This window comes from Fusarium vanettenii (assembly GCF_000151355.1).
Source record: "Fusarium vanettenii 77-13-4 chromosome 6 genomic scaffold NECHAsca_20_chr6_4_0, whole genome shotgun sequence".
Taxonomy (NCBI): domain Eukaryota; kingdom Fungi; phylum Ascomycota; class Sordariomycetes; order Hypocreales; family Nectriaceae; genus Fusarium; species Fusarium vanettenii.
In genome coordinates, this window is record NW_003315865.1 from 2,096,822 (window position 1) to 2,506,670 (window position 409,849).

The following is a 409,849-nucleotide window of genomic DNA, read 5'->3' on the forward strand; positions in this document are numbered from 1 at the left end:
ATAGGAACAGTCACCCCAGCACTAGATGAATCTCCTCCTTCTCTAATCCCTCCCAGGCATCCCTCTCAACTCTTCCCATCGCCTTCCGATAAGCAATCCCGTCCTCCCACTCTACCCAGAGAACATTGTAGAATGACCATGATCCAGTTTCGCCATCGTAATCCTCTCGGGATATTTCTACAACGTCTATGGGAACACCCAGTGCTTCAGTCGACCTTATGCGGTCATAATCATCATCCGAGTCTATGGAGGGAATTCCAACTCGACCCCCCTGATTATACTTGAGTACGGCTGAGTGCTTGAAGATCATATCTTTGATCTAGGAATCATTGATTAGCTTTGTTATCTCACTTCTTTCTGATTCTGGGATGCCGTCTCTGCGAGGTTTGGCAGCCCAGAGCTGTGCCTGATGTGTAGGGTTGCGAAAAAAACTACTAGTTTTTGAACTAAGGCTAACTAAACTAAGACTTTAGTTAAAAAACTACTAGTTAATTAACTAATCTTAGTTTTAGTCTAGGGTAAGAAAAACTAAGTTAGTTTTTCTTTAGTTTTAGTTTATAATTTTACTTAGTAATTTTAGTTTTAGTTTTTAAAAATTAACTAATAGTTTATTAACTAATAATTAATTAACTAATAATTAATTAACTCTTTAGTTAAAAAACTAATAATTAATTAACTAATTAGTTAATTAACTATTAGTTTTTTAACTATTTATATATAAAAAAGTTTTTTCTTTATTTTAATAAATAAATTACTTCTTTAGGCTTAGTATAAGGCTATTTATATATATATATAAGAAAAATAATATTTATATATAGAGTATTATAATATCTAGAGTTTTCTAAGGGAATAAACTAGGCATATTAGGTTTATTATTAATAGAGAGTCTCGGCGTTACTATATAATAGGGGAATTATATCTTAGTAATAGGTTAAGAAGGTCTTAAAGGTAACTAAAGTCTATTAATAGCTTAAGAGCTAAGTATTTATCTAAGGTATAATAATTATTATATATATATAAAGGGCCTTATATTTATAAAAGTAAGGTCTAAGTAAGAGCCTTATATTTATAGAAGTAAGGTCTTTTATAGTTAGTATATTAAGAAGGGAAAATATAGGGAATAAAAATAATATATAATAGGGGATATATTAAGCTATAATATAATCTCTTTTCTCTTATTAGTTCTTACCCTTAATATTATAGATCCCTTAGCTCTAGTAAGGGATAAAGGTACCGCTAAAAGCGGCAATAAGATAGCTAACTTTAATAGCTATCTAATTAAAGTTATATAATTTATAAAATATAGAGAGTAAAAAGGCATAATATAAGTAATCTAATCTAAGTTAATTCTTCTTAACTAATAGCTATTAGATTTAATTATTATAGCATTAGATCTATTATATAGGGAACCTATATAACTAGGGCATATAATAAATATTAGGGTCCCTAAAAGCTCTATTATCCTAATAGAGTCTAAATCTATGCTCTCTTATCTTTCCTTCGTTAAGTCTAATAATAAAATAAAAATCTATTTTCTCCCTATTTATATTCTAATTATTCCCTAAACTCTATATTTTTATTTATCTTTCTATTAAAATTATCTTTTTATTTAATTCTTCTATTCTTTCTCTTAGCCCTTACTAAAAATAATTTATCTCTATTTTACTTATTATTAAAAAAGTTCTAATCTTAGCTAATCTTATCCTTATTAGATATATTAGTCTTATTAGTAGACTTAGTAGGTCTAAGAGTGTAAGGGAAAGTCCCTTACGTAAGCTAAGCTTACATAAGCTTGCTTAGTCAGAGGAAAAGTGGGTCACAACGGAAGTGCTTAAATAAGCAAGGAAAGAGGAAGTAAAAGGTAAAAATAGAATTAAGATTATTTTTAAGGTCTAAGTTCTTCTTTTTAGAGAAGGAGGAAAAGCTATTATTATATATTCACATAGTATATATAGTGCTAATAGCACTATTTTACACAGTGGAAATCAAGCTCTTACAAAGAGCGCATTTCTTAGCGGGTTTAATAACTTACTAGAGAAAAGTATTAGCCTTTAAGATACCTCTATAGGCAGCGGTACTACTATAGGCGGCTAGGTTTTATATTATTAGATTAGCCTATTTCTCGGTAATTAGATTAATTAAGATAGGGGTTACTTTTAGCTTATAGATAGCTAGAGCTAGCTATAAGATTACTAGCTATTTCTTTACCTTTATAACTATAATCTTTTTTATCTAGGTATTAAACTCCTTAAGGTTCTTATTATACTTATTAATTATATCTTTTATAGCCTTATAGGTAATAATTTAGATTACCTAATTACTAATTTTATTATAATAATAATTAAATTCTTATTATAACTTTAAGACTTTCTTTATAATTTATTTTTATTTATTATTTATTTATTATACCTTATTAATTAGCTAATTATAGAGTTTATTTATATTTACCTTAATTTTATGAATTTCTTTTAATATAGCGATTAAGATAATAATAATATTTATAGCGATTATAGATATATTATTATTAATTCTAGCCTATTTATTATTAACTCTAATAGCGAGGTATCCCTTAATCTAGATTATTTAGCTATATTATATAATTATAAGGTATCTAGTAATAATTCTATTAATAATACTATAGGGATTAATAAAATATAGAAATATAAATTTAGCCTAATTAGGTAGATAATTAATTTATTACTTCTTATTACCTTAATTCTTATTATATCTATTATTTATATAGGCCTTTATAGTATCTTAAATATAATTCTTAGTCTTATATATTATATTTGTAAGAGCTTGATTTCCACTGTGTAAAATAGTGCTATTAGCACTATATATACTATGTGAATATATAATAATAGCTTTTCCTCCTTCTCTAAAAAGAAGAACTTAGACCTCTAATTATCTTAATTCTATTTTTACCTTTTACTTCCTCTTTCCTTGCTTATTTAAGCACTTCCGTTGTGACCCACTTTTCCTCTGACTAAGCAAGCTTATGTAAGGCGCCGTCTAGGCGCACAGGTCCTGTGTGCTCGGGGCACAGTCCCTTGACTAAGCATTTCCTTCCGTTGAATCAGGAACTGACTGAATACACCAACGCATTTAACAGAGTCGATTACTACCTTTCAAATATGATTGCTGAAATGGGGGTGGGGAGAGTTATCCAATCCAAATTTACACAGCTACGGCAACTAGAGGATACTCGACAGCTTTTGTACCAAGTGATCGTCTAATACCCATTACTTCCAACAATGATACAGTCTTCTGTGCGCCCACGAGCTAAGTGCAAAGCATCTTGTTCCCTACTGTCCGCTTCGATTCTCCCCCAAATATCTTTGACTCCCCTTCTTCTATTCGCTAAAGGATCGTCTCCCATCTCCTCGGCAACCTGTGCTTCAACTCGCTCATCCTCCGCTTTACTCCAGTCCAAATACGCCATCATCTCTTCTTTCGTCCAATCTCTTGATCCTGTTGACGTGACACAGCGCTTGGACATCTGCTTGTAGTCCAAGCACCACTCGTAGCTCGGCTTGTCATACCTTAGTGGGAGTCCCATTGCCCTGCGATATTGTTGGTTCGTCTTGATGCTGCCAGCCGGCTGCGCTGCGTACCACGCGCTCCTTGCGGCGACATATCGTCCATATATGGCCTGTGGCGAATCGTACCTCGGTGGCGATGGCGATGGCGGGCCAGGCAAAGGAGATGGTTCATGAACAGGGGATCCTGGCCGCCGAGAGGCGCCGCCGGTCGAGTCTTGCAGGATCCCGGTCATAGTCTCTGGCTGATCAGCGAGGGCTGTCGGTGCCGTTGTCATTGCCGATGCTTCTGTTACTGCCAGTGCCTTTGCCTCTGCTGCTACCCTTTCCAAAAGCTCTTGATGCCGCAAGGGACATGCCTTCGAATTCATTTGGTGACCAACTTCATGGCATCTACTACATTTTGACGGGGCCTTCGCTCTTGCCTTTCCTATAGCCTCAGCGGCCTCAAAGGAGCTCGGTAGTCTTCTTGTGCTTGATTTTGGCAAGTTCGATACGGCGGGCCTTGCATCTATTCGAGCGCGAGGCTCAAGAAGCAATTGTTGCTGCCCTGAGCGCTTGAGGTGCCAATGCTTGTGGAAGTGCTCAAGAAGAAGAACTTTGCCTTGTTCTTGCAGGGTCTGAAGTAAGTGAGCGCAAGGCAATCCCAGTGTTCGCATAAAAACGCCAGTGCAGCGGGGCAGGGGGAAGTTTTTATCCAAAAGCCGCTTTCGTTGCTCTTCAACCTTCCTCAACGCCTCAAAAGATACCCAGCCTTGAACAGCGCTATATAGAGCTATACGAAGCTCAATTGGTTGTCGAAGTTGCTGCTGGGCTTGGTTTGACTGTAGCTGATGGACTTGGTTGGTAACAGCTCGTGTAATGGCACCCCAAGCCTCAAATAAATCTAGTGTAGACGTATTCAAATAGCTTTTAAGCAGGCTATGAATACCTTCCACACGGGAGGTAACAACAGTACCAAAGTGGAGATGTTGATCAACCCAAGCTTTTACAAGCTTCTCCTTGTGGGGGTTTAGCCACGTTGCATGCAAATATGCAATCTCATTGGCGTAGGCGGGTAGATACCGCTGCTCAAGCTGCTGAACCCGCTGATCGAAGGTTATCTGATCAGCTGATTGAATGATCGAATGCCACTGGTTATAGAACTCCTGCCACCTAAGAAGCCCTGCCTCCATTATCTTTGGGTCCGTCCGGTATTGAATAAAGGCTGGTCGACAATAAGCAAGGACTGCCTTATTGGCATGCCAAAGGCACAGCAGAAGGACTGCAGAAGGAAAGCAGATAGCAACTGCATTTATACAAGCTAAAGCGCAGTCTGTAATAATGACAGATGGAAAGCTTGTATTGCAGATCTCATATAACGACTTCAGTCGTTCGAGAGCCCATAGGTAGTCTTGTTCCTCTTCGCCGCTGAGGAATGCAAAGGCAACGCAGAATGATCGTTGACAGGCATCAACGCCGATGATGTCCAGAAGCGGCATGCCATATCGGTTCGTCTTATATGTGCAGTCTAAAAGAAGAAGGTCGGAGTACGCTTGCAGATACGCAAGTGAGTCAGGATGAGCAAATAAAACCGCCGTAACCCTGCCTTCACTATCCACCTGCATACGATTCCAAAAACCCTCTTGGTCTAGTTGGTTAATGAGAGCATGCATTGTATTTTCGCCAAAGCGAGATGATCGTCGAGCTTCTGCGATACTGTTCGAGATATCCTTCTGGGTTGCAATGGAATTTGAATGTTGCCGCATATAGGTCCTGATCTCCTTTGAGCTGATTCCAGCCTTTGTAAGATTGCTAATTGTTGATTTGTCGTCTTTTGAGAGCCTTCGTAGAACAGGATGGGCAGTCGGGTGGGTGCTTGGCGTATGGTTATGTACAGCATATTGACTATCCGATCGATGTCGTACAACCCAGCCAGATGCGTCCGGTAGTTCCTTTGCGATGACAGAGAATGGGCAGAGAGTACTTCGAGTGCAGGTTGCCCGAACACGGCTTCTTGAGGCGCTTGGAGGCCGACGGGCACGATCGCAAGTGAAGTATACTGTAAGCCTCCCAGACTTGCTTTTGTTGGACCTTCCAGTAACAAAGGCATAGCCTCGTGGCGATGCCCAGTCATTGATCGCTTGGAATAGATCATCTCTGGATGCATATGTATGCTCAGGAGGTAAGCAGTCTTCCGGAAATTGATCCATTGAGGTTGATTGATGACATGATGCAGAGGTCAGGATAAAGATGTTTAACCCCTGAAAATTGCTCCCTTGGAATTGCGTCAAGATGGATGCTTAGTCAGGGGACTGTGCCCCTAGCCTGCCGACAGGGGGGGCTGTGCCCCGAGCACACAGGACCTGTGCGCCTAGACGGCGCCCTTATGTAAGCTTAGCTTACGTAAGGGACTTTCCCTTACAATATTAGATTTACCCTTAGTTTTATCGCGCTTAGTTCTAATAATCTTTTTCCCCTTTCTAATTATAGGGGTTATAATCTTATTATTATTAGTAATAAGAGTATTATTATTAGCTATCTCCTTATTAAGTTTATTACTTTCTATATTATTATAATACTTATTAATTAATTATTTAATATAAAAGAAAAGATCTTACTTTAGATAGTTATTATTAGGCTAGGGGTAATTAAAGTTAGGTTACTCTCTTATAATATACTCTAGGCTATATAGCTAGAATTTAATATAAAGGCATTAAAGGGTATTTATTTAGGTCTAGACCTTCTTTATAATAGATCTTCTAATTAGCCTATTAAATCTATAATTGTAAAAGTCCTTATAATAAAAAGGTCTTTTATAAATAAAATTCTAGAAAAATAAGCTTATAAGATATAAGCCTAGGATTTTATTACCCTATACTTTAGCTTATGCGCTTTCTTATAGATTGCTTACCTAAGCCATATCTACTTAGATAAGTAAGATATAAGAGAGTATCAATATTGCCCTTTTTGGGCTTATTTCCCTCTTAGGAAGGTCACGTGATCTCGGACTTAGGACTTTATTAAAAGCCCGATAATGCCGTTAAATCCGTGTCCCTCTATAGGGTATTTCCTATCTAGTTTTGAATATCCTAGTTTAAAACCCTATAGGTTTTAACCTCTATTATGCCATAACTCGGCTTCTAGTTATCCGTTGCTAGTAAAACTAATAGGGTTATAAAGCCCGGAATTAGGGCTATCCGACGGTATAACTTTAATCCGAATCGGGCTAATAGATTCCGAGCAATTCTCTATATAAGCTATAAGCCCTCTCTTAGAATTAGTTCTTAAGATCCTTAACCAATTCAACCAATATAAATACCAATAAGAAGCTGGTTTCTTCTTATTAGCCTTATTGATCTTCCTTCTTACTTTGCCTACCCTATATGTCTTCTTATTTAGTCTCTCAACTATATATTAAGACTGATTCCTCTGCCTATTCACCTCCTATCCAAGTCATCTACCCTATAGTCTTTGAAGACTTTATCTTCTCTATCCTTCAGTCTTTTACAATTACTATATAAGTATTTTAATTATTATTTTTTTAAATATATTAATGTACTTAATAAGCGAGCGTCGCAGTCAAGCGAGCGTCGCACTTAAACTGTGCACTAAAATCTAAAATCCTTAACCTTAATAAAAACCGCATTAAAATAGCTAGAAACTAAAAAACTAAATTTTTAGCTATTTAACTTAAAAATAAATTATATATAATTTTTTTAGATTTTTAAAAAATCCCCTATATAAAGAAAAAGCTATTTATATAGTGCGAATATTCTTTTCTCTAAACTACCTTATAAGGGATTTTTTTAAAATTCCTAGAAAAATATATATAGTTCTTTATTTTATAAATAGCCTATACCTAATCTTATAGGCTTATAGAAATTAAGCTAAATTTCCTAGAGTTTTTTAAAGGAATTTTCTATTTTAGTGGGATTTATACTATAGGGTAAAAGTGCGACGCTCGCTTGTTTGCGACGCTCGCTTATTAAGTACGTTATATATATTTAATTTATATTAATTATATAAAAGTCTTAACTTACCCTATAGTTATTTTAATTATTATATATTTTTATAATAGTATTTTAATATAATTTATAATATAAATATAAAGGTCTTAGCTTACCCTATAGATATTTTAATAATATAATTAATTTTATATTAATTTTATTTAATTTATATTATTAATATAAGCCTTATCTTTCTTTATAAATATTTTTATATTAATACTATTTTTATATTACTAACTTATAAGCCTTAACCTACCCTATAGGTATTTTTATTATATTATTTTTAATATATTATTTTTATTTAATTTATATTATTAATATAAGCTTTATTTTACTTTAGAAATAGCTTAATATTAATATTATTATTATATTATTAACTTGTAATACTTAGCCTATCCTATATATACTTTAATATTATTATTTCTATTTAACTTATATTATTAATATATAAATATTAAGATATCTTATAAATACCTTAGTATTATTATTATTATTAAAGTCTTAGCTTACCCTATAGATATTTTAATAATATTATTAATATTATATTATTAATATTAATATTATATTATTAATATTAATATTATATTATTAATATTAATATTATATTATTAATTTATAGCCCTTAATATAGCTTATAAATATTATAAAAATATTATTAATATTATAATATTTATAATATATATAATAAGCGAATATAATAAATAAGCGAATATAATAGAAATCTTAACCTCTAGGACTAAAATTATAATAAAAATATTATAAATTATTTAATTAATTTAAATTACTTATTATATTTTTCCCTAGATATCTTAATTATTATTTAATAGGCCCTTATATTATACCTAGGCTTACTATAGATACTATAGCGCCGAATACCTAATCTAATTAACCTTCCTCGATTATTACTCCTCGATAATTTAGCTACTACTTATATATCTATATCTATTTAATTAATTACTTACCTTCCTTTTTCTATTATTATTACCTCTTTTTTCTATAATCTAGTCTTTTTTACCCTCTAGCGCTAGCTTAATATCTTATTTACCTCTTAAAGATCTTTAACCTTAGTAATTAATAAGGTAACCTTATATATAATAGCCTTTATTCCTTTTATAAGGGACTATAAAGCTTTAAGTATTAACTCTAGAGAGCTACTTTAATACCTTTTAATTTATCTTTTAAGGTATTTAAATTAAAATCTAGCCTTAAGTATAATCTTTAGGGTCCTTAAGACCTAAGGGGTAAAAGATTTAACCCCCTCCTTAGTAGGCATTAGAGTCTATAGCTATATATTAAGCTTTAAGATTATAATTTTTAGGTTAAGGGGAATAAGATTAATTCCCTTAAAAGCCCCCTTAATATTTCTTTCTATTATAATAGCCTTATATATTATATAGAAGGCTAAAAAGAACTTAGTCTTTAAAATATAGGTTATAGAGTATCTAATTAATCGCTTTATTTCTTAATTATAAGCTTATTTTAATATATTAAAATATCTAATATTAAGAGGCTAAAATAAATAAGATAAATAAGATAATATATAAAGCTAGATAATTTTCTTTTCTTTATAATATCTCTTAAATTTAATAGATTAATAACTTTTATAGCTATTAAGGATTAAGAGATAATAAGAACTAATTAATTAATTAATTATATATTAATTAAAGTATTTAAGCTACTTAAGACTAATCTTATTATTAATCTAATTATTTTAGGTTATTATAATAGCCTAATCGCCTAGGAGGTTATTTTCTCGGTATTAATTAGCGAGGTAATATTAGCCTATATTAATAATAAATAATTAAATCGCCTAGCTTTTTATATTAATTACTTAAATAATTATAATCTATTCTTAGTTTCTAAGCTATATTAATTTCGGCTTTAAATACCTTTTTATATTTATAATAACTATTCTACTTATAATTATACCTATAAGAAAGCTAATCTTATTAAAGTTATAGATATTATCTAATTAGATATTATACTTCGCGATTATATTTACTATAAGCTAAAATTAATTATAGATAATAATTAGATTTTTATACTTAGCTCTCTAATAATTATATTTCTAAAAAAAAATATATCTTAAGCTCTAGGTAACGTACTTGATAAGCAAGTGAGCCAGTCAAGCAAGTGTGCCAAAAATCCCTCAACCTACATCCTCTCCATTTGATCAATTAATTCTCAACCACCCAGCATGTCACAGTCTAATTGTGAGGCTAGAATGCTTCTTGCCCTTCGGGCCCTTCAAAATAACCCAAAACTAAGCCTCCGACGCGCCGCAGATACATATGAGGTTAATCGAATGACATTACGTCGCCGACAGCACGGCATTCAATCTCGACGCGATACTATCCAGAAATCACGTCGGCTATCTAATCTAGAGGAAGAGATCATTATTTACTTTATTCTCGACCTAGATTCGCGAGGATTTCCTCCCCGGCTACGTGCTGTTAAAGATATGGCTGATCAACTGCTTGCCGACCGCGACGCGTCACCGGTTGGCACGCGTTGGGCTCATAACTTCGTCAAGCGACACCCAGACCTTAAGACGCGTTTCTTTCGTAAATACGACTATCAGAGAGCCAAATGCGAAGATCCAACCATTATCCGCGATTGGTTTCGGCTTGTGGCGAATACAATCGCGAAGTACGGCATCCGATCAGATGATCTCTATAACTTTGATGAGACTGGCTTTCTTATGGGCATGATTGCAAGCGGAATGGTTGTCACAGGTGCAGAAAGGCGTTCAAAGCCGAAATCAGTGCAGCCTGGAAACCGGGAATGGATTACAGTCATTCAAGCGATTAATGCGGAAGGCCAGGCGATCCAGCCGTTCATCATCGGTGCGGGCCAATATCACCTCGCCAACTGGTACCGAGAAAGCAACCTCCCGGGCGATTGGGCCATTGCGACGACCCAAAATGGCTGGACCGATAATGAGACTGGTCTAGAGTGGCTAAAGCACTTTGACCGGTGTACAGCTAAGCGATCAAATAGTCGCTATCGTCTCTTAATCCTTGATGGCCACGAAAGTCACCACTCCATCGAATTCGAGAGATATTGTGAGGAAAAGAAGATCATCCGGCTTTGTATGCCACCTCATTCCTCTCATCTGCTCCAGCCCCTTGACGTCGGGTGCTTTAGCGTGCTGAAGAAGGCTTATGGTCGAGAAATAGAGCATCTGATCAGATGTTCTATAACCCACGTTTCAAAGACGGAGTTCTTTCCGGCCTTCCACGCCGCACACAAGGCCACTATGACGGAAAGAAATATCAGGGGGGCTTTCAAAGGAGCTGGGCTTGTTCCTCTTGACCCAGAAACTGTGATCTCAAAGCTTGATGTTCAGCTACGGACGCCAACGCCGGTTGAGGAGGCAGCTGAGCCGTCGACCCCTTGGGCTTCAAGGACCCCAAAGACCGTGATTGAGGCCGGATCTCAGTCTGAATACCTCGAAAGGCGGATCAGAAGGCATCAAAGTAGCTCCCCAGAGTCAATTTTAGAGGCTCTACAGTCTCTTGCGAAGGGAACAAAGGCTGTTATGCATCGGGTTGCCTTATTGACCGCTGAGAACAAAGACCTTCGAGAGGCAAATAAGATACTAAGCCGGCGGCGGAGGGCAAAAAGGACTAGACTGCAGAAAAGAGGGGTAATGACGGTAGAAGAAGGAAGGCAAGCAATTGATCAAATGGATGTGGATGCGCAGGTAGTGGCCGAATCGTCGAGGAGTGGTGGTCGAGGAAGGTCGGTCGGACCGGGTGTTCGGCGCTGTGGTGTATGCGGCAAGCCCGGCCATAATGCAAGGACCTGTCAGGTAGTGATTGAGACATCTGGGGAAGGGTATAGTGAGTAGTTTTAATTGATTAAATGGTTTATGGTGTTTTTATTGCGATTTCTATCTAGAGGGGGAGGGGAAAGTGGCACACTTGCTTGACTGGCTCACTTGCTTATCAAGTACGTTATTACTTAATAAAGTTTAAAGCCTAATATATATTAATTAGTAATATATTATAGTTAATAAGTAATTAATTAGCTATATCTTTTATATTATATAGCTAGGGGGGGAATCCTCGGGAATCTAGGTTAAGAATAAAATAAATAAGGATTTATTCCTTTAGATTAGATAACTTATATAATTTTATAATAATATCTCGCATAGAAAGAATACCTTTTTGCCGGCGCTATAATATTATATAATTAATATTATAGATCTCTATAGCGCATTAGAGGCTTAATTTTAGGTTATTTTAAAGGGCTTAAAGTATAAGAAATAATCTAGCTTTAATATTTAATTAAGGTATATTAAATTATAAAGGATTAATTAATTAAATAGAGATAATATAAGTTAAGGGATTTTTATTATACTCGCTTATCTATTATGCTCGCTTATTATATATATTATTTAAATTATATTATTATTTTATAACCCTTAAGATACCCTATAGGTATTTTAATAATTAAATTATTATTATATTTTTATTTTTTACTTACATTAATATTATAATAATCTTAAGCTACCCTATATATATATTTTAATAATAAAATTATTATTATAGATTTTTTTATTAATTATTATTACTATTATATAAGCTATAATATAACCTATAGGTACTTAAATATTATTATTATTATTATTATTATTAATCTTATTATTCTCTTTGTTTTTTCCTTAGTTAATTAACTAACTAAAAACTAACTAAGAATAACTTAGTTTTTTTTAGTTTTAGTTTTTAATTTCGCTTAGTAATCTTAGTTTTAGTTTTTAATAATTAACTAATAGTTTTTTAACTAAGGAGTTAATTAACTATTAGTTAATTAACTAAGGAGTTAAAAAACTAATAGTTAATTAACTATTAGTTAAATAACTATTAGTTAAAAAACTTTTAGTTAAAACTAACAATTAGTTACTAATTTGCAACCCTGCTGATGTGTCTCTGCACAGAGATATCGACCGTACGAGATTTCTTCGGTTTGATCGTCCCCTGGACCGCCTATGGGGACTGGGTGCCTGAATTCAACCTTGGGGAAGGACTTGTGCTCGTAGTAATCTCCACGGCACCACTTCCACCCTTTTGGGAGGTTATCCTTTTCCCCCATGAAGCGTGTTTTATAATGATACGCATCATTCTGAGATGGAATGAGACGCCCAGGCGATTTTGGCGTTTCACTGGTGTACCATGTGAGTGTCGGTATCACTCGAGATATGGCGTTGGGTTGGTTGAGTCTCCTCCTGACTCCTCCGGCCAGTCTTCCTTTCCACCCGGCCCACGTCCAGCTTGGCGGGCAAGCTGTATCCTGACGCGCCCCCTTGCGGCGACGTAGACCACAGTTCAAGGCATGCCACGCCAGAAAGGTGTCGAAGAAGTACACGGGCAGCCCGTAGATGAAGCCGCGAGGGAAGGCTTGCTGCATGACGCTGAATGTACTGGAAATGGCATTCATTACATCCTCTTCAAAGGTGAGTGATCGTTGGTTGTAGATGGAAATCAGGTCGGCAAAGAGGCGCAGATTCGGAGCCCTGGATAGTTCAAGTGCATTGAATGTTTGAAGGCTGTTACCATAAGCCTGCAGCAGGGGAGCTGAACCTGCTTTATCGGGTGCCTCGTCGATGTCTTCAGAAAAGGTGCAGCACTGGCATGTCCACCTCACAGTATTGTCGTAAAATGTGATCTTTCTTCGCGCGAAGATACTCTCTTGAAAGGCCCAGCCACGGGTCGTCCAAGGAGCTGTAGCACGGTACGGAAGTCCTTTGACAGTGAAGCGTGTCTCGGGTGTTAACTGGAGAATAGGCTTAAGAAGCCTTGGCCGGGACAGACCACGCAGACCGGCTTCTGCGTCTTGTCCGTCTACTGCGACCAGAACGAGGGTGGCATTGTCGTAGATGGCTGCCATCTGGTTGATCTGTTGACCACAAGAGACTGGGTCGTCCTGGATGATGCAGAGGGAATCGATCCATAGGTAGCGCTCCTCCAGTAAGGGCACTAGCTTTATGGAATCCATAATGGTGGTCGGGATCTGACTCCCAAGCCGCTCTAGGGAATGATGCTGTCGTAGGAGGTCTATATTGGCTCGAGTTGTCTTGAGCATGGGTGCTTGGCCCCAGACGTAGCTCAAAGCGACATATTCCATGCCGTCTGCCGGCTCAACAAGACACATTTGCTTGGTATCAATAAGAAACGAGAGCGGACGGCGGAGACGCGTGCTTTTGTCCTGGCACTTGCTTCCGTGATACTTGTTGCAGTCTCGCTTCCACTTGAGTATCAGAGCTGGATCGATGAAATGATCCAAGGGCCGTTCTAGAGGAATGCTGGGGTTGTGAGAGAGATCGTTGATGAGCAGAAGCTGCGGCGCTCGCAGAATCTAATTCCCATCATAGAAGTTCTGAAGCAGCACCACTTCGCTTCCTACGGATAACTGAACGCCTGTGTGATTCTTTATCGAGTAGTCCATAGCATTCAAGTCGACGTTTAGTTTTAGAAGGGCCTCCGGGAAGCCGAGATGAACTTGGCATCCATTGTATACCTCGGCGGCTTCAAGCTTCCAAGTTCGGCGCTCTCGAGTGTACTCTGAAGGGGCAGCTAGTTTCTTTTCGTTGAGGGTTCTCACTTCCTCGGCTGCCTCGAGGAAAGCCTGGCAGAACTTGCACTCGAGGGTTACACTTTGGTCTGATGCAGTTGCTCCGGGACTCTCCGGCATGGCTGGATAGTTCTTTGCGATGGTGTTGTGTTTATGTTGCTTTCAAAATTTAGGCGGTTAATGAAACAAAGACTGGTTGCCTTCTGTATCAGGTGACGTGTTGGCCTGAAGTTGGCCGGGGACATGCAGCCAACGCTCCTGGCGGTTAAGGACTGTCACAACTGACAAGTCGGTCACATTTGCAATTACAAGGATCATCCGGCTACTACTCGAGAAGTCACTTCTCCCAGGCATGTTGTGAAGTTAGGTTCATCATATGTGGGATCATACCAACCTACTTAATTAATGAGGGTGTAGGTATCAAATAATAAACGTACAGTTCATAAACCAGATACAAACACCTAGCTTCTACTATAGACAGTCATAATTGACCCGACATTAGCAATAACATTACCGATCCGATCATGAACCATTATGCATTACGATTCAGTAACTCGGGGCTCTACCCGCACCCAGAGCTCGGATTGCGAAAAGATGCCACAGTTAAAAACTTTCCAAGGCTTTGTAGGATCACAGATGGAAAATTCAAACTGTCGGAGCAACTTGACGTCAAATGTTAGCAGGAGTGGGTTATGAATGGGGGAGTTAGAGCATACTCACCTCGACGTAGATCTTGTTCAGCTCCATGAGAGCCACCGGTCGCCCCAGACACTGCCACCGTCCGTAACTAAAAATGAGATCAAGCGCGCTCTCCATCTCCTTGATTTTTTCAGGCGGACTCTCAATCCATCGCTCGGGGCGGAACTCGCCGGCGTCGGGTCCCCATATGTCCTCACGGCGGAAGATGCCCCAGGCACAGTATCCGACACTTGTCCCACCGGGGATGAATTGACCTTTCCAAGTATCTCCTTGTGGTGGAACCTCTTTTGACATGAGACCGGCGACGGGAGGAAAGATGCGGAGGCCTTCTTTGATGACGGCTTGGAGGTAGGGTAGGTCGCGACCGATGGAATCTGGGATGATTGGCTCCGAGTATGAGGTCTTGGAGATTTCGGTGCGTAGTTTGTTGTACACGTGGGGGCTAGTGATGATATGAAGCATGGTTGAACGGATGGCCGTGGCGGTGGTATCAGAACCGGCGATACTGAAGTGGCATTGTAAGGGATTGCTCGAGGTGAATGCGGACGCAGTGACTTACATCTGGAGAAGGATCTCCGACTCGGCCTCTTTTTGGGTGAGTCCATGAGCGACAAAGGACCCAAGCATGTCCTTCCGGACCTTTTTGTCAGGTCCAAACCTTTCGGCAGTGATTGCTTTGGCGATGCTTGGAGATCATTAGTCTGCTGTTGTACCAGGGCACCGCAATAACTCACCCCATTACCCTGCCAAACCCAAGTCGATCCTTTTCAGACGGCAAAAGGCTCTTGAAAATCGGAGAGCTCAAGACCTTGACCAGCCATGGAACAACAGTAGTCACCATGACCATGGGCAGTGTCTCCTCGGTGGTCTTGATGTACTCGTACACATCCGAGTCTGTCTCCAAGAAGCCAAACGGTTCGCCAAAAGCCAAGTCAGAGAGGACGTCCAGAGTAAAAAACTGGGCGCGGCGGCCTAAATCGACTGGCTTCTTCTCGTCGGCGTATTTTCGCAGGAGCTTGATGAATGCGAGGATATTCTTGTCGATCTTGGGTTCCAGGTTCTCGACTTCGCGACCGCCATACTGTAACTGTCAGCTCGTGCGCGAGGGCATTATCTAGGTAACGTACTCCTGCAGACATCTTGGACCGCAGCTTGAAGTGTTCGTCCTCGTCCCTCCACGAGAGGATGTTGTTGTTGGCCGGGTCGAAGCGCATGCCATCGTACCAAGGAGAGCGCCGGTATTCGGTTCTAACGTTGAGGATGTGCTTCATGAGGTCGGGATCGTCGGTAAGGAGATCGTTGGGACTGACGCGAGCGATAGAACCTGCGACACATTATTAGCATTCATTGAAGCGCAATTGACTGCTAAAGCCACTGTTAGAGAAATGCGACGCAACTGACCATACTTCTTGGTAACCTCCCAAAAGTCCAGGTATGCTCTACCGCTGCCGACCGTCCTGATGAGCCACCATTTCGAGAATCCAGCGAGACGAGGTCCTTTGAAGGCGCGAAGACGATTGTACTGCCTCCATGTTGAAATGCCCGACCAGAAGATCAAGACTCCGACCAACAACCCAGCGATGGCAATTGACGGGCGCACACCATCGAAAAGACCCCGCAATCCGTCGACCGAGCTCATCATGGGAACTGTTTCTCGCAGTGGAGATACAGGGCTGATGGTTCTATCCCCAGGTCACGAGCTGGAGAAGCTGAGCCGAGAAAGCCAAGAAAGAGAAGGATTGCTCTCCTCCCATGACGGATTAATGAATACTAATCCTCTGGTTACATTCGCACAGCTGGAATGTCTTAGCGTGGGACTTGCCCATCACTTGATGGAGATCCCCTCGCCGAACGAGCCGCCATCACAAACTTGAGCGCCCCGATAGGACGGAAGACCTTTACTAGATCAACCCGCTAATGGCCTCTAGAACGCCCTAGATCGGGAAGAGGCCCAGGCGCCGGCGGTGCGTGCCGCTCAAGCCTTTCGTTAGCGTGAGCCACAGTGGAATGTCCTTCTGCGAATGGCTGGCCTGGAGGTCTAGATGTGGCAACGCTTCCCCGGGGACAGGGGAGCTCGATGGGTAGATATTGGCCGTGGACGCATTCAACTCTTCTGTCACGAACGATTCTCCTTCCCTGTAGAGGCATTCCTCCGGATATGAAGAGCAGCCTCGGCTTGCATCGAACGCGTCAGTGAAGCCCCTCTCTGCGACCGTCTTCATCGTACGTCTTTGAGAGGCGCGGATAATTAAACATCCCATCTAGTGAAGGAACCCTAGGGCCACGGTTATTCCAGTAGTGAAGGATAACCCGGGTCTAGCACCCAAACGGTTCGTTTATTAGCATTACAGTACTTGCTTGCACACTGGATCGATCGCGTGAGGGGAGGAAATCTTGACCTCTTTTGCTCTTTGTTGCGATCTGACATTGACACGGCGATAGACGAACGCACGACCGAGTAGATTGGCTGTCGACTTTGATCTTTTCTTTGATCGTTTGACCCCGCGATTTCGCCATGACGGGCACGCCTGAGTCGGGGAGGAAGGGGAGTCAAGAGGGTAGTCCCAAGCCTGAGCGACGACAAGCTGCCACCACCGAGGATGAGCCTATCGAGGCCGAGGTGAGAGTGAACGCACCGTATTGATAAGAGTGGACACTGAGAAAGCAATCCCAGGAGCATGAAGAAATTGATGATAACGATTCGGCACTGGGCGTAAGTGAAGTCTTGACTGGCCAGGGTCAGCGTCACGTTTGGTGCTGATCTTCACGTGCAGGATGATGCTGCCAGCTCTACGGCATCGATGCGATCCAGCATTCTTCAGTATCGTACCGAGAATGGACGAACTTATCATTCCTTCAGAGAGTCGAGTGAGTTTGCCAAATACTCATGAGAGAACGATGAGCTGACTTTTTGCTTCAAGTCAATTACGTACTCCCCAACGATTCGGTAAGAGTGACAAGGGTCAATCTCGATGCGCGTCTTGGTTCATGGTGCTAATCGCTTGGCATGCAACCAGTCTGAGCAAGAACGTCTAGGTTAGTGTCGTGATGATGTTGCATTGGGGATCTCGCTAACTTGTGTTAGATCTTCAGCATCATTTGTTCACGCTTACCCTTGGAGGGAAGCTGTACTTGAGTCCGATTGGTAAAGACGAAAGGCCTATTCGGCGATGTCTGGATGCTGGTACTGGAACTGGTGTTTGGGCTATTGACTTTGGTAGGTATCTCTCATTGAAGTTGGACATTGCTGACCTTTGAACAGCGGATGAGCACCCCGAGGCAGAGGTATAACTCGACACCCCAGGATTCATGATGAACTCAAGATTGACACTTGCTAGGTCATTGGCATTGATCTCAGTCCTATCCAACCAACCTTGTACGTCTCCCCTCACATAAGATCACAATGAGATACCCACTCACCAACCCAGCCTCCCCGCCAACCTCTCATTTCAAGTCGACGACCTCGAAGACGAATGGACCTACAGCTACAAGTTCGACTTTATCTACGGCCGCATGCTCGTTGGTTCCATCGGCGACTGGCCCAAATTCTTCAAGCAAAGCTTCGACAATCTCAACCCCGGAGGATGGGTCGAGTGTCAAGACATAACCTTTCCCGCAGAATGCGACGACGACACGCTCAAGAAGGGATCCTACATTGACCAATGGTCCAGTCTCATGATTGAGGCGACAAACGTCTTTGGCCGTGGTGCGCAGAGCGCAAAGAAGTACAAGCAGCAGATGATTGATGCTGGGTTCGTCAATGTCACCGAGGTGATTTACAGGTGGCCTACGAACCGGTGGCCTGCGGATCCGTACTACAAAGAGCTGGGCTTTTGGTCTTGTCACAATATCGCTGGAGAGTTGTCGGGTCTTTCCATGGCGCTGTTTACGCGTGCTTTGGGATGGAGTTCTGAGCAGGTAGAGGTGTTTTTGACGAATGTGAGGACGGATATGAAGGACAGACGGATCCACGCTTGGTGGCCCATGTAAGTGACCTGTGTCGATTGTGGTTGAAGACTGCTGACTTTTATAGACACGTTGTATATGGACAGAAGCCAGAAGAAGCTTGAGACTTGTCTCAAGATGTCACGAATTGCAATGATAACAGATTGGAGGGTTTTTGTTCCCGGCTGATCCGGGCTAGCCATGTTATATTCTTTTTAAATCACAACTGTCCTTTCTCTGTCGGATGGCCTAGATCCTCCGTGCCTCCGCGCCCCCATCCTTGAAACGCATCTTGTCTCTTACTTGATCCCGTCTAGCTGCTTCGTCTAGCTGTCCTCTTTGGTCTTCTTCAACAGAGCCAAGGCCACTATTTTATCTCCGGTCATGGCCGAGCTGTCCCGAGATTGGAATCAGACCAGGATGTGTCAAGCTGAAAAAGCCCCAGCTGTCACTTTAAATCTCTCAGCCCGTCCCTCACACATACTTTTTTTTTTTCTTATCAATCTGATAATCTACATGACTCCATCACCAACCATGGAGCAAGAAAGCGAAATTCCGACTTTTAGGATCGACCTCGCCCGATCACCCGAGGATCGATATGTAGACGTCGCTGCTACATTTGGACCTCGAATTCGTACTCTTGGCCATGTTTTTGACGAGCTGCTCGAGTCGATGCTGGGTTCCAAGTGGCTTGCCCGGATCGCCAAATTTCTCGCCAGGGTGTTTCTCCGACGCGTGCACGATGAAGAGGAAACACGTGAGATAAGAGGATTCGTCAAGGTCGCTCGGTGCGATCTCTTTCTCGTGGTGGCGCTCAACGTGTTTCTGGATGTCATGATGGGCTGCACAGCTGGATGCGTCAAGGTCAAGGGGAAGCAAGTGCAGGATGAGCGACTGATGCACTTTCGCACTCTTGATTGGGGTTTGGATCCGTTGAGGGATTTGGTGGTTGTGCTCGAGTATGTAGACTCGTCCAAGGATCCAGATCATGTCATTGCCACATCGATTACATATGCTGGCTTCATGGGAGTGTTGACTGGAGTAAAGTATGTACTCTGTGCTTCAAAGGGTTCAGTGCTGACTTTGGTAAAGGGAGAATTTGTCCCTTTCTCTTAACTATCGACCGTTGCATCTTTGCGACAACTCTCACCTTAAGAAGCATCAGCTTCTTGTTATCCTTGGCTTCCGACCTTCTGTGTCTTCTATCCTACGACACACACTTTTCAACCAGCAAAAAACAGAGGCACCATCTTCTCTCGTGGAAAGCGCCAAACAACTATCCAGTGTCCGGAGTGCACCGTGTTATCTTACCCTATGCGACGGAAACCACGCCGTCGTGATCGAAAAGGACCTCCTTACTGGTCGTCTCCGAGAAAATGACCGCTTCATCGTACAGACAAACCACGACTCATGTGATGCTACAAGATGCGGCACAGAACTACGCTCCGAACCAGTAACTCCTCATCCAGAACTCTGGCTCCGAGATTCCAACGACCGCATGGACGTCATCAGCGACAAGTGGAGTGACCACTGCAGCACGGAAGCTTCAAGCGATGATGAGGCTGTTGTCGTGGATGACAACAAGAGCTCTGTCAAGCAGGAGACTCTTCGGGAGTGGATGATGGATAAGAGGATTTCGAACGGGTTTACGCATTTTGCTTGTATTATGGATCCGGCTACCGGGAGGGTGCCTTGGTTGAGGAGGGGACCTGCTCCTGAGGTCAAGGTGGTTGAGGATGCCGCCAAGGAGTAGTGTTTTTATGCCATATGTATAGATAAAACTGTACCTAGATACATTTTATACGAATAATACTTTTAGAAAGTGAGTATTTGCTGTGAGTTTGCTTGAATGAAGCGTCTCATTGAGCGGCAATATCAACCAGTAGCCAGACACAGTGAGTGGTAGACTATTTCGTGACATGCTGACGTCGAATATTGCCATTGTATATACTTTAAACACTGTCCAAGATAGGTACTCTAACTTTTATTGGGCCTATCAGGAAGGAAGATCGGCAATCGTAGTGAGTGAAGAACACTTTCACCTTAGTCGGCCATATAGAGACGGATGGCTCAACAATAACGACTGCCACCTGCACTCATCCATATGAGCAGTATACGGACTGTTAACTACATAGGCAATACTGCACATGTGAAATACGAAAATATCGTCTCATTCAAAAGAATATCGTAAAGGCTCACCAGGTTGACTTGAATTTGCTCAAACTCATGTCACACTTGGACACCCTCTAGGGTATCAGACTCCTCCCAGTAAGTGAGAACGATAAGCTGACGGATCCTTTCCATGAGTTTGCCGAGTGGCTATGCTGTCTCGTGAAATGAAGAGTTTTATTACAATCACAAGATGATGACGATCATCACGGACATCCGGCACGGACTTATAAACTCTACCATGAGGGATTCGAATATCCTGTGATGGAATCAAAACTCAATACTCACACAAAACCTCAAGCACTGCCTCACACTAACACAGAAACCTTTTGTGAATCTCATGTTTTGTCGCACTTGAGTCGAGTCGCTGGCCTGCCCCTTTCCGCAACTCCCGGACTTGTCCACCCGTCGCACGGGTTTCCTGTTAGAGTAATTTCGCCCCTTGAAAAAACACAGCCTCTGCTCCGCCTCACAAACACGTCAGATCAAAGCTTGTTTTATGGACTTGGTCTTCCGCCTTCGGCATTTTGCATTCTCCGCGGTCCTTGTCATGGATGTCAAGACGCCGTTTGAACATGGCCAATGACGTCACGCCATAAACATGGTTGATGTGCAGCATCAAGATGTGGGAAATAAGCTTAATTAATAAACGGCAGGGGACTACAGCCACTAGAGCTAGTTCAGGCAGGAAGCTGTCTTTTCCTCTGCCAGCTTCTCCATGTCCTCCTTGTCAAGACGGAGGTAGGCTATCGGATCCATGACCTTTGCCCCCAGGCTCTGGTAGAACTGCAGAGCTCGGTGGTTATCCTTGTAGCACTGCCACTCCATCCGAGAGCAACCCAGCTCATTGGCCTCCTTTGCGATGGCCTGGATGAGATCCCGCGCGTAGCCCCTGCGGCGGTACTCTGGGGCCACGTAGAGATCTTCCAGGCAGACTCCCGATCGGCCAAGCCAGGCTGCAAACGTGAGGAAGTAGGTTGCCATGCCGGCGATGCCTTCTGGTGCCACGGCGAGGATGATTTTAGTGAAGCGGCCACGGGGGTTGGACGTGTCTGAGTCTCCAAAGTCGAGGTTGTCGAGGAGGTCTTGCTCGGTTGCTTTCACATTGGAGGCAGCACATTGCTCAGCAGCAGTTGCACGCATCATGCCGAGGATAATCGGAACATCTTGGAATTACATGAGTTGGTGTCGGAAGTTTTGATGGCTGTCTACTGTACCTTGGCGTGTTGCGGGTCGGATAACAAGGTTGCTCGACATGTTGTGAAATTACAGATGATGAACAACGGTACAGTAAACAAATTGGGCGGCTCCGTTCTACCAATACGAAACGTTGAATGTCACTGGCGCCCTGCAACTGACACTTGGGCAGAAAGCCGCACATTGTGGGACCTGGAGTTAATCACGCCGCGTCACCGACATACCAAGGGAGGCTGTGCTGAATTAGCGTGAGGGGACGAGAAAGCTCGTGTCTCAGCAGGCAGGGCAGTCCGAATGGCAAAAGAGAAACAGACAAAAGAGATTGTGATTGCCCAAGCTCCGCCCCCGTCTCGTGTCGCGTATCAGGCCGTCTTGTGCGACCCAGAGACAAGATGAATTTGAGAGCAACCTGTTAGGTACTTCCATCTAGCGCCAGAGGAGACATAATAAGCTTAAAAAGAAGTGGCGGGACCCACGGGCTTTGACATCGTCTCTGCTGGGTCTTGGCCAAGGTCGCTGGAGTGATTGGTCTTGGCGGTAATGGCCACATCATGACGAATGACCATTGTCTATCTGTTTATTGCCACTGGAACGTGTCATTTTAGAGGTAGTGATTGTTTTTGACAGTGTAGATGTCATTGAACAGTTGAGAGAACCTTACAGATGCGGTGCTTACCCGTGGGGACATCGCGTTATATGCCTCAGTTGGGCTGTAGCCAGAGCCGTGAGTATCCATAAGTTCAAAGTAATCAGTACTTTTGCACAATTCGCCCGGTAGAGCAGGAGAGAGAGAGAGACCTTGCCAAGATTTTGGACCACCCCTCACGGTCCACGCCGTGATCTGCTCTCCCAGAAACCAGAATTGATTGAGTCCCCGTAAGACGCCAATCATATCGGGCGCCGAGAAACTTGGCAGCGCTCTAGAGTAGGACGTGGCTGTGGCTGTGTTTTTTTTGCACTTTTTCTTGTCGCTCTGTTGTTTCCCATCAGACCAGGCTCGTGGTGTGATTTGATCATCGGAGGTTGTGACGTGTGTGTGAATGTGCAATTTACAAGGTGCTGAGTCTGCCTGTTCTTTCGTGGCCACCCCCAGGCTCTCTCTCTAATCTACTCTACTCTCTCCTCTCCTCTCTTCTCACATCTTCACGAAACGCTGCATACTGCTCACCCATGACCTGAAAGGTTCATTCTCCCGCCAGATGCTCACATGGACTCCAGCGCTCCCCAGCCGGCAGGGCGCCCTCGCGCGCCCACCATCACGGTAGACACTGCTGCAATTGACGCTGGAAACGATGATGCCGGTAATGCTCCAGTGCGATCGCCCGCGGGAATTCACTCGGTCAATACTGACAAGCTCTCCTCACGAATAGGCAATCCAGCCTCTGTAATCTCTTCTCCCCTCGACGACGTAAACACCCTGGCCGTGCCCCCGTCCAAGTCGAGGTCCGAATCGTGGTCTTCTTCACCCACTACCAAAGTCGGGTCTGATCACGATCGCGACATCCACGTCTTTCGACAAGCTCAAAAGGGCGACATCAACGAGATCCTCAAGGCCGACCCGGGCGAGGAGCACCTCTACAATGTCGACGATAACCCTTTTGCCTTTTCTCCCGGCCACCTCTCCAAGCTCATCAACCCAAAGAACCTGTCGGCCTTTGCGGCGCTCGGTGGACTCCCCGGCCTCGAAAAGGGCCTGCGAACAGATAGTCGCGCGGGCTTGAGTCTTGACGAGGGGAAGCTCTCGGACTCGGTGTCCTTTGAGGACGCGACTGCAGCGACCAGCCCGTCAGATTACTCGCCTAAAGCGCCAAAGCATTCCGATACGCAACCTAGTCAGCCAGACTCGCATGGGAAGAAGGACAAGTTTGTCGACAGAACAAGAGTCTATGGACCTAACCGGTTACCCGAGCCAAAGTCCAAGTCGTTCCTTGAACTTGCCTGGATTGCGCTGCAGGATCGCGTCCTTATTCTTCTGAGCATCGCTGCCGTCGTATCGCTCGCCCTGGGTCTGTACCAGACATTTGGAGTTAAACATCATGAAGGCGCCAAGATTGAATGGGTGGAAGGTGTCGCCATCATTGTCGCCATCACGATTGTCGTCGTTGTTGGTGCTCTCAACGATTGGCAAAAGGAACGACAGTTTCGTAAGCTGAACCAGAAGAAGGAGGATCGTCTTGTCAAGGTGACGCGATCGGGCAAGCCAATGTCCATCTCGATCCACGACGTCCTGGTAGGAGACGTTATGCTTCTCGAGCCTGGTGATGTTATTCCCGTGGACGGTGTATTCATCGGTGGACACAATCTCAGCTGCGACGAATCTTCAGCGACTGGTGAATCGGATCTCATTAAAAAGGTTCCTGCGGATGCTGTTCTTAACGCGCTATTGCACGAGGATTCGCCCAAGCTTAAGAAGCTTGATCCCTTCATCATCTCGGGCGCCAAGGTTCTTGACGGTGTTGGAACGTTTCTGGTTACGGCGGTTGGACAGCAGTCTAGCCATGGAAAGACTATGATGTCTCTGCGCGACGACCCAGGATTGACCCCATTGCAGGCCAAGCTGAATCTTCTGGCTGGTAAGTTGATATGACCCGATATTGAGTGCCTCACTAACTGTTGCAGGTTACATTGCAAAGCTAGGAAGTGCCGCTGGTCTGCTCCTCTTCTTCGTCCTTCTCATCGAGTTCCTAGCCCGACTTCCTAACAATGATGATCCCGGCGAGGAAAAGGGCCAAAGCTTTCTCCGAATCCTAATCACCTCCATCACCATCATCGTCGTCGCGGTTCCCGAAGGACTCCCCCTCGCTGTGACGCTATCTCTTGCTTTCGCCACCAAGAAGATGACCAAGGAGAACAACCTGGTACGGCATCTCCAGTCTTGCGAGACCATGGGAAATGCCACTGTTATTTGCTCCGACAAGACTGGTACTCTCACTGAGAACGTCATGACGGTTGTTGCTGGTTCTCTGGGAAAGAAAGGTCAACTGGTATTCGGCGAATCCAACTTTGAGCAAGACAACGGCTCAGGCGCAAAGAAGGACGAGGCTCAAGGCACGGATTTGATCTCTCTCAACCAGCTCTCATCAAAGCTCGACCCCGAGTATCAGACGTTTCTCAAGACGGCCATCACTGTCAACACTACAGCTTTTGAAGCCGAGGAGAATGGCAAGCAGGCCTTTGTGGGAACAAAGACAGAGACGGCTCTGCTCGACTGGGCTCGTCGATGTCTCGGCCTTGGCCCTCTGGGTGTCGAACGATCAAACCATCCTGTGACGCGCCTCTTCCCTTTCAACTCTCAGCGCAAGTGTATGGGTGCCGTCGTCGAAGTACCCGGACAGACCAAGGATAAGCCCAAGTACCGACTCTTCATCAAGGGTGCCTCCGAGATTGTTCTCGCGCAGTGCACGACTATTCTTGATGATCCTACAAAGGCTCCTAGCACGGAAACCCTCTCGGACTCGCACAAGGAGGAGATTCGAGACATGATCTTTGCGTATGCTACAAACTCTCTGCGAACTCTGGCTCTTGCGTATCGGGACTTTGAGTCTTGGCCGCCTGTTCTAAGCTTGAGTCCTAGCTTGGGTAACGAGGAAGATGGGCCCAAGGAGATTGACCTGTCGGATCTTGTCAACAACCTGACATGGATGGGCGTCGTCGGTATTCAGGATCCCGTTCGAAAGGGTGTCCCCGAAGCTGTTCAAGATTGTGCTATAGCCTCGGTCTCTGTCAAGATGGTCACTGGTGACAATGTCGAGACTGCCCGAGCTATCGGACGCGAATGTGGTATCCTTACCGAGGAAAACATCAAGGAGAAGAACGCTGTCATGGAAGGCTCCGAGTTCCGTAAGCTCGATGAGCGAGAACGGGCAGAGGTTGTCAAGGGCCTTCGTATCCTTGCTCGATCAAGTCCTGAGGATAAGCGTATCCTCGTCAAGACTCTTAGAGCCCAGGGTCAGATTGTGGCTGTTACTGGCGACGGCACAAACGATGCGCCTGCTCTCAAGGCTGCTGACGTTGGTTTCTCGATGGGTATCACCGGAACCGAAGTCGCAAAGGAAGCTTCAGACATTATCCTCATGGACGACAACTTCTCCTCCATTGTCAAAGCCCTTGGTTGGGGACGTGCCATCAACGATTCCGTCAAGAAGTTCCTCCAGTTCCAGCTCACGGTCAACATCACTGCCGTCTTCATCACCTTTATTTCCGCCGTCTTGGACGACGAGGAAACATCGGTTCTCAACGCCGTACAGCTTCTCTGGGTGAACCTCATTATGGACACCTTTGCCGCTCTCGCCCTCGCTACAGATCCCCCTACCGGAAGTCTTCTCCACCGTGAGCCTGAACCCCGAACTGCGCCTCTCATCACCATCACCATGTGGAAGATGATCATCGGCCAGTCCATCTATCAGCTCATCGTGTGCTTCGTCCTCTGGTTCGCAGGCCCCGATTTCCTCGGCTACCCTGAGAAGGAATTGAGAACCCTCATCTTCAACGTCTTTGTGTTTATGCAAATCTTTAAGCTCGTCAACAGCAGACGCATTGACAACCGTCTCAACATCTTTGAGGGCCTGCACCGCAACCACCTCTTCATGCTCATGATGTCCATCATGGTCGGTGGTCAGCTCATCATTATATACGTTGGAGGCGACGCCTTTGTGGTGACCCGCCTCAATGGCCCTCAATGGGGCATCTCTGTCGTTCTGGGCTTTTTCTCTATTCCCATGGGTGTGCTTATCCGTCTCTTCCCCGATCGTTGGTTCCAGGCTATCGTGGATGTTTTGGTCAAGTTGTGGCCCAAGTGGCTTCGTCTGCGGAGAAAGAAGAAGTCGCCCGAGGATGGCGAAGAGACCCCTACAAACCCAGACGACTACGACCTGGGTGATGCTCTGTTTGGTATCCGCGATGATCTCGAGTTCTTGAAGAAGGTTCGAGGTGGACGTATGGCGGTCTTGAGCGATGCCATGGCCAAGTCTCGTGAGTTGATGCTTCTCCACCGTCATCGTTCCGAGTCTCGCTCTAGGAGCAAGGTCAGGAGCAGGAGAGGATCTTCGCGATCTTCCAACAGGCCACCCATCTCGCCCATGATGTCTGTCGTGGGCATGCCTGGTATCGTGGCGGCTAGCGTTGGTGGTCTTGGACCTTCTGGTCAGAGTGTAAATGAAAGGAGCGAGAATCCTTAGTACGATAATAGAGTGCGATTCGATTTCAACCAGTTTGTGTTTTCCTTTTGTTAGCATATGTAGCATTTTCCTTGGTGCGGGAAGGTTTGGAGTTGTTAGAGGGAGTGGAATAAGATCGTCTTGTGCAAGCTACGAACCACACGCCAGGGTAATAGGCGTAAAAAAGGAAATAAATATTAGTGTACGATTTGCTGAGCTGAATATAATATGAAGATAGCATGACTGTCCCTTCACCTGGTGATGTTCTCGATCTCCCACCATCACGGCTTTACCCTAGACCAACACATTCACTCAACAGCGCATGCCAAGGGTGGCTATGTTTTCACTTGTCGCCCGACAAACATGGACGGGCATTGTCTAACTCGCAAGGCGGAATTGTTGTGAAATACGAAACAAACAGCTGAATGCCTTGGTCTTGGCGAATCCTCTCTTTGCCGATCGCGGAATAAACGTGGAATGGGGTCCTTTAAGATGGTACTCATACCATGGACGCCCTCATTTCTCAATAAACATCATTAATGAGAATGGCTTTCTCAATGAGAGCGTGTGTCGCTCTATGGCTAGTGACAACTGCTGCCGCTCAATTTACCGTCACGTCCAACTATGTCATCTCAAAGACCACAGATAAGTCCTTTACTAGGACCTCGACTTTGCCGCTCAGACCTGTCGTCGCACCAACTGGTGAAGCCATCTCGGTGACAACATCCACGAGAAGCTACAATGGCCTCGAGATTGTTATCCGATACTTTGAACCTGGGGAATTCGCCTCGACAGATATTCAGCTCACGACGAGCGGAACCAACCTTCTCGGCCCCTTCACGTACTACTACCAAGGCGTCGTCTACACAGCGCCTGCATCCTGCCCGACACCATTCACAGTCTCGACCACAACGAGAATCATGATCCCCGATGAAGTCCGCTCTCAGTTCTCTCCGACAAGCCTCACCAGCTTCACAGGCACACACGGCAACGGCGCAGTCTACACCCAGGTCACGGCGTACCTCTCTGACGGCGCCGTGCGGATAAATACCGCAGACGCAACGTCTGATTGGCTCGCCACGTATTACCTGGCCGACTGCCGTAACCCGACGGCCACAGATGACTCGTACTGGGGCAATCTCCAGCCAGGAACAAGTCGCGATGATCCCGTCAACGACTGGTTGAACGACAAGTCTTCAGTCAAACCGTGGGTTATTGCTCTCGCCGTCGTCTTTCCCAGTCTGTTCCTTCTCGGCTTCGTCGAGTCGTGGTTCTGGTTTCGGAGGATGATGGTGGGGAGGGGAGCTCTGAGGGTGGGCACAATCTGCTGGATCCTCATTTTGCCGCTTCTGCTCTTGTTTGTGAGGTATGCGCCCGCAAGAAGAGATACCGATCAATCTGAGCTCCGGATCCGATGGAAGAGGTTCAAGCTCGGGACAAGAGTCAAGCTCTGGCTGCGCTTGGGGTTTCGGAAGTCATTTCCGAGTGAGCTTCTGGAGACGAAGCCGAGAACTTCCTTGCAGCCGAGGAATGAAGAAGTCGAGGAAAAGGACAGTCCGTTCAACAGCGACGGGACGAGGAGGCGACCTCCGTCAGAGGAGGGAGACGTGGTATGGATAACAGAACCGGGGCCATCGCAGATAATTACTAGATGAGCAGAGTCAAATGATTGTCAGTCAATTGACAGACAATCGACACTTTCACTGATACAGTCAATCGACTCGTGTTACGCGACCTGGTGAGCTAAAGGGTATCGATGCCTCTTTTGAACAAATTCATGAGAGTCCGGCCCCGCCACCACATGACCCTCGATTGGTCCCCTTGGAGGGTCAGACACGAATCAATTGATCAATGAGAGCCGGCTATCTTGTCCGTCACGAGATGCATGACAGCGGGGGCTTCAACCGCCACTATCCAGCCATCTCACCCATCACGCACACTCATCCTCAGCCTCCAACCCTTATCAACCCGCTAGAGACCAATTCGGTTTATCTATCCGTGCGGCTCATACCCCGCGATCAAGCAGTGTCCCCCGCAGGCTAGTCCCCATCAGGTAGCCACACGACAAGTGCCGTCTGTCTCTCTGACCTTGTCCTGTTGCCGTAATGTTTGCTTTCCCAAGTTCCTGACCAGATAAGCCCGATAAGGAAAAAAGAGTCGGTATCGACGTTATGGCTTCCCAGACGAGGCATCACTTGAGGCTTGACCTGCTCGTGAGGAGGCATGGCTGAAAAGTATATCAAGGAGCCGTGTGTCTGCCTTCTTTGTTGATCTTTTCCAGACACATCATCACAGCTTAGACAACAGCAGCCATGGTACTCCCTCACCCTTTCGATCCTCTCTCTGCCGATGAGATCTCGGCTTCCGTCGACATTGTCAAGAAGTATCACTCTGGACCATGCTACTTCAACGTCGTCTCTCTGCACGAGCCTCGTAAGGCTGAGATGCTTCGATGGCTCGAGCATCCTTCCGACAGCAACCGTCCCGCCCGAGTTGCTGATGTTGTCGTCATCCTTCCTGATGGCAAGGTCTATGATGGTCTTGTTGACCTCAAGGTCAAGAAGGTGACCAAGTGGGAGAAGCTGGATGGTCTTCAGCCTATTGTAAGTTTTATCGCACTGTTCAACAGCCTTGTCTAACATAGCTAGATCACCCCCGAGGAGCTCAACCAGGTCGAGATCATCATGCGAAAGGACCCCGAGGTCATCAAGCAATGCGAGATCTCTGGCATCCCCGCGTCCGACATGCACAAGGTCTACTGTGATCCTTGGACCATTGGTTACGATGAGCGCTTCGGCAACTCTGTTCGCCTCCAGCAGGCTCTCATGTATTACCGTCCCGACCCGGATACCTTCCAGTACCAGTATCCCCTCGACTTCTGCCCTATCTTCGACGGCGCCAAGAAGGCTATCATCCACATCGACATCCCCAAGGTCCGACGTCCTCTCAGCCAGCAGAAGCCCATTGACTACATCCCCCGTGCTATCGAGGCTGCTGGCGGATACCGAAAGGACATCAAGCCCATCAACATTACCCAGCCCGAGGGTGTTTCTTTCACCATGAACGGTCGTGTGATTTCATGGCAGAACTGGAAGTTCCACATTGGCTTCAACTACAAGGAGGGTATTGTCCTCAACCACATCACCTTCAACGACAAGGGCATTGAGCGTCCCGTTTTCTACCGTCTTTCGCTCTCTGAGATGGTTGTGCCTTATGGCAACCCCGAGCACCCTCATCAGCGCAAGCATGCCTTTGACCTCGGTGAATACGGTGCTGGTTACTTGACCAACTCTCTTGCTCTTGGCTGCGATTGCAAGGGTGTCATTCACTACCTTGATGCCGACTTTGCTACCCGCGATGGTTCTATCCGCACCATCAAGAACGCCATCTGCATTCACGAGGAGGACAACGGCATTCTATTCAAGCACACCGACTTCAGAGATGACTCCGTCACCGTCACTCGCGCCCGCAAGCTCATCGTCCAGCAGATCTTTACTGCCGCCAACTACGAGTATGCTTGCCAATGGGTCTTCCACCAGGATGGTACCATCCAGCCTGAGATCAAGCTCACTGGTATCCTCAACACCTACTCTCTCAACCCTGGTGAGGATGCTGGTCCTTGGGGTACTGAGGTGTATCCCCAGGTCAACGCACACAACCATCAGCATCTCTTCTGTCTTCGCATCAACCCCATGATTGACGGAACAAGCAACACCGTCAACATGGTCGACACAGTCCCCAGCGAGGCTCCTGTTGGCAGCCCTGAGAACTTCTATGGCAATGCCTTCTACGCCAAGAAGACCAAGCTTCGCACCAGCGGCGAGGCCAAGACCGACTACAACGGCGCCACAAGCCGTACATGGGAGATGGTCAACGAGTCCAAGCTCCACCCTTACAGCAAGAAGCCCGTCTCTTACAAGCTTGTGAGCAGAGAGGTTCCTGGTCTGCTGCCCAAGCCTGGTAGCTTGGTGTGGAAGCGTGCTGGCTTTGCCCGCCACGCCGTGCACGTCACTCCTTGTAAGTTACCCTTCACTCACACTGATCTATACACATACTGACCATTCTAGACCGTGATGATGAGCTCTGGCCTGCTGGTCGCCACGTCCCCCAGACCTCCGGCGAGCCTTCAATGGGTCTCCCCCAATGGATGGCCAACAACAACGAGTCTACCGAAAACACCGACATCGTCCTCTGGCACACCTTTGGCGTAACACACATCCCCGCCCCCGAGGACTTCCCCATCATGCCCGTCGAGCCCATGACTCTCCTCCTGCGGCCGCGCAACTTCTTCACCAACAACCCCTGCATGGACGTGCCTCCCAGCTACTCCATCACCCCCACCCAGGTGGCTGAGAAGAAGGGCGCGCTGGATCAGACTGACAAGGTTAGCCAGCTGGCCTTTGGTGGTAAGAGCTGCTGCGCGGGTGGAAGTGCTTCTGCTAGGCTGTAAGCGTGGATTTGAATGTGGATTTAGTGTATATATACCATGGCATTGATGAATAGCAATAGAAACTGCTTGATTGTTCTGCATTTGTTCTTCGCTTCGAAGTAGTGATTGACGAGCTGTGCGACCGCTTCGGCGTTGCCTGCGACTAATTTCTAACTTTTACGCTCTAGTATGTACGTGAGATTGATCTGATTTGTTAGTCCAATAAAGAAGGGGCTCTATCCTTGTCGCGTAGGCCCCAAAGCCTGGGGTTGTTGAGAACTGGATGCCATCGAGGGATGCACGTGCCTATTCACGTGCCCCAGCGATGGGTGTCAGTCACCCTCAAAGCCATTGTCGCGTTTACTACTAAACAGGAGAATCTTCCCTCGCTTTGGCCTCACGGCTCTTTTATGGTCCTGTACTGAATGTTGGCCATCGACGTTCTGTCCACCATTATGGCCCAGACAACCCGGCCACCCGGCTCACGAATACCCTGTAGTACTGCGCTCTTGAAGCCGGCCACTCCCACCACGTCTTGTACATCTAGCTTGAGAATCCTTTTCACATCGACGCCCAAATCGAAACTGGGGGTACCTAGAGAGGTACCTTTTATCACTCCACGAAGAAGCCACCGTCGGGCGCAACGCTCAAGACGCCACCCAACCCAACAAAAATGAGGCGGTGGATACAGGCCTGATTCGAACCCAAGGAGCCGTTGAAGGATGCGGCTTCCACTTTCTACGCTGATGGATATGGAAACGCTGATAAGTGCGAGAAGCAAGGAACATAGGGCCTATCCGATAAGCTCGGTCCGATGGTCTTTTAATCTGCCAGTTCCCACGGCGCACTTACGGTACCGTCGCCGACATACCGGCATCCATCAGGCATGGCTGCATGATCTTAACGAACAGTTGAGAAGAGGCCGACGCGGCCATGAGAGCACCGCCGTCAAACCCGGCCAAAGAGGTTACAGTCATTGCTGTTAGCCTTGCATCGCATCATGACTCGACCATCACGAAGGTGGAGGAGATGAACAGGGCCTTGAGCGACATGGAAAAGCTGTTGGGTAATGTAGAAAGATCTAGGTAAGACTTTGAGGGCTAATCTAAATCTTAGATGTATGAGCCTAATGTTGGCTAATGTTGCAACCAGGAACGGGCGGCGAAAGTTGATCAGCACCACGAATACTTCGACACGACAAACAGACCATCAAAGTAGAGGCTTCGCAGCGCGACATGGAGGCTCCGCAACGACTCGTCTCCAAACGCGACACTGCTTTCTGTTGCAAACGAGGCTCATCAACTCGCTCCCGGGGCCAACAAGGAGCAAGTCGTCCCTTGCGCCCGTTGGCTCTTGTCACCCAGGCTCCGACTTCGAACCAGGCAATCTCGGCTTCAGTTCGCCCCAAGTACGTCCACCGCGCCGCTGATCGCGAGGGCTCAGCATGGTTCGGCAACTCTAAGAAACATGATTGGGCGGTGCTTGTGTGCGATGAGAACCCTGCTCTCCCTGCTCTTCCTACGAACCATTTTTGCCTTCTTGGCAACACAGCTCGAGAGTTTTGCGTCCCGAGCGGACACAACCCGCTGCGGCCCCTCCAACGTTCAAGATCTACCGTCGCCTTCTGGTACATAAAAGGCCACACAGAAGCAGCTGTCTGAACCACCCGCTATCAACCAGCCACTTTTCACCCTACTGATAGAAACATGGCTGCCTGTACTGACTTGATCTTGTCTAAATCATTTACAGCTACACTGGATTACATGGCGGCAATAAGTCCCTGCAAGCTTGAGTTGGCTGTGGCAAAGCTGCACCGGTTCAAGAACGAAACCAGTCGTGGTATTTGCTCGGAGCGATTTGATCTCGACGTAGGCTACTCCAAATCAACAGTTGGGCATGACTAACAGCTTTCAGGACATTGAAAGCCGTTCTCTGGGCCGTTTCCAACGCCAACGCCGTCAATATTTACAAAACCATTTGAGCCTTCGATTGCATTGATGGTATCCTACGCTTTAAGGACCCCTACAACCGCCTGAACGTGTTGGTCACTTCCATATCCGCCTTCACTGATAGAGCATTGAAGATGTTTGTAGCCATGCCATCATGCTGGAGTATCCCGACTTGTTCATCGACATCATCGACGCCAAGAACGCTCTTCGTCTCGTAGGATCTACCCATTCTGTCAATTGGGATTTCATGCACACGGGAGGCACTCTCGACATGTCGCACATACTGTTAGAGATCTAGGAACCTGTTTCTGAAGGAGCCGGGGAGAGCTCTTGTTTAAGCCCTATCACCTATGGCACCTAACCGGGCGACAATTCTATACTATCTTGAAGGCTAAAGCTGAGGTTAAATTAGATGATCTTTCTTACTCATTTTGGGGGATGCGTATTTATATTTATGTGAATCTTAGCCCATACTTCCTTATGGTTATTGTCCGAACTATCCTAAACTTGGACGGCGGGAGTGTCAAGAGTGGCCGGCCAATCGCTGGGATGGTTCCCGAACGACATGGATGTCTATCTTCCCACCTTTACAGGTTTAAAATGGCCCAACGAAAGTAGACAACAAAGTGAGAGAATGAGAAGATACTCTGATGGGAGGCACCTTTCGTGTTAGCTTTCTCGATTAGAACAAGGCGGCTTTGAGCGAGATGAAAGAGGCTTAGAGAAACGACGAGATGTGAAAGGTGAAAGCTCTCACTAGAGTTTCTGAAGCTGGGTGCGTGACTTTGGGCATAATGATTGGGGAGCTAGGGGACCCGAGACAGTAATCTTCAGCTGGCACTTTAGTTGAACATTGTCGTGATCCTGAGGACCTAGCATGGGGAGGAACTGACCGAGTCCTTCATGGACCTTCAATGGAGGGATGAATTGTCTCTACGAGCAGATGGGAGCTGATAGTCATCTCCTTGCGGCTAGTGATCGTGTCTCGCTTCGGCGGCAGAGTGCGATTGAGTTCCCGTCATGACTCACAGCTTAGATTCATTGTTGCCACACGTTTAAAAAGATATCAAAAAAGTGAACTGACTTGTTTCTATGCCTAAAATTAGGTCTACCCAAACGATCTTGTCTTATTTCCAATTTGTTTCTCACACATTTTCAAGTTGCAGGTCTCCCCTGGTCTTGTGGTTGTAGGAATCCCCGCTCCCCAGCCGTGTACTTGATCAAGCTGGTAACCAATGCTCTGGTCAAGTCCTCCGGAAGATTCGTCAATGTAATTGCAGCCACAATATAGTGAAGGAACCTTTCAAATGGATCCCCATGATGATCCAACAGGTTTGGCTTTATCCCCCCCTGCATCACCATGTCCAAAACATAGCCATGGTGCCTATGTTGTCCACTTGCCAACTCCGAACGCCATTTTTTAAAATCCCAAAGAATGCAGATTTCTCCGTCTGGGACTGGGAGACCAAAAATCTTGACGAGGTGATCAGCGTATCTCGCCAGGTCCCACCGGAAGCGAATGGTGGCAGCAGTCTCTTCGAGCTTGTCTGGTGGCAGCTCCCTTTTTACTGCACGAATAAGCGTTTCGCGCACCGATGGACCCCAATTATAGCCCCAATCTCCAGGGCAGGTCTGTAGAAATAGCCATGCCATTTCCGGCACACGGTTCTGACGGATGAGTTGTGCCATCTCGTCCATCATTGCTTGCCTGGGGGTCTTTGATGGCTCAGTAGACTCTCGGGAAGATGAATTGGTGCCCATGTTCACCGTGTTTTGTGTGGACCCGTTAGAGCCTTCCATGATCCTTAAACTTTTGACGGTAAGACTATGGTACACCTGATTCGAGAATTGTCCCACTGGTCGGTTGTTCTGTACACGAAGCGTCGAGTTCTGAAATTAGCAAATATGGATCACCTGGTTCCTGCAAACGTCGAGGACTGACTATGAAAGTGCTTTATGGGTTGTAGGTGGTCTGTCTAAAGGTAGGCAGGAGTGTTTGTCTGGTCAGTTTGTTTAGGGTTGTGAAGTGACTTGTTTGCGCCAGTGATTCAACGAAGAAGCTTGCGAAGTGATGTCAAGAAGACCTTACCGATGGAAGAATCAAGATGGGGCAACAGGGTATTTATCTTTTCTGAACAGAACAGCTGGCATGCTGCATGAAAGGCTTTTATTTATATCGTTTGACCTCACATGGCTGCCTTGACGGGGCTTTCAACAACTGGTTTATAGTTTTTTTGTGCCATAAAGTTTTACAATGAAGCTTTCATGTTAAGAGTCAGTAGTTAACTCGAGGGTCTCAATTTCTTTGTGGAATTGAGCAAGTTTGTCTACCAAAACGAACTTTTTGTGTCAAATTTCAATGGAATTCTCACTACTCCCGGTCTGACCTGAAAGGTTATCTGCCTGTGAACACGAAGACCAGTAGCCCCTGCCTTGCTGCGCTGTGGTAGGTGTGGCGAGAACCTCTTGCGGATCGATCACGACCCTTCCGACCATCGCAATCTTGAAGTCTCTAGCGACACCTCCGTTGTTGATCCCCTCATCTTCATCCTCAATCATAACCGCATCGACGTCAATTTCGTCACCCCCGCCCTCAAACTTCTCATCCTCGTCACCAGGAGCTTCGGTTTCCTCACCCAAGCTTCCAAGAACAACACCATTCTCCACCGGCGGCACCTTTCCGTCAATGTGGTCCATCGTCAGTTGATGCCCAGGCGCCTAACTTAGGGCAACAGCTTCGATGTTTTCGTCGGTAAGCTTCACGGAACTTCCCGGATCTGCCATCATGAAGCGTGCAAGAGCCGAATAAAACTGGCCTTGTGCTTCCACATTTGCATCGTCCATCCTCTGCCAAGGTACGCTAACTCTGGGGTACCAGTTCGATGTGAGCTCCAGCCACATGGAAATGATCTCGTAGGCACAAATCAGTCGGTTTTTACCCTGTATCTCGGATGGAATGTACCCTTCCGCGGCGACAATGGGAGCGTGCTTTTGTGCCATGCGAGAAATTTGGTAGGCATCGAAGGAGTTTCGTTGGTATAGGATGTCCGGTTTAACACTGTTGGTCTGCCCTAGTCGCCAAAGTCGACCAATGGCGTGCAAGATCGTTGAAAGGTTTTGAGGGTACTCAACAATTATTCCATGGTGACAGGCTCCATGGAGGTTAATACCAAATCCTGCGAGTTGGAAGGTTGTGATGAGGGCTCCCACATCTTCGTTGGGGTTGTTGAATGCTTGGATGGCCTTGACACGCTCAGCCATGGGGTGAGCGCTACGAATGTGGAGTGATTTGACACCAAGGTAGGTGAGAAGGGCGTTGAGGATCCTGAATATTGTTAGCTACCGCTAGATATTGTTGGGGTGCACACTTACATGAGAGTCAGGGGATGGTTGACGTAGATCAGCACTCTTTTTCCCTCGTCGTTGAGCTGAAGTACCCTCTGAACTGTCCAAGCCAACTTTGGGCTTCCGTAGCAGATCATCTTTGCCATGTCAAGTCGGTCCCTTGGCATTGAAACACTCCCATCTGGACGCGTAAGGTAGAAGAACCACTGAAGTCCTCCAGTCCTATCATTCTGGATGAGGGAATTGACCTCGTCCACACCACCAAATACTCGCTCAGGTCCCTCAACTAGAGCCCTTGCAGCAGATTCGGCGTCCGATGCGAGATTTCTGAGCACCTCCCGATCAGCATCGTTGAGTTCCTCGGGCTTCTTTTCTTTGAACTTGTCTTCAAATAGTTGACGAGCTGCCATCATGCTGAGCAACGTCGTGTTCCGCATATTCGCCTGGGTCAGCAAGTAGAACTTCGGATGCGTCATCAAAAGAGCGAGTGCACGGAGAACGGCGGAATTGACCAGAACTCGCTTCTTGGACTGCACAACAGTATGTCCAATGTGCTTACCATACTTGTCGCGGCCATCAATTAACAGGTCATCGACGTGTTTTTTGGTCAACCCTGACACTCGCTGTTGCTCTGCTGCACTGTGCTGGAGCTGAATGAGTCGGGGCATACGAGAAGGCATCTCATCCCCAGGAGAAGTGATGGTTCCGTCAGGTAAAGTGAGTTCTGACAACATGCCTCGACGCAGGCAAATCATCTCCAGTAGCGGCTTGATCGCCTTTTCTGCCACAGCTCCGTCGTCATTGACATCTTTGGAGTAGGCCTGGAAAAGAATGGGGTTGAGACGGAATAGAGGGGCTTGACCAGATGTGACAAAGCTCACATACTCTGCCCGAAGTCGTTGAGCACGTGGTGATATTGTGCCGCTCGACAAAGTTTCGTCGCCGTTACCATTCAGGCAAAGATCCAAAGTCAAGGGCTGCCCATTTTCACCCTGTTTGATCGCTTCCCAGGCATCATTGTTGTAGAATGACTCTGCCTTGAGTTCACTTCCCACTTTGAACTTGAAGCCCCAGAAGTGCTGCCACATCAAGTTGATGTAACCGTCGAAATCCTTGACATGGTTGAGGATCGGGGTTGCAGATACGATGAGAAGTGCTTCGTGGTGAAGCGTCTTGATCAACTTGTGGGTGACCGAATTGGGATTCTTCACCAGGTGGCCTTCGTCGCATATGATGAAGTTAAACTGGGCATTCGGCATTGACAGGCGGACTGGTTCATGTTGGGCGATGTCATTATTGTTCGGATCCCCCACTACCTCAGGGATATTGGTCGAATCGGTCAATGAAGTATCGTGAGTGGTGGCGTTTCCATAAATCCGGTTCTCTTCATCATCAACGAGTTGTGGTAGGTCCTCTCTGTTGACCAGCTTGGTCTTTTCTCGATGAATCATGCGGAAAACGGCGGTGGTATACGACGTAAGGAGCAGCTTTCTCATCGTCTTAGAAGTCAAAGTTAGCGACACGAACGAGAAGATGGACTGAATAACCTACCGTTGGATGTCCTTGTTTACGCTCGCACTCGTTAACCCACTCCTGCACCTCCTCGGCATTGTTCAGGATGGAGCCCTCCAGCGCAGGATCGGGTCGGTTGCTGAGATTCCCGTATGCGACCTTGATGTCGAAGAAGGGCCCAAACCACTTGCGGAACTCCCTGAAAGTTTGCGGAACGACGACGCCGGGGCAGAAGATGACACTAGGCTTGAAATGACGTTCACCGGGTGCAACATTTCGCGTACCGTCGACGATAGCCCGTCCAGTCCGAAAACAGTCGATGGCCAGAGCAAGGCCAATCTGAAGTGTTTTTCCGATTCCACACTCATCAGCGAGAATCGCAGCACGAAGAGGAGGTGTTAGACGTTGGTAGATCCACCAAGCACCTGCAATATCGTCAGTATTGAACAAGTTAGAGTGTGGATGAGCGTATGTTGATGCCGGACCACAGCAGAAAGTTGACTTACCAACAATTTGACGCGGTTTCGCCGCAGGGGCATCTGGCACCATACAACTCATGCGCAGATTTCTCCAGTCTGGGATACCGATTTGTTGACAGATGTAGTCAAGGTTCTCCTGCTCAGGAGATAAAGTGTTGATCAACAGAACCGACCGGCGAACTTGGTCCATTTCATCGTCACCCTGTGCCTCATCACCCGTGTCAGATTCTTCTGGCCCAGGTACATCTTCCCCTTCACCTGCACCAGCATCCTCTGACCTGGCCCGCATTTCGTGGTTGACATGCGTAATTGTATCCCAATACGCGGCGTTTGCGACCGATGTGATGTTATTGGACACCCCTACGGGTGGTGGAGTTGAAGAGGCACTGTTGTTCTGGACATTTGCAAGTCCGAGGAGGGCGTTCATGAGAAGACTTTTCTGCGTGCTGGTCATGGGAATAGGCTTTGAGCCCGTGCGCTTGAAGATGTGGTCGGTGATGTCTGGCCTTGGGCTGAGCTTGGTCAACACCTTGACGATACATTCAGTGATGGTAGATCCCAGAGCCAGTTGCACATCTTGCAACCCTTGGCCGGGTGTGATGTTGTACTTTTGTGCAAGACCTGGGCATCTGCTGATGATATCGTCGGCGGTTGCGAGCGTTGCAAGCTCGGATTCCGAAGCGTCCATGCCGCATCCTTCGTGGGACTGAGCAAAGTTCATGTCGTTGACCGCATTTTGAGCTTCGGTTGTGAGACTGTTCATGTCTTCGAGCCCAAGTGTGCTTTGCTCAGCGATGGTTCCGTACCACACAGCGCACAGATTGGCCCTCTCGCTAGGGCTTCTGTCCAGTTTCATGGCAGTGCTTCGCCTTTTCTTGAAGGCTCTGAACACACACAACGCCGCCTGCCAGTTGTTGTGCGTAAAACCCCAGATCTTGCTGTTGTTTTGGTCAGGGTCCTCAGGAAACCTTTGAGGAAATGACGTGAGGAGCCGATACAGAACGGCCACGTAGGATAAACTGCTGTCCGCTTGATGGTGGGCAATGGTATCCAGTGCCTGTACAGAGACGGGGCCGCGGTTCCGAACCACAACTCCGGGGTTCCTGTCCAATTCCCCACGGAGGTAGGGGTAACGGGTTCGGACGTTGGAAATTTCCTTCACGATGTTTGGAAGAGTTGGCAACTTCTGACCATTCTAGAGTCTAGTGAAGTCGAACACAACCCGTGCAACTGCACAAAGAGTTAGTACAAACCGACGAAACTTGTGCAGGGGAAACACTTACCATCTCGATCAAGCCATGTGTTGAGTTGATGAGTGTTGTCAAATCCGATAAGACCAGCAACCCACGATAACTTTGAGTCGTCGTAGGGGTTCAGAAAGGTAACACCGGAGAGCCGATTGTTCTTTTTGGCCTCGTGCTGGTGAACAAGATCTTGCAGGTTTGTCGGTTGACTGATCTCGGGGCGCTTGAAACGTGCAGACTCCCGAAAATACGCCCTCTTGCCCCCCTTGGGCCACAGGGTACCCACCTTCCACTGCTCTTTTGTGAGGGTGGCCCTGTTGTTCGTGGCAGGGATGGGTCGGATCTGAACAGGGCGAGTGCTGCTTTCATCAGAAATGCGAGCCGGTAGATACCTCAGAGGATCATCAGAATCCTCGTCAGCGATGGTTATCGTAAGTGAAAGGTCGAGGATGACATCTGAAGATGTCATCTGCCGCTTGGCATCGGACGGACCTGCTGCTGAGGGTGACCCGGGTCGCTTGGGAGGCATGACGGCAGCGATGTTTTCGTTGCCAGTGACGAGATGAGAGAAGTGGGTTGCAGATGAAAGAGTGAGGAGGGACAAGCTTTTGCGTCACCACAACGAATGCTGGTTGGTTGTTAACTAAAGACTTGTGAGCTTACATTCATACGGTATGTGAGAAGCAACACTCGCCTTGTGCAAATGCGACCTTTGTTGTTGATTAACCAAGAATAATGACGTTGATGCGAGACTTGCGGTGTGGAGCAGCTGAAAGGGGGTAAGGCAGGGTCGTCGAGGTGCCACCTTGGACGAGGGAAGACAAGAGACTGAAGCAAAGCGAAGTGAAAAGCGAAGGACCTAAGTGAAGATTCTCAAGGGGGCACGTTGAGAAACGGGAGTGGTGGGGTCCTGAAGGTGCCACCTCGGGAACAGGAAGCGATGAGGATGAAGGAAGAAAAAAGAGAAACTGTGTGGAGCAAGATTAGTGGTTCTTATACTTGAAAATGACCGGAATGTCAGTGATTCATAGTTAACTTGATCTGATAAGGACAGGACCCCACCCACCCAGCTGTACTTCATCTTGCCTTCCATGATTTACTCGCCCTGTTAAACGCTTTAGCAAACAGTCAACCACAAACGAGTTTAGAAACGCTCGCCCCAAGCTTCTTTGCTTGTGTGCGAGGAGCTACACGCGAGTTAATCAGATGATTTAGCTGGTTTCGTGTAGGTAGCTTCATAAGTGAGTCTCTATCACTTGATTCAGAATTCTTTTGCGGCGGTTCCATCAGCTGATCTACCAGCCCCTAAGACCTCCATCAATCGATTTGCCAGCTCTCGGTAGACATCATCAATTGATCCGCTAGGTAACGGATAAAGGTCATCAATTGATCCGCCAGTCTCCAATAGACGGAGCCATCGCGTAAGACTCGAATCGATTGATAGGAATGATGCAGCGGATGAGTTGATGGCCTGTATCTGTAACCTAGCTGATCAATTGATGATCTCTATCCGTTAGCTAGCGGATCAATTGATGGGCTACATACGTTACCTAGCTGATTAATTGATGGCCTTCATACGTTACCTAGCGGATCAGTTGGTGATCTACATCCGCTACCTAGCTGATCAATTGACAGCCTGTATCCGTCACCTAGCTGATCAATTGATAGCCTATACCCGTCACCTAGCTGATCAATTGATAGCCTGCATCTGTAGCCTAGCGGATCAATTGATGCTTCATCGGGACCTAGCAAATCGGTGGGCAGTCTGCACTAAGGCCTAGCAAGTCCGTTGATCAAGGTCTTGGGGAGGGCTGGCGGATCAATTGACGGACATATAGAAGGGGGTACGAAATCAGTTGATGTTTTACATCGGGACCTAGCGGATCAATAGGTTGATGACCCACACCGAGACCTCACGGATCAATCGATAGCCTCCATTGAGATCTAAGAAATTGGTGGATAGAGGTCGGTCCAGGGGGCTAGAGGATCAGTTGACGGTCCACACCGTGGTCGGATCGTGCTACTTGGAGTCGCGGGAAGATGTGTGTGCAGGTAAATGCTGAAGAGAAGTGTTGAGACCGAAAAGAGGTGGCGAATTGAACGAGAGGCGTAGAGATCGAAATAAAACGCGAAAGGCAGGATTCTCAATGTGCCACCTCGAATAGTATGAAGAATCACGTGTGGCTGTTCGAGTAGCTGCCTAAGGTAAATATGAGAAGTAAAGAAGAAGTAGAAACGCGCGAGGCGAGAGTTTTAAAGTGCCATGTCGAGCGCTGGGAAGCGTGAAAATGGGGGGTTGCCAGGGTTGAAGAGATGAGGTTCGTTTGTAACCCCGTGGAGCCGCAAGGCAACCATCATGTGATGAAAGAGGCCCCAATGTAGAACTCTTTCCTAGAGCGGCTCCATCAGCTGATGAAAGAGTCCCCAATAGAGAACTCACCTTCGGGGCTCTTTCATCAGCCGATGGAGCCGGTACATTCTGGTCTCTATTGGGGACTGTTTCATCAGCTGATAGAGCCGGTTCATTCTGTTATTCCTTAGGCCGCGAAACGTAGAGGCTAGTGATGTTGCAGCTTCGAGTTTGTGAAGTCGGCCAACTGTTCTGGTCGATTTGACCCGGGACCATGATGTATTGATCATCCATTGGCTCTGAAGAGTGGGAACCTCTCAAGAGACGTTAGAAAAGGACGCACGTACACCTTGTGCATCGATGAGCCCGGCGTATGAGGAAAAGAGCGATATCGCCACCTGTTCAACGAGGTCAAGAAAGCCATCTCTCATATTGACAGTGAAAGTGAAACGCTGCTCCCACCACATCAACGATATCATTTGGCGATGTTTATCAGACGCTCTTCGGGCTTCTCGGTAGTGGCGCTCATCGTTACACATGCTTGCATTGTGCTGCAAGTGTCGAGCCCATAGTGCAACGCCAGTCTGTCCGATATAAATTGCCGCGTTGTTGACGCCCTCGTGAAGACGGTCACAGTGTGCATAAAGCCTGGAGTAGATCTAATGTCTAGAATTAGGCCACCCTGGTGTTACCCTTCAAATCTTCGAGAGATCTGTAATGCCAAAAGTACCGTGTTGAAGAGTGTTTCGAGCCCCAGGAATAAAGCCCTGCATGATGAATCTGGCATGACTGTCAACCTTGTTGTTGACGAGGAGTGCGTCGTGGTGATTTGAGGGGAGACCAAGCGGAACAATTTCGTATGGAGATACGGAGATTTTGGAAAGAAGCGCGCGGATATATCCCTGAAGACGACAGTCCCTTCCATCAGCCTCTCCAGCGGCCAAACACAGTTCAGCCAGTCCAACTACAGACTAGCTGACAAGCTTTTCGGCCACCGTTGAACAGTTTCTGCCAATAATCAGGTAGCTTGTTGGTACAATAACTTAGTAGAGCACATGTCAGGTTTGACCTTTCCGTGGAGGAATGGACACTTACTGTGTACGTGGATGACTGCTCATACGACGATTACGGCCCCCTACATACCCTTGGGGTCTCTTGTGTAGACACCCTTCATCGTATTCGAAGGGATATAACTGCTCTTGTTTCTTCAGGTGCGTTGGGACCCTTTTCCCCTCGCGCAGTTGGACTGGGACGTGTTGTACAGTCTCATGATAGGAGTAACCGCAACGGACTGTAATTGCAAGGGGCTCCTCTGTAATGGGACCGACCGGCGTGAACTGTTTCCAGAGTAGCTTTGACATAGCGGTCACCGCAGAATCATTGTCAGTTTGGGAACCGTGGCTTCTCAGTGGCGTGTGTGAACCCCCTCCGCCACCACCGCCCACGGGCAGGTTCTTGCCCTGGCATGAAGCGCATCTCCCACAAGATGTTGACTTCGCTCAGCCTCATACGAATATGTTATTAGGATCTCATTAACTGATTCTCCACGCTCTGATCTTCGCTCAGAGGCTTCAGCTTCTGGACGGTGAAATCGGGCGGCTCGAGGGAGTAGAAACGCAGATGACCTATCAACGGCTTCACGAACATTACAGTCACTTTATCCATTCTGAAATCGACTGGAAAGCTCGAGTACATGGTTCTATCTGCTGCACGAAAGGTCCCTTCTGTTGCCTGAAGAGCTTCGATCGAGTCAAGGCACTTCCCGCCCACCTTCTCACAACGGCTCATCGCGTAAGCCGGATACCTGCCTCCTTTGATTCTCCCACTGACTCCTTGCAAGGAGCACGGCACTTACCTCGGCCAAGAAGCAGGCAGAAACACGATCCCATCCAGTCCCGGGAGTTAGCTATTAAGGAAGAAGATGTCAGTGCCGCCATCGCTCTTCTGTATCGAAACGAGACCCCTGAGTGGGACTTGGAAAGCCATTGGCCCGGGCCACAAGAGGGAGTGGCTAGAGCTTCGTTTTCTGCAAGTCTCTTGCCCTCGAGTTTTCTACTATCGCAAATAAGTCTATCTATTGACAGTTTCACCCCCGTCAGGTTATCCTCAGACACTATCTCTGCCACACCAAAGTTCTGTTAAATCATTCAGTCCTTCGAAACCAGTGCCGCAAGCTTTTTAGTTGGCATTCCTTTTCGGCTTATAACCAGCAGCTAAGTTGCCGCAACTCTTGAAGTGCCGTACATTCTACACTATCATGATTATCTTGTTTCTAGCCTTAAAATCATGTGAAATCACATGTCTGCAGGACTCGCTGCAGTCAATATTCACGATCCCCACCCGCTGAAAGCACCCTTCTGCTTCTGCTCGCCTGAGAGCTAATCGTTCAGCCCAACCATCCTCAAAGTTTTCTCCCTCGCAGTACCCAATAAAGGCCACGAAAAGCTCGTCAGCCGTTATCTCAAGCGACTTGGTCACGTCCAGGATGAGCTTGCCCCAGATGTTGTGGGGCGGCAAATCGTGCAAATCCATCTGTGCTTCTCCATTCCATCTGAAGTCGTTCGGGAATTTCGCCATAGCCGTCTTGATCTTGATCGAAGCGCTCTTAACGTGGCCGAATGGGTTGGCGGTGGCTAGTTCCTTGGACAATGAAATGATCTTGGCGAGGGTTGAACACTCTCTCGCGAGACGTATCTCTGTACCGATGAGGGATGCCCATGACCAAGTTGAGGCGTAATACTCTCGGTGACGCATGGACTCTTCGCCAGCTCTCGTCCAGAGTAGTGACCGGGGAAGGTCTGACTCCCACATACCAGCCACATAGTCGTTGCTGGCGTGAGGTTTGACAAGAGCCGCTATGCCCGAGAGCGCAGGCAGTCTGTCTGTGTCCTTTGTGATGAGCCGCTTGGTGAATTCGTTCACCACCATGTTCCAGTTCACAACACTGCGCGTTCCTCCCTTGTGAAACGATATAAAGTCGACCTTGGTCTTCCTATCCTCCTTTGAAAAACGAGTATCCCACTTTGGAATACGTTTCTTGCCAACCAGCTAACATTCGCATCGATTGAATCGTTTACATTCCCAGACTAGTTCACCCTTTGTGAAGTACACGACTCTAGACGACACCAGCCACTCCTGCAAAGTCCATGCTCGCCCTCGCAGAGGGTTATCTTGAATGTTAGACATTGCTGCAGAGTGTATGCAGATTGACTTGGGTGGAACGGTCGTCAGCCTGGTATACAAGATGTTCTCCTGAGAGCCATTGGTCCACGACATCTTCTTGGGCTCATCAGTCGCCCTCTGACTGACTGTATGAAAAAGGCCTGCCTTGCTGTTGAGTACTCCATCGGCAGAGATGGTCAAGACGGCTTGCTGATAGACGTTGATCATCTTGGTTGATTCCCTGGTCCAGTCGTCGGCATCATCCTGGATGATGCACAATGAGTCTATCCATATATAATCGATACCCAGGAGTCGAGTCACGGCCATGGCATCAGCAAAGGTTGGAGGTAGCTCAGACCATTCGATGCCCTCCTTTCTCTGTGCAAGTGATTTGTTTGTTGTTGTAGGAGACCGATGCTCTTCTGCCCCCCAACAGTGGCTTAAGGCAGTGTACCGCACCTCCTCGTTCCGGCTCTCATAGAGATGTGGCAAGCGATCATCGGATCCGACGAACAATACACATGCTGGCAGCTTATATGTAGCTTGTTTGCACATCGCATGATTTGTCTCGCAATCTTCGAGCCAATCGGATATTAATGTTGCGTCTCGTAGGGTGAATTCTGCTGGCAGTTTCTTGGCAGGCCCTACAGCCGGGCCTGGGCCTAGGGAGCCTTTGTAAAGTGTCAAAAGACAGTTCAAAATAATAATTTTTGGAATTCGGGGCGTTACCTGGCTCAGTAAAGAACTCCACGGTTTTGTAGGGGCGAAATTCATACTCTTCATAATCGGTCCAGCCAGGCGGAAAGTCGTAGCCATCAAGTATATGAAACACAAAGAATGGACCTCCCTGGCTGTAACTAAACTCAAGTACACGAGCCCACTCAAGGTCTAGGTGGGCAGAAGCACCCCTGAGTATGATGTCGCAATGAAAGCAGTCTATAGAAGACTTGATCAACTTTTTGACTTCAATCAGTAACCCACAACATCCTTACCCCAGTTGCGAATGTCGAGATTTCCGCATATTGGACAGCCTGCTCCAGTTGAGTCTGTTCCAACACTGAAGATACCATTCCCTGATGCTTCTCCTTGGGATTCTTCTCCTAGGGGTGCTTCATCAAGGTCACTCTGGTCGACTTCCTCTGACTCCGACGAGCTGCCGTCTGAAACAAAAGAACTCCCTGACTGAGAGCCTGGGACCTCTGGGCGATGCCAAGACCTATCGGACGCTTCTATTCAGACCTCGTAGTTTGCTATATTAATGGAGATTTGGTGTTGGAGGAATCGAAATCTTCATAGATGAGCTACTCTGTTATTATTGTCCCAACAAATGATGATTTTGCTGCAAATATCTCTTATCGGAGACAGAAAGAGGGGCAGTCGGAAGCTAATAAACCCTCATGATCCGACTGGCTACGCACTACCCTTGTCTTTGCATATTTGCTGACCTATCACCTTTGCACAACCGGAATCGTGGATAAGCATGGAGGATTTGTTTGTTTAGGCCCATCTTGTTCCTGGTGCTTGCCCTTACAACTGTGCTCTTTGCCACTTCAACACTCATCGCTTATTAAAGAGGTCTAAGAAGGAGCAATGTGCTCTTTGTGATAGTTGAAGCCCGGCCCTTGATGATTTAACTAAGCCAGAAGCTCGTCTAAGGAGAGCGATAACAAGTCCATCTTGTCTTGTTCTTATCCTGTCATGCACTGCTAAAACTCGCATTTCTCCTCATCATCCAGATCGAACAGAGATTGAACTAGGTTGTCGAGTCACCTTGATCACTCCTATATTCTACTCTAGTGATAGTTATGGAGCCAAGATGACTTCTCATGCCACATTAAGCGCTGTTACGCTTTTAAGCTTGAGTCATATGGATAGCTCAATCCCGTGAAAGAGGTTCCTAAGCTTGGCCGTACGTCGGAGTGATTATTAGTCAAAAAGCTTCCTCCTCAAAGTCAAAGAAATTATCAAAAAGAGTAAAGCTAAGAAAACCCAAGGCCGTTATAATTCACCTCTAACTCCTGAAATATTGTCAAATCCCACCCCCAGGTGCCTCTTCAGTCTTGCTTGGCTAGCAACTGATCCATGGTGGGCCATTGCGTCCATGGAAAGGATAAGATCATCAGGGAATGGCCTCCGAACCTCCGTAGTTCTCGTAGGACTAGTGAGCAAAACCTTGACAATAGCTTGGGTGGTTTGATCCTCCGACATCTTCAAGATGGCAACCAAAACCAACTCCAAGCCATCCTGAAACCAAGGTCGCTCGTAATATACGACACCGTCAATCATGCAGACCAACACGACGCCTTCAGGCAGTTGGTGCACAAGCCACTTGAACATAGTGCACAGCTCCTGGATATCGCCATGACGGAGCAGTATAGTAGTAACAAGCTACCAGTGGCCTCTAGACACAAATACTTATAGACGGATAAATGTAAACTAGCATGGTATACTCGGCAGAGGTGACCTCGGTCTGCCCCTAGTTAACAGCCCATTGTTTATGAAACCCCGCAAAGATCTACAAACTGTTTCCCCGCGGGCTCGATAGGGTCTGGGGTAGTAAGGCCGGCAAATGGAATCGGCATCATGACTCAAGGGCCTCTAGTGGGGTGAGGTTGTATTTCAATAAACGGAAAACTGCAGTTCTCTCGTGGATATTCTCATATCCGCCTTTCTCCGCCCCCGCAGTCGCTAAATTAGTGTCGACGCCGGATGTCGCTGTCGGATATCATATTCGGCAGTCTACTAAGTTGCTGGACCAGTCATGGCGAGGACTGGAGTTTAACCCCAAACGCAATAGTTAGGCCCTGCGGAGATATAGTCGGAGCTATGTCGCCAATATTGAGGTGTCGGCCTCCCGCTATCAGGGTAGGTATGAGTGCAAAGAAAGATTGCTTAATTCTTCCCAATCCTATCGGACAGGTGGTCAGTACTGAATGCATACTTGATGTGCATGGTCCTCATAATACGCGAGAGGCCACTGCCAAGGCGAGATTGATCCGCAAGAATGGCAATTGACGAATTGCAGGACCTTCTTGTCAATCACAACTACTCCGTCTCAGTAATACATTTTATGAATGTTGAGGTATTGGGGATCCATTAGGCCACCCGTTGCCCATTTCTTAGTTGCCATGTTGCTCAGCGCGCACCCTTATATTACTATTGACTGGCATAGGGTAGGATCAAGTCTTGCACACCCACACCATCATCATTAACCTTCAGCCATCGAGACCATTAACATAAAGTAAGAAGCATTAGATTTTAATTATTTTATTGTTTCCGAATCAGCTTCTTTAATATTGTGAGTGGCAGCCGCGTATTCGTGAAGGGTTGTCATGTGTATAAGGCCTGACGGTCAGCAATACCCGCCGTCGATCAATCGCCAATAGCAGTCTAGGCTTGCGATAAGGTCAGGGAGTAAGAGGTATAATAAAATAAATATTATAAAAAACATTATATCAAAACGTAAAGAGTATTAGTATTTGTTTAAAAATTATTATACGAGGCCTTAGAAAGTTGTTAACAAGAGCTATTTTGTCTCATGCCAGCCTCTTCGGCGTCGGCGCAGAATGCCAGAAGCTCACGAGAGTTAATATCCGAATTACACTTGATCCATCCCTTTGTCGGACTCCGGCCTTTCTGCAGCTCAAGTACAATACTGGGAAGGAGTTTGGCCCAGGGTAGTTGAGCAAGGTCCTCAAAGGCGATGATCACTTTCCAACATGTGTTTCTAGTCAGAAATGGCCAAAGAGGTAAATCCCACGGGACCTTGGCCCCTTGGACGCGGGATATCTTCTTGACCTACTCCACCACCGCCATCTCGTCCCTGGGACCAAAACAACCTTGTCTCAACATCGCCACCGTTGGAAGATATGCTACTGGAGAGCACAGACACGTTCAAGAATGCTCAGACACTGCTGGCTGTGAGCCCAATCAGGAATATAAGCATGTGAGCGACGGCTCGGCTGCACTCCTCGCCAAGACTTTCCGCACGTACCGAAACCGCCAAGACTTGCTCGTATCCCCGCGTTGCTCATCCGATAGCCTTATGGATAACATGTGTTGTCCAGGGCAGGCTCTCATCCATGACCCATCATCCATGGCAGTTGAAGATGCACATGATAGTTTAAAAATATCTTGAATAGGAACACTTTCAAGGGTTTCCCGGCCACGTCTATCGCCTACGAGCCATATATGCCCGGGCTACATTTGTGGGTTTAATGCTCGCTTCGTGTAGCTGCGACTTGAAACAGCACATGTGAAGGCTGAGGATTTGAGTTTCTTGAGAGATTTCCTCCGCTCCAGGCTCAAACCATGGGATCTAGACCTGGGTCCCCCCATTGGCAACCCTTGGCCGGCTGCATGTGGTATGACCTTGGCGAATCACCGTGTAGATACGGCTGACTGGAGGTGCATCCGTTCACGAAGGATTCTAAGTAGAAACGGGCCGGCGCAGCTGTGGGCCAGCTGCAGCACATGAAACAAACGCCGACGGGGAATCCATGCTCAACTCTGCAGGTCACACCATATCCATGCAGTCGATCCCATGGAAATGCTCCTTCAGGATGCGATTCCCTGCCGCTTGCTTGTGCCCGCCCGACCGCGGGATATCGCTAGACGGTCCTTGCATACATAGAGCTGTGGCAGTGTTTTCAGCTTGCTTGGCTTCGGTTGACGATGCCGGCGAGGGACAACTCCTTGAACGATGCAGTAGAAAATGGTTATAAAAGCGAAGGTGTTCCCGTGAGATTAAGAGAGAACCTCTTCCAACCACCGCCTTCAACCGCTTGTCATCTCTCGTTACGGCGACAAGATGTTGGGCAGTTCTCTTCTTCTCGCGGCCACGGCTGCCATTTCTTTCCTTCCTGGTCTCGTGAATGCGGCACCAGCAGTTACAATCGAGCGTCATGAGAATGGCACTGTTACCTACGGTATGGACTATACCGAGGACGATGGCAATGTCCTGGGCAGGAGGAGGGTCATTTTTCAGTTTGAAGGCTGCTCCGACCCACAGGTAAGAGACATCTATGGAGCGTGGAATTCCATGCTTGACATGGCCGGAGTGATCAAGGACAAGGTCAACTTCAACGAGGATGTATGTACTGCCCAACCGCATCGACGCCAGGAGCCTGGCTAATCATGAGCAAGGTTGCCAAAGATTACCTGGGACATCCGTCCCGAAACAACGAGTATCAGCAGATTTTCAAGGGTCAGACCCCAGCCTTGAGTAAACGCCGATCAGGATGCTTACCTTTACCAGATTTCATCAAGTCTGTCACCACCTGGCAGCTGGGCAGCTCAGTCGATTATCTCTTGCGGATGCATTGCGACGATCCGATCCGCAAAGATGGCGCGCGAGGCTCGGTGCCTAAGGACCTATGTCCCAAGCTCACATTGCCAGAACACTATGACAGATGTACGCAACCGGAGTTTTTCACCATGATTTCCAAGACTGACCCGTTTCTAGGCCAAAGCCGGTGCTGGTTTTCGTGGAGAGAAAATGAGGGGACCGAAAACGAGGCACTATACTGGAAGCCCAAAGCACTCGCGTATACAACAAACAGGGACCGCAAACGTGGTGACTATATTAACTGGTGCCCTGAGTGGTTCAACCTGAAAACCTGCAACGACGCAGCTTCCAAGTATTCCAAGGATCCAGATGACTACCAAAGGCACAACATGGTCAACTACCAATGCAGAGGTAAGTGGCTTCTTCCTATACCCGTCCATCAGAGTACCGTCTGACCCTTGTATAGAGCAAGCCATGGTGCACGAACTCTTCCATCTTGATGAGAACCTGGTCAACATCGGCAACTTCGATTCACATGTCACGGATAGGAGACTAAGGATTCAAGGCCGAAGGGCAAGCACGCTCGCCAACGGACCACTATACACTAAAGTCCTAGCTCTTTATGCGAAAGAGAGGCCTGGTTTCTGGGTTGCAACAAACGGTATACGATCACACGCCTAGCGGATCTATATGCTATGCTAATACGTGGTATCACCAGCCGATAACCTCGCCTTGTACTTTCTGGGCAAATGGATCCAGGAACGTTTCGGTCTCTACCCACACCACCCTATTGCGAAAGACGTGCCAGTGATTGTTTTCAAGAGGGCAAAGCGCGACGACGAGCCCACCGACGACCCCCCCGACGACCCCCCCGACACGCCCGACGTCTGGGATCCGATCCGCATAGTTGATGGACTATTGGCCCTGGGTGACCTGAACGACCTGGCTGTCGCGCTAGGCGCCGGATCCCGAGAGGAGGCGCGGGAACTCTACAGCGACGAGCCAGACGCCTGCCTCGACCTTGTGGGAGATGGCGAGAACGAGGACCCGGTATGCGCCGATGGAGGCGAAGTCGTGGAGCTCGAGGCACCTGCAGACCTGGGGGCAGGCCCAGTGGAAGAGATACCTGCGGGCCCGGAGGAAGGCATCCCTGCAGGCCCGGTATCTGAAGGCGACGACCCCAACGGCCCCGACGCCGAGGTTGTCACAGCTCAAGAACCCGAGGCTGCCCCGACTGGAGACATTGCGGATGCCTTTACCGCCGTCCTCGGGGAGCCCCTGCCTAACAACGGCCCAGATGCCGAGGTTGCCACTGAAAACGCAGAGCCCGCCCCAACTGAAGTCAACCTGCCCGAAGGCACCGACCCCAACGGTCCGGACGCAGAGGTTGTACCGAATCAAGGTGCTGAGGTGATCCCGAACAAGGGTGCGCAGAGTTCGGTTCCTTCCAACTCGACGACACAGGCGCAAGGGTTCAGGGGTGGATCAGGCGTCAGGTGATGACCCTGAGCGGCACCCATTTCGATAGGTAGTAAAGTCAGAGTAGTTACAACAATGATTACGTTTGGATACGAGGCGCTGCGCCAGAAACGCGAGGCAGAGCTGGTATTGATGTCAAATGTTTTCAAGGCAACATCATCCCCCCCTGGAAACCGGGTTGACATTTAGCAGCCGCTGCTGTAACCTAAAATGGGACTTATTCTTTATAGAATGGGACTATGGGCCTGAGTCCTCGTCAAGTGGGTGGAAATAAGATGTTGATGCGCTATGTGGGCGGTGATATAATCCAGATTAGATGCTAACTTGAACACTGCAAATGCCATCTTAATCTCTGCAGACTATTCCTCTTTTCTTGCTGTGCTATCTATGCTTGGCCTCGTTGCCTCGATTTGACACAAGTAACTGACGGAAACACGCGAATCATTCGAACTTGGTAAGCTCACCCGCTGCGTTCACGTCGTAGTGGTACTGGTTGATCAACTCGACAGCCAAGGCGAACAAGGCTATATTATCTAAAGGCAAGTCGTCAGCATGCACACCGTCTAGTTACGTCTCATGGGTCCGGGTACTTACCAGCATTCCTATGCGTCTGTAGTCTCCGGCAGTTCTCCCAGCCGTAAGAGTTGGGCAGCTCGATGTCATCTGCGAGCCTTCCGGCAGTAGTGTGCGTGAGCTGCGTTAATAATTAGTCAAATCCTTCCTTGCCTAGAAACAGCCTTGGTCTGATGCGTAGCGTACCTCGTGAAGCATGGACGACTCAAGTCTATCCAACAAATCAATCTGAGTGACCCTCAATCTTTCGAACCATCCTCCAAAGTGGGTGAAAAGCCAGCGGTGCATCCTGGGATTCGCGGCGGCCTTGACGGAGGCCTGGTTAATTCTGACGCCGCCAAAGGCAACATCATTACCAGGAAAGCCATGCAAGGCGGCTGTAAGGTACAGCTTCGAAGGGCTGAATGGCGATGACCTCGGGGGCGTCTTCATCCCAGCCCCTGCCACCAGGCGGGTGAACTGGCGAAGTTACTGCGAACGCGGGTTTCCATGGACTGAAGAGATCTAGGATCTCGTCTTCATCCCTTACATCCCTTTTCTGAACCGTGTCCCAATTGTGGATATTCGGTTCTTTAGGATGGTTATGTGGCTGTATATAGTCGACGTTGCAGTGGATTTCCTAACACGTGGGTGGGTGAGGTGAGCATCATTTGGGTGAATTCACAACGGGACTGAATGAATTGTATACTTACTATGTCATGCATGGTCCTTGATGTCGAGTCGCCGCCCATATACTGGATCCCAGGGAGTCTGTCCAGGTGACCTGTTGGCCATCACAGTCAGCTAGTTATGCCAATCGTGGTGATTGCCAAGCTATACTCACTAAAAACCAAGAGTAAGTTTCCTCGTGTGTTCTGCGCCCCGAACAGCAGGTCGAAGACGTTCCTGATGCGGCCGTCGAAAGTGTTGATGGGGGCACCCCCCTCTGCCCATGGTCGCAATGCTTCGATGGCCAGCCCTGCCCTTCTGATGGCAGAATGGTACGACTCCTCGATTGCAACAAAGGTTCTTCGGTTGGCTATTTGCTTTATTAGAGGGCGACTATACTGACGCGAGGAGTAATTGGAAGCCTGAAAACTTACAGCAGCTGACGGTGTCAACAAAGATACGGCGCTGCTGACCTATTACAGCCTGTAAGAAGCCAAGAAAGAAAAGGAGCTTCTTCAGCATCATCTTCGCTGAGATATATGCTGTAGTGTTGCGGGTGTACGGGATAGTTTCGAGTGTTTCTGGAACGGCAGAGGGCGTAGATTATATATACGACACGGCACGGCAGGGTTGAGACCGCTCACTTGCACCACAACATCCTTATCCTACCCGCCAATTCTCTAGACCTCAGATATTGGAAATTAAAAACCTTGTGCTGACAGGCTGCAACACCAGGTCTCGCAGTCAGGCACTGTGTAGATCATGCCAGAACATGGAGGAAAAGAGCGCAGGAGTAAAGATATCTCGTCCTTAGTGGTTGCATATTTCCATCAAAGAAATGAGCACCATGTGTCGGTTCAAATAATCTTACTCAGATTACAATTGCCGACATGGCCATGGATGGTGATCCTTGGCGCAGGACCACAGAATGCGACCGTTTGCGGCTATTTTCAGCGGCTATGCAGTTAATAAATACAACACAAAAAGACATGCAAGAGCACGAGGCAATAAAAACATCATCCTCCAGTGAGATATTGGGAAACATTCTTTCCATGACCTTCCTGACATGGGAGGATGCTGCGGACGTGGCCAGATAATCAATATCATCCGTCACTGCCTTTTTAATCTGATGAAACCATATATATTGAAATGTGGCTATGGGCACTGCACAGTGTCAAATATTCATCAAAGTTGAAGTAACCACGGAAAAGAGGGAATCAGACCACACTACTCTTGAGCAGAAACCAGGTTACAAAAGCTCGCACATCGGCACGCCCAACTCTCTGGAGGCTTCCCATCGTCACCAAAACTGAGAGGGAAGTGGCACATGTCACTCAAAATCCAACATGCTTCTACAATCCCTTCTTCTTCTTGCTCTTTCATCTGGCCCTTTTTGTCTCGCCCAAGATGCATCTCCTACTGTTTCCGGAACCGTTCCTAACGGCGCTGTCGTCTTGGCCGTAAACCCCACGGCGTCCGGCCAACTTGAGATATTTCCCGCCGATATTCCGGAGGAGGATCAGTTGTATGTTGCCTCTATCCATGCCTTTTCTCAATCCAACGCTTTCCAGGGCCGCACCTGTTGGAGTTGATACAGACTTTCTTGAGGAGGTAGTGACAAGCGATACCACGAGCACAAAGGTGACTCCCCCTTTCTAGTAACCTCCATGCCTTACTGATATGATCAAGTGGATTGGTACTACTACCGACTTTGGTACTGCAACCATCACTACTACACAGGATGGGCAGACCGGGGAGACAACCATACCTCAAGGTCTACGACTGGTCCTTAACGAGGAAGGGGAGATAGAGATCACCATCAGCAAACTCGTCCAGGACGAGTTGAACAGGATAGAGGACGAGATCAAGGTTCCAAGGTGCGACGACATCGAATGCTCAGGCAGACGCATCGTCCCCATCATTGGTGGTGTCATCGGTAGCGACCTTATGATGAAGCAAGTGAACTACGCCGAAGAAAGGACCCTGGAGTATATGGGGATCAACAAGGCCGACCTGGATGAGAAGGCCATGATGATCACATATTTTGACGGGGATCTGACCCACGACGCCCTCAATGCCACCAAGATGGGAAATCCTGAGCTATTCGGCACCATGCCTGATAGATTCGGGGGTGCGGTGGCCTCCTTTGGTCTGTTTACTGGCATGCATGACGATGCCGACACCCTGTACAAGGTCAAGGCGAAGGTGCAAGTCATTCCCAAATATCCCCTTCCATCCCCGCCCGAAGACTGTCCAAAGGACCTCGCCTGCGCGGGCGTGCGCTGCAAGGGGTTGATCGGCATATGCACCAACGAATGGAAGGGTTGCAAGTGTCGACGATCCGGCAGGCCCCTCGTGGATAGTTTCTTCTGGGGTCCGAACTGGATATCGCTCATGCAGATGTTTTTCCAGTTTGAAGGTGGCGAGGAAGTCCCTGCTGCTTCCTGCAGTGCCGAGGATGGGGCTGGCAATACTAACGTTGCCAACGTGGAAGCCAAGACTTGGACACAGTATGATCCCCCTCTGATCTCTCAGTTTTTTTCTTTCTCGGCTAACTGGAATAGACTGATAGACAATTTCTGCAAGAAGAAGCCATATTTGAATGACTCTTTCAGCGAGAATTGGAAGCCGGCCGACTTGGACGTTGGTGAATATTCCGACTGGACATTTGACTTTAGCCTCGAGGGGTCAGGAGATGACGCCTGCGCCGCCTACAGCTGCGACGAAGTCTTTGGCAAGTTCAAATCATGTAGGTTGCATCGACGTCCCAAGAATCACCCCACAACTGACATTTCAAACTAGGCACCTACAGCTCCCACAGCGCGTTCCGCCCGGGTGAGGTGAAGCTCGGCTGCGGCACAGCCAAGTACAAGATGAATGACCCCCAAGGCTCGCCAAAGACAAAACTGGTCAAGCAAAACGAGCATTGCTACGACAAAGACCAATTCGGTAAGCACATTGACGTCGAGCAAGCCACACTCACATGGCAGGCCCGTTTTCTGTGCTTGGGGGGGATAAACAAGCCAAGGATCAAGGCAGGAGACTCGAGTACCAACCAGGATTGGTACCATGTAAAGCCGTATCAGTTCAACACGTACTGGAGGAACGGCTGCGAGCTCGAGACGGGCGAGACTGAGATGGGCATCTTGGATCCGCTTGCTACGGGAACCGCTAGCGTGGATGCTTGCGTCGAAATCTTTGTGGATAACTGGAAGAGGTGCAACAATGGAGGCACGGGTGGGAGTGTGCAGTATGGGTGTTTGGTGTATGAGTTCAAGGCAACCAACGAAAAAGTATGAGTATCAAGCTGGTTGGGTGAACTAGCCTTGAGGTTGATTAGTTCCCTGTACATATACTTGCTGCTTTGCCGTGGTTAATCTTTCCGGGCGCGAAAATAAAGACAGAAAGTTTTTGTTCTAGATTTCTTCACAATAAGTGCCTGATCATTGATCCATCGTATCTGCCAGACGAAAGTTTGCTCTTCTTCCACATTAATCCTCACTGTGTGTCTGCCAATGAGCGAACGACGGGTGTGTTTGATGTCTACCACCCACATCATCTCGAAGGTGACATACCTCACAAGATATCAGGAGAGGTCAGCCAGAACCAATATGTCTTCGGATCTAGGCGATAGGCTATGACCTCCAACCCCCTCCTCAGCCGCCCACGCTCCCGAGCGAGTCTGAGGCTACCAACGACACCACCGAATCCCCAGAGAAGGAAGATGCTCCGACTGACCTAGGCTCTGGGGAGGACGCTCTTAGTTAAGCTTCCGGGCCCTTGATACCAAAGTTGCTGTATGGCGTTCTCTTTTATTGTCTTTTACATTGCCGGAGGCTGAATCCGCTGTTTACCACTCTGGTGACACAAGACTGCGTTGGCTCATCGACAGCCAGTAGTGCAAACGGCTAGTTACCTGAATACCCAACTTGAACAACGAGAATCGGAATCTTGCCCGTTGATATCAGCTGTTTACCAGACTCAAAGCCATTGTTGGTTTTGCTGACTGATCCGGTCGACTGTGAATCACTGTCAAACGCCCTCTCTAGGGTATATAATGACTTCCTCTCACCTCCTCGGACTCTTCTTCTTTCTCTTCCTTTCATCATCACTTTCCTCAACCCTTCTCCTCACGCTCAACGGGAATCGTCGGCCCTGGTCTCGACTACAGATTCACTTGACTGTGATTCACTGACAAGCGGCCCCCTGGTCGGGTATAAAAAACCTCGATCCCCGACCCGAACTCTTTTTCTTTCTCTTCTTTTCATCCTTCCTCTGGTTTCTAAGAGGGTATTTCCGTTCATCATCTCGTTGATGGGATTATTCTTCTCACGAATCTGCTTCCTTACTCTGCACACATTCACACTCCGGGCTTCTCCTCTGCCTACTTCCACTTCATCATGGATCCCTTCAGCTTCCTGTCAGGCACCATGCCCCCACACCTAATGGAGTCCTACATGATCTGCCGCTATCAATCTGAGGCTGTGGTCGAAAAGATCGCCATAATTATCTAGAGCCTGCCGAGCATCAAGGCTGAAGGGCACCGCCTCCTGATCTACATCAAGGATACCGCGTGCGCACGGTAAGCCGTCACTACAACCACCCTTTACCTATGTTGACTAACCATGGATGAATCTGTAGAGAGGCGCATGATATGCTGCAGCGGGCCGGGTTCAACACGTTTGACTTTAGTGACCCGGGCCACTCCCGTCGTGAGCGTGCCTCTGGTCTTGCCAAGTTCAACGACCCTGGCAACTCGGAATTTGATGTCCTGATCACCTCGTATCGACGCGGCGCGGGCAGAGGAAACTTCCACGGCGCCTGCCGCCGTGGGCTCATTGTGGAGCTCCCTGATGACATTCAGACCTTGTACAAAGCTCGACAGTCACTCGACCACATTGGACAGACAGAGCCGGCTAGATGGATCACGATGTACATCAACCACTCGTACGATGCACACGACGAGTTTCAGCTGGCTCAGCAGGAAGCCAGAATGATCATCGAGGCTCCTGAGCTGCACCAATCCCTGTCCACTGACTTCACGGTGCCCCGGATCGACGAGCGAATCACTGGCGAGCATCGACTCATTTGTGCCTTTGAGATTCTACAGCAGATCCAGCTCACTGGATTCAGCAAGTACCCCAGAGCTCGCATGAGCTGGGAAGAAATGGACATGCCTGAGGCGAAGCTTGAAGGGCAGTTCTACGCTGCTGTTGGACGATTCCTGATGGCAAACCCGACCACGACCGACAAGTTCACCAAGGAGACTATGGAGGGGATTGCTCTTCGATGGGAGCCAGGCAAGGAGCTGACCATGGACCGTGTCGTGGGAAACTGCCCTGCCCTGCCCAATGGTGTCAAGATCTACACCTGTGTGAAGCCAGGCAAGGGTCGTGGCATGCTTTGAATGGCACGTGGGGGATGGCTGGAGGTGGCTGAGGGGCGATTAAAGGGGGCGAATGAGTGAGCAATGCTATCCATGGTAAGATGAAAGAATCTTATCATCGCAGTGATGAGGAAATCACGCACACAACAAAAGGGGCGACCGGTTTGGTGGAAGAGTGGCGGCGGAGGTTGTTTTCTGCTTTGCAAAAAAGATTAGCATTCAGTTACTTTCAACTATATGTTAATCCCTAACTACTTGCTCGCGATTGTGACATTGGAGAAGTTGGCTTATTGGACAAAAAGCACTAATCCCGTATACTTCCTTAAAGATCTTTTCCCTTCTTAGAGAGTAGCTCACAAATAGCAACACGCGAAGCGCGTGTACTCCTGTTAATCATTAAGTAATATAGAGGAATCTTATCATCGCGAGGATGAGATAATGACTGGTTTGGCAGGGAGGAATCTCATCATCTCGATGATAAGAAAATCACTGAAGGGGGCGACCAGTTGAGTGGACGAGTGGGGGATAGCAATATCTGAATCATGCGTGATTCTAGGTACCATTAACTACAGGACAGAATCTTATCATCGCAATGATAGGATAATTAATCACATAGATAGCCAAAGGAGTGATAGGCGTGGTACAATAGTTCATAGAAAGAACTCAATAACGCATGGGAAACCAGCCATATTTTAATTATTCTATTAGGAAATACACTTGGGTACTGAAAGTAACAGTTATAATAACTAAACGAAAAAAACAATGAACCCATCTATGTTGCCGCGATCTTGCGCGCTTCATACCCCTTACCACCCCTACTCCTTCTTCGCCTTCTTTCCCTTCTTGTTCTTGGGAACCCTGACAAGCCAATAAAGTGCCAATGCGCCGCAGATATTAAAGATGATGTACACCCACATCAGACCGAAATTCCTCCACCTGTCTGCATAGTCAGACTGCACGCTAGCAAGGAACAGGTTTGTGTCGCCGATGGTGCAGTAGGTACACTCGTCCGTGTTGTTGGGGTCCGTCAGATAGCCACCAGCCTTGCTCATATAATCATCCATGTACTCTTGACAGGTCTGTCCCGAAGGTGGCGGGAACTGGATGTACTCGTTCGCTGCGCATTCTGCCTTTGTATTCGCCACAGCTGTTGATAAGATAGCGGACACTAAATATGTGAACGGACTGACGCGGTACATGAAGATCCAGAAGCGAGGGAGTGAGCTTGGGGGCGCGAGGACACCACAGAAGATGAGACACATCATGAAGAGCAAGTTCGCGATGTTGCCGCCTGTCTCTGCTGATCCACAGCCTGCGATGACGAAGTCGGTAAAGGTACAGGTGAAGATCATGAATGCTAGAAGCAGCAGGAACATGAGGGCGCCTCGTTCAGCGACTGCATCGGATGGCTCTGCGTTGCGATACAGTCCAATGGGATAGTACCAACAGAAGTACATCAAAGCGGCCATGAGCGTATTCCAGGGGATCTCAACGATGATTTGACTCAGGATAAAAACCTGCCAGCCATACGTCTTTGATGGACGCTCCCTCACTTCGTAGAGATCTCTCTGGATGACGAAATGCGGCATGGTTTGTTGCACCATCTGGCCGAACACGGTTAGGATCTGGAAAATGGCAAACATCTGATTCTGCAAGCCGAGGGTCGTGTTTGGAGCATTGTAAAAGACGAAGCCGACGAATAAAGCCACGAGAACACAGAGGGCTGCCTTGGAGTAGATGTATGAGGGCGTTCGCCAATATTGCTCAAACACACGACGGGTAACCTGGACAAGCTGAGTCTTGAAATCTGCTGCGAATTCGTCGTACGAGGATGTATCTGTGTCCTTTTCGACGTGATGGTGGGATAGTTCCTTGAGATGCTCCTGGACTGCGGCGTGTTCGGGCGAATCTCTCCAAACCTGTGGCCAGTTGAGTTCGGTCTCTGAGCCTGGGGCTGCTCCAATGACTTCGAGCATCCATTCAGCTGGGTTGGCGTCTGGTGAACAAGGATCGGCGCCGTTCTTTTCGAAATAGTCAATCATGGACCTGGAATGGTCACCGATGTCGCCAAAGTAAACCGTCTTTCCACCGCTAGCCAGAAACAATAGTCGATCGAAACGTTGGAAGAGGATAGCTGAAGGTTGATGAATGGTACAGAGAATGGCCTGACCGCTTCGAGCAAGCTTTTCCAACAGATCGAGAATGGCCCATGAAGTCTGAGAGTCGAGACCTGATGTTGGCTCGTCGACAAAAAGAAGAACTGGGGGCTTTGCGGCCAGCTCGACGCCGATTGTGAGACGTTTTCGTTGTTCAACGTTGAGGCCTTCACCGAGGATTCCGACCACAGCTTCTGAATAGTCTTGCATATCGAGCATTTTGATGACTTCGTCGACGTAGGCTAGCTTTTCTCTGGTTGGGATGTGCTTTGGCTGACGCATGAGGGCTGAGAAGTTGAGCGCCTCGCGAACGGTTGTAGTTGACAGATGAAGGTCCTGTTGCTGAACGTAACCGGTCTTTCGTTGGAAGGATGCGTCACGGAGTTCGTCGTCGACTAGGATGTCTCCTGAGATAACTCCCATGCTCGTTCGGTCTGCGAGACAGTCGAGAAGCGTAGTCTTGCCAGCTCCAGAAACACCCTGTAACATGTAAGTATCAGATCCGACACATTCGAAAAGGAAGGCATACCATCAGAGCCGTCATTGTGCCAGGCTTGACCCAACCAGCAACGTTATCCAGAATCCTCCTATTCTCACTCTTGATCTTGACATCATAGCACACATTGTTCCAATGGAAAACACTCGTCGACTGAAAGTTAGAAGGACGTCCCTCTCCATAACCCTCCTTCTCGGTGATGGCTCCACGACCTGCTGGGCTCGACTCGGCATCGTTTCCCCTTCCTCCTGCAAGCTTGTGGCCTTTTCGGAACACGAGAACCTCGCCCTTGGACTTCTTGGCACTGACAAATTCGGCAAAGGCCATGTAAGTGATGAGGAAGAAGATTGTGAAGGCGATGACGATGCCAATGTTGCGCCACTTGTGCGCGTGGTAGTATTTGAAGGATAGGTTGATGTAGGCGTCTCCGTCAACCATTGGCTCGCCCTGGACGGAACCAACCGTGGAGCAGACGCGGTTGACTGGGTCTGCGTCGGGGTATGCGGGGACAAAGACGTTGCATTCGAATTTTCGATCGTGGAATTCGTTGACCATGAGCGATTCAAAGGCATATGCGAGGGGGTTGATGTAGTTAATCCATCGACACCAATCCAGCATGTAGTCGATCTGAATGATGAAGCCAGTAAACGTGACCAAAGCCAGGATGAGGATAGACGAGGGAACCATGGCCTGTGAAAGAGTCCTCGAAGCTGAACCGATGGTACGGAAAATCATCGACATGCAGAGCGTTACAAGGAACGTCATGAGCAAGAAGTAAAAGAAAGCTCCCGCTTCTCGACGCAGGTTGGTCATGAAGTACAGTGTGAGGTTGTAAACGATGGCGTTGAGGACCTTGTACGGTAAATCACAGAGCATAGAGGCGACTGCTTCTGCTGACGGGTGGTACAAGGCGTAGCGGTTGTGTTTTTCGACGATTGGACGTTGGGCGTAGAGCGTGAGAATCTGATTACACCGTTAGTATCAAGTGTTTCGAGATTGAAGGGGGAATTTGCCGTACTTCTAGGGCACTCGCAAAAGCATTAGACAGGCAAGCCATAAAGACCAAGGCGCCTCTCTGATAGAAACTTGCCGTCGACTGGTCAAGATTGTAGAAAACGCTTCCAACGATCAAGCCCATGAAGAAATTACCGAAAAGCATCGATAGAGTCAAAGTCGGATCACAGATCAATCTCCTGAAGCCTCGCCACACACAAAGAGACGTCTGCTGTCCATAGCTCAGAGTGTACGGACTCTTGAGACGCTGATTCTTGGCTTGTACGGCACGCTTGATTTGTCGGAACTGCTCTGCCTCGGGTCCGTTGATGGGATGCTCTTGCTTGTACTCTTCAATTTCCTGCTGAAGCTTGGTATATGCGGCAGAATTCTTCCAAGCTGCTGCAAACTCAGCCGGGGTTCTCGGGGCGCGAGCTTCAAAGCCCGGTCGAATGACTCGTTCCTGGGGACTTGTCATGGACGTCAAAAAGTCGGGCGTAGTTTGACGAGCTGGACAGTCGAATCCGAGTTCCATGAAATAATGCTTCGCTTCGTTGGTAGGACCAAAGTAAATCTGTCGACCCTCGTATAGAACCAACGCCTTGTCGAAAACATCATACGCAGCTTGCGGGGCTTGATAAATCGAAACCAAAGCCGCAGTGTCGAATAATTCCGTCTGAAGACGCAAAGTCTTGCAAAACTCTACTGCGTTGGCAGAGTCGAGACCTCGGGTGCTGTTGTCCCAGCATTGTAGGGGGGCGCCGCTGAGTGAAGCTTCTGCGATGGTAACTCGCTTGCGTTCTCCGCCGGACACTCCTCGGACGTATTCGTTACCAACCCGGGTGTTGACCGTGTGGGTGATGCCGTACATGGCCATGACGACGTCACGGAGATGGCCGACGAAAGTCTCCTTGTCGATGCCTGCCGGGACATTCCTCGGGGCCCTGGCGTGGGCTGCGAAATCCAGGGTGTCTCCAACGCTCAGTTGCGGGAAGTGCACATCAACTTCGGCGGTGTAGATGGCTTCACCACGATGCTGTACGTGCATCTCCTCTGCCGTGATTCCTATCATGGCACTTAGCTTGTCGTCCACAAATGTACACTTGCCACGGCTTACCTCGATAATTAAAGTACGCATCATCGTTCACGTAAATACCGCTCGTCTCTCCACTGATAGTCTTGAGAAACGTCGAGCATCCAGCACCAGGGGGTCCAAGCACGACCAACATCTCTCCATTCCGCACGATACCATCAAAGTCGCGAACAATATCAATGCGGGTCTTTCCATACCCCATCAACTGCCGTGGCCAGTTAGCTGCCTCGAACCAGATATTCGCAACATCCTTTTGGTAGTCGGTAGGCTGTCCATAGCCAAAGACGTTGAGGTTCTGGTAGCAGACGCCGGCTTTTCGAGATGAAAGACCATTGTCGTGGAGGAGCTTGACCACTGACTTTGCCCACGTGAGGGCCTTGAACTTTTCGCTTCTGGGGTTCAGGGGACTTTCTTCGTCTTCCATCAAAAAGGGGTTTCCGCTGACAGAGGACATCTGGCTCTGGTGGGTGTATTGTCGTGCCAAGTCCCGCACGATGCTGTGTCTGCGCTCCAGCTCCGAGTCCTCATCTTCATCTTCTGTACTTGTCTGTACCGGGGTATCGGTCTCCTTGCGTGCTTCAGGGCCGGTAGATGTATCCTTCAATGCCGAGACATTAATAGTCGAGTCGGTCCCCATGTTGGAATGTGTCTCAGGGTTGGTTGGTTGTGTGACGGTTGGGTCAAGGTTGGTGTCTCCTAGAGGGGAGGTGGTGCCCTCCGGGGAATTGGATGCCATTGTGGAATGAATAGATAGCTATCTTGAGTAAAGGTATGTGTAGAGTCCAAGAGTACTAGTAGATGGGCTTGTGTTGAAGTTGGGGTGAGGACTATAGATGCTTAGGTCCGTATAAGTGGTGGACGACAGTGAAGGCCTCACTGGTGTATCAGTAGACTCATCCGAAAACTCGCTTTCTGGGTCGTAAAGAACCCTTGTACCCCAAAGAATAAGAATATGACGGGATCCGCTATTGGGTGCTCAAGCTGGACTGGGAACCATGTCTCATGAGCTTAAAGTCGAAGAGCGAGCTTCGCCTTATGAAGTTCAGGGAAAGGCGGGCTTAAGCAAACCGCAGCATCCGAAATGCGAAAGCGACGAGAGTCAGCGGTCCAGCGGCGTTTTCTAAAGACCCGTCAGGAAAGTGTTTCCATGGCATTTCCCAACTCCGAGCTTACACCCTTGTTCGACAACAAATGTCACGATACAGTGGAGATTTTCCTCGGGGCGTATCTAGAACCCGATGTCCGGGTGTGGCAGAGCCCACCCCTCCTCAAGACCTGCGAACCTCCAATAACATCTCTCCACCCCTGTACCTAGCCGTGCACTGGATTGTTGCATGATCTGTTACCTGATGGGGCATCAAGGTCTGGCCTGGTGGACCCTCGTGATATCCTGGGGTCTCATCCAAGGGCTCAGACGGTAGTTGAATGGATATCCCAAAGTTTAAGCTGATGCTGCTTAAACTTTTAAAGCCGACATCTTCTGTGAAAACTGGCATCTCGCAAATCCCGTAGATGCGAATTCTCGGAAAGACGGTATACGAAAAATGTCCGACACAGTCTCGAATTCGGTGGACCTGTACGGTCGAGCATCCACCAAGATGTCGTCAATTAACCCAGATCAACCAAAGAAGGCGGCAGGCAAGAGGATTCTTGCTTGTGTTCTCTGCCAGCAAAGGAAGAAGAAGTGCGATAGAAAGAGCCCATGCTCCAATTGCATCAAGGTAAATGCCTCGACAGTCCCAAGACAATCGTCCAGAAGACTTACCATCAAAGCTCAAAGCAGTTTGCACCCCCAGCACGCCTGCTCCTCCAAGGAAGCGCAGACGTCCAAATCAAGATCTACTGGAGAGGCTTGCAAGATGCGAGGCCTTGCTCAGACACTGCACTTGTATCCGACTCCCAACACCCGAGAGCAGCCCCCGAGAGCAGTGCGAGCAGTCTCCTGTTAGTTCCCACGACGATGAGATCAAGAGAGGATCAAGCCCGGAGCCATATACGACGGCGACCAAGTGAAAGGGGCCATTGATCCTCTGACAGGAACAACGTCCGGCCTTTCCTTTGCAACCCACATTTTCCAACGGCCCTTTTGACGTCTCTTGATGTCGCTCCTCGACAACTCTGATCTGGAATCAGACCACACCATCCCAATCACACGCCTGCGTGCCAAGTGCCATCTTTTCTCTTCAGGAAACCTGAATTGTCCGCAGGAGCGGACTTCTAGGACGGCATTGGATGAGCCGACTTGTATATACCAACGATACCCCCCGCGAACCCCCAGGTTTGCAACCATTCTACTTGAACATGGCAGCTGTCGAGGAGAGGAGGCTTGGATGATAGTATACGATCGATAATGACAGTCCTTCTTACTTCTATATACAAAACCAAGGGAATTGCATGGTTTAATACCTCTTCAGATACCCACACCCCTTGGCTTGGCCTTGTTTGAGGGGATTATCGCGATGTCCGCTTACACACTGTGCGCAAGTCGGACAAAGAAGAACCGAAATCCGCAGACGCCAAAATTCGGGGGACTTGGAGGTCCTCGGACAGATCTGGCCCCCCTTCAGTCGTGTCCACCAGGCGCTAAAAGCCAGGGTTGACGAGCAGGGCTGAGGAGCGACCAATGGGCTTCAGCGTGCCTAGGGCCCCTTGGCCGGGTGACCAGAAAGATCACCACATAGCGTCACCCTGGAGGGTCGGATGGCACCACTGTTCATGGCATGCCATGAGCTTAATCGCCATGTGTCTCCCCATGGCCCACCGTTCTTTAATTGATGTTGTCGACGTCGGGGTCTACGAGAGACCCGTTTCCCGAACCCGCGGGCCAATACGCGTGTTTTTCTATTGAATCATCAAGATGTTTTTCTATTTAGAAGTCTTGTAGATTACCCGCTTTTAGCCTGTCGGTTTGACTTCCCGCATCGCTTAGGAATGCGACAAACGATTGGCAATGATCAAATAGCGCAACTCTGGTGTCTTTCTTATGGGAATTTGCAACCGCTCGCGAATCTTGGAACGGTATCCGGGCTTGATAATTGCTCCGTTGAACATCATCATGGCGTGAGCTATCCCAATACGCAAAACCTCCGCCCCATTCTTCATCTCGTAGTTGGTCGATATCCCCTGCATCGACACACACACACTATGATGCGGATTTGGGCTTCGTAAAACCTCCTGTTTCTGTCTTTCACGATGCGGAGCGGAAATCAACTACAACGCATTCTCGGACATCGCATCCGCCGACCTTAACACACCACCACGGAGGTTCAACGGACGGACTGTTGTCAACCCCGTGTTCCCGGCCGAGAACCCCTCATTTTCTTGAAGGAATGCAGCAAGGAACTTGGCGAGGGAGTGCCTGAAGGAACGTTTATTGGGCTGTCCAGGGGTTGCCACGTCGATCTTGGTCGGTAAGTTGTCGGAAATGGTTGCTAATGGTGTCTTCCCCTGTCACGCTACCCCAGGTTCTGCTCGAGGACTCTGAGTGGTCAGATGAATACGTTGGAGGGTTAGGGTAGGTGACGGAAAAGTTGACTGTTTTGGGAATCCGAGGCTTTACTTCGGAAATCACAGCCCTGGACAACCACGACTGTGTTGATGCAGGAGTTCCGATGGTTGATTTGGGTAAACGTAATGCACCAGGTCATGCCAATGTTGTCAACAACAACAACAACAACGTGGAGAGATCTGAGAAAAAAGAAAAGAAGGTAGTGAACAAAGCCTTATTTACCCCCTCCTCGAGTAAGTCTAGGCTCATTTACACCAACAAGCCCCCGGGTCAGATCCAGGGGATACTGAAGTGTCGCCCTGCTTGTTGCTAATTTTACGAGTCTCTATTATTTAGAAACTCAGCCGCATCAACAAATGTTTCGTCGTCAGAGTCATCCTGGTTCTCCGGACTATCCCCACTCGATTGATTCCGACTCAAGGCCTCCAGCAGAGAATGGAAAGCTGATCGAAGACTGCTTGAAATTCTGGAACGCCGTTCAAACTCCTCAGATGGCGTCCGTCCATATCGGCCCAGGGCGTTGACGTCAATGCCTTTAAGTTCAAAACTTGCCAGTCTTCTCAAGGTTTTCTTATCACCGTATTTGGCTGCCTGGTGAAGAAAATATGCGCCATGGTCTTGGAGGAGATGATCAGCTCCTAACTCGAGTAGAGCAGCGATCACGCCGTGAGAGTTGAAATTTATGGCGACAGTCAGAGGTGATCTTCCAGAGTCGTCCTTCGCATTAATATCTCCGCCGTGTCTAGACAGAAGTCGAGCTGCATTGGGGTGGTTATATTGCGAGGCGACGTGCAGAGGTGTTGCTCCCCCATGCAAAGTCCGGGCATTGACCATAGCACCCGCGGATAGTAGCGTTTTCATCATTTTCGTCCGGTTCTTTCGAGCCGATGTGTGAAGGGCCGTCACACCATCTCCGTTTGTCGCGTCAACATCTGCGCCGGCCCTTATAAGCAAACGGGCAATTTTCGCGTTTGTTGCGTGACTCAAGACGGAGCATCCATTCTTCCTTTTGATGTTGACATCGGCGCCAGCATCTATCAGAGCCTTTACTTGGTCCACACGGCCCCGGTGGACGGCGTACATCAGCGGAGTGTCCCCAACGATATCTGGCCTATCAATCTGGGCTAGAATATCTGAACTTTTGCTTTGCAACGTCGTGCCAAGGTCGACGTGGCAATGGCCTACTATTATCTTGTGAAGAAATGTCAGCTCGAGCATGTCAACACTCTTGGATAACGGGAGGAGCTCCTGCAGTTGGGCAGATTGGCTCGGCCGCCTTATGACATGTTTGGTCACCCAGGTCCGCATTGAGTATCCATCATCATCCTCCTGGTCAGGATCAGCACCGGCTTGAAGGAGCAGTCTAACCATCTCAAGCCTCTTCTCCCAGGAGGATTTTCCCAGTAGAGCCGCAATTAAGACCGAGTGGCCATCCCTGGCAACATCGAGAACGGCTGCCGGATTGGTGCGAAGGATTTTTTGCACCCTAGAGACACTTCCAATGTAAGCCTGAAGAAGAATGTTTTGATTTGAATTGGCATATCCAATTCGGCGGTATGATACGAGAGCAAGAGTGAATGGTCTTGCTGTCGATGCCTCGACCAACATGTGGATGGTGCGGTTGAGGAACCAAAGCGGAAAGCTATATGCAAGTTTGAGTCTGATGGATCGGGTCTTTGAGCATTCTTTCAGGCTGCATTTTGGGGATGCCACAGGGTTACTTGTGTAACCGATGAAAATTGACCCAATGACGGCGTCAAGTACTCTAGGGAGCCTCCAGGTATAGCTTGACCTTGGGAAGTGGCATCTGCATGAGCAACTGGATTGACAGCCTGACTTCATCATTCCGAGGGTGATGAACAAGGAGGAATTCATGAACCCTGGAGGGAATTCTGACTCTCTTTGACCTGTGTATGGGCGGGCTTTTGTTTCTGCCGTATTCTGTTGCGTGATAGATGGGCCTTGCTTTGTTGTCTCTTTTATCGCCGCCGGCGTTCGATTGGCCCTGGTTTCCTCCCGGATGGCGGAAAGCTGGTCAAGAACAGCTTGATGCCATCCTGGGGGCAGATCTGACGTCTTTTCTTGAAGGGCCTGGAATGCTGCAACCATATATGCGTGACTCTGGATGATGGTTTGTTGTGTTGATGATAACTGAGTATTTGTCGTCTGCGAGATCGCGTCGAGTTTCTGGACGACTGTACTCTGTTGCTTCTGTGTCTCAAGACGAACATCACAAACTTCCAGGTGGATCCGATTCGAAATGAAGCTACATTGCGAGTCAGTCGCAGAAGAAACGGTCGTTCGGAGTTGGACTACTTGCCTGTTGTGCGCCACGAGGAGTTCATTGATCTTAGTCCGTATTTCCTTGAGGTTAGATTGCAGTTCCGAAGCCTTGGAGTGTTTCAAACACCACTTGATTCTCTTCATTGTTGGCTTTTCCGCCTGGAGTTTCTTGGTCAAAATGTCTAGGTCAGACAATGTGACTTTGGCCCTGCGCAATTGCGCTTCGAGGTCGGCCACGGTAGCCGGGACATGCTGCCTGCTGGTCTTTGAATCCTTTGTCGTGTCCTCAACCCGGGCTAGAACTGCCCTGAGATCTTCAACTTCATTGGACAGAGCCCGGATCAAGATGGGCGCGTTCTTCAGCTGGGACTGCAGGCTATGGAGAGCCTGGGACGAGCGGAGGGAAACATCGAGGATGCCGGCCACCGAGGCAATCAAAGAGATGGGCTCTGCCATGATTTTGGTTTGTCCTGAGGTTTACGCGAGGGAGAAAATTGTTGATCATGAGAGAAAACCCCTCTTTACCTTTGTTGGTTGATGACTTCTCAGCCTGATGTCGCTCAGCCACCAACAAGGCATACTTGCAGTGACCGCCTCACTTTTGCAACCAATCACTCTCAGTGTGGCTAAGCTGTCCAAAGCACTGTGAAATTTCGAGTTTCATATTGCGCAAGGTTGGCGGTCCAATGGAATTTGCCATCACAGTCTTGTCTCCCCAGAGCGTCCACTACCTCACCATTCGAGGGCTCACACCTAAGTCAAGAAAAACACGACACACCAGTGCATATTAGCTTATCATCCTCCCAAAATGTTAAATAAATAGCATTGTGATATGATGCTATGATGTGTTCATGTCGTTTTTTTATAGCTAAACCCTGACCCTGGGTGGAATAACCGGGCCAGAATACAGACAGGTAATAAAATGTTATAAAAATAAATAAGATCTAAAGTGTTACTATCATTATAAAATATTCTTAACCATTTTGGTATGATGTTGATTAATTCTCTTCCCTATGCTTGCAAAGGATTAGGTAACCCTCTTCCTTTTGTCGTCGCTCTCTGTCTTGACCTCCGTTCGTGGCCACAGATGACAATACATTTTGACCCTATTAGCCGCATCATCAGCTTCATCATCGCCCTCATCATACAAACTGAGCATTTCCCTAACGGCATGGCCGAGAAACAGAAACTTCCTGCATGACAACTCGTCAATTCCATGGTGCATTCCGTCCATACATAGGTACGAAAAGAAGACCGGCAACGCAGTCGCCATCGTAGAGGACATGTTCAACTTTATGAACTGGGGAGAGCGAGACGATGCACCTTGATGCTACACTCCTGGCGAGGGTTTCTGTGGCACAACAAAGATGGAAAAGAGGAATCTTGACAGGCCTAATTAATGAATTGACTAACCGCATTACCACGTCATGTCCTATTTGGCAAAAACTCCCGAGCTGTCTCATCATACCTACTTCACCCACAACTGTCAGAATCATCGATCTACCCAGTGACAAATGGGCTTGAACCCGAAAGAAATCCCATGACTCCATGTGAACCCATCCCATCCCAGTTTCGCAACATAACCCAGTTCAAACCCGATCATAATACATATCTGCCCCCCGTCACAGCATGCGCCTTCAACCAATCCCAAATAAACTATACCGCCGGCCTCATCTGCCGGATCACAAACGCCTTTACCAACTTTATGGACTTCTTCTGGAAGAACTTCATTTCCTGGGGGAGTTCCGCCACGGGCACATCATCATTTTCGATCGAAGGCAGCTGGAACACTTTCTCCACCCGCCGCTTGTTCCCAATCCACTGATGAACCGTGATGGGGACCCGTGATCGTGTTCGAGTGTCTCAAAGTGTGAGTGTCGGGCTGAGGTGGTAAATCATCTGGAAGAGAGTTGCCAAGGATGCGATATCCCTTGAGTAATCCTTCCTCGGTCGATGCAATTGAACTCTGCAGAAGGCACGGGGGTTCGTGAACCGAGCAATGATGGGGAATCGCGAGTCCTTGCTTCACTTGGTCGTACGCGTCGTTGAAGTAGGGTCGTCTGATTGTCTTTTGAGAGTGTTGAAAAGAGCGATGTTGTCGTTTGTAATGATGAAGGGACGGTTGTACAGTGCCAAAAGCCGCCTCGAATACCCAGTGCATTGTGGGGCACTCCTGCCCTCAACAGTGGGAAGCCAGAGTTTGGTGGTATGGGTTGCGCAGGGCTCCCAGTCGCAGAGCGAATGGAAGTCGGTAGCATTTGTCATGAAATCCATCCACTCATGTTCGGCAACGTCCAGCATCAATCTAACCGACTTCTCCAAGTTCTTCCCTCCTTCGCCGAACTTCATCGAATACGACGAAACAAAGGCCCCTGCTGTCTCTCCAAGTACCACTTCCCCACAAGAGGACGATCTGTAATGCCTGGCTTAAGTCCGTATCTGGGAATGCATGAAAAATGCCAGAGTAGCAGTCGTCCTGGCCGAACATGTCCTTGACAAGAGTACCGTGATGTGCCATGTGCTGTGCCTCGCGGTCATTCTACCAAGCCTCGCGAGTTCGTTCGAGGATCTGAAAGAATTTGGGTTGATCAATCCACGACTGGCAAAGGACTTTGGCGATCCCGGACCTGGCATTGCCGAACTCTGGCTTCAAACGGGGGCGAAAAAAGCGACCGCCATTGAGTACGGCATTGTCGTCCCCAGTGCTGGCGCTGGTGGGTTCCTTCGGCGAGCCGACGTTCACGTCATCCGGACGCCTTGCGACACTTTTGCCAGTCTCCATAGCGTTCGCCGCCTCTTCCTCCACTGCAAGCAGGTCATCTTCGTCGGCCGAGCTCTCTGGTACGTGGGTGGAAAGATCTTTTTCGTCATCAACAAGACGTGCGACGAGGGGACAGCCCATTCATCATCCCTGTTCCTCCGTATTGATGTTGGGCAGCGCATCCAAATCAGAGTCATCAGATCCATCAAGCCCGTACTGCGGTCGAGACTGGGTACGGCGTCTTGTTCTGCGGTGTGGGAGCTCCTAGTCCTCATCGGCATCGTGTGGCGCTGGTCCGTCCGAATGACCAACAGCTTGGCCAGTGGGTGGTCCTGAGCCCAATCTCCCCAGACAACAGTAAATGGGGGCAAGCCATCCCTCAAAGCGTTTCTCATAGTCAGAATCGACGTCGCTGTTGGGGGCAACATCGTCGCAATTGACGATCTTCTGGCTCAGTTCCCATCAAGGGCCGGGCTGCAAGTCGGGATTGACATCTGTGACAGGCTCTGCATCGACATTCGTGGGAGACTCCAGGTCGCAGTCAGTTTCCGCAGCCGGATTCGAGTCGGGGATCTCCAAAGCAACAGGCGACTTGCTCAACGCGGCCATAGGCGACGGCGCCAGTGCATTTGGTTGGATGCTGCTGAGTGGCGTGCCAGGACTAGAGGGTAGAGGCAGTGCCCTGGTCGGGGTGGAGAGCTTTTGGTGACTTGGCCACCACTGATCCGAAGGGCGTTCGGCTCAGAAGCTGAGCCTACCAGCAATGTGAGGGTGATCACCGGTGACTTGGAGAGTTGTGTGATGTTGATTCTTGTTTCGACGGGGAGTCGCGTCACCTAGAGGAGAGGATGCATCGGTAGGTCGGGTATGTGAGGGCGGAGCATCGGTGTTCGTGATAGCCGGAGCTTCGCATGCGGATGACGAGACGACTGCTGCTTCACGGGGGTGTTGGTGTAGCACAGCTTCTGGATAGCGCGCTCCAGGTCCATGGCGTCAGTTGGGTAGTTGACCTTTCGCAGCAAGTCTTTTTTGAAGCCTTGCATGCGCTTGACAGACTTGCGAGCCCGCTTTTGATGTTTTGTCTTCACGGGTACCACAAAGCGAGAGGCAAGGCTGCCGATGATGCCAGTACGGGCGAGCGTTCGACGTATAAGAGCAGCGACAGAGCCCGTGTTCCTTGGCCACACATTCTCCGCCGCATCGGCAGGTTTGTTGTAGCGCGTTGTCGTCTTGTCTCGTGCCCGTCTCTTCTGGGTAAGCGTGAAGGCCATGTGCATTTTGTGTGCTGTGGTATGAACGGTTGAAAGATCAGAAGGTGTACGGGGCGTTTCCCTGCCACATGTCGATGAAACTCAGGCTCAACCGGGTCGGCGCCTTCCCACACTTCGACAAGTGCTGGTAGGATAATGCCCGCTTCATGGCTCAGACGGTGTGCATGCTGGAGGTTCCGTGGCTCTCACTGACCAAGAGAAAAAAGACCGGCGATAATCCGTAATGAAACGATGAGTGTCGAGTCTTCACCTCGATGCTTGAGAGATGGCTGGAAGGGTTGTTGTGGGGAAGCGTTCCAGCCAGCCTTCGAATGTTGGGGTTGAGAAGAACTCACGTGGTACACACGTGATGAGACAACTGACGACACCCCCGTTAAGACCGGGACGTCCATGACTTCTTTAGTATTACTTAGTCTAAAGGTTTGCTGAAATAGATGTAAATTTTATGCAAAATGGTAAAGGAACTATAAGAGTCTTTGACAATAGCTTAGGTAACTTAAGTCTAAAACACTTTCAGGTCGGCTGATCCCAAGACCCTTCCATTACCAACCCATCTCACTTCAAATCTTCGTCTTGCCAATGCCTCCCCTCTTCTTTTCACTACCGCTGCTTGGCCCTGTTGGGTTCGACTGGGCCATGTTCGTAGCCTTCGAGTTTCCACCCTCAACCACCAGGCGTACTTTGGTGACCGCCAAATGATGAACCGCACTCGGTTGAGGTTGTCTGATGGGAATCCGCTCTATGGGCTATCCCGAGCCAGAAGAAAACCCCAATTTACGCCACCGGTTTGGTCATCTCTGTCAACCCTGGACGTTCCTGCGCTCGCAGATGCTGTGGGAGTGGAGGGGCCATCTTCGTCAGCCATTTCAGCCTTTCTCTTTGAGCCGACACATTGGACTGGAGTTCGCATCCCTTTCGTGTACCTCTCAATCGTACCAGCACTATCTTTCCAAATCGAGTTCATAAAGCGCTCACTCAGGAACGTTAGCTTATGGTTGTTTACGTCCATGGAAATCAGAGATAGGCGTCGTCGAACATCTGGAGATCGCCGCCTTAATCCGTCAGGGCCGGCACTTCGATCAAGGAATGATTCAGTGAGCTCCATTATCGTGCGTTCCACATCCTGTGTAGCTCTCAACATCGCCTGGAAGACCGTCAAACCTGACAACCGTTGTCCAAGCGATGTAGTGATGCCATCCGGTAGAGAGATGGAGCTGTTCATCCCTCGCTGGATCGTGACCATCTGAAGGACCTTGCGCGTTGCCTGCAGCGAGAACTGTGCCGAGAACTTTGTTTTCCTCGCTAAAGCAGCAAAAGAAGTCAGGTTGAGCAGGAAGATTAGTCGCCCGGCCCTTACTGCATCAAGGTATTCTTGCTCTGACTGATTTCGAGGTTCAAATGACGTGGATTCCGGCAAAGTGTCTTTCGGCCTGTGCAAGAAAATACAGCATGATTCAATGTTACCGAACGACTTGCCATGAAGGAGAGCGGTCCCAAATCGGTCATCGTACCAGGTTTCGGGAGATATCCAATCATCATTCTCAAGGGGATACGGCGGATCCCAGATGAGCTTGGCATAACCGACCATATCGCGTGTGATGTCGGCAATCGGCGTGGTCCAAATAAGAACAAAGCTCTCACTTTTGATCGTGCGAATGAATTTGTGCCTTTCCAACCTTGGGTTCTTTACGCAATGGGCTCCGTCAAGGACAAGATATGAGAACTCGTCATTGGTAGTGCCCAGACCCTTCCGCCAAAGTTTGGCAACCGCCGTATCGTAGGAGGAAATAATCACGGCCCTAGCCACCTTTGTTTCACTTAGCAATTCGATCTGGCACAAGGGTGGGGGTACGAACAGCCGGACTCTGTTCTTCAGCCAAGTGCTTGAGGAGCTCTTGAAGTTCTTCTGTTGTTCTCAGCACCGTTTCATCACGACCCGGATGTGACTGCGAGTGCAAGCAGTAAACTCTGAATAGACCACCCCAGAAATCGGAAATCTCGGCATAGAGTTGCGAGAGTATGCTGAACGGGCATAGCCAAAGTGTGGGCTTCCATGATACTGCCAGGCTGAGAGCCCTCACTGACTCGTCTGCAAGACCTTGCTGCCGAATTCGCACAGACATCTCAATGCCTGCCATACCACTGCCGCACTCGTTGGCCAGCAGGGCGCAGTGTGGAGCTGAGTTGACTTTCTGGTGAACTACAAAGGCATCTGAAAATCTGTTAGTCCACATTATGAATTTGTAAAAACAAGCCCCGCAACTGCCCGGGATACACTTACCAATGACCTGTGACGGCTCCAGAATCCGTAAAGGCTGATGCTCGTTCATCCTGAGATCCTCCCAGTCCGGAATGCCGACAGCTCCGCAAATCTCCTGCAAGTCCCCTGTTTCTGGGAGATATTCCGTTATCATACAGGGGATATTTCGTGACGCAGTGCTGGACTCTGGATTAGTTGGGTGCTGGGGCGCGTCAGATCCTGGGCGCTGTTCTCCTGCCAGGTTCACGGCAAAGTTTCGCAAGTCGACTCGGTTCTCCTTTGTAAGCTGGGCCGCTGCTTGTTGGCCATGCTTCGGAGGCTGTGGTTGAGCATTCAACCGAGTCGATACCATCATCCCAGTTATGATATATGTTGTGCGGCTGCAGAGAGTCGCTTCGGCATCGCGTGCAGGATCCTCTTTCAACTCGACGGGAAGCGGTAGTTCGGAATCGTTGGGCAGGTCGACAAGTCGCTTGCAAGATGCAACGTCCACGACTTCGTCGCCTTTGGAGGCTACCATGCGATGGAAACCAATCCGCTCTTCATTCTTCATGCCTTCTCGGACCACAAGGTGGACCAAGTCTTGCTTCACCACTTCGTTTCGCCTTAGTTCTGCGTATGGGGCAAACCCAGGATGCGTCGTGTTGCTGTTCTGGCGCTTGACCTTGAGCTCCTCTGACTTCTTCGTGGACCGGCGTCTTTTCTGCTGCGAGTAACCACAAATGCACGAGCCCAGTCTTCACGATGGAAGCCCCGAGTGTACTTGGTGGGACTGCTCTGGGTCGAGATCGGAGGCGTCAAAACGTTTTGGGAAGCTTCGCATCATCTGGAACATAATGAGCATCACACTCGGTTTCTCCTCGATGCCGTTACTCTCGCCGTCGACTCTGCAGGAAAATCGTGGACTTTGACGCCGAAATGGTCTGTCAAAGCATGGCATGTGTGGTGAATATTGGCGGGAGTGGTTGGGGTCGGAGGAAGTGTTGTTCACTTGTTCTTGAAATAGGGCGGCGGAAAACGGTTGCAGAAAACACTGCGGTCGCGGCGACTCTGGTGTTTGTTTGTTAGATCAATGCATCACGCAAACCACTCATCTTATGGGCTGCCAACAGAGGTGAGCAAGACACCGTTGCTGGTATTGAACGGCCTCGATTGCAGGTTCGTTTCTAGAAGTGGGGCGCCTCGCTGGTTTGGTGGGAGGGTCACGTGCCACCCGAAGCTCACACCAAACTTCTGTCGTCCGACGACGGGTACCTGGATTATTCTTAGGCAACCTTTTGCCTAAAATTACAGCAAAATTCGCAAATATCAACTAGGATTACTCAAATATTTTACTCATACTCAATATGAGTTTGTCCTCATATGTGTTGAAATCATCATAAGTCCAGAGTCGGCCACGGCAGCGAACGACGTTCCGTTTGCCCTTTGAAAACAGGTGTGGGTTTCAACAGTGGACGCCATCCAGTTTTATCGTGTTTTCGACAACCAACAGGAGTTTGCAGCGCTGTGCAGCAAACGATTTCTCCAGGCGGCACTTCTAGTTCCACTCTACACTCCGGTTTCCCTCTCCTCTCCATTTGCCCTCATTCACCACTCTCTTCTCCACTCTCTCGATTCCGCCCTCCCTCCTCCCTCCTCCCTCTTGATGCGCATCGCCATTTCTTCCCTCCTCTTTCGCATCTGTCTTCTTGACAAGGTCATCGCGCGTTCCGAGAATGCCAAAACCCACCTACCCAGCAAGCATGAGAAGTGGTTTTTCTCGATGAGCTCCTACGGGCAGCATTCATCGATCTAGGGCAGTCTGCTCATGTCAGTAGGTAGACTCCCCCGCTCCGAGGAGAGGCGCCTCTTACTTACGGAGGCTTCCACCTCAACGTAGCACCTTGACAACCTTGCATCTCTCGTTTTTAGCTTGCTCTTATTTGGCTAATGGCTCTTACTTAGTTCTACCACGTATCCTCGTCACGCGCGCTCCTGATCACTACCGAGCGATGGACCGCCCAAAGTCGCCTGTCGAGTCCTCAGGATCTGTACACCAGCCGTCGGAGTCAAGCCAACTGCCAGAGTCCTAGTCGTGGAGACCAACCCAGCGTAGAGCTAAATGTTGCGGGCCTACGAGGCCATCAGCACCGGCAAGAGGAGGAAGAGCAATACACCTGCCGCGCAATCATCATCGTCAAAAAAGACAGAAGCTCCCCGTTGGCAGTCAGGCTGCCGCAACACCGCGATTCTCTGCTGCCTTCCTTTAGCGAACTGCCAGATTTCATTCGCCCACGTTTCTGTTCTCTCTCCAAGCGTCTTGCCAAACTGATCGCCGGACACGAAAGGGTGAGCAATCAGCTGCCTGGTGTCACATTTCTCAACCACGGCGCCCATGATTCTGGGCCCTGGGTCTCTGATCTGGTGGGACTCAAGACCACTTTCGAGCTGTACACATGGCTGGATCGCGATGGTACGTCCACCTTCTTTCACTGTGAACGAATAACAGCTAACCATCCCTGCAGTGGAGAGTGGCCTGCCCCCTCTCCAGACTCTATACGGACAAAAGAAGGGCCTTTCCAGCCATCGCGAACATCACCAATGCAACCCTCAGAGTCAACCAAATCTTCCCTGGGTTACAAGCGCTCCGCACCCGGGACGCTGCTGCACAAGAAGACCACCCGACTGGTCCCCGCCGCTCGCATATCCTCTGTCAGTCTAGATGAAATTGATGCTGCTGGATCTTACATCGCAACCATCTCCCGGCTCTTGACGTCCTTCCCAGAAAGATTCCCCGAGAATTCAGTGGCAGTAGGGTCAAACAATTTCTGGGAGCACAGTCATAACAACTGGCAAGCTGCTATAGTTTTGTTTCAAGCATTCAGCAATCGACAATCACGGCAGCAAGCCCACCCCGTCAGCCCGAAACCAAAGCATGCCGGGTGGTTTGGCCGCATCACTGGCAGAGTAAGTGGTTGCTGTGAAGGCAAACATTGACCTACCGGTATCAGTCAAATTCAGTCTTAACGACACCACCTTCGAGGCAACCTTGCAAAGCGCAGGATTTGACGCCTGACTAAATCAGCTCGAAGAGATGGCGGCAGCCTCTGACTTCAAGGTTTTTCCACAATTGTCGCAACCTTCTGCCAACGACAAGCCCACCAAAGACGACGACTTGACTCAAGGCGACCACGTCAATGACTCCATTGCGCAGGCTATGTCCCAGATGAACCAGACCACCAACCTTGCCGCCGAGCTCAAGGGGCGGCCGGGCGTTGTGTACACGCCACTTGACCCAGTTCAATTGAACCCGCTCAGAGTCTGGCTATGGAAGATCCCCAACGTGCGATACGACAGTCACTCGGACGTTAGTAAAAGCTTCCTGGAGGCAGCAACTGCGGTGGGCACGAGGGCCGCCGGATTAGGCGAAGTCAGCATGGGAGAGGAACATCAACTCATCCGCGAGCAAGTCCTTCGCGAGGAGCATCCCCAAGCAACCTCTAGCAAGGAATCCCTCCAACAGGGCCCCGATGATGTCGCGTTTGAGATCTTGCGCATGATACGCCATCTGATGGGTACTTTCCTTCCCAAAGGTACGGACCTCGAGGCCCTCTACCGGGAGATGAGTTGACATGACCGATACGTGCCGCCTTCTTGGCAGATGAATGCGGTCTTGGCAAAACATTGTAAACCGGTGTGGCGTTGGCGCTGCACTGTTATCGGACTGAGCGCACATTGAAGGCGGGGGAGCTGACGTTTGTGAAAGGCGACAGACACTTCAAACCGAGTGTGATTTTCTGGCCTCCAGCTGTGTGCCATCAGATCCTCAAGGAGCTTGTCGAATGGTCGGGCTCCTACTTATATATCGCCATGTGCTATGGCACGAAATTACACCCAATCGAACCAACTCTGAAGGACTACATACTGGATGACACCGAGGAACTCGAGGCGTGAATCGACGAACAGGCTATGTCGCACAGAGGCGGGCAGATCCTTCGAAAGATCCTCCTCATGCCGAACACGACCGCCATTCGCCACATGGCTCGGTGCAAGACAGCGAATATTATCGATGAGCACGCCTTATAAAAAATCTACAAGGAAGGTCCCCACGCTTCAACCACGAATTCGAGGTTATTGATAAACAGGGACGTCCCATCAACCATAAGGGTGCTCCCAACGACCATGAACACACGGACGTCGACAGCGACAGTGGCTATGGGCCCCCGCCTCCGCCGGGAACACTCGAAGAGAAAAAGCTTGTTTTCCTCGTTTGGAAATGCAAGGCTCAACTGGGTGACATGTGACAAGGGTCACGCCGCGAAAAACCCCTGTTCAACGACCAACAAACTTGTCCGCGCACTCGACCGCGAAGCCTTGCTCATTGTCTCGGCCAAGCCACTTCTCAACCATTTACGGGACTTTTGGGGGTATGTGAACCTGATCTGGCGGCATGAGTGGCCTTTTACGCACGACGGCGAAAGTGAGCCCATCTCACCCGAGACATTCTACAACGATGATGCCTGGGACACCATCAAGACTGGCGAAGAATTCAAGAAGCTTGGCATGGCGCGACTACTTGGGCAGGTCCCCGAATGCCTCGATCTTACACGCCTTCACGAACTCGCCCTGCAACTTTCTCCCCGTGAGGAAAAGCTTCGACAAGAATACATCGCCTATGTGCAGGGTGGGCGTGGACCATTGTTTCTACTCCATCTGCAACCATTCCAAACGTTGCCAAGATCAAGTACGGGGCCATTCTTGCTCAAACCGCTCTCCGGCCACAACATCTTCCAAGGCGCCACTTCCCAAGTACTAAATGGTTCAGGGCTGAGGGTTCTTTCGCTTCTCACCACAAACATTAGCTTCTATCTATTGACACAACCCAATAGACGAAACGTCAAACATCGTGGTGATACAGAAGCAATGAAGATCCTAGCGGAGCAGAAATTGGCGCACTTCATGCCGATGGACGGCAATGAAGATGAGGTGGGGGAGTTCAAACCCGCCGACGGGGGTTGGGCTCAACAGGGGTGCGAGGGACCATATCCTTTGACGACATGAGGATGCAGACGAGGGCAAAAGGGCAAACCAGGGTTGTACCTATCGGGGACGTTGCGGAATGCGATACCTTAATCACATCCCTGCAGCTCAGAGCTTTCGGTACCAACTTCCACGGTACTTGTTCAACTGCCATTATAGAACAGCCATCCAGTATTTCCACGCTTCAGCAGGATGACAGAATGCTTTAGTCGAGGGCGGGAGAGAATCCCCACGGAACTCGTGAGGCTAGTCGAGGCAGGTTTCTGTTGGATTGCCACAGGGGGCCTTTTGGCAGAACAGTGTCTGCATCATGAGGATTTTAATTAATCATTTAGAAGCATTTACTTAAAATGCGATGATGAATACATAAAACTAGGATGAACTCATAAGATATTATGTCAACATTAACCTAAAGTATGAGTACTCTTGTATGATCCTGTTCTAACCGAACGACAGGACCTCTGCAGCCAACCACACACTTTGCAGGAGGCTACGGGGGTTTTCTGCCGCTTCATCATTCTGAAGGCTGTAGGAATGGACGGTCTTTGGGAGGCTCCTTACCAGATCCTGAATCGCATCACGAGAACGGCCAGGCTCACGAGAAAGATTGATGAATGACGGAAGGATAGCAGGAAAAACGTCAGCCCTGACGATTCTTTCGCCGTCATTCCGTGTCACCACTCAACGGTTCACACCTACCGCCATGATGTCCAATCCGCCACCCATGGCAAAACAAAGACACGACCAGCTCACATACACCTCAACAAGGGCCAGAAAAAAAAGAACAAACGGGCAAAAAAGAAATTCTCAATCATTTTATAGGAATAGCCCGATGCGGGGGTCGAACCCGCAACCTTGAGATTGTGTACTCGTAAGAGTCTCACGCTCTACCGATTGAGCTAACCGGGCAGCACCGGATCGCGTTGTTGAAGATATGCGCCGCTTGGGAGGGCTTAGCAGCTGTGGAGGTGGAACGCGCAAGGCACCTCGAGCAACACTCGTCAGATTCCAACTTCTCATCAACCAATTCGCCTTCTTTGCGTGCATCAACTTGCTTTTTTTTTTCCTTCTTACTATAGTTCATATGAAACAGCCTAGCGATTTTTCTTCTGATCCAAACTTTTAAGGAACTGCTGCACTTACATCAGTCGGCAATGACCTCGGAGTGAGCCAATATAAATCCGGGTTATCAGTGCCGTTTCTCTCTTTCTTTCGTTCTTTTTTTGGTCTTGCTTGCTCGGGTATGTAATAAAGCGAGGCATGCATGTTGCGTTTAATGAAGCATACGTTGGCTGTGTTGAAAGTGAGGCTGAGCTGATTGCAGCCTGATCTTCAGAACAACACTCTCGCATACTCACCAACGTCAAAACTTCCAACTGCCGTATGCCATGTCTTTCGGGTACGCCGTAGGCGATGTTATAGCTGTATTGGGCCTTATTGAACGTGTCGCCATCGAGCTGCGCAACTACAAGGACGCCCCTTCTCATTTCCAGCAACTTCGTGCCGAGTTGGACCTTGTCCACGGTACACTGCACCATGTCTTACGCCTGGAACCAGAGAGCGATGAGGAGCGCCAGACCTTGGATAAGATTCGAGCAATTGTAGTTCATTGTTCGCAGCCTCTACAAGCCATGGCCGACAAGATGCGGACCAAAGAAGGCAACCTCGGCCACTTCCGAACTACAAGAAGCCTTTCCAGTATCGGAACAAGACTCCACTGGTCTATGGTGGCCCAGAGCGATGTAGACGGATTCAGAAAGACTATCATGTCTGAGATGGCAGCTATCAACATCCTCTTGAGCGTGCAGCAGTTGTACGCACACCCCTCGACTGGTGGCTAGATACAAGAGCTAAGCAATCATAGGACTCGTGTCAAACAACTCGCATCGCAATCCCGATGCATCGGGACCTCCCAGGCCCTGGCAGTAGAGAGACACACAAATGCCATCGCTGGCCATGCCAAGTCCATCTTGAGCATAGCATCAAGAACGCAAACTACCGTCGACGCCCTGATGGCCAACACAGCTATCCAGGCGGAGACGTCTTCAAGACAAGCAAAAGCCTTGGACCGAAACTTGAAGGCTATCGAGACGAACATCGATAGCCTATCACGGAAAACTGGAAAGACTTCAGAGATGATAAATCGCAATGGGGCGTTGGTAACTCGCCACGCCAAGCGTCTCTTTCGCCTAATGCAGGATATCAAGTCAATGTTTGCTCTGTAAGATCCCCCATGGAAGTTGAGCACTGTTGTGAATCTTATGATACTTCTAAGTAAAGACAAGGGCCGCAATAGCAAAGAATAGGGATGCGCAAGTCTGTCGCCTTTCAACTAACTTGCTCATTAGATTTGCAACATGCTCAAAAGAAATGCTCGAGGCAATCGGGCGAAACACGTAAGTCTTGTTGGCAAGACTGAAGCAGTTATTAATCATTAGCTCTAGTCGCATGCTTCTCGACATCACGGGCCAGTTGAAGCGTATCATACGCGCCATCGAAGCTATCCCATTGCATCTCACTCTTGATATTGTGAGACTAGATGATGCTCACGGAGAGAGCTGGGCACTGCCACTGCAGGCGTGCCAAACATGGAATGTGAGCATTGGTTACCAGAAACTACTCATAAGAAGACCAGTAAGGATTAATTGCAGTAGTCCTTTTCCGATATGCTTCGACTCGTTGTATATGCCAACGAGAGGCCCGGCGCAAATCTCATCATGCGGAACCAGTTCTCCATTATGGTGGCACAAAATGGTATGGAACTTAACGAGGGAGTTTGGGGGCGCTTTGTCAAGTCTGGGCTACACATTGAGCAGGCTATGGTTGTCTCGCGGATTTCTTCCTTGGAAGGGGACTGTGTCGATCCCGAATGCGGCGGTAAAGTCGTACGCCAAGCTGTCCAACTAGATCAGCGCCGCAAAGTATGGTAAGTGTTGGATCGGACACATGCTGAAAGTTCGACTGACCAAACACTCCCAGCACTTTGTGTGGTCGATGGGCAACTACACAGACGACCACAGCACTGCTTATGGATCCTTACACCGAAGAATCTCGGGGAACTGCCACCAACCATACGCGAGAAACTGGGAAAGCACACCTTGGTCCCAAGTTGCCCCCCATGCAGGTTGAAGAGGAACCTGAAGCTTTCCGCAAGGTGAAACTATACCAGGCCTCTCAGCCTATGGAAGACATAGATGAGGCCTTGGAGCTTTTGGATAAAGACACCCTGAATCCAGCTGCGAATGCATTCGCTGGATTCACATTCCTCCGAGAAGGGGAAGAACTCGCTGATGGTGGCTTGGTCCAAGCATCAAAACAGCACTTGGAAATCGCTGTGAAATCCGGTAATACAACCCTATATATACAATCCACGCTCACGATGGAACCATAACTGACGATAAACTAATATCTAGATGCTTTAAATTATGAATACTGGTACCTTCTTGGTCGCGCATGCATCTGGTTGCAAGACTATGAAGGGGCTCATAACGCTCTTCAGCAGACTATTTACCTTACATCCCCACCTCCCTCGATTTGGATTACGATCGGGAGATTATTCTTCCTAATTGGCCTATATCACGACTCACTAAGATGCCTTAGCAAAGCTGCTCGGCTCAATCCGTCTCCTTACGAGACCTGGTACAACCTCGGCGTTTTGGTAGGCTCTCTCCTCTTGCTAAGTTTCATCAAGAATCTAACACATCTACAGTATGACTGCTGCAATCGCCAACATGATGATGCAGTCGACTGCTTTCAAAGGTGCATTGCGCGTAATCCACAATTGCCAGAGGTGCACGCACGACTCCGAGCTCAACCAATCATAAAGTCAACTTCCGACAGTGAAGTGTTGAAGGGTCACCTCATTTCTACAATGTGTGATAGCAAGCTACGGATGAGCCAAGATACGAGCCTAGAGGCTGGAGGCGATGAGATCGTGATCAATCCTATAAGTGATATGAGAGTATTAGACGAGGATGATGACAGCGACGAGTATGATGACAACGAGTATGATGACAACGAGTATTATGACGACGAGTATGGTGACGATGAGTGTGGTGACGATGAGGATAGTGACGACGATTGGCGATGGCCCTGGACCCAGCTAGTCGAATCCTCTGTCTTGGAGCCGATGACCTGACATCTTGTTGGCCATTGAAAGGAGAAACTATGATCATATGACACGGGGGTAGTAGGCTAATCGGCGACTTGAATAAGAGAGAGAGTAGGAGCCAAATGACAGGCAGGAAAGCTGTGATGGCCGAGCGCCCACCCGCAGGTTGTATTTATCAGTAACCCAGGTTCACATCTTGTAGCTAAGCCAGGACAGATACCGAAGATGGGCACACAAGTACTCAAATAGACTATAAACACCAGTCAAGCCACACAGCGCCTCGCTGTTTGGCTCCCTTCCGAAGGGTATCTCCCTCGCCCCTGAAATCTGAGACTCTTTCAACGAGAGTAGCCCCGGACGACAACCATCAACATGGTCCAAGCCACCGCCTCCGATTGGCCCCGTCCTCCAACTAACTACCTGGCGTGGACACTGCTAGAAAGAGGAAGTACAGTTTCTCGACCCCGCTGTGACGCCCGCTCGCGATGGTTATCCACCTAATGCTGGACTGAACCCCCTCAACTTGTCAGTCCCCAGATCACCATTAGGTTCACGCATCAACCTGGGGCACTATCTCCGCCTTGTGGGTATGACACACACTAGCCAGCGTCCTTACGCCCGCACAGATGTACCAGAGATGTTCCCCGGGCTTGCCTGCATCTCCAGCCTCCACAAACAACGGAAAGGGGGCGCTCGTGGCAAGGAGAGCCCCGACTCAGACCCCGCTGTCGATCTTGATCCAGACGATGAACCCGATGACATAAAACGTTCTCAGAGGTTTACATTCGCTCCCGTATTTTTATCGGAAGAGTCCCCGGAGGAACCATCCGGCCACGGTCCGGATCGAAGTCTGTGGTTCACGCGTATCAGCCCCATGTAACAGACAAGGAAGGTGGGTTCATGCACCGTAGAAGGCGCCTCGTCCAGGCCACTGTTTATGCTTTCCTACACTATTGCCCTTGCCAGAGGTACTATTGAAAGTTTCGTGTGGGAGGTCAGCGTCGACCAACAGCAGGCCACCCCTTGGAAGAAGTCTCACTCAACATGAGATCTAGATCTTGTTCCAGACAAGGGATTGCAGGAGGAGCAATCTCACACCAACAGATAAAGATGCGGCGGATACCACATCCGCGGAGTAGGGTTCTACAGGGTGCCTAGACGCCGTGTAGACTGACTCGTCTCAGGGACCCCCAAGCGCCGACGACCATATCATTGTCAACAGCGGCCGCTTTCCGTCCTGCTCCGGCCCCAGAGCCCGGAAGCTGTAGGCCCGGTATTGCCAAGAGGCTCTGCCAGGCGTGGATTGGCCAACTTGAGTTATTTCATCCCAACAGTATCTTCGCGTAATCTAACGGAATGCGCGACACATAGGACATGATAAGACTCGCGTCAAGGGTATATTCGGGTAGAAGACCACTAACACTTGGACCTTCCGTGTATCCCCGATGCCAACTTGAGGTAAGCCATACCCGTCGTGCCGCCCCTGGAAAGCCACCCTCAGAGATGGCCCGGGCTTTGTTTTGGTCCACATCGTGAAGGCGGGGAAGAACCTGGGGAAGTCAATCAGGCTGAACCTGAGGAACGTGCATTAGGGTACAGACCTTGATGATCAGCATGTACCACCGGATCCGACGTTCTCTGTGCCAACGAATATGACAAGAGCCCGTCCTGTTGATAGCTCACCTCTCACTTTCAAAAGGTCACCTGGGTCATTGTTGACACTTGCCAACGGTCGTGAAGAGACATGAACATCAGCAAATTTGCTTTAGGCGTCGGCAGAAAGAACACCTGAAGCGACAGGTCGAGCAACCCTCATGGCAATCAGACCTGCCTTATCCGGCGATCCTGCATCGCAAGACAACCGCAACGGCACAAGTTGGATCTACATCCCTGAGACTCAAAACCATCTCGGTGTGACGTAACACCTGCAAGCTGTCAGACCCAGGGATTCACTCTCTGGGGTAACTTCGGCCAGACCGTGAGACATGCGTGGGTAGACGGGTTAAGGATGGAGATAGAGTTGCATGTTTGCGAGATTAAGTGAAGCAGCTGAGAGGTTCCCTTGACTAATTGATGCCTGGTATAGGAAGTGAGCAGCGAATGGGATCGGCGCTTTCGTAGTGCGAGGTTGCATCGGGAGCAACCGGGCAAGGTGAACCCCTCACCGACTCCGCAGACGGGGAGTTTTGTCCAACATGGTTCAAGGGGGATGGTGCGTTTGGTTGAGGTTTCACTACGTCATGTTAGAAGAAGGGGGGGTTGGTAGGTCAACAAGTTGCAACACTTTCTCCGTGGAAGCAGGGGATGGCATCTCCTCGCCGTGTGTCTTCCCCAACAGCCAAGACTTAAGATGCCGGGGTGTCTCGGGGTCGCCGACTTCTAATGCTACCTTCCCCGCTATAGGCTCGGCGTATAATGGAAGATCACTTCTAGAACAGCAGGGTCTCGAACGATCCTTCATACAGATTCGGGTCCACTGTGGTTGCAACCTGCATGGTGAACAAACCTCCATGGTGGATTCCCCGTAAGGGTGTGATACCCAGGGATGTCTGTGTTGGCTGCACGACGATGCACAGATGGGGGCGCACGGTGTTTAGGGGGTTGGTATGTGCTGAAATCCAATGATTTGATTTGCTATGTACAACTGTACAAACTGTTGGTTGGCGACAGCTCAGTCGATGGCGTCTTGCCAGTGGTTCATATCAACATAACGTCAAGGAGTGTCCTATCTTCCAGCTCCCTATCACCCCCTCAGAGAGTCCCCCGCACTCCAACATCCTCCTCGCTTGATTCCATCTTGGTAGCTTTGTGATTGCGTGATTAGTACACGTAAAAGACGGTAGCCTCACTCTCTTGGCTGCGGAGCTTGCGGTTTCGCCTCATCATGATGATCCTGGCCACCCAAGCGAGCGCAGCGGTAGCGATACTGAAAGCAGCACTGCTAGACATGGCAATGGCGTAGCGGGGCTCGTCGCTAGAGGGCCAGAGGTAGGGCGTCCAGATGAAGCTGATGTTCATGATCATGGTCACCATGCTGATAGCCACGGCCTTCTTCTCCTTGGTCTGGCCACAGACGGAGCCACACCAACCTAGAATCAGACTGTTGACGGCGTAGGTGCCAATAGTAAAGATAACCATGCACACGTATCGTCCGGCGGTGTTGAGGGTGGCGGCGGCAGCGGCGAAGCCAATCACGGCGACAGCCTTGGATGCAGTGATATGCCACGTCCTCTCATTGAATTTTCCGGAAGAATACGAGACGAGAATGGTGCTGGCGCCAGCAATGAGGTAGGGTGGGCAGGTGAGGACAAGGGTGATGGTGGTGTTGAAGCCGAGGGTCTTGACCACGGTGGGGAACTAATTTTGTCAGAACTCAACGAAACCTGGCTCTTTCGGCTTGAAATTAACGTACGAAGTTCTTGAATCCATTTGCGGCCAAGTGGAAGTGCTAAATGCAAAAAATGAGTTAAAATGAGCCAGGTTTGAGGCCAAACGGTCAACTTACAGCTGAGATATCATGTTAGCAAATTTTGGTGGAGTGGGGGGGACAAGGTAGCACTAACCCATGAAGCAGAAAATCCAGACCATGGGATCCTTAGCGGCCTGCTGCAGGCCCTTCCAGGTAGAGGTCTCACCCTTGTTACCGACGGTGTCGAGCTCCATACGGTTGTACGCAAGGTCACGCTCCTCCTGCGTCAGCCACCAGGTAGTCTGCGGGAAATCAGGCAGCACAAAGTAACCGACGACAGCAATGACGAATGTGACGGCGCCCTGCAGGATAAACAGCCACTTCCAGCCAGCGATTCCGGCCAGATCGTCCATGCCGTAGAAGATGCCCGCGGCGATGAGGCCTGCGAAGGCGGTGGCTAGGATGTTTCCCGTGTAAAGGATGGCGATGCGGGTGGCGACCTCCTTGCGGGTGTAGAAGATGGAGAGGAGGTAGACGGCGCCGGGGTAGTACGGGGCTTCAGTGAGACCGAGGAAGAAGCGGGTGAGGAGGAGGCCCTTGAAGTCCTTGGCTACGGCGGTGAGAGCGCTGACGACGGCCCAGAGCATCATCATGACGCCCTTTGAGCTGGGTTAGTTTGCTGAGGGTTTTTATCAAGGAAATGCGTCGTTGACTGACCATGTAGCGGCTGGGGCGTGTTCGGGTGAGGAACATGTTTGAAGGGATCTGGGCGAGGATGTAGCCGACGAACAGGATGGAGACACAGGTTTGGTATTCTAGACAGGGGAATGCATGTGAGTACAGCACAGATGAAGGGCTGTAGGAGGGGACCGCGTACCTGTGCCCTTGAGGTTGAGATCTTTCTCAAGATCATTGAGACGAGCCAGGGCAATGGCATTTCGGTCCAGATAGTTGAGCCAGTACATGCTCCAAAGCATGGGCTAGACATGTAAGCACAGAGTCAAGGCATCGCGCAGAGCAAGTCACTCACCATCATCCATCGGTCAAGCTTCTTCACGAGAGCAATCTCCTTTGGATCCGTCTTCTCATGAGCACCAGAGTAATCAACCTTTTCGACCTTGGGGATAGGCTTCTCTGGGTTCTCATCTTGAAAGATCTGAGGCTCGACATCACGACGAACGTCGGTCTTGTCGTCGTAGGCAGTGGTAGCCATGGTCATGAACAAATTAGAGATGTGTCAAGATGATGTTGATGATGCAAAGACTTGAGAAGAAGGATGCAGCAGTGTCTAGCTGACTCTGAGGAGGAGAGGAGGGCAGACAAGACTGTTGAGTGCCTTGAGGAAGAAAAGAAACCGTTTTTTCGAGGGGAAGACGAAGCCATTATGTACTCTCCCGTCCGGCTCAAACGTCTTTTCCCCATGTCAATCACTTCCTCCTAAGACCCAATGACTCTCGTTAACCCTCTTTATCTTTCTCCCCGGAAATCTCGCCGACCCGTCCCGGGATGTGGGGTGCGGAGTAATGGGGTAATGGAGTTCGACGCAATGTGTCGTGCGGGCGAACATCTCGAAGCTTGCGAGATTCCAGATGGTCTAGAATCCTGCTACCCCAGGCGGTCTCCCCCTTGCTCTGGTGCGTGTTTTTGGTCGTAGCGCTTATCTAGATTGCACTTGGGGTACAAGGGGGGGCGCACCTTGAGATGACCCCCCTTGTATTTCCCCCCTTTGTAACCTTGTACATCAGTCATTTAGCCCTCTCCGAGCCAAGTGCCGTCCTTGGCCCTCATACGACTAGACGAGAATTGAACCAACAGCCAAGCTGTGAATGATGCGCCAAGGAGCGAAGATCAGTCTAGTAGGAGTAGTCGCCAAGGCAGTAAGGCAGCCATGTATCCTCGTCTACCAGTCAGAGCATCATGCCAAACAATAAAAGCCAGGGTGTTTGGCGCGGGCTTGAACTCTATCTGGCCACCAAACCTTCCCTGGGTGGTTCTTTTCTTCTGGAAAGAGGCCACTGTCGAATGAGGGCCAGCCAAGTTCGATAGCACGTGGTTCGATAAGAGGGAGCAATCTGGTCGCGTACGCTTCATCTGGTGACGATTCTAAGCCATGGAATGCACCATACAGACGCCAAATATATGCGGCATTTCCCGTACGCCCGCAGAGAGAACCCTTCCTATTGCGGAAGGAGGTTAAGCTTAAACATTAAGTTTGCGGAGTGAACATGGAGCTAGTTTTGACTACCGAGGGCCTCTTGGCGAATAAGAGTCGCAGAAAGAGGGGATCTTCCCCGCGTCATCTTCTCTCCCTCCCCGAATCTCCCCTGCAAGGTGTCACCAACGGTGGGAGGCAGTGTTTCATTATGGGGTCAAATATTTGAGGCATTTGCGCTAGTCATGAACATACAGTAATCGTTAATCGTTAATACGTCTTTCCAAGCATCCTTCCAACCTCGACGATCCTCATGACCGACTCTGCGCTCTCCTTGGTCAGCTTCTCGGCCTCGCTAACGGCGTCGTCCAATGTCATGGGCCGCTGGATGATGCAAGTAAAGGCATCGATCCCGATGTCGTAGTTGACCCTGGCGCCAGGCCCAATCGTCCCCGCGATGGCGATGACGGGGAGACCGTGCTTCTTGGCCAGGCGGGCAACCTCTGCGGGGATCTTGCCCCGTGGGGTTTGGTCGTCGATGCCACCCTCGGCCGTCAGGACCAGGTCGCACTCGTCAAAGATGCTGTGGAGGTTGATGTATTGCATCACAATCTCATACCTGGGTCGAAGGTGCGCACCTACCAGGCGAAGACCTGTTCCGAGACCTCCCGATGCGCCACCGCCTGGGGCTAGTCGGATAGTCTTGTCGCAGAGGATGCGGCTGGCTACGCCCGCTAGAGTCTCCATGGCGAGGCTGAGACGTTGAGTCTGCTCTGGGGTAGATCCCTTCTGCGGACCAAAGACGTTGGCTACGCCGTCAGGTCCACAGAGGACGTTGTGCCAGTTGACAGCGACGTCAATCTTGGTCTTCCAGATGCGAGGATCAACCCCAGACAGATCGATGGAGTCGAGGGCAAGGAGTGATTCACCGCCTCCAGCGGTTGGCAGGGAGCGCCCGTTGGTATCGAGTAGAGTCGCGCCAAGAGCCTGGAGCATCCCCGCACCACCATCACAGGTTCCAGAGTCCCCGCATCCGACGAGGATACGGGTGGCCCCAGCGTCTAGGGCAGCGAGAATGAGCTCCCCAACGCCAAAGGTGGTGGTGCTGCCGGGGTTTCGGCGGCTGGGGGGCACTAAGCTGAGACCGGCGGCAGCAGCCATTTCCAGCACGGCAGTGCAGGCTTCTTCTGCGTCTTCCCCACCGGAGCGGCCCAAGATGCCAAAGAAGGACGAGATGGGGTCTCCCACGGGCCCAGTCACGGGGACATGCCGGAGCGTGCCTCCGGTCGCCGAGACGATGGCGCGGGTGAAGCCCTCTCCCCCGTCGACGAGCGGGACTTTACGGACCGAGGCGTGAGGCTCAACGGCGAGGATGCCGGCCTCGATGCAGTCGGCCGCCGTACCGGGCTCGAGGCTTCCTTTGAAGCCGGAAGGGCAGACGAGGATTCTCATGGCGCTTGGCATTGGGAGAGAGCCCATTGCTGAGTCAGGAAGAGAAGAGTGTATGAGATAAGAGCGTGTGATAAGAGTTTTTGAGAGGTAGAGTGTGGGTAGCGAGTGTAGGAGTGTGGTTATTCAGAGCGAATGTGAGTTGCCAAGTTGTAGGGCTGAGGGTGAAGCGAATGTTGAAGAGTAGAGTGTTGGTTTGGATGATGATGATATTCCCAGATGGATTCACGGGTGCAGATGCATCGTTTTATAGATGGAACAGATTCCTTGTGCGACGAGATATTCTTGATAATCTAACCATTCTAATTCCGTTCATCCAGCTCATGGTGTTCATCCTCTATCACAGACTCTCGAGGCCAGACGTTTCGCCTCTCGCTCAGCCTCTCTCGCGTAGGGTCCTACCCGCCAAGAAGAAGGCGCTGGGAGAGGAATCGAGGCCATTACCCGGAATAGCAACATGTCGTATGTCTTCCTTCTCACTCAGGAATCGTCGGCAAAGTGTCGCGGGGACAAGGTACATCCACTCACGTCACGCGAGCAGCCCCAGCCACTAGACAGAGATCAGATTAGAGTCAAGGACGGTTTGAATAAGGTGAGTCGGGCAAAAAGTTGTAGGACTGTGGACGCGTCATTGCCAATGTTGTGGCAGAAGGCTGAGGTCGATCATCGAGTCTTGGTATTCACGTCCTCGGTAGAGCATGCAGACAAGCTTATGTCTATACCGAGGCAGGATGGTGGACTCGGGGCCTTGGCTCATCCCGAGTTAAAGTGGCAGGACGGGGGTTGATTTTAACTTCTTGGTCGAAAAATGCTTGGCCCTCGAGCCTAACGTGACCCGCGTTTAAGACTGGAATACCGCTCCCAATCAGATGCCTCCACGGCAGCGGCAGCTGAAGGAGGGCATTCATATTTAGAACAGCTGAAACGGGGCCAAGATCGACTTTGGCAAACCTTAACTGATCCTTTTCCTCTTGGCATCTCTTTCTTGACGAATAGGATGCCGGGAGCATGAGAGAGGCTGTGATAAGAGCCATCAGCCACCACCATGACGAACAATCTGCCATGATGACCGACAGGGATCAAGGAGCTTTGTAGCGGGGCCACGTAACAAAGACAACCAGTGACAGCTGTTTCAAAGGCCCGCAAAAGCCTGTCAGTCTCGTGCTCTTGAAACATTTATGCGAGAGGAGAGCATCTCATTGGGTTTGATGACGGCATCGATGCTAGGGATGGGCATGGCATTTAGGCGGTGCAACTAGACCCGCCACGAAGAGCTGATGCGGAATGTTGGCGCGTGGTGGACCCTTTTTTCTTCTTTTCTATTCTTTTAAGCGGAGGGCTGTGCCTTGATCGTAATCTTGGATCTTGAGGGGGGCTGGAGGCGATTGCCAGCTTGGTTGTGACAGATTAATGCTTTGGCATGAATAGATAAAATGCCGCTGTGATGATCATCATTTCAAGGGAGAGACAGGTCAAAGCATCAATCACACAGATTCATTCGTTAACACCATTCTCTCGCTTTTTGCAAACGCCCTTTTTCTCTTCTGTGCTCTACACTGCAGCTCAGTCTTGAATAACACCTTCGCTATTCTTACTCACACACTACACTACCACCATGAGCCTCCATACTCTTTCCCGGGCCAACTCCCGGTCTTCCATCTGGAGGTCCTGGAGTCCTAGGTTTGACGTGCTCACCAACTATGACAAATCACGCCACAACTACCCGTGGCTGATGGACGAGAGAGAGGGACATGATCCACCCGACATTACTCCTCTACGTCGTCCACGGCAGCCAATGCCGTCTCTTTTCGAAATTCCGGATGCCACACATCAACCTGGGCAACAACAGTACGGCCCGGTGCGCGATTTAGAGGAACAGTCGGATCCGGAAACTCTTCTAGAAACACCAGAAGAAGACCCCAACTTAGTAAGCCACTAGCCAACCCCCCCTTGTCTTGACCTTCTAGCACGCCTTCCATGCAATGTACTGACTCATTTGACGCAAAGGTGACTTGGGATGGTAACAAGGATCCTGCCAACCCTCACAACTGGACCAAGAAAAAGAAGTGGCTTTCTACTATACTTGTTTCTTGCTTCACCTTCATCTCCCCCGTCTCGTCCACCATGCTCGCCCCGGCTTTGCCCGACTTGGCAGATGAGTTTGACATTGAGTCTGACTTTGAGACTTATCTCATCATGTCCATCTTTCTGCTTGCCTACGCCATTGGTCCTTTTCTGTTGGCACCCTTGTCCGAGATGTACGGGAGGGTTGTTGTTCTCCAGTCTGCCAATATGATCTATCTCATCTTCAACACCGTGTGTGGCTTCGCTCAGACCAAGAACCAGATCCTTGTTTTTCGGTTCTTGAGTGGTATTGGCGGGAGTGCTCCACAAGCTGTAAGTTTGACTCATCATTTTGATGTGGACTCTGCTAATACTTGGCATAGCTTGGAGGAGGTGTCCTTAGTGATTGTTGGAGAGCTGAGGAACGAGGAACAGCAACAGCCATCTACAGTCTTGCTCCATTCCTTGGACCTGCTGTGGGGCCCATAGGTTAGTCAACTACGACATCATCTTGAGCTTTAACACCCACTAACACCCTGGCAGCCGGAGGTTACTTGACCCAGTACATGAACTGGCGATGGGTCTTCTGGGTAGTTTCCATGGCCGACGCCCTCGTCCAAATCCTCGCCTTCCTCTTCCTGAACGAGACATATCCTCCCAAGATTCTCAAGAAAAAGGCCGACAAGCTCCGCAAGGAGACTGGCAACATGGCCTTGCATACCGAGTTTGAGAGTCCCGATCGAACCTTTTTGCAGTCGCTGCGCAAGAATCTGATGAGACCGTTCATCATGTTGTTCACGCAGCCGGCTATTCAGATTACGGCGTTGTACAGAGCCTATCTCTATGGCCTTATGTACTTGGTGTAAGTGTTCCCTTCGGGCTATGGCTTCTCATCTGACACCTCTCCAGGCTTGCTTCCTTCCCCATGGTATGGGAGGAGCAATACGATCAAGAGCCCGGTCGAGCTAGTTTAAACTACCTGTCACTAGGCATCGGATTTGTGATAGGTCTTCAGATCTCTGGACCTCTGATCGACAAGGTACGTCAAACATCAGCCTTATACCTACTATCAGAGGTGCTAACAGTTGATCGACAGGTCTACGCTACCCTCAAGAACCACTACAACCACCCCGGCCGACCCGAATTCCGCGTACCCCTAATGTTTCCCACTGCATTTGTAACACCAGCTGGTCTGGTCTTATACGGTGTCTCGGCCCATCTCCAACTTCATTGGATTATACCCAACATCGGTGCAGCCATCTTCGCAGCAGGCTTGATCCAGTCCTTCCAATGCGCTCAGACATATATCATCGACTCCTATGAACGATACGCCGCCAGTGCTACTGGTGCAGCAGCATTTGTCAGAACCATGGCTGGCTTCAGCTTCCCCCTCTTTGCCCCTGCCATGTACGAAAAGCTTGGGATTGCATGGGGAAACGGTCTACTTGCTGGTACGGCCATGTTTCTCTGCTTGCTTGCCCCATGTGTACTCTGGCGATGGGGTGAATGGATCAGGAAGAAGAGCCCTTACTGTGCTGGCTGATCACCTTCAACTACACAACCTTTGACTATACGAACGATACGACGTAATGTTTTTCCTTTAATCTTGTTCAACCAGGGTCCATATAGACGAATTAGACGGACCTTGTTTACGTTTCACTACAGACGGTCCCTACCGCAACTCAGAGAAACAGGGTAGCGACATTGCTGTTGTTATTCTATCAGTGCCATTCAGGGCACAGGGTTCTATGTATTAAACATATTTGTACATTATTGGGTATCCATTCCAGTCATTATGATACCCTCACATTTCAATCACTTATACAAAACAAAAAGATCGCAAGTTTATCCCGTAGGCGGAAATGTTCCTCATTTCCCCTTGTTCATACTCCGTGGAACACCTTGACGACGCCCACGGCTGACCTCTCTGAGCCAGTTTCCATGTCGTCGCGTGATGAACTACGTGTGCTCAGGTCCTTGTGGCCCTCCAAGTCGCGAGGGACAACACCCGGAGGACTTCGTCGATCTTCAGGACCAGCTTCTTCGCTGCTGATCTCGACCTCGTGCTTCTGGTAGATCTTGAGAGGCATCGAGTAGGTGGCGTTGATCTGCTCCTCGCTGTCGAGGCGGTGCAGGGTGCCTCCTTCGGCCCTGACCTGGGAGCGCACACCGGAACGGTGATTGGTAAAGTTGGATCGGAAGGCAGTCGATGGATTGGTCGAGCGCTTGCCGTATGACGAGCCGTTGAAGGAGCCGAGGTTGAAGAGACGGCGGAGGAGGGTCCAGATGTAGGGAAGGTTGGACGTGAGGAGGGCCGTCGACGACTCTCGGACGTACCAGAAGGTCCAGTTGGAGCCGAAGGGTTCGTTGAAGCTATAGAACTTGCTAAGGATGGCGGAAAGGATCTGAGAAGTGTTAGTGGATGGTTGGAGATAACGGGAGAGAAGGGCCGCATACTGTAAAGGCACCCAGAGCAAAGACACCAATGAGGACGATCTTGCGCTTCAGGGGCAATTGGGACTTGAGGAAGATGGGCATGGGGATCAAGATGATCATGACATCGGACGAGATGTTGAGGACGGTGTTGACAATGAGATGGTTTGTTTGAGTGGCGCATTGGGCTAAAGACAGTTAGCAATTGATCTTCCATACAGAGTATCATGTTGGCACGTACTGTTCTTGGGAGGCACAGCCCAGAACTGGTTAAAGGGTCGGCACCAAACTCCAAGGTAGAGAATCTCCATAAGAACAAGTCCAAGTGTGACATAGCCGGCGACAAACTTGACGGCAATGTTTTGTCGCAAACTCATCCTGTAGAACGTTAGGGCCGCAATTCCTCAAAGATGACAGCTGGACCACGTACGTAAGTCGGTTGTACATGAGCAGCAGGCAGTACTTCATCGTCCAGATGGTGATGATCTGCATCTGCTCAACCACGAGAACCCATTTGGATCCACGGATTCGCTCATCAATCTCTGCCTGGGACAGGACATGCTTATCGTTGGGATCGATGAGGTTGCTGCTCGTCCGAGAGACAATCGACATTCCGACCATGAGGACCGTGTCGGTGATCTATTTCGGCGTGTTAGAACGAGGGGAGGAGGATTCGGTTCGATCGGAGGGGCGGACGGACCATGGCAAATAGCATCAGGTAGTCTTCAACTTGGAGCTTCTTGATGGATCCGAGTAGCATGCGTCGTGATATCCTGCGCAAGCCATGGTTAGCTAGGTGATACAGTAGAAGAAAAGGCCCAATGTCTTACATCCTACAGATGACAATCACCCACGTCAACGCATACCACGTCCATATCTCTGTCACAAAGGCCGACATGGTTGGTAGTTTACGAAGGAACGATCAAACAACAACAAAAAACTCTTGACTCGACAATAATTGCGATCATCAACGGGGTATCGATTCGGAAAAAATAAGGAGGGGGATCGGCGGGTGTGTCGCGTCAGTGAGGGTTGACGATGCTACCACGACGCATGGCCTCTTTCTCCGCAAAGATACTCTTTTCTTTTGAGGAGAAAAAGGAAATGCGCAAAGCAAGCAACGCGGGGGTGGGCGAGGAAGAGGGATGGCCTCATTACTTTTTATTTGGGGGATGGGGTGCAGGACCTTCAGGGGCTTTCCTTGATCCGGCTCAGTCCAGCTCTTTCACTAGTCCGCTTAGTCTGGTACGCCAGAGCTAGCTGGCCTTCTGGAGCTTCCAGACCTCGCATTTTGACTGGGCACATCACCAGTCCTCGGCCGATAATCGCGAGCTGTGAATGGGCCGGGGCTGCGCGGACTTCTTGCCTGTCCCACCAGAACGGTACAGGCCAGGGCCCAGGGGTAATAACTGACAAGGAAGAAGAAAAAAAAAGAACGCTATCGCGGCTCAGCGAGACATGGTGCCACGTTCTCTTTCTGGTCTCCGTCAACCGAATCAAGCCGTGTGGGCGCCCGCCACGGACTTCGGGTTGGCCAATGGGCAGAGGCGTCCCGCGAGTTCCCCTTGACGGTCGGCTACAGGCCGAACGAACCAACAGATTTGCTCGGCTGCAGCATGTCGAGTGCCAGGCTGCCAGGGTGGTAGGGTGGCGAACATGGCTTACAGACGTGGGTGGCAAAGGCGCAGAGAAGAAAAATGGAAGCATTTGTTGCATGAGATCTGACCATGCCATGTGTTTGGCGTTGTCTGTTATCTTGTCATATCTACAATACTCCATACCTTGGCCCCTTTCCGCGATATGAATGTCAAAGCACAATACAAGTATCTTTATAGTACGGCATAAATTCCGCTGCACAACGCAAGCACACACACACACACACACCCTTGTGGCTTCGCTTTGCTTTGACCTTTTCTCTACTCTCCCAACTCTCTTGTGGACTGACTGACTCGGGAACTCTGGCCGGGCGACTGCTGACTCGAGTAAATCGCTCCACAACAACATCTCCACCACGTGGGGACGCTACAAGGCACCTGGGTCCAAACGCCCATGTGGCGTGCCTCGGCGCGCGAGATTTCGATTCTGACCTACCAAGAAGGGTCTGGGCTTGGACCTCTCGGAGACAAAGCCTGCAGGCCACAGGGGTAGCGACTGAGACGAAGACGACGGTGGCCCTGAAGGGAAAGCCTTTATCATGCGCTGTATAGCCCGGCCGTTTCTACACGCTGCAGACATGTCTTGGGCCACGGAAGAAGGTCTTGATAGGTCCGAGTCATCCGCCGAAGCCACCGTTCTTGTCTACTACGGTACCGACCGAGGGTAACGTCTACTGCACCGTCAACCTTGCCTTTTTTCAGCCCGACGCAAGCATTTCCCCTTTGCGGCTCCCCACCTTCCGATTAAGGACAGCTGAGAGACCAGACGGGGCACGTCATTCTGCGCCGCAAGACATTTGATCGGATTATATCTCTCAGTGATTAATGCTGACTTTTAGTGGACAAATGGAAACACCTTGGCGGGCCAATTTGTAACTGGTTGTGTCAGATCCCCTTATAATTCCAACCCCCTATTTTCTTCTTGCGACAGTAGAAAACTCAAATCGCCGTCATGCGTTCCCTTCCCGTCTCGTACCTGAGCGATCACGAGCGATCTACTGTAATGCATTGTTCTTCTGGAGAATCGGCTATTTCTTAGCGGAAATCATGTCCGTGATGGGGTCAACTAATTGTTAGCGCCAGGTGTCTGGCATCTTTGATCCGAGGCTAGCTAAAACCCAATCTCTTTTCGGCGGAGCGTTGATCCGGGCCATCTCGGGGTCTGGAGCAGACATGTCATTGACGACACATCAATTCGTCTGAAGTGACGGGTCTCGTGCCTTTTTTGAGGGGGCATTTCGCCTTCTTTGAGGGGCATCGTGGGTTTCCCGCACACGGCAAGGTTATAAAGTGGCCTCCCTGTTGCTCCTCTTCAGGTGGGTTTGACCGTTGCGTTACCGTTACCGTTTGTCACGATGTGATAAGAGTGAGGGGGATGCACACGGAAGCGCTCCCCGGATCTGTCATTTGTCAAGTTTGTCAGAAGCGAGGGTTTCAGGAGGGGAACCCGTCACACGAGATGTAGACAAGTCGAGACCTGATTGAGCCGTGGACAGAGAGTAACGAAATGGTCTAGGGTAATTCTGTAGAAATGACAGTGACATACAAGAGATAGTTTGGTGCACCGTCAGATCATAGTAAACGTTAAAAAGGTGGCGTGATCTGACAGGAGTAGTCAATAAATGCGATAAGGCTAACTGACTTTATTTAGTTTCCCTGTCTTCCCCATGGCTTCGAGATTGCTCACGTATCAAGTGCTCGTGGTTGTGGAATCATTCGGCGTTCTTCAAATCTGGTCGCCGACAGCTGACTAAGATAACTAATCATTTGGCAATGCGCCACGGTTGTGGCCGCTTATATAATGCTCCATGTGGCTGTTACTTGTGGCTTACACAGCCAGAATGAGGAATCAGCTGCATAAATGGCGTAACGTCACGTGCACTCGGGATTTCAAAGCTGGTCTTCGGGATTCTGTCGTGATCCATGCATTTGCCGAGGGAAAAATATAAACGACTTGAAGGCCTCAACGATCCAAGAAACAAGCCAAGAAATCGCAAGAAAATCCTCTTCGAAATACAGCCTCGAGCTCTCCGTGTCTCAAGCTAAAAACACCCCTCAAGTCACTCGTCAGCCGCGATAACAAGCGCCAATATGATCCACCACATCAACTCATCTGAGGAGCTCCAATCCCTGCTCAACTCGACAACCTACGTCGCCGTCGACTTCTTTGCCGACTGGTGCCCCCCCTGCAAGGCCATCGCCCCCGTCTTTGAGACCCTCGCCACCAAGCACAGCGTCCCCGACGTGCTCGCATTTGCCAAGGTCAACGTCGACCACGTCCAGGACGTCGCCCGCACATATCGCGTCACCGCTATGCCCACCTTTCTCTTCTTCAAGGAGGGAAACCAGGTCGCCGTTAATGGCCAGGCCATGATCCGCGGCGCTGATCCTCAGAGTCTTGGTGCCGCTGCTGAGAAGCTGGGCGGTCTAGCCCAGAAGCGGGTTGAGGCTGCCAAGAGCTCGCTGTAGACCGATCTTGTGGATGATCTGCTTCCCGTAGACTGATCTTGGTGGACGGTCTGCCTCGCTATGGGAGCTACGGACTTTATGAAACTTTGTCGCTTGGGAATTGTTGCTAGCGTTCTGCAAGGAATGGCCGTCGTGCCGGAGGGTTTGCCACGGAACTGGCATGCTAGGTCTTTGAAAAGTCATTTTAGAGTGGTAGAGGAGGATCAAAAGAATCGAATCCTTGTTCATCTTGCGCAGATTCCATTTCTTTTCGTGCACCTGGCTGGATACATCCACCGCCACGCAGGTCAACAGACCAACGAGTCAACAGAACGACAAAGACATCGAACTCTGTTGAATATAATAATAAAAAATATAGTAAAATAAGCAAATGAAGAGCATAATAGAATAAAGGTTTAGGTCTTTGTTATTTTATGTTTTATAGTTCTTATGATCCCGTCTTCCTTGTCCTTAGGGTAGGATAAGCTAATTAATCCTCTGTACCGGTGTCTCGTTTGATAAACCGCCTGCCTGCCTACGAACACCCTGTCGCCATGCTAAATCACGGGGAGGGCAGCATGTGAGAGGGCTTGAACAACAAAGTCATCCATCAGTACCTGGGAACTGGCTATCTACTCGGATACTAGCAAGAGTCCCAGCTCTCCCAGTCTCCCAGACCCCCAGTTCTCCTTGCAAGACCGTTACAGCTGCCAGTTTTTAGAGCTAACAATGCTCTCGTAGTACTTGACATCAAGACCATGACCTCGGTCAATTTTGGTGTAGAAGGAGAGCATCCCTCTGACCATCTTCCAAGTTGTTTCCACTTGCCAAACCCAATCTGGATCACCCATCTCCCACTTCTTCACCTTGATCCAGCAATGGTGCGGCTCAACAGGAGGAGCTGGTCTCCCGCGACGGATAACCCACACTCGCGAAACTAGTTGCGCATCGCGTCCATCAACAGGTTCGCGGTCAGGTGTGTCTTGTCGGTCGGTTGCGAAGCTGATCTCGGAAAAGGATAGAGGGCTGAACTCGACCTCCCCCGTGTCGATGTAGTAGCGGAAGCCTGGCCAGTTGCCTCCCAGTGAATATGTTCCCCGGCTGTATCCATGGAATCCGATGTAGGGTGCGTTCCTAGCAAGACTAGTGGAATTCATTCTGAGTATGTCGAGTGGATCGAAAAAGTCGTCGTCGCATCCCTTCCAGCGGTACCCCGTGCTGCCTCGGATTGTATGAGCGAAGAAATGGGTTTCGGCTAGTAGACGGAGGTGTCCATACCCCCCGCGGCCCCAGTTGTCATTGGGCCCTCTGGACTCGACAACATCTGGTCCATACATCTGGAACCCCTCGATGTGCCATTCCCACCCGGCAGACTGGATGGCCAAGGTCATCTCCTCAATCATGGGCAAAAACGACAAGTCGAGGTCCGTGTCGAAGTGCTCATCGTTCCATGCTGGGTCGGACACTCCTGTTGACACGTCGCTATACGGGTTCAATGCGTACGGGAAGACTGTGAGGAGCTTGCGAACTGGTATCGACCGACCCCAGTGCCCTTCGCCATGTGGGTCTGAGTCGGGGAGCTGCATCTGCCAAACTTTGAGGGTATCGCGCTTCGGGTCGAAGTGGAAGCCGCGGGTTGACTTGATGGGCCGGATTCTGTCGACGATGGCCCTGATTGATCTGCAGGAACCACGAAGATGGGCGCAGTTGTTGTGCTCAACTGGCTCCAAGGTACCCAGGAAGCCCCATCTGTCTTTGGTCCATCGAGGTTTTTCGGTCGTTGGGAGGATCATGGCCGGCAGGAGATACTTGATGATCTTGTCTTGTATCTCCCTCGGGAGACGCAGGAAGGGGAAATGCATCTCGTACTGGTGTTGTTAGCGGTGATGATTCAGTGTTGGCGTTGTGCAGCTTACCTTGCTCTGAACATGCATGACGGTGACTGTCAAGACTTGTGGTCTGGATCTGGGTGAGGGATGATGGGTAGGCTTTTCACTCAGTTAGTGAAATCGTATACTCGGGGGGTTGGACGTACAAGCTGGTTGATGCAAAAACCGAGTTGGAAAATAAGATGGAGAGTCCTGGGGCTTCGAGAGATGTCAACGAAACGGTAGCGGTTGGAAGGTGAGAATGATCGAGGGAAGCGGATGCACAATGACTTGTGCGAAAAGGATGAAATGTCGAGATGGAAATTTTAAAGACCAGCTGAATCACCAGCTAAGATGCAAATCTAAGATGAAAAAAAAAGGGAAAAGTGAAGACGAGGTAGAGATTATACCTTATGATATTATGAAATTCTTCCCACAATGGTAATATCTGGCAAACCATGGGAACCCATTTAATTACCATTTTGAGCCAAAATTCCAAATTTGAGGTGAAATTGGACAATATCGAGACTGTGATTCACTGTCGACTCATCATGCACTGACAAAACTGACGAAGGAAGCTTCCCGCATTTTTGATGTGCGCTTCCCAAAACGGCAAATAAAAAGCCAGGCGATGGCCATAACCGTCTATTTAAGAGCACTGACTCCTCAGCTCTCATTTGACTTGTTGCATCGTGGTGCTGGCCAGCAAAGAACGAAGAGTGAATGAAGCAAACCAAACCCTCACTGCCAATTGAGACAACTGAACTGGCGATGCTCTGTTTGTTGAACTAGGCAGCCTTGTCACACAACAATGAGCCTGACCCACCTGTCAAGATATCATAGGGTCGTATTCGTACCCGCATCAACTCCCCCGACCTTCATCTTCATGCTCTGGGACCCAACGTTTGGGCCTTTTTTTTTACTCTACGTTCGAGGCTAGACTTATAACTCTTGATAAATCTTGCTACAAGCTCGAAATTATTCGCTGAGTTCAGTGCTCTGTACCTTGGTCAGCGCCGAGTTTGCACCTTCATGCTAGTCGGAAATGGCTCATATGGCATCTCCCGAAGCCAAGCGACTTAAGACTACCCTTGCAATGTCGAAATTTTGCACGTTCTGTACCCGCGCCGGGATGCATGAGATTGGATACGTGGAGTCGTTATCTGGCTCTATGCACCTTGAGGATGAAGAGTAGTTCTGTTTCAAACCAATCGCATGACAAGCTTGGTGCTGACTGCATCCCATAGGTCTGATGAAGCACCGGCCGTGGAGGAATCTCTCGACTTGGAGATGGAAGATGGAAGCGAAGATGATAAAGTGGAAACCGATGCTGAAGAAACCGTCGAAGAAGAAAGCGACCAAGGCGGGGAAAATCGCGTTCAAGCGAGAAGACAGCTGCAAACATTGTCCGATATCAAAGCATCCATGGACATCTGTCTTCTCTGCGAAAAGATTTGGTCGGCTTTTGAGAAATGGGCCACAAAGAAGTATGATTCTCTCCACCGCATAGACCTATCGACATCGGGTGTCACCATCTGGCCGACAGAGCTTTCGGAGAAATGGAGACTTTACGAAGAAGACGCATCTTACGGAAGATATACGGGAGGAACTCTGTCGATTCTTCGGGTAAGGATCCGAGTACAAGATCCTGATGACTTGGAGGAATGGCTTGAGCCTGAGGTCAAGTTCCAAAAATGCGACGAGAGCATTTTGAGGGTGGCCGACATTTTTGACACAGCCGATAACGATAGTGTGGGTGACCCGTTATCATGGCCGGATACAGAACCGTACATTGGGAGGAGACGGCCTCTTGTGGCCGACTTGCGTTTGTTTCGGAAGTGGAAGAGCTTCTGCGATGCGGCTCACGATGGAAACTGCCAGCCCGGGCGAATTCCGCTCGGATCACGATCTCTACGGTTCATCCGACTCATCAACGTCGAGACATACTCTATCGTAGAAATAGAAGCTATTGAGCAGGTCTCGTGGGTTGCGATAAGCTACGTTTGGGGCAAGAAGCACTTCCGCACTCTGACAGGAGCTACGCTTGAAGAGCTCAAAATGGACGGTGCTTTGAAGGCATCTTGGATTCCAGAGACCATCGCAGATGCGATCGCGGTTACTAGAGGGGTCGGGGAGAAGTATCTTTGGACTGATAGCCTGTGCATCATCCAAGATTCAGTTCCTGACAAGATGCACTTTGTGCCACGCATGGACATCATCTACGGACGTGCAACTCTGACCATCGTCAATGCGGCTGGAGACAATGCATTCAGCGGCCTGCCAGGTGTTAGAACTGGGACAAGATACCAAGAAGAGGAGCCATTCTCGATCTTGGGCGACAAAGATACTGACGAAGAACCTACGTGGCTTGTTCAAACGCATGAACCGATACGAACAAGCCGTGAGCTCGTCGGAGACTCTTGCTGGTTCACGCGCGGATGGACCTATCAGGAAGCTATGCTCTCACAGCGTTGGCTCATCTTTACTCCCGAACAAGTGTATTGGGAATGCCGACAAGCAACTTGGCGAGAGGATGCATGCTGGGAACTTCCCAAATGGCGTGAAAAGAAGCAAACCGTCATCTACGACCCGGCCTTCGATAGCCATCTTCTTCAGGATCTTTGGAACCCGTCTTCGGCAAAGAGCTTCGACATGACCTACCAAACACTTGTGGGTAACTACCTAAAGCGGGACCTTACTAACGAGAGTGATGGTCTCGACGCGATAGGGGGAGTCTTGAGGGCTGTGACAGAGGTAACTGGGTTCGAGTTCCTTTGGGGCTTGCCTAAGGAGTTTTTTGCTGTGACAATTGCCTGGCCGTGCTGTCTACAACGGCCGCATCGACGCACGGGGCGGTGCCGTATCGAGGTCGGAAGCGGCGATGAGAGCGGAGGAGTCCTAACGACAGTCCAGGCATGTTTCCCTAGTTGGTCGTGGGTCGGCTGGGTAGGGGATATTTTGACCGAGCCTAGTGATTTCGTGGGACCTACTGCCGGCTTGGAGTTCTATCACATCGTGAGCGGTGATGCGGGCGAGGACGATCTTGTTCTGAAGCACATTCCACGCGAAGAAAAGCCTTCGCAAGCTGCGTATGAGCCGTCGCGGTGGAAGGACCCTGTATGGAGAGGAGATACAGGCGCCGAGATCAGTCTGAAGGACATACCCACAGCGCTGCTAGTGCCAGAGACGCAGTTTTCACTGTTGGTTCTATGGACTAGCATCGCGGAACTCTCATTTGAGAAAGACACGAGCGTTCCCGAGGACAGCGACTGGGAGGATATCTATGGCTTGTGGGTCAACGAAGATACAAAAATGGACGTCATCTGGGACCAGTATCCGGAGTTTATCAATGACTGGAAGGGAAAGAAGGCAGAAGATCGCTTGAAGAGGCGGGTTGAATGCATCGTGATTGGACGAGACAGCTTAGACAGAGGTCGAGAACAGGGCCGACTCAGTGTGCTTTTGGTCGAGACGCACTCACATGGTGGGATATCGAGGATTGGCAATGTGTGGTTCTGGGAGCATGAATGGGATCAGCTGGCAAACAGAAGATGGGAGATGGTGTATCTTGTATGAAACACTGGTGTATTTACGGCAGCTCGAAAGCTTGGTTTTCGCAATGCTCTAATCAGTCGCAAGAATAGAGGTCAATTTGATAAACCTGAATGGTAGACTCGGTGGAATGAACCCCCCCCTTACTCAATGCTTTACTAACATCGCCCGTCTTGGAACTATTTCAGAAAAAGTTCGAGCTTACTGCAGGGTTACTCCTATGATATGACAGTCGTATCTGAGCAAGATTCTCCTCTCAGAATGCCTCTCACATGGCGAGGAGCTTCATCAGAAGACTCTGGTCTGCTTCTGTTTGAAGCCCTTGCTGAGCAGTTCTCTGGGCTGTCTCTGCTCCAGAAGTGATGGCCTTTGAGATCTCAGGTGCAGCAGAGGGAAGCCTATTGGTCTTCTCATTGATCTCGGCCACGCGCGACTCCATCGCTCCCCTGGTTTTGGCTTGTCTCTGTAAAATGTGTCAGCTTGGTGATGGAACAAGGATCTTAACTTCGCCTCTCACCTCCTTTGCCTTCCTTGAAATGTCGTCAGTTGCCTGCTTTGACCATTCTTGGAGCTGGTTTGCTCTTCTGCGAATCATGCTAGAGTCTTCACTTGGGTCGCAAGAGGAAATCTCGTCGACCATACGAAGTCCCGGGAAGACGGATGATCGCGAGATCTGGGTCCACATGGAAGCAATGTCGCCAAAGACCGAGTAGTAAGATCGAATGGTAATGAGGCTATTGAAGCATGACTGAAACAGTTGTCAGCCAAGTTTGCGGTATAGGGGGATCGACTTACATTTTGTTGCAGGTCTGTCAAAGTATACGGTCCGAGCTTGTAGGATTCGCCTGGATCGCCACCATCGTTGGTGATCACCTTGATAGTCTCAATGTATGGGTTGAAATGCTTCTCGGCGACGAACTGGATGATAGTCGTGATGGCCTTGAAGAACCGCACGAGATTTGTAACCTCGTTCTTGAGTTTCACGGCCAATGTGATGCAATGAATGAGGATCGACTTGATTGCATCCTGAAAGTAATGGTCAGCTGAAGTTTTATGGGCTGCAATAGCTAATGGGGATATTTACCATCTTCAGGTTCGAAGACTGGAGGCGGTCCAGGGAGGCATTAAGCTCACTCAACTTATTCTGCTGCTCACCAAGCAGCGCAGTGGACTTCTGGTAGGTCTCCTTGCTTGCAGTCAAGGCTGCCGATGCAATGTTGAGCCGATTCCTGGCTGATTCAAGAACTGCCTGGGCTTGTGATGTCTTGGCATGGATCTGAGCTGCTTGGGTCGCTAGGTCAACACCTTCAGCTGGCACGCCGCTCTGTTGCTTGTCAGCATGCGCCATATGTGGTCTTTGAGGGAAAACTTACTCCATTGGCTGTCGATCCTGGGAGAGACTTGGCGGTTGTGTTCAGCTCGACTGCCTTTGCATACGCGCTCAGGAAGTCCTTCTGCCAACCTTTGACAAGAGCCGAATCCTTTGCTGGTGCGCTGTAGGTGAAATCCTTGGCCTTGTCCAGCTCGGCGACTATACCAGCTGTGATCTAGCCATCATTAGCTTGGATACTTGCAGTGAGCAATACATGAATAACCTTGCAGACTGTTTCCAAAGCTACCTTGTATTGCTGACTGGGCTCTGCAGAAGTGGCCAAAGAGGCAAACGTCTGTTGCGAATTACCCAGCATCTTGGCCGCAAATGCGGTAGACTTGCCCGCTTCTCCATTTGCCTTGTCCCAGTCAATGCCGCCGTCTACACCAATGAAGATGGCATTAATGAGACCCCAATAAATCAGGTCACGTCCGACCTGGTTGTAAGCAGGGTCGGCTGCATCCTTCGGGCTGGTCGCACTCGAAGCCGTTACCACGCCGTTGTCGGGCGTCGCATTGTTGTTGTCACTTTGGCCTATGATGCCTTTCGCCATATTGGCGTACTCTGTAGCCTTTGCAACAGGGCTCAAGTTGGATGCCAGGGTGGGAATGGCTTGGTTCAAGGCGGTGGTCAAGCTATCGGCCAGCTGTTCGACAATGCGCTCACCAAGGATGTCCCAACTGAACATGTCAGCCAAATGTGAACTAGAGTTGGAGCTTAACGACAATACCCACCCGGTTGGGAAACCGTCTGAGGCCTTTTTGTATGCCTCAGTTGCTGCGTCAAGGGACTTTTCAAGGTTCCTAGTAACAGCCTTGGCCTCATCGCCAGTCTCCTCTCGATAATCAATTGATGCCTTGGTGACAGCCAATCCGATCTCGTTCACAGACAGCTGGTCATGGTTGGAAGCCTGCGTCGCGATACAGGCCAAATGAAGCTCGGATGCATGGTTGAGCCACTGTTCAAGCTTCTCGTCGATAGATCTGGCAGCTTCGTAGCATTCCAAAGATGAACGGCACAATCTATCCAACTGTACTCGAAGCATCCTCCTTGCGTCCTGTGGGCTGTAGAGGATTTGCAATGCATCATCAACCTGGGGCTAGTTAGTATCTTGACCTGTTCATTATTGAAGTACTCACGATTTCGTAGAACTGTCGCGACAACATGTTGATCTTTTCCATGCTTGACTCTGTCTGAATAAAGGCAAATCGTCCCAAGTCGGTGCACCTTACCAAATTGGGCCTGAGTCCGTACTGGCCACCGAAGTCACTAAATCTAGTTCAGTAACTGTTTCAGCAATCTGGGAGACAACACTTACACCAAGTACTTGAACCCGTCCCTGGGAGGGGTAAAGGTGACATTGGCATCTGGAGAGCCTGCAGCGATTATGCAAGCGCTGATGCAGTTCAGAACAACTGGGCTTGACATGAGGAGATTCTCCCATCGGAATTGGAACAAAAGGGAGTCCTTCGTCTCGCGCATCATGCGTTCAGCCGTGGCGCTAGTGTCCTCCTTCCTCGCCAGGAGGTCAATTTGCTGGGAAGAGAGAGCCATGATGGTTGCTTCGAGAACGTCGATGTTTCGAAATGAAAAAAGAGAGGTTTTTGATTGCAGAATAGGCTCCTGTGCTTGGTCAGGCGAAGGCGAAGCATTTATGCAGTTAGCATGGGATTCTTTTTAAAAAAGACCGACCCACACGAGGTAACATCGAGTACTCTTTATGGACATCTCTCCGATGTTCGGTTGCTAGTCTTGGGCTGTGTTTTCGTCAGCTTACATGGGCGATCTAGACTTTCGCCTTCATTTGTCCGATTTCTGTCTCTGGCTGGCTGAAAGTCCAACGTCAAGGCCATCTCTATCTTCGTGGCGGGCTGAGGTTCCACAAGTTGTTTCTGTCTTCACGGCTAGCTAAACTTTCAGAGGTTATTTCTATCTCTATGACTGGCTGAAGTTGCAGAGATTGTCTCCATCTCCGTCACTAGCTAATGGTCTGGCATCGAGACCGATCTATCCATACAGCCTGCCGAAGCGCTAATACCAACTTGTGCACATATCCAATAGTCTTATGCAAGCGACCCCACCTTGGCTATATTGTCTGAGAGCTGAGACAAAACACCTATAGTCCCATCAGCTGATGGATAAGATACAAAACCATCCGTATTTGGCTGGCTGAGAATGCGACTAGCGGAGCCCGAACCTGTATTGGAAGAGACTATCAGCTATCTGCTCAGCCGCACTGGAGCATCCCCGCACATCCATCTAGAATCACCTGTGAAAGTCATCAGCGAACTTGGTGAGTATTCCAAAGGCCGAGACTATAGCATACTGCCTATTTCAGTTACAGGTACATCGTATAATGATATTGGCTCTTTAGTGCGGCCGTTTTGGCAATACATATATTTTGGTACTGAACCTCTCTCATTCAACTTTCTTGAACCATCATCAAACACACTGCTTTTTTTCTTTTATCTCTCTGAAGCACTCAAACTCTAGGAATCATGGCCTTGGCATCACCTTGGACTGTGACACAGCCTGCCTTTGGATTTTCTCAGTTCCCCCAGCTCATACCTGCATTTCCTAATGTCTCAAGCCGCCGCGCCAGGTCTCTACGAGGAACTGACCAGGAGACTTGAGATCTACAAGCAGACGCTGGCTGCCCAAGATGGAGTGCTCCGTTCTGTCGTCAAAGACAATCTCACCCTGGCCGTCAACCGGCTAGAGATAGCACTTCTTCAGCTCTACAAGCTCGCCGTATTCATCCGTGGTGACTATGATGAGCGAGAAGACGACGATTTGCAGAAGAATATTGTTTTTGATCAGTGTTCTCGGGCTTTTGGTGATTGTCAAGCGGCTTCCCGGATGGGCCTTGAGCAGCTGAACAGTATCCATGTACGGGTAGGTGGCATCAAGGTCTATGGCCGATGCTCAATGCTCACAACGTCAGGTCACATCTTTTCAGACGGATGAAATCCAGCAGCTGCAGAGGGATGTCCAGCGAGCGCTGGACCAAACCAAACTGGAGATGGACGCAATCCGCCAGCAGGCCGAGCAGAATCAGCACGATGTCGAAGTATGGACTCGACAGAAAGAAGAGGCTGCAGATGCCCTGCAACGAGCCCAAGATGAGAGAGAGAACACGGCAAGAGAGAGAGAGATCGGAGACATCTTTTTGGTAAGAGTGAAGAACACTATTGAGATATCTGGAACTGAAACTAGGTGCAGTTTTTCGGAGGGTTTGCGATGGGCGACGTTGAGGGAAACATGCGAAAAATCGAACAAGAGAGGAGCAGGTTGAACAACGCACAGGAGCAGTGGATGAAAGCGCGCAACTCTCTCATCGAGGTGATGCACCGGCAGAACGAGGTCAATGTTAGGCGCGTTGCTTTGGAGCAGGTCGCTCAGCAGATGCCTACACTTCAGGTGATGACGGATGGGCTCAACAAGGACTTGGCTGCACTCCTGGGTGGATTCACTGATCTCAAGGACAAGGCGACTCAACTGTTGCTCCTCATCGATGAGATGAAGAATCGCGCTACGGTTACGATGAGGCAGGCATACAAGAAGGCCATGTTTGCTGAGGGGATCCTTAATCTCTGCCGTATGGCACTCATCGATGGCCGTGTCTGCGACGAGGTCGAGACAATCACTCTTGAGATTTCTAGCGGCTACTCTGGCCAGACTATTCCGGAGAGCGTCTCCAAGCTTCTGACTGAGGTGGGACAAGCTGCTAGGGAAACTACGCAGAAGTCCATCACTGGCTAGCGGGGGATAAAGAATGAGAGGCATAAGCCACGTAGGAGTCATGATATATCCTTGTTGAGTTTCAAGTATGCCTGGTCTGCAAGTCAATTTATAGAAAAATGATGAAAAGCCTTGGCTGCAAGTGTGCTTCTGAATCATGAGGGATGTCTCACCATAGCGTCAACAACTGCCTATAGATATTGTGCAATTCTGGCCCTTTGCCCGCATCAACATGATAGGCTGCGGGGTCAAGGAAAACATTTTTCAAAAAGAGATAGATCTAGATGTCAAGACCGCTGGCGTTAGCAAATGATACTGGCCTCGTCTGTTGCTATTCTTACATCAAGTTCATATTTGTAAAGATCAACCAACCTTTCGCCGCAAAAGCTCATCCGACGTCGTGGTAGATCCATATTGACTTCATATAGATAAAGGATTATCATGTCCGACGCCAGAATAGCCATGAGGTGCTCGACTGTATACCTTGAAAAGCACTTGCAAGCACATAACTGGCTTGCGAGGGACCCATAAGCGGAGAGCGGAGCTATCTAAATGTACCCTCTTGTGCCTTTTTTTACTCTAATAATGCCTGATGACGTCTTGGGCGGGGTTGGATATTGTATAAATATGTACCTTTCTTCTGCCTCTTGCCGTGCTTTTCCAGCCATTTTGTGTTAACTCTCGTGTCACTCTGCACCTTTTTCCGCTTGTACACCATTGACAATTACAATCACCCACCATGAGCAACCACACTAAAGTTGTTGACGGCGTCGTTGTGACCGACACTGACGTAAGTCACTGCTGGTCTTTCCTTTTCAGCTGCGTTGCACGTCTCTGACAGCTGAGCAGATTCTATCTCTGATGGACTGGACAAACGTGTATGATGACATTGGCGGCGACATGCGCTGGGGTGAAGATATCGCTGAGCAAATCAAGGAGCGGGGATTGGATGGCGATGTCAAACCACTCTACGGCACATGTTCCTATACGGGAGAATGCATGTTCTTGATGTAGGTTGGCGATAAGGACTTCCTCTTTTGGAATGCCCTTGATGATTCTATGTACCTTGTGAAGGGGGGTTTGGACCTCCAAACCATTGTGGGATCTATCGACGACCAGGGTTTCAATGGACTTGATCTAGAAGAAGTCTGAGTGAAGGATCAGGCAGCCATACAGTCGGAGACAAATATCTCCAGGGAAAGAGGGGAAACCAGAAAAATATAACCTCTTCATTAAACGTGAAGCATGACATGAATCCTGAGCTTCCCCCTCAAGAAATCCTTTATGACTACGCACTCTTGATAGTGGCATAAACAAAGTTTTCCTGCGTTCCCTATGCCACTGTGACAAGATATTTACAATTGTCACATGGAGGGATGATAAACAGGCCTTTGCCGGGGTTTTGACTGTCTTCCTTGTGCATATCCTTTGGCGAGTATTTGTCTTTCAACACGTAGAACCTGAGGTATTTCGGCTCCGTGTTGTTAGCCATTTCGCTAGTAATCCGTGGAAGAGAACAAGAATCCCGCTTTCTATTGATAATAAATACTTTCGAGAATGCAATAATAGTTATACAGGTATAACAGTATCATGGTTTGCCTTCGTAAGAGAAGTGCTAACACTTATTTTTGTCTCACCAATGTGCACTGATACCGCCTTTATGTACTAGAAAGGTTATTCCCTGTTAGGCTTAGTACTATCCTGGTGACGTCGCCAGCCCAGGCGGCTGTGTATATAAATGTTCCTCGACCATCTCCTCCCCATCACAATCACTGACATCAAGAACTCAACCATCACGTCTTACTCCACCACCCTCACCCAGGCCATTCACATACCAGTCACTCAACATGAGCAATTACACCACGGTCTCCGACGGTGTAGTAGTGACCGACAATGGGGTACATTCTATGGCCTTCCCAATTCTTGCCACCCAGTGTGACTGACAGCTTCAATCTAGATCCCGCCCCCAGAGAACTGGGTCAATTCATATGAGGATATGGGAGGGGACATGCTTTGGGGAGAAGGCGGCCAACTGGAAGACGAAGTCCGTGGACGTGGCATTGAGGGGGATATCAGGCCGCACTACGGTATGGCACCCTACACGGGAGAGGCACTGTACCTCTTCGAGGTTGGTAGCGGCCAGTTCTTCTTCTTCAACGCTATTGATGGGTCTATGTTGCAGATCAGGGATCAGAGTGATCTCAAGAGCATTGTGGATATCCTTGATGATCCCAACCAAGGCTTACCCGCGCTTGATATTGAGGAGGTTTAGCTCCGCACTTGAGTATATTTAGACCACATTTCATCATCACACGAGTAGAACAATCACCCAATCCAGGGCTCATTATGCATCGTGATTAAAGAAGGAGGCGGGGAGTCGCTACAATAAGCAGGTTTCAATCTCTTATCAGATTATGCAGTCAGATATCATATGCCAAGCGATCTCCATGCAGTCTAGGCAGTCAACAAGAGACATGCTAATCTCGCTTAGTCCAAGATGTCAACATCATGTCAATCAACGGCACGGCACTTTCTCAACGACAGGCTTACATCAATTCTCCCTCGCGGCCTCATCATGGAGCTTTGACCTCCGATTTCAGCTGAAATAGCGTTTTAAGGCAAGATCTACCGCCAATCCTTGGTTGTCAGTCATAAAAGCGGGATATTGGAGAGCAGGGAGCGGGGTTCTAAGACAACAAGATCTAAATTGGGAAATGCCGCTGGCTATCCACAGGCATGTTGACAGCTGAATCTGTACTTGCCGATCACTATGATGGAAGTGGCAGGGTCTGCATATGCCAACTAGGTCGCCACCTAGGGGCTGGGAAAACCAATCTGGCAAGACTGGTAAACTCTCTATGCTGTTTTTGGCTCACTGCATGTTCCCAGCCAAGCTTACCAAATCTGCGGCATCTTTAAGGGCCAGCGGAACCTCGGCAACAGATTCATGCCTGACGTAGCACGTCGCATAGTCAACCCCTTTAACTGTTGCTATCTACGAAATTAGATATTTTGAGATAAACAGCGATAGAAAGTTTATGTACTTCTTTTTTGTTAATAGAGCACGAAATATGTGTATTAGGGTGTGGTTGTGAATTATATTAGCTAGCATTATTATAAAGAAACGCACTAGATATGATGCCTCCCTGAATAGATTGCCCTCCAAGCTCGGCAAACCAAAGCTGGCTGTGATGATATGCTGCCACCACCGGTCCATAGTGACGGGCTAGGGCCGCGATATGCATGAGAACTGGACGACCGTCGGTCAAAACTGGCCACCAACTGAGGTTAATGATGCCGTCGATACCACGGAAGTCAAGCATCGCGGGATCGATATATGGCCAGCCTGCCTTCCGCAGACTTTCCATCGTCCCTAGTAGCCTCAAGACTTTGGGTGGGAGAACTCTCGGGTCTCCCGTGAAGCAGAAGTTGCCAAGTCTGTCTAGTACCGCAATAGCTTCTTAAGCACTATCCTAAAACCTTAGGCACCGGCTACTGTGAATCGCCGCTCTATCTCGCTTACCGCCAGCTTAAATACCCTCGCGAAGGCTTTTAGCACCCCAAGGAATACCTGAAGGGGAAACCTCCTGAGGATCCACGAATATGACTGCTTTTCCTTAAGGAAGAATCTCCTCAGATGAAAGATGGAGCGAATAACGTTGGTAAAATCCCGCCGAACCCGCACTAGTTGATTGATATGAATTGTGACAACCTGTTCGAAACGGAACGAGAACCTCTCCTAAGCTTGTAGCACTTCTAAGGGCGCTTATAAATGTTGATAGGACCTCGACTTGGGAACAAAGTAGAGAGCATTTTCTTTTGCTTTGGCGTGATGGGATCTTTCACAGTCCTTTTACGTGTCCGTGGTGGAGAGGTGCCGTCTCGGCGCCCGGCCCGTCCCGAGGCGTTGGGTCCAGACCACATGCCGCTATCTAGGTAGGTACAATAAGGGCTAAGTGGATATCCGCGCCTTCTAGATCAAGGACTGCGCCTCTTATCGCACAGATACTGAAGTGCAGAATAGGAAGACCGGGTGTTTTCAACATGGCTACTCTCTATGGGGTACACTTGGCCGTATTGCTAATCTAGAGTGCAACTCCGGCCATCAACCTATTATTATGTCCTTTATAAAAATATTTAATTGACTTTTCTAAGAACAAGTATTAGAAACAAACCGCTATAATCAAGTATCTATCTTTAGCTTACTTGTTTTTTAATGACAGCTTCGTCGGACGTAAGATCAAAGAAGTCTAGTAAAGCTAAAGACACAATGCTATAAAACACGGACCTTTAAGTTACCTACTCACATAAGGATTTCAAGCTTCATTACTTTATAGTAGAGAGAGAAATAGCGTCTTAAGCCTACCTTGTTAGGCAGTTCCTGGAGGCCCTCCCATCCACGGACAGCCGGCTGTGCATTTGATATGCCGGCTGTGCGTGTATGAGAAGTCTTCCCTCGGTACTTGCTGACATAATTTGGGCATCTAGACAACGCCACACAGGAGCCCAAGTATTACTCTCCAGAGAGCTGGAAATGCCTCAATTTAGAATCAAACATTCATCGAATTTGATGCCCCAAGCTGTCTCGATGGGCTCACACTCCGATACAAAGCGGCTGACAGAAACCGACTACAGCCATCAGCTGGCTGACTATGCCAGCAAACGGCACCCTGGTACACTCAACTGGCTGTTAGAATCGGCCGAGTACAGGGCATGGCTCGAATCTAGTCCGCAGACGCTGTTCTGTTTTGGCGAGCCTGGGACCGGCAAGTCCGTTGCAGCCTCTTTCCTTGTCCAAGACTTAACGCAGAGACTTCGCGGGGATGAGCCAGATGGCGTCTCAATCGAGAGGAAGGGTCAACAGACGGTCGCCAACGTTGCCTATATCTTCTTCGACTCGCTCCGCCATGCAGAACAAAGATACAAGAATATAGCCCTCTGCATCACAGAACAGCTCGCTTCGAGACAGTTGCCTTCAAAGAAACCGGAAGACCCGCCATGGAGGGATGAGAGTAATTGGCGTCTTCATGACAGCCCCCCTGAGGTGAGCATTTCCCGCTATCTAAAAGAGCAGATCGCGGGCCATGCAACTCATTCGACGGTTTTTCTTATCCTTGACGCGCTGGACGAATGCCCCGAAACCTCCCGTACAGCATTACTCGCCCTCCTCGCCGAGGTCCAGAGAGAACATCTTCCCCTGAACGTGCTGGTGACATCGCGAAATCTTCGGGCTCCAGCTCCGGCAATTCAGGGACAGTTTGAAAACACCGCGAGGCTCGAAATAAATGCCAGACAGCAGGATCTGGAAATATACATGGCTGATAGATTGCCGTCGGACATTTGGAGTCGGAAAGATGTCATTTCGAAAACTGTGAGAGCGGCAGACGGACGGTATGCGCTTCCGAATTGACAATCAAAGGAACCTTGAGCAAGGCGACTAACATCATTCTCTAGGTTTTTGCTGGCTAAAATCTATCTCGAGCTCCTCGTATCGATGCCATCACCCGAGACACTTAATTTCATAGCCCCAGAGCCAACCGGCCCGGACGGTTACGACGATCTGTACAGCAGCGTCATGGACAAGATCGCCTTACAGCCTCCTCACCGCGCACATCTTGCGGAGCGCTGTCTCCCGTGGCTTACATTTGCTAAGCGACCTCTGTCTATACCGGAACTACAAGAGGCGTTGGCGATACCCACCGACCGAAGTGCTGGGCTGAGCTTTGAGGACAGTCCCGCCGGCATTGCATCCGTTGTCTCCTCCTGCGGTGGGCTTGCACGCCTGGACTGCATCAACGGCATTTCCTGTATCCGGTTGTATGACCGAACGACCCGGGACTATCTCCGCCGACGACTATCAAGCGCCGAGGCCGATGTGGGAAGAATATGCGTCGCATATCTCTTGAGTAGATCCGACAGCGGCGCTTGCAAGACAGACGAGGACCTCATAGAGCGACTACGATTGAACCCACTGTACGGCTACGCCGCACATCACTGGGGACAGCACATCCAAAACATCTGCACCCCGCCGCTGTCTGACACGGTGATCCAAGACTTCCTTGGCGACCGGACAAGGTGGGAGGGGGCCCTGCAGGTCGAACACACCGTAGCCCAGATGCGGCTCAGAGGGTTCAAGCAACCTTGCAATTATATTAGCCAAAGTTACCCTAAGAGGACAGAGAAGATTCATCTTGCGGCGCGCGCTGGTGCGGCCAACCTCATCGCTGCGCTGCTCGCACAAAACAATGGATCTGCTATTATCAACGTTAGAGATAATGATGGTCGTACAGCGCTCTCGTACACCGCACAGGCAGGCAACGATGATATCCTTGAGGTGCTTCTAGCGGACTCGTCTTTGGACGTCGACGCAAGAGACTGCGAAGGTCGGACTCCCATATCCCATGCAGCAGAAAACGGCCACGCGTCTGTCGTGTGCCGACTCCTCGAGCGTGGTGCGAAACCTAGCTGGAAAGACCTGAACAGGGCCTCTCCGTTGTGGTATGCGGCGCAATACGGCCATGTTGCTGTGGTGAGAGTGCTCCTAGACTGCGGACATCTATCCGACTTGAACCCGCGACCAAGGTACTCTCGCAACACCCTCACAGACAATACACCTCTTTCATGTGCGTTGAAAAATGGGTTCAATGAGATTTCGGAGATGCTGGCGCGAGCGGAAGGTATTGACGCTCACGCCGAGGTTCGATTTTCAGATGGTACCACCACAGTTCTTGAACTGGCCATACGAAACAGGTATGAAGCCATCGCCCTCAGGCTCCTCCATAAGTATGGCATCGGCCAAAGCTCCGACTACCGCAAGCCTGGTGGTGAGTTGCTGGTTGTCGCAGCTGGCATCGGGAGCACGAGACTTGTCGAGAGTTTGGTTGCAATGCATGGCGTTGACCCAAATACGACATATCCGGACAACAGAGAGCATGAGTTCCAAGGACTTTCGCCCCTTATGGCAGCAGCGAAGAAAGGACATGGTGATGTCGTCGCATTATTGCTTGACACTGAGGCCATTCGGCCCGACGCAAACCATCACGACGGTACCGCGCTTTCCCTGGCGGCAAAAAACGGATTTCGAGACATTGTCGATATGCTAGTGGCGGAAAAAAGCGTAGAGGTAGACCGGAAAGATGCCAAGGGACGCACTCCCCTGTCATTTGCAGCAGAGGGTGCTCACGAAGACGTGGTGGAAGCCCTGCTCATGAATGAAACAGTCAACCCCGACTGCCGAGACAACCAGGGGAGAACGCCACTCTCTCGAGCGACGGGCAGGAGTTACGCTCGTAACTACAATGGTGTGGTTAGGAGGCTGCTTGCTGACGCTCGGGTCGACCCCAACTCTAGAGATATGAAGGGCCACACTCCTCTCTACTATGCGGCCAAGATGGGAGACGCAAGTCTAGTCAAACAAATCCTAGATCATCCTGGGATAGACTTGGGTTTTGGAGACAAGAGGGCGCCGCTGGTTGTGGCTGCTAGCGAGGGCCATGTTGGCGCGGCCAAAGCTTTTCTCCAGATGGGATGTTTCGATGTGAACGCCCCCATGGCGTATTCGGACGAGGGTTTGGAGAGGACCCTCCTGTCACTGGCCGCAGGGAGCGGACACATAGACATGGTTGAGTTGTTGCTTTCCCAGCCTGGGATAGAGCCACACAAGAGGGATTCTCAAGGCTGGACGCCGTTGGCTATGGCGGCCTTGAAAGGTCACGCGGCCATCGTTGAGAGGCTCTTGACGGTCGAAGGTGCCGACCCAAACTCTCGGGATATAAGAGGCTGGACACCGCTGCGTATGGTCGCCACAGCAAAGTACAGTTCCATTGGCACTGTGAGGGCGTTGCTACGGGCAGAAAACATCAATCCAGACACCCCAGATCTCGAGGAGAGAACGCCACTATCAGTGGCATGCGAATACTTCAAATTGGAGTTGGTCGACCTCCTCCTCGCCTCCGATGGCGTCGACCCAGACTCAAGGGATAACGCGGGTCGAAGCCCTCTCTCATGGGCTGTTGATCCGTCGTACTACGCGGAGGAATATCTATTTCAACTCATCAATTGACTGGCAGAAGAAGGTTATGCGACGACTTCTCCGGATCCAGGCGGTAGACCCCAATGCCGAAGACGTGGAGGGGCTGACGCCACTCATCCGGGCCATCCAAGGCCAGGATGGCAACGAGCTTGTGCAAGTTCTGGTTGAGCGGAAAGATCTCGATGTGTGCCGACGAAGCCGGGATGGACGTACGCCTATAGCATTCGCGAGAAAGATGGGCGATTCGGCGGTCACATCGCTGCTACGCGAAAGAGCTGCCTTGAACGAAGGCAGCGGGCTGTCTGCAGCTGTTGGTAATCCTCAACACAGCTCTTCAGATGACAACCCTAACGTGGGAAACCTGAGACTGCCACGCAGAGGAGAGGAATCGGCTGATTTACAAGCTGGCCTACAACGGCGACGTTCATCTAGCAGCTCCGCGAGCTCGCTTTCGTCAACAAAACGTGACTTGCAATACCAATTGGTTCGAAAGATCCTCCTACCACTGGGCGCGCAACAAGAACATGTCGACTTGGTAGGGAGTAATGATGCAGGCCTGTGCGCAAGGTGCAACACCATCGACCTGGACGAGGCGTTTTCCATGCGGAAGGCCGCCAGTGGGGTGTATCTTATTGCGGAGCTGGGGAGAATTGACGCAATCTGGAAGGCGGGGGAATGCCCCATGTGCCGATTGATTGCATCGGTCAGCCCTCGTCGTGCCGAGGGAGATATCGAAGAGGAAGATCATGAGCTTGACCTAGTCGCCTTCTCCAGCACGGGAGTATGGCTCTGCAACAACCAGCTAGATTCATGGCAACACTTCCCAGCTCGCTGGATCGACACTCTGTGGCTTGGTGTTGTTCCTCGTTGGATACGAGTTGGAAGAAACGTGGGATCTGCCCATTCCCTTCTCAAATCGGGCTGTATCGGCCGGCTCGGGTCCAATTGCGAACACGGGACACGTGCCATCACTATTTCTCGCGTGGGAGACGGAGCTGACCTTGCTGCTGCAAAGCGCTGGATTGAGTGTTGTCGCGAGGAGCATTCGCGGCGGTGTAACCCTCGAACGCTGGCCCGCGTGCCGCATTTTCGGCTCATTAATTGCGGGACGAGGAGGATAGTCCAGCAGGGTGACTAAGTTCCTTCGTATGTGGCTCTGAGCTACGTATGGGGGCCTCCTCCTGCTGCTGGCTTAGGAGAGAAGCGCAAGTTGAAATTTGGCGACAGCGACCTCCCACGGGATGGTCTTGACATAGGAGAGTGTGTCGAGGCTGTCGTAGAAGATGCCATCCGCGTCACGCTGGGGCTCGGATGTGAGTTCCTGTGGGTGGATAGGTACTGCGTCCTCCAGGAAGGGGATGGCAAGGTGAAGGAAGAACAGTTGCAGAACATGGACCTGGTGTACGCCAATGCCGAGGTGACGTTGGTGGCCGCAGCCGGACAAGCATCCTCTGGCCTCCCCGGCGTAAATAGTCGATGCCCTCGAGTGTCACAGCCCGCCGTGCGGATCAAGGGCCATGCCCTCACGTTGATCCCCCCAGATCCCGCCTGTCAAGTCAGGTCTTCGGCATGGATGACGCGGGGGTGGACCTACCAGGAGGGGCTGCTCTCCCGCCGCCGCCTCTTCTTCTCGGAGAGCGAGATGTCGTTTGAATGCCGCGGCCTCCTCGCCCGTGAGGCCATCCGCCTCCCCCCCAGCGTCAAGAAGCAGATGCGCCATCCGGACGTGAGTCTGATGAACCCATCGTGGATCTATAGGGGGTCAGGGATTGTGTCTTCGGACGACAGCGGCCTCGATCTCATCAGCCAGGTGGCTCAGTACACGAGGCGGAAGCTGACGTATCAGTCGGATGTGCTGAACGCGATGCTGGGCATCTTCCGGATGTACGCCACCCTCGAGAGGAGCCCGATTTATCACGTCTGCGGCGTGCCTATCCTGCCCCGTTCAGGGAGCCGCTTGCCTGGACCACAGAATTTCGTCGCCAGTAACGATGGCGGCAGCGACAACGCTGGAGTCGCCCTTGCTGGCTTCGTCAGTGGTCTCTGCTGGACCCTTTACTCTATGGGCGTCCGACGCCCCGGGTTCCCCAGCTGGTCGTGGACGGGGTGGCATGGTGTAGTGGACAGCTTTCTTCTAGAGCCTGTCAGGGTCGAATTTCGCGACGGATTTGAGGTGCAAGTGTCTATCGTGCTCACGGGCGGCATTACTACTATGCCCTAGAGTGACTACTATGGTCAAATGAGGGATGCAGTGGTCAAGGAGGGCCGTTACGGCTCCGTCTTTTCTCAGCACCATATGCTTGATATCACGGCGAGCGTCATTGTAGCCCAATTTTACGAGCGACAAGAATTTTCTATGAAGTGGGAAGGCGCTGTGTGTGTTGGGGACGAGGTGTGGAGGGGTGATTTCGCGCTTACTAAAAAAGACAGCCTTCGCTCGTCAGGAGATAACGAGGTCGGGTTCGTTCCGAGTCTACGGCGAAGGCTGCTTGAGGAGTCATGGCTAGGTATTGTGCTGGGTCAATCGTCACACGGGAGTTACAAAAGCGACGAGGTCTATGTGCTGATTATAGAAGAGATGCGGCCGTCAGCGATCGGCGCGATTGCGCATTGGGAGCGTGTTGGTCTGCTAACTATCAAAGACTCGACGCTGAGGAGCGAGATGTTGGAACGGAGGAAGTTAAGGCTTGCGTGAGTAAATTTAGCAGTTTGTAAATATCAGAGGGGCGCCGAAGGAAATAGGGATACTTGAGTGAAAGTTTTGTTTTCTTGCGGAGATAAAAAATTAAATAAAAAGAAACTCGAGGCTTCTAAAGGCACAGTAGGCTGCTTTCCGTATCTAACAAGAGGATCGATGGCTTTATCAGGAAGCTTAACAACGTTAAAAGGAGCTCTGCCTGACAATGGGGGTTTCGAGTAGTCGTCGGACAGGAGGAGGCCAGCTACTGACATGTACATGGTGGGACAGATCATGCAAGCCTATCGTCTGTAATACCCAAGCGAAATAAATCACGATAGGGAGGTCAGGAGGGAAATTATCAATGTCTGGAATTTCGAATTAGGTCACCAAATATAATTCATTGGCCCAATTTTGCGCTGTAGCTTGGGAAGTGTTGGCTAGCACTGGTTCCATGTAAAGCTCCTACCTCTATCTAACATATTAAAGACGACCTTTCTTGTTCCGGATGACTCTTTGAACAGACCTCTTCGAGCGAGATGCATGACAAGGTCGTATCACGTCCGACCCGAGACCGAACCGAAGGTGTGTCACTACAACCCGGATTCCACTTTTGGCATGCCGGGATCTAAGACACGGAAAGTCTCCTGGTTGGCTGGTCAGCAACGCCAAGGGGGTCTTGATCAAGTCCAAAAAGGGCATCTCAGGCACCCCGCAAAAGTTTAATTCACACAGATTCCATCTTATCTCCGGGGCCGAGTCAAATCAATGCTGCCTTTCTTGAATGAAGCCGTGTCTAACTACCGGTAATCGTACAATGCTTTGCTCCTACTATGCCGCCACCGCCTCCAACTGCACAATCTCATCCACCTTCTTGGCGCTGTTACTCGAAGGATCAAACTCGTAGTCTAGCCACTCGGTCGCTAATCTCCTGGCGAGCTCTAGCCCGATGACGCGCTCGCCAAAACACAGCACCTGCGCGTTGTTGCTCTTGACGCTCCTCTCGATGCTGAAGCTATCGTGGGCCGTCACCGCCCGGATGCCTTTCACCTTGTTTGCCGAGATGGCCACACCTAGACCTGTGCCGCAGATGAGCAGTGCTCGGTCTGCCTTGCCCTCTGCGACTAGACGGGCTGCTTCTGCTGCGCGGAGTGGATAGGGAGTTTTATCTGCGTGGTGGTTGGAGCCGACGTCGAGGACCTCTTCTACACGGCCATCGGATTCAAAGTCTTGCTTGATGGCGTTTTTATAGGAAATTCCTGCTTCCTGAGAGATAGTGAGTTCTGATTACAAAGACGAGATGATGGGATTAACTCACATCGCAGCCCATTGCAATTCTCCACTTTGGCGCCATGATTGCTTCAGATTCGGGAAAGGATGAGCGACTTGTTTTTGTTGCCTCTCGTCTCAGGGTAAAGAAACGGGCAGGCTTCCTGTGCAATTTTAATACTCGTGGTGACCCAGCCATGTCGCAGAATTGGGCAAGCCGTCGACTCAGAGGGAGATGCTGGCCCAGAGGAGCCATGTGACCGAGCAACCCCGCCCAAGGATGATCTAGACCATCTTCCAAAAGGGAATTCCGGGGTAGGAATTGCTCTGCCGACCCGAGCTTCTCTGCTGTCGTGGTAATGTCGTGCCGAGATGAGTTTTCGGAGTAAGCCGAACCGGGGCCGATCGACGGGGGCCGGGCTGGTGTGGGGTGCGGATTTCCTATTTGGGATACCCGGGGGAGGTCATCTGGGCAGACCAAGCCTTTGGGAGTCGGGATACCAGGATGGCTTTAGAGGGTAAAGTGACACAAGTGAGAGGAAGAGGTATTTTGTTAACAGGCAAGAGGTTAGGAAGAGTGGAATTCTGCATCGCGTACAGTTCCGGTGGTAATAGTTGACTTGGAGAGTCGGCTCCGTCCTCATCAAGGAGAGTAACACCGATGATGGTTCTATTAAAGCACACAAATGGGCTGATTATCTCGTCTTCTTCGTCTGAGTGCGTCTTGTTCATCTCTAAGCACCATCACAATCAGTTTTACAGCCATGTCTACACGGCATCTCTTTGACTCTCCCGAAGGTCTCGTCAACAAGGCGTTGAGAGGCATCATTTCTTACAACACTTCCCTTAGACTCGACGAAACGAACCGTGTTGTCTATGACACAGAACACCGACGGTCCAATGTCAGCATAGTCAGCGGTGGTGGCTCCGGCCATGAGCCCGCATGGACTGGCTATGTTGGCAAGAACATGCTCGCAGCCTCCGTCCAAGGCGACATCTTTGCCAGCCCGAGCACCAAGCAGATCCTCGCCGCCATAGAAGCTGTCCCCAGCGATGAAGGAACTATCCTCGTCATCACGAATTACACCGGTGACTGCCTCCACTTTGGCCTCGCCAATGAAAAGGCCATTGCCAGGGGACACAGGTGTCGCATGATCATCTGCGGGGACGACGTCTCGGTCGGCCGCAGCGGAGGAATAGTGGGCCGAAGAGGTCTTGCAGGACAGATCGGCGTCCTCAAGGTGATGGGGGGAGCTGCAGGTGCTGGACACTCTCTGGATGACGTTTACAACCTTGGCGTTGCATTCTCGGAGCAGATTGTGTCCATTGCTGCTACCCTCGACCACTGTCATGTGCCCGGGAGGAGTGAGCATGGTGCATTGGCTGTCAACGAGATTGAGCTTGGTACTGGTCCTCACAATGAACCGGGATACATGAAGCTATCGCCAGCTCCCACTACGCCAGAGCTTGTGCGGCAGATTCTCAAGCATTGTCTGGATGAGAATGACCCTACCCGAGGATATGTCAAGTTTGCGCCAAAGGATAAGATAATCCTTCTCATCAGCAACTTTGGTGGTATCTCTCATCTGGAATTGGGAGCCCTTCTCGACGAAGTGCTTGAGCAGCTGGCCAACGAATGGGGCATCGAGCCCTCGCGCACTTGTGCTGGATTCTTGGAAACGTCTCTTAATGCGCCCGCCTTTTCTGTCTCCGTCATCAACGTTTCAGCTGCGGCGAGAAATTGTCGGTACTCGGTTGATCGCATCCTGGACTTCTTCGATACAAAGACGAACACGTTCTGGGAGTCAGTGGCTGGGTCACAGACCAGACGGTGCAGCCGCAAGGAACAAATCGTGCAAGCGCCTAAGGAGGCAGAGAAGATCATCAATGATGAGACGGATCTCAAGATTGATGCTGACATTTTGGAAAAGATGTTGCGGAGCGCCTGCGATGCAATTATTCAGGCGGAACCTCATCTGACCAAGTGGGATACTGTCATGGGTGATGGTGACTGCGGAGAGACGCTCAAGACTGGAGCGACGTCGTTAATCCAGGCCTTGGACAAAGGTTTGGCAAAATCGGGATCTGTGGTCGCTGTTCTGCAAGAGCTTGAGGACATTGTCGAAAGCAAGATGGGCGGAACTCTTGGTGGCATTCTCGGCATTTTCTTTGTCTCTCTCAGAACAGCCGTCGAGAAGAACAGCCACATGGCTCGATCACAGGGGCCCATCGCTCTCTGGAGTGAAGCCCTTTCCTTGGCGTTGGAGAACCTGAGCAGGTACACCCCGGCCAAAGTAGGCGACCGCACCGTCATGGACACTCTGATCCCCTTTGCCGAGATCATTGCCAAAGCGGGCTTCGTTGGTGGTGTTGAGGCTGCTGTCCAGGGAGCTGAGGCGACAAAGACGATGAAGCCCCGGCTTGGAAGAGCGACGTACGTTGGTGTTGGAGACAGTACTGAGCTGCCGCCTGATCCTGGTGCGTGGGGTGCTATGGTGGCTATTAGAGGTCTTCAGAGTGGATTGGAAGTGATGAATTGAGTGTAGAGTCTGGTTATTGTTGTAAAGAGCGAATTTTGAGCCTGTATGATACGATTAACGCACTGCATTTCACATGTCTCATCTCGAAGCGAGAATTATTTTATTTAATTTGCGTGATCCGTTAGACCACTTGCGGTGTCACCTTCACTGGTCACACCACACCTCGTCTCAGCGTTCCAGATTAAGAGCCATATGGTCAGCGATCTCTTCAGGCAATGACAGCAATATCGTCAACAATACAGTCTCAAAGTTTATCTATACTTCGGTCAATTGCAAAGGGAAGAATTGCACAGTCTAAAGTTGCAGTAAATCAATGGCTCTGATTGTGTTGAACAGCGATCAAATGTTTGTCTAAGAACAAAACGTCAATAACAAAGGAAACTTTAGGTGGACACCACTAAAGGCGTGTCAATTCAAGGCTCCATGAGGAACCTCTCGAGGCGCCTTACCTCTTTGAACAGCTTGTCCTGCTCCTTCAAGAGACTATGCAGCTTCTCACACTCCTCATTCCTTTGCGCCTCCCATCTTAGTGACTGGCTACGAGCGTACTCTGCCCTCTCAGAGATCTCCCTCGAGCTAATTGTACCCTTGGGTTCCAGGTGCCTCATATGGGCGGCCCAGCGAGCTTCCCAATCTTCTTTCTGATATTTGGCGTGCTTCTCCTCGTCAAGACTCGCCGTAATCTCTTTTGAGTTTTCGAGCAGTGCCTTTGAGTTTTTGTAGACTAGGTCCTTCACGTCCTTGGCTAGCTTATTCTCCCACTTATTCTGCTTGTCCTCAAGGGCGAGCTCCTCCTTCGAAAGACCCGCCCGTCTCTGTTTCTCGAGGTTGGCCTTGTGCTTTTTCTCTTCGCATTCCCACTTCTTTACGTAATTCGTGTGTAGAATAACGTCGGTTCCTTTCTTCAACGTTTCCTCATCGAGAATTCTAAGATGGGTCAGGACGTTTACACGGGCCCAGTTTGCGAACCATTTCTCATCTCTCCACTCCTCGGGAAAGCCTTCCTCAAGTACGTCCGAGCCGTAAACTGCAAAGCGGTGGATGTGCAAGATCTTTCTAAAGCCCGGGTCTGCTTCTTGCAACTCCTTCCACACTCGGCTATTCTCATCAAGAAGCTTGGCATCCAGATAGAGCTTTAGTCGGACGAATTGGGTAAAGTAGTCGACTTCTGGAGGGTCATCATACTTTGCCTGGCTCTTGGTGAGAGGTGGCACTGTTTCAAAGACTTGCTTGAGTTCGAGGTATGGGATGATTGCCGCATTCCAAGGGACTCTGTCATCCTTGTTCGTGAGGGAGGCGAATGAAAATGGCCAGTGAGGCATTGTGGCGGTCGGTTGAGCGGTTGCGATTTGGGTTTATTGTTGCGCTTTGTAAGATGTGACTGGCGAGGGGCTTTGGTTTATGTCCAATGCTTATGCGTTCGGGTCAAGGTGTCTCTGTCGAGTTGCTCATGAAGCCAGGACTGGAGGTTTCTTATATACCCAAGCTTGAGAAGAGTGACTAGAATGACTAGAAGTGATGGCTGTCTTGAGAGCACATATATTCTGCAGTTGTGCTATCGTTGATCGAGAGTACAAGCAGGTGTACAGCAGTGACCACAAGCCGATCAGTCGTGTGAGAGGTTGTGACTTGACTATTGTTCCATTGGGCGGCCGGGGTAGTTCCTTAACTGGCACTTTGAAACGTACAGCAGGTGTACTCCTCTTGTGCAAAGACGATTCCGTCCTATTTTATTGCTCAAGTCAAAGCGTTTCACAAACCTCCATGAGGCTTTTGCTTCACATCTGAACATTCCCCATTTGATATTACGGAGCAGCATAGACTACCACGACAACAGCAAGGGTGGGGGATACCCACTGGAAGGTACCGAGGCGATAAGTTCTTGTATACTGCTTCAAAGATATGATCGAAAGAATTCTTAGTAACCTATGTAAGCTGGAAGTGACAATGGATGCACTTACTCTACGTAAGCCTCGTACCATTACCACATCACCTCTCATCATCAACCATACCTCCACGTGTTGGGTACCCGTGACTACCCACGTCAGCATCCAAGGGTGGCAACAACAGAAGAACCATATCAAGAGCAGTGTTGGAAATGTATTATCGACAATAACAAAATCCTCATCGAGGAAGTCAACAATGTCAACTAGATACAATCACATAATCAATTAAAAGGGAGGGGATCGATTGTTGTAAGGAAAGTAAATTAAAGGCCTTGTCGCAGTGTTGAACTGTGATCATAAGCTTATCTATGAAAAAAAGTCAAAAGCAAACTCCAGAAAACTCCAGGAAGAATATCAAGGAAATGCTACTCAAGTCCTTCCTAGTGAAGGCTTCATGACCTGAGGTAAGGCTGCTGGAGCTGTCCCCCAACTAAGCCTCTAAACTTTTGCCATCGCGGTCTTGTGTGCTCGCGGGCACACCTGACCAACTCGCCTTACCATAGCTACCCCGTCTTGCTACTAAAGACATTGGATATCTACTAGTAGTTCTCCATTTTGTCCAGCCTTCTTTCGCTCCTGACCTCCTTCAGGATCTGCTCCTCCTGCCTCTTCTTATCTTTCTCGAGCTCCTTGGCCGCCTGTTCCCGCTTCCGCTCAAGAAAGAACGCATTCCATTCGTCCTTGACCGCCTGCTTCACCCCCTCCCAGCTGGCTTTGAACTCGGCCTTGTCCTTCTCATACTGGGCATCCTGTTCGGCCGTGCGCTGCTCCTTCATCAAACGAGCCTTGTGCTCTTCCTTGAAGCGGTGCCAATCTTTCACGTGATTTGTTTCCACGATGACGTGAGTGGCCCTCTCCAACGTGTCCAGACTGAGACATTTGAGGTGTAGCAAGACGTTGACATACAACCAGTTAAGGAAGAAGTCTTCATCTTTCCACTCTTCGGGAAACGTAACTGGCCCCACCTCATTCGGAATGTTCCCTCCTTCCTTTCTATAGTTATCAAACCACATATGAATGATTTGAATCTTTTTGAAGCCAGGATCAGTTTCCTGCAACTCCTTCCACGCTCGGCAATTCTCGTCAAGGAGCTTAGCATCCAAGAAATACTTGAGCCGGGTGAATTGGGTCATGTAGTGAGTCCCTGCGGGATCCTTGTACTTCATGAATTCAGGATCAGGCAGAATAACGACAGTGCGGAAAACCTCCTTGACCTGCAAGCACGGGATAATCGCTGCGTTCCAGGGCAGCTCATCCTCATTATTCGAGGGAGTGGGATCCGAAAAAGGCCAAAAAGGCATCTTCTCGGTTGTTGAGGTGTGTCGTAGGTTATCGGTGTCGTGTTGGGGATGCAAGTGAAAGGTCCTTTGCTGTGTTTCCAAAGGGCTGTTTGCTGTTGACGGATGTGTGTGATGAGAAGCTAATGAAGAGAGGAGGAGAGGTTCCTTAAATACCCAAATATGAGATATCTAGAAACCAGCCGTTTTCTTGTACACATGCAGAACTTGCAGTTTTCCTGGCATTGATCATGGCTTGGAGCGTTGAATGGAGCTGATCAATTACTATGATCCAGTGTATGACATGCGTTCTCCTCTTGTGCGAGAATGCTTTTGTATTGTTTGACTGTCTAATTCTTGAGACGTTTATCGGACCTTCGTAACACCCTACGTCCACATCAGTACATTTGCACATGTCCTTTTCAGATCGCTGTGTAGGACTACGCTAGAGAGTTGAGTCTCAAGAACAGGAAACTCAGAGAAAACTTGACCTTTCTGGAATCCATTGGGCAGGAGTAAGTGGTAGCAGTGTTGGCACTGTACTGGGGACTACCGAATCAAAGCTTCATGTTGGACCAGGCACCCTTCAACACAATGTTGCATGAAAATCTAATCTCATAATTGAATCAAGGTGTATATACATGGACCTAATAGGCTGATCCTAGCTAATCTATTGTACATTTTGCCCTCGAAAACTTGGAGAGATCCAGCAATCCAAGAAGTATCGAACGAGCCAAGAAGATGTGGGAGCCCCCAAAAGTCATAAAAATGCGTTTCTTTGTTCCCCCAACTCAAGATGGCGGAGCACCAACGTAGATGGTCAAAGTGTTGGGCGTGCCCGAGACAACACCAGAGGCGTTCTCATTACCATCCGGGTTAACGTCATCATAAGGGAAGGCATAGCCTCTACCATCTACCTCATAGGAGTGGACAATGCGGCTGTAGTGGTTTGTTGGATCGTTCTTGTAGTAAGAGTCGGCTCCCAGACTTGGTTGCACGTCGCCACCATCGACCAAGAGGGTGGAACGAACAAAGGCAGCACAGAGTCGAGGGACAACAGCGGTGTGAATGGCATTGTCACCCTCGATGATCGCAAAAGGACCGCTGTTGCAACCCCAGATATCTTTGGTGTTGGGCTTCGCGTATCCGCGGTTATCGCCATCACAGACGAGTTCTTCGCCTGAGACTCGGCAGCTGACACTTCCAGCTTCGGTTTGAGTATTGATGGTGAGAGGTTGGGTCGAGTACTTGTTCCAGACCTCATCGACGTAGGAAGTCCAGTAATCTTCGAAAGTGATGGGCTCCAGATCGTATTGGTTTCCAGGCGAGATGACGCGGATCGGATCTCCAAGTGCATTGGCAATGCACAGAAAAGTCCAAGCTCGACCATCGGCGTCCTTCTGCTTGACCATGTCGTCGCAGATCTTGGAAGCAGCGTCGGCAACGAGACCAGCAGTGGTCTGAGTGCTTCCGTCTGTCAAAGAAAGCATCATACCGAGAACAATACCGACAAAGTCCACGTAGCTAATGTTGGCGTAAAGCACACCGTTGGTATAGGTGAGCTCTACAAAGCCCCAGTTGACGCCCGCGCTGGGATCTTGGAGGTTGTTTGTTGAGGGTTGAACCAAGCCATCTCCATTGCCGATATCAACCATAAAGAAGTGCAAATCGTCATCTGCAAAGTATATGCGACCGGAGCTCATCGAGATGGGAATGTTAAAGTCGAGTGTCTCACCCTGTGGGGGCAGGGGGATCGCAATGTTCTCTGTGATCTCCACAGGAATCTTGGAACCTCCAGAACGAGGGTAGACAAGGCCTCCGTCAGCACCGATAAAAACAACCGTACCATCAGAATCCAAGCCCGAGATGTAGGCCCTGACGTTTCCGCCAGAAAAATTGTTGACAAGCTTCAGAGGCAAGGTGGCGGGTTCAGCGGCGCGGTGTGTCAGGGCATGGGTTTTATTCCTAGGATATGTTCCATTGAGCATATTTTCATCCGTCATGGACAAATCATTTGCGCCGCCAGGGTTGACTTTGATGAAGCCTTGGGGAGTAAGTTCATGGCGTCGAAAGATGGGCGATGGTTGGAAAGGAGCGGCAAGGGCAGTGCCAACAAGGGCAGCCAAAACAAAGAATGGACGCATTCTCGTAGAGAACGACTGAAGAAATGAATGAATGAAGAAAAAGTAAAAGAAAGGCACAAAGCACAAGAAACGAAGAAACTGCTGAACTCAATTAAGCATGATGCTATAGAGGTCTATATACCCAGCCCCGAAAGCAGAACTGTTTCAAACGGACCCTACGCATTCACATGCTACGTTTTGTCCCCGATGATATTCCCAGGGATTATAACCGGAAACGTTCGAGAGTGGGCAAGTAACCGGGATCTTGGAAACCTCTGATAATCTAGCTGAGGAGAAGGATGAAACAAGGATTGGCCCAAGCTCGATCGACACATTCCAGCGACAGGAATCGATTCGCTGCAGTTTCTGAAGCTGACACATTTCTCATACAAGGGTTCCCTTGGCTGTTCGCAGGCAAGACTTTAAACGCCAGCCCCTGCTCCTTTCATCTCAACCCACCCCGTGGCCTGTTTGAGCCGGGCCGAATTTATCTGATGGATCCGCGACGCAGCCTTATGGATGACCTTCCGTTTCGAGACGACTCGTAAGTGAATGCATTGACCAACTTGGCTCTACTGCTGCGCATAAGATCGAGCGATATTAATGGGTGCCTGAAACAGTGGATAAGATCACCCAAGTAAGCAGCGTCGCTCGTTTCTTCGGTTGTAGGGCGACTCGAGTCGTTTCAGTCTGGAGCCACTGGGCGGCTACCTTGTTGAAGGATTCATCAGATTATCGCTGAAGGATTCTCACCTGAGATGAAGTTGTGACAACGAGTGTTGTGAAGAAAGACTGAGGCTGAGTAAAGTGGTTCTGTCAGCATCGTGTTTCACCTTCAACTGTGGTTCTTAAGATGGCTTCGTAGGCTGGATATTTGTTTGACTTTAAGCATCACCTATTAATCACTGGAGACACGATTAGCGATCTGTTTAGAACTGTAATCTTGCGAAAAATATGTTGCTTTATTCAGCCATGTTTTCATGCCTATCCCTTTTGTTGGTACACCAAATAACTAGATTTACAGTTTGCTTTGCTTAATCAGATGAGCGTTGACTGGTGAAATCGCCTTTCCAGTCTTGTTGAAAGAAATAATGTTTTCCATTCCCAGCTTCTCAAAACCAATATGCGAGTCCAGCGAAGCACCAGCGTTGTGTGACAGAAGCTCGACGTTCTTCATCTTGACCAGCTGGGGGCTGATGTGAGGCTCATTTTCAAACACATCCAGACCTGCCGCTGATAGGTGACCACTCTCGAGAGCGGCGACGAGATCGGCTTCGTTGATGAGCTTGCCTCGGGCGATGTTGACAAGCTTGGCTCCCTTCTTCATCTTGGCCAGACCTTCCTTGCTGAGCAGGGCTTCTCCGGCAAATGGTGTGGCGACCAGCACGCAATCCGCCTCGGCGAGAAGTGTGTCGGCAGACTTGTGAAAGACGGCACCAAGAGGCTCTTCAACCTCCTTGGGCATCTGAACAACATCATTGTACAGGATCTTCATGTCGAGAGCCTTGTAGGCCTTCTCGGCGATGCGTCGGCCAATGCGACCAAAGCCAATAATGCCGAGGCTGAAACCTTGAGGGTTTCGAGAGATGGGGGCCAGGTTCCGGTTTGCGTCAATAAACTGATCCTTGTCACCTGAGCGAGCTGCGATGCTGGACCAGCTCAGTTGTCGAAAGACGGAGATGATGAGCCAGATTGCTGCATCGGCTACTGATTCCGTGCAGGCAGCAGCAGCGTTGCAGTATGTGACGCCTGAGACAATATTAGTAGCTGCTATTGCTTGTCTTGAGACATAAACATACCTTGCTTGGCCAGGCGAGCCGTGTCAACCCAGTCAAAGCCAGCACCAGCGCTGGCGTAGATCTTGCAGGAAGAAGGCAATAATGAGATCAATTCGTCATCCCAGTTACCCATCTCGCCTCCCGTGTTCCAGAAAGGACGGTAGATGGCGAAAAAGTCGCCAAAGGCCTTTGTCTTGAGCGCCTGGATGAACTCGGCCCTGGGCATGCTGTAAGACCGACGGATCTCGAACTGAGACTTGAACTCATCATAGAGATCATGGTTCCAGCGAATATCATCGCCGAGCTGAAGAACGATTGGCTTGGACATTGTGAAGGGCTGTGTAGGGGGAAAAAGAAAATGGGTGAATGAGGAAGAAGCAATGAGAGTCGGTCAGACGCACGATAATAAAGTAACCGCAGAGTCCAATGAGAGTCGAGGTATACGGAGAGTCCGCCGATGGGGCTCGCTTTTGAGAATTCCGAAGGCTGGAAATGGCAACTTTGGCCGAAAATCTCGGGACTTGCTGTGTTGGTGATTGGTCTCTGTGCCTGAGATGATCCACCCCCAGATTGTGGGGGTGGCATTGGGATCGGGGTTCTACCCGATATAAAGGGGATGGTAAATCCGGGGATGCAGCGTAAATTGAACGAGGTTGGTGATCTTTTGGGTTTTTGAAATGTGATTATCTCGAGTAATTGAGTAAATCGCATTGCTCTAGGTTAGATACTCGAGTCAAGCGCGTCGAATAAGCATGATTTTACGTTTGATATTGGAGAGGGGGATCGGAGAGCTGTCCATGTATAAAAAGCAAGAAACCACAAAAGGACCATGTCATATGGAAGGAATTTTTGATGCAGCCATCGTGCTGAAACCCCGCTAGTTTATCTACAGTATAGTTAGGAAGAGGATTTTGAGCGGAAAGTATCTAGAAGTAAAAAATATCCAAAGAAAAATTTGTCGTTTTTATATCCCACTCTAACATCATATCAACATCCATAGGCGATCGCCTTCCTTTTAAAGTCTGGCTCCAATTGCCAACCAGCCACGAAAAGTGAAACTGATGGCGAGTAGAGCCGTTTCGGTACCTACCCTGAACCGTAAAGGATCCTTTTACGATGCAGCATTTTCAACCCTTTCTTTTCAATCTTTCTTTGGAATCCGTGGAAAGCTCAGCCAGACTCCCGTGACCACGACAATGAGAGCCAGGATGATGGGTTGCAACACTTGAACACCTTTGCTCTGGGCAATCGCACCAATGGCGAAGGGAAAAACCGTACCTCCCGTTCCACCAATAGCCATGGCAAATCCTATAGCAGAGACATGGATCTTTGCAGGGAGTAGCTTTGCTGTCATCATGACGGCTCCAGGAAACATGGGACCCAGGAAGAAGCCGAGGAAAGCGACTGCAACAGCTGAGACGATGAACTGCGGGACGAGCCAGAACACCAGCTGAAGGCCGACAGAGATTGCGAGATAGATGGAAAGACAGAGTCGTTCGCCATATCGCTCTGTGACAAAGCCAAGAAAGGCACGACCGCAAGCCATGCCGGCCCAGAAACCGGAACTGGAGGCACCAGATGCGAGGGCTGAGGCCTTGCGTACTCGCAGCATAAAGGTGACGACCCAACCACCGAGACCAACTGGAGATTTTGTTAGAAAGCCACACAAAAGAAGCTGAATATTAATAGAGGATGCATACCTTCGACACCCATGTACGCAAAGAAGAAGAGCGAGCAAAGCCATGTCACCTTGGACTTGAGAGCCTCTCGTGTTCCAGCGCCACCCGAATCATTCTCACGAACATGTTCAGCTCGGTACACCTCGCCAGTCTTGTGCCAAAAAGCGACAGTCAGACCGACCAGTTCGACGACTGAGATGCCAATCTACATGCCGCATCGTTAGCCTGCTCATGAAAGGATGGCAGCGCATATCCTCACCATGACATAGTAGTAGGTGTACCACGGCAGCTTGGCCGTATCAACCATCGAAGTAGCGATCAAAGGCGCGAATAGAGCGCCTAGGGAGTAACAAGAGTGCAAGAAGCCTTGGACCGAGTTTGCCTTGTCCATCTTACCAATCCACGCACAGAAGCACGCATCAGTCAGGCCATTGCCGAAGCCGCTGACCATGTTGCACACGACAAGGACAGGATATGGAGGATGCACCGCTAGAGCAATAAATGTGATGATATGGCAGATGGGGGCCATGATTGCCACGCCTCGCTGGCCGAACTTGACGTGAATCCGAGCATTGGTGAAGGCGGCGACGGAGTAGCCGGCGAATGGCGTCAGGAAGATTAGTGAGACGACGGTGTAGGTGAGGTCATAGTATTCTTCCAGCTGTTTCAGGTTAGGGTATGAGAAATATCGACTGATAGTGATAAAAACTCACGTATGGGATCAAGGCCTGTTCAAAAGATTCAAGTTAGCGTTGCCACATTCGAAGTGTGAGTTTGCTTGGAATACGTACACCGACGGCCGCATCGTTCATGCCAGCAATGATAAAAGAAACAAATGCAAAGGCCAGTCTTGCGATATTGCTCCTTGGATGATTCCATCTCTCTATCTCCGCCTGAGCATTAGGAGGCGGGACATCATCTGAGGCTGTGGGACGCTGAGCGAGCTCCTCAACACCTCCCTTCCGATCGCTATCCGTGCGATGCTCGAGATTACTGAGCTCAATAGACTCATTTTGAGTCTCTGTTACCGTCGTAGACATGATCAAGTCGAGTATCTTGAGGTTGTAGAGTTTAACTTAGCGGTGAATCCGCGGGCAACTTTAAAGTTGACACGGGTTGAGCCGAGTCAAACATGGGTAATAATTTCGTCTAAATAGGAAAGGATAACACTTTTCGTCATGGATAAGCATTTTAACCGTTTAGCCGGCGATGACCCGGGTCGTGTTTCCCGAGAAATAATCCGAGGGCGCGCTCTCGTATCGGACAAGCCAAGGGAGGACTTGGGAGAGAGTGTCTCAGCTGTTATCAGATCTTTCGCTTTGAACTCGGCCGATACAGAAATGAGCCCCGGGAAGGGAAGCATTAGCTAGCAATGGAAATGGTGTGGCCCGTGGGTTCTCCAATCCCGGCTAAGCAAACGAGCAAGGAGTACGGAGTACAATCCACCATTCAAGCAACATCGCTGCATGTTGTCTCTCAACTCTATTTGGCGACAGGCAAGATCCATTTAGCTTATAGAAGTGCAAACTTAGCATGTACAGACTGGTTAATAAAGCCTGGAGACTGGACGAATCCTTCATCTGCGTGACAGGGGCCAGCCCACCATGACCATTCATCCCCATGTAATTGGACCAACGGGCTTTCGCTCTTCCGATAAACTATACCCAACAAGGACATGTTCCCCGCGGGGTCTTTTACCACTCTCATCCACCCCCTCCTCCCCACCTCGTGATACCTTCATACCCAATTTTTCCTATCAACGACAACGACTGGATGAAGCGAGGAGGGTGCTGCAACGCCTGTCGAAGGCGGCATAGGAAATGCGTTGTTCAGCCGGGAGCGTCTCAGTGTGGCGCTTGTGCTGAGTCTGGGCGGGAGTGTCGCTTTGAGAATGACATTCAGTTCAAGCACAGTTACACTCGAGAAGATCGGGAGGTGGCTGAGACGTCGAGGACATGGACCAGAGTGCCATCTACTAGTAGGTTGAGATGGTTGAAGTACTTGTAGAATTTTATTGATCTTGTTTAGTCTCCTTTGTAACGCCTCAAGGCATCGACGGCGAGTTGTCCGAGTCGCCCAACAATTCTGTCGATCCAGTTCAGTCCAACTCCCCAACAAGCGGCAATTCTCTCCGGTCACAACTGGACTCGGGGACTTCTATTCCAGAAGACGCTTTGAGGAACCAAGATAACCAATCCAGCTCAGGACAAGGGGGGTTAGAACAAGGCCAGGGTTCGGGTAACCCAAGACATATCACCTCTCCCCAAAGCTACGCCGAGAACTCCGATTTTGGAGCTCCATTGACGAGCCATGGTGAAGGTATTGCCTCACCATACGAAGATCTATCACCCGGTAGCGCCCGTCTCTTGCCCCTACAACAACCCCTGAACCACCCCGTTTCCTCGATTCCTTACATCCTAGGCGACTCGCCTCCAACTCAGCTACCTCCCCCGGAAACACCTTCTTCAGCTCATAGTTCGGGAGTCCAGAGTATCAACCCAGAAGATACGTATGGATTCACTGAGAGGCAAGCATTCTTGTTCATCACTTACATACACAAGCTTGCTCCTTCGGTAAGTGTCATATGCCCAAACCCAAGGACTTGACCAAAGCTGACACTGAACAGTCAGATGCCTGTGACGATGCTAGGCACTTTACCCTCGAAGTACCACGTCTGGCCTTTCAAGAACCGATGATCATGAATGGCCTACTTGCCCTTGCAAGCCGCTACGACGCTCGATGTTCGAACTCGGAATCAGATCTTGAAGGAACATACTATCACAACCGATGCATCGAGCTACTCATTGAAGCCTTTGCGCAACCGCCGGAAACATGGGACTCAAAACTTCTGACTGCTGTCGTCATCGCGCGGCTGTACGAAGAGTACGACAACGAGACTGACTCGGATTACCACCACCTCAGCGGAACTCGAAACCTCCTAAATCACGAGGCTGTCGCACGCTTCGTTACTCAAGGTGGTCTAGCCGAGGCTGCAAGCTGGGTGCACTTAAGGCAGACCATCTATGTGTACCTTGTCCGCAGAGAACCTGTCGAGATTTGTCTGGAGAACTTTGAACGATCCACGGTATTCCGGAGAACTGACGATTCTGCGTACGCTAACCGTGCAGTTTACATCTTTGCCAAGATGATGAAGCTATTGTTCCCGCTGAATGATTCTGAGAAACAAGCGGTTAGCGCCTCGCCTGGGCCGTGGGAACTTGTTGAGATGGAAGTTAACCAGTGGTACGAAATGAAGCCTGTCTCATTCAAGCCCATCTACTACAAGCCGGCGGACTTGAAGGAGGATAGACCATTTCCCGTCGTTTGCATCGCCGCTTCTGTTCCCGGTACGTTTTAATCTCCTCCACCGTTTTCCTTGACTGACCTGATGTAACAGTTGTTGCCATGCAATACTACTATGCTGCGAAAGCCATTCTATGCTTGCATAAATGCAACACGGTCAACCCCAACATCGGGTACCATGCTGCCAGACTTAGGCACGACTGGGAGGTGGGTTTCGTACCGCAACGATAGCATTTACGAGTCACTGATCTTGAATAGCAACGAATCGCGGCTTACTTGTGCACTCTCATGGGGCTGGCCTTATCCAACGAGCATGTCCTCAACGCCTTCTACCTGCCTGCACACATGCTCTCCCTCTGTATTCTCCTCACTTTGGCAACTATATGATGCGATCTTACTAACAAGGTCAACAGGTGGCTATTGCATTCGACAGCCTTGCGAGAGAGCACACACAGTCCAATATCTACAAAAGGTCGATGATGTCATAAAGTGGAAAACAAGGAGGTTGATCCAGACGCTGGAGAAAGAGTGGGAAGAAATGGATAATTTCGAGAAGAGATGAAGCTCATGTAAGATATCAATGCCAACAATGTAATCTTCCATTCAGTCTTGACGCTATGCATAACCATGGTGCATATGCATGCACCTATCGAACCCTCTGGGGTGTTCCAGAGATGTTCAAGTTTTCATCAAAGAGCTTACAGCCCGTCACCAAACTCATAGTCCTTGTTCCATCGCTTTCAAGGTTTTAGCATGACTTCCCAATCATTGGCTGTATCCGACTTACAGTGTCCCAAGGGCGCTTCGAGTTGACGAATCTCAGATCCGTACCGAGTCTGATGCGGCCGCTGGGGTCGTGGTTGATAGTAGATGCGTGAATCTGGTCACTTTATGAGTAGTTGTCCGTTTCACGTGTGTCAAAACTCACCATGTGAGGAGTATGGAAAACAACATCTCCAGCCTCGTACTCACTGACAAGCCATTTCTTCCCATAGGTCCTACCAAAGTCGGCAGGCCCCTCGGACAAGAAGCCAGTGCTCATCATGTTGGAGTTGAAGGCGTTTCGCATCTCTTCGTCGTTCATTCCAGCAGCCTTTGCCTTGCGTGCAAAGTCGTCTTCAATGTCAGCACCCAGCTTGTCGCCTCCTTCAAGGTAGATCAGGCCTCCGCCATCAACCTTGACATCGCCCATGGGAACCCAGGCCGTCATAGCTGTGGGCTCTCCGTAGCGCATGAAGGACTGATCATAGTGCACACCGATTGCCTTGTTACCAGGCGTGTTATTGCGCAAAAGAGTGCGGCGGACTGCCAGAGTTGCATCTCCCCAGCCGGTAAGACGGGCGACAAAGTCCTTCAAGGCTGGATGGTTGCAGAATCCTCGGACACTTCCATCCTCGGATCCAGAGTACCAAGCCTCGGTGTGCGCCTTGAGTGCGGCATCAACAAAAATCTCCGACTTGTTCGTCTCTCCTGGGCGCGAGTTCTTGAAGCTGCCAGCTCCGATTCCAGGATAATCAGCTGGGTCGGCAGAGTCGTCAAAGATACCATCGACAGTCTTCGTGCCGGGCTTGAGAACCCCACTTGGTGCCATGGATGTGAAGTAGGCTTCGCGGGCGGCAAGGACGTCCTCTCGTGGGAGGAGACCTTTCACAAAGACATAGCCGTCTGTGATGTAGCGTTGGTAGAGCTCCTCGAGAGGCTCATCGGGATAGGAAACGCGAAGCTTGGTGACTTCGCTGGGAGCTAGTAGCCCATCATTGACGTACAACTCGACGTTGTCAATGGTGGGTGTCTTGGTGGCGGTTTGTGCGTGAGGCATGATGAAAGTGTACAGAGAAAGGGGAAAAAGACAGTCGCTTAAAGATGAAGTTGGAGGTGATTTAAGGGAAACTTGATTAATGGCTACATTACAACAGAACCGAGATATCATTTATACATTTCTTAACCATGCCTTCATCGCAAAACTGCAAACAACTCCGCGGCGACCCTTTCCCAATATAGTAATCCCCACAGAACATCCACAACTCAATCACCCCGCAGCTTGGAGGGGGCGAGATCTCCAGTGGAGAAAACGCGAAGGCTGAACTCGTGGGCTGAGCCTATGACTTGCCGTCGATTTCACATGGGGTGGGTTCCTCGTCATCAGTGGAGGCTCGTGACGTCTCAAAAAGAAACTTGTTCAAGCCAACTTGCATCCCGAGGTTGCCGGCTTGTGGATATTGAGGTGGTCGCAAGGAGGAGCTGACGGATCAACCTTGCAGTCTCCATCCTTCTTCTCCTTCTTGTCCTTGTCGTTGCAGTGGCATTGCTTTCCTGCAATTTCGCAGACGCACACTGGAGTGGCGAAGGAGCCGCCCACGTCGCTGGGGCCCTTGGGCTGGTACATGGGCTGGATGTCGTCTCGGAGCTTGTAGACTCTCAGCACCGCCCAGTCGTCGTTGCTGTAGTCTGAGACTCCATAGCCGTTGAAGCGGAGCTTCCATGCTGTCGAGAGGTTAGTGTATTTCTTGCTGCCTGCATTCAAGGAGACTTACTGGTCGGGAATGGGAGCATCTCGTCCCACTCAGGCGTCAGGTAAGTAGACACGGCAGGCCTCATGGGCCGTTCGTTGAAAAGCCTAGAAAGTTCCTTCTTCTCCTCCTCGGAAGCATCATTCTCCATCTTGGCGACCTTCATCTGGATCTCCGACATGCGCATGGGAGCCATGTAGTTAGAGTATCCCTCTGAGGACGCGTCGATGTTGATCTTCTTGTTCATACCCTGCGTATCGTGACCACGTCGCAGGTTCTTGAGCTGTGCGAGAACCTTGACCATGGTGACGAGACTGAGAGCAGCGACGTGCTTGGGGTGATACTTGATGTAGAATGCCTCAGAGAAGCTTGAGCAGTAAGAAAGGTAGCTCGTTTCGCTGTCGTTGCCGGATTTGTCGGCCTTCTCTGCCCTGTTCTATTTTTTTACTCATGTCAGTAAACGAAGAATGAACTCGGGTTGGTTGTCTTACAATGTCACAGATAACAGTCGAGCCGGTTGCGATGGTCTCCAGTTTACCATCCGCACGTTTGTATGTGAAGGGCTCCGTAGCCTTGCGGATGATGGGCAACTTGACGCTGGCCTTCTGCACCTTGAGCACAATCTTCTTGACCTTGTCATGGGCATCTTTGCTGTCGTCAAAAGCCACATCCTGGATGTCGAACCAGTCGCATTGGGGATGCTTAGCTCCAGATCCGGGCCTTGGCTTGCCTTCGTAGAGTTCTCGGAGGAATGTGTCCATCACCGAAGTGAACTGTCACACGACGTTAGTTACCTTGCTGGAAACGATCATAGAGGGTTACATACCGCAAGGACCGTGTTGTAGGCGCTGTCGAGACCAGTCAGGAGAAGGATAGCAGCAGCTCTACCAGCGTTCTTCTCGTTCTTGAGAACTTCTTGAGCAACCTTGAAACCAAGAGCCTCCATGGGGTTTGACCCGGATTTGCCACAAGATGTGATGAATCCCAGTCCGTTGCGGATCCAACGCGTAGGGGGCCAGCGAGCCGCGTTGCAAATGTTGCCCTTCTTAGTCAGGTTGAGGAGGAAGGTCATGGAGTCCTTGAAGGCCTTGCGTCTCTTGAGAAGCTTGGTCTCATCGCTGTTGTAAGATAGGAAGACTTGGCAGTTGGTGATGTGCTGGTAGACTTCGTTCTCGGAGTACGGGGCTTTGTCGTTCTTGTCACTCTGGACGAGATGGCCAAAGCCAAGGAAGTCAGCGACGTAGCGAGTGACGACGGGGATGGCGAAGCTGGCGATTGTTAGTATTGGATCGTGTTGATGCAGTCGGTAGGATACTCACTCTCGAACGACATCAAGCTGATAGACTCCCTTGCTCTTGTCCATAATGATGAACTCGCGCTTGATGATATCTCTCATGAGATCAACCAGATACTTGACAATAGCCTCATGATCCGAGGGCGTGGTATTGTCCGTCGAGACTGTATCCTTATCGCTTGCTCCCTGGCCAGGCTTCAGAACAGCAGCGATCTCATCCGGGAAGTCCTTCAGCCTAAGCCGCGCCGGATGAACAATGTTATCCGAGCGGTCTTCAAGGATCTGCTTGATCTCTGACTTCTTGAACAAGTACACAGGCTTCGACGGACGTCTAGGGTCCGAGTCGGCGGTGTCGTACTCGAACGCAGTGGGCTTGCCCAACCAGTTGGTCGACTTGGTCTTGACCTTCATGTCAAACTCGTCGGCAAAACCCTGCTGCTTGGCGAGCTCGGCGTTCTTCTTAGCCGTGTAGAAGGGGTGGAAGAAGCGGATCGAGTTGTAGGGGTACCACTCGGGGAATGCACGCTGGAGTAGGCGGTGGAACATGGAGCTCTTGAGCACGTCGTTGTCGGGGGTGACCTCCTTCATGCCCCAGTTGGTCAACGCGTTGGTGTTCCAATCCTAGCTTGGTGAGCAGACAATCAAGAGAACTCATTATGGGCTAGACTTACGACAGTGTAGAAGCGGTCGGATCGGACCAAGGTGATGGCATCCGAGAAGATGGCCGCCCACAACGCCGAGTCGACATCGCTCGGGCCAGGATCCGCGCCCATGTTACCGTCAGACTCGCAGAAGACACCTGGGTAGAGTTCCACCTTGTCTGGGTGGTCATACAGGTCTCTCAGAGCGTCCTGAACGTCCTTGTGCTTAGAGATGGACTCAAAGGTCTTGTGGCGTTCCATGCCAAAGAAGTCACGGAAGTCGTTGAGCGTGCCAATTTCCCTAGAGTTGGTAAGTCAGTCATGGGCATGTCAGTTTCGTGGTGCTCGAGGCTTACCATTTGCGGGCTTGCAAGATGCCGAGGATCTCGACAGCCTTCAGGCACTTGGGGACGTTCCTGGGACCAAAGTTGGCTAGAGAAGGTTAGCTGAGACTCAGTGATGCAAAGTTGCAAACTCACAGATAGGATCATCCATAGCCTTTGTCAGCTCGTCAACCATCTGCTGATCGTTGAACAGCCCAGTAACATTGTTTCGCTTGAAGCACAACTCCTCGGTCAGAGGAAGACCAAAAGTCTCTTCCCACGGCTCCTTCGGCGGGACACCTGCGTCCCTAGCTCGAGCCTTGCCCATCTCCTCCATGAACTCTTTGAGGGAGAGATCCTTGGCGTTCCACGAGCCGTCCTTGCCAAAGTACTGCTGCATGAAATCCTCGGCGTACTTCTCGTCCTTTTGAGAGATGGCGCAGTGGAATCGGTAGAGCAGGTTGAACTCGACTGTGACTTGGTTGCCCAGGCCGCGAGACACGTTCTTGTGGTCCTTCATGTCTAGACGAGGGTCCAGGGTGAAGTTGGTGTTGTAGTTGTGGAAGCCCATGAGTGCGCGGAGGTAGTCATGGATCGAGATCTGGATGTACATGCCACAGGTGATTCTGTCGTCTCGCGTTAGCATCCAGAGCGAGCATAAGGAGGGGATGTACTTACAGTCGGGCAGTGTGGAACAGGTCATCGTCAAGCTTGTTCCAAGCATCTGTGTGACCCTTGGTCCAGGCATCAAGAGTCTGCTCTGCCTGGGTGACGCCGAGAGCAGCGTCGAGCTTGTCGCGAAGTACCTTGGTCAGCCTCTCAAACTCAATAGTGTCCTTAGTCTTCTCTTCAGGCTCAGAAGACTTCTCCTTCTCAGGAGACTTCTCCTCTTCTGACGACTTTTGCTTCTTCCAAGCATCCGTATACTTCGTCAGCTCCGCATTGGTCGGCGCATGCTCACCCTTGGCGTACTCCTTGGCACAGCCAGCGAGAGGGGCCGTTTCATACTTGTGTGGCACCGAGAATCGTCCATTCTCGTTGATACGACGAAGCTGAGTGGCGACGTAGTTGTGGTAACGGTTGTACATAACCAGGTAGATGCACACTCCAGGAGGCTGTCGAAGAAGCCTGTCTTCGGCAAAAGTATCGGGCTTGAGAAGGCCAAGCTTGTACTTGTCGTCACGGACCTTGCGCTGCATCTCATCGGTGAAACCGTACAAGGGGGAAAGATCCAGGTATGATGATGTATCTGAGATATTCTTGTCGCTGTCGTTTGTGCGGAAGATGTCGTGAATGATGATAGTGGCATGGTAAATGAGCATGCTGGACAGACCAGAACCGCTGTTTCGGCCTCCCTCATCTCTAGCCATGAGACGATCAAAGAGATCAGAGGGATCTGGCAAAGCTCCCAAGGGGTGTGTCTTGGAAGGGACTGTCTTGGCGTAGGGAGCACCAGCTTGACCAAGCTGAGGGTTCAGAGCACTGTTGAACTTGCCATCGGCTGTTCTGTACTTGAACGCTGAGCCGAGGTAAGTCAAAGGCGGGTGAAGCATGCGCTCGTATTTGGTCTTGACTGAACCCTCAATGAGCTTTCCTCGGAGCTTGCTGTCATTTGACATGGATGCAACGAGCTTGGCTCCGGTTTTCATCTGGCTCTAGTTAGCATGGGTATTTATTGTACGAGGCTAGTAAAAGACTTGCATCCACGCGCCGCCCTGTCAAGAGGTTGAAGATGATGTCAATAATGTCGGGTGCATTATCGAATGTAAATATGCGCTTGAGGTCATTCAGGATGCCAACGCTCAGCTTCTGCTTATCCTGTCATGGGTTAACATCTTGGCTTAAGATTCTCGCCGCATAACTTACTCCAATGAGGGCATCGCCATGAAAACCAGATAGGTACATGGCGCTAGTGAGTTGCTGGTTCAACTTGGCAATCTCATCTGCCCTGTCAGACTCTGACCTGGCATGGCCATTCTGCAGAGGGCGTTGAGAATCCATAGACATTTTGGAAAGATGAAAAGAGTTGGTAACACTCAGAGATACAGAAACTGGACGAGACGACGCCAAAGGTGCGATATGGGTGGTTAAATAGAATTCGACTTGCATTGGCTTCAAGTCAAAATCTTGGTATGCCTCAACTATCATTCGCCAATTTACTAGCGGCCTCTTCAGCTCTTGGCTACTGCGCGTCAAGCTTCAGTCACTGCCGTATCGAGACTTTCAGCGGAGAAGACATCTTACTCGACCCGCTACACCGTATACTCTGCGTCGTCATGCAGGGAAAGCCATGCCTATCTCGACGGGATTGTCGGCTTGGTGTTCCCTACTGGGCAATTCAGCTCAGCCCAAACCCAGTTGTGGACGAGTCCCCATTTTCAATGTCTCGAAAACGATTGGGCCAGGCCTCTCAGTCTCACCCCAGACAGCCCTCTTACGACGTCGGCCTCGCATTGGCAGACCCTTTTCCCCAGTAGCAGGCATTTCAGCTATCAGCCGGCGTTTCCGCAGCGGGGAAAGAAGGCATGTAGGGCTAGAGCTGCAGGTTGTAGGCGATATTACTGGGCGGGACGTTTGACGCTGGGTCTCAGCTGAGCTGCAATGGGACGCGCCTCATGCAGCTTCCAGGGAGCTATCGAAACTCCCACGATTGACGGTTAGCGGGAGTTTCCGCTCGGTAACGCGGGAGGGAGCGCTACTACTGACGATCTGGGCTAGGTTCAATAGTCTACCAAGATTGCTTTGCATTGGAGAAATCAGCAGATGGCACAATCTTGGCTGCCTCAACGCGCGTTGCCTCGGGTGTTATGGGTGTGAGAGATAAGGGAAGGACAAGTAAGATAAGATGTGGTTTCATAAATTCACAGTGCAAGTTATGCAGGCATATCCACCTCCAGGGTCAACCTACCCGAGACTAAGCAATTTTGCACTCTGAGACATTGAAAACGGTGATATCTACTAAGACACATCATATCATGAGAATTATCAGCTTCTTAAAGAGCTGAAAACAGGGGTCTATTCACCATAGTTATCACCGTTCACAGACGAGGTCTAACATCACTGGTACAAAATTCACGTAGGGGTGACCAATCCACTTCGCAAATATTTCGTGATAGCCACATTGCGGACCAGACGAACGTATCAAACTAACACGGAATCTCTCTTACGAACTTGCAACACCATTTGTAGATGCAAAAATACGTCCAAATCATTCTCGATACCTTAAACTCTGCTTTCTCATCCGATTCACATCGGATTTGTGGTCCAAGACAAGTGAAGTGACCATTCTCATGGGTACGTTCTCAACGTTTCACTCGGATCTGTCGGTTGCTTAAGCGAGGCCAGGAAGTCGGCCGTGTCGATCTGAAAAGAGCGGTAAGGCAAAAAAATGAGATCAGTGACTAAGGGCATTCTTAACACGGTCTTGATTGACATTATACGGGAAGACTGAGTTGTGTTTATCCGGCAAGGAAACAAATTCCTTTCAAGGTCGCAAGTTCCGTGTCTTGATGCTGCCATGGACTTCAAGACCAACTCAACCATGGCTGTTCTATCTCTACTCTATAAAAGAAAAAAAAGTCTGAGGATCAGCGAAGCGTATCGTTGCTGAGGTGGAGAATCGAAACTCGTTTACACTTCATTCGGAGGAATTCGAAAACAAGCTGAGACATTGTTGTTGATCATTGTGACACGTCACTGAAGCATGGCATCGGGTATAGTAAGAAAAAAATTCAGTTATCTACATAGCGGAACCCAAGCTTAACCCTATGAAACAACGTTAAGCGGCCGATACACAGCCCTGACATTTTAAATCGAGAGAGAGTACCGTGCCCTCTTACATGTCAAGGCTTACGAAGCTACCTAGAAAAATGGTTATCACTCCGAGTTCCAACCGGCCCAGCCTATTACTCAAGCAGGAAGAAATAGTGGCGGGTATACTCGACTTGATAACGCATTCCGCTCCCAGTAAGGGCAAGTGCGAAGCCGGATCAAGTATCAAATGGCACTCCTGTACAGACTGGAGGCCGTATGAATGCGGACTACAATGGCTTGATATCTGGGGTAAACATCTATGAGATTAGAAATACCGGTTTAATATGACAAAAAATTGACTTGGCCAGTGTGGAACTATGAGTTTCTTGTTCAGGAGATCACATGCTACCGACTTTGACCAGCTGAATGAAGTTCCCCTTCGAATCTCGAGTGCCTGCTGTCAAAGCACAGAGTCAGATTAGACTTGAAGACACTGTTTCGACTTTGGTTAGTGGTTTAAACTCTGGGTCGCCCTTTGTTGCATCCATGTTTGATAAGCATAGCATCGCAACTACAGCCTGGGAGGCTCAACCTGGACTAGTCTAGGAAGATATTTAGAGGCACGAGGTCTATGAGCGTAGGTTTCTGCTAAGGAGCAGTTTGGCCGGCCTAGCTTTCTCGAATTCTTGAAGCCTTGAACAATACGGGAATATCTCCGCATTAACTAACGATCGGAGTAGCCCCCCCACTACTGCTACCGTGCCTAGCTATCTGCCGATAGTCTATGGGCCTTTTTTTCATGGTAGATAAAGGGTTCCGGTCTGGGGGAAGGACATTTTGCGGGATTCCCTCCGCAGGGGGTAGAATCCTAGAAAGCGCTGGATAGCGATGTGACGTTGACCTGCCACACAGGAGAGCTCAGTGCTTTAGTACTTACTCGAGCGCTGAATGAATGGGTTTAGTTCCATCATAACATCTGCACTAATAATCACAAGTGTGGCTGTTGTTACTTCCCTCTTCTCCGACATATAGGTCACTTCCCGAATCCCGAAGACTCTGAACGGAGCGGACTGAGGTGGCATTCTATGTGCTTGTCGAGTCATGATGATCATCAGATAAGGGAAGGAGGTTGTACTATTGATGATGATTGACATACGCCTGAACTTTATCTTTGGTGTGGGAGGAACATCAACGTCGGCACATTGACGGGCTTATGCGGACCGAGGTTGGCATGTGCATGACTGATGTATGAGGCTCTAGTGAACCACGTGGCGGCGGCTCTTATTATCAACTCAACTAGCAAATCTGCCATGCTAAGTCAGTGTTTCAAGTAAGAGCTAGGTATCGTTAGGCTTCTACTCTTGTGTGGTGGCTTCTGCTACAAAAAGGTCAGCCTACCATCCGTTGCCACTCCGCCTCTTCCGTCAATGCCGAGTGAGTGTGCCTGTTGTGCTCTAAACACAGTCTGCAACAAGGGACCAAACTCTGAAATGATGGGCACTCAAAGGATGGCAGATGGATTTTCAGGAGGGTTACATGACAAGGAACCCCTCGTCAAGCTGTCAGTAGCCGGGTAGACCACCTGACCCCAAGAGTATGAGCCTACTGTATGAAGAAACACACAGGATCTACGTTTGTTATTCTCCTTCTGGAGTATAACTAAGCGTGAAACGGCAGGAGCAGCCTCAAGTTTTCCCCTGTTTACGTTTGCCCTGAATCCTTAGCTTCAATAGCCTGTCAACCCGCGCGGCAAGATGGGGCTAGCATTGGCAGTCTCTGTGTCAAGAGAACTAGGCATCTACCATTTTCCTCGCGTAATAATTACAAACGAGAATCAGGAGCGGGAGAAACGGCGAGATCTTGGTGTCAGTGCTTCTTGATAGCTCCCGCAAAGTCCAAGCACCTCGGTGTGTTTTGCTTGGCTGTGCCCCTGCGTCAAACGCTCCAGCTGTTCTTTTAGCGGACGTTGCGAGCTAGGCTGAAAGCAAAGGGACTTTGCGGTCGCTAATTGAATCAACCAACCATGACTCGGGATAGCGCAGATCCTTTCAATGGCGCTGTCTGGCTCAGATCATGCACTCGGGTCGACATGGCACAACGCCCAGATCTCTTTGGAGCTTGTCACTGACTCAGTCGTGCCTCTGCGCTCGGACAGCTCATCTCACCTGAAGTGACAGGCTTGGGGGCCTGATAGGTTACGCCTCGACTCTTTCGTAATAGCCCGCAGATCAGAATTCTTTAGCAGCGAGTCCCCTAGCCTGGTTTGTCCCTGGCCCAACGCCACGGTCCAGTTTTCCTTTTGATTAGAATCCTTGCCGAGACACCCCAGGAATTTCCCCCGGAGACTAGACCTGGGGGATCCATGGAGTAGCGCGTCGTGTTGGATGATCTTAACCCAAAAAGGATGATCTACTGCTTCAGCCGAGTGACGACTTTGTCATTGGCATCGAGCTGAGACGTTATTCGATCTTACCGGAAGCGTAACGGCCAGGCAATTCCGCCCTGAATCCGCTGGCTGTGAATAGCTCGGCTCTGCTCCCGACCCTTGCAGGACATGCCACGCGACGACGCCATCTAATGCGAGTTATGTCGCATCGCCAGAATCTGCCGGCTGGATGATGCGTCAGCCGTTGAGCATGACATTGATCTCATTCCCCCGGCCAAACTCACCGTGCCAAGCTTTTGACCCTGGATGCTAGAGGGCCCCGTGTTTTGAGGGGGAACCGAGACAATAACTTAACTTTGCTTTTGTCCCCCGCTGGTTATTCCTTGCTGAAGCTTGACCCTCTCTCGCATTCCCGTCCTCGCCCACTTCTCGTTTATCCACCAACAAACGATGGGCAAGTATGGATATCTGATCCCGGACTCTTATGTCCGAGAAGTTCCCGGCGAGGTCGACATGAACACTGCCAGTATATTCTGGGGCTTCTCTCTTGGCGTTGCTGTCTTTTCGGCGGGAAAGGCCGGTAAGCAGAGCTGGAGGTCATGGAAGCGGGCTAGACGGCCCACGGCATATGTAGGCATGGTATGGGCCGTGTGGTTTAGCAGCATGGTGCTTGGCGCTCTGGCTTGGGGGTTCCAGCGACAATACATAGACCCAAGGCAAGTCGACGCTCTCTATGTCTTTCTTCCACTCTGGTGCTAACCTTACCCATAGCTTCGGCTTCTACTTCTGTGTCGGTATGTGTCTTGGCCCATGCTCTTGGTCCCCATCTAACCTCTATAGCCTTGTTCTGGGCACTACAGGTCCAGTTTCTCCTCCAAATTATCCTCAACCGTCTTGGCCTGCTCATGGTGGTGCCTGGGCAAGCCACGAAGCTCAAGTGGCTTGTCTTTGGTATCATCCTGGCAATCAACATCAGCGTCTTTATCATTTGGATGCCCGCCCGACTCCAGATCAACGACACGTGGGTACACCTCAACGAAATTTGGGATCGTTGCGAGAAGGTTATCTTTGCCTTGGTCGATGGGGCGTTGAACGGCTACTTTATATACCTTGTTCGGTCACGACTTATTGAGAATGGCCTGACCAAATACACGCCTCTTTATCGCATGAACCTGGTTCTTATCTTTGTATCTCTTTCATTGGATGTAAGTGCTCATCAATGCATTCTTTCCTTGTTGTATGCTGACATCGCCCCTCAGGTCGTCTTGGTTGGCCTCATGTCCATGAAGAGTAGCTTGGTGTAAGTCAGACTTGATTCTCCATATAACATTAGACCTAACACAACCTAGGTACCTGTCATTCCACCCCGTTTGTTACCTACTTAAACTTCAGATCGAAATGAAGATGGCCGAGTTGATCACAAAGATTGTGCGATCCACCGGACGACACGGCTCCGACGACATCTACTATCGACAATCCTCCACAGGGGACAAGTCTAAAACCGCTAGGGGAACTACCAAGGCCAAGTTCTCAACTGGTCTATCGGGAGCTCAAGGGACATTCAAACAAGGCAACACAACACAAATTGAGGCTGGTGACCAGGACAGCGACATTGAGATGGAGATCCGAGATAGAGCAACCGATGGTGGCATTATTAAAACCACGCACACTACTGTTGCTAGCTCTCCTGTCGATATCAGGGAGGATGACGATTCACATAGCAGGACAAGTTCAACACGACAATTGCACTACTAATCACCGGTTTAAGGATCAAGTGCTCGAAAGAAGGATAACTACTACTTATAGAACTAATAGAATCCCAGTTGCCATGCAGGTGGCTTCAATAAACATTAATTGATGTCAAATCTCCCCAAGTTGGTCCCCAACCTGTGAGACGTGACCTCAAACCTTTTCGGCCTCATGGACCTCGACTTCGACGCTTGACTTGCCCTGAACGTCGCCTCCGGCTTCGCCCTCGAGCTTGTGGGTTCGGAAGTGCCTCGCAGGAAGCTTCTTGTTGAACTAGAGAATCGTGTTAGTTGATTGAGCTGATCGTCGAATGTGGATGTGATAAGCGCTTACCATGACGTCGATCTCCTCCAGGGTGCGGCCCTTGACCTCGGGAAGGAAGAAGAAGACCCAGATGGCGGAAACAATGCAAGAGGGGAACCAGATGTAACCGTATCGTGGTCCCCAGTTCAATGAGCTTGGGTTGATAAAGTATGGGGCAGTGAAGGTGATGAGCCATGCACCAAGGAATCCGATAGCGGCAGCAACGCCGAAAGTGTAGCTGCGGAGGCGCTGAGATGGTATCTCACCAGCAACAAGCCAAGAGTAAGAGGCAATCATTCCCTGAAAATACCAATTAGCAGTGTGCAACCCATTATTTGAAGAGTTCTTACGTTGTATGCCACCATGTACAGGCAGGAAAGGGCGACCAAAACACGGCCTGTAACATGCGTGCCAGGGTTCTTGTCATACGTGACAGCAATGATGAGCTGGAAGCAACCCGAGATGACAAGTCCGTTGGTGAGGAGAACCCGGCGACGTCCGTATCGAACGACGATGAAGGAGTTTGCAATAATAGCGATGAGTCCGGCCATGCTGAGGACGTTGCTCATGGCGAAAGGATCGTCAACCTTGGCCATGGCAAAGAAGTAGGCCTTATAAGCTTTGAAGATGGTTAGTTATATCCCTACGTGTCGTATCTCGGCATCGAGTACTTACCAATGATGAACATTGATCCAGAGGCGGCTTGCAAGAGCACAGATCCAATAGACAGCAGACTTCGTCGTCTGTCGATGGGGTTGTTAAACATGTCCCAGATACCAACGCCGCTGGAGGTCTCTTGTTCCTTGTTGATGGCGTCTCGAATCTCGTTGAGCTCCTTGTCGACGTCGGAATCCTTGGGCCTCAACCACTTGAGTGACTTGAGACCATCGTCGTAGCGACCTTGAAGGATGAGCCATCGAGGGGACTCGGGGATGAAGATCATGGCGACAAAAAGGAAGGCGGGCACGACATAGATGATAGCAAGAGGGATGAGGTAGGCGGATCTATCGGGTCGCTTCGCAGTTGCCCAGTCGATGATGGTGCCGATGAGGGTGCCCTATGAAGTGGTTAGTATGCATATCATGATTCCAAGCCGGAGAGCACTCACAAACGAGGTGCAGAACTGGAAGATGCTGAGAAAGAGACCTCGGTACTTGGCTGGGCTAGTCTCTTGAATGTAGAGCTGAGAAAAGGTCATGAAGTAGCCGTTAGCCAGACCGATGACTAGACGGCCGACATAGAGGGCGGCAATGTGAGTTGTGGTCATCATGATGATGTTGGCAACTGCACAGAGCAGACATGCGATCCAGAGGCACATCTTTCTACCAAGCTTTGCAGCGACGAAGCCAGCAAGACTGGAACTGATGAAAGCACCAAGGGTCATCAAAGATGAGATGAGTTGTTGTCGAGTGGTCGAGATGTTCCATCCGATCGCGGTTTCGGGTGCTCGGTAGCCATAAATCTGCAAACATGGCCTGTCAGTCTCATCGGATCTTCTCCAACGTAATAGAAATGAGAGATCTGATATCACTGACCTTGAGAAACCCAGGCATGGCCTGAAGACCGCCGATGAGGCCAAAGTCAAGTCCATACTGGAAGGGGGACAGGACGATGATGCCGCAAGCGATGAAGCACTTCCAGTGCGCCCGGATGGTATCCTTAGAGGGATCCGACATTGCAACGAGTTCAATGTAATGTTCTTTGATGAAGTTAATGATGCTGAGGACTGAAGGATCAAGGATCTGCGGAGCACGTTCCTTACATACTCAATCTCAAGACGAGGGTGACCGTGTCCAACGCACGCATTCCCGGGGCATGCAATACCCCGTGGGGAAGTGGAGAAAAGACCAACTCATCTCGCTCAAAGCAAAAAAGGTAGATTCGAGTGTTACCCGACGTGCGGGGTGCAGGAGGAGGCTGGCCACGCTAGGGACCATTGATCCGATGGCAATGGAGTCGAGACAAGGAACTTGGCACGTCACGAGGTCTCAGCCATATGGGGTACTTGATATTTCTAAGCAATTTTTACCGAGAGGACATGGGGTATACGCGCATTTGTTATCTTGGTACGCCACCGGGGGGATGGAGACGGATCTTGGATCTGGGGCAAGGGGGGTCTCGCTTCGCTTGGCGTATCTGTTGGTTGATGGTTCACCGCAATTCTGAGTCTACAGGCATTCGTGACCCTCAAGGTTTGGCAAAAGCAAAAATGTTACTTTGGATCTCGATAACGCACTGCATAGATCTGTGAAGTGGCCTGATTCAAGTTCCTTTACGAGTGGTAGAATCTATGATACTCGGGGCATATGAACCACTGAGATAATAAAGAAACATTGAATCCCAATGAAATGAAACATCTATTGTAGCTTCGTAGTAGTTTAGGGTAACCTCAAACTATAGACTTGATACCCAGCATCTTCTCCGTCTCGCTCCATAGTTTCTCAGCCGCCTTAGGGTCATAAGCATGAGCGGCCAACCTCTCATCATCCGGCTGGCAGTTAGATAGGTACCAATACGGCTTTGTCCGTCCCTCAGTGAGCTTCGGATCAAAAGCAGCGACAAGAGTTGTTGCGGCTCCCTGATCCATCGTCTTCCACACACCCCCTGGCGCTGTTCCCCCCATGGTCCCTCGCCCCTCGGTGTCTAGACTGCGGGTTAGACCCGTGTCAATGGTTCCCGGATGCACCGATAGTGCCGACACGTTGGATCCAGCCTTTTGGAGCCGCCTTGTTAGCTCCACAGAGTGAAGCACGTTGGCTGCCTTGCTCTGGCCGTAACCAATGAACCCGGGGTAACCGTCCTTGGCTTGGAGAAACCCTGGGATAACGGCAGTTGGGGGTCTCTCCTCTTCCGGAACCCCATTGTAGAGGTCCTTCTCAAAAGCGTAGTCACTGAAGCGGATTGGAGATAGGCGATGGCCGTGGCTGCTAACGTTGACAATGCGAACACTTCCCTTTGGACCTTTTGATGCGGCGCTGATGATCTTGGGGAGGAGGAGTTCTGTGAGTAGGAATGGACCGACGTGATTTGTGAAGAGTTGCTGGTCGACCTTGATGCCCCCAGGAGTTGTGACCGTATCTCGAGTTTGGAGGTTGAGTCCAGCGTTGTTGATCAAGATGTCGATATGGTCCAAGGCAGTGCCAATCTCAGCTGCTGCCGCCTTGATCGACTCAATGGACGAGAGATCTAAAAGAACGACCTTGACTGGGACTGTTGGATACTTTGCCTTGATCTCAGCGGCCACAGCTTCCAATTTGGACTGGGTGCGAGAGGCCAAGACAAGTGTGGCTGGAGCCTGTGATGCTATTGCCAGGGCGGTAGAAGCACCGATACTGGAAGGACTGACACCAGTGATGACAACTACAAATCATCAAAAGCTGTGAGAAAAATGAAGTCTTACTGAAGGGGGTCAGGCTCACCATTCTTTCCGCGAATCTCATCACCAAAGGCTGCGGCAACTTCCGTGCCAGTGGTCTTGTTGTCAAACTGAGAGTTGGAGGTCATGATGTGACGTGTCTTTCTTGTGCCAGATAATGCACCTCAAAGCAAGACCCCTATCTATTAATTGACCAATAAATCATACCAAATTTCCTCCTTTCGCATTATCATCCTCGGCAATGCCATGGAGTCGCCAAGAAGCCAGCCTCCATCGGCGCGATGGTTCCGAAATGAGGGGAATTCCGAATTTGACAGACGCCGAAAAACCCCCCTCGGCAATAGAGGAAATTGATACCCGAATTCCTTGAGCAATCAATATTATGTAGATTGCATTTATTGGCTTTAATATCAGTTCTCAGCAAGGTTCTGTACCAGCAAAGGTCTTATCCAACCATACTCGTTTCAACTCATCACAACAATGTCCTCAACAAAGTCAGGGATCAAGGTCATCGTTGTCGGTGCTGGATTTGGCGGCTTGACAGCTGCTATTGAGTGCCACCGACAAGGTCATGATGTTGAGATTTATGAATCTTTTCCTGAACTCAAGGTTCTTGGAGATATCATCTCTTTTGGCGCCAATGCCGGAAGGATCTTTTACCGATGGTCCGACGGAAAAATTGTGAAAAAGCTCCGTCCTCTTTGCATCAACATTCAGGAGTATGGCTTTAGAATTCACAAGTACGACACTGGAGAAGTTGTGTATCACCAGAAGAGACCCCCTCCCAGCCCTGATGCGCCCGTTTTGAACGGCCACAGAGGTGAGCTGCATGAGGTCATCTTCAACTACGCCCGCGATGAGCTCAAAATTCCCATTCACCTTGGCCAACGGGTGAGTGAGTACTTTGAGACCGAGGCGGGCGCTGGAATTGTGCTCAAGGGTGGTAGGAAGGTGAGTTAATGGCCTGTGGATCTGACCCCTGAAGGCGGCTTACTCACAGATGATTCAGATTCTTGGCGACGTCGTGATTGGAGCCGATGGTGTCCGCTCAAAGGCCAGGGAGCTTGTCCTGGGATACTTTGACAAGCCCAAGAGCAGCGGCTATGCAGTGTGGAGAGCATGGTAAGACCTTGATGTCATATGAAAGAATTCATGCTGATCAGTGAACTACAGGTTCTCAAACAAGGATATGATCAAGGACCCACGGACAAAGGAGTTCTGTGAGAATGGCGATACTTTCAACGGCTGGGTTGGAAAAGATTGCCACTTCCTCTTCTCCACGCTCAAGGGCGGCAAGGACTGCTGTTGGGTCTTGACACACAAGGATGATCACGACATTGACGAGTCGTGGTCGTTCCCTGGCAAGGTTGAAGAGGTGTTGGAGGTGCTGAAGGACTGGGACCCGACTTGCCGAGCCATTGTCGAGAAGACGCCGTCTGTTGTGGATTGGAAGCTTGTCTATCGGGATCCCTTGCCAACTTGGATTAGCAAGAAGGGCCGCATTGCTCTTCTTGGTGACGCAGCTCACCCTTTCTTGCCAACGAGTGCTCAAGGCGCAACTCAGGCGATGGAAGACGGGGTGACCATTGCAGTCTGCTTGAAGCGTGCAGGAAAGGGAAATGTCCCAGGTGCTCTGCGAACGCATCAGGGCTTGAGGTGAGACGAGCCCAACCCGTTAAACGAGAGCCAGAGAACAAAGCTAACAAACACTTGCAGATACGACCGAGTGAGAGCCGTCCAAAAGACTGGAGAGTCGACGCGCGACCTGTGGCACAAGACAGACTGGGCCAAGGTCAAGGAGAACCCTTCCAGCATTGGCTTTCCCAGGGAAGATTGGATCCATGGATTTGATGCTGAGAAGTACGCAGAGGAGAACTTTGATAGCGTCTTTGAGGAGCAGACACGTCCGGTTGCGGACAGGGCCGAGACTTTCTTGGATCAAGGGGTAGCCAAGACCACGGTAGTAAACTGAGATGGGCAGATAGCATTTGTAGTTTCATTCAGCATCAGGTTTAGCATCGCATCAACCACACCTTGTCTTCACTCGATGTCCGACGCGCTTTATGTGAAGGAGGAAGTCACGAGATGACCCATTTACTTGAAAATTTTGTTCCTTGCAGACCTACCCAACACTCTCTGATTATACCGTAAGAGGAGGAAGTAGCTCAACAGCTAAATCACGTTTGTAATTCTGTGCAACTCGTAGTCACCCAGATAATAGAAGTCACTGGGTCAATGATGGGCAGGATATCTTGTGCATGGCTTCATTATAAACTCGCTCTGTCTGAACCTCCTCTCACAACTTGGAATCATTTGCCCCAACCTTCATCATGATACTCTTGGTTTCCAAGAAGTTATCAATGCTATGCTGCCAACCCTCTCTACCCTGACCCGATGCCTTGTATCCTCCAAAAGGCAAGTCCTTCGCAGTGCTAGGACTCGTACAGTTGATTCCGACATAACCAGAGTTGAGTTCTTTGGACACTCTCATGGCGCGCTCGAGGTCCTTGGTGTAGACCGCAGCGTACAGACCAAACTCAGTATCGTTGGCCTTGCGAATCGCCTCTTCTTCCGTCTTGATAACGTTGATGTTGACAACAGGACCAAAGACCTCCTCCTTCATAATCTTTGCGTTCTCGGGCGTGTTAAGGAAAATGGTTGGCTCGATGAAGTAACCTCCAGTGCTATCAAGTTGGCCATTTCCTCCAAGAGCAAGGGTGCCAGACTTCTTGCCCTCTTCGATAAACTTAAGAACGTTGTTATACTGAATCTTGTCGGCCTGAGGTCCGTGGACAGTGCCACGCTTCGTAGGATCGCCTGCCTTGACAGCAGCAAGGTTCTGTTTGCATGCAGCGATGAACTTTTCGGCAATACTTTCTTGTACGTAGACTCGTGAGTTGGCCATACAGACTTGTCCGCTATTGAACTGAACACTGTGCATTGTGTCTTTGACGGCCAACTCAAGATCTGCATCTTCGAACACAATGACGGGGGACTTGCCACCAAGCTCAAGAATAACCTTCTTCAAGTTCGTCTTGGCGGCCGTTTCCTGAATGAGGCGTCCAGTGCGGCTCGAGCCAGTGAAGCTCAGTGCTCTAACATCCATATGCGCAGCGAGTGTAGCGCCAGAAGGCAAGCCGTGGCCATGGATAATGTTGAAGACACCTGGAGGGAAGCCAGCCTTGTGGACCAGCTCAGCGACCTTGGCCGCAGCAAGAGGAGCCTTCTCGCTTGTCTTGAGCACCACTGTGTTACCAGTAATGAGAGCGGGCGCGGTCTTGCTGGAGAGGAACAGCAGAGGCACGTTCCAGGGAATGATGGCAGCGACAACTCCATAAGGCTGACGGAGCGTCATCGTGACATATCCCGGCGTGTTCAGCGAGGCGGTGCCCTGAATCTGAGACCAGGCCTCAGCATAGTGGTCAAAATTGCCAGCTGCGGCAAAGCCTTCAAAGTAGTCGTCGACAGGGCGACCCATAGACCGAGCCTCGAGAAGAGCGAGCTCATCGTTGTTCTCTCTGATCAAGGCGGCCAGCTTCTTCAGGCATGCGCCGCGTTTCGACGGATCGAGAGCCGACCAGGCGGGGAATGCGCGGTTCGCAGCAGCGACAGCCGTGTTGGCATCTTGCTCGGTTGCTTCAGGAACTATCGACGCAGGCTAGCGTTAGCAGCAAGTCCAGTGGGCATTGCCAAGATGGTGGTGTCTTACCCTCCGCAATCTGGGTACCGGTAGCCGGGTTGAAGAGGGGAAAAGTGGCTCCGTCTGAGGCCCCAACCAACTGGTGAACATGTGTCAGTAACGTGTGTGTCACTGGCTGGAACGAGTCATGCACGTACTTTGCCATCGATGAGCATCTTGGGGGTGTTGACCGTTAGTGTCGCTGGCATTTTGTCGGTTGATGATATGATCCTGGGGAAGTGATGAGAGGCAGAGAAACGCTGGCTAATGAGACAATTGAGGAGTCACCCCGGATTTCCAGCGCCATTATTACTCGTTAATTATGTATGTCGAGGTGTTCGGCAATTCATGTGACATGGCTTAAGCCAAAGACGGCAACGGATCTAAGATCCATGATGCCGCCACCCCCGCTTCAATTTGCGGGGGAATGCAGTGAAACCAAGAGCGCGGCAGTTGAATACGGGCCGAGGGAACTTGGAGAGGAGACGGGTAAGGCTTCAGGTTCATGAGGGTTGATGGAGGACGCTCTTCCCATCCATGGACGTTGTCGGTTTTGATGCAGGCTTATTCGAAACCATGTCGACACCTCAAGAGACGAGTGAGCGCAGGACTAAGCGTCGGGCGGCTATGAGCTGCGACAGGTGCAAGGCGAGGAAAACAAAGGTGAGGCCAAATATGTGTTCACATGTGAGAGGACGACTGGCTGACCAAGTAACAATGGCACGTGAAGTGTGTTGATCCAGGTTTGTCTCACAATTTGCTTCACGATTTTCACCTGAGCGAGGGTCCTAACATTACATGCAGTTCCTGGACCCTGTCAATTTTGTGCCAGCATCTCGGCTCCCTGTCATTTGGACCCATCGCGGCGACGACAGCGTCCATACTACCGCGTCTCCGAAGAAGAGTTCCGCTATATGACACAGATTCTTGAGCATTTTTTGCCCAACACTGAGCTTAATCTGCCAAACTTGAAAGCGTTCGTCCAGTCGTTGGAAAACAGCGCGTTGGAAAATCCAATTACACCCTCAGCAAGCGATGGCATCACTCCAAGTTATCCGATCGTCAGCCCTCAATCAACTGCATCAGAGAGTGTCAACGAGAGCTCGGATATTACAAGCGAGATTTCTGAGTTGTATCAGGAAGTTGGACGGGTAAGAGTTGACTCAAAAGGTGTTCAGAGTAAGTACACGGTCCCTGCTGCATATTGCTTGACGATGCTCACAACTGGCCAGGACATGTCGGACCAAGCTCGTCATACCTCTTCCACTCTGCAGTCCGATCCATCAAACAGCCTCGTCAGCCGAATACTCCAAATAGTGACATCATTGCTCCCCTCACAGCCTCACCCTCCATCCCTCCCCCACTACCGGAATCATCGCTGGGAGTGAAGCGAACTCCCCGTCAGGTCAACCTACCCCACAGAGAGCTCTGCAACAACTGCATAGCTCGGTTCTTCCGCGAGGTGCATGCCGTGTACTGGCTCTTCTCGGCCGAGCAGCTGCACGCCACCCTGGATCGGATATATGCTGGCGATGCTACGGCTGCAACTCCCGCTGCGCTGTGTAGCTTGTACTCGATACTTGCTATTACATGCGAAAGTGAGATGCAGAAGGAGTGGTCGGATACAGCCATGAGGCCTTCGGTAACGTATCTGACCTTGGCCAAGGCTGTGGTTCCTGCACTGTTTGATGATGCCGACTCGGATAGTGTTCGGGCACTTTGTCTCCTCGTAAGATTGATCCGAGACTTACTCTAATTGGCATAGACTGACGCACGAATCTAGGGCCTTGCACTTTCGTGTTCCATGTTTGGAAGTACGGCATATGTGTACATCGGTGCGGCTGCTAGGGTGGCATTCACACTTGGATGGCATGTTCGAGATGAGAGCTCTCGCGTTGACTTGCAAGAACAAATCGACTTGAGACTCTTCTCGACTCTCTATATCCTCGATCTTGACACTTCGCTTTGTTACGGGAACCCGCCGGCTATTGACCAAAGCATCGTCCCGAACCTACCCAAGTCTCCATGTGAACAGGTACGCTTGTTGAACACCTTGTTGACTTTTTCCATTCTAATTGAGGTAGCTTCTGGGCCCAGGATCTAGCATGCCACATGACTATCTAGAAACCTCGTGTCAGCTGGCTCATCATCGGCGAGGTCTCACAAGGCTTCTGTATCAAAAACCAACAGCAAAGTCGGCGCCCATCTCAATAATCGCCGTCTCCAAAGCAGTCTCTGACCTCGAGAGCTGGTACTCTGAGATCCCATTCCACCTTCGCCACCCCAATCAAGTTGCAAGGTTCCATGTGCGGTCAGTTGCAGTTTTGCACCTCCGATACTGGAGTGCCATGATCTACGCCACGCGGCCATTCCTTCTCTATAGCGCTCTGAAAGAGGACAGCATAGGACAAAGCCCAAAGCAGAAGTCGTTTCAAGATTTTAGTGCCAGATGTCTGAATGCAGCGCAAAAGTCGCTAGAGATGATCCTCTTCCTCGGAGAGCGAGGCCTGCTATCCAGCTTGGTCCTGCTCGATTGTGGGTCGATCCTCGAGGATATGCAGGTCTTTCTCCTTGGACTGAAGCTATCAGACCCTTCGATTCACATGAGAAATGTTGAAACGTGTCTTCACACTCTACAGAGTATGGAACAGGTCTTTTGGACAAAAATGTTGCTTCCAGAGGTGATAGCCCAGCTACGGGAATTTGGGGTTCTTAGCGATGAACCAGGGTTGAGTCTGGTTGATGATCAACCCGCTGGTCTCATATTCTTGGACTTTGCTCAGCAGGGCGAGCCGTGAGTGCACTTCACCATTTTATACAGTGTTTAAACAGACTAACAAGATGACAGGACGTTCTTTCCGGACTTTCACATTCCGAATTTGGACGAGATGCTTTCTGTTGTTGATAGCACGGTCGATTGTAGTTTTGTACCGGGGACATAAGAGAGGTTGATTTCTGTATGCAATGTACCCGATAGTCACAGCATGTAAATTAGAGTTGTAGAGTAAGCCACTGTACTCCTAATTGGAACTTTGTTGTTGAAACACTCGCCGGCATGTCCTAGTCCCGTATTCTCTGAGCCGATACCATACCCCAGTTCATCCATCTCTCCGTTTCCAGATTCGGTCCCTCCTCTCGGTATCGGTTGAAGTTGTCGGAATTATCGATCCGATGCCCATGGTACTACTGGCACCATTCCCAGATAGGAGGGCACATTTGCCGATAGTCGACGTTTGTAAGCTCATAGAGAAACGAGAAACTCAACAATACCCGAGCACCTTGAGTCTACCTGTCTATCCTTCGATTCAATTCCATCACCCAATTCCCCATTTTCCATTCTATCCACCGAAACAATGGCCAAAGGAACAGTAGCCATCGAAGAAGCAGTTGTCAATGCCGATGACCTGGAGTGGCTTTCACAAACAGCCAACATTTACGCCCCCGGCCAAACAGGACAAACTCAGCATCACGCTCTCACCAGAAAGCTGGCCGATATTCATGATGAACGTCTAAAGGCGATGGACGCCAATGGCGTCGACTATATGCTGCTTTCACTCACGTCTCCCGGTAGCCAAGGGGAGTCAGACCCCGTGAAAGCATCGAGTCTTGCTGTAAGGTCGAACGACTGGTTGGCGAAACAAGTCGCAGAAAATCCCAAGCGGTTTGGAGCTTTGGCTGCGCTTTCTATGCATGATGCCGATGAAGCAGCGGCTGAACTCAGACGAGCCGTGAAAGAGTTGGGAATGTTTGGCGCCTTGATCAACGACTTCCAGAGCGCAGGGCCTGATTCAAGTGTGAAGAAGTACTATGATACTCCTGAGTATCTCCCCTTTTGGAAAGCTGTCGAAGAGTTGGATGTGCCAGTTTATCTGCATCCTCGATATCCAATCGATTCAGAACTACATTCAGACGGAAAATTTGGACCTAGAAAGCAGATTCTTGGAGCAGCCGTTCAGTTCCACTTGGACCTTAGCTTCCACATCTACGCATTGTGCTCGAGCGGAATCTTTGATCAGTTTCCCCGAGTACAAGTGGTGATTGGGCACATGGGAGAAGGGTATGTGCTCACTTCTGAAGACATCTACTCTGCTAACCCTTCTAACTAGTATTCCGTTCAACCTCTGGCGAGCTGATCATTGGTACAACAAGCCTGTTAAAAAGGCCACGAGGCCATCAAAGCACGACTACAGCTACTATCTGAAGCACAATGTCTCCATCACCACCTCTGGCAACTTTTCCACGGACGTGATGAAGTTCTGTGTTGCGCAGCTGGGAGTTGAGAGATGCATGTTTTCAATTGGTACGTCCATAACCTCGGGTAGGAATGACTTTCTAACAATATCGGCAGATTACCCATATGACACCATCGAAGAAGCCCAGGATTGGTGGAAGGGTGCGGAACTTCCGGAGGACCAAAAGCAGGCTGTGGGCAGGTCGAATGCAATCAAGTTGTTTAAGCTCCCACTTGAACCATAGCACCTAGAGCAATGAATGGATGTAGCCTCGATTTTCCGTTGCAAATGTCATCTCTGGTCTTCATAAATTCTCCCTTTCATCATTTCTCTGAGTGAATCAGCGTGGCCTCAAAGCTGATGGTAGTATCAGGCTATGAAGTTGTCACTGGACGCCATCCTCATTTGGTATTTGCCACACTGTTGGCTTTCCATTGAGTTTGGACCTCCGAGACAAATATTTTCATTGGGGCAACGTTCACCTTCAGCTGAGGTCGGTTATCTGCCCAGCCGTTCTAGACCAGTACAAGCATCTTGGCGAAGCAGGCTGAGGACATGTCACGAATCAGAGAAAAGATGGCTTTAACTATTGATTTTTAATCATACCTCTAATGGACAAAATGGCTGATTTGAGAATGATGAGATATCGGTGCGGTCCCTCCCTTCAATTCAAGAGGTGAGTATTTCGTCTCGATGAGCCCGTCACTTTCACGTTTTCATCAACAGACTTCGCCACACACCACAGTATAACGACGACGATGGCCGATTCCAGTGGTCAACAGGGCTTATCCGGCGATGACTTACGGCGAGCCTACTCGGACATCACGCGGCTGTGGCTGTTCTCTATTGTGCCGCTGGTCGTTACGGTTGTAACGTTCATCGCCCTGCTCGCATCAAACTCTGTGGATACGAGCAGCCAGCACATTCTAGTGCTATACGAAGCAACGCGTCTCTTGGTACCGCTTCAGATAGCTGCTCTCGTCGCGCCATGGAACATTGGCCACATCATGAAGCTCTGCTCTTATTGGGTTGGCTACCGCGCGAGCCTGTCCCGCTATCGGTACCATGGAGTGTCTATGGTTTCAGATGAGCAAGGCACCATTACTTCGCACCTTTTCTTCGCTAGCCCCATGACTGCGTTGATGGCTCTTTGGCACGCCTGCAAGCCAACTCAGTCTTCTATAAAAGGTTTAGAGCTATTGCGACACTTTCCAGGTGGACCAAGAAGTGAGCTTGGGGAATATCTCACCCTGACGACTTCGGTTCTCTCACTTGTTGCATTTTCCCACCTGTTGTTTGCTGGGCTTGTTACTCTTTTAGCTGCCCTCGCCTCTATGGAGACGCACGACATAATCACTCCTGCTCAAGTTCCCATGCAGCACTTTGGAAGAGTCCTACCAGACAGTTGCATGAATACGAAACGCGTGTCAGAAGGCACGGTCTACTCCTGTGGAGTAGAACCTATTACTGGTGGATTCGTTCTCACCAACTCGACCGAGAGTATTCGGACTGTCAACAATGCGTCCAGCTTGAATCAAGTTCTTTACGACGGTCAGGTGGGTTCCATTATGTGGTGCAAATAGTGCAGCTTCTAACGCTTTGTACAGAACCAAATCGCATTACTAGCGCCCAAGGATATCAGCGGAGCACTCGACTACTCAGCCAAGACACTTGGTGTCAGCACTCAATGCAGGTCAAAAGGGAAAGAGTGTAGGCTACGGCTCAGCAGTAATAGTGACACCGGGGTCGTGCATTCCTGCCCTCCTGACGAGAGTGCCGGCGATGGCTCTCTTTCTGTCACTGAATCGTGGGCTGGGAACGTTACTTTGGGACCTGGTAGAACCCCCAACCCTTTCAACTACTGGATCTGGAGTGTCGTCGACGAGACCGAGACCCACCTGTCGAGCGATTCGGAGGTGGTGAAGATGGTTGGCGGCGCCATCTCGATCCTTCTTGACTGCAGCATCAACGTCTACAACGTCACATATTCTGTCAAAAACGGAACTATCGTCCCCGAGACGCTCATCGCAACCATGGCTGGCGACGCTCCCTCGTATGTCGTGGCTGACCCCCTCGCCCTCAACTTTGCCCAGAACCAACTTTACGAGAGTCTTCGTCTAGCCGCCGTCACCTCTCTCAATGCGTCAGAACTAGCTTCTAAAATGTCTGTGTCTGTCAGTCAAATGGCCGTGGCTTTTATTGCCGGCATATTCGAGCCTCTGCTGAATGAGGAGGAGAGCACTCGCCGAGCCGTACAGGTCGCCCGCCTTCCTTTAGCTCTGGTTTGCATAGCTATCGCCCTCGGAATCATTCTTGCCTTACAGGCAACCTGTTTCTTTCTTATAGCGATGGGACTAGTGCGGAAGGATCCAAACACAGTGGTTGAACGGGATAGGTTCACACTTGAGGCACGTGTATCAGGTGGGGTGCGGGAGATGTAATCGACCCGCCAGCACACTTTCCGAAGGATAGATAAGACTTTTTTTGTCATGGTAGGCTTCTGGTTACGGGAGAGGATCCTTGACGGAAGGGCTAGATAATCCTGATGCGCGGATCCAATGCGAAGTTAGGCATAATTCTACCACGAAAAGACGTCCAGTGTCTCACCAATGCTAATCCTGGTATGGGTTGCTCAATCTCTTTTGCCCAAGTAAGAAGATTTGCTTAGTGCATGATAATTTAGGGCTTCATCGACCTATCACCGTTGAATCTGACCTCTGACTAGGGCTGACGGCCGTTGTGCGCAGCTCTGGAACGCCAGTCAGCGGGAAGGTAATCGGCGAACAGCACATCCCCGACGGCGAAGCCCGATAATATGCAAGGTATACGCTAATTTCGGTATTGAGAGGCAGCCAGGGAGCATAGATTAACGAGGTTTTTCCATGACGGAATTGTGCTTCCAAAGTAGCATATAAGAAGGCAGTGACTGTCGGGGAAGTGAAAGTTCTCAATAATTGAGCATCTTTCCATCATATCAAACTCAGCAGTTCTCATCTAGTCAGATATACTTTGTTAAAATGGTCAATTTCATCACCTTCGCCATTGCCTCCGCAATTCTCTTTCCAACTCTTGCAACCGCCGCAGCTTGTACGGACGGCCTGACCTACTGTGGCTACAACCTGTTGAGGCGAGGTAAGATTTCTCCCAAAGAATTCGGAATTTTCTCAAAATCAGCTCTGGTTCTGATCTTTGGGACATAGGTGACTACAAGGCCGAGATCATCGCGGAGCTTGAGAGAGTTGGAGACCACCTCAACGACCCTACCGAAGAGTACGACATCTACCATGGTCTTTTCAAGTGCGGCGAAGGTGGTCACGGGTGGATTCGATATGTCAGCCATTGTGACAGGTTCTGCAACGATGGCGGCGCGGGTAAAGACGACTACTGTTAGATGAGACGGAACAGAACCGGTCACAGTTGAGGGAGCATGGTGCTTATGCCACGGCTGAAACATTTCAAAGGGACACGTTCAGTTTAATAGAGGAGTATTCGTTTGAAGAACATGACAAATAAAAAAGAATGACACTTCACGACATGAACAAAAAAAACATACAACAGTGGGGATTCGTTGGTCGTCACCGATCCAACTACTAATCCACCCCTCACCGGCTTATACATGGGAGATCAGACGGGATCCTAAGTTTTCCAGTGGGCATGGTCGTATGTGAGAGTGGGAGCTTGTCAAATGGTTCATATGCCAGGCGGAATGGTCTAGTTATAGGGTAGAGTGGTTCAGGCGATAGCTGCTGTGCGATCACAGAACGGGGCTTTAACATGAAGAAGACCATGAAGGGGTAGGCATGCGGCAGTAAGAAGTTTAGCACGAACAATTCATCTATTGTATGTCTACTCTAGCTTCAAAGCAGGAAGTGCATCCTTAGCCGGCTCCCCAAAAGCAGGGGCCTGCATATCCTCATCCTTAACCTGCTGCCCAGTAATGGGATGTTGATAATGGAAGGGGACGACCCTCGTATCTGGCCACAGCATCTGCTGATCTGTCGATACAACCTCGTCCGGTCCCGTAGGATCCTCGGGAAACGTCTTCTTGGGGAATGGGACGAAACCAGATGTCTTCTTTGACCATCCTTCTTCAACATCTCCATGCCAGAAAGGAAAGTATCGAAGACGGAGAATACGCCACTTTCCATCGGCTTCCTTGACATACTCATTCTCGTAGATGCCACCCTCAAACCACTGGCAGAATCCTCGAGGGTGCTTCTCTGCCTGACTAATGTGGACACCAGCTTGCATCAGAGAGCGAAAACGACCCTTGGCTAGAGCAACTGTGCCGTCTGAGCGGGTTCCATACTCAACGTCAACAATCCCTTGCATCTGGGGATGATCAAGCAAGAAGCCGTGTACAGGACCATTTCTTTGAACAAAACCCTTGGAGAATCGATCAACATAGAGTCTCTTGACTCCCTCTTTGGTCAGGTACCGCCCGCCCAGAAACTGCACGTAGGCCTCCGGGCTGGTGGAGAATAGTTCTACCACCTACACAATTAGTAAGGTCTAGTAGAACTCATAGCAGTGTTACTCGCCTCCTCATACAGACACTTGTCCAAGTAGTATCCATATTTGTACTGCAGCTTTCGAATCTCTTCCTGGTCTTGCAATATCTTGTCAGCCAGTACGTAATATCACATTCAAACTGTACCTACCACTTAACCGAGTAACCTCGTTCCGAAGAAGTTCCACGGTACGTTTGAGTTCGCTGATTTCGTCGGCCATTGTATTGATTGGTAAAGTGTTTGTCACGGGTTTGAGGTCTGCTCTAATTCGTCCGGTGGAGGAGTGGCTATTCATACAGGTTTCTTGGAAGATGGTTTCCCGCTTGCCAAGGCGCTACCCCGCGTTCGGTGTCATTCGTGAATGCGAGGCTATTTCCGTCGCCGTCGGGTCGATGAAGCCGATGCGATGGAGGGGATCATCGGGAGCATTGGAGTTCCCATGTGATAGCTACGCCACTGTTTAGGTGCCTAATTCGGTTTCAAGATCCGGTAAATTGACTTGGATAATAGCGAACGTGACAATAGTTTGGTGGTTCTGGACCCCGGTTTCTCAGCGGTCAATGCCCACTCTCGCTCCTCATTGTTTCTCCGCTCTGGCCTCTGCAACTTGCCAAGGCAGCGGCTCAGTCGCAATCTTTGCCGGTCCAACATCCCCAGTCTTGCTCCTCCGTTTCTCCCATTCTTCAATCTCCCGCTGATCCACAAAGTTCCCATGAAGTCCCATCCGAAGCCGAAGCGGCAGATGCACCACGGCGAGTGGGCCCTGCGACAGGTTCAATGCGTCAAACACCAGGATGTCGTTTCTTTGAACATCCAGGTGGTTGAGAATTGCAACCAAGTAGCCATCACCTTCACCTTTAGACCCCTCTCTGGGGATAAAGACGGGTTCTTGAAACGTGCAAGTTGGGCCTGCGAAATAGACGTCCTTGATCTCTGTCTCCCAGTTGTAATGCCCAAGAACGTTCCATAGCCCACCAGCTGGTGGTCCACAGCGCTGAATATCGTATGGGCGAGTCGCATCCATCTGTAACTGCCAGAAGTGATTGTATGGCTTTGAGAGGAAGCGTTCGTCTTGCTTCGAAAACTCCCCGTTGGTTCCATACTTCTTGAAAGGCGTCACTCTCGTGTTTGTCTTGCTCTTTGGGTCAAACACCCAGCGAAAAGTGTCTGAGATCAACTTCTGTCGCGCCTTGGCTTGCATGGAATGAGGGCCAGCGGCTGCTTCATCCGGGGGCCACCAAAAGAAGACATTGCCATCGGCTACGGTCAAGTCGCAGACGATGTGACCGTTTTCATCTTCGTATGCCCCAACAACATGCCCATGGAAGCCTGACTCTGGTTAGTAAGGGAATCGAGCCGCTAAGTAAAGGGAACACTAACCATTATCTGCTCGCAGCCAAATGATGTCTTCGTCGCCTTTCCGAGGCACAATTCCGTAGTATTGGTCCTCGTTCGGATCCCATGCCCAATGATTGCCCCCTTTCTTCAGACGATCAAGTTCGCATTTGAGAGGAGTCATGGGCAAGATCAAGTAATTCTTGGTCAGAGCAGCGTCATGGATCATGCCACAAAATGGAGCTTTGTACCAGCGTTCATGCGTCAGTTTCCCATGCTCGGGCTCAAAGGTCCAGACTGCAATGTCGCAAGAACCGTCGTGGCCGTTGCCTCCAGCTTCGTATGCAAAAGCAACCATCTCTCCAGTGTCTGGATCCATCTTTGGATGCGCCGTGAAGCAGGGAGCTTTTATCTGGCCTTCAAAGTCGTAGCGACCAAGAGTTTCGAGGGTAACTGGATCCATCGCAAAAGGAGGTCCGTCTTCTTTCGACGCAAGAAGCGTACCACGCCAGAAGTACACATTGGTGTTTGAAACAGTTCGAATGATCCCTTTGACCATCTCGTTGTCGGTGTATGCATTGCGATATCTTCCAAACATGGCCTTTCGATGTTTGTCCTCGGCGTTGAATCTATCGGTTCTCACGTAACGTTGCTTGAAGTCGACGTGGCCATTGCGGAACTGAATTGCGCTGACCATTCCATCACCACTGAAGTTGACATCTTCCTCGTATACTGGAGGGAACCTGGGATCGGGCTGGACGCGAAAGAAGGTGCCGTTGATGTCCTTGGGGAGGTTGCCGGAGATCTCGAGTTCCACCACATCGCATTCGAGTCTGGATGGCTGAAGAGGTCCTCGGAAGAAGGGTGTATCTGGATACTTGATAGTATCACCAACTCTCTTTCCATCAGCGTACCCAACATCAGTATCAGATGAAGGTACGCATTGAGGGCTCGAAATAGGCGCGGCCATGATGGCGAATAGGGATGGGTCTCCTAGTGGGGTCGTGATACAGAGTTGGATGTGTTTGCAAAGTAGGTAATTGTTGTATTTAGAGATGTTGTGATTCGTCCATAGATATCTTGGCTGAAGAGTATACGACTTTATGAATAACACATGCCTACCCGGCTCCTCTCGGCACCATCGGAGGTATGCTGGCGACGATCCAACACAAGGGGTCAGGACTCAATCGTACGTTTCACGGTTATAGGTAGTTGTTGAAAGAGGGGTTGAGACCAACGGTGGTCTTTGAGTTGACATAGCTATTCTTGTAAGTCGTTCATCATAATCCTGTTGGCCTTGAGCCACCATTCATTCATCATGGTCCTTGGCACTGTGAGGTCATTAGGGGATTTTTTTTGCCGGATTGTCGTCCAACAACTCATGTTAAAACATTATAGGACTATATATCAATTTAGCAAGCTGACTCTGCCAGCCCCAAGTCTACCACTCAGCAGCCGACATTGTGCAGCCCCCATGGTCTGCAAGTGGTCAAAACAATGAACTCTCCGCCTTGCCTTGTACTTTTGCATATCAAGTTCCTCCACATTTCCGTATGGGCCATAACCCTGGATTGATGATTCTGGCCATGGACTACCCCCATACATGAATGTCATCCACGCTTGACGCATCTCCTTTCCAACTCTGTCAGCACCAGGGTTGAAGGAGAGGTCCACTCCGCCGAATAAGAAGATGAGATCCACAGCGTGATGAGCGCGACTAGATGCTTGCCATGGGTTGGCTTCGTCCACTATGTACTGGTAAACCTTTTTGTTAATCTTGCGCCATCTCTCACTAATCTCTAATGCGGGAAGGGCGAATCTTGTGTCGTTGATAATGTCGAGAACTCCGAGTCTAGAGGAAACAGGCCGTTCAGAATAGATATGATAAAGCTCTTCAAGCTTCGGGGCGTCTTGTGAGCAGGAGCGGATGATTTCAAGAATCTCCTCTGGCTTTAAAAGGTCAACACCGCTCCGCCATATAGCTGACTGTGTTCATCAAGTCAGCAACACCTTCTCGATCTCGTAGTGGTGAACCAACCTCATATTCCACATCGGATACCATAATTCCATCGATCTCTTCCGTTCTATTCTCCCAACCATCGATGTCGGGGTCTTCCTGGAGCCACATAGAGGTCACTCCGCAATTGATCAACGCCTGGACTAACGAATCCGCGCTGCTGTTGTGTAGTGTTTCCCCTCTGGCTTGCAGCTCAGTCGTTATCCGTTTCAAAAGACCCTGGCCAACTTCCAGTGGTTGGGGAGGCGACAGATGGAGAGAGCCTGATGCCAATATGGCCTGGGAGACACATTTCGGGGCCGTCTTGGATAGGACATGGGCGTGCACATATACAGCACCTGCACTTTCACCGGCAAGTGTGATTTTCCCCTAGAGACAGCTTCAGCACTGAAAGGCACAGGGATGAGCAAGAGGATCTGTTTACTGACCGGATCACCGCCAAAGTCTCGGATGTTATCCGATACCCATTGGAGAGCCAGTCTCTGGTCTTGGAGGGCGAGATTCCTCTCTCCTTCGCCATCGCCAAAGGCAAAGATGTTGAGGCGGTAGTTGAATGTGACAATGATGATGGGCCTGTCGCTGTCGACTGATTCGGCCACAAACCTCGTGGGATCTTAGAGGGCAAATCAGTTTTATGCTCAGACGAGGCTGCAGGAAGAGATCTACCTACCACAAACTGGACTCGCAGCTGACGCAAATGTCACACATTGAGAGCCGCCTGGAGCTGTATCAGTCCTAAGTTCATGTCTTAAGGCTAAGAACAATACCATGAATCCATACGAGCACCGGCAGTAGTCCTTTGTCTTTTATGTCTGCGCTTGTTGGACGAGAGATGTTCAAGTTCAAACAATTGAATTCGTCTTCTTCAATGGTTGGACTCTCCAGGTTTCGCGGCAGACGAAGGAGATGGCCAACGTCAACCTTTGGCTGAGGGCATTGCGGACTGGGCCACGGGCGGGAGAATTAGCTGAATTGGTACAGGAAGTGTCCGGGATTCACCAAATAATTACCCAAATTTTGTCGCATCTAGTTCCCTTGGGAGCGCATCATATGCCGGTTTGTGGAATCTCTCCGGAATGCGGCCGTATGGGATGCCCCGAAAATGCCAGACGTGCCGCTCAAACCGCTCATCCTGGATCCCTTGAACGGTGCTGGATGACGTTTGCAGTGTAACAAAAGAATCAGTCATGGTGGCAGTTTGCTTCTGCTCAACACAAGCAATGAACGGTGCTTTCCTCTCGTTAAAGTTTCCCTTGGGTCGCAATAATGGAGTCGAGTCAATTGCCGAGGCCCCTTGCGGTATTACGTGTTGTCAAAGAGGGCCGCTTACGGGTCTTGCAGATCTTGGGCTCTCACCGTCTCGTCAGACAAAATACAAAGGCAATTGAAGCAATTTCCCCAAGTCTTGACCGTTATCCAAGCTCCAAAAAAGAAGAGTAGAGAGATAATGCATTATTTCTGCTGACAGACAAGACCCGATCCCATCTTCCGTATGTCAATGAGTAAAACTCCAAGAATGCGCGGTCGGATCCAATCTACCGACGAATCTTCCGAACCATGCACCCCGCATTGTACCCCGCCCCTGGTGGATAATCCAATCTGACTGATTGAATGGTAAGCACGGCTTGGGTTAGCAGGATGTTGGTATATGAGGGGGTAGAGTGACGATGTCGTCTTTCGGCTGCTTCTGCTCAGACATACCGATCTATCCCAAAGGACCGGCTAAATAGCTTTCACAATGGCCGAGAAGTACGACTATCAAAACATTTTTCACTGGGCTGAGACTCAGAAGGATGGTTCAATTCCTTCGTTTGCGACGAGGAAGAATGATCCCTATGAGTACCAGGCTGGATTCAACAACCATTTTGAATCCGAAGCTATTCCCGGAACCATCCCCCAGGGTCAGAACAGCCCTCGTGTCGTGAGATTCGGCCTCTACGCCGAGCAGCTCACGACCTCGTTCGGTGCAGCTCGACACGCGAACAAGAACTCATGGCTCTACCGAGCGCGACCAGCCGTGGCGCATCAGGGATTTGTAAGACGACAATTATTCGGTTGAGAACCGTGCTAACCACTCCTTGGTAGACTGACCTGCCAAAAGTTGAAGGAACTGAGAGCTGCTTCTTGCCTTTGAACCCCAAGGTCAAGGTCTCGCCAACACAGCTTGCCTGGGTAAGTCACTGTCCAGTTCTGTTGGAGGTGCAAAGCTGATATTCGAAGCTCCCCTTTGACATCGTCGATGGTGCTGATTTCGTGTCTGGAATTCGCACAATCGCTGGCTCCGGCGATCCTACACTCAGGGAAGGTCTGGCGACGCACACCTTCACCGCAACCAAGAGTATGGAGAACCGTGCTTTTGTCAACTCTGATGGAGACTTCTTGATCGTCCCCCAACAAGGTGCCTTAGACATCCAAACCGAATTTGGACCTCTGTATGTTCAGCCCGGTGAGATCTGCGTCATCCAGCGCGGACAACGGTTCAAGGTTTCTGTCGAGGGTCCGACCAGAGGCTACATACTCGAGATCTGGGGGTCAAACTTTGAGCTTCCTGAACTCGGACCCCTTGGATCCAACGGCATGGCCAACGCTCGAGACTTTTTGCATCCCAAAGCCAAGTATAACGTGACCCAGAACGACCCTTGGGAGATTGTTTACAAGCTCGGCGGTCAATTTTTCAAGAGCACGCAGAACCACTGCCCCTTTGATGTGATTGCTTGGCATGGAAACTACGTGCCGTACAAGTATGACTTGACCAAGTTCATCAACGTTGGATCCATCTCTGTTGATCACATTGATCCTTCAATCTTTTGCGTTCTGACGGCCAAGTCACGAGACCCTCAGGCGCCTCTGCTCGATTTCTTGATCTTCAGCCCCCGGTGGTAAGTTTGCTTCTGGCCCGTTGTTTTGAAAGTTGATGCTAACATGGGGCCACCTAGGGACGTCGCGTCACATACCTACAGACCTCCCTACTACCACAGAAACGCAGCTTCAGAGCTTATGGGGCTCATTTATGGCGAGTATGCGGGCCGTTCTGATGAGTTTCAACCTGGCGGTGTGTCGCTCGAGACTGGCTTTGTGCCTCACGGTGTTGCCTACGAGGTGAGTGTCTACTACTAAACGGTATCCTAACTTGATGTCTAACTTTAAACAGGAGTTCAAGGCTGCCTCAGCTCAACCACCACCCGAGATGCAGATTTCCAAGGGTGCTATCGCCTTCATGTTTGAGAGCTGCCGGCAGTTTACCATCACTGATTGGGCATGGAACAGCGACAAGAAGCATGAGCATGAGCCCAAGATGTGGGATAACTTGGTCGACAACTTTTCGTCACACAAAGAAGAGATTGACCGGATACTGAGCGGTAAATAGTTGTATCTGACAGTTTTGTATTCTAATTGTAAGCAAATAACGATAAAGACACGTACAAGTTTGCCAATTTATGTCATTTTCTCCTCCTACCCGACACCTTTTGATGCTCGTCTCCGCACCAATCGGCACTGAAACGTTAGCGAGCCGTAGTGGATGTTACAGGGGATGCAATGTCCCCGCCAATTAGAACAAGGCCTTTAGCGGTGACATCGCGGGGAACGAATACGAGGCAGATTAAATGTGGACCGGGAGACGTGGTTCCGATGCCAACTCCATGGGCCGATTTTTGCTTGGCTTGAGAACAAAGACGAGAAGGATCAAGCATAAATTTCTTTTTGACACTTGTTTCTTTGATAAAGTCCCTCAATCTCACATCGCCTGTCTTGAACTTGTTAGACATCGATCCAGCACCCTCTGAAACCTCCTTCTGGCGCCGACAACTCCTGGTCTGACTGCCCAGTATGACCACCTACGAGTTCGGCGGCCCGTGAGTACACCTCCATCCAGTTTTCTCGCCTATCTGATCCTAACTCTATCTCAACAGCTTGGGCGCCACTGGCATCGTCTTTGGTCTTCCCGTTTTGATGAGCGTCCTCTTCCTTGGATGTAACGACGTCTCGGGATGTCCGGCGCCTGCACTCATGGACCCTCGCACACTGACCTGGGAAAAGCTGAGAGACCAAATTCCCTGGCCAGAGGATGGCATTTGGGGCTTTTGCAGCTGGGAGGCTTCAGGATGGTTGGCAGCTTACTATCTCCTAAGTCTCTTCCTCTACCGGGTGCTGCCCGCCAAGCAAGTCTATGGTACCAAGTTGCGCGAGTCTGGTCGTCCTCTTGAGTATCGGTTCAACGGTATGCCTGATTCCTCTGAATAACATAATTTGCAAGTCACAACTCACACATCATCAAAGCTTTCTCCTCTACTGTCGTTCAACTGGCCGCTTGTGCCGTCGGTACCATTATCTACGGCGCCGAGTTTCCCGTCTGGACCTTCATCACAGATAACTACCTTCAGCTTCTCAACGCAAACATCATCCTGTCCTTCATCATCTCCAGCTATGTCTATGTCGACAGCTTCAACGTCAAGAAGGGAAACCCTAAGATGCGTGAGCTCGCCAAGGGCGGACATACCGGCAACCTCATCTACGACTTCTTCATTGGTCGCGAGCTAAACCCTCGCATGACTCTCCCTTTCTTTGGAGAGGTCGATCTAAAGGCATGGCTTGAGATGCGCCCCGGTCTTACCGGATGGGCGCTGCTGGACCTTGCATACATTGCCAAGCAGTACCGCACCTACGGATACATCTCTGACAGCATCATCGTCATCACCTTAGTTCAGTCTTACTACGTTCTTGAGGGCCAATACGCCGAGTCTGGACTCTTGGGCATGATGGACATCACCACTGACGGATTGGGCTTTATGCTCGGCTTTGGTGATATCGTCTGGGTTCCCTTCCTGTATTCCACCCAGTGCCGTTACCTCTCAGTCTACCCGGTTCACCTGGGATGGCTGAACTTTGCCGCCATCGCTACCGTCTTTTCCGTCGGCCTGTACATCTTCCGAGCCTCCAATTCTCAGAAGAACCTCTTCCGCACCAACCCTGATCATCCGGCCTTTGCCAACATGACCTACATCCAGACCAAGAGAGGCACCAGGCTGCTCACTGGCGGTTGGTGGGGCATGGCTCGTCACATCAACTACTTTGGTGACTGGTTGCAGTCTCTGCCCTTTTCCTTGCCCACCGGAATCGCTGGGTACGTCATTCTCCCAGCCGGCAGCGCCGTCACTGGCGTGGGAATCACCAAGATGCTTGATGGTAGAGTGGTGACCCAAGAAGGCGTTGCTGGATGGGGAATGCTCTTCACTTACTTCTACTCAGCCTGGTTCGCCTTCATGCTCATCCATCGCGAGGGCAGAGATGATGCCGCCTGCGCCGAGAAGTATGGTGATGACTGGGTTCAGTACAAGAAGACTGTCAAGTGGAGGATCCTCCCTGGAGTGTACTAGGCTTGCCGTTGCAGTTTCGTACCATAGGATTGCCCCTGGGCCTTGCGAGTACCATGGGGTAAATAGAGGCGGGATGAGCGGGTTTATGTGCTGCGACGGATTAGATTTCCGTTTCCCTCAGAAGCTGCACTAGGCAATAGCTGAGTGTCTGTGATCACTGGCGAGGCACTTTCGACCAAGAATACAAAAAAGCTATGCTATCACAAATGTATGGTGTCCAGGACAACCCTTCCCGGCTGACGTTCAATACCAAAAAAGGACCGCGAGATGGTCAAAATAACTATGATGGAGGAATTGGATCCACGTTCTTTGCCACATGAGCTAGCTCAAGATGAAAACAACGAGCCCTTGCTGTTGAAAGCGTAGCCTTGTTTCCCATCGTGAACAGGCCTCAGCCACAACCAGTGTCACATCCGTGCGGATCAGCGATGTGATGTGGGCAGTGAGACGGCTGATTGGACAGTGGGCTGATGAAGGTCGCGATATCCAGCCTAAACGGTCAAAGGATCGGACGAGCATGCACGATGACGCTGACTCAGGGGGCCAACGCATCAGGTACTATATTTATACTTTCCATAGAAGTAAGCAATACAAAGAGGACATTTTGAATCGTGCAGCTTGGCCGATTTGACGACTGACAGCGGTTCACTATGCGACTCTTCTATAGAGCGTCATGGCTCACTCTCTTCTCCGCACTCGTCGCTGGCGACAAAGACTCGTGCCCAATCACAAGCCAACACCTCAGCGATCCTCCATACGAAAACTTCTTCTTCTCAGACTGCAATGTTGATGCGCAGGTCGTTGTCACCAGTCCAGTCCCAGGCAGCGACGTCTCCATCACCACCCCACGGCTGATTATCGCATGGCCGGCTGGGAACAGTGGAATATGCACCTTCTTCGAGCCCCGAAATGGTGAGAAGGGTAGCCTGGCTATCGAGCTGGTCAACTCTACCCTTGGAACGCCCTTGGCTTCCGTGCATGAAGAGAACGACAAGTCCGACTACCCCTTTGTGGGTGTTGAGGGTGTCTTATCACTCAACTCCTCTGCAAACCTCACACTTGCTATTCTCGGGAGCGTCAGAACGATTCGAGATTACACCGAGGGGGGCAACCTCAATCCGCTTTTCCAAGACGCAGTCAAAGTCGCCAAGGTGAAGGACAATACTATTCAGTTCTCTCGGCTTTGGCTGGACAACACGACAACCACAACCCTGTCGCTGGAGCCTTGGGCGGACTCGAAGGGCAACATCGACGTCCACGACAAGACGGCGAGTTTTAGTCCAGGGCTTTACAAATTTTCTGCCTCCTTCAACTACCCTCAGATGGAGCAGCTCAGCCCCCAAGAGGTTCTGAACAAGGAATCTCAATCCCTGATTCAGGAAGACCCTTCCCAAGTCCAGTCTCTATCCTTCTTCTCGTACACCGAGAAGCTGCTGGCTGGTGGCTGGAGGTTCCTGACCTACTTTGGTAGAGACAGCATGATTGCAGCCCTTCTTCTGGAGCCTGTGCTTAGCACCGGAAACAGTTCTGCCATGGAGGCCATCATTGGAGCCGTGTTGGAACGTATCAACCGTGAGGACGGTTCAGTATGTCACGAGGAGAGTATCGGCGATTATGCGACGTTCCAGAACCTGCAAAAAAGCATTGTTTCCACAGACGCGGTTTTTGATTATCACATGGTTGATACAGACTACTTTCTGCCTATCCTCATGGCGAGGTACTTTAACACCTCATCTGATAGAGTCAAGCCGCTGCTAGACACCAAAGCTGGCAAGGTGAACGCTCAGAATCGAGACTTGACTTGGAGAGACCTCAGCTACATCGGCGCCCAGAAGATCATGAAGGCAACCGAAGCATTCGAGAAAGACCCGTCGATCAAGAACTTGATTCAGCTCAAAGACAATGAGGGTACGGGACAGTGGAGAGATTCCCCATCCGGCCTGGGGAATGCTCGAATCCCCTTTGATGTGAACTGCGCCCTGGCACCAGCAGCACTATACGCCATCTCTGAGTTGGCAGGCATGCCAGATGTGTATCCTGATAACGCCGACACCAAGACATGGAGAGATGCTGCTACCAAGCGGGCTAAGGTGTGGGAGGACAAGACTCTGCCGCTTTTTCAGTACAACATTACTACTGACAAGGCTGAGTCTCTTCTGGAGGAATACACGAGCAAGAATAAGTTCTATGATGGTCCAGCTCAGACGGAGGCCCTTGGAAAATATTCATCCACCGGAAAGGTCATTGATTATGCCCTCGCCATCAAAACTATCGAGTCCCCAGACAAGATTGCTGTCACGCATACAGACACAGCATTCCGACTCTTCCTCCTCAACTCTGAAGATGACGAGCAGTTGACCATATTTCTCAACGCAACTGCCAACGCGATACTTCGCCCCTTCCCCGCTGGTTTGAGCACTCCGGTGGGAGCAGTTGTTGCGAACCCAGCTCTATCCGGCGACGACGACTTGATTAGCATTTTCACCAACTCAGCATACCATGGCACCGTCGTCTGGGGTTGGCAATTGGCTTTGATGGCAAAGGGCTTAGAAAGACAGTTGAAAAGATGCCTTGCATGCCATGCGAAGCGAGCACCTTGTCTCATCCGTCACGTTCCCTCATTTTGTCGAGACGATGGAGTTTACAATGCTCTGAGGAGTGCATATAATCATTTATGGGACCTCATCGAAGCGAACTTGGACCAGTTACAGTCCGAAGTGTGGAGTTGGACGTATAGCAAGGAAGGATACAAATTCTCGCCCTTAGGTGCCCTGGCCTCTGGGACGGAGAGCAATATTCGACAACTGTGGAGTTTTAGTTTCCTAGCCGTGAAGAGGGATAGTTCCTTTTCGCAGTGATTGAGAATGGGGGTTCAACTGTAGATTACTCGCCATGTCGTTTCATTCCATATAGGCACAAAAGTGAAGGCCTGCTTCAGACCATCCATCGAGGCCACCAAGCTATCACGGGGACAACCTTTCCAGTAGAAATTAAATGAACAAGCTGAAATAAGCTATATGGGTATAAAGTAGTTCCCATTCCGCAGCAGAAAGCTTAGCAGAGCGAGCAAGACACAAAAGTCAAGTAGATACAAGGAAAGAGGAAAGGTTCGCACAACCCCATTTGTCTAACTTACGTGATAATTCATCGAATCATTACAAAGCGGATACCAGAATTTCATTTCCCAATGTTGATCCAGGCGTTCTCCTTTTCCAGCGAATCCAGTAGATCAACAACCTCGTTCGCTTCAAACTTGATCGGCGCCTCTAGATCGTACATCTTGATGCCCGAGTCACTCCTCCTGAAGATGAGCGTACCCTTTTGGTTTTCAACTTGGACGTAGCCCTGTTTTGCGTCGCCGAAGTCAGGCTTGAGCGCGTATAGGAATGCGGTCAGGTCTGACATGGGGGCTTTTCGGTCTGGGTAGTTCTTGTCTAGAGATACTTGGTCTCTTGCCATCTTGAGAGGCTCTTCGCCGCAGTTGAAGCCGAGACATCTTCTTTCCATTATCGGACCGCCTTCTTTCTTGAGCCCGACGAGGGAGTACTGGGCATTTTGTGCGCTATGCGAAGGGACTACGACAAAGTCGGCAAAGTCGCCGAAGTGCTCAAAGACGAATGTAGCGGCTTTGGGGTTTAGGGCAATGTTGAACTGGTTGGGGAATAGGTTAAGGGCCAAGTCGCATGTTCCCTGCATAAACTGGTTAAAACTTGTTGGTCATTAATCATAGAGGTACTAACAATTTGCAGGTGGCATTTGACCTTGTTCGCGACACCTTTTTCGATGAATCGCTCAAGAATTCCGAGAGACGCGCCACCGAGGAATAGCACACTCTCTGCGGACTTGATGGTTTCACACAGCGAATCAAGCTTGAGTTGCGTAACTGAGTTTCCGATGCCTCCAATTTCTTCTTCCGCTGTCTTTGTGCAGGTCTTATACCACTCCCTGAGACTTTCGAGTCGCTTCGGTACTGGCTCCTCCATGCTGTTTTCATAGCGGAGAAGTTCTGTTTCGCTGCGAGCGACCAGCTCTTCTTGTCTGTGAAAGAAGAGGTTCACTGGATTTTCGACTTCATCAAAGCCGTCGAGGTCGATGAAAACCTCGACGGGAGCGTGTAGCCATTGACTTAGCGCCGCTGCGTGATCCCAAGCGACAAGTTCTCTGTGTAAGAATGCATCCTCTTTGGGCCCGTAAGGAGGCTTGATGGCCAAGCGAAGCTGTTGGTTGAAAAAGGTTCATGTCAGCCTCAATATTCTTGCGCCATCCAACAAAAGTCCTCACTCACAGTTTCTTTGTCCTCCTCGCTCAGCCCAGGGACGCTCTGGACATCCTTTTCAGTCAAAAGACCACCGAGAAGCACCTTGAAAGGCTTCCCATGATCCGGGAAATGCTTGATGATGAGCTTTAAACAACGGCTCTGCTGCTCAGCCGACTTGTTTGAGCCCAGTGACACCTGACGAGGCTCAAAAATCCAGATGATGCGCGTATTGGACTTTCTGGATGTCGCTCTGATGACAGCTCTCTGGGCAGCCCAGTTATCAGAGTCGATCGAGTCATTGTAGAGAATGATGATACGTTCCCCCATGGTTTCTACAGCGTCTCTTGTTTCGTTTCTTTGCGATGGGCGCTGGCGACGGACGGGGTTGAAAGAGTTAAGATGCTTTATCTATCTGACAGGGACAAGGTGGGGGAGTTGTGACATCCACCACGTGCGGGGCTGTGCATTGCTCAGCCCGCCCAGTCATAGTGGCTTATTAAGTGTGCTTGCTGCCTACCCTTATAACCAACCCAACTGTGTGCCTTGCCTGGCGCTTAATCACCTACAGCTATAAGAGGCCGTGATTAATCGAGGATCGGTTTTTACAATTATCTCCGGAAAAGTATAGCATAAGCTCACTATCTCATCTCTGACAGTGACTCCCCTCGCCTATGGTGCGGTGTCACGCCCTTTTCTTTTAGCTCGAGGCTGTTATACTCTGTTGCCTAGACAAGGTTCTGGCTAGAAGGATACCTACTGTACTGACGCCCGAGATTGTGCCTTGCGCCCTTTTCCAGTCAACCGGTTTCAGCCTCGCGGCTAGGTATCATTTGGGTATCATCTTTCAATTCAATGGATGTCCTGTATCAGCCACAGAATACACCTTGCACCAGCCCTACCAACTAGCGCCTGCTAAAACATTGAACCACAGGGCTCCAAGCCTCCAAGACAGCAGGCAACTGGTGAGACTTGGGCGATTAGAAGCCGTCACTCGAATGATTTCGCGAGGCATGACCAAGAATTGTATTTGGACTAAAGGGGTAACAGCCGGCAGGGCGTCATCGACCTTTGGGTCGGGGGCATCAAACCTGGCCCCAAGATTCACATGGGAGCAACAAGCATTTCTTTACCTTGCGTACATTTTGTGCCTCGAGACAAGGTCACGACTTGTGCCTCACTCATTCATGAACACACGGCACCCCATTTTGTCCCGCATCACTCAGACAAGCCTCCATTCTGCTATTCACCGTCCATCTTCTGGCTCAGTTAACTCATCAAGGGCTGGGCTTCAACCATAATAAAGTTATTCACCCTCTCAGTCCAACCAATACGGATCCAGCCCCTGCAAAAACTCCAGATCGACATTGATAAAACTCTTCCACAGGTCAATCTCCCTGAGCCACGGCTTCGTCTGGATGGCAAACGTCACAGCCGTGCAGTACTTAAGCAGTTCATCATCATCCTTGCCCATGACAAGGATCAAGTCGGCACGGCTCATCACATGGCCCTCAAACTGCTTCTCGAGCAATTTCAGCCTTCTCTCCGTTGTGTGATGCGCGCTGTACTCGCTGCCGGGCATGTCCTTGGGCACAAACTTCCACTCCCACGATCGACCCGCGCTGTCAAGGAAGCTGGTGTTCTGTCGGTTGCCCAAGCCGACCATCAGAGGGTAAAAGTGAGGAGCCGACCAGAGACGGATAAGCGCATACCGGGCACCTTCGTTCTTCTTGGCGAAGCTCTCTGCCGTGGGCAACACATGTGGCCACTTGGACGGGTGCACGAAAGAGGGAGGGAAAACCATGGGGAAGTTGCCGTAGCGGTCTTCGTAGTTGATGAAGAGATCCAGCTTGCCGGGACGGTGAGGCTCAGCCTTGGCTGTAGCCATGCCCAAGACGACTTGTGAGTCGTTTTGTATGTATGCTGGTGCAACGACTCCTGCGACATACACTTTCAACCTGTTAGCAATCGCACACGAATGGGGGCAAGGTTTTGACTTACAGCGAGCAACGATAGGGCGGACTGCAAGACTCCAGTCAAAGGGATACACATCGGCAAAGAAAGACTTGGTCTTGAGGAACTCATTCCACTCGTTCCAGAAAGCAGGATCTCGGAACTTGTAACTCGCCCGAGATCTGCGATCAGGCAACGTCTTGCTTCGTTCCTTGGGGTCAAACAGAAGACTGTTTCTAAACTCGTCGCATTGCTTGGACTTGATGAACTGGGTGACGAGCGTGGAAGCCTCTGCTTTTGGGAAGAACATGGCCACCAATGCAAAGGCCTTGACTAGATCTTGGATGATGAAGCCGTGTGGCCAGGGGAAAGAGGGGTCGTGGGTGTAGTCTTTGTAATCTGCTCGCAGGTCGAGCCAGTCGAGGATCTCTGCGAGGAACCAGACCCAGTCAGTAGGACCTGCATGGGGAGCAGCGAGCATGGCGCTGATCTTCTCCTGAACCTGGTCCCACTTCTCGTTGCTTCCCGGTTCAAGGTCTCCAGCGTGGAACGAATCCTTGAAACCTGATGTTCCTATTAGTATCACTGTTAAAGGTGTAGGTGGGCTGACTCACCGAAAGATCTATCCCGTTCCATCGTCTCCATGGGATCCGACTTGTTCAGTCGCTGGTCAAGGCTCATGCTCTTCTGAGGGGTAGTCAAACCAGTACGCTTGAGGAGGTTGCGTTGTGCGTCCGAGAGCGTCTCCTTGCGAGCTTGTTTGAGACCAGTCTCCCAAACTTTCGGTAGAGACCAGATACTGTTATCGTCGCGGTCCTTGACAGCTTTCAGAGCCTTCATGGGATCCTCGCCCATTGTGAACGCCTCCATTCCCTTTTCGAGGTGACGGATAGCGCTGGGCAGAACGCCGTCTTCGATGCGACTAACACCGTTTCTGATCTCCCGGAAGGGCACGTTCTTCTTGTTCGAGACAAGCTCATCTGGGAACAGGATCTCATCCTCGAGAACGTTGACGTCGTTGTAGAACATGTAGGGCGACCTGTCTTCGTCACCGGTGCGGCACTTGACGCTATGCCCCTTGATGTCGAAGAGTCTGAATTCGCTCCTCTCGTCCATGATGGTGTCCCAAAGGCTTTCCACCTTTTCGTCAGGCTTGATCAAACGCGTGCGCATTGTTTCCTTCTCTCTTGTCATGCTAGTTAAGAGGGGCTTCATGTGTTGATACACGTCGCGAGGGTGCTTGATGCGCCATGCATTTCGCAGTTCCTATGGTGATCTATCAGCTAAGCAAATACTAGGGTGAGTAGGAAACCTACCGTGATGACAACGTTGTACATGTCCAGAGATGACTGGCAAGGAACAAAGTCCCAGATAAAGACGTCGTAATAGTCATCGAACCCGAACCGCCATTCTCGGATCATATCAGTCATGTCAAAGTACAAAGGTCCCACCTCCAAAACGTTGCGCCACTCATTCTTGGAGGCCCTTCCAAGACCCTGCTTCATGCGAAACGTCCAGAGCTCCTCCTTGGGAGGCGCAGTGATGACACGCCCTGTCTTTCCATCTCGCACCATGATCAGCAGTTCTCCCGTCCGCATCAACAGGTACTGCAGGAAGCGGCGGGTGATGGGGTCGTTCCGCTTCATGTGGCCCACGATGATGTTTCGCGTCTCGACAATGTCGTGTTGGCGTCGGTTTGAGCTTCGACCACCAACTTGGTTGTACCGGCTGTGCTGTTGAGCCTCAAAATCGACAAAGTAAGGGAAGAAGCCCAACTCTTGAAGCTGCTGGATGAGCCGGTTGTTACCCCAAGAAACCCAGTTCGAAGCTGGGAAGTACTGCCACAAGGTGAGCAGGTTCAGATCCGAAAACTCGTTCCAGTTTCGACAGAGCTGGATGGCGTGCTTCAGATCGCAATCCTTGGCCATGACCGAGAACTGAAGCCAACCGTCTCGAGACATGGCCTTTTCGCTGGCGTGGTTCCAGATGCTCTTGCCGCAGACGGTGACCTTTGTCTTTTTCTTTGACTTTTGCTTCTTCTTCTTCTTCTTCTTCTTCTTCTTAGACAGGTTCTGCTTTTCATGCTTTTCAAGCTTTTCGAGAAAGTTTTCGAGGAGCCAGTCGTCGGTATGGAGATTCTTATAGCGGCTATCGCCGTTGAGCAGCTCTTCAAAGGTTTCGTCGTCCTCGTCTTCTTCTTCAGCCTCATCGACATCTTCTCCCTCCTCTGCTTCGTCACCACGGGCAAAATCTGCACAAGCATCTCGAACGTCCTGTAGAGTAGGTTCCTCAACCTTGAGGCAGAGATCTCGCAGATCCGATTCGGCGACCTGAGGGTCATTGAGAAACTCCTCGACGCTGTTGGCACGGAGAGCAGCAGGCAGCATGGAGGCGTGTCCAACCAGCAGACGACAAAACAGCAGGTGCTTGATCTGTCTAATGTCGCTGACGGTGGACTCAATCTCGTCGTTGGTCATTGGTGCCGTCTTCTCGTGGGTCTCGTAGGGGTTCTCCAGTGTCCCCACGATCTGGAAGCCCCAGACGTCGTCGTAGTTCTTCTTCACTCCATGGCTGAGGCGGTTTCGCATCTCTTCTTCAGTCTCGATGTTGTTCCTGTCCGGCTCTTGTAGCTCAGCACCGCCGCCGGGCATAGGGTACCTGCCCTCCTTCAATGTTGCTATGAGCCTTCCCTGGCCGGTGGGGGTCGAGCCGGATGGCTGGGCAGAGCTCTGGCCGCCAGCTTTGGCGGCCTTGGCTTTCGCCTTCTTCTTCGTCTTCTTGGAAGGCTTCGCGGGCTCAGGAGGGGGTGAGGGTTCAAGAGGAGGAATCTCTTCCAGCGGAGGAAGCTCCTCCTCCCCTTCTTCCGTGGTGTTTAGCCAGAGGAAATGCTTGATCAAGTCGATATAGCGGTTCCGCTTGAGGTGCTCCATATCCTCGATAGGATCCCATGCTTCGTCGTCTTCCTCAGCCGCCATGGCCATGCGTTCCCTATATGCATCCTCGAGGTACGCATCTTGACGCTTCTGCTCCTCCTTCTGTCGCATCCTGGCAAGTCTACCCTCCAGCTTCTTGACGTGACGTTTGAACAGTGCAGCCTCCTGCTTGACCTTCTTCTGCTCTTTCTCATCATTGGCTTCCTCCTCCTCTTGAACCTCGCGAACCCAAGCGAACCATTTCTCTTTCTGATACAAGACTTGAGTGGTGCGCTTTTCGACTCTTTGCATGGCCTTCATAACAATGTGACGCTGGCTGATGAGCTTATCAATGTATGCCTGGTGGCCATAGTCGACGTTGAGGGAGTAGAAATGCTTGTGGTGAAGCTTGCGTGCGTCAATGACGTTGCCGAGCAAGACATATTTGTCGAAGAGATGAGAGTGGACTTCTCGGAGAGTCTTTTCGTTGTCAATCGACTCAAAGTCGTCGTTGGCAAGGGGTTCCTGAGCGTTCTTGAGGTATTCGGGGGCCTCATTGTCCAGAGTATCCAGGAGGGCATTGCGTCGCTTGTAACCCTTGTAGAGGGCAAAGACTTGCTTTGAATGGAATCCGCAAAAAAGACCATTGGCGTGAGTTGCCTCCTTTTGGCATCTCTGGTCATCAGAGAGCTGTAGAGCCTGTTGGTGGTCAGTCCCCGCATCTGTCTTATCTTAGAATGATTCGATCTTACCTGGCATTGCCCTTGATCTGAAGCCATGGCGGCTGCAGTGCAATTCACCTACAAGTAAGCAATATTGGCCTTTGGCCACTATCGCCAATTCGGCCCGAGCTACTAATCCAAGTCCGGCTCAAGATGCGATCGCGTCGTTGTCGTGTTCCTGACGCGCTTGCCCGTTTCATGTCGTCATGATTTCTCTTGCCAGCCCCGCTTCAGATTTGTAGGGGGGGTCCGGCAGTTTCGCGGATCATCCTCCGAGCCGAGCCTTAACCGGAAGAAAAAGGTACGTACTTCTTTTCTCTTCTCCGGTGCTCCACCTTTTGTCATCAGCCATACCCTAGAGTGTTGCTGGATGCATGGCCATTTCATCCATCATCCTCCCTCTGAGCTCGGAAGAATGCCCTTAAGATAATGATGTGGGTACTTAAGGGCTAGGGTGATGATATTCCAAGTCGGTGCTGAGCTAAACCGACTCCAAGACCAAAATCAAGGCACTGGTCCATTAGATGGCGTAGTGCTGACAATTTGATGCTTGCTGTAACATTGGCTGTAATATCACAACTACTCAACCACGCCCTTCCATTGACATTAGATGGCAGATCGCGTGATGACTATAAAGCGAGAATTAACCCCCAATACCGGCAAATCCAGAGATCAAACTTCAATCGACACTTTCTTCGTTCAGTCATCATGGCGACCTCTCGTTCAGCCTCTATCACCTACGTTCCGGCAGATTGTGGCTCTATCATCCCTGGCAAATCCAAAGCTCCCCAAGCTTTTCAAGACGTGGGAATTGCTTCCAAACTTCGAAATACGGGACTCCAGTCTGTGTCGGAGCATCATGCATTGGAATCGCCTGCAAGATACTCCATCACAAGCCTTTCCCCTGGAGGCGTGCGTAATGAGCAACTCAATATCTCAGTCTGCCAGCAAGTCTACCACACCATCTCACAGAATCTCATCCTTCCTACCAACAAGGCCCCCTTTCAGCTCATTCTTGGTGGCGAGTGTGGCATGCTACCGGCTATTCTTTCTGCCTTCTGGGGGCATGCATCCTCGCAGTCTCCTCCCAAGCGGGTCGGCCTCATCTATATCGACGCCGATACTGACATGACGAGTCCAATCGATTCATGTTCTACCGGCGTCTTTGCAGGAATGAACATGACCCACCTCATACAAAATCCGGGGGCGCTGCAAAGCATGAAGCAATTCTCCCAACCCTCTGGAGAGGCAGTTTGCAACGCCTCCAATATGGTTCTCTTCGGCACCAACATGTCCTTTTCAGGAAACAAGCCGGAGCACTTTGCGTACCTCTTTGACAACAATTACAAAGTTGTTAGCTCAGCCTCGGTGTCCCGCGAGCCAGAGCAACGGGCCAAAGAGGCACTAGAATACCTCAACGACAACGTTGATATCATCATGGTGCATTTGGATGTGGATGCCATCGATCCGCAGATGTTCCCATTGGCCAACCTCCCAAATTTCACCGGCGTCAAGTTTGAAGAAATGATGCGCGCATTGAAGGTATTTTTGGCCAGCGAAAAAGTTGGTGGATTGACGATTGCGGAAGTCAATCCGGATCATGATCCGGGGCTAAAGATGGTAGAAAGACTCACCGAAGAGGTGGTTGGCATGTTGGCAGCGAGAAATGCATAAGATTAGTAGGACCTGGAGGGTTGATATTACGAGATAGCTGATGCTAAAGGGGCGTGTCAAATAAGTTCCATGTTCTAATAAGAGAGCCATATGAACGAAAGAAGCGCGCCAGGTATTGCTCAGTGGTAACTGTCCAGTCCATCCAAAGAATACAATTTAGTTCTGTAAACAGTCCGTCATCCCTAAATCCCATATTCTCAATACAGAGGAAATCCTCATTATCCCGTGCTATCTCATGCGATCGCATGGTTATGTGACACCATTAATTCCAGACGTACCGATCTGTCTTCTTCCCAAACGGCGAAGGTCTACCGCCCCGTGAGGCAGGCTGAGGACTATAGCCATAGTCCCGCTCCTCAAGCTCCTCTTCTTCAGAGAAATCACCTTGCATATTTTCAGCCACATCGCTACACTCCGGTTCGTGAGGAGTGTGTCGGGGTCGTGGGCCTGAGTGAGCCGGTCCGGCAGAGGGTTTCGATGAGTGGAAATAGCCACCACTTGCTCCATCGGCATATCGTGAAGCTGGGGTCCGGCTCCGGTCTGGCGTGCTAACAACCTTCGATGCTGCCCTTTGTCCCACCTTCGACGGCCCTGAGACGGAGCTCTTCAATTTTGGCCTCGGTTGCCCTCCAAATGGTTCAGCATCAGAATGGCCCGATAGCGGGCGTACTCCTCAGCCTCCTCCTCCTGAAAGTCATCGTCTCGATCCCCACGCACTCTGGCTTGAAATGTCTCATCGCCCTTTTTGGCGGACTTCAAGTAGGCCTCAAATTCCGATGTCGTTTCCGCTACAGATCGGAAGTGTTCGGCGGTCAGGATGGCTGGCAGGCCGTTGTCTTTGCCTGACGTCTCTTTGTCGTACAAGGCGAGGCCAGCGGCAATCTGCACCGCGTTGCGGATCTGGCGCCCGTTCCAGGGTCCCTTTTTCTTTTTGTTCGCCCTCGAGTATTTTCTATATTCGTCCTCCACGAACTTCCTGATGGGTTCGTCTAGAACCCCGATGTATCCGTTATTGGAAGACTTGTCCGTTGCATGCTCAATCCTGGGTAGATGATTCAAGTTGGATTGGAGAATCGCGAGGGTGTCGTCCAGGCTTAGATGCGGATAGCAGAGGCTCAAGTGCACGCGCGAGCGGAAGGCTTCGTCAAGGGCTCCCACTCGGTTTGTGGTGAGGAAGAGGATTCCACTATAGTACTCCAAGACTCTGAGAAACACTTGGGCACGGGATTGTCAGCACGTAATGTGTCGTTTGAAGGGGGCCGTTGGCTGAGGGAATGTCCTACCTCCTACGAGGGCGTTGCGCTCCAAGTTGCCACTGTTCCGATCTCGCTGCGTGAGGAAGACGTCGGCCTCATCAAGGAGCAAAATACAGTCCCATAAGTGGGCATAACGGAATGTGTCTCGTAGAGACTTGTCGACTGCGCTGGGCGAGAATCCCAGGTCGCCACAGGTGATGGGGAAAAGCGGCTTGCCGTTCTCAATTGCGACCGCCTCGGCCGTGGCCGTTTTACCAACGCCGGGAGCTCCATGAAGAAGAATCACGAGCCCCTTCCCCTTTCCCTGGACAACGTCGAGCTGAATGGTTGACACTCCCTGCTTCTCTTTCTGCCGTGCCTTGAAATGAGCCGAGACTGCCGACCTGATCATCGTTCTGCGGGGCTCGGGCATCTGAATATCCTGCAGTGTGATACGGCTCTGTTGCGAATTCAAGTTGATGCCTTGGACTTCGAGGCGGGCGAACCTTCTCTCCCTCAAGACATAGCCGAATAGCCGCTTTGGTAGAAGAGCCAGGTCTTCATCTGTCCACTCATCGTCTTTGATAGCGATAGCGCCCTCCCTGGCAATGAATTTATCATTAGCAGCCCATTCCTTTGCTTCTCGGCTGTATAACGTGTCCTCTCGGGAAAGAATGGGGAAGTCATAGGATCTGGAGCGCCTGAAACCACCCAAACCATTGGGATACTCTTCCCAGACCAAGAGTTCTATTTCAGCGTACTCCGTTTCCCACCATGTACTACGTGAGTTGCATTCGACGACGCTGGTCTCCCATTTAGGGCAGTTCCGAAGAGTCTCCTTGAAGTCAATAACAACTTCACTTTCGATGTACTCAGGATAGTTGACGGGTTCTCCCTTGTCGTCCACCAAGGGTTCTGCCCGAATGCCTGCGATGAAAGTCCACCCTGAGTAGTAGAGATGCCTCACACTCTCTGCAATGCACGACTTGAAGGTTCGTCCCAATCTTTTTTGTTCCTCGAGGAGTGCAGCATAGTTTGGGTGGAATTCCAGAGGGTAGCACTTGAGGGACGTAATATCTCGCTCGCCATTGAAGAAATCGAACTCGATATTGGTCCAAACTGGCAACAGCTTCTCGCCGTCAAAGTCGAGACAATACATACCCCACGATGTCTGACCGGCATTTTCGCGAAAATATCCTTTCGCTTCGTCGAACGCGATAGAATGGTCCGATACAATGCATGAGGCCATCCTCCACACCTGTTGCGCAGCAGATCGGTGAAGAGTTTGGCCCGACTGGGCGAGAGGTAGGAAGGCCAGTGACCCAGGGCGGAAGAGATATGGGATTTCTTCGTACCTGACACGGCGATGTGCTTTCTTGTCCTGGTTTTGGAACTGGCTGCGGATAGGTAGTACCACCTGCTCCACGAAGTCGACGTAGCATCGCATGTGTTCCAAAGCAGTCTCGGTTGATCTGTCCGACTTTCTGTCGGCCTCATCGGCTTCGATAACGTCACTTGTATCCTCTCCAAAGACCTTGGGTTTCTCCATCTGGACAGACTCAACCGAACGGATCCCAGCTATCCCTTGCAGAAGGCTGCCTAGACCCGTGCTAGGTGAATTGCCTTCGGGTTTCTGTGCATCCTCCATCTCGACCAACTTTCTTTTCATGTCGCCGTGTAAATCTTCAAGAATCCGAAAGGGGCGGCAAAACTCCAGCGTTGGTTCGGTTTCTATCTTCTCACACTCGGATAGAGATCCTAGAGCACGAAGGATCGTCTCTGATCGAATCCGGATCCTCTGGACGCGCCCCTCCTGTGGTGATTTAGAACCTCTGGATAGCTTCAGCTGCGCTCCAGAGATGCCTTTGGTCTTGTCGCTGTGTTCAGGGCAGCTGCGTTGAAGTCTTTTCTTCGTCTCGGCTTTGACGTCCTCATGCCAGTCGGCCTTGGCGACGAGGACTTCAATGACATAGTCTCCGTCGTCTCCATCCATACGGTTCATGAATCCTTGGTAGTTGTAGTAGCGCACCTCTGTCGTGAGAGGCCGTTCCTTCATTGGAAGAACCCCTTCTCCATCTTCATCTTCGCTTTCACTTTCTTGGCCCTGTTCCTCGTGGTGAGATCCCCCCTGAACAGATTCGGCGTCTCGTTCCGAGACACCGTTAGTTCCTCTAGGGGCTTTGCCTAGACGGTTCCCTGACTTCTCTTCGTTCTGTAGAGGAGTGGGTGCCGTGGAAACTGATGAGATCTCTTGAGGAGACGTTGGGGCTGCGGACGATGAACCAATGGTAGAGGCTTCAGTCGCCATGGCAGTGGCAGTGGCTGGAGGTACCTCCTCAGCCATGATGATGGAGCGTGAGAAGAGGAGTTGCAAAATTTGATGCTGCTTGTGGGATACAGCTAAGACAGTAGGATTAGGTTGCTCCGTTCAACCTGAGCGGGCTGGTATCTAGATTGGCGAATATGAAAATTCCTTTGGCTTGAGAGGGGTTTAAATATTCTGAAATCTCTTACGGCGGGGCAACGGTGGACTTGGTGTGTCGAGTTTATCTCAACTCCCCAAGATCTAGCGAAGAATGTCACACAATCACTCACGCCGTCTGTCTCGGAGCTTTCTGCTTTGATGGGGGTAAGTCGAGGAACTTGTTCAAAAGGATACACAAGGCCAAGGGGCGGAGGCCTCGGAGCAACCCAACAAAAACAACATAGTCAGAGTAAGTCGAGGAACATCGGGTACATTAAGCCTGAGTGTGGATTCCGTTCCTCTAGACCCTCTAGCTAGTTCATACCCCCATGAAAGGGAGCCCCTCCCGGGGTCTGATGTACCTGGTCAAGTATCCGTCGTTCATCTACATGAATTGAAGACCCTGGTCCCACTCAAAAGAGCCCCCCCCCTGATGTTTCATGCCAACAAACAATGCACACTGAAGCTTTAAAGTCCATTCACTGGGGGAGCTTCCAACTACCACAAGGGTATGACCGCGTCATGTTTGGGAGCCGTTGTGTCCATTGATAGGACTGTTTAGCCGAACATGTCTCCGCTGGTGTGTTCGTGATACGGGCGTACGGGCGCTTACGGTGGGCTTGGGTGATGGATTTCCTTGGACTTACTCGTACTCCTCCCTCTACCTAAGAGACGTGGATGTCGATTTTCAAAAGCGTTACCCTCTTCTTGGTTCTCATCTCGCAGCTCGACACCAAGTACAGACTGTAGATATTCTACTTGTTTCTTGCGTTCGAACCCACAACAGCCATGAGAGACAGCAACAGCCCGCCTAGGCACTCGTTCCTCCGGCGAGGCCTTCTGCGTTCAAAAGCCCACAGCAGGCCCCCAAGTCCTAAGATGGTCGACAAATTCCTCCGACAGCGCGTCGACAGCTTTCGTGCCGCACCTCCAGGGCCAAGCCAGTACGACGATCGGGAAGAGAGGTACAAAGCTCAAGATTCCATCGCAGTAGAGTACGTGATATCTGCCCCTCTCCTGATGCTCAAAAGCCTGAGTTCCCTAGGGATCTAAAGCAGATTCTCGATGCCCACGACAAGGACCCTGCAACAGAGCTGAAAGTCTCTGGTAGCTCATGGGACACAGTCTTCGACCAGATGGCTGACGCTAAGCGACGCCATGAAAACAAGACGGACTATAGCTCCAAGGCGGAAGTTGGCATCGATATAATGTCGTCGTACATCAATATCGTCCCAGATGAGTTCGGGCTCGGGGTCCTTAAGGGAGGCCTGGCACTCATTTTCAATGTACAATGGCCTGTATTTAAATGCCAGTGGTTCTGGAGATGACTGACTGGCGAACGCTAGGCCACAAAGACGCATCGAGAAAACCGAGAAAGAATCCTCAACACGCTCGAAACCCTCCCCGAAGCGATCGTCACCATCAACATGGCTCATGCTCTCTTGCACCCGGAGCCTAAAGACACAGCGCTTCAGATAGAGTTTCTCAGTATGCTGATTAGAGATATCCCAGCCTTAGTAAAGATACTGCTAGGAGAAGAGACATGTAAGCATGAGCCTAGTTTTTCACTTGACATGTCCGATTAAGCCTTAGGGAAATCATACCTGCACCGGCCCGGTGCGAATAAGATACGTTATGTAAGCTCACATCCCCAATTGCGCTCAGGGCAACCGGCTTATAGAGGCAGCGTGCAAAGGCAGTTTGCAACGGTCTTCAACGACAGTTTTCAACAGCTTGCAACAGCTTGCAACAGCTTGCAACAGCTTGCAACGGTCTTCAACAACAGCTTGTCACGGTCTTCAAAGGCAGCTTGCAAAGGCAACTCACAGCGCCCCCTGGCTGTGACTAAGTGTGGCTAAGTAGCTGATTTCAATTTAACCTCTGATTAGCTCTGCGCTGCTAGCTTGTATAACATATCTTATTCGCACCGGGGCCGGTGCAGGTATGACTTCCCAAGCCTTACACACTCTTACTAATCATTTCTGCCGCCAGGGTACCGCAAAGTCGTTGACCTTCTGCTGCTGGATATTCCAAATACTTCCACCATTGATGACATACTGTCACGTTGGGGACAACGGATAGGGCAGCTCAAGGAACACGTGGAACAGCTGAAGATACGGCTACAGGATAAGTTTTTCGCTAAGCTGGACCGCATTGAAGGGAAGATGGAGGCGTCGGAAACGGGGATACGTGATTTATTGGCTGGGAATAAGTCAATGCAGAAGTCTATGATGGAAAAGTGGACGGAGCTTACGGCTCAGATTCAGAAACCAGTGGCTGACATCTCACAAGCCACGGAAACCTTTGCGGATGTAGCCACCAGCTTCCGAGAGGATATGAAAAGCCGGTGCCGAGACATAGAGTTGGAGGAGGAGCTCAGACGGGAACGCGACATGCGGGACCGCGAGCGGGAGACCTTCTCACGGGAGCGGGAACAGTTTCTTCGGACAGTTGAGAATTCCCAGACGAGACAGGAACGGCTGGAACAGGGTAAGTGAGGTTCTGGGGTGTGCCAAGTTTGCCCAGAGTACTGATGGTCAAGCAGAATGCCTCCATCTCAACAACCAAGTCGAAGAACTCTCAAGACAGGTTACAAAAACACGTCTTGAGCCTCGCATGGCCATCGAGCCGATCCAGCTCCTGGGAGTTCTTGGTCTCTCCGTGTACGATCCCTGGGACGACCTCGACGTTGTCTTGCGTCACGCAGAACACTACGATGCAAGTTTACGGGGGCAAGCGCAATGGTTGGTCCAGACAGCTGAGTTCCAAAGCTGGCTCCACGAAGATAGCTCGTCGGTTCTTCTTGCTGACGGCTGTATGGACCCCGAGTTTATATCTCCCATGTCGGGCTTCTGTTGCGGCCTCATCACCAGCTTCATGGACAACCCAGACTTGGCTGTGACCTTCTTCTTCGCTGGACTGCACACTAGCAAGACACTCAGCGGGCCAACGGCCATCATGCGGAGCCTCATTGCGCAGCTGCTGCTCAACCCGAACCTGCCAAAGCCTGACCTGGGGTTCGTCTCCGAGGCAATGCTGGAGGCCTGCGCCCAGCGGGACTGCCGAACCCTCTGTGACGTTTTCGTCAGCATCGTCAAGCAGGTGCCACCGCAAATGGCCGTCTTTTGCATTGTTGACGGCATCATATGGTACGAGCAGGCCCCCTGGGTGGCTGACATGAATTTTGTCGCCAGCATGTTCGAACACTTGGCAAAGAGGACCAATCCCGACCATTCGGGGCTTGTCAAGGTGTTGCTGACGACCCCGACCCGGAGTATCAGTATTGTGGACATGACGACAAGGAAACAAAGCGTTTGGTGGCATGTGGCCTTGGCCAACGGCGATGTTCATCCTGGCATGGCACCTCAGTTGGTGGAGTATTGAATCTGTTGGGTCAAGTATGCATCCTCCCCGGGAACTTCTACACCTCATTCAAAGAAGGCCCCTTTTGATAGCAATTAATTAATTAAGCGATATAACTATGCCGTACCTCAATGTTGTTGCCTCATTAATACATCCCGCAATACTAACCCACGACACCAAGAACGATGACGCTGTGATTATGACTGATCACGCGGCCTTGTACCCCTCAGTAAGCCGCCTCAGCTGAACTGAAGCAATACGCCATTAGTTTTTGGTCTTGGTATAGGGTTATGCATCAGGCAATACCATCTAAGAAAATACCGCATTTTTCCAGATTTGTCTGCCTTAGCCACTCCTAGTAGATAGCCAACTCCTAAATCTTCGTATTATGTGAGGTAGGCAAGATAGTGAGGCCAGCCATAACTAACATCTGCAATGTAACTCTAACCATAATTCGATGGATTGAGAAGTTAAAGACGCACAGTAGGGGCAACGGAGTAATTTGCAAGCTAGTCCAAGCCAATGGGAGCTATCTGGCCATTAAGAACATGTGTTGAAAGGTAGACCAACTGTTAAAACTAGATGCCCGGTTTGAAACTCTCCTAGATGGTACCCATCATGTTGTTTGATCGGGCCCGCAGTCGCAGCCGCTAGGTCTTCAGGACCACCAACAACTGATCAGGTTCAACTTTCTGATGTCTTGCTGAGCGATAGGCAGTTTGAGTCTAATAAGCCCGCGAATCAAATCACAGAATCAGAGTTTAGGATTACCGGCGACTGGGAGCATCTTCACGTCTAGACTTTTTGGAAATACGTTTCCCGCTGAGCCGCATGATGGTTCACAGCATGCATAATCTTTGAAACCGTGAGGGCAAAGGCAATCATTTTGATCCACTAGTTATGATCTCACTTCAATGGAGAACAAGAGAGCTTGACTCTATATGCCAATGAAAAGATTGGACATGCTGAATGCGTGAGACTTTCAGCCGCAGCCTTGAGTTTCGCCACCGCATACTGAATTGACTTGAAGGCATCGCTGAGTAGCGACAAATCTATAACTGGGCTCCCTCCAACGGTTGAATCAAGAAACTCATACCCTCTCTCATATCGTTGCTGCTGGTTCTTGAAGCATAGGTAGCTCGTTGCCATCCGTAGACGGTAAAGACAGCTGGGCAAGCTAGCATCGTCCTCGCTAAAAGCAGACCCTGGAAGAGACGCTACACCAAACTCTTCAATTAGCCATCGAGATAACTGTTGGGTGGTCTTGATGCCGAGTGCTTCCAGTTGCTTGGTGTAAGGGTGAAACGATGGGTAGACATGATTAGCACCCCGCAGCTCCGGAACAGCAAACCTATAGTCACAAAGAGCTTTTTATATCTCAACGGCTCATTTCTCATGGACAATAGTCGCCTGATTTGAGTACAAATCCACCTCGGGATTCATATCAAACGTAGTTGTTGTTTCTTGAGTTGGAGTCGATGCAGGGATGAGTAGACGTATTTACCGATAAGGAGATATTACTAACCTTTCACACTTTTTATATCGCAAGTTTTTCCGTTCTTGTAATTGCGAGGCTGACTCTTGCCCGGATGGATCCTTCGGCGGTCAGACAACAATATCTGCCGGTATCCGGATACGGAGTCCGGAGGCTAAGGGAGGCCCGGCCGGAGGCTAAGAATCCAAGCTCCTAATTGGCTCGCTCGGAAGCCCATCGCGCTGATTGGTCAACCTTGCGCCGAGTGAGTAACCATGCCCCGGCGATCTCGTGCGGAGCGGGAAGTATATCTATGACCTTGTGCCGTGCCAAGGTCTGCAATTCTTCAACTCATCAACCTTCCCTCCAAAACATACCCCTCAAGCCAGTTTTATCTCTTCACATTCACCCTCAAGCTAAAAGCCCAAATTCCATCACCATCATGTCCGAAGACATTGAAACCAGCTTCCAAGCTGCCATTGATTCCGGCAAGATCAACGGCGCTACTCTCTATGCCACCGACGCCAATGGCGACTTTGTGTATAACAACGCCATGGGCCAACGCACTCTACTGTCCGGAGAGAAGCGCCCCCAGGAACTCGATGATATCCTGTTTCTCGCCTCGGCAACCAAGTTGATTGCTACCATCGCTGCTCTGCAGTGCGTCGAGGATGGTCTCCTGTCTCTTCAGGGAGATCTATCAGCCATCGCACCGGAGCTTGCTGAGAAGCAAGTTCTCAAAAGCTTTTCCGAGGAGGAAGAACCCATCTTGGAACCGGCCGCTCACCCTGTCACTCTCGAAATGCTGCTCACGCACAGCGCTGGCACTGCCTACGATTTCCTGCACCCTCTGATCGGAAAGTGGCGTGAGAAGTTCTCTCCCCCTGAGCCAGGTCGAAAGAAAACAGTCGAAGAGCTCTTTGTCTACCCACTTGCACATCAACCAGGAGGAGGCTGGATGTATGGACCTGGGCTGGACTGGGCAGGCCGCATCGTGGAACGAGTGACCAAGAGCACACTTTCTGAGCACGTCAACGAACGAATCCTGGCCCCTCTTGGACTGAAGAAAGACGCTCAGTTTTTTCCTGTTACCCGAGAAGACTTGCGTGGCCGTCTTGTCGACCTGAACCCTGATGATCCGGAAGGTCTTGGTCGTGCCGTTCTTGGTGGTGGTGGAGAGATGAACCTTCGTGGCAAGGGAGATTTTGGAGGCCATGGCATGTTCATTCCTGGCAACTATTACATCAAGATCCTTCAATCCTTGCTCGCCAACGACGGAAAGATTCTCAAAGCCGCCACCGTTGACGATATGTTCCAACATCATCTCTCTCCCGAGTCAACGGCTGGCCACCAGGCTGCATTGGCGGGTCCCGCAGGTATCTTCTTCCGTTGTGGTGTTGATCCAGAGACAAAAATGGGTTATGGACTGGGAGGTCTCTTGACTCTGGAGGATTCTGATGGTTGGTACGGTGCTCATACACTCACCTGGGGAGGCGGTCTTACCCTTACATGGTTCATCGACCGAAAAAATGATCTATGTGGTGTTGGTGCTGTTCAGGCTGCCTTGGCTGGAGGAGTGGACGGGAAGTTGGTGTCTGATCTGAAGCAAGTGTTCCGCAAAGATATCTATCGCAAGCGTTCGGCATGGAAGGAAAAACAGTAGATAGGAACGCAAGCATGATATCGTGAAGAACGCTGGGTTATAGATATTTAAACCCTAATATGACATGAAATTGTTTAACTCGAGCGATTCACATCGACTACTCTACAGGCGGTGCTGCTTCTTTTGGGCGAGAGCCAAAATGGCATTGCCAGCCGTCAGGTCTGTAAGGCTCACATCAATGCTCTTGTATACCACAAATCCCTCAGAGATGAAACGAACTGTATCCTCGACGTGCTTGTCGCTCAGAGGCTGAACCCTTCCCTTCCTAAGAGCAACGATGTGGCCTAGCTGCGGACCACCACCTCCGCCAGCATCAGCTCCGCCTCCTTGTAGTTACCATCCACCATTAGGCACACGCCCACCCGATGCCGGAGGTCCGTCTCTTTGGCGGCTGTGCCGTGCGCGACTCCGGAGCCGAGAACAAACTGCGCATGCGGTAGATACACAGCGGTGGCCCGGCGGTCTGAGAGGTCGAGCGTCTGGAAGACGTCAGCCAGGCGCACGACGGCCGGCGCAACCAGTCCGGCGAGAATGACCCTATGACTCTGCTCAGCATGGCTGACCTTGCGTCCGCGTACCGCGAGCAGGGCCGGTGGAAGGAGGCCGAGAGCTCGGGGAAGCGGGTGCTGGCGACACAGAGGGAGGTTCTAGGAGAGAAGAACACTGCGACTCTGAGCACTATGGCAGGCCTCGCGTGGACGCACCGAAAGCAGGGCCGGTGGGACGAGGCGGAAACGAATGGCTCCAAGGCCTTGGCTCTGCAACGGGAACTCGTCGGCCCGGATCACCGCTCCACGCTCGAGATGGCTACAAATCTCGCCAGAACGTATAGAGAACAGGGGAGATAAAGCAAGGCGCAGGCTCTGACGGAAGAGGTGCTGCAAGCTCGCAAAAGACTGTATCGAAAAGAGCATCCTCTGGTACTGGAAGCCATAACCCTGCTAGCATCCCTTTACAGGAACCAAGGCCGATACGCCGAGGCTGAGAGTCATGGGGTATGGGTCCTGGACTGCCAGAAAAAGGTTCTTGGAGATGAGCACCTTGCCACTCTCGACAGTATGGCTAGTCTTTCGCGGACGTATAGAGAACAAGGCCGCTTGGAAGAGGCCGAGAGTCCAGCCCAGCAGGTTATCGCTGTCCGCAGGCGTCTCCTCGGCGATGAGCACCTGCGTACCTTGTCCATTCGATATCAGCTCGCGTGGATATACAGAAAGCAAGGGCGTCTGGATGAGGCGGAGAGGTTGACACGGCAGGTCGTTGAGTTTGATCAAAGGGTGCTGGGCGAGGAACGCCCCCTGGCCCTGCACAGCCTGTACGGCCTGTCCCAGACCTTGACGTTACAGGGGCGTTGGGAGGAAGCTCAGAATCTGGGCGAAGACCTCCTGGAGGTGCAGAAGAGAGTACTTGGAGAAGAGCACCCATGGATGTTGGAAAATATGGCCAACATCGCCATCACGTACCGGAAGCAGGGGCACTTGAGAGAAGCCGAGACCCTTGCCAAGCGAGTAAATGAGATACAGACGAGGGTGTTTGGCCAGGATCATCCATGGCTGCAGAAGAGTCTGGAGACCCTAGCACGGACCTTGAAGGATATGGGGGATTGGAAGGGGGCTGAGGATCTAGGGAAGCAGGTGCTAGAAGCTAGGGCGAAAGTCCTCGGGGGGGACCATCCGTCTACTAAACGCATGGCAGGCTTCTTGGCTAAGCTAGATGAGACGAGGAGCTAAGGGAGGCAAAGTGGGACTTATTTATACATCTACCTAAGGAGATGCTATGGATATGGTTAGCTGGGGCCACGTGGCCCCCTTCCAAAGTTTAGAACGAAGGAGAGCGTTCTCGTAGCCCTGGCAGCGGAATCCCAAGTTGTTTATTGATCCGAAACAGTTCCTCAGCAAGCTCAGGGTAATCGAGATCTGACTTTGGCCGCCTTTCCATGGTCAGTTTCTCCTCCATCGTGAGCGGCTTGCGTTCCCAGATGTCCCGGTAGATGTTGTGATGGGTGATGGCAATCTCCGAATCGACACGGATACGATTTTGCGCGCTACTCAAGACGGGCAATGGATTTAGCTCAGGAGGAAGAGAACTCGTATCGGCAAGTAGGAAATTGACGAGAGCCTCTTGTTGATCGTCGCGGAGTTGATATACGCGATGAGTCTGACGACGGCGGCAGGAGTGAAAGTATATGTTGGGGGTGGTTGTTGGATCTTCGTCGTTACGGTCGAATACTGCCACACCCCCAAGGATACGATCTTCAGCCCAGTACCCAACAATGTCAGCCACACCCTCGGGATAAATGTCTGCGTCGAGATATGCGTGATGGTTGAAAAGGGTTGGTCGTGGAGGCACATCGACGAGCCCCTCTATAGGCGGCATCCTCCAATTTACGATGCTGTCTATATCTCTTTGATGAATTCTCAGATCAAGTTGAAATAGCAAGGCTCCGACTTGATGTAGTGTCACTGCCACAAGCTCAACTAAACGCAAGTTGAAGGCCTTGGAGCCAAACTCGGCAACCTGGTAATCCGCAATCACCTAAGCCATGTTAGCACCGGGGGGCTAGGTGATATCTATTACAAAGCATACCTTTGGATCAAATATAAGGATCTCGGGATTCCATTGTTTGTAATACTCATGGGCTTTCTCCATGGCACCAGGGCACAGCTCCTCATGATCTGAGTCTATGGGATGCTCGCCAAACACGCCAGGGTATCTACGGTCGAAAGCAACGTCGCCTGTGGGAAGACCATCCAGAATTTGGGCATATGTGAACTGCGCGAGCTCGGTAGATAAGGCATTCTTGATGGCGCGATCCAGGGCATTGCGATGGCGTTCTGAGCGAATATGTCCAAATGGAACTCGTTGCTCATGTGCAACGCGAGCTACGCGTCGTAACTTGTCGGTGTGGGCTTTTAGTTCGTTAGGGTCCATAATGTGCAACTGCAATAAATGCTGCACTATGAAGGTGTCAGTGACTGAACTTGAGGTCGGACAATGATCAGTTGGCGAGAGAGATTCGAGGCTTGGGCATGTTGGCTGACAAGTGGTTAGGCTGACTAGAAGGAGAATTCAGCCTGAACCCCACTGAGTCAGGGGGGTAATATGGCGTCACATCAAGTGTCGCATCCATCCTTGTATGCATTGTTACATTAAGCTGAAGGACAGAATTAAAGAGGACAAGAAGATGGTCCCTTTGTAAGCGGGAGCGATGTCAATTGAATCCCTCTCCTCTTTTCCGGAACTGTCTTCACCGTCATCTCCTCTTCCAGAGAAGTCCAAAGTGTGATATCTTTCAGCCTTCCTCAATGTTTCAGTATGTGCCATCCGATTAGATATAGTATCTATCCTTGTTGACCGGGTTGACGACTGTCTCTTGTGCGTTGGTGGTCAGAGCAATACGACCAACTTGAGCTTGTGGCTCGACATCTCCAAAGAACAATCTCAAATCCTTCAAATTTCTTGCCCATGTTTCTGAAGACCAAGTTGAGAGCCCAGTTATCCCCTCAACTTTGTTATGGAGAAGGGCCAGAGTTGAAGATCCCAGAACGTCTGGGGCAAGACTGATGACACGTAGAAACGCACCAACAAGTACAAAGAAGAAGGCGGTGAAGGATGCCAGAAGCAGGACTGCGAGCCATTTCTTGTTACAGTGGATAACATCTTCTTTGAGAGTGTTGGTTGCAGTTATGTTGATAGACGATGTTAGCAGCATGTCCAGTGCCGAGGTGTTGAACCTCCCAGTGAAGCCCGCTGGATTGATACCTATGTAGAGGATCGTGTTGAAAATCTGTGACAGACGCATCCCAAACACATTAATCCCAACAGTGTGTAAAGGAATGTCATCCAACGGGCGACCAAGAATCTGGTATGGCGTGGTGAGATAACTCAGAATCGGCTGTTTTCCGCCCGAGGTCTGAGCAAGAGGGAACAGACCAGTCAAAAGTATGAGAAAACCTTGAGCATCGAATACGAAGTCCATATCGAAGACGGTATAGTTGTAATGAAAAGTAGGCTTGAGGGAGTGGCGGACGGCGGACGGATTACAGATGTTCCCAGATGAGCTCCCTGTGCAGGATACATTGACGTCGACAAAGGTTGTAGTGAGGCTGCGCTCAGCTCTGGTAAACAAATCACCATCTGCGTCCCATCGAGATTCCCATATCAGTTTCCGGGCATGGCGAGTTACACCAGGGGCCATCCGCTCGACATTAGGGCATGGCCGAGAAATGGCTATCTGGTATTGAGTTCCTCCCTTTCTACTAAACCAGTCGCAGTCATTACCCCTGTCGGGAACAGGACCGGCTGAGGCGTTGAAGTTGGAATAATCTGATTGATCAGAGCGCTCCAAACTCGAGCACGAGATGAACAGATAAGAACCTGGAAGAATGAAAGAGGTATTCCCTGATGTGGGCAAGTTGTCGATAGGCGTTCCAACAAGAGACGCATAGGTTGGGTTAGTAATTCCAGTTGTCTTGAGCCAGCCTTTGCCACCATCTTTCTCCAGTGGCTCAATAGCAGGGAAGCGAATGTTGCCCCAAAGATCTTGGTTACGACCGCTGAGTAGCAAGGCCGCCATCATGGAAGAAACAGCAGGGAATGCGACTTCTGTGGAAGCTTGAGAGATGCCTTGAGCGCTGCCAAAACGGTATTCCATCAACGTATTTTGGGCTGTTAATTGGGTCAAAGTGTTTGGGTAGCTAGGAATGATGGAAATGACACGCAATGAGGCTTGACTGCCCAAAGGAGATAATCACCATAGACAGATAATAAAGAGGCCAGTAGAGTCCGGGCCGGCGGGCTTGCCATGGGAACGGTAGACAAAGAACCCAAAAATCGCAAAGAGGAGAGAAATAGACGCGACCAAGAGGTCCAAGAGAAGGCGGAGGCCAGTCGTGAACCAAGAGTTGTCAAGACGATTCGGTTGGAGCTGAGTTACCGAGGAGTCTTGCTCAAGAGGCTGCTGTGCGTCCTCAGCAGGCACAACTTTGTAGAGAGGGGGTTTGGAGCTCTGCATTTTCCGGCAATGTGAGGATGTTTGAAGTCCCCGGAGTACCTGTTTGGAGGTTGTACGCCCACAAGTCGGACATCCTGGTTAATATGCATCCATTCACTTGGCACCTAAGTTTCAGCCGCAGCCGCGGCACAATTCCGCTTCCTTTTTCTTGATCCCCTCAAGCTTGGTTAGATTGAGAGATTTTGATCCACTAGCGGATAGCCTCTTCAAGGGTGAGCGCTTCCACAGGAATCAGGCTGGCAAATTGCAGACCTAGACGCCCCTGCCACGGCCATGGATCTGCATTTTGCGCGGGGTTTGGTCAACTCTGTACATGCAAGCGATATCGCGTAGGAAATGGCCGAAGCGAGCCGAGCCTGATCAGCTTTTAGCTGCTCTGAATGGCCCAGTTCTTAACCGACATGGTGCATACAAAGTGGGTTGATGCAGCCACTGGAGGCTACCGACTTACCAAGAATTGCGCCTTAGATAATGCCTTGGTGGAGTCTTTGGCCTGCAGTGGCACTGGAAAGCCATCAGTCGACAGCAGCCATTGTTCCCAGAGGGACAGTCTACTGCCTGGTCTCATTGGTGTCACCATTGAACACATGCGACAAGCGCAGGGCGGTCAAGAAGGAGAGTTATGAACACTTAAAATTGTAGAGTGTCATGTTGATTGTCAATTTAAAACCTAATCAACATTTACAGCGACAGAGCCTTATTACCTCCAAGGGTAGCCCCAGGTTCTCCATTTCCGGATTTGTTGTTCTTGCCTCTTACCAGCGTGAAACGAGGCGCGTTTTCTTCATCGTTGAAAACTGTCGCAACGAATCCATGGTATTAAGCCAGACGAACGCAAACAAAACTGTGAACCGGATGATGGATGACTGCGCAAAGGGCGGCTGGATAAAAGGCGGATGGATAAAGGGCGACTAGGTAATCGAAGGTCGATGGGTTAACATGACATACCTTCCAACCTCTGTTGGTGGTGCAGTTTAGAGATTGGCGGGGGGGGCTGGTGGGCTGGACACCTGTGTGTGGGGGGTTGGGGGTAGTTTCAGGTGTATTTTGGGTTGCGCGACGGGTACGCTCAGAGAAGGACTCTTCTTCAGGACCCTGTGTTGTAGATAGGCCGAGTAACTTCTCCACACCTGAGCGACTTAGTCGGTGCTGTTGATTTTCGTATGGCGCAAAGTCGTCACGCTTATAAGGCCCGCATTCCTCAATAACGATGTAGGAGTACAAGCGCATCGGAGGGCCATCCAAGTCGAGTTCTGGCACTGTTGGCGGTGTAATGTGTTTGGGGTCGAAGCCTTTGTTGGGTTTCCCTCCCCCAATGTAGATGAAATGTTTGATCTCTGGTCCCGGTATTTCGTATTGTTGTTCAAACTTCTTGAACTTTGGACGACTCGTGAAACTGTGTCCCCAAAAGAGTTCCTCTCCATTCTCATTCCATCTGGTCCTCTTGATGACAAAAGGATGGCCGTCATTCTGCCTCTGGATAATGGATCCAGGAGAGAGATCAATGGGTTGCTTAGCCTCCTTATCATCGTAGTCAAGGTTATCGCCAACCTGTCCCTCATTCTCGGATACCAGACATGACAGGGGCTTCGTTGGCCCAAGGGATGCAGAAGGGAGATCCATGCGACCGTGCGTAGTTTGAGACATCGTGTTACTCTCGTCACGACTTATGGTAGCTTCGATGGTGTCCCCTGGGCGGCGGGTTCGTTTCGCGACGGTAGTGGCGTCTGTCGGATGTGGAACGACGTGTACGGCGGCGTAAAGGGATCGTGGTACTGGTTTCCAGAATTGCCGTCGGCGGCGTATCGTTGTGACGATTTACAATGATATAGTTGATAAATAGATTCAGTTTCTCTGTAGATTCGATGCAAGTGAAGTCTGTTGTTTGTCTGCTTCAAAATGGCATCCCGTTAGGCTTAAACATCCAGAAGGACGATGCCCAGGTTTGGGAGTGACGTGAAACGAAACAGGGATAGAGCCCACTAACTCGCAGCAGCTTGGGATGACGACCATTCCTTGTTTTTCTGGTAGACTTCCAGGCAGACTTGCGGGCATACAGACCAAAGGTGGCGGTAGTGTAGTCTGATGCAACCCCATCATGCCTCACGTGGCACTTGATGGGGTACAGAAGTCTCTTCGGCGAAGCTCAATTGGCCGTCTTTGGCCTGTCCAAGGACCGATCCTTGAAATATCGGCAGCCCTACCCAATCTACGGAGTCCAGATGGCATGGTGCGTGATGTGGCCGCGTTGGTCAGGGCTGCGCCTACAGCCTGCAGCCTGCAGCCCCAAACCAAAGCGGCAATTGGAACCATTGCGAGTGCAGCCAAGGAGCAAAGAAGCAAATGGAAACTATGGTACGTACATTCTCACCTCGCAAGCCCTGTCCGGTGTCATGCTCCGTGAAGATCCAGGCTGTGAAGCAGATCCAGGTTAGGACCTCCTGATTTCCTCATCCCTGGCCTCATCACTGCTAAAAGCCACCTATTTTCAGCCGGTCACGGCGTGTCGTGGGATTTAAATTATCTGGACTCTTGACTAACGGCGGCATCCCCCCGCCTGTCTTCCATGGTTCCCGAGAAGGAGGGGCACGGCCTGTGCCGAAGATCGCTGACATGGATCAGGCTCCCCTCGTGGTCGTGCCGGGCTACCTCCAGGAAATCCTACCCACCGGGTCTGCAGCAGCCTGAAGGACAGGCATGGCCACACTGAGAAGCTTGCAGAGTGGTAGTAAAGGCCAGCAGTGCATACCTATTAGGATGGTGGAGGGTTGCCAGATTCTTTTTCTTTTGTTAGTGTCCATGAAATCACCGAGTCTCCTCGGTATGGAGGTCAGCAGCGCGCACCTCCAAGGCTGCACTTGTGCAGCCATCACATACCTAGCCCCACTGTTAGAGTACCAGTTGATCTTCCAGAAGACTCAGTGCGAGCCTGATTCCATCATGTCGTAAGTAGAGGACTGGCTCAAAAACGGGTCGTGGTTGGCTTAGAGCCCTGTTCAGTGCCCGATGGCAGCACACGCGCAGCCTAAGATCAATGCTATTGACTTCCTAGATCCCCAATCAGTTAAATGCCTCGGCCGGAACAGTATCACGGCCTTCGACAACTAGATCGCTCTAACCCGTGGCGTCGTAACGGGTCATGGTTTGATCCTGGCCGATGATGGCAGCGACTTGAAGCCTCACTTGCACCAGCGTGTCGGTAGCTGGCCTGTTAGCAGCTTCAATTGCCCAACATATGGTTCACAAGGAGATCACTGCTCCCAAGCTTCTCATTACCAGCATAGCTCCCGAGTCATTTGATCAAGAAGATAGATATTAAACATCAATGCGTTAACGAAAGTCTAGGTACATGACAAAATCCAAATCCCGCCTCCGTGCGGGTTAATGAGCGTGCAATACTGTAGCCTCCAAACAAAGCAACACCTTTTCGTTCCCATCGTTTCTGGTTTGTATTAAACAAGCCATTTCGGATAGTCTCGGCATCATTCTTTTTTGAAATTCAGTACTTTTTTTTTTATTCGTCGAAGATGAGATGGTGTCTTGGATCCATCGTGATGGATCAAGAACACCATGTCAGCGGCGAATCATCATAAGAATGGAGATGCCAATTGATCTGATCATTGGCAAAACCATAACCTCTGAGATTAGCTACTCATGTCGAATCGAATGAAAGAAAGAGTATCCGAGTTATCGGTCAAGACATCACCGAACATCTCGCGAGATATTCGGCGTCCGTGGCTAACACAACACACTTGGGCTCTCTCCGTTGGCAGTGATGCCTGGAGTAGGGCGGACACCTGTGTGTGCCAGATCGAAGATTCTTCCAGGAAGATTCTTAACGTGAGCATTCCCGGTTGCGCGACGGGGACGCTCTCAGAGGACTCTTTTTGCAACCATGTAGCTGACATTGGCTCAAAACCTCGTCCAAATCTGAAGAAGTTAACTGGCGCGGCCCACCCGACAATTTTTTAAAGTCGTCAGGTTTGAAACGGCCGTACTCGTCAAGTTCGAGGTAGGTAAAATAGCGCATTTCGGGGCCTTGGATCTCCAGTTCGGGTTCAGTTGGCAATTCAATGCCATCGGATTTGAACCCTGCTGGATTAACCTCCTTTCCCCCAAGGTAGATGAAATTCTTCTTCCCCTGATCCGGTTCCTTATACTGCTGTTTGAGTTTATCGTACTGGGGACGGCTCGTGCAAAGACATGCCCGAATGCATACCTTCCCATCCTCATCCTGTTCGATTCGGATGATGAGATAAGGGTGGAGGTCATGCCTTGATTTTCTCCGGACAAAGGATCCCACAAAGAGATAGTCAGGTAGCTTGTCCAAAGAAGATGACTGTGGCGGCGAGCCAGGACCCTCAGTATTAGGGGTGCTATGGCTTGATGCGGCATCTGTCTTGGAGTCCTCTGAGCTACCCACATTCTCTTGTGGCGAAGAAGGGACAACAGGTTCAACGGAGTCAACAGCGACGATGGTCGAAGCTCCCTCTCGCTTCTCTGGGCTCGTATGAGGATTTATGGTGGTATATTCCTCATCCTGGCCAAGTTCATCGTCGACTTGTTCCTCATTCTCAGAGGAAACGTCATTTGAACCATCGCTGTCGCTTGTTACCAGATCCTCATCTTCGGAACTGGAAGAGGTGTCGCCAACATTCGCCTCTACACTACGCTGTGGGCGAATGGCGGAATTGGGGGTGTCCTCCACCTCGTGGTCTTCACCTGGGTGTAGCGGGCTAGCGCTGAGAGGAGCATCCCAATTCTCGTCCGAGTCGGATGGTCCGGACTCAAGATCACTGTCCTCGTCTTCATCTCGATCAGGTGTCTCATCCGAAAAGTATACCTCATCCGAAGAGGATAACCCGTCTAAGGGAGATATCTCATCCAAAGGAGATGTCCCATCCAAAGAGTATACCTCGTCCGAAGAAGATGTTTCGTCCGAAGAGTATAACTCATCCGAGGAAGATGTTTCGTCTGAAGAGGATGTCTCGTCTGAAGAGGACGTCTCATCCAAAGGGAATTCTTCATCCGAAGAGTATACCTCATCAGAAGAGGAAGCCTCGTCCGAAGAGGAAGGAGTACCATGGTGATCTCCGCCGTCGTCTGAGTCTGAGTCGGCCGTGGTATCCCTATGATCCGGGTCCAATATGGCATGCAAGGGGTGTGAAGCATCACCATGATCCTTAAGGCTGCCTTTGTTTGGGACGGCGGATGTATCCCTAGAGGCTCCGGTCAGGAGCCCTGGGGAACAGGGTCGAAGGCGACGGAGACTCGCGGTCATCTCCTTTTCAGAATCAGACAGGGTAGTAACGTCGAGGTCCTCATCGTGATCTATTTCTAGACCGGAGAGGGCGTTGCTGAGATCGCTACCATGGCTTCTGTCCGAGTCAGATGGACTAGAAGAGATATCGGTGCAAAGGCCATCATCGTCTTCATCTGCGTCAGGCAGGGTATCGACGTTGATGGCCGTAGTCGGAAGCTCTTGCGAATGGGGTCGGGTGTCGTGGAAACCCGCGGTCGACTCTCCATCTGAATTAGATGGGGTGCCGACGTTGAGATCCTTATTCCCAGCTGGTTCTAGACTAGAGAGGGGTTGGTTGACATCGCTATTGTGACCACCACATGGATTAGATGGGGCGATAATATCGACGTCCTTTTTTTGGTTGATGTCTAAACCCGCGAGGGTTTTACTGACATCTCTCTCATGGGTATCGCCCGAACCAGATGGGTGACATTTGACATCTACCGAGAGGCCATCGCAATCGTCGTCCGAGTCACTCGGGGTGGCGACTTTATGTGCATCGACTTGAGAATCGTAGGGGTCCTCGACGGCCGTGTGGGAGCTTGCCCGGGAGCGTGACGACCCGGACTCCGTGGGCTGTGACGTGTCGAAGGGATATGCCTGTGGCCGTGGATGGTTTGAGAGATTGGTCCGCTCTCGTCGAGAATCGGGGCTCCGGTGACGTCCCTTCGGCCGTGTGTTCGTTTCACGACGGTGACGGTGTTCATCGGGCTCAGGCCGGTGTTTGCGATCGCGCAAAGGGGATGGCCGTCGCTCTCCGAAGATCGACTGTTGGAGACCAGTGAAATGGACAAAGTGGACTGCGAATTTCCCTACTTTGTCCTTCCACTTTTCTTGGGGTTGTGCCTCTGTATTCTAGTCAGTTATCCCATCAAGGACCGGTCTTCAACTATTAAACAAAAAACACAATACCTTTAGGCGCTTCATAAGCCTCCTCAATTCCCTCCCATCGGTCACGACTGTGCCACCCCTCGCATCGGGGTCGGTTGGGATCACGAAGGCCGTCCGACATGGAGACTTGGCTTGTGACGGCAGCGAGGGGGGAGGAATGGCGTCTTGTTGTGACGAGGTACAGTGACTGAGTTCATGAACAGATTTGGTTGTACAAATTCAAAAGCAGGGTGTTGCTTGTCTGTTTCAATGTGGCATTTCTTTGGGTTTAAATGCCAAAACCGTCCGGAGAGACGATGCCTAGGTTGGGGGGATGAAAATAGCCTCTGCTTAGACGGGATGAAAATAGCCCGAAATACGAGCAAGACCCACTAACTTTGCTGCAGTTGCAGCTGTTGCTTCAGTTGAGAGCTATTCTGGATCTTTCCCGGTCTGCAGACCGGCCGCATTACAGTGACCCAACCTGATCACGGCTCGCGTGGGGGACGCCATACAGACTCAACATGTTCGGTGGCGCTCATGGGCTTGCGCTCAATAGCCGGGCGTTCAACGTATCCACCCACACCACCCAATCTATCGAGTTGATGCGGTCTGTGTGTGTGATGTGGCTGTATTGTTTGGATACCGGTGTGCCAACAGTCTGCAGTCCCTAAGCGAAGCAGCAAACGGAGACCCTTGCAACTGCTGTACTGCACAGCCCCAGAGCGAAGAACCAACTGGAAGCTACGGTACGTACATTATCACCCCGGAGGCCGCTGTGCGACGTCATTGGCGCTGATGTCGTCAATCTCACGATCTGTCAAGCTCCAAGCCGTAAGGCAGATCTTGGCTTCGCTCTCAGGGGTCTAGGTGCCTTGAATCTATCATTCTTGGTCTTGAGGCAACCAAGAGTCAACCGTTCTCAGCTGTTAAAGGAGTGTCGTGGGTTTTAAGTTGGGTTTTTAGTAATAGACTTACAGCAGCGCCCCCGGCCTAGACCATCTCCGTTCCCCGAGGAGGGGCTCCGCCAGTACCCAAAGCCACTGACATGATCAGGTTCCCCAAGAACTTGTGTCTGCCTGCAAGGAAGCCTAACCTCTTCATTGCTAGGCATGACCAGGCTGAGAAGGCCCAAAGTTGGTAGCGACGTTGGCAGCGCATGCCTATTTCGGCTGTGTTATTTCCCTTGGGTCTCTCAGAAGTCCACCCCCACGGCTTCTTCGAGCCCTTGGCCAAGCATCCCTATTACGATGATGGACAATTGCCGCTTTGTTTTCTCTCTTTGTTGATGGCCATGAAATCACCCAGCTTTCATGGCGATGACCTCCATTCATCGTATTGTACTCTCTGTAGCTCGACGCGCACATCTTAGGCTGCGCGAGTGACTCATCACATGTTGGCCCCATTGCTAGAGCGCTATCTGATCTTGCAGAAGGCTCAGTGCGAGCATGTTTACATAACATCGTAGCTGATTGTCGAGGACTGGTTCATAGACTGGCCATCTACACTACTCCTTCAACCGCAAAATGCTCCATAAGTTTCTGCTAAGATGTATAGCATTGATGCACGACGTCGTAATAAACTCTCATGTTGTTGGGCAAATCGGACCGCGCCGTTAATTTTTTCCTCCCTGGGAGCGACCCCGGAGCCTCGCATACTAGGTAAGCGGTAGAATAGTACAGCATTATTAACGACGCGTAACGGGTGCACCTAAATAATAAGATAAGCTTTCATTCTCTAAGAACCACCTAGCAGTCGAAACTCTTTCTTCACAACTTGTACTATTGACTGAGTTTCACCCGTCGCGCCAACGGCCATCCTGCGTGAGGAAGCTGACCGTCAGCTAGGTCCTGTTGCGCTGGATGAGGACATGCCGTATGGCCAGCCTTCAATAAAACATAGTGTCAAGGTTTCAGGGCGAGGGTCAGGCCAACATTATTCGTATTAATGTCACTCGGCTTCAAAGGCAGTGCTACTTATCATTGCCCAGGATGCAGACTCAACTAGCATCACAACACAGGCGAATGGACTAGCAGGAGGGTCAAGTACACTGGTCAATTAAGCATGAGGAGATTGCCTCTGAAAACAAATACTCCGTTGAAGAAGCCAGGCAACGAGATACATGTAGTCATAGTTTCCAGATCCAAGCAAACAGAGTCTTTCCAGCACCATCCGCATCCCCCTTTAGCCATTGTTTCCAGTGGCAATACCCCAGAAGTAACCACACCAACTTCCCAGGATCAAAAGGATAAGAGAAGCAAAACAAAACATGGAGATCTTCTTGTTTTTGCCTCCATTCTCCTCATAGAATCTCTGCTTCCGGGCGTTGAGAATATGACCTCGAGCAATGCGCATCTCCTCGTCCACTGCAAGTGTCCAAGATCCACAGATCGCCAGGCGATGAACCCCAGGATCAAAGAGACAGCGACTGAGCACCCGGCAAGAATGACATAGACGATGGTGACTCTATCGTACGAGTTGTTGTCAGCATCCTGGATTCTTCCAGTGATGACTCGCACGATGATGTTCATCCTATGACACGAGTTAGCAACTTGGCATGTCATGATCGTCATTTGTCTTACGCATTGTTCAGTGTGATCTTGATAGAGTAGGCCGAGCCAAATACTGTGCTATCCCACATGGATGTGCGAGTACTGTCGATGATGGTGGTGGGTCCAAAGCAATAAGCAAAGGCGAAGACACCAAAAGATGCAGCGGTGCCTTTGACAGCCCCGGAAAAGTTGACGAGAAGCATGGAAGTGAAGACTCCCAGACCGCAGAAGACCACTGGGATATTTGATTAGCATGGAGTTGTTCATTTAAAGATCTCGGCGTAGCACTCACAGATTGAGATTCGGTGTCCATAAAGATCAATGAAGATTCCCAGCAAAGGAACAACGAAGAAGCCTGTCGGGAGAGATTAGCATCCAGTGCGATCTAGCGTGACCATTTTCACTTCTTACCAGCATACTGCAAGACCGAGCTATACCAGCCGGCCGCAATAGAGTCAGTTCCAAACCGCTGTTCAGCAAGTTCAGTAGCGTTCTGGAGGAAAACGATGGCAGTGCTTGTTTCGAAGAGAGAAAAGGCCATAACTGCCCAGAAGGACCATGGCAGCTCGAGCACCTTGCGGATCTCAAACTTTTTGCTCTTCTCACTCAGCTTCTCGCCAGTTGCTGGATCGTTGATGCCGTGAAACTTGCGGTTGGCCACCTTGGTGAACCAATAGAAGCCAACAGTCATGACATTGGTGAAAATGTTCATGAAGACGGCGACCCAGAAGACCCACGCAAAGTTGCCAGTCTTCTTGGCAATGATGTTGGCGGATGACTTGCCGGCAAACGCACCCATCTTTCCGACGCCCAGCTCAAAGCCGAGGGTTGATCCAAATCCGTTACCAGGGGCAAACCAGGACGAGAAAACCTTGTACTGGGCGATCTGGGTTGCGATGTCTCCCAAAGCTCGAACAACTCGTCCAGCAATCATGAACTTGTAGGATCGACTTTGAGCTGCACCTGCAACCAGAATCGAGCCGACAGAGTAGATCAAGTTTCCATACAGCATAGCACCTAACATTGGGTATCAGAGAGTGTTACTTCAATGTCAAGAGACTTCTTACCAGCGCCTCCGATCCGGTCAGTAACAATACCGCTCACCATCATGAGGGCCGTGACCATGAAATCCTCACTGGCTTCCAAGAGTGAGAACTGCGTGTTAGTGATGCCCATTTCTTTCTTGATAGTGCTTTTCATGGCAGCAGTGATGCCCGAGCTCCATTGAGATCCGAAACCGATGGCCGTGACGAGGACCACAGACGCGATCTTCCAAGACAAGGGAACCGGTTGAAGGCCATCAGAGCTGGAAGCATCTGAGTCCCCAGATGCCTCAACTACTGCTCCTGCAGTCTCCTTTCCATAGGGTTGCGCCAGGCCATTCTCAGGCTCTATGTTTGAGCTGGAAGAGCTGGGAGATGGAGGTAGAGCCATCGGGGCCGAGGTGTAGGACAAAACAGAAACAAGTGCAAGGATGGATAATGAAGAGCACAAAGGTGTCGGGAGCGGTGTTGTTGAGAGGCAGGATGTCGATCATGTCGAGGAAAAAACACTACTTTTGAACCAAACGAAGAAATCCTAACTGACAAGTTTTGATCCACTAAGTCGAGGGTGGATAAGCCTAATCAGATGAGATTGATAAGACAGAACGGGGCAACACCACCGACACTAGCCCTATACAAGGCACGCCGTAAACCTAAAACTCCACTTTGAAAAGATCTGATAAGTTTACAAAGACAGGGATTCTGACTAGGGGTCCTTCTCTCACCGTGAGAAGCCTCCCTCCCTGCATGTCCGATGTCGCTAGTGGCTGCCGGTCCGATGGGAGGCTAGGGACGACCCTGTCGGCCTGAGCTTCGCGAAAAGTTTGCGGATGAGAGATGGTGATGGTTTTTGCTTAATCTATCTTTCACCTTCGTCACTTCTTTCCTTAACAACACCAAAGCCTATTGTTGTTAGGTACCGACATCGCAATGCATGGCAAACAGCACGCTAGGGCCACGCCTGACGAAGAGACACCACTCATGCTCCATGAGCAAGGGCGACCAGATTCTGAGCATGGAATCATCCAACAGCCGACAACACAGCCCTCCGATGAGGCGAAAATCCCATCATCTGTTTCCTAGGCATCCATGCCTTGCAAAGCCCAGCTAGCTGTCATAATGCTTGTCCGCCTCGCTGAGCCAATCAGCGAGCGATCTCTCACAGCATATCTCTTCTACCAGCTGCAATGGTTCGACAAGTCCCTAGATGCGTCGTCGATCGCGAAGCAGGCCGGGCATCTGACTGCAGCCTTTGCTGCTTCTCAATGCGTAACATTGATGTGGTGGGGACGAGCAGCCGATAGCCCGGTGCTCGGTAGGAAGGGCGTTCTTGTTATTGGCCTGCTAGGCTCGGCGATCTCAGCACTTGGCATGGGTTTCTCAACTACATATCGGTCTGCCATGTTGTTTAGGATGCTAGCTGGTGCTCTCAATGATAACGTTGGCGTTCTCAGGACAATGGTGTCTGAGGTTGTTGTTGACAAGAGGTGAGTCGCGTTCCCATAAGTTCTCTTCCTCTATACTTACTCTTTTGATTCTAGGTCCAACTGTCGGGGGTACCGTCTTGGGATGGGGGCTGTCAAACAATCTTGTTGGAATTCCGTTCTGGGGAATGGCTTTACTTGCTTCGTTGAACTTCAGTCTTCTGTTGTTGGTGAAGGATTCGGATGCCTCATGAGTGGGTTGTTGGGTCATCTGGTCAACACTAAATACATCCTATGAAGTCCTTTGAGCTCCAAGTTCTCGTCCAAGTTCTATCTACCTGCATTCTTGGTTTCAATCCTATCATGCCGAATCACTATCCACTCTAAACTCCGACATCGCCGAACCTTGTCACTGATATGGTCCGATCAAAGCTCGTTGTTCGATGACTCGTAACATAAAGTACCAACGTGAGTTCATGCCCATCAAAGCCCACTAGCCCAAAACAACCCCTGCTGACAGGGATCTGAGGCACATTTGTTCTCTCACGGTGAGAAGCCGGTTCATTCGGCCCACTTTTCGCTCGGTCATGCCGCCAGTCACGGTATTTTCTCGGATTGGGGCATGGGGGTCAAGCGGGATGGTGATCAACTCCAGATTTCATTGCCGCGTAATCTGCATCGACATGAAGAGAATCATGCCATATCCACATTCTAGAACATTAAGATTGGAGTGTTGAGAATCATATGAGGTCAAGTTCGAGGTTTGCAAAATCTTGTGTCCTGAGTGGGCACGACTTGTTCAACTCTTTACTGTCGAAAATAATTCTGTAGACCTCTAACGAGACGCACATCTCGAAAATACCTTTAAATTACCAGGTTCCATTAAATCTTCATATCAAATAGTTACTAGAGGTTAACAGCAATAAAATAATCCTAGGTTTATTGATCAAGTGTCATCCAACTTAGAGAGCTTGTTGTGCTCCATCATTACCCTACACCCACGTGAGATCAGGTTTCTTCCCAGGCACCATTATCCTCAACGGCCATCCCTTTAATTGGTGAATTGCCCCAGCCACCGTCTTTAGCCAACTCGTAGCCACTATGGGAATCCCATATTCGCACCGTTGACTTCTAAGCATGTCTGCCGCAGTGTCCCATGACCTCTTGCCATCTTCCACATCGCCCAACTCGATCTGAGTATGAGCAATGGAAAGGTGGATAACCACCGCGATGAAGCCATACTTGGCATGGAATGCTGTGAACTGCTTCATTTCTTGCAGCGTGGATTTCCATAGATGAAGAGCGTCTTGGAAATGACCTTTTTGGTGGGCCACGCGAGCTGTGGCCATGAGTCTTCGCATACGCAGTAACTGGTCGTTCATTTCTTCTAGCCCCGCTGGTTCGATCATAGCCAGGTCTTGGATGGTAGAATCAGCAATATCTGTTCTGCCTTGTCCAATGTTGGCTTCCACTGATGCCAACATTAGTCTTCGGCAGGGCCGGCTCCTCTTGTCAGGCTCTCGCATATTCTCCAACTCTGCCCCGAGAAGTTCATTTGCTTTGTCGTACCAGCCGATCTCACAATAAATGTCTGCTAGTCTGGCGACGATGAGACGCCGTGTCGTCGTTCGGATGGGCTGGACAGCGCCAAGATTTAAATATTGCTCCAGTGATTCTCTTGCATTGTCAAAATCACCCATGGACTGAAAGAAACTCGCCGCGACACCCTGTAGGCGACGTGTGACTTCAAGCTCAAGGTTCGAAGGTGGGTGTTCCGCCTTCCATTCGTAGATGCGTAAAGCTGTATCGCTGTCGTGGCGTTGGATCTTATTCTCGATCACAACGAGGTGAAGCCTGCCTTTTAATGCATGGTCCCTGCGGGTGATAGGACGGCGAGTTTGGCAGAGAAAATGGCGTATGTGAGCATCTGACTCTATAAAATCTCCTTCAAGGCGATACACGAGACTTTGGAACAATGTCACCGAGGCATGTAAGTAATACGGCATCGAGGGCCGCAAAAAGGCCCCGGCAATATGGGTGGCCAGGCAACGAATCGAGAAAGAGTCCCGCTCGGAGAAGTAGAGCAGGGCATCAACAAATTGATCTTTAAGTGAGATGGTGATCTTGTTGTTTTCTTGGATCAATTTATGCATCAAATCCCATACTAGACTCTTGGTTTGAGGGGACCTACGTAGCAGGTATTAGTAACTAAGAGTTGACGTTGATGATAAGGGCCTCTTACCAAGTGGTATTGCCTTCGTAGCAAGGTGGACAAGCAAAGCACAAGAGTTTAAGGGCAACGCTCCTTAAAAACTCAGCCACGTCGGGTAGAAGATTCGAAAAAAGCTGGGGGTTGGACACAGGGTCAAGGGACCATGTTACAGTCCCATCGTCGAGTGTGTGCTTCTTGATGTATACAGAAGTGAGAGACTGGGCAAGCCGGGTGTTGTCTGATAAAACATCCACCAACTCAACTGGTAGGCCATATTGAGTGGCATCGGTAGTCTGTATCTCACCATCCGCATTCCACCGCCTTTGAGGAGAACTCACGCTCCGTAGAAGAGTATCGGGGATGTTGTGACCGCCGAGGGCTTCTAGCAGAAGGAGCAGTATATCCGTGTCCGCTAGTACGTCGGCGTAATTGACAAAGAGATTGTGGTACGATAACGGTAGCGAGGGATCTATTTTTGGATATGAGCAAAAAGACAAGTCAAGTGGAGCGGTGAGTATACCCTTGAGTTGGCCGAGAATCAGGTTCCGCACAAATTCATCACGGCTTGGGGCCCCTGAGCAAATAGACTTCAGATGAGAAAATATTTCTTCATCGTTGATATTGACATATCTCTCGTATCTGAGTTTGGCTGTTAACTCGACTCCCGATCTTAGGGGGCGGTTATTCACTCACGTGGAAAACGGGATATCCAAGGGCAACCACAAGACCGACCCGATACTGCCAAGCCGACGGGCCATCTTGATATACTTCCTGCCAGCATGGCGGAGTTCTGAATCTTTCTGAACCTCGAAATAGCGAGCAATCCGGGGTGGCACCAAGACTGAAGCGTTTAACTCGGACCTGAGGAATATGACGATGCAAGCTAGCCGGCGATGTAATTCGACGTGGGCTAGGGTATCAGAGGGTGTCCAGAAGCCTTCCAAGTCGAATCTGAATCTTTCATAGACGTCATTGACGCGATCCGAGTTGCACGATTGTATGGACAGGATCTTGGCTGTTCGTTGATTTGTGGGGATGATGTGATATTGAGTGGTCCGAGCAAGCAATTTCGACTTGGATAAGATCGATCGAACGGCTGATAGATGGTGATTAAGCTCAGCAGCTATACTGTCGGCCTTGGTCTCGTCATATTCTTTTGCCAGTTGGCGGACCGTATTACAGAGACACATGATTAAGGGTGATGTTGGAATAAAGCTCATGGGCCGATTCTCGGAATTGCATCCTAGGCTAAAAGAAAAATTATGTGAGGTCCATGCTGAGCGCTAAGCTCGCTTCGGATCGGAGGTGTTTTCCCTTTTGCTAGACCGAGTGTAAAAGCTCTCTGACGCTGAAGCTGGAAAAGTCTATAACCTTTGATGTCTGGATTATTAGTATCCAAGATGTCCGTCTAGTTATCCCATCCTTACTATTCCCTGACGATTATGATGATCAAGCGACCAGAGCCAACTGTTGTTCCCGTGGGCTTGCTCCTCCAAGAGGTTAGCCCATCTTGGTCTGCCAAGACTGAAGCGTCTCAGAGAAGTGGCATACCCCTGTCAGCTAACCATCCAATTTCCCACTTAACGCGCTGGAAAAGGGGCGGATCCTTCGCGATTATCTGGAAGAGGCGTTATTTACCTTTCGGCGCTGCTCGTCGTTAATACTTTGTCGCCCACTTCATGACTGGACAGAAGGCTCTGTCAATATGCCCTCACCGATGGGCCTCGTCGCCCCACTGCTCGCCTTCATACTAGCCTCTCAGGCGCTCGCCCAGGAACTAGACGATATCATTGTCGGCTGCGACGCGGTCCAATGTCCTGTGGTCGAGGATGAGCATCACTGCAAAGTTAGAAACGACACATTCCTCGACATCGGGCTGACCCGCATTCCCGATGTCCCAGATTCCCTAGAGGATTTCTCCATCGTCCAAGGAGTTAGCATTGCCAAGACTAGGAAGGACGAAGACCTGTTCACCAGCGTCTACTATCTCGGGACCCCCCAGAATGTGTCGCTGGATGAAGTCCACGGCTGCGCTGTCTTTTTCGACCCTCCCGGGAGAAAATTCCCAGAGAACACCACAGGCACCTGCTCTGATATTATCGATCCGAAATGCATTGCTGGCATCCAAGAAGTTGCGGAGTCCGCACTTAGTTACAAATACATCGATGGTATCTGCCGAGATGTACAGGATGCGCTTGAGGACAGCGATATCATTGCCTGCAGGAATTACACTGGCACGGGCGAAGGCATCGAAAGAAGCGTCTTTGCCATTAGCCTCTCCAACCTCACCAATATCGAGGCCAAGGAAAACGCCACCAGCGACTGTTGGCCTATCCTGCCCAAATCTGCCAACCTGGCACCGCTTTTCTATGCCATGAAATCTTGGGATGTGAGAAATATCTTTCTTGGCTTGAAGTGCACCACTAACTCTTGATTTGCAATAGGGGGGTCCGTTTCCTCAATCCGCGTTCGATGAAGTGCACAAGATTACTCCGGTGCTCACCCTCTTCATGGCCAAATCGAACAGCAAAAATGTAGTGAGCCAAACTGTTGGACAAATGAGCTGTATTCAGATCGAAAGTACTTGGACTCCTGATACCAGTGTTGCTGCACCACAAAGACTTGTTAGTATGTTGGCGATTATCTGGGCATTTGCTGCGTGGGCTGCGACGCTGTAAGACAGCTAGATGCAATAAAGGAATAATGACACTGAGATGCACGTGTACCAACCAAGTGCCTGAAGGCCTGCGAATCCAATTGACAACTTGCGCAGCTCTAAGCCACTCCTGTGGAGAAGTTAGATGGGCATGAAATCATTCTTTGCGCCCAAGGCAACCTGGCTGGCCCTCTGGCGGTCACGGAGGTGCCCCTACTGGACATACGCCTGTTGTGTCACCAACGTGTACATATGGAGAGTTGGCCAACAAAGTAGCCGCTCTCGAAAATTCTATTGTCATCACGCGCCCACAGAAAGAGTTTACCTCCCCCTGAGATTGGCATTTGTCTGGCTCAAGGTAATTGTGAATATCGCTTATTTTGGCTGTTGGGGTTTGCGCTCCAAGCACGAAGCGTTTGTTGGCCAGCTTTCTGATGTCGCCAGCAAGTATCGTGACGTCGCTACAGATCTAGATAGAAATGAATCCTGCGTTTCTACCCGCAGGAGCCGGAGAATTGGTGAACAAATTTGAATGGTTATCACAGTCCATGGTGCATGTTGGTTGCTCTACACCACAGCGATTCTGTTGACCTGTACAAGGAAGATGAAGAGGGGAAAGAGACAACTCGGAAACCCCTCCCGTGACCGAAGATCTCATTGATGAATTGATTCACCGCCTGCAGCCACAAGCGCTTCGTCGCCGTCGTGGTGCCAGGTGAGTGGTGCTTTCATGTTTGAGAAGTGGGCCGAGGAGAGAGCCTGATTTCCAAGTCTGCCTACCTGGATACCAAACGCTCGGTTGGTAACGCAAGTCTGCTGCGCCGCCTTCAGGCGTCAGCATAGCCCTCTAATGCTGAGCCTGTACCCTCTTTTCACTCAGCATAAAGGAGCCTAGTGAACTTGGAAAACGACACCACCTTGACCAAGGCCTAGTCAGATCAGATCTTCAGCTACGACCATTCCTGACTATGGATCCCCTGTCAGCCGTTGGGCTTGCTGGCAACATCGTTCAGTTTATTCAGTTTGCCGCCTCTCTTTTTGAAGCAACCAAAGAGATTCACCAGTCTGCGACGGGTGTCTCGCAGAATCATACTACCCTCCAGGTTATTTATGAGAGGCTCTCGGACTTTTGCAACAAGCTCGAAACCGATTTCGATGAGACTATTGATAACGGGGGAGTTCCAAAGAGCCAAGCCAAAAAAGGTTCTTCATTGTCTCTAATAGAACTCGCAACTGCGTGTCATCAAGAATGCAAGCAGCTTCTGAGCATCGTTGACTCTCTGAGAGCCAAATACTCCGCTCGATCAAAACCTTGGCGAAGCTTCTGCGTGGCATTGAGGGGAGTTTTGATAACCAAAGAGATAGAGGGACTTGAGGCACGGATCGCCTCCTACCAGGCACAGATGGTGTTGCATTTATGTTCAGCTACGAGGTCAGTACACTTGAATCTTGCTGCTAGCTTCATTTGTCTCACCGCTTATTAGAGGGGCGATTAGGGACATCGGTGCTCACATCCAAGCCTTCCGTTCTGAGGGACAGTCGTTCCACAACTGTGTGACTTTTCAGCTGGGCGACATTTCACGAGCGCTCGGCAACCTCACTTCCAGAGTCCAGCAGATGGAAGATAGAAACAAGATAAAGAAGTTTCAAAAAGGACTGTACGAGGATGATTATGAGCCGCTGACGGCAAAAATCTCTGAGCTGTCCCTTCAAAGCCAGAAGTGCATCAACGAATATGAACTGCTCTCTAGCCTCAACTATGAGCAACGGCTAGCACGACATGAGAACATCAAAAACGCACACCACAAAACATTCTCTTGGATTTTCAAGGATGATGGCGGCAAGACCGACGAAACTCGCCGCCTTATATCCTGGTTGAGAGAGGGCTGCGGAATATTTTGGGTATCCGGACGACCTGGGTCCGGGAAATCAACATTCATGAAATTCATTGCCGGCCATTTGGAAACAACAAGTCTCCTGTCGTTGTGGGCTAATGATAGGGTCATGATCAAGGCCAGTCACTATTTCTGGAGCTCCGGTACCGACGTTCAACGTTCCCAGGAAGGGCTCCTCAGGTCTTTGATCTTTGATATACTGGGGCAGAGTCCCGCACTGATTCCAATTGCATGTCCCGGGAGATGGTCACGGATCATCTCGGGAGATATGTCACATGACACTTCATGGACGATGCGCGAGCTACGAGAGACCATCCAGAGGATCGCAAAACAGACCAGGCTTCCGATAAAATTCTGTTTCTTCATTGATGGCCTGGATGAGTTTGAAGGAGACCGCCCTGAACTGTTGAAGTCACTTGAGGAGTTGTCTGAATGCCAGGACATCAAGCTTCTCGTTTCAAGTCGGGCGTGGAATGATTTTGTTCAGCGGTTCAGCCAAAGACCAAAACTGCACCTGCACAACCTCACTCATGGTGATATTCGGAGATTCTCTGAAAGCCAACTACTAGAGCATCCAAACTGGAAGGATCTTGCCTCCCAGGTTGGTGAGACCCAGGCTCTTACACTGGTTGACGAGATCAGTGACCGGGCTCGAGGTGTCTTTCTCTGGGTCTTTCTCGTCACGAGGCTACTTAGAGAGGGGATGACAAACTATGACACCTTTTTCGAGTTGCAAGACAGACTCAAAAGTGTACCGATTGATCTCGAGAACTTCTTCAAGGCCATGTTGGACTCTGTTGAGCCGTTCTACCACCCGAAAATGGCCGGGACGCTCCAACTGGCCATCACCGCAAGAGAACCGCTGCCTATTACGATCTACAGTTTCCACGATCTGGGATACGAGAGGCCCAACTACGCTATGGACGAACAAGTGGAGATGTGGAGTGCTGAGGATGAACAGAAGTTTCAAGCCCCCTTTTCGCGCCGACTTGCGGCAAGGTGCAAAGAACTGCTGGAAGTCCAGGGCAACAAGGTCGAATTTCTGCACCGCACGGTTCGGGATTTTCTTCGCTATGCCGAAATGAGAACATATCTGGCCGGAAAGGCACCGGAGAATTTTGACGCTTCTTTCTCCATCTTCCGAGCCTTTTGTGCCTGGACCAAGCACACCAATTTCCTTGGCATGACAATCTTTGACCTCGATCAGAAGCACCTTGTGTCTAGGCTGGACGATATGCTTCTCTACATCAACGGGAACTCTTTTGCCGAGACTGAGCAGGTATATGATCTTCTGGACAACCTGGAGACGTCCCTGGAGCAACTATTCGACCAGTGGCTGGAGCGGGGAAACCAGGATCCAGACATCCACCAAAGACCATCAATTTTGTTTCGACAGAGAATTCTAGTTTCTGATCTTACTGGATACATCACCAAGAAGATGAATCAGGACTACTGCTATTTGGATGACCAACTTGTCTCTCCACTGTCTGTTGTTCTTCAGATGGAGGGAAGCGCTGACGCCACCGAACGAGGCTGGACGAAAAACCGGGTGCAACTCCTCCGATACCTACTTGAATCCGGGGATTTTAACCCTAACGAGGTTCACCTTTGCTCCGAAGGAAGTGTTCGTCAATCTCCATGGGCCTCTTTCCTAGCCACCATCTTATCCGAAGATTCTCAGTCTGGAGGATCCATGACTGCAATCCTGGAGGCGGGCATAGTCCCATTACTCCTTGAATATGGTTCTGATGTCAACATGACGTTGAATTTACCGTACAGAAATGGCGAGCTGCGACTACCAGTTTGGGCACAGTTTCTTAGCATCATTTTCCTGCCCAACCGCCTCTCTACCCAGACAGCTGCCTACATTCAAGTTCTGGAAAAGGTATTGGAAGGTGCTGAGCTTGACACTGCCAGTGACTTCATAGATTTTGGATCCTGGCAGGATTTTCTCAAACTGGATGCGGGAGAAAATGGAGATGGGCCGCGCGAGATGACTTGCAAGCTTGCCATGTTTCGTATCATCACAAGTTCCTTGCAAAAGATGTCGATTGGTCCGAGGCGGAATCACCTGGACATCCAGTTGATTGCCAGAGCGATTGAGACGTTCTTAAAGCACACGAACCAACCACCCGAAGGGCTGAGCGAACTCTATGCAGCCATTCAGAGTGCATTTCCGCCCAACTTGGTGCGCCGTTTCCGAAGGTTTCTGGAGACCACTTCTGGAGATGACATGCTGGTGCAGTGCGAGAAGAGAGGTTTACTGGATGAAAACGATGAGGAAGCAAGGGGTCGGGAACTTAAAATTCGAAGGACAGTTCCTAGACGTTGAGGGTAGTAAACTCAAGAAGTGGAAAACAGAATGGGTATAATTATTCTCCTTTTCAATGACGTACTTGTCAGACGTATAATTATTACTTCAAGAAGGCAGCAGTAGACTTGTTCTAGCGGTGACTATCTATGTAGCTCACGCTTCCCCCTCCAGAGCCTATTTCTATTGTTACTCATGTTAACAATGGCATCTCTCAAAGAGGGGATCAGCTACACTATTTAGCAAAGGACCCGAGTGCCAACATATAACGGCATCAAAACCCAAAACTAGCTCTTTGGTAGACGGATAATTCGTGATATTGATGTCCGGATCTATACTTTACATTCTGAGTACTAGTCGCTGCATAAAGTAATTCAACAGATATTCCGTAATTAGCTCGGAAGTGATTGCGCTCAAATGTTACTGAGCTGTCGGGGCCTCAAGATGACACAATGAGTCATAAATCTCCCCAATAGAATTCTGAGAAGATGGCGGGATCAGTTGGGGACGTGGACCCCTCAATTGGCTTTACTCCGACCAATGACAGATGCGCTATTTTCCTCAACCATCCATCAGACACCATCCCTCCTTGTCCCGGTACCTACCTACTTATCAACCGTCGATACGCACGAGGCCTATCTGATACTACCAAAATCACGCTTGTTACTCACAAACATGGCCATTTATCACGTTGGTAGGTTTCCTTCTTCGAGGCTACCCATGAACCCAAACTCCAGTGCTCACTCTCGCAGTCCTCTTCAAGCTGAAGCCCAATGTGCCTCAGCAAAGCATCGATGAGATGCGCGCTGCCGGCAAAGCTATGCTTGGCGTCGTGCCAGGTCTGAGGTCGTTCGAGTTCGGCTCTCCGCTCGCTAGCACTGCGCACCGTGCTCAAGGCTTCGATCTGGGCTTGATTGCCGTGTTGGACACTGAAGCAGATGTCCTCGCTTACGGCCCGCACCCAGCTCATCAGGCGTAAGTTTTCGTTATCTTTTTTTAGTTCTTAATTGGGCGCTGATGCTGGGTACATAGGGTCAACAAGATTCGTGAGGCTGTTGCTGCAGAGACGTTGGCCTACGACTTGGAGGTGCCTGACGTTGCTTAGGTTGACAGCCAGATGGCACGTATTGAATGTCTAGAAAGTCGAGTAGCTCAGTATACGGAGAATGGAATTCCGATAAACAGTCTCGAGTTTTTAAACGCCAAAACTATATCCCAATATTGTGTACTTCCATGAAAAGTGCTTACACTTAAGGAAACTCGCTGTGCCGCATCAGCTTGGGTTCTAGATACGAATGAGGTACGAGCCCGACTTCGGGTTTATTCCATCTCTCATCAAGATGACACCGGGCCCTGGATCCGCCAACGTTGGCCCAATATTGTATACATTATCAGAATGCATGGGTTTGGTGAGTTTCTCGCTGCGACGTAGGTGGGCATCAACGCAGAAGACGATGGCATACCCAACATGACCAAGGTCCAGGACGATTGGCTTACGACCAACATCCATGTTGGCCCTCTCGGGACCGAGTACCCGCTCATCAAGTTTGGCATGGGGGGCGATTCGCCAAGCTTCATGGGACTCATCTCGAATGGTCTATCGAATCCCGAGAAACCTGGATGGGGTGGTTGGGGTGGTCGATATAACCGGATTACCTGGGCACATGACCTGAGTTCTGAGTGTGGAGTCTCTCCTGACACCGTGGTAGCCCCCAGCGGGAAGCCATATATGAGCGTGCAGTCAACTGTTTGGCGCTAGAGAGATGCCTCGCAGGACGATTTTGCAGCTCGAATGCAGTGGACACTTCATCAAGACTGCGGTGCAGCAACACATACGCCCCTTGTCGACGTTGACGGATCAGTTGGCCTAGAGGCCTTGCACATCGTGGTTCCTCCCAAGGCATCCACGACCCTCGATGCAAGCCAAACTGTGGACTTGGATAATCCTGGGGATATTGAACAACTTGAATTTGAGTGCTTCTTCTATCTTGAGCCAGGCTTCCCACAGGCCACTGGAGACAAGAAGATGGCTGAGTACCTCGGTTTGGAGCCGTTGTCACCCCCAAGAGGAACAGATGGAAGGCTTTCCAGAAATGAAGCTGGTTTTGGCAAGGTGATCCTGGGTCCAAAGGTTTCTGTCACAAATCTTGTGCCGGAAGAATGGGATCTGCGCTCGCGAGAGTGGCACATCATCCTGTAGGTCAAGACAAAGAAGGGCCCGTATCCGATCACGAGGTATAAGAGAGTGGTCTTGAAATCAGAGTAAATACATTGTCGCGACTCTATTCTATTAAAAGCAATTACTGAAGTTTTCTCACGTAAGCAACTGGACCCTCATAGCGTTCAGTTCCACGGAAGAAGTAGTAGACCAGCGAGAAAAGCACAACAGCGCCGTAGATCAAGATGTTCCAGTTCATCTCTGCGGGCGTTGGGTTAGGGTTGCCAGGCATGAAGGCCAAGACAAAAATGACAACCAGGAAGGCTTCGGAGGCAATGTTAATGGCCAGACCCCATTTACCGAGGGAGAACTTTCCGCGGAGCATGGGGCTGTTGGTCCATCGTCGCCAGATCATGCAGCCAATGGAGACGATGTAGCTGGAGAGAAGTGATGTTGTCGCCAAGGATGTGATTGAGTTAAGGGCGACAGCCGAGCCGATGTTGATAAGGGAAAGGAGACTCGAGATGAGGAAGGTTGTCAGGATGGCGTTGAGAGGCACATCCCATCCTGGTTGGACCTTGGAGAACCAAGGGCTGAATGGAACAGCATGGTCTCTTGCGAAGGCGAAGAGTTGGCGTGAAGATGTTGCCACCATGGTAAGGTTAGAGAAACCGGTCATGGCGACGATGAACGATGCCATAGCGGTAGCACTGCTGGTCGACTTGGTCGAGTTGTAGAAAACCTGCATAAAGGGTTGGCCGGTCGGTGACATGATGACCTCCTCTAGGTTGCCAATGCAGAAGCAATAGGTGATGACCATGATCCATCCGAAAGCTCCATTGAAGACTGTTGTCATGATCATGGAACGCGGCAGTGTGCGACTGGCATCGCGAAGTTCCTCAGACATGTGGACAGCAGCATCTGCACCTAGCAGTGGCAGAATGCCCGCAAGAATACCGACAAGGGTCGATCCTCCCAGGCTGCCCCAGCCTCCACCATCACTGAACTCAGTGAACACAGCTTTGGCATCGGCTGTCGGGGAAAGAACCCAGAGAGTGACGAGGATACCAAAGAAGGCGAAGATGTGGATGATGAGGACGAGGGCTTCAATCAATGGCAGCTTCCTAGCGAGGAAGGTATTAAAGAGGACCGAGAAAGCAGCAACAGCGATAGTAAGGAGCGTTCCATGCCAGGGCTCAGGAACGTAGTTCGGGTAGTTGAGGACAACAAGGCCTTGGATCTGGGTGCCAGCGATGAAGGACGAAGAGGCACATGAAGTCTGCCAGCCGAGCACACACATCCATCCCATGAGATAGCTCATGAACTTCTGGTATTGGGGCGGCGCAAATTCCGAGATCCAATGGTACTGTCCTCCGGTCGTTGGAGCCCTGTAGGAAGGATTGCGTTAGTGATGCCGCCATGGGTGTGTCGATTGTCTTGGAAATTGGGCACGACTCACATTGAAGCCATCTCGGCCATGGAAGTGTTCACCAGCAGGAAGCCCGCCCAGCAGACAAAGAACATCCAGATCAAACCAGCAGTGCCACCGTTGACAAGTCCGATGGTAGAAACACTGTAAGTAGCAAGCTTGGTCAGTTGACGAACGGCCTATGATGCCTTTGGGAGCCCGACTTACCTCAGGGAAAACTCCCACGACGCCATTAGAATCATGGAAAAGCCAAAGATGGACAAGAAGCGAAAGTTTCTCTATGCCATGTCGTGTCAACCCAATTCCAATATCAAGAGCTGCTGGTACAAACCCTCATTTCTTGCACCTTGCCCATACGGTACATGTCGGCGCGGTCGGCCGCGTTTCCTCTTTTCTCGTCGACATGGTCTTCGTTGAGGCCAATGGCAGCATCATGGGCGCCGGGGGATTCTTTGTCGCCAATTGACATCTTGGAGATGTTTCCTGGTGACTTTTGACAACACCGCGTTTTACCAGAAATAACTGAAGAAAAGAAAGAAAAGGAAGAGAACGAATGAGGTGAATATGAAGCTGGCAATCGGCTTTGCGCGGAGAAAGTCATGCAAGAACGGGGGATCGCACGGTAGTCATGCATGACCAGACAAGCCACAACGAGAGCAACTGCAACGATCAGGTAGGGATCACGGCATCTTCAGCCGAACGCGAATCCGACCCATCAGGTCGAGTCCTCCCACATTACCTGGTGCACGGCGTGTTCATCCTGGTCCCTGTGCTGTGCCACAGGCAGTTGTGGGACCATGGTGTAGCATCACGCAGGGCTTGCAGGCAGTAAGGGGCCATACTTCAGGGTAAAAAAGCAAGTCAAAGCTGTCGGGATCGTTCCAGATGCCGGTGGATGCGTCGCCCTGGACGGCCCGCGGAGCTATGACCAGATGGGGGATCGCCATGGCCTCAGTGATTAGCACGGTTATTCCCCACGACTTTCGGTTGTCCGGTACGGGGTATCTTAGCGAAGGAACACTCGGAGGGGTTGGTTGATGTCTTATTAAAGTTCCGTAACGACTCGGGCGAATCCATGCATCAGGACAGCCAACACAATGGATCTTGTTGCTTTTGTTTGGCGCACCATGGTGCAACGAACCCACGCACCCCCCCGTTTCCATGATGGACTAGAAAACCTTCACACCCTGGACTCGTATGAAAAAGGCAAACTCTGCATTTAACCGGGACGTGAACAGGCCGCTGTCTGACCTGATTCCAGGGGCCCGGATACCAGTGGCGTCGTCCTGCAGCATTAGTTTGAACCTTTCAACATTCGTTAACGGGCGTGTCGGAGTTTTCACCACCTGTCAAGCCGATGTTGTTTGTACCGACCTGCCTGGATGAGCCACGCCGCAATGATGAAAGCAAAAAAAACAAATTAAGACTCTTGCGTTGTCGCTTGAGAACAGTCTGCTCCACGTCTTTTCTTGATTGTGAAATGCTGTCAACTCGTCGTTTCTCTCCAACCCGATTCACCCAGCCATGAGTTCAGAAATAGGAATACCGGAGGATGGCTCGCATCGGTTCTCGCCTGTTACATTCAACGACCATGCCGGACAGCTGTGGATCGTGACGATCTTGTCGCTGATCTACAGCGCGCTCGTGGCAACTGCAAGGGCATACATCAAGTACCAGATGTTCGGGTTCGATGACATTTTGATTGCTTTGGCAACTGTAAGGGAGCGACTCAATCTGGAGCGCATTTTATGTCGATATTAATCAAGTTGTGGTCACCTAGGTTTTACAATTAGCTCAATCGATTGCCATATTTGTTGGCTTGAGTCATGGCCTTGCCAAGTACAACTCCATCACCTCGCCAGAACAATGGGCGACATCTTCAAAAGTGAGCCTCTCCGTAGCTTGCCAATACCATCACCAGCTAACATACCCATCACCAGTCCACTCTCGCATCCGTTGTTCTCTGCGTTTTATCCCTGAGCCTCGCCAAATGCTCCATCCTCGCCCTCGTCCTTCGCATCATCGGCACCAAGACTGGAAAGAATAGAATATTTTGTATCGGACTCATGGTGGTCAGTGTAGTATGGGGAGTAGGGTCCTCCATCGCATTTCTTGTCAACTGCCGCGCTGATACTTTGTTGACTCCTGACAACGTCAAGCAATGCCCCAACCAGGTACGCAAGAGACATGTTGTAGCCCCTGGGATCTCAATATCAGATATCTAACCTCTGGGTCACTTTAGGTTACGCGCTGGGCCGTGGTCAGTACGGTTGATATTTTGACCGAGATATTTACCTGGATCCTCGTTGTGCAATTGTCTTGGTCTGTCAGCATGTCGTTTGCCCGCAAGTGTCAGGTCGCCATGGCCTTCTCATTCCGCATACCACTTATCGCCCTCTCAGCCATTCATTTGGCATATATCAGCAAGTACCCAGATGCGACCGAGCCTCAATTCGCCGTTACGAACAGTCTACTATTCCAGCAAACGATGATCGCTTGGTCCCTGATTTCTGCTACGGTGCCGAACTTGAAGAACTTTTTGAAGTCATTTTCTATAGGCATGGGCTTTCCGCTTGCCTTTGACCTCAGCATATACGGATCAAGCAACGTGTACGCACTTCAGTCACTGGGAAACGATCATTCCCGGGTTACTACGTCTGCAGCAGCACACGATGTTACATCGACTTCTGTTAGGGTCCACCACTCTGATGGCGAGCCCCATGGCCGACCGCACAACTGGAGGCCGGACCAGGTCTCGACGCAATCGACGGCAGCGCATAACTACGGGAACAATACTCGAGACAACATATCAGAAGAAGGGGAACTCTCCAGGACTGGTAGTCAAGAGATGATTATCAACAAGGAGGTTGCGTGGCAGGTCACGTATGAGGGTCACACATAAATTAGGATACTGCTGCTTAACAGGTAATGCACTGGTACGAAGGGTTACAGGGATGGGAAAAGCATGTGTCCATAGAATAGATTTCCATTTCACCAGCTTCCATGTCACCAGCTGCAGCGTCTTCTAGCGCCAACAGCCATTGCCTGAGGGATCCGCTAAGTGGCATGGGGAGAAAAGTAAAAGTTCTTTGACGGCCTAGCCAGGCTCGCGGAAACACCTCCGACGTTGGCAACTTCGCTTGGGGGATCTATCACAAGGGTCGGCAGCGGCCGGGTGACCAGGGCATAAACGCCCCGGTCCAGTCGGATGCAGTTACATGACGGGTGATCCCTGAAATCGCGCACTGCCACCACTTCAGGTCAGGGGAGTGGAATTTTGCCGAGTGACTGGACAATGCTTCAAGAGGGTATGAGTCCCCTAAAATTTGCATTGCGGTGGATGTAGAGGATGCATGTGAAAATAAAAAGTCATCATCAGGAGAACGACACGCTCCCCAGCCGCACCATTCCACCACCAATTCTTCAACAACACTCACCTGGTACAGATACTCGTGCAAGACATGTCTGAGATTGTTTTACGTGATGCACGCTACTCGGAACTTCCGGAGATTGCCCACGTGATGGCACAGGCATTTTGGGAGGATAACCTGTTTGGCGAGCTTATACATCCTCATCGCAACGAGCATCCTGACGATGTAGACCTATACTGGCTGCGGCGGGCACGCGTCAACTTTTGGGATTATCGATGGAAATGGCTCGTCGCCGTGACTAAAGATGATAGTGGTCAGGACGTTATTGCTGGGATTGCGCAATGGGCGAGATTGGGAGAAGGTGGCCGGAAACTGGAGTGTTGGGCCCTGGATCCTCGTGAGTTCTTGTCTCCCATGGTGCATTTAGTTGATCCAAGCTAAGCCAACGTCCAGGAAACCTGCTCAAGCCTCTGTCTTCTGTTGCCATGAAGCTTCATGCTTGGATCTGGCCTAACCGCGCAAGCAACCCCAAGGATGAGGACATCATAGAGCGGGCGTACCCTTACTTTGAAGACATATGGAGCGGCAAGCGCGCTGAAACGTGGTACCTGGAAGGATTAGCAGTGCGCCCAGACTTGCAGGGGAAGAAAGTAGGACAGAAGCTTGTGCAGTGGGGGCTTGAACAGGCCGAGGCCGAGGGGATCTGCGCTTCCGTGGTTAGCGCCTTGGGCAAGGACGAATTCTACACCAAGTGTGGGTTTAACGAGCAGTACGGCTGCGCTAGACAGGGCGAGGGAAATCCTCTAGCAGACACCGAAGGTGCTAACATGTTCTGGAAATGGCCCAAGTCTAAATAGGAAGTTTACGATGACTTTCTTTTCAGACCATGAATGGAGCCTCACGATAGGTTTCGAATGAAACATATGACGTCTGGAGGCGAGGCAGCTTGCGCAATGGGCAGCCCGTTCTAACCGACCTTCCATTTCGGTTTTAACTCGTCTTAGATAGAACCTAATGGTAGGTCTTGAAGGATTCATTAATTATATAACAACCAGCTTTATGATTGGTTCTGGTGGTCGCGTCAGGATTCAACTCACACCAGCTAACCTCTTTGGAAATACCCCTATGACTTCATACCTGCAACCTGTGGGCTCCAGCCAGCCACAAGTTAGATATAGCATAGATCATATGTGTTGTGAAATAATGTGCTCGAAGTTCTGGCTCGTCTATAGAAATTCCAAAGGTCAAGTACCTCAACTACATCTGATCACATCGTCATCGTCTACTACCCTACAAGTCATCTGTCTCATCTCGATTTGTCACTATAAGATTTATTAACAGCGAAGCGACCTTCTGCCAGGGGCACTGTCGCTGTCAAGCTACGGCAAGCTTCAGACTGTCCGTTCGCTTGTCGTCATCGGATGGACACTCGACGACCTGGAACCACCTTGACTTCCCCATCAACTCCCGTAGCGAGATTTTACCATAACTCAAGCCTATATCAAAGCAGGGATTCTTTGTTCGCTACCGGAAACGTCTCCTCCAGCGTTGTTCCCGTCAAGGTGCTAGTGACAGGAACGGCCTCTAACGGGAAACTCCGTTATCTGGGAAGAAGACTGCCATTCTGGTTGAGTTGACGCGCCCAGACTGACGTACCACTACCGTCGCTTGGTACGCGAGGTAACACTGCTACGGGAACGGTTCCAGGAATGACAGTGCAACCACGATCTCGTCTCTGGCTCGGGAGCGAAACGTTGACTGTGCCGTCCAGGTTGTCCAAAAGGGATATTGCCACAAGGTCATACATCAGGTTCTTATTGATGCCCTGATCTATAGCCGCAATATTGCAGTTAGAATGATTAGGTGTCAGACGTGACTCTATGGACTCCACAGGACATAGAACTATAAGCAACAAGCAGGTACATGCGTGTGGGGAAAGACTACAAAGCAATGAAGTATTGGTAAGTTCGGGGGCTTTGATGCTTCGCTGTGGTGCTGTATGAAGGAGACCAGTAACTCTGCTGTGACTACACTATCAATTGGTACAGTTATCCCATTGACATTCGGGCTTCGAGTATAACAAAGAACCCAATAGATGCGTCTTCACAGCGTCTGGCATCGTTCTATTTATCAAACGACTCTTAATCGCATTTAATTGCTTCAGGCTCGACTTCGCAACCCTAGACCGAGCCACCAGTCATCAAAAAGGCTCAACAGTAGAGCCCTCATCACCGGCATCATCCCCGTCAGAGTCCGAGTCTTCACCAGACTCAGAAACCTCTTCGGGTGCAGACACTTTCGTTTCCTTCTCATGAAGGGTTTTTTGCACCCAACCATCTACAGCGGCGATAGCACCATCGGGATCTTCTTGATGTGTCAAGAGGAATCCTTGAATAGCGGCGGGACTAAGGGCTAGATCGGGAATCTTCTTTCCAAACTCCAGTGCCTGGGATCGCAAAGACGTGCTCCCAGTCACTTCGCCTCCACTGATAGCCTTCTTCTCTGATTCGGGATCTTCGCCTTCCAAGCCTGGGGCATCGTACATCTGAGTGAAGAGAGTGATAGCCGTCTTCGAAGTCGCAAGCCCAAACTTGATAGTAAAGTCAATCCTCCCCGGACGAAGAAGTGCCGGATCGATGTTCTCGGTGTGGTTCGAAGTCATGACCAATATGCGCCCCTCTTGAGCCGCGACACCATCAATCGTGTTGAGTAGGCCCGAAAGGGAGATGCGTTCTCGATCTCGCTTCTTCCGCCTCTGGAAACTCGGGTTCGTCGTCTCCACGCCCCGTTTCTGAGTCAATCCTGTGGCATCGATGTCTTCCAGTAGCACGACACAGGAGTAGGGTAGCGACTGAAAGAGCGACGCAAGGTTGTCTTCATCCAGACGGGGGGAGTTCAAATTAACCATATAAATGTCTAATCCCATTAGGCCAGCTGCCGCAAGAGTTAGACTTGTCTTGCCGGTACCGGGAGGGCCAGAGAAGAGATAGCCGCGGCGATAAGGGATGCCCCTATTAGCATACCAATGCTTCGTCTGGGGGTCGAGGTATCGACGAAGGTCCTTCACTAGGCCCTGCTTGAGAGATTCTTCAAGGGCGATGGTAGACATCGGCCTTGTCGCTTTCGACATGCATCGCGTCCATGTCATCTCATCATCTTCGCTGATCTTGGTCGCCCTGAAAATGCTCGTTCTCCCCTTTTCCTTCTCCAGAAAGTCAATGCGGGCATTGTAAAGCAATCGCTTGAGCACCGTGGCATCCCGTCCAAAGCACGATATGGAGAGCCTTTCAGGCTGTCGCGGCATGGATGTATAGTTTCCGCTCTCGAGAGACCTCGTGAAAGCCAAGATGCGGTTCTCATAGCGGAAGAAGTGCGTCCCAAATGCCGGCGTCCAGTGCAGTGGTTTGGCATTATACATCGATACCTTGGGTCGCAGGTCGCTGACTTGTCTCGCCACAGGGTCACCCTCATCGTCGTTGTCGACATCACGTTTCTCTTGCCCGTCATCGGCCCAGTTGAAGCATTCGTTGGTGAGGGTGGTCGATGCATGCAGGCGGTAGTTATCCTGCGAAAGGCTGTTTCGAGAAACCCAGTTCATGAGGAAGTTGTAGGTCTCATCTTGGGCGCGGATCTCGATGGTTGAGATGAAACGGGCGGTAATGGATTCAGACCAGGACTCGAGGATGTACTTGGCGAGGAAACTGAAGGCAGCAAGGTACGGAAGGTATGTTAGGCCTGGGAAGAGCATCTCCAAGAGCCCGATGAAGAGGCCCTGGCCCATGACACCGTCTTCCATGCTGGGTGAGGAATGAGAGTCCATCATGTAAGACTCAGTAGGTTGAAGGATGTGAAGAAGAGAGGAGTGAGATATGAATCTGAAAGGCTCTTTTATACCTTTCACGTAGACCATTTGAGCCATTGCTGCCTGGTTTCACAGATGACATGAGGCAGGACTGCATAATCGACGATCTTGTTAAAAGCCCGATTAGGAAATACTCGTATGCCCTCGGCTAATGGGGCGCAGGGCATATGACTCAGACCGGTCCGGTGAATACGAAAAAGCCAATCACATGGAGTCTTCAGGAGCCGTGAATTAGGGCTCCAAGCTTGAAAGGGGTTTAATGGCTTGGCTTATGTGGTTTTCTTTCTAGGATATGGTGGTTTTCGGTATTTGGTGTAAACGCCAGCATGTATCGATAAGCCCCATTCTTTATCGTTGTGGCTGATGGCTTATCCTGGAAGTCTCACTAATTTCGCAAGTTTATGAGGTTGCGAAAAAAGAGGAAGACAAAAAGTGAATTGAATTTTTTATCATCAACTATAGGAAGCCTACCTAGCTTTCAATCCGCTTATAGAGTTATACCAGCAATCTGTCCAACAAGCCTCTGGCACACCCCTGCTTCCTTACCGATGAGGCAAGGGTAACTAACAAGGCTGCTCATTAAAGAGTTCATCTTCAGAGTCATAGCCACACATCTTGCGGCCAAGATCGTGTGAAGACTCTCTGGTAACTATGGTACTGTAGCTCTGTTTCAGCTGGTGGATAGGCATTCTCATCGGCTGGTCTGCCGTGCAGCTACTCTGCCAATGGAGTAGACTGATGATAATGCGTCGACTGCCATTATTATTATGATTTTGACTAGGAAAAGCGGCCCAGGGTCTCTAAACCATCAATTATCTTGTTCTGGCGCTCAATGTGGCATGGCTTATTAAAGTTCCGCGATGTGGTACTTGAGCTGTGGCCTCCTTTAGAACCTTGGACGTCGTGTGGAAGTAATCTAACTTATACCGCGGCCTGAAAAGAACCCGAAAACTACGGTATATCAAGTGAAACCTGGGCGGTTACTTCGTTGGTGGGATGGGAAGTTCAGATAACTAGCAAGCTCGGCAGTGAGGTCCGATGTACTGCCCAATATCGATACCTTCCCAAGGAAAGGTGGATCTAATTGAAGCCGGTATCTTATACTGCAAGATTCATCACCTCTGTTTCTGAATTTCTATACTAACAGCCATACGTAGTCGTGATATCCAGTTTACGTGATGCAGTCAGATATTGATAGTATAGCCCTTTGTTGGTGTAACTGATGCCCTCTTCCGCACCAGCCATTAGCGATGCCCGAGCAGAAGTGTTCTTTAGTAGATACTGCTGACCGTATTTAGTTGACCGTCTTGTGAGAAGTGCCAGGTTGAAGCGAGAAACGAAACAAAGCCTCAGTACCCCGCTCAGATTCCTCCGACGTCACCGGTCTTCTGCATCGGACTTAAAACCACCCCGATCGCCTCTTTGTTCGGCGAGTAGTCCGGCTCGAGCAAGAGGGGATGTGTTAATAAAACTCCGTTTTGAACTTCATTTATTAAACATGGATGTTGGCTTTTGGCATAGTTTGACAAGCCGCTATCACGAGAGACTCAGCACCTGTCTCATGCCAACAACCCTCGAACGCAAAATGACAGACGATCAGAGCCCACCATCTCTTGACCACCGGCAAGATCTCGCGGGGAAAGTGGCTATTGTCACAGGAGCGAGTAGAGGAATCGGTTATGCAATTGCGTTGCATCTTGCCAAACGCGGTGCAGGGATTTTGGCCACATCTACCAGTGCCAGCAAGCACATCGATGAATTGCGTGGCGAGATCGAGTCTGTCTACGTGCACTTGAACAGTCTGCCTCCAAAGATCGCTCATCAAGTTGTCTCCTTGGAAGATCCGGAAGCACACGTCAAGGTGGCTGACGCAATCAAGAGAGAATTTGGCGGCAACTTGGACATCCTTATCAACAATGCCGCGATAACAGACCGCACCTTTCCTGGCGAGCTTGAGGCAGCGACACTGGACAAATTGTTGACCTGCAACATTCGGACCCCGGCACTGGTGGTAGATGAGTTGGTCAAGAGACGGTACTTCAGAAAAGAAAGCTGAATCATCTTTCTCAGTAGCGCCGAGAGCGTCAACTGCGAGCCTGACGTTGCCATATACGCCTCGACCAAAGCAGCCAACGAGGCTATGGCTCGCACATATGCCAATGCCTTTGGTGGAAAAAACGCCGCCTTCGACTTCATGGCTGGCACAACCGCCAATAGCGTGCTCACAGGTTTGACAGAGACGGGAGGAGCCCAGCAGTATGGACAACAGGTGTGGCAAGAATTGCAAGATTTTTGGGTGGGAAAGCAAGTGATACCACGCCTGGGCAAGCCCGAGGATGTGGCCGACGTGGTGGGATTTCTATGCAGTAGAGAAGGTAGATGGGTCACTGGAAGCAAGATCAGCGCGAATGGAGGAAGTATCGCGGTTATCTAGTTGTTCACCACAGGTGCATTAGACTTGAATTATTACCGGCTCATGTCTTTTTGTGCTAACCCAGTATTGCCCGCACCCGATTCAAAACATCTTTGCAGACCGCCGCCGGGTCTCTTTGCACGTCAAACGTGATTGCATCAACTTCGTCCACTGAAGGTTCTTCAAGATCCTCCAACTGGCTGCGTACCATGGTCTCCTTCATATAGTGGCCTCCACGTGCTCTGACCCTTGCTTGTAGTTGTTCCTCGCCAACTTTGAGATAGATGAAACATAGTTGCACCGTTGGGTCATGGTAGGGCACGACTCTGAAGACATCACGATATTTACGTCGCAACGAAGAGCAGGTAACAATCACGGCATTTGAACTTTTTAGCTGTTCAGTAGCCGCATTGCGTAGTGTGACCAGCCAGTCCCATCGGTCGCCATCAGTCAACGGTATGCCATTGCCCATCTTGGCGATGTTGGCTGAGGAGTGGAACTGCGCAAAGCACGTCAGTACAAGCCCTGAGAAATAAATGCCCAGCCGAGAGAGAAGGGACGGCGTACATCATCTCCCTCAAGATATGGAATTACGGATTGTTGAGAGACGTAGGTTGCGACTGTCGACTTGCCAGAGCCAGCTGGGCCGCTCACGACAAACATTGTTTTCTTTGAGACAGATTGCACTGTCATGGCTTTCTGTAAAATTGAGTTGCAGTAGACCGACTTTGGCTCACAGAATGACCGAAGGGCAGAAAGACAGTGTGGCATAGTCTCACGTATCATGAAATTCTGGACCTCGCTAGATTATATCCGACATGCAGACCAACACAATTTTGCAACCAAGCTGGTCAGATGAGTAGTCTCGAAAGCCAGCCTCTGGACGATGCAATTCCTCGGCATAGTGGATCGGACATAATAATCTTAGGTGGGCTTGAGGCGACTGTCATTTGTTGAACAAGGTTAGTGCGTGTGGATTTCGTGTGGGTGCCAAGATCGGACATAGCAGACTCCAGCTTCAACCATCGGCTGAAATGTAGTGGAAAGGAGGAATCGGACATCCATGATTGAGGAGAATATGAGGGGTCAAGAGGATCTAGATGCTCCAGCTGACCTCCAGAGGCCCAATATGGTCAGATGCTACCCACAAACAAGCGGAGATGCCGCTCGCCTTTCGCCGGGGTTAGGGAATAGATCGGGGGAAACGGAGCGGAACCCCGGATTTTGTCTGATCTAGCCGATGGCTTTGTTGACAGAGAACATCAACCGGCAATAATAAAAGAGATTCTGGGGTATTCCAATCGTTCGAGGATTTGCCTGCATCATAACGTATCCTCCCTCTCTCCTTTTTCTTGCTTCCCACGCTTACGTGCACATACACCCATACGCAAGATGGCCTCGCAACCTCGTCTCAAGATTGCCTTGATCGGTCTCGGCCGTCTCGGTGCCATTCGCGCTCGTATCCTGGCCTTCCAACAACCTCGCATTGAGCTAGTTGCGGCATGTGACACAAAGCCGGGTAGCGACAAGTGGGTGGCTGAGAATCTGCCTCCCACTGTCAAGTATTATGCCGATCCTGAGGATTGTATGAAGAACAGCGGTGCTCAGGCTGTCCTCATCTCCACGGCAACCGCTACACATGCTCCCTTGATCATCTTGGGTCTTGATCTCGGTCTGGTTAGTATTTGCTTGAACAATTGAATTCATGGGAAAACTAACGGACTGCTAGCATGTTATGTGCGAGAAGCCCATCTCTGTCGATGTCATCACTACCGAAGAGGTCCTTGCCAAGGCAAAGTCTAAGCCTGAGCTCAAGTTCCTTGTTCCTTTCTGCCGACGATGTGAGTTGTACCAATATCTATGATCCACTGTAAACTCATGTTGCTAACTTACGCCGAGACGATGATTCATACCGTGCCGCCAAAGAGTTGGTCGAAAGTGGCTCACTAGGCGAGATTCATGCCGTCGAAACCAACTGCCTCGACCAGCAGGATCCTACTGGTAAGTCATGCTTTACATTTACCTTCCTTTTACGCAACAGACGAACTGATCGCATCTTTCAGGATTCTTTGTCACATTCTCCGCTCAATCAGGAGGTATCTTTGTCGACATGGGTGTTCACGATGTTGGTCATCTCACCTTTACAGTTCTCAAGTAGGACAGCATCGCTAACGCTGACGTGACTGATTAGATCGATATCGGTCGATACTACCTCGACGTCAAGTCAGGGCTCTCGAACCCCAAGAAACAGGTCAACCGTGTCGTTGCGATGGGTCAACAGGCTGTATATGGAAAGCTCGCCGAGTATGGTGACTGTGATAATGGATGGGCGTTGGTTGAATTCGCCAACGGCAAAGTTCTCACCTCTCACTTGGGACGCACCCTCACGAACGGTTTCGAAAGCACCACTCGCGTGTGCGGTACAAAGGCACACTCTGTCATCAACGGAAACTCAACCATTAACCGCGTCGAGGTTCGTGATGCCCACGGTGTGCGAACAGCCACTACTCCCGATGCGTTTGTCCTCTACGACAAGTCCTTCTTGAACGATCTTGCTGAGTTCGCAACTGCTGTCCTCGACAACAAGCCTCTCACGTGCACACCGGAAGATGCATATGAGGCTGCCAAGATCGCGACTGCTCTGCAGTATTCTTTCCGAAATGGAGTCCCGGTTTACTTTGACGACGAAGGCCGACCCATTTTGGAGACACCCAAGGTGAATGGGGCAGCATAAGACAAGGAACAAGGTTGAATCAATGGCCAGGTTGAAATTATGGGGTTCTTTATCGACAAAAGCAGAGATATAAGGCAAATGAATATTCTTTTTGCATCCTTTCATATCGATATCGTTATGGGTTTATGATCATCACCGTGACTAAGATGGATTGGGCATATTGTCCCACCACGTATTCATCAAGGACTGTAAAGTGTGTAAGCAACGTGAGAAGCCAATGTCCAAAGCAACATGAAACAATTGGCAGGTTTCATAGGCGCGAAAGGCTTAACTTACGGTTTGGTGGTCTTGAGAAGGGCCAAAGACATCTTGCAAAAGCACGGGATCCCAAAAGTCATGTAGCTGTGAATCATGTTAGCTTAGAACGTTCAAGTCCACAAGAATACACCTTACTAATTCATTTGTCGAATCAAGGTTCACAGCAGGCAGAGATGGGTTCGAGTTGGCCATATCGGAGAGTCCCACCTGGCCTTGAGGGTGGAAACTATTCAGAGACGTACTCGTGACGTTCATGTTTGGTGACACGGATGGGGTCTCAGAAAGGCGAATGGTCCTGATCGTCTTTTGGTGTCCTTGACCCATACGCTCAATGAGCCTGGTACGCCAACCGAGCAACTCGACATCCTCATCGTCCTCTCTATCCCCGTCGCCGTCCTCACCATCATTCTGTCCAGCCGCATCCGTGTCTCGCCGCGAATTACCCCCCTGCAACGCGGGTACTGAGGAGATTTTTGACAAAGCACGAGTGCGTAAGTTCAAAAGCCACTGCAAATTGCGCTTGTAGCGTAGAGGGTGGGCGCCATGCTGGAGGAGTGAGGTGAATAAGCTAATGGCGGCATCGATTTGCGTCAGAGCGAAATTGGCCATGACGTTGGCCGGGTCGCGCAGGACCAACGTACCAAGGCATAAGGCTGAACCAAAGACGTGATACTGGCGTAAACGTAAGCATTATTAATACATGTCAAGATGATACACTCCTCACCCAGAAGTTCCATTGCCTGGTGGCGACCGCCGGGAAGCGGCTATGGATGTCGGTGACAATACTGATAATTATCTGCCCATTATTAGCTCGTTATCGGCAGACGGCGCTTGATACATATTCTTACGGCACAGCGCTCTATTACAATGTAGAAAGACGGTTTGTATACTGACTCGCCGTGGTCGGCGTCATGGAGTACTCTTGCATAATAAGGTCGGTGAAGGTTGATGATGGTCTCGGAGACATTTAAAGCGAGGTTTGTTTGCTATTTACGTCATGTGAGCGCGGCATCTTCTACAGAAAAAAGCCACTGACCCGGAAAGAAATGGTAAGTGACATGCGAGATGGTTCTGGAGAGGCACTGATCGCCGTTTCAAGTTGAGGGTAGCGAGACGGAGTAGCCAAGAGCGCTGCTCTGCAGCGGAGAGAATATGGGATGTTGTGCTCGAACTCGGAACTGTGGTCATTCAGCTTTAGGACATATGTAATTGCAGAGTACCTAGTACATACAGTCTAAGGTCCAGATCGGTGACTTCGGAATATGCTGGCCTCCGCACCTTCATAGCCATATTGAGAATCCTGAAATTCAGTTAGCTCCCATTGCAACCCAAGGACGCGCAAAATGCAGACTCACTCTGACGAAATTTGAGACAGTTTGAATCGGAGGATCGAGTAACTCTTTTCTCCGTTGGGCCTGACTGGCTCGGATGGAAAAGCGGTATCGCAATGCTCGGGATTGATGGCGGATCTGTCTTTAGTCTTAGCCTCGGAATAACATTAACAGATAGGTATCCAGATATTATAGACTTACGGTCGCGAGAAGCAGTGCGCCTGAAAGATGTCGGCAGAATTACACTCCCAGAATACTTTACGTCTTTCTTCGACAACATCTTGAGGTAGATTCCAGCGATCACCATCCCTATGCATACCCATCTGTCCAATCCTGTCAGCTTGGGCCAGTGCCCGAAGTAAAGAGTGCAACTATACCGCTTGGATCAAACGCATGACCAAACCCCATAGCGGCCAAGCACTATCACCGCGTCGGCCTTCATCAAGTTGCCTGCTCACAAATCAGCACTGCAGGAGTGATTAGAGGATACTACGCACAATCGTAGGTGCGCCATTAGATGCTACAACATTAGCCATGGATCAGAAGCCAGCCATCGGTTCAACACAAGCTTACCAGAGTTTGCAGTCCAGCGACGGTATTGTTTGACAGAAATTCTCCTTTCACTAAGGCTCTTTCTGAAAGGTGTAGCCACTCTTCAGCAGACGAATCGCAATTGGGCATCTCGATATTGAACATAGTTCCTTGGGCCATAATGATGAAGACAAGGGCGATCTCCTGGGAGTTAATGGGCGGAGAAGAGGAGCCACTTTCTGCACGATTAAAGACTCGATCGAATGTCTTCTCGAACGATGGTTTGGGAGCTACATTGTGACTGCGTTTGTTAGCCACGAACTAGGTCTTCGGTTCTGCAACACTCACTGCCAGGCGCAATAGCGATAGTACGATTCTACCAGGGTCCATGCCTCGTCTCTTGACGGCAGGCAAGCTAACAGTTCCCGAGTACTGATATGAGCCGGCGACGCGTTGAAGGGAAACCCAACGATGGTAGTGCCAATACTTAGGACACTAGGTTGGGCAGCAAGCAAGTCTTGAGGGAGCACCGGAGAAGGGACACGCGTCATGCATGGTGTGTCTGGTACATCTTGTGTTTCCGACTGCCACGAGTAAGCTTACTTGAACTAGTCAAACAGAAGGGGATGTTACCTCTTTCAACCATTCACTCCCTGCTGTTGGGCCAAGATACTTTGATCGACCTCTCTTCCCCAGCATCAAAGTGCCGTAAGAACCATTTTCCCGTTCATCCTCGATAGTATAGCGGGCAGGGTTGCTGGAAGCACTGGTTCCAGTGTTGATGCTATGTGCAGGCTCCTCCAGCCTGCCAGAAGGCGCCGAAGCTGGAGTGCGAGGAGATGGAGCCTGAGTAGTGTATGGTTCGAGCGCGTGAGCAAGGAGAGTAAGAGGGTTGACTTGGTTGGGATCGCTGGCGTTGGAGCGCGAAGGTATGTGATGCGAACGATTTATGGTGTGTTGATTCAAGTTCGGATTAAACGGCTGAGCGTTTTCGAGACGAGTTGCGTTCGTATCGAGCGGCTCTTGAGGTTCTGGTTGCTTGGTCTCCTGGAATTGATCATTCTGAGAATCTTTCTGGTGCCCAGGCTGTACGGCGGAATCTTGGCTACTGCGCATTCATTCAGCTCAATGATATGTAATTGACACAAGAGAATGGGTGAAAAGCTGACTTGGAGGTTCCTGGGTTACTCGTAGCGGCGACGCAGAATTCAACGCGGTGTCGGCGAAGGCAATTGGAGCACGGCACTGCAACACTATTCTAGCCTCTGAACAATCTCAAAACGTGCGTTATAGTGTTCGTCTACCTTGTCGATCACACTTCATCTTGAGTCTCCGACATTCTAGGTTCCCCAGATTAGCCAGCCTCCCTTGCGCGACTCAGACACTCCCAAAGCTCGTCTCACCTGCGCAACTGAAACACGGGCGCTGTTTGCGCTGCTTCCGAGCCCTGAATCCCTCTTCGGACCTATCGTCATCGTCATCGCGGAGGCGTCGCATGTTGTGTCCGATGCAATGGGCTGATTGACAGTTTCTCCGGTCATCGGTGTCGGCCGTGTTGAGATGAGAAGTTGCGGACCGGAGATGATGGGCGGGGGTAAACGAATTGAATTGGGTCACGAGCCTGGGGCAAATCAACGCCATGACCAGTTGTGGGCGCTTTTCCAAATTTGATTATCTCCGGTGGGACCTCTGCGCCATCGGATTTGACTAGACTTGGACATGTCAAGTGACCATGGAACAATTCAATGGATTTGAAGATCAAGAGAAGATTGAGATTTATTATAGACATGCTCGTTCCAGTTTGAACTGTCTGAACCACCATCTTCTCTCGCAAAGCAGCAGCCATGGCACCCTACATCAACAGCCCCCAATCTGGCATTGACATCAAGACCGACATCGCCAACCTCAAGGACAAGGTTGGCGTTGCCGGGGTCAAGCTTGAGGTCAATGACAAGCCCCCTGTCGCCGATGATTACATGTACGACTTCAAGTTCAACCATGCGCTCCCCACTACCGATGTCCTCGGCATCGAAATCCCCGCCGATGCCGATCCGCAGAAGGAAGCCCAAGGCATTGTCGATAACCTTTCCAAGGTCCTAGCCAAGGGTGATGCTCAAGGCTTCGCCGACTTGTTCCTGGACTATGGTATGTCATGAGATCACAATAACTTGACCACTGGCTAACTTGGCTTTGTAGGTGTTTGGCGAGACAAGCTTTCCTTCACTTGGGATTATCGCACTTTCAACTTTAAGCCTGCCATCCTAAAGGCCGCCACCGACCTTTTCCCTACAACCAAAGCTACTAACTTCGAGTTCCTTACGCCTCCTCCCAAGATCGACCGACCGTACCCCGATTACGCACAGTTGCAGTTTATCGTCTCCTTCGAGACCGAGGTTGTCAATGCCTCGGCTGTTGCCAACGCCGTTTTGACCAAGGATGGCTGGAAGCTCTACACTTTGCACACTGTTGCGGAGAAGCTCAAGCAATTCCCCGAGATTCCTCCCGCTGACGGACACATGACTGGAGCTATTAGCTGGGAGAATCAGAGGGCTCAGGATGTCGATTCTGTCGAGCCTGAAGTTTTGATCATTGGAGGTGGTCAAAAGTATGTGCCCCCATTACGAATGCCCATTCTACATCACTAACGCTTGCTCAGTGGACTGGCCTTAGCTGCTCGACTCAACGCCATGGGGATGAAGAACCTTATTATTGACCATGCCGAAGAGATTGGCGATGTCTGGAAGAAGCGCTACGAATACCTGTCTCTTCACTTTCCTCACTGGGCTGACGACTTGCCCTATTTCCCCTACCCCAAGCACTGGCCCACCTACACCCCTTCCCAGAAGCAAGGCGTCTATATGCAGTGGTACGCTTCGGCCCTGGAACTCAACGTCTGGACCAAGTCATCAGTCGCCAAGGCAGAGCAGGATGAACAGGGCAACTGGACAGTTGTGATCGACAAGCAGGGCAAGGAGGCTCGCACCTTGCACCCCAAACAGGTCGTCATGGCTACCTCGCTGTGTGGAACTCCCATGCTTCCTGATGTCCCTGGCATGACCGATTTCAAGGGTACCATCCGTCACTCCACTGCCCACGACAGCTCTCGCGACTTTGTCGGCAAGAAGGTCTGCGTCGTTGGAACCTCCTCCTCTGGCTTTGATACGGCCTATGATTGCGCTCGACGGGGCATCGATGTCACTCTCCTTCAGCGATCCCCCACTTACATCATGTCGTTGACTCACTCTGTCCCACGCATCATCGGCAACTACGGCCCTGACGCTGAACAAAAGCGCCCTGGTCTAGAGGAGCAGGATCGCCTGTTCTTTGCCACACCCACTGGTCCAGGAGAGGAGTTCGGTAGGCGCAACGCAAAGATTCTTGAGGACCTTGATCGTCCCTTGCTCGATGCTTTGCATGCTCGTGGCCTGCGCACATGGCGTGGCCAACGCAACACTGGCAATTCCACCCTGGGCCAGACTCGAAACGGTGGTTTCTACTTCGATGCGGGCGCATGCGAGCACATCATCAACGGCAACATCAAGGTTGAGCCTGGATACATTGAGCGCTTCACCGAGAACAAGGTTGTCCTGAGCGGCGGACGTGAGCGCGACTTTGACCTGGTTGTCTTTGCAACTGGATTCACCAACACAATTGACTCTGTCCGTTCCACACTGGGCGATAAGATTGCCGATCAAGTCACTCCTATCTGGGGCATTGACGATGAGGGTGAGTTTAAGACCGCGTACAGGGAGACAGGTGTCCCTAATCTGTGGATCTTTGTTGGCTACCTTCCCTACACTCGATTCCATTCCAAGTTGCTTGCGATGCGTTTGAAGGCTCTGAAGGAAGGCATCTCTCCAGCTCCTTATACAGCATAGATCTGTTTGGCTCCAAGGTCCTGAGTATCTAGTTAAAAGCGAGAATTATGAGAAGACGCGAGCGATCTAGCATATTGTGAATACAAACTTGCACACATATTGCCTTGTCTCAAATGACCTTTGCTTATTTCCCTACCCTTAAATACTCCCGGTGGCTAATCTCCTCTTGTGCTATCATCACGCATCACATTGCAGACATATTCCCTGCAGCTATTCGTAGATTCCAGTTAGCTTGAATGAATTAAATTCCCTGATATACGTTCCACAAGATGTTTCAATCTTGGTCATAATTAACCCTACCATGACCACCTTCGCATATCTGTGTCGAGATTGGTGAGTGAAAGTCACATCCATCACAAAGTTCAAACCAACATTGAATAATCATTACAGATGATTTGACATTTCACAAAAGCATTGTAATGAGTTGAAGTATAGGTAGTCAATTCTCCTTTTATGTTCCTATTGCTACGTCTCCATGCCGAGTTCATTCTGACTTCACGGGGCCATACCAGTCAGCGAAGCCCAGGTCGAATCCCCAGAGAGGAGTGTTAATACGCTTGGCCTTGCCTTTACTAGCCAAGCTATCGAGTGCAGCCACGTCCTCTTCGGATAGAGAAATGACCTCCTTGTTGGAGGAGATACGCTTCTCCGTTACCGACTTGGGAAGAACCACAATGCCCTTGTTGACGTGGTAGCTGATGAGAATTGTAGCAGTTGATACACCGTTCTTGTCGGCAATCTTTTGGATTTCGTCATCCGACATGATAGGTGCGCCTACAAGGTTCGGTTCGTTAGTCTCGGTCAACAACGTCCTATCACTCGTGCCATCCATTGCACCGCAGACTTTGAGGTACTTACCAGTGGATCCAAGAGGAGAGTAAGCCTCAAGAAGGATGCCCAACTTGTCGCAATATTCTCGGAGTTCGTGCTGGGGGAGAAATGGGTGTAGCTCAACCTGGTTGACGGCTGGGACAACCTTCCACGTCTTCTGAAGCTCCTCAAGATAAGGAATGGACCAGTTGGCAACACCAATGGCCTTGACCTTGCCGGACTTGTAGACCTCTTCCATTTGGCGCCAGGTCTCGCTCTGGTCCCAGGATCTATCAATTGATCGAGTACCATCGGGGTTCACGGGGAGGAGCTCGCTTGTCTCGTTCTATCGATTTCGTTCCAATTAGAGTCTGGGTAGCTTGAAAGTCAAAGGATAAGATGCTTACGGGAACCAGTCGAACAGGCCAATGAATGAGCTGGTAAGCAAGTTGTTAGCCTAGTTTGAAGCGATGTACCGATTTCCAGGAACAACCGGGCTTACGTAGAGATCGAGGTAATCCACGCCTAGAGCATCAAGAGATTTTTGTAGTCCCTCAGCAACGTTGGGCTGATGCGTGTTCCAAAGCTTGCTGGTAAGGAAGATCTCCTCACGTGGCACACCACTATCCTTGATGCCCTGGCCGACTTCGTTCTCGTTACCGTAGATGCTGCATCATGTCAGCTTGAGTGAACTGACCCGCCGTGGGGTGGTGTCGCGATGGTCATTGTAGGAGAGGACGGAGGAGAGGCATGATTGGCCAAGGAGAATAGGGATTAACCAAGCCGTTACAGGAATTTGAACGTACAGTGCTGCGTCAATATGACGGTACCCATCCTTGAGGGCGTAAGCCACAGCTTTACGAACCTCACCAGGCTTGGATTGCCATGTACCGAGACCAACAGCGGGAATCTTGGCGCCCGTGTTGAGCGCGAAATGAGTGGAAGGGGCCATTATGCTGAGCGTGATTGTTGTTTCTCTACCGTGGTTAACCGAAGCTGGAAGAAGACGCAATATGAAATGTGTGAAAGTCTGGACCTTGGTTGTTTCGTCAAAGAGGTTGTCGTTTTAGGTAAAAACGACATGGGTAATCACAAACATCGGACATATGTCATCGGGCATGCATTGGGTGAACAGGTGGACCCCATCGGACATTTGCTCCCTTGTCGGCCGATTTCTGGGGCACCAAGAATTATGTCCGGTGTGGAGACTGGGGGATACCATTGTTTCGGTGTTAGAATTGTTGTCTAGTGTGTGCCACAGGTTTAGGCGCTGGTGAAGTCCGGGAGGGGATGGCACATCTATTATGTTCATGACATTCAGTTAGTTCAACCGGGTTTAACGAGAAGCATGAATATGATTGACTCGGGGCCACTTTCACATCCTTTTGCTGCTTCAGTCAGTTTAGCTTTGCCACGCACCACTCCTTGCCCTGAACTCCGACCAACATCATCTAGCTCCGTTCTCTGTAAGCGAACCACTTTGTTCACCATGAAGCCCATGCTTCTGCTCTCGGGTGACAGGGCCAACTTTACCACCGTTGCCGTTGACCTGGAGAAGGGCGAGTTAAAGGTTCTCGCCAATTATCCAGCACCGTACAATGTTTCCTGGGCAGAACCCGTATCTTCACAGGGAAGCATTGATCGTTTGGTCGGGTTGTCAGAAGGCATAGAATCTGGTCTCTTGTTCACTTTCGAAGTCGACCATGCGGAAGAAACTTGCCGCATCACGAGTCAGCAACCGACCCTGGGTGCACCTGCACACAGTAAGTAGAACTTGAGTCTATTATGTTTGGCCAGCCATGCTCACTATTTAGTCATTACGCTGCACGACGAGTCCGCCCTGGCAATAGGTACTGTGAGTAGTAACTCAGAGATTATTTCTCTTGCCTCCCACGCTTACACTCTCTAGTATCTTGGAGGGTCTGCTGCTCTCTATCCCGTATCTATCACCGAAAACGACGGACTCAGGCTTAAGGATGTGCCTCGAACGGAGCTCCTACTTGACTTTCCCTACAAAGCGACTGGGCACGGGCCTAACAAAGGTCGACAACGTCAATGCCATTTACATCAAGTACTTGAAGACAAGAGAGGATTGCTGTATGCACCCGATCTAGGTGCTGATCGCGTATGGATCTTGTCTCGGAAAAACCTGGAACTGGAAGTATGCGGCTGGCTCCAATGCCCCCCTGGAATGGGTGCTCGACACGCTGTTTTCACACCTGATGGTACGTCAACAGATTTTCTTCCATTTGACTTGCCAAATGACAAATAACTAATGTCTGATAGAGAAAATCATGTATGTCCTTGGAGAGCTCTCACATGAAGTTGTCGCCTTTGATTTGTCGCCCTGCCCTGCGAATGACGTCCAGCCTATCGACGGCTTTTCAGTTAACATTATCCCACCGACTGTTCACCGCGATCATCAGTTCATGATGGACTCGGCCGAACTCTCTCCCCATCCCAAGATCCCAAATGTCTTGTACGCCAGCAACAGATGGGAAAGACATATTGCGAAGCGCGAAGCGCATCTGAAAAACGTTCCCACAGAACTGCCGCAAGGCGATACGATTGTCATCATTCTTCTCTCGGACGACGGCAAAAGGGTCCAGGAGACCAAACACGTACGAACCAATCTCGATACGATTCGTGGTTTCCGGCTTAGTGATGATGGGAACTACGCTGTAGTAGCGGGACAAGAGGGAGGCGGGATTGAGATGTACCGGGTTGGAGGTTCACGAGGCGACGTATGGACTCTTACAGCTAGTCTGAGGGAGGGGCTGGACAGCGGTATCAAGCACGTAGTCTGGCTTTAAGATTCATGATTTCGTTACTGGGACATACATGATCTGCATATACCTCGGTTTGAGCGATTATCGCGGCTTCAAGTCCGCCCCTATTTGCCCTCTGTTTGTAGGATTGCGCCAGGTGACAAGATGTCTGCTGGACTTGAAAGGTCGGCCGAGCTCCCCCGACACCTCGTTTTATTGGCCTTGATGTTGGTATTGTGGACGTAAAATGTTTCTTAGGAGCGAAAAAGGATTTTCAATGACCAGATAACCGAAGAATGGCTGGCAGGATTCAACCACTCGCTATTCAAACCACGCCTAGCGACTCTTAGTTACTTACGCGACATCTTCCATACGTGCTCCTGGGAACTGCTGTCTCGACAGAGAACACATCTAGGGTTGGAATATTCAAGCTAGCTACAGTAATCGTACAAAAAGGTTTGATATCCTTCTCACTTGGCCAGCTAAGGCACTTGTCTTATTTGCATGTTGCAATGAGCACCCCCCGAAAAGGTCCGCCGTACTGCAACAACTCTAGTGAGCCCGCGATTCCAACTCGCCTTCCTCATCCTCGAGTCTATCACCAAAAGCACCCGCAATCTGCTCCAAGCTCTTGCCCGCAGTCTCCGGAACGAGGAAGAAGGAGAAGATAGAAGCAGCAAAACAAAAGCAGCCAAAGAACAGGTAAGTACCCCAACCAAGCTTGATCTGCATCTCGGGGACGACCACGCCGATAATGAAGTTTGCAAGCCATACCATGGCCGTAGCAGCTCCGACTCCCTTTGCTCGCTTGGAGCTAGGGAAAACTTCTGCAGGCAGAGTCCACGCCAGAGGTCCATAAGACGAAGCATACGCAAGAACGTAGATATCTAGACGATTAGTAAAGTGTAACAACAGTACGTGGGATGTAGTGGGATGTGCTTACAGATGAGAGCTACGCCAAACCAGCCCATACCCGGGTTATCTGTCCACTTATTGTTGTATTTGTTGACGACGCCGGCCATGATCATATGCGGGATACCCATCGCGATACCTCCAAAGATGGCAAGCTTGCGTCGGCCAACCTTGTCAAGGAAGAGGAACGTAGGAATACCGGCCACAAATTGGCAAATGTTGACCATACCGCTCAGGATAAGAGACATTTCGTAATCCTGTCCGAGCGCGGAGAAGAAGATGGGTGCGTAGTACACAAAAGCGTTGATACCTATGTGCAGGTTAGCGAAAGGACGAAGGAGAGACTTCGGGACTGTTCATAATTACCGGAAAACTGTTGGAAGAAAGGAATTGCAAGTGCAACAGTCGTGCGTCGAATGTACTTGGGCTTGAAGAGATCGCCCCACTGCTGGAACTCGAGCAAGACAGGGTTTTTCGCGGCACCATGCTCACGATCCAGCAAGAATTCCTGGATTTCAACCTCGCGGATAATTCCCTTCCATTCTTGTTGAACACGAGAATCAGTCTCAGGGAGGCGACGAAGCTTGGAAAGGGAATCCAAGGCGTCCTGGTTGCGGTGACGCATGGCCAGCCATCTTGGGGAAAAGGGGAAAAACTGAATGCCAACGCCAACTGCGAGTTCTGGAGCCATCTGCAGAAGGAATGGCAATCTAAAAGCCCAGTCGCTCGAAATATCACGACTGCCGTATGTGATCCAATATGCAATGATAGCGCCAATGACGATCGAGATGGCTTCGAGGACAAGGAGAGAGCCTCTCAGGTTGGGAGGTGCAATCTCAGAAATATACAATGGTGCTCCCATGGCGAGTGTGCCGACACCGACACCACCAATAGTACGTCCGGCCACAAGAGTGCCGTAGTTGTTTGCAGCCGTCTGGATGATAGCACCGACGCAGAAGAACGCCGTGGCTACAGCAAGTCCCAGCTTGCGAGAGTATCGATCGGCAAGCATAGGGAAGAACAGGCAGCCAACGAATGCCCCGAATTCCAACATTCCCGTCATAAAGCCAGTGTTGAATCCGTATCGAGAGTGACCTGGGGCTATTTCGGGGAAGGTTTGTTGGAATTGAGGCATCGTGAGGATAATGGAGATGACTCCCTGGTCGTCCCAGCTCCATTAATTACTCCAGTATCATCGCAGTAAGGCCCTTCCATAGTCTCTCAGATCTTCCGCTTCTTTCGAGCAGACTCCACAATCTGCTCTGAGTCCACGTTCTCCCTCTCCTTCAAAAGGTCCTAAACTACTATCAGCTTCTGTAACGTAGCAAGTGAGGGTAGAGATTACTTACAAAGTAAACATGGCAATAATTCGCCCGTTTGCCCTTGTTCCCCAAATGCTGGCACAGCTGCGCCAACTTGGGGTATTCCTTGCCGCACATGCGACAGCGAAACGGGACGAAGTCTTGCGAGGCAACCCGCAAGGTCTTGAAGTCTGACACAGTGTCAGACAAGGCAGAATATGCCGAGTCTTCCTTGGCTTGGTGCGCTTCGGTGACTATGGCTTCATGCTGGCTGTCGATACGCGCCCAGATCTTATCCATGGTGGCGTTGTCGATATCTATTGAATGATTAGTGCCCACTACTCCCATCCAATGACAAGTTCTGCAAGCAGACTCACCGAACGAAGAAGAAGAATCTACCTGAGCTGCATGCTCAGGGGCAAGTGACGGAGCCGAGACTGGTTCATCCTCCTCCAACAGCTGCCACAAAGGGGCCAGCTCGTCCTCGGCAGCAGGCATTCCGAAAATCACGACAGGCTCCTGCTGGCCGTCGGGAGTGGTGATGGTGATGTAGGGTAGCTCGGAAGAAACCATTTCGAATGCGATTGGACTTGGCGATTTTGAAATACAGTAATTAAACAGAAAAACGGGCAAGTCTAGACGGGCAGATGGCGGGTGGTGGCGGATGGTGATGGCATCAATTGGCAAGTACCTACGGGATGAAACCCCGATGGACACCTGAGGACCCCAAGGCCAGGCAGCCCTGGGGTCCTCGTCAATATTCTTGAGGAAAGTACGCGTTGTCGTGGGGCTGGATACTGTTGGGGCGGGAAGGCGCTCCTTCCCAGTATCGTCTTGGGACGGAGACATTGACGTCACCAAGAGGATGTCCAGCGACAGCTGGAGGTTCCAAGGTTCGTGCAATTGGCCAATGGAACCCATTGAGCTCAGAACAGCGGCGCACTAGAAGAAAAAAGTATTCAGGTGAAGCCTATCTATTCTTTAGCGACATTGTGGTGAGCCAGGAAGGGAAGCTATTGGCTGTGCAAGGCAAGCCCAGCTCACTCTGTCAGTGGTGTAAATCACCACCAACCGTAGCGTCCGCGGAACCCAGATGCTGAGAACTTGAATACTCTCTACTTGGCATCGATGATAATGATTCCATTCTAACCACGTTTCCTCTCCAATCCACACTACGCATCCGTATCCAAAACGGTAGAATATTTTGTGCATGGTCCCTTTCTATTATGGATTCTGATAGCAGTGCATACGTCTCTTTCTTATGAGCGCAGCTACTAGATAGGTAGAGTCACTAAGTGCTGTCTTGATTTGGTGTGATGCAGTACTATGTTTATTGAGGTACTACTGAAACTGTGTTCTTAGGTGTTGTGGCCGGTCTCTCTACGTTCGGCAAGAGAAGTCACTGACTAACTAAATACTGTATTAGAGGGTGATGTTTTGGCTTTGGAGTCGGTCCCTCTGTCTGTTTCTGAAGAAGAGAAATACATAGATCATGACAGTGGTTAACATCGCAGCCACTTTAGACAGAGTACTAGTAGAGTTTTGCGCAATTTCAGCAGTCCGAACTACCCAACTATAGCTTTTTTGTGACTATTAGTGCATTTACTCTGTATTCAAAAAGCCGCAGTAGAAGGTGGTCCGTAGGCTTCATATTGATGACCGATATCTGATCTGTTGGTAACATTGGCAGCGTGAAAGAGACGCATAACGCTTGATGTCCTCTGCGTCTCCACTTGCCTCTGCTCTTAAGGTATCAAGCAACAAACCGAAACAGATTTAACTCAATTTTACGTATTAAGATGAGTTACATTCAATTTAATTAATCGATTTATGGACTAATTATCTAGTTGGCATCTTTCGATTACCTATGGCTTTTGTGCAGCCAAGAGCTTCGCAATGTTTGCCTATGTAGTCGCCTTCTCCAGGGCAGGTAATAATGTGTCTCAATATGAGATTACAAGCAGGTCAAATGATGGATAGTACGCCTACCAGGATACGTATTATAAATAGAAACTAGACAAGACGGCTTAGACAGTACAGCCATAATTTATAAGTAGGCTAATTTTCACTTTTTAATAAATACAAAACTAAGAAATACATTTAACAAAACGAGATACATGAGGTTTTCCCTTTTCTCCTCGCAGATAGTAGTTTTCAACTCTGCGTCCAGTATCAGTTGCCACTGCATAGCACTGGGCTCCTGTTGTACCAACCCCGGCTAATAGCGTTGCAGTTCACTTGTCTAGATGTTAATCTTCCTCTTCATCAGCCTCGAGATCTGTCTCCTCCACGGTGTTATCCTTGGTATGTTCTTTGTATTCGTAGTAATCTGAAAGGCTCATAGGTGCCTTGATTGGAATACCGCGGACCTCATATCGACGAGCCACGGCAAGGCCTTCATACCCTGTGGGTAGTTTGGGGTCATGCGCATTCCAAGGCTCTCCTTCAACTTTGCCAAATTGTGAAGGGACCCAGACACATGGACGGCGATAATGCTCCCAGCACAGTTTGCATGATCTCTCTCGTATCTTGTCGACATCAGTTTCCGTGGAAGGAATATGAAAATCTTGTGTCCGACTAGAACAGCCTCGCGCAAGATTTTGATTAATCCCACGATACATCACACAGAAAACGCAATGTGTAGAATGCCCGTGCGTGCCAAACCAGGCCGCATCAGGCTTCTTGCCAACATGCGTTCTCGGCCAGATTGTCTGCGAGGCCCTGTAGAGTTCGCGACAATTGTAGTCGAATGAAACCTTATGAGGTGGGTCCATGACGGTTTCAGGCACCTGCTGTAGGCTAACAGTCTGAGCCAGGTGGTCGTAAACCACTTCCTTGATGTTAGGCCGGTAGGTTGCATCAAGGAAAGTCGGCGGGTTTCGGTATCGGCGATTGCAGATGAATTGTAAGATCATGGTTGCCTTTCGCCAGGCAAGAGTGACCGTTGGATCTGCTGTTGGTTTCTTGGCTTCGTACACCTTGACAATGTGTTGATGCGACAGTGGGAACGTATACCACTGCTTTGCTTCCTCATCGACCCATTCAACCTTGATACCAAAGCTGTGAAGCTCGCTGCAGTTCGACCATGCGCCGTGATATGGAGCACGATACCACGGCTGACTGTGAGGCTTCCCATCTTCCATCATTTCAATCGACACGATGAGGGGTTGGCCGACCTTGATACCTGGCAGCTTGTCCAAAGGTTGCTTCAATACGAAGCCACGCCACTTCGGCTCCTGGTAGTCGCTCCCCTTCTCGATCTTTGAGACGAACAGGATTCGAATTCCGATGGTATGGCCAGGACCCTCTGCAAGAGGCATTCGTGTCACGCATGATTGGAAGCGGTAAACAAACATGGTACGCTTTTCCTGGGTTGTGACACGATACCTCAACCATTCTCGTTTTAAACGATGTCCTTCTTGGAGAGGGCAGTTCCAATTGCAACCTCGGCCGCCAAAAAGAGTAAGGTTCTGTCGGCGAAGAGCGGCGTCTGCAATGTTACTGAGTGTTGACATGAATATACGATGTTCAGCTGTAGCAGAACTGAGACCTGATGCGACAGCCGGCTGCGAGAGTCCGGTCACATAAGGATCCCAAGTTCGAAGGAGAAAGCAAAGCGTTGTCTCTGCCATGGGTATCATCTCGGTACGAGAGCTAGTGAGTAGCATCATAGGATTAGCATGATGCTGCGGGTACTTTTTTGCCTCACGATAGTGAGGAGTGTTTGAGCCGGCCGCAATTCGCTCTTCATGTTCCATCTGACGTATGTGGGGTTCTCGCGTAGTCTTTCCCACATATTTGGCGAATTGGTTTTGATCTGCATTTGAGGCTGTATAAAGACGCAAGTAGATGACCGCTTGATCTGGCTTGATCCTCGGGTAAGTTGAGGTGATCTTCTTGAGCTTTAGAAGTGACCGTGGGGGTAGATTAGGCGCATTCAGTGCCGCCCAAGCCTCATTTGAGAATGCTTCAGATGCCGTTAGCCATTGTCCATGGTGAGGCTGCTCGGGGAAGACTCACATCCAATAAGAGTTTGCAGAGCTTGTTGTTTGTGCTCATCATTCTGTAGAATGTCTTCGTAGATACCGCGACGAAGTCCAAGATGCTGAAGAGTGTCGATATTCTTCAGAATATCCTCCCAAATCATCACGATTGCCTTGGCAACGGTGTCGTTGGCTCGATAATTTGAAATTCGTGCTGCGACATTGGCAGCTTGAAGGGCCGGCAGAATGACCCGGAACTCTGACGGGGGACGCCCAAAGTCCAGATTATTCCGGGGAATCTTGGCTGTAAGGATTTATTAGAAGAAAAATAAAAATTACAAATAGCAGTCGTGGCTACTTACCGAGAGCCCGGGTACCAAGTCTGTTGAAGAGTTGGACAAGGGATTCGTCGCCCTGATGTTCAGCAAGAAAACCGCAATAACCGGCATCAATCTCCTTCCTGGCAACAGAACCATCCTCGAGCTTCACATCAACGGTGCAAGGGGCATTGACGCGGATGGCCACCATATTCTGGGGCTGAGTGAACCGATCATTCCCCAGAGAGACACTAGTAGGAGAGTTGATAAGAGGCTGAGACATGTTGGAAGATTGAAAGAGTTTCTAGAGACTGTAGAAGTGTGAGGTCGAAGTATCCAAAGGCTGGGACTATCGGTTTCAAGCGGAGTACGTGGACGCGTCAAAGTAGAGTTGTTTTACCGAGATAAAAGGTAAAGATGATGATGACTTGGAGAGTAAAGCGATGGCCAGGTAACGGCGAACTTATATAATTCCACATAATTAAAAGTAGGTCTCACATCCCAGGAAGTGAGCGTCGAAAACTAAACGGCTTTGATAATAAGGTTGTGCCCTTTCTGCCACGATAGTCTTGCGGTCAACCAGCTGTAGCTTAACAAAATTGAAACAACTAGAGACATTCCACCGCGTACAAGGCTCTGAGTAACTGAAAACAACGTTGAATCACACCAGATGGTACTACGTAAACACTAGGTTACAGTCATGTATTACAAACTCATTCACGGCTGCGTAACGCATGCCTGGCTACGTACAGAGCTTTCGTTCGTAGAACTAAGCGATAATCACAGTGCACAGACAAGGCGAAGTGTTTCAGAAAGTAGCAAGAAAGTTATTTTCTACGGAGCCGTCACTGACAGCGGAGCTACTCAAAGATATCTTCCCCAAGCAAAAGATGCAGGTTAGATGAATAACCAAGCTAGATAACCTCTCATAAGACCTCTTGGTCTGGATCTTTCGTACAGTGTAAGTAGGGGGTTATAAAGAGTGACCCTATTAGCTTTACGTGACAAGAACGCGGATGTTAAGAGAACCACATTCGTTATTCCCATGGACGCAACCCCAATTCCGCGTTGTACACTAATGCTTACAGAGAAAAGCCCACAAATACAACTTGTTCAACGCACTGACACAGATGAATCAATCAGGCCCAGTCGTAAGCGACGTGGACTTTGCGTAAAGTAGTTTTAGTAACATGCTGGTATCAAGATGGGAATATTCGCCTACTACCCGATCGTTTTGTTACACGACGGTTATTAAGTATTCGCTTGATGATTGAGAATTGTGTTTCACAGCGGCTATTATTTATCCGGCTATCCAGTCAATGGTTAAGATTAGCGAACAAGGAAGAAAAGGAATCCCCCAGGATAGACGACCGGGCCGACTACCAAAATATCATATGCCCTAGTACCAAATGCATATCGTAGTGTTACACGTGAGCGCGCATCCTCGGGGAAATGACACGTTGTCCCCGGAAGTTTACCTCAGTTACGCTCTTATTCAATGTCACCAGCTGTATCACGAGCATTTCTTAATTTTTCTGGGACTGAAAGTAACTACAATCAAGTTGTTGTAAGTTGTGGTAAAGGAGAAACCACCAAAGGAGGCGAGAAGGGCAGCGCCAAAAACATAAGGAGATCGAATGATACCGGCTATTCCATTGTTGTCATAGCTGATTTGGGCATTAGAGAAGCCATCTTCGACGTGTTCGGGAGTGTCGGACGTGGTTGTTTTGCCATTGCTGTCATCAATGCCAGTTTGGCTGAGACTCTTGTTATCGGACATGGTGACCAATGTCAAAAGACCTAAAAGATACTCGGACGGCAATAGAAGTGTTTTGAAAGAAGAGTCCTTGACGAGATGATGAAAAGAAAAGCAAGTAGATAATAGGGGGTTTGAGCCAAACTTATCTACGCACCCAGATCGATTAATCGCGTGAGTTTGGCCCCCCCACGGGGAATGCTGTCGAATCTCGTTGTTTGACTAATTAGTCCCCCATGGGGTCGTTCGGCAAGACTGGGGACATAAACAAGCGGATCCGCTAACAGATCGGCTTTATGACAAGTCAGAGCGTCGGACATAATGTAGGTTCTCCCCTGACGAACCGGTTTGTGACTTGAGCCTGCATTGGCGCAGAACCTTTTTCGGACCAAGGACCAGAGGCTGTCTGCCCTCGCTTGCTCAGTTAACCAATGGGCCAATGGCAGCACTAGAAGGCATCCCAAGCCCGAATCACCCAATTCAACAAGCGGCTCTGCTCCGTCGGTCTGATGTTCTGGAGCTGCTGGTCGGCCGGTTTGTAAGTTGAACATGGCCTGTCAGTCGGTCTGACAAAGGACCTTTACTAAGATCTAAGCCAGCAGTGTGCCATGAATCATAAGACGGTCAATGATCATGTCTTTGGTGACCTTAATGTCTCACTCCAGCTCATCCGGTTCAGAACTACAGATATGGAATCCCTTTATCATGGCTTGGTTGGCATATCGTTTGTGATATAGTTAGAGAAAGGGACTGCTTAATTAACCAACTGTTGGCGCTCCCGTAGACTCAACTCTAGGAAGCAATTGCGGTATTGTCTGTCACTGAGCTACTGGATCATCAGAGAACATTGACCGAAGTCTTGTTCGCCTTTGACCTTAAAACCTCTCCTTGACATGTCCCACTTCTATTTCGCGGGTCTCAATCCTTCAGTCCATATTTCCAGCAGCAATTACTCCCTGGATGACCACCGGCTTCTCAGTGCTAAAGTTTTTAAGATCGCCCATGACCTCGGCGCCCGCCTCCTGCATTGCCTTGCCAAGACTCTGTGGGCTATCCCAAAACATGATGGTCTGTAGCGCATAGCCGGTGTCGGGGCTCAGCTTTACGACCGACCATTTGGTCAAGCCGTACTTAGACCAGGCGTCTCGGGCAAGTGGTATGTGTTTGTTGAGGTAGTAGTCGACGTCAAATGTGGCAGCTAGGGACTGCTTAGTCAAAATTTCATTGTGCATATGTCGGTGAAGGTTGAGAAGCTTTGAAGCACTGAGCTTCTCGGTGACTGGGGAATGTGAGACGTACCACCAGCGGCCGGGATTGGGTAGAGAAGCGTGAGCAAGGTTGCCATTTTGAGCGTTTTGTAGAGGTGGCTGGAAAGATTCCGACTTTAGTGTGAGAATTGTTTTAGGGGATGTAAGTAGCAACAGAGAAAGGTAGAGTTCGTGGTCTATATCAATGAGAGACCGGAAACTTTCCATATGAGTGCGGTGAATTGCGATCACCCGGCGGGATAACCTCTTACACAAAGGGCCTCCGATATGTCTCCGAGATGTCGCACGTCAGCACGAACTTAATTGACGTTTGTGATTGGCCAGGGCCTGGCGGCTTGTGCATAAGCCTCCCAATTGACGGAAAGGGAGGACTGGGAGTTGCAAGCCACAAGATTTTGAGAAGAATGGACTTGAATGGCAGCTTGGAGTCGATTAGTCGGTTCTCATCGTGGGAAAGGAGAGAACTTGAGGCATTCGAGGCCTAGCAATTCACGATTCTTGTTTCCATCTCTAGAGATATCGAAGGCAAAGCAAAGATGCCCCACGTTGGAATCATGCCACAAGAACTGCGTGCTAGGCCGGACCTAAATGGCACTACTAATTCACTAACCACTCAATTTAAGCCGAGATTAGGACAATATTCCAGAGACCAGCGACTAAACCTCTGATCTCATCTCAACTCCTTGTCCTTCTCCTTCTCTTCAAGGTGGGTGGATTCTGCCTGAACCTGTTCGACCTTCTCATTGAGAATCTCCTCGTTCTCCTCCTCTTCGATGGCATGCTTGTACAGGCCTCTCTTGATATCACGCTGCCATAGCACGTAGCCGGTCAGGAACAGGGAGACCCAGATGACGCAGAGGCAGATGCTAGCAGTAAAACCCCTCGTCCACTGTGGCCCCTCAGTGACAGGGAACACGACGACGTTGTACCAGGTAAAGAAGGACCAACCGACAGTCATCTATCGAAGAAGAGTCAAATGGTTAGCGTACGGATTCTCACGTCTCCCGGAGATGTAAGGTAAGAGGGCTAACTCACCATGGCGCCTGTCGTAAAACTCTTGGCTTCATTATCGTCCTTCATGATAAGATGGACGAACGGGAAGAGCATCGGGGTGACGCAAGAATTAAATCCCATAAGAAACCAGGCAGCGAACTTCATGCCAACGGGGATATACCAGATCCGGAGGCAGATGTTTGAAAAGATGAGGACGGTGCCTGTGAAGAGAACTGGCATCCAAATGGGGTACACCCTGTAGGAGTCGGGGGTTAGCACTCTCTCCCAGAACCCAGCACAGGGAGGTTGGACTGGAAACTCACATGACGAACTGTGGAACAAGAATTCCAACAACAATAGCCATAAGTTGGGTGCCGGTGGGCAGGATGTTGATCAACTCGATCGAGTATTGACCAGTAGACTTGACCCAAATACCCATCTGACCAGCAACCCAGGTCGTGAGCTGGTAGCTGCAAGTCAATTTAATTAATGGTGCATCTCCATGAAGTATGAATGGCAACTTACCAGACGTAGGTAACCACAGCGAAGTAGAAGTGCCAGTGAGTAAAGACACGCTTGAGCATGCGCTTGCCAATCTTGGAGCTCTTCCTGACACCGTCGTCCTGCATGCGTGCTTGGGCGAGCTTCTGCTCCTCCTCCTTGAGCCACCAGATGCGAGGGCTAGTAGGTAGACCAGGGAAGAGGAAGAAGCCAGCGATAGCAATGGGGAGACTGATGACTCCGTCCACGATGAAGACCCAGCGCCTAGAGAAGGGGGATACATTAGATTGATACACATGAGCAGAAGGGGAACGAGTACCGACCATCCTTGCATTCCAAGCTTTCCGTCAAGTCCAGCATGGGCAGCAGCTTGCATATATCCAGCAAAGGCGGCGCCAATGTTGCTAGACACATACCAGACACCTGCGCGCTTAAATACCTCGTCTGAGCGATACCATGACGCGAGAAGGTAAAGCGAGCCAGTGGCGGCGGGTGTCTCGAAAAGACCCATGAGGAACCGCATGCCGTAAATCATCTCGACGCTATTATTGCGGGATTGGATGAAGGTGATTATAGACCAGAGTGTCTCGCAGATAGGGAGGTACCATCGTGCCAGCTTAGGACGGGAGATGATCATCATGGAGGGGATTTCGAGGATAAGGTAGCCGATGTTGTAGAAGGTGCTGAACAGGTTGTACTGGATTCCCTGGACGTTGAGATCTTCCTTCATTCCAGAGTTGTAAGCATTAGTGATGTTGGATTGGTCAAGCCACTTGATGAAAACTAGAGCTGGTTAGATTATGAGGTTGAGAATATTGTTGGGAAAGCCTACATAGCAAGCAACTACTGCGGTTAGCATGCTGAGTTCAAATGTAGCGGCTGGCGCGCAAGATGCGGACTTACATGAGGGGAAGAATGATGCGGTCCTGTTTCTTGACAAGAGCAATCTCCTCCTTGCTGTAGTGGCTAGGGTACCAGTCAAAGATGTAGAGCCAGGCAAGTCGGAGATCCCTCTTTGGAGGCTTCGTGGCAGAGCTCACCACAACGCCATTCTTGACCACCTGCTTCGGGCCGACATTCGCATCGTCCGCCGGAGGAGGCGGCTGCTGGTGGTTCTCCTGCTCTGGCGCCGGGGCAGGCTGAATGACGATGTCATCGTTGGCCTTGTGTGGCTGAGTCGCCATCTTTGACGAGCCGTGTTGCTTTCTTGTTCCGGGGTGAACAGAGAGATGGATGGAAACGAGGCCCAGAGTATTGGGCTGCGGGATGCTGGTAATCTTCCAAGAATCTATGGCAGTGGTGGGACGAGATGGAGTTTTAATATTCATCCCATCACCAAGACCCCTCTACTCGTGCCTGCGGGGCCCCGCTGTTGTCGTCCGGGGGTATGGGGTAGCGGCGGCGGTCACACGGCGACCTTCCCCGGTTTCCCCGCAGAGTCCAAGCCTTGCCTTGCCCGGTGCAGAGCTGGGCGACCATCCCAGAGATACGAATACCACCCTGAACTGCAGATGGATGCTTCTCGGGGCAATGGCCACGGAGGAATTGTCGCGGAGAAATTGCCGCGGGGTGATTGCTGTCGGCGTTTGGACCATGGATGGCGGAGCAATGGCGCCGGACCCCGGAGCATGTCGACTCCGGAGGAGTGGGGGCATAGGGGCGAGGAGACCCGATAGGTAAGCCGGATTGCTCTCGTTTTGAATAAGAGTTACTTGATAGGAAGCATCAAGTAGCCGAACCCCCATCTTCCGCGTGCTCCTTTATTTCGCCGGCTTCATTGACTTCACAAGACGGCCAAGACCTCAATATCTTCCCACAAGGCTATTATATCTATCTCCTTTCTAGCTGCATTATTTTCTCCCGAGCTCAATCCCTGCGGAAGACGTCAAAGACAGCAAAATGTCTGAAGGAGAGAGTAACGGCATTGCCCAGGAGCCTCCGTTGCCAGAGGTTGCGCTACAAGAGGAGCCAGCTCAACCAGTCATTGCTGTCCATCATCAAGGATCACTCGAAGATCCTATTCCCTTCTCATCTCAAGCGCCCCCAGTAGTCGAGCCTGAGATACCACAGCTTCCCCAGCTTCCATATAGACAGCCTCATAGAGAGCAATCTTCTTTGATCCAGTCCCCGCAAACGCAACCAGCCAGCGATGAGGACTCCTTGATCGGAAATTCTACCCCAATCAGCTCTCCCACGGAACCAGATGGACCAATTCAGGACTATCCTACGTTGACTAAAGACGCAAGCATCGGTGATGAACTTGCCAGTCTCTATGGGGAGAATATCCTCGCCAAGGTCTACAGGACGGCGACGAAGTCTCTCATCGGGGAGAAGCGCTTCCCGGACTACTTCCCCGAGTACGTGCCGCAGGAGGGAGAAGATTCCGGCAACTACACGCTACGCGAGGCCGAATTTTGGACCTGCGGCTTCTTCCCGGGCACGCTATCCCTGCTGCTCGAGCGCACCGTCAGGTTTCCTCGCAAGATCTGCACCTCCGACGAGGACGCATCGGATAAAATCAGTATCGAGACAATCCGGCTGCACCTCCAAACTCTCTGTGACACCTGGACAAGGCCACTCCACCGTATGGCCAGCCGAACCGACACCCATGACATCGGGTTCATCGTCATGCCGTCCTTGAGGTTGGACTGGGAGCTCAATGGGAATGTCCAGAGCCTCAACTCCATTATCTGTGCTGCACAGAGCCTAGCCACGAGATACGTCCCTACCTCGGGGGCTATCCGTAGTTGGGACTTGCTGATAAAGAAGAACCTTGAGATCCTTGACCAGACAGAGAATATGATCATTATCATTGACAGCCTTTGCAATCTGGACCTGCTCTACTACGCGGCTGAACACTGTCCTGATGGACAGGAACTCTACGATATAGCCACCTCACATGCACGCGTTCTGCTCCGGTCGCATCTCCGCGAAGAGAAGCCTGTTCCTTTGTCCAAGCAATGCTACACGGGGCCATGGTACTCTACTTGTCACGTCGCCAATATCGACCCTCGAACCGGCGAACTAAAGGCTCGTCTCACGCACCAGGGCTACGACAATGAATCTACATGGGCCCGCGGCCAGGCGTGGGCCATCCTAGGCTATGCACAGACGTTCATGTCGACCAAGGATAGGATATTCGTACGAGCAGCATGCGGTCTCGCCGAGTACTTCCTGTACCGGTTAGAAACGGCCCCCGAATGCATACCCATGGGTAGTCGCTACGTGCCACTTTGGGACTTTGACGCGCCCATTAGTGACAGTGAGAGTCCCCTCCGTGACTCTTCGGCTGGTTCCATCGCTGCCAACGGACTGTTAGTGCTCTCTCAGGCGATGGCAGCAATGGGCCAGGACGACCTCGCTGGGCGGTACCGCCGAGCAGCTATTGATATCGTCAGGGAGTTGCTAGGCTTTGCACAGGCACCCGAGAAGGCGCATTTGGTCAAGGGATCCGTAAATGCCATCGAGGTGGAAGATGATACTCTCCGGACGTTCGATGGGATCTTGAAATATGGCACGGCTAACAACAATCAGTACTCTAAAAGGCGGTATGCCAACCATGGGTTGGTATACGGGGACTATTATCTAGTTGCGTTTGGGAACCGGCTGTTGCAAATGGGTCTTGTGTGACAAAGGATGCCCTAGTTAGTACCTAGAAATGTTTAGATTCGGCGTTCACGACCAGAGTTTAGATCTAGATCCTTAAAGAGAAGAGATTTTGATGTTTTATTAACCATGAGTCACCCTGAACTCTTATCTTTCCTTACATTCGCCCAGGCTTTGTCTGCTTTGGGAGTAGACTTGACAACTTAGGTGTGATGGCTGGGAAGAGGCCCTCCTGGGCAGCCTTCGCCAGAACCGAAACCGAAGGCGTCGTTTTGAATTTAGCCGCCCGGTTATGTATGTATATTACAAATGAGCAGTCGACGTCATCAGGAATTGAGATTCCGTCGCACCATTTTTCGCGGATTGTCGGAGATACTGGCGTTAGCTCTCGCGGACTCTCGGCCGGTTACTATATCCCCACAACTCTATGCAAGTTGATTTGACAACGGCAAACCTCCGGTTCAATCTCGGGAGTGAGGGTATCCAAGCAACCCTGGAGTGAGGGGCTTCGTCCTTTAAAAGGGCGACGAGGCGCCTTGTCAGGAGAAAGATTTCTTAGACAACAGAACGTCCTCTGACATTGTTTAGTTTCTGCCCCTCTGTACTTCCATCTATCTGAATACTTAGGCAAAATGGCGGCTCCACGTGAAATCCGCTGGGGAATCCTTGCCACTGGTGCAATCTCAATTACATTGTATGCTCATCTCCACTAACAAAGGAGGCATTCACTAACAAGCCCTAGCACCAAAGATCTCCTAGTTGATCCCAAGACTCGAGACGTCAGCAACATCAAGCACACCGTCGCCGCAGCAGCTTCGTCCAGCTCAGCCGCCCGCGCCGAATCTTTCCTCAAAGATGTTGGAGCCCCTTCAGATGCAAAGGCCTACGGCTCGTACGATGAACTTGTCAAGGACCCCAACGTTGAGATCATCTACGTTGCTACCCCCCACTCACACCACTACCAGAATGTCAGGCTTTGCTTAGAAGCTGGCAAGCACGTGCTGTGTGAAAAGGCTTTCACAGTCAATGCCAAGCAGGCGCGTACTCTGGTAGAGATTGCAAAGGAGAAGGGCCTGTTGCTGATGGAAGCGTTCTGGACGAGATACTTCCCCTTGACCAACTACGTCAGAGAGACTATCAGCTCGGGCAAGTTGGGGACGATCTACAGGGTGTTTTCAGATTCCAGTGCCAGGCTATCCCCCGAGGCGAACTTTAGCGATGGAAAGCACAGAATGGTGAATGCGGATCTTGCCGGCGGTGCGTTGTTGGATCTTGGAGTTTACAGTCTTACTTGGCCGTTCTTGGTGTTCTGGCAGACCCAGGCGAAGAAGACTCCTCCCAAGGTAGTTGCTGCTATTACCAAGGTAAGTTCTTGAGCCATATACTTTCCAGGCCTCGCGTACTAATAACAATAGTATGAGCAAACATCTGCTGACGAGAGCACAACCATTCTTCTGACTTTCCCCCGAGACGCTGGCTCTGGTGGCGATGCCCATGCCATCGCTACAACGTCCATCCGGATTGGAAGTGTTCGTAGTGATCCTAAGCCCCAACCCTGCGTGCGGATCCAAGGAGAGCTGGGCGAGCTACAGCTCTTCGACGTCCCACAGTGCCCCAACACCACAAGGATCGTGCTCAACGATGGGAGCGTCGAAGAGAAGAAGTGGACGCAGCCCGGTCCCGGCAAGGGCAGTGGCTGGTTCAATGGATTCTTGACTTTCATGAACCCGGAGGGTGAGGGCCAAGGTATGTTCTGGGAGGCTGATGAGGCGGCGTTTGCTATTGTTGAAGGGAGAAAGGAAGGAAAGCAGATGGATTTGAGTGAAACTATTGCTGTGATGGATGTCATGGATGAGGTGCGTCGTCAGGGTGGTTTGGTGTACCCGGAGAAGATTGAGACGTCAGACTACCCTGTGTCTATCGGACGATAAGAGTTGAGTGTAGAGTTACTAGGGATCTAGCCATAGAACTGTCTTCGTAGGAGAATATCTACATCCCCAACCATAACTCCCAAGTTTTGCTGCGGGTGACATTCTTTTCTACTTGACATAAAACCCAAGATTCTCCCCCTTCTCTTCAAGGACTGTGAGTCCATTGCCCATGAACCTGAATCTATTCCGGCTATTGTACTCAAAGTTGAAGTCCTCAGTCCTAAAGCTCTCCAAAATTTCCTTATAGTGAATGATGCTCCCTGCATACATGGCGGTTACCTTGCCGTCCACCTTGTTGTTCTTATACCAGGATCGGCAGCCACTTATCCAGACGGTTCGCTTCAAGAACTCGTGGGTATAGGTATTATAGTCAGCTATTGCACCAACGTCGACTGTGACAGACCTATTTGAAGTTTAGTATAAGCATCTACGTATGAGCAGAGGTAAGAGTGAGGGTACATACTTGATATCTCCCGTTGAGATCTTCTTAATCCACCTCATAATATAGTCAGCTATCCAATCCATAATAGAAAGCAGGCTTCCATAGCCGACTAGATAGTTAGGCCCGTTAAAGATAAAGTAGTTTGGCATATTGGGAGCACAGATACCAAAGTAGGCTACTAGATCGTCCCGCCACTGGTCTACAAGCTTCATACTATTCTTACCAACTACTTCCCAGAATAGGGTGAAGCTAATATTAAAGCCAGTAGCGCAAATAATAATATTAAACTCCTCCTCGGAACCATTTGCCGCCAAAATCCTAAGTCTCGGTGACCTTCTTGATGCCCGAGAACTCTATAGCTATATTTGGCTCCTGGAGTGCTTTAAGATAGCCTTCGCCAGGAGTAAGTCGGCGGTAGCCCACCTTCTAGTCAGGGGTCAGCTTAGCGCAGAGGTCGGGGTCATAGTTGAGTCTTCTTTCTATCTCGTCTTGGAACACCTTGGCGGCGGCTTTCTGCTAAGGAGTATCGACGATAAGGGCATAGAAAAACTAGTTAAAGTAATGCTCGATAAGCTTATGCATCTCGCGCAGCTTTTCGGGATTCTCTATGAACTCTTTCTTTTACTCTTTAGTATATTGAAAGTTCTTTCCTTTAGGGGTGAGCTCTACCGCAAAGTTAGAAGAAATCCAAGTGGGCGATCTGATATAGTTAATAATCTTAGCCGCCGCTAGTTGTATCTTAGGTAAGATCTAGATTGCCGAGGAACTATTGCTAATAATAGCGACATGCTTTCTAGTCTAATTAAGAGATGTATCCTAGGCAGCACTGTATAGCTGTCTGCCGTTGAAAGAGTCTAGCCCTTGGATTTTAGGCTAATGCTATTTATGGAGGATACCGGACCTATTAACCAACATATCCGCCTTATCTTTAATGATAGTTCTATTCTAGTTAACCTTAATCTTCTACTTCCCTAAAGCCTTATCCTAGATGGTCAAAGTAACCTTATTGTTCAGCTGGGCATGCTTATTGAGTTAATATTTGTCTGTGGTCCTCTTAATATACTCCCAGATTTCTAGGCCCGCGGCATAAAAGGAAGTCCAATCGGGATTTAGTTCGAAGGGGAACGTATAAATGTGAGCTGGAACCTGGATGATACGGATATTAATTGGCATGATCCAGTTTTGCTTTACTTGGTAGCACCTACATCGCACGCCACACCTAGATATCTATTTTCCAGCCATGTTCCACCTATATCGGAGTTCTTTTCGTAAATAATCAGATTCATATGCTCTTCCATCTTCAGCTAGTGCTTGTACTTATACGCCATGATCAGGCCAGAGTAGCCAGCTCCAACACAAACAACTCGGAGCTTGCGAGGTTTATAAGCCGGTTTCTCCAAGACGGGAACCCAGTTTGGGGGGTTATCAGGACCTGATTTGCGTTGCGTGCCAGTGGCAGTGGCTTCGTAAGTCGCTTCGAGGCTTGGAGTCATCTTTGGGAAGGGAGTTCCAAAATGAGAATTTACAGTGCAGCAGTAAAGTGGCGATTGGATGAAAGCTTGGTTGGATGTTTGGCAGAAGAACAATTCGAAGAATTCACACTCCATATATACATGTAAACTGTCATGTAAACGTTTTTCCAAGACTATGATTCTAGCACATCGATTCATCGGCTCAGCAGTCTCAGCTACATCACCGGAGAAGGTCGAGACTAACATGCCGAGTTTAGATTTCACTAAAAGCGTGTCCTCTCTGAACTGGATCCGAAAGGATGTTGGAGGAGGCGTTTGCTCGTTCGGGCCAGCCCGCAAAGTACGTGGGCATTCCTCCCGATGCACTTTTCGGAAATGTAAACCCACAAAGAAGATAGATACAAAGTAGTGAAAGGACTAGCTCGTCGACAATAAATGCAGGTCAACAAACAACCACAATGGTCATGGGTGCGCTGGCCCTTCGGAGCGATGCCAGAATCCCGGATCGGAAGCCGGGTCTCTTCGGGACCCCTTCTTTGATGATCCGGGGTCGGGATCTACCCCTCAGTTGGACTATTGGACCAAGGGCCTCCCTACCTAGGTACATGGTAGTTTGGCTTTACCGGCTTGGGCACGCTGGCCAAGAACCCCGCCGCCAGAGGGAGGCACTTGGAGGGCCGTCCCCCAGACCCCAGACCCCAGACTGGGGAGAATCCCAGCCGTTTCCGGGGTAGCGTACCTGAAAGTTGAGTGGTCCGGCCAGTGGCAATAAAGGTGCTTGATTTCTTCAAGTTCATTCCCCGCCCCCTCATCTCTTATGTGGCTCAGTCAAGTACATCACCCGCGGCTTCTACAGCTGCCCGCAAGCTATGTCGTAGCGTTTCGTGATACTGCGTCGTGCAGACGCATGTATCCTACTTGATCGCGGGAAATCAGTCAGATCTCATCGTAAAATGCAGCTTCCACGGTGCCTGATAATGTCAAGCAAAACAGTGCAGCAGTGTTACCATTATCCCGGAGTCATGGAGCTTATTCCCTGTCGAGTTACTTGCGCGGGGACTTCCATCCGACTGCTAGAGTACTATCAAACCATTGGGATTCGAATATGGCAAGCTGTTTGTGCACTATTGCTACTGCAGAGGGCTGATCGAGAGACTAACAGTAATTGGCTTAGATCCATGCCTTGGAACACAGATACAGTAAGTATGTGCTAGTTAGCTCCCATGTCGGTTAACGGGCACTCGGTACTCGGGCGTCCCATAAACGCCGTGCTGGACCCGCGTTTGCCCCGTCTCCAGCACCCAACAGTTGTCATTGTATTTCACATCGACAACGTCAATATCCGAGCTATGAACACTGCCATGCCCACGCGGAAAGTCAAAAGAAGTGAGCGCCGCCGGTGCGCAAAGGCCAGTGACAACTGCAAGCGCCGCAAGGAACCCTGTGATGGCTGCCACCCGTGCGGACGCTGTCGCAGCCGTCACGTCTCCGATGATTGCAACTTTGCTTCTTCGCCCCGTCTTTCAAGCATCAACCCGATCGTCAACAGGCCGAGGACTCTTCCCGAAGACCACGGCATTCCCGATCAGGACAATTTGCCTGGTTTGAGGTCGACGGCCGGCCACGAGGAGCGTCCTGCTGAAGCCCACTCGAGTAGCAGTCCTCTTTCGTACGGCTTCAACGGCCTCAACATCACCCATATCCCACAGGTATCGAGATTGATCCAAGATGACCATGGAAAAGTCATGTTCATCGGCGATTCCGCCAATCTTGCCTTCCTACAAATCATCCGTCGCTTAGTCCGCGAGTCCCTATGGCCCTGCCAATTTGCAGAAGATCCATTGAGTCACCTCCTAATTAAGACGACACCCCCCAACCAGTCAGACTAGATCCTAGAGATGGTGAGCCGGCCACCAGCCAGGCCTAAGCCAGCCGACGCCCGGTATCTCATCACCTGGTATCTATGCGCCACCAACTGTTTACTCAATATATATGACGAACGAGAACTATATCAAGTCTGGTCTCGATGGATACAAGCCATAGATGACAGACGGGAGCCAAAGGCAGTGAGCGCCATTTTATTCCTCATATTCGCCATCGGCGCCCAGGCCTGCCCAGATAATCGAGACGACGATGCCGAGCAATACTTCAACTACGGGCGATTTTTGACTATATCGGGCATAATAGAAGAACCAGGTCTCTCAACTATTCAGGCCAATATCCTAATAACAATATACCTTCTGGCAGCTTCGCGGAGGAACGCAGCTTTTATGTACTTGGGGACCGTAGTGCGTGCTACTTACGCACTGGGTATCCATCGACGTGACATCAACGCCCTTTTCGACCTAGCCGACCATATGGCACGCGAGAGGCTTTGGAAATCCTTGCGCGTACTTGACTTGTTCATGAGTGCGTCACTTGGTCGTCCGCCCTCGACTCACGAGACACGAGATACGTCTGCCGAGGCCAACTACTCTGCCAGCAATGACCTATGCGCCATCTTCGAGGAGGTTCTCACCGATGTATACTCGAAGCGCATAGTCTCGACGGATATCCTAGAGAGGATAACAGAACACCACCGGCAATAGACCAGCACGTTTCTCACGGGCTTGGCGGTTGATGATATCCAACCGACTCAATTTGTCGAGGTAGACGGAGGGAAGACGGTCCCCAATATTGGCCTCTTTCACCTAAAGGAGGCTTATTACTGGACAATCATGCTCCTCGCACGCCCTTTCCTGATTGAAAACGTATCTAGGCACCAGTCAAAGGTGCCTGCAGGCGATCCCCTCGAAGCTGAGAATGGAGTAGCTGACACTTCCTCCGATTTGGTTGTGACCCGCGCCTGCGTTGACTCCGCCATCCGCACCGTGGACCTTCTTCGAGTACTTCAGACTAGCGAGGAAGTGCCAAAACGGTTACCATTTGTGGTCAACTCTCTGTTTCATGCAGCCTTGGTTATTGGGTTAGCGCAGCTCGGCGACATGAGCCGCCTTTTCCCCCTTGAGAAGAGCCTATCGTCTGCAAGGGCATTGCTCGCCATTTTCGGCCGTCATGATGCTGTGGCGAGCAGGAACTTGGCAATCGTCGATAATCTCCAGACAGCATGCAGCTTGTATCTTGAGAAGATGGAATCTCGCAGGATGGAACGGCAGAGCATTCTCGTTGGAGGGATTTTCGGTGTTGTCCATGACGATACCAAGACGGACTTCCCTATGGCCGTAGAAAGGGAGGAAGCCCACGAGGAGCAGCAGCAGAACTTTACCAGGCTATCCGGGCTAGACCATACGCCCTTCATAAGCTCAGTAGGGTTGCCTAATTGCAGTAACAGCAACTCCCTGTCGTCCATTGGCTCCGGAACCGAGCCGACGATTGGCTTGAGCACCGATCTCCAAGGCATGGATGATCTGATACTGCCAATGTCCCCGAGGACACTGATGTTTGAGACATTCGATAAAGATATTCCTCTCTTCCCCACCGTAGATACGAGACACCCTGCATGGGATTTAGGTCAGGAAAATGGAGGAGGACTTCTTATTTAATCTAAGAGCTCAACTTCAATTATCTGCTCGGCGTCCGGTCCCAAGACGATTCCCTTCCCGGAAGCGAGAGTTAGAGCCTTGTACCGTGATTATCGGAAGTGGCGAGGTTTCGGTGTTTGAGCTCCTGAGACATCATATCTCAAGGGTTGAAATTTCTCAGAATCATGTTATGCGAGACGGATGGTCAGCAGCAGAGACATCACACATTTGCAAAGAGATGTCAAAATGCAACATGAAGAAATGTTTGTTCCAGTCTCGGACTTGTCTGCTATTCTTCTGATCACGTCAGTCTCTACATGTTCTCAATAACCCACTTTACACCCGAGAACGCATTTGGCAGGAACTCTCTAGTCTCAGGTAGAGTAGGGAACATCCAAAAACAATGCGGCAGACCATCATAATGGTCAGTTCTGACATGGACCTCTTGGCCCGTCATCGAACCAGCCACGACCCTCCCATCGTCTCTCAAAGGGTCCAAACCACACGTCACTATATACGTTGGGGGGTAAAGGGCGTGACTGGCTTGATCGAGGCCAACAAAGTAGTCGGCGTTGTCTGCCTTCACATTGCATGCATTGAAGAAGGACATCAGGGATGCCACGTCGATGATCGGAGTGTCTCTCTCGTTGTCCTTGAATGATGTGTGCTGTGAGCTATATCTCTCCGGCACATTATCCGGGTGGAACATGACCGGGCTGAAGGCAGCGATGCCTTTCACGGCGTCCTTGGGTAATTCCGCAGAGCCAAGTGCGACTTTGCGAGCCACTGCAAAGGCAAGGGCGCCACCAGCCGAAGTACCGATGGTATAGAGTTTGTTTGGTTCACCGCCCAGAGCCGTTGCATTGCGGCATGCCTTTTTGGTGTTGATGTTGTTAGCGTTTCCATTTCGGCCATTAATGGGACAAGATCAAAATAACACACCCATTGGAACATTTTGAGAGCGTCCTGCAGCTGTGCTGGTAATTTGTGAGCTGGCGCTTTTCTATAGTTCACGCTGATGATCAAAGTATTTGCATTCTGAGCAATTGCTCGGCATAGCGCATCCTCGGTCTCAAGATCTCCCAGGACGAAGCCACCGCCATGGAAGAAAACTCCAATGGGAAACCGGTCTTGGGCGTTTGTTTCGCGGTGTGGAGTATAGATGCGATACTCGGTGCCTTCGTAAGTGTTGTCTTGAATCGACACTCTGTTGTACGGCTGGAGATTGGTTGGGGTGAGGAGAGCCTGGAGACCGGCGAACTGAGAAGTCAGCTCCTCCGCGTCTCCTCTAAGCACAGGACGCGCACCGCCCAGCCCTTCCTCCACCTTCGAACTGTTAGACACATGCTGGCTATTCTTTCTGGGAAGGCAAAACTTGCCTTCAGCCACGAAAGAGAGAAGTTCATGTTGACGTAGGTAAGGCAATGGTAATTGAGATGGAATATTAAAGGCTTGGTGTGAGAATGAGTAGTCTGTGATTTCGGGTAGACCACTATGGGACTTTGCCTATTCTTGAGAAGGAATAGGAAGCTGAATATGTACGGCATGGGAAAGGGCCAAGACTATCTCTTCCAACGCTAGGACAAGACCAAGAGACAGCTTAGTTGCAGCTTTTCGGGAAGCCCTTAGCCGAACTTGAAACCCTCCATCTCTTCGGGTATCACGCAGCGATGGTGTGGTACAAGGGCAGCAACGGGCTGTGCTGCTTCAAGAGGACCGCCAGCTCCACCCAGTATACAAATGCCACTAATAGAAGTCATATCCTTGCTAATAAGGTATAGTAAAAGATTAATCAGGAACAAGAGATAAAAAGGGGCCCACGATAGATTGGCATATTAATACTATTTTATTTACTTTTGAAGTCCATGGTATCTAAAAAGATCTACGAAGCTTCGCTCTATGCATCCGTGCTGCAGGAAATCTCACTACAGTATCAGGGGTCAGTAGCCAAAGAGATTTGAGTCAAAGCATTACAGATACTGTAAGGGATTAACGGTCACGGCGCTCATAGCCCCCATGTAAAATTGGAAAGCTGCCTCCGTGACTTCTAAATTGCGCACCCGAGTCACAAGACTTAAAACTTTCCATTCCGGAAGGCCGGATCCAAGCTGGATGGCTTCGGACTCATTTCAACAGAGCAAGCCGGATCGGATCGGCTTTTACCCCCCGGCTTCCGATCCGGTACACGGTCACTTCGGAATCATTAGCGTCACTCCAGCATCATGCAACGCCCAACACACTGGAATATCCAATTAAAATAGTATTTGTTCAGAACGTACCTGCGGTTTCTGAAATATTCTATTTTCTCACTTTTGTATCAATTTTTGTCATTGTTGAATGCTCACTCAGATCAATCGAGAATCTCCTTTATTTATGTTTCCCCAATTGACGGTTCATATGATAAGGAATACAATATCCAGAAACGTTATTTACTCAAACAAAACGAGTTGCAACTAACTCCCATCCTTCGAAATCTAGAATAATACGCAAAAAGAACATGTGTCTCAAGCTCTTGGTCGCCGCTGATACTCAGGCCAGAAGCAAGACGCTCAGCAGCGACGTCCACCCATGCGTCGCCCTCCTCCCATCATTCCTCCACCCATGCGAGGGCCGCCCATCCGTGGACCGCCCATACCCATACGTGGACCTCCCATGCCCATATGGCCTCCGTGATGATGGTGGTGAACCACGGTGACGGGACGAGGGCCCACCATAACGGCGCGGGGCTGTCTTCGTGGAACGGGGAGGCACATTGTGAAGATTGAAGTGGTTTTCGGTGTTTGTTTTGTGGGGTTGATTTGTGTAGTTGATTGAGAGTTGCTTGTCGGGAGTGGGTAGAAGTGAATCTTTATGGTTGTTCTGTCAGAAGATCCTTTTGAGGGGTCTAATTGTAATGAATTGTTTAAAGATGTATTTCAGGGTTGATTGGTGGTTGTGATAATTATGAAAGAGTGAAGAGGGGGGATTGCAGATCATATATAGTTTCGAGATATTGTCCTTTGTCCATAACAAGCAGGACGAATGACGCCAAGGGAGAATGAACCAGCTTTTGAAAGCGTTCGATAATGACGCCACACAATCGCGCAACGCCGATGCCGCATCCTCCAGGCTCAGCTTGGCTGGATAGAAATAGAGTTGTGGCTAACATTAGATAGAAACTTTGTCTCGACACGAGGCTCAGCTCATCGCGCATTCCTGTGGGTAACAGAAAAACAGGAGACGGACGCTACCAAATCACCACTATTTTGTTGACATTAGTCACTGATTCAACCACTTTTCCACAAAGAATATCATTCAAATCTTAGATATTTATTCAGAGAAGATCTCATAGTATTATCCAGTCAACCTTCAAGTGAATTGAGGCATTATTAAAGGTGCTATGGCTATACTGAACCTGATGGGCCAGTTTCGTGTTTTTTGTTACCCCTAGGCATTGCAACGTCACCGAGCCGGTAGCTCCAATCACAAGGTTGCCAAGCACACCCAAGGCGGCTCAGCTCTGGCTTGGCACACCACCATGACGACGATCCCAAACTCAGACGGACGTTCCGTTTTTTATCCTCGGTGCCTCGGCTAAATCACCTCACTCAATATCCACTTTTGCCTCTCCTGATGAATTGAGATAGTAATACCAGTGCTAAGAAAGGTCCTCCTAGAGTTGTGGCTGTGTTATTTCTGTTGGGTTGCTCGAAAGCCCAGTCCCATCGCTTCTTCGAGCCCTTGAGTTCTTATGTCTTTTGTCTCAGTTATTACTTCGAGGGCCGGGCTTCAACTACAACACAGAACACATTCACCACTCACCAAAAGAGATGGGCAACAGTTTCAAAGGGCAGCACGCGGAATACATGTATTACTTTCTAACAACTGATTTATACAAGACCTATGCAGTAGTAACGGCTGCGTAGTATGCCATGTTATAGTGTGTTTCTGCCCTAACAAAACCTCTCGATACAGGTGGTTAAAGCTTGCAGGGACTGGAAGAGTTTTCAAACTTGATAACCACCTTGCCATTAAACTGAAATGAAGACTGTTAGCCAAGGTTACTTCAATTTTGGTTGCAAAATATACACGAGCTAGAGTCTTAACTCACCTCTCCAAACCGTGAAGCCAGCCCAGGCAGGTCTTCTAGGCGTTGAATATTCACAACGGGTTTGACTTGACCTCTCTGAACAAACCCAATGGCTTCAAGGGTGTCTTCCTTTGTTCCAACAGCAGATCCCACAATTTTAATGCCCATGTCGATAAGAAGCAGAGGATGGAAAGAAACCAGTTGGTCAGGGGGCGGGATTCCAACACTAACCAAGGTGCCAAAGGCCGCAACAATGCCCAGCGCTGCATTGTATGCGCCGCCTGAAGCTGCACAGACGAGCAGCAGGTCTGCTCCCGTCTGTCCCATGGCAACTTCAACGTCCCGCCGTAAATCCTGGCTCTGAGCCGCATCGACAAAGCAATCTGCCCCAGATGAGAGGCACATGTCCCGCTTTGCATCACCTACATCGATTCCCAGGACGCGGTAGCCCATAGCCTTGGCATACTGAACCGCCAGCGCGCCCACGCCGCCGCCAGCCCCTGAAACAGCGACCCACTTTCCACCGACAACGCCGGCATTCTTGATCGCCGCGTAAGCAGTGACGCCGCCGCAAAGGATCGGGGCGATCAACTCGTCGGGCACGGTGATGTGGGCGGGGATGCGCAACAAGTAGCGGCTCGGCACAACGGCGTACTCGGCAAAGGTGCCGTCCCTCTTGCGGCCCGAGTTGAGCTGCTCCTTGCACCGCGTCTCGCCGCCCGCGTGGGGCCCAGCTCGCCGGTCGCCAGACCCATATCTGTTCCGCAGACGCCGCTAACGGAGAGGCGGACGAGCACATCCGTCGGATCCGGCTCCGGCCGTTGCACATGGGTGATCTTGAACTCGAAGCTGCCCTTGGAGCGCTATTCTTTCTCGAGTCAAATTGGAGTGGACATGGTCCCAGGAGGGGGGAAACTTGCCACAACCACTGCAGCTCGCATCGATGTTGGGAGAGAAGACATCTCCTTCATGACAGATGGTTTCACTTTTGAAGATGAAATCTAAGATGGGAACCTAAATTCGCGCAGGAAAAGACAGACCCGAGCTAATTTCAGGAGAGGGAAGAAAACCCTGGGATAGCCCAGATACTTAAGGTTAGGTAGGTGTACTTGTCAACGAGTCTACAGCACAATGTACCTGTGTGGACGACCCCACGATATCTGATTTCCCCACATCACTGAGTAGGCCCCACAACCCACACCTCATCTCGCCCAACGGCACTCATGATCCCGAGTCGGTGGTCCGGATCTAGATCTCTACCGCGGGAGCCCAAATCTATAACCTGCCAGGCTCGATGCTTCTCTTCAGCTCAAATCCTCTACCTCGCAGGCGGGCTGGCCAGATGCCGCTCTTCCCTGGAGCCAAGATGCCATTGGGGTCCAGCGTGTCCTTGAGCTGCTGGTTGAATTTGAGTGCGGCATTGCCGTTCCAGTTGTACACGCTAGCAATTTGATCCATGTAGCAAAGATGAGTTCGATATTCGCCGTAGCCCTGCGGGTCTGTGTCAGTTGGTACTCAGTCCGGCCACATCTCAAAGAAGCTCACTTCGGCTGCAGCGTCGTCGATCAGGAGCTCAATGCATCGGTGAGCCTTCTTGCGCTGCTTAGGATCGGTTTTGTCAAATGTCAGGCAGACTTTTTTGTTTTTGTCGCGTCAGCTCCGATCCAACTTCAAGGGTAGAGATGGTGATCCTGTCATGCATACCAATGTGGTGTAGCTCTCGCCACCCAACGACGAATGTTCCAATATAGTCAAATCCAAACTCCTTGAACCGACGCTTGACCATCTCGCACTGCTTGTTTGCGTCAAAGCCCGTCGCGGGCGAGATGGGAGAGAAGCCAAGCAGAGACCCCCTCTCGCAAGACCAGTTGAGCCAGCCCAGCTCGTAAGTGTTGGGCAAACCCTTGAGGGTTTCCTCCCGCATGTGGAGTACAGTCCGTTTTCCGCCCTCCGCCCTAGGCTTGGGAAACTCATATCTGGCCTAAAGCAAGGTTCAGAGGGTGAATTTGTGAAGCAGAATGTCAAGAACACGTACCCCGGGAATTTGCATAAAAGACGCCTTCAATGCTTCCCACTGTACATCTCGCATGGGCTTCGGTCCATACATGGCGCCGTAGATGTTCCACCGACCGACGTTGATCTTCTTGGCGATTTCATCGATCTCGGAGCTGGAAAGCACACCCTTGTTGCTGGTGTAGTCACTCTTCGGACCATACACGGCAGCGTCGATGAGGGTATTTCTGATAGTAGGAGCATTCTGGATGACACCAGAGATGCGAAGAACACGAACACGCTCTACAATCTCAGGCAGGTCTGTCTCTTTGGGGAATGAGAAGAGGTATGCTTGGTAACCCTGGGCGATGCCGTCAGCACGTGCTGTGTTTGAGAAATCGGGTACAAGTGACAACTTACACCAGGATCAGGCATGAGCCAGACACCCATCTTGGTAACAATTCCAAAGTTGGACTGAGTGAAGATGCCGTCCGGGTAGGGACCGTAACCTGTGATTCTCCCATGTGAGTGTCACGAATGTGGGGAAGAGATGAGAAAAAGACTGACCATATTGGAACGTTTGCCAGGTGTTGTTGCCAGGCAGAGCGCCCATGCCTGTACGCATCACCTCACCAGAGGGCAGGACAACCTCCATGCCACAGTGAAAGGAGAAGTGCTCCCCGTAAGGCGTGTATCCGGCGCCGCGCTCGAGGGCGTTACCAACAACAGAGCCCCCACCTGCGCGCTCGGTCAGCACATTGTGGGGAAGCCGAGGGGGGTTCTCTCAACTGGCTCACCGAGATCGGGATTGTCAATCCACAGATTTTGAAACCCATTCTTCTGGAGGTGTTCATACAAGGCAAAATACGTGACACCGGGCTCAAGGAGACAGGTGCAATCTCGGCTGCTAACGTCAAGGACCTTGTTCATGCGGGATCCAAGATCAAGCACGATGCTCCCGCGAAGACGAGGTGCTGCCCCGCCGTATCCTTGTTACAGAGATGTCAGCATTCATTATTTGAGGCTATTAATGGGAGCTGATGACTAAATTACCAAGGTTGCGGCCTATCGACACTGGCCAAAGTGGCGTGAGGTACTTATTGGCGAGCTTGACAACTGCACTCACTTCCTCGGTGCTTCCAGGGCACGCAACGGCTCCGGCGAGAAAATGCTCCTTCTCCAAGACGTAGAACAAGTCGTGTTCCTTGGGAAGGTTGTAGTAGTGACCATCCTCGTCCGCTTTCATGGACTGGCGTGTGTGAACGGTCACATTGTCGTTCCCGACAACTTTGGCCATCTCCAACAGCATCTCACGGAAAGCACTGGCTGACACATCAGGTGGTAGGACCAGGACGCTGTCCTCAAGGGAGCCAAGGTCGTTAACGGAGGCCATCGAAACTGGTTGGTAGGTTTTTTTATATAGATAGTTGACGCCCGGTTCTTGATGAGATAACTGGGCCAGGAGACTGAAACTGGTGTGATAGAAAACGATGCGTAGACAAGACCGGAATAACTCAGTGTGTATTGGAGAGAGATGGCAAGAAAAGAGACGGGTCCTGATGGTCTTTGAGTTTCCCATTTGCCTCCTGGCAGAACCTTCAGGCCCCATATCCGGGCCCGAGCACGAAGCCGAATGCTCTCGGTAGTCCGGTGGTGAATGTGGGCCCGTGGGACCTTCCAGACGGCCCCACAAAGCCACCCGGTTCTTGGACTCCCACCGAAGAAAAAGGGGCTAGCCTAAAATGGAACTTCCCCACGATTTGACGCTGTCAGCTTCAAGATGGTCAGGCCAGGGGGCTGAGGTCAAATATCAGGGGTGATGAGGCTCCCGAGTCGGGCCTTGGTGTTCGTCACCTTGGCTTTAACTGCGCAGTCTGAAACTTCTGCCTCGAACCACTTAAGGACTTCTCTTCGTTCCAAACCTTTGACCCTGCACCCGTCAGAGCCAATATGATTCTCTGCCCACACGTTTTCGGGAAGAGTTTCCTACGTGGTTTTCTGGCTCAGTCATCCCATCAAGAACCGAGCTTCGACTATATCAAAAATCAATGCCAATGCATCATAACATCATTTCCCAACACCAACACAGTGGTGTCTCAGGTGGACGACCATAGTTGACACACAGCGTGCCCCATTAACCTACCCTGGAGACCATAGGACCGAGGCTAACCCTGACCCTATATTACCGAGCTTTTATAGCGCGTGTAGCCCCTGAGACCAGCCACGCGACGCGTCGGTGGGCCCTGGGGCCAGATTTATCTTGTACTCTACTCTAGCCGAGCGCGTCTTTTTACGCCTACTTAGGCGGTTGGCAGGACTACCCTGCAAGACGAAAAATATAACACGCACACACACACCCTGACCCTATACCGACCACTGATTTATAAGAGGTGAGCAAGGAGGTAATCTAGTATTATTCTACTAGGAAAGAATATCTTAAATTAGACTAGCCCCCTGAACACGTCTAGGCTTGGCTACATTTTTCGAGAATGCCAACATACTCAAGAACGCAGCCCTATCTACTGCCACCATTCCACAGCAGTTTCCCTCAGGGTGTTGGATCCGCAGTGAATCTCACCACCACGCATATGGTGGCTATAATAATCATCGACAAACGTGACGTTCATCCCAGCACGGGCGTACGCTTCTGTAACCGCTCGAGCGATGACATCGACACCGTTGATAATCGGGCCAAATGGGTTAGGACTCAAGTAGTGATTTCCAATAACAATGCCGTTGATGGGTGCCGGAATGAAGGCACCCAGTTGATATTCATCTTTGTGGACTGGGGGCCAGTAGTAGTCCAATCCATCAGGTCGGATCCAAGGTCCATACCCAGATTGGTCACGGTAGAGCGCAGGGACGTGGATGACATCCTCCCTGTCAAGAGGAATCTCGGACAAGAGAATATCGAGGTTGTAGTCGATCCATTTCTGGGCGTATCTGTTCACCTCGATAAACGTCTTGTTATCCAAGAGATTGGAAACGGACAAGTTCAAGAAAGGCGGCTCCTCGGCATCGAAACGTTCCATCTGGGGCTGGGCATCGAAGCTGATGGCTGACGCGTTGCCGTGGCCGGCAGCTTGAGCATCGCTTAAGATCTTGATGCCCACATCTGGACTGGCGATTCCAATAGTGAAGCCCAAGTCGTTGTCAAAAGGCAAGAATTGGACAAATTCATCGACGTGCCCGACTACCAACCAACCAGTCTCTAGGAAAAGGGCCGATTGCACTCCATTACCAAAAATGAGGTTCCGGACTGCTTGGGCTGGGAACTCTTCAAAGTGCTTGCCTTGAATGACTCGACCAGCTTTGTAGAGAGTGCCATCCTTGCTCCGGTGAGGAGGAATAGTCTCAAGGTTGCCGTAGCTGTTGATAGTATGGTAGCCAAACCCTGAAGATGAAAAGCCGATTCCTGGACCATCTGCCGGTTGAAACCCGCCGATGCCGGGGCCTCGAAGCTGTTCAAAGACTTGACGACCACCAGTTCGAGTGGACTGCGCTGATCGAAGCATGATTCGGATAGCAATGGGGCCATTAGGGCCTGGCATGCTGGCATAAGCTGGCTCAACAATATCCTGGGCCCAGATATCAGAGGACTGATTGAACAACCACAGAGGGTTCTCAATACCGGCGACAGAGCGAGCATCATCCAGTTGTTGAACAAAGTACTGCTGAATGGGCTCAGAGTCGTTTGCGAATGTGCTGACGAGTGTCTCGACACGCTGGAGCGGGTGATGGGTAAGGACTGGGGCCACCTTGAGAGCGACTGAGTCGCGAACATAGTCTTTGGAACCAGGCGTGTTGTATACGTCAAAGTGGACGGTAACATGGCCATCCCAGACTTCAGCCTCGGTAACAAATTCGCGGCCGTCGATTCCGAGAACCAGGCCATCTCGCAGCTGGGTTGCGTTGAAGTTGAGCTGCTTGTTCACCAGCCTCCAAGAAGTTGTCGAGTTTGGTTGCTGCGCATCTTCCAAATAAAAGATACGGACCCTTTCATATGCTTCGCGAGGAGTAGCGTAGACATGCGCGAAAGCATCATCCGATATGTTGGCAAGAGGGACAGTCCTGAGAGGAGCAAGATACTCTGGAGCAAGCAGAAGATGGCCTGATGCGTCATTGCACCAGGACAGCTCCTCGTTGCTCAAGGGTATTCCGTTGCGATCGGTGTTCAAACAACGCAACTCTTTGTCACCAACATTGGGGAGAAAGATGGCGCCTCTCGCATCGCTCCAAACAGCCTTGTTGACTGCATCTGAGTCGCCTGCCAGATCAACCACGCCATCACGGTTCGTGTCCGCTCGGATGTCCGGGTTGATCAGAGCGCAGTGTGTAACGAGAGGCTGTAGACTGAGAATCAGCCCAGTCAGAGAAGGGTGTCTCATGGCGGTATTGACGATAATTGACTAGGATATTGGGGGTTCGGTTGCAAAGATCGACTGAGGCTGGCGTTCTTCTAACCAACAGTGTCTTCTTTCATTCTGACTTTATAGACCGCGGCCACAGAGCCCTCATGGCTTTGCATTTGAGGGTTTGCTGTGATAAGCTTACACCCAAAGCCACAGGGTTTCGATTATCTGTTGAAAGCTCCTCGGGAAGAGATAGGTTCCATCTTACGCTATCGATTTTCCTCCAAAATTATGACAAACAGATTTATGAAACACATAATAGTAAATCCTGCCTAGCGGCGAAGATTAGAATGGCCAGCTCTATCGGACCCCCTGGGTGCCTTGTTGGTGGGGGCTGACATTATAGGCGAGGTTCAGAGGTTCTCCGCCCTGAACGAGAACAATCGACCGAGCCAGATCTTGCCGGCGATTCCAGCGAAGGCCTCGGAAAAGATGACATTAGCCCAAGGTATTGGGTGAAGAGACCCCTAACAACGCTACGGTTAGTTAGTTTTGTGCTTATCATTGAGAACGTTGAGCTCCGAATTGAGTTCTTGCTACGCATCCTGTGAAAAGACCCCTTGTTTGTACTGGACCTTGATTCTCTCATTTGAAGCTCGTGGGATAAGATAAGCAGGGGGCATGATCAACTATTGTCAAGGCTACGGTATGCAGCTCATGTCAAGGAACGATTGATGGATGATTAGGTCCAAAGGTCCCCCCCGGCCGAGCCCTCATGAGGGGAGTGTGTACTAGCTAGAGGGTCTACGGAGCCCGATTTCACATACTAATCCCTGATAATTGCATCAAGCGGACAGGGGGCTCACTCCCTCGTGCTGATAGCTCCGTCTTCCTCCTTCTTCCTCGTTGTACCCCAAGTTCCGTGACTTGGGCCCTTGACAACTATTCTATTGCTGACCGTATCTCCGCAAAGATAGGTACCTATCTCCGCAAAGAACAAGCTAACTGACATGTTCATGCTTTAAAAGCACAGGGGTATTGGCACTGCCTTCTGTTTGGTCAACCAAGTCTTGGCATCGTCATACCCCAACCGAGTGTCGGCTGGACATTCCTTCCCTGTCAATTGGTGGAACATGGTTGATAAGTGTCTTGCATGTCACAGGTGTATGGCCCGAAGGATTATTAAATGCCCCCCGTTGTGGGCGCATTCGCTTCATCGATTTCGGGGCATCATGTCTTATCGCCTGGATATGTAGAGTAAAACTCAATTACCCCAGTTTGATCTGCAGAGAACTGCAGGGGAGCCACCATCTCGCTTCCGAATCTTTGGCTGTCAGGAAATATCCTTTGGGGCCGGCTGCTTTCCTGTATCTCCCAGATAACAGGCGGATAAACACCCTTCTTGCTTTTACAGGTAGATTTTGAGAAGTTCCTGTTACGTATCACGATGTTACCTCGAATGAGATGCGAGAGCCAAGGCTTCACTACCGCCAACACGTTTCTCTTACGTATCGTATCTGTCCAGTTGTGGGGGACCTATCTCAAGCTTCTCAAGATGTGGCTCAGTATTCCGGACTGAATGAGGCAGTTGGTATCATGGTGATGAGGCGAGAGCAAGCTTATTACTCAATGCGTTTACTGGGTTGTTGGATCGCAAGTTATATCTCGACCATCCACCCTCGAGGCAATTTCTTCAATCGGCGGATCTTCTCATTGGGCATTCAAAGTATCTCGCTATTCTTTGTGTCCGTGCTGACACTTTGACAATATGACGATAATTTGCACAATTCAATCAATCTTTACCTTGTGTCTTGTCAATTTACTCCTGTTGACTCCTCAAGGTGTACAGGTAGGTGTATCTGATCAGCTGGTTTCTGCTTTTTGATATTGACGATTCTGTGGGCAGAGTCTCAGCACTGTTGAAGCTTCCATCTCCGAGTTACAGGAGGCATTGACCTCGGGTCGCATCAATGCAGTTCAGCTCCTGGCGAAGCATTTGAATAGAGTTGCTCACTACGACCGGAGAGGTGTGCATCTCAACGCCATTCCCGTACTCAGTATCAATGCTTTTGAAGAAGCACAGGCCTCTGATGATTGGAGAGCTGACAACAATGGTTCTATCCGGTCTCTCATAGAAGGCTTGCCCTTTACCGTCAAGGACAGCTACATGGTGAAGGGATTGCCTGTCGCCGCTGGTTCACCTGCATTCCAGAACCTCACGGCACACGATGATGCCTTTGCAGTCGAGGTGCTTCGCGCTGCTGGAGGTATCGTCTTGGGCAAAACCAATATGCCTCCCATGGCTAACGGAGGCATGCAGCGAGGGTTGTACGGAAGAGCAGAAAGTCCTTACAACCCAGAGTATCTTGCGGCTGCTATGGGTTCTGGCTCTTCCAATGGCTGCGGCGTCTCCACTGCTTCCAGCATGGCTGTGTTCGGCATGGCCGAAGAAACCGTCTCATCAGGGCGATCCCCTGCATCCAACAACGGACTTGTGGCCTATACTCCCTCAAGAGGCATGCTCTCAATTCGGGGTAATTGGCCTCTATCTCCATCGGCAGATGTGGTGGTGCCTCATACCAGAACGTTACATGACCTTCTCGCCGTGCTTGACGTTTTGTTTGTCCCAGATAATGAGACAACTGGAGACCTGTGGAGGTCACAACCCTTTGTTCAACTTCCAAACGTCCAAGATATTCGACCCAAATCCTTCCTGTCACTCGCAAACGACTCCTCCATTAGAGGGAAGCGTATTGGCATTCCAAGCATGTTTCTCGGAAAGAGAGATGCCGTGTCTCAACCGGTGTACATTCATCCATCAGTCATTGATCTCTGGGAAGAGGCCCGAAAGACACTGGAGTATCTTGGCGCGACAATCGAAGAAGTCGATTTCCCGCTAGTCAGTAACTTTGAGGTTGCCCCGACTCGAAATGAGGTCAACAGCGATTATCCTCTTCCGGCCTATTACAATGGCAGTTCCGGCCCCGCGAATTTTGGTGCTCTGTCCTGGGATGACTTTCTGCACTACGTCAATGATTCTTCAAGCGTTGTCCAACTTGGCGATGTTGATCCAGCCCTCATCTTCCCTCAGATCCCCGGAACACTCCCTGACCGATACGGAAACACATTCAACAACCGAACGAGTGGTAATGCCGCTGCGGTCGAAGATGCAAAGAACAGGAGAGGCCCAATTGTAGAAGTCCCTGGCTTCAGCGAGTGGCTTCATTCTCTTGAGGATCGCAGAAAGAGGGATCTCGATGACTGGATGGACAAGAAAGGTCTTGACTTTCTTGTCTGGCCTGCCGCGGGTGATGTCGGACGCGCAGCCGCCGAAGTGGACGAGCAAGCTGCAGCCTTGACCTGGCGCAACGGTGTTGCTAGGTCCTTGGGCAATTTTGCTATTCGCCAGCTTGGAGTGCCTACCGTCACGGTCACCATGGGTACGATGAAGGACACACAGATGCCGGTTGGTCTGACCTTTGCGTCCAAGGCTTACGATGACGTGTCTCTTTTGAGTTATGGGTATGCCTTTGAACAAGCCCATGTCTCGCCTCGTTTTGCACCCCGGCGTACACCTCCCTTGGAGACGGATCAGATTCAGTACGAAGAGAGGCAAGAGCCTACCCAGGGTAAGGCAGCCCCCGATCTTTCTGCTCATGGCCAACGCGTTGGAGTAAACGCTGTATACATCAACGGTCGTGTTGCATCGCACGACGGACACGAAGAAGAATCTTTGGACTTGGAGGTATACGTTGATGGTGTCCTTGCTTCAGCTCTCGTCGTTGGAGCAAACCAAACCTGGTCCGTCACGGCAAACATCACTGAGGAGTTTTCGGGAGTCTCACGGTTTGGGGAGATAAACCACCCCGATGCTAGCCTGGCAATGGTGGTAGTTATAGCAACCGCCTCCAGTGGCCGCTCAGCAGGAAGACTATTGTTTGTCTAAGTATAGTAGCATGGCTGATATCGCGTGCAAGTTGCGCTTGTGGAGGAAGGAAAGGGCACCCAGACCGCCTGGGATTATCACCAACCTGGGCTGGTTGTTTCTGGTGGACTCAAGAATGGTCGAAGGATCTGGCAAATTCTGGACGAAATGTGCCTAGATGAAGTGAAAGTGTATCATTCTCGAGGCAAGTCTAATTATATGGACTCTTCTGCCCACAAAGACAAAGCACAATCATAGACGCACCTGGGCAACTGCCGTGTTATCGCCGACCAAACCAACTTGGAAGTAGTTACCTGATAAGCAATAGCAATATATATTAAAGAGATGAATAATAGCAGGCGCGAGGAATTATAAACTATTAAGACCTCTGTTCCAGATGCATCTACCCCTAGAAATTATCTAGATCATGGGAAAACTCATTCGAGACGCGAAGCGAATTACAAATCACGTGAGTGGAGTCATTGGAGGCGCTGATTGGGGGCATTAGCAGCCAATCAACTGACCTGGATTTCGGCGGTCTGTGCTAGACCATAACAAGCTAGACACTACGGAATCTTGCCCGGAGAGCCTCTCCGCTCTACCCCGCACTTCCCCAGAGAAAGCAGGAAAGGGATAGCGCGGGTAAAGTACTTAAGCTACCTTAGTCAGTGGCCGTGTTTATGAATATTAGTGCTGGGCCTTCCCCTCTTTACTTCTTCCTTTTCCTCTTACTTCTTATTCTATATGTACAATAAAATAAAAATAAAACTAGGACTCTTATATTCTATAGTCATCATCTTAAGGCCGCTCGCTGCCACTTATCCTTCCTCTCTTATTTCCCCCCTATTTCCCCCGTTCGCTCTTCTACATCCCCTCTCGCGTAAGCGAGCCGATTCACCCAGGCCTTCTCAAAAGATAGACGGACTGCCGCTATATCCATGCCACCCAGAACTTACTCATACTATGACAGAAGCTTTTCAAAGATTAAGCATCTCAAGCGTCATGAGCGCTCGCGTAAGTAGCATTTATCTTGCTCAACCCACCCAGTCCGTGGCCGCCTTTGCAGCAAGTCGCTGACGAGTCTGCCAGACACGGGTAAGAAGCCCTTTAAATGCCGAAAATGCCACAAGAGATTCTCACGAGGGTATATTATGATAACCTGGCCTTGCCTATGGGCGTCGACGCTAACTGCTATATGCGACGTATAGAGACGTTCTGAGTCGGCATCTAAAAGGACACGGCGACAACGACAAAGGCAACCAAAACGCCTCTAAATCAACCCGGATGCGGTTGCAAGAGAGGCAGCACGACCATGAGTCTCCAGCTAGCAACACCGTCGTCATGTGGCCCTTGGGCTCCGCGTCTTCGCCCTCACGCTCGTCCCGTCACAGCTCTCAGCCGCCCAGGGCGGATGAGACACCCGCTGGCACCAACAGTGCCCCGAACAATGCCTTTATCTCTAGCACTAACGCTTTAGATCCCAGAATTATCATCTCGAATGCCCAGGAAATCCCTATTGCTCCGAATCCCGAACCTTCCGCCCAGGCTGACCCCGACTTCTCTTTTTCATACGCCATGCCGCCCATCTCAGAAGATTCCATCGCCGATCATGAGTTCTCCAGTTCCATAGCTCACAGCCAAGCCGAACCCGATATGCGTATGAGCAACAGTATGGATTCCGCGGCCCACATGAGCTTCCCCAACGAGACGCAACCCGCAACCACTTTTCAACGCGACAGTCTACACGGCTACGACACTAGTGCTATATCGGACCAGGACCTAGGCCATCTCCTGGGGTAGTATGCCGACAGAACATGGCCGCCCGCTGAACCGGACTGGCTCCCCGGCTTAGACACAGATTTGACGATGCCAAATCTCAACTAGCGTAGCTGGGGAAACAACCCCTTACTTAGCTTCGATGTCACTGCCCTTTCGGATCATCCTACGAAGAGGAGGAGGAAGACTGCGAGCTTCACATCTAAGATCCCTGACGAGCGATTTGCTGAGATGGCCCAGCTATGGCCCAAGAGGGGCGACCAGCCCTGGCGGCTTATGCAGACGCTATGGTCAGATTCTGTCTCCCACAAAGGCAGCAATCTCTTCTCTGATCCCGAGTATTCCAACGACTCTTATATTGCCGCTGGTCCCAAGTCGGCTAAAGGTAGGCTCGACGAACAACGACGGATAAGCATGAGTCAAGAGTACGGGGTGGAGTGCCCTTCAGTGGTAATACCCGCGCAGAAAAGCTTGGGTGATTTATTGAGGTGTGCTGATTTTTCTCACAACAGGCACGATTATCTCAAGAGATGCGTTTTCCCACGCTTGACATACTGGAAATATGCATCGAAATCTACTTCCACAGATTCCACCCGCTCATGCCGTTTGTCCATAAACCGACTTTCTCCCCTAAACACAGTCCGAACATGATTGTGTTTCCTATATGCCTAATTGGCCTTTTTCACTTGGACCCGGCAAAGACTCGTGGCTTCGTTGCTAGACACTTATCAGTGAGTTCATGACCAATATTGTTCTTTCCATATCGTCCACTCTACACCCGAGACTACAGCACGTTAACATTCCGCCTCAGAAAGTGATGGAAAATTGTACTACTCTTCTCTCCAAGCCGTGGTCGAGATCCGATTCTAGGTCATTGCTTGTCGTCCTGGCATCATCTACGTTAGCGCTGTCATGTGCAGCTGCCATGGAGGTCTGTACACGATCATCGTGGCCGACTTGGGGCGCAAAGTGCTCTAACATAAGAGTAGGAACGTGTCCATTCTGAGCAGACCCACGCACTTTACTCCAAAGTTCTCTCGGTACGTTGGCTTTGCTCGTCTGTATAGTGCGCCGGTGTCTAACCATGGACGACTTGAAACAGGTTGCACAGCAGAATGGTCTCTTTGAGGCTGGCAGAGGGCAGCCGATTGCTTCGATGCTCCCTCAAGGAAGGTCAGACGACCAAGCCTGGAAGGCTTGGGCAAGAGCTGAGTCAACAAAGAGGTAAGCCCACTTGCCGGGCTGACACGGAGACTGTCTGTCATGTACTCTGACGTGATGGAGTTGTTCAATCAGAGCAGTGCTGATGTGATGGTATTTTCTCAGATTGATCGCCTGCCTCGTCATGGTGGACTCGTTTTTCTCTTCAGGCATGAGAGCCCACCCCATAATCCGCCTAGACACGATGCGCTTCTATACCCCGTGCTCAACATCACTCTTCGAAGCCCCTGACGCGACTCGGTGGGCGCAGCTGGACTCTGCCGGCCAGTGCATGAAGCCCAGCATGCTGAACCTTCGACCCAACCAGACCTTCCTACCAGCAGACGTCCCATTGAGCTCGATCGGCCTGTACTCTCTCTTATCGGCCGTGTGGCTGCGGCTTACTGACGTGAAATGCCGACTTTCCCCACAGGACCCAACACCGATCCTCATTCCAGGAGAGCTATACCAGAAAGATGAAGCCGGGGTGTTGCTGGTGCCACTATTGAGAGACATCTACACGGCATACAAGGCCGATCTGGTGCGGAGCAATCCAAACAATGTCTTGTTTTGGCATGCCATGTGTATCAGCCTTACGACCAACATGGACATTTTGGAGATTGCTGCTGGGCGTGATGGTATCAATGCTGGGAAAGAGGCACTCGAGAGGATCGCAGGCTGGGCGCAGAGCCCCTCAGCAAGGCGGGCGTGTCTGCACGCAGCCCACATCTACGCAGCCATGTCAAGGAGAAAGGTCAGCGACGGGACCACGTTCCTGTCAGAGGATGCAATCTTCAACGCCGCGCTTGTGCTTGGCCTCTACCTCCTGGTCGGTCCGGACTCGCTGCAGGAGGACGGTGAAACAGAGCCGTTTGAGCTGTTGGATGACATCGACTGGAACGGGCTTGCTGAGGAGGGTTTTGCCGGCTACGTGCCCTCGTCTTCTAACCGAACCAAGAGCTCGCCCGCCGTCCGATTCGTGTCTATGGGCGGACCTGTTTCTTTCAGCAGCATGGTACTTTCGGGGGGGCTCAACTCAGCCAGGAGAGTGCTGGTCGGCTTCGTGAGTCTCCTAGAGGAGGTGGGAAAGTGGAAGGCGGAAAGCTGTGCCACATACTTCGCCTCATGAGCGACAGCGTGACTGATCTCTGAGTTTAAAGGGCTCCTGATACTAGCTGCTCGTTTATTGCACACGCATAGAATCATAGTAGGCTCGAAAGTCGGAGGCTGAGTTATGGTGGAGGTAGGGCAGACGGAACGAGTTAGGCGCTGCATCCTGGCGAGGCCGAAACCATAGCAAGTCTGCGAAGGGCGCATTAGAGTCTCTCGACTTAGCCATCAAGACGTTATTGGTAGAGGGGTCGATGTGTGACACCAACATGGCGTTCTGCGAGGTGAACTTGGTCAAGTCATACTATTTGCGGATCAGTCGATGGGACGCACCCCTGGGTTATCTTGAGGACAGGCAAAGCAAGCAGTCGTTCTGGTTGTTGACTTTATGTGAATGAGGTGATAGATCGGTCAAGATAGAGAAGGTAGAGCATATTTGAGATTCCACGGGAAGGAATATGGAGGTAGATCAGCGCAGGACGTTTGAACGTGGGGCTGCCATCTTTCATAGAGCATGTACAGACACAGCTACTCTACACGGTTCGCCCTCAAGCAGCAGTTCCAAGCTCCCGAGGCAACAGCCGGTGAACCACTTCAACACTCCGTGCATGCCGGACGGACAAAGTTACGGGGCATCTAGTACTAACTTTAACTTTGCGGGGTAGCTCAAGCTCCCCTGAGAACGACCCCACGTCCGTACCACACGCACGTGGGGCCCATTTTCTTCTCCCACGAACGCCGCTGCAGAAATACCATAACTACTTCCAGCTGGGGCTCGTATTTTACTGCAGACGTATGTTTTTATGCTGAAAAAGGGTACAAACTGAGATATATTGAAAAGAAAATACTCTACAACATGCCTCAGCGTGATTTTCAAGGAAAAGTTGCCGTGGTTACAGGAGGAGGCAGCGGGTAAGGCCCATCGCCGTCCTTTCACCTTTGTCCTGATTATTGACGAGACATAGATTTGGTAAAGCTTGCGCGAAGCTCCTGGGGTCACAGGGGTAGGTCTAGACATCTGCTACGCATCCACACCCTCCAACTAACCGGAGATCTTCATAGGAGCCTCCGTTTTTGTAAATGATGAACGCAACGGAGGCAAGGTAGGAACCGTTCTTGGCATTTTCGTTTCTTTTTCGCGGTTATGGCTATAGTCACTAACAGTTTGGTAGGATGCTTTGGCGGCCGTCGAGTCGATTCGAAGCCGTGGTGGCACTGCAGTAGCGAACGAGAACAGTGTCCTGGCTGGTGATGCCATCATCGAAACCGCCATTTCCGCCTTTGGGTCGATTGACATCTTGATCAATGCAGCCACTTATACTCCACAAACGGGAAGCATTGCCGATGTCAGCAGCCTTGACTGGGATTTGTCAAAAGACGTTCAAATCAAGAGAAGCTACAAGGTAATCAAGAGATCGGCGCCATCAAACAAGAAGGTTCCGGGGGGGCTGACTGTAAGACACAAAGACCACCAACGCAGCCTGGAAGCATTTTAGAGCGCAGGGATATGGCCGTGTTGTTAACGTGTCGTCCCTCGCTGCTCTTCATGAACTCCCACAACAAACTATTGAATGCAGTGAGTTGATCCTCGCTCTCACTTGGTCGGTTCGAAAACCCTCTAACAAAGACTGCCAAAAGCGGCCAAGCATTCACAAATTGGCTATAGTTTCACTCTCGCCAAAGAAGGCGCCAAAAAGAACATATTTGTCAATGTCGTGTTCCCTGTCGGCATGGAAGGTGCGGTGTTTCTCTCGGAGCCGAGGAAAAAAGATGACTGACATGTTATCTCTCAGGTGGAACTACTGGCCACGAGGCATCTGCTGCTGCCTTCGTCTCGTTCCTGGTCCACGAGCAAAACAAGACAGAGAACGGAGGCGCTTATGAACTTGGAGGTGGTCGAGTTGCTAAGCTGCGCTGGCAGAGATCGAGCGGTCTGTTGCTACGCGCAGACGATTCCCTAGGACCTGAAGCTATCATCAAGGGGTGGTCGAGAGTGGTGGATTTTGAGCGACCAGAGTATCCATCGGGTCCCAACAAGTTTCTGGATCTTCTCAACGTTGGTCTGAAACTGCCTGTCGAAAAGGATTCAGCATCCATTTCTTTCAAGGACAGAGCCGTCCTGATAACAGGTGCTGGCTCAGGGTGAGCTCTCCAACCCCCAACGTCCCCTAGCTCCCTAGATTATCTAATGAACTGCTCAGCCTCGGACGTGCGTATGCGCTACACCTTGCTCGACTTGGCGCATCCGTCATGGTCAACGACATCGCGGATCCCTCAACTGTTGTCCACGAAATCCACCAAATGGGAGGCATCGCCGCTGGGACGGTGGGCTCTGCAGAGGAGGGCCAGAAGCACGTGCAGGCTACCATCGAAGCCTTTGGGAGGATCGATGTGGTCGTCAACAACGCAGGCATCTTGCGAGATAAGGCGTTCCACAACATGAGTGAATCCATGTGGGACTCTGTTCTCTCTGTCCATCTTCAAGGAACCTACAACACGTGTCGCGCTGCGTGGCCGCACTTTGTCAAGCAGAAACACGGGCGCATTGTGAACACCACCAGTGTGACCGGCATCTACGGCTCGTTTGGCCAAGCCAACTACGCTGCGGCTGTAAGTACCAGTAGGTCCTATGCATCTCTGCAGGAGGCGATGTTAACACGCCTGACTTCTTAGAAATCAGCCATCATAGGCCTCACACGGGCGCTGGCTCGTGAGGGCGCTCAGCACAATATTCTAGCAAACGTCATTGCCCCTAACGCTGGGACAAACATGACCAAGAGCATCCTCAGTGACGAAGTGTCCAAGGCACTCAAGCCGGACCATGTGGCACCTCTTGTGTCTGCTCTCTCTGGCGAACCAGCCCCTTCTGACCCAACAGGGGGAGTCTACGAGGTGGGTAGCGGCTGGTTTGGCAAGACGCGGTGGGAGAGGCAACCCGGCTGGTCTCTTGTAACGGATGGCACAAGTCTCGATGGCATTCTGGCCAAGTTGTCAAGCTTTGCCGTCTCTCAGCCTACGTACCCTACCAGTTTAGAAGACCACATGCGTATTCTATCCCGTGAAGCGTCTGATTCCCAGGTAAGTCTACATCTCTACACTTTTCCACAGCACAAGGAGCTCAACTGAAGCGTGACAGTCCTTCTCTGCCGCGAAGGTCCTTGCAAACATACGACTACCTAAAGAAGCAAAGCCCCAAGGATCCATTTACACTTACACTGAACGCGACTTGATCCTTTATGCCCTTTCTATTGGTGCCCATCACAGCAACCTCCCGCTCGTCTGGGAAGGCCACAAGGACTTCACGGCTCTGCCAGTATTCGGACTCATCCCCTTCTTCAACGCAAAGCTCCCATACAAGATGGAAGACCTCATGCTCGGCTACGACCAACGCATGCTCCTTCACGTGAATCAGTACCTGGAGATACGCTCGCCTATACCCCCATCGGGAAAGCTGCGCACGTTCCCCAAGCTCATCCAGGTCGTCGACAAGGGCAGAGACGCCATGGTGGTCCAGGGCTTCACGACCGTTACGGACAAGAACCAAGAGGTCTTCTTCAACGAGACCACCGTGCTTGTCCGTGGATCAGGCGGCTTCGGCGGCGGCAGTGTGCTCGCAGACCGCGGGGCCGCTACGGCGAGAAATAACCCGCCCTCGCGAGCGCCGGATGTCATGGTCGAGGAGAAGACACTTGAAGGACAGGCTGCGCTGTACCGACTCAACGGAGATCTGAATCCCTTGCATATTGATCCCGAGTTCAGCCAGAAGGGTGGCTTCAAGGTGCCCATTTTGCATGGGCTCTGCTCCCTCGGCATTGCTGGGAAGCATATCTTCCAGTCCTACGGGTCATACAGGAGTGTGAAGGCCAGATTTACAAGCGTAGTCCTTCCTGGGCAGACCTTGCAGACCGAAATGTAGAAGGAGAATAACAAGATCGTCTTTCAAGTCTTGGTAAAGGAGACAGGTAAGAAGGCTATTAGTGGAGGCGCAGTAGAGCTTGATTCGCGAGGAGCTTCTTTTTTGTAGATTTGAACGGCTGATAGAAAGGCTTACTGGTGGTTTTGCGACTGTGAACTTGGGATGAATAGATTCTATAATCATATCCTAAGTTTCAACTTTAACAGGTAAACGCTGTCTGTTAATTGAACGTGATGGGCAAACATGGATCTAAGTAATGTGCCTACGGAGAGGTAGAGTCTTGCCGCCTTGGCTTAGTTAGGCCTAGCCACCTGGTCCATTGTCACGACGATGATGCGGATCATGTCACACGGTGACTTTATTCTGAGAGCTATCACGAAGAGTGCAGATGCGAGCAAGGAAAACTACAGCCTTACATTGGCTTCTAGGAGTGGATGCAGCTTGCATAATGCTCAAAGTGATAATATTCGTAATTCTCCTAGATTGACGATCACCAAAGCTACATCTTAGATGCCACTGGACTTTTGTAGTAGTGAAAGATTTGGGGGTTGCAAAAAGACAGGAGGCCGTGCCTCCCCCATTCACCGCCGACGCCCGACTCCTTGTGGCCCGCCAGATAAGCTTGAGGAAGAGGTTTCTCAAAGCTGTTGATCCAAACAGTCCCGGCGTGGATGCGAGATGCGATCCGGTGTGCCAGGTCAATGTCGGATGACCAGACAGCTCCCCCAAGGCCAGTCGGTGTGTCATTCACGCGAGAGATCAACTCGTCTTCGTCTGACCATGACAGAACCGGAACGATGGGTCCTGAGAAAAGGCAATTAGAGCTTCTGAATGGTTGATTTCCAAAGATGGATGTATCAAACGTACCAAACGCCTCGGCTTTGACAACAACAGAATCGTCTGGGGGGTTGTCAACGATGGATGGGGGGATAATGAAGCTTGAAGCGTCGGCTGGGAGCTGCCCGCCTAGAGCAAACTTGTATCCCTTGTCTATGGAATCTTTCAGAATGGATCTCACCACGTTGTATTGCATCTCATTCTGCACAGGACCCAACATCACCCCGCCAGGCGTAGATGGAGACCCAACTTTCCACGACTTAACCACCTCGACCATCTTAGTCAGGAAAGCATGATATATATCCTTATGGACATACACCCGCTTACTAGCGACACAGAGCTGGCCCGAGTTAAAGAATGACCCAAGAGCCACCTGGGGGGCGACAAGATCTATATCGACATCCGGAAAAATAATGCTAGCACTGTTACCTCCCAGCTCAAGGGTGATGTTCTTCAGGCCAGAGCTCGCGCTAGCCATAATCTTCTTACCCGTGGCCGTCGACCCAGTGAAGCTGATCTTCTGGATGGCCGGGTGATTACACATCCTCGGCCCCAGATCATCGCCTCCGTGCATAGCCTGGATCACGCCCGCGGGGAAAATGTGGCGGATTATCTCGGTGAACTTGATGATGCTGTAGGGGGTATATGGAGACGGCTTTGTGATGACGCAGTTGCCCGCGAGCAAGGCGGGGACAATCTTGCCGACTGCGAGGACGAGAGGGTAGTTCCATGGGCAAATAGCGCCCACGACGCCGATGGGGCCATAGGTCAACGTGAGGCGAAGACTATCGTCGTCCTGGATGATTTCTGGCCGCGGTTGCGACAACGTGGCTATCGGATGAACTCAGGTTAGGATACGGCGTACGGAAAATGCGATCAGGAGTTCATACAGTAAAAGTTGAAAAAGTCGAGAGCGTGCTGGACTTCGAGATCCCCAAATTGCGGTGGTTTTCCGCCTTCAAGAGACAGCAACTGAGCAATACTCACCCTATGCTGCTCGAGCAAGATTTTTGCCTGGCCCAGACATTGCTGCCTTTTTTCCCACGGAGTCGAAGACCACTTTGTCGAGGCCTCTTGGGCTGCAGAGACAGCATCCTCTAGGTCCTGGGCTGTAGCGATGGGGACGTCCCAGAGGGGCTCACGGGTAGAGGGGTTAATCCCGTGTCCCAGATGGGCAGACGATCGAGGAACTCCCGCAATCACGTTGCTGAAGGCGTGGAAGTCGACGGTACTCATCTTGGAGGGAGATGGTGGGTGGCGTTGCTCGTGGATGATGAGTGTATCGTCCTGATGGGGCTCATCTATGATTAATAAAGTACTCGCCCAGGCTCTCGTGGGAATATGCCAACTCATAGACCACACCACACGGACCCTAGGGGTGATCTTGAACTTGAGCAGTGGTGGGACTTGGGAGAGGTCTTGGTGTGGGGAGCTAGAAGCCCCACATTGAAGTGTGGACTGAACATGGGGTCCTTCTACGACTCTCAAGCATGGGTCCCACGTCCAGTCAGTCTCTACCCTTGAATGGCATACGTGTCCAGGATTTTGCAAGGGCGTTAGTCAGAGTCTGACCTTGGAAATGACACCAAGTGCTACTGGTGTCAACGCCCTAATGTCATCTCGCCTATGGGGTGTCAGGCATTTCTCGACAATAACTAAGCGTGATAGCCCATACCAACAGCATAATAACAAGATTTTAATACAAGAAGAATGATAACATGTATTTAAAACCAATCAAACTTATCTAATATCTCGGTACTCAGCGTCTCATCGCCCACGTTCTCCATTAGTCCTTCATTGGCGTGAGAAGTTAAGAAGGAATCCAGCGCCCTATCGTCACATGTCGACAAACACATTTCTGGAAAGTCGAGACTCTGCTCCATCACTACATCTAACCCCTCCAGGCTCAGTAGATCATCCATAGAGTCGCCCTCATTCGGAGCCTTCGCAAGATCGCTCCCCGGGGCCAGGCCAAGGGGGCGCGCTAAGGTGGTCTCCAGAGTGGCGGTTTCAGCAGCTGGAGGGTCTCGCGCTGGATGTTCTGGTTGAGAAGAGGCGGTTGTCAAATTTCCTTTTAACAAAGGCGCTGGAATTGGCTTCTCCTCGATATCTCGAAGTCTAGCGGGGAAGTCCTTCTCTTCAGGTAGGCGACCTTGACTAAAGCTGAGGTCCATTGTCACAGTGACTCTCAAATAGCACGTTGGATTTGAAGCCAGACAGCTCTCCCAAGATGAACTGCCCAAGGAAGTTCCTGGTAGCGCAGACTCCAGCAGGTGGGCTAGTTGCTTTTGTCCCATGATCAGCTTGATGGTCTCGGCAACCCACTCCACGCCGTCGTATAGGTACTCGTACGTCCGCATGGCCTGAAACAGGACGAGTAGCCTGGAGTCTTGGAACGAACCGTTGAGCCTGCCGTTAATCATGTGGAGGGCGAGTGGCAAGGCGGAGCAAGCGATTCTATGGTGGATGTGAGCTGCGCAGTAGCTACAGTGGCCTTTTTGTGAAATCACTTACGCGCTTACCGGGAGAAACCTTACGAGCTGTCGATCAACCAGTGTCTTTATGCACCAGCTGATCCCAGTTTGTGCGCTCTGGATATCTGCTCTATTTTTGTGTGTATCAGGCAGTTTGCTATGAGGAGTTTGCGTTTCTGCAAAAGCTAGCAGCTGGCGGTTGGCCAAGGCAATTCTCAGGGAGCTTTCGTCAAAGTCAGCTGTCAGGGTCTTTCTGTGCTTACATGAGCTGTAAGATCAACATACTAGTAGTAAATGTACATCAAGTTGGTAAAGAGTGTCACTGAAGAATGCGACAACTCACTGTTCACCGGCTTTGGTTTATCAGCCGGACTGGGGCACTGGAGCCACAACTTGGCCGTGTCGCACCACCCCGACAAGAAATATTTGAACGTTCCTATTATTTGCTTATCATCCGTCGTAGAGGCGAGAATAGCGTCTTCAGGAGCGCCATTCTCAAATGGGAACAGCAGCTTCGAAACATGCGCCATCCTGCGGCACAACTCGGCCAGGTGGAGGAAGGCCATGATAAGATACTTCTTGGTGGGCGCATCGTACACTTCAGATTGGTACAGTTCCGTCTCAAGATCCGCATACTTGAGGGCGAGCTTGACCTCGGCGTCGCGGTCTGCTGCTGCGATCTGGCAGCTTCGCCTCAGGGCGATGGACAAGGTACTGTCTCGAACGATACAACAACCCCAGAGACGCTTCAGTAAGCAGCGCCTCTGCTCTAGGGACTCATCCTTTATGACGGCAGAATCGAGCCCGGCCAGGTGGGCTTTGACAGACTTTGCGTTTTCGATGGCGATACTAAGCCACGTGGTGTTTGGCCTGCTGGCCGCCTTGGCGAACGGTGGAGACCAGTAGGATATAAGCAGTGCCGCTTGCGCGATATGGAGACGTGATGACTCGGACTCGAGATCGTAGAGGACTTTAGCTCGCTGGTACAGGATACGCCGGGCGACACGGGTGCTCGAGAAGCCCAGGCTCTCGAGGGTCTCGGAGGAGACGTGGGCGCTGGCCGCGAATATCATGGACTGGAAAACCAGCAGTGGCATCTTGGGGCCCAATCCTTGGCTGGTGCCGTAGTACATCTCCCAAAAGACGGCCTCGTTGATGAGCGGTAGGAAAGGGTGAACGTATCGAAAGTACTGCTTGACGAATTCGTCGAGATGCTTCCGCGCAGGGATCCGTAGACATCCCTTGAGTTCGAGGAAGTTGATGTCTTCTGGCAGCATGTCTGGTAGGTTTGAGACGACCACAAATGAGTACGCTGAGTACGGAACCTCGGCAGCAAATACCCTCCTTTGAGGGGTGCTCTGTCCAAAGGGACCAGAGTCGTCAAATTGACGTGGAGGCGGTGTGAAGACGTACGAATCACCTGCGTGACATGTTGGATATCGTAACAGAGAGGTGGGTATATCTGAACGGGTCATACCTTGAGGGGGCTTCCCATACTTGACATTATCTTCACAGGAAGCCATGCTCGCGCTGTCATCGATATGCTGGGACGTGCTTGTTGTCTGAGGATCATGAGTTGAATTGGCGTCATAGTCAGGCGGCTGACTATTACTTGGCTGGTTTCCGGGGTTCTCGTTCTCCCGAATAATCTTGAAGGTCGCAGGTTCGCTCGTCTTGGAAACACGCCTTTTTGGGGGTGCAAAACTGTCCATCAGCTTTCAGGCCAACAGCATGCGTGTGAAACATACCGGTAAGATTCTTTTTCTGGAATATGACAGGCCTCATTGTCTAAAGCACAATTCAGGCACGGCTTTCCGACGATGGAGACGTTGCATCTGACTTTGCGTCGCCGACAGACGAGACACGCCTTGGACGCTCGATTGCGTGTCTTTCTCCCAGGCCTTCCTGATTTGTCTTGGTCTTGAGAAGACATATTGATGAACTTCACGGTGTAAATGTGAGAAGCAAGGCCGAGTGATTTTCTTCGGTGGTGGGGAGGGCAGATATCAAAGCCTCTAACCACAGCTTCCTGTCCCGCATGACCAGCTGCTCATACGTGAACTGCGTCAAGCTAACTAACTTGGTTAGTTAATAGGCGTTGTTTCGAAGCTTCCCCACATCCACGGCACACTCGGACAAGATCCCATCCCATCTTGCGGGGCCCCACGATTCCCCACACGCATCCATGACTGTCTACAACCATTATCCTTGTATCGGCATGAGTACAGCGCTTGCCTTTAGTCAGCACTGAATTGGGGAGGTTATCACAGGAGGGGTTCCTTGTGTGGAACGTGGCCTACGGATGGGCCCGGAGAGGTCTTCAGGCTTTTTGCGCCCTGCTGTGGTGCAAAGCGTCGCCAGGTTATCTCGAAGCTTGACAGCAGGCCCAGTCAGGTGTTGTTGAAGCGATGCGTGATGTGTCTTGTGGGGTTCTGCTGGTGCCAGACATGCCAAATGCAATTAGTTTGGACCGCTTGGCTCCCTCCTAGCGAGACTAGCTGCATCCTTCTGCCTGCCGTCTGACCATTCGACGCTTCTGTCAAGGCTAGCCAAGAGAAACACACCACGCTGGCAGCGTCGTCGAGACGAGTTTCCCTCACCACTCCATCTGAAGGGATGATAGGGAGCCAAACAGCCGTCAAGGAGTTACCGGGAATTTTGGACTTTCTCAATATGTTCGTTGTAGTTGAAGACTGGTGCAAAGTTTATGTATGGTACTCATTGAAGGGGTTTTCAGTTGAAGATCTGTTCTTTATTATAGTTGCAGCCCGGCCCTCGATGGGTTAACTGAGCCCGAAGATCGAAGAGGTTTTCATCTCTTCCCAAGCCTTTATCTAGCTAGACAGCCAATATGGATGCAAATTCTGTCGGTATGTAATAATTCAAGACTTGAGGTCGTAAGATTATATCCTTAGCATCGAATATTAACCATTGCAATCCGGAAATAGTTTCTCTACCATGCTATTAGGGTCTAGATTCTGTGTATCTAGGTTTGACTAAGAAAACATGAAAATCGAGCCTGAAAATCCCGACATTCCATAAACCATCACATCGTCTGATGGCATCCGTCTCTGCGTCACTCCTGTCAAGGAAACGAAGTACGTTTGAAACAACCTACACCTCTCAGGCAACGCTCGCCATGGTTATTGCTGTTTCACCATCAAGCGGCCTCAAGAGCTCTCGTGCTTCAGCAGCCTCGCGAAGGATCAAGTCCTTGATTTGTTGCGTTCTCGGGGTGAAGCGGGCCTTGAACTTCTCAGGGCGCATATTCTCGCAGTCCGAATGGGCGAAGATGTCGAGCTTCACTGGACGATTCTGAAAACTCATTAGTGTGACTATAGATGCATGGGTGATAGCTCTCGAGCAAACTTACGTTCTCGTCCAAGCCAGGTTGCATATTGAATGCCCAAATCATGCGTGCAATGGTGATGAATAGTCCCTGCTCGGCCAGCGGTTGGCCGCTGCACTGACGCCGTCCCCACCCAAAGGCATTGTGGCCCTTCTTGTTAGGATATGGCCTCTCCAGCCCATCCAGAAACCTCTCTGGTCTGAAGACGTCTGGCCGTGGGAACTCCCGCGGGTTTCTGTGTATAGCCCACAGGTTGCCAGTGATAGCGGTGTCCTTTGGAATGAAGTAGCCGTTGTATTCATCATCGCGGATGGGCGCGTGAGGAATACCGCCGAGAATAGTGACAGTACGCCAGCGGAGCGTCGCTCACCACAGCACGGATATAAGGTAGGTTCTCCTCATCCGTCCACTCGGGATAGCGGTCTTGGCCCACGACGCGATCCAGCTCCTCTTGCGCTTTGCGCTGCACTCCGGGGAACACGCACATGGCCAGGATAAGGGTTAGCGTGGAGCTTGTAGTGGTATCAACGCCACCGCCGATCATGTTGGCTGTGAGAGAACTGATATCCTCGTCGCTGATGCTGTGCTCCCGTTGGGCAACCAGCAAACTCTTTGAGAAGTTGTCCTCGGTGGAGTTGGCAGCTGCCTCCTTGGCCAAGGCTGCAAAGTACCTCTGCATATGCTTGGAGCTCTTGAGGATGATAGAAGGCAGAGGATACAGCCACCCTGGCAGCTTGGCGAGCCAGGGAACTGCTTCCATGATGTAGAGGCCGGGGACGACAAAGTTTACGCCCTCCATGAAGCTCAGAGCTACCTGTGCGACCGTGTCGTTAATCCGATCGATGCGACGACCCCATCCGAGGATGGAAACGACTGAGCACGAGTATCGCTCGATGGACATGTCAAAGTCGTCTGGGCTGAGCAACATGTCTCGAAGCAACACCTTGGACTCGTTGGACTGATGGGAGCGATGGTTTCGCACTGATTGGGACCCGACAATGGTATGCTATACGAGGCTTAGAAGGCAAAGAGGCACCAGGGGGGTCTAGGGAGAAACATACCATGAGGCGTCTGTGAAGCCTCCATGAATCACCGTATTTCTGGCAGACCTGGTTCGTCTCCGACATGTTCATCATGTCTCCCATGACGACATGATGTGGCCCGGAAGAGTAGATGGCGGCACGCTTGTCCAGCAACTCTGAGATTGACCAGATGTCATTGCAAATGATGACAGGTCGACGGCCATTCCAGATTGTGATCATGGAACTCTTATAGGTGTCCGACCATGTCTCCCACTCGATCCATGGTTGATGCTTTGGAAGCTGGAAGAAGTTACCCACCAGAGGCAGCGGAAAGGGCCCTGGTGGCATCTTTTGCCTTAGACGAAGGATGCGTACATAGTCTGCTGCGAGCCAGATGAGAGGTGATGCCAGTAGGGCTAGCAGACCATAGATATACAGAAAATCTTTGGACAACTCGGTCTGCTTCAGGTAGCTGGAGAGAGCCATTGTGAGCCGTGGATGATAATGGCAAAAAGATGGAACGATGTGAACGTGACCGGACTGATTTGTCCGGGTTTGTACGAGAACGAGACCTTCCGCCAGTCTTATATCTCATTCTGTAACCCCCAAGCATACAACGACTGACTTTCTCAACCGCCACCGAGAATGCGGCTTGCGGGGCCCTGCGGGGGGATCCCACGAAGGGTGTCGAGAAACTCCAGTCTGCTGACGAGTCTGTGGGGACCGCCACATCGGGGATTTCTCACTAGCCAGTTGGCCATCGTTGATTAGTAGTAGGCAATGTGGGAGTCTGGTTGATGATCGAGAGAGCCTGTGGTGGTTCTGGGTGGTGGGTTGCTGAGTTGGGCACCAGAGAGTGGTGGGCACAGCGAATATCTACATACAGGCCAGGCCACAAGGGCTGTGATATGGTTGCTAAGAGATGGGAATTCTTCTCCACCACTTCCGTGGAGTAACCCGATTGATTGAGAGCTCTTTTCATGTGAGATGATGCGATGAAATGAATGATGTGTTGAGTCTCTAACAGTGTATCTAACGAGTTTCACATCCACGTCCCAAGGAGAACGACTACAGAATGGGACCGATTTACGAAAAGTCCTCGTGCTCTACCACTCCCTCATATCTCTTCCAAACTCTGATTGGTGCTCAAGAAAAAGAGCCTACCACCTATTCGCATATGGCCCGGCAGCCTTCCCTTCGAGGATTTCTTTGCAGCATGCCTCGAACGTGATTGCCTCGAAATCTGGGTATAGTTTCTTACAATCAAGGTATCCGAGAAACTCAGCAATTTCTGGCGTATTGTCTCCGCGAACACCCATAGAACTCCAATACTGAGATACAATAGTCTCCCGATGATCGATAGCATTGTAAAACCAGTCTTCAGGCAGCGGCTTCGAAATGGCAACTTTCAGGTCTTCCGCAGACCTCTAGGGAAGGTGGTCAGACAGATCCCCCATCAAGAATATTAATAAATCACTTACGTAGCGTCGCTCAAGCTTCTCTTCACTAAGGTCCTCCAACAGTTTAAAGACCTGGTTCTGTGAGAGAACGTCGCCATACGCAAAAACCATTTTGTTTAAAGTCCTTGGGTCCTGTATGATGCGTGCAGTATAATTACCAACGTCCCTCATATCTGTGAGGGCGGAAGGAGTATTTCCGTCTCCAGCGATATATTCTACCGGCATGGTTACAGCATAGTCGATGTTTCCGGAGGGAAGGCGAGGAAGGCTGAGCTGATACCACCAGCCAACATCGATGACAGTGTAAGGAAGATGAATTTTCTTCACGTGTAACAGGGTTTCCTCTTTCTAATTTTTAGTTAGTTCTCAAATCCTTGTCAACTTAGTAGTCTCACTGGTCAATAACCTTACCAAGTATCGAATAGCCATGACGCCCTTGGCAGGTGCAACTGTAGCGAAAAAACAGGGAACAAACCGCTTCACTCCTGCTAATTTGGCCGCATTTGCAAGGTGGATTTGGTCCGGTAGTCCGGGCACAGAGATGGCCGAAATCAAGACATCCGTGCCACTAAGAACATTCACAAGTTCGTCTTCAGGGCCAGCCAGGTCGGCAGCAACAGTCTTGACACCCTTTTCCCTGATATTCTCAACCTCAGGCTTTTCAAGGGAAGCAGGGCGGATTAGGGCGGTAATAACCTAGACGAAACAAAGGTTAGAGCAAAAGAGAGGTAGAATAAATGGAATAATGCAAAGGGCGGGGGCTGCACCAGTTCCGGGATGTTAGACTGGAGGAGAGCATCAACAATGCAGTTACCGGTCTCCCCAGCGCCGCCAGCAATAGCGACCTTCATCGTAAATGCCTGAAAGTTGTTGGGGCTATAAAATGTCCTCCTGGCTTAGGACTTGCTTTGACAAATATGTCACTATTGGCAAGAAGACGTCCTTATATATAATCACTACTTATCAAGCTCTCGAAAGATCAACGTTGGGATTTATAATAAAAGAAACCGGATACGAAGTTTAATAGTTCGATTATAGATACCCCGCGTTGCGGAGCGGAGTTCGGACTTGTACTTGCAAGGTAGAGTAGTTACCGGATAGGGGAGGTATGAGGTGCCTGACTTAGATACTCCGGGGGAGTACCCTGTTGCTACAAGGCCCCCTAGTCACCTATTAGGCCTTTCCGCTTCTTCGCTATCAAGTGTAAACTCGACCTGGAACTCCGCTCCCCCTGCGGCCCGCTGGAGACGGACAAACTGAGTTCCTCCAGAAGTATCAGTGTCATTTCGCTTTAGGGTCCTCCCGCCATGAAACCTACAAGACGAGTCATTGCCTTGACTAGTAACCGTAAAATACAATAACCCGATGTTGATTGGGAGAAGGGCCAAGGTAGACTTTGGCTTAGGAGATCTGACGTGCGGAGCGGACTGGGCTTTCGGCTCACTGCGGACGCCGAAAGCGAAAGCGAAAGCGAAAGCGAAAGGTGAAAAGTGACAGTTGAAAGTGCACTCCCCTCTCCTTTGACTCTGTTTATCTCTTTCCCTCCTTCACTCGGATGTTGCCAAGTCACCATTGTCGCCGCCAGTGAAACCTCTCCCTCTTCACTGCGTTTCTGGTGCCTCCTTGAGATACAACCCTCCCGCCCGTTGGCGCGACTGTGGATTACACTTCCAGTATGAGAACGATGTCAGTCGCATGCTTAGACATACGGTAAAGGCTTTTCATCTGGTGTTTGGCAAAGTTGACAACGACAGGCAAATTAATTAAAAAGGCCAAGGATCTTTGGAACGAAGTCGATAATTGGAAGGCCTTCAAGTTGGTCTGAAGGGTAAGAACCGCCGCCTCTTCTGGACCTTGGCGATAAGCGAGTTGACATGTTATATATATTAATTTATTTTATTATACTACTTATCTTATTATACCTTAAGAATAAAAAGAAAAAAAAAATTAATAAGTAATTTTTTATTTCTAAATTATAAAATATTTTAAAAAAAGTTAACGTACGTGATAAGTAAGTGAAACATACAAGCAAGTGAAACAGAGGTATATCTACCTTAAAAGAGGAAATTTAAAAAACCCTAAAAATTTAAAATATAGCTTAAAATAAGTAAAAACTTAAAGTTATACTTATTACGTAATATATTATCTAATATTTATCTTGAAAAAAATCTAATTAAACTCCTTATAAGGTAGTATATAAAAACTATATTCACACTGTATGTCTAGCTATATCTCTATAAGGAATTTTTTTAAAAATATATAAAAATTCTTTTTAGATTATTTATAAATCTAGGATTATAAAAATACTTTTTATAAGTTTCTTACTATTTTATATAGAAAGTTAGGTTATCTAGGGTAGGTTAATTCTTAGTAAATTCTTAGTGCACAGTATGTTGTTTCACTTGCTTGTCTGTTTCACTTGCTTATCAAGTACGTTATAACTCTTTAATTAAAATATTTATATTTATTAATAAAACCATAGCATAGATAATACATACCCTAGAGACTCTTTATGATAATTATAGATATGCCCGAATTTTTTATGCTAACTAGTTAGATCGCACTGATCTTATCACGTGGAAAACTCAAATCTTATCCACGTCCAAGCGCGTCTTTGCTGTCTAAAACTCTGTCCTCCCACACGCCACCCCCACGATCTTGATCCAGGTCTGGAGAGAACCGACTTTCATACAACGACTCTGAGACTATGCTGTCAAACTTGGTCGCATTCGGCTTGCAGACGGGCGAGGCAATGGTCTGCATATTGGCACCATGTTCCGATTCGTGACGGATGACGTTGGAGGCGTGGGGGCGAAGCGCAAGAGGACGCCCAGGTCTTGCGATCAATGTAAAAAGCGCCATGTGAGCAATTTCGATGGATTTTGGGCGTTTATTATTGATACTGATACACACAACAGCGACGTTGCGATCATACAGGCTTCGGGACATCTGGAACTTCAGAAGCTGCACCCGACTCGCCTCTACCAGAGTCCCAGGTTCAGGCCCTGGCGGACACCCGAGTCGAGTCCGTGAATCAACAACCAGAATCGACTGGCCAGTCAAACTCACCAACTATTCACATTTCAGTGGATGAGGTGGCATCGCATGGGCAATCTGAAGCATCGCCAGCTGGACGACCGCAGCTACAGAATGCCTCAAAAGACGCGTATCTCAGATTCGTGGGTGATCTGAGCCCAGAGGCCTCTTTTCTTGCCACCTCTCAAGCTGAGAGACTCAATGGCAGCCGCAATGTGTCCAGGCACGATTATGTGGGCGTTTGGCTAGGCCAGAAACCCGAAGACTCGCAGGCTGGCGTCTCGAATGGCCATGACCCAAGCACCGCCAATCATTTCTCGATTCCTCACCCATCCAATCTCCCTAATCTTCAGGCTTTAATGCCATCACTGCGTCAAGAATGCATTTCGACACTGCCACCACCATACGAATTTGGATTATTGTCAGACCTGTTCTTTGCCAAAATTGATCCAATATTTCCCGTTCTGCGGGGAGACGCGATTGAGGAGTTGGGCATCATGGAATCTGTGGCTTTGAAGCAGTGCATTTGCCTTGTTGCTTCCCTGGACCCCTCTCTAAAGAAACACCTACGATTGCCATTCACCGAGAGAGTGCTATCGCCTATCGACTTCCGGGCTCGCATCGCGGCAGCGGTCAATCAGTCTTTGAACTTGGGCTTCATCAGCGATAAGATGGTTCTGCTGCAGGTATGCGCCCTGATGGCCATGTACGTGGACAGGCCTGGTTGCAGCGAGCTGTCAACGTACTTCTGCTCCCAGGCTGTCCACCACTCGCAGACACTAGGACTCCACGTTGGCTGGCCTCAAGACAGCGTAGGAGGGGAGAAGTCTCGTCGCATCTTCTGGTGTGTCTGGGTCCTGGACAGACTCAACGCGGCAACCAACGGGAGACCCATTCTGATCCACAAACAAGACATGGACAAAAGAGTGATGGATTCCTTCGAATCACAGACACCTTCATTCAAATTGATGATTCGTATTGCCCAGTTTCTGGATGAAACCATATTCCTATATCGCCCTCATGCTACGTTTCCGGAGCAGGCTTTCAGCAATGACAGCCAGACATTCGAGGGTCTTGTTGAGGCAACTGGGGCGTTGAATATTGGGAATGGACTTCTCGGTATGTTCTATTCTTTTTTGACTAGCTTTCTGTGTTTTTTACTGACCGCCGAACGCTGCAGCATCCCTTGAAATGTTCTACTTGTCCGTTGTTATCCTCAGAAGCAGACCACCAGGACGAAAGGACGGCAACCGGACATCGAGCTCTGAACTACAATGGTTCTGCGCTACCAGTCTGGTGTCAATCGCGTCCGAGGAGTTCAAGTCGACCATCACCTATTGGCCAACCCTCCCCTACTCTGTTTCTATGGCAGCCTCCGTTGCATACCAGACCCTCCGCAACAGTCTGCTTCCGTACAATCGCAAGCGCGCATACGTCTTGTTCCACAGCAGCTGCGAATTGCTAGACGAACTCAGCAAGACCTTTCTGTCAGCTCGAGCTATTGCCAAGCTAGCCACGAATACTATGCAGGAGGTTGACCGGGTCACATCGGAGATAAATAAGTACGGCAGATCCATGGACGTTGCAGGAAACGAAGTCATCGAGGGGCTGAACGGTTCCAGCGGTTCCCACGAGGTAGGCCATCCCTCACTTGCTCGCACCGATATGGGTTCCGCGGAGAACATCACACAACCCTCGTCATCTGTCAAAGATCGGCCATTCGCCTTCGACCCCTCTTCCTTTCAGGACTTTAGCGGTGAAGCTGGGATATTTAACGATTTCGACCCCAGTTTTGATCTCGGACGAATTGATGCCGTTTTTTCAGCTAATCTTGACCCGACCGTGCCTGGTCTCACAGAAGATTGGCTTGCCGGTAACGGATTTCTTTGAGCCCAATCAGTCTTGACAACACGCAGTAGTGGGTTTCAAGGCTTGAACGTCGGAGAACAGACTCCGGGCTTACGGATAAATGTGGAGATGAAGTGGGGCCGTCTCGGCTCCGTAAAACGAGATTTCTGTATCTGGAAATTTCCTCTCTTCGCGACTTTCCCAAAACAGACCCTCCCATTTCTCTTTTAGGCATTCCCGCAATTCTCCCCATGAAGAAGATGAGGTCACGTCCATGATCAACGGGTCTCGAGCTTGAGGAGCCGTCAAACTGAACGAGACTTAATAGCAAATCTTGTCAGACTAACGCTGCACACATTTGTCTCGACTCCCCAATCTTCCATCATGCTTCGAACCGCCAGAACCTGCAACAGGGCTTCAACCCTTATCAGAAATTGCGCATCCCAACGCCGATGCGCCGCGACGCTAGAGACTACTTCGAAGAAGGAGGGTGATATCTCTTCGGTCTTTAGGTCACTATCTGGCGGCGATGATGAGCCTCTGCCTCCGAGGTTCGCTGAAGTGAAGCGCAGTCTAGCCCAGAACAAGGATGCTCTGCATGCTAGCTGGAGTCGACTCTTAACTCAATTGCGAGAGGAGACCGAGATTGTCAAAGCAGAAGGCTCGGCCTGCATACCTGAGATCCAATTCACGGGCCTCGACAACCCATCAGCCGAGTTCGCCTCTGAGATTCGGAAAAGAGGTATTGCAGTAGTGCGCCAGGTCATTCCCGAGAAAGAAGCCCGTGCCTACAAAGAGGATGTAGAAGCTTACATTGCCGCCAACCCATCTACCAGAGGTACGTTGACTCTACACTCTTGGCAGATATGATCAAACCCTAATCCATGAGCCTCTATAGCCTTTCCACCCCATGATCCACAAGTGTATGAGCTGTACTGGTCCAGGCCGCAGCTTGCGGCCCGCAGCCATCCCAATATGCTCAAGGCTCAGCAGTTTCTCATGTCCTACTACCACTCTCGGGACCCTTTTGCCACTTGCTCCACCAACCAGCCCTTGACATACGCCGATCGACTACGCATTCGAACACCTGGCGACGCTGGCTTTGCGCTGGGACCTCATGTTGATGGAGGAAGCGTCGAGCGCTGGGAAAAGGAGGGCTACGGCAAGGGCGGAGTGTATGACAAGATATTTGAGGGTCGATGGGAAGAGTTTGACCCTTGGGAGCTGAGCACCCGCTTGAAGGCCACCCAAGACCTCTACAATGGCACCGGTGCCTGTTCCATGTTCCGCATGTTCCAGGCATGGTTGAGCATGTCACACACCGGCCCCAGGGAAGGAACGTTGCTTGTCAACCCCCTCCTTTCTCTATCCACGGCCTATTATCTCCTCCGGCCTTTCTTCACTCCCAAGTCCGCTCCCATCCTGTCCACGGACGAGATGTTCCAGTCGGATTACTTGGAGCCTGCTAATTGGGTCTTGGAAGACGAGCCTATTTCGTCGGCCTTGCACGGCGCTTGGCCCGGACACGGCCAAGAACTCAAGCCCGACTGGCACCCACACCTCAACCTCCCCCATACCATGGTTCACGTTCCTAAGATTGCGCCTGGTGACTACGTGGCCTGGCACTGCGATACGATTCATGCGGTGGATAAGATTCACGCTGGCAAGGGAGACTCGAGTGTGATGTACATACCTGCGTGCCCAACCACCGAGCTCAACATCAATTATATAAAACAACAGCGTCAGTCCTTCCTGGAAGGTGTCCCTCCTTCAGACTTCCCTGGTGGACAGGGCGAGAGCCATCACGTCGGTCGTCCTGGTTTTAACGACTTCGAGGCTATGGCCGGAACAGATGGACTGCGTGCCATGGGATTTGCGCCGTTCGATGTCGAGGCAGCTGGAAGTGAGGGTGAAGCAAAGGCTCTACAATACGGAAATGAGGTGTTGGGCAATTAAGGGACACGGCATCTTGATTATTTGTAGCCAAAAGGCTTCACCCTACCTGTGTACACGAATTTTGACTGTTGAGCATATAAATTCAGCATAATTAGTTCCATTGGTCCCGTTCATGCCGTTTCTGTGGCTATTAGGTGAAGAGTTATAATCCTCGAATCAACTCTCCTGAAGCAGGGAGCTACCGGTATTTCAACCTGATTCTCGTGGTCACCTAACCTGATTTGCAAAAACTCAATAGTAACTGGCCTCTATCACTGAGGGACATGTTTCTTGTCTTGCGCAGTCCTCAAGGAGGCAGTAAGCTCTCCTTGAATGCCTTCTACAATGGCAATTGATAGGGGCGCATGGCGAATTGATACGTGGGCATGACACGCGACGCGATCAAGCTTCCAACTCAGAGAGCAATCCAAGACGCTGAACCTGTAGTCCTAGTCCTAGTCCTAGCGATCCATTGCGCCCCCGAAAACGATAGCGGCAGAGCCGACAAGCCAGGTTTAGCCCGCCGTTACTCGAGAATAGACCTCTCTCAGCGAGCAGCACTGGAACAAGTATCGGCCAATACTACGGAGTCGGCGACGAAGATACACTCGGAAATCTCTTCGCATCTTATGCACAGCCTTTTTTAAGTGCTCTACGGCTGCATGCAAGACTTCAGTTAACTCATACTAACCTGGTTGTATTCCTAGGTTAGAAATTCAGTCACGCGCTCTGGAAAAGGGTATCCCGCCTGCGGAGGCGGGGATTGTTGAATAAGGAAAGGTTCCGCATCTAGATGAGGGGTTCGCTGGTATCGGAGTGGACTTTACCCCCCTATTGCTCATAAGCATGTACTTAAGCTGATTTTATTACCTTCACTGCCTTACTAGTCAAGGAGGGTAGAACCAGAACAACTGTGCGAGTTTCGATTTATACTCCATTACTACTTCTTTCGACATTGGAAATGGCAGTCAACGTTGCTTTAATTGGAGGGGGTATGTTGAAACGTTCCTGAGCTCAATGTAATTTACACGAAGACTAACGATAAGCATTTAGGTATCTGGGCTAGGGAAGAGCACTTGGTAATCTCGCACTGAGCGCTCCCCCATCCCTGTTCGAGTATATTGTGGAGCTGACTGTGTTGTTTTGTAGCCTGCCATACTAGCATGTCGGGAGTTAGTATTGAAAGCCGTCTATTCTCGATCTAGGAAGTCCGCACACTCTATCGCGGCTGCTGTGGCTCACGATCTCTACATACATACGGACGAAGACAATAACGGGTTCGACAAACTACTCGAAAGGTCTGATGTCCACGCCGTGCTCATTTCGTGAGTATAGTCCCGCTCGTTGTAAATGATGTCTAGAGATGTTAATGATTTATTCCATAGCTTGCCAATAAAAAACCAGGCGGAGTATATCCGCCAAGCACTCATAGCAGGCAAGCACGTTTTGTCTGAAAAGCCCGTCTGCGAGAATGTCAAGGATGCCGTTGATCTCATCGGTTGGTATCGCACTGAGGTGAGGGGCCCATCGTGGTGCGTTGCTGAGAATTGGCGTTTCCTTGAGAGCTACAAGTACGCAGCAAATCAGTTGGAGTCACTTGGAAGAATTCGAGCGTTTCACGGGAAACAGCATTCCCTAGTTCAACCAGATGGAAAGTTTCACCGTAAGCTTGTGTTTCTTGACATTCCTTAGTAGCAGTTAATAACTAACGTACCACAAAGAAACCCAATGGCGAAAAGAACCCACTCACCAAGGCGGATTCTTACTCGACGGAGGTGTCCATTACATGGCTGGTATTCGTCAACTCTTATCCGTTCAGCCTGGTAACCAAGTGAGCCAAGTCACTGCTTTCACAACTATGTTACAAGGCTATCTTCCACCAGTTGATACTGCGCATGCCCTATTTAAAACAGTGTCTGGTGCAGTAGGCACGTTCCAGCTCTCAGTGGGAAGTACTACCGTTGCCGACGAGTGGCTAGTCGAATGTGAGCACGGCTGGATTAGGATCAATGGTCACGGAGGCGGCTCTGAGGTTACAGTATCAAAGCATGGCGAAGTGTTTCAGAAGACTATCCCAAACGAAAGAACAGGAGTACCTCCAGAAATTCGCGCTTGGGGGCAGGCACTTGTCCAGGGCAAAGTTCTCAAGGAACAGGAGCCTGAAGCTGCTCTCGCTGATCTGGAACTGGTAAGTCATAAAGCATGAAAGAAGAGAGAACCCTACTAACGATGTGAAGCTTGAATTGGTATTAAAAAGTGGTGATAGCGAAGGAGCAACATTGGCTTGCACCCATCAGGACGTCTAGTATAGCTCTCTAATTAGCGCATAATCACGTCTGTGCTCTTAAGAATGACATTGAACCAAGAGAGTGTTTGTTCCAATATCCGATAGAGTATGCACGGCCATCTGGAGAAATGTATGATATCATCGCGATTACTATCTCGATAAGTCATTCCTAGCTGGCTACCGTAGGTTCTTACCCTTGACGGGAACTCTAGTTTCGCCTAGATGTCGTACCTCGATGCACTCTCTCAAATTCCGCAAACGCAAACTAGCGTAGGGGATGGAAAACTATTCAAATACACCACAGCTGGTAGGAGAACATCTGGATTCGAGAAGTAGCCGTAGTCTGCATAAAAAGGTCTGTAACACTGTGGTTTCTCTCGACCAGGAATGTGAAGACTTCTGTAAGCATACAATTTAGGCGAGGACCTAAGTACCTCGTATTCTATTTCATCAGATTGCTCTAAGCCTGTTAAGTGAAAGCCCTAGCTCACCGCGTTTATTCCACATTGGGATAACTCCCTTCGCGGTCCTTCTTCTTTTGGAAGTCCCGCCGTAGCATACTGCTGGACAAGCTTAACATGGATCGCTGACTTAGTGAAGATGAGAACTCCGCACGAATTCCCATTTCCGACCCCCAGATTTTCCCTAGATGTCTCCAATATCTGTCCCAGAATTCCTCTCGATTTAGCCCCAAAATTTCCCCTCTCGGTTCCCTAGTCACCTTGTTCAGATTTCTGAGACAACCGCCAATTTCTTTCAAGATGGGGTTCCTCGGCAGTTTCAGATTTGATTAGAAAGCCCATACGCGGGCTATTATTTATTGTTCTATTGCTGCTATTGGCGCTCTTTTTTATTGCTATGATAACACCTACTATCTCCTGAGTGCGCGAAGCTCTCCGAAGATGTCATGATGAGGGGTCTAGTCCAATCAGAAGGCGTCAAATAAAGGATACTTACTTCCTCTGCTAAATTAGGTGGTGATAGAAGTCCCAACAATTTTGGTCCTTACAAATCGCAACCTTGCAAACACGACAGCCATGAGAGGTCTGACTCCATCCATTGGGCCTCTTCTTATTGCCACTGCTCTCCGTAAGAGGGCTCCAAGCCTCACTTTTTGCTCTCAGGCGTCCCTGCCGACAGCCCTGACAGGCCAGGCAGTCTGATTGACATGTCGGTCGACATGATTGATCTCTCGGTTAATGTGTTCCCTCTGTAATTTGTGGTTTTATAGATCACGCTCGTCTCCTGGTCGATATCGCTGCCTCGCCTAACTGTCATGACCGTAGGCGTTGAATAATTCGTTCTAAATGTACTCTCGCTATTCTCTCTGATTGGTATATCTCATCCAATTTGGCTGCGGTCCAGGCGTTTGGAAACTCCTACATATCAATCCAAGTGCGGAAAGGCGAACGTGGCGCGTGTTGGACAAGATTATTTGTCTCTATATCGCGACCTCCTCAAGGCAGAAGAAGAACAGCAGTCACCCGAGCTACGGACAAGGAAATTTGGAAGAGAAAGGCAAGATACTTGTGTCGCTATAGCGATACAGCGATACGAGACTATCTACCCGCGTGATATCAATCGACTACCACCGTGGCAGACATCTCGGTGTTCAAGGCGCAACATCCACGTGGGCGGCCGTTCCTTTTCCCTGCTCGAAGCTACCAGCGCTCTTCTCCAAGTCCTCAGACGTGTGGGAAGAGTTGAATACGTGGGTTCGCCACTCACGCACCGGAATACTTTCGGTGAAGAAGAGCGAAATCTCGAGGTTGGTTCGTCCCGTGGTCTCTCCGACGCAGAACCAAGTCCAGATGAGGGCGATGCCAGTCGTTCCAGCGTACACAAAGCCGACCATGGGGCCGAGACCACCATCGTAGTACATGTAGGGCGCCGTGAAGGAGACGAGCCAGGTCGCAAAATAAAAGACGACGATGGACGTGGACATGATCTTGCTCTGGTTGATGCCAACCGCCATCTCTCGTGCAACGGTATAAGCCAAGGGCCCAGGTCCAAAGTTGAATCCTAACAGCAGGTCAGCGAAAGCTACTCGTGTTAAAATCTAGGAAGCGCGCCTTACCGACAACAAACATGTACGAGAAGACGACAATAACATATTGAGAGGCCGTCGTCAGAGTCTTTTGCGTTCCAATGCCTCCAATCACGATGAATGCCACAAGCATCATGAAGTTCGTCACCAACAGATTAGTTCGTCGTCGGATCTTGTTTCCAGTGATGACGGATGCTCCCACCGCAAAGATCTGCAGGATATTGGTGATCAGCTGAATAAGGAACGGATCCTTGATGCCAATCTCTTGAGCAAAGACAACACCGTAGACGTAGAAGAACAGCACACCACAGATTTGCTGACTGAACAGGGCGCCGGCTGAGTAAATGACCTTGCGTCGCTCAATGGGATCCATGACAAGCGACTTCCAGGACGACTCTTCAGTATGCTGTTCTTCAACACGCTCCGTCTCTTCCAGCGTCTGCATATCATTCGTCGGGTCATACTCGGTCTGGCTTCGGTTGATCTTTCGAAGGGCGTTTTCGGCTTCGCTCCGTCGGCCCTTAAAGAGGTACCAGACAGGACTTTCTGGGATGAAAGGAAGACCGGCGAACATCATCAGCGGGAGGATAATAAGACCACCCATGGGAAGTTTGTAGGAGAGCGAGCTCTTGATGTTTTCGCTGCCCTGTGTAATGGCTGAGGCAATGAGTTGCGACCAGGACTGGAGGACTAGAACAGTTGTTAGATATTATTCCATGCGAAGACCAAAGCTACTCACATTGGAACATCATCAAGGTCGGTCCACGAATCGCCGTGGGTGCGATTTCTCCCATGTAAAGAAGCGTCGTAACAGTGAACTGGCCAACGCCGAGGCCAATTAAGATCCTCCCAACCACAATCACAGATTCATGGTTCGTGTCGGCAACCTGCGCAATACCACCGAAAAGGATGAAGAACGAGGCGACCCAAAACACGGCCTTTCGTCCCCAACGATCATTGATGGGCGAGGCAAGGATTGCACCAAAAAGGTCCCCGATGTAGATGGACGAAGCCGTGAGCGATTGGAACGACGAAGGCAGCGCCTTGTTACCGTTCTCGTCGTAGTGTGTACCGTAGTCGTTCTTGAACTCTTGCATCGCAAGAACGCCATTGTAGTAGGTGTTGTCATAACCGTAGCAGAGCGCGCCGATAGCGGCAATGGAACAGTAGATGAGAGCCCACTTGTGGGATTTCCAGTCGAACTTGAACGCGTCAAAGAATCCCATCTTGAAGACGGTTGCGATTTGAAGAATAAGGGAATGCAACAAGACTGCAGGGGGCGAGATATGATACAGAGAGAAGAATCTGGGGAAGTCTGGGGAATCTTTCTGGGGAAGCTCACGTAAATATCCATACTTATTGCTAATCACAGATTCACAGTGGACCGGCTTGAGTCTCGTAGGTTGTCTGGAAACGGAAAGCCCGTCGGGCGGAAATTGTCCAAAGGGGGATAAGAATGCGGAGGAAGCTGGGGATCCCGTGGGGTGCTTTAGCGGGCATCCATGAGGCATGAGCTATGACGTTGTCTGGTCTAGGCCAACTTAGTCTTGGTCGGAAACCCGACTAAGAGTGTTTAGCAGTTGTGGAGTTGTGGAGTTGTCCGTCCAACCGTCCAACCGTCCAACTGTCATGCTTTTTGATGGTCTCGAAGTATCGACATATCTCTTTGGTTTCTCTATTGACTAGCGCCCTCAAGGATCTTGTTGATGCAAAGACATACCTAGAATTCCTCCGTCCACTGTGCATATTCAACGCACTTTCATGGGCCCGATGGCACGAAGGTAGCGCTTCTGGTTTCATCTCCCTTGGGTTTCTTCTTCCCTTCCGGATACTTTTCCATCATCATCTTGAACAGCTTCAAATCCTCCAAAGCATCCTTGGCGGTGGTTTTGATCTCCTTACCACTCACCACACACTCGTACCAGTCTCTGAGCTCGGCCGTGTAGGCATCTTCATACGATGTCTGCAGGGTTCGATGACACTTTTCCCCGTGTTCATTGAGCTCGTCAATCTCAACAGTAATACCAAGTCCCTTGACAAAGGGTGTGTCGTAACGAATTGAAACGCTCTTCGTCTCCCCAAAGACAGCAACCTGCGAGTCAAAGCGCGGCACCTGATCAATACCCGTCTCATACAGGCAGGTGAATCGATCCTGAGCGTCTGTTCGATTCTTGTATTCAAACATGGCTGTATACCATCGAGCATTATCAGTGGAAGCTAGGACTCGCTCTGGCAGCCCACCAAGTACTTCTCTCATCAAACTAAGGCCATGGCTTCCCAGGTTGGCAAGAAGGCAACAGTAGTCCATCTGCTCTGGGCTGAGATCCCCAAACGGCGTTCCCCACGCCTGTTCAAGCAACGCCGACAGCCGCGCGGATCGGTCTTGCGAAGCCTCGAGGGGGATGTCATCGTGGTACTTCTTGGGTTCAGTGCCTGACTGCCCTATAAAGTAGGCATTGGGGCCAATTATGTCTCGGACACGGGCGTACTTGATGCTGCCAATGGACGCAACCTCGCGCTTGAACGCTTGCAGGCTAGGCGCATAACGTCGCATGTAGCCAACAAAGACACGTGCTCCATTTGGCGCTGACCCTTCCGTCTCAATGATCTCTTGCGCCGCCTGTAAGCTCAGAGTGATTGGCTTTTCGACCATGACATGCTTGCCGGCTCGAAGGGCGGCGATAGTGTAGGGCGCGTGGTACTCGTCCGAAGTCAAGACTACCACCACATCTATGCTAGCATCATCGAAGATTTCAGCGGGTTTGGTCGTGGCACGAGGGACTCCAAATTTGGTGGCACAGTGATTGGCTGTCTTTTGCGAGACGTCACAAACGGTGACAACCTTGTACAAGTCCGACAAGAACAAGAAGGTCGGAAGGTGGACGATCTGAGCGACGTCGCCACCACCGATGATGCCGACGTGGAGAACTTTGGGTGACATGGTGAACAGCTTGTTTGAGTCGAGGACGACAAAGACTAGACAAAGATGCTCTGATAGGATCCTTCTACTGGACAAATTTCAGCCCTTAAGCTCCAGTACCAGTATGCCAGTTTTTATCCTTACGGCACGGGGAAGCGGAATTTCCTGCTATGGAAAGTCCCCGTCTCAACTTTTGGGCTGTTTGGTCCGGGGCATGGAGGTGCGGGGGGGCCTGGAGGTTGGCCCGAAGCCGCTTTCACGGACCTTCCCTTTTTGACCTACGGCTAAGAAGCTACTTCCCAGTTCTACCTGGGGCGAGGGAATTATCAGGTGTGGTGTGGCGGCGATTGTATCTGCGCGAGCACCGAAACCAAAGCCTGGGAGGATATTATTCTGCTTGGAGGCTAGATGCTGGGGCAAGGTGTTTAATGGGCGCAAGATGATTCGACAGAAGAGAAGGTATGACCAAACTTCCGATGGACTCGGGTTAATGACCCTGAACATGGATGAGAAACGATTCGTGGTGGAATCTTTCAACAAAGAGAACCAAGAACGGAAGCAGAGCATTAGAGGACCAAGGGGCACTGGAGGATCAAACATGGCAGCTCTCACAAGCTACCAATTGCTCGCCGGAATTCCGTAATAAGCGCAGTACCCAAAGGCTTTACCAATTACCCTAGAAAGCGGCTACAGGGCCAAGAGAGCCTGGGCTTAAGAAGATTAGGCCGTGAGGAGGAAACTAAACCTTCCTCTAGGAGTAGGATGTTTGAATGCCCCATCTCCCACAGTGAGGGGGTTCAAAATATTAAGACCCCACCCACCAAAAAGGGGGGCTGGACTGCATGTACAACTAATCCCCATTGTATTAACAACGATAACTAATCAAACAGCTTCAAATTTCTCAGCGACTGTCGTCCAAGCTATTATGCTCCTGATCTGTGCACGGCCTCGGCCTTATATGCCGAACTGGTTCTTCCTTCGGAAAGCAAGTCGGACACGATGGATCTTGAGCCCTCTGAAGCTGCACTAGGGGCCGTTTCGCCTCCTCAGATAGAGGATAGTACGCTAAGGCCCGCAGGCGGCCAGAGAAATGTGTTTGCAGCCTCCCGACCCCCAAGTCATGGAAAAATTCGAAAACCGTTTGCTTGTTGACATTAGGCTCGACGTTTTCAGTAACAGTGATCCAAGATGAGTTCAAGTCCTTTGGGTCAACTTCTATAAGCACCGCATTGCTAGTGTAGAATCTCTCTCGACCCTGAATTTTGGTAGAGGCAGCAGAAAGTGGTTGAAGCCTGTAGTCAACGAACCAAAATCTTCTCTTTGCACGGTCGTGAAAAACATCAACCATGTCATACAGTGACATTGACAGGCCTAGGTCCTTTCGGCAGTAGTGGGCCTGTTTGCCGGAAACCTCATCCATCATCCTTGGATCAAATTCAACGGCAATATCGTGGCCAATGAAGCTCGCTCTCGGCCCATCGTCGTCATAACGGGGAAAGTCGACCAGAGGAGTGCGATCCTCAGCACAAAGATCCCTAACATAAAGTTGGAACCAGCTCACTGAGTCCATATCTCTGGGGTCGAGAAAGATGAGGTCTTGGCCGTAGTCAACGGTGATATACTTGACGAGTCCAGTGTCGTCAACATATGACGTCGAATGACTGACATTGTCCTCGCCAAAATATCGACCCAGTGTAGTTGAGCGACCCGAACTTTGACTGCGTTCGGGAACTACCCACCACTCGTTCTTGTTAAAGCGTCGTTCCATCGCAGCGCGAGATGCAGTACATGCCGTCCAAAGCCCGCCGTCCAGCTCGTACACGGAGTCATTAGGGCCGCCATATGGATCATCGAGAGGAACAGAAATTGAGAACCCTCCAACTAACCGGCCGTAACGGTTAATGTTAAGAGGTTTTGAGACATACGGATATCGTGAACTGGCCCGTCCGATGTCGTGGCCGGAGAAGATGAATCTCTGCACCCCACGTCGGTCTGGGATTGGTCGGACAGCAGCGTCCCAGATGAGTGCTTGGATCTCTTGAGGGAAAAGAGGGAAAAGAGGGAACTCGGAGTCCATCTCTGGATGATCTGGTTATGCAGTGGCTTGTTTAGTTGAAGATGGGAGAAAAACGCTGTCATGTGCTGATGTGAGAGTATTACATTATCAGAGAGTCACGTGCGCTAACTATTACACGATATTGACCGGATGCAGGCCCCGCCTTGTGGGTTGCGTGGGACTTGTGATTTTAAGTATAGAGTAGGGCGAAATGCATTATAGACAACCACGAGGAAGATGACAGAAGCATATTGCTGTACTGAGAAACATGACTGTGCCATACGATTGAATCGCATCACGAATACGAAACGCATACAAGCCATGGATCTTTAAACTACACGAAAATGTAACGGCCGGCCTTATAGCATTCTCCAACGCCTTGGAGCAGAATCGCCATCAAAACTTCCAACGTGAGCCTTGACCTTCGCAGCAACGCTTTGATCGTCAATTCCAAATCTGGAAAAGTTACATCTTCCAGCCCCAGAGTATCCAAAAGAATTCATCCCAATAGAAGCCGTGCAGATGCGTGCCCAGAATCCAGGGACATATGCCTCGACAGAGATAATATGTCGGGCGTCAGAGAGAACTGACTCCTGGTAATCTTTGCTTTGAGCTTCGAAGAGACGCAAACAAGGCATGCTTACAACCCTCGTACCAATTCCTTGTTCTGCTAGTTTAGCAGCGGCACCAACAGCAAACTGTAGCTCGGAGCCACAAGATACGAGAGTCACAACTGGCTTGGGGTGGTCCACGATAACGTAACCTCCTTTGGATTCTTTCGTGCGGCTTGTATTTGGTATTGTGATTTCAGGTGGATCTCTGGCAAGGGATATGATGACTGGTTGCCCTTGGACCTCCAGGGCTGAAGACCACGCACCGATGATCTCCTCGCCGTCTGCAGGGCGTATATAGAGCAGGTTGGGCATGGCACGATATAGGGAGTCAACCTCTACTGGCTGATGGGTCGGCCCATTCTGCCCCTCTCCAATAGAGTCATGCGTGGCAACATGAATGACTTTGAGAGAGCTCAGCGCCCCCATTCTTACTCCAGGAGCGGCGTAAAGATAGAACATGAAGAAGGTTGCGGTAACGGGAATGATAGCGTTGGGAGAGTAGGCAGCTAGGCCATTCGAAATTGCGGCCATGGCGTGCTCACGGATCCCATAGCGGATGACTCGGCCCTCACGCCTTGATCCATCAAAGATTCGGTGCGAGTGGTCACCCATCTGATTGGAATTCCATAAATCAGAGCCCCCGGCAATAATGTTAGGGACGTGGTCCATTAATTTCTGAAAAATGACTCCATTGAGAGAGCGTGTAGCAGCAGGCTCCTGGGGGAACTGTATGCGTGAGAGCACGTCGCCGTAGTTCACCTCGCCCGCGATTCGGGCACGAAGAAGCGTTCCTTCTCTGGGGAAGTCTTGACAATAACGGTCGAGCGTGTCAAGCCAGAGATCCTGGTCACAATTGCCTTGATCTGCCCGCTCGTTGAAATATGCTCTGCACTCCTTGGAGACGCGGTGTGAGGCCTGGTCACTAGTCTCGGCGTATAAGGCAGCGTCTGCCTCACTGTAGGTTCCGTGATGAGACTTGGCTGTCCCAGCGGTCGTTGTGCCGTAGCCGATTGTTGACCTGATATTGATGAATGTCGGCATGTGCTTTGTTGCTTTGCCGAGGTTGAGAGCGTTGACGATGCTCTCAACCGAGTTGTCGCCATCAAAGACGTCGATCACGTTCCAACCCATAGACCTCATCTTTGAGTTGGTATCCTCCGATACGATCTACTCTAGGGGTCCATCGCATGTGACCTGGTTATTGTCATAGCACAAGACAAGATTGTCCAGCTTTAGATGACCCGCAATTGCCACGGCCTCCATGGCCACGCCCTCTTGGAGACACCCATCACCAGTTGAGCAGTATACTCGGGATTGTATCATGTCGTATCCTGGCTTGTTGAATGTCGCTGCCAGATGCTTGGATGCGATGGCCAGACCAACGGCGTTGGCAATTCCTTGTCCAAGAGGGCCCGTCGTTACTTCAACGCCAGGTACCTCGATTTCCGGGTGCCCGTGACAGATGGTAGATTTCCATGTACCTGTCTTGTGGTCGAAGGCCTTTGGATCTGCGTACATCTTGAGCTCGTCAAGGGTCATGTGTGGGTACCCTGCGACATGGAGCATGACGTATAAGAAGATTGCTGCGTGTCCGTTTGATAGAACGAACCTATCTCGATCGAACCATGCGGGATTCTTCGTGCTGAACCGAAGCGTGTGACGCCAAAGGGCGACGCCCAGCGGCGCCATGCCAATTGCTGAGCCACCGTGACCGCCTCCGTTTTGTCGACAGCAGTCAATGACCAGCTTCCTGATGTCGCGAACAGCGATATCGTCGGCCGTAAGCTTTCTGGAATTGGCCGGTACCATGTTTGTCGCAGTCATCATGATTTGATAAGAAAGATACGAAGCGTTTGAGTGCTCTCCAGTGTTAAACCTGCGTCAATGTTTGCTTGATATTGTGGTGCCCTTTATGGGGGGAGAGGGTGCGACCGAGCAATGCAATACTTACAGCGCAACCTTGTTCCTGGCTAAATGGGTACGGTATGGAACTGATGGCGATGGGGTGGTTGATGCAAGCCATACAGCCTTTATGTTTTGCAGACTGCCCGCAGCCTCGACCGCAAAAGCAAGTTGAAGGATGCAGGCTTTATGCAGATAATGCAACTCAGTCTCCAAGTGGTCAGTATCTAGCCTCCTGGAGCACTTTCACATTCATAGCAGCTATAACTGACTTAACTTGTTTCTGAACCTCATCTTTCACCACGATGCCATTGGCAGATGCTACGGAAATTGTATTGCAATCACCGTTACTCAACAGCATCGACGGGCATTGGGTCTTGCGCTACGAAACCACCAATAATCCGACTCTCTCTACGACATGACTTCCCATCAAGAGCTAAGGTTAATCATCATTAGCTGCGGTATTACAGGCATTGCCCTCGCAGCCGGTCTCAGAACACGACTTAACTATCAAAACTTCACCATCTACGAAAGAGAGGTCGCGTTGGGGGGTACCTGGCACCTAAACACTTATCCAGGTGTAGGATGCGATGTCGACTCGCATCTCTATTCCTTCTCTTTTAACCCAAACCCGGACTGGTCCAAGAGGTTCGCCGAGCAAGGTGAAATCCTACAATACCTCAATGACACCGTGGACAAGTTCGGTATTCGGCCCCACGTGCGTCTCCAGATGAAGGTAGACTCGGCTGAATGGATTGAGGAACGCTCGGTATGGCGTGTGAATCTCGTCGACTTGGCAACGGGCCACAAATTCTTTAGAGAGGCCGAGATGCTCGTGTCTTGCGTGGGCACTATATCCGTACCAAAAGACTACACCATCTCAGGCCACGACAACTTCAAAGGCCAGATATGGCATTCGGCACGATGGAATCATGAATTTGATATGGCGGGCAAAACTGTCGCGGTCGTTGGCAACGGGTGCTCGGGGGCCCAGCTCATGCCCTACGTCGTCAAGACAGCCACACACGTCGTCCAATTTCAACGGTCAGCACAGTGGATTAATGAACGGCCAAACCGCAAATTTACACCCTTTGAGAAGTGGTGCTTCCGCTATCTTCCTCTTTACCACAGACTGTACCGCTTTTACCTGTGGAAGACAACCGACAGTCTCCACGATTTGTACCTTGGCAACAGTCCCACCGCAGCTCGCAAACGGGCCGTTCAGACCAGGGAGGCTGAAACGTATATGCGCCGAGTTGCTCCAGCCAAGTTTCATGATCTCCTCATCCCCGACTTTCCACTGGGCTGCAAACGCCGCATCTTCGATCCCGACTATCTCGAGTGCTTGCATGGCCCAAATGTTGAGCTCACGGATGAACCTATCGTCGAATTCACGGAAACGGGCCTCCAAACCACCAAGAGGCACCTAGGGTTCGACGCGGTAATCCTCAGTACAGGTTTCAAGATGGAGATCAAAGGCAGGAGTGGACAAACGATCAATGAACACTGGAAGGAAACTCGTGGTGCTCAGGCTTATCGCGCGACTTTCGTCTCGGGGTTTCCAAATTTCGGGATTGTATTCGGACCCAACGCATTTCCTGCGCACAACTCATGTATCTTCTCCAACGAGACGCAGGCTGAATATATCATCAAGAGGCTCGTGGCCCCGATCGTCAAGCATCACTCTGATGTAATTGATGTTAAGGAGGCCGCCGAGACAAGGGACGCTAGCTTTGTGCAAGAGAAGCTCAAGGGCATGGTCTGGAGCTCTGGCTGTGCTAACTGGAATCTTGACGCCGCAGGGCGTAACACGACCAACTATCATGACCCGACATGGAAGTTCTGGTGGCAGCTCTATTGGCCCATTTGGAAGGATTTCAATATCTACGGTGGAAGCGGAAGTCTTCCTATGAGTCCATTCTCGAAATTGGCTCTCTGGGGTGTCATGACTGGAGGCTTGGTCTCTTCCCTCGTACTGGGCTTGAGTGCAAGCTTTCTCGCCAAGTAGATACGGAGCTGTTGGTTACATGTAGTAGTCTAGCTTGAGCAGCATGTATCTTTAGGGTATGGAAATAGAGATTGCTAGTCGTATTGACCTGTGTTGTATTGTATTAAATGTGTCGATGTGATTAATCTATGGTCATCGATCCGGCTACATTGACGCATTGCAGCGTACATGGTGAAGTGATTATCGCTACTCGATGCCAAACCAATTCAATTTCGATAGGCTATAGGACGGGTATAGCCAGCGGCCATGAAAGCCGTAAGGAAGCGCAGCCCAGATTTCGGGGAGAAAGTAGGCAAACATGACATGAAGCATATAGCCTAGGTAGCAGCCTTGAAGGCATTAAATTAATTTAGCGTGATATTTTACTGACAGTCAGATGCCCGGGCATAAAATGACCACAACAGGGCCTTTAAGGTATGATGACGGGTGGCATGCTCTCGCGTTCACCTGCCGAGTTCATAAGCTTCCTGCTTCCATACCCGTACCCGTTCCCAAGCGACAATCAGGCTATCGATTACTCAACCCACACGCTTCAACATGTCGAACAACCCGAACATCAGCACCCACAATGCGGTTGTATTACACGGCGCTCAACAGTTGGTCGTCGAGCGTGTCGAAACGGTGGCCCCAGGACCTGACGAGGTCCAGATTGCACCAAGAACGACAGGTATCTGCGGAACAGATCAGCACTACTATCAGAATGGGCGAAATAGTATTTACGAAGTCACGGAGCCTCTTATTCTGGGACACGAAGCTGCAGGAGAAGTGGTAGCCGTTGGTTCCCAGGTAACAAACATCCGTGTTGGGGATCGCGTCACGTTGTAGCCTCAGCAGGCGTGTCTGTGCTGCGAACATTGCCTCGACGGCAGGTATAATCTCTGCAGTCGGATGCGATTCAACGGATCTGCAAGCGCGAAGCCTCCAGCACAAGGGTCCCTTCAAGAACGCCTTAATCACCTTGCTCGATTGGTCTACAAGCTCTCGGATGGCGTGTCATATGAAGAGGCGGCTTTGATTGAGCCTCTATCGGTAGCAATCCACTCAGTTCGCAAGGCGAGAATACACGCTGGACACTCGGTTCTGGTCCTTGGAGCCGGTACAGTTGGTCTGCTCTGTGCTGCTATGGCTAAAGCGTCGGGAGCAGCGTCAGTAGCCATGGTTGATATCGATGAGGCCAGGCTTGAGTTTGCCAAGGACCAGAACCTTGCCGATGTAACCTACGCAGGCCTTCCGGGGGGCGAGGGACAGACAGGATTGAAAGTGGATGCAGCTTTTGAATGCACCGGCGTCGAAGCATGCCTGAATGCCTGTATAGGAGCCACCACGGCCGGAGGAAGGGTGGTGATTGTCGGGCTTGGTAGACCGATGCAGACGCTCAATCTGGGGTTGGCGGTCGTCAGGGAAGTGGAACTACTTGGGGTCTGGAGATACGCCAACACCTTTCCCACAGCCATCAACCTGCTGGCTGCCGGCCGACTCGACCTCAAGTCTCTCATCACGCACAGGTTCGATTTACTGGACGCCGAGAAAGGTCTGCAGCTAGTTCTAGGTAAGCCTTCGGACCTGATAAAATGTATTATTACTTCCGAGGTGTAGAGAGAGTACGTACTTAGAATTCAGACCACGCTTCCCCTCAGGTTGCCGGAAGATGGATTCCATCGGGGGTGATTTCCGTGTCGCGGAAGTGTGATGCCGCGCCAACGTTATTTGGTCGGTCAGGTGTTTCCAGGGGTTGGCCAGCTTGATTCATAAGCATGGGGGCTCCAACCAAGCCAGGCGGCGCTACGCTACCAATGAAGAAGACAGTACGTAGCCAGAAGAGAACCAATCGTTTCCCGTCTAGGTTCCGTGTCGCTCGAAAAGCCTCTGCATCCAACTGTCTGTCTGTCTACCTGTTTTTTACCTGATGCCTCTCGTCTGCGCATGGTGTCACCTAGTACATACTTGCACTTGTCGCTGTCGAGGTTTCTTGAGGTCGAGAATAGCATTGCCACTCAAACCTGATGACGCTCACCACACTGGACTGGGGCAGGGGGTTAATTATTGGGTTGCCCCCTCAGTGAACCACGACACAGCAATCCATGGATGCCTGCCTAGACCATTCCATCTTGACTCAACTAGCGTGATCCCCATGTGAGGGCGGCCCGTGTGCATGTGGGGAAGCGGGGAGAAGGTTCTTCAACTCTTACCCCCTGAGACATCTCCCACTAGGCCCAGTCTTCCCAGTGTTGCCTGATTAAACACCCAAAAGATGCACAGATTTTGGTACTGAAATGATAATGGTACGTTACAAAAGATGCAATCGTCCTACTCACACTGGCAGTCAGGCGATGGGTCAGGGGATCGCTACTAAACTATGGAATACTCTTGACTCTCCGCAGTTTTAGGTCAGCCTACCCTAGAGGCCTCGGACTCACCAAGGACAGGGGTCTCCTAACCACAACTCAGAGCACAGGACGGAGTACCTACTCGCCCGAGTCTGAACAGCTGAAACAGCACGAGCGTGTAGACCTAACAGATTAAACCACTTTTGGTCCATTCTGAGCATTATTTTCGGAACTAGATATAGTATAGTTTAAGGTTAAGAAGATAGCTTAAGCCCCAGCCTTCAAATACATGCATTGAGGTTCCGTCAACATGTTAATTCTTGCCCTTAGTGCTCTCGTAGTGATAAGTTTCGGCATGCTCTGTACCCTGAGCTTTGGCCTCTACTGCCTTATGCACTTCCATCTGAGCCAGCTGCGTAGCCTCCTTCTAGGTCATATCTTTCCCACCCTCGTACTTGATTTGAAAGAGATGGTTGACCTGCTCGAGTGATAATTTCGCCCTCTCTACGTAGAAGAACCACGCGATTGGGACGAAGATAAAATTAAAAATACTATATATTAGATAGTATTTCTACCTAATTATATCAATCGCCATAGGGGTTACCATAACTACCAGGGAGACGTATGTCTAGTTGACTGTAGTGGCAATAGATGTACCGGTGTTACGCATTCGTTGTGCATTGATCTCGGCAGGATATATAAAGGGAATAGAGAGTAAAGACATGCTATAAAAGACGTAATAAAGGAAGATAAAGGTAATGGCCAGAATTGATATGGCCCTATTGCTGTTATCGGTGCTGGGTCTACCATAACGTAGTCCAACTGCCACAAGGGTAAAGCAGACACCACTGCAGCCAACCCCCATGATCATCAGACGTCGACGACCGACTCGATCGATCAGAAAGGCGGCCAAAGCACCCCAAAACATAAGCTGCATAGAGTCGACAACTGAGAGGATAAGGGCTAGCCGTTCCGATATGCCAAAAGACCGGACGAGTACGATAGGTAGATAATAGGCAATGACGTTTACGCCTCCAATCTGCTGAAATACTAACGTGCCGGCGCCAAGCAGGACACGGCGTAATGTCTATTGTTCGCCGTTGCGGAAAATCTCCTTTAATGTCATAGCGTCTTGAACTATAGCCTCGTGGCGAACGGATATTATAAGACGACTAATTTCCTCAACAATAGATGCGTCGGTCTCGGGTTTGGCTGCGAGGTGTGCTAAGATAGTTTGTGCCTCCTTAGTGCGGTCATGCATAACGAGCCATCGGGGTGACTCGGGAGCCACACATATTAGACACATAGTGACTAGGCCGAAGAAGCACTGAAAAGCCAATGGGAAGCGCTAGGAAACGGGGTTGTCCGGGATGTAGGTGAAGCTAAGGTTTATCTAGTTAGTAAGGGCGATTCTAAAGATATTGGTGACCATTTGAAGGATAATTAGCTTGCCGCGGTGTTCGGGCTTAGCCGTCTCAGACTGCCAAATAGGAATAGCGATCGTATTCATGCCATTTCCTACGCCGGCTATAATGCGACCTATAATCATAGGCGCCAAAGAGTACGAAGCAGCTTGCATAATACCGCCGATGATGAGGATGATATAGCCCGCAAGAATTGACCGTCGACGACCAATCTTGTCGCCGATAAAAATAGATAGCAGTGTACCTATAATGCAGCTAATATCGTAGGTGGCTATGATTTGGCCTTGGATAGTTGAGCTTGGGTAGTTGAATATCTCCAGAAAGGGCCGGTTACTCAGAAGACCGCCAAAGACGCCCTAGTCGTATCCAAAAAGGAGAAAACCGCTGCCACAAGCCGCTGTGATATGGTAGCGGAGGGCGTTGCCTTGATTTCCGAAGAATCGAGGCATAGTTTGGATGAGAAATAATAATTCAAAGCCGTGGGTAGGTGTGAAAGGGAGGCTAAGTGAGTATTGTAGATAGGAAGGGGCTTACTAGAAGAAGATCGGCTTTATATAGAGGAGAGTGTAGTCTAAGCTTAAGATACTTGCTCTGGATAGAGAAGTCATTATTGTTAGCCGGAGAGCTGGTATTTCCTGTTTCCCCTTCCCCAGCATTCTCCAACTTCCCCGTGGGGTTCGTTGGCTGCGGAGAATTTGACAGAACCTTGGCCCGGTGACGCTTAACCTCCTAAAGTTAGTATTGGGGATAAGGTCGCTGGGTAGTAAAGTATGCTGTTTGTGTCTGGGGAGGTGTGGAGAACCCCGTGTCTATGAATGTAGTTATTGGTAGAGAAATGGGATAGGGTTGGCTGGGGATCAATGGACCCGTTAGGTTCAGTGCAACAGGCCCCTTACAGCCATCCCATGGCAGGTAGGATCTCCTCCGCGGCTATATGGTTAGATATAGGCTCCATGGTGAATGCTACGTGTATCACTCTAGGCTTTGTGTCCTTGCTCACGGAGATTGCATTTAGCTCAATGTGGATCCAACAGAGCAGATTGTCACATCCATGACACTCATTCAAATGCACCGCGATTCGGCATATTTCCCAGAGGTCAAACGCACCGCGACAAGTCTGGTAGTGTGAAGAGAAACACACAATGATAACGCCAACCAAGCTGAACGTGGGAGTAGTTGGCATTGGCCGTATGGGCCAGTCGCATGCCCTGAACCTGCTTAATAAGACACCTCGTGCCGATTTGCTCTGCGCTTGTTCGCCAGCAGAGCAGGATCTCAGATGGGGGAGGGAGCATCTGGCACCCCATGGGGTCAAGTTGTACGCCACCTTTGATGAGACGATTGAGACACCGGGCCTTCAGGCCATTATCATCGCCTCATTGTCTGCCCTGCACGCCGAACAGACAAAGGCAGCGCTCGGCAGGGGCATTCATGTCCTGTGCGAGAAGCCCGTCTGTACTACAGTGAAGGAGGTAAGAGAGATGACCACGGATGATTTGGCGAATAGTCTGACTGATAATCGATTAGCTTGAGTATATTATCTAGTATGCCGAGGCGAATCTTTAAACAAAACTAATAGTTAGATTTGTGAGGCGGTTTAATGAAAGCTACTAGGATGCCCTCGCTAAGATCAAAGGAGGGGGGATTAGAAAGCTACTTATCTACCGGTCGTAATAATATAAGAAGGGAGATACTGGCCCTTTCTTTAAGGGGTACCTTAGGAACTCTGGCGGTATCTTTATCGACTCTATTATCTATGATATCGATCTCGTATTAATGTTCCTCGGAGGCGATAATTATATTCTAAAGTCTGTATTAGCGGTTAGGATAAACGCTATGTATATAGATCTAGGTGATCTTAGAGATGCTGATAATGCTATGGGAATGTGCGAGTTATGGGATGGCTAGTTTGCCTTCTTTTATAACTTATGAATCGCCGCGTATAGATATAATAGTTAGAGCGAAGTATTTGGTATCTCTAGAAAGATATTAGTAAACCTTACGTCGCGAAGAAATCGAGTAGAACTTTATGATAGGGACGGCTTTATTAAGAGCGATCTGATACCGTCGTGGTATAATCGCTATAAAGATGCTTTCGTGTCGGAGGTGAATAGATAGGTTGATGCGATCTTAGATGGAGCACTGATACCTATCCCTTTAAGATCGTCCTTGATAAGCCTGGTAATTGCTGCGTCGCTGCAGGAGAGCCTCAATATAGGCTAGAAGATCTAGTTTGACCGCACTGGAAAGCCACTGGAGTTGCCTTACACTAGATTATAGGTAGAATAGGCATGCGCATGAATATCACATGATCACAGGCTTATCCTTTATTTCATTTAAATTACCTATCTCTATCATTCTCAGGCTGTCTCTTTTGAATCTCATCAACATCCTTAGTCTCTTTTACCATGGCCGCATAAATGTCTTCCGCAACCCAACGATTCAGCCTGGTATCTCACCAACTCTACGCCGAAGATGGTGGCAAGGCTTTGCCACCTCACATCTTTGACACGAGCTCAAATGATGTGTTTCGTATTAGTGGCACTGCCGTCTTGTGGGCATAGACTATTTATGCGCTTCTAAACACGGGTGCTGACACTTATTGCACCGCAAGGTTATAACATAGGCGATCCGTACACCCTTGACCAAAGCCAAGAAAGGGTTCCTTAGAGATACCCCACTGGAAGAACTTCTGGTTCCTCTGTTACATGTGAGATAGTCTTTTGACAAGGCATTCAAACTGTCGTTTGTATTCAGGCCCTAACTAACCACAAAAGCATGTCCGATAAGCTTCCGCAATCAAGCCCAATCTAGGTAGTGGAGGAGATCGTCGTGTGCAACGTTCTTCACAAAGACGCAGCTTTCGTCACGTGCGCCTCTGCCCTGGCCGTCTGCTACGTGACTACGTCGGATCCATGGTGCGTCAAAATCTTTTCTGGCCCTTTCGTAACGCACGTGTCAACCCGGACCCTGAGGCTCATCATAGATAATGGCTGCTTCTCAGCGACCTCTATTTTAAGCATTATGACATGGATCGGGTGCGGCAGACGGTGCAGTGGATCGTTGCGGTGGCGGAGCGAAACCACGCCGAGCGGGCGGTGGTGTGCGGCGACCTACTGACGAGCTGAACGATGCAGCTGACGCAGGAGATGGGCTGTGTAGCGGCAATGGCACAAAAGCGCCAATGAAATAATGCTTCAAGGATGTCACAGGTCGGCGGCTTAGCCGCCGACGCGGGTCAAAGGAGCACCAGGTCATGGAGACATTTATCAATCCTCGTCCATGGCTAATAATAGAGATGTAAGAAATTTCTATAGTAATATATAAACATTTGTTGGGAGATCTATCTCTCTTTGATGATTTTGTTAGAGGTCATATCATAACGCAAAGTCCTATCTCATGAAAGTTGGAGTATTTATAAGGTGTCAGGCGTTCTTAGCTTACCTATTTGTCGGCGTGTTGCAGCCTGATCTGATGAAATGCTGCGAAACTTGGCAAGCCACATGCAAGCTTCGCCTCAATACTGCCTAACTTCTCTCATCTCACCGACAACGCAGAATATCCCATGTCAGGCTTATGGAAACTGCGCTGGGCCACTCCAAGGATGTGATGGCGAGACTGAAAGATTATTTGGAGGAATGCTCAGGAGAGGTATATATAAAAGCACATCGCTATTAGTTCTTGTAGAGTCAGGCCACAAAAATGCCATTCGCAGCCAAAGTCGGCTATGCCCTCCCTTTGTAAACCCCTCGCCAAAATCCCATCCTTCTAGAAAGAGGGTGTGCTATGAGTTGTCAATGGTGCACCTGTTGCCACCTTAGGCAGTAATCCTGAAGAGCCTGATTCTCCTTCGGGCTTGTCCGTGGAACATGCAGGAAAGCCACTCCGCCCAGCGGCTCAGGCCGGCAGTGTATTGGTTGGGAATGCGGCAAGGTGCACTTTTCTACCTTGATATTAGGCGGATCGGCGTCTTTTGGCCCAGTGCATTTGCAGGTAGAATATTTGGTTCCTGTGCATATGTATCTATTTAACCGTGCCCTCCTGCATTGAAAATGTCCATTGAAACCAACATATCCCTGATCGCGCAATCCTCTCTCATGCATCTTCGTTTCCACCCGTTCTCTTTCATCGGAGGGCAGCACCAAAAAGAAAATGGTAACCCAGACTTTCCCTGCCGAATACTCTAATAAGAATGTATTGGAAAACTTCCTCGACCAAAGGTTTGGGGAGGGTCAGTATTCCATCCGCGTAAGTTACGAGGAGCCCTGTCAGAATCATCGGTGCTGAAAGGCCTAACTTTGCAGGGGATGAGAGGCAGTGACTGGGTTATCACTGTCCCTATGCTTTTGACCACGGTGGGTGTTGACAGAGATCCGTTACTTGCAGATGCGTAGCTTACAACCATACCTCACTCAGGACGAGATTGCGCATATCCGTAGACGCGCTATAGACGCATCTCATGGTTTCGCTTCAGACCAATCCAGGGAGTCATTTGACAATGGCAACTTGCTTCTGCTCGACAAGCGGCATTCCATACTGACCCAAACTAATGACCCTGAGGCCACGTTATCAAACGACATTGAGGACGTGTGCAAAATGCAGCATACCGAGGAACCCCTAAGCCTTGGCGCTGTTGATCGAATTTCCCTAGCCGGCCTCCTTTCCAACGCTATGCAGCCGTGTGTACTCGATGGGACCAAAGAATTTCTGCCTCATAGCGAGCTTCAACGGATTTGCACTTTCGACAACGTTATCCGAGAGCTCAAAGAATTCTTTCAAGAGGAGCAGGCTCAAAGTTACGCTGCCTACGTGTGCGGCAAACCGTTGGAGAACTTGCAACCGAGAGATTCGGCTCTCAAGGTATTCGCTATACTCGCGTTGATTCACGAGCTGGATAGTCTCCCTCGTTTTGTCGAATCTCAAATCTACGACAGAGACCTCCCCTTCATCTGGGGGCCCCAATACCAGTTGCTCTGCTCACAGAGACGTCAGAACGCTGGTAACCACACTGTGGAAGAACATTGTTTCAAGAAAAACGAGCAGAGATTTATGCGGGACTTCTACAGGCAGCAATGGACCGTTCTGGTCCCGTTCATCGCCAAGACCGGGAACATGGAAGCGTCACATTATGTGCTTGAGACCGATACAATCATGCCTTGGACTTCCTTCGAACCCGTGGCTCACAATGGCGGGTATTGCGAGGTTTTCAAAGTCAAGATTCACCCGGACCAACATGCTTTCGTAAGTGTCTTTTTGCAGTACCTTCTGGTGGGTGAGGGGATTTTGCATCTGACCATCTAATGTAGTACGGCAATGAGGTTTTTGCTCTCAAGGTTCTCACACCAGGAGACAACGAGGAGTTCTTCCAGAAAGAACTCTATGCTTTGAGAAAAGCTCCGCCCGGGCCCCATGTGGTAAATCTATTCGCAACATTCACACAGGGGGACAAATCCTCCTTCCTCTTCCCCTGGGCTGAGCAGGGGAGTCTACGTGATCTGATGATACAGGACCCTTCGGAGGTATTGACCTCGGCGTCAGATTCACCCAAGGAGCTTATTAGGTGGATTGCCGAGCAATGCACGGGGCTTGCTCAAGGGCTAAACAGCATTCACAACTTGAACCCCGCTGTTAGGAGAGGGCGGGACGCTGTTAAAAGAGAATGGGAGAACAGGTACGGAATTCATGGGAATGTGAAGCCAGAAAACATCCTGCGATTCTTTTCAGAAGGTTATTCTCATATGCTCGGTGAGTTAAAGCTTTCTGACTTTCGCCTTGCTGATTTCCACGACACGGTTTCGAAACCGTCCTTCTCCTCAACCTACGACTCGCCAGAGCAGAGCTCCAACAACTACTATTACGTGTCTAGGAAGTCTGACATATGGGCTTTGGGATGCGTCTTCACGGAGCTTTTAACCTGGGCGGCCCGTGGTCGGGAAAGCCTAGAGGCGTATGGTCAAGATCGTCTAAATGAGAAAGACTTGGGCCGCTCGCGTGACAACTGGCTGGCGGATACGTTCTTCGGAAAGGATTTCAGAATCGATGGCACTACAGTGATTCCCGAAGCCTTCTTTGTCAAAAGGTCTGTCCACAAAGTATGCCAATTCCATTCCCATCAATAAATGAACTCAGACTAACCAAGAGTAGTGCATAGAGGAGAACAAGGAGGCGGTATCTGGAGCTGGCCACGAGTCAAGCTACTTGATCGATTTTCTAGACTTCATCCGCGACCGGATGTTAGTGATCGATTATAGTAAGCGGGCCACGTCTCGTGAAGTCAGCGAGTTTCTCAGAGACAAGATGGAGTATTACTTCATCACTCTTCCCGATCTTGACGCCCAAGTCACCGAAAGCGTTGTCATGGACAGCGATATCGAGAGCATTTTCTCTGCATTCTCCGCCCCTTCGTCTCAAACATCATTCAATGAAGTTACTCAAGGGGCTATTGTCGAGCTCGTTCAGTTGCTTCTCGGCAATGAGGACCTGAAGGGTCTCTATCCTTCTGCACTCTCACTAGTTGGACCTCAGAGATTTCGACGGAACTTTCCTCGTTTATTGAAGATGTATGGCCAGAGACTCCATCAGGAGGCAAGAAATGAACCTCAGCGCCAGGCAGCACAATTTATCAGGAGGTCAAGACACCAGGCCGTCGCCATGATGGCGCGAAAGCTGGAACAAGGAGATGGCATCTCCTGGTCACAGAGACTGGACTCATTCGGATCAACTGCTCGACAAGCACGAGTCAATGAGTGGCTGGATCAATCAGGAGCAGATGAGGGACAAATCAACACGCCTCTCGCAGCGACCGATACCGCATTGAAGAATGAGCAGGATGAATTTGAATCAAGCGACTCCGAGAACGAAGGCGAGTCCTCATTACCGAGTCTCAATGAGGTCAAAGAGTTCATGATTTCGGCTGATGCCTTTCTCATCCTTTGCCGGGAATTCCGAGTTTGGCTTAAACTGGACAAAGAGGACGATAACGAATCGGAGAGGACCAACGAACCCCCAGTCAATGACAAGAAAGACATTAACATCACGGATCACCAACCTTCTCCGGAACAAGGTAAAGTCGGTGTGTATAACTATACATTGCCCATTACTAAACTATCTAGATCATGAAATGGAACAAGACGCGGTTTCATTTTCAGCCGAACCGAAACCCACCGATCCAAGCCAATCCGAAGAAGAGGTCAACGGTGGTTCTTCCGATGGGTTAGCTCGTTGTACAGTGAAAGAGAAAATCACTCTATGGTTATCCATGTGGAAATGGCTTACAGATAGCTGCTTCCCACCACCACCTGGTTTCCAGAGGCTCTACTACACATGCGTCAGTTTCTCTAATCTCTATAGTCACGGGAGGTACTCTGACAGGCTTTTAGGGCTGTGGAGAGCTAACATATCTTGATGTGAGAGAACTGTCGACAGGTGGGCTAATGAGATTTGAACAGAATCTCCTTAGCAGTGTTGCCGCTGTTAGATCTCGACCTCAGGCTTCAAATACACCAGCCCCTGTTGCCCCAAGACCACCACCCCAAGCACATGTAGTGGGTGCAAGAGCTGCTAACCAAGGAGCTCACGCGTCCCCAAACTCATTGCAGACTGGGCAGGCACATCTTCAGCCGTCGAAATCCTCGGGGCTTAGTAGTACTTCAAACAGCAATACGAACATTTCCAACCAGAGACAGGAGCCGCAATACCTGTTATTGTGCATCAACACAAGGAATTCAACAACACTAGACACCATCGTTGTCAGCTCTATCACAAATGATCAATACTTGTTTGAGAGCATTCTGGACAGGTATCGGCAGGTTCGGGCTGAACACGAGTGGACAATTTCAAGAGCCATACCACCGTGGATTCGAAGAACAGCAACAGCGGTAGCAGCAATAGCAACATCATGGTTGCCAATCTTGTCAACATTGGCGGATTATCTTTCCGCTTTTCTTTCGGGTATCCTTCCTAAAATCATGAGTCTTCACAAAATCGCTTCCGGTGATTTCGTACAGGTAAGTCCATAGCCGACAATATCCAACCAAACTGACATGCATCTAGTTTTACTTGGTGCCTGTGGGTCTAGACTGTTGTCCCAGATCCTTCAAAACACGAGATTTTCCCCCACAAAAGGAGGTCACAGAGGGGCGATATATTTACAAACCCTTCCCCATGGAAGATGCTCTTGTTGCTGATATACCATTGCCACATTTGTTGAAGCCGGGCCCTCATACTGGCCTTTTTTGGAAATTACTTTTTCCCAAGAAACTTCAGGAGGGGCTTTCGAGACCAGGTGGAGACAACGACAATGGGCAACTTATAAACGGCTGGGGAATTCGCATCAACGAGAGTTTAAATTGGGTCTTTATCTTGTTCTGGTTAATGGTTATTCTTATCCTTATTGGCGTTGGAGTTATTGTGTATATTGCTATTACCTCGGATCACTCTTCTGGATTTGGACTAGGCGCGCTCTTAGCGGCTATGCTCACGGTTTACATGACCTACCAGTTTCTAGCGTGGAAAGAGGAGATATAGCTTAGCAAAGGTATAGAAACTAATAGCCCGGATAGGGTTAGAGTTAGCATAGGTCTGCGGGTCTTAAAGAAAATATTTCTTACTTTAAAAAATTAAGTTTAAAGAATTTTAGAAAAATTAGTTTTATAATATATAAGACCTAACCTATATTATTAAATAGCCCTTTTTCTAAGGTTTATAAGAATATATATTTTTATTATTTTATAACTAAGGCTAGCTTATATTAAGCTATAAAAAGTTATCGCAAACAAAGGAGAAAGCGAGCTGCACCGAAGTGAAAGCCGCCTTCGAAAAAGTCCGCGAGGAATGTGTTAACGACGAGGACTATTGCCTTCGGAGGCTCAAGAAGCCACCCAAGCGGAAGACCACCGACCTGTCGCTGTTGGAGGCGGTACCCGTTGGCATGCCAAAAGAGGTAGAGCCATCTCTTCCCAGGCACAGCGTGTCATCCGAATGCTCTTCGCCCCGGTTCCTACCTCCCCGGCGCAACTCAGGGTCTTCTACACCTAGAAAGCGTCATTCTATTTCAGAAGCTACAATCCACGAAGAGTCGGATGTACCTGACCTAGGGGGTTATACCTCTCTGGCTGTAACCCAGGGGCCGCCTCCGCAGCCTAATCCGCAGCCCGACGAGCAAAAGAAATCTTATGACCTCCTAGACGAGAATTCACTTCTTTCAGCCACACCAAAGTTCATGTCGGTGCCATCTGATATAGACCTCCAGGTAGGATCAAGTGAAAGAAGGGCGTCAGGCCAGAAAGGATCCAGGCCTTGCGTGTCCGGTGACTCTCCAGATAAAGATACAGCTGTTTATGAGCCAAGTCCTGGAGGTGGGAGCGAAGATGAGAGGAGCCAGATATCAGAACGGGAGAAGCAACTAGATCCGAGTCATGGACGTATGTCGCTGCAGGAGGATAAAGGTAGCAAAGGGAGTATTATCAGCGAGGAGGTCAGAGAGTACAAAGATTTTTAAGACGTGTGTGCTGTTATTAGGGCATAGATAGTTAGGAAGAAATAATCAGCGGTCTGGATAGGGTCAGGGTTTGGGAATGCTCGCAGTATTGATGATCTGCTCGACCGAGTTCATCCACCCGAAAACAACCGTTACTCAGAGTCATATCTCAAGATTGCTTCAGGGCAAGGTGGTACGTGAACATCTGGCTCTAGTTTCAAAGCCGTAGAAGTAGAAACTGGGTTTATCCCCACTGTCGTGGTAGATGATATATTAGCAAAGGCTACATGATTGCTGCAACTTAAGATGTGTCTACCAAAAGATGTTGTTGCGTAACTATATCTTCATTTTTTCGCCTATGACAATCGGTTTCTAACACTACTAAAGAATAATCTATTCCACTGTCCTCTCTCGGCCCTCACCGTCTTTCCAAACCACTCCCTGCAAGACGCCAGGGACGACGCATTCAGTCAGAAACCTATAACCCCCACCAGCACGACGGACAATGATGGATGCATTACAAGAGTCGATCTCGAGTGTAAGTCAGCATCTGAATCAGATCATTGCCCCATCGCAGAGCGGGGTCCTTCCTCTGACGCATCAAGAAGCTCACCCCCCTGAGGGGGCAGCAGATCTCCCACAGTTCGACTATCTCCATGGCCAGGGCTCGAACGCGAGATCCCGGGTAGCGGCTAGAGCCTGCTTTCTAGTGCATACAATGATTTGATGCTCATGTAATTGTTGTGCTGGTGTGGCTACAACCAAGAATGATTGAAGCATGATAGGAGCGGTTGGGCGTAGCTTGCATAACGAGGAAGAGACCTGGAATTAATCCATGCCAAAGTGTGAACTGGAATTGGGGGCCGAGGCCCGGTGTGGTATACTATTCATTGCCGCGAGGGAAGTTGTCAAGGCTTTAGGTGCTGTTACTGCGCAGCCTTCTCAGGTTGACTTTCCATACCTGATAAATTCAATGATATGCTACAGGATGGTTCAAAGTGCATTGGGAAACTATTGCCAGTGGCAAGGCAACGTCATGCTTGAAACCTCAGTATCCTGCCATTGATCACGAACTCCTCACTTGGTTCTTTGCTATTGTAGCTGAGGGCTTCTTTTGAAGACGTCGTGGAGATCAGTAATGACGGAGGCTTCCAACTCCAATGATGGTATTAACAGGATCGAAAACTGATTGACACAGCCAGCTGACTCTTATAGCCAAGGAGTTACCCAAAACAACACCCAAAAAGCTCGAATCCGTGCCCCAGCTCAATGGAATTCCCAATGAAAAGAGAAATCACAGAGTCTGAACATTCTGGATATGTTAGCCCGGATCTTGGTGGGAACTGAGCCAGAAGATCGAAGGCAGAAGCAGAAAGTCAAAATGCACCCACGACATCCTCATACCTTTCTCATTATTGCCAAATACGGATTTAACGCGTAGTATGAACCCTAACGCTCCTATCCTCTCTACTTGCCCGCCAATGTACGAAACCGCACAGCGCACCCGGGTATAGACGGAACCCCTTCCCTCCTCGTGGCATGATCTTAAAAAGTCAGAGGTCTCTATATGTGGCTTTATTGCCTCAGCTTCGTAACTAGCTTGCCTGTATTCCCTCCCGAAAATAACATCATCCAAGTGTTAGGAATGTCCTTAAAATCTACTTCAACAATCATCTCACTCTTGTCATTGACAATCAGATTGCCTTTCTTCCATTCGTCGACTAATATTTGTCGTACCTCCGACAGGTGGTCGATCCAGTCAATGTTAATAAATCCCAGAATTTGGAGACGCATAATAGCCACCTCCTAGAGTAGAAATCAGCGCCCAATCGAGAAAGTCTAGATATGGAAAGGCTTACGGAGAAGTTCTTGAGACCGATCATGTTAGAATCCCGATTATAGTTCGCAATAGTGCCACTGGGAGGTTAGTATTTTACTTTCATAGTATGCAAGAAGAGGTCATTACCAGGCCGCCACACGTCCAAACTTTGCCAACCTGGTCAACATAAAATCCAGGATATCCCCACCAACGTTGTCTCGAAAGCAAGACGTTAGCACCTAGAACTTGTTATCTGAGATTGGTAAATAATAACATACCAAAGTAAATCTCCACAAATCCCTCGGTCTCCTTGGTAAGATCCTGCTTGAATGAGGGTGATTTATAGTTCAAGCAGACATCTGCTCCCAGATTTTCCACCCATCTGCATTTTGCGTCGGTCCCTGCAAGTCCAATCACCTTATCTGAGTTTAGCAAGGCTCAAGGCTTAGTTCGATTGAGGAGAATTCCCATACCTTGCGACACCCAATCATCTTCTTGGCAATCTGAACCACCATCGTTCCAACTGCCCCAGCCGCACCGCTGGCCACAATGGCATCACTCGGCGTCGCTTTGACAATTTGTGTCAGAGCATAGTAGGCCGTGAGTCCCGGTAGACCCAGTGACCCCAAGAAGTGAGTGACTGGCAAGCCCGGTTGAGTCTCAATGACCGAAACGTTGCTGGCATCATCAATGGAATATTCAGTCCAGCCAGGACTGCCGATGACTAGACTCCCTTCAGGAATGTCTGGGCTTCGGGATTCGACCACCGTAGCGATGCCCAGGGATTTCATCGACTCTCCTACCTGAACCGGCGGTAGGTAAAGCCGTTCTGGTTGGGCGAGGGGTGAAATCCATGAGCGCTGTGCCGGATCATTGCTGAGATACAACGTCTTCAATAACACCTGGCCGTCTTTCAGAGGAGGGATCTTCACAGTCTTCAATACGAAGGTAGGATTATTTCCGTGCAGAATTGGTTCTCCGTAAGGCTTTTCTCGGAGCGTCCAGGTCTGAGACTGGGTGGGTGCAGGAGTAGCCATGGTGTTGGTGAAAGATCTTGGCACAGCAAGGAAAGAATATGGAAACGTGGGTAGAAGATGGTCTATGGGCTCTAATGAAGAAGAAAAGAAGTTTAGTTCTGTAACGCGATAGGTATCGTTATATTGTGTCCACCTGGAGGTTTATCGTAGCAAGGGCCACTCGTCCTAAGACAATTAATTATTCAGCAAGGACACAAGTTCCCCCGAAATGACGCTCGCTACCCGTCCTAACCGACTGGAGGATGCATCCGAATGGTGTGAGATCTGAAAATAAGTGGCGACACCGCGGAATAGGTCGGACACTACATTCTGTATTTGTAATCGCGATAGCCACGAGATAGAGCATAAGCGGAAGATTTTATTATTGCTACCCTAGAGTATTTAAGTAAAAGCAGTTATAAAACTAACCCTAACATGCGGGCGTAGATGTCTGCTAGTTTTGCTCTCATCCGCGGTGTTCTGATGATCTCGAGGAACCCAGAGCATGTCGTGACCTTTTCTGAAATTCTGGTGATTGCCTTTGACAGCGTTTCTGCGATATCTCCGTAAGTCTTCGCTGCCTTGTTTTGTGAGTTAGTGCTGTCTTGAAGTCCTCCATGCTCTGGTCAACCCACCGTCATCAGGCACGAGAGGCTCGCACAGAGGACCGAAGTGTAGATGTTTTGAGACGGAAATATCGCAAAGACGCGCTTGTGATTATCCAGGGTCTTTCACAGCGACATGAAACTCGTATGTACCTAGGCAATGCGTGTCAGTGTGATGGGCGAGAATTTACAATGCTCAACTCACGCGTCCGTGTTTTGCCTTCCACTCCTTCTCCAGGTTGTCAATTGACGCTTTGAGACTTTCAAAGTCTCCTTGTACTGCATCCGTAAGCACTTCGATTGTTTTTGTCTTTGTAGACTTGGTTGATATGCCGATGCGTTGCATCATTGACGGTTTTGCGCTTTCTGTCAACTTGTCAATCGTCTCTTGCAGGGCAACCCTAGCGATTTCCGCGATCTGGAAGTCCTTCATGTGAGATAATGCTCATGGGTGTAGGGCGTAACCTTACGAATTCTCGGGGCTCTTGAAGAACAGCTCCAGGCGTTGGCGCTCTCTCATCTCGTGCTCTTCATCAATTTCTGCTTGTGCGGCTTTGGTCGACCGCTCCAGGTTATCAGCTCCAGTGAGTTGGTCTGTGAACCGGCGAACAATGATCCTGCTGTTGAACATCTGGTCCTCGAGATCATCAAATGGTGATTACCGATTCTCCATCTTACTCGTGCGATAATGAAGAACCAACAATTAGAGTACGGACAATAACGGCCACTATTTCCCCTATGCATACTACGGCTAGGCTAATAATTTGTAGCCACTACGCTTTGCATATGTCTCAACACCTGCGATTACGGGACCAGACTACTATACTCCATTGCGGGGCGCCTGAATCAGCGAATCTACATTTAGTACTCCGTAGACAGGATGCCTCATTTTGCCTTGTTTTCTCCAACTCGCTGAACCGAGTCCACCATGTCTGCGTGACACGGCATAGAGCAGCAGCAAATGCGAGAGCGCTCTGAGGGATGTCACACGGTGCCTACCAGTGGGCTTCTCATGCCAAGTTGCACTTGACCACTCCGGTCAAAATGCAGCTTACTCCCATTTTCCAATGCATCTCAACACTTCGGCGTGCATCAGCTGAACGACACCTTCTGCATTAGTGGTGTCTTAACCCGGGCAGCTACACTCATTTCTTGGTAGGCGAGCAGGGCACATTGGCTTCATCATTCTTTATTGGCTTAGCAAGTTTCTTACACCAGGCAACAGCAACAAATACGGCAACGTTGCGAATCATTTAGATGAATGCCACCAATGGACATATCACTTCCACGCCACGCTGCAATCTCATGTCTGTGGTTAGAGCAGCCTGCCGCTGTGGCAGCAATCTGAGAACCCCCTCAAAAGAAGGCTACCAATGGGCGTCTTGCTTGTCAGCCATCCTGTGGGATTATGTCTCGGCCAAGACCGGCGTACCGCTGTCGTAATGATTTACAAAATCATCACCGAAGAAAGAAGGCCACCAATGAGCGTTCTAATGGGCCTCTATCTTTAGCTTTCATCTCTCCTCTTGGAGCAAGTCACCGCTTTGGCGAGAGATGTGGCTGCCCCTCCTCACAACCTGGTGATAGCATAGGGCGCTTACAAAGGGCCATTGCATTTCTCAAAATCTGGCAATTTTTCCGCTTTCACAGTCCGTCAACTCGAGCCAGAATTCAGGCTCGGGTGTAAAATCTCAAGAGTCTCATCCTCATCGTTGCAATTGCACCTTCAGTCCGTTCTTCCCACTCTTTTAACTGCAAATCCCTGCGCCCCCACACAACCACCTCTCAAGCCCGAGGTCCAGACTCCATGCGAATCAAGGAGTGTCTATGCCCCTGGTATTAATCTATGGCCAAAGCTTCATGCAAATCTAGCTTCATAAGTGTATTACAACCATAGACAGCAGATATTGATATTCTTTCAGTGACACGTGGCCGTGCACAAGATTAAAGAACACACCTGATAACACATAGCAGCATTAAATCCCAATGCTGTGAAACACATAACTACCATAGACAGCAGGCTTGCCAACCAGAGCCGCGGCGAGACGAGCTGCAACCCGCTATGCAGCCGTTCCAAGACACTTCCTCAAAGCCTGGTGACAACCTAGCCTCTTGGACAACGGAAGCAATGGCCCAATAAGTCAAAGGTGCGGCTTCGGGACCATTCCGCACAACTGTATTTCCCATGGCCAACGGTTCGATCTGAATGTAATCTATTATAAGCCTTGATTACTGTAAGGCACGCGAGCTAGCTAGACCAATGGTTAAAGACATGCCCGAAGGCCTAGAGTGGATGGTGCGTTCTGCGGAGCGATGCCGATGACCAGTCCGAGCGGCTGCCAGGTGGAGGTTTCTTCTTATGTATCTTTCACATCGTATCACTACGGTTGCTCTGGCACAGGGGCTGTGTGACCTACGGCATCAGACATGGATGAAACATATCATCAGGAACACCCCGTCACAGCTGACGTATACGAGCCTATCCAAGAAAGGATAAAATAGACCAACTTCAGGCATTCTTTTAATTAGAAATCAAGAGCTTCCAACACAGTCAAAAATCCCCCGTTGAATTTAACACATGGGTAAGACGAGTTTCTAAGTCACCTAGCTGCTGAGCTATGGGAAGAAATAGAGACAAGCTATGAAAATATAAACCCTACAAACAAGCTTCAGGATTTCTATACCTCCCAACGGTCACAGAGCCAGCCCGCGATACCGCAACACATGAAAGCAGTAAATATCTTAGCCTGCGGGAACCCCGGCCCACCAAACTCAGGATCCAATCCACTGGCCTCGGGGTAGAATTGCGCGCACAAACCGGCGGCCCAGTATATTGACCCGAATATCATGGCGGTTGTAAGGGAGTCCTTGCTGCTGATGCCGGTGGCGGGGCGCCAGGTGTAATACAGCGTGAGGAGTCCGAGCATGATAGACAGGGTGATGGTCTGGCCGTTGTGAAATCTACAATGGCAAGAGTCAACACGTTGATTTTTTAAGTCATGTACTAAACCTACTTTGCGTGTGGCGGCCATCGCGGGTTATACTGGTGCGTCTCATTCATGTCAGCTATGGGTGTCCCCAGCAGCAAACCGGCAGCATCGAGAGTGAGAAGGATCCTGCTGAGCATGGACATCGTGGGGTTGTTTGGAGAAGAAGATGGTGGCGGTAGATATCGATGTGCTTCAACCTTTAGTCAGAGGACATCAATGGTGGGTGAGGAGTGAGATAGAGTTGATAGTTTATAAACACAGGGGGACAAAGTGCCAATCAAGTGGATCAGCACCCTGACAAATAACGACAACGCAGTCCCCGGAGCTTCCGAGGTGGATTTAAATTATTCCATACTCTAGTAGATACCCTAAGCAAAGGCACAAGCTCGGCTGGAGCTGTACTTTATGAGCCTCATTAATAAGTTTTGTATGGTGTTGCATGCCTCGACAGCTCAAATAGGTAATTGTTTCCCGTGTTCACGTCACTCTGCATAATAAGCGCCCCCGGAGTTTTGTAGTATGTAGCAACTTCGGCCTTCGTCGGACAAAGGCTATTCTCCGTTCTCTGCACCGTCTTGTGCGGTGGTGCGCCAGCTTTTCTGCCCAAGGCTCATACCGTATCCTCTCAACTAATTCAGACAGCGCTACGGAGGCAGCCTTCAAATGTTTTGTCCTGGCCAGTAAGCCCCCTGTTGAGACTAGCCAATAAGAAGAGGCAAAAAAAGCCACGATACTTCGGTACTTCTTGTCACCTTTCTTTGCTTTTGAAGCCTCTATATCCCCCCTGAGCTTCACCCGCCTCGCTTCTCGAGATAGCTTCTTTAGCTCTCTCGACTCCCTATAGCTTCAGGGAATAATCCACTGAAGGAATTCAGGCTTTTGTACCTTAGGTACCGACAGGGATAAGCGGCCTTGGCGCTCGTAGCCTTGGGACAAAACTTTTGAAAGCTGCCTCCGTAATATGAGCCTAATGACCCATAAGCCAGTGCCTTTAATTAGAGATATTATTATGACGGGTAACAGTGGGGGAGAAGTAGAAAAATGGAGCAAATTATGCATTAGCTCTGTCTAAATTTGCTGAGAGGATACGGTAATGGCGTGTGACTTTGCATAAATCCGCATTTAATTCTCCAGAATTGGTCTAGACTGCGGGGCAGTCTGATGATCTGGGGAAAGATTAACACGGAAATTACTATCTTACCACAGCGAAACCGAAACCGAAACCGAAGCAGGGATCAGGGGCTTGGATTCTATTTTTATTAATCGTTCTGAGACCACAACAGGTCCTGTTACCATTGACAGCAATCTGACTTGAAACTGCCGCTGCAGAACCTTGATCATAGGAGTAGATCATGATACGTTCTTTCAGCTCGATCTTCTAGGTCGGTTATCCCCGCTTCAACTACAATAAAGAACACATTTCCAAGACATCATAGCATCATACCCCAATGCTAACACAGTATTCTTCCAGCTCAATCCAATAAGACTTCGTCATTTCTCGCCCAATCCTTGTGAGCTCACGAGATCCATGCAAAGGCATACTTCCATGTCACTATTCGATGTGCAAAATGCCGATGGTCTGGTTAGGCTCTTCATTTGCAGATACTATTTAGACTTGATCATCACATGCGCTGATGCAAGGTTCAATTTCCACGACACGGCTTGCGACAGCGTCTCCAAGTACGCGTGAAAGCGTACAGATTTTATCAGAGAGTATACCCTATGGTGGAGTTTTGTAACTAGATAGCCGCCGACTTCTGATTCCTAGACCTCCCTTGGCATCCCCCGAAGTTGCAAAGAAGCGAATCGCTTATGCTTAGAGCACCTATTCTAAAGCCTCCACTGCTTGCGATAGTTGGCCTACGGTATGTCGGCTTAAAAAGTCTCGGAACGTCTCTGGCTTGATGTCAGGGTATTTCGAATTCTCTATAGCGCCGAGGTGGGTTTGTCCGTTGATCAAGTAGTACTTGTAAAACCTGTTCAAGACATTAATTTAATTCTCTAAAGGGTTATGCGGTGACGGTATTGCTTACAAGACCATGTACTTGAAGACATTGTCGGGCTCCTTCTCCTGTACTTCGTACATGTGCTTGTACAAGTCTTCCTTGGAGCCGACCAGATTGAGCTCGGGCTTGAAGCCATACTGGGAGTCAAACAGCTGAAGGATTTGCTTGATGCTGAGACGGTCACCAAGGACTGTGAAGAAAATATCTTAGTAGGAATGGTCAAGTTCCGGTATCGTGTTATATTGCACTCACACTTCTGCACTCCCACAGCCTTGCGATCCAGCACTACCGAGGCGGTATACTCGGCCGAGCTTCGATAGCTTGAAAACTCCAACACTTCATCACCAGTTCCCCAGAAGGTGAATACTTTCTTCTCTGGGTCCCAGGAGTCGAAATATGCCGTAAAGAAAGTATCCATGAAGGCGCCGACCATGACATGCACGCCCTTGATATGTTCCTTCGTATCCAAATGGTCCTTGACTCTCTTCATTGGGTCTTTGGGGAAAAGCTGTCCGTATTCCAACTTGGTATAATCGATGGTCCAGTCGCTCGCCACGAAACGTGAAACGCCCTCAGCCTCACACGCGTCGACAAGGAGCTTTTGACCGTCGATCATAAGCTTGTCGTCGCCCAGATAGCAGCATACAACCACATCGCAGCCCATTGCAAAAGTGCGGGCGGCCGAAGAGTCGAAGGCGGAACCTTGGATAACCTCCACACGGGAGTTACCAGAGAGCGACTTGGCGAGCTTGCGAGGTTCGCGGCAAAAGCCACGCAACTTGACCTCGGAGGCAGGGCGCTTGAGGAGGATCTCGCCAACGAGACGGCCAAATCGACCACTCAGGCCAGCGATTCCAACTGTCAAGGACATGGTTGATCAAAGATTGATGAAGAATAGGTAACTGTTGGTGAGGTAAACTTTGGCAGAGTCGAAAGTCTAAAGCGTGACCATCACCGGTTAGCGTCTCGAAGCACAATAGTTTATATACAGAGAAGGTTTGTTCCAGAGACACACTCCGGATATAAGTTCGGCAATCGAAACACTTAGAACTTCCAGGTTTCGCAAACATCACACTCGCGTTCGCGGTTATACCAGATAATGCCGAAGCGCGAGGAAGCGTGCCAAGGCCATCGGAAGTTCGCATTCTTGGTACACTCTGTAGTTACAGTATGCGTAAAAAGGCTCTACATAGCGTAGTGATAATGTGACATATAATCTTAGTTCTAAATAATGACTGATCGGATTTAGCTTGACTCGGCCTCTACACGGGCCAAGGCTATCGGAAGTTCGCACTTTCGGTAGTCCGTAGTTGTCCGCGAATACTGATGGGCTGCTACTGCACCTGTGCCCGCTTTGGGTCTAAAAGCCAAGCTGGGACCCCATAATCCTTTCGATACTCTTCATTTGCGTACCAATCCAACACAATTTATCCAATGGCGGCTTCCAAGTCCACCAACCGTGCCCCAGCACTCTTCATCTCCCATGGCGGAGGCCCTTTTCCCGTCTTCCTTGAGGACCACGAATCCTACCGCCAAATGCTCCGCGATCAGACTCACTACTTTGACAATGTCCGAGCCATCATCGTCCTGACAGCCCACTGGGAAACGGACCAACCCCACATCACCGGCTCCGACAACCCGGAGATCTTCTACGACTACGATCTCGAGGGTATGCGCAGCAAGCTCCCGAAGGAGGCTTTCCAGATTGAATACAAAGGCAAAGGCAATTCAGAACTAGCTAGTTCCATTGCCGAGCGTCTGCGTACGGCAGGCTTCACTCCTGTGGTCGAGAACCGTGCATGGGATCACGGCGTGTATGTTCCGTTGGGCACCATGTTCCCGGACGGCAACATCCCAATCGTGCAGATGTCCATCCTGAGAGGTGATTCTGAGCAAGATGTTACCGAGAAGAACATCCGTCTGGGAGAGGCGCTCGAGGAATTCCGCGACCAGGGCTTTGCCGTTGTGGGCAGCGGCGGATCTTGCCACGACTTTTCAGTGGTTGGTGCTGCCTACTTTGATCCGGAAGATAAATTGCCGTGGCCTCCGAGAGAAATTCAGCTATTCGAAGACTTCTTGCGAAATGGCGCGCAGACCAAAGACAAGGGACAAAGGCTGAAGTTCCTTCGTGGGTGGCCCGAGGCCCCGGGGAGACACTTGGCCCATGTACCTGGGAGTGTGGAGCATCTGATGCCGTATATTGCTGTTGCTGCAAGCGCTGGCAATGACTCGGGCAGAAGACTTGGTCAGTGGGATTTCAAGGGCACGCCTTACGGAGTGTATATGTGGGAGGCTGATAGCTCCTAAACCATTTAGCTTCTGTTACACACGAGGTTGTTATATAGTTAGTCGTCACACTCCCCTTATCGAATTTTGTTCAATACGAGAAGCCTTCTTCAAATTTGCTCTGTCTCGATGTCGATCACCGTTTCCAGTCGTAAACAGTATGCCGTCCTACTTAGACCTTCAACGTTAAGCTCGATGAGTGACCTGCCGGACACTGAACGCTGCGAGTGTAACCTTTGGAATAACAGCTTTCCTATTTTAGTACTCGAGGGGACTAAAAATCGCCCCCCTAACGGGTAGCATTCCGCCGGTTCATTAAGCTCCGGCAGATTATGACTGCATATTATAGGTCCGTTGTTTTAGCCGGCACCTCGCGCAGATCAATGTATAGCAACCAATTAACCCAAACTTCCGCTTTCTAAGCTAATATCGCATCCGGACTTGGCGGAGGAAGATGAAGCCGAGACTAGTTTCTACTCACGGCATTGAGTGACGGGGACCATTGTCATGTCATGCTTAGTAACAATGGACAGTGAGCGGTGCCACGGAAGACCGGAGGGAGTTCAAGAAGCGAGACGCCGAGATGGGACCTGGAACGGCAGTGGTTCGGCACTGCGAGGGCACAATGACTTCGAAAAGGGCCGACTGTGTTCCAAGTTGGAATGTGGAAACGATCGGCCTCGGCATAGTAACGTTAATCTTGGACCTGGCTATTTGTAATGCCCAACACGAAGCCAAGTCGAAAACAAGCTGACAGATGCACCGCGGCAAGTCATATGCCCCCGTGACTCACCTTGGTAAGAATCAGACCATGAATTTTATACACGTAGAATAATTTAACCAGAATTATAAAAGCTTTCCGATGGCTACTTAACTCTGGCATTGCTCGTTTTTCAATTGTGAGGTTTCGTAACCCTCGGCAAGTTATGTCCAAATTAATCATGGCAATGGGTGAAATCTATAAATGGCTTTTGTCTGCGCGTGTTTGATCGTGACATGGGGAATATGGAAAGATGGGTGTTCGTAAAGCAGCGAAGAGCTGGGTCTGGCGGAGGGTAGCGATAGCTGGGATAAGAGGCTTTTTTGTGTGAATCCTGTGGCAGAAAGGCCTCTTGCATGTCTACCTGACGCCACGCATGATGGGGCAAATGGCTAGCATTTGGCTGTGTGGACGTCGTGTTGGTGGCCAATGCAACAGGTCAGTTTGTGGGGTTGGGCAGCCGACATAATACCTGGCCTAGGAGTCACAGTTGTGAATGCATTTGCCAGGCTATTGAATGAGTCAATGCTAATCGTTCTGCACACGAATCTCGCCGTGTCCTTTTTATCCCCTAATTGAGAAGGAATATAATTGAGAGCCGACATGACGTACGACAATATAACAAAGAACACAGCATCCTTAGTAGAGTAGAGAGAGCCAGCAAAGAGAGAACTATCCAGACTCAACCGATTCGTCCAGCCAGGCGTAACCTTTAGTTAGCCAGCTTCTGTTCCGTCTGCATTACCCGAGACTTCACGTCGGTGACGGTGGTCTTGAACTTCCGTGCCGAGATCCTCCATGTGTATAATTCGTCCAGTTCCTCGTAGGATCGTCCGGCCGTTTCGGGCTGGCAGTAGAATATGTATATGCAGCAAAGAATGGACAGGCCTCCGAAAACAAAAGATATCTGTGGTCAAATAGTCAGTCAAAATTGAATCAAACAAACCGGAAGGGGTAGAATGTGAATTACCTTGGCACCGAGGTTCGCCTTATCGGGGTTGAACATGAATGGGAGGACAAAACTCCACATCGTGTACCAACAGTTCTGTAAAGCGACTCCGATGGCAATCGTCTTGACACGAAGCCGGGCGGTGGCGTTCTCGGTGAGGATGGTGTAGGCGGTGGCACCAATTGTGCTATTGTATATGAACCCATAAAATATCATCATTGCTACGCATCCCTTGATCGAGGCGGTTGTTCCCGCCGTAGCGAGGCCGCCGGCAAGCATGAGAATGACGGTGAGGGTTACGGTGCCCCAGAGCGTAAGATTACGACGTCCGACGCGATCGATCAGATCCCATGAGCATATGTTGCCAAACATGGAGACGACCTGGAGAGCAATGTTGAGCTTGAAGCTCATCTTGCTACTGTAGCCGGCGAGCTGGGCATAGTAGGTTGAATATGAGGCGATGAAGAGTACTCCAGAGAGGGCCTGGATCGACAATGGACTGATGCTGATAATAGTCCGGCGCAGGTTCGAGTAGCGGAAGCATTCGAGGTATGTGACGCCCTCCGTCTCGGCGCGAACCTCATCCAACGTGAGCTTGATAAGAGCGAGGCGCTGCTCGGCACTTTCTTCCACCGTGTATCCCAGGGATCTAAGGCTGCGCAGCGCCTTTGCGTCCTTGCCCTTGCTGGCCAACCACCACGGCGACTCAGGCATGAAGGGAGCGAAAAGGGTTGCCACAGCACAGAATCCGTACTGAGAGCAGAACACGGCACGGTACGCCCATCGTGTAGTCGAGGAACCGGTACCGTCGAGGATCAGTGCCGCGACGAAGGGACCGACTGTATATGCAAAGGCGATGATGCAAGTCAGCATACCACGGAGGGCGAGTGGGCTGATCTCGCCAATGTAGGTGGCGGTTGTAGCGGCCAAGGTGCCGACGGCGAATCCGTTGACCAGCTTCCCAGCGAAGAAGACGGGGTTAGTCGTCGCCACGAATTCAAGGCTTATAGCGGCGTATGAAACGAGGAGAGAGGCCATGATGGTCCATTTACGGCCGATCGAATCCGCCACCTGGGCAGCTATCAATGCACCTATAGCCGTCCTTTGCACATGTTAGACGATCCAGCCGAGTTGCGTTGGGGGAAACTGACGAAGCCACGGGAGCCCCAGAAAATGCAGACTGCCAGTTGCCTGGGATGACATAGTCCCCTTTGTAATAGTTGCCAAAGTCTTTTCGAAACTGTGGGATACCGATGACTATTCCGGACGCGTTGTTTTCGAAACTAACCAGGAGGGTGCACCATGCGGCGAACAGGCACCATGCGAATGCGCGAGGATTGCTCTTGATGGCTTGCCATTTGCCAGGTTGATGTTCCTCTTCGTTTGCCAACTGGGCAATGGCTGGTGCGGCCACTGCCTCTTCTTCATGGCTCGCAGAGAGTGGATCACCCATTTGGACTTTGGCCATGATGAAACGATGCTGATCAGAGTAAGGAGGAATGATTTGATAAAGAGGTGAAGATGAGATGAGAGTGAGTTGGTTGCCGAGAAAGAAAGAAATGCAGCAACATGGTAGGTTCTTATAGACAATTGAAGGAGCTTCGTTCATGGCCCGGCACACGCCATCTAGATACTCACGAGGCACGGAGAGGAGAGACTGGTGACAATAGTGTTGAGAGGGCAACGAATAAGAGGTGTCCCGGACTTCCCCAGAATGATTGTCGTATGATGGGGGTGTGGGACACCGTCACTCCACGTACCGAAGACCGGTTAAAGTCCAGCAGAGGGTAAACTGGGCTTGGTCCATTCCATGGACATGGAACCGGGCGAGACGAGAAGGCGGGGAGAGCAGGGGGGTTACAGTCCAAGAGAAGCATAGGGAAGAGTCTTGGCCTCTTTAGATGGAATAACTTCGGGCGCCACACAGACACTATCCGCAGCCTCCTCGTTCGTGTCACTTCGCTAACGCGCTCCGACCAGACCCCATTCGACCACCACACTAACGATTTATGTATTGCCTAAACCTCGGATCTGAAGCTCCTCAGCATCGTGCGTGCGACTTGTCTGTCACCTGGTTTCCCACACCACGGCTCAAGTTCGGAATCACTCCTACAGTGCAGCCAAAGACTGAAGCCTTCTATGCATGAGTGAGGATGCCCACCAGAAACAACATCCGAAATTTAAGCGCACAGCTGAGTCCCATCCCAGGGCCCAAGGAATGTGCACCTTCACGAGCCCAATATTGCTGACCGACTTGTTTCCGTGTTGACTAAGGATCTTGACCAAAAAGCATAAATAACAAACGTCTTTGATGGCTTCTAGGGATGATGGATAACTTCAAGCATACGGTTCTCGCATCCTCCTATTCAGTTCAATTACTCACTTTTCACCTACACTACCCATTTGTCCAAATCAACAGCCACAATGCAGCCAGCTCAGGACATCCCCCATCTACGGAAGACTGTGAACTCCCACCAGCTCATCGTCAAGGGCAAGCCGTTCCTATGCCTCGGTGGTGAACTGCACAACTCTAGCATGTCCAACGCCGAGTTCATGAGGGGCGTGTGGCCAAACATGAAGGCAATGAACGTCAACGCGTTGCTTGGTGGAGTTCACTGGGAGATGATTGAGCCCACCGAGGGTAACTTCGACTTCTCGGAGCTCGATCAGATGATTCTGGATGCCCGGGGACACGGTCTCCACCTCGTCCTTCTCTGGTTTGGCAGCTTCAAGAATGCTCGGAGCACCTACGTCCCTGCCTGGGTCAAGAAGGACCACAAGCGCTTCCCCCGCATCCACGCCGAGGTAGACCGCAAGAAGGAAACTCTCGAGCTTCTCTCCCCCTTCCACTCACGGTCATGGGAGGCAGATGCCAAGGCATTCGCCACCCTGATGCGCCATATCCGTGAGTTCGATGGCGACCACAGCACCGTCATCATGGTGCAGGTCGAAAACGAAACCGGCCTGCTCGGCGACTCAAGAGACAGATCGCCCCTGGCCAATAAGCTCTTCAGCGAGCCCATCCCAGAGGACCTTTTGAACCATTTGAAGTCCTCCGCCGGGCACCCCAGGTTCCAGAAGCGTTTCCCCGGGTTTTCCAACGTCTCAGCAGGCGCAACTTGGGAGCAGGCCTTCGGCAAGGGCCTCGGAGCTGAAGAAGCCTTCATGGCGCATGGCTTCTCAAACTACATTGGCCAGGTTGCCGCTGCCGGCAAAGCTGAATATCCCATCCCCTTCTACACCAACACGTGGATCAGCTTTGATGAGCCCAGTACGCTGGACCTCTCTGCCTCTCTTGGCCCCCACAGATCGCTCGTCGCTGCCGGAGGCGTCAAGCCCGGTATGTATCCCTCCGGCGGTCCTTACCCCCAGGTCATGGATATCTGGAAGTTCAACGCTCCTGCCCTTGACTTCCTTTCCCCTGACGTCTACTTCCATAATTACGAATGGGTGTGCCAGCAGTACCGGTACCAGAACCAACCCCTTTTCATCCCGGAGCAGAAGCGTGACGAAGCCGGCGCCCGCAGGGTCTTTCTCGCATTCGGCACGTACGGCGCGATGGGGTGCTCGCCTTTCGGCATCGACACGCTCGAGGCCGCGACAAGCCCGATGACTAGAGTATACGGACTGTTGCAGTCGATGAGCAAATACATTCTCGATGCGCAAGCCAATCGTCCGGATGATATCACCGGGTTCTTCTTCGATGAACACAAGGACGAGGAGGATGAGCCAGAGAAGTGGGTCAAGGTCTTTGGCGACTTTGAATTGACCATTGTGAGGTCATTTGTATTTGGCAAGCCGGGACCTGGATGCGGTATCATTATTCACCAGGGCGACGGCAAGTTCCTACTGCTCGGTTGGGGCTACCAGGTCATTTTCAGGAGTACTAACCCCAAGTCCACTTTCGCTGGTATCCTCAATTGCGCGGAGAAGATTGTCGATGGTGACGGCAACCTCACTACAGGCCGTGTGATGAATGGCGACGAGACCCGCCATGGAGAGTTCTATATCATGCCTAACGAGGACCCTGACTATGGCGGCTTCCCCATTGCAGTCACTATCCCTGCCAAGACTGCCATTGCAGAGGTTGTTGCTTACAGCCTGGAGGAGGATGAGGATGAGCTATGAACGAACGAGTCCACGTCATTCATTAGGTTTTCTTGCTGTTGGGATTTATGTAGTTAGATATATAAACACACCTCCGAGACCAAATCAAGGTATTACTTTTGTCCTCCGTTCGTCCCTCTTTGTTCTTCCTTTCGTCCCTTTTTATCGCCACAACATATTGCGAGGGTTCCAACTGACTTTAGGAAGCTGCCTGCTCGTCGATGGTGAATCCATGATTCTGGTCGAGCCTCTCCAGCTTCGCTAGTAATTTATCAAGGTTTACAAGGGTGTTTGGCGTATTCGCATGCTCAGTGAGAAGAGTCAGGCCGATGTCCCGAAGTTTCAATACTAGAGTATACCCATTAACTTCAAGAATCTCGTCTGGTGTTAGGCAAACAATGGCAAGCATATCATCAATGATTCGTTGCCTTTCCATGGCAGGCTCGACAGATGCCGCCGGCGAGTCCGTACCCTTGGAAATACAGTCGATCTGGTCGACAAGGTTCGATCTTATATGAATTTGCGTGATGTACAAGTTGACGATCTGTACATCAGTGCCGAGATTGCTACATGGTGGCCTTGACAGGCCACCACGCCAACGAAGCTCTCTGGGGAGATCATCAAGTGCTGCCTGTACACGATGTAAAGCACTCTGCAGAGTGGAGAGCGTGGCCGGTCTTTCCTGCTGGACTTGATACCATATTTGGAAGAGATTTACTAGGTGAACGAGGCCGGGGATGTAAGAAGTCGCATCACCGTGCCAAGGGTGGTGATCCTGGAGCGTCACGTGTGGTTCAAGTTCCTGATCCGTGCAGAAAAGGGGTTTCCGAGACAATAGAGTTGCGGAATCGACAAGGGCCATCGCGTGGAGCCTCCCTAGAATCCCAAAGGTGCTATGAGATCCGTCAGAACTATTATGGTTAGGAGGGAAAAGAGGTAGGTACTCACCACTGGCCTGCAAAAATAAGATACAATAGTCGTTTTAGTAGCTCCCTCGATATGAATGAGAGTTTATCTGGGGTTGAAAAGAGGAGGTATCTGACACCAGCGGCAGCTTCAGACAAGAGGTGGATGACAGTGGGGCTGTCGGTCCCATATTTTGTCAAATAAGCAACCGCTAGATTGTACTTGGTTTGGCACCACTCCAGGGTGAATTCCATTCGTGGAGCCCCGGGGTCGTTATTGCGGATAATCTTCATGCATTTGGAGAGCGTGACCACTCCCCGGTGCCGTGACCTCTTTAGTACCGAGATGGTAGCTGCACACACCGAGACGACAAGATTACAAAACTCGGGGTCACGCGATGCGTCGCCGTTTGCGAGTCTCCTGAGGAAGCTGGCGCGGTGTAGAACGGGGCTGACACAATGGACCAGCTCGAACCAGTCCTCAATGGTCTCGGCGATGATATGTGGTGGACCAAGCTGGTTCAGACCACAGTGAGAGTCTGTAGCTGCCGAGGAATGCGTGGATCCTGGCGTATGAGATATCAACGGAGGCGACGTATCTGAACAGGCCTCGTGCTGTCGCTGAGCCGTGACATATCTAGACTAGAATCAGTACAATGAAGGATACTAATAATATCAGGGTCAACCGACTGGTTCACAGGACCCCTCCTCTTCTTGGGCATATTGCGCGTACATGGGATCTCCAAGGCCACACAGGAATAGCAGTTGGCACCATTATACTCGCACTTGTCCGCGAACAGTCATTAGCATTTGCATATTTACTAGGCAAGAAAGATTGCCTGCTGATCGACGCATGGGCGCGGCGGACGGAGCACGTTACCTTGGTCTTGCGGGCTCTACATGCATCGCAAGCATTGCTATTGCGCTTTCGAGGCTGCATTGTCGGTCGGCTGGCTTGTCGGATTGAATGTGTTGTTTTTTCGGGCAGGGAAGGGTCTGGGATAAATTTCGGATGGTTAAGAACGCGCCTGATGCCTGGGTTTTGTACGAGGAGGGGTAGCCCCACCATGATGGACCGGCAATTAATACCCGTTAGTATGGACTTGCCGGGCCTAACTGAGAGGCGCCGAATATATGACGTCTAGTGTTTTCCAAGGGAATAAACCAGGCGTACTAGGTTTATTATTAGTAGGGAGTCTCGGCGTTACTATGCAATAGGGGAATTACGTCTTAGTAATAGGTTAAGGTCTTAAAGGTAACTAAAGTCTATTAATAGCTTAAGGGCTAAGTATTTATCTAAGGTATAGTAAATATTATATATATATAAGGGGCCTTATACTTATAGAAATAAGGTCTAAGTAAGGGCCTTATACTTATAAAAATAAGGTCTAAATAAGGGCCTTATATTTATAGAAGTAAGGTCTCTTATAGTTAGTATATTAAGAAGGGAAAATATAGGGAATAAAAATAATATATAATAAGAGATATATTAGGCTATAATATAATCTCTCTTCTCTTATTAATTCTTACCCTTAAGATTATTTTCTTAGGCTAAGGTTCTTTTAATTAATTAATCTTAATTTCTTCCTATAAATATTCTTATATTAATATAATATTAAGTTATATTAATAAAAGAAAATCTATTAATTTAAACTGTGATATAATTATATATTATTTAATTATTATTAAAATTAATTAATTTAATTATAAAGTTATACCTTATAGTCGCTATAAAAAGAAAGGTATTTTATATAAGATATTAGAGGGTTATCTTAAGTATAATCTTTATATTAGCTTAAGATATCCTTATAATATTATAGGTATTTTATTATTATTATATAAGTTCTTTATTTAATTATATAATTTTCTTATATTTTAGCTAATATACTTTATAGTAAATTAAATTATTAATAAGGTAAAAAGGTTAGATATATGACGATCGTGTTTAGGTCCAAGGGATAAACCGGTCGTACTAGGTTTATATTAGCAGGGGATTATTAGCATCGTCTTAAACGGGGTGTAAGTTACGTCTAGTAATATGCTTAAGGGTATTAAGTATAACTAAGTTATATTAATAGCTAAGGTAGCTAGTATATAAGAAAGTGCAATAAGTATTCTTTATATACTTATCGGGCTATGAGGGGATCATAGTTTCCTAGGGAGCGCCGTGATCTAAGGATCATAGTATTCCTTAGATCATAGTGATCTAGTCTTAGACCGATCTTTCGATAATTAGTAGGTACCTCTTAGGTATAGGGTAATCATATATATCTTAGGGGTTAATATATATTAGGTCGTGATATAATATCTCCCCTTCTAAGGCCTTATCTATAAGGCCCTTTAAGTAGCTACTTCCTACTTCCTTATTAATAGGTATAACTTAGACTTATAAATACTCCGGGATATTATACTAATAAGATATCTAGTCGTATTTCTAAATATCTAAACTGAAAAACTAAAAAGTATTAATTTCTGGCTATAAGTATTAAACTATCGCGTGAGTTTATGGATATATTATACTCGTATTACTTTAAGTATCGGAAGGAGTACTTAATAACGGAGGGTTCTTCGCGGTATAGCGAGTGTATATATCGGGGTCATTCTTACGACGGGATACGAGTCATAAATTCCTATGAGTGCTAAGTCTTTCTCTCTAGATAGGGTTTTCCATAGCCCTCTTATTAATACGTGGGGTAGTGCATCGTTTAATTTCGTAAGAGAAGAAGTTAGAGGAGGATAAGGAGAAAGCTAGTATAGATCTATTATAATTTTATGAGGAGTTAGTAGAGTTATAAGCGAAGATAGTATTAGCCGCGGGTTGTTTATCGCGGTTACGAAAAACCAAGAACTTAGTTAAGGAGCGTTAGGCTATGGAGTTCCGGCGGGGAATTTAAGGTCTCGAGGGCGAGGATTGTTTGGCGGAGGAGTTAAGTCGTCGCGAGGAGTCCGTTTAGGAGGAGCTATAGTCGTTGAATCCCGAGGGTTTTAACTAGGCTTCTCTTAGTCTAGGTGATTTTAATTTTAATCCCTTGCCTAGTTCCGGCGGTATTAGTGGAAATTCCTTAGAAGGCGCTATATATTAGTGAGGTATTCTGGGGGTTCCTAGGTATTTTCCGAGTTAGGGTAGTCCTTCTATTTCACAAAATATATTATTTTGCTATTAATTTTATTCATATCGAGGATAGCTTCTATAGTATATTCTTCTAGTCTATTGACTTTGATATCGGGTTTATTACTTATTTTTACCTAAATAGTATCTTATGCCGATTTAAGTAGTAAAATATAAAAGATTAGGTAGAGCTTAACCTTAGGCGGTAAGTCTAATTTATAGTTATATTTCGAGATTTTCTTTTTGATTTTATATAGTCTGATATATTTATAATTAAGTTTTTTATTTTATTGTTTTATTTTAATGTTTTTTATTACGAGGTAGACTATATCTCCCTCCGAGAAGATTAATCCCTTAATCCTTTTTTTATTAGTATAGGTTATTATTCTATTTTTAATAAATTCGAGTTCTATTCTTATTTCTTTATATAGGTTATATAGTTAGTCGCTAGTAAGGATTACTTTAGGGTTAATAATAATATTTTATATTTATCGGTAGGCGTCTAGGGTAAATCCGAAGTTAGCATAACGTACTTGATAAGCAAGTGAGCCAGTCAAGCAAGTGTGCCAAAAATCCCTTAACCTATATCCTCTCCATTTGATTAATTAATTCTCAACCACCTAGTATGTCACAGTCTAATTGTGAGGCTAGAATGCTTCTTGCCCTTCGGGCCCTTCAAAATAACCCAAAACTAAGCCTCCGACGCGCCGCAGATATATATGAGGTTAATCAAATGACATTACGTCGCCGATAGCACGGCATTTAATCTCGACGCGATACTATCTAGAAATCACGTCGGCTATCTAATCTAGAGGAAGAGATTATTATTTACTTTATTCTCGACCTAGATTTGCGAGGATTTCCTCCCTGGCTACGTGCTGTTAAAGATATGGCTGATTAACTGCTTGCCGACCGCGACGCGTCACTGGTTGGCACGCGTTGGGCTTATAACTTCGTTAAGCGACACCTAGACCTTAAGACGCGTTTCTTTCGTAAATACGACTATTAGAGAGCTAAATGCGAAGATCTAACTATTATCCGCGATTGGTTTCGGCTTGTGGCGAATATAATCGCGAAGTACGGCATCCGATCAGATGATCTCTATAACTTTGATGAGACTGGCTTTCTTATGGGTATGATTGCAAGCGGAATGGTTGTCATAGGTGCAGAAAGGCGTTTAAAGCCGAAATTAGTGTAGCCTGGAAACCGGGAATGGATTATAGTTATTTAAGCGATTAATGCGGAAGGCTAGGCGATCTAGCCGTTTATTATCGGTGCGGGCTAATATCACCTCGCCAACTGGTACCGAGAAAGCAACCTCCCGGGCGATTGGGCCATTGCGACGACCTAAAATGGCTGGACCGATAATGAGACTGGTCTAGAGTGGCTAAAGTACTTTGACCGGTGTATAGCTAAGCGATCAAATAGTCGCTATCGTCTCTTAATCCTTGATGGCCATGAAAGTCACTACTCTATCGAATTCGAGAGATATTGTGAGGAAAAGAAGATTATCTGGCTTTGTATGCTACCTTATTCCTCTCATCTGCTCTAGCCCCTTGACGTCGGGTGCTTTAGTGTGCTGAAGAAGGCTTATGGTCGAGAAATAGAGCATCTGATCAGATGTTCTATAACCCACGTTTCAAAGACGGAGTTCTTTCCGGCCTTCCACGCCGCACATAAGGCCACTATGACGGAAAGAAATATCAGGGGGGCTTTTAAAGGAGCTGGGCTTGTTCCTCTTGACCTAGAAACTGTGATCTTAAAGCTTGATGTTCAGCTACGGACGCCAACGCCGGTTGAGGAGGCAGCTGAGCCGTCGACCCCTTGGGCTTTAAGGACCCCAAAGACCGTGATTGAGGCCGGATCTTAGTCTGAATACCTCGAAAGGCGGATCAGAAGGCATCAAAGTAGCTCCCTAGAGTTAATTTTAGAGGCTCTATAGTCTCTTGCGAAGGGAACAAAGGCTGTTATGCATCGGGTTGCCTTATTGACCGCTGAGAACAAAGACCTTCGAGAGGTAAATAAGATACTAAGCCGGCGGCGGAGGGCAAAAAGGACTAGACTGTAGAAAAGAGGGGTAATGATGGTAGAAGAAGGAAGGCAAGCAATTGATTAAATGGATGTGGATGCGCAGGTAGTGGCCGAATCGTCGAGGAGTGGTGGTCGAGGAAGGTCGGTCGGACCGGGTGTTCGGCGCTGTGGTGTATGCGGCAAGCCCGGCCATAATGCAAGGACCTGTTAGGTAGTGATTGAGATATCTGGGGAAGGGTATAGTGAGTAGTTTTAATTGATTAAATGGTTTATGGTGTTTTTATTGCGATTTCTATCTAGAGGGGGAGGGGAAAGTGGCACACTTGCTTGACTGGCTTACTTGCTTATCAAGTACGTTATACTAATATAGTTTTCGTGCTTTCATTAGTGGCTATATTATAGGCTAACTAAGCGGCTAATAGCTTCTTAACCTAGTTAGTTTATTTATAGTTAATATAGCATCGAAGGTATTATTCTAATATCTAGTTCATACGTTTAGTCTATCTATCTATCTCCTTATAGTATACGGTAGAGAGTTTATAGTTAATTCCTAAGTATCCTATGAGGCTTTATTAGAATTTTAAAGCAAATAATAATCCTCTATCCGTAATAATCTTAAGTAGAATACCATATATCTTAGTAATATAAAAATAGAAAAGGTAGGCGAATTCTTTAGCTATTATTAATTCTCTATAGGGTATAAAATAAGAAAATTTCGTGAGTCTATCTATGATAATAAGAATACTATTATAGAAGTTACTAGTAGCTAATTCTTCTAATAGGGGTAATTTTATGATAAAGTCTATTATGATGGCTTCCCATAGTAGTTATAGTATTGGCAGTAGTTATAGCTTGCCGTAGGGTTTATAGCGTTATGCCTTAGTTTTTGCGCAAAGATCGCATTAGCTAATAATTATTAAAATAACTTTCTTTATATTAGGAAATATATAGGTCGTCTTAACTTATTCTAGGGTTTTATTAATTCCTTAGTATCTATATAGTTAGTAGCTATGGATTTCTTATATAAGGTCCTATTATAATTCGTCTAGGACTTATTATTTGCCTATTCTTTCGTCGTCTAGGAGTTATTTATTATATTCTAGGATTCTAGTAAGGAGTAGATTGCCCTATTCTACTATATAGGCTGCGCCGATGATCTTATGGGGTATCCCTATAACCCTGCTCTATTTATAGATAGTAGGTCTATTATTTTTATTATAGATCGCGTATTTCTATGTTTATTATTTGATTTTTTATTTAAATTAGTAGTCGTCGTAGATTCGGTTTATCCGTTCGAATATTAGTCGGTGGTTTCCGTCGTGAGGAAATTAGTTATAGTAGTGCTTGAAAATTAGTTTAAATGCTTTATCGGGGATAATAATTATTCCTTTGAATATTATAGTTCTATCTTATCTGCGGTTAAATCCTCGTGCGTAGTTTATAAAGTTAATAACCTATTCTTCATAGTTCTATATGAGTTAGAGGTATTCTTATAGGGGTGCGAGCCTATCGCCTTATCTAATGCTAGCGTTGGTCCTCTATTAGAGGTGTCCCTTAGGGGTATACTAGAGGAGTTATCTTTCTATTTTGACCTTCCTATTATCTAGGTTAGGTCATCGATTAATTACGTCGGCTCTTCTATTCTCTTTTCCCTATACGTAGATTATAATATAGTTAAATTCCGAGAGGTATTTAGCGTAATAGAGTTATTATCCGCTAAGTTATTATATAGTCGCGAAGTATATAATATTCTTATGGTCGGTATATACCTTAATCTAGTATAGGCTTCCGAGTAGGTAGTGCCGAAATTCTTTAAAAGTATTAATAATTGCGAGGAATTCTTTATCGTAGATAGGGTAATTAAGTTCTACTCTATATAACTTATAGGAGTAAAATGCGATTAGGTATAGTCGTCCTTTATTATCTCGTTGTCTAATCTAGGCGCCTAGGGCGAAGTCCAAGGCGTCGGTTTTGAGTTTGATTAGTCGAGATAGGTCGAATATCTTAAGTACTAGTTCGCTTAGGATAAGTTCCTTGATTTTATCGAAGGCGTTCCTAGCCTTATCCCTAAATATAAAGGTTTTATCTTTCTTCGTGAGTTCTATTAATAATGCGGCTATTTTTCTAAATGCTTTAAGAAACTTATAATAGTAGTTAGCAAATCTAAGGAAGGCTTATATTTCCTTAATATTTATTAGTTCCTTCTAGTTTCTGACTGCGGAAACCTTTTTAGGGTCCATATATATCTTATTATGAGAGATAATATATCCGAGGAATTCTACTTCCGAGGCGTAGAATTTGCTTTTCTTAGGTTCTATTAGTAACTTAGCGTCCTATAATATCTATAGTACCTTATAGATATATTCCATGTATTTTTCTTTCGTTTTAAAGAAGATAAGGATATTATCTAGGTAATATATAATAAATATATCTAGATATTCTTATAGCATATTATTAATCATTTATTAGAATATAGCGGGTGCATTAATAAGTCCAAAGGGCATAACGAGGTACTCAAATAGTCTATACTTAGTATAAAAAGCGGTTTTCTATTTATATCTCTCTTTAATCTAAATAAGGTTATAGGCTCCTTTAAGATCGAGTACTATAAAATACTTTATTCTAAAAAGTCAATCCTTTAACTTACTAATAAGGGGCAGTAATATATAATCTTTGACTATAATAGCATTAAGCATTCTAAAATCGATATAAAGTCAGAGCTTGCCGTTCTTCTTCGGAATAAATATAATAGGGTATCCGATAGATAACTTACTTTCCTTAATATATCCTTTCCGTGTTATATCTTTAATATATTCCTTTAATACTAGAAGTTATGCTTCGTTAAGTAGGTATAGTTTACTAAAGCCGGGTTACTTCCTATTAATAAACTTAATTTTAAGGTTATAGGATATATATTCTGGTAGACTTATTTTAAGTTCTTCTGCGAAGAGTTATTTATAGATACGGTACTTCTATAGTATATTCTTAAGTCGTTTTTCTTCCGGGCTATCCCTTTTAGGTCTTTTAAGATCTTTCTTAAGTATATAGAACTATTATATAATATATATAATTATTTATTATCGCTATCGTTTTTATCTATTATGGTATTTATATTTTATCCCTATAGGTAGAGAGATATCTCGTATTTGCCTTTTCCTAACTTCTCTATTATTAATAGAAGTCTAAGATCTCTGATCTAAGTCGTCATTTAATATAGAGGATATCTCGGTATCATAAGAGAGCATCTAGCTAGTTCTCTAGTCGAAATATAGGTTAAAGCGTTATAACTATAGATACCCGAGCATAAGATCATAGCTTTGGTTTAGTATAATATCGAATGAGACTCCTTAATTCTTTCCTTTAATAAAAACCTTAAGGTAATTAATCTCATAGTTAATAACTTTATTATCGTAGTCAAAAGGTATTCCTTCGAGGTTATATACCGTATAGGGCTTATATTTATGCCTCCATAGTAGCTTAAGCCTATTTATTACTACTAGGTCGAAATAGTTCTACTTAGCTTTGCTATCCACTAAAGCGTTTAATTATTCTCCCTTAACTCGTATTTTTAATTCTAGGCATTATCGCCTATATGCTCTAGTCGTAGAGTAGAGGGCCTTCTAAGGTAATAGGTTTCCTTATTTATCCACCCATTGCCCTATTCCGGATAGGGTATCTAGTTTTTTAATAGCCAATAGCTTATATAGTCGAATTTATACTCGCTTTTGCTGTATACTTCGTAGTCGTGGTTATCGATCTAATTATGTAGATACTCCTAGTAGCTTCTTTCTTTTTAAGCTCCTAGGTCTTCTTATTCCTACTAGCTAATCTATTTCTATTAGTCCTTAATTTTATAGGTAACCTATTTTTATTCCTAAATAGCATAATAGAGTTTATCGTCGTATCGTATATAGGCTACGCCGATAGAGTTATACTAATAGAAGACTTAGTAGCCTTTTATTTTATACCATAGATATAATTTATTATTAGGTTAATATAGCAATGCGACGGGGAAATAGTCTTATTCCTACTTCTCTCTCCGGTAGGTATCGCACTAATGCTATTAGTATAATATCCATGAGATACTATTATGCCCTTAGTATATTAGGTATATTCGCATATTATCTTATAGGTTAAAATATGCTTCTAGGTATTAAGGGTTTTCTACTAATTCCCGGTAGTAAGCGCGAATATAGATTTCTTATTTATCGAAGGTATCTATATATTCTCGTGCCGTCTAGATATATTATTCCTATATATTACTCTAGTATCGGTTATTATTCTCGTCGTATAAATATAGGTAGGGGTTTTCCTCTTATAATTCTTCGTTAGTTTTTTATATTCTTCTCCTTATTTATATAAGTTCTTTTTATTAGTCCTCTTAGGGATCCTTAGTATAGTTCGTAATTTATGCCTAAGTTAGGCTATTGCTCGCTATCTTAGCGATCTAGTTATTATATAGTAATTTATTATATCGGTCTACTCTTTATTGTTCGCAGATCTTATCATATTCTCATAATACCTTAACCTAGTATCAGGGGCATAGCATACGGTCGCATTACATAGGATCATTCTATTAGCAGTCCCTGCGATAGACTATAGCGGGTATCTAGGATTATTTGCTCTTATTATACCCTATGATCTATTTCTTATAGTTAAATCCTTCTATAGCGGCTTCTTAGTAGTCGGCTTATTCTTAGTTTATCAATAGGGTTTATGCCTTTTGTTCATTAGGCTAGCTAGTAGCGCATCGGAGCACCGCAATAGTCTTTATATTATCCGGGGCCCCCTCCTTCTTAGGTAGCTCTAGTAGCGGTTTCTATTCCACTATAGGTATAATAAGGTTTACTATTTTGGGCTTCTTTAGTTATTCGGCTTTATATAGCCTATCGGCATAGCTTTATCTAATATTAATATTATACTCTACCTATTCCTAGGTGAGGTATACTTATGCGTATAGCATAGTAACTTCTCCTAGGTAAAGGCTAGTCTTATCGTATCTATGCCTCGCTATTCTAAGGGTCTTAGTAGTACGAATAGCTATCTAAGGTTTATTATTTGCCTATGCGAATCTTACCTATTTCTTACCTTCGGGGAGTTATAGTTACTATCGAGGTTAATAGCGTCCTTCCTAGATATCTCATTGCTTCTTCTTATATTTATTAGCTTTATGGCCCTTCTTATAGTAATAGTAGTATTTAATGCTCGTGGTTCTTTATTAGGTCATCCCGAGTTATATAGGTCCGGCCTAGGTTCTATAGGATATATCGGGTTATTATAATTGTCCTTAATTAGCGTTAAACTATGGGGTACTTACCTTATTGCTAAACCTAGGGTTCTATAATTTCTTCTATAAAAACTATTAGTTATTAATTCTAATTGCTCTATTAATATAATCGACGAGGTTATCGGGTCGATCTTCCTTATATAGCTCTACCTATATTTCTTTCTTAAGTCTATTAAAGAAGAGGGATATTAGGGGTTCTTAATCCTAGTTAAGCTTTAAGGCGAGTTAGAGATACTTCGTTCCATACTCTAAGGCTAATCGGGTTTATTTAAGGGTCTTAATCTCCCTTTCGGCTTATCCCTTCTCGTTAATTATTCCGAAAGCTTATTAAAGCGCGGCCTCGAAGGTTTCATAGCTCGAGTATAGATTACTAGTTCGTGGCGAGAGTCCGGCGAATAGAGTTATATAGTATTCCCTTATGACCGGTTTAAACTATGCGGCAGCGTGACCTTTAAGCCTTCCTGCGGCATATTAAACTTTATTGGCCGCTAAGGTGAACTGGGTTAAGTAATAGGTTATGAAAGCGCGAAGCTACGTAAGGAAGGTTAATAGCTTATATATAGTTCCGTCGAACATCTCTAATGGGTTTAGCTTTAAGATTTCTCCTATATCCTTGCCTCTTATAGTAGCGGTAGCTAGGTTATTAAGGTCTTAGATGCCGTTTAGGTATTATGTATTCTAAGTGCGCTAGGTCTAGTCTATCCTTTTAATGAGTTCGCGGAGTCTATCTATCTTAGTGCTCATAGTAGTAATTTAGGCTCAGAGCTGCTTGACTTCTTCATCGTCAGAGCTATCCGCTTCGTCCATCTCTTTGTTAGTTGGGGGGACTTGCGTAGGTATAGCGAGTAGGTGACCGGTAGGTAGGACCTACTGGTTATTATTAATGGGGTTTGCCTAAGTAGCTATTGCGTTCGATATTGTTCAAGGTAATGCGAGTAATCCTCTAAATAAGAGCTATTAATATATAACGATCGTATTTAGGTCTAAGGGATAAACCGGTTATATTAGGTTTATATTAGCAGGGGATTATTAGCGTTGTCTTAAACGGGGTATAAGTTATATCTAGTAATATACTTAAGGGTATTAAGTATAACTAAGTTATATTAATAGCTAAGGTAGCTAATACATAAGAAAGTATAATAAGTATTCTCTATATACTTATTGGGCTATAAGGGGATTATGGTTTCCTAGGGAGCGCCGTGATCCGAGGATCACGGTATTCCTTGGATCGTGGTGATCCAGTCTTAGACCGATCTTTTGATAATTAGTAGGTGCCTCTTAGGTATAGGGTAGTCACGTGTGTCTCGGGGGTTAGTGCATGTCAGGTCATGACAAGATAATTAAGAGGCTATTATTAAGGCTTTATTAAATTCTTATTATAAGAATCTTAAATATACTTAGTATAAGTTAAATAAGTTGCTATTTTAATTAGAGTTATATTAGAGGTAAAAGTATTTATTAATATCTTATAGGGTTAAATTAATAAAGAAAGGGGTTAATACTCTTAAAAAATTAAAATAAATTAATTAATAAGAGTCCTTATTAATTAAGGATATCTATATTATAATTTATATAGATCTTTTAGATTTTAGTTTCCTTAGTACTTTAAGTATTCCTTTTATTATTAATAGAAATTCTTTAAGAGGTATTATAAATTTATAAGATATTTTAGGGGTTCTTAAGTATTCTTAGATTTAAGGTGATCCTTTTATTTAATTAAATATTTTATCTTATTATTATTTTTTCTTATTTTAATAATTCTTTTGGCTATATATTCTTTATAACAATCGTGGTTAGGTCCAAGGGATAAACCGGTCATACTAGGTTTATATTAGTACTAGATTATTAGTATTATCCTAAACCGAGGTATTATAATATTATATCTAGTAATATACTTAAAGATATTAAATATAATTAAGTTATATTAATAACTAAGGTAGCGAGTATATAAGAAAATATAAATAAGTATATTTTATATATTTAATAGGTTATAAGGGGGATTATAGTCTTTTAGGGAGCGCTATAATCCTAAGATCATAGTATTCCTTAGATTATAGTAATCTAGCTTTAGACTAATCCTTCGCTAATTAATAGATGCCTTTAGGTATAGGGTAGTCACGTATGTTTCAGAGGTTAGGTGCATATCAGGTTATGATATTAGAGACCATGCTAAAGCCAGAGAACAAAAACTTTGCTAGGATATAAGTAGGAATCCATAGCATGACTAACTAGTATTAGCAAAATATAACTAGTAAATCTACTACCTAAGGGTCTATAAGATATTTTAATTATATCTAAGATATTAAAATATAAAGTAAAATTCGGCAATAAATACTATACTATGTATATATTATAAAGAGAATTTTCTACTAAAAATGCCTCCCTCGCTTCCAAACTATAACTAAGAGCTCTAAGTTTAATAACCTAGAAGGGCACTAATCTTAAATAAGATTATATTATTAGTCTTTCTATAGAGTAATTTAAATAGATTTCTAATACTTATAATGCGTACTATGGTTAATACTCTAAGTCTCCTTAGCTAATAATTATCTAAGGCGTGCCTCTAGGGTTCCTTAAAGTACTCGCTAAGCACTTGAGGCAATTTATAATAATCTTCATAAACGAATAGGTATTTATGTCCTTTGAGGCATCGATCTTTCCTCCTTATCCACGCGAGAACTGTTCATCACCTTTGCTAGACTGGCTAGCCATGTCTCGCCTCAGTGTGCAAAGTATAATAATCTTATTGGAGATGATGACTTTTGGCCGATAGAGCCCTGCCTGTAGTTCTTGATGCTGGAGCGCTGGAGATGGAAGATGATGGCCCTACCCTAGCGTCACTAATTTAGCTCCCGAAAGGTTGGACCTGACTAGCTGCCCGACCCCGCGGCGGGCGCTGATTCTAGTGGGGCTCTATTCCGGGGTGCACTGGCTGCACTGCGCTGCTACTGTGCAGTATAGTAGCGCCTCTAACATCGATCCTCTAAGGACCCCTACCTCTCGCGTCAAGGGGCCATCTCTGCACACACACACGTACTCTGCCTGCCTGCAACCCACATAGATGTTGCAAGACTGCGAGGATTCCCATGCCACCACGCAGAGTCATGGTCCTCCTAGCAAGCCTAAGTCCTTCGCATTCGATGCCTGAGTAGCCTACTATACGTCGAATTTGAGAGAGCTCTTTCATTCTAATAAGTCTCCTGTATGGTTAAATTTCCGTAGGTATCTCCGAAGGAACCAGCGATTCCCTATTGTATGTGTAAGCCTCTACTTCGACGGCCAGTCTATAACGTTGACGTCGGCCGGCACACTTGATTCATAAATCGCGCTCCTCCAGGGCAACGTTCCTCTCTACCCGTCTTACTATCTCATATACGACGAGGATCAACGGTCGCTCGACTTATGCTATCTCGTCTCCGACCTTAGCATCGACGGTGCCGTGAGGATGAATGCAGGTTTCGAGGTTCTCATCTGCAACTACTCTGCCGACGACATTCAAGAGCTCTTCGTCACCAACATCACCGCGCCCGGCAACCTAGAGAACGAGAACAACAAATAGCTTCCGCAGGACCCGAACTGACAGCCTCCTCGAGGGGTTGGGAACAGCTTCTCCGAGCAGGGCTCCTGGGAGTGGCTTCGGAACTCGAGCGGGCATTACGGCTACTGTGGTGATAGTAGATCGCCTCTATCGAGGGTTAAACTGGATCTTTGTCGGATGGTATCTTTCTATGATCCTGTATTGATGAGCCTGGTTAGTTCCCACTATAGCGGCATCGTGGGTAATTAGACGTTCGAGAACGGCCGGGGCCTTCGAAGAGGCCATTGATTGCTGGATATTGATGAGTCGGATGTCGAAACGGTCCAATCATGGCTGCTAGAGATAGCGCGATCGACCTCTAAGATCAGTGGGTGCTCCGGCATTGACTGGCAAGCTTTGTTCAAGGTTGTTGAGGCCCAACGTCGGACTCGTACGAAGGAGATAGCTGACGCACTTGATTGGAACTATGATACGTTGGATGAGGTAAATGCAATTATCACTAAGATCTATGAGCTAACCCACGCAATTATTATGCCCTACCTTGAGTACCGAGTATCCGACCCCGACAGCAGCGTCACATCGAAAGAGCAAATCATTTCTCGCTGCTCGTCGGTCTATACAGTCCTAGCTCACCCGCGCAGGCCCTCGCGGTCGGAGCTGGTCATGTACGAATCCATCAACTCGGTCATGTCCAAGATCTGTCACTGGGAGTGGGATCTCCCTAATCTTATAGAGGAGATACTTGAATTCTGGAGGCCGAAGTGTATCAACCGGATGAACCTTGATCAGAGGGGCGGGCGTGGAAGAGACCTTAAGTATTAATTCCCTAATGTATCACCTTGTTGACTTATAAGTTACATGCCAATAGTAGTATAGAGAGAGATGGATATTATTAGTGAGCCTAGGGTTGGCGTTCAGAGTTCTAGGCTGCAATAAGCATAATTAGCTGATGTTAGCCCCATTCTCCATATTCTGCAACCTGGCCTGTCATTTCAGAGACTTTTCTTTTCGTCATTTGTTCACAATCGACGCTTACCTCGTAAACCCCAGCGTATCCGACGGACTAATTGTTTAGTTCTAGAACTAATATATGCGAACTTCTGAAACAACTTGACCCATAAGTAATTCCGTAACTTCAAGTTCTAAGCGCCCTGTTTCTGCTTTTCTCATAAATCCCTTCAGCTCGACGACTATGGCCAAAAACACTCAATAACCCGTCGCGACCGACATACAGCCAATATCTAAGCCCCCATACTGGCGCCAGCCGGTGACTATGATATTCATAATAATCTCAATCCTCCTCATGGCTCTTTTTAGCTACTACTCCTTCGCCTCCATTTCATTAATTCTACCCTTCTTAGCCCCATCGCAGGAATCAGACCTTTCCGAGTCTGCCTCCGGTGGATTCGCTAGCTCCGCTCTCGAGCATTAGGGCTAGCCCTGTCCTCTCCCTACTACCCGCTATAGCATCCATATAGGCCAAGTAGCATGCTACCCCTCCTCAGGCGGTATCTGGTTGTCCGAATTGGACGCCCTGGAGCTTTAGTACCTGTATATCGACCGGTTCTTATCGACCGAGCGTCTTGATGTCCCTAAGAAAGAAGAAGATACCTTCTGCAATAAGCTCCGGCTATTCGGTGGAGGATGGTATAATCCGAACCATGAGGGAAGAGACTTAGATATTGGCGGGGAGTGCTATGCGCTTGACGAGTTCGACCTAATTGTCTCGATTGTGAGAAAGATTGGGGTTCCTTCTGATGAAAACGACGAGGGAGTCTGGGTCCTCGATGTCGACGAGGACACTGGCATATTTCCCGATGGGATTTTTGCTGTTAAGAATGCACTGAGTATGGATGAGCGGGTTTGGGCGTTGGTGGGGCTGGGGGCCGTTTATTGTGCTGATATTAAGTAATGTCGTCTGCTTGCGGATTTGTAATTAGAGCCTTGGGAGATAGCGAAGGGGAATTAGTTAGAGGGGGGGATATTAGGGGGTTAGGGGTATGCAATGGCATGGCATTTTATGCCTCATTGATGCTGGATGTTATCTGAAATGCAAGCTATGAGAAGGGAACCCGTGTTGTCTTGTTGGATGGCTTCCTATATAATGATGAGTAGTATGGTGTCTTCTGCGAAAAGGTATCCGCCTGCCCGTCATCTGCCTAGGAATCCCAATTAATTAAACTTATGATATACGCATTCGCAGATCAAGGCAATCCGGCAAGTAGAGTTATTAATATAATCTTTTGCAAGAGGTATATCTCTGTATAAGATGCGCGCCTAGATCCGAAGTAGGCAGAAATATACTTTCTTTTATGTTTGTATACCGAAATATAGGCTAGGGGTAAGTTATCTTTTGTAAGCGCTAATAATTGCCTGCTCTAGAAGTTTTTCTAGCGTAGCCTAATAGAGGGTTTAACTTAGTAGTCTATAGCGCTTTATAGTATACGCGATTAATATTTAATAAGCTATATGAGCTTAGCAAGATCGGGCGACTCTTTTGAATCTTTGGCCAGGCTATGTGACTTTAGACGAATACTTTGCTTATTAGCAGATGGGCTGGTTATGGTGAAATAAGAAAGAGAAGTCTTAGTCTCCGTTCGAGGCAATGCAGCGGCATCTATCTTTGGCTTGATACTGATAGCCTAAGAATCGATAGTTCGTGTAAGTGTAGTAGTGAAGCTTAGCCTAGCGTCTCTGAATACGGTGATAGGGGCAAAAGAGCAGAGTTAGGCAAGAAGGAGGCGGGCAAGGCGAATAAGGCAACTTGAGGCTTACTAGGCGAACCACGAGGGTAGTGGCCTTTTTGTATTTTTATCGCCATAGGATATCAGTGCACCCACTAATGTAGATAGATGTTTATACCTAAACTTTTTGTAAAATGATACGTAATACCTAAGTATCTGTTCTTTATTATAGTTGTAGCCCGGCCCTCGATGGGTTAACTGAGCCCGAAGATCGTAATACCCAAGCAGAGGTTGTCATTTGTCTCTTATGTCTCCCATATCTCCTATAACTCCCATATTGTCCTCTCCTATGTCTCCGATATCCCACCCCTGCGTCCTTGGTGTCTATACCCCTGTCGCGGTGTGTGTGCATGCCCATTTTCCATCTGATCACACGCCGTGGGGATAATATGCTCCACAGTCAGCCAAGTGCGCTAAGACCGGCTCGGGAACCAGGTCCACGAGCCCCGTGTCTGACTGGGAGTGCCTCGAGATTGAACCAGTGGGCCAGACCCGGCCGTAATCATGATAGGGGCCCGAGAGTGAGCATCTTATCCCTACCCACCCCTATCCTAATCTGTTTATTCTTCCTGTGTGTGGTAGATTCAGCCAGCCACTCATAATGGCCTCGATGATTAATGCCCCCAGAAGGAAAAAGCAAAATGGGGGGGAATTAATCTCGTTAGGATTGGGCGGCTCGTAGCCAATGAGCCCACGAGTAGCCCACGAGCCCACGAGTTAGCCCATGAGCCCACGAGTTAGCCCATGAGCCCACGAGTAGCCCACGAGCCCACGAGTAGCCCACGGGGCCACTAGTCTATCAGCAATCTACAAAATTTAGTTATCCATAGCCCTTGAGCTACTCTTTTGTAGCGTAGCGGAAATGGCCAATATCAACGACAACGATGTTCCAGGCATCTTGTACCTATCGCAGCCGTATCCAAACTCGAAGTTAATAGCACGGCGCTGACCGGAATGGAACAAAATAACATCATGGCTGGTCTGGAAGCCTATCACCGACCCGAGCCTCTGCGTAGTCTAGGGAGAGCTTTTCACGCCTTTCTACGGCCGATCTTGATAGGGTCGCCATGTAGCCCTCCTTTGTTCGGCATGGCTGGAATAGGTAGAATGAAGGATACCGAGCGCACGTAGCTTTAAACTTCTATTTTTAGCAACGTATCTCTTTTAAGACAGAACTGTTTTAAAAGGAATTCAGGGACCTAGGCACTTATAAGAATATCTAACCACGAAGCGTCGTCCGAGTTGGCTTCGATGGCAATAACTAAGGCCTATATTCTCTTCCTTGGGATCCTAGGAGTAGGCGGCATAGAGATCAACGATACGCCGAATATTTCTATCGATCTTGAAGACCGAGGAATTCTTAATAAGTATCTTTACCTACTTATTACGCCAGAGAAAATCAATAATCTATAAATGCACCTGGGCCCCCCTTTATAAGTCATAGGGGCAATAAGGTAGTGATTTACTAGGCTATTCTAAAGATTCTTTATGTGTATTAAGGCCCTATTATTACCGCAGAGTTGCAGGTATAGGCCGAGCTATGGGATCCGAATAAAGCAACCAGCTTAAAGAGCGTATTTAAGCTATGTCAAAGATAGAGATACTCGTTCTTATTTTATGTATCCTGCCGGATATTTGTGCTCGCTATGTACTAAGAAGTAGCTATAGTTATAGTAGTGCTTACGTTAAAGTTGCGAGAGCTTAATTACGCCTAGATCTCCGATATCGGTTACCTACGACCGCATCGATAGCCATGCGAGCGGGCTCACGTATCATTAAATTAGCATCCTCGCATTATATTTAGTTTTATCGGGGTCTAGTAGAGTTATTTAGTCGATTTAGCGAGTTTCGGGTGTGGTTAGTTTAAGGAAAGCCTTTAAGGCTATGCATATATGGGTATAGCTATGACTCTGATTCCACCTCTGCTAGGTAACCTAAAGGCTTGGGAGTATTTTTGGTAGAGCTGGTGTCGCTCGCTTGATACTCTAATGGTCTAGAAGAATGGTAGAGCAAGTGGGACGAGAGGTATGAGTCTGCTGAGATGGTTAACTTATGCCTCTGGAATAGGTATGATGCTGACCTATACCATGAATCTGTTTAAGTGGCTTTGCGCCTGGATATCGGGATATCTGAGAAGATTTCTAGCGGAGCCTTTTTTTGTTAGCGAAGCTACTAGGTTCTATTGCGTGGACTATGTGTCTGAGCTGATCTGTTAGCCCTTTACCTAAATTTGAATGGCGTCGAGAGGGGGCGATAGCTTAGAAATGTGATGATGGAGAGTGGTGGGAAGAAGCCGTTGTTAATTAGTCCTAGTGGCTTTGTTCCTCCTGCTCTGGTTAGAGTCTTGGATCGCTGCCTAGAAAAGCTTGATTATGTCTTTTGTTGGCGACCTTATTTTTTTCTAGAATGAACCTAGAAAAGGAACTGTACTTTGAGCATAATTGGATCTAAACCTTGATATATAAGCTTATTTTTAACTATGAGTCGGTGGATCTACCTGTACTAAAAATGGCGCTAGAGGCCCTAACGCCCGAAGACGGCATTTAGTTTATCTATGGCCACTAGAAGTTTGAAATTGGAATGCTACCGTTGAATTGCGGGTGGATAACCGTGATTTAACTATAGCTAAAATATGGCCCTGTGGTGCTAGCGTATTAGGGATATAACCCAGAGGGGGCGGGCCTAGGAAGTCAAAAGCCGCCCTGAAGAATCTTGAATGCCTTTCTATTGTTTGATCTATGAAAAAGTGGAAGGATAAAATGGGTCTTTATCTTGCTAAAAATTGCATTAAGGCTTAGGTAAAAGAATAAGACGGGCTAAACTTTAGATTTGAAGTTAGAGTAGTTTCTTTACGAGACGGTGGGTCTATTGGATGGCTGATTCCCGTAGTGATATGCTGCGTTGATGCTAAAAATCAGAGTGAAGCGGATAAAAGGTCGATGTCCTTATGGCTCTTAAGTAGTTTCTATTTACCTTTTTTAGTTTATTATTAATTTGAATTTATGGCGGTGAATATCTACCGTTTCGCTTCCTTCTAATGAACTTCCTACTTGGTTCTGCTTTGTAACTTGCTAGTGGCTTTGCTTTGGCATCTCGTGACCTTCCCTCGGTTGTCACTCTCCAAATAACACACTCTATAAGTAACCTAAGCTGTAATGATCATAAAACCTCACATAGTTGCTGTCTTAAGGTCATCCTTGCAGTTCCAGTATGTGCAGGCAGTCGGGCTCTATACTTCTTGAACGTCGGTCTCGCTCAACTAGGTGACCTGGCTATTGGCAGCCCTTAGGGCAACGTGTTGCTCGGCGGTTTCGGATCCGTCGTCTATGTACTGGTTCCTTGGCCTACTTGCTGGCTCTTTATGCGCCTTAAGCTGTGGTTATAGACTTGCGAGTTGGATGGGTGTGTTATATATATGTCTCTCTTTTCTGAGCCCTTGGTGAAAATGGGGAATTGTATGAGCTTATGTCCATGGAGGTGTGCGAATTTTCCATTCGGTAATCTTGTCCCTGTCTTAAGCCTGTCCCTTAACGCCCAGTGGTGTTTACGCTGTGTTACCCCGCCGAAGCTCCGGGCCAATCCTCTGTGGAGGCGGCCTGCTTGGGCTCAGGGGGATAGGAGCAGGGGGTATTATAAGCTCTTTGGAGTGGAGTCTGCCATTTAGTGGCTTTTGCATCCCTGTCAGAGAACATGGAGTGGAGTCGTCCATTTCGTGGCTATGACATCTCTGTTAAAGAATATGGAGTTTATAGAAGTCTTCCGCGTGGCTACATCACGTTACTATTGGTGAAGGGCGATCCCTATCCTTGATATTGGATAATGCGCTAAACGATGCGACGTATCTGTTTGGGCGGCCAACGTAACCTTCGTAGTACGTCAATAGGTAATAATACGCTATCGTGCATATTGCCAATTAAAATCCTGGTGAATACTATAAATAGATAAAAAATGGGTGTGGGAAAGAGTGAGGCTCGGTGGCTGAGGTTATTAGCTATATACTAAGTTTGTCCCGGTTGAGGAATCGAGAAGGCACCTATGCTGAGTCCTAATTGGTTTGCTCAAGAGAAAATGGCAGATACCCCTCTGTGAGGGGTTTAGTTTTGTTATTATGCTTGGATAAGAAGCAGGCTAACACAGTCGCGGCCGTTCTACTCCCTGCATGAACAAGCAACAGCAGGGCTCTTGGGCTCTTCCCCATGATAATTGTCCCGGCTTCTCTTGTTGGTCAAATGTGCAACGTAGGTCAGTTGGTCCTCAACTTGTAAGTTTCTTGGTAGAGGTCTGTTTCCCCATGGGCTCAAGGGGGTACCTACAACTAAATTCGCATTACTTCCATGACTATATATTGCAGGCGTTCTCCTCAGCCCACACATACTTCTTATTATCCTTAACCAACTTTAAATCTACACGATAAATACGCTAGATATCCTCTATTAGCACCCTAATAATTATATACACAACGAACGCAAACGGTCGATTATCTATAAAAGCTGGACTAAGAAGCTTCCGGCCACTGCCAAGGAGCAGATAATAATCTATACCCAACTTATGAACGACGGTCGAATCTGGGCCGACTGGTCTGCGTTCTTTCCTAAGCGTTCTGATGACACGCTCAGGCGAAGCCAGCCTTCTTTCTAGCCTAACCCTCGGGCTGGATGGAAACTTAACACTTAGGCTGACATAGAAACCTATCTCTGCTAGGAGATTGTTGCACCTATTCTATCAAAGTTTGCTCTGTACCCACCTGTCACCTTGCAATGCAAAGAGGATCGTGGTGGCGTAGTTATTGACTACTACTTTGTCTAGAATGGCCGCATCGTCCTCATTGGGGAGATAAAGAGGAACCTGATCCGACCATCCACTATCCTCGATGGTAGCTTTGAGAAGAAGCCCGACTAAGTAAAGCTCCTGAAAGAGCTCCGAGGGTATGCGCTTGATACCACCGTCCCCCTTATGTTCCACATCTGATAGCTGTTTGCAGATATGCCATTAAGTGTGAATGTCCTTAGACGTTTTGCTTTGACGGCAATTCGTTCCTAGGGTTATAATTTAGAGCTTATGAGAGAGAAGAATTTAAGAAGTGCGACGTCGACTGTTGGCTTTTCCCATGGACTGAGACCGATAGCGAGCGTCTTGGCTACCCTATCCGGGATGTTCTCTATAGGATGATTATCTAAGGCATACGAAGATGCCAGAGCGACGGGTTTCCCCTACTAAGCCTTAGCGGCTTGATGGCCTATTCCCGGGTGTTCTTTTCTGGTGAGCCCATATGGCCAACAACTCATAGCAGAAGACGAGAGCATCCGATGGGATACGAGAGGGTAGAGACTAATAGAGGATATCTTTGCTGGAAACTATATGGGTATTTTGTGTTATAGCCTAATACTCTGGTCATGACTGACTCATGGCCCTTATGGGAGGAACACAATAGAGTCGTCCCGGGTATAACTACCCTAGATCTAGAAGTAGATATTTATAGTGAAGACTAGGTAGTGGCTTGGTTTGCTGTACGACGCTGTTCTTCTTGATGATATTAGTCCTGATAATGTCCATCACGGCAAAGGAAACTTTATCCCTTTTGCCTTTGAGTCTATTGGGATTCGTTTTGATAGCATCGAGGATATAATGGAGGAAGGAAACATGGAGGACCACTGGCTATAGGGTGTACATAGTTAGTGGTTATTTGATTCCGTGTTCTTATATTTTAACTCACGTCCCTGCTTTCGGGGTACCCACCGATCTTTGTCACCTAAGAAACAGCCGCACCAGAGACTGGTGTAAGCAATGAAAGCAACCCGGATATAAATTTCCTATCCTAATTTTATGACCTAACAAATAGAAAAGAAAAAAAGAGAAAAGAAACACCACAAAACCATGACTCATCTAGGTAATAATAGCCCTTAGCTTGATTTCCAGGACAAAAAAAGAGAAATCATCAAATGGCGGTCCTTGATCATCAGTCCCCTCGCTTGAAAGCCTACACCTCCCGAAGCAACATCAAAGACGAAAACCAAGACAATGCAGGCTTCAGAAGCTGCGCTATCACGCCTCCTGTTTCCTATTCTCTTATGTCAAAGCCTTCGACTTATGAATCCTCCAGGCCTCTACGCATTGTTGCTGGTCGGTCGCGCTTAGTTTTGAAAAGTCTTCGGCGTCTCGCAGTTCAAGCTAGTCTTCGATAAATGCCGCTTTGGCCTCCCTGAGATTAACTATGCCCTTCGTCCGCCGCTGGGGGGACACGGTGGACCTGGGGGACGGCAAGAATTGAGCTGGTGAAGATCCTCTATCGCTTTGCGACAGCCCTCCCCTGCTCCGTGATGATTTGCCCATGCGCCTTGACGGCCGGGTCCCGCCCCTCGCCATGTTGAGGTCCCCGACCAGAAGGGGAACGGATGGCGACCTGCTGATCGCCCTCCGCCGGCCCTCCATGGCCGCGATGTACCTATGTTGAGACTCGACCGCAGCCTTGTAAATGTGGATATCGGCTAAAGACTTACTTCCGATTATGTTTTGATAAGCGGTTCGCGTTTCCTACCTCTTCTCCTCCTTTCTATCTATTGTCTATCCCACGAGAACGTAAGTGATAGTATGGGTGAAAGGCTCGTTATATCCGGGATCGATGAGCTCCAAGTCGTGCTCTAAGTCACCCGAATTCAAGCCCCGCTAGGTAACTCCCTAGATCCTAGGTGCTTCCGCATTGGGATAGTGGAGTCTGCCGATACCTGGCAGTGTGTCTCCAAATCTGTTCTTCGCACTTCCTACGTTCTTATCTTCTGGTGGATTTTCCGCATAGCTACGGGGGAATGCATGGTTCTCTAGGCGATAGGTTGCTGAATTCTTTTTCCCATATATGTTGATGTACTTGCGAAGGTGCTTACTAAACTATCCGACTGTCTTTATACCTTCTTCGCTCACGCCACTTGTTGTCGGGATAGTCAATAGCGGCTTGCTATACTCTGGATCTTTAAACTCTGTCGTTTCATTATTATCTTGGAGGAACAAAGATCCATTCGGTTCGTCAGCCTCAATGGACTCTATAACATTAGGCCCTATCCCGCCGCGCCCTGTCTCTGGTTCTTGTAGTTGCCCTCCTTTATCTGCCGCCCTAGGCTCGTGCCTAGGCTCATTTTCGCCGTCGCCGCCGAGATTTCTAGGTGCCTTTGAGCTATTATCATTCTGGAAAGATGATGTGCTATTGCCGGACGGGGGCCCTATTGGGGAGAGGCTACCGTTATTTCCATTCGTTCCTTCTAGACCCGCATTGTCTTGGAGAGTGTCTCTTTTTTCGTTTGGTCCCTGGTTAGGCGGGTCTATAACCATCGACTCGGCAACCGCACGGAACGTAGTGACCTCATTACGCATGCCATTAATCTCGCGTTGTTTTTCTGGACTTGCCTTATTATAGGCTGTAGACGCGCGTTCTAGTGAGGCCTTTTTTTGCTTAAGCTGTTTTTGTAGATGCTTCGATCTCGTTATTCTCGCACTCTTAGCTGAGGGTACTGCCGTGGGCTTCTTTTCCTTTCCCTTGCTAGGTGCCATGGCTATTGCAAATGAAATGACGATTTAGACGTTGGTCACTGAGGGACTGCCTTGCCTTAATATACCTCTCTTGCTTCCGTCCTTGTTAGCTACCGAGGAGTGGGAGGCGTCCGTACTCGGACGATTACTAGTAGTGAACCACTGCTGATTGAAAAATAGATAATGAAGCTCAACTCTGATAGCTATTACGAACCGGCGCAACCTTGTAATATCTAAGAATGGATTTTTGATATAAATGAGTATGAAATATGATTTTTTTTAGTCTCTTTGCCTATTAAGCTTCTAAGTTGATATAGGGAACCCTTTTGAGTAAGATATCTAGAAGTGAGTCCTGTTGGACTGACTATGAGTCCTCTCTATCGTTGCGACTGGCCATGTGAGCCATTGCGTCGGCATACTCTGACCCTTATACCTCCAAAGCTCGCTTGAGATGCTTTCGTGGTGTGATGTTTGCGAGCGCCCTAATAAAAACTGGCCTTGGATGTCTTCGAAATAACTTTCCGGTTTTGACGCAACGCTAATCGACGCCTAATCTGGATTCACTGAGGGCTTATTTTTGGGCGCTACCGCCGTAGAGAAGCCTAAGTCGCCGTATCCTGCTCTGTAATATAGGAATATTCTTGGACATAGCATGAAGCCTGCCGAAAAGTGGATAAACTTCTTCTCATAAGGCCGAGAATGGGCTTGGCCCCTGCGGTATATCTCACATATCTGTAAGCAAGCCAGTTCCTGTCGTCTTAGGCCCCTTTATAGGTTTATTGATTGTCTAAATGACTTTCTAGTTCCGGAGATGAAGCTGCTTTTACGTCGCTGCCTGGACATACTTTTTACTACCTACCCTTTAGAGTCGATAACTGAGACGGATAGCGCAGCCTTGTGTTCAATCGAGACTGAACCTGTAGCCCGCAAAAGTCGATTTCGGTGTTGGTGGAAACCAAAACCTACTTACTTTAAGCGGTTAAGAGCACCGTCTCTAGAAGACTTGAGCTTCCAAAAGCCAGGAGAGTGCTGAACGGCCTGACTTTGAGAACTGCCTGCTTATCCTAATTTCTAATTTCTGTGTGTATGTAGGTCCTTTAGCTGCATAGGCTCACTCAATTTAGGCGGTCTTGCTATAATCCCAATATCTCCAAGGCGCAGCGACCTACTAGCCTAATTCCACTCTCGCATTAGTTCTTTTGCCGTCTAATGTTTATTGTTCCGGTTGAGATCGTATCGTATGATAATGAGGTAATATAGTAGGAAGGTAGGAAGGCGTACTATCACCTTTTCAATATATTAATTCTTAGCGAGTGCGCAATCATTGGTAACTTCATGTAATATAGGCTAGTGTTGGCCTTCTCTCGCAATTAAAGTTTCTCTTTTTTTCTGTCTATTGCATATGATTCTTTGCCGCTAAGAAGTATGAATTGTTTCCTTCGGCCTCTATTGATATGAATGAGGGTTAGGGAAGAAGATTTAGTTAAAACCCTGCATGCTCTCCTCGAAGTGTTAAGTCTGTAAATATTTGAGAGGACTACTGTCCTTGATGTGATGGCCGAGCCTAAGTCAAATGAATCTAACGCCGGCGAGATTATGGAAAATTCTTGCGACCAGAATGTGAATAAAAGCATCTGCTCACTACAAAGGTGCTGCACTAATTCGGTGGGCTCGTTGAGCAAATTAATTACCCTAAAGGCGACTTGGCGTTATCGTATGGAACGTGTGATTTAGTATACCATGCAGTACCCACCTACTGCTAATACCTACCTACTGCTAAGTAAAAAAAAATATTACCTATATAAAATACCTAATTTCACTTACACGCTAATTAACTAAAATTAAAGTAATTTATATAGAATAAAGCTTATTTTATTAATAGTTTTATAATAATTTAGATTATCGTATTATTTTTTAGATTACGAATGCGGTATAGTCGCCTATAGCTAATATAAAATTTTCGTAAATACCTCCTCCTTTAATCTACCTCCTCGACTCTTCATGGAATTTTTATCTATACTAGCCTTCCTTAATCGCCTTAAAAATGCCTCGAATGTCTTATAAAGAGAATAATATTATTAAGGCCATACTAGATATTATAGATAACGTACACGATAAGTGAGTGGATCAAACAAGTGAGTGGATCAAAAATCCTCACCCTTCTCAATTGAAAATTCTATAAAAACACAACAAATCATCTAATCAATTAAAACTAGTCGCTATACTCTTCTTCAGACATTGCAACAACTATCTGACATGTTCTTGCATTATGCCCCGTCTTGCCGCATCCTCCACAGCGCCTTTCCCTCGGTCGCCCCGACCCTCCTTGACCACCACTTCTCGACGATTCCCCCTCTACCTGCCCATCCACATTCATCTGATCAATTGCTTCCCTTGCTTCCCCCACTGTCATCACTCCTCCTTTCTGTAGTCGCCTCCGTTTTGCCCTCCGCCGCCGGCTTAGTGTCTCATTTGCCTGCTGAAGATCGCGGACCTCGGCCCTCAACAAGGCAAGCTCATGCATAGTTGCCTTTGTTCCCTTGGAAAGCGACTTTAATGCTTCCAGTATTGACTCTGGCGAGCTACTATGATGCCTTCTGATTCGTCTATCGAGGTATTCAGATTGAGATTCGGCCTCAAGGACCGTCTTTGGCGTCTTTGAAACCCAAGTAGTAGAGAGCCCGGCCTCCTCCTCAGCCGGCGTCGGCGTCCGTAGCTGCACATCAAGCTTCGAAATCACACTTTCCGGATCAAGAGGAATAATGCCAGCCCCTCTAAAAGCTGCCTTGATGTTTTTCTCTGTCATGGTGGCCTGAAATGCTGCATAAAATGCTGGAAAGAACTCGGTCTTGGAAACGTGGGTTATAGAGCATCGCATTAGATGCTCGATTTCTCGACCATATGCCCTCTTGAGCAGGCTAAAGTACCCGACGTCGAGGGGCTGAAGCAGATGAGACGAATGAGGCGGCATAAAGAGCGTAACAATCTTGTTTGCCTGGCAATATTTCTCAAACTCGAGAGAGTGGTGACTTTCGTGGCCGTCGAGGATCAAAAGACGATAGCGGCCAACCGATCGCGTCTTGGTGTACCGGTCAAAGTGCTTCAGCCACTCCAGACCCAGCTCATTATCGGTCCAGCCATTGGGAGACGTTGCAATGGCCCAATCGTCCGGGAGATTGCTGTCTCGGTACCAGTTGGCGAGGTGATACTGGCCCGCACCTATGATGAACGGCGGGATCGCCCAGCCTTCCGCATTGATCGCCTGGATGACAGTAATCCATTCCCGGCTTCCAGGCTGCACTAATTTCGGTCTTGCACGCCTTTCTGTGCCTGTGACGACCATTCCGTTTGCAATGACGCCCATCATAAAGCCAACCTCATCGAAGTTGTAGATATCGGCCAGGTCGATACCGTATTTGGCGATTGTGTTCTCCACGAGCTTGAACCACTTTCGAATCTCAGTTGGATCTTCGCATTTGGCCCTCTGGTAGTCGTATCTACGAAAAAAGCGCGTCTTGAGCTCATCGTGTCGCTTGACGAAGTTGGAAGCCCAGCGCTTGCCGACGGGTGGTGCGTTCCGGTCGGCGAGCAGTCGGTTGGCCATTTCTTCCACACCACGCAGTCGTGGGGGGAAACCTCGCGAGTCCAGGTCTAGGATGAACTGAACTATGATCTGTTCCTCTAGATCGGATAATTTGCGTGATTTGGGGGTGGTATCGCGCTGAGACTGAATGCCATTGTGTCGGCGCCATAGTGTACCATAACCAACTTTATAGGTCTTTGCAGCGCGTTTGAGACCTAGATTGGGGTTATTTTGATAGGCATGAAGTGCCAGAAGGATTCTTGCCTCATAATTTGTCTGTGACATGCTTGGTGGTGAAGAATCAATTGATCAAGTAGAGAGGGTGGAGGATGAGGGATTTTTGATCCACTCACTTGTTTGATCCACTCACTTATCATGTACGTTAATAGCCTCTCCTAGAATAAATCCGCCTAGAAATATAGTATCCCTTAGATAATTCTCTCGGCCCGATTAAGAGGTTTACTATTAATCTCCGAGGTCACTTAGCCTACCTAGCTATTATCTAAGTCTCAGGAGGCTAGATTAATTACCTAAATACTTTGATAAGAGGCCTTAGGCTATATTCCTTCTCATAGTTAAGTTCGCGCTACCGTCGCTACCCTCTTAAGGCAATAAGGCTAGGAAAGGCCTATTAGTATATACTAGGTAGCTAGGTTTATATAATGGTATCTATCTATAAAGGCAAAGATAAAGAAATATTAGGAGGCATCGAGATTTAATTCTTTTACCTTAATAACTATTAATTAATACTTTAATATCCGGGAGAGAGAATATAGCTAGATTAAGCCTAAGAATATAGCTAATATTAATAAAGGTAGTATTATAGCTAGATTTAGTGAGTATTTACCGCTTTTATTATTAAACTCTTTAATCTATGCCTAGCTTAGGCTTAGATTCCTTAGTTATTAGTAATAGCGATCCTAAGAGGAAGGCCTTCCTTAAAAGCCCATAGTCCCGCGCTTAGACTAGCTTTCTCGAAGCTATTATAGTAACTAGCCGTCTTCTAAAACCTAGGATTATCTTCAAAGGCAAAGAGCTTTAATAATAATAATTTATTAATAAGTTTAAGAAAATAGCCGACTAGTATTATATTATATCTAATAATAGCTAGATAGATAATTATATTATAGTTAAGTAGCTCAAAGAGGTCTATCTACCTTAGATACGGCCTAAAGATAAGTCTAATACTAGGCTTATTATATTAGATAGTCATAGAAGCTATATATCTATAAGTATCTACCTATTCTAAATCTTATAAATTAAAAATATCGCTAACTTAAAATCTAGGATAAATAGATAGCTATATACTTTTTAAATAATATATATTATTATTACCTACCGGCATATTACTCTTATAGCCTTTAGCCGCTAGATAATAGCATTTTTAATACCTCTAAGGCTATATACCGCAAAGAACTATAAAAGCTAATAAGCCTAACCGATTCTATGCCGGTAAATAAGATTAACTTTATTAAGGTATATACTAAAGCTAGGTAAATAGGCATAACGAAGAAAAATATACTCTTAGGCTAGAGAGTGACTAGAAATTGGCTAATTTTATGATGGAAAGCCCTTATATATCTAGAGATTTAATTAGATAAGAAGGAAACTATACCTATATTAGAGGGTCATAGAGATAAGTAACTTAAATCTAATAATACGCTAAAGACTAGTTACTATATTAGAGATCTAGGGAAAAATAAAAGCCCTTTAACTAGAAGATAGTACTCTATAATATTAAAAGGGTTTAAAGCATAAGAGTTAAAGATTACCTCGCTAAGCTTAAGAATAGCTAGTCTAAAGGAGGAAATCAACTAATTAAGCAGAGGCAAGAAGAGGAAGGCAATATTAAATCCTAATAAGAAGTTTATAATATTAATAGAGGCTTTAGTAGTTAGTAATACTATTTTAGAGCTAAACGAAGTAACTATAGAGGTAAATACTATTAAGGATATAATCGAGGTAGAAGGGATAATAAAGGATAAGAGCTTAAATTCGGAGGCGGAAGAATTACCTATTATATATACTTATATAGGCCATAAGGTAAAGAGACCTAGAAAATATTAAAATCTATTCGATTATAATTTAAATTCTATAAAGAAACTTATTTTTATTATTTTTATTAGGTTTTTCCTATGAGGTTAAAAAAGTATATTTTATATAGGAGAAATTTTTTTTTGCTTAGCAGTAGGTAGGTACTGCATAGTATAGCTATATAGGATTAATAGTTCTAACAGTTCTAACCTAGCTTCTAATCACCCTTCTTCTATTCAAAGTTTCTATAACACCGGTACCTCCCTAGGGCCTCCTGTATTATCCATCGCAGTAATAGTCTAGCCATTCCCGGCCCCAACTCGTCACTCAGAAGGCCAGGGAATTCTATGTATTTCGGAGCGGATTTGAGGACCCGAAGCATCATCTATGCATCGGAAACAGATGATAAATGCGTACTCGTCCGACTGTAGCTCTCCATTATCGATTGCCCGAGATATGGATTGCCCTCCAGTGTTTAAGCATACGTAGGGCATAGTAGCTTGGACTTTGTCCTTCCTATAACCGAACAACTTAGGTTGTGCTCCCGGCGTAATCTTGCTATAAGTATTGTTGCCGCCGACTGAATAGTGCCGCCCTCCCATGATATCGCCTGGATTTCTAGTATCATCTTGTAGAGGGCATAAGTGGACCCGGGGGGTGACGTCGTGTTTTTCACCATAGAGTTAAGGAAAGTGCGCCTAGACAATCTCGATGTGGCTCCCATTTAGGCTGCCGTATTTCCACTGAGGTGACTAGAGTCCCCGCTCGTCGACTTTTGTGCTGCCCGGTGGCGGAATGACGTTGCTATCCGTTAAAACTATGTCCGCCTTGCGGAGCCTTTTGATCCCCGCACCGTAGGTCGCGGTTCCATCCCTTTAATACCGAGTACGTGGCGTATCCGGAGCTCTCGAGCCGTTATTATCTCTCTCGATGGATTTCACGGGAAACCCTAACGGCTAGCCAAATGCGCAAAGGTTTCTCGTCTTTAAGGCTCTCGCCCCCGAAGCTCTTCTAGTAGCGTAAAGGGCTCCTAAGCCTCAGCATCAGACGTGGCATATTAGAGCCAATAAGGAAAACGGCATGGCCCTTCGAGGCCACTATGTTGATCCATTTTTCATGCTCCGGGATGTCTCTGATGGGCTTGATGTACTTTTTCGATGCTTTTGTGTGTTCTTTTTCGGGCAAGTTAACGAGAGCGAGAACATACGCGGCTTCGGAGGCCGATAATTGCGATAGAATTTCGTTAAGAATATGCGGGCATGTGTAATATATTTTACGGAATGAAGAAGGATTCGGTCGGAGCGTTATGTTTATATAATGTACCGATTAGGCCTGCGTCGAAAGAGAACGATAATGAAGGAGCCGGTTAAATGAGACGGGATACTCGTTCGAAACCAAGGGCCTCTATAAACTATATATGTGTTCCTATGACGACTTCCCCGTGTTATTAGTGATATCCCCTTAAGAGAATGCGCGTGATTTTTTTTTTTCTTTCGGGAAACCATGTGGTGAGGCATAAGGGACGGTTGGTCTCCTCGCGATCGGTTCGTGACCTAAATATCCTTCCCTATAAAACTTGAAGGCACTACTGATATGGTGAAACGAGACTAGGTAATGTATTTCGATCTATCGTATTACGGAAATAACCGTAAGAGGCTGTTAATATGCTGTATGCCACTCTGGTAGGCGAACGTCTTGATCTGTGATTAAGATGCCTTCTAATCCGGGCAAATGGAAGACCACGGGTAGGCTTCAGCGGGAATACTACGCCCCAGCAGTAGGCGCTCCACGTAGCTTCTGTCTTAACCTCTTTATCTGAGCTATTCCTACGTACCCCTAAATCCCCAGGGGAAGATTATGTCTAGCTTATGCGGAAACCTTCTCTTATTCGAAGATCGGAGAATATAGTTGCGGATCTTCAGAGACGAGGGATTTATCAATGAGTAAGTTCTGAATTGCCTCCACGGCCTCGGGGCTGTGACCGTTAGGTGTCGCCGGATCGCCGTCATTTCGGTTAGGCCTCACGTTTCTAATCTTCTAGATGGTATCGGTATATTATAAGCTAGCCTCAGGTTGTCTAACCCGAATTCTATTGGCTGGCTTCTGTATCTCCCCTGCTATAATAAGGTTTCTCAAGCTGCCTAACCCTCCCATCGTGACTTTGTCATCCTCTAATAGCTCTTTCGTAGGAGAGATACTTCTTCCCTTTTCATCCCCGATGATTGACGCGATGTAGGATACTATCGGTACCTACCAAAAGCCCGTGGCACCTCTTTTAATATTCTGGCTAAATTCTTGACATGGGCGAATTCGAGGTTAATAAGATACAATACTTATGAAGATCTCGCAGGGGCTAGATACTGTCACCTATGACATATGTAGTCCTCCCTGGCGTGCTAATAAACGGGGCGACAAGGCAGACATTGTCTTCTCCGTTTCGACGCATGTATGACGCATTAAGCGGAAGAGCTTCGCTCCGGGTCTTCTCTCTATCCCCCTGAGACCTTACGGTCTCCATTTTTAAGCATTAAAGTCCTCTACGAGCACAACCCTAGCACTTATGCTATAGGCAATACCGAAGCCTCCTAACTGCCTAAGAGCCAATTCGTTCGACTTCGAGACGAAAACGGAGGGTGTACAATCCACCAATCACGCTGCTTTTAGGCGCCTCGACTCCCGATAAGAATCAGCGCATCATTGGTTGAGCTACCACCAACAGTTTAGTTAGAGTGGGTCATATGGGACGAAAGCATCTCGAGTGTGTGGAGAGTGCGAAATGAGCTAGCTCAGTCCTATATCGTGAAGAATATTCACACAAGACAGTTAGCGATTGAAGGTCAGTTGGTCTTCTCTATGTATTTTTTGGGAATTGCAGAAAATAAGGCAAGGCAGTTTCTCAGAGGAAAAGAGCACGGCCAAATGGGACGTGGTTTCCGTGCTCTTGCGCGGGTTTCACACCGTAAATCTCAAGCACTCTTTCTCATCACAAAATAATAGAAAATATGTAACAAATGCGAAAGATCAATTAATAACCGTGAAAATCGTCTGGAGAAAAGAGCTCCCAAAACCCCTCATTTTTTGTTTAATATATATCTCTTTTTTTCGCCCGCGGCCCGCGGACGAAGGCGATGCTGGGAGAAGCTCGCAAGAACTTCCGGCCCCCTTTCTCTATATTAAGAAATTACCCTGTAGCCGAAATTGGCTGAGCGCTTTCCCCCAACTTAGCAGGAGTGAGGCCTTTTCTTGTGGTCTAGGTCTAGAAATGCGGCCCTACTATGGCGCGCGGGTAGTCACGAATTCTGTTCCGACCCTCCCTATGATCTTCCTCTTTATGTTTTTCCCTGCCGACTTAACTTCTATCTGGTGGCGTTCCTCGGTGTTCTCGAATAGAGGGAAGTTTCTAGTGATACCGAAGTGGTTGTAATCGCAGGTTGTGGAACATACATAGCATTGCATGTTGCCGCAATTTTTGACTGGATATTTCATCCTGTTGCACCCGTCCGACTTGACAAAGGGAGTTTGGCCTGTGTTCGTGATGTGTTAGTTACGGATACGTCAAAAGGTGGGATGGTTCGCATATTTGTTGCATTTCCGGATGAGTGCCATTGATTTTGCCTCCTCCACCCTCTGCGCATCGGTTACGTTTTGCTGGCCTCAGACGACACTAGCATAGCCCCATGGTTCATGGCTTTTGTTATGATAGATACGATAGCTGATGATTTCGCACGTAGGATCCTAGCAATAGAAGTTCATACTCGACTCAATAGGGGGGTAGATAGTAGCGAAGCCGCAAAATGGACACTAACTTAGAGGCTTAATACTATTCCTAGCAAGGAGTTCCTGGACTTCTTTGGCCTCAATTCGGTCTAGTGCCTTCTGAAGAGTATGGTCAATGAATTTCTTCCACTCCTATTGTGAGAATCTAGCACCATAGGGTTTTGTGGGCATGCAATGAATCTTATGCTGCGCTCTCCCGACGATAGCTTCGGCATTGCGATAAGCATACTGCACGCAAAACCACTTAGTATGGTCAGCCAGCACGCCAAATAGAATCAAGAACAGCACTCAATATCACTTACGTGGCTTTGCTCGGTATTGCAGCGTGTCATGCCAGACCGAGGAAAGCTCCCGAAGCAGCACTCACACTCAGTCGAGTTTTCATTACTTTGGGGACCGGGACTGATGCGCTATTTAAACCCCTCAGTTGCTAGGCTAGTAATTCTACTCCGTAGCCTCTCCCTTCGTTCCTCTCTAAGAGCTTGAATCGTAGCGTGTATCTTTCTCCTGACGGTGTGGTTGATCTTCGTATCGATCAGGCAGGGTTTAGTTCTCCTGCTAGTATTCGCGGCAGTATACTTCACCGCCCATGGCGGATTATCGACGTACCAATAGTCGACCATGTCGCTCAGCTCGAGGTAATATCTCCTGAGGTCGCAGTTATTTGTATCTAGCGCTTTTTGGATGTCTTTAGGAGGCACGAAATGAAATTCCAGGCTGATCAAGTTCTTTCTGGCGTGAGGTTAGCGCCCGTGGCTGCGAGAATAGAAGATCAGGGGTTCCTAAGAAGCCTTCATTGTAGATCCAAGATGCTCACATACACTTTTATTCAAGTCTGGCCGAGCTAGGCATATGCTGGCCCTCGTATTGCCGTTTGGTGCCCATTGTCAATGAGGTTGTAAGCCAGAGAAATTATCGATTGTTTATATCTCTTTGCTCTAAGGGCAAAATATGGAAATATAGTAATGTATGAGAGAAGACTTAGTGTTTCAGAGACTGTCCCAATCGACGTTCTTTATACCGTAGCCCTTATACGACTTGAGTCCTCGGATGAGACAGGGTGACGCCAAGACGATGTATAATCCCGAGTACCACACCCTCATAGACCTGCCCCAAACTCATGTGGAAGGTATCAAGCCCAAGCGCGAGGCGTACACGTTCCTGGAGGCTCATGCGATGATGTGGTCCCAGAGATTCGGCCACGAGACCCGATCGTTCCCAGGTGAAACTGATAGCGCGGTTCGAGCGGATGCTGGTATGTGCTCGAACCCACAGTATTGTTGAGTTCTGGGAATAGCAACCGGGAAATTAGAGAGTTCGTTCTCAGATCATCCCGCACAATCACTTCTCTCTTCTCGCTCTTGTACGGCACACTACCTCTCTCGTTTTTTCACAAAATGGGAGTACCCACTTGAAGCCTCACCCGAGGTGGATCCGATTTCAACGTCGAACGCGGTCTAGGGCAACCACGCCATCTCTCCTGGACATCTCCTACTGTCCTGCTAGGGAACACTTCCTACAAAACGGTAAGGCTGGCTCTCGATGAGGAGAGTATCTTGGCCACTAAAGAAGCATGTATACTATAGACGAAAGTTTTACGTGTGTTTACGAGTCACCAGAACGCCTGGCAACTATCATGGGAACAAGGTCTAGCCCAACTTTTGCCCTCCTTCAACTACAGTGCCTCTAAGGATTTGACTAAGGCACAAAAGAACCTTGCGTGCTACGAACACCCGGATATTGAGAATGAAATCGGGCATCGAGAGGACTCCACCGCCCGCCTCCCTCGGCTAGGCATATCCCGTTGGTACTATCAAGTGGTGTGTCTGACTTGTCCATCCGGATTCCACCCCCAACGCACACACATTTACACACGGTGTCCACTCTGCCTCATTTGGATCAAGATGTCCGGGGACAAGGCACAGTGGGGGAGAGACAACGTATACCTCTGAGGGTGTGGAGCCCAAGCTCGGGCAAGTACCAGAGTACCAGGATTGGAATATCCTGCTTCGGCGCCAAAGACATAACAGGGGACCTTAATCGTCCATTTAATCATCCGAGGCCGGGGACATTCTTTAGCTTCTCTGTATTGACCAAGTGCATACTGGACCTTCTTTTTATTGCTGCTTTCTACCCGAGATAACGGACTGCCATACTATCACTGTCTTGATCGGATTGGATATGGCCAACCACCACTAAAGTCTTACTTCCGAAGAAGCCTCCAGCTTGAACGGCAAGCTACAGCAGGACTTCGCTGCTAGGAGGCTTTCCTGTCTCATACGCGACGAGTATCTAGAGGATATTATGTAGCACAGAGAGTATATGGAGGTATGTTAGCGTATTAAGCCTATCTTAGCTGTGACTGTCACTGATTAAGACTAGCATAGGACTCTTCCCGATGCTGCTCTCATTGATATGCTGCGAACTGTACAACATCAACATGTTTATCCGTATGGAGCGAGATGTGCTTGATGCTCTTGATTGGGTCATTGGGCACCCGACTTTAGACTCATTTTCGTAATAATTGGTGGAGGAAGAGGGAGAGGACCAAGAGGTTGAGCACATGGCCGCCTATCTGCGCGAGATCGCCCTCTACCACCGGGATTTCGTTTCAATAAAGCCTTCGATTATGGCCCGAACCTCCCTCGCCCTTGCACGAACTATCCTTAGCCGGGCCGAAGCTAGCGACGGAGAACGGGATTAACCCGATTATCTAAAGCTGTCATACCACCTTCACAACCCTTCACCCACTCTGGTCCTCAAGTACTCGACTAGCCTCTTTTCCCGGGTGTCACAGAAGCTTACCAAGTTCGTGGCTAAGAAAGCTATCCTCACCTGCCGAGCTATTAATCCTACCATGCCTCATATCGAGCACACCAATAAGTACGCAAGCGACCTCATTAGTCCGCCCTAAGAGCGCCACGTAGAAGCCCGAGGCTATGTTGGATACTCCACTTTTCTTTAATATACTGTGAAATAGCACGTTCAGTATAAGACAAAAATGGCGTAGCAACTCAGATGGTATGCACCCACGGCAAATGTTAGACATCAAGTTCAAGACAAATTAGATACAGCTGTCGCCCCTCTGAATAGTGCTTTTGTTTTCGCTGTGTGTAGTTGTAGTGTAAGTCGATTCGTTGCCAGGTTCAAGCCAAAGCCAATGTGAGCACCTATTCGTGTTGTGACAACGATCTCACACCTTGATACAGCAAGGCACAACGGAAAGTACGCATGAATGACACGAGCTTTTGGGGAGTTGGTTCAAGGGGTTGGCGAGAGTATGTAGGAAAGGCTTCCACTGCCCAGCCAGTTACACTAGGAGGCTCTGGTTAATCTACTTCACGAGGCGTTCTTTCCATCTCATCCCATCGTGCCCCTGCTTGAACAGTCATGTAGGGATTCCACCAACAATCAGTAGTTACCGGCGACATCTTGGCTAAATTCTTGGCCCACCCGACCGCAGTCTTCTTTCCAAGTCAACGATCATGATAGCTTAAATCCATTTGTTCAATAAAACGGAGCACAGGAGGCGGCATGTTCAACAATTATGCAGAACGAGGGCGGAATCTTGGGAAAGTATAGGCATCGATACGCTAAGCACGGAGAGACAATGCTAGTATAGGTTACGAAGATGAGCACCCTGTTACAGGACTGAATTGAAAGGGTAGGTTTAGGAGGAAATGGCACACCAAGAGGTGTTCGTGAATACGCCACTATGATCCCCTTGCTCAGCGTAAGGATCCCGCATGGATATAAATGAACATATGGAGAACATAAAACGTAAAGTGGGCTAGGAGGTTTAACTTTAGGCACCTAGGTTCCAGTAAAAGGGAGTAGCGGAGGGAACCTCCACCAGAATGCGGAAAGAGGCAGGCGTAGGGCGCAAGGTAGACCGCACATGGGGAGGAAAGATGGCTTAAGAAATAGGCCATAGGCCGTCACCAGGCGTTGGATACGCCCTCAATCCTGCCGCGTCCCCATGGCTCATTCCTCGTCGCTCACATGCTGGCCTTTCCTATGCCTAGCGTTGGGAATATTTAATCTACAGCCTCTTCTCTCTTACCTGCCGTCCGCACTCCATCTACCGCCGAGTCTATTACCAGCTTAGATCTTTATAGCACCGGCTTACTTTTACGCTTTCAGCTTCTTATAGATCCCACCTCCTCTCCTTAAATAATTCGTCCCCTTACCACACCCCTCTAATTTTGGCCTATCAATCACGTCCATATACAGCTTACCAGCAGAAGACGGCAAATAGAGGCTCAACTCATCGCATCAGTCGTGCCTAGGCTGTCTAGAGCTTCGTCGTTGATAGCAGCGACGATATCGAATCCCGCAGCGCCTCTCCACTTCAGTTTCCACTATCAACCAACTTCGACCTCTCTCATAATGTCCATATTTATAACACAAACCGCCTGCGCCTACACGGCAGCTCCTCCTTCTCCTAAACAGCACTCGCGTACCAGCAGTGCTTTTAGCACTTCTGCCGAGCCCGATGAGGACTGGACCAAGATCTCTGACCTTGTCGAGCGTCGGCGGATACAGAACCGCATTGCTTAGCGTAACTACCGTATGCTACCCCGCTTGCCGATCCCAAGGACCTGACTTCCACCCGGCTTGACTCCCGATGATATCTCTAACCCAAGTCTAATTATCAGTAAGAGCTAACGCCCATGGCCTCCTGCAGGGAAGAAGCTCAAGCAACGTCTCGAGGATCTTGAGCGCCGCGCTGGCTTTTCTGGTGATTTCGAGCCCAAAGAGAAGCCACATAGGATCACAAAGTCAAGACGATCCACCTCTAAACCCTGGAAGCCATAACCTTGTACCGCCGCTAAGCCTGTCGTCTCTCAAGGCTAGTTCACCTACCCAATGGAGCCTGCTGATGGTCTTTTCCCCGGGATCTATAGCCCTCGAGCCCATTCCGACAGCCCCACTCAGTTCGCTTCCTCGACTCATTCAGCTTCCGACAACGACCCCGCTCAGGCTTACCCAATAATGGCCATCGGTGACGCCTATCACAACTATACCCTCGCTTTTATCGTCCCCATAATATTTCCCTCGATCATTCACGCTAGCGCCGCCATCGAGCGCGAGCCCTACCAAGCTAGTAACGAGCTAGCCATCTCCGCAACATATCATTACACGCCTCCCATAAGTTTTAATGCCCCTTACCCCTACGACCAGCCAAACTTTCACATAAGTTATGCCTATTAAGCCCCCCTGCAGGGCAGCTTAAGACCAATTTACTAATACAATTCGTAGGCCCCTGACTCTTCCGATCACTCCTCCAACTGCTCAGAGGCTAGTTGCGAGTATCCTACCGAGCCTCTATCTATGCCAAACTAGCCCGGCCCGATTTACCCCCAAAGGGAGACCGAAGACTATATCTGCAATTTTCACCTGAATCTAGCTAAGACGACGACGATGACTAAGACATGGTTTGCTATCGATTATGAGCATGGCCAAATGTAACTAATGGAGTACGGGAAATGCTTTGAGCGAATAGATAAGCGGCGGTGGTGTTGGGCAGATGTTATCGAGCTACTGGAGGAATTAGATGACGAAGGTGCAATATAATGTATGGATGACGCGCTATCTGAGTTCTAAAGTTGTTACGATTGGCTTATTGCAAAACTGTGAGGCAGTGAATTAACTAGAAGATCCTAGGTTTTGATCTTGCTTGGGCTGACTGATGAATGCTATCCGGCAAGGCATTGGTCCTAAGGCACTCTATGTTGAACCTGATGTTCGTAAACGGGATGTAGGTGCGACGATCTAACCGCCATATTAATCCGTCTTGGTGAGGAGCCGAATGAGATAACCGCAGTGGTTGGGTTTGCTGGGTATGGAATCTCTTTTCCGGTATTAAGTACTTCAGGTTGTTCTGCCTTGATATGCACGAAGAGCAAGCAGTATTAGCTGACACCAGAACATAGGAAGGCCATCGTCTGAAAAGTAACGGCAAAAAAATAGGTCTTCTGTGTTATCCTTTAATGCCTCTGCTGGCTGGGCTGAATTTGATGAAGCTGATTAAGGAAGGGCTAGCCCAGGCGAGTCGAGCCGTTGGCTTGTATAGTCCCGTCATCTATGTCGCGAAGTGTGCTGTCGATGTAATTCCTAGTAGCACTGAGATGTAAAATGTGGCAAATTGCGCGATGGACGGCAAGAAGCTGAATAGACGGGGGGTTAATACCGGTGTATGTCTGTCTACTTTTGCTCCGTCGGTCGAGCTGCCGTATAAAATAACCTACTGTGCTAGCGGCAAAAGTGTAAAGTACCCTATAGTAGGTACTAAGGCAATTAGGTTATGCGGTTGCGGCTGCGTGGTGGGCATAACGTCGAAGGTCTAAACTTCTCTATTGGAGCTCATTGAGATTCTCGGAAGCAGATACTTAGCTACCGAAGAATTCAATAACACATAGCTTCGGCTCGCATGGCGGCCACATAGTAGCTTCGCCGTTATCAGAATTTCGCCTATTCATTTAGCTGCTTCATTAGGAAGGAGTAAACTTGTCGAGTTCTTTCTTAAGTAGGGCGTTCTGGTGGACTATAGCGCATAAAGGGCCCCCTTGGAATCGGCCATCTTCGCCCATTAGGTTGAGACTATTAAGGTGCTTTAGCCGCCTCACGTCCTAGTGAAAGCCCCCTTTATCTAGCAGCATCCGTTGGTTCGATAGAATTGGTTGAGCTTTTTCTGGCCTGGCCAGATATTGATACCTACCTGGAAAATGGTAGCTATATTGTCTTTGCTTATGCTTTAACTACGCTAAGTACTAACTGGAGAAAAACGGTTGCTTCCCTGGAAAAAAAGGGGGTCAAGCCGACGCACACGGATCTTTGCAAATGGTTTCAAGGAAGCTATACCCGAAGAGACTAATGGCCTTCACTACTGGAAATTCGAAGCAATATTTAATCTAGTAGCTTTTGATACTGTGATAAAGATTATTCACGGAAAGAACCGCGATATTTCTCGAACAGTGAATTTAGAGCTTCTGGCTGAGATGGCTGCCGTTATCGATGATTTGGAATGTCATGATAACATTTGGTTCTTTGCTAAATGATGGCCTGCCGATCTAAAATATATTGCTCTGCCAATAATATGCAAAGAGATCGCTCAGTTTATTCTCATTTCGTTTGTTTTCAACGACCCCATCCTATTCGAAGCCTTTACCAAGATAGCCATAATAAGCAATTTGGGCGCCGTACTAACGTTTGATCTTCCGATACCTACGTCCGAAGGCCCTTAGTAGGTTACTAATATCTTGACTCGCTACTTAAGTAAAATAAGTATTAACTAAACTAGAATAGATTGAGAAGAGGAGGCAGATTGTTCTGGGCAAGTTGATTGATGATCTATATTATCTAGAACAACGATTGCTTAGCCAGGAGCTGGGCTGTAGCTTTGGATGTAGATCTATGTTGCTTGGGACATTGATTCAAAATATGAAAGCATGCTCTTTACACTCGCTATGACTACCTTAGCCGTTCTTCTCTTTAATTATTAGAGGGACTGTCGAGTCGTTACGAAAGTTTGAACCGCCAAAATACTACAGTTCAGTGCAGGAAAGCCCGCTCGGAAAATATTAAGGAGTCTGGAGGCTTTATTCTTGCCCTAACTTGAAGAATGTGGCATCCCGGGGGGGAGGTGCCCGAACGTCTCGTCCGCCATAACTGTTCTTTAGAGGATCTCATCAACCCTCTGTTATAAGCCGCGGAAACCGAGGTGAAAGGCTCGAGGCTGGCCCAATACTTATACCTCTAACCTTAAACTATCTCGAATTAGTGCTTGAGAAAGGTTTTTAGGCCGGAAATCGGGTATTCTGGGTAGATAGCCTAAATCATCGGCAGGTCTCGGTCGACTATCGCCAATCCAAGTGTCGAAGTGACTATAAGACCTCCCACTTTGTATTAGGTAGTGGAGGAAGAGGGAGAGGACCGGGAGGTTGCGTATGTGGCCGCCTACTTGCGTGAGATCGCCCTCTATCACTAAGATTTCGTTTCAATAAAGCCCTCTATTATGGTCCGAACCTCCCTCGCCCTTGCGCGGACTATCCTTGATAGGGACGAATTTAATGACGGAGAATGGGATCAACCCGATTATCTAAAGCTATCGAGCCACCTTCAAGATATTAGAAGAACTAAGAGTTCCCCCTAAGCTTCAGGATCAAGATTAAAGTTTGAAGTCCTATAATTAAGGTTCAAAGTCCTAGATGGGATTATTCAAAGATATAAGGCCCCAAAGGGCCTCTCATTGAGATAATGGAAACTTAACAAAGAATAATAACAATCACTACAACAAGAACTTCCTTTTGTTAAGTGCACTCAGCATTCCTGCGCGACACAACAACACAAGACCCTTCACGCATATTGGTCTTCAAGTACTCGATTGGCCCCTTTCCCAAAACCGCACAGAAGCTGGCCGAGTTTGTAGCTAAGAATGTCGAGCTGAGTCCTAACATGACTCGTATCGAGCACACCAAGAAGTATGGAGGCGACCTTAACTCGCCGCCCTAAGACAGCTGCTGTTGTGAACGAACTTGGTGAGGCTTCTGAAAGAAGCCACCAGCCACAATAACAAAGAAGGCAGCTCTGAGATAGCTACGTAGACATTCGAGACTACTTTTAGATAGTTATGCTACCGCTCTAAAATAGAGGACAAAACAGTGCGCTCAGCACAACACAAATAGCTCAGCAACTCAGTTGGCCTGCACTCCATGCACTTTTTGACATCAAGTTCAGTATCAGCTGACACCAGCACATAGGAAGGCCATCGTCTGATAAATAACGGCAAAGAAATAGGTCTTCTATATCATCCTCTACCGGTACACCATTTAAATCCTACAATGAAGCACGTGGGAACAAAAGGCACCATCTAATATAGTATTATACAATTCATTGCACGATAGGTAGATAGAACCCCTCCGGGTCTAGATGCGTATGCCTTAAGCTTCGTTTGATCTCTGTGGTGACCGATTATTATTAATCTTTTGTTCGGCAGGTCTTTAGGGCTAGAATGGGGTTGACCCTTGTTGTGGTCCATATAGGTATGTCGGACCCGAACTTCACGCTAATAGGTATGGCTATATGTTGTTTTATTCCTAAATACTCTACTGTATAAGCCTTATTCTAAATAGACTATCTAGAGATAAGCGCACCGAATATCATTCGGAAGGGAGATCAGACGGCTCAGAAATACCGATTTTTACGGCCAAATAGCGGCCTTGCGATCTCGGATTCTACTTATATTATCTAATTCCCGCCTATTCCACGTCTAAAGTATGATAAAATCCTAAATAGTGGCCCGCCTAGAGAATAAAAGAACCCAGAGAGCTGCTATTAGCAAGTGGTTAGGTCTGCATAGTAAATCCTTGTGAATATGCCATTGCTCGATATGTTAATACTTGCTGATTCCTCTGAGCCATCCGCGCTACGCCTGCTTAGCGTTTAAGGCCGACTTAGGACTCTGTAAGAGTCGCTTAGCTCGCTTAGCAACGATTGGGAAAATGCTCGATCGGTAAACGACTTTATATTGATTATATGCTCACGAAATAAAGCCGTAACTCGTCTTATATCGGAATCGGTGCTACTTAAGCGAAGAGATATGATAGCAGAAACTATCGCCTTTATGGAGGATCTTGGTTTTCGTTTGTTCTCCGTTCAATAACTGGCGTACGATATAGAATAGGAGGGGGATAGCGAAGATCAAACTACCTAGAAGCTTAATAGCTAATTCGATGAAATATCGGATATAATAGCGCGAGTGAAAAAAAATACCGAATCGCTGCATATTAGGACAAATGCCATGATCGAAAAACTAGCCGAGTGGATAAAGCCATAGCAGTATTACATCGTTTCTTAGGCATCGAACTAGAAAGTACTAAAGCAGATAGATGGAAGCATTTTAATATTAGCGGCCCGAGGCAGGGTAGGACGTTTTATGCTAAAGGGGTTGTAATTATACCTTATGGATGATTATTACTTATACTAGAGATCTTAGATTATTTGGTAATAGATCTAGGAGTCAAGTATCTCATCTAGACTTAGTATGCCTATGATAGCTCTATTGTGAGAGAAAGCTCTTATTTCGCAAATAGCTAGAAGAAAATAACCAGCCCCTAATCTAGCTGCTTATACTATCGATATTTAGTGATTCTAAGGGTTATTTTCTATTCCGTATTAAGCCATCATAAGCCATATTTACCGTACTACCTTTATCGTTAAAGATCGCTATCGGGGTAAACCCTAGGCCTGGCCGGTTAGTTCGCCCGGTTAGTCTTTAAAAACGGCCATACAGGGATAGTTTTTGTAGCCTTATTTTCCCTTATTGTTATTAAAACACGTCTATATAATGATCAGAAGTCTCGAGGCTTTTAAAATACGGTCACATAGTTGGCCATTCTGCCGCGTTCTAGGTAAACTTTCCGCGCTTTTTATTAAAAGAGATTATCTTATGGTGGTTATAACTAAGTTACTCTATAATACCTTAGCGCGTGGCTTATACCTTATGGTCGATATTAGGGGTCGCCTCGGCAAAGTATCTCTACTTACTAATGATACTAAAACGGAGTAACTTATATCGCGAATCCGTTATTCTTAGGTATAAAGATATCTAGATCATCTCGCCTATATAGTATTATCGCAAATCCTTGATTTATGATAAAGTAGGCATATAGTGCTCATAGGCATTAAACTCGATTAAGAACGAGTTACTATCTTGGGCAGAGCGAAAAGTCTATTCCTCCCCGTTATTAGATGCTATTATAAACCGAAATCCGCGAGTAATATATTTTTCTATAGTATCTTCCGCCTTTTAATAGATAGCTTTAGGAACTTACTAATAAAATACGCGCTTCCCTAATGTAAGACGGTAATATAGATATATGGCTATATACTTGCTTAGCATATACTGCATATGGCTTCCGTAGAAAGATAAAATACTCCTAAATACTATCTGCGATAAGCTATTAGTGATGGAGGTTATTCGACGATCGATTATTCCGACTACTAACTGGATAGATACCGCACTTCCGTTCCGATAGGCCGTGCCAGAGAGAACCTTTAATGCGACGTTCTCGGGATATATATGGGCTATCTCTTCGTGCGGCTGTAGGAAAGTTACACGGCCGCCCTCCCGTATAACGATAGGAATAAGATCCCCTATCTAGCCGACCGAGCTATTCTCGCGAACGTGTATTATTATATCCCTTAAGGCTGGGTATATATAGCGGACGCTATTGATCACTATCCGCTGCTCTATCGACTATAAACTTTTATTAAAGAATGCCTCGTAGGCGATAGAAACGATCTAGTTCTAGTTTAAAACTACTTCTGACTTCTCTCTTAACTTTCGGGCGGCCGACTTAAGGATAGATTCAAATATCATACCCGATTTCTCTAGGGCACTCTTAATTACTATGATCGATGGTAGTATAGGGGGCATATAGAAATCCTAATCGGAATCGTTTGTGGAAGACCCCGGAATAAAGTATTCTAGAGCTTTAGATCTGGAAAGTACTATACCGTGTCTTGCTATTACCTCTAATAACTTAGGGCTATTAGTAAAAGGGCCCGTGCTTTAGAGGTATCGAGACGGATCGATGCATTTAGCTAGAACCGGTAAGAGGTTATGTGTTGCGCGCTTCAGGGATATAATGTCTGCGATTGGCAAGAGACCAGCGAGGTATAGGATAGTCTCGTTCGGTAATAGCTCGAAGAGTCCCATTAGTATCTCTATTATTATGATTAAACGGCAAAGCGGAATAGGTTTATTATAATAAGGACCTAGAACCGTTAGTACCCGGTCGTTCCCTATAATACTTATGTTAGGTAATACGGTTTTCCTAAACTCGGAATTGACTGAAATCTAATAAGACTCGGGCTTGTGTAAGCTCCTATGATATGCTTTTTAGATCTGAGCCTAGTCGCTTTATAGGGGTTATTCCTTGCTCCGGATGGGATATTTAGATTTGGCCGGGACTTAAAATAGCAATTATATGCCTCTACTGAAGCGGACTAAATAGTATTAGAGTCTAAGATCTGCCGTATAACCTTCGATAGACTAGCCCCTAATAAACCACCCTACCTACGCAATGAAGGAAGGATAGCTTAAACTAAGAGTAAGCGTGTGATTAATATGATGGATATTAATACGCAGGTGGCGACCAAGTTGCCGATAAGTGGTGGCTAAGAACGGTCAGCATGACCGAGGGCAAGGCGTTATGGAATGAACTTGCGGTAAATAAGTCGGGTCAATATTGAGACGTCTGACGAAGAGCAGAGCAACTTATTATAACTAACTTATTGCTTTTCTGTCTTTTTATCCTACACACGTACATTAGTCAACTTCATCACTAATAGATAGACGACTCAATTGAGAATAGGCTATAATTGGCGCGTCTAACCAACTGTGGCCTATAAATATGATGCTCTCCGAATACTATCTGCGTCGTCCTAATATCCTCGGAAAATGCCCCGCCGACTCGAGACGAGCCTACTGCCGACCCTTAATTCTCTACCTAGCCATGACAAGGTTCTTTTCCCTTTGGAATTCAATCTTTTCTTCCAAGACTACCGAACTTACCAATAACAATAATACATTCATATATCTATGCCTAGCTCGCCTCGAAGCCCTAGTCTTATGACGCCCTTGCGATGATCTTAAAGTCCATCGCTTAGCTCGCTATAAAATATTTGATATGGTCAAGATGCAGTCGCAAAGCATCCGTAGATTGAGGCACTAATATAGATATACTTGATGACTAATTTAAAGCACGCAAGGAGGCAACGTCGCGCGCAAAATAGCTAGACTATAGGTCCCTATCCAAAGGTGATAGATAAGATACTATTCTGGGTGTCACGACTATGTCATGATAGGGCGGTTAGGCATGGCAGGACTCAGAAAGAGACCTACTATTCTAACTAATAGACTCGGCACGGATATATAAGTCGAACGAAGACTATTTAACTTTATTTAATATAAAGGTCGAATAAAGTCTATTTAACTTTATTTAATTACTAGGCTAGATAAATATATAGATATATTTATTAGTACTTTCTTATATATAAGTTACCTTAGCTATTAATATAACTTAGTTATACTTAATACCTTTAAGTATTAAGTTGGGGGAGAGGCGTGCTAGGCCGTTTTGGGCCATTAGGCAATTTCCTATATATAGAAAAGGGCCAAGGCTGCGGCCCTAACCATTATTATTATTATCTTCTTTAAGGATCGGATTAAGAACGGGGAGCTTAAGGGCTCTTTTCTTAAGAAGATCTTTATTACTATTAATTAATTATTTGCCCTTATTATTTCATATAGTATTTAATTCATAAGAAAGTATATAAAATCTCTTTTTTAAAAGTTATTAGAAGAAAGTTATATAAGAAGTTTTAGCTATAATTAATATATTCTATTTCTCTAATAAATCTAATGCCCCTATATAGGATCTTTTAATACTTTTATTTCTATAATCACTAGGATATATTACTTAAAGGTAATTTAATTAATTAGATAAGAGAGTATACTTCTATACTACTAATTAATAAACTATAAATATAATTATTATTATTAGGCTAGAAGAAAATAAAATACTAAAAACTATTATAAATAAGAAAAGGATAGGAATTAGAGAGACCCCGAGAAGTTATTTAGTTAAGAAGGGAGACTAATTATAAATATACCTTACTCTCTCTTAACCCTAGATTTTAAGATATTATTTAATTAAATTCCCTTAAAGAGTCAAGGCTAAGATAGACCCCTAGAATACCCTATAAAAGGCAAATATAGGGAGATAGAGGTATTTACCTACTATAAATAAGGAGAGAAATAATAATAATAACGCATAATTAAAATAGAAAACTATATTTCCTAATAAGACTAATAATTTAGCCTTACTTAAGATACCTAGAGGACTCTTAACTAAGCGGCAATAAAAGGTCTTAGTAATAAGAATTCTTATTTAGATAGTTATAAAGAGTAAGGCTCTTATTACCTTTATTCTTATCCTTATAATATTTAAGGAAGCCTCTATAGCTAATTTATTCTATATTATAATAACCGAGAATCTTAAAGTAAGAAATTAGCCTTATTAGGAATTAATTAATTAAATACCTATTACTATAACTATTATTACTTTAACTATAAAGATAGCCTAGAATAATAAAAGTATTAACCTCGGAAAGAGATCTAGTAATATCTAAGGCTAAAACTTAGAGATAAGAGGTAATAAGGCCGCTAAAGGTAATAATAAGGTTAATAAACTCTTTCTTAAGATCCTAACTAAGGGATTAAATAATCCCTCTTTTATTATCTCTCTTAATCCCCTCCCCCTCTTTAAGGGAAAAGATATAATTAAGTACCTCTAAAACTTTAATTAATAGGTAGAACTTATAAATATCTCTAAGGATAAAAAAATAGCTCTCTTTAAGTTATATATTTATTAGGAGATTAAAAGGGAGGCCTAATAAGCTATAAATAGACTTAATTAGGAAGTTACTTAAGAGAGCTTAAAAAAAGCCTTTATGAATAAAGATTCTAATTAATTAGAGATTATTAAAAAGAAACTAGAAATACTTAATAAAACCTATCTAAAGGTAGACTTCTATATTATTCTTAAATAGCTAAATAAGTATTAATACCTCTTCTAATAAATTAATAATAACTAAAAGATATCTAAGAGCTAATCTAAAGTAGTTTATAAAGTATTCCCTAAGGAGATTATTAAGGGTATTTATAAAAGATATAATAAGAATATCTGCGAGCTTATAGCTATAGAGTATTATATACTTACTTAAATAATTAAATAATACTATAAAAATAAGATTAAGATTTAAAAGACTTATTGCCCCCGGAGTAAAGAGGATACCTACTAGGTTACCTAGGCCCTAATTCCTCCTAGGAGCCTAAGCCCTTCTATAAAGATAACTAAGACCCTAAAGATCCTTAAGAAAGAATCTAATGAAGTAATAACCTTAAAGATTAATTAATTAACTATATAGCTTAGCTAACTTATAATTAATATAATAAAAGGGCAAAAATCCTAATTATAATTAGCTTAAATCTTTAAAAAAGAATATAATAGGTAAATAGCCTTAGGAGCGCCCTAGGCTTTTAGGATAAATATAATATTACTTAATTAAATATATAATAGCTAGAACTTCTATATAACTATAGCATATAAATCTAAGCGAGGTAGTTATTAGAATAATATAATATATTAATATTATAATAAGAAAAACTACTTCCTAAGTAACTATATAGACCTTACCTATAATAAGAATAATAGGATCGTAAATTATAACCTATAAGGTAGCGCGGCTCTCCTAGGAAGGTCTAATAAGATATTATTACTAAACCTAATCTATGCCTTTAGGAGGTTTAAGATCTATAAGTTAATTTATAATTAGCTAAGCCGCTTCCTAAAATTAGATATATTTCCCTTAGTTAGGAGGATAAAATAATATAACCGCGCGGGAATTAACTTCTAATTAACCTAATAAGAGAATATTATAATTAATAATTAGATTAGGAAAAACCCTAAGGCTATAAACCTCTACCGACCGGCATATAAGTCCCTAGTAGGGTTTAATTAATTACCTATAGATATTATAAAGGGAAACCGGGATATCCTAGATAGCTAGAACCTACCGATAGGAGCCTCTACTAATATTATTTTAATTAATAAAAAAACTATGCCTTTTAATCGCGCCGAAGAACTCTAGATAATTACTATAATTATTATAGCTATTAATACTAATATAAGGAAGAGGGTCTATATTAAGGATATTACTAAAGCCTAAGAAGTAATATAGCCTATTTAGAAGTCTATATCGGCAGAAAGAGTATCTATAACTAATAAAGAAAAAAACTAGAGATTTTAGATACTTAAAGAGAAATAGGCCTCTATCCTATAAGAGCTAAGAGATAAATATTAAACTAAGAAGATTTTAGTTATAGCTAATAAGCTTTTTATATTATTACTATAACTTAGAAGAAAGGTAATAAAAGATTATTAAAATATTACTAATAGCATTAAATAGATTACCTATATTAAACCTACCCTATATATTACTAGAGAGATATAAGGATTATTTAATTAGAAGCCTTAGAGTATAAATATACTCTAGATCGGCGAATAAGACTAGGGGGAGTTATATTAGGCAAAGATTAGCGAGAGGGCTAAAATAAATATAATTCTTATTAATAATAAGCCCTAAATTAAGCGAACTAATAAAGTTATAAAGGATCTTTAACTTAGCGATTATATTATTATTATTAATATAGGCATAAAGGATAAAGAAACCGGGACTATAGAAGTATATTAGGATAAGGCAAAGGCTATAAGAGAGAGCGAGACTATTACTAAGTATAATAAATCGACTAATTAGATAATTAATATTATTAAATTATCGCTAGAAGGTTAAGGTAAGGCTATTATATAATTATAAGAGCTACCCTAAATTCTAATCTAACTTAATAATACGGAGGGTAAGGTTATTAAGGCTATAATAAATATTAGTTCTAAGGGGAATATTATCTCAGAAGAACTCATAAGGGCATATAGCCTTAAGGTTATAATTATAAGGGCTTTTATAATCTCCTTTTCTTAAGATAAGATTATTATACTCAGCTAAGTAATTATCTAGCTATACCTTAGAAATATATAGATCTAGCAAAGGATATATATAGCGCCCTCTAAGGGGATCTTAATTCCCTTTATTCTTAGTATATTATTTATCTACTTAGTAAGGGTATTATTTAATTACTTAATTAGGGATAATTCTATATTTCTTTATTATTAACTAGGTAATATATAAGTAATTACCCCTATTACTAGCTCTATTAAATAAGAAGCGCTAAATTATAATATAGATAATAATATATTATTAAAATAAATATTAACTTTTTATCTAAACCTAAGGTTAATTAAGAGAGTAATTTAGGACTTAATAATATCCTAATATTACTATAATAATTAAATTAAGAATTAAAAGAGGAGGTAATTAATATTATTAAAATAGAGATAATTAGGTAATACTATATAGCCCTTTAAGATATAAATTATTTAATTAAAAGATAGGCGATAAAGAAATATAAGATATAGAAGGGAAAAGACCTATCTAATTAAAGTAAATTAAAGGAGATTTTAATTAATACTCTTTATAAAAAGAAAAGTATTAAGATCTACCTAAGGGATAATATCCTATTAGATAGCTTTACCCTAGAGGGTAACCCTAAGTAAAAAGCTAAGAAATAAGAAAGAATAAAAAAGAAGCTTTAAGAAAATTTAAAGTATTAAGATTAGATTATATTAAAGTTCTTAGATATTAAGTAAGGAACCTAGATTTATAAGGAGCGACTCTAGGGACTAATTAATTAAGTAGATAATACCTTTATATGCGAAGAATTAGATATATTCCTCGAGATTATATATAATAGAGAGGTAATACTTATATAGGAATTTTTAGAATATAGGAAACTCGACCTATTTAGTGCACCGCTATAGGTTATTAGGGTAATTAAATATAAGGCCTAGTAAGCAAAAGGTATACCTATTCCTAAGGGATATAAGAAAGAAGTTATTAAACTTCTAAGAACCTAGATAGAGAGAGGAATCCTCGAAGAAGGCTATAGCCCCTATAAGAACCTATTCTTTCTTATTTAGAAAAAGGATAATTAGTTTTAATTAATTAATTCGGCTATATTAATAAATAAGTATATAATAAGGGATAGCTTTATTTCTCCGGGCTATAATAAGTTCTCTATAGATTTTATTATATATAAGATATTATTATTTTTAGATTTCTTCTTAGGATATAATTAGATAGAGCTAATAGAGGTTAATAGGGACCTAATTAGCTTTATAATACTAATTAGGCTACTAAGGATATATATATTACTATAGGGAGCTATAAATTTAGTCGCCTAGTTTACCTAGAATATTCTTTAAATCCTAAGAGACCTTATTCTTAATATATATTAATCCTTCTTAGATAATATTTATATTAGGGGACCTACGATAGACTACGACGAGGAGGAAATAGCGCTAAGAATATATTATTTTATTCTAAAGTATTTAATTAACCTCGATAAGGTATTAATAAATATTAAGCTATCTAGTTATATAATTATAGGCTAAAAGTCTTAATTTTATAAGATAATAGCGGTAATAACTAGATACCTCTATAGAACTTATAAGAGGAAACTAGAGGAAAAGAAAATTATAAAGATTTTAGAGTAAAAGGTTTACCTTAATATAAGAGAAATAAAATCCTTCTTAGGTATTATTAGGTATTATTATTAATAGATTAAATAATTCGCATAGATTATAAAAGCCTTAATAGATCTATTAAAGAAAGATACTAAGTTTATCTAGGGAGCGGATTAAAAAGAGGCTATAGAGATATTAAAGAAAAAGATTATAGTATTATTAATTCTTATTATTCTTAATTACTCCGAAGAAGCTAGGGAGGTAATCCTTATAGTTAATATAAGCCTCCTAGGCTAGGGAGGTATTCTAATATAATTAATTAATAGAAAATAAAAGCTAATTCGATTTAAATCCGGATTATAGAACCTAGCCGAGACTAAATATAACGTAACGAAGAGGGAATATAAGGTAATCCTTTATATATTTCGCCGCCTTAGAGGTATAATATATAATATCCCCTTTATCCTCGAGATTAATTTATAAGTATTAGTCTATTAAATTAATAATAAGGTAAATAATATCCCTAGATCCTTAGTTCTAAGATAAATTAATTACTTTCTTTTATTTAATTTTATAATTAGATATATACCTAGAAAGAAGAACTATATAGTAGATAGGTTATTATAAAAATACGCGGGATTACTTAATTAAATAGATACTTAGGTTAAAAGGGATATTAAGGACTTTATTAACCTCTATCTTAACTTAGTCTATATTAATAATAAGCCTAGCGTCTTAGATAATACCTACTCATAGGGGCATAAAGATATAGCTAAATACCTCTATATATTTAAGAAACCTAAGGGGCTAATATACTTATAATTATAATAATTTAAGAGAAAAGCCCTTATATTCTTTATCTAAGGGCAATAACTCTAGAAATAAGCTAAAAGGGATTATAACTTACCCCTATTAATAATTAATAATCTATTAACGTACTTGATAAGTGAGCTGTACAGACAAGTGAGCTGTACACTTTTCTTAGCCTATAAGATTAAAATCGCTATAAAAATACCACAAACCATTTGATCAATTAAAACTACTCACTATACTCTTCCCCAGACGTCTCAATCACTACCTGACAGGTCCTTGCATTATGGCCGGGCTGGCCGCAGACACCACAACGCCGAACCCCCGGTCGCGCCGACCTTCCTTGACCACTACGTCTCGATGATTCGGCTACTACCTGCGCATTAGCATCCATTTGATCAATTGCCTGCCTTCCTTCCTCTACTGTCATTACTCCTCTTTTCTGCAATCTAGTCCTTTTTGCCCTCCGGCGCCGGCTTAGTATCTCATTTGCCTCTCGAAGGTCTTTAACCTCAGCCCTTAATAATGCAATCTCATGCATATTTCCCTTTACTGCCTTCGTAAGAGACTTCATAGCCTCTATAATTGACTCTGGGGAGCTGCTATGATGCCTTCTAATTCGTCTTTCGAGGTATTCAGACTGAGATCCGGCCTCAAGCACGGTCTTTGGGGTCCTTGAGACCCAAGGGGTGGAGGGTTCAACCCCCTCCTCGGCAGGCGTTGGAGTCCGTAGCTGCACATCAAGCTTTGAGACCACAGCTTCTGGGTCAAGGGGAACAAGGCCAGCTCCTTTAAAAGCCCCCCTGATATTTCTTTCCGTCATAGTGGCCTCGTGTGCAGCGTGGAAGGCCGGAAAGAACTCATTCTTTGAAACGTGGGTTATAGAGCATCTGATCAGATGCTCTATTTCTCGACCATAAGCTCGCTTTAGCACGCTAAAGCACCCGACGTCAAGGGGCTGGAGTAGATGAGAGGAATGAGGCGGCATACAAAGCCGGATGATCTTCTTTTCCTCACAATATCTCTCGAATTCGATAGACTGGTGACTTTCATGGCCATCGAGGATTAAGAGGCGATAGCGACTATTTGATCGCTTGGCTGTGCACCGGTCAAAGTGCTTAAGCCACTCGAGACCGGTCTCGTTATCGGTCCAGCCATTTTGGGTCGTTGCAATAGCCCAATCGCCCGGGAGGTTGCTATCTTGGTACCAATTGGCGAGGTGATATTGGCCCGCGCCAATGATGAACGGCTGGATCGCCTGGCCTTCCGCATTGATCGCCTGGATGACTGTAATCCATTCCCGGTTTCCAGGCTGCACTGATTTCGGCTTTGAACGCCTTTCTGAACCTGTGATAACCATTCCGCTTGCAATCATGCCCATAAGAAAGCCAGTCTCGTCAAAGTTATATAGATCATCTGATCGGATGCCATACTTCGCGATTGTGTTCCCCACGAGCTGAAACCAATTGCGGATAATCGTTGGGTCTTCGCATTTGGCTCTCTGGTAGTCGTATTTCCGAAAAAAACGCGTCTTAAGCTCTGAGTGTCGCTTAACGAAGTTTGAAGCCCAGCGCACGCCAACTGGTGGTGCGTCGCGGTCGGCAAGCAATTGATCAGCCATATCTTTAACACCACGAAGCCGAGGGGGAAATCCTCGTGAATCTAGGTCGAGAATAAAGTGAATAAGGATCTGTTCCTCTAGATCAGATAGCTTGCGTGATTTAGGGATCATATCAGCTCGGGCTTGGATGCCATTATATCGGGCGCGGAGGGTATTATGATTAACTTGATAGATTGATGCAGCGCGTCGGAGACTAAGTTTTGGGTTATTTTGATAGGCATGAAGGGCTAGAAGGATTCTAGCCTCTCTATTAGACTGTGACATCCTGGGTCGTTGAGAATTAATTGATCAAATGAGGAAGATGTAGGTTGAGGGATTTTTGTACAGCTCACTTGTCTGTACAGCTCACTTATCAAGTACGTTAATATAAAAGAAATTAATTAAATTATATTATATTAATAATAGCTATAAAGGGAGAGAGGTAACCTATAACCTCACGAAGAGGAGATATTTCTAGAATAATATATAGAGCTAAATCTTAGAAATAATATAGTATTATCTAATTTATTAGGTATATACCCCTTAGAGGCTATTAAAAGCTATCTAGTTTACCTAACTATTTAATCTTATAATTAAGGTTTATTTTGATTATTAATATATACCCCTTAACTAAGGATTTAAGTACCTAGTAGAAATAAGGTATAATATAATAAGATAAATAAAAGTAATTCCCTTAAAGAAGATCTTAGCTATAGCGCTAAAATGCTTTATAATTAACCTTATTTACTAATTTAATATAATTTCTATAGCTATTATAGATAATAGTCCTAAATTTAAGAAAGAATTCTTACCCTTACTTAAAGAATTAAGAGTATAAAAAATCTAAATATCTCTATATAACGCTAAGGCTAATAGTATTAATAAATAAAGATATTACTCTCTTTTAATAGCTTTAAGGAAATTAAAGAAAAAGGGAAAAATAAATTAATATAATAACCTAGAGAAAGTATTATTTACTAATAAAATAACTATAAAGGCACTATATAGATACTCCCCTTTCTACCTTATCTATAGCTAAGAGCTAATATACCCTCTAGAGGTTAATATTCCTACTTAGCGATTAATTAATTAAGATAATATAGCTATAATAAAAGACCTTATCCTAGCGAGGATTAAAGTCCTCGAAAGAAAAAGCAAAGATATAAAGGTAATATAATAGAAGATTAGGGTATTCTAGGCGAAGGTTATAAAGAAATAAAATAAGAAAAATATTTATAAGCTAAGAAAGACCCCCCTAAAGGTTAAGGACTTAATATTAAGATTTAATATTCCCTAATTAATTAATATATTAATAAAGATAAAAATAATATATAAATAATATAATTTATTTTATATCTTTAAATATTATAATAGAGTAAATTACTATAAGCTAGAGACACTTAATAGCTATAAGGTTATTAAATCTATCTATAGAGATTACCTAAAGAAATTTATAAAGGATAAGAATAATTAATAAGAAAGAGAATTAAATAAAGAAGAAGCCCTTAAGAGGCTCTAAGAGGAAAAAGAGAATTCTAAGGGATATAAAAGAAAGGAGAATATATAAATAATAAGGAATATAAAGAATTTAATTAATTAAATAACGTATATGATAAGCGAGCGTGACAGACAAGCGAGCGTGACAAAAATCCCTCAACCTACATCATCTCTATTTGATCAATTGATCCTTCACAATTTGATATGCCTCAATCAAATATTGAAGCTAGATTGCTTCTTGCACTTCAAGCCCTTCAAAATAACCCAAAATTAAGCCTCCGACGCGCTGCAGAGATCTATAATATTAATCGTATGATGCTATGGCGCCGGCAAAAGGGCATTCTTTCTACGCGAGATACTATTACGAAATCACGCAAGCTATCCGATCTAGAGGAACAGATCCTTATTCACTTTATTCTCGACCTAGATTCCCGAGGATTCCCCCCCCGGCTGCGTGGTGTGAAAGATATGGCTGATCAATTGCTTGCCGACCGCGACGCGTCACCAGTTGGCGTGCGCTGGGCTTCAAACTTCGTCAAGCGACACCCAGAGCTCAAGACGCGTTTTTTTCGGAAATACGACTACCAGAGAGCCAAGTGCGAAGATCCAACCATTATCCGCGATTGGTTTCGGCTTGTGGCGAACACAATCGCAAAGTACGGCATCCGGTCAGAAGATATCTATAACTTTGACGAGACTGGCTTTCTTATGGGCATGATTGCGAGCGGAATGGTTGTCACAGGTGCAGAAAGGCGTTCAAAGCCGAAATCAGTGCAGCCTGGAAACCGGGAATGGATTACGGTCATTCAAGCGATCAATGCGGAAGGCTGGGCGATCCAGCCGTTTATCATCGGTGCGGGCCAATATCACCTCGCCAACTGGTACCGAGAAAGCAACCTCCCGGGCGATTGGGCCATTGCGACGACCCAAAATGGCTGGACTGATAATGAGACCGGTCTCGAGTGGCTTAAGCACTTTGACCGGTGCACAACCAGTCGATCAATTGGTTCCTATCGTCTCTTAATCCTCGATGGCCATGAAAGTCACCAATCTATCGAATTCGAGAGATATTGTGAGGAAAAGAAGATCATCCGGCTTTGTATGCCACCTCATTCGTCTCATCTACTCCAGCCCCTTGACGTCGGATGCTTTAGCGTGCTAAAGCAAGCTTATGGTCGAGAAATAGAGCGATTGATCAGATGCTCTATAACCCACGTTTCAAAGACCGAGTTCTTTCCGGCCTTCCACGCAGCACACGAGGCTACTATGACGGAAAGAAATATTAAGGGGGCTTTCAAAGGAGCTGGTCTTGTTCCCCTTGACCCAGAAACTGTGGTCTCAAAGCTTGATGTGCAGCTACGGACTCCAACGCCTGCCGAGGAGGGGGTTGAACCCTCTACCCCTTGGGTCTCAAGGACCCCAAAGACTGTGCTTGAGGCTGGATCTCAGTCTA

The 409,849-nt window shown here is 48.8% G+C and overlaps 131 protein-coding genes across 131 annotated transcripts; 63 read left to right on the forward strand and 68 right to left on the reverse strand.

Moving 5' to 3' along the window:
• Positions 1-11,957: 11,957 nt before the first annotated feature.
• NECHADRAFT_82040 (uncharacterized protein) lies at positions 11,958-14,224 on the reverse strand (the record flags this gene model as incomplete). Its single annotated transcript, XM_003045315.1, has 5 exons — positions 11,958-11,967; positions 12,020-12,042; positions 12,226-12,234; positions 12,437-13,888; positions 13,937-14,224. The coding sequence occupies 5 exons, from the start codon at positions 14,222-14,224 to the stop codon at positions 11,958-11,960; spliced, it is 1,782 nt and encodes a 593-aa protein (XP_003045361.1).
• Positions 14,225-14,809: 585 nt separating this feature from the next.
• Positions 14,810-16,442, reverse strand: NECHADRAFT_43471 (uncharacterized protein; the record flags this gene model as incomplete). Its single annotated transcript, XM_003045316.1, has 5 exons — positions 14,810-15,308; positions 15,363-15,488; positions 15,538-15,884; positions 15,931-16,127; positions 16,205-16,442. The coding sequence occupies 5 exons, from the start codon at positions 16,440-16,442 to the stop codon at positions 14,810-14,812; spliced, it is 1,407 nt and encodes a 468-aa protein (XP_003045362.1).
• Positions 16,443-17,318: 876 nt separating this feature from the next.
• NECHADRAFT_94679 (uncharacterized protein) lies at positions 17,319-18,873 on the forward strand (the record flags this gene model as incomplete). The annotated part of the gene is made up of 10 exons (XM_003044912.1): positions 17,319-17,429; positions 17,478-17,516; positions 17,578-17,671; positions 17,725-17,750; positions 17,821-17,839; positions 17,889-18,020; positions 18,066-18,088; positions 18,142-18,179; positions 18,232-18,789; positions 18,837-18,873. 10 exons carry the CDS (start codon positions 17,319-17,321, stop codon positions 18,871-18,873), a joined length of 1,077 nt encoding a protein of 358 aa, XP_003044958.1.
• Positions 18,874-19,282: 409 nt separating this feature from the next.
• On the forward strand, positions 19,283-21,182 carry NECHADRAFT_82043 (uncharacterized protein; the record flags this gene model as incomplete). The annotated part of the gene is made up of 6 exons (XM_003044913.1): positions 19,283-19,794; positions 19,841-20,497; positions 20,572-20,583; positions 20,721-20,769; positions 20,999-21,016; positions 21,111-21,182. The coding sequence occupies 6 exons, from the start codon at positions 19,283-19,285 to the stop codon at positions 21,180-21,182; spliced, it is 1,320 nt and encodes a 439-aa protein (XP_003044959.1).
• Positions 21,183-21,592: 410 nt separating this feature from the next.
• NECHADRAFT_82044 (uncharacterized protein) lies at positions 21,593-22,174 on the reverse strand (the record flags this gene model as incomplete). The annotated part of the gene is made up of 2 exons (XM_003045317.1): positions 21,593-22,083; positions 22,135-22,174. The coding sequence occupies 2 exons, from the start codon at positions 22,172-22,174 to the stop codon at positions 21,593-21,595; spliced, it is 531 nt and encodes a 176-aa protein (XP_003045363.1).
• A 1,109-nt stretch (positions 22,175-23,283) lies between these two features.
• NECHADRAFT_70548 (uncharacterized protein) lies at positions 23,284-27,490 on the forward strand. Its single transcript, XM_003044914.1, has 3 exons — positions 23,284-23,415; positions 23,494-24,687; positions 24,734-27,490. The coding sequence occupies exons 1-3, from the start codon at positions 23,322-23,324 to the stop codon at positions 27,289-27,291; spliced, it is 3,846 nt and encodes a 1,281-aa protein (XP_003044960.1). The 5' UTR covers positions 23,284-23,321; the 3' UTR covers positions 27,292-27,490.
• A 325-nt stretch (positions 27,491-27,815) lies between these two features.
• On the forward strand, positions 27,816-29,012 carry NECHADRAFT_82046 (uncharacterized protein; the record flags this gene model as incomplete). Its single annotated transcript, XM_003044915.1, has 2 exons — positions 27,816-28,880; positions 28,983-29,012. The coding sequence occupies 2 exons, from the start codon at positions 27,816-27,818 to the stop codon at positions 29,010-29,012; spliced, it is 1,095 nt and encodes a 364-aa protein (XP_003044961.1).
• A 405-nt stretch (positions 29,013-29,417) lies between these two features.
• Positions 29,418-31,917, forward strand: NECHADRAFT_104867 (uncharacterized protein; the record flags this gene model as incomplete). Its single annotated transcript, XM_003044916.1, has 4 exons — positions 29,418-29,873; positions 29,919-31,287; positions 31,338-31,654; positions 31,900-31,917. The coding sequence occupies exons 1-4, from the start codon at positions 29,583-29,585 to the stop codon at positions 31,915-31,917; spliced, it is 1,995 nt and encodes a 664-aa protein (XP_003044962.1). The 5' UTR covers positions 29,418-29,582.
• Positions 31,918-32,096: 179 nt separating this feature from the next.
• NECHADRAFT_82048 (uncharacterized protein) lies at positions 32,097-32,676 on the reverse strand (the record flags this gene model as incomplete). Its single annotated transcript, XM_003045318.1, has 2 exons — positions 32,097-32,283; positions 32,552-32,676. The coding sequence occupies 2 exons, from the start codon at positions 32,674-32,676 to the stop codon at positions 32,097-32,099; spliced, it is 312 nt and encodes a 103-aa protein (XP_003045364.1).
• A 3,158-nt stretch (positions 32,677-35,834) lies between these two features.
• CHR2132 (uncharacterized protein) lies at positions 35,835-40,757 on the reverse strand (the record flags this gene model as incomplete). Its single annotated transcript, XM_003045319.1, has 8 exons — positions 35,835-35,866; positions 36,036-36,366; positions 36,514-36,973; positions 37,021-38,492; positions 38,545-38,930; positions 39,012-40,170; positions 40,204-40,214; positions 40,268-40,757. 8 exons carry the CDS (start codon positions 40,755-40,757, stop codon positions 35,835-35,837), a joined length of 4,341 nt encoding a protein of 1,446 aa, XP_003045365.1.
• Positions 40,758-45,626: 4,869 nt separating this feature from the next.
• Positions 45,627-46,514, reverse strand: NECHADRAFT_43279 (uncharacterized protein; the record flags this gene model as incomplete). The annotated part of the gene is made up of 1 exon (XM_003045320.1): positions 45,627-46,514. One exon carries the CDS (start codon positions 46,512-46,514, stop codon positions 45,627-45,629), a length of 888 nt encoding a protein of 295 aa, XP_003045366.1.
• Positions 46,515-50,550: 4,036 nt separating this feature from the next.
• NECHADRAFT_82051 (uncharacterized protein) lies at positions 50,551-52,527 on the forward strand (the record flags this gene model as incomplete). Its single annotated transcript, XM_003044917.1, has 5 exons — positions 50,551-50,832; positions 50,886-51,153; positions 51,205-51,438; positions 51,494-51,688; positions 51,746-52,527. The coding sequence occupies 5 exons, from the start codon at positions 50,551-50,553 to the stop codon at positions 52,525-52,527; spliced, it is 1,761 nt and encodes a 586-aa protein (XP_003044963.1).
• A 420-nt stretch (positions 52,528-52,947) lies between these two features.
• Positions 52,948-54,252, reverse strand: NECHADRAFT_82052 (uncharacterized protein; the record flags this gene model as incomplete). Its single annotated transcript, XM_003045321.1, has 7 exons — positions 52,948-53,030; positions 53,101-53,200; positions 53,266-53,538; positions 53,609-53,668; positions 53,772-53,842; positions 53,903-54,097; positions 54,162-54,252. 7 exons carry the CDS (start codon positions 54,250-54,252, stop codon positions 52,948-52,950), a joined length of 873 nt encoding a protein of 290 aa, XP_003045367.1.
• Positions 54,253-55,073: 821 nt separating this feature from the next.
• On the forward strand, positions 55,074-57,026 carry NECHADRAFT_82053 (uncharacterized protein; the record flags this gene model as incomplete). Its single annotated transcript, XM_003044918.1, has 4 exons — positions 55,074-55,252; positions 55,299-55,368; positions 55,417-56,476; positions 56,530-57,026. The coding sequence occupies 4 exons, from the start codon at positions 55,074-55,076 to the stop codon at positions 57,024-57,026; spliced, it is 1,806 nt and encodes a 601-aa protein (XP_003044964.1).
• Positions 57,027-58,127: 1,101 nt separating this feature from the next.
• On the forward strand, positions 58,128-59,134 carry NECHADRAFT_82054 (uncharacterized protein; the record flags this gene model as incomplete). Its single annotated transcript, XM_003044919.1, has 3 exons — positions 58,128-58,211; positions 58,242-58,309; positions 58,369-59,134. The coding sequence occupies 3 exons, from the start codon at positions 58,128-58,130 to the stop codon at positions 59,132-59,134; spliced, it is 918 nt and encodes a 305-aa protein (XP_003044965.1).
• Positions 59,135-59,928: 794 nt separating this feature from the next.
• On the reverse strand, positions 59,929-64,587 carry NECHADRAFT_82055 (uncharacterized protein; the record flags this gene model as incomplete). Its single annotated transcript, XM_003045322.1, has 4 exons — positions 59,929-61,749; positions 61,799-62,728; positions 62,784-63,823; positions 63,876-64,587. 4 exons carry the CDS (start codon positions 64,585-64,587, stop codon positions 59,929-59,931), a joined length of 4,503 nt encoding a protein of 1,500 aa, XP_003045368.1.
• Positions 64,588-65,449: 862 nt separating this feature from the next.
• NECHADRAFT_44183 (uncharacterized protein) lies at positions 65,450-65,864 on the forward strand (the record flags this gene model as incomplete). Its single annotated transcript, XM_003044920.1, has 2 exons — positions 65,450-65,572; positions 65,625-65,864. 2 exons carry the CDS (start codon positions 65,450-65,452, stop codon positions 65,862-65,864), a joined length of 363 nt encoding a protein of 120 aa, XP_003044966.1.
• Positions 65,865-72,091: 6,227 nt separating this feature from the next.
• NECHADRAFT_82057 (uncharacterized protein) lies at positions 72,092-72,739 on the forward strand (the record flags this gene model as incomplete). The annotated part of the gene is made up of 1 exon (XM_003044921.1): positions 72,092-72,739. The coding sequence occupies one exon, from the start codon at positions 72,092-72,094 to the stop codon at positions 72,737-72,739; it is 648 nt and encodes a 215-aa protein (XP_003044967.1).
• A 500-nt stretch (positions 72,740-73,239) lies between these two features.
• Positions 73,240-73,680, reverse strand: NECHADRAFT_82058 (uncharacterized protein; the record flags this gene model as incomplete). Its single annotated transcript, XM_003045323.1, has 1 exon — positions 73,240-73,680. One exon carries the CDS (start codon positions 73,678-73,680, stop codon positions 73,240-73,242), a length of 441 nt encoding a protein of 146 aa, XP_003045369.1.
• A 733-nt stretch (positions 73,681-74,413) lies between these two features.
• NECHADRAFT_82059 (uncharacterized protein) lies at positions 74,414-76,874 on the reverse strand (the record flags this gene model as incomplete). Its single annotated transcript, XM_003045324.1, has 4 exons — positions 74,414-75,481; positions 75,531-75,886; positions 75,956-76,640; positions 76,698-76,874. The coding sequence occupies 4 exons, from the start codon at positions 76,872-76,874 to the stop codon at positions 74,414-74,416; spliced, it is 2,286 nt and encodes a 761-aa protein (XP_003045370.1).
• An 867-nt stretch (positions 76,875-77,741) lies between these two features.
• NECHADRAFT_82060 (uncharacterized protein) lies at positions 77,742-79,544 on the forward strand (the record flags this gene model as incomplete). The annotated part of the gene is made up of 4 exons (XM_003044922.1): positions 77,742-77,747; positions 77,879-78,386; positions 78,423-78,880; positions 78,999-79,544. 4 exons carry the CDS (start codon positions 77,742-77,744, stop codon positions 79,542-79,544), a joined length of 1,518 nt encoding a protein of 505 aa, XP_003044968.1.
• A 551-nt stretch (positions 79,545-80,095) lies between these two features.
• On the forward strand, positions 80,096-80,974 carry NECHADRAFT_82061 (uncharacterized protein; the record flags this gene model as incomplete). The annotated part of the gene is made up of 1 exon (XM_003044923.1): positions 80,096-80,974. One exon carries the CDS (start codon positions 80,096-80,098, stop codon positions 80,972-80,974), a length of 879 nt encoding a protein of 292 aa, XP_003044969.1.
• Positions 80,975-83,401: 2,427 nt separating this feature from the next.
• NECHADRAFT_43464 (uncharacterized protein) lies at positions 83,402-85,091 on the forward strand (the record flags this gene model as incomplete). Its single annotated transcript, XM_003044924.1, has 5 exons — positions 83,402-83,548; positions 83,608-83,747; positions 83,933-84,297; positions 84,367-84,415; positions 84,635-85,091. 5 exons carry the CDS (start codon positions 83,402-83,404, stop codon positions 85,089-85,091), a joined length of 1,158 nt encoding a protein of 385 aa, XP_003044970.1.
• A 2,793-nt stretch (positions 85,092-87,884) lies between these two features.
• On the reverse strand, positions 87,885-89,686 carry NECHADRAFT_43528 (uncharacterized protein; the record flags this gene model as incomplete). The annotated part of the gene is made up of 7 exons (XM_003045325.1): positions 87,885-88,421; positions 88,477-88,512; positions 88,570-88,571; positions 88,628-89,132; positions 89,191-89,288; positions 89,351-89,453; positions 89,504-89,686. 7 exons carry the CDS (start codon positions 89,684-89,686, stop codon positions 87,885-87,887), a joined length of 1,464 nt encoding a protein of 487 aa, XP_003045371.1.
• Positions 89,687-90,895: 1,209 nt separating this feature from the next.
• Positions 90,896-92,104, reverse strand: NECHADRAFT_82064 (uncharacterized protein; the record flags this gene model as incomplete). Its single annotated transcript, XM_003045326.1, has 2 exons — positions 90,896-91,208; positions 91,245-92,104. 2 exons carry the CDS (start codon positions 92,102-92,104, stop codon positions 90,896-90,898), a joined length of 1,173 nt encoding a protein of 390 aa, XP_003045372.1.
• A 1,947-nt stretch (positions 92,105-94,051) lies between these two features.
• NECHADRAFT_44232 (uncharacterized protein) lies at positions 94,052-95,681 on the forward strand (the record flags this gene model as incomplete). Its single annotated transcript, XM_003044925.1, has 5 exons — positions 94,052-94,471; positions 94,522-94,627; positions 94,682-95,000; positions 95,048-95,177; positions 95,235-95,681. 5 exons carry the CDS (start codon positions 94,052-94,054, stop codon positions 95,679-95,681), a joined length of 1,422 nt encoding a protein of 473 aa, XP_003044971.1.
• A 154-nt stretch (positions 95,682-95,835) lies between these two features.
• NECHADRAFT_70557 (uncharacterized protein) lies at positions 95,836-97,534 on the reverse strand. Its single transcript, XM_003045327.1, has 6 exons — positions 97,402-97,534; positions 97,272-97,344; positions 97,002-97,210; positions 96,813-96,949; positions 96,596-96,759; positions 95,836-96,543 (listed from the first exon to the last, which is right to left on the reverse strand). Exons 1-6 carry the CDS (start codon positions 97,467-97,469, stop codon positions 96,022-96,024), a joined length of 1,173 nt encoding a protein of 390 aa, XP_003045373.1. The 5' UTR covers positions 97,470-97,534; the 3' UTR covers positions 95,836-96,021.
• Positions 97,535-100,164: 2,630 nt separating this feature from the next.
• NECHADRAFT_101036 (uncharacterized protein) lies at positions 100,165-100,927 on the forward strand. The gene has a single exon (XM_003044926.1). The coding sequence runs from the start codon at positions 100,318-100,320 to the stop codon at positions 100,693-100,695; it is 378 nt and encodes a 125-aa protein (XP_003044972.1). The 5' UTR covers positions 100,165-100,317; the 3' UTR covers positions 100,696-100,927.
• Positions 100,928-101,375: 448 nt separating this feature from the next.
• Positions 101,376-102,608, reverse strand: NECHADRAFT_82068 (uncharacterized protein; the record flags this gene model as incomplete). Its single annotated transcript, XM_003045328.1, has 2 exons — positions 101,376-102,542; positions 102,591-102,608. 2 exons carry the CDS (start codon positions 102,606-102,608, stop codon positions 101,376-101,378), a joined length of 1,185 nt encoding a protein of 394 aa, XP_003045374.1.
• A 979-nt stretch (positions 102,609-103,587) lies between these two features.
• Positions 103,588-106,118, forward strand: NECHADRAFT_82069 (uncharacterized protein; the record flags this gene model as incomplete). Its single annotated transcript, XM_003044927.1, has 2 exons — positions 103,588-103,733; positions 103,790-106,118. 2 exons carry the CDS (start codon positions 103,588-103,590, stop codon positions 106,116-106,118), a joined length of 2,475 nt encoding a protein of 824 aa, XP_003044973.1.
• A 244-nt stretch (positions 106,119-106,362) lies between these two features.
• Positions 106,363-109,020, reverse strand: NECHADRAFT_43968 (uncharacterized protein; the record flags this gene model as incomplete). The annotated part of the gene is made up of 9 exons (XM_003045329.1): positions 106,363-106,557; positions 106,612-106,842; positions 106,890-107,120; positions 107,179-107,405; positions 107,464-107,641; positions 107,690-108,146; positions 108,201-108,559; positions 108,606-108,735; positions 108,785-109,020. The coding sequence occupies 9 exons, from the start codon at positions 109,018-109,020 to the stop codon at positions 106,363-106,365; spliced, it is 2,244 nt and encodes a 747-aa protein (XP_003045375.1).
• A 1,026-nt stretch (positions 109,021-110,046) lies between these two features.
• NECHADRAFT_82071 (uncharacterized protein) lies at positions 110,047-111,228 on the forward strand (the record flags this gene model as incomplete). Its single annotated transcript, XM_003044928.1, has 3 exons — positions 110,047-110,274; positions 110,366-110,638; positions 110,683-111,228. The coding sequence occupies 3 exons, from the start codon at positions 110,047-110,049 to the stop codon at positions 111,226-111,228; spliced, it is 1,047 nt and encodes a 348-aa protein (XP_003044974.1).
• A 718-nt stretch (positions 111,229-111,946) lies between these two features.
• On the forward strand, positions 111,947-112,359 carry NECHADRAFT_94688 (uncharacterized protein; the record flags this gene model as incomplete). Its single annotated transcript, XM_003044929.1, has 3 exons — positions 111,947-111,997; positions 112,057-112,164; positions 112,222-112,359. The coding sequence occupies 3 exons, from the start codon at positions 111,947-111,949 to the stop codon at positions 112,357-112,359; spliced, it is 297 nt and encodes a 98-aa protein (XP_003044975.1).
• Positions 112,360-113,054: 695 nt separating this feature from the next.
• NECHADRAFT_82072 (uncharacterized protein) lies at positions 113,055-113,479 on the forward strand (the record flags this gene model as incomplete). Its single annotated transcript, XM_003044930.1, has 2 exons — positions 113,055-113,105; positions 113,165-113,479. The coding sequence occupies 2 exons, from the start codon at positions 113,055-113,057 to the stop codon at positions 113,477-113,479; spliced, it is 366 nt and encodes a 121-aa protein (XP_003044976.1).
• Positions 113,480-118,306: 4,827 nt separating this feature from the next.
• On the forward strand, positions 118,307-119,155 carry NECHADRAFT_8627 (uncharacterized protein; the record flags this gene model as incomplete). Its single annotated transcript, XM_003044931.1, has 2 exons — positions 118,307-118,487; positions 118,809-119,155. Coding segments are annotated over 2 exons (528 nt in total), but the record flags the coding sequence as incomplete, so codon positions are not given.
• Positions 119,156-122,747: 3,592 nt separating this feature from the next.
• Positions 122,748-123,270, reverse strand: NECHADRAFT_82074 (uncharacterized protein; the record flags this gene model as incomplete). The annotated part of the gene is made up of 2 exons (XM_003045330.1): positions 122,748-123,182; positions 123,235-123,270. 2 exons carry the CDS (start codon positions 123,268-123,270, stop codon positions 122,748-122,750), a joined length of 471 nt encoding a protein of 156 aa, XP_003045376.1.
• Positions 123,271-123,949: 679 nt separating this feature from the next.
• NECHADRAFT_94691 (uncharacterized protein) lies at positions 123,950-125,725 on the forward strand (the record flags this gene model as incomplete). Its single annotated transcript, XM_003044932.1, has 1 exon — positions 123,950-125,725. One exon carries the CDS (start codon positions 123,950-123,952, stop codon positions 125,723-125,725), a length of 1,776 nt encoding a protein of 591 aa, XP_003044978.1.
• A 168-nt stretch (positions 125,726-125,893) lies between these two features.
• On the reverse strand, positions 125,894-127,047 carry NECHADRAFT_82076 (uncharacterized protein; the record flags this gene model as incomplete). Its single annotated transcript, XM_003045331.1, has 2 exons — positions 125,894-125,980; positions 126,175-127,047. The coding sequence occupies 2 exons, from the start codon at positions 127,045-127,047 to the stop codon at positions 125,894-125,896; spliced, it is 960 nt and encodes a 319-aa protein (XP_003045377.1).
• A 1,163-nt stretch (positions 127,048-128,210) lies between these two features.
• Positions 128,211-128,972, reverse strand: NECHADRAFT_82077 (uncharacterized protein; the record flags this gene model as incomplete). Its single annotated transcript, XM_003045332.1, has 2 exons — positions 128,211-128,541; positions 128,578-128,972. The coding sequence occupies 2 exons, from the start codon at positions 128,970-128,972 to the stop codon at positions 128,211-128,213; spliced, it is 726 nt and encodes a 241-aa protein (XP_003045378.1).
• A 767-nt stretch (positions 128,973-129,739) lies between these two features.
• NECHADRAFT_94692 (uncharacterized protein) lies at positions 129,740-131,255 on the reverse strand (the record flags this gene model as incomplete). Its single annotated transcript, XM_003045333.1, has 2 exons — positions 129,740-131,107; positions 131,214-131,255. The coding sequence occupies 2 exons, from the start codon at positions 131,253-131,255 to the stop codon at positions 129,740-129,742; spliced, it is 1,410 nt and encodes a 469-aa protein (XP_003045379.1).
• An 834-nt stretch (positions 131,256-132,089) lies between these two features.
• NECHADRAFT_94693 (uncharacterized protein) lies at positions 132,090-133,177 on the reverse strand (the record flags this gene model as incomplete). Its single annotated transcript, XM_003045334.1, has 2 exons — positions 132,090-132,820; positions 132,871-133,177. 2 exons carry the CDS (start codon positions 133,175-133,177, stop codon positions 132,090-132,092), a joined length of 1,038 nt encoding a protein of 345 aa, XP_003045380.1.
• Positions 133,178-133,714: 537 nt separating this feature from the next.
• Positions 133,715-135,568, reverse strand: NECHADRAFT_70562 (uncharacterized protein; the record flags this gene model as incomplete). The annotated part of the gene is made up of 5 exons (XM_003045335.1): positions 133,715-134,490; positions 134,550-134,733; positions 134,788-135,189; positions 135,242-135,256; positions 135,320-135,568. The coding sequence occupies 5 exons, from the start codon at positions 135,566-135,568 to the stop codon at positions 133,991-133,993; spliced, it is 1,350 nt and encodes a 449-aa protein (XP_003045381.1). The 3' UTR covers positions 133,715-133,990.
• Positions 135,569-136,301: 733 nt separating this feature from the next.
• Positions 136,302-138,393, forward strand: NECHADRAFT_43678 (uncharacterized protein; the record flags this gene model as incomplete). Its single annotated transcript, XM_003044933.1, has 6 exons — positions 136,302-136,510; positions 136,708-137,101; positions 137,155-137,875; positions 137,926-138,047; positions 138,090-138,189; positions 138,245-138,393. The coding sequence occupies 6 exons, from the start codon at positions 136,302-136,304 to the stop codon at positions 138,391-138,393; spliced, it is 1,695 nt and encodes a 564-aa protein (XP_003044979.1).
• Positions 138,394-138,529: 136 nt separating this feature from the next.
• NECHADRAFT_94695 (uncharacterized protein) lies at positions 138,530-139,650 on the reverse strand (the record flags this gene model as incomplete). Its single annotated transcript, XM_003045336.1, has 3 exons — positions 138,530-138,568; positions 138,619-138,711; positions 138,760-139,650. The coding sequence occupies 3 exons, from the start codon at positions 139,648-139,650 to the stop codon at positions 138,530-138,532; spliced, it is 1,023 nt and encodes a 340-aa protein (XP_003045382.1).
• Positions 139,651-140,010: 360 nt separating this feature from the next.
• On the reverse strand, positions 140,011-144,600 carry NECHADRAFT_44108 (uncharacterized protein; the record flags this gene model as incomplete). The annotated part of the gene is made up of 11 exons (XM_003045337.1): positions 140,011-140,315; positions 140,366-140,777; positions 140,833-141,114; positions 141,168-141,609; positions 141,661-142,256; positions 142,307-142,577; positions 142,633-142,708; positions 142,756-143,225; positions 143,278-144,254; positions 144,307-144,417; positions 144,466-144,600. 11 exons carry the CDS (start codon positions 144,598-144,600, stop codon positions 140,011-140,013), a joined length of 4,077 nt encoding a protein of 1,358 aa, XP_003045383.1.
• A 4,582-nt stretch (positions 144,601-149,182) lies between these two features.
• NECHADRAFT_43326 (uncharacterized protein) lies at positions 149,183-150,493 on the forward strand (the record flags this gene model as incomplete). Its single annotated transcript, XM_003044934.1, has 4 exons — positions 149,183-149,490; positions 149,715-149,943; positions 149,998-150,038; positions 150,088-150,493. Coding segments are annotated over 4 exons (984 nt in total), but the record flags the coding sequence as incomplete, so codon positions are not given.
• A 147-nt stretch (positions 150,494-150,640) lies between these two features.
• NECHADRAFT_94696 (uncharacterized protein) lies at positions 150,641-152,466 on the reverse strand (the record flags this gene model as incomplete). The annotated part of the gene is made up of 6 exons (XM_003045338.1): positions 150,641-150,760; positions 150,821-151,090; positions 151,141-151,409; positions 151,466-151,847; positions 151,899-152,252; positions 152,326-152,466. The coding sequence occupies 6 exons, from the start codon at positions 152,464-152,466 to the stop codon at positions 150,641-150,643; spliced, it is 1,536 nt and encodes a 511-aa protein (XP_003045384.1).
• A 713-nt stretch (positions 152,467-153,179) lies between these two features.
• Positions 153,180-154,294, reverse strand: NECHADRAFT_82086 (uncharacterized protein; the record flags this gene model as incomplete). The annotated part of the gene is made up of 2 exons (XM_003045339.1): positions 153,180-154,150; positions 154,210-154,294. The coding sequence occupies 2 exons, from the start codon at positions 154,292-154,294 to the stop codon at positions 153,180-153,182; spliced, it is 1,056 nt and encodes a 351-aa protein (XP_003045385.1).
• Positions 154,295-154,646: 352 nt separating this feature from the next.
• On the forward strand, positions 154,647-156,138 carry NECHADRAFT_43749 (uncharacterized protein; the record flags this gene model as incomplete). The annotated part of the gene is made up of 4 exons (XM_003044935.1): positions 154,647-155,117; positions 155,176-155,288; positions 155,340-155,822; positions 155,883-156,138. The coding sequence occupies 4 exons, from the start codon at positions 154,647-154,649 to the stop codon at positions 156,136-156,138; spliced, it is 1,323 nt and encodes a 440-aa protein (XP_003044981.1).
• A 324-nt stretch (positions 156,139-156,462) lies between these two features.
• NECHADRAFT_94699 (uncharacterized protein) lies at positions 156,463-158,011 on the reverse strand (the record flags this gene model as incomplete). Its single annotated transcript, XM_003045340.1, has 3 exons — positions 156,463-157,811; positions 157,876-157,945; positions 157,979-158,011. The coding sequence occupies 3 exons, from the start codon at positions 158,009-158,011 to the stop codon at positions 156,463-156,465; spliced, it is 1,452 nt and encodes a 483-aa protein (XP_003045386.1).
• Positions 158,012-158,421: 410 nt separating this feature from the next.
• NECHADRAFT_43094 (uncharacterized protein) lies at positions 158,422-160,643 on the forward strand (the record flags this gene model as incomplete). Its single annotated transcript, XM_003044936.1, has 5 exons — positions 158,422-158,556; positions 158,721-159,024; positions 159,078-159,574; positions 159,629-159,880; positions 159,930-160,643. The coding sequence occupies 5 exons, from the start codon at positions 158,422-158,424 to the stop codon at positions 160,641-160,643; spliced, it is 1,902 nt and encodes a 633-aa protein (XP_003044982.1).
• Positions 160,644-161,198: 555 nt separating this feature from the next.
• Positions 161,199-162,321, forward strand: NECHADRAFT_43331 (uncharacterized protein; the record flags this gene model as incomplete). Its single annotated transcript, XM_003044937.1, has 3 exons — positions 161,199-161,902; positions 161,952-162,145; positions 162,194-162,321. The coding sequence occupies 3 exons, from the start codon at positions 161,199-161,201 to the stop codon at positions 162,319-162,321; spliced, it is 1,026 nt and encodes a 341-aa protein (XP_003044983.1).
• Positions 162,322-162,697: 376 nt separating this feature from the next.
• On the forward strand, positions 162,698-164,518 carry NECHADRAFT_82091 (uncharacterized protein; the record flags this gene model as incomplete). The annotated part of the gene is made up of 3 exons (XM_003044938.1): positions 162,698-162,753; positions 162,823-163,633; positions 163,685-164,518. 3 exons carry the CDS (start codon positions 162,698-162,700, stop codon positions 164,516-164,518), a joined length of 1,701 nt encoding a protein of 566 aa, XP_003044984.1.
• A 576-nt stretch (positions 164,519-165,094) lies between these two features.
• NECHADRAFT_122668 (uncharacterized protein) lies at positions 165,095-165,468 on the forward strand (the record flags this gene model as incomplete). Its single annotated transcript, XM_003044939.1, has 2 exons — positions 165,095-165,209; positions 165,278-165,468. The coding sequence occupies 2 exons, from the start codon at positions 165,095-165,097 to the stop codon at positions 165,466-165,468; spliced, it is 306 nt and encodes a 101-aa protein (XP_003044985.1).
• A 455-nt stretch (positions 165,469-165,923) lies between these two features.
• On the reverse strand, positions 165,924-166,808 carry NECHADRAFT_94702 (uncharacterized protein; the record flags this gene model as incomplete). The annotated part of the gene is made up of 3 exons (XM_003045341.1): positions 165,924-166,571; positions 166,662-166,681; positions 166,712-166,808. The coding sequence occupies 3 exons, from the start codon at positions 166,806-166,808 to the stop codon at positions 165,924-165,926; spliced, it is 765 nt and encodes a 254-aa protein (XP_003045387.1).
• Positions 166,809-167,165: 357 nt separating this feature from the next.
• Positions 167,166-168,893, reverse strand: NECHADRAFT_94703 (uncharacterized protein; the record flags this gene model as incomplete). The annotated part of the gene is made up of 3 exons (XM_003045342.1): positions 167,166-167,917; positions 167,969-168,800; positions 168,843-168,893. 3 exons carry the CDS (start codon positions 168,891-168,893, stop codon positions 167,166-167,168), a joined length of 1,635 nt encoding a protein of 544 aa, XP_003045388.1.
• Positions 168,894-169,330: 437 nt separating this feature from the next.
• NECHADRAFT_82095 (uncharacterized protein) lies at positions 169,331-171,129 on the reverse strand (the record flags this gene model as incomplete). Its single annotated transcript, XM_003045343.1, has 6 exons — positions 169,331-169,909; positions 169,962-170,309; positions 170,369-170,553; positions 170,611-170,664; positions 170,708-170,883; positions 170,951-171,129. The coding sequence occupies 6 exons, from the start codon at positions 171,127-171,129 to the stop codon at positions 169,331-169,333; spliced, it is 1,521 nt and encodes a 506-aa protein (XP_003045389.1).
• Positions 171,130-171,678: 549 nt separating this feature from the next.
• On the forward strand, positions 171,679-173,307 carry NECHADRAFT_94705 (uncharacterized protein; the record flags this gene model as incomplete). The annotated part of the gene is made up of 5 exons (XM_003044940.1): positions 171,679-171,975; positions 172,026-172,112; positions 172,161-172,819; positions 172,877-173,039; positions 173,092-173,307. The coding sequence occupies 5 exons, from the start codon at positions 171,679-171,681 to the stop codon at positions 173,305-173,307; spliced, it is 1,422 nt and encodes a 473-aa protein (XP_003044986.1).
• Positions 173,308-173,768: 461 nt separating this feature from the next.
• On the forward strand, positions 173,769-175,315 carry NECHADRAFT_94706 (uncharacterized protein; the record flags this gene model as incomplete). Its single annotated transcript, XM_003044941.1, has 3 exons — positions 173,769-173,794; positions 173,852-174,159; positions 174,219-175,315. 3 exons carry the CDS (start codon positions 173,769-173,771, stop codon positions 175,313-175,315), a joined length of 1,431 nt encoding a protein of 476 aa, XP_003044987.1.
• A 650-nt stretch (positions 175,316-175,965) lies between these two features.
• NECHADRAFT_44101 (uncharacterized protein) lies at positions 175,966-178,173 on the forward strand (the record flags this gene model as incomplete). The annotated part of the gene is made up of 1 exon (XM_003044942.1): positions 175,966-178,173. One exon carries the CDS (start codon positions 175,966-175,968, stop codon positions 178,171-178,173), a length of 2,208 nt encoding a protein of 735 aa, XP_003044988.1.
• Positions 178,174-178,492: 319 nt separating this feature from the next.
• On the reverse strand, positions 178,493-179,900 carry NECHADRAFT_82099 (uncharacterized protein; the record flags this gene model as incomplete). Its single annotated transcript, XM_003045344.1, has 3 exons — positions 178,493-179,014; positions 179,056-179,532; positions 179,601-179,900. The coding sequence occupies 3 exons, from the start codon at positions 179,898-179,900 to the stop codon at positions 178,493-178,495; spliced, it is 1,299 nt and encodes a 432-aa protein (XP_003045390.1).
• Positions 179,901-180,582: 682 nt separating this feature from the next.
• Positions 180,583-181,988, reverse strand: NECHADRAFT_104871 (uncharacterized protein; the record flags this gene model as incomplete). Its single annotated transcript, XM_003045345.1, has 4 exons — positions 180,583-181,155; positions 181,234-181,520; positions 181,572-181,922; positions 181,964-181,988. The coding sequence occupies 4 exons, from the start codon at positions 181,986-181,988 to the stop codon at positions 180,889-180,891; spliced, it is 930 nt and encodes a 309-aa protein (XP_003045391.1). The 3' UTR covers positions 180,583-180,888.
• Positions 181,989-182,111: 123 nt separating this feature from the next.
• NECHADRAFT_94709 (uncharacterized protein) lies at positions 182,112-185,214 on the reverse strand (the record flags this gene model as incomplete). The annotated part of the gene is made up of 4 exons (XM_003045346.1): positions 182,112-182,396; positions 182,451-182,789; positions 182,840-185,110; positions 185,188-185,214. 4 exons carry the CDS (start codon positions 185,212-185,214, stop codon positions 182,112-182,114), a joined length of 2,922 nt encoding a protein of 973 aa, XP_003045392.1.
• Positions 185,215-185,865: 651 nt separating this feature from the next.
• NECHADRAFT_43890 (uncharacterized protein) lies at positions 185,866-186,831 on the forward strand (the record flags this gene model as incomplete). The annotated part of the gene is made up of 1 exon (XM_003044943.1): positions 185,866-186,831. The coding sequence occupies one exon, from the start codon at positions 185,866-185,868 to the stop codon at positions 186,829-186,831; it is 966 nt and encodes a 321-aa protein (XP_003044989.1).
• A 606-nt stretch (positions 186,832-187,437) lies between these two features.
• NECHADRAFT_43342 (uncharacterized protein) lies at positions 187,438-190,068 on the reverse strand (the record flags this gene model as incomplete). The annotated part of the gene is made up of 3 exons (XM_003045347.1): positions 187,438-188,045; positions 188,115-189,566; positions 189,672-190,068. 3 exons carry the CDS (start codon positions 190,066-190,068, stop codon positions 187,438-187,440), a joined length of 2,457 nt encoding a protein of 818 aa, XP_003045393.1.
• A 1,030-nt stretch (positions 190,069-191,098) lies between these two features.
• On the forward strand, positions 191,099-193,914 carry NECHADRAFT_82103 (uncharacterized protein; the record flags this gene model as incomplete). The annotated part of the gene is made up of 7 exons (XM_003044944.1): positions 191,099-191,110; positions 191,281-191,525; positions 191,576-191,816; positions 191,877-192,075; positions 192,434-192,472; positions 192,523-193,020; positions 193,076-193,914. The coding sequence occupies 7 exons, from the start codon at positions 191,099-191,101 to the stop codon at positions 193,912-193,914; spliced, it is 2,073 nt and encodes a 690-aa protein (XP_003044990.1).
• Positions 193,915-195,809: 1,895 nt separating this feature from the next.
• On the forward strand, positions 195,810-197,030 carry NECHADRAFT_94711 (uncharacterized protein; the record flags this gene model as incomplete). Its single annotated transcript, XM_003044945.1, has 1 exon — positions 195,810-197,030. One exon carries the CDS (start codon positions 195,810-195,812, stop codon positions 197,028-197,030), a length of 1,221 nt encoding a protein of 406 aa, XP_003044991.1.
• Positions 197,031-197,533: 503 nt separating this feature from the next.
• On the forward strand, positions 197,534-198,757 carry NECHADRAFT_43006 (uncharacterized protein; the record flags this gene model as incomplete). The annotated part of the gene is made up of 2 exons (XM_003044946.1): positions 197,534-197,803; positions 197,942-198,757. Coding segments are annotated over 2 exons (1,086 nt in total), but the record flags the coding sequence as incomplete, so codon positions are not given.
• An 88-nt stretch (positions 198,758-198,845) lies between these two features.
• NECHADRAFT_82106 (uncharacterized protein) lies at positions 198,846-199,958 on the reverse strand (the record flags this gene model as incomplete). Its single annotated transcript, XM_003045348.1, has 2 exons — positions 198,846-199,562; positions 199,614-199,958. 2 exons carry the CDS (start codon positions 199,956-199,958, stop codon positions 198,846-198,848), a joined length of 1,062 nt encoding a protein of 353 aa, XP_003045394.1.
• A 397-nt stretch (positions 199,959-200,355) lies between these two features.
• On the reverse strand, positions 200,356-202,041 carry NECHADRAFT_82107 (uncharacterized protein; the record flags this gene model as incomplete). Its single annotated transcript, XM_003045349.1, has 2 exons — positions 200,356-201,661; positions 201,782-202,041. The coding sequence occupies 2 exons, from the start codon at positions 202,039-202,041 to the stop codon at positions 200,356-200,358; spliced, it is 1,566 nt and encodes a 521-aa protein (XP_003045395.1).
• A 755-nt stretch (positions 202,042-202,796) lies between these two features.
• On the reverse strand, positions 202,797-203,688 carry NECHADRAFT_82108 (uncharacterized protein; the record flags this gene model as incomplete). Its single annotated transcript, XM_003045350.1, has 2 exons — positions 202,797-202,952; positions 202,990-203,688. The coding sequence occupies 2 exons, from the start codon at positions 203,686-203,688 to the stop codon at positions 202,797-202,799; spliced, it is 855 nt and encodes a 284-aa protein (XP_003045396.1).
• Positions 203,689-204,139: 451 nt separating this feature from the next.
• On the forward strand, positions 204,140-204,729 carry NECHADRAFT_82109 (uncharacterized protein; the record flags this gene model as incomplete). The annotated part of the gene is made up of 2 exons (XM_003044947.1): positions 204,140-204,396; positions 204,534-204,729. The coding sequence occupies 2 exons, from the start codon at positions 204,140-204,142 to the stop codon at positions 204,727-204,729; spliced, it is 453 nt and encodes a 150-aa protein (XP_003044993.1).
• Positions 204,730-205,876: 1,147 nt separating this feature from the next.
• NECHADRAFT_82110 (uncharacterized protein) lies at positions 205,877-208,355 on the reverse strand (the record flags this gene model as incomplete). The annotated part of the gene is made up of 2 exons (XM_003045351.1): positions 205,877-208,191; positions 208,256-208,355. The coding sequence occupies 2 exons, from the start codon at positions 208,353-208,355 to the stop codon at positions 205,877-205,879; spliced, it is 2,415 nt and encodes an 804-aa protein (XP_003045397.1).
• A 2,042-nt stretch (positions 208,356-210,397) lies between these two features.
• Positions 210,398-212,199, reverse strand: NECHADRAFT_82111 (uncharacterized protein; the record flags this gene model as incomplete). The annotated part of the gene is made up of 6 exons (XM_003045352.1): positions 210,398-210,641; positions 210,689-210,745; positions 210,796-211,000; positions 211,058-211,120; positions 211,177-211,782; positions 211,833-212,199. The coding sequence occupies 6 exons, from the start codon at positions 212,197-212,199 to the stop codon at positions 210,398-210,400; spliced, it is 1,542 nt and encodes a 513-aa protein (XP_003045398.1).
• A 728-nt stretch (positions 212,200-212,927) lies between these two features.
• NECHADRAFT_82112 (uncharacterized protein) lies at positions 212,928-213,530 on the forward strand (the record flags this gene model as incomplete). Its single annotated transcript, XM_003044948.1, has 2 exons — positions 212,928-213,295; positions 213,350-213,530. The coding sequence occupies 2 exons, from the start codon at positions 212,928-212,930 to the stop codon at positions 213,528-213,530; spliced, it is 549 nt and encodes a 182-aa protein (XP_003044994.1).
• A 694-nt stretch (positions 213,531-214,224) lies between these two features.
• NECHADRAFT_42845 (uncharacterized protein) lies at positions 214,225-216,634 on the reverse strand (the record flags this gene model as incomplete). Its single annotated transcript, XM_003045353.1, has 4 exons — positions 214,225-215,419; positions 215,475-215,913; positions 215,965-216,083; positions 216,138-216,634. 4 exons carry the CDS (start codon positions 216,632-216,634, stop codon positions 214,225-214,227), a joined length of 2,250 nt encoding a protein of 749 aa, XP_003045399.1.
• Positions 216,635-217,161: 527 nt separating this feature from the next.
• On the forward strand, positions 217,162-218,122 carry NECHADRAFT_44279 (uncharacterized protein; the record flags this gene model as incomplete). The annotated part of the gene is made up of 2 exons (XM_003044949.1): positions 217,162-217,833; positions 217,889-218,122. 2 exons carry the CDS (start codon positions 217,162-217,164, stop codon positions 218,120-218,122), a joined length of 906 nt encoding a protein of 301 aa, XP_003044995.1.
• A 946-nt stretch (positions 218,123-219,068) lies between these two features.
• On the forward strand, positions 219,069-222,327 carry NECHADRAFT_82115 (uncharacterized protein; the record flags this gene model as incomplete). The annotated part of the gene is made up of 3 exons (XM_003044950.1): positions 219,069-219,532; positions 219,585-221,211; positions 221,392-222,327. The coding sequence occupies 3 exons, from the start codon at positions 219,069-219,071 to the stop codon at positions 222,325-222,327; spliced, it is 3,027 nt and encodes a 1,008-aa protein (XP_003044996.1).
• Positions 222,328-222,981: 654 nt separating this feature from the next.
• On the forward strand, positions 222,982-223,411 carry NECHADRAFT_82116 (uncharacterized protein; the record flags this gene model as incomplete). The annotated part of the gene is made up of 3 exons (XM_003044951.1): positions 222,982-223,000; positions 223,044-223,281; positions 223,339-223,411. The coding sequence occupies 3 exons, from the start codon at positions 222,982-222,984 to the stop codon at positions 223,409-223,411; spliced, it is 330 nt and encodes a 109-aa protein (XP_003044997.1).
• A 363-nt stretch (positions 223,412-223,774) lies between these two features.
• Positions 223,775-224,506, forward strand: NECHADRAFT_82117 (uncharacterized protein; the record flags this gene model as incomplete). Its single annotated transcript, XM_003044952.1, has 2 exons — positions 223,775-224,011; positions 224,066-224,506. 2 exons carry the CDS (start codon positions 223,775-223,777, stop codon positions 224,504-224,506), a joined length of 678 nt encoding a protein of 225 aa, XP_003044998.1.
• Positions 224,507-224,606: 100 nt separating this feature from the next.
• NECHADRAFT_70566 (uncharacterized protein) lies at positions 224,607-226,362 on the reverse strand (the record flags this gene model as incomplete). The annotated part of the gene is made up of 4 exons (XM_003045354.1): positions 224,607-225,852; positions 225,924-226,037; positions 226,101-226,171; positions 226,225-226,362. The coding sequence occupies 4 exons, from the start codon at positions 226,360-226,362 to the stop codon at positions 224,607-224,609; spliced, it is 1,569 nt and encodes a 522-aa protein (XP_003045400.1).
• A 1,055-nt stretch (positions 226,363-227,417) lies between these two features.
• NECHADRAFT_70569 (uncharacterized protein) lies at positions 227,418-228,902 on the forward strand (the record flags this gene model as incomplete). The annotated part of the gene is made up of 3 exons (XM_003044953.1): positions 227,418-227,609; positions 227,834-228,067; positions 228,136-228,902. The coding sequence occupies 3 exons, from the start codon at positions 227,418-227,420 to the stop codon at positions 228,793-228,795; spliced, it is 1,086 nt and encodes a 361-aa protein (XP_003044999.1). The 3' UTR covers positions 228,796-228,902.
• Positions 228,903-229,261: 359 nt separating this feature from the next.
• NECHADRAFT_101041 (uncharacterized protein) lies at positions 229,262-230,317 on the forward strand. Its single transcript, XM_003044954.1, has 2 exons — positions 229,262-229,661; positions 229,718-230,317. The coding sequence occupies exons 1-2, from the start codon at positions 229,355-229,357 to the stop codon at positions 230,119-230,121; spliced, it is 711 nt and encodes a 236-aa protein (XP_003045000.1). The 5' UTR covers positions 229,262-229,354; the 3' UTR covers positions 230,122-230,317.
• Positions 230,318-231,360: 1,043 nt separating this feature from the next.
• Positions 231,361-233,058, reverse strand: NECHADRAFT_62313 (uncharacterized protein). Its single transcript, XM_003045355.1, has one exon. It carries the CDS (start codon positions 233,043-233,045, stop codon positions 231,465-231,467), a length of 1,581 nt encoding a protein of 526 aa, XP_003045401.1. The 5' UTR covers positions 233,046-233,058; the 3' UTR covers positions 231,361-231,464.
• A 1,566-nt stretch (positions 233,059-234,624) lies between these two features.
• Positions 234,625-235,560, forward strand: NECHADRAFT_94717 (uncharacterized protein; the record flags this gene model as incomplete). Its single annotated transcript, XM_003044955.1, has 3 exons — positions 234,625-234,682; positions 234,755-235,160; positions 235,197-235,560. The coding sequence occupies 3 exons, from the start codon at positions 234,625-234,627 to the stop codon at positions 235,558-235,560; spliced, it is 828 nt and encodes a 275-aa protein (XP_003045001.1).
• Positions 235,561-235,615: 55 nt separating this feature from the next.
• Positions 235,616-236,202, reverse strand: NECHADRAFT_82123 (uncharacterized protein; the record flags this gene model as incomplete). Its single annotated transcript, XM_003045356.1, has 2 exons — positions 235,616-236,038; positions 236,107-236,202. 2 exons carry the CDS (start codon positions 236,200-236,202, stop codon positions 235,616-235,618), a joined length of 519 nt encoding a protein of 172 aa, XP_003045402.1.
• A 668-nt stretch (positions 236,203-236,870) lies between these two features.
• NECHADRAFT_62316 (uncharacterized protein) lies at positions 236,871-238,376 on the forward strand. Its single transcript, XM_003044956.1, has 5 exons — positions 236,871-237,216; positions 237,269-237,380; positions 237,439-237,540; positions 237,603-237,664; positions 237,731-238,376. The coding sequence occupies exons 1-5, from the start codon at positions 236,932-236,934 to the stop codon at positions 238,271-238,273; spliced, it is 1,104 nt and encodes a 367-aa protein (XP_003045002.1). The 5' UTR covers positions 236,871-236,931; the 3' UTR covers positions 238,274-238,376.
• A 38-nt stretch (positions 238,377-238,414) lies between these two features.
• NECHADRAFT_82125 (uncharacterized protein) lies at positions 238,415-241,890 on the reverse strand (the record flags this gene model as incomplete). Its single annotated transcript, XM_003045357.1, has 13 exons — positions 238,415-238,459; positions 238,550-238,615; positions 238,667-239,203; positions 239,380-239,517; positions 239,568-239,709; positions 239,763-239,831; positions 239,887-240,017; positions 240,064-240,083; positions 240,321-240,351; positions 240,436-240,694; positions 240,742-240,977; positions 241,027-241,493; positions 241,797-241,890. The coding sequence occupies 13 exons, from the start codon at positions 241,888-241,890 to the stop codon at positions 238,415-238,417; spliced, it is 2,235 nt and encodes a 744-aa protein (XP_003045403.1).
• A 479-nt stretch (positions 241,891-242,369) lies between these two features.
• Positions 242,370-244,271, forward strand: NECHADRAFT_94720 (uncharacterized protein; the record flags this gene model as incomplete). The annotated part of the gene is made up of 3 exons (XM_003044957.1): positions 242,370-242,538; positions 242,590-242,998; positions 243,050-244,271. 3 exons carry the CDS (start codon positions 242,370-242,372, stop codon positions 244,269-244,271), a joined length of 1,800 nt encoding a protein of 599 aa, XP_003045003.1.
• A 484-nt stretch (positions 244,272-244,755) lies between these two features.
• Positions 244,756-246,033, reverse strand: NECHADRAFT_43087 (uncharacterized protein; the record flags this gene model as incomplete). Its single annotated transcript, XM_003045358.1, has 5 exons — positions 244,756-245,045; positions 245,130-245,427; positions 245,489-245,518; positions 245,584-245,704; positions 245,888-246,033. 5 exons carry the CDS (start codon positions 246,031-246,033, stop codon positions 244,756-244,758), a joined length of 885 nt encoding a protein of 294 aa, XP_003045404.1.
• Positions 246,034-246,579: 546 nt separating this feature from the next.
• On the forward strand, positions 246,580-247,894 carry NECHADRAFT_43788 (uncharacterized protein; the record flags this gene model as incomplete). Its single annotated transcript, XM_003044958.1, has 4 exons — positions 246,580-246,844; positions 246,896-246,936; positions 246,991-247,290; positions 247,370-247,894. The coding sequence occupies 4 exons, from the start codon at positions 246,580-246,582 to the stop codon at positions 247,892-247,894; spliced, it is 1,131 nt and encodes a 376-aa protein (XP_003045004.1).
• A 507-nt stretch (positions 247,895-248,401) lies between these two features.
• On the reverse strand, positions 248,402-256,142 carry NECHADRAFT_44115 (uncharacterized protein; the record flags this gene model as incomplete). The annotated part of the gene is made up of 4 exons (XM_003045359.1): positions 248,402-248,736; positions 248,793-249,071; positions 249,128-249,920; positions 255,918-256,142. The coding sequence occupies 4 exons, from the start codon at positions 256,140-256,142 to the stop codon at positions 248,402-248,404; spliced, it is 1,632 nt and encodes a 543-aa protein (XP_003045405.1).
• A 902-nt stretch (positions 256,143-257,044) lies between these two features.
• On the reverse strand, positions 257,045-257,463 carry NECHADRAFT_82132 (uncharacterized protein; the record flags this gene model as incomplete). The annotated part of the gene is made up of 2 exons (XM_003045360.1): positions 257,045-257,316; positions 257,418-257,463. The coding sequence occupies 2 exons, from the start codon at positions 257,461-257,463 to the stop codon at positions 257,045-257,047; spliced, it is 318 nt and encodes a 105-aa protein (XP_003045406.1).
• Positions 257,464-258,056: 593 nt separating this feature from the next.
• NECHADRAFT_43272 (uncharacterized protein) lies at positions 258,057-260,064 on the reverse strand (the record flags this gene model as incomplete). Its single annotated transcript, XM_003045361.1, has 7 exons — positions 258,057-258,344; positions 258,422-258,635; positions 258,703-258,849; positions 258,905-259,144; positions 259,204-259,663; positions 259,713-259,723; positions 259,784-260,064. The coding sequence occupies 7 exons, from the start codon at positions 260,062-260,064 to the stop codon at positions 258,057-258,059; spliced, it is 1,641 nt and encodes a 546-aa protein (XP_003045407.1).
• Positions 260,065-260,779: 715 nt separating this feature from the next.
• Positions 260,780-262,510, forward strand: NECHADRAFT_94724 (uncharacterized protein; the record flags this gene model as incomplete). Its single annotated transcript, XM_003044959.1, has 2 exons — positions 260,780-260,795; positions 261,120-262,510. 2 exons carry the CDS (start codon positions 260,780-260,782, stop codon positions 262,508-262,510), a joined length of 1,407 nt encoding a protein of 468 aa, XP_003045005.1.
• Positions 262,511-263,118: 608 nt separating this feature from the next.
• Positions 263,119-264,489, forward strand: NECHADRAFT_101044 (uncharacterized protein; the record flags this gene model as incomplete). Its single annotated transcript, XM_003044960.1, has 3 exons — positions 263,119-263,180; positions 263,229-263,850; positions 263,902-264,489. The coding sequence occupies 3 exons, from the start codon at positions 263,119-263,121 to the stop codon at positions 264,415-264,417; spliced, it is 1,200 nt and encodes a 399-aa protein (XP_003045006.1). The 3' UTR covers positions 264,418-264,489.
• Positions 264,490-264,525: 36 nt separating this feature from the next.
• On the reverse strand, positions 264,526-265,008 carry NECHADRAFT_94726 (uncharacterized protein; the record flags this gene model as incomplete). The annotated part of the gene is made up of 2 exons (XM_003045362.1): positions 264,526-264,820; positions 264,881-265,008. The coding sequence occupies 2 exons, from the start codon at positions 265,006-265,008 to the stop codon at positions 264,526-264,528; spliced, it is 423 nt and encodes a 140-aa protein (XP_003045408.1).
• A 2,684-nt stretch (positions 265,009-267,692) lies between these two features.
• On the forward strand, positions 267,693-269,650 carry NECHADRAFT_94727 (uncharacterized protein; the record flags this gene model as incomplete). The annotated part of the gene is made up of 6 exons (XM_003044961.1): positions 267,693-267,810; positions 267,860-267,933; positions 267,963-268,210; positions 268,253-268,871; positions 268,920-269,516; positions 269,561-269,650. The coding sequence occupies 6 exons, from the start codon at positions 267,693-267,695 to the stop codon at positions 269,648-269,650; spliced, it is 1,746 nt and encodes a 581-aa protein (XP_003045007.1).
• Positions 269,651-270,165: 515 nt separating this feature from the next.
• Positions 270,166-271,181, reverse strand: NECHADRAFT_44040 (uncharacterized protein; the record flags this gene model as incomplete). Its single annotated transcript, XM_003045363.1, has 2 exons — positions 270,166-270,726; positions 270,795-271,181. Coding segments are annotated over 2 exons (948 nt in total), but the record flags the coding sequence as incomplete, so codon positions are not given.
• Positions 271,182-273,933: 2,752 nt separating this feature from the next.
• NECHADRAFT_43155 (uncharacterized protein) lies at positions 273,934-274,641 on the reverse strand (the record flags this gene model as incomplete). The annotated part of the gene is made up of 1 exon (XM_003045364.1): positions 273,934-274,641. A coding segment is annotated over one exon (708 nt), but the record flags the coding sequence as incomplete, so codon positions are not given.
• Positions 274,642-275,196: 555 nt separating this feature from the next.
• On the reverse strand, positions 275,197-277,306 carry NECHADRAFT_43965 (uncharacterized protein; the record flags this gene model as incomplete). Its single annotated transcript, XM_003045365.1, has 8 exons — positions 275,197-275,412; positions 275,467-275,555; positions 275,626-275,902; positions 275,957-276,274; positions 276,334-276,430; positions 276,477-276,651; positions 276,711-276,902; positions 276,967-277,306. 8 exons carry the CDS (start codon positions 277,304-277,306, stop codon positions 275,197-275,199), a joined length of 1,704 nt encoding a protein of 567 aa, XP_003045411.1.
• A 1,126-nt stretch (positions 277,307-278,432) lies between these two features.
• NECHADRAFT_94728 (uncharacterized protein) lies at positions 278,433-280,441 on the reverse strand (the record flags this gene model as incomplete). The annotated part of the gene is made up of 2 exons (XM_003045366.1): positions 278,433-280,259; positions 280,382-280,441. The coding sequence occupies 2 exons, from the start codon at positions 280,439-280,441 to the stop codon at positions 278,433-278,435; spliced, it is 1,887 nt and encodes a 628-aa protein (XP_003045412.1).
• A 1,727-nt stretch (positions 280,442-282,168) lies between these two features.
• Positions 282,169-284,211, forward strand: NECHADRAFT_42966 (uncharacterized protein; the record flags this gene model as incomplete). The annotated part of the gene is made up of 1 exon (XM_003044962.1): positions 282,169-284,211. A coding segment is annotated over one exon (2,043 nt), but the record flags the coding sequence as incomplete, so codon positions are not given.
• A 1,953-nt stretch (positions 284,212-286,164) lies between these two features.
• Positions 286,165-288,295, forward strand: NECHADRAFT_42814 (uncharacterized protein; the record flags this gene model as incomplete). The annotated part of the gene is made up of 6 exons (XM_003044963.1): positions 286,165-286,441; positions 286,495-286,697; positions 286,778-286,897; positions 286,956-287,027; positions 287,069-287,190; positions 287,293-288,295. Coding segments are annotated over 6 exons (1,797 nt in total), but the record flags the coding sequence as incomplete, so codon positions are not given.
• Positions 288,296-289,132: 837 nt separating this feature from the next.
• On the forward strand, positions 289,133-292,192 carry NECHADRAFT_82142 (uncharacterized protein; the record flags this gene model as incomplete). The annotated part of the gene is made up of 9 exons (XM_003044964.1): positions 289,133-289,188; positions 289,253-289,280; positions 289,449-289,679; positions 289,744-289,852; positions 289,915-290,013; positions 290,070-290,418; positions 290,478-290,886; positions 290,950-291,354; positions 291,413-292,192. The coding sequence occupies 9 exons, from the start codon at positions 289,133-289,135 to the stop codon at positions 292,190-292,192; spliced, it is 2,466 nt and encodes an 821-aa protein (XP_003045010.1).
• A 499-nt stretch (positions 292,193-292,691) lies between these two features.
• On the reverse strand, positions 292,692-294,265 carry NECHADRAFT_43411 (uncharacterized protein; the record flags this gene model as incomplete). The annotated part of the gene is made up of 3 exons (XM_003045367.1): positions 292,692-292,996; positions 293,060-293,860; positions 293,920-294,265. 3 exons carry the CDS (start codon positions 294,263-294,265, stop codon positions 292,692-292,694), a joined length of 1,452 nt encoding a protein of 483 aa, XP_003045413.1.
• Positions 294,266-294,753: 488 nt separating this feature from the next.
• Positions 294,754-297,436, reverse strand: NECHADRAFT_82144 (uncharacterized protein; the record flags this gene model as incomplete). The annotated part of the gene is made up of 7 exons (XM_003045368.1): positions 294,754-295,502; positions 295,552-295,561; positions 295,598-295,633; positions 295,767-295,771; positions 295,847-296,923; positions 296,981-297,207; positions 297,252-297,436. The coding sequence occupies 7 exons, from the start codon at positions 297,434-297,436 to the stop codon at positions 294,754-294,756; spliced, it is 2,289 nt and encodes a 762-aa protein (XP_003045414.1).
• Positions 297,437-298,626: 1,190 nt separating this feature from the next.
• Positions 298,627-300,360, reverse strand: NECHADRAFT_82145 (uncharacterized protein; the record flags this gene model as incomplete). Its single annotated transcript, XM_003045369.1, has 4 exons — positions 298,627-298,818; positions 298,877-299,125; positions 299,223-299,858; positions 299,914-300,360. The coding sequence occupies 4 exons, from the start codon at positions 300,358-300,360 to the stop codon at positions 298,627-298,629; spliced, it is 1,524 nt and encodes a 507-aa protein (XP_003045415.1).
• Positions 300,361-301,034: 674 nt separating this feature from the next.
• Positions 301,035-302,185, reverse strand: NECHADRAFT_43859 (uncharacterized protein; the record flags this gene model as incomplete). The annotated part of the gene is made up of 4 exons (XM_003045370.1): positions 301,035-301,301; positions 301,356-301,682; positions 301,746-302,030; positions 302,102-302,185. The coding sequence occupies 4 exons, from the start codon at positions 302,183-302,185 to the stop codon at positions 301,035-301,037; spliced, it is 963 nt and encodes a 320-aa protein (XP_003045416.1).
• A 1,921-nt stretch (positions 302,186-304,106) lies between these two features.
• On the forward strand, positions 304,107-306,260 carry NECHADRAFT_82147 (uncharacterized protein; the record flags this gene model as incomplete). The annotated part of the gene is made up of 3 exons (XM_003044965.1): positions 304,107-304,196; positions 304,253-305,489; positions 305,551-306,260. 3 exons carry the CDS (start codon positions 304,107-304,109, stop codon positions 306,258-306,260), a joined length of 2,037 nt encoding a protein of 678 aa, XP_003045011.1.
• A 209-nt stretch (positions 306,261-306,469) lies between these two features.
• NECHADRAFT_94732 (uncharacterized protein) lies at positions 306,470-308,174 on the forward strand (the record flags this gene model as incomplete). The annotated part of the gene is made up of 3 exons (XM_003044966.1): positions 306,470-306,488; positions 306,688-307,056; positions 307,117-308,174. The coding sequence occupies 3 exons, from the start codon at positions 306,470-306,472 to the stop codon at positions 308,172-308,174; spliced, it is 1,446 nt and encodes a 481-aa protein (XP_003045012.1).
• A 1,031-nt stretch (positions 308,175-309,205) lies between these two features.
• On the forward strand, positions 309,206-310,359 carry NECHADRAFT_43861 (uncharacterized protein; the record flags this gene model as incomplete). Its single annotated transcript, XM_003044967.1, has 4 exons — positions 309,206-309,232; positions 309,303-309,478; positions 309,539-309,816; positions 309,875-310,359. Coding segments are annotated over 4 exons (966 nt in total), but the record flags the coding sequence as incomplete, so codon positions are not given.
• Positions 310,360-312,052: 1,693 nt separating this feature from the next.
• NECHADRAFT_43345 (uncharacterized protein) lies at positions 312,053-313,713 on the reverse strand (the record flags this gene model as incomplete). The annotated part of the gene is made up of 3 exons (XM_003045371.1): positions 312,053-312,462; positions 312,518-313,177; positions 313,227-313,713. 3 exons carry the CDS (start codon positions 313,711-313,713, stop codon positions 312,053-312,055), a joined length of 1,557 nt encoding a protein of 518 aa, XP_003045417.1.
• Positions 313,714-314,246: 533 nt separating this feature from the next.
• On the reverse strand, positions 314,247-315,428 carry NECHADRAFT_94735 (uncharacterized protein; the record flags this gene model as incomplete). Its single annotated transcript, XM_003045372.1, has 2 exons — positions 314,247-314,277; positions 314,320-315,428. The coding sequence occupies 2 exons, from the start codon at positions 315,426-315,428 to the stop codon at positions 314,247-314,249; spliced, it is 1,140 nt and encodes a 379-aa protein (XP_003045418.1).
• An 880-nt stretch (positions 315,429-316,308) lies between these two features.
• NECHADRAFT_43750 (uncharacterized protein) lies at positions 316,309-317,484 on the reverse strand (the record flags this gene model as incomplete). The annotated part of the gene is made up of 1 exon (XM_003045373.1): positions 316,309-317,484. One exon carries the CDS (start codon positions 317,482-317,484, stop codon positions 316,309-316,311), a length of 1,176 nt encoding a protein of 391 aa, XP_003045419.1.
• Positions 317,485-317,962: 478 nt separating this feature from the next.
• On the reverse strand, positions 317,963-319,886 carry NECHADRAFT_94736 (uncharacterized protein; the record flags this gene model as incomplete). Its single annotated transcript, XM_003045374.1, has 3 exons — positions 317,963-318,014; positions 318,055-319,232; positions 319,272-319,886. 3 exons carry the CDS (start codon positions 319,884-319,886, stop codon positions 317,963-317,965), a joined length of 1,845 nt encoding a protein of 614 aa, XP_003045420.1.
• Positions 319,887-320,397: 511 nt separating this feature from the next.
• On the forward strand, positions 320,398-321,987 carry NECHADRAFT_43535 (uncharacterized protein; the record flags this gene model as incomplete). The annotated part of the gene is made up of 1 exon (XM_003044968.1): positions 320,398-321,987. The coding sequence occupies one exon, from the start codon at positions 320,398-320,400 to the stop codon at positions 321,985-321,987; it is 1,590 nt and encodes a 529-aa protein (XP_003045014.1).
• A 391-nt stretch (positions 321,988-322,378) lies between these two features.
• On the forward strand, positions 322,379-323,732 carry NECHADRAFT_94738 (uncharacterized protein; the record flags this gene model as incomplete). Its single annotated transcript, XM_003044969.1, has 4 exons — positions 322,379-322,401; positions 322,548-322,773; positions 322,813-323,529; positions 323,601-323,732. The coding sequence occupies 4 exons, from the start codon at positions 322,379-322,381 to the stop codon at positions 323,730-323,732; spliced, it is 1,098 nt and encodes a 365-aa protein (XP_003045015.1).
• Positions 323,733-326,880: 3,148 nt separating this feature from the next.
• Positions 326,881-327,304, forward strand: NECHADRAFT_82155 (uncharacterized protein; the record flags this gene model as incomplete). The annotated part of the gene is made up of 2 exons (XM_003044970.1): positions 326,881-327,210; positions 327,284-327,304. The coding sequence occupies 2 exons, from the start codon at positions 326,881-326,883 to the stop codon at positions 327,302-327,304; spliced, it is 351 nt and encodes a 116-aa protein (XP_003045016.1).
• Positions 327,305-329,890: 2,586 nt separating this feature from the next.
• Positions 329,891-335,912, forward strand: NECHADRAFT_82156 (uncharacterized protein; the record flags this gene model as incomplete). Its single annotated transcript, XM_003044971.1, has 13 exons — positions 329,891-329,986; positions 330,043-330,093; positions 330,155-330,979; positions 331,045-331,830; positions 331,883-332,810; positions 332,851-333,065; positions 333,187-333,744; positions 333,791-334,245; positions 334,425-334,437; positions 334,503-335,213; positions 335,299-335,409; positions 335,604-335,754; positions 335,881-335,912. 13 exons carry the CDS (start codon positions 329,891-329,893, stop codon positions 335,910-335,912), a joined length of 4,932 nt encoding a protein of 1,643 aa, XP_003045017.1.
• An 879-nt stretch (positions 335,913-336,791) lies between these two features.
• On the reverse strand, positions 336,792-338,134 carry NECHADRAFT_70580 (uncharacterized protein; the record flags this gene model as incomplete). Its single annotated transcript, XM_003045375.1, has 4 exons — positions 337,509-338,134; positions 337,314-337,452; positions 337,194-337,252; positions 336,792-337,019 (listed from the first exon to the last, which is right to left on the reverse strand). Exons 1-4 carry the CDS (start codon positions 338,070-338,072, stop codon positions 336,792-336,794), a joined length of 990 nt encoding a protein of 329 aa, XP_003045421.1. The 5' UTR covers positions 338,073-338,134.
• Positions 338,135-338,374: 240 nt separating this feature from the next.
• Positions 338,375-339,287, reverse strand: NECHADRAFT_82158 (uncharacterized protein; the record flags this gene model as incomplete). The annotated part of the gene is made up of 4 exons (XM_003045376.1): positions 338,375-338,444; positions 338,481-338,632; positions 338,862-339,057; positions 339,127-339,287. The coding sequence occupies 4 exons, from the start codon at positions 339,285-339,287 to the stop codon at positions 338,375-338,377; spliced, it is 579 nt and encodes a 192-aa protein (XP_003045422.1).
• Positions 339,288-341,334: 2,047 nt separating this feature from the next.
• On the reverse strand, positions 341,335-341,783 carry NECHADRAFT_43035 (uncharacterized protein; the record flags this gene model as incomplete). Its single annotated transcript, XM_003045377.1, has 2 exons — positions 341,335-341,617; positions 341,671-341,783. The coding sequence occupies 2 exons, from the start codon at positions 341,781-341,783 to the stop codon at positions 341,335-341,337; spliced, it is 396 nt and encodes a 131-aa protein (XP_003045423.1).
• A 1,688-nt stretch (positions 341,784-343,471) lies between these two features.
• On the reverse strand, positions 343,472-344,523 carry NECHADRAFT_43674 (uncharacterized protein; the record flags this gene model as incomplete). Its single annotated transcript, XM_003045378.1, has 4 exons — positions 343,472-343,622; positions 343,680-343,842; positions 343,905-344,132; positions 344,214-344,523. 4 exons carry the CDS (start codon positions 344,521-344,523, stop codon positions 343,472-343,474), a joined length of 852 nt encoding a protein of 283 aa, XP_003045424.1.
• Positions 344,524-345,113: 590 nt separating this feature from the next.
• On the forward strand, positions 345,114-345,941 carry NECHADRAFT_28005 (uncharacterized protein; the record flags this gene model as incomplete). Its single annotated transcript, XM_003044972.1, has 1 exon — positions 345,114-345,941. A coding segment is annotated over one exon (828 nt), but the record flags the coding sequence as incomplete, so codon positions are not given.
• A 1,469-nt stretch (positions 345,942-347,410) lies between these two features.
• On the reverse strand, positions 347,411-349,100 carry NECHADRAFT_43378 (uncharacterized protein; the record flags this gene model as incomplete). The annotated part of the gene is made up of 3 exons (XM_003045379.1): positions 347,411-347,605; positions 347,669-348,749; positions 348,799-349,100. The coding sequence occupies 3 exons, from the start codon at positions 349,098-349,100 to the stop codon at positions 347,411-347,413; spliced, it is 1,578 nt and encodes a 525-aa protein (XP_003045425.1).
• Positions 349,101-350,071: 971 nt separating this feature from the next.
• NECHADRAFT_43143 (uncharacterized protein) lies at positions 350,072-351,775 on the forward strand (the record flags this gene model as incomplete). The annotated part of the gene is made up of 1 exon (XM_003044973.1): positions 350,072-351,775. One exon carries the CDS (start codon positions 350,072-350,074, stop codon positions 351,773-351,775), a length of 1,704 nt encoding a protein of 567 aa, XP_003045019.1.
• Positions 351,776-351,953: 178 nt separating this feature from the next.
• NECHADRAFT_82164 (uncharacterized protein) lies at positions 351,954-353,728 on the reverse strand (the record flags this gene model as incomplete). Its single annotated transcript, XM_003045380.1, has 4 exons — positions 351,954-352,647; positions 352,703-353,296; positions 353,350-353,444; positions 353,540-353,728. The coding sequence occupies 4 exons, from the start codon at positions 353,726-353,728 to the stop codon at positions 351,954-351,956; spliced, it is 1,572 nt and encodes a 523-aa protein (XP_003045426.1).
• A 22,315-nt stretch (positions 353,729-376,043) lies between these two features.
• Positions 376,044-376,907, reverse strand: NECHADRAFT_82165 (uncharacterized protein; the record flags this gene model as incomplete). The annotated part of the gene is made up of 2 exons (XM_003045381.1): positions 376,044-376,198; positions 376,271-376,907. The coding sequence occupies 2 exons, from the start codon at positions 376,905-376,907 to the stop codon at positions 376,044-376,046; spliced, it is 792 nt and encodes a 263-aa protein (XP_003045427.1).
• Positions 376,908-385,776: 8,869 nt separating this feature from the next.
• On the reverse strand, positions 385,777-386,019 carry NECHADRAFT_43740 (uncharacterized protein; the record flags this gene model as incomplete). The annotated part of the gene is made up of 1 exon (XM_003045382.1): positions 385,777-386,019. A coding segment is annotated over one exon (243 nt), but the record flags the coding sequence as incomplete, so codon positions are not given.
• Positions 386,020-386,984: 965 nt separating this feature from the next.
• Positions 386,985-388,801, forward strand: NECHADRAFT_82166 (uncharacterized protein; the record flags this gene model as incomplete). Its single annotated transcript, XM_003044974.1, has 6 exons — positions 386,985-387,022; positions 387,115-387,178; positions 387,307-387,535; positions 387,874-388,100; positions 388,591-388,608; positions 388,658-388,801. The coding sequence occupies 6 exons, from the start codon at positions 386,985-386,987 to the stop codon at positions 388,799-388,801; spliced, it is 720 nt and encodes a 239-aa protein (XP_003045020.1).
• Between the last annotated feature and the right edge of the window lie 21,048 nt (positions 388,802-409,849).

Coding starts and splice junctions, on each gene's coding strand:
- NECHADRAFT_70548 (XM_003044914.1), top strand. CDS start 23,322: ATGGACTCCAGCGCTCCCCAGCCGGCAGGGCGCCCTCGCGCGCCCACC. Junction 23,416..23,493: donor CGCTGGAAACGATGATGCCG/GTAATGCTCCAG, acceptor TAGGCAATCCAG/CCTCTGTAATCTCTTCTCCC. Junction 24,688..24,733: donor CAAGCTGAATCTTCTGGCTG/GTAAGTTGATAT, acceptor TAACTGTTGCAG/GTTACATTGCAAAGCTAGGA.
- NECHADRAFT_70557 (XM_003045327.1), bottom strand. CDS start 97,469: ATGTCGGCCTTTGTGACAGAGATATGGACGTGGTATGCGTTGACGTGG. Junction 97,211..97,271: donor ACCTGATGCTATTTGCCATG/GTCCGTCCGCCC, acceptor ACGCCGAAATAG/ATCACCGACACGGTCCTCAT. Junction 96,760..96,812: donor GGCTGTGCCTCCCAAGAACA/GTACGTGCCAAC, acceptor AACTGTCTTTAG/CCCAATGCGCCACTCAAACA.
- NECHADRAFT_101036 (XM_003044926.1), top strand. CDS start 100,318: ATGATCCACCACATCAACTCATCTGAGGAGCTCCAATCCCTGCTCAAC.
- NECHADRAFT_101041 (XM_003044954.1), top strand. CDS start 229,355: ATGTCTGAGATTGTTTTACGTGATGCACGCTACTCGGAACTTCCGGAG. Junction 229,662..229,717: donor GTGTTGGGCCCTGGATCCTC/GTGAGTTCTTGT, acceptor GCCAACGTCCAG/GAAACCTGCTCAAGCCTCTG.
- NECHADRAFT_62313 (XM_003045355.1), bottom strand. CDS start 233,045: ATGGGCCAGGGCCTCTTCATCGGGCTCTTGGAGATGCTCTTCCCAGGC.
- NECHADRAFT_62316 (XM_003044956.1), top strand. CDS start 236,932: ATGGCCTCGCAACCTCGTCTCAAGATTGCCTTGATCGGTCTCGGCCGT. Junction 237,381..237,438: donor TGTTCCTTTCTGCCGACGAT/GTGAGTTGTACC, acceptor ACTTACGCCGAG/ACGATGATTCATACCGTGCC. Junction 237,665..237,730: donor TCGACATGGGTGTTCACGAT/GTTGGTCATCTC, acceptor GTGACTGATTAG/ATCGATATCGGTCGATACTA.